This window comes from Eubalaena glacialis, chromosome 5, assembly GCF_028564815.1.
Source record: "Eubalaena glacialis isolate mEubGla1 chromosome 5, mEubGla1.1.hap2.+ XY, whole genome shotgun sequence".
NCBI classification, from domain to species: Eukaryota; Metazoa; Chordata; class Mammalia; order Artiodactyla; family Balaenidae; genus Eubalaena; species Eubalaena glacialis.
This window is the reverse complement of record NC_083720.1, coordinates 152,509,552-153,057,996: the sequence shown is the minus strand read 5'-3', so window position 1 is coordinate 153,057,996 and position 548,445 is coordinate 152,509,552. Positions and strand designations below refer to the sequence as shown.

The 548,445-nt window shown below is 41.0% G+C and overlaps 1 protein-coding gene and 1 long non-coding RNA gene across 9 annotated transcripts; one reads left to right on the top strand and one right to left on the bottom strand.

Annotated features, from left to right (window-relative positions):
- Positions 1-141,557: 141,557 nt before the first annotated feature.
- LOC133092798 (uncharacterized) lies at positions 141,558-165,712 on the bottom strand. 2 transcript variants are annotated; one of them, XR_009701151.1, is made up of 4 exons: positions 165,599-165,712; positions 163,604-163,746; positions 161,699-161,783; positions 141,558-141,746 (listed from the first exon to the last, which is right to left on the bottom strand). It is a non-coding gene; the product is annotated as an uncharacterized LOC133092798 (long non-coding RNA). The 2 variants fall into 2 exon arrangements; XR_009701152.1 differs by lacking the exon at positions 141,558-141,746 and adding an exon at positions 154,498-154,578.
- On the top strand, positions 165,103-413,670 carry RAPGEF2 (Rap guanine nucleotide exchange factor 2). 7 transcript variants are annotated; one of them, XM_061192645.1, is made up of 30 exons: positions 165,103-165,230; positions 244,702-244,772; positions 249,924-249,980; positions 263,717-263,800; positions 290,055-290,130; positions 291,994-292,161; positions 294,453-294,470; positions 353,186-353,317; positions 362,901-363,078; positions 368,950-369,086; positions 369,713-369,871; positions 376,232-376,384; positions 376,652-376,816; positions 379,150-379,257; positions 379,350-379,553; positions 379,654-379,762; positions 380,247-380,493; positions 385,209-385,366; positions 385,993-386,233; positions 388,092-388,475; positions 390,265-390,476; positions 390,573-390,696; positions 391,298-391,321; positions 392,374-392,597; positions 394,040-394,234; positions 397,586-397,738; positions 399,939-400,164; positions 401,168-401,727; positions 404,069-404,341; positions 405,602-407,608. In XM_061192645.1, the coding sequence occupies exons 1-30, from the start codon at positions 165,162-165,164 to the stop codon at positions 405,625-405,627; spliced, it is 4,935 nt and encodes a 1,644-aa protein (XP_061048628.1). In that variant the 5' UTR covers positions 165,103-165,161; the 3' UTR covers positions 405,628-407,608. The 7 variants fall into 7 exon arrangements, with proteins under 7 accessions (XP_061048628.1, XP_061048632.1, XP_061048629.1 ...); XM_061192649.1 differs by lacking the exons at positions 404,069-404,341; positions 405,602-407,608 and adding an exon at positions 413,599-413,670; XM_061192646.1 differs by lacking the exon at positions 294,453-294,470.
- Positions 413,671-548,445: the final 134,775 nt, after the last annotated feature.

Here is a 548,445-nt window from a genome sequence, read left to right as displayed (position 1 = left end):
AAAGGAAAAGCCTCTTTGGTAAGTGGATGGTTACAAGGCAGGGGGCTAACCCAGTACAGCAGAACTGTTAGTTCCTGCAGATCTTGAGGTCGGTTCGTTATAACCAGGCTCTGATTTCCTTCTCGTTTATGAATGGATGCCGGTCCTTTCCATGTAGCCTTTGCACCTGAGAATATGAAACGACTTCCCTTTCAGGAGTTAAAATGACTTCATATTTTCTACTTGATAAAATCCTGATCCCAAACCCCAGGTTACATACATCTGTGTCTTTACTCTTTGACAAATGCACGCGAGTTATTTGTTTAAAAGAGGAGAGCGGCAGGACCAATGGAGAAAAACAGGTGTGTGTTCTTTCTTTCTTAGGAATAGGTCAGGACTGCAGCCTTCCCCTCTGTTTTTAATAAATCATCTTTCTTTCTTTCTTTTGGCTGCTCCAGGCGGCCTGCAGCATCTTCGTTCCCCGACCAGGGACTGAACTCGGGCCCTCCGCAGTGAGAGCGCCGAGCCCTAACCCCTGGACCCCAGGGAATTCCGCCCCCCTTTTTTTTACGATGTGAAATGCAGAGAGGCGTGTTGAGGCTCTTAATCTTGGATTTGTATTGTGTGTCTTTCTCTCATAAAAGTGACGTTGTCCATTCCTTCTACGTTTTCCGTTTCCTCTTGCCTGATGTCCGGCACGAGACGGGTGTCCCGAGTCCTTGGCTCCGTGGCATCGCGGCGGTTGTCGTGGACCTCGCCCGTGGCCACCCTCTCCCCGCCCGTGCTGAGTGAGGTCCCAGCGTCCCCTCTGCACCGGCTTCGAGCACCCGCAGTCTCGGTTTCCTTCTCCTCGTTGACACGTTCTGGGCGCTTCCCCTCCCTCCTCCCCGCCCCCCCGACCCTCCAGGGCTTCACAGAGCATAACTAGAAGCAAAATCAGTGCACGTAGCGGCCCGGTGAGCGGTAGACCCGGCCCGGGGGACGCTGAGCTGTAAACGGCCGATGCTGAACTCCACGCAGTACAGATGCGGCCCAGCCCCTGGAAGCTGAGGAAACTGGCTCTGCCTCCGCATCTCCTGTCCCCCGCCTCCCCCGGGAGAAGGTGACGGAGGGACAGCGCTCAGGACCCTGGGCGGCCCCGACCCTCAGGGCTGCCGCCCGCACAGCAGACCAGGGCTGTTGCTGCTCGTTCACAAACCCTCGCCTGGAGAACGTCCACCTGTGCTCTCTCCTAAACTCACCCTCCTTCCAAAAGCGGAAAAGAAGAGAATCTCACGGAACTGTGTTGACACACACAGCGGACCCCACCTGGTGGCTTGGGTCTGTCTTAGCCCAAGAGGGGAAGGAAGGGACCCGCCCTCACCCAGGCCCACCTCAAGAAAAGAAACGAAAGTAAAAAAAAAAAAAAAAAAGTACAAATAGAGAAAACTACCTCAGTTGACAAGATTCCACCTTTAGGGTTTCTTCAACTTTGACGTCTTACCTGTTGAGTGCACCTTTTGTAGCATCTTGCTTTTCCACGCAAGCTGGGAGGCAGGACAGAGCGGGTGTGCGCCCGCGTGACCGTGATGGGCCTCTCTCTAGCATGTCGCGGTTTTATTTTTCATAGACTGACGGGTGATATGAATGTAAAGATCATTGTGTACGTTTAAACATGACAATGAAAACTTAAAATGTAGCTTCCATACTTGTGCATAATTCCAAAGTATTTTATTTTTATCAGTGTTACATAGCTTTTTGTACAGGCTTCAATCCATTTTTCTGAAGTGTGCTGTTTTTTTAATGAAAGTAACTCCAAACTTTTCACATCCCATGGAACTGCCGTTTACACATCGCAACTTTTTAAACTTTCCATATTTTTCAAAGTTAACTTTTTTCGAGGGAGGAAAATCCCTGCCTGCTAAACGATACTAAACTGTTGTTTAGGCCCTTTTAATTAGGTCCTGAGATTTTATTAAAATTCAGCCTGTAGCTTTTTAGGTTCCTCACTAGAGTTGGTTGTACATAAAAATAAAGAATATAGAGGGACCCCACGGTTCTTTTAAATATCTGGATTTTTCCACTAACAACACATACTTTTGAAAGTATTTTCTTCATGCATACTTTCACCAATAAACTGAAAAAGTCTTTAGCTTCTCGGTAAATGTGAACCATTTGTTTTCTCTTGTGCTTTGGGGGAGGGGACCTTTTAATATACTGTTTGCCTAAATCAAGCAGCCCCCTCTGAATGTTAATTTTTAAATGTCCATCTTTGGTGAACCGTATATCTTGAAAGCAAGATTGCAATGTGCTTAAATTTAAGTGGTGTTTAAAAAGGAGAAAATTCTGGGATTGATTTGTTACTACTGAAGTTCCATTAAGACAAATTGGTAGGACTTTATGTTTTTGATCAGTTAAATAGATATCAATGTCAATGTATGGAAATTTTTTTCTTCAAACTTGTTCACATATCATTTTGATCCATTTTTATGTGGCATTTGGTGCAATAAACCTTCTGAATTTATCTTGAACATTTTCCTGGTACTGCCTGTGATTTGTTTGTTACGTTTAATCAGACTTAGACGTCTCATTTCCAGTAATTCATGCTGAAACAAGCCCACTGTATATGTCAGTGACTCTTAGCAGGGCTGTTTGGGAAACGTAGGGCCTCTTTGGTGAGCATGGTGATGGGCGAGGGCTCCTGGCACAGGGCGGGCAGGGGCGGAGGGTGACAGGAGAACATCTTGTCACGTGCAGGGCACCCCGGAATGAGGAGTTACCCACCTCCCGTGTGACTCACAAATATCCTGCTGACATTCAGGTGGGTGAAAGCCTTAGTTTATAATGATCTAAGCTGAGAATTTAATTTTGCGTTACTTACAAGCACAACGCATTTCTCTCATGAGCTTACTATACGCTGAATTTTCCAGGAATGCCATTGTTGTATATAAACTGAGGCGAGGTTTTACTTTGTAAGGTTTAGGATTTCAGCAAGAACTGACATACATTTGGAAAACCCTATTGCCAGTAGCTGTGCTCCTCATGAAGTCTGTCATGAGCACAGTGTTCTGTATCATCTCTGCTTGTAGCTGTTGCCTTCGTGGAGATTCCATTCAGGAGTAAGTATCTGCTTCGTTCATTATATTTTCTAATCTACTAGTGCCCCCAATGTCTGTGTATTAAAGTATATATTACTGTAAGTTGTAAAATAGTACAACTAGGGCATTATAGTGGTTTGTTATAAGTTAATGTGTGTAAGGTTATTCTGTGGATGAATCTTATGAATTTTATTTTAGGAAAAATAAAGGGCATTACAAAATATTTGCTGTGAAATGTATCACTGATAGATACGGCCTCAGGAAGCATATGCTATGAAGTGTAACTTTTGTAGCTACCTAAGACCATATTGAATCCTGTTGTTTTCAGAGTACAGGAAGGAGTCATATTAGGTATTGCTAAATCCTTTTTGGATTAAAGGTAAATTTCAAGTGTTTTTCCTGTTCCCTTTAAAATCACGCCATTGAGAAAGCCCTGACACACACGTACACACCACGTTGCTTCTTGGTTCTGGCGGATGCCTGATGCATGTCAACTCATTTGATCCTCACACCTGGATGAGGTGAGTACTGTGACAGCTAATCTTATGTGTCACCTTGGTTAGGCCACGGTACCCAGATACCTGGTCTAACACCCGTGCAATGTTGCTGTGAAGGCTTTTGAGATGACAGCAGCACAGATGAGTCAGCTTTCAGTAAAGCAGGTTACCCTCCATACGGTGGGGCGTCTCCCCGGTCAGGGGAAGGACTTAAGAGAAAACAGACTGAGATCCCCTGAAGAACAGGGAATTCGGCCTCCCCACGGCCTTCACACTCTTGCCTGGGTCTCCAGCCTACTGGCCTATGTGCAGATTTGGGATCTGCCAGCCTCCACAATCATGTGAGCCAATTCCTTAATTCCTTAAGAGAAATCTATCCATCTCTCTGTCTCTATGCATCTGTCCATCCATCCACCACCCATCCATCCATGCATTTGTCCCTTCATCCATTCATGTCTATCTCTCCATCCATCCACCCACCCATCCATCCATCCACCCACCCATCCATTTGTCCCTTTATCCATTTCATCTATCTCTCCATCCATCCATCCATCCATCCATCCATCCATCCATCTGTCCCTTTACCCATCCATTTGTCCCTTTATCCATTCATCTATCTGTTTCTCCATCCATCCATCCATCCATCCATCCATCCATCCATCCATCCATCCATCCATCCTGTTGGTTCTGTTTCCCTGGAGAACCCTGACTGACATAGGTACTTAAGATATCGGTCCAATGACGTCCATGAGGACCCAACAAAGCAGTTGGGAGTCAGAATATTGTCACACCGGGTTATTGGAGGTTGACTTTGAAGCAAAGATCTTTAACATAGTGAAGAGTACAGACTTCAGAGTTTCCCCTTAGATAAGTCACATAGTCTCTGAACATGGGATGCAAAGGGGGTGCTGGAGAACAGGAAGAGCCTAAATTAGGACAACCTCTGGGACAGCAGAGGAGGAGGCACCAGCTCGTCCGTGGTGGGAGAGAGGAGATCAATCCCCACGGCTGTGCCTCGCCCTCTGTGTTCCTGGGGACCTCAGGCCAGCAGTCATCATCCCTTTCTCTCACCTTCAAGCACTCGGTCTACCGACCTTTCTCCTAGACCCCTGCCTCCACCCCTCACCTCACAAGGTCAGGTCCGTCAGCCTCCACTGGCTCCTCCCATGGTTACTGAGGTCTTTCCCCACGTCCAGTCAGTGCCCAGAGCTGCTGAACTTGCACTCTTTGGGTGCCAAGTGCATCACCTTTTCTCCTTGTACTTTACCTTCTTTCAGTCCCTCCTCATTCTCACCCGAGTTACCAAAATGCCCTCCAAACTCACCTCCCTTTTGTAGCAACACTTCTCACCAATCTTCCTCCAGGCTGATGTCTAACTAACCTTCCCAAAATGAAAGTTTAATCCTGTCACTTTTGTTTAAAAGTTGGCCCAGGAAAATCCAAGCTCCTCAGCACCTGGGCCCCCTCCTCTGGCCTCACCACCAGACACCCACCTCTGCAGGCTGCTGGTTATCCAGCCATGTTAGACCACACTCCCTTACCTAAAGGCGCTAGCTGATCACTGCCTGTGCCCTGTCAATCCTTCATCCTGGTTTCCCACTCCCTTTTGCTCCATCAAGACCCCCTGTTCTGGCTCAAAATGCAGCTTGGGGCGAATCCTCCAGCGCCTTGCTACTCAGCATCCCTGGATCAACCACAGCTGCCTCACCTGGGAGCTCGACAGACGTGCAGAATCTCAAGCCCTGTCCCAGACCGACTGAACCAGGATCTGCACCTTACTACGATCCCCAGATGACACATATGCGCATTAAAATCTTGAGAATCGCTACTCCCACACCCAGTGTGAGTGACCGGGTGAGGGAAAGAACGTATCAATTACTGAGATTATGTCCATGTTTCGGAAGCAAGGGGGGCAATGAAGATATTTGCAAGCAAAGAAATGAAACAGAAATGGATCACGATGTTGAAACTGTCTCACATACACATGAATTTCACAACACTTAAGTAGCTATTATTTACGTGGAGAAAAAAGGTCAACCAAAAGAAGGGAAAACAAATGTAAGAGAAGATAGAACTTGAGAGACATTTTGTGACTTAAAAGAAGAAATTTGGGGAAATGTAGAAAAATAGTTTAGAAATTTGCCCAATTGATTTCCAAAAATATTTCTAAGAGCATTTTGGGTAATGTATACAAGAATGATACATACTGTTAAATACCATAAACTGCACTTCTAGAAAGGTTTAGAAACTTTTAGAAATTAATCTCTAAACTCAGGTTTATAAGAATAAATCCAAACTCAACAACATGAATATAAAATATCCCCATTTTCAACTATCTATCTTGATGAGAAAGCACTGTGATATTTATGTGTTTAAAATTTTCCCCAAACCCCCCAATACCATCGGCAAAGTTTTGTTTTTCCAAGGCTGTTTCCAGTGCATGGTTCTGATTCTCGCAGCATGAGGATGGCAGATGGGCTGCATCTCAGGTGAGTACAGTAACAGGAGCCACGCGTAGGTGGCTGGTGTGAGGCTTATGCTGGAAGCTTGAATTTATCATTTGCTCCAAGTTTTCTTCCCCGAAGAGAATTTATGTGAAGTGGGGGGGAGGGCTTGAGTACTTAGTGAAGTGTCAGCCCAAGAACCCTGTGGGATGATCCAAAGGATGGACTTGGGGAACAAGTTTCCAAGGTATCTCTGGAATTAAGAAGAAAGCCTGAGCTGATAAAAAAGATTATTTTGAATGATACAGTATTTTGTTTATCTCTGAAAGGGAAGAGGTGTAACCAAGTGATCAGTTACCCTCACCAATGATGAGTTAAACTCACATCAAGTGCCTCTTTGATGTGATACCCTGAGGATGACACGGCATCACTCACCTTGGGATTCCTGCCCAAAACACGTCACCCGAGGAAATAGCAGGTAGACCTGAATTAAGAGGTATTCTACAGAACTGGTCTGAATTGTTCAAGAATGTCAGTGTCACGAAAGACCAAGACTGAGGAGCCATTCCTAATTGAAGGAGACTAGTGAGGTTTAGGACTAAACGTAATGCCTGGTCCTGGATAGGATCCTGGATCAGGGAAAACGGCAAAGGACATCGTTGGGTCAACTAATAAAATTTGCTTATAAACTATAGATTAGGTAATATTGTATCAGTGCTAAATTTCCTGAATCTTATCATTGTACCATGGTTACGTGTGAGAACGTCCTTGTTCTTAGGAAATGCACCCTGAATATTTAGGGGTGAAGCAAAACCACGTCTACAACTTACCTTCAAACGGTTCAGTAAAAACCAATGTGTGTGTGTATGTGTGTGTGTGTAGAAAGAACGCATTAGAACAAATAAAATGAACTGATGATTCTGAGTGAGGAGTCTATCAGTTCACTTAGTACTGTCCTTGCTGTAAATTTGAAATCATTTCAAAATCAGCCTTTTAACAGATTTTTTTAATGCACAAAGACATCTCAATTGAATTTAGTGAATGATAGGTAGTAGGAGGAATTTGGGACGGTTTAATTCATGATCTCTCTAATCCTACACAAAATTAGTTCAATGGTAGAAAATAACTAATCCAAGACTCCTTCACACACACTGCAATAAATCGCACATGGACCCAGCTCAAAATTCAGACCACATAGGAATGTCAGCAGCTGAACGCTACCTTCTTCAATACAGAGCATCCCTGGGGCAGGACCTACCAAGGAGGACTTCCACGGCTCCTCGCAGAGTGTCTCAGATGGATATATAATTAACTGTCAAACAGACATCTCCTGATGAACAGATCTCTGGTGACAGAGGGTAAGCAATATTCTAGGGCAGTGGCAAGATTCTCCAGCGGAGCAAGGGGCCTCTCTCCACGTAGGGAGCAGGAGTCTCTGAGTGTATTCCCTTTTCTGTCACGGAAGCTTGTTGTCACACTCGATATTGAAACGCTGGATGACTGCAGAGTGGATTCGCTGTGGTATTGTGCAGAGGGACCTCAGGAAATAGTTGCTCATTTGAATACATGCTTACATACTCTTTACTTGATTCTCATGATAACTCTACAAAATATTCAGGACAGACACTAACATCCCCATTTTACTAATGAAAAAACCCACATCGGGAAATTATGCAACTTGTTCAAGATTCCATAGATAGTAATGGGGAAAAAAACCTTGAATTTGAACTGGTATATTCTTACTCTGCTAGGCAGTATGTGGGGTGTTTTTTTTTTTTTAATAAATGTATTTACTTATTTATTTATTTATATTTTTGGCTGTGCTGGGTCTTTGTTGCTGCGCGTGGGCTTTCTCTAGTTGCGGCGAGCGGGGGCTGCTCTTTGTTGCAGTGCGCAGGCTTCGCATTGCAGTGGCTTCTCTTGTTGCAGAGCACGGGCTCTAGGTGCGTGGGCTTCAGTAGTTGTGGCTCGCGGGCTCTAGAGCGCAGGCTCAGTAGTTGTGGCTCGCGGGCTCTAGAGCGCAGGCTCAGTAGTTGTGGCACGTGGGCTCAGTAGTTGTGGCTCACGGGCTCTAGAGTGCAGGCTCAGTAGTTGTGGCGCACGGGCTCAGTAGTTGTGGCTCGCGGGCTCTAGAGTGCAGGCTCAGTAGTTGTGGCACACGGGCTTCAGTAGTTGTGGCACGCAGGCTCAGTAGTTGTGGCTCGCGGGCTCTAGAGCGCAGGCTCAGTAGTTGTGGCACGCGGGCTCAGTAGTTGTGGCTTGCGGGCTCTAGAGTGCAGGCTCAGTAGTTGTGGCACGCGGGCTCAGTAGTTGTGGCTCGCGGGCTCTAGAGTGCAGGCTCAGTAGTTGTGGCACACGGGCTTCAGTAGTTGTGGCACGCAGGCTCAGTAGTTGTGGCTCGTGGGCTCTAGAGCGCAGGCTCAATAGTTGTGGCACACGGGCTTAGTTGCTTCGCGGCATGTGGGATCTTCCCGGACCAGGGCTCGAACCCGTGTCCCCTGCATTGGCAGGCGGATTCTTAACCACTGCACCACCAGGGAAGCCCAGTCTGTGGGATTTTAAGAAGGGTTATAGATTTACCTCCATCTCACAGGCTGAGAGTTTTCTCAGGTTTTGGAAACTGAGCAGATAGCTGTGCTCTCCAGGTTAAACCACGTGATAAAGAAGTGGTTCTAAGGACTGAGCCCCACACCTCCTGTTTTCTGTAGCTATAAAATGGGAATAATACCCACCCAGTCACTATATGGACATCACTGTGGAAATCCAATATGAATTACAAAACGTTCTGATAGGTTGAAAGGAGCTATTAAACTGATTGTTCATAGTATTGCTATTAAATAGCATTCTCTAATTCACGCGTTAAAACAGGTTGACTTTTTCTATGATGATTCCGAAAAGCAAATGATTGTACCTCCTGCTCTTTTGGTAGCTTTGGCAGCTTAGGTGGTCTGGAAACTCTTGGCAATGCTGCCTGCCTCTGCCGAAGGAGGATGGCCCGTTTGGAGTTTCTTTGATTGGTGTCCTCATAATCACCCATATGCCAGGCAATAAAACCACGACTGAAGCGTCCTTCTGCATCCATAATAGAAGGATTTGGTTGCCTGAAATAGGAACAAATTGGTTGGTTCTCAAATTGGAAAATTGTTAGAAATAAGGCCACCAGTTTTCAGACAGTTGAGATTTGTCTGCGTCTGTTGTGATTGTGATGATTTCTAGCCATGGAGCTTGGGAAAGCTAAGGCCCTGAGCCCTCAGCCAGTGTCCTGAGAAGCTTCCGGACTCTGCCCCTCCAGCTCCCTGGACATCCAGCTGCTGGAGATGCAGGGAACTACCTGCCCAGGTGGACACTTATCCAGGAAGCTTGTTGATGACATCACCCTGGTACCACGACTGCTCCTGGCATCCTTCAGAGCCGAGTAGGCAAGATGCTGGGAATTTGGGGGCAGGCCGGGGCCTTGAGTTCTCCTGCAGGACACGCCTGTCAGGTTTGAGACTTCGGGGGATTCAGGGAAAAGCCAGCTTGGCGATGACACACTCTGACTTTGGACAGTGCGTGGGAGGAAAGATCCAGGCTTCACTCTCTTTCCCCAGTAAAATCACGGTCTCCGTTACAACGCCCCTTAATTAGAGTATTATCTGAGGACTGCTTCCCCATTGTAAAGGGACAGGTCTGGGGGAAAGGACAAGAAGGACCGTAGGATAAGGGTGTGCCATCTCTTCTGGATGCTGCTGTCACCCGAGAGAGCTCGTGGGGCTCCTTACCTTCTTACCTTCATGTAAGAAGCAGACCTTCATTCTGTTTTATGGCCAAGTAATATTCCATTTTGTTTATCTGTTCACCAGTGGATGGATATTTGGGTTGTTTCCACCTTTTTTTGTACCTAGGACTAGAATTGTGGGGTTGTATGGTAATTCTGTGCTTAGCTTTTTGAGAAACCACTAAACTGTTTTCCATAACGGCGTCACCATTTTACACTAACACCAGCAATGGATGAGGGTTCTAATTTCTCCACAACCTCATCAACACTTGTTATTGCCTGTCTTTCTTTTTTTAATTAATTAATTAATTTATTTATTTTTGGCTGTGTTGGGTCTTCGTTTCTGTGCAAGGGCTTTCTCCAGTTGTGGCAAGCGGGGGCCACTCTTCATCGTGTTGTGCGGGCCTCTCACTATCGCGGCCTCTCTTGTTGTGGAGCACAGGCTCCAGACGCGCAGGCTCAGTAGTTGTGGCTCACGGGCCTAGTTGCTCCGTGGCATGTGGGATCTTCCCAGACCAGGGCTCAAACCTGTGTCCCCTGCACTGGCAGGCAGATTCTCAACCACTGTGCCACCAGGGAAGCCCTTGCCTGTCTTTTTAATTTTACCATCCAAGTGTGAAGTAGTATCTCATGTGGTTTTTATTTGCATTTCTCTAATAACTAATTATGTTAAACATCTTTTCATGGGTTTATTGACTACTTGTACATCTTCTTTGGAAAGCTGTCTATTCATATCTTGTGCCCATATTTAATTGGGCCATTTGTCTTTTATTGTTAGAGTTGTTAGTGTTCTTTATGTATTCTGCAAACAAGTTCCTTATAAAATATATGATTTGAAAATATTTTCTCCCGTTTAGTCAGCTGTCTCTTCACTTTCTTGATGGTATCCTTTGAAACATAAAAATACTTTAATTTCAATTAAGTCTCATTTGTCTATTTTTGACACTTGTTCTTTTGGTGTCACATCTAACAAACCATGGCCTATTCCAAAGTCATGAAGACTTACTCCTGTGTTTTCTTCTAAGAGTTTTATAGTTTTAGCTCTTACACTTAGGTCTATGATCATATTGAGTTAATTTTTATATATGGTGTGAAGAAGGGGTCCAACTTCAATCTTTTGCATGTGGATATCCCAACACCAATTTTTGAAAAAACTATTTTTCCATATTGAATTGTCTCGGCACCCTTGTTAAAATCAGATTACCATAAATGTAAGGGTTTATTTCTGGACTTTCAGTTGATCTATATGTCTGTCTTTATACCTGTACCACACTGTCTTGATTACCCTAGCTTTGTAGTAAGTTTTGAAATTGAAAAGTGTGAGTCCTCCAACTTTATTCTTTTTCAAGATTGTTTTGGCTATTCTCAGTCCCTTGCATTTCCATATAGATTGTAGAATCAGCTTGTCAATTGTACCAAGACAGCTGATATCTTGATAGGGAGGGATTGCATGAATCTGTAGATCTATTTAGAAGGTATTGCCGTCTTAGCAGTATTAAGTCTTCCAATCCATGAACACAGTGTCTCTCCATTTATTTGGGTCTTCTTTTCTTTCTTTCAATGATGTTTTGTAGTTTTCAGTTTATAAGTCTTACACTTCTTTTATTAAATTTATTCCTAAGTATTTTATTCTTTTTGATGCTATTATGAGTGCAATTGTTTCTTAATTTCAGATTATTCATTGCTAGTATAGAGAAATACAATTGAGTTTTGTATATTTATCTTTTAGCTTGCAGTTTTACTGAACTCACTTGTTAGTTCTAATAGATTTTATGTAGATTCCTTAGAATTGTCCATATACAAGATGATGTCATCTATGCAGTTTTACTTCTTCTTTTCTAATCTGGATGTCTTTTATTCCTTTTCCTTACCTGAGTGCCCTAGCTAGAATCTCTACTACAATGTTGAATAGACATAGTGTGAGCAGATGTCTTTGTCTTGTTCCTCATCATGAAGCAAAAATCAACTAGTCTTTCACTATTAAAAACAATGTTAGCTGTGGGGGGTTTTTGTAGATGCCATTTATCGGGCTAAAACTATTTTCTTCTATTCTTAATTTGTTGAGTGTTTTTATCATGAAATAGCATTGGATTTTTAGTCAAATGCCTTTCTGCATCTATTGAGATGATCATGTAGTTTTTATCCTTCATTCTATAAATACAGTGCATTACATTGATTGATTTTCATATGTTGAACCAACCTTGCATTCCTGAGATAAATTCCACTTAGTCGTAGTGTATAATCCTTTTTATATGTTGCTAGATATAATTTGCTAGTCTTTTGTTGAGGATTTTTGCATCTGAATTCATAACAGATACTGGTCTGTAGTCTGGATCATTCATTTGCTAATTTCTACCTTTTGATTGGAGTGGCTAGTCCATTTACATTTAATGTAATTATTGATAAGATAGGATTTATATCTGTTATTCTGTTATTTGCTTTCTATATGTCTAATGGTTTTTTTGTTCCTGTTTCTCCACTACTGTCTTCTTTCGAGGTGAATAGATATTTTCTAGTATACCTTTTTAATTCCCTTGTTATGCCTTTTATTGTATGTTTCTGAGGGGTTTTTTAGTGGTTGGCATGGGGATTACAATTAATATCTTAATATAAAATAATCTAATTTGGATTAATACCAACCTAATTTCAATCATATACAAGAACTTTGTTTCAATATAACTCCATTCTCTTCCTCCTTGTTTGTATTCTTATTGTCATAAAAATTACATATTTCTAAATTATAAGCCCATCAGCACAGTTTTATAATTATATAATTATATAATTTTATGCAGTTGTCTTTTAAATCATATAGGAAAAAAAGAGTTAAAAACCAAAATACATTAATGCTGACTTTTAAATTTACCTATGCAGTTACCTTTACCACTGGCTTGTTAATTATTTTGTGTATTTGAGTTACTGTTTATTGTCCTTTCATTTCAACCTGAAGGACTCCCTTTAGCATTTAGTGTAGGGCAGGTCTGCTAGAGACAAAACTCTCTCAGTTTTTATCTGTAATGTCTTAATTTCTCCTTCATTTTTGAAGGATATTTTTGCTGGATATAGAATTTTTTGGCTAACTTGTTTTTCTTTCAGCACATTGAATATATCATTCCACTGCTTTCTGGCTTTCATTATTTCTGCGGAGAATTTAGCTGTTAATCTTGAAGATCCCTTGTATACAGTGACTCATTTTTCTTCTGCTACTTTCAAGATTCTCTCTTTGTCTTTGCCATTTGACAGTTTGACTATGATGTGTCTAAGTGTGGGTCTCTGAGTTTATCTTACTTGGAGTTCGTTGAGCTTCTTGAATGTGTCAGTTATTGTTTTTCATCCAATTCGGGATGCTTCTGGCCATTATTTCTTCAAATATTCCTTCTGCCCCTTCCTCTCTTCCTCTTTTCCTTCTGGGATTCCCATTATGCTATGTTGGTACACAGTCTCAGAGCTCTGTTCCTTGTGCATTTTTTAAAAGTTCTTTTTTCTTTCCATTTCTCAGAATGTATAATCTCAGTTGATCTACATTTAAGTACACTGATTCTTTTCTGATAGCTCAAACCTGCTATTAAGCTCCCATTGTGAATTTTTTATTTCAGTTATTGTACTTTTCAACTCCAGAATTTCTATTTTTTTATATGTATGATTTCTATCTCTTTATTGATATTCTGTTTGTCAAGACCTTGTTCTCATACTTTCCTTTAACTTTTTAGACATGGTTTCTGTGAGGGGAGGGTCCAAGTTCAGTCCATCCCTTCCCTTCTGTTCCCAAGAAACTCTCTGTGCTCAGTACAGGACATGCTGGCAAGCTCACAAGTCGCACTGCATGAAAGAGCTCAGAGCGCAGTCAGTACATACCTGTTCCCTTTATCTTGAGCATGTGTAAACTTTCTCAGAACCGCTTAGCTATGCATGTGTAAATGGCCCACAGGTACATCCCCAACTTTGTGTATTTCAGACTCTAAGGGGTACGAGTTGGGGTCCTTCTACTATGGCACAAAGTGAGGTGAATGCAGCCACGCTGCCCACTGCAGCTGCCAAATGGACCTACGAGCCATGGGGGTCTGCCACACTGCAAGGACATGGATCTTGTGTACTCTCTCCTCTTGAGGTAGGTAAACAATGTACCATTTGAGCCTGGATGCCTGTTGTCTGCTCTCAGTGACCTTGAGTCATGCACTGGTCTCTTCCCTGGCTGGCACTTACCTGCCTGTTAACTTTGGCCACACTCATGTTCTATTCTATCCTCTGGCACAGCCTAACCACCTACGGAAGCAGTTTCCCTTAGTATTTTGAGCATATTTGAAATAGCTGACTTAAAGTCTCTGTCAGCTAAATATATCTGTGCTTCCTTGGAGACAGTTTCTATTGACCGCTTTCTTTCCCTGTGTGTCAGCCATACTTTCCTGTTCCTTTGTTTGTCTCATAATTTTTCTGTTGATAAATTGACATTTGAAATAATATACTGTGCCAATTCTGGAAATGAGATTTTCTCCCTCTCCCCAGGGCTTGTTGTTCCTGCTTGTTTTGTTTATTTTTTTCTTTTTGTTGTTGTTTTTTGTTGCTTTTTGTTTGTTTGTTTTTGGTGGTGGTGGTGATGTTGCTGTTGTTTACTTTCCTGGACTAATTGTTTAGTCTGTCATGTGTGCCCCATGAATTTTCTGCTTGGTTAGCTTAGTGGTCAGCTAATGATTGGACAGAAATTTCCTTAAATGCCTCAAATCCATGTGTTTTCTGGTCTTTGTTTGTGTCTAGGCATACCTTCAATGCCCCAGCAGACAGTTTACAACTCTGCCTTAGCCTTTGTTTCCTGCTTTCATGGAGCTTCAAGGTCAGCCAAAGGTCAGAGATTAGGACCTTCTGGGGCCTTGCCTGGGCATGTGCACAGCACTGCACGTGTGCACAGCTTTCTAGATTTCTAGGCATCTGTTAGAGCTTTTTGAAATCCTCTAGAGACATGTCATTTCCCAGTTTTTTCCTTAAAGATTTTTGGTCAGCTTCTTGTTTGCCCCAACTTGTATTGCCCTCCTCCCATCAGGCAACTGTGATATTAAATGATCATTGTTTTTGACGGGTGCTTGTGAGATAGAGATGTTCACACAGAGTCAGGTCAAATAAAGCCCTGAGAATGGAGCTTTTCCAGGGATTTTCAAGACAGATCGAATAATGAAACAAAACAAAAAGATCATCTACTGAATGAGAGAAAATATCTGCACATGAAATGACCAATCAGGGATTAAAATCCATCATATATAAACAGCTCATACAACTCAACATCAAAAAACAAACAACCTGATTAAAAAATGGGCAGAAGACCTGAATAGACATTTTTCTAAAGAGGAAATGCAGATGGTCAAAGGGTATATGAAAAGATGGTCAACATCCCTAATCATCAGGGAAACGCAAATCAAAACCACAATGAAATATCACCTCACACCTGTCAGAATGGCCATGATTAAAAAGAACACGCTAATAAAGATGTTAAAAAAAGAACACAAATAACAAATGTTGGCAAGGATGTGGAGCAAAGGGAACACTGGTACACTGTTGGTGGGAATGTAAATTGGTGCAGCCACTGTGCAAAACAGTATGGAGGTTCCTCAAAAAACTAAAAATGGAGCTACCATATGACTCAGCAATTCCACTGCTGGGCATATATCTGGAGAAAACTATGATTCAAAAAGATACAGGCACCCCAATGTTCATAGCAGCATTGTTTACAATAGTCAAGGTATGGAAGCAACCTAAGTGTCCATTGATAGATGAATGGATTAAGATGTGGTGTATATATACAGTGGAATATTCCTCAGCCATAAAAAAAGAAATTTTGCCATTTGTGACAACATGGATGGACTTGGAGGGCATTATGCTCAGTGAAATAAGTCAGACAAAGACAAATACTATCTGATATCACTTATATGTGGAATCTAAAAAAATACAAGAAATTAGTGAATCTAACAAAAAAGAAGGAGACTCACAGATATAGAGAACAAACTAGTGGTTACCAGTGGGGAGAAAGGGAAGAGGCAATACAGGGGTGGGGGGGAGTGGGAGGTACAAACTATTAGGTGTAAGGTGGGCTCAAGGGTGTACGTACAACACGGAGAATATGGTCAATATTTTGTAATAACTGTAAATGGAAATTAACTTTTTAAATGGTATAAAAAATTTAAAAATTAAAGTTAAAAAAATAAAGAGCTTGAGTTGGGATTTGAACCTAGCCAGTTACACACACACAGACACAAAATCAAATATAACATTTCTCTGAGTAGGAAGCTTTTCAAGGCGCTTCAAACTCGTGTTTCCCCTTCAGTGACTGGTCGGCTGCTAGTTTTCACAGCTACCATGGTTGTGAGGCTATTGGTTTTTTCAAGGCTACCTTGAAGCTGGAAAGAGAGGATGGGAATAGAGCAATTTTCATTTAAATTTAAAATGTCACAAAGATCGTGTTTCTAAGATTTAGCCATTTTTCTTAAATACGTGCTCCATGGATTACTGAAAGCATTTGTTCATTCATTTCCAATGTTTTGAAAAAGGTGATTTTGACAATTTTTGCCACTGTTCTTATTTCTTTTATGGAGGAAATATATTTTTGGAGGTCCTTACTGCACCATTCCTGAAGTGGTTTCCAAACTGAATTATTTTAAAATGAAACAAAGACTCACTATTTAAGGAAAAATCGTCTGTGCCTTCCGTTTCCACTGCATTTGCCCCTGCTCCAAATGCTGCTGGGTGTTGCTGTTACTTCATCATGATGGTTCTGACCCCAGCCGACAGCAGAATAATCTTTTATTCTTTTGGCTCCTTTATCACTGGTATTCCCCAGGATTCCATCCTTGATTCTCATCTCCCAATATACAACCACCCATCTCCAAATCAGGAAATAGCCTTTATATCTGATGATCCAACCAACATCAATATACTGATGTGTACATTTTTTACTTTCAGCTCTAAAAATCAAAGTACAAATTCCCAGCTTCTCACTGAACATAGTACCAGGAATCTCATTACTAATAATGATAACTGTTTCTAGCATTCATTGAGATACATGAGGTTCCAGACACTATGCTAGTTGCTTGATAGGTATTACCTCTCTCTAATCTTTATTATAGTCCAACGTGATAGATGTCATTTCCTGCTTTTTACCTCTGAAGTTAGACTGACTAAGTAATTTATCCAAGATCAAACAGTTAAAAAGCAGTAGAGCTGGGATTTGCACTCAGAGTTGTCTGATTCTAAACATATATAATTACCTCATCTGTAAAATGGGGATCATATTATAATACCTAGTCTTTATAAGGACTAAATGAGTCAATACCTAGAAAGCACTTAGTATCTGGCCCATAGTAACAATTCAATAAAATGTTGGCCATTTGTATTTTTATTATAGGATGCTGCCTCTCAACTCATCTTCCCATCTCCCTGTTTTCTCTCTTCCCCCAAATAGACCCTCTTCTTCCTGCATTCCCTTTTTCGTTCAATGCCATAGCTGTTTCCCCAGCCACCCCGAGAGAGGCACATCAGAATTGCCTTGGACTTTCACATCTCCTCCATCCATCCACATTTTGTTGGTTGCCAAGCCTCGTGGAACCTTTCACTAAACTACCTCACCATCCCCGTCTCTCACTCGGGCTCCCATCGGTGTGATTATTCGAATTTTACTTAACTTGCCTTTCTTCTTCGGGCTCTCCTTTCTCTGCTCCGCCCACTCAGCGAACAGTTTTCAACAGCTATTACGTGCCATGTATTCTTTCTATCACAGAGATTTAATTATATCGCTTCCTTACTTAAAAATTTAAAACAACGCTTCGTCGCCTACAGAGCTAAGCACAAAACCTTCGTCGGGAATTCGAAACACTGCGCCATCCGGCCCCTGTACTGCACCCCAGTCTCACCTGTCACACCCCAAACCAGCGCCCTGTGCTCCAGCCACGCGACGGTCTTCCCTCTGCACACCAGAAAGGCTCACTCCTCCAGGCCTTTTTTTTTTTTTTTATGGTATGATTGCTTTTATGTAAAGAATAAAAGATCCATGCATATAATAATAGGTTGGTATACTCATATTTTTTCACAAGTAGGATACATACAAAACTTAAAGGAAAGAAATAGACAGGGGTGGGGTGAAGAGAGATTCAGCTGTTCATTTTACTCCTTTGTGTATTGTCTGAATTTTCCTACCGAACACATCTATTAGTTCCATTTATATTTTTTTAACAGCTTTATTGGAGTATAATTGCTTTACAATGGTGTGTTAGTTTCTGCTGTATAACAAAGTGAATCAGCTATACATATACATATAACCCCACATCCCCTCCCACTTGCGTCTCCCTCCCACCCTCCCTATCCCACCCCTCTAGGTGGTCACAAAGCACCGAGCTGATCTCCCTGTGCTATGCGGCTGCTTCCCACTAGCTATCTATTTTACATTTGGTAGTGTATATATGTCCATGCCACTCTCTCACTTCGTCCCAGCTTACCCTTCCCACTCCCCCTGTCCTCAGGTCCATTCTCTATGTCTGCGTCTCTATTCCTGTCCTGCCCCTAGGTTCTTCAGAACCTTTTTTTTTTTTTTTTTTTTTTAGATTCCATATATATGTGTTAGCATACGGTATTTGTTTCTTTCTTTCTGACTTACTTCACTCTGTATGACAGACTCTTCGTTATGGATGGGATTCCTTCCCTGGTTCCACCTCCAGGCTCACCTTTTGATTTCCCACCCAGCCTTAAAAATGCAGCTCAGGCTACCCCTCCTACAGAACATTCCTGATTGGCTATCTGACATTCAACACTGTTCACACATTGTTCACTCCTACTTCACTTGGCGTCTTCCTGAAAGGGAAGGAACCCTGTCGTACTTTTTTGGGTCTTCAGTGGCTAGCAGAGTTCCTGACATAGAACACGTTTCCAGTCGAGTTTGCTTGCTTCTCTCAAGGTACCCAAAGATGGTCTGTTGTTACCTCAAGGCAGAGAGCCTGTGACTGCATGGGATGGAGGGTTTGCAGAGAGGTGGGATTGAGTTCAAGTTCACACTCTCTTTTGCTAGTTGAATTTTTTAAAGTGTGAGCATGTAATTTTTTTTTTTTTAATAATAAAAGATGTCTAAATGTTCCTTAAAAACTGTTCGTTGTTTGGAAAATGATCAAAATTTTCCTAGCAGGCTGGACAACACAGAAATAGGGTCAGAAGATAAAACAGACTCCAGCACCGAGTTAGGAAATGACTGCCTGGGACTTGCTTATATAACTGTATAAAACCGATGGGACAAACTGAACATTGATGTTGACACTTGTGCCAGAAAACATACTCTGGGTGGCTGACGATCAGCCCTTCGAGGGCAGTGCTCTGCTTGGTCTTCTTGGTTCCCGCCTTTTTGTGTGAGCTGGGCCTGCAGGAGACTCCAGGGCAGCCACCTGGATTCATGACCCAACCATTCAATGAACTCTCAGTCTGTTGGTGAAATAACCAGCTTGAATTAATATGTTTACTTAAATTGATCAGAGCAGCTGATTCTTCTGAAGATTGACCTCCCGACAACAGTCTTGTCCAGGAGCAAAGCTTTTTCTACAGTTTGGACATCTGGGTTCCCTCTGGTTGAGTGAAAATTGTTCTAATAAGTGGTAAAATTACTGTCTTTTGGATTCCAAAGTTAAGGAAACAAATCACTAACTGTTTAAGCCCCAGTGAGTCAGTCTGGTTGCCTTACACATACCTGGCGACAGTTATTCACTAGAATAGATTTAGTGAGATTTATCTAGTGAGATAAACTCACTAGAGTTTCAATAGAGAAAGATGTGGAAACTTCCCCTCTGGGCTCCGCATTTTCCTTGCAGCATCGTAAAGTGATGCAACCCTGTGCATTTCTAGCCTGTGAAGAGGCCTGGGGCTGTATCTGTATAGCGCCTTAAAAGCACCACTACTTATTTCTCCAGCAAGCCAATTCCCCTAAATGTTTGCTTTCTTGCAGGGTCATTGATTTCTGCTCTTTCCATTTCCGGAAGTACTCAAAAGCCATTGATGGCACAATGGAAACTTTTGAGAAACACAATCTGAAACCATTTGGCAGGATCCTTGCTTTCCTGGAGAACAGGCCTTCTATAGAACATGTGCAGGAAAAAAAGACCCCAGTTTTTTAAAGATCTCTGCATTTACGGTATAGTCTACACCTAAAGTCAGAATCTGCCAAGGATACAGTTAGGGCTTTAATGATGTTTAAAATTGTGTTTTTCTCTTCTGAACTGGCCTTCTGCATTGATGGAGTGGGTGTTACTGCTGACACTGGCAGCCACATATGTCCAGTGATTTCAGAGACAGGCAACAACCAGAGCCCAGGGTTCCTCCCGAGCACACAGTCGGGAGAGGTCGTATAAAGCATCATCCCCTGAGCCTTCTCAGGAGAACTTATCTTGGAGGGGAGGTACCACAGAGGCGGACCTAGGGAGATCGGGGCGGCTGCAGGTCGGTGGTAGCTATGTCATCATTTAGTTAAGTCAGACCTTATTTCTTGCCCATTGACCTTCTTTCTCTCCCTGCCCTAGAGAATCATACGTGATGCCCTATAGAATCATACATGAGGACGCTGCGTCTTGCTTTCAAAAGACACCGTCTTAATCCTCGGGTAACACTTACTTGATCCTGGATCAGCAGCTGTCATGGAGATGATTAAAAAGCGTGAAATTATCTTGATGTTTCATGTTTGGACAAAGTGAGTGCACGACTACATTTAGCAATTTTTCAAATATAAATTTTAATGCAACTGGAATTTATCCTAGGTTGTTTGTTGCCCAGGAGATTCTTGTTGAGTGGAAAGAGAAAGAGACTTATTTAAAAAGCTAATTCTTACATGTAGCTGTCCAGTTTTCCCAGCACCACTTATTGAAGAGACTGTCTTTTCTCCATTGTATATCTTTGCCTCCTTTGTCATAGATTAGTTGACCATAGGTGCGTGGGTTTATCTCTGGGCTTTCTATCCTGTTCCACTGATCTATGTTTCTGTTTTTGTGCCAGTATCATATTGTCTTGATTACTGTAGCTTTGTAGTATGGTCTGAAGTCAGGGAGTCTGATTCCTCCAGCTCCGTTTTTTTCCCTCAAGACTGCTTTGGCTATTTGGGGTCTTTTGTGTCTCCATACAAATTTCAAGATGATTTGTTCTAGTTCCGTAAAAAATGCCATTGGTAATTTAATAGGGATTGCATTGAATCTGTAGATTGCTTTGGGTAGTATAGTCATTTTCACAATATTGATTCTTCCAATCCAAGAACATGGTATATCTCTCCACCTGTTGGTATCATCTTTAATTTCTTTCATCAGTGTCTTATAGTTTTCTGCATACAGGTCTTTTGTCTCCCTAGGTAGGTTTATTCCTAGATATTTTATTCTTTTTGTTGCAATGGTAAATGGGAGTGTTTCCATAATTTCTCTGTCAGATTTTTCATCATTGGTGTATCAGAATGCAAGAGATTTCTGTGCATTCATTTTGTATCCTGCAACTTTACCAAATTCATTGATTAGCTCTAGTAGTTTTCTGGTGGCATTTTTAGGATTCTCTATGTATAGTATCATGTCATCTGCAAACAGTGACAGTTTTACTTCTTCTTTTCCAATTTGTATTCCTTTTATTTCTTTTTCTTCTCTGATTGCCGTGGCTAGGACTTCCAAAACTATGTTGAATAAAAGTGGTGAGAGTGGACATCCTTGTCTCATTCCTGATCTTAGAGGAAATGCTTCCAGTTTTTCACCATTGAGAATGATGTTTGCTGTGGGTTTGTCGTATATGGCCTTTATTATGTTGAGGAAAGTTCCCTCTATGCCCACTTTCTGGAGAGTTTTTATCATAAATGGGTGTTGAATTTTGTCAGAAGCTTCTTCTGCATCTATTGAGATGATCATATGGTTTTTATTCTTCAATTTGTTAATATGGTGTATCACATTGATTGATTTGCGTATATTGAAGAATCCTTGCATCCCTGGGATAAATCCCACTTGATCGTGGTGTATGATCCTCTTAATGTGTTGTTGGATTCTGTTTGCCAGTATTTTGTTGAGGATTTTTGCATCTATATTCATCAGTGATATTGGTCTGTAATTTTCTTTTTTTGTAGTATCTTTGTCTGGTTTTGGTATCAGGGTGATGGTGGCCTCATAGAATGAGTTTGGGAGTGTTCCTTCCTCTGCAATTTTTTGGAAGAGTTTGAGAAGGATGGGTGTTAGCTCTTCTCTAAATGTTTGATAGAATTCACCTGTGAAGCCATCTGGTCCTGGACTTTTGTTTGTTGGAAGATTTTTAATCACAGAATGAAGAATGAAATTAGAACACTCCCTAACACCATACACAAAAATAAACTCAAAGTGGATTCGAGACCTAAATGTAAGACCAGACACTATAAAACTCTTAGTGGAAAACATAGGAAGAACACTCTTTGACATCAATCACAGCAAGATCTTTTTTGATCCACCTCCTAGAGTAATGGAAATAAAAACAAAAATAAACAAATGGGACCTCATGAAACTTCAAAGCTTTCGCATAGCAAAGGAAACCATAAACAAGACGAAAAGACAACCCTCAGAATGGGAGAAAATATTTGCAAACGAATCAACGGACAAAGGATTAATCTCCAAAATATATAAACAGCTCATTCAGCTCAATATTAAAGAAACAAACAACCCAATCCAAAAATGGGCAGAAGACCTAAATAGACATTTCTCCAAAGAAGACATACAGATGGCCAAGAAGCACATGAAAAGATGCTCAACATCACTAATTATTAGAGAAATGCAAATCAAAACTACAATGAGGTATCACCTCACACCAGTTAGAATGGGCATCATCAGAAAATCTACAAACAACAAATGCTGGAGAGGGTGTGGAGAAAAGGGAACCCTCTTGCACTGTTGGTGGGAATGTAAATTGATACAGCCACTATGGAGAACAGTATGGAGGTTCCCTAAAAAACTAAAAACTAAAAATAGCAATCCCACTACTGGGCGTATACCCAGAGAAAACCATAATTCAAAAAGACACATGCACCCCAATGTTCATTGCAGCACTATTTACAATAGCCAGGTCGTGGAAGCAACCTAAATGCCCATCGACAGACGAATGGATAAAGAAGTTGTGGTACATATATACAATGGAATATTACTCAGCCATAAAAAGGAATGAAATTGAGTCATTTGCTGAGACGTGGATAGATGTAGAGACTGTAATACAGAGTGAAGTAAGTCAGAAAGAGAAAAACAAATATCGTATATTAACGCATGTATGTGGAACCTAGAAAAATGGTACAGATGAGCCGGTTTGCAGGGCAGAAGTTGAGACACAGATGTAGAGAACAGACATATGGACACCAAGGGGAGAAAACTGCGGTGGGGTGGGGATGGTGGTGTGCTGAATTGGGCGATTGGGATTGACATGTATACACTGATGTGTATAAAATTGATGACTAACAAGAACCTGCAGTATAAAAACAAACAAACAAACAAAACAACTAATACTAAACTTTCATTGGGTTATTTGTATGGAAATATGTTAATATAAATGTTTCAGACATTACATGAAATTTCTAAAAATCTTATATGTTCTGGTATAATGTTATAAGTCATAATTCTACTTATTACTTTAAAATGTATATCTCAGCAATAAAAAATAAATAAATAAATAAATAAATAAAAAGCTAGTTCTTAGTAATTCATACCCAAAGCTGCTTATAAAGACTTGTCTACAAGATGTGCCAACTTCCTTCTTTAATGTGCAGTCTTCAAGATGCTGGGAAAATCAAGGATCTACCTCTGAGTGATAACTTAACCAGTTTACAATAAAGGTCCAAGGTTAAATGTAACTGAGTGATTAGGACAATGTGTGGTGATGTACAGCCTCAAAGATGCAGAAGCCGCCTGCATGACTGGTCAAGTCTTCAGACAACAAGAGTCTGAACCCGAGTTTTTTGAACAGAGATTAGTATGTGTTCATCAGTGTCCCAGGTCCCTGGAGACCAGGTAGAAGGCTAACAGTCTATGTAAGATAGACACATGGCACGGGACTAAAACACCAGTGCATGAATACACAATTGCTTATTTACCTCTGTACCTGTCAACAGCTACTAAGAAGTTATTTGATTGCAATAAACTTCCAACGTTAATCATTCATGATGAAATGCAGAAGAACATTTTTATGCCTGTTTGAATCTTTTTCTCTTGTTTAGTAGTTCTCTCCTTACCCAAATAACAAAAATGCCTACTATCAGTTTTACATCATTAACAATTTGAAAACAAACTTATTAAATGGGTCTGCATATCTACGGGCACAAACTATTTTGCAAAGTAGATAGAATTATTTATATTTATAAACAAAACCGTGTGATTCACATTAGCATGAAACATACCACCTCAAGGATGAAAATGAAATTGCTTCCCAAAGAAATGTTGGGGAAAACACAAGAGATGCATCCCCAAATTGCCAGTGTAACTATTTCACACATAAGAGCATTGCTTGAATGCTATTTTTAAAAGACAGAAAGAGATAACTAAATGTAAGAATATTTATTTTTCCTTTAAGTAGAAAAAAACCCCACTCTCTTGGGCTCTCTTCAAGAAGGAGAGCATCTAAGGCTTGTGCAGTTCTGTAAAATTACACACACCATATGCTTCAGACCTCGAATTGTAATTATTTTGATTTGATTTATTGCTTTTATTCCATAGGGAAACACAACCACTTTATTTGAAAGACTTGTTAAATATTCTACCACTCGGCTGGAGTAAAGAATTTATTGGAACAAGAGAGGTCTTGCATGACCCTCAGTGGACAAACACTTCTTCATTGCTTTGCCAGATTGTCTTCCCCGAGCTCCAGAACGTGCAGCTCACGGCTGGTTGCCCTTACGGATGCCAGCTGGGCTTCCAGTCACCCGGGTCATGCCATCGAAATCAAACATGTTGTCTTCCTGTGCCTAATAACACACTCCACAAGGTTCTTGTTGCCAAGAGTTGGTCCACAACGTGGACATACTCAGAGGAGTTTACTGATTTTCGTTCAGTATTTTCTATGATTTATATGAAGTGACTATCACTTGTGCTCACTCAGAGGCAGCTGTCCAAAAGCTTTCAGCAATGCAGCATGTTAGACTGTCTGGGGTCACCTGTGAGGAGTGCTGAATGGAATTCCTGATGTTGCTGGAGATATGGGCGATTTTTTGTAGGACATCCAGGAAGTCCTGCCAGTTTCAGCAGCACAGGGCATCTCTCCATGCTGGTGCTTCCTGGGTGACACTTGCTTTTTTTGCATCCAGATCAGAAAACCACAAGGAGAAGAAAGGGCAGCAACATGTATTTCAGCTGCGTGGCAGCAATCCTGGGGAAGGATGGTAGGGAGACTATAACAGTATTGAGTCATTTTAGTTTTGGACATGCTTATCTATCCAGATGGTGAAGGCTGACCTTCATTAACTAAGGATAAAGTTGATACAATTTCGTCTTAGTTCCTTTGGAATCTAAGGATATAGAAAATTAGACAAAATGGTTCAAAGAGCCTCAAGGACCCATCACCATCTTCAAACGCTATCAATTTATAGCCAGTCTTATTGAATCTCTATCTTACTTACTAATCCTCCCTCCGCCAAGACATCAGCTCTCAAAGATGTAAAAACTCTTTTTGCTAACATCATCACAATGCCATTATTTCTCCTAAAATTTTAATACTTTCACCAAATATTCAGCATTCAAGATTCTGGCTAGCTCATCAATGTTATGACTTTTTTTATCAGCCTGTTTGTTAGAAACAGAATCCATGTGAGCTTCACACCTGTAATTGCTTAAGGCTTTCAAGCTTCCTTTAATTCATAGGTTCTCTTCATCTCTATTCTCCTCTACCTCCCCCTCCTCCTCTTCCTCCTCGTCCTTCTCCTTCTCACTATTTGTTGAAGAAACACAATTTCTATAAAAATGTTGTTTCCATTTGTCCTATGAAATTTCCCACATCTGACATCTCCAAGTCGTCATTTAACATTTTCTGCTGTCATCTTATTTCCTATACAGTGTTGGTTGGATTTAGAGGCTTGATCTAAGTCAGGCTGGGTTTTGGGGGCAAGACCACCGTGTTAGTTTGCTAGGGTTGCCATCACACAGTGCTGCAGACAGGTGGCTGAAGAGCAGAAAGGTACCGTCCACCACTACAGAGGCTGGAAGTCCGAGATCTAGGGGTCGGCAGGGCTGGTTTCTCCCGAGGTGGTTTCTCCCGAGGCCGCTCTCCTTGGTGTGTAGATGGCCGTCTTCTCCCTGTGTCTTCACATGGTCTTTTCTCTGTGTGTGTCTGTGTTCAAACCTCCTCTTCTTATAAAGACACCAGTCATATTGGATTAGGGCCAACCTAATGACCTCATTTTAATTTAATCACCTCTTTGAAGACACTTTCTCCAAATGCAGTCACATTCTGAGGTACTGGGGGGTTAGGACTTCACCACAGGAATTTTGGGAGTGAACAAGTCAGTCCATAATAACTTTCCAGGTAGTTGTGTGCCCTTCCATCAAGACGTATACAATATCGGATCGTTTGTCTTTTTGTGGGTTTGGCAGCCACTCATGATCAATGTCTAGATTCATTCATTTGAGTTTGCAAAGTGGTGATATCCTAATTCTGTTGTTACTTCTTTATGTATTAGCTAGATTCCTTTTTTTCTTTTTTTTAAGTTGATTCATTTTCTCTTTGGTTTGCAGTGATACAGTTTGTATTAGAAAGGTGGAATTAATATTTGATTCTTTTCATTTATTTACTCATTTTCAAAATAATAGGTTGCTTCATTGGAATCCTCCAATGTGATCAGTTTGTTGAGGCTTTTTAACTGACACTGTGAAGTCATGGATGTTCACGTCTGTGTATATGAAGGTGTGATGTATATTAATCCACTGCAGTTATTACCTTTCCCTCAAGTTGTCCTATATTTGGCCAGTGGGAGTCTCTGCAAGCTTGGCTTCCAAGTCCCTCAGACAGGACTGCAGTAGTCTTGGAGACCTTCCTTATCTGGTATGCATGATGTGCCAGGCTCATGTTTTCCATTTCCTCTCCAGATCCAAGAAGCTCCAGTTCCTTTTAGTGGAAAAGGTGTTTGAAGAGCAGAATCTGAGCACTAGGGGACCTCACAGCTACTGAATTGATTTCTACATCTAGGCCTTTATAGTGAGTAGAACTATGAACCAGATGTATGTAAACATCCATCATCATACATATATGTACATATATAATTCCAATCAAATTCAGGGTTTGCTTTATCTTAACATTTGTCTTTCCTCTTTCCCACTCCAAGAATCCTGGTCTCAACCACAGCAGGAATGATTAAATAAGAACCCCACGTTGCTGCCCATTTGCTTTCACACACGACACACGCACAACAAAGTCAGACTCACACAGCTAACACGCCCACCAAGCTTTTTGCAGCTCTTTTTGTCCTTAGATTTGTACTCAAATTACTGTGCTTTAAAATCCCTGGGAATACTTCCTCTCTGTGGGTTAAACCATCAATTGGGTACATATTTAGGGGGTTTTTTTCATTTTATATTTAAATAAATTTATTTTATAACTAAGAACTAAGATATAATGTACATGTCTTATATGTCTTACCTAAGGTAAGACACGCACATGGTTTCAAAGTCAAACCAAGTGTGGCGCCAGCAGTGCTTTCCTGTTTTTCTCGTCGCCCTATGTGTCTAAGCCAGAGAAAGGGTTGGGTTTGTGTGGTGGCGGATTTGGAGGAGGAGGTGATGCCTGAATCGTGTCTTACTGAACAGCTGCAAAGAGTGACTCTGATTCTGGGAGAATCTGTCTCGAAGGCCTTAAGGAAGAAAACATTTGTTCTGTTCTGCCACCCACCATGTAATTCTTCTTTGAATTTTAATGAGTTAGCCTTTAGGCTGCTAGACAGAAAACAGCCGCTGTGTTCTGTTTAGACTCTGCCATCTTTCTACTTTGCTGTAGAGGCTAGAAATGAGAAGTTTTTGTCAAATATATGGTTATGTGCTCCAAAGTAGTTCGTCTGGATCTGTGAAGTTCCACCTCGTGATAACATCTTGGAATCTAAATATAGCAGTATTATCTAAAATAGATAAGCAACAAGGATGTATTGTACAGCACAGGGAAATTCAGCCATTATCTTGTAATAACTTTAAATGGAGTATAATCAATAATATTTTGAATTACTTTGCTATACACCTGAAACTAATGTAATATTGTATATCAACTATACTTCAATAAAACAATAAAGCATAGTGTAAAAAAAGAAAGATAAGTATATTTTTTAAAATAAAACAAATACAGGAGTTTTAATGGAAACAAAATTAATTAATTAATATAACTGTTCTAGAAGCCAACTGCCACCCATCCTTCAAGCTCAGGGGACCTTATGGAGCCTTCCTGATGTCTCCTCAAAGTTTAGATTCCCCGACATCTGTTTCCATGACACCCGCTAGAATACTCCTATTGTAATAGGCATTGCACTTAGTTGTTAACACTTTAAGTATCTAAAACACCAAGCATGGTGCCAGGCACAAACAGGTCATCCACAAATATTGGTTTATTTAATATTTCTATCACTGCATCCAAATATACTGTAGTATAATTATTCATTTAGGTGTCTCTTTCCCCCAACTATTCAATAAACTTTTTGAGGGCAGGAACTGTGTCTTCATTCCTTGGTGCCACACTTGTCCATAGTTTGGATGGAATAAAGAACAGAAGTGATACTATTGAACATAGAATTAGGATAATAGAGGATAAACCCAGTATCCTCTTGAGGATCATATTATAAGGATGAGGCCACCTTTGAAAGTGATGAATAGCATCCTCATAAACTCTCAACTGCTGCTGAATGCTACAGTCTGACCTCTGTACCCTCAGACCATAAAACATAATGTGAACGCTTCACTATATTCTATACATATTTTATCTATCTATTTATTTTTCTCTTTTGGCTGCATCGGGTCTTAGTTGCAGCACGTGGGATCATCATTGAGGCATGCGGGATCTGTCGTTGCAGCACGCGGGCTTCTCTCTAGGTGTGGCGTGCAGGTTTTCTCTTCTCTAGTTGTGGCACACGGGCTCCAGAGCATGTGGGCTCTGTAGTTTGCGGCACGTGGGCTCTCTCATTGAGGTGCGTGAGCTCAGTAGCTGTGGCAGGCGGGCTTAGTTGCTGTGTGGCATGTGGGATCTTAGTTCCCCGACCAGGGATCGAACCCGCATCCCCTGCATTGGAAGGCAGATTCTTTACCACTGGACCACCAGAGAAGTCCCATATTCTATCCATATTTTATTATTTCACTTTTAAAGCAGTTAATTGTTTAGTCCACCTGGAATTTATTTTATTGTATGTTATGAGAAATAGATGTAATTTTACTTTTTTCTAACAAGTTAGCCAGTTGCCCCAAATCCAATTTTTCTGATCCAGGCAAATAACTCTTCTACGGAACGACCAGATAACCTTGCTGATATGAACATGTGGTTTCCAGCCCCAAGAGGGTCTTCTGTACTCAGAACAGCGATCTTCTCACATATCCTTGTGCACGTCCTTCTAACCCCTCCAGCAGCTACCCTACACCTTCCTTGTTTCCTCAAGACCTACTCACATCTCACTCCCATAACTTTCATTTGTCCTCCTAGGACAAAGCCTTGTACAATACTTCATGGACCACTGAATGGTACACTTAAAAATGATTAAAATAGTCATTTTAATGTTACGTATATTTTACCATCATAGAGAAAAACCCACACAGGAAGACTTCCTGGAGAACACCAAGGCTGTCAGGCCTAAGCTCCTTCACCCACCACCACCAACGCAGACCACACACTTAGGTACAAGCACATCCCCAACTGTGTAGACAAGGAAGTCCATCTCCTTCCTCCTAGCCTCTGGGAGTGAGGGAGTCTTCCTCCTCCTCCAGGGCCTCCCTCGGGCCCACGGCTACATCAGCACTTACCTGAGGCCAGGGCCCCACAGCCCTCAGCCCTTCTCTGCATAATGTTTCTCACATCCTAAAAAAGCCTACCCTTGGCCCCTCATGCCACTAGTTACTATTCACATTTTCTTCATTTCTTAATCAAAAATTTTCAGAACTGAAACCGTGTACAAGCCCCTGTGTCCCCATCCTTTGAAGTAAAAGGCTTTTGCTTTAGTCTCCCAGGTCTCCCCTGAGTCTCTAAAGGCTGCTCCAGAGTTAATGATTAGGAATGTGAAGATGTAGAAACAAAGAATAGCTGTTGGGCCGGGGAACTAGCAAAAATTTAGACTGTAAATCCACCACATGGCAGAATCACCGAACTCCCAGTTCCTTGAAAGATACAGATAAAAGCCCGACACACAGTGCTCAGTTGTTTCTACAGGAAGCAGACCCACCAGATGAAAAGTGCTGACCGCAAGCACGTAGACCCTAAGCCGTTTGAAACCAGAAGGTTGATGATACTTGAAACTTCACCTTGATGCCGACCAATCCGAGAATTGTGCATGAACTGACCACACACCCTGCAGGCCCCTCCCTCACACTGCCTTTAAAAACCCTCCCTGGGGCTTCCCTGGTGGCGCAGTGGTTGAGAATCTGCCTGCCAATGCAGGGCACACGGGTTCGAGCCCTGGTCTGGGAAGATCCCACATGCCGCGGAGCAACTAGGCCCGTGAGCCACAACTACTGAGCCTGCGCATCTGGAGCCTGTGCTCCGCAACAAGAGAGGCCACGACAGTGAGAGGTCCGTGCACCGCGATGAAGAGTGGCCCCCGCTCGCCACAACTAGAGAAAGCCCTCGCACAGAAACAAAGACCCAACACAGCCATAAGTAAATAAATAAATAATAATTAAAAAAAAAAAAACCCTCCCTGAAAGCCACTGGGGAGTTGGGGTCTTTTGAGCATGAGCTGCCCATTCTCCTTGCTTGGTGCCCTGCAATAAATGCTGCACTTTCCTTCACCACAACCCGGTGTCAGTAGATTGGCTCTACTGCATGTGGGCGAGTGGACCCAAGTTTGGTTCTGTGACAAAACGACGGCTTGTACTTGTGACTCCACTCCCCCCACGAACCAATCACACCCCACCTGCCACATCTGAGCTTCCATCCCTCGTTTCCTTCTCCATCTCACAAATCGTTCTCATTGTCCTATTCTCACCTGGGTCTCTGATGACTCCCGTCTACTCTCTTCATGGATGTTTTTCGGGTCACATCTCCTTTCACTCAGCATGGTGCTCCTGGTTCTCCGCTGCTTCTGCCCGTCTTCTTTCACAGCCCTTCTCCTTCCTTCCAACAATCAGAGTCCCAACGCCCTACAATTCTGCTCTTATTTCTCTGGTCTTCTCCCTTCTCATCCACACCTGTATTTTTGAATACAACCCAACTATGATGACAAACTCCCAGCACACATTTCACATGTTTGTCTCTCTGCTTGTTACTGTCCCATGGGGACTTCAGATCCACCTGAACTCATCACCGCATCACTGTTAAAGGGACATCTCGCTCATGTGTGGTCTCAGTCGGTCCACTATCCATCCAGTTATGCATGCAAACTGGAAATTGGGAATTGCCACTGCTTCCATCCTTAGGTTCATCTCCCACACCCAGTACCTAAGTCCTGCCAAATTTACACTCCTTGATAATTCTGAAACCTGTTTCCCCTGTCCATCATGCCTCCCATTCCCCGAGATCACCACCGTTCTCCTCTAATAGATACCTGCCTGTCCCCCTGTCTCCACTGATTTCCCCGCTCATGCCCACCCTCTACCCAAAATGTAAACCCGACTTCATCACTTTGGGTACTGTGTAGAAGGGTGGGTGAGTAAACTGTAAGTCCCTTCTTGGGGCGCCCATATTCTGGAGGTCAGAACTCAAGAGTGAACTCTTCCTGGTCTGGCTCCTGACGACTACTCTGGTCTCACCTGTCCTTGGACCATCCACTACACTTTTGGATCCAGCAGCACTGCAACATTTACTGCATCAATCACAGCTATTTATCACTTCTGGACTTTGGTACTGATGCCTGCTCTTATTAAAACACTCCTTCCCTCCTCATCCTTTGTTACCTAACCTCACCTTTTCAGACCCCTCTACAGAGAGCCTCCCTGCCTCTTCTCCTCACCCCTGTGCTTGGTTATATGCATAATACCCGGCGTGGCTCTATCATTCCTCTGTCCATGTGTCAGAATTATTGATGTGTCTGTTTTCCCCACTACACTAGGGGCTGCTTGATGGAAAAGGACAGCACTCCAAAAGGATTTATTGATTTACTGACTCAATAAACGAGTGGCCCAATTAAAGGCTATAAACCAAAGTGGTCAGAAAAGGGTATTTCCTCTTCTTGGAATATCAATGGGACTATTTAATTTGGAATAAAATGAATTTCAAGAAAAATGCCAATGCTGAAGAAAAACTTTCCTTCTGAATATTAATAATTTCAAAACACACATGCTACAGGGACTCCTGGATTTTTTTTTTTCATAGTCTTCAAATATCCCATCTGAGCAGTGCACCTCTCTGCCCCATCTCTGTGCTCCATGAACGTTTGGGGAAATGCCCCAATCATGAAACTAATGGTAACATTGATGAGAAATGATGTGCCAGATGATAAATCCACCACCACTAAAAGCTAAAGTCTTTCCAAACTCAAATTGTTTGAAGTGGTTTGACCCTTACCAGGAAAACAGAAGGGAAAAAAGTTTTTAAATGATCATTTTTTTAAAGCAGAAAGCAAATAATATATCTCCAAAGAGTCCAGTGCCCTTAGACAAAATTTTATGGAAAAGGATAGAATTAGAAGTAATCTATTTTGAGGTGATAGTGTTAAAGAAGGAATGGAAAGCCTTAAGAAAGTGGCGAATCCTACGATCATTTTGAGACTTTCTTAAAATGGGGAAAGAAGCTACCCTCCTGTGTGTCAGATCCATGCTGGATGCCTTACACACTCACACTTCATCCTCAAGACAGCCCCATGAGACAGGTGTTACTATTTCCCCTTTTACCGCGAACTGAGGTCCGAGAGCATCTACGTTTCACAAGATGGAGGAATTCTGCCCAACTCTGTCAGCTGCAGAAAACCTGGCATTATGAGCAGGCTTAAAAGAACAAATGAAAGAAATAGTGAAAAGCAGAGAGAATGGTAAATAGTGCACATCAAATGGACTGTGTGATTATTGTTCTCTTGCTTCATCTGGTCATGCAGACAGATGGAAGCCACATGATGTCATTGATCTTTTGTAAACCACTTCCATAGATGTTGGTAATGAGGTAAGAGGTACAGGGGCCTCGGGTTAACCTGCTGCAGCCAGTTTCATGCTGACCCTTTGAGATAAACTATCAACAGGAACGACGCGCCCTGACTGGGTGGAAGACAAAGCAGCCCAGCACAGCCTCCTCATTCTTGTCGTCGAGAGGACTTCCCAGCCTGACACATGCGCAGAGGGGGTCCCAAGTCATCCTCTAGTAATCTGGGCTGCGTTGTAATATCATTATAATACCATTAGCATTGCGGTTTTGACCCCCTCCCCACATGGGTTTCTCTTGGACGCTCACGGGAAAGATTCGAAACGGTGCCTGGTGGAAGCCCAAATAAGGAATTGCAGATGATGTGATCACACGGGAAGGAAAGGGGAGTCACCCTCATCTAAACTCCATATTAACAACCTAAGCTGCCCCTATAGGGTGCACCTCACTCTGTAAGTTTGCCCCTGTGCTCTCCCACACGTACTGTGCTTCTAATAAATGCTGGGCCTGCTTTGCAGTCTTGGTGTCTTCGTTGAACTCTTTCTTCAGAGAAGACAAGGACCGAGTTTCACCAAAAACAGTAATATAAGCATGTTCGAAATTATCACGGTTGGGGCATGTTTATGGCTTTGAAAAACTGAATCTAAAATAGCGAAATAAAACATTCCAAACACCTGTAACACACCTTGTCCTTGTTTTTCTGCAGTCTTTTCAGCACATAAACTGCCTTTGCCTGGGCCTAACATCTGTATTGGATTGCAGGCTGTGCTTGGATTTCAAGACCATAACCTATTCCTTTAGGACCAGCAGCTGTTCTTTCGGAGACCCTGTCTCCTGAAACAGGCCCTAAGAGCTACCGTTCTGACATCTGAAATGCTGAGAAAGGGAAGATCATAGGCCAGTGAATTGTGAGTGCCTCTTTCTTACACACTTCAGCCTTCAGTAGTTTTTGGAAGTTCCATGGAGGGTACTTTGCCACGAAGGGCCCCGTTCTGACATGAACTGAATTTTCCCCACCTGGACATCAAGTGATCAACCAGGAGGTTTTCTTCTTAAAAATAACAGCACTGACTCTTTTTCCCCTGGCTTTCCTTTCAATACAGCTGTATCGTATCCTTTTGCTATAAATTCTCCATCCTGGGATGAGGAGTATCTACTCAATCAACAAGAAACATTTACGCGCAGCCTGTGTTTCTCCATATGGTACCTCCTACAATGAAATGATCAGTCAGACATTAGGCTGTTTCTGTCCTGTCTCTCCTGATGGAATATGAGGAAGGCAGGAATTATCTGTCTTGTTCACTCCTGAATCCCCGGGTCTAGCATGGTGCCTGGCATGGAGTTGGCAGTTGGATATTTACTGAAAGAATAAATGGGCCTCCGCTATCTGTGTGGCACCACAACAGTGACCAGCACGGGAGCTCTGCGCTGACCCTACTGCACCTGAGCTTCCGGAGAGCCCTCCCCTGACACTACAATGATGGAGAGGTGGCTGGGGAAGGAGGCTGGGGGTGGGTGGGTCCAGGGAAGGAAGTACAAAGGCAGTTTTTAGGTAACTAGCCAAAAGGAGGAACAGGTGCTGATGATCTCAAAAAATACAATGGAATACTACTCAGCCATTAAAAAGAGTGATATAATGCCATTTGCAGCAATTATGCCAATTGCAGAGATTATCATACTAAGTGAAGTAAGTCAGACAGAGAAAGACAAATACCATATGATATCACTTATATGTGGAATCTAAAATATGACACAAACGAACTTATCTACGAAACAGAAACAGACTCACAGACATAGAGAATGGACTTCTGTTTGCCAAGAGGGAGGTAGGTAGGGGAGGGATGGCCTGGGAGTTTGGGGTTAGCAGTTGTAAACTCTTGTATAGAGAATGGATAAACAACAAGTTCCTACTCTACAGCACAGGGAACTATATTCAATACCCTGTGATACAACATAATAGAAAAGAATATGAAAAAGAATGTATATATGTGTATAACTGAATCACTTTGCTGTACAGCAGAAACTACCACAACATTCTAAATCAACTATACTTCAATAAAATAAATTTCTGAAAAAATTGTAACATTTTGCTCCTTAAGGTTCACTGGAATCCCTCCAATGTGCCAGTCACCAACAGCCTTAAAAATAGAAAGTTGTCAAGATTTATGGATGTTTTGAGGAAAACAACTCCAAGAAAAAAGCAAGCATTTATGTACCAATATATTTTTAAATAGTGGCTGTCATTAAGTCTGTGCTAGTTCAACAACTGGCTTTGGCAGTATTTCATTATGAAATAAAACAGGCAATTTTCTACACAACCCTTAACTAATGCCAAATACAGGCACACCTTCTACCTTTCTGAATAAACAGAAAGCCCAGTTTATCCAGGTCAGTGCTTATTTCTTTAGTACTGAAAGTCCTAGTTTTAGAAATATTTTCAACTTAGGACCCTAACTACTAAAACTCTAGTTGACTGAGTTTCTGTTTCTCCCACTTTATAATTAATTTTCAATTTTATCAAGATAAAATGCTTGTACATTGCACATAATGTAGTGCTAATTTTTTTCCATTTTAATGCAATCATTTAGGTACATGTACATAATACATATAAATAGTACTAAAGTGAATATTGTGAAGAGTACTCTATATAAGTACACCTGTAACTTATATAATATTGTACAGCAACTATACTTCAACAAAATACATAAATAATAAATAAATAGTACTAAAAAGCTTATAATTAAAATACTCCCTGTCTCTCCCTGCTCCCTGTCCCAACATTCTCTTCTCCAAAAGTACCCACTTTTAGCTCATTTGCTTCTTCTGGAACTTCACCCAATATCTGTACACAGTAAATGCCCCCTGGAGAGATCCCACTTGCCCTTTTCCTCCTCTGGGCCCCTGTACAGCCGCATTCCTGGTTCTCTCCATTACCATTTTGGGAATCCCCTTTGCCTGTCACCTTTGTTAGGTCTCTTGTTTCTTGGATCATATTCCTTTCTCTTTCCTGGATTTCCCCCTATTGTGTTGCTAGATAATATTCTCCAGTTGCTTCTTAGGAAAAAATGCAATTTTTGAGTACATACATACACGAAAATGTCTCTTTTCAACCTTCCCACTTGATAGTTGGGCTGGGTATAGAATTCCGGGTTGAAAGTCACTTTCTGGCAGACAGGGAGGTCATTGACAAGTGTCTTCCAGAGCCCAGTATTGCTGTCAAGAAGTGTGATGCCTTATTGATTCTGGATCCTTTATATATGTCCTAGTTTTCCTCTGGAGGGCTTGATAGTAGTCTTCATCCCAGCAGTGAAATTTCACAGTGACATGCCTTGACACAGTTGTTTTGTTGTTGTTATCATTTTGCTTTGGTGGAGACTTCCAATCTGGAAATTCATGTTATTCCCTTCTGAGAAATTTTCTTATTGATTTTCTTTCTTCTGTTTTCTCTGATCTCTTTTGAGGTCTCTTATTAGTCAGATATTAGACTAATTTAATTTTAATTGATTTCTTACTTTACTATTTTTCACTTTCTTCTTTTCTGTCTCTTGGACTTTTTGTTCTACTTTTGTGAGATTAACTCAACTATATAGCATGAAATTTCTCTCCTATACTGAATCTCTATACTGATTTTTTTGCTAACAATATAATAGAAATTGTAATAAATGTATTTTGTTACATTATTTCAATGTACTTCATTTATTTAACTAATTGATAATGTTTATTAACAGAGTGGCCTGATTTGCTCAAGATACCTTCAGGTTAGTCTCTTGTCCAAGTGATCAGTTCCATTAGCTTCCTGTTTCACTCTCAAAAGTGTCCTATTTTGGGTGATAAAATATATGGTCACACTATTTACTGAGCACTTAGTATGTACCAAGTGCTGTTCTAAGTGCTGTATGTGTAACAACACATCTGTACAAAAACCAGCGGAGTAGATTCTAATCATTTTACAGATTGGGAACCTGAGGCATAAATAGTTTAAGTAACTCATCCAAGGTGTCACAGCTACCAAGTGGTAAAGCGGGGACTTGAGTGCAGGAAGTCTGCTTCAGAGCCTTGCACTTTTTTCTCTTTATCAACTATATTTGTTGTTTGTTTAATATTTGTATTTATTTATTTATTATTGAGGTATAGTTGATTTATAATATCATGTTAGTTTCAGGTGTACAGCACAGTTTTATACATATATGTATGTATACATATATATTTATATTCTTTTCCAGATTCTTTTCCCTTATAGGTTATTACAAAATATTGAGTATAGTTCCCTGTGCTGTAGAGTCGGTTCTTGTTGGTTTTCTATTTTATATATAGTAGTGTGTATCTGTTAATCCTAACCTACTAATATATCCCTCCCCCACTTCCCCCTTTGGTAACCATAAGTTTGTTTTCTATGTCTGTGAGTCTATTTCTGTTTTGTATATAAGTTTGTTTGTATCATTTTTTTTTATATTCCACATATAAGTGATATCATATGATATTTGTCTTTGTCTGGCTTACTTCACTTAGTATAATAATCTCTAGGTCCACCCATGTTGCTGCAAATGGCATTATTTCATTCTTTTTTTATGGCTGAGTTATATTCTATTGTATATATGTACCACATCTCTTAACCACTATAGATCCCACTTCATCACTGCTTACAATACCTTATTTGGGGGATATTAGGTTATTTCTGAATTTGCATTACTGCAAACACTGTTGGACTCCTTTCTAGCTAAACCTTTCTGCACCTCCTTCATTATTTTCCTGGAGGATAAATTCCTAGTGAAACCAGCTGTCTTGATTCTCAATTCACACTCTTTAGACCATGCCGTGCTGTGCACCTCCTGAGGATGGGAACTGGCTAACAAACCCCTTGATTATGAAAAGGCAGAAAACAAGAAAGCAGACTAGGAGAGCCAACACTCTGAAAAGAGCTGTGATCCTCAAGTAAATGAAAAGTCAGGGGAGGTTGTAGTTCATTCTGATTTTTAAAACTCGTGGTGCTCTTCTCTGCATGGCGGACACCTAGTCTGATCACTCTCACCTGAGAATCTGCAGCCTCCTTGACACCCACACCCTGACCCCCACCGTCTACTGACAATGGCTGTCCATGGGAACCTGAACCAGTCCTTAAGACATTAGTCCTAAGACAAATCTATACATCGGCAAATGAGTGGCAAAGAGGCAACTTTGTAGTGACATTAGGGCAGAGTCATATCAGCAGCTCCTTTCTGGAAGGAGGTTTGCCTGTGAATGATTGTTGATTTTATAATCTCAGCAAGACTTTCATTTGCATGGATAACAAGTTTACCCAGGTAGGCAGCCATAGATTTTCCTAAAGTGCTCCTTCTAAATCCAGCTTAAATTTCATCTCTCTCAGGAAGTCCTCATGACTTGAAGTTCTCCAGCTTTTCCGGCCTGAGCTCTACCAATTTGTGCCATTCGGAGTACAAGAAGAGCTGGGATTTGTCTTTTACACCGATTCAGCAAATATGTATTGAGTACCCATGTATGCCAAGCTCTGTGTTAAATGTAAGGAAGAGAAAAAGAAAGCAAGATATTTCCATGCCCCACAATTTTCAATAATGTGTAGCTTCTACAGATTTCACTTACTCCTTAAAACAAAAAGCCCTGCCCATTCACTATTTGCAGTGCCTTCTCTTATAATTTGACTCTTTTAATTTGACTGTAAACTGTTCTCCCATTTCCTATCTGTGCTTTTTATTCTTCTTATTGAAATTAAACATACTGTTTGTATATATTGGAAAACACCCAACTGCAAACAGAAGAGACCACATAAAAATGAGTTAATCATCAGGTCACATGTCTAGAGAAACTTCTGTATTTAAAGCAAGAGAATGTTTCCTTTAATTCAGAAGAAAAAAAATAGAGTCAACCCACACCCAGTTACTGCAACCATTCTCCATCAATGGATATTGTATTGAAATCTGTTTACATCTATCTGTCTTGAGAGTCTGTCAGCTACTTGAGAGCAAGGACCCTGTTTATTAATTAAGGTCTTCATCTCAAGTTTGTTGAAGTATATCTTTACTGGTCTTTAAGATGCAATAAACAGGATAACACACCATTGATTTAATAACAGCTTTACATGGGAAGAGAAAAAGAGGCCCTACATCTATAAACAATTATTATAAAACACATCCTGATTTCAAGAAAGTTAAATTTTAAAAGTATGCCCCAGAATGGAGGAAATCCTGTCATTGTCCTCAACTGGACTTCTAGTCTCGAAAACAAGGTGGACTCTTGCCTCTATTAAGTCAGTGGACAAAAATTCTTCAGTGTTGGTTGTATTGACTCAACTCATCCTCCTCTTCCTCCAGTGCTTCTTCTGAGACCGCTGATAACTTCCAAATATTTGTCTGTTATTGTTTTCTGGGATTTCCATTTCCTCGTATGGAACCCTCCTCTTTGAATTCTTCGCTGGCTTTTACAGCCTCCTACTGTCCTCAGGGTCCTGCCTCTGAGGCTCTGTGGTCCTTCACTCACCTTGTCCTCTGTGTGGGCGCCCCAGCCCCCCAGACTCTTCCCCTTCCTCTCTCAGTCCTCATGAGTGGTGCTCAGCCCTGGCTGATCATCAGAATCGCTTGGAGAGCCCTTGGAAAAGGTCCAAGCCCAGATCCCAACCCAGATCCACAGCATCAGTCAACTTGGACTGATATATCAGCTCTGTGCCCTTGTTCATGTACCTTAGCCTCCGAAGCTCAATTCCTTCACCTGTAAAATTAAGATAATGCTGAAATCTGCTGCATCCCATCGCTGAGTACATTCTCGCTCCCCATCGTCACAGCAAACATCATCTCCTCTTCTCTTTATTTAAAGCCTGCATGTCTTTGAAAGCTCAGCTCAAATCCTTCCCTTCTCACAGACTCCATCATCACAATTTATTTTGGATTGTTTACAAAGCACACTGAAAACTCAAGAGGGACCTGTTGAAAATGAAACTGTCTCCTGGCTGAGCTTCCTACAACTGTCTTGTCACTTTTCAATTGTTTTCTCCACACAGCACTCCAACATTCCAGAGGGATCTTTAAAAAAAATTGGATTACGTTGCTTTCTATTTTAAACCTTCCAATGAATTCTCTTTGTTCTTAGGTTAAAATTCAAATCTTCTAACCTGGCCACAAGGTTCTACAAAATCTGCCCTTCATCTTGCTTCCCTCCCATTGCCACCCTGGTCCTAACTAGATACATTCTTTCCATCCTCTGAGCCCTGTTCAGGCCATTCCCTGGGCCAGGAATGATCTTATACTCACCTTTCCAAGCCAACTTAATAATTGCTTCTTGGGTGAACACTCCTCTGACCTTCAGTCCAGGTCGATGTCCCTGGTAAAACCTTCTCTTTCCATCCCATAAACACCCTTTGTAATGAAATGTTTTATCATGAACTGCACAGAATAGGGCAGGATATTAACTTTTCCTTAATATACCACTATATCATTTGATTTGTTGCCATAGCATGCATTATATTTGTCATTTAAAAAATTATTTAAAAGCATGAAAGACAGTATGACATAGTTGTTCAATGTTTCTCCCCTTCCCTAGAATACAAATTCCAAGAAGGGCATATACCGGGCTTGTCTTGTTCAGCACTGTGGCTGCAGGATCTAGCAGTGCTTTGAACACAGGAGGTGCAAGATTTATAGAGTGAATGCAGTTGACTGAGAGGACAGAACATGAAAACGGTTGGGGAGGCTAAGCACGAAACTTGCCCAGGATGGAGATGGCCCTCGGTCCAGCTGAGAGAACGCAAGCAGGTGGGCACACCTGGGCCTGTCAGAGTCAGCATTCTCTTCAAGAGCCTCTCCCCAGCCTGAAGGTGGGGCCCAAAGGCTTTTAAGCAGCAGTTGTGCTTAGTCTCGAGAGGGCAGCGTTCAGGTTACTGGCACCTGACTAGTTAGAAACAGGACCCGAGCCAGAGGCTGCGGGCAAATCTAATTTTTAACTTTATATTTAAATTTTTTATATTTAAAAATTTTTAACTTTTCTAGTTATACTTTTCTAATTGTATTTAATTTTTTAAACTTTTCTACTTATAATTTTCTAATTACATTTAAATTTTTATAACTTTTCTAGTTATAATTTTCTAATTATAATTATCTTCATTAGGAATTTAGTACTCACCATATGCATCTTGGTTTCATAATTTTGATATATATATTTACCTACAATTTCCCAACTGAATCCACAATTCCCTAGGTACAAGGTCTTTCTCATAAACATTTTGCATCCTCATGACTTGGTACAATCCATGTCATATTCCCTACAAGTGAATGTAGCCAACATTCCTTCATCCAAGGAAAATGCTCAAAGTGTCAATATTTCTCAGATTCTTTCCCACAAGTTTTTTATGTTTAAATAAGTCGAGCAGATGTTCACACTTGTATCACCAATGCTTGTTGAAGTTACTGTGATTTTCAATGGCCTTTCATTATTTTTGTTGTTTTTGCTTAGAAATATTTGATAGGGTATTTGTAAATAGGTGCTTGCAATGTTATTTGAACAAATGAAATGGAATATTTAAATGAGAACATGTGCTTTGCATGCAATAATTGTAACTATTTCTCCATGGCTTTAAACATAGGACATGCTTTGTAAGTTGTAGGAATTGTGCAATGATATCTTTTGTTGTCCTGGATCGTATCGTAGTAACTAGTAGACATTTGACACGGGGTTTATGGTCTTGTCTCTTTTTGGTGCAGCTTATGTTGTAGTGATATAGCAGAAACAGACTAAAATCCACTAATTTTGTACATGCTAATAACGGGAATCTTCAATGTTTAAAAAGGAGGTGAAGTCGGCTCCAGAAACCCTGACCTCCAAAAGTCTAAGGAGAACGAAGACATTATTGAATCTGCAGTCTTTAAGAGCAATGCTGATTGATCCCTTTCCCTCTTAGAAATCTGAATTATATGTTCCATCTAGATGACATGCCTAGGTTTTGCTTTTCCCGTAATTGAACATACCTTGCACTAGACATGTTTAATTTAGGTTACCAGCTGCCTTGAGAGTGTCAATTCAAGCCATGGTGTGACTTCAGTAGGACTACGTTTATTAACCAACATGACCCGTTATGATGGTTTCTAGGCCAACAGCATGAAATGAGGGTTTTTAAATTTTTATTTTTATTTTTTTATTTACTTTTAAAATTATTTTTATTTATTTATTTTTGGCTGCATTGGGTCTTTGTTGCTGCACGTGGGCTTTCTTTAGTTGTGGCGAGCGGGGGCTACTCTTCGTTGTGGCGCGTGGGCTTCTCATTGCGGTGGCTTCTCTTGTTGCGGAGCATGGGCTCTAGGTGCTCAGATTTCAGTAGTTGTGGTGCGTGGGCTCAGTAGTTATGGTACACAGGCTTAGTTGCTCCGTGGCATGTGGGATCTTCCCAGACCAGGGCTCGAACCCGTGTCCCCTGCATTGGCAGGCGGATTCTTAACCACTGTGCCACCAGGGAAGTCCCATAAGGGTTTTCTTTAACCAAAACAATTATATTCTTGTTCTTCCACAAAAAGAATTATTTATATAGTTAAAGCTACTGGACCGGACCCGTCCAGTGGCTGTTCTTAACAGGCTGGTTCCTTTTTCTCCACTGTGCTCTCACCATGCTTGCCCCACCTCTTTCCTCCCCTTAATGAAAACCTAGTAGATAGTGAACATTTTGTTTATGAGGAATAAAAATTCATAATTATACAAAGAAACCTATAGGACAAAAAAGTTTTAAAATATTAACCCTGTTCCTAATTTAGAAAGGAAACACATTAATTAATTGATGTAAAACGTATTAGTATGTGCTTACCATGGGTTCTGGTATCTGTGGCTTAGTTTCTCAACAGCAGCTTGACTGAACTCTTCATACTGTAAAAGGAAGAACATGAATCAAGTCCCCTGATTCCAAGGTCACTGGGCACAAACATGTCTGAGAGTCTGGGTTCCTGGTCAAAAAGGAGGTCAGGTTGAGCAATTAAACAGGAAATGCTAAATTCAGTTGAAAGAAGGTGGTCTTTTGATTTTTGAACTGAGAGGAAAAGGCATAAGAGGTAAAATAACTCTGAGCCTCTGTGCTTTCCCTTCCCTCTCTGTCAAAGGACAGGTGTTGGGTCCCAAGAAGAGTGTCATCCACAATCTCTAAGCTCCTAATGATTCTGTGTCTACACCAGCAGGCATGCAAAACCACAATTTACCATTTAGATTCAAAGAGCTCAGCTCTTTTCACTTCACCTTGCCCTCACAGAATTAGGAAATGTGGTGGCTATAGCACAGGAAAGAGCTGGGTGATAGACAGCCTGTGGTGCAGTCTAGCTCTGAACGTTCCTTTCAGAAAGCATCACAGAACATCGATAAAATATTTGGTTGCTTAGAACTAGTTCTCACATGAAAACATAATCCCCGTGCCCTTTCATGTGCATAGAAATTCTCTCTCATAACTGAATAGATGACTATAGGCTGGCCTCTTTTCCCCAGGAACTGTCAATGGAGGGCATATTTTATGCATAAACATGGGAAATGGGGGTGTCAAATTTATACTGAAAAGGGTTTGGGGCCTTAATCATTTCTCGATTTTCCATACTAGGGTTGCGAAACAGTGATAAGGATTATCAAAAGTACTTCACTTCAGTTTTGGAATGCATTTTTACATTGATGCAGGATGCTATATTCGTAACATATCAAAAAGTAGCAAAATCAAATGAGGCAACTGACAAGGGATAAATTTCCAAAATATACAAATAGCTCATATAGCTCAATATCAAAAAAACAAACAACCCAATAGAAAAATGGGCAGAAGACCTAAATAAACATTTATCCAAAGAAGACATACAGATGGCCAACAGGCACATGAAAAGATGTTCAAAATCGCTAATTATTAGAGAAATACAAATCAAAACTACAATGAGGTATCACCTCACACCAGTCAGAATGGCCATCATTAAAAAGTCTACAAATAACGAATGCTGGAAAGGGTGTGGAGAAAAGGGAACCCTCCTGCATTGTTGGTGGGAATGTAAATTGATACAGCCACTATGGGGAACAGTATGGAGGTTCCTTAAAAAACTGAAAATAGAGTTACTATGTGACCCAGCAATCCCACTCCTAGGCATATATCTGGAGAAAAACATAATTCGAAAAGATAAATGCACCCCAGTGTTCATAGCAGCACTATTCACAATAGCCAAGACATGGAAACCCCCTAAGTGACCACTGACAGATGATAAAGAATATGTGGTGTATATATACAAAGGAATAGTACTCAACCATAATGAAATAATGCCATTTGCAGCAACAAGGATGGACCTAGAGATTATCATACTAAGTGAAGTAAGCCAGACAGAGGAAGACAAATATCATATGATAACACTTACATGTGGAATCTGAAAAAAAAAAAAGATATAAATGAACTTATATACAAAACAGAAATAGACTCACAGACATAGATAACAATCTTACGGTTACCAGAGGGGAAAGAGCGGGGAGGGATAAATTAGGAGCTTGGGATTAACAAATAAATACTAGTTCATATAAAATAGATAAGTAATAAGGATTTACTGCATAGCACAGGGAACTATATTCAATATCTTGAAATAAGCTATAATGGAAAAGAATCCGAAAAAGAATATCTATCTATCTTCTATCTATCTAACTGTATCACTTTGCTGTACACCAGAAAATAAGACAACATTGTAAATCAACTATACTTCAAAAAAAAAAAGAAAAAAATGTAGCAAAATCATATCCTAATGTTAATATCAGAGGAATCATCTTGTACTCTTTTTTATCTTCCCTGTTTTCTTCCTTTCTTCTCAAGCTTTGGTTTAGAATGACTTTCCTGATCAAGTGCTTCAGAGTTATTTGTGTTGGGAAAGCAGATCTATTTACTTAGGTCATCTTCTCAGTGATGAAGACCTGAAAATTGGTCACTTCTAGAACTTTAATGTCCATGTATAAAATAAACAAACAAAGGAAGGGACAAAATAAACAAGATTTAAATGCCAGGTTGACCCACTATTCCACAGAAAATTTGAAAAGTGATAATCTGTATGTAATGGTAAAATCCTTGTTTCCCAATTGATTTCTGACATGTGATTCCCTAAATATTGAGCTTATCAATGGACTTATAAATAATTTTATTATCAGCTTTTCGACAAATTTCCCAGGACTTGGACAATCTTCTTTGATCTTTGTTCCCATTTTTAATAACCAAAATTTCATTGTCTTAATTTGGAAAGACTGTTCTTAGAAACATACAACAGATTCATTTGCCCCCCCACCCCTCTATCTCTCCTACAGTTATCAGCATATAATATCATAAAAATTTATCTAAAATAAGTTGACCCTTTTCTATCTTAATTAATGAAATTCATCATGATTTATTTGGACAGTCATGCTCACTTTGCTATTAAATGTAATGAAATTCAGAATCAAAAAATCTTTTTTTTTTTTACTGGTCAGTTATTCATAAGAGTAAAGCAAAGACTGATTCAAAAACTAATTCAACATCTTCACAGAAACAGATAACAACTGATGAGTATATTCTCTATCTTAAGGAAATCAGTGAGAATCTTTACAGTTATTTTGCATGTTTTCAACTAGCGAAAATAATCATAAATTGAAATTGGATATTCCCTATTAAGCAACCTTTAAATAAGTCTAGGTATTAATTTAAAAGGATATGTCTGGTAATTACATTCAGGTACTGTGAATTAGACACAATTTCTGAAATGAGCTGTTAAATTTGAGTTAAATTAATCACAGACATTGGGGCCCATTCTAGTTAACAATGAAAATCATTGCTTAAAAATTTCATTTTTAATCCCAAACCACCTCTAGTCTAGAACTGCCATCACTGAGGAATCCTCTTGCTTTCTTGCTATACTTAGCTCAGGATGTTTTTCCTAATATATCCAATTTTGACTTTCCTTACTAGAAAGGACCGTTTTCCATCTCTGTAACTATGAGGTCTTTCTCGCCAGCACAGTGAGTACAATGGCAATGCGTTTCAAGAATGTGTGGACACTCGAGTTTCTCTTCGCCATCCTCCTCCTTCGTAACGTAGAGCTCTTAGTACCAAACGTTGGAGTGGAAAATCCCCTAAGGCTACCTTTTCTTATGCTAATGTAATTTTTCTTCACTTGCTTCCATTTGCAAAATATTACTGTTAACCGCTTAGGTGTCTTTCTTCCCACAGCCAGTGAGAAGCATTCTCATTGCTGGCGTTGGGTCACCAAATTGCATAATGCTGCCTATTCTAGACAGGAACTATTGAAGGGAGAAAGGGGGGTTTCAAGCCTTTGTGTACATGGAGCATTTGAAGCATTCATTTTATATTCAGAGCAGGAGTAGAAACAAAACAATTCTCTCTGAAAAATGTCAGTGTTCAAGGCATGGATTCTGTGATGCATTTTTCTCACTAAAAAACAAAAATTGAACAATGCAGAGGCTCATACTTCATTTTATGCCACATTATATGTGAGCTTGAGTTGAGTACCAACATGAATTATATCCTGGTCTCCCTTTTTTTTTTTTTTTTTACTGCACTGTTTATTTAATTTGAATTAGTACATCAACTTTCAGCAAACAGACTAAATATTAAGTTTCATGAGTTCCTTGACTCTGGCCCCAGTATGTGTTTTCTGTGGAGTATCCAAATAATGAGAAACATATTCCATTATGTTTCTAATGTGCTTATCATAATATAATTTAAAAATCCAGGACTTCTGTGGCGGCGCAGTGGTTAAGAATCCGCCTGCCAATGTAGGGGACATGGGTTCAATCCCTGGTCCAGGAAGATCCCACATTCCGAGGAGCAACCAAGCCAATGCGCCACAACTGCTGAGCCTGCGCTCTAGAGCTTGCGAGCCACAACTACTGAGCCCGCATGCTGCAACTACTGAAGTCCATGTGCCTAGAGCCTGTGCCCCGCAACAAGAGAAGCCACCAATGAGAAGCCTACGCACCGCAGTGAAGAGTCCCCCCGCTCACTGCAGCTAGAGAGAAAGCCCGTGTGCAGCAATGAAGACCCAACGCAGCCAAAAAATACAAAAACAATAAAGTGAGCTAAGAAAAAATCCATGTAGGCAAGAAAATATAGTATATAGAGACATTAATAATACTAGATCCCATTTCTTGAGACTGTACTAGAGTCTGTACTAGATACTATGCTAAGTGCTTTACACACATCTCACCTAATCCATTTAACAACACTCTAAGTTATTGTTATTATCCTTGTGGAAGACAGAATTCTAAAGATCCCCAAGATTCTCACTCCTTGGTATATACACCTTCTCCCAGATATTCAACCAAATACTAGGTACTGCTGTGAAGGGATTTTGCAGATGTAATTAAGATCCCAAATCAGTTGACTGTAAGAAAGGGAGATTATCCTCAGTGGCCCAAACTTCATCGGGTGAGCTCTTGAAAGGATCTGAGCTCTTCCAGGCAAAGGGGATTTGAAGCGTGAGAGGGATTTGGACATGAGGGAGAGCGTCTGTTGCTGGCTTTAAAGATGGAGGGCACCATGGCTATGGTATGTGGGCAGCTTCTCGAGGCTAAGACTGGTCCCTGGCTGACAGCCAGCAGAGAAATGGGACCTCAGTCCTACAACCACAAGGAACTAAAAGCTGCCACAACCCCATGAACTCGGAAGAGCCTCCAAGCCTCAGGTGAGATCACAGCCACAGCCAACATCTTGCATCCAGCCTAGAGAGTGCTGAGCAGAGAACCCAGCCAGGCCTTAATAGAGATCTCCAGATTGTTATGCATTCTATGCATTTTTGTCAAAGCAGCAGAGGTACCCTGGAAGTGTTGTATATGAATAGTAGGGAAAAGTATAATCCTAAATTTATAATGATATTAGAATTTCTTCCGAAGATCTTAAAAAGCCAAGATTTAGAAAACATATGTCCAGGTATTTTAGCCACCTGTGCTTGGGATATTAGATCACGCACAAGTTTCCAAATTCTTGATGGTAAATTTAAAGGACCCTGGCTGTGGAGCCAACGTCAGGTTTACTAGAATCCATTCTAATTTATACAACTTTTTCTTAGCTTTCTATCTCCCTATCATCATCAAATACTATTCGTTGAAAACCTATGGCATATGCTTAATACTAACTTTAAGAAGTGTAATTTTTTTAAAAAGGTGATGTTTACATTGAGATGCATACTCAAGATGCATGTCAAAACTTACAAAAGCTAGTAACCACCATGCTGTGTTTTTAGCCTTCCTTAATTAAGAATAAAATCACCTGCTGGTCTTACTGGAACCTAGAACAGGAAATTAGGAAGAGCAGCTATTCTGGCTATAAATATCCACTAGGTGAAGGTTTGTGCTTAAAATCAAAGTTCTGAGTTATCTCGGTGGGAGCCACCGAGGAATCTCTGCGGTTAGACAGAAACAAAGTGCCACCTTGGTGGGACTCTTACAGACACAGACGTCAGGGGGATGGGATCGAGGGCTACCAAGGACAAGGAGCCAGAGAGAGAACAGGACGCAGATGGAGACGTTGCCCTGGGTTACATCGCACTCAGGAATGGACCAGCTCCCTATCGAGGAGGCATGAATTCATGGCACAGATGCTCACGTGTTATTTGTGATTAGGGGCTTGTTTCTAGGCATGGAGTGTCTGTGTATCTATCAGCTCAAATGTCACTTCCAGCCAAGTCTCATTGATCGAAAGGGGCTGCCTGGAGCTCTGCGTTGATAAGGTATCCAAGTCTGGGGCTCGACTCAGAAGCTGACCTTGGGGGGCGGGGGATGGAAGCAGGCCCTGGGTGCGGGGTTGGGGGAGGTTAGCAGTCTTGGTGACAAATCCTAGGCCTTAGCTGGGGGGTAAATCATATGTGGTTCTTGACCTGTATGTACAGTCATTCTCAGTGCATCTTTTTGTTCTCATGATAAAGTTCTAAGTCCAAGGAATCCTTTAAGACTTGTTTAAGATCGTTACCTGAGATAAGTACATCTTCGAAAACAATTACTGTCAAAATGCTGTGGCCAAGAGAATGCATGGATGACAAGTCCTCACAGCCTATGCCAAACAAGACCAGCTTCTGTGTGAGCCACGGTGTTGGGCGGCGGGGTGGAGATCTCTGTATGGCTCACACTCAGTCCCACCAGGGTTAAGAGGACCATGTTATCATGCAGAGCTGGGATTTAGAGCCGTCTGTGAAATTCCATCAAAAGAAACCAAATAAATCCCTTCCTGGAAGGCTAAGTCGAGGCTGACGTGAATCTTGCATTCACAGCTACACACACTCAAGATGGGCAACAGATCAAGGGCTGTGCACAAAAGCCAGGCGTCACCGGAGAGAAGCAACAAGGCAACAGATGTTCTGGACTCTGTTCAAACTGGCTGCCTTGCTTTGCGTTTGTCCTCTTCTCGCTGGTGGCCACTTTTGATATCGAATCAAGTTTCTGATCTTCATCTTTATTGCCTGAGTGGAGTAAGACCCAGTTGAGGAACCTGAGCCCTCATTCTGTGTCAATGGCCCTGAGTGACATTAAGTACAAAACCACAGTCCCAGTCATTGAAATCGGGGTGTCAACCGCGTGCCGGGCACCATGCAGAGCGCGTTCCTCATGCCCTTGTATTTAGAAGTCACGACATAACAAGAATCGTACTAAGACACAGTCTTTTTTTTTCAGAAAACAAAATTGTGATTTTTATTGTAATTGCATGGGAATTATTTTTATCAATCTGATAGATTTGACATCTTTATGATATTGAATCTTCCAAGTCATAAACATGATATATCTTTCCATTTATTTAGATCTTGTTTCAATAGTTTTATCATTTTTCTCCGTGTGTTGAACATCTTTTTTTTTTATTGAAGTATAGTTGATTTACAATGTTGTGCCAGAATATCCTTTTTTAAGATCTATTCCTACATACTTTGTATCTGTTGATGACACTGTAAGTAGTATCCTGTTTTATTGCATTTTCTGTCTGTTTCTCATATATAAAAATAAAATTGATTTTCGTACCTGGATTTTGTATCCTGTTGACTACCAAATTCTCTTATACTTTGAGGTATTCTATGTGGACAAGCATATTATTAGCAAATAATGATAGCTTTGCTTCTTCCATTTCAATCCTTACACATTTTATACTTTTTTTCCCCCTTATTGCCATGGTTAAGACCTCCAGTACAAAGTTGAATGAAAAAATCATGATTTGGGGAATCTGTGTCTTGTTCCTGATCGTAAAGAGAAATGCTTTCAATGTTTTATCGTTAAGTATTGCTATTGTTATAGGTTGTTTTTTGTGTTTTTTTTTTTTTTTGTAGATTGTCAGATTAGGTAAGTTCTCTTTTATTCCTAACCTAACCTAAAAGGGTTTTCCCTTTTTGGGTTTTGTATGTGAGTAGGAAAACCTTATGCTGGGAAGTTAAGAAACATATAAGACATAGAGCCTTGATGTGTTCCAGGCACAGTGCCCAGCACTTTACAAATGTTTCTTTTCGACAGCCCGACAAAGCAAATGCTCAGAGTCATGATGAAGAGGCACAGAGGTCAAGGAACTGGCCAAGGCCACTCACAGCTAGCAGGTGGCAGGAGTGGGATAGGAATTCAGGTGGTCTTAGGAAGTGGGCACTCTAACACTGCCACAGGGCAGAGGAGGCATGGAGACCCAGGGAGGTGAACTCAAGCCCAGGGTCGCAGAGTTGGACCTGACTCAGAGGCAGGAGTGGAACCCACGTTCCTAACCTCAAAGACTGAGCTCCCAGCTGCTCTCCTGTACTTACCGAGGGTTGGCCAGAAAAAGGCTTTTTCCTTTGTAAACCTTTACTATATGAGGCTGTACTATATTGCCTTAAGAAATCCAGTTACTGCGTCGTTGATACATATTTTCAGGCAAGGTCTCGCCTGGGAAAAAAGTCTGAATTCTCAGATTTTGCTTCTAAAATCACCCGTGCTCTCTCCTGTTTCAGAGGAGAACATTTGGGGTCATGCCCGCATCCACATCGCCAAGCGGAGATAGACAAGTTTTCTGAGAGCCCTCCGACTACGTGCCCTGGACGGTCTGATTTAAAGGCATGATCCACACAGTGGGTTTTAAAGCTCTGGGGCTGGTTTCGAGGTTGGTGGATGAAGTCCAGCACAGGCTGCTGCTTTAACACCACCCACTCACCAAGCCTTGCAAGGACGGGGGAGCGTGTGTGAATGTCACAGCATAGATGGGAATCTGGATGCATTCCAAAGCCAAGTGCAAATGCTCTCGGATTGCCCTCGGCTTCATTCCCTTCACACCTCTCCTTGCCGGTACTAAGGGACGAAGGGAGTGATAGCAGCAAGTACATTTATTCACACACTCATTTTTCTGCAAAAACTCCAATGCCATTGCTTCTCAAGGACAGGTCGAGAATATGACGTTTCCTACGGAAGCAAACTCAGAAAGCATTCAAACCAGAAAACAATGTGCAAGGAGGAGCATAAATTTAAGAAAAATACCTTAACGTGAAAGCCAGTCTGAAGCCTTGTTTTGTTGATAAAATCATACGCTGGTATTCCCCAACCAATTTCACCAACATACTCAGGTTTATATTTGGCCGGCAAGCTTCTCTTTGAGGCAGGCCTCCGTAAATATCTGAGATCTCCAGTTTTTTCTAATGCAGGACGCTTTTCTCCTATATAGGAAGTATGCTGAGCAACTTCAGGGAGATGATCCTTTACATAATCTGGGCCTTAAAACAGAAAGAAAAAAATACTTTAAAAAAATCTCCACACTTTATTCTAAGATGCTTTATTCTAAATGGTGGAAATAATAATAGCTAATGCTTGTATGTCATTGACTATATTCTAGGTGCTCTCATAAGCCTTTTAGATATGTTAATTCAATTACTCCTTGTAATAACCAAATGAAGTTGGGAGCATTATTTCCTCCAGTTTATAGGTGGGGAAAATGAGGCCCAGAAGGATTGGTTACTTGGCCAGAGTCACAGCTAATGAGCCGACAGGCTGTCTCACGGTTTTCTTTATAACCAACTTAATACAGACACGTTCTTTTTCTAAAATTTATTTTATTGAAGTATAGTTGATTTACAATGTTGTGTTAATTTCTGCAGTACAGCAAAATGATTCAGTTATACATACACATGTATATATATACGCATTCTTTTTCAGATTCTTTTCCATGATGGTTTATCACAGGATATTGAATATAGTTCCCTGTGCTCTACAGTCGGACTTGGTTGTTTATCCATTCTCTATATAATAGTGTGCATCTGCTAATCCCAAACTCCCAATCCATCCCCCCAACCCCTCCCCCTTGGCAACCACAAGTCTGTTCTCTATGTGAGTCTGTTTCTGTTTCGTAGATAAGTTCATTTGTGTCATACTTTAGATTCCACATATAAGTGATATCATGTGGTATTTGTCTTTCTCTGTCTGACTTACTTCACTTCATATGATAATCTCTAAGTTCATCCATGTTGCTGCAAATGGCATTATTTTGTTCTTTTTTATAGCTGAGTACTATTCCATTGTCTATATGTATCACATCTTCTTTATGCATTCATCTGTCAATGGACATTTAGGTTGTTTCCATGTCTTGGCTGTTGAATAGCAGACACAGTCTTTACACTAAAACTCCTCACTAATACCACATTTGCAGGATGTTGGTCTTTAGACATTGAGATGTTTTATCTAGAGAGATAAAATCCTGAAATGAGGATTAGAAAATTCCCCAAATGTATTAGAAGCCATGGGAAGATGGAGAAAATTATCAGATGAGGAGGACAGCTCATAACGGATGATGCCCAAAGGCAGGGGCATTTAATAAACATTGGTATTTTAAATGTAAGACAACGAACAAAGGAATCAATGAATTGTGGAAGTGGGTGAAGCAAAAATAAGAGGAGGTCTGGGAAAAGATGGCTTACATACACTTGGTGTTGAAAGTTGATGATGTGAACATGTAAAGAGGAGCCAGAATGGTCCTGATTAGAACAGACAATGATCTGCTGGCCCAGGAAGAGTTTCAGAAGTCCCGGAACCAAAGTGGCTGCAGGATTGTCTGGGCAGATTGGGGAACACAAAGAAGAAACGTCACTCCTCTTACCCAAGGTGAACCCCAGACCTTGGAAGCGGAGGCTGTGCTGTGGTCACGGTGTCACCTGGCCCTTCCTGACCCCGTGGCCCCTCTCGTTTTGTCTTGGGTCATGGAGCTCAGGGTTTGCAGGGAGCACAGGTGGGCGGGGTTTGACCACGTGCTCCGAAGCAGTGGTCGGTGTGGTTACAAGTCTGTGCCTGGAAACATCATCCAAGCTTTCCAAGGGAGTTGAAAATGTGAGAAATCGCTCCCCAGACACAGGCTTTGGGCAGATGTTTCCTCAGCTTCCCAATCACTGCGGCTCCCATGACGCCTGCGTGTTCACTGTGCCTCATTTCCCGTGATGGACCCATCGTGGCCCCAGGTTCTCACTCAGGTAAAGTATAGGATGGCCCAAGCATGAAAAACTGTTTTCTCTCCCAATTTGACGGGTGTTGAGGGCTCACCTACAAAACTCCTGCCATAAGGGATATTTTGCAATCTCCTGCAAACAGGATGAAAGTACAGCTGTATTAGTCTTGCTGGAATTTCAGGGCATTTTGAGGCTGGTGTTTTCCCAAATGTTCCCCTAATGCTGCTCCCATGAGTGACCATGACAAAGCCTGGGCGTGAAGTGGGGTTCTCTATTGTCAAATACACTTGAGAACACTATCCGTTTGCCGTTGAGAGGGTCCCAGCATATGAAAGCGTGTTAAATGTTCTGAGAAATCCGGGCTTCCCTGGTGGCGCAGTGGTTAAGAATCCGCCTGCCAATGCAGGGGACACGGGTTCGAGCCCTGGTCCAAGAAGATCCTACACGCCGCGGAGCAACTAAGCCCGTGCGCCACAACTACTGAGCCTGTGCTGTAGAGCCCGCGAGCCACAACTACTGAGCCCATGTGTCACAAGTACTAAAGCCTGCGCACCTCGAGCCCGTGCTCCAAAACAAAGAGAAGCCACAGCAATGAGAAGCCCACACACCGCAACGAAGAGTAGCCTCCAGTTGCCACAACTAGAGAAAGCCCGCGCACAGCAGTGAAGACCTAACACAGCCAAAAATAAATAAATAAATTTATTTTAAAAAAAAAGTTCCGAGAAATCCTGCGGTAAATTAACTTGTTTGCAATTATGTAACCCAGCGTTTCCCAAACTTATCTAAACATGGATACTTTTCCTCATTGGGTCACCTGTATGCATCCTGCAGACACCAGCAGATTTGGGAAAATATTGATCCTCCATGTAATTTTCGGTTGTTGCTAAAATTTTGTCATCACCTCACAATATTGCAAAAGTGAGAGCAGATGTATATCTATAGTTTTTCCTTGTCACTCTGCAGACCACAACACATTTTTTAAAAGAGCAATTACTTGACAGCTGAGTCTAAACACTTCGTTTTACACAGAATCGTAGAAAGTGAACGTGCTTTACAAGCCAAGTGTGGGGAGAGGAGCTCCCCAGAGAATTGAGCTTCTCTGTGGCATTTCAGTTGAGTCACTGGACTTTCCTGAAACCCCATGTACTCATATGTGCTTTAGAAATAGCGTGATGCAGCATGAATGGCACAGGAAGTTCTGGGACATCCCTCCCTGGCTGCATAGCTGACGCAGGCACCCTCCTGCCTATACAGCAGAGGCAGCTGGGCGTCACCGTCCGCGGTGGGCCAGGTTCACAGCCGTCCCCTGGAGCTGGCCCGATGCTCACCTAACCAAAAAATCCACTCTCACCACCCAGCCAGCAACGCAGACATGGGGTTTCCCTGATGGGCAGTTCCACGGGTGTTTGGCTTTAAATGACCCATATTTTCCTCCCCTAACCCTCATTCTCCAGAGCCAAGACTCTCTGCTGGATCCGATTCCCTGCTTCAAGGTCAAACTTCCAACTCCTGTCCAATCCACGGTTGCTTTATTTTTCCTTTAACAGCTATCATCTCTGTTCGACAACTGTTGCTACGTCCCTTAGGGTGTTCCTAGTTGCTTTTCATCCTATGGCAAGTTTTCTTGGATCGTTCATTGTTTTCCCCAAAACCCCGGCCCTCATTTGCCTGCCATGAAGTTGACAGCTCCTGGGTTAATAAAACTCTCATGTGCCCATCTGCTTTGGAGTTCTTGTCGACACCTGAAGACCAGCTCCAGGCGGACAACTCGCAGCTGTAATCCTGAAACAGAGCTGCCCAGCATTGGTCTACTGCCAGGAGAGCCACGTCATGATGGGGGAAGGAGAGGTACTTCCATTTACACCTGTGCCAGGCTTCATGGGTCCTCATTTCTGCATCTTCCTGCCCTGGAGAAACTGTGATCTCAAGGTCAGTGGGTAGATCCTGTCTCCCCTGTATGTGCCCAACATGACTTGTTCATCAGTGTCTGAAATTCTCAAGTTACAGTCGAAGATGTGTTTTTGAAGCTAAACCACCACAGGGTCAAATCCTGGCTTTGTCTTGTGCTTTGTGACCCAGGGAACATCATTCGGCCTCTGAGTTTAGGCTCCTCATCTCTAAAATGGAAAAAGATACACGCACCCCAGTGTTCATTACAGCACTATTGACAATAGCCAGGACATGGAAGCAACCTAAATGTCCATCAACAGAGGAATGGATAAAGAAGATGTATTATATACATACAATGGAATGTTACTCAGCCATAAGAAAAACAAAATAATGACATTTGCTGCAACATGGATGGACCTAGAGATTATCATACTAAGTGAAGTAAGTCAGACAGAGAAAGACAAATAGCATATGATATCGATTATATGTGGAATCTTAAAAAATGGTACAAATGAACTTATTTACAAAACAGAAATAGACTCACAGACATAGAAAACAAACTTATGGTTACCAAATGGGAAAGGGGGGAGGGATAAATTAAGAGTATAGGATTAACAGATACACACCACTATATATAAAATAGATAACCAAAAATGACCTACTGTAGAACACAGGGAACTACATTCAATATCTTGTAATAACCTATAATGGAAAAGAATCTGACAAAGAATATATATATATGTGTGTGTATATGTATAACTGAATCACTTTGCTGTACACCTGAAAGTAACACAACATTGTAAATTACCTATACTTCAATTTTTTTAAATGGTTAAAAAAAAAAAAAAAGAATAGTGATGCCTGTCTGGTAGCCTTGCTGGAAGGAGAGGAAATAATTTTATTGAAAGAAGTGCTTATCTGAGGATATGGCACATAAGATACAGCAGTATTATTATTCGTGTCTCTTCCTCTTTCTTGTCTGTTCGCTTCTTGTTTTAATTTGATGCTTTGTCTTACCTGTTACATTTTTAAAAATATATTTTAGGAGCTTTCACTGATAAATGATTTCTTTCTTTTTTAAATTTATTTATTTATTTATTTATGGCTGTGTTGGGTCTTCGTTTCTGTGCGAGGGCTTTCTCTAGTTGTGGCAAGCGGGGCCACTCTTCATCGCGGTGCGCGGGCCTCTCACTATCGTGGCCTCTCTTGTTGCGGAGCACAGGCTCCAGACGCGCAGGCTCAGTAGTTGTGGCTCACGGGCCCAGTTGCTCCGCGGCATGTGGAATCTTCCCAGACCAGGGCTCGAACCCGTGTCCCCTGCATTAGCAGGCAGATTCTCAACCACTGCGCCACCAGGGAAGCCCCCGATTTATTTCTTATTCTGAATAAACTTCGAAGCCTTTCCTGAGAGCTCTTCTAGATCAGGGGTTGGCAAACTTTTCCTGTAAAAGACCAGAGAGGAAATATTTGTGGCTTTGCATGCAGGGCATACAGCCTCTGTCTCAACTACTCAGCTCTGCCCTTTAGGGCAAAAGCAGTCATGGACACTATGTAAACAAATGGGCGTGACTGGGTTCCAATAAAAGTTTATTTATAGACATTGAAATTTTAATTTCATGTAATTTTCACATTACAAACTATTATCCTTCTTTTGCTTTCCCCCCCAACCATTTGAAAAAGTAAAAACCATTCTTTGCTCACAGGGGGCAGGACAAATTTGATCCAGGAGCCATAGTTTGCCAACCTCTGATGATGGTGGACAGAAAGGCAACAGATGCCACGGAGGCTGGGAAGAGCCCAGACCGGCGAATCCTGGCGGCTTTCCAACAAGCATCACCTGCTGCCAACACTCGGAAAGGCCCGGCCATGGCATGTGTCAATAGAGAAAGAAAGTTCCATCCTGAGGCAGATGTCTCTTTCTGACTTCTCTCCTCTGCATTTGCAGTGTTTCAATTAATTAACGAACTCATTCCTTTATTCTCTCACTGATTGATTCATTCCTTCAACAAATATTTATTGAACTGTACGCCAGGCACCGTTCCAAGTGCTGGGCATAGAGCAGCGAACAAAGCCAAGACCCTGCCTTCAAGGAGCTTCTCTTGTGTTTGAGAGGCAGGTGATACTTGTAAACAGTCCTTCAGCATCTTTCATCTGGCTTATCGCAGTAACCTCCTAACTACTCTTGGCTCTAGCTTCTCTCCTATCCAATCCATCCTCCACACAGCTTCCAGGAGGAATCTAAAACGGAGGTAAAATAACATATCTCTTCTCCTAAAAAACATGAAATGGTTTTCTATAATGGTGCCTATAATTTTTTTCATCCAGATTTCCTAGGATTTCTGACTCGTGTCTTCATAAACTGAGCCAAGCCTACTGATGGAGTCTTACCCTCCTTCACCTTTTCTCATTATCAAAACTCATCTTTCAAGGCTTACTGTGAGTGCTGCCTCTTCTGGAAAACATCCCTAATCCCACCAAGTCAAAATTAGACACTCAGCATGCTGCGTTCACAGGAGTTTCTTTATTTCATCTTTAAAAATATCATACTTACTGGATCTACTCCATTTGTAACCTCCTAGAGGGTAAAGGGTATATTTTATTTATCTCTGTGAACACTTAAAAAAAATTTTTTTAATTGAAAAAATTTGACATATAACATTGTGTACATTTAAGGTATACAACATGTTGATTTGATACATTTATATATTCTAATATGATCGCCATTGTAGTGATAATTAGCACAGCTATCATTTCTTTTTAGTCGTTGGACTAATTAAAACTAGTCTCTTACCAAGTTTGATGATAATAATACCATATTGTTGTCCATACTCTGTGGTGCATTAGATCTCTAGGCTTATCTGCTACTCTTTGCAAGTCTGTACCTTTAAACAACATTTGTCCTATCCCACCAATTCCCAGCCCCTGGTAACCACCGTTCTACACTTTAAGTGTGTGGCTTGTTTAGATTCTACATATAACTGATATCATACAGTATTTGTCTTTCTCTGTCTGACATTTCACTAAGCATAATGTCCTCAAGGTACATCCGTGTGGTCACAAATGGCAGATGTCCTCTTTCTCATGGTTGAATTATACATATATATATGATATATATATAATATATACACATATATTCTCTGTAAAGTCTTAATTGCCAGCACAGTGCTTGGAACATAGTAGGTCCTCAAGAAGCATGTGTTGAATGCTGAAGAGAACTGTTTGTTGAATAAGTGAATTAAAGAATTCCACCATAAGATGGGAAGTATATAAAGTCATGCTGAGGGAGAAACAAGCAGTTCTTTAAATATCTATAAGCAATCCAATTTCCAGAACTGCCTTAGGCCCTCCTAGTCTGGACTTCATGATTCGACAGTTCAGGGTAAGGTCAGAGAAAGAACTGCTTTTCACAACATTTATTCTGAATAGTTGGAGGCACAGAGAAGGATGAGCGCTCACAGCAATATCACTTTGTCCCATAATATGGCCTCAAGAGGCCAATTCTCCACTTCAGTGACCAAAATGAAACACACCAAGGAAATAAATCGAAAGGCATTGAGTGGAACACGGAAATGAGTGTTTTAACACGTATATTTGAAAATATGTTGACAATACAGGTATAAATTGACCATTACAGATGTGCCATGCAGAACAGCAGGGTTTGTCGGGGGAAGCAAGCCAAGGCAAAGGTCAGAGGGAGGGATGTGAAATATGAAACAAACTCTAAGGGACACATCTCACATATGCACGTGGGGAAAGGAGAGGAGATGATAATTGTTATAACTGCTGATGTGCACAGGACTCTCCTTTTCTAACAACCGGCACACAGTGGGCTCATGGCCAGGAACAGTTTTAAACTCCGTATTTCAATGCAATTCGTGCAATTATTCAATAGGTCTAACCATCGGATGACCTGGAAGACTCAGTTTGTCGATATGCGTTTGGAAGATGGCGGAGCAGGAAGGCCCTGATCTCATTCCCCTCCCCCCACCACCGGCACGCCAAAATCACCACTATTTACAGAGCAACTATGGATGCAAAAGACCAGAAGACTAGCTGAAAAGATCTTCTACGACTAAAGATATAAAGAAGGAATCTCAATCAGACGGATAGAAAGGAAGGAGACACAGCATCCCCAGGTGGGTGACCCACAGATGAGAGGATGATCCCAAATGGACAGGCGCACCATACAGTCTAGAGAGACCTCGTTCTCCTCCTTCAGCAGCATTGTCTGCTCTCAGGACAGACATTATTATTCCCTGAAGCGGTAAAGTACAGCTTGGTCCGTGTTTCACGTGTGAGGTCAGGGTCCCCAGCTATTTTAGGAGCATGGCTTGTCTCTCTGCTTGTCAAGCAGCCCCGGGTTAGTTCTCTTAGAGACTCAAACTGTCTCCTATTTGCTTCAAACTTCCAAAGCGTCCTGGGCGGTGCAATGCGCTAAGCAAATGCTTGGTAATATTTGTTGAAGGATCGACTACTTTAACATTAAGTTGCTGATGTAATCCAAAAGTATAAAATTCCGTACTTTTCCATGTGAGCACAGAAAAAAGGCAGGACCTAAAGTTTTGTAAACATCTCTGGACTCTTACTTGAAAAATAAAGCTGACAGACTCATCTTGACAAAACTGCAACCAAGTGATTCTCTACATGTTTATCTCACCTGAAGACAAAATCTAAGTAGATAATAATAAATAGGTTTCAGACTTCCCTGGTGGTGCAGTGGTTAAGAATCCACCTGCCAGGGCAGAAGTTGAGACACAGATGTAGAGAACGAACGTATGGACACCAAGGGGGGAAAACCGCGGTGGGGTGGGGATGGTGGTGTGCTGAATTGGGCGATTGGGATAGACGTGTATACACTGATGTGTATAAAACTGATGACTAATAAGAACCTGCTGTATAAAAGAAACAAACAAACAAAAAAAAACAACTAATACTAAACTTTCTTTGGGTTATTTGTATGGAAATATGTTAATATAAATGTTTCAGACATTACATGAAATTTCTAAAAAAAAAAAAAAGAATCTGCCTGCCAATGCAGGGGACATAGGTTCAAGCCCTGGTCCGGGAAGATCCCACATGCCGCAGAGCAACTAAGCCCATGTGCCACAACTACTGAGCCTGCGCTCTAGAGCCTGCGAGCCACAACTACCGAGCCCGCATGCCACAACTACTGAAGCCCACATGCCTAGAGCCGGTGCTCCGCAGCAAAAGAAGCCACCGCAATGAGAAGCCCGTGCACCGCAACAAAGAGTAGCCCCTGCTGGCCACAACTAGAGAAAGCCCGTGCGTGGCAACAAGGACCCAATGCAGCCAAAAATAAATAAATAAATAAATTTACAAAAAAATGGTTTCATTGTTTTGGTTTGGTTTTGACTTGGAATTTTCCCGTATAAATGTGTGTAAAATAGTCAATTTATTATAAGGAACTCTTTACCATTCATGGAGACAGTCCTCAGACGTTCCCATGAGAAAAGATATTAAGATGTACGTATGTAAAACTAATAAAAACCCACCAGAACACTGCAAGTAACAGGAAGTCATCACAAATGAATTAAATAATAAGAGAAATCAATGTGTCATATTGTAAGATCTGAGGTCTGAGGAATCTGGGCTTGCTTAATGCCCAGCGATGTCCTCAGAAGAACAGACTCTTCCCAGGTCTGTGCTCTGCACCTTCAGGGTACCAGGCTGCCTTCAGATGTTCTGCATCCTCAGGGTACCAGGTCACCTTCAGGCAAGCTCCCCTTGAGGCTCCAAGGAGGCTGTCACAGCTCCAGGTATCATATGCAGGTACCATATGGTACCTGCATAATATTATGCAGGTACCATAATGCCCCAGAGGGGTGTGTGTGTTTCACCAGCGGAGAAGCCCTTCCTCGAAAACAGCAGGTGAATTCCTCTCTCATTTTATTGGTCAGAACTGAGTCATTTATCTCCTCCTAAAACCAAGCACTGGAAGAGGACTGGGGTTTCAGGGCCTGGCATGCATGAATCAGGGTTTAACCCTGAGTCATATGAGGCCAAATTATGCAACCAAACAAAACGGTGGCTCCCTGGAAAGAAGGAGGACGTGAGGCCCCTGACTTGTCTGCTACAGAGCACATAGGGAAACTCCTCACAGAAGAAAAGGAAAGCACACACCCAATGCGACTTTTTTTCCTACTGCTTTACAATCTACTTTTAATACCACATACAATGATTTGAAGTCACTACCATCTGGTTCTCGATCACATGCTGAATTATAATTCATTTGGTGTTTATGCTCTCACGCATGAGGATATGACTTTACACGGGAACAGAGAAATGGAGGCCAGCCAGGGGCCCCGTCAGAACTCACCTTCACGAAATGCGGGGGAGAGAGGGCCGTGTTCCTCTCAAACCCTCCGAGCTAGAGCAGAGGTGGGCAAACTGTGCTATGAAGGGCCAGCGAGTAAATGTTTCAGACTCTGGGGCCTTAGCATGCCTGTCACCACAACTCAGCTCTGTCTTTGCAGCACAAAAACGAGCCATAGGGACTTCCCTGGCGGTCCAGTGGTTAGGACTCTGCACTTCCACTGCAGGGGACACGGGTTCGATCCCTGGTCGGGGAACTAAGACCCCGCAGGCCACAGGGCATAGTTGACTATCCTCTGATCTGGAGTGTGTCTCGTATTTGCCTTTTATTTGACGCTTTCTCCATGCGTGTTTTAGACAGAAAGCTTCTCCATTTGTTAGAGTCAAATAGTTGAGGACATCACTGCAAAAATAAGTATTTCATTGAAATGCACTATTTTGCATCAAAGAGGCTACCTTTTATTTGTACAAAAGGTCCCAGAGAAACTGTTGCTTTATTCTACTCTGCTGGTGTTAATTTGGCCCATCTCATTTCTGACTCTGTGATCATTGATTCTCTTATTATTAGAGTTGTGTAAGTGACCAGTGAGGAGATGCAAATATAGTTAACACGCCAGTGCAGATAAAAAACAGAAAGGTGGGTGGGATGATAAATGATACAGATACACTGGAAATAATAACACGAGGTAAGAATGGCACTGGTTTACCGCTAAACAGATATGCGTTGCTCTGTTTGTGCACTGAGTAATGATGGTAATTACCACCTAATCCAGAGAGAAGAGCTTAACTAACTCTGGGCTGGGTGGAAACAGCTGCTATGGATTATAAAATGTACCATCGACTTAATACTAGGTTTGCTTCAAAAAGAGAAAAGAAAAGAAACTTACTACTTTAAATGTAGGCATTGATAGCAAGGCACATCACAATTACAGACAAGTTAAAATGTAATTTATGAAACTAACACTTCTTAGCCTTCATGAAATATGGCCATTCCTTCTCTATCCCCTGGATAAACAGGACATCAGGAAAGGATTGTTTATTTCTAGATGGCAGTAAGTGACTTCAGTTTAGACCAGGGCAATTTAGACTAGTAAGTGGTGTTTCTCCACCTTGTAAATTATATAATAAATGAGTAAAAATGGTTTTAAAATGGTTGAAAGTAGGTTGTAAGAAAAACATGGGAACTCGCTATTGGGATTATTGAGAAATGTTTAATTGTAAAAAAGCAGGTAAGCAGTAATCAACAGATAGTTACTCTTTACACTTTTGTATCTTTTAAAAACATTTGTATTGAAGTATAGTTGATTTACATGTGTTGATTTCTGCTGTACAGCAAAGTGACTCAGTTATACATATAAATACATTCTTTTTTATATTCTTTTCCATTATGGTTTTTCCCAGGATATTGAATATAATTCCCTGTGCTATACAGTAGGGCCTTGTTAATTACCCATTCTATACATTTTTGTACCTTTTTTATTATACCTTTACCCTTTTCTACTCAGCCAGCCAGGGAACTGGCTGTGATCCCAGATACTAGTTAAGGGGATTGAAATGAAACAAGTCCTCATTTATTCCAAGAACAGATTCACTACATTGTGGCACTTTGCTTTTAAAATGGGTCTGTGAACAGGTGAAATATTAGACTCACAAAGCTACGTGAGAGCAGAGATTATACATTAAAAACTAAGTTAAATTTCCTTATCAGTCCATATCTGCATGTCCTTACTTTGGGGATCTACTCTCCCCTCCCTGTGAGCAAACATTTTCTTCTCGAATCAACTTGGTGCAGCAGGAAGAGCCCTTGGACAGGAGGAGAATGACATTGGGACTTTGGTCTTGGCATGGCTGCCACGCTGAGAGGACCTGGGAAAATCCTCACATCTTCCTTGGTTAATACAATTTCTTCTTCTTCTTTTAACAACTTTATTGAAGTGTAACTGACATGCAATAAACTGCATGTATTTAAAGTGTGCAATTTAGGTCTTACAAACATGTACACACATGAGCAGGGTGCCACATAAATACAGAGCACCCAGTTAAGTTTGAATTTCAGATAAACACTAAGTATTTTTTTTAGTATAAGTATGTTCCAAACATTGCATGGTACATACTTACACTAAAAATATTCTTTATCTGAAATTCAAATTTAGTTGGCGCCTTATATTTTCACTTGCTAAATCTGGCAACCCTATCCATGAAACATCACCACAATCAAGATAAAAAGCATATCCATCACCCACAAATTTTCTCATCCGCCTTTGGAAATTCTACCTTTTCCCACTCCCTGCCCTTTCCTACACCCAGGCAGCCACTTATCTGCGTTCAGTTCCTATAAATTAACTTGGATTTTCTACAATTTTATATAAATGGCATCATATAGCATGCACTCTCTTTTTTAAAATTTTTTTAATTGAAATATAGTTGATTTACAACATTGTGCCAATCTCTGCTGTACAGCAAAGGGACTCAGTTATACACATATATACATTCTTTTTTTATATTCTTTTCCATTATGGTTTATCACAGGATACTGAATATAGTTCTCTGTGCTATATGGTAGGTCCTTGTTGTTTATCCATTCTATATGTAATAGTTTGCATCTGCTAATCCCAAACTCCCAGTCATACCCTCCCCTGCCCTTGGTAACCACAAGTCTGTTCTCTATGTCTGAGTCTGTTTCTGTTTTGTACAATAGATAAGTTCATTTGTGCCATATTTTAGATTTCACATATAAGTGATATCATATGGTATTTGTCTGACTTATTTCACTTAGTATGATTACCTCTAGTTGCAACCATGTTGCTGCAAATGGCATTATTTCATTCTTTTTTATGGCTGAGTAATATTCCATTGTATATATGTACCACATCTTCTTTATCCATTCCTCTGTTGATGGACACTTAGGTTGTTTCCATGTCTTGGCTATTGTGAACAGTGCAGCTATGAACATAGGGGTGCATGTATCTTTTTGAATTATAGTTTTGTCTGAGTATATTCCCAGGAGTGGGATTGCTGGGTCATATGGTAATTCTATTTTTAGTTTTTTAAGGAATCTCCATACTGTTTTCCATAGTGGCTGCACCAACTTACATTCCCACCAACAGTGCAGGAGGGTTCTCTTTTCTCCACACCCTCTCCAGCATTTGTTATTTGTAGACTTTTTAGTGATGGCCATTCTGACCGGTGTGAGGTGGTACCTCATTGTAGTTTTGATTTGCATTTCTCTAATAATTAGTGATGTTAAGCATCTTTTCATGTGCCTACTGGCCATCTGTATGTCTTCTTTGGAGAAATGTCTATTTAGTCTTCTGCCCATTTTTCTATTGGGTTCTTTTTTTGTTGTTGTTGAATTGTATGAACTGTTTGTATATTTTGGAGATTAATCCTTTGTCAGTTGCTTGGTTTGCAAACATTTTCTCCCATTCTATAGGTGGTCTTTTCGTTTTGTTTATGGTTTCCTTTGCTGTGCAAAAGTTGTAAGTTTGATTAGGTCCCATTTGTTTATTTTCATTTTTATTTCTATTGCCTTGGGAGACGGACCTAAGAGAACATTGGTACGATTTATGTCAGAGAATGTTTTGCCTAACGGCATGCACTCTCTTTTGTCTGGCTACTGATGCTAAGCATAATTATTTTGAGACCATCCATATTATTATAACATGTACCAATAGTTTATTCTTTTTTACTGCTGAATAGTATCTTCTTGTATGGATATGCAGTAGTTAGTTTATTCATTTTCCTGGTGATGGACTTTTGGGTTGTTTTCAGTTTGGGGCGGTTACAAATAAAGCTGCTATAAACATCTGTGTACAGATCTTTGTGCGGACATATGCTTTCATTTCTCTTAGGTAAATACCTAGGAGTGGAACAGCTGGATCACACAGTAGGTGTATTAACCTAAGAAACTGCCAGACTGCTCCCCAAAGTGGTCATATCGTTTTACATTCCCGCCAGCAGTGTTCTACCGAGAGCTTTCTCCACATCCGTGCCAAAACTTGATAGAGCTGGTCTTAATTTTTGCCCTTCTCATAAGCGGGTGGTGGTTATCTCATTGCAATTTTAATCTGCACTTCTCTTATGACTAATGATGTTGAGCATCTTGTGCTGATTTGCCATCTGTGTATCTTCTCTGATGAAGGGTCCAACTCTTTTGCCCATTTTTTAATTGGGTTGTTTTCTTATGGAGAGTTTTGAGAGTTATTTACATATTCTGGATACAAGTCTTTTATCAATATGTACTTTGCAAATATTTTCTTCTAGTCTGTCATTGTATTTTCATCCTCCTAACAGTGTCATATGGTATCGCTTATATGTGGAATCTAAAGAAAAAATGATACAAATGAACTTATTTACAAAACAGAAACAGACTCACAGACACAGAAAACAAACTTATGGTCCCCAAAGGGGAAAGGTGGGCAGGAGGGATAAATTGGGAGTTTGGGATTAACGGATACACACTACTATATATAAAATAGATAAACAACAAGGACCTACTGTATAGCACAGGGAACTCTGCTCAATATTCTGTAATAACCTAAATGGGAAAAGAATTTGAAAAAGAATAGATACATGTATATGTATAACTGAACCACTTTGCTGTACACCTGAAACTAACACAACATTGTAAATCAACCATAGTCCAATATAAAATAAAAATTTTTTTTTAATATTTGAAATGGGGGACTTCCCTGGTGGTCCAGTGGTCAAGAATCTGCCTTCCAATGCAGGGGACGCAGGTTCCATCCTTGGTCAGGGAATTAAGATCCCACATGCTGCGGGGCAACTAAGCCCGCCCGCCACAACTACTGAGCTCGTGCGCCTCAACGAGAGAACCTGCGTGCCTCAAACTACAGAGCCCACGTGCTCTGGACCCCACGCGCCACAACTAGAGAGAAGCCCGGCGCCTCAACAAAGACCCAGTGTGCCACAACTAAGACCCGACGCAGCCAATAAAGTTAATTAAATAAATATTTTTAAAAAGAATGTAAAAACTTATTTTAAAAAAACAAAAAAACTTAAAAAAAATATTTGAAATGAAAAAATAAATAAAAGACGATCCTTTCTCCACTGAATTCCCTTTGCACCTGTGTTTTAGTGGTACGTACACACACACACACACACACACACACACACACACACACACACACAGCGTTAGTTAACTGGGTCCCTATGTAAAATATATTTCTTACTCTGGGCTGCAGTCAGAAAACTTTGAATGCCACTGATGTAATGGTCACCCGAATTACTTTTTTCTCTCTGCTTTGGTCTCTTAATCATACTTCTCACTTGTACACATTCAGTCCTTCCTACTTCTTCCATTTTCACTGTTCCTCTGAAACTTCATTTTCTGTGGAAGCGTATTTGTCATCACCTCAGGACAGCATTGCTTTCACTGCCTCTTCAATTGTTCCCTCGTCTCTGTCATTCAGGAAAGTGATGAAATGCTTTATTTCTCCCCACCAAGTTTATATCACGCTCTGTGTAATTCACACTCTGCCCTTTCATTCAATATGTCTTATGGTTTGCAGTTGGTTTACAGCAAACCATTTCCTTTTTCATTTGTTTTGCTTTATTGGGAGGCATCATGGTGTGGGGAAAAGAGAACGGGCCATACTTCATCTGAATTCTATTTCAGACTAGGTTTGTCACTTTCTTCAAAAGACTGCTTCTCAGGCTCAGTTTCTTTATCTGAAAAATGAAACTACATCTAATGACTTCGTGCAGTTTTTGTAAGAATTCGGAGCTATTGTACGTAGGCTATGTAAGCCGTGTCTATACATGAACCTGGCACATAGCAGATGTCTGGCGGTGGCTATTATCATATTATCTACCTTCTACCCATTTCTGCTATTTCCATCACCTTCTGCCCTGCCCTATCTTCCTCTCTGCTAATGTTAATAAATAAGATTAGGCCTGAGATAACTAAATGCGATGCCCTGAACTATTATAGTGAGAAATGTTTAATGATATTACACAGGAAGTATCATGGTGCCAAACAGATGGACATCAGATTTAATCTTACTCTAAAAAAGAAAAAGACTCTTCTTCCACAAAAGAGACCTTATAAGCTTCCTCCCATTGTCAAGGTGGACAGAAAAATACTCCTCTCTAAAGAGAACATGGGGGGAGGAAAAAATTAGGAGTTTGGGATCAACATATACACACTACTATATATAAAATAGATAATCAACAAGGACCTACTGTATAGCACAGGGGACTATACTCAATACTCTGTAATAACCTATATGGGAAAAGAATCTGAAAAAGAATATACCTATCTATCTGTATAGATAGATAGATAGATAGATAGATAGATCTGAATCACTTTGCTGTACACCTGAAACTAATGCAACATTGTAAATCAACTATACTCCAATATAAAATAAAAATTAAATTAAAAAAATAAAGAGAATACAACTACTAGAAATGCTAACTATTCAGCTAAGAAAGCTGAAGCTATAGCTTAAATGACCATTCCCCAGAACCTAAAATCTCAAGAGCACTCTGTGATTGCTGATGGGGGCAAGAATATTCTAACTTATTCCAGATAAGAAAATGTGGACATGGAAAAGAGATTCAGACTGGACACTGTTTAAGAGCTATCATCTTTTCAGTCCTTTGTGAAGAGGAACAGGAAACTGGGAACCTACTCTATATGTGTTACGTTTTCTGCATTAACTATAAAAATAATCAAGGAGCCACACTATGAATTTCTAGGTTCCTAGCCTCGGCAGACCCTACCTGATTATCAAGAATTGAATTTCTGGCAGCCAGTATGGTGGTTCTATTTTTGCACTCTATCACCACTTTAATAAATTTATTCATTTTCATTTATACACAGTAAGCGTCTAGCTGTTCTTCACCATAATTAATTTATTATTATTCATCCTAATTACAAATGGTGACCTGGTATAGAAGCTACAGGTCAAAAGTGTTTAATCAATACCTCCTTGCAGAAACTTAGTTAAAAACCCATCAGCTGGGTATTTGGATATTTGGATGTTCTAAGAACATATTCATCTGAGTTTCAGCAAGTCTGGCACGGCACTTTTCAGTAGTAACCACTAGCCCAAGTGGCTTTGGGAGCTTGTTAACGGTCCAGTCCAAAGTGAGACTGGCTGCGCGTTACAGACACATCTCAGATTTCAAAGACTTAGTACCAAAGAAAGAATGTAAAACATTCCATTCATAACTTCTGACATTGATTTCATATTGAAATGATAACCATGTGGATTGACTGGATTAAATAAAATTTGTTATTAAATTGATTTCACCTGTTTTAACTTTTAAAACGTGGCTGCTAGGGGAAACTCTACTCAGTATCTTGTAATAACCTATAAGGGAAAAGAATCTGAAAAAGAATAGATATATATGTGTGTGTATAACTGAATCACATTGCTGTACACCTGAAACTAACACAACATTGTGAATCAACTACACTCCAATTAAAAAAAACAAAAACAAAATTGTGGCTACTGGGACATTTTGAATTACATACGTGGTTTGCATTTGATTCCTATTGAACAGTGCTGGTGTGGAGTTTGGAAACCTGTGAAATTCTATGGTATGTAAGCTGGTGGATCATTATAAGCGTGGCTCGTGACGATTGGGGAAATCGTTGCAATGTTTGTTAGGGAGGGCGAGGTCTTCAGGGCACGTAACTGGCTGAAGAGTCAGACTGACGTGGTCCAGAAGGGTCTATTCAGACGACCAAAAGGAAACTGCAGTGAGCAACCGTGTTTCTGCAGGGGAAGAGCTAGTGGCTTGGCTGTGCGGCTATGTGACCACGCCCTGTCCCTGCAACTACTGTTAGACTTGTTGCTCATCCCTCAAACCTGTCGCCCAGGTTTCTGTGGCTGACTGCTCACAGCTGGATCCTTTTAAAGTGGGATTACACTCCCGACAGGATATGTTGTACATGCTCACGGCCTGAGAGCATCTACGTTTTCACTCCATGTAATACTCATGTTAGGTCACATGATGCCTCTGAACGAAGCAGTGAGCACGACAGACGGATTGTAGCCAATCTAGGTGGTGACAAACAGAAATCCCCAGGATCTGCAGTCGTTGGGATCAAACAGATACAAAAGGATCTTAAAGACACAAGGTTCTGAAGTCAGACTGATATGGTAACATCAGTCTATTATCATAGGCTGATAATAACCTAAGAATGATGTAGAAATAAAAAATGTGTCAGGCATAGCAGGTCAACCTCCTGGAAGCATAGAGATACAGGAGTCAGAGTGGCAAACTTTGATGCTGCCCACGCACCACAGAAGAGGGCTGAGGGGTCTCCTCTTGGGAGGTACAGCTCTAAAGAGGAGACGTAGGATGGTCAGGCTATTATGGTTTAATGCCATTTAGCCCATGTTTACATTGTTTTCCCTGGAATGCCAGTGTTCCAGGAGTGTGTTGTGGAAGCGTTGATGCTAGCAGTGTTTTCTTCTAAAATGTATTAAAAATATATTTAAGAATATAGTGATTGTATAATAATAATATAGTTGTCGTCAGTAAACTGTATTTGATAGACTCACAGACATAGAGAACAGACTGGTGGTTGCCAAGGGGGAGGGGGGGTAGGGAGGGATGGAGTGGGAGTTTGGGGTTAGCAGATGCAAACTACTACATATAGGATGGATGAACACCAAGGTCCTACTGTTTAGCACAGGGAACTATATTCAATATCCTGTGATAAACCATCATGGAAAAGAATATGAAAAAGAGTATATATACATATACATATATATTATACATATATAACTGAATCACTTTGCCATACAGCAGAAATTAACACAACATTGTAAATCAACTATACCTCAATAAAATAAACTTTTAAAAATTTCATTAAGTCACACACACACACAAAAGAAATGCTGTATTTGAGATTTCCAGGACTTTCCATGTGAGATCACCTGACACACGACTGCCTGATGCACCACACACACTGATACATAAGTATCATGGGCCTGTTGCTGTGACTCAGGTTTTCATCTGTACAGCGGGTTTAACAATATCTACGTGACAGATTTTTATAAGAATTAAATGAGATCATCGTAAACTTAGAGCAGTTTATGAGTCTGAGTCAGTAAGTGTTAGATGGTGATGATAATGGTGAATCGATATGTACACTTATTTAAGAATCACTAGTCTATGTTCATTTTCACTTATAATTTTAATACACATTTATGAAATGGATCAAATGTTGACTTTTTCTTACAGCAAGTAATTAATATATGAAACCATATTTCATTGTTTTAATCCAAGAGTACACTTTATTTCATGAACTCCATTCTTGGTAAATCCTTGCAACACATTATAATTGAAACAATATTGCTTAAAAAAAATATTGCTCTGGTTACGTAGCCAGGGCTCAGGGAACCTTCATTAAATCTATGAATGAAGTGAATTGAGCAGTGTTGCGTTAGACATTTGATCATCCTATAATTTCTGTCTGCTCTGAGTCTACAAGGATGGTTTACTGGTAAATGTTGAACTACTGGCTCTCAGAATTTATACCAATTCCCGCGGTGTAAATATTGCCACTATGGCCAATTTCAAGCTACCAATCTGATGTCACTGAATGCAGAGTTGGAAAGAACAGCAGCATCACCTGTGGACTTATTAAAAATGCAAAATCTAAGACCCCGCCTCACATGGTCTGAAACAGAAACTCCGAAGGTGGTGCCAAGCTCTCCATGTCCTAGCAACCCCTCCAAGCCCGTCTGACGCCTGCTGGGGTCTGAGAACCACTGCCTTACACCAGGCTGTTGTTTCTGAAGGGGCAGAAGAGCTCAGTAACTTCTAACATATATTAGCTAGTGTGCTGACACTAACGATGTTGGTGATTTGATTCTTTTTTTTTTAAATTTTAATTTTATTGGAGTGTAGCTGATTTACAATGTTGTGTTAGTTTCAGGTGTACAGCAAAGTGATTCAGTTATACGTATGCATATATTCATTCTTTTTTTAAGATTCTTTTCTCATATAGGCTATCACAGAATATTGAGTAGAGTTCCTTGTGCTATATAGTAGGCCCTTGTTGATTAATTATCTTATATATAGTAGTGTGTGTATGTTCATCCCAAGCTCCTGATTTATCCCTCCCCTCCAAGTTTCCCCTTTGGTAACCATAGGTTTGTTTTTGACATCTGTAGGTCTGTTTCTGTTTTGTAAATAAGTTCATTTGTATCGTTTTTTAAGATTAGATTCCACATACGAGTGATATCATATGATATTTGTCTTTCTCTGTCTGACTTACTTAACTTAGTATGATCATCTCTAGGTCCATTCACTTTGTTATAAAGCAGAAACTAACAACAACAACAACAAAAAGATGTGGTACATATATACAATGGAATATTACTCAGCCATAAAAAAGAATGAAATGGTGCCACTGCAGCAACATGGTGTTTTGATTCTTAGGGCCATCTAAGAGCCTTTGAGCTTGTAACATATATTCCTGGAATCAAGAAAGGACCCCAAGCTACTGCTCCCATGGGAAGATGGGAAAGGTAACCCATCTTCCAATATTTCCATGTTTCAGCTGCTGTTCAGAAGCTCTGAGAATGAATCGTTAAGTGCTACTGGTTGTGATTTCTGGTGGCTTCTGCCGTGGAGACCAGGGCAAAATTCCCGTGTAAAATTAAGAGATGTCCTGTTGCATTAGTGCATATATCAATTCACCTGGGTTGCCCATAGGCTTTGGCAGTCTCATTACTACAGCCCTGAAGCCAGCTATTGCACCCACAGTATTGGCCGAGAGGCACACATTTCCAGAGAGTTCTGGGGCTTGGGACTGGTCAGCAGGTATAACCTTGTACCCTTAGGTAGGGCTCCCTCCCACTGCTGGTGTTCATCCAACTGCCAGAATAGTCCCTGCAACAGACGCACATTCTATTTTTGGACAGGTCTAATTATTCTTTCTTCTGTTGAGCTGAAATCTGCCTTTCTGTAACAGTCCCACATTGGTCTGAAATCTGAATCTCAGTTACTAATCCCTCTCTCAGGGGACCATCTGTCAGACACGGGAAAAGGCTCATACCAGGTTCGTTTGCAAATCGGGCTCCCCAGTTGCTTCCGGTGTTGTTCGCGTGACATGATGCTCAGATGCCTCCCCACCCATTCATTAACGCCTCCCTTAAAACACGGTCCACATCACTGAAAATGATGCTGCGTGTGACCCCCTTGTCTGTGGAATAGAGGCCTCCGTGATTACACCAGCTTTGTCGGCAACAAGGCTCACCTCTGGGCTCACCCTGAGTTTACAGTCAGCTACGAACTCCGCACCAACCAATCACACCACGATTTACCGAGTCTTTACCTGTGTTACTGAATTTTTAACCCGAAGTGCAAGGTTCATATTTCTTCCTGTCAAATTACAGTCTTGTTCATTTCAGCCCTAATTCTAAAATATTATCGTTTACAACCCAAACTGTCATCTAATTTTCACTCTCTCTCTCTTTCCCCAGGTTGGTGCCTTCTGCAAACCTAACAGTGTGCTTTTCCTCTATTCAAATCACTCAGAAAACTGTTGAACAGAATAAGCTAACCCCTACCCCCCTCCCTCAATCAATTATTAAACATCAAAGCTTGAAACCAGAATAAAGTGTCCAAGTGAAGTGCCAGTTAAATATTGACTCTCACTCGCCGGTTTTACCTCAGTGCGTTTCAGCTGAAGTAGCCTGAGAAATAAAAATGCTGCAGTCACTGTAAATAATTCCTAGGGATCATTCAGAATCCCTAGCAGCTATTAAATATTTGAAATACATATCCACATTCTTCAATGTGTGCAGAAAAAGACAGTTTAGGAACAGTATAGAATAATTAAAAGCTTGAATCATGATCCCAGATTCGCTGAAGGATTTACTGGGTATTGATACTATACTGGAAAACATGACTACAAAATTTTGGTTTTTTCAATTTTCTTCGAGTTAATTACTTTTGTGTTCGTGAAAATTACTCCTCAAGTGGCCCCTTAGATCTATGAAAATTGAAAATTATAAAGAAAGATTTTATAAAGACATTCTACTTAGCATAGAGTTTACGGGTTATATGAAGAAACATATTCCTAAATTCTATTTATGAGCTACATAATCATGTGAAATGTGAAGCTGAAAGCAAATAATATCAGGATCACAAATACCATCATTCACTTCGGGGGATGGTTTCTGAAATGATATCTGATCTTTTTTTGGCCACGCCATGCGGGATCTTAGTTCCCCCACCAGGGATTGAACCCACGCCCCCTCCAGTGGAAGTGCGGAGTCCTAACCACTGGACTGCCAGGGAAGTCCCAGATGGTATCTGATCTGATACCTTTAGACCACCCGGAGAGGAAAGATTAGAAAATAGGTTTCTGTTGACACGGGTGAAGCCACTGCTGGGGAAGGGGTGTGTGTGTGTGTGTGATTTTTTCATTTTTAACATGAACGACCCTGGTGAATCTAGCACCGCAGAATTTTACAATAATTTTTGATGAAGCAGTGCTGACGTAACATGGCACCAAATGTTCCTGTTTATTTTGAACCCTCCCTCGAAAGTAATATTGTGTACTGTTGCATTACTTCTTCTAGGAAAGCAAATTAACTGACACATTTGAATAGGTAGTGAGTAGTCTCAGGTCTATGATTATTACTGAGTGGTCACAGGCTCTTCCCAGTAACCAAAATATCATACTTAAATGTTTTAAAAATGAGAGATATAGAGAAATTGGAACACTGTGTACTGCTAGTGGGAATGTAAAATGGTGAAGCTGCTGTAGGTAACAGTATGATGATTCTTCAAAAAATTCAACATAGGGCTTCCCTGGTGGCGCAGTGGTTAAGAATCCGCCTGCCAATGCAGAGGACACGGGTTCGAGCCCTGGTCTGGGAAGATCCCACATGCCGCGGAGCAACTAGGCCCGTGAGCCACAGCTACTGAGCCTGCGCGTCTGGAGCCTGTGCTCCGCAACAAGAGAGGCCGCGATAGTGAGAGGCCCGCGCACCGCGATGAAGAGTGGCCCCCGCTCGCCGCAACTAGAGAAAGCCCTCGCACAGAAACGAAGACCCAACACAGCCAAAAATAAATAAATTAATTAATTAATTAAAAAAAAAATTCAACATAGCGATTCCATTTCTGGGTGTATACCAGAAGTGAAAGGAGGGACCATAACAGGTGTTTGTACACCCGTGTTCATAACAGCGTTATTCACAACAGCCAAAAGGTAACATAGCTTAAGTGTCCATCAGCTGCTGGACAGATGGACAAAATGTGGTGTGTATATATATATATGTGTGTGTGTGTGTGTGTGTTAGTCTGCCAGGACTACCATAACAAAATACCACAGGCTAGGTGGCTTAACCAACAGAAATGTGTTTTCTCACAGTTCTGGAGGCTGGAAGTCCAAGGTCAAGGTACCTTCAGGGTGGGTTTCTGGTGAGACATCCCTCCTTGGTTTGCAAGGCCCCTTTCTCTGTGTGTCCTCACGTGGTCTTTCTTCTGCACACACACAGAGAGCTCTGGTGTCCCTCTTCTTAAAAGGACACCACTTCTATGGGATTAGGGTCCCACCCTACAACTTCATTTAACCTTAGTTACCTTCATAAAGGACCTGTCTCCAAAGAAGGCTCATTGGGGATTGGGGCTTCAACAAATGAATTTGGTGGCGGAACAGTTCAGTCTATAATGACACACGAAAGATTATTATTCAGCCTTTTAAAAAGGGGAAATCCTGACGGAAGCTACTATATGGAGGAACCTTGAGGACATTATGCAAAGCGAAATAAGCCAGTCAGAAAAAGACAGATACTATCTCATTCCAGTTACATGCGATTACTAAAGTGGTCAAATTCATTGAAATAGAAAGTAGAATGGCGGTTGCCAGGGGCTGGGGAGGGGGAAACAGAGCGAGTGTTTCGTGGGTACAGAGTTTCAATTTTGCAAGATGAAAACAGTCTGAAAATGGATGAGGGTGACCATTGCACAGCAGTGTAAATGTACTTACTGCCGCAGAACTGTACATTTAAAATATTTACCTTTTTTTTTTAATTTTAAGGGTACCATTTTATGTTATGGTCATTTTATCACAATTTTTTAAAAATAAAAAAATGAGAAAAGTACTCAAACATTCATGCTTTAGTGTGTGACCCCAAATGGCACTCACTCTTGGTGGGTCTCTTTGTCCTGAAACACATTGAAACACACACACTTACTATGTTGCCATGATGTGCCTTCAGTCTATCAGCTAGTGGTCTAATTATTTGTTTACGCTTTTTTTCCACATTGTCTTTTCAAATGTAGAGGACGGGCATTTCATCTCTATGTCGACCTCTCCATAAAATCTCTATATTTTTAGTATGAATTGTGACTTAGTTTTTCTCAAGTGTTGGCATCACAATGATGGTAATAAAATGATATATTTACTGAATTATGGGAAAATCATTTTGGGGACTTCCAAGCCCTACAAGAATATAAATAATTTAACAATATTCTTTGATGTTAGTTGACTGTAAACTAGAAGAACTGGAAAGTCCCAGGCTTGTTTTGCACTTGGTCTCTTTCCCTTCCTCAACCAATATACAAATGCAGAGAATGCCTGGTTCCTGACATACAGTAAATATTTGTGGACTAAATGAATAGTGTGTGATATGCAGGTTACAGAAAGAATTCCCTTACTGAAGGAAGGGAGAAATCCAATGTCTCTTGCAAACCAGTGAGGTGTGGACTCCAGAGCAACACATTTTGAAATAGTATCACACTCTTGCTGGAATAATGCAATTTTTATTGTAAAGTACAGCTGATAATTTTCCATTTAGAAAGAATTTTTTTTTTCAAGTGTAGCAAAGCCTTTAGAAATGAAATTTAGTTCAGTATCACATAGTCCTTTTCATAAAGCCAAAGCCAAGAACACTGGTGCCACTTCTGGGTATGTGTCTTAGACTCTTTGCAGATACTGTAATACAAAATTTCCAAGTTTTGCTAGACTAAGGGAAGAGAAATAATCTATTAGAAAGAAAAGAATTGGAACAAAGAAACTTAGCTTTTTATAATGCTTTGCATTGTAATTTACATATAAATATGAATAATGTATATTAGAATGCTGACAAAAGATAAAAACCTACAATTTTGTGTGATTAGACTGATTAATGTTTAAAAATTATATTGAGTGCTTACTACGTGTGCAATGTTATGTTGTCTGATGAGGAGAAGGCAAAAGGCTAAGGCTCAGCCCAGCCCTCAGAGAGCTTATAATCTAAGAAAGGAGTGGTACCCACTGAACAACCAGAGCGAAGCTGGGTGAGGCTGCCTTGCAGTGAAAGAGAAATTCAGAGACGGGCAGGAGCAGTGAGAAGTAGTCATGATAGGGATAAAGCAGGATAATTAGTTAGTTTAGAAATCCCACTAAGGGATTAAAGACAGAAAGGGAATTTTAAGGGAGTTTGGGAGACTGTTGTAAGCTAATGACCACTCAAGGAAAGAATCCAGTAACCTAGCAACTCTACCTTGAAGGAAGACCAGGTGCATTCAAGTGCCAGGCACACCCAAGCCACAAACCCTGATAGTTAAAACACAAGACAATAGACATGGGGTCTGAATCTTGTTACATGAAGTCAGGAAGTTAACGGTCCTTGAAGAGTAGCATTTCTGCATGTAGCCAAGACAGGAAAACAGGTGAAAGGGGAAAGAAACTAGGTGAAAGTGGACATTACACTGAAACCTGAGGTGAATCACCATATTTTAGTCTATGTCACCATCCTTCTGCTAACATACATATGATTTAAATAGTGCCATAACAGTCCCAGTTAAACCATATAGGGCCAACGGAGGAACTAATGATGTAAGCCTTGACGTCTACCCAAGAATGAGGAAGAAGGTGGTCTTCTCCCCTCCCCACTTTTTCTTTGATTATGAAAATGTAGCCCCCTTTGTTCTCAGGGCTGCGATCTCTTGCCTGTCCGCTTGTATCTCTCACAAGCATCCTATGCTAATAAACTCGGTCTTTACCTATCACTTTGCCTCACGCTGAATTCTTTCTGCATCGAGACAAAAGAATCTGAGCTTCAGTAAGTCCTGACACCAGGTGAGCGGTTTCAGTGAAAAGATAGTGGGTTCGAGTCCCCTCCTAAGTCAGGGATCGTGGGTTCAAGCCCCAATCTGAGTTTTGGTTGGGTTCAAGTCCCATCCAAGAAGGAGTGCGGTTTCAGGGGAAATGTGGGTCTTGAGCAGGACTTGGACAGGCTGATAAAGTTGACATAAAAGTTTGAAAAGTTAGAATTTGTAACTTTTTAAAATATATGTATACAATCAAATACATGATGAATGTGGGGATGGGAATTCGTTCAATGTTCCTGCTGCCTGTTTAAGAGAAATGGGATGGAACGCAGATTCCAGCATCACTGACAATCACCTCCATTAACCAGACCACTACAACATGAACAGGTTCATATAGAACCACCTCGGAGTTTTCCACCCTCGGCAAACGCTGGCTATTCCTTCCAGCAGACGAAGAAATTACATCGATACCATGGACCAGTTAGCTGAACTCTCTTTAGCCCATGTGTTACTGCAGTGTTCAAATTACAAAATAACATTACTTTTGCACCATCAGGTGTTACTTTTTCATGTTAATTATTATTGGGGGAAATGCAATAATTTTAAAATGACAGCTCTTTTTGCTAGTTTCCAATTTTCTAGTTAACAGAAGAGGGGAGGGGATTCATTCTCTTATTCTTTCTTTTTTCTTTTCCTTTTTGTTTAGGGAGGCTTTCTAGATTGTCATCTTTTCTGGTTTATTTTCCTACCTTTTCTTTAGGAACCCCTTGTGGTTGCAGCCTAGCTACTTCATGCTTGTTTGTCAGTTTAAAAAGCTAAAGTAGGGAGTCCTGCTGGGCTCCCAATTTCTCATTTTTTTAAAAAAATTTATTTATTTTTTAAATTTTTGGCTGCACTGGGTCTCTGTTGCTGCACCCGGGCTTTTCTCTAGTTGAGGCGAGCGGGGGCTACTCTTTTGCTGCAGTGCACTGGCTTCTCATTGCGGTGGCCTCCCTTGTGGCGGAGCGCCGGCTCTAGAGCGCAGGCTCAGTAGTTGTGGCGCACGGGCTTAGTTGTTCCGTGGCATGTGGGATCTTCCCAGACCAGGGCTCGAACCCGTGTCCCCTGCATCGGCAGGCGGATTCTTAACCACTGTGCCACCAGGGAAGCCCCCACTTTCTCATTTTTATAACAGCCCGTTCCCCACAAGGAGACACTGGGTGAGAAGCAGCTGGTCACTGGCCACTGGTAAGACGAGGGGCTTAAACGCGTTTGCTGCCTTTGAAGTTGTGTGATTTCTTCCCGTTATGGCCACCGTGCATCTGCAGTACCTTAACTTCTCCATTTCCACTAAAAAGCCAATCTCTCTCTCCAAAGGAGCATGGACAGAAGTAACCACCACCCTGGAAAGGTCTGGGGGTGGAGGTGATGGGTGACCAGCGTGTACGTTGACGGGAGCAGGTGGAAACTCTTTGTCTGAAATCTGATGTTGGTCTCAGCAGTGCTTGATTAGGGACCAAATCATATAAATCACGGAGGAAGGAGAGTTAGAGACATTTTGGATGAGAGAGGTAGGAGATGCCGCGGAGGACTCCTGTGCTTTCTACAAACACACGTCTACTCCAGGCAAAGAAGGGAGCACAGAGAGGAGACAGCGACGTGTTCCCTCTGCCTCGTCCTTTAATGCTGAGATCATTATTGACCCCGGTTAGGGATTAAAAAGACATTCAGAATGACTCTCTAGATAGGAGAACGATTGGTCAAACGTGTAAGTTAGTGCCTGGGAAGAATGTGATAAAGGAAAATGCCAGACTGTAAACTTCTCAAGGATCTGTCAGTTCATCGGTTCATTCACGCCTTCCTTCTAGAAGCTTTTGTGACAGCATACTCTGCATTAGGCTGCCCTTGGTGCTAAGACAATGTCCTCTGTGCTTATCCTCTGAAGCCGGAACCAGAAAGAAGGTGAGTTCCAGAAGTCCTAGTCCCCCAGCTCCACAAGAAAAAAATTCTGTGTGTGACCCACCCACAGTGGAGGGTCAGGAAAGTGATTCAGACGCTGGGAGACAAGCAGTAGATCAGAGGCTGTGGTCAAGCCAGTGTGGCTTTGGAAACGGTAACGAGGGAGTCTTGGGGCCAGAAGACACACCGGGAGGCCAGGCAGAGCGGGCCGCCGGGCACACACAGGAATGAGTCATGCAGATCCAGGATGCCGGCCGCCGTGTCCAGGGGCGCTTCGGGGATGCTCCCGACCGCTCAGAGTGGGCTTTCCTGTTGCAGGATAAACTGGAACCTGACAGAGCTGGCTGGACCCCAGTGGGTCTCTCACCTGGCCCAGGTCTCTCACCTGGCCCAGGTCTACCTCACCTGGTCTACGTTATATCATCACACAAAAATGGCTGGAAAAACTCCCACCCACATTTGGAGATAATGTTTAAAGACAGTCAGACTTAAAATAAAGGCTGTTGTTGTGTATGAATATCCGAGTCTTCCAGAGCCATCCTCCAAGGCCACTAAGACAAGAGTGTAACAGGAGGCATGTGACTCTCAGTTGAAGAAAGCCATATGGAGATGCTCAGACCCCAAATCACAAAGGCAGAGTCTTTCAATCTCCCGCATCGATTGTGGATGAGCTGCATCCTCAGAGCCCTCTGGGTGGGAGCAGCAGGAACTATTTATTTAACAATGATCAGGGCTTCCCTGGTGGCGCCGTGGTTAGGAACCCGCCTGCCAATGCCGGGGACGCGGGTTCGAGCCCTGGTCCGGGAAGATCCCGCATGCCGCGGAGCAGCTGAGCCCCTGCGCCACAACTACTGAGCCTGCGCGTCTGAAGCCCGCATGCCACAACTACTGAGCCTGCGCTCTAGAGCCCGCGAGCCACAACTACTGAGCCCACGTGCAGCAACGAGGACCCAACGCAGCCAAAATATATATATAAATAAATAAATAAATAAATTTATAAAAAATATTCTTAAAAAAATGATTAATGGGGTTCTTGACCAATATATAGACTAGTGTAAATAACTTCCTACTTTATAGTCCTTACACCAGAAACCCATACAATCAGACGGTATTTCCACAGCACTTCTCCTCCAACAGAGTTGGGGATTTACCGCAAACTATCATTTCAATCTTTTCTTCTGAGTAATTATATGCCAAGGTCAATGATAAGCTATCATTTTGGGGGGAGGGGGCATTTCAAGGAAATCTAAGACATCGTAATTGAGAAAAGAAAAGAAGAAAGAAATCACTGTGATCTGGAACTGGTAACTTTTGTTTAATCCCTGCAGATAAGAGGGGTTGACATTTCTCGGGTGATTTCTGCTGAGAATGTGTGTGTGGGAGTCGGTGTGCACCCAGCCCCCACATGTTCCAGAGGAGGTGATGGGGGGGGAGTGTGGTCCAGCAGTGGAGCCCACGTCCTAAGTGGCTGCACAAGCCCCAGAAAAGGAAATGAACGAAATCTACCACGTCAGTTCCTAGGATTGCAGAATCAAACGCGTGTGCTTTTTAACATCTTTATTTAGCCCACGTGACTAGCACGCCTACTTCATTCTGCTTCCATATTGTGAAAAGAAGGTGGCTACTCAGCTTGTGAATTGAAGTTTGAAAGAGTCTGGATATCTCTAAAAGGAAGAGACATGGGAGGTATTATTTCCTTGCTATGAACAAAGAATTCATCTAACCCAATTGCCATCAGCATTTATTCACTAATCTTGACCTCGGATAGCTTTGTTTGCATAAGTTTTGACTACTCAGATTCCTAATTATCCTGTCAACAGTGCCATAATCCACTGGGCTGAAAGACATATTTTGTTTTATATGATCATTTACAGAATGATATAACACACACTAATTTGAATTATACAAATGTTCCCAACCTTCTTTAAAAAAATTATGAGCCTTTAAATTACATTTAAAAACTTTTAGATTACATTGTAAAAACATATATCTGAGAGTAGATATATGTATATGTGACTGAATCACTCTGCTGCTGTACACCTGAGACTAACACAACATTGTAAATCAACTAACTATACTCCAATATAATAAAACAAAAAACAAAAAAAAAAACAATGTTCGTGAGCTGAGTCTTCTGTTCTGACTAGAGTCCAGTTAGACCTTCCAGCCTTGGAGGACCTGTGACCTTCCTGGGGTAGGACAGGAACAGTGCCTGCTGCCCAAGGGTCTACGTGTTTCCCCCAAAGTGTCACGTGGACCACCTGCGTCATAGTCTCTCCACGTGCTTCTTTAAGTGCAAGTTCCAAGGCCCCAGAAAAACGAACTCAGAATTTGGGGCATTCTGCATCCTTAAACGTCTCCATAAGCGGTTCTTCTGCACATTACATTTTGAGAATCGGTGCCCTAGATTTGGGACTGGTTAGTTCAGAGTCCTCAGCAGGGAGGTCTCAGTATTGCTGGCAGAAAGTGGATTTGCTTCCTATTTCCAGGCACACTGTTTCTCCCCGTTCCTCAGTAGCCCCCTCCCTCCCCCAGTTACGGGCTGGTGAGTTTTGATCGTTGTTTAGTAAACCTGGGAGGTGCTGCACTCATTCCAGCCACTCGGGGTTCCCCACCTCCATCCCCAGTGCAGTCCCCTTGATTGACAAGAATAAGGCTTGGAAATAAACCAGAGCTCGCCTTTCCTCCACCAGAAGCTTTCCTCAGGCTGCTCGAGGTCCTTGTCTGGGAAGGTCAGTCCTGCTCAGCCCCTGCTTGGACGTGGGGTGCTGGGGCTCCTTGCCAGGTCTGTCGAGTTCAACCCCAGATACAGAACTTCCTCTTCTCAAATGACTGGCTCGCCTGCAATTCTGTAGCTTCCAGAAATTATTTCCTTTATTTTAGAAAGTGCTGCCCCAAAGAAATGATTTGACCACATAAGCGTTTTGAGGTCTCTTTCAGCGCTATTATTCTTAAAAGCCTGGATAATCTTCAATCTGTCTCCGACTCCTCCCTGGAGTGTACTTTTCTCAAAGATGGTATCTGTGGTCAGAAGGGCCGTTTAGTAGGTTTCACCGTTTCTGAGATAATTGCTGGCAGCTGGGGTCAGCTAGACAGCAGGCACTTTACCCTTTCTCACTGGCTGTGAGTGAAATCAACTAGGATCACACAGGGCAGGTGCGTGGGAAGGTGCTTTTGCCTCTCCTCCTGCAGCAGACAGGAAAGGGGAGGGGGACGGACACAAGGGAGACAGACAAAGGGTAAGACTTCCCACCCAGGGCCCCGAAGCGGACCTTTCTATCCTTCCTGACGACAGGATGCTGGGTTGTTTTCCGAACCAAGATCCCGTGAATTCATGCGGTTTAAGGTAGTATTCCAAAATCTGCCATTCTATATTACACAACATTGTAAATCAACTATGCTTCAGTAAAATTAATTAACTCATTCATTTTTTTAAAACCTGCCATTCTATCACAACATCGTTTTAATGGAACTTGTTTTCCTTAGTATTATTTAGATCAGGTTTATAGGAAAATCCAAAAGGCCAATAGTTGGCAGCTTAAAAAATATATTTTGTGTTCTGGGCCCATAGCCAGCAGTTTACTAGTTTATATTGCTAGTGATCTACGTCACATGATAATAGTTCATGCGGATATGGAGCATACCACGTGCCAGACACTGGTCTAAGTACTCTATCCGCGCTGACTCACTTAAAACTCCCAGCAACCCTATGACCTAGATACGAATACTGCCATTTTACAGACCGTGTAACTGGTGCACAGAGTCCAAGGTCCTAGCCCAACACCTAGTCCAAAGTCACAACAGAAAGAGCCAGAAGAGCTCAGACCCTCACCACTCAAGGTATGGTTCCCAGACCAGCAGCACAGGCATCACCTGAGAGCGTGGGAGAAGTGCAGACTCTCAGGCCCACCCAGACCTTTGGACTCGGAATCTGCATTTTAACAAAACTCCCCACACGATTCGCATGCACATTGAAATTTAGAAACCACGGGCTTAGATAGTCTTAGATTATTTCTCTCTGTGCCCATTAAAAACCCACCTATGGCTTAAGACTTTAGGAAATAATGTGTCCTTGGCTGGTTTGTTATTAAAAAAAATAGGATTCTAAGATGATTGTTGTGTCCTCCCCTAGCTCCTCCCCCCTTCAGATAATCAGCTTCTCAAGAAAATAAATAATTTTTTTAAAAACTTCAAAAAAGTTACTGAATTCTTATTATATGCAGGCACTTTCATTTCATTAAATCATCATAGAATATGCTATGAAATAGGTACTACTAGCCTCAAGTTACAGATAAGAGGACCGCAGTCAGAAGGGTTAAGAGGAGAAGACAATGCATGGACTGGGAGAAAGTTTTTGCAAACTATGCGACCAACAATACACAAAACAGCTCAGACCAGTCAATATCAAAAAAAAAAAAAAAAAGAAAAAAATGGGCAGAAGACCTAAATAGACATTTCTCCAAAGAAGAAATACAGATTGCCAACGAGCACATGAAAAGATGCTCAACATCACTAATTATTAGAGAAATGCAAATCAAAACTGCAATAAGGTATCACCTCACACCTGTCAGGACAGCCATCATTAGAAAGTCTACAGGGACTTCCCTGGGGGCGCAGTGCTTAAGAATCGCCTGCCAATGCAGAGGACACGGGTTTGAGCCCTGGTCCGGGAAGATCCCACAGGCTGCGGAACAACTAAGCCCGTGTGCCACAACTACTGAGCCCACGTGCTGCAGCTACTGAAGCCCTCGCACCTAGAGCCCGTGCTCTGCAACAAGAGAAGCCACTGCAATAAGTCCTAGCTCCGCAACAAAGAGTAGCCCCTGCTCGCTGCAAGTAGAGAAAGCCCACGCACAGCAACGAAAACCCAACACAGCCAAAAAAAAAAAAAAAAAGTCTACAAACATTAAATGCTGGAGAAGGTGTGGAGAAAAGGGAACCCTCCTACACTGTTGGTGGGAATGTAAATTGGTGCAGCCACTATGGAGAACAGTATGGAGGTTCCTTAAAAAACTAAAAGTAGAGTTACCATATGATCCATCAATCCTACTCTTGGGCATATATCTGGAAAAGATGAAACATCTAATTCAAAAAGATACATGCACCCCAATGTTCACTGCAGCACTATTTAGAATAGCCAAGATATGAAAGCCACCTAAATGTCCATTGACAGATGAATGGATAAATAAGATGTGGTACATATATACGGTGGAATATTACTCAGCCATAAAAAAGAACGAAATAATGCCATTTGCAGCAACATGGATGGACCTAGAGATTATCATACTAAGTGAAGTAAGTCAGACATAGAAAGACAAATATCATATGATAACACTTACATGTGGAGCCTAAAAATATGGTACAAATAAGCTTATTTACAAAACAGAAACAAGCTCACAGGCATAGAAAACAAACTTATGGTTACCAAAGGGAAAGTAGGGGAAGGAAAAATTTAGGAGTTTGGGATTAACAGATACACACTACTATATATAAAATAGATAACCAACAAGGACCTACTGTATAGCACAGGGAACTCTACTCAATATCTTGTAATGACCTATATGGCAAAAGAATCTGAAAAGGAATATATATGTATGTATAACTGAATGACTTTGCTGTACAATTGAAACTAACACACCATTGTAAATCAACTACACTCCAATAAAAACAAAGAAAGAAAAAAGGTCAGGAGAAGCAGCTGAGATGACAGCTAACCTGACAGCCCTGCTTCTTTATTTATTTATTTATTTATTTATTTATTTATTTATTTATTTATCTTTGGCTGCGTTGGGTCTTCGTTTCTGTGCGAGGGCTTTCTCTAGTTGCGGCAAGCGGGGGCCACTCTTCATCGCGGTGCGCGGGCCTCTCACTGTCGCGGCCTCTCTTGTTGCGGAGCACAGGCTCCCGACGCGCAGGCTCGGTAATTGTGGCTCATGGGCCCAGTTGCTCCGCGGCATGTGGGATCCTCCCAGACCAGGGCTCGAACCCGTGTCCCCTGCATTGGCAGGCAGACTCTCAACCACTGCGCCACCAGGGAAGCCCCAGCCCTGCTTCTTGAAGCGGCTCCTCATGTTGCTTTCCTCACAGGTGGCACATTAGCACACAGAACTGTCCACTAATCTTCGACAAAATAATTTTTTCAAGCCCTGTCTCAGAAACAAAAAACATTTTTTGCTTAATCCTGAGCATTTCTTCCTGATTTAAGGAAGCGATACTAATGTAACCTACAAAGTGTCAACTTTGGAAAATCAAATCAAAGCCCAGAAAGGCTAATCAATTCTTCTCCTTTCCCTCTTAGTTCATGCAATAAAAGGTGTATATTGTCTAAAAAAATAAAAAAAAAAAAACCAAAAACCAAAAAAATAGAGTATGAGACAAAGCTTGTCCTTAGATGTCCTCTTCTAACAGCTTGGTTTAGATGCTTTTCAAAGTGATGCTAGCAACTAATGTTTTTTTCCTGCGAGTCACATTGGTGATGATTCACAAGATCAGTAATTTAAGGTAGGATTGATTTGAAACTGCTTTCACTTGTAGATAAATTTTGATTCAGGCAAATCACACACTATGACTACAGAATAAAACGCAGATTAGCCAAATGTGTCAGGCCCATTAAAATGTGTAAGCTTTTGTCATGAATTAGTTTTTTAAAATGGGACATATTTGCTTCCTGAATTATAGTGATGAGACTTAAGCTGAATTCGCAGGAGGACTATTTAGTTCTTTCTTCAAATAGGAAACCACTGGCATTTCTGTGTGAAGTCATTTTCTATTTTTAAAATAATTGAATTTGAGACATGACTATGAGTGTGGCAGTTTCACAAGGCAAAAACCACGATGAATAAATGGGTCTGAAACCCAGGCTGTTCATAATCACATACATGTTTATGTACTTCTCCCATCACTAAAGCTTCATTCATCATACTGGTTTTTGGCCATTTCCTAGACAGTATTTCCAATTCTAAGATATTTCTAACAGAAGTCCCATGTTGTGATCACTCCTTCATAAGGTGGAATTCTGCAATATTCCTGGTTTACACATTCAGATTTTCTAGTAGATCTAAGATGGCTGAAAGAATACATTAATGTATTTATTTAGTCAGTAATCTGGATATAACACACATAAATACACCATATAAACAAGAAGCAGGCAGAGGCTTCCATCCTTCTGATCAAGGCTGTGTGACCTTGACATTAAAGCTGTGTGACCTTGAGCAGGTCACTTACCCCTCTGAACCTCAGTATATTCTCATCTGAAAAATGATAGGTTAAATTAGATTATCTGTTATGGTGCCATTTTTTTAAACACCTTTATTGGAGTATAATTGCTTTACAATGGTGTGTTAGTTTCTGCTGTACAACAAAGTGAACCAGCTATACATATACATATATGCCCATATCCCCTCCCTCTTGCGTCTCCCTCCCACCCTCCCTATCCCACCCCTCTAGGAATGTGCCTTTTTAATTTAACATCCCATAGTAATTATTCCATCAATCTCTCAATTTGGACCAAGTGGGAATTCATTTAAAAATCTGAATGAAAAAAATGTATTTTTTAAATGTAATTTTGTAACTTTAAAGCAGCATGGGGGTGCTTTCCTGGTGGCGCAGTGGTTGAGAATCTGCCTGCCAATGCAGAGGACACGGGTTCGAGCCCTGGTCTGGGAAGATCCCACATGCCGCGGAGCAACTAGGCCCGTGAGCCACAACTACTGAGCCTGCGCGTCTGGAGCCTGTGCTCCGCAACAAGAGAGGCCGCGATAGTGAGAGGCCCGTGCACCGCGATGAAGAGTGGCCCCACTTGCCGCAACTAGAGAAAGCCCTCGCACAGAAACGAAGACCCAACACAGCCATAAATAAATAAATAAATAAATAAATAAATAAATAAATAAATAAATAAAAGCAGCATGGGACCTGGAATTGGGTAAGCAGTATCATTTGTTTGCAAACAGATGTTGTAAAAATACATAACCATGCTCTAAAATACTTTAAAATCTCTTCAGAATTTTGTTTATGATCTTAGTTTGCATAGTAAGACCTTTGTAATGCCAAAATAACATTATCTATAAAATCTCTTCACTATGTAATAAAACTTAGCAAAGTGACAATAAAACTTACATGAAAGAATAAGCCAGCAAATAAAATGTTTTAAAAATAACATACAATAATTTACCTTATCAGATTAAACTCATAGTTACCAAAAACATATGGACTATAAAAATAAAAACAGTGTTTGACTTTGGTGGGATTGGCTGGGAAGTGACATAAAGGAACATTTTAGGATGATGAAAATATTCACGATCTTGATCTAAAAAGTAAATGCATCAGTGTGTTCACTTTGTAAAATATTATCCAGCTGAATACTAGGCGAATATACTTACTAGAGTATATGTTACATATCAACTTTTTAAAAAGTTTTCAAAGTTGGACCCACTGACATTTGAATATCTATCCCTTTATTAGTTGCAAAATAAATAAAATCTAAGATCCATCCATCATGCAGGAGACAATCTGTGCTCTAATTATGACAGTCAAAAGAAATGAGTAGGAGACAAAACAAAACAAAACAAAACAAAGCACAGGGCATAGTGTGTGGAGTGTCCAATGAGGTAATGGTCCTCCATCCCCACTTCTTCTACTTGACTCCTCAAGGCCTTTGGAATTGGGTTTGTGTTTCCTTTCAATGTCACACTACACTCTGGGGACACCCGTGATGGATATTTAGATTAAATAAGATAACAGGATGACCTATAATGTTCTACATGCTTCTAGAAGACAGAAAACATCTTATTCCTGTTCATTTTTGTATCCTCCAAATCTCGTGGGCAACTTTTTAGTATTCAATAGGGATTCAATTTCTATTTGTTACACTGGATTTCAAATCTCTATGATAAAAATTTAGAATCAAATTTTTTTCTAAAATATGTTTTAAAGGGAAAAATATTAAAATTGGGTAGAAAAATAAAACTTGATGAGTGGTCAAATTAATTCGGTAGTCACAGTACACTAAGTAAATACACACTGTGAATGATCTCAGGGAATAATGGAATCTCACTAGAAATGAAAGAACTTGAAATTAAAACAATTATAGCTACCAATGGTAAGTATGAGGAGTGTTACACTTATGGCAAAAAAGGGAAAATTTGATTTTAAAATTAAATTAGACATTAAGGGCTTCCCTGGTGGCACAGTGGTTGAGAATCTGCCTGCCAATGCAGCGGACACGGGTTCGAGCCCTGGTCTGGGAAGATCCCACATGCTGCGGAGCAACTAGGCCCGTGAGCCACAACTACTGAGCCTGCGCGTCTGGAGCCTGTGCCCCGCAACAAGAGAGGCGGCGATAGTGAGAGGCCCACGCACCGCGATGAAGAGTGGCCCCCGCTCGCCGCAGCTGGACAAAGCCCTCGCACAGAAACGAAGACCCAACGCAGCCAAAAATAAATAAATAAATTTATTAAAAAATAAATAAAAAATTAGACATTAATAAAAACACTATAAAACTCTTAAAAGTGCTCTGAAATCATCCTCAAAGTTGCTGCAAAATTTCTCAGCTATTTTCTCATCCTCTTATAATCTGGTTAGTTTTTCCTTACGTATCAGCATTTGAGATAATTGTTTAAACGATTTCTCATGATATTTTATTGTTTTTACATTAGTTATTAATAGTGACAAAATATTTTCTATGTTTTTATTGCAACTATGCAATATTTAACGCAAAGTATGCAGCAAATCAACTTTTCATTTGCCTAACCAGGGTACATACCCACTTTTGCCAACACTTTTATAAGAACATGGACTTTCCATTGAGATCAGTTCCAAACTTGGAGGGAAAAGAGCTAAGTTCCAATAACTTAGAAAGGTCCTAAGTGATGGGCCTTAGAGAAATTGACGTTGTAACGTCTGACCTGCGTAAAAGTTAATGTGTGATGTGTTGACCGCAGCAGCATTCAAGAAACAAGCTTCCCTAAAGAGTTGAACCTACTAAAATCAAGACTCAACAGCCAAATTCAATTTTCAGAAAATACAGAGGATAGAGGAACACGTTAAATGACATGACAATAGCCAAATCCAGAATGTTGGGTATTTCTACTGGATGACTGACACAATTTCTGCAACAAGAAAAAAAAGAAGTCTATACCAGCTTACAAGACACCAAAAGAGACAACACAACCAAATGCAATGAATGTGTGGACCTAGCTCTAATCTGTATTTTCACGATCAATCATAAAAATGCATTTTAGAGGCAATGAGGGAAATATTACCATGGACTAGTTATTACATGATGTCAGAGGATAGTTGTTAATTTTGTTAAGTGTGATAATATCAATGTGGCTATATAAGAATATATATTTTTTTAAGAGATGCACAGTGAAACATATAGGAGTGAGATAATATCAATAGAATATCTGGAATTCACTTTAAAATATTTCAGCAAATGAAAAAGAAAAAAGCTATGTGATCAAATGTGGAAACATTTTGATAAATTGTTGAATATAAGTAACAGGTAAGTGGGATATATTTTAAAATAGTCATAACAAACTTTTTAAAAGTTGAATCAAAAAAAGATTGATATATACCTCTCCATTATCAAAAATAAATAAAAATGGGGAACTTCCTTGGTGGTCCAGTGGTTAAGAATCCGCCTTCCAATGCAGGGGACACGGGTTCGATCCCTGGTCGGGAAACTAAGATCCCACATGCTGCAGGGCAACTAAGGCCGCGGGCCACAACTACTGATCCCACACGCTCTGGAGCCCGCATGCCACAATTAGAGAGAAGCCCGCACGCTGCAACTAAGACCCAATGCAGCCAAATAAATAAATAAATATTTTAAAAATAAATAAATAAACAAAAGTGATTTTTAAAACTATTTGCAGGCTTTAAATACAAATACATTGTTCATAGTATTTTATACAATCCTCTGAAGTTCGTGGCCTCAATAAGAGTCTGTACCTTTCACCACCTAATTCCACTCTTTGTAAATATACCACAAGAAAATAACAGAAAGGGAAAAATAATTTACCCAAAAGTTTTCATGTAGCTTTACTGTAACAGAGAAAATTTGGAGATTAAATATAAAATACAGGAGAATATGGAGTTAATTATTTTGTATCAATATAATGAAAAACCTTAAACCTATCAAAGGTGACAAGACTTTGAGCTACGTAAATACATGAAACTAAGTACACACTGACATAGATTAGAAGAAATTTCAAGTATCAATTAAGACTCTTTCACAGTTGGAAGTGACAGAAAAGCCAACCCAAACTAGCTTAAAGCAAAAAGGAAATCAATTGGCTGGCGGAAATGAAAAGTTTAAAAGACAAAGGCGACTTCCTTGGTGGCGCAGTGGATAAGACTCCACACTCCCAATGCAGGGGGCCCAGGTTCGATCCCTGGTCAGGGAACTAGATCCCACATGCATGCTGCAACTAAGAGTTCGCATGCTATGACTCAGGAGCCTGCAAGCTGCAACTAAGGAGCCCACCTGCTCACATAAGACCCAGAGCAACCAAATAAATAAATAAATAGTAAAAAAAATAAAATAAAAGACACAAAAATCACCTTGATGGATCATAGATATAATGAAAACACAAAACAGTAAAAACTTTTAGAAGAAAACAAGGAGAAAAATCTAGAGTACCCTGGAATTGGTGATGAATTTTTTAGATACAACATGAAAAGCACAATCCATGAAAAAAAAATTGATTACTTGTGCTTTATTAAGACTAAAAACTTGTGCTCTATCAAAGACTATGTTAAGAAAATGAAACGACAAGCCACAAACCAGGAGAAAATATTTGCAAAACACTTATCTGATAAAGGACTTGTATCTAAAATAAACAGAGGCGAGGAGGAGAAGATGGCGGAAGAGTAAGACGTGGAGATCACCTTCCTCCCCACAAATACATCAGAAATACATCAACACGTGGAACAACTCCTACAGAACACCCACTGAACACTGGCAGAAGACCTCAGACATCCCAAAAGGCAAGAAACTTCCCACGTACCTGGGTAGGGCAGAAGAAAACAGAAACAACGGAGACAAAAGAATAGGGACGGGACCCGCACCAGTGGGAGGGAGCTGTGAAGGAGGAAAGGTGTCCACACACTAGGAGCCCCTTCGCGGGCGGAGACAGCCGGTGGCAGGGGGGGGAAGCTTCGGAGCCACGGAGGAGAGCGCAGCCACAGGGGTGCGGAGGGCAAAGCGGAGAGATTCCCACACGGAGGAGCGGTGCCGAGCAGCACTCACCGGCCCGAGAGGCTTGTCTGCTCCCCCGCCGGGGCGGGCGGGGCTGGGAGCTGAGGCTCGGGCTTCGGTCGGATCGCAGGGAGAGGACTGGGGTTTGCGGCGTGAACAGAGCCTGAAGGGGCTAGTGTGCCACGGCTAGCCTGGAGGGAGTCCGGGAAAAAGTCTGGACCTGCCGAAGAGGCAAGAGACTTTTTCTTACCTCTCTGTTTCCTGGTGCGCGAGGAGAGGGGATTCAGAGCGCCGCCTAAACGAGCTCCAGAGACGGGCGCGAGCCGCGGCTATCAGCGCGGACCCCAGAGACGGGCATGAGACGCTAAGGCTGCTGCTGCTGCCGCCACCAAGAAGCCTGTGTGCGAGCACAGGTCACTCTCCACACCGCCCCTCCCGGGAGCCTGTGCAGCCCGCCACGGCCAGGCTCCCGTGATCCGGGGACAACTTCCCCGGGAGAGCGCACGGCGCGCCTCGGGCTGGTGCAACATCACGCCGGCTTCTGCCACCGTAGGCTCGCCCCGCCTCCTCCGTACCGCTCCCTCCCCCCGGCCTGACTGAGCAGAGCCCCCGAAGCAGCTGCTCCTTTAACCCCGTCCTGTCTGGGCGGGGAACAGACGCCCTCAGGCGAGCTACACGCAGAGGCGGGGCCACATCCAAAGCTGAACCCCGGGAGCTGTGCGAACAAAGAAGAGAAAGGGAAATCTCTCCCAGCAGCCTCAGGAGCAGCGGATTAAATCTCCACAGTCAACCTGATGTGCCTGCATCTGTGGAATACCTGAATAGACAACGAATCATCCCAAATTCAGGAGGTGGACTTTGGGAGCAGGATATATTTTTTTTTCCCCTTTTCCTCTTTTTGTGAGTGTGTATGTGTATGCTTCTGAGTAAGATTTTGTCTGTATAGCTTTGCTTTTACCATTTGTCCTAGGGTTCGGTCCGTCTGGTTGTTTTTTGGTTTTTTTTTTTTTATTAAAAAATTTTTTTCTTAATAAATTTTTTCTTAATAATTTTTTTCTTATTTTTTATTTTAAAAAATTTAAAAATTTATTTTTAAAATTAAAAAAAATTTTTGTCTTAATAACTTTTCTCTTATTTTTTATTTTAATAGCTTTATTTTATCTTACTTTATTTTATTTTATTTTATTTTATCCTCTTTCTTTCTTTCTTTCTATTTTTTCTCCCTTTTATTCTGAGCCGTGTGGATGAAAGGCTCTTGGTGCTCCAGCCAGGCATCAGGGCTGTGCCTCTGAGGTGCGAGAGCCAACTTCAGGACACTGGCCCACAAGAGACCTCCCAGCTCCATGTAATACCAAATGGCAAAAATCTCTCAGAGATCTCCATCTCAACACCAAGACCCAGCTTCACTCAACGACCAGCAAGCTACAGTGCTGGACACCCTATGCCAAACAACTAGCAAGACAGGAACACAGCCCCATCCATTAGCAGAGAGGCTGCCTAAAATCATAATAAGGCCACAGACACCCCCAAACACACCACCAGACGTGGACGTGCCCACCAGAAAGACAAGATCCAGCCTCATCCACCAGAGCACAGGCACGAGTCCCCTCCACCAGGAAGCCTACACAACCCACTGAACCAACCTTAGCCACTGGGGACAGATACCAAAAACTACAGGAACTACGAACCTGCAGCCCGTGAAAAGGAGACCACAAACACGGTAAGATAAGCAAAATGAGAAGACAGAAAAACACACAGCAGATGAAGGAGCAGGGTCAAAACACACCAGACCTAACAAATGAAGAGGAAATAGGCAGTCTACCTGAAAAAGAATTCAGAATAATGATAGTAAAGATGATCCAAAATCTTGGAAATAGAATAGACAAAATGCAAGAAACATTTAACAAGGACGTAGAAGAACTAAAGAGGAACCAAGCAATGATGAAAAACACAATAAATGAAATTAAAAATACTCTAGAAGGGATCAATAGCAGAATAACTGAGGCAGAAGAACGGGTAAGGGACCTAGAAGATAAAATAATGGAAATAACTACTGCAGAGCAGAATAAAGAAAAAAGAATGAGAAGAACTGAGGACAGTCTCAGAGACCTCTGGGACAACATTAAACTCACCAACATTCGAATTATAGGGGTCCCAGAAGAAGAAGAGAAAAAGAAAGGGACTGAGAAAATATTTGAAGAGATTATAGTTGAAAACTTCCCTAATATGGGAAAGGAAATAGTTAATCAAGTCCTGGAAGCACAGAGAGTCCCATACAGGATAAATCCAAGGAGAAACACGCCAAGACACATATTAATCAAACTATCAAAAATTAAATATAAAGAAAACATATTAAAAGCAGCAAGGGAAAGACAACAACTAACACACAAGGGAATCCCCATAAGGTTAACAGCTGATCTTTCAGCAGAAACTCTGCAAGCCAGAAGGGAGTGGCAGGATATACTTAAAGTGATGAAGGAGAAAAACCTACAACCAAGATTACTCTACCCAGCAAGGATCTCATTCAGATTTGATGGAGAAATTAAAACCTTTACAGACAAGCAAAAGCTGAGAGAGTTCAGCACCACCAAACCAGCTTTACAACAAATGCTAAAGGAACTTCTCTAGGCAAGAAACACAAGAAAAGGAAAACACCTACAATAACAAACACAAAACATTTAAGAAAATGGGAATAGGAACATACATATCGATAATTACCTTAAATGTAAATGGATTAAATGCTCCCACCAAAAGACACAGACTGGCTGAATGGATACAAAAACAAGACCTGTATATATGCTGCTACAAGAGACCCACTTCAGACCTAGGGACACATACAGACTGAAAGTGAGGGGATGGAAAAAGATATTCCATGCAAATGGAAATCAAAAGAAAGCTGGAGTAGCAATTCTCATATCAGACAAAATAGACTTCAAAATAAAGACTATTACAAGAGACAAAGAAGGACAGTATATAATGATCAAGGGATCAATCCAAGAAAAAGGTATAAAAATTGTAAATATTTATGCACCCAACATAGGAGCACCTCAATACATAAGGCAAATACTAACAGCCATAAAAGGGGAAATCGACAGTAACACAATCATAGTAGGGGCCTTTAACACCCCACTTTCACCAATGGACAGATCATCCAAAATGAAAATAAATAAGGAAACACAAGCTTTAAATGATACATTAAACAAGATGGACTTAATTGATATTTATAGGACATTCCACGCAAAAACAACAGAATACACATTTTTCTCAAGTGCTCATGGAACATTCTCCAGGATAGATCATATCTTGGGTCACACATCAAGCCTTGGTAAATTTAAGAAAATTGGGATCGTATCAAGTATCTTTTCCGACCACAACGCTATGAGACTAGATATCAATTACAGGAAAAGATCTGTAAAAAATACAAACACATGGAGGCTAAACAATACACTACTTAATAATGAAGTGGTCACTGAAGAAATCAAAGGGGAAATCAAAAAATACCTAGAAACAAATGACAATGGAGACACGACGACCCAAAACCTATGGGATGCAGCAAAAAGCAGTTCTAAGAGGGAAGTTTATAGCAATACAAGCCTACCTCAAGAAACAGGAAACATGTCGAATAAACAACCTAACCTTGCACCTAAAGCAATTAGAGAAAGAAGAACAAAACAACCCCAAAGTTAGCAGAAGGAAAGAAATCATAAAGATCAGATCAGAAATAAATGAAAAAGAAATGAAGGAAACAATAGCAAAGATCAATAAAACTAAAAACTGGTTCTTTGAGAAGATAAACAAAATTGATAAACCATTAGCCAGACTCATCAAGAAAAAAAGGAAGACTCAAATCAATAGAATTAGAAATGAAAAAGGAGAAGTAACAACTGACACTGCAGAAATACAAACGATCATGAGAGATTACTACAAGCAACTCTATGCCAATAAAATGGACAGCCTGGAAGAAATGGACCAATTCTTAGAAATGCACAACGTGCCGAGACTGAACCAGGAAGAAATAGAAAATATGAACAGACCAATCACAAGCACTGAAATTGAAACTGTGATTAAAAATCTTCCAACAAACAAAAGCCCAGGACCAGATGGCTTCACAGGCGAATTCTATCAAACATTTAGAGAAGAGCTAACACCTATCCTTCTCAAACTCTTCCAAAATATTGCAGAGGGAGGAACACTCCCCAACTCATTCTACGAGGCCACCATCACCCTGATACCAAAACCAGACAAAGATGTCACAAAGAAAGAAAACTACAGGCCAATATCACTGATGAACATAGATGCAAAAATCCTCAACAAAATACTAGCAAACAGAATCCAACAGCACATTAAAAGGATCATACACCATGATCAAGTGGGGTTTATCCCAGGAATGCAAGGATTCTTCAATATATGCAAATCAATCAACGTGATACACCATATTAACAAATTGAAGGAGAAAAACCATATGATCATCTCAATAGATGCAGAGAAAGCTTTTGACAAAATTCAACACCCATTTATGATAAAAGCCCTGCAGAAAGTAGGCATAGAGGGAACTTTCCTCAACATAATAAAGGCCATATATGACAAACCCACAGCCAACATTGTCCTCAATGGTGAAAAACTGAAACCATTTCCACTAAGATCAGGAACAAGACAAGGTTGCCCACTCTCACCACTATTATTCAACATAGTTTTGGAAGTGTTAGCCACAGCAATCAGAGAAGAAAAAGAAATAAAAGGAATCCAAATCAGAAAAGAAGAAGTAAAGCTGTCACTGTTTGCAGATGACATGATACTATACATAGAGAATCCTAAAGATGCTACCAGAAAACTATTAGAGCTAATCAATAAATTTGGTAAAGTAGCAGGATACAAAATTAATGCATAGAAATCTCTTGCATTCCTATACACTAATGATGAAAAATCTGAAAGTGAAATTAAGAAAACACTCCCATTTACCATTGCAACAAAAAGAATATCTAGGAATAAACCTACCTAAGGAGACAAAAGACCTGTATGCAGAAAACTAAAAGACACTGATGAAAGAAATTAAAGATGATACAAATAGATGGAGAGATATACCATGTTCTTGGATTGGAAGAATCAACATTGTGAAAATGACTCTACTACTCAAAGCAATCTACAGATTCAATGCAATCCGTATCAAACTACCACTGGCATGCTTCACAGAACTAGAACAAAAAATTTCACAATTTGTATGGAAACACAAAAGACCCCAAATAGCCAAAGCAATCTTCAGAACGAAAATTGGAGCCAGAGGAATCAGGCTCCCTGACTTCAGACTATACTACAAAGTTACAGTAATCAAGACAGTTTGGTACTGGCACAAAAACAGAAACATAGATCAATGGAACAGGATAGAAAGCCCAGAGGTAAACCCATGCACATATGGTCACCTTATCTTTGATAAAGGAGGCAAGCATACACAGTGGAGAAAAGACAGCCTCTTCAATAAGTGGTGCTGGGAAAATTGGACAGCTACATGTAAAAGTATGAAATTAGAACACTCCCTAACACCATACACAAAAATAAACTCAAAATGGATTAAAGACCTAAATGTAAGGCCAGACACTATCAAACTCTTAGAGGAAAACATAGGCAGAACACTCTATGACATAAATCACACCAAGAACCTTTTTGACCCAGCTCCTAGAGAAATGGAAATAAAAACAAATATAAACAAATGGGACCTAATGAAACTTAAAAGCTCTTGCACAGCAAAGGAAACCATAAACAAGACCAAAAATCAACCGTCAGAATGGGAGAAAATATTTGCAAATGAAGCAACTGACAAAGGATTAATCTCCAAAATTTACAAGCAGCTCATGCAGCTCAATAACAAAAAAACGAACAACCCAATCCAAAAATGGGCAGAAGACCTAAATAGACATTTCTCCAAAGAAGATATACAGATTGCCAACAAACACATGAAAGAATGCTCAACGTCATTAATCATTAGAGAAATGCAAATCAAAACTACAATGAGATATCATCTCACACCAGTCAGAATGGCCATCATCAAAAAATCTAGAAACAATAAATGCTGGAGAGGGTGTGGAGAAAAGGGAACACTCTTGCACTGTTGGTGGGAATGTAAATTGATACAGCCACTATGGAGAACGGTATGGAGTTTCCTTAAAAAACTAAAAATAGAACTACCATACGACCCAGCAATCCCACTACTGGGCATATACCCTGAGAAAACCATAATTCAAAAGGAGTCATGTACCAAAATGTTCATCGCAGCTCTATTTACAATAGCCAGGACATGGAAGCAACCTAAGTGCCCATCATTGGATGAATGGATAAAGAAGATGTGGCACATATATACAATGGAATATTACTCAGCCATAAAAAGAAACAAAATGGAGTTATTTGTAGTGAGGTGGATGGAGTTAGAGTCTGTCATACAGAGTGAAGTAAGTGAGAAAGAGAAAAACAAATACAGTATGCTAACACGTATATATGGAATCTAAGGAAAAAAAAAAAAGGTCATGAAGAACCTAGTGGCAAGACGGGAATAAAGACACAGGCCTACTAGAGAATGGACTTGAGGATATGGGGAGGGGGAAGGGTAAGATGTGACAAAGAGAGAGAGTGGCATGGACATATATACACTACCAAACATAAAATAGATAGCTAGTGGGAAGCAACTGCATAGCACAGGGAGATCAGCTCTGTGCTTTGTGACCACCTAGAGGGGTGGGATAGGGAGGGCGAGTGGGAGGGAGATGCAAGAGGGAAGAGATATGGGAACATATGTATATGTATAACTGATTCACTTTGTTATAAAGCAGAAACTAACACACCATTGTAAAGCAGTTATACTCCAATAAAGATGTTAATAAATAAATAAATAAATAAATAAAAATGTAATTTGAAAACTGAAAAAATAAATAAATAAAATATATACAGAACTGTTAAAACGCAACAATAAGAAAAAAATTATAAAATAGGCAAACACTACGAACAGACATCTCATCAAAGAAGATATACAGATGGCACATAAGTATATGATCATTCGTCATTAGGGAATTAAAACAACAGTGAGATGTAATTACATCCAGTTAGACTGGCTACAGGTAAAAAATAAAAAACACCAAATGCTGACAAGGGTGCAAAGCAACAGGGATTCTCGCTCACTGCTTGCTGGTGGGAACGCAAAATGGTACAGCTGCGTTGGAAGACAATTTGGCAGTTCCTTACAAAGCTAAACATAGTCTTACCATATGATCCAGCAATCACATTGCTAAGTAAGTGTTTACCAAATTGAGTTGAAAACATATCCATGCAAAAGCCTTATAGAAGTTTTGTTTTCAGAATTGCCAAAAACTGCAAGACACTAAGATGATTAGGTAAACAATTACGGTACAACCATACAATGGAAGGCTGTTCAGTGATAAAATAAATGAGCACTCCAAGCCATGAAACGACATGGAGGAACCCTCAGTGCCTACTGACAAGTGAAAGAAGCCAGTCTGCAAAGGCAACACACTGTGTGGTTCCAGCTCCAGGACATTCAGGAAAAGGCACAACTATGGAGACAGTAAGAGATCACTGGTACCAGGGCCTCAGGGAGAGAAAAGTGGGGAGTGTGTAGGTGAAGCACGGGGACATTTAGAGGGGTGAACCTGTTCTGTATGATACTGGCATGTGGGTACACGGCCTTACCAAGTTGTCGAAGCCTGGAGACGTCACAGCACAAAGAGCAAGCCTTGATGTATACAATTTAAAAAAATCATTTAGGGAACTTATCTAGGAAACAGAAACAGACTCACAGACGTAGAGAACAGACTGGTGGCGGCCAAGGGGGTGGAGGGATAGGGGAGGGAAAGACTGGCAGTGTGGAATTAGCAGGTGCAAACTATTACATACACGATGGGTAAACGACAAGGACCTCCCGTACAGCACAGGGAGCTATATTCACTATCCTGTGATGAACCATCATGGAAAAGAATATAAAAAAGAATATATATGCATATGTGTAACTGAATCATTTTGCTGTAAAGCAAAAATCAACACAACATTGTAGATCAACTATACTTCAATAAAATAAATTTTTAAAAAATCATTTAGGAGTTTAGGGAATTCCAGGACAATTCAGACAGTGACAGGAGAATCTAACTGCATTACAGACGTATGAACCAGCGTCACTGGAGGGGCTGGGGAAAGGTCCTGACCCAAGTAACTTTGGAAATGAGCAGAGCCTGTAAGCCCAAGGGCAAAAGAACGTCAAGGAAGCACCGTACTCTAGTTGATAAGGTTTTTTCCCCTGGAGAACTGGTGAACAATTCTGATACGTGTATATACATATACTGAAAATTAAACAATTAAGTAAACAGATGCAAAGAGTGGGAGCCAGGCTTCTCATGACTGGAGGGGGAATTTACAGATAAGCAAGCGGTGTGCTTAAAAATAGGCTTGTGATTTTAAAATATAAAGGAAATAAGATAAAATGTGGTTTATTTCTTACAGACATCACAATTAGTCATATTCTATTTAACTACATTGTTTTAACTGAAGTATAGTTGATTTACAATGTCGTGTTAGTTTCAGGTATACAGCAAAGTGATTCAGTTATGCACATACATAATTGCACACACACACACCACCCAAATCACTTAAAGCAAGCTGAAGGAACAAAACGCCAGCCAACGATTTTACTAAGCTTACTGCACGTCTTGCTCAAATTTTTATCAACCAAATATGTCAAGTTTATAAAAATACAAGAAACTTAAATCAGTAATAATGAAAATTTGATCACAAGTATACTTTTTATCAACATCGAAGCAGCCCCCATTACACAAAACATAAACTTTATGATATAAAAATATTCCTTTGTGGAAGTTAGCTCAGATGTCGTGAGAACGGGGACGTCACAGAGCTGTTCATGGCAGCTTGGTGTCGACGCCCAGACTGAGTGCATAAGAGTAGCAGAATCGTGTAAAATAAACCTGTGTTGTTCTTTCGTTCTCATGTCCATTGTCATGTGAGCATCATATAGGTGAGGGGTAAAGAAAGCTTAGCTCTCCTTGTGAAAGATACTCAAAACCCCCTTACCTGTAAAAACCATCCGCTTCCCCACCGTGGTCGATACTGGCTCTCGAAAGGATACACATGCCATGGTTGTAGCTGTGCTACTGGATTTTCTTTCTCAGCTTCCTCACACCAGTTTATCTGCACCAGAAAGAGCCAAAGACTCTGCTGTCTCTCCTCTCCCTGTCTGTGACCCGAACTAGGTGGTTGCTAGGGACTCTTTATGACAGGAAGGCAGGGTGTTCCTTCTAACAGTTCAGTGTTCCAGCCTCCAGGAACAGACAAGACACAGCTGCAGCATCCCCAGGAACGGCATCCAGTCTTTTCCTTACCTGTCAACGTCAAGTCCAGAACAGACCTGTTCAGGTACTAGATCTAGAGCAGCTTTACGTCCCCGAAGACCTGGCAGCATCACTCAACACTGTCTTCCAACATATCCCAAGGAATGTTCTGCAGAGGGCTGTTACTGCACAAACCAAACAAACAAAAATCACAAACCACGGTTAGAGGCTTTTGAGAAGCCCTGGCTAGATAACATACAATTAGAAATTATATTTTAAATGAATAAGATAATTGTTTATGTGTTTTTCCCAGCCCCGTATTTCAATACTTCCTTAAACACAATCTGTGCCTTGGTCGTATCAATCTATCTGTGGTTCTCATCATGTGTGATGTTATTTCTTGCCTCTGAGCCGTTACCCATTCATTTGCTCTTGCGATAATGTTCTTAGGTGAATATTTCTGTCCTCTGAGAGTCAGAGCCCATGCCTCCTCTCCCAGGAGGATGCCTGCAGACACAGCTGACCACTGGCTCCTTCATGCCCCTTTAACTTCTATGGCATCTTGTTTATACCTATCTATTAAACTCCTACCACTCTGTTTCAATTGTCTATTTTGTCCGCCTCCCTACTAGAATCTAACTCCCAGTTCAGGGGAAAAGCATCTTTATTCATATTTCAATTTCCAGAGACTGTCATGCAATAGATACTTAAGAAATGTTTGTGAGATGAATAAATGAACAAACAGCTAATTCCAGCCTGCCCAGAAATATAACATTGACCACCTGATAATCCATGGAATATAAATTCTAATGGCAATTTTGAATTCAACCTTAAATACATGGAGTTCTTTACTGAAAATGTAATGCCTTTTGTTTGTTGAGAGAAATGACAGTAAAAACACTCTACATTAACTGTGGAGAGGGTGGCTAGCCTGGTGGCAAAGGGATATAACCCCCAAGTCCCCCTTCAAGGAAAGGCTTGTACCCCAGCTGCAGGAAATACCATCAGTAGACAGCCTGCAGCTGTCAGCTCCTTCCCGGGCTGCTTTAGCTGCAGCGGGCTGTGTCCCTGTCGTGGTGTCTGTCTCCGAGGCAAGCCCTCTCGGGGCAGCATGGTCAGAAGACTCAGTAAGGTGAGGGGATAAAGTCCAGATGTTTCCACCTGCCATGGGACCATTTTTCACCCGGTGAGCCGAGGCTTTGTTGAGCCCTCACCACAGTTCAGCGTCTTCCTCTGCCCAGTCCTGCTTCAGCCTCTTTCTGTTCACAGGTATAGATCCCAAATAACCATCTTGCCCCCCACCAACTTCTGGAGGGCATGACTTGTGGCGACCAGACAGCACTGATGTGTAACAGGGAAGAACAAACCTGCTTCCGTATCAGATCTATCCCTGTAGCTCTAAGCCTTGTGCTTTGTTGCCTGTGCTGAGTCCTGAGGGCTCTGCACCTTGTGAAACAATGTTGCCTCTAGCCTGAAATAGACAGGACAGCCTATTCTCAAGGCTCTGACCTTTAAGGGTAAAACACTTTTCCATTCATACAGAGATAAAATGTTGCAGAACAGAGAATAACATTTGTGAACAAAGGATTCCAACACCAAGAAGTTTCCAACAACCGCCATGCCCACTCCCATTTTAGTATAAAAGCAGCCTGACTGCTAACTTGGGGCAGGTGGCTCTTGGGGACACTAGTACCCCATCTTCTCCCGTTTCCTGAACAAAATCTCTATTCCTTGCCCCAACACCTTGTGTCTCGATTTCTTGGCCTGTTGTGTGGCAAGCAGTACGAGCTTGGACTGGGTAACTGATGTACAGGCACAAACGTGTTATACGGGAAGGCTTCTTGTTTTAACCCCTCAACCCTCTAACCAGAAGCTGATTCTATTTCCCCAGCGTGGGCAAGTCTACTGGTCTTCTTTGATCTGCCCTGCATGGCACTCTTCTTTACCTCTGCAGTGTCAGAAGCTTTCCTACCCTTTCTGAGGTTAACCAGTTCTTGTTACTAGGGTCGAGGGCTCTCCAGCCCCAGCCTTAGGCTTCTCTCTGAAAATTCCCTATTTGTGTCCTCAGATCTACCACTTTCCAAGTCAGCCAAGTTTGAAACCTCCTAGTGGAAGTCAGGAGCCCGCCCATTTGGTTTCTCACTGCAATTTTTGTGATGCTGAGAGAGAAAGAAGGAGGAACCTGAGTGACAAAAAGAAATTCTTTAGTAAAATAAGCAGGAAATAAAGGTGATCTCGCTTTTGGCTGAGGACCTCCCCTTAACCCATCCTGAGGAACGCAGGCTTCCACTTTGCCTCAGAGACTGTTACAAACTTTTCAATCTGTTGTGGGCTTAGGGTCAGTGATTCTGATGGCAAAAGGCTAGAGGGAAGGGAAAATAAAGGAGAAAAAATCAGAGTTAGTTCTTTGTGAGATCTTTCCACCGACTCAGTACATATTTAGGTCCATTTGTTTAGTTTTGTTTCATTTTTTAAAGATTAAAAAATTCTTGTGTAATTAAGTAAAATATTTACATGGTTTCAAAGTAAAATTCTTAAAATAAGGGATATTTAGAGAAGTCTAGCTTTTATCTTTGTCATCTACATCTTGTTACTTCTTTTTCCTTATAGGAAAACTTGTAAAAACTAAAAGAAAAATATATTTATAATCACATCCTCCCCTTTCTCAGAAAAAGAGTAGCAAACTAAACACGTGTTTTTCCACCTTCCCTTTATTCAACGAGACCTCTATTAATGGTTATATGGGCTGTTTCCAATCTTTTGCTCTTATAAAATGTGCTATAAAATATAGGTTTCTGCAAACATGTTCTCATTTATTTTGCAGCACCTCTTTGGGATAGATTCCTAGAAGTGTCATTCCTGGACCAGAGGGTAAGGCATATATAAGTTAGCTTGATATTGCCAAATTCCCCCAACCATAGGGCTGTACCATTTTGTTTTCCAACCAGCAATGTCAGAGAATGCCTATTTCCACATGACCCTACCCACAGAGTATGTTGTCAAACTTCTGGATTTATGACAGGTAAGAATTGGTCAAATAGTAATTGACATTCCTCTTCTATCAGCAAGACTGAACATCTTTTCGTATGTTTAGGAGCTATTTGCATGATTTTCTAAGACCCTTCTGGTCATCCCTCTTGTGTAATTTACTATCAGGCACTGAGCTTTTTCTACTTTTACAAGAATGAGCTAACATTCCAAAGAAGGACAACAGACACACCAACAGAGAATCACAGTAAAGTGTCAGAAGGGCAGTGATGGTTACGGGAATACATTTAACACCTAGTTTGTTCCTGGAGACATGGGGACAGAGGGGAGGGTCACCTGGCGTTCCTGGGACAGAGGCGAGGCTCTCGTCTGAACTGTGTCTCAAAGAATGACGAGGAGCCAGGCAAGGGATGGGAGGCTGGGGGATGGCGTGGGCGGAAAGGGCATTTTGGACAAAGAGGGCAGCTTGAGCAAACGGCCCAGAGGGGAGACACAGCCCACAGAACTGTACATGGCAGAAAGACAAGTTCAGCATTGCTGAAGGTCATGGCTAAGAGGGGAGAGGGGAGAGGAGGCCCGAGGGGCTCTGCCAGGCATGCCAGGAGCAGGGACTCTATTCTGTAGGCATCGGGGACCCCTGAAGGTTCAAACAGGCAGAGACTGGTTAGTCTTGGGTTTAAGTGGAAGATGCTTGGCTGGGTGGAGACCGAATTGAGGAGAAGAGCCTGGGGACGGGGGCCCAGCAGGCTGGGCCATAAGTGGTCCAGGCAAGTACAGGTGAGGCTAAGGTAGAGGTGATGGGAGCGGAGAAGAGATGCGTTCGGGAAACGTGCTGAATCTAGGTGGTAAGGAATCAGGAGGACCCCGGTTATCCAGCCTGGGTGACCGTGAGTAATAGGGTCACAAAATAAAACACTGAAAACAAGAGAAAGAGAAAAAACCAAAGCCAGTAGGTAAAGCGATGGTGTTAACTTGATGTGGACCCGACAGGCTAACCAAGCAGTTAAAATGAAGCCCACATTGTCATCAAAAGTTGCCACAAACACACCATTGTAAAGCAATTATACTCCAATAAAGATGTCAAAAAAAAAAAAAAAAGTTGCGACAGCTTCTGAACTCATTAGAGGGGATTAAAGACCATCTCCTGTGGCCACCAGATGCTCTTCTATTAGAGAAAATCCCTATTGTTTACGAATCAGCCGCAGCCTCCTCTGACTAAGCTCAGGGTTTACTGCTCGGCACAAATGAAATGTTGGCTATTGTCTTGCTTTGCTAATGTAACAGTTACTTGAGAGTTGAAAACTGCTTCACGGTACAGCTGTGGAGGCCAGTGCCCGGTGCTGAGGCCCTGCAAAAGCGCCTGTTCCAGTGTTTGGGAACGTATCCAGCTATACAGTTAATGACCGAAAGTGATATAAACTAGAAACTCCCATGATGCAGCAATGGAACCCATCTCCAGGTGAATATAGGTCAGTACTTGCTAAAATTAATGCTCAAATACCCTATTACTAAGCACACTTTGCAAACTGGGGAACTTTGCCACCCCTATACCGGTAAATCTTTCTTTATACTTTTAAGCGCCAAATAATTTTAGGTCCTTTCCCTACATTCCTGTTTTTAGGCAACGATCTGGAAAACTCACGGAATAGAGATACAGACCTGGCTTCAAATCCCAACAGTCTTCTGTGTAACACTGGCAAGTTGATTTTCTGTAAAATGAGAATAATTGTGCCTCCCTCCCTATAGGGCAAAGGGGATAACGTATATAAAATGCTTGTCACAATACCTGACACACTATGTAGTATGTATGCAGTAAATATTCGCTGTAATATTAGTCTCATCACCTCCCCCTTACCTTGGCCTCTCCCCATTCTTCCCTTAGAAAATACATGTGACTAATATACATTTAAAGTGTGACCATCATGGACCGCAAGATTATCACATTAAGTGAAATAAGTCAGACAGAAAGACAAATATCATATGATATCACTTATATGCAGAATCTTAAAAGATGATACAAATGAACTTATTTACAAAACAGAAAAAGACTCACAGACATAGAAAACAAACAAAAGGGGATAGTAGGGGTGGGGGGAAGGGAGGAGGGATAAATTAGGAGTTTGGAATTAACAGATACAAACTACTATATATAAAATAGGTAAACAATAAGGACCTATTGTATAGCACAGGGAACTCTACTCAATATCATGTAATAACCTATAATGGAAAAGAATCTGAAAAAGAATATTATATATATAAATGCATAACTCAATCAGTTTGCTGTACACTTGAAACTAACACAACATTGTAAATGTATGTATATGTATAGCTGATTCACTTTGTTATACAGCAGAAAGTAACACACCATTGTAAAGCAATTATACTCCAATAAAGATGTTAAAAAAAAAACTATACTTCAATAAAATAAATAAATAAATAATGAAAATAAGTAAATAAAGCAATAAAGTGTGACCATCATAACCTTTCTTTTTATATTTGGGTTTTCAAGGCCAGCTCACGAAAGTGTCTGTATTCTTCGTCTTATTCATGTAGCTAGAATTCGGGTAAGTTGGCACCAGCGATGCTATTCCCTGCCCGTCCAATCAACCTGACCTCCCACGGTTGTAGTTAATATAATTAGGGATTATAGTATACATGCTTTTTCTATAAAAACACCGTTTAGAAAATTAAAACCACAAAACATTAGAATTGCCATCCCCTAATTGCTATACTCTACATGGAGAAAAAATAAATAATTAAAGCAAGTGCTTTAGCAACCATAGGGTGATATCTTACAAATGTGTGAATTGTTATTGTGATAAGGGACCTTAGCTACTCCTGAGACAGAGCCCCTCGGCTTCCGCTCGAGCAATCTGATCATGGGAGAGGTCAGCTGAGGAGATAACCCAAGGCGCAGGGGAGCCGGAAGGAGAGCCAGGACAAATCCACCCTCCTGGGCCTCAGTTCAGGGTGCTCTTCTCCCTGCTCTCTCTTGTACAAGCATCTGTCGTCCCTTTTTCTCATGCGTGGTACTGTGGATGTCAAAAGCCCTTGGCGTTCTGCTCTAATGCTTTATGTGGTCTTCATTCTGCCACTAGTTGAACTTTCTGGCGAAGACTTTTTCACTGAGCAATGAACAAATATCACTGGACACTTACTACGTGCCAGATACTGTGCAAAACACTTTCTCCAAAGTTTTTTCACTGTCTGCACAACAATGCTATGACACAAAATTAGTATCCCTGGTTTATTGTTGAGGTCGGTGTGTTCCAGAGAGTTTAGTGTCAAAGTCTGGTCTCATTGTTCATAACAGAGACTGTGGAGTTCCAAATCTGGTTAATTATTTCTGAGTTGTATAAATGAAATCTAATTTTGATCTTCAATAGACATATTTGTCTCCCGTGATAAACCATAATGGAAAAGAATATGAAAAAGAATGTATATATAGGTACCACTGAATCACTTTGCTGTACAGCAGAAATTAACACAACATTGTAAATCACCTATACTTCAATAAAATAAATTTTTTTAAAAAGCACAATATAAGGATTTCAAATAATAAATAAATAAACATATCAAAATTATGAATATGGTTACTTTGAATATAAGTGAAATTCTCCCATCTGGATGCTATTGCAGCTTCTCAGCCTGTAATAGTAGCATTACCTCCTAAATGTTCCTGGCAAATACCCTTCCCATCTTTGCCTTTAAGAAAATCAATCCCCTTCCAAATTTCTCTTCTTCCCCTTCCAACAGCACAAATCTCCAGAGGTCCTCAAATGCCCACACTTCCTTCTCTGTGCTCCTAGAGGCTTCACGTTTTACCTTGGCTGTTATGCAGATCATCTTTGTGTAAGCAGGCGTGCCTCTCCCTAGTATTTGCCAATCATTTGCCATGACATTTGCCATAAAAAAGAATGAAATAATGCCATTTGCAGCAACCTGCATGGACCTAGATATTATCATACTGAGTGAAGTAAGCCAGACAAAGACAAATATCCTATGATATCACTTATATGTGGAATCTAAAAAAAAAAAAAGATTCAATTGAACTTATTTACAAAACAGAAACAGACTCAGAGACAAAGAAAACAAACTCATGGTTACCAAAGGGGAACCATGGGGGAAGTGACAAATTAGGAGATTGGGATTAACAGATACATGCTACTATATACAAAACAGATAAACAACAAAGACCTACAGTATAGCACAGAGAACGATATTTAATATCCTGTAATAAACCATAATGGAAAAGAATATAAAAAAGAACATATATATGTATAACTGAATCACTTTGCTGTACACTTGAAACATTGTATAAATCAACTATACTTCAATGAAAAAGTTTTTTAATAAGAAAAATAGCTGTTATCTCTCACTTGAAATGGATTATACACTGGTTTATAGTACGAGTGTTTGGTATAGTCTTAAGAAAAAACCCTACTTCTCTGAAAAATTTCATTTTTTAGCAAATCCCATTTAGATGTCAATGGGAAAATAACTTTTCTTCTTATATATTTTATTAGGATTTTTAGCTCAATCTTTTTATTAAACTTTAATGTAACATTTAAAAATGTTGTTTAAAATGTCTAGAAACAATTTGAGCGGAGAAGGATGACAACATCTAGGAAAGGACACGTGGTGGGTTTGGGAACTCCTTGTGGTAGAAGCTGAACCCACCCCCAAACCCACTCCCACACAACCTAGATGGGAGAAGCTGAAACAAAACCAAGCTAAAATGCCCTGTGTCAAGGAAAATTAAAGTTGTGGTGAGGAATGGGTCTGGGGGCTCTTGGGCTAGAGGAAAAAATAGCAAGCTGGAAGAGAAGGCTTTTTAGTCTGGGAGGCCAGTGAGGGCGGGGCGCACGGGCCCAGAAGGGCAGTGGTGATGCTTCCATACGCTTGGTTGTCCGAGAAACTGGTGAAGTCTGATTTCAGCAAATGACTCGTTTTAATTTTAAGTTGTTTATTATCTTGTGCTTTGCTGTAGTTCCATTCGGCAGCCTGTGTTGGTGGCCTTTGGGGGAAGTTGAAGAAAGCAGGACAGAGCCCTTTGTAGAGCAAAACTCAGCAGGAAATGCACCTCAGGCTGCAGAGGAGGGGTAATTCCAGAGAGAAGAGACAAATGGGAAAGTAAACCTTCAGGTGTCCTCTGAAATCTTGAGAGAAGGATGTCCACAACCTGAGGGAAAGCGGTTTTATTGGGGCATTTTATTTAAATAAAGGCATTTTATTTTATTTAATTTTTTTATTGTATTAATTTAATTTGTACTTTATAATTTTATAATTTTAATAAATTAATTTTATTTTAATACAAACTTATAACTTATGATAAATAACATTAATTTAATTTATTTAAATAAAGGCCTTTTATTTTATGTATTTAAAGACATTTTATTGGGGGTACTGAAGTAACCGCTGAGCCCAAAAGGCTGACAAGCCTGAGGATTTGGGGTGCAGACACCCCATAGTAACAGTAGCAATAACCCAAATCAAATGGCAGGCCAAAAATAACTAAAATATTTTAAAATAATTTGTTTTATTACTATAAAAAGTTTAAGTAATCAGGGAATTGATTATTTAATCATCAGGTGTTTTAATCTCAACTTTATAAAATGTACCAAAGCGAGAGTATTTTTAAGTTGATGAAATCACAGATACATTATTTATTTTGCATGATTCACAGTTTCTTAATATAAGCTGAAATCAATTATACTTCAATTTAAAAATAAAGTAAAATAAAATTTTTTAAAAATGCATAAGCTGGGGACTTCCCTGGTGGTTCAGGGGTTAAGACTCTGCGCTTCCACTGCAGGGGGCGTGGGTTCGATCCCTGGTCACAGAACTAAGATCCTGCATGCCGTGTGGCATGGCCAAAAAACTTAATAAATAAGTAAATAATTTAAAAATTAAAAAAAAAATACATAAGCTGAAAACTGTGCTTATAGCAGCCTGCACTAGAGTTTCTCGTACTTTATAATTTTGGGGCCATTTCAGGCGAGGAAGGGGAAGCCCTGAGGGTGAGGCCTGAAGGGGTCTGTGAAGCAGAGATGGTTTAAACTGTCCCACGGAAGAAGTAAAGAAATGTGTGAGGGGAGCCCAAAAAGGGACAGGGCGGGAAGTGGGGGGAGAGATGTGGGCTAGAGAAGGTGGAAGCTGGATAGGGACAAACAGGCTATTAGCTCTGATGCTGTGTAACGAACGACCCCAAAACTTAATGGCTTAAAGCAACAACTATTTAGCATCTTGCTGTTTCTGTGGTCAGGAACCTGGGAGCTGCCTGGCTGGGTGCCTCTGGTTCAAGGTCTCCCAGGAGGTTGCCATGAAGGTGTCAGCTGAGGCTGAGGTCTCAGGTGAAGACTTGGTGTTAAGAGTACGGTTGAGGGCAGGATTTGGTTCCTCAAGGGCTCCTGGGCCGTGTTTGTTGCCTCTTCACGTGGCAGCTAGCTCTTTCCAGATGGACCACAAGAGAGAGGGAGCACGCAAGGCAGGGACCACAGCCACTGTGCCACCTACTCTTATAGGTGACATCCCATCCCTCTGCCACATTCTATCTGCTAGAAACGGGTCACTAAGCCCAGCCACCCTGAAGGGTAGGGCACTCCACAAGGGCACGAATACCACGAAGCAGGGATCGCTGGGGCCATCGAGAAGCTGTCTGTGACAGGTAGCCAGCGAGAACCCCACAGTGGTGATGTGGCTAGGGGTATTTTCAGAGCAAGGATGCTCACTATCAAACTTTCAGCTGCTTACAGAGCTGCTTCAGCCTCTTAGACATCAAAATCGACTCTTGCACCATCCATCAAGGGCTGGGAGACTGACTCACCACTGAAGAGGTGGGGTGAGGTGGGTGTGGGAGGGCAGGGGTTGGTGGGTAGAGAGTTGAAAGTTATCCAGACTTGGATATTTGCTTGTCTCACTCTTTCATTCCTGTATTTTCTGGGGCCTTTTGGAGCCTTCCACTTTTAGTGACCGGGATCCTATCAGTCCTGTTAGACCACTAGTATTCTGGAACCTGCCATTTAGAAACGCTAGCAATATCACTCATGTTTTTCTAAAGCAAGCATCAATTCTTGTACATTTTAAAGTAATTAAAAAATTTTTAATTTTATTGGAGTATAGTTGATTTACAATGTTGTGTTAGTTTCAGGTGTACAGCTAAAGTAATTTTTTAAGAGCTATAAAAAGTAGGTTGTTACTATTGACCAACTAAGTAATCAACTCCTAAATAACTCTAAATATACACTAAAAGTTATTTAATTCTAACAAGAAAGGAAACCCCCCCAATACATAGATACATACATGCATGTATTTATGTCTAAAACCATTTGCTCATCTATTTAAGCAATATTTTTCTTCCTTAACTGTGTATTTTAAAAATCCCTTCTGATCTTCTCCAATTTTGTTAAAAGCAAAATTTGCACTAGACTTTAAAATTGAAAAGCATTCTTCTGATTCCTGCCTTGTTCCAGGACTTGACTGATTGCATTTTTATCTGCCAATGCTTATCATCCATTCCTAGAAAACGGCAGCCTCCATCAGCGATCTATCTCGGTCTCTTTAACTGTCATGTGACAGAGTCACATTACAACAGACTCTTGGTAACCTGAAAAATACCAAGATGCTCCTAGATAACTAAAAATCCTGGTGAGTGAAAGTCCCTGCATCCACCAGACAAGCCCTGCAGGAAAAACCAGGATGGAGCCCACGTGGACAGGACAGGTGTTTAAAGCACAGTGTGCCCGCCCCGCTACGGAATGTTCTGTAATTTTTGTCCTCCTTTTTTTGCGGTTTTGCATGATCCGAAATAACTTAAAACATACAGGAGAGGGTTTCACACATGAGAACCATGATATGACAGCACGTCATAGAGAAACGAACAAAGAGGAAAAGTAAAAGTGCTCCAACTCCCAACACGTGGGCAAGATGCTGCTTACCTGTTGGTGTGCTCACCTTGCGGCACAGACGCTTGTTCTTCTTAAACTGATGTTTGCGGTCCAGAGAGGAACCGCTTTGCCTTCCCTACCACTCGCCCCCGCCCCCGACCCCGAACTGGCTCAGGTCACCCTCGGACATCCTCCCCCATCTGCCAGAGCGTGGTGTTGGAGCACAGACCCGGCCTCTGTCTCAGACGGGAGAGATGCCCGTCCCATCTAAGCCTGAAGGGGCGGGAGGGACGCTCCCTGGTGAGCGCGGCGGGCAGGGGCGCGGGCGCCAGCAGATGCCCAAGTGCAAGTTCAGGGCGGCGCGTCCTTGCGCTGTCCTCCGGAGCGGGCTTCCTACTCAGGGCATCCAAAACGCCCCGTTCCCTGGAGAGGGTCCTAAAGGAGCTCCATCCGCAGTGTTGGGCTTTGTCTTCTCGTCTTTAACCACGCTCAGAGCCGGCTTCCCATCCGCAGGCATTTCTGAGCCACGTTCAGGCGGACAAGGGGAGGGGGCGCCCCCAGCCTCCCCCCGCATTCAACCTGCAGAAGGACCCTCACTGAGAATGCCTTAGGTTTGCTTATGAGGATACTGTCAAAGAAGTTTGTTTTCAATGATAACTAATAGTTTTAAGAACTGAGACAGTCACACCCGAAACTAACACAACATTGTAAATCAACTATACTTCAATTAAAAAAAGGACTGAGGGGCTTCCCTGGTGGCGCAGTGGTTGAGAATCCACCTGCCAATGCAGGGGACACGGGTTCGGTCCCTGGTCCGGGAAGATCCCACATGCTGCGGAGCAACTAAGCCCGTGCGCCACAACTACTATGCCTGCGCTCTAGAGTCCGTGAGCCACAACTACTAAGCCCACGTGCCACAACTACTGAAGCCCACGCGCCTAGAGCCCGTGCTCCACAACGAGAGAAGCCACCTCAATGAGAAGCCCGCTCACTGCAACAAAGAGTAGCCCCCACTCGCCGCAACTAGAGAAAGCCTGCGTGCAGCAACGAAGACCCAACACAACCAAAAATAAATTAAAAAAAAAAAAGGACTGAGATAATTTACCAGATGATAAAGAGTTCAAGAAATTATTTAACATCAGAATATAAAATATAAACTTTTAGGTTGAAATACGAGATTCGAATTCCTTAAAATATAGATGTCAAATGTTTACTGCTCATTATACTTATAAAAAATTATCCATCACTGATTTTCACAGAAAGAAAATACAAGAGTTTTCTAATGTAGCTTTTTTTTTAAATGATAGGGATTTCCGAAAAAATCACTGTCAAGAAAGATAAAGTAACATCAGTTTGTCATATCTCAATGGAGTCTACATTCAACACAGATTAGCTTTAAAAAAACAAAAAACAAAAACCAAGAAGGCACAGCTGGACCTGTTAAGCTTTTTGTTTCTGTGTTTTCTTTCACTACACACAAAAGTCTCAGGCATTTTTGATTTCCTGAAAGCACCACAATAAATAGTTTTGAAAATCGTTGAGACGATGCAAGAAAGAAGCTTGAAAATGTATAGATAATAACGAGATTCAGAGAGATTGATTAAAGAATGGAATGCAGACCATGTGATTTTAAACAGTCACTAAATTTGATCCCAACTTAGGATTTTCAGTCAACTTTCCTTGAATGTATTTATTCTTTAGAATGTTTTGAATTTTTATGATTCTTTTGGAATATTGGTCACCTGTTCTCAATTTTTTATATTAGGTCAGGATCTACTTAAAAATGAGTTAAAAGCCACATGAATTTTGTGTCTGTCTGGAAAATAGGGTCTGACTTCCACAGATGCCCTAGAGATCGCAAATATATACTGCATTACAGCCCTGTTATTTTAGCTGTCACAGAAGAGACAAAAGTAGATTTAACGTTGGAGAAATCTTGGTAGGAAATGTGCATTGGGGTATAGGCTACTTTTGACTCCTAGGATTAAAGCTTCTTGGTGAAAGAAGACAGTCTTTTGATAACACATCAATTAACGTAGACGTTATTTTAAAAATTGTGCCTTGCTGAAAGATGTCCCTTGTTATCAGCACATTAGCTTTTTTTGACCCAGCTGGGAAGGCAGTGAAAATAAAGTTAACAGTGGCGTTAATCAAGCCTCTCTATTTTTTTTTAAACCTCTCTTAATTTTGACAGCATCTGGATTTCATTCTTCTTACTGGGTAGCGCTACCATTGTTCTGTTTTATGTTTTGACTGTCTGTGCTTACTGGTAACCCCGGCAGGCTTGAGAAGTGGCAGACAGGTGTGACTACCTAACTTAAGTGTTGGCCTGGTGAGTGGGAGAGAGAAGTGATCGCATTTTTAATAGATAAAATATGTTTGCAATTCATGGTAGTGTGAGTACAATAATCAGAACAAAGATGGGTGGTGAAAAGAGACATGTGAGTTAGGAGCAAGGAGCACTGTGTATAAGTCATTGAAACCTCCAGCCTAGACTCAGCCTTAAGATCAGATAAGTATAAATTTACTGTTTAAAATCTTAAAGAGGTTTCCAAGAAAATGCTCTTCTTTGAATTTTCTTGCAGAAACATAAAAACAACTGGCTGTATAACAGGGTAACAGATTTAGTAAATGTAGCTTGAAATATGTTCAGATGAATGCAAAGTGCTATGTTTTCTGGAAGAGGCTTTTTTTTTTTTGCTTGAAACTGTTAGATTTGAGATGGGCTTTTGGGGGGGAGATTTGTCCTTGCACATCTAATGCCACTAGACTATAAGCTGCTCAAATAAAAAAAGATTACCTCTACCATTTCCCTGCTTCCCCCCCAGGGTACACAATAGGAGCTAAGAAATATTGTTGCCTGAATGACTAAAGTGTCACATTCAAAAGCACTTTCATTACCAAATGCAGAGCAGAGACCATTTACACCGTGGCTATTTCCAAAATCTATTGCTGCTAATTAATGAAATCTTATCTTCCATGAGATGTAACATCTATTTAGAATGACGGAAAGAGAATATCTTTCTTTTATTGTCATTTTTATTCCACCGTTTGTTTGTTTCCATAACAGCAAGAACATTGGCCTCGGATTCATTACTCAGGGTTCTCTCCCAGCCAAGCAAAGCCGCAGGCAGTGTCGGCAGAGGTGTGTTAAGCCCTAGCCCCCAGCTGTGTGCCAGAAGACAGCAGACCACCGAGCGCTCCTCGCCGCGTCTTTGTGGCCTGTTCCTCGCTATTTCACTGCTGTTTAATATTTCCTGAGTGCGGCAGCTCCGTCCTTTCATTTCCTGTCTTCAGGGGCAGCGCTTGGCCTGCAGCTTCCTCACCCTTCCCGCTCCTCCTGCCCTGCGCCACACCCTCTAACGACCTGCCACGCAGCTCACCCCCCAGTCAGGATGTTAAAGCCTCCCTGGCCACCACCTGACTTCCCAGCGTCCCCCCAAAGACTGGAAATGACTCAGGTGGAGGGAGACAGGCAAAAGAGAGGAGGAAGCCGGGGCAAACCTCCTGACTAGGTGAGTACACTGGAGAGAAAGGCGTGCGCAGGGGGCGCAGACTCGGGCATCACCTTTACCCCCTTTACCATGAGGAACTCCAGGAGGGGCCAGGGACACAGACTGAAGGCAGAAGCCTCCCAGGGGAGGCCGGGGTGCTCCGTTTGTACAGTGTTTTGGTCTCTCTTCCTTTTCAAATGCACCGACATTAAAATATCAGACTTGGTGGACAAATATAAATGTTCAGCTTCTCTTGAAAAATCGGAAGACTTGGGCCCACATTCCTTCAAGGTACTAATCAGCTAGCGCCGAGCAGAGCTTCCCACGTGCCATGACTTAGCATCAATCCCCAACCTTTTTGGCACCAGGGACCGGATTCATGGAAGACAATTTTTCCACGGGGGGCTGGGGGGCGAGGAGGGATGGTCGAGGCAGTAACGCAAGCCATGGGGAGCGACGCGGAGCAGCAGGTGAAGCCTTGCTTGCTTGCCCCCCGCTCACCTCCTGCTGTGCAGCCCGGTTCCTAACAGGACACGGTCTAGTACCGGTCCTCAGACCCAGGGGTTGGGGACCCCTGACTTAGGGAGACCCTGAACACATGCGTGCACATACACACACGCACGCACACAAATACAGACACATACACACATGTACACATGTACACATATGCATACATATGTAAACACGTGCGTACATACACATACGTATGCACACACATACACAGACACACATGTACACACATACACATGCACATACATATGCACACACATGCAAACACATACAGGCACATATGCAGACATAAACATACACACACATGCACACAAATACACATACACAATACACATATGCATACATGCATGCACACATAAACACACACATACATACACAGATATATGCACACACACAGACATACACATACACACATGTACACACATACGCACACACATGCACATACATATGCACACACATGCAAACACATACAGGTACATATGCAGGCATAAACATGCACACAAATACATACACAGACATACATACACATATGCATACCTGCATGCACACATAAACACACACATACACACACATACATATGCACACACAGACATACACATACACACATGTACACACATACGCACACACATGCACATACATACGCACACACATGCAAACACATACAGGTACATATGCAGGCATAAACATGCACACAAATACATACACAGACATACACACATACACATATGCATACCTGCATGCACACATAAACACACACATACACACACATACATATGCACACACAGACATACACATGTACACACATGTACACATATGCACGCACATGCACATACATACGCACACACATGCAAACATACAGGCACACGCGCAGACATAAACATACACACACGTACACATATGCATACACACATACGCACATAAACATACACATAAACATACGCACACATGCGCACACATATACATACACACACGTCTTTTGCAAATAATAAAGGATCTATCTATACCCAGTGCCACAGACTGTAACTACCCATTTGTATGGGTAAAGCAGACTGAAAATGGTGAGAAGTTTGGGGCTTAGGACTGGGCTCCTCCACTTTCTAAACCTGCAACCTTGCAGATGTAAGCCTCCACCTTCCTTTGGTGTGGGTTGGGTGATGTTGCCGTCCGTCCCCACAGGGTTGCCAAGAGGATCATTTGTTTTTTAACAATTGGAGTGAAGGTTCCGAGTACACGCGGAACGGCAGAACTGCCTGGCTGCCCAAAGGTCATTCTGTGGCGTTAAGTGTTATCTGCTGTATGTTCCCTCTTTTAAAAATACAAACAGACATGGATGGATCATTAATATATTGATTTCCGAGTTCGTAATAACACGTAGAAGAACATAAGGGTGGCCAGGACCCGGGACCCAGCACTTCGCATCCTTGGGTTCACCTGGCCCACACCTCCTCCTTCAGGTCCCCTCCAGGGATCTAGCATGGTTCCCGAAAGCTCCAGGTGTGTTTTGTTTCTGAGTTCCTCTCCACTCCCCATCGCTTAGAGCCATTCCTGGGAGACCTGGACAGGCTCTCCCTGCCCCGGGATCGTTCTCAACAGACTAAAGCCGTGCACGGTACAGGAGCAAGCCAGCAGAGATTTCCCTCCCTCCCTCCTTTCCTCCCTCCCCCCCCTTCCTTCCTTCCCTCCTTCCTTTTTTCTTTCTTTAATTTGAAACAGATTCATAGTGTAGCCATTCTTATTCCAGCTTATCACCATGTCCGCTCAACTCTCTCTCTAAAATTTGTATAATAATGATCCTCCCTCTCACTCCCATCCCTCCCCCGTCTCACAGGGATGCGGAAATGCAGCCCTAACTGCTAACGATTCCGAGGCCCCAGGGACACTGTTTCCAGGCTCCACAAGCCCGTCCGGCTGGCACTGTCCCCTCGCTCAGGACCACAAGCAGCCCGTTCCTCTTCTGCTGACACCCCTCTCTCCCCACACACAGACGCCTGCTTCCCTAACCTGCCTGCATGCTCTGAGAACAGAAAGCAGCGTGTCTGACATCCTTTCCTGAAAGGCAGGCAGTTACAGAGGGACCCTACACACATCGGGGGAAACCACCTGAGACCTGGGTTCTGAAAACCTGGTATGTGGAGCACAGAGGCTGCCCACTTCTCAGCGCTGCGCCCGCCCGCCTCTGTCCTTGTCCAGCTGAGTTGCTGAATCCCCAGACCCTCCTGCCTTCTCGCTGGAGGCCCTGACATTTTTCCTGGTCTGGTTCCCTGGCCCCTCCCACCCTGCCCTCATCACTCCTCCAGAAAACGCCTCACATCATAATAATCTCTACAGCAACTGCTCTGCCAGCAATAGAGTCAGCATTTTTAATCATTCGAGAGGATACTGAACACCCTGGGCTGAGGCATCGCGATTTAACTTCTTCCCCGGGTCCAAGGCTTCCACAAGAAAATCTGCAGGACTGAAAAGGCCTATCGAAGCCTCTCCCACCCCATAGAGTTTTTGAGTTTGCCGGATGGCCACATTTAAAGCCATCAGAAGCGTGGGGCTCTGGGGTCAAAGCGTCTGAACGCTTTCCTACTTCAGGAGCAATCCCCTTCGACCTCCTTAAGGAAGGGCGCATCACCAGGAGTTTGTGAAGGATTCAGGTGGGAGAAAAGCATTAAAGCCCCAAGGCACATGTGCTGGCAGGAGGAATGACAAGACATGGGGTGTCTGTGATGCTTGGTGGCACTACCTGACTCCTTCCCTTCTTCCTTTTGAGGACTTCCAAATGCCACGGGAAACTGAACCATACGAAGAAAGCTCAGCATCCAGAAGCTTTCGTACTTGTAGTTTCTGTTGCCACATGGAATAAAAAAAAAAATTCTTGAAGGGTAAGGTTTATATAGTAAGCATCAGTATCAATTATGTTCTGACCAGATTCTGAAGTTCAGGTGGATACCCAGGAAGGAGGGGTCTCTCCCTTCCTGAGCACCGTGCATTTTTCAAGCCAAGGATAAAGAAAGCTTCCTCTGCAGAGGCTAGCTTCCAGCTCCCAATGTGAATTTATGCCACTGACAGTGACCAATATACTGCTCACACCTGTGTCAGACAGGGAGGGCCCGCTCATGTCAGCTTAGATCTCTCCAGCTCACAAAGATAACCCATGTTCCAGCACCTCCCCCTCCCCCTTCCTCATTTCCTTTTTCCCTCCCAGAGGTATGTTTTATTTCATTGTAAAGCACTTAGAGACTGCAGCAATATGCACCATATAAATAATAAATGGAATGCGACGGAACTGGAACAGTTGAGTTTCCACGGTGATCTGATGTCTGGCTTTTCTAGGGAATCCAATCAACAAGATTGAAGACTGGCTGCAGGATTGTGGGGAATATAGTGATGAAATCTGAAGTAGAACATCGCCAGCACGCCAGAAGCTCCTTCTGTCCCCTTCCGTTCACTGCCCTGCTTCCAAGGGTAACCAGTACCCTGACTTGTAGCAGCAAAGATAAATTTTGGACCAGTACCTCCCATCAGGAAACTTCCACAAGTCTCTTAGATAGCCTCATCCCCCAGAGGGCAGACAGCAGAAGCAAGAAGAACTACAATCCTGCAGCCTGTGGAACAAAAACCACATTCACAGAAAGATAGACAAGATGAAAGGCAGAGGGCTATGTACCAGATGAAGGAACAAGATAAAACCCCAGAAAAACAACTAAATGAAATGAAGATAGGCAATCTTCCAGAAAAAGAATTCAGAATAATGACAGTGAAGATGATCCAGGACCTCGGAAAAAGAATGGAGGCAAAGATCAAGAAGATGCAAGAAATGTTTAACAAAGATCTAGAAGAATTAAAGAACAAACAGAGATGAACAATACAGTAACTGAAATGAAAAATACACTGGAAGGAATCAGTAGCAGAATAACTGAGGCAGAAAAACGGATAAGTGACCTAGAAGACAGAATGGTGGAATGCACTGCTGCAGAACAGATAAAGAAAAAAGAATGAAAAGAAATGAAGACAGCCTAAGAGACCTCTGGGACAGCATTAAATGCAACAACATTCGCATTGTAGGGGTCCCAGAAGGAGAAGAGAGAGAGAAAGGACCCGAGAAAATATTTGAAGAGATTAGAGTCAAAAACTTCCCTAACATGGGAAAGGAAATAGCCACCCAAGTCCAGGAAGTGCAGCAAGTCCCATACAGGATAAACCCAAGGAGAAACACGCCGAGACACATAGGAATCAAATTGGCAAAAATTAAAGACAAAGAAAAATTATTGAAAGCAGCAAGGGAAAAACGACAAATAACATACAAGGGAAATCCCATAAGGTGAACAGCTGATTTCTCAGAAGAAATTCTACAAGCCACAAGGGAGTGGCATGATATACTTAAAGTGATGAAAGGGAAGAACCTACAACCAAGATTACTCTACCCAGCAAGGATCTCATTCAGATTCGATGGAGAAATCAAAAGCTTTACAGGGCTTCCCTGGGGGCGCAGTGGTTGAGAATCTGCCTGCCAATGCAGGGGACACGGGTTCGAACCCTGGTCTGGGAAGATCCCACATGCCGCGGAGCAACTGGGCCCGTGAGCCACAACTACTGAGCCTGCACATCTGGAGCCTGTGCTCTGCAAAAAGAGAGGCCGTGATAGTGAGAGGCCCATGCACCGCGATGAAGAGTGGCCCCCGCTTGCCGCAACTTGAGAAAGCCCTCGCACAGAAACAAAGACCGAACACAGCCAAAAATAAATAAATAAATTAAAAAAAAAAAAAAAGCTTTAGAGACAAGCAAAAGCTAAGAGAATTTAGCACCGCCAAACCAGCTCTACAACAAATGCTAAAGGAACTTCTCTAAGTGGGAAACACAAGAGAAGAAAAGGACCTACAAAAACAAAAACAATTAAGAAAATGGTAATAGGAACATACATATCGATAATTACCTTAAACGTGAATGGATTAAATGCTCCAACCAAAAGACACAGGCTTGCTGAATGGATACAAAAACAAGACCCATATATATGCTGTCTACAAGAGACCCACTTCAGACCTAGGGACACATACAGACTGAAAGTGAGGGGATGGAAAACGATATTCCATGTAAATGGAAATCAAAAGAAAGCTGGAGTAGCAATACTCATATCAGATAAAATAGACTTTAAGATAAAGAATGTTACAAGAGACAAGGCAGGACACTACGTAATGATCAAGGGATCAATCCAAGAAGAAGATAGAACAATTATAAATATATATGCACCCAACATACAAGCACCTCAATACATAAGGCAACTGCTAACAGCTCTAAAAGAGGAAATTGACAGTAACACAATAATAGTGGGGGACTTTAACACCTCACTTACACCCATGGACAGATCATCCAAACAGAAAATTAATAAGGAAACACAAGCTTTAAATGACACAATAGACCAGATAGATTTAATTGATATTTATAGGACATTCCAACCAAAAACAGCATGTTACACTTTCTTCTCAAGTGCACATGGAACATTCTCCAGGATAGATCACATCTTGGGTCACAAATCAAGCCTCAGTAAATTTGAGAAAATTGAAATCATATCAAGCATCTTTTCTGACCACAACGCTATGAGATTAGAAATCAATTACAGGGGGAAAAAACGTAAAAATCACAAACACATGGAGGCTAAATAATATGTTACTAAATAATCAAGAGATCACTGAAGAAATCAAAGAGGAAATCAAAAAATACCTAGAGACAAACGACAATGAAAACATGACAATCCAAAAACCTATGGGATGCAGCAAAAGCAGTTCTAAGAAGGAAGTTTATAGCTATACAAGCCTACCTCAAGAAACAAGAAAAATCTCAAATAAACAATCTAACCTTACACCTAAAGGAACTAGAGAAAGAAGAACAAACAAAACCCAAAGTTAGCAGAAGGAAAGAAATCATAAAGATCAGAGCAGAAATAAATGAAATAGAAACAAAGAAAACAATAGCAAAGATCAATAAAACTAAAAGCTGGTTCTTCGAGAAGGTAAACAAAATTGATAAACCATTAGCCAGACTCATCAAGAAAAAGAGGGAGAGGACTCAAATCAATAAAATTAGAAATGAAAAAGGAGAAGTTACAACAGACACTGCAGAAATACAAAGGATCATGAGAGATTACTACAAGCAACTCTATGCCAATAAAATGGACAACCTGGAAGAAATGGACAAATTCTTAGAAATGCACAACCTTCCGAGACTGAACCAGGAAGAAATAGAAAATATGAACAGACAAATCACAAGTAATGAAATTGAAACTGTGATTAAAAATCTTCCAACAAACAAAAGTCCAGGACCAGATGGCTTCACAGGTGAATACTATCAAACATTTAGGGAAGAGCTAACACCCATCCTTCTCAAACGCTTCAAAAAATTGCAGAGGAAGGAAAACTCCCAAACTCATTCTACGAGGCCACCATCACCCTGATACCAAAACCAAACAAAGATACTGCAAAAAAGAAAATTACAGACCAATATCACTGATGAACATAGAGGCAAAAATCCTCAACAAAATACTAGCAAACAGAATCCAACAACACATTAAAAGGATCATACACTATGATGAAGTGGGGTTTATCCCAGGGATGCAAGGATTCTTCAATATATGCAAATCAATCAATGTGATACACCATATTAACAAACTGAAGAATAAAAACCGTATGATCATCTCAACAGATGCAGAAAAAGCTTTTGACAAAATTCAACACCCATTTATGATAAAAACTCTCCAGAAAGTGGGCATAGAGGGAACTTATTTCAACATAATAAAGGCCATATATGACAAACCCACAGCAAACATCATTCTCAATGGTGAAAAACTGAAAGCATTTCCTCTAAGGTCAGGAACAAGACAAGGATGTCCACTCTCACCACTATTATTCAACATAGTTTTGGAAGTCCTAGCCACGGCAATCAAAGAAGAAAAAGAAATAAAAGGAATACAAATTGCAAAAGAAGAAGTAAAACTGTCACTGTTTGCAGATGACATGATACTATACATAGAGAATCCTAAAGATGCTACCAGAAAACTACTAGAGCTAATCAAAGAATTTGGTAAAGTTGCAGGATACAAAATGAATGCACAGAAATCTCTTGCATTCCTATACACTAATGATGAAAAATCTGAAAGAGAAATGAAGGAAACACTCCCATTTACCACTGCAACAAAAAGAATAAAATACCTAGGAATAAACCTACCTAGGGAGACAAAAGACCTGTATGCAGAAAACTAAAAGACACTGATGAAAGAAATTAAAGATGATACAAACAGATGGAGAGATATACCATGTTCTTGGATTGGAAAAATCAACATTGTGAAAATGACTATACTACCCAAAGCAATCTACAGATTCAATGCAATCCCTATCATATTACCAATGGCATTTTTTACAGAACTAGAACAAAAAATCTTAAAATTTGTATGGAGACACAAAAGACCCCAAATAGCCAAAGAAGTCTTGAGAGAAAAAAACGGAGCTAGAGGAATCAGACTCCCTGACTTCAGACTATACTACAAAGCTACAGTAATCAAGACAATATGGTACTGGCACAAAAATAGAAATATAGATCAATGGAACAGGATAGAAAGCCCAGAGATAAACCTACACACCTATGGTCAACTAATCTATGACAAAGGAGGCAAGGATATACAATGGAGAAAAGACAGTCTCTTCAATAAGTGGTACTGGGAAAACTGGACAGCTACATGTAAAAGAATGAAATTAGAACACTCCCTAACACCATACACAAAAGTAAACTCAAAATGGATTCGATACCTAAATGTAAGAAAGACCAGACACTATCAAACTCTTAGAGGAAAACAAAGGAAGAACAATCTTTGACATAAATCACAGCAAGATCTTTTTTGATCCACCTCCTAGAGTAATGGAAATAAAAACAAAAATAAACAAATGGGACCTAATGAAACTTCAAAGCTTTTGCATAGCAAAGGAAACCATAAACATGATGAAAAGACAACCCTCAGAATGGGAGAAAATATTTGCAAATGAATCATCAAAGGATTAATCTCCAAAATATATAAACAGCTCATGCAGCTCAATATTAAAATAACAAACAACCCAATCCAAAAATGGGCAGAAGACTAAATAGACATTTCTCCAAAGAAGACATACAGATGGCCAAGAAGCACATGAAAAGCTGCTCAACATCACTAATTATTAGAGAAATGCAAATCAAAACTACAATGAGGTATCACCTCACACCAGTTAGAATGGGCATCATCAGAAAATCTACAAACGACAAATGCTGGAGAGGGTGTGGAGAAAAGGGAACCCTCTTGCACTGTTGGTGGGAATGTAGATTGATACAGCCACTATGGAGAACAGTATGGAGGTTCGTTAAAGAACTAAAAATAGAATTACCATATGACCCAGCAATCCCACTCCTGGGCATATACCCAGAGAAAAGCATAATTCAAAAAGACACATGCCCCCCAGTGTTCATTGCGGTGCTATTTACAATAGCCACGTCATGGAAGCAACCTAAATGCCCATCGACAGACGAATGGATAAAGAAAATGTGGTACATATATACAATGGAATATTACTCAGCCATAAAAAGGAATGTAATTGGGTCATTTGTAGAGCCGTGGATGGATCTAGAGACTGTCATACAGAGTGAAGTAAGTCAGAAAGAGAAAAACAAATATCGTATATTAACACATATATGTGGAACCTAGAAAATGGTACAGATGAACCGGTTTGCAGAGCAGAAATTGAGACACAGATGTAGAGAACAAACGTGTGGACACCAAGGGGGGAAAGCGGGGTGGGGATGGTGGTGGTGGGATGAATTGGGCGATTGGGATTGACATGGATACACTGATGCATATAAAATGGATGACTAATAAGAAATTAAATAAATAAATAAATAAAAAAGAAGTGGAACCGTCTTGGACACCCTGACTTTGGCTCCCATCCCAAAGCAGACAGGTTTAGGCGTGCAAAAGCTGCTTCTTTGACAAGGCTAGTATTTTTTTCCCCTCCCTTTCTTGAATCCGTCATTTCATTTGCTTATTGGGATGAATGTCCCTGCATATGAAATATACAGAATAAAGGCAGAGACGGGAGGGCAGGGGAAAAAGGCATGGAGTACAGGATAGAAGTAAATAAAGCCAACAGTAAACAGGCATCTATTTACCAGGCATTGTGCAAGGTGATGAAGGGATACACAAGTATTGAGGTTTGAGACACAGGCTCCATTTCCAAGGGGCATGTGTAGCCCTGTATACAGTCATCACACAGCAACTTGATAAACGCTAGGAGGTAGATGCTGTTACAGGAGAGAAGTCCATTTCAGTTGGGGAGACAAGCCTGGAAAGACTTCCTACCTGGGTCTTAAGTAGGATTGTAGAGATCTGAGGAACAAGCATTGGATGGAGAAACTATGAGGAAAAGCAGATGTATAGAAACAGAAAGGGAACAGGTGAGCTCGGGGATCCACGGTGGGTGGGGTAAAGGAGGCTGAGCCCAGACTGGAGAGGAAAGAAAGAAAGGAATTCACGTCTGTCCAGGAGGCCCTTCATTCCAGGTCCTTCAAATGAATTCTCATCTAATCTTCTACAGAGCCTTGTAAAATAGATACTATTATTCTCACTGTGCAGGTGAGTAAATTGCAAAGTTAAGTATTAGCACAGGGGTGGGACCTGAATCTGGGTCCTCTGAGTCTGTGGCCTGTGCTCCTTTGGGGATTCCATGGTCCCTGTGTCCTTTCTGTTGCCTCGGAACCAGGTCTCAGGATTTGGAATTTATCTATGGACAGTTGGAGCCACTGAAGGTTTTTTCAACAAGGGAGAAATACAAAAATCAGAAAAGAGAGAACAACCTTTAGGATGTTCAGTTCTTACGTTTATCAAAGGGCCTCCAGAGAAAAGGTTTCAGACGGGGCCGTTAGCAGGCAAGGAGTAGCGTTCTCATTGCTTAACTGCCCTTTACCACATCTGATAACTGATAATCTCATAGAAGATTTTACATCATTCTCTAATAATCTGAAATTAATCTGAGTTTTAAAATAATCTGATGTGTACAGCAGCTGAGGTGACATTTTCCTCCCTCTTATTTGGTTTCCAAAAGATTAATCACATCAGAGACACCTATTCCAAACTTAGTGCAAATGAAAATCACTGAAACATTCAGTGCTGGAGCACTTGTGCTTGGCTGAGGGTAGAGAAACTAGGAGAATCATCTAGAAAAGCAATTTGAAATTACAGACCTAGTCCTGAAAATGTTCATTTTTGGAAACTCAGATTAAGATGCTACTTCAGGGACTTCCCTGGTGGTCCAGTGGTAAAGAATCTGCCTTCCAATGCAGGGGACGTGGGTTCGATCCCTGGTCAGGGAACGAAGATCCCACATGCCGAGGGGCAACTCAACCCGTGCGCTGCAACTAGAGAGAAGCCCACGCACCTCAACTAGAGAAGCCCACAACAAAGGGCCCACACACCACAAGGAAGACCCAGCACAGCCAAAATAATAATAAAACATAAATAAATAAATAATAAATTTTAAAAAGATGCTACTTCAATTGAAGCAAACTGTGTGTTAATATTAAAATGAAAGATACCAGTGCCATGTCAGAATATGGAAATATTTATGATGTAATGTTATATGGAAAAAAGCTGAGTATATCATTATAATTTTTAAGATATCTGTATATCAATTAGTAACTATAGGAGAATAATATGGAAAGGGTCATTGTATTGCCTTGGGCTTTTTTTCTTTATACCTCTTGTTTCGTTGCTTTGCACATCTTCTAATGGTATTATTTTCTAAATGTCATGGTTGTAGGCACAAGCAACTAGCGTGAAAGGGGACAGAAAACCAGACTAGTTGCTAAGAGTGTTGTTGTCAAACCACAATCAGCGCTTCTTACGCTAAGAACAAGCAAAAGAAATACAGTTTCTGTTTGTTTTGTTTTGCCTTTGATCCTTGTTTATATTGTTAAACCAGAAATATCTGGTATTGAACGAAGGGAAGGTATAGAACTTCTTTTTATTTATTTTTATTTTTTATTTTTTAGAACTTCTTTTTAAAAATGTATGCCTCATATTTATAAGCAGGAAAACATGTACTTTACATTTTTTTTCAACGGTGTATGTCTTCTTCTTTCTGAATAGGTTTAAGGGCAGCTCTGCCTAAAGTTAGAGAAAAGGGTAAGAACTTTAAACTCTATTTCAGGCATGTGATTCTATGACTATCATTGCAGAACCAGAGCTATTACAGGATAATGAAAACAAACAGCTATAAAGAAAATAGTGAAAACATGGCTAAGAGTGGCTTATTTCTGGTTAAAAGCATAATTATAACATAGAGGATAGTATACTCTTTCATTTTAACTGGCACATTTATGAAAAAACAATGGTATAGGAATGACTGAATAACTTGAACAGTATTTTACAAAGCACGCTCCTACCCATTATCTTTATAGTTTTATGTAAAGTAAAATACTGACCCACAAATGGCTAATAATACCTTTAACTGGCCTTCCCAATTTGATTTTAGGATAGTGATTATAATGAATATACAGTAGTTTTAAAAAATCTAAGTGTAAATGTCATTGTGATGGATACTCTATAGCTTAATACATCTTTTTAAAATTTATTTTATTGGAGTCTAGTTGATTTACAATGTTGTGTTAATTTCTGCCGCACAGCAAAGTGATTCAATTATGTGTGTGTGTGTGTGTGTGTGTGTGTGTGTGTATACATTCTTTTTCATATTCTTTCCATTATGGTTTATCACAGGATACTGAACATAGTTCCCTGTGCTCTACAGTAGGACCTTGTTGTTTATCCATTCTATATGTAATAGTCTGCATCTGCTAATCCCAGACTCCACTCCATCCCTCCCCCACCCTCCTCCCCCTTGGCAACCACAAGTCTGTTCTCTATGTCTGTGAGTCTGTTTCTGTTTTGTAGATAAGTTCATTTGTGTCATATTTTAGATTCCACATGTAAGTGATATCATATGGTATTTGTCTTTCTCTGTCTGACTTACTTCACTTACTATGATCATCTCTAGGTCTATCCATGTTGCTGCAAATGTATAGCCTAACACATCTTGAACATAGACCTAATCTGAGAGAGTTTACGTTCTGAAAGGGGGTAACATGAATGTAGACATAGATCGTCGGACAGCTCAGAACAAGGAGAACAAAGAGAAAAGACAATAGCAGGGGTAAGAGAGCTGCCAGTAGATACACATATGAGTCTGCACAATACACAATACAGGGTGACACTTCCTTGGGCACTGGAATCCTCTAAGAGTCTGAGGGCCAAGTCTATTCTTTGCCACAGACCCCAGACAGCAAGCTTTCCTGAGGCTCCATATCCTAAAGAATGACTGTGAATCTAGGCGTGATAAAATATGGGGTCAAATCAAACTGTGAAGGTTGATAAGAGTTGATTTTAAAAGGCAGATGAGTTTTGTGACGGCGTCCGTGGGGAGATAACGTCCGAGCTGGGAGGGGCGGCCATCACAGGGTTCACTGAGGAGACAGAGCTGACGGCCTGCAGAAGACGGGGTGGCGACTGGAGGGGCAGCGTCCCTCCCCACGGGAGGTGCGCAGGTGCCTGACTGTAGGGGCCGACCTCAGCCTTTGGCATGAGAGGCAGCACAGGGGCCCAGCGTGAGCATCCTCTGCAGTCGTTTCGAGGCCCATGCAGAACTAAGGCGGCGTTCAGGGGCCCCCCAGGCGTGCAGGGCACGGCACAGTGAACCCTGCCAGGCCTGACTGTTGCACAGGGCGCCAGGCCCCAGGCGGGCCAAGCTAATTTCCAGGAGGAATCGAGTATGTTCTGAAGTTGCCGTCAGAGGGATTAACACAGATTTCCAACGTGGCCAGCCTGGTCAGATAGGGAAATGGACTTGGGTTGGACCTTTAGGGAGAAGTCCAGTGTCAGGGTGGGACAAAGAGGGACAGAGCCAGAACCAAAAGCCCAGGGTTTAGAGCCAGGCCCCAAACAGGGAAGAGATTATGCCCCAGACATTGGGGGAAAACAATGAACAACAATGGCTGCTTGAACAAGGAATAGTGGCTAAGAAAACATAGATCAGGAAGACAAGCATTTTCTGAATAGCTGTGTCTGGACGGGGCTGTTAACAGTTCCAAACCTGAGGGACTTTGGGGCGGCCAGAGAAGTGCAGGTTACCCTGCGGTTAAATCCCGCGCAAAGCAAACCAACTAACATAAGCCTTAGCTGTGAGATGCCTTGACTGGATGTAAATCCCGCTCCCAAAGTTCCTCTCGTGGAGTAGTATTAAGTACATGTAACGTATCTGAGTACGCTGACAACACAGGACAAGCTGTGGGGAAGGGCATACCGCCGGAAAACAGCAGACGGAAGGCAGGGCCCGGGAGTTTGGCCTCTGCTGGCCGATCCCACCACCGCCCAAGCCCCAGGCCCGAGCGGCTCTGCCCCTTCCCCTCCAGACCCTCAGGCCCGACTTGCCTCACCCTGACACCCGGGGACACGGCTGGCCCGAGGCTGGATCCCGAGATGCTCGTTCGTGGTGGGCAGGGAGAGATGTGGGTCCTCCATGAATCCTTTGAACAGGATGACAGGCTTGTAAGAGAACTGAACGCTTAAAAGACTGAGCCCAAACACCACGAGCCCCACGGAAACGGAGGCCTTCCCTCTGGGAAATGCTGGCTGTCTTATGACTGACGGGGGGAGCATGGCTGCACGGAGAGCAGGGGACCCAACGTCAGCAGACATGCGGTGGCACAGAGGCTGGCATGACCAGAGAGCCCAGCAACAGTGGGGACGCACAGAACACATCAGCAGGGGCACCGGGGCGGCACCCACACAGGTGTATGTGCAGAGAGCAGGACCACAGCTGCCTGCCAAGGAGAGACGGGGCCACCCAGCGGTCCTGCCAGAGCAGAGAAACAGGCGCGGTGACTGCAATGCGAGGAACGGCAAACAGGATGCTATTTTATTACCTCTGAAGTAGTTATCCCTTGATTGTCCCCTGCCAGGCTGCTCTGGCCTAGAAAGCATGGGTTACATGGATTTGAAACTAAGATAATTGGCTTTAGTGGCAAAAGCAATTTAAATTGTTATATTTTTTCTTATAATATGTCACTGTTTTTTTAAAAATTGAAGTATAGTTGATTCACAATATTGTGTTAGTTTCAGGTGTACAGCAAAGTGATTCAGTTATACATACATATATATTTTTCTGATTCTTTTCCATTATAGGCTAAGATATTGAATATAGTTCCCTGTGCTACACAGTAGGTCCTTGTTAGTTATCTATTTTATACATTGTAGCATGTATATGTTAATCCCAAACGTCTGTGAGTCTATTTCTATTTTGTAAATAAGTTCATTTTTTTTTTTTTTTAGATACCACATATAAGTGATATCATATGATATTTGTCTCTGTCTGGCTTACTTCACTTAGTATGATAGTCTCCAGCTCCATCCATGTTGCCGCAAATGGCATTATTTCATTCTTTTTTATGGCTGAGTAATATTCCATCGTGTGTATACATATCTATATACCATATCTTCTTTATCCATTCATCTGCCGATTGCTTCCATGTCCTGGCTATTGTAAATAGTGCTGCTATGAACATTGGGGTGCACGTATCTTTTCCAGTTAGAATTTTCCTCTCTTCTGGATGTATGCCCAGGAGTGGGATTGCTGGATCATATGGTAGCTCTATTTTTAATTTTTTAAGGAAACCCCATATTGTTTTCCATAGCACATTAGCCACTATTTTAAAACACCTATTCCATGCTAGTCATTATGATACACAGGGTATTTATACACGCATAAAAGATTTAACTATCCCCCTTTTTAGGCAAGGAAATCGACATTCAGATGAACTGAGACTCAGACTCGGGTCTGGTGCCTTTTTCCCGAACCCCTTTCCCCCACTACCCTCTCCTTTAACTTCTCCCCGGTGAACTCCGGTACCTCAGGTCACTGTCTTGACTAGTCTTGAAAACTGATTCACCATCTGTAATTGATCCATTTATGTTCAGTTCATTCAGACCGACTGCATTTTAAATAGTCTGTTCCCCCAAAAGTTGATAAAAATGTAGGAAGAATTACCATTTGGTTTAAGTTTACCTATTTATGACTCAACCCCACAAAGATAATTGCAGCATAAGATGTGAGGGTAGCTTTGCAAAGCCAAGTTTCAATGCTTTTGTTTTAAAGATCAACGAAAGGGAAGGTACTGAGAAAAAATAAGAAGTTTACAGCCTGAAAGCTGGGCTGACTCAGTAGTTATTCAGCTTCATTGTACTCTAAAAATAAATAAACTTGTCTTTAGGAGGGTGGCATTTTCCTTGCCTTTTTTCATTGAAGTTTATTCCTTAAGCTTTAGCTATTATGTGTTTACTTAGGTGCTTACAGGGATAATGTCAAAAGACAGCCTTAAGAGTGTTAACTTGGATATTTGTCATTTATGACTGTTTATTATTAATAAGAGTTGGTGAATAAATAAGGAATACCAAGATGAATAATGAATATTTTCGAATCAACAAAATTGGTTTGAGAAATGGTTAGAAGAGAGTGATTGATGCTTAATGCGTCAGGGGTTCGCATCCTTCAAATTTTGCCAAGGCAAAAAGACCATGTGGAAACAGAAAAATGTATTAGAACATTTTAAAACATTTCAAGTAAATTGTCTCTAAAACTTCAAAAACAGAAACTCCTATGGAAACAAAAGTAGCTTCACTGCTATTCTATCTCAATGCTTATTTAGGGTTTAAAAGAAATTCCTCCATTACGTCTTCTATTTTAATCAGAAAAATGACAAAAGTAAGCTAGAAAATAATTACTAAGGAAAATTCTACTTCTGGTGTCAGCGATCTTCTTGAAATTCTTCACTGTTTCTTGCTTGAAACACAGATGAATAGTTTCCCTCTTATCTTACTCAAAAATGGTTACTGGCAGGATTGTTTTAAAAACAACGTTAACCTTTTCTCTAACATTTATAATGTTTAGGGATTCCTCCCCCAAATTCTGTTATTTTAATCATATTGAAAAAATTAAACTACCCCCAAATTTATGAAAACTACATTAAATGTTTAGACATGTATATTGCTTTAAAGCTCTTTTCATTAAAATGTCTTAGTCTAATTCCATTGAGATAACTCTCTTTCATCTGTGAAGTTGTATAGATTTTTCAAATCAAGTTCTATACATGGAAGGGATACACATCTGTACCGAGGGTATAAAAGGAAGCATTGATTACCTCTCAAATTACATTAATGTAACACAACATGGTGTTTCCTATTTGGTTCTGTATCTTTGCATTAATAATGCATGCAGTTATTTGCAATAAGAACTTTACCTTCTCGGGAAGGTGTATTTGGTCAGGGGCCCTTTGAGAGTGTTTCAGTTTATACCTGCTCACGTAAACGGAGGCCACCCCTGCACTTACCTGCTCTCCAGTACAGAGCGCTGAGCCATTTGACAAAGGTGTCTTGCTGCTTCCTCACTAAGCAGATTTTCTTTTAGAACTCTGTCTTAATCTTTTCAGGTCATTATAACAAAACACCATAGACCGCATGGCGTATCAACAACAGACACTTAGTACTCACCGTTCTGGAGGCCGGGAAGTCCAAGATCAGTTGGCAGATTGAGTTTCTGAGGAGGGCCTGCTTCCTGGTTCATAGATGGTCATCTTCTCTTATAAGGGTGCTAATCCCATTCTTGAGGGCTCCACCCTCAAGACCTAATCACGTCCCAAAGGCTCCTCCTCCTAACACTCTCGAATTGGGGGTTGGGTTTCAACATATGAATTGGGGTGAGGGTGCACAAGCATTCAGTCTGTAGCAAACAGAGCTGATTTTGAGTGTCTGACATTGAGTACAGACCCAGCTGCAGCACCTGTTTTAAAGAGGGGGGTGGCGTGGGTGGAATTTACTCTCTACCTCTGAGTAGATGTCTTGGATGTTTCTGGATAAGTTCATCATAACCTACATTTCCTACCATGAGGAAGAATATCTTTTCATAGTAAATAAAATTGATATTCTTAATGAATTTATTCATGTAGTCCATTTCTTGAAAGGCATTTTTCTCTACAGAACAAAAGCGTCATAATGATTGAGGGTATTTGTATTTTATAGACAAAGTATTCATGCACTATATTGCTTTCCTGTTTCTCCTGGCATGGTTGGGAGTGAAATTATACCATGTTAATTATGTGTTTAGAAATGACAAAATATATAACCAAAGGGGATTTGTATCCTTGTATTCATTATAATTGAATAGGTCCTAACTGAAAACAAGTCTAAGGTTTAAAAAATAAAACTATTGATTGATTAAATTACTGCAAGATAGAGAAAACTCATTCGGGAAAATGATTTGTGTTGTCTTCTGTGAGTTGCATCAGACCACGAAAAATCGTATCAGAAAAGATTGCCTGAAAACAAAGATGATCTAAAGAATTTATTGGAGAAATGAGTCACTGCTTTCTTTAGTGAGAGAAAAATGCTACATCTGGATAAATAAGATGCAAACAAAGCGTGCACACTGGCTCTACACCCCTCGTATGATCAGAATAGCACTGAACTGCATTGTGCACATGACAAAGGGTCTCCTCTTCTCCCTCCCCCCCATGCTGCTCCTTCTAGGCTGGACCACACTTCCCAACCACCACAGTCTGAACCAACACCCTGCCTTCCTTTCTCAAGCCCTAACATCTCCTCTGTCCTCACCCTGTATTTTCTGGCTAATTTTCCCCTTCCCATTGTCTACCTAATGAGTAGACTCAGACAGATTACTTATACCAATCTGAGACCCTTCTAAGACAGTTGCATAGGCATGATTAAAAAGTGAGGCCAGGGACTTCCCTGGTGGCACAGTGGTTAAGAATCCGCCTGCCAATGCAGGGGACACGGGTTTGAGCCCTGGTCCGGGAAGATCCCACATGCCGCGGAGCAACGAAGCCCGTGTGCCACAACTACTGAGCCTGTGCTCTAGGGCTTGCGAACCACAACTACTGAGCCCACGAGCCACAACTACTGAAGCCTGTGTGCCTAGAGCCCGTGCTCCACAACAAGAGAAACCACCGCAATGAGAAGCCCGCACGCTGCAACAAAGAGTAGCCCCCGCTTGCCGAAACTAGAGAAAGCCCAGGCGCAGCAACGAAGATCCAACACAGCCAAAAATAAATAATTAATTTTAAAAAAATGAGGCCAGATTGCTAAACAATTGGAAACTACTAAATAGCTTTCCAAGGGAAAGAATTGATAACTATAAGCTTTTATTACCACATATTTGAGATAACGCCTTCCCTCAGAGCCCTGAGAATTATGAAGCTCACCCCAAATAAGTGACTATAAATCTTTGATAGCATTTTTATGTATTTTGCCCCTCTTCTCAGAGTAAGGTAGTTGCCATGGAAATGACAGTGGCTAAATCCAGCTAGAAATACTTGCTGTTATATACGCCACATGGTTCTTTCTTTCCTTTGAAGCCGGAGAGGGGTATTCTGAAGAGTGACTAATATTCTAAAGACTTTGTAATGCACTCACATTAATTGCAAGGGTCATATATTGATATTTTGCTATATGTTAGACTTTATTATCCTGATTTTACAGTTAAAGAAAGTGAGGTTATGGGAAGTTAAATAACTTTTCTAAGGGTTACATGGGTAGGATTCAAATTGGGGCAAGTCTGATATCAGGGTCCACTCTGCCATGTGGCCTCCAATCATTGTGGCAAAGTACATATCTCATTGTTCACTTCTTTCTCAATTTTCCTAAATGGCTTTCACCTTTATGATTCCCTATAAATAGTCTTATTCAATATTCTAAATTTTTTAGTAAAGTTTTAAATTTTTCAGTCCTCCAAGATTCCAGTTACATTTTACACAACTTTTATTTCTCAGAAATATGACCTGTTATATAGCTTGAGAAATATCTTGCTATAAAACACCCATAACTGCTGAAAAAAAAAACCCTAATACAGAGCTGATCTATAAGTAATATCTGCAGGAGTCAAAGCTGAGCAGTTAGGATAGGAGTTGTGAGTGGAGCAGTGCTGTGGAGGGGAGTTGGTGTGGCAGAAAAATGTGCTGTCCCGGATCTAGGAATTTGGATTTAAATGTCCTCAGGATATGAGGCCTTAGGCTCTAGACTCATGCAAGATAGAGAGTTAGAATCAATAAATCTGCATGAGTTCAGGACCTTAAAAAGCTATGTTCTTAGTGCAAGTATGGACTGTAAAAACAAAAACAAAGGCAACCTCCCAGCTAGCACACGGAGTGAACAAAGAAACTCGTCAGCTTGGACTCCGAATGGAAAAAATTAGTCCCTCCCCTGAGCCTCTGTAACCTTCTACCTGCTCTCACTCTGGTTTAGGATTTGAATTTATACCAGAGGTTGACAAACATTCTCTGTACAGGGCCAGATAGTAAATTATCAACTTGTGGGCCCTACAGTCTCTGCTGCAGCTCTTCAACTCTGCCCTTGGAGAAGAAAAGCTGCTGTTGACAATATGTCAACAAATGGGCATGTGTGCATTTCAATAAAACTTTATTTACAAAAAGAGATGGTAGTTTGTTGAATGCTAATATACTGTCTGCCTGGGTCGAGTATCTGTAAGTTGAAAAATTGATGTAAAAATTGGTCCTGTCCAGTGATAGGCTCCACTGGACAGGGCCACCTAAGGCTCCTGGAAGAAACAAACATAAAGCTGTTCGGAAGGGACAGCTTGTTCGCTCGGGATGTGAGGGATTCCCCTGCTGAAGGTGAACACAGGTTCCTGAATACAGTGCACACAAGGAAACAGCTCACCGAGTTTCAGAGTCAGCAGACGCAACAAGTAGAAGGATGCAGTTTCCTAAGACCATCAGCGAACACAGAACTATTAAATAGGACAAAAAATAGACAGAATGTGATTAAGAGCATAAAAGAAAGGCTCTAAAATAGGAGAAAATAATAAGCATCTATGAAAATGCAACATATTGATGGGAAAGAAATAATTAAATACAGCCTCTATAAATATGAAAAACAAAAGGAATTGAAATGAAATACCAATGGGAAAGTTAAAAGACCAGAACTGAGACTTGGTACACTCTAAGTTAGGTCTGAGGAAATGACCCACATTCTAACGTGCAGAGATGAAGAGACAGAAAGTGGGATGAAGAGGAAAATAATAAGGCCTAACTCACAACCACCCTTAGAAAACATTTGCATCTCTTAAAAGAGAGAATCAAGAGAATGGGAGACATGTAGTGTTTAAAGAGATAATATCTGAAAAACGTTTAGAATTGCTAAAGACATAATCCTCAGATTCACAATTCACACTGAGTCCCAAGCAGTATAAGTAAAAATATATTTTAGTGAAGTTTCAGAATAAAAACAAAGAGAATAGTTTAAAAGAAATCGGAGAAAAAGACAAATTACCCACAAAGAAATGATGGATAGAATGACACAGGACTTCTTAACAGTAACAATGGAAGACAAAGACAGTGGAATAACTTCAAAGTACTAAGAGACCATCTGTCAGAATTCTATATTCCGGAGACAACCATTTTAGGGTGAGAAAAAAATTACTGTTTTAGACGAGCCTTTCATACCACTGATCATCTTACCCTACTTAGAGCTCTTGCTCCCACTTTCCTTCCATCTCCCTGATTATCCATTTCCTCTCAGTTATGATGACTCAGTCCTTTCCCATGAACATTCCAAGGAAACTTGTCCTCAGCTCTCTGCTCTTCCTGGTCATTTACTCTCAAGGCTTCAAATCTCTGTGACTTCCAGATTCATGTTTCTTTTGCTCCATATCTCACTGAAAACTCAGTCCAGGGTCCTAAGGCAACAGGAAATGTCCAGCTGCTTATGTGACTGTAAGTGTTTAAAGTAACATTCGCCAGAAAAAGACAAATACTGCATGATCTCACTTATATGTGGAATCTAAAAAACGCAACAAGAAAACAACTGACTCACAGAAAAAGAGATGAGATGTGTGGTTACCAGAGGTGGAGGGGAGAGGGAGGGGGAATTAGATGAAGGTGTCAAAAGGGACAAACTTCCCGTTATGAGATACATAAGTCCTGGGGATGTAACGTACAGCATGATCGCTATAATTAACACTGCTGTGTGTTACATATGAAAGTTTTTAGGAGCAGATGCGAAGAGTTCCCATCACAGGGAAAAAACTTTTTTTTTCTTTTTTCTTTTGTATCTATATGAGATGATGGATGTTAAGTAAAGTTATTGTGGGAATCACTTTACAATCTATGTAAATCAAGTCGTTATGCTGTATACCTTAAACTTATACAGTGCTGTATATCAATTACATCTCAACAAAAGTGGGAAAAAAAAGTAATTAGAAAGGAAGGTAACATCTCTCCATGCTGCTACCACTGACCAAATTAGGCATCTCTTCCAGTGTCCTGTATCTTTCAACACCATCACCAGTTTACAGATACCTAACATTAAAACTTGGGAATCATTGCCCAAGAGGAAACCTCAATTCTCATATCCAATCTGTCCCTGCAGCCTATTACATTTATTCAAAATATTAATTTATTCTTATGATAACATCACTTAATTCAGGTATTTTTGTCTCCCTGTTCCTGAAGGAGTCACAGCCCCCTCACTGACCTCTCTAATCCCAGTCTCCGCCTCTTCTGACCCAGTCTCCGCCTCTTCTGACCCAGTCTCCACCTCTTCTGATCTAGTCTCCACCTCTTCTGACCCAGTCTCCGCCTCTTCTGACCCAGTCTCCGCCTCTTCTGACCCAGTCTCTGCCTCTTCTGACCCAGTCTCCGCCTCTTCTGACCCAGTCTCCGCCTCTTCTGATCTAGTCTCCACCTTCTCTGACCCAGTCTCCACCTCTTCTGACCCAGTCTCCGCCTCTTCTGATCCAGTCTGAAGGTGACTGCCAGGTTATGAACACTCTCTTCTTGGTAATCGCCTCCTTTGCCTTTTCACCTTTCATAAGCCAAAGTCCAGCTTTATCACATTGGCACTGAAATGCCCCTGTATACTGGACCTCTAGTTTGAACTCACTTTATCAATCTCATAACTCCCCCTGGCGACTTCCCACATCTTATTCTGGACCATTCTGGTTTTCCTTCTTTACCTATATTTTTGTTTCACGTCTTGTGTCTCATTTCCTGAGAACCTTGTTTGGCATTATACCAAGACTGAGATGTTTGGAACTGTATGAGCCCCTGTAAGTAACATATTTATATTGTAAGAGGGGCTTTATAAGGATTCAGTGTGTGTGTGTGTGTGTGTGTGTGTGTATGTGTGTGTTCCACATCTTTTCCTACATAGAAAGCCTGAGTAGGAATGATGGCTCTAACAGGGAGGACTTCAGAAAAATGGGCAGACGAAGGGAAGGGGATTTCTGGGAGAGAGGGAGGGAGCCTTGCGGTCCAGCAAAGCACCTCACTAGGGGCTGAGATGGCTGTCCTGGGTTTCATGTCTGTTTCCCAACTTGTTTAAAGTTCCTTGATGACTAAACACAAAAGCAACAACGTCCTCCATCCCTTTTGCATCTTCTTCCCCCTTCTCTATATCCAGTCCTGGTTGGATAAATGCTGGGTGAATTAGGAAACGGGCAGCACTTCTGAGAATTCGTACCACAACTCAGTACTCTTCCCCTCGAACTGCAGTGGGAGCCACTTCTGCAGGGCTACTGATGCAACACCTCTGAGCAGACCTTTCTCTTCCTTGGTTCCCTCCCACACTGGTCCCTCCTAGAGTGCATTTCCTTCTAGTAAAAATTAAATCCTGGCTCTGGCCCCTTTCTCTTTCTCTTCAGATGCTTTTGAAATTAAGCAACAACAGAGGTCTTTAGGAAATGTGGATTTGTGTTTTTAACTTAACTTCTACCAAACCTTGATATACCATGCTGCATTTCATATCAGCATTTTTCATCCTCTTTAGGAGCTCGTTTGTATCAATGTGAACATGACATGTATATTACTTTCTTCAGTTGTTTTTTATTCCCTACGAGGCAGACACCCAAAATGCTTAATACAAAGTGGAACATTCTTGAGTAACGATTTCAATTTTGTCTCCATCTTGTTATTTTCTGATGTTACCAAGAGTGGTTTCCACCCGTCTCTCGTCTCTCTCAATCTACTGGAAGCCTTGGGAACCACGATAGCAGAGACTGGGTGTTTAAGGCCACAGGGAACAAAGCATGTCATATTTTAAGCTCCATTACTCCAAAGAGAGGCAGTGGCTGCAGCCTCTTGCAAAACTCCAGCAAAGAGGTGGTACTTTTTTTCGTTAACAACAATTAATCATGACAGAAGGACTCAGATGGGGGAAAAGGACAGATGGTTCTTGTTACAACCTGCCTCAAACCTGAATTACCATGCCCGACCATAAACAGAACACTTGTACCAAAACTGTGAGAGAGGAAGAAAATCAGAGATAAAAATCTACAGTGTGTTACGCTATCGAATGGTTCAAAAGCACAATGTAATGATGACTACACTTATAATACAGTGAATACAGAGGAGTCAGGAAAACTTTGGGCATAATGAACATCAACAGTCATCAAGTATTTAATTGATCCTAAAATAATATAGACACTGGCAAATGATAAAATGTAAATATGTCTTAAGTTATTTTTTTGAGATGCACTCTAATAGTCCCATCATATTGTCTGGTAGAATCTTGACAATTCCACCCTAAACTTATGTTTAAAAAAGCTTTAATAGTTCACTAAGCTTTGATCTATATGGAGTAAACTTTTCTGAATGGGGATTAAGTTTTAATGCCTGGACATTATTAATATCAACCAAATGATAGATGTGTGAGCATTTTGCTAACTTTGTAGACATTTCTTAGCTTCTTCATACGTAAATCTGGTTAGATTGTCCTCAGTATGGCTGTATGTAATGTAGTACAGTGTATAGGGAAGGATGCTCTATCATTTAAACGTGTCCATACCCATGTCATCAGGGTTTCCAGTATCCTGAAAGATAAGGGCGATCCTTCTGTGTGTCAGAGAGTCCATGTTTATGTGGCCATGGCTCCTTTTTATGGATGTTTCAGAAGGGAGAGTTGCCAAGTGAGGACTCATCTCTGAAGCACCCTGAATGATGAGCCACAACCATTCACCGTGGACCGAGGCCAGGCCTCCGTGGTCAGCACTGATCATGAGCACGCCTGGCAGGAAAGAACCACCAAAACAGACTTCATTTGTTGCCCTGTGGATCGGTTCCAGGGAACATTTTTGTCTCTGGATGAACAAAGCATGGCCTGATAGGCTGAGAATGTAATAATTGGTATAATTAGCCAATAATTTTGCAGGGAAAAAGCTATTAGTGACTACTAGCTAACTCATTTGCATGCTAATGTTTTGAGGGGAAAAAAAGAAAAGCTTTTGAGGCTTCCTTTTTTTTTTTAGCGTATGTCCGAGTTATTTCTGACTTCGGTTGTTGTTGGAATACTGTAAAGGAGGTTGTGGTGTTAGGCTGTGTCATCAGAGAATCTTGTGAGGTGGCTGGTAGGACCTTTCTGTGGTTTCTGGCACCTCAGTTCAAGTGGTCCAGGGTGACCTTCCCCTTGAGGCTCTGCGGAGGACAGAGGGCCGGGCGGAGGGGTAGCCTGGGACTTATAGATGCTATTATGTTCCCACCCCTCACGATCAACAAGCAACGCAGCTATTTCCATAAACTCAACCAAACATAGGGCAGCAATGACACGCTTATTGTAAAAGAAAATGAAGCAAGTCCCTGGTGTGGGCCTTTCCCAAGCCCTGAAAACAAACTTTGAACATCCCTAAAATGTCAGTCACTACCCCTTCCTGTTAACATTGGCTGCCTGAGAATTCTTTCTTCTTTTGTCATCACGAGGGAAACAATTCTTTTTTTTTTTTAAATGTGGTCACACCACGTGGCATGCAGGAGCTTAGTTCCCCGACCAGGGATCAAACCTGGGCCCCTGACGTGAAAGCACCAAGTCCTAACCACTGGTCCGACAGGCAATTCCCAAGACTTCTTCTTCTTTGTTGGCCCAGTAGGAGAGGAGACGGGAGGAAACTACTTTGGGGGTGTTATGGGGTTGGCAGCTTGGGAGATATTCCAGCATCCTGGTAGCAGGTTGGAATGTCGCTATTTAGCCCTCAGGAACAGCAGGGAAGTAATGTTCTTTGGTGCAGCTACGTGGGGGTTAGTGGTTCCGCAAGGTCTGCTAGAGACCTAACCACCATTTTTAACGTTGGTTCCCTAGGCATATTTTCTTGTAAATTCCAAGTGAATTCACAAGTATCCATTTCAAGAGTAAAAACAGCAGATGGTAGACTGAGGACAACTTGGATTTGGATGTCTCCCTCGCCCATCCTCTCCTTGGGGAATATTTTCCCAATGTTCCCCAACCCTCCTTTGTAGTTATTTCTTGTCTTTTCTGTTATGGTGTTTTAATGATGCTCATTGTTAATCTTATAAACTCCGTGTCCCAAGTTCTCCAGAGAACCACTTCATCAATAATGATATAAATGCTCTAAAACGACACTTAGAATTTTAGCGAAAAGAGGTCCTTTGATAATTGCAAAGAAAAGCGGTGAGTTGTGTTGGCTTACTGCTTTTATTTTCCTACTATAGCAAAATAAACTGTTATTAATAGCTACACACCATTTCCAATCTTTTCAAGAGCTTTGTTAGTTAGCCTCACAATGGTGCTGCCAGGGAAATACTATTAACACAGAGCAAAAGGGGCGGCGGGTGGGATGCTCTTATGATGGAGCAAATGCCCCTTTTGTCTCTTGTGCTGCCTCTGTACTTTTCTTGAAGCCACACCATGTCACACCTGCAGAGGGAAGGTACTATGTTTAGGAAAAATAAATTTTCTTCTATTATTCTACTTAACATTCGTTCAGGCTCTCTCAACCAAAAAATTAAATAAGTGAAGTTCCACGATGAGCATTAAAACCAAAACATCACTATTAGTCATTGATACCTAACCACACTTGCTAATTTAAAAATGAGAAGAAAGGAAAGCTCTCTCCTCTTTGCACACCCCATTGCCATACCCTGTCTCCCAATCCAATCATTTTCCCCTCTGGGAAATAATCTGGACTAAGAACTTGTCCAAAACACGTCCTAGGGCATATTGAATTTCAATAGAGGCTTTTCTGATGATGAAAAGTTCCATCGATTTTGACACATATATGGATGGATCGGGACTTTTCTAGTGCATTTCTTGCCAGCATCACTGAATTCTTCAAAACAACTGGATTCAAATATTAGAAACATATCAGTTTGCCAAGTTTTGCCATTGTTTTAATCAGTACTTAAAAAAAAAATTGCATGTAATAGGAACTCCAACTAGTTCAAGCAAAATGAAAATACAATATGTTAGTTCACGTAACGAGGAAGGCAATTGTAGAGAGCGCTGCAGGCACCAGGGGCTCAGGGTTTGGAAGTGTACACAGCGACCCCAGGAGCCTCTGTGGAGAGTCATCTGTCTCTCATCCTTAGTTGTCTTTGCAGAGCCCCATCCTACAGCAGGCTCTACCTGAGGCTAGCGAAGATGGCCACAGAGAGCCCCGAGGTTACAGTCATCAGTTCTTGGTTCAAGAAGAGGGAAACCATGACCCTTAATGCGGGAAGTTCTGGTTGAAGAATCCCTATGGTCTGGCTTAGGGGCAGGGTATTCATACAGCTGGCACCATGGTCCTGGGGTGGTGGGTGCAGTGAGATAGTGTGGAAAAGGCATATATTTTATGATGCCAACAGAAAGAGGAAGTTGACCTGAAGAAGGAGGATATTCAAGCTGGGAGGCAGGTGAGAAGATTAACTGCACAGTCCATTCCATCATTTCTATTAAGGATTTGCATCAATCGGAGAGTCAGGCAAGTAACACGAGACACTCATATCGGGTAATTTGAAGAGACCTTAATAAGGCACTATTTACAGAGGTGTGAGGAGGATGCAGGGAAACACAGCAGTGCAGTTCCTAGGGATGGTAAGAGCAAAGGCCTCACCACTCCTCAGTCTGGTCGAGGCGTGTGGCCCTGCTGCCTCGCAAAGTGATCACACCGGCGAGGGGTACGGGGGACAGATACTTCACACTCCTGCTGTCCCCTCCCTCCCACCTCCTGCTGGTACACCCTACTGGCTGAACCTATTGAGAAGCCAGTGGCCAACCGGTCCACTGACGTTTTCCTTACAGGTCAGCCTACTGTGCAGAGACCAGAGTGGAAAAGGTGATGATCTGGAGGGACCGACAGAAAGTTTTCAACAGCCTTACATACACACACACACACACACACACACACACACACTTTGGTAAAAATTTTATTTTATATGGGAGTAGAGTTGATTTACAATATTGTGTTAGTTTCAGGTGTACAGCATGGTGATTCACTTATACATATACATGTATCCACTCTTTTTTAGATTCTTTTCCCACATAGGTTATTACAGAATATTGAGTAGAGTTCCCTGTGCTCTACAGCAGGTCCTTGTTGATTACATACACACACAGTTAATATAATAGAAACAACCATGCGACTGAATATCCAGTAAATATTATTCTACATTACATACTATGTATATTGCCTAGAAGAAATTCAAAGGGACAGTGCGGCATAATGAAAGCTTTCAGAGGCAGGATAACTTGGATGTGAATCCCATGCTCTAATCTCAGTCACTCCCCTGTGCACATGCTTACCATGAGTAGGCCAAAGCAATTATATTTGCAGACTGGATGAATCACAGACCAATATTCTGCAACTTCCACTATATGTAAAACACGAACATTCGAATGAGTAGATCCAATTAAAATAGTGACATCATGACTATCAACAGAATATAATTTAACTCATTTTTTTTTTAAAGTTCTGAAAGCTCTTTAGTATTTTGTAGTGAGTGCTTTGGGTTTGTAGTTATGAACATTCATGAGCACTGGATAATGTTAAAGATTCTGCTTAACTGTTGATAGCAAGAAAAAAACTCTGGTGAGTGGGACTAATTTTTTTTTCCTGCAGTCAAGGAGTTTCTGTCACTAACTAGGGCTTTAAGCCAACAGTTGGCTTCTAGTTTCTTTAATGGCGGCAGACGACGATGATGGTGATGCTAACATTTGTGGGATACTATGTACTATGTGCTTCACACATATTAAGTCTAAAACTATGACTTAGGTACTATTGCCCCCATTTTACAGGTGAACAACCTGCAGCTCAGAGAGGATTATTAAAACAAGGTCACACTTCTAATAAGTGTTTAAGCCCATTTTCAAATTCCGGTCTGTCTGCTTCCTAACTTTGTCCTGATGGTTATAGACTCCCAATAGATTGCTCTTCTGACCTACTGTTTTAATTCTGGATGAATATGCTTATGTTATTATTATACAGCTTACAGCAAGCTGTAATTGATTTCACAGTTATTTTGGATTATTTTTGTAATTGTTCTTATTTCTATTAGTTGAAATACGCATGTAATGTGTCATCGCTAGAATATTAATGGAACAACCATTATATTAAGAAAAAAGTTCCCTTTAAAATAAACATTATTGGACTTCCCTGGTGACACAGTGGTTAAGAATCCGCCTGCCAATTCAGGGGACACGGGTTTGAGCCCTGGTCCAGGAAGATCCCACATGTCACGGAGCAACTAAGCTCAGCACCACAACTACTGAGCCTGTGCTCTAGAGCCCGCGAGCCACAGCTACTGAAGCCCGTGCGCCTACAGCCCGTGCTCCGCAACAAGAGAAGCCATAGCAATGAGAAGTCCGTGCGCCGCACAAAGAGTAGCCCCAGCTCGCCGCAACTAGAGAAAGCCCGCGCGCAGCAACAAAGACCCAATGCAGCCAAATAAATAAATTAAATAAATAAATACATAAATAAATTTAAAAAATAAAAATAAAATAAACATTATTTTCATCCACAAATTGAATACACTTCACTATTTAAAACAAAAAAATTGGGGTGAAATCCAGATGTCCATTTTTTTAAAAGATAATATATAAACAATAATAAATAAACAGTTTTCCTTTAATGAGTTTTTCTCTTAGGAGAGTGTTTCTAGGGGGATTCTTCTTTGATTTTTAACCCGAACTTTGTAATAGTTTTTATAAATTATTCTCATTACTTAATAAGTTTAAATTCTATTTTAAGTGGCTATATTAGGAATGTATAATTGAACTTTTCTTTTACAGTTTTAAAATTTATCAAAAAAATAATTTCCTTCATTAAAACTGACCTCATTAAACTCAAAAGACCCAAGTTCACTGCATGACTCATTTAGGACTTTATATTCAACCATGATGTGAAGAGATCTTTAATTACCTAGACAAAACCTCTTAAGTAACAGAGTGGTGGTTATTAACATCTGGGAGAAAGAAAAAAAAAAAAAACCAGAGGCTCCAATTTAATGGAACAAAGCATCATCCTCTCAAATGCACTACTGAAACCGAGATATGCAAATGATCTATTGTGGTGGCAAGCAGGTGGCACTTTCATTTTCTTGTTCATTTTACAGAGGGGATGTGATCTGGAGTCTCAAGTCCACAGGTAAATGACAAAGCACAAAAGTATGTGAACGAAAGCAGTAAGCCTGGTGAGATGGATCTTTCCAAGTTAAATCTAACCTTTGTTTTTAATTTTTGCTTCAAAAAATTAGAGAAAAAAAAAACTAGAATGAACAGCATATGAATCATTTCTGTTAAATGAAGTCTTCAGTGTCTTATGTGTTTTATTTCATGATTCCTGTGCAGGAATCGTGAGGACCAGAGGATGCCCCGAAATCCCAGAATGGTGTCTGGCCTGGAGTGGGTCCCCAGTACATATTCTTTAGACAAATGAACTCCTGAGCAATCAGCCAGTGTCCGGAATAGAACACGATGATCCTGGACCTACATGAACTTTGTGATTTTCAGGGTGATGGGGCGGGGCGTTCACACTGGCCCTCCAATAGCCCCGCCCCAAATGCAAATAGTGTCCCAGTGGAGAAACTTTGGGGGATTCAGGGCTCTTCCCCTACTAAATGCAAATACCTGCAGTGAAGGTACTTAAGCTGGTCAGCACTTTATCTTAGGCTGAATGAATTTTCGAGAACCTTTCCAAGCCTGGCAATTTTTAGCAGAGGATGAATGGGGATGAGGTGAAGAAAGCGTAAGGGATCCATGGGTAGGACACCACGGGAGAGGCTGGCGGTAAAAAGACAAACCCCTCACTTTCCCTGCGGGGACAGAGCCGGTCACAACACAACTCAAACAGGACCTCGTTACTAGATCAATATTTCCAATTGATAAACCAATTTGTCATCTAAAAGCCAAATGGACGCATTAAAACACTGATTTTTCGTCAAGAAGACTTGGGATTTTTGTGGTTGCCCTTTGGCTGGTAAATTGGTTGGTTTTACCACCCAGGAGTCTACCGTGCATTTAAAGCACAATTTTGGGAATACTGAATTTCATTTTAGGCTCTGCTTTAATTTGATGTTCTATACAAGGAAGTGCCTGAAAATTGCCCCTGTTTCTATTTCTATGTCTCTATCTATCCCTTTTTAAAAATTGGGAGATCATTGTAAATTTAGGTTTGGAGCCTACTTTTTTATTCTCGCTAAATACAATGTCAGCATATACTCATGTTAATAAACAACCTTGAAAATTTGATTTTAATAGCTGCATAGTATTCTATTGTATTGTTTTGGCATAATTTATTTAATAAGCCCTTTATTGCTGAATACTTAGATTGTTATCACTTTTTTTTCTTTTTGGCCGCGCTGCACCGCTTGTGGCATCTTAGTTCCCAGACCAGGCATTGAACCTGGCCACTCCACCTCCCCTTCCCCCCCAGTGAGAGCCCGAGTGCTAACCACTGGACCACCAGGGAAGTCCCTGTTATCACTTTTTTATTACTATCGTAAACAGTGCTGCAAATAACTCTTGATTATTTCTTTTTTTTTGAATTTTTGAATTTTATTTATTTTTTTGTACAGCAGGTTCTTATTAGTCATCCATTTTATACACATCAGTGTATACATGTCAATCCCAATCGCCCAATTCATCATGATTATTTCCTAATAATCAATTTGGAAATGAAATGATGAGTCAAGAAGAGCCTGAGATTCTAAGTGTATAGCATGCTAGAATCTTGATTTTCCCATCTCCTCCCGTCCTGTCCCCATTGAGACACGACACAGACAAGTAATACACCTGGCTTACACGAGCACACTTGAAAAATTGTTCTTCTACTCTAATTGAGGAGAAAAAACCCTAAAGAAAAAAATCGAGCAGAAAGGAGAATGTAAATCTGACAATTTACCTTTCCTCTGTGTGTGTGTGTGTGTGTGTGTGTGTGTGTGTGTGTTGTTTTGCTTAGTTTTGTATTTGGACCTTACGGGGGGAGGGTTGACCAAATACGAGTTCGGAAAAGATGAAGGGTCTCAAGACTGGGAGTGGGAAGTTAAGAACGGTATTTGAAAAAAAAAAAAATATATATATATAAAGTATCAGGGAGGGTGTGCATAGGTTTTATGCAAATACTACACCCTTTTATATAAGGAACTTGAGCATCCTCGGATTCTAGTATCTGCAGCAAGACAGGGCAAATTTGGAAGGACGAAGAACTATATATGCTGTTGGCTGAAAATTTTTACAATTATTTTTAAGCTATATGTGCTTTCTCCTCTTTGAATTATCTGTGCAATTACTTTTCAATTTATTTTATTTAATAATACATTTATATAATTCATGTATATTAATAAATAAAACAATTAACAGGTTAAAAAAAGAATGGTATTTGGTGAAGTGCTGAAATATTATCTTCAAATAAAATACATACAATTTTAGTAAAAAAAATTTCAACTACATTTTCATAAATGAAATTAATCTGCTCGTAAGGAAAACTAGGTTTCAGGAACAATTCTGGCTGTGAATTGGCAGGTAAATAACTGATGCAATTTCACAGTTCAAGGTGCTTACTAGCTATGAAATGAAACTTGTGAATCTCCGTGACCCCACCCGCTTCCTGACAGCATCATCAGAGCTGAATTTCTTGGCTCCTGGTATTTTAAGTTATATTCATATTTCTATTTAAATGTAGTTTTTTGATGCTTTTTAATCATCTGGGAGATGGATTCAAAATGGTACAATTTTCTCCTTTAAATTGTGTGCTTAACTCCTGTCAATGTTAATACATATTGTGTGTGCACATCAAAGTAAAACTATGAATAGGCCATGCCTTGGGAGATGAAATGCTACAGATTTCACAGATACTGTCAGAAATTGCCTTCTTTCTTTCATATTTCGTTAATTCAGCGGAGACCCTCATGTATGCTAAGTATAAATGATGGTGTCATTTTTTTGAGGTAAAAATGCGATGTTCTCAGAGAAATCATCTTTTCTGAAGATTCATTAGACTTTGTTTAAAAGCATAGCTTTGAGAAGCAGTCATACTTTGAAAACATGTCAGTTTCCCATACTCATCATCCTCTTCAATTCTGGAAAAACGAATACTAGGACAAGTTGATTTTAATTAATATTCTCATCAATCTCTCCAGAGTGCATTGTAATTTCCATTACTTTTAAAGTGCTTCTGGAACCACAGGGGATAACATTCCCCAGTTTAACTACACAGTTACATACAAGTAAGTGCAATAAATGTTACTATGGTATTTTAATTTTTTTTTATTTTTAATTTTTTTGGCCACGCCATGGGGGATCTTACTTCCCTGACCAGGGATTGAACCTGCACCCCCTGCAGTGGAAATGCAGAATCTTAACCACTGGACCACAAGGGAAATCTGGTATTTTGATTTAAGGAACTCGTTGAAGTTACTCAAAGCTGCTTGGTCAAAAAACTAAGGATTAGGTCCTGTCAATATGCTGTGTTTTATGAACTAGTTAGCTATCTACAAATTTAAGAAAACAAGTGAGGATGAATTATCTTTTTGTGTGGAATGAAGAGGTATGCTTAGAGGAGAGGTTCGATTACAAAAGTTTGTGCACTTTTTTTTTTTTAAGAAGGTTATCTCCCTTTTAAATTTATTTTTAATTAATTAGTTTATTTTTGGCTGCGTTGAGTCTTCGTTGCTGTGTGCAGGCTTTCTCTAGTTGCGGCGAGCGGGGGCTACTCTTCGTTGCGGTGCATGGGCTTCTCATTGTGGTAGCTTCTCCCATCGCGGAGCATGGGATCTAGGTGCACAGTAGTTGCGGCATGCGAGCTCAGTAGTTGTGGCTTGCGGGCTCTAGAGCGCAGGCTCAGTAGTTGTGGTGCACAGGCTTAGTTGCTCCGCGGCATGTGGGATCTTCCCGGACCAGGGCTTGAACCCATGTCCCCTGCACTGGCAGGCAGATTCTTAACCACTGCGCCACCAGGGAAGCCCTGTGTGCTATTTCTATAGGGGGTGGAGCAATCTTATAGTTTGGATATATGCAGGGCAAAGCTATCAAATGGATTTTGTGTTACAAAACTTCCTCATAGAAACAAGAACAATGCTTGACACCTGAGGTTAAACAGGGTTGAACTCACCCTGCATCTACCTGAAGACAACCCACCACTCATCCTGTCATATAAGAAATTATATTTAGTTTTTTTAAAAGCATATATTTGAACTTAGACACTTTTTTGGCTGATGTCACCTTCTCATTGCGGTCACCACACATCATTGTTCCTGGTTAGGTCAGGTGCCCCCAGATCATGCTGGGCTGTAGTTTCACAGACCCCGGTCACAGACCCTTAGAAATCCTAAACACCAGGAATGGATAAACAAGATGTGGTATATATACACAATGGAATATTACTCAGCCATAAAAAAGAATGAAATAATGCCATTTGCAGCAACATGGATGGACCTAGAGATTATCATAGTAAATGAAGTAAGCCAGACAGAGAAAGACAAATATCATATGATATCACTTACATGCAGAATCTAAAAAGATGATACAAATGAACTTATTTACAAAACAGAAATAGACTCACAGACATAGAAAACAAACTTATGATTACCAAAGGGGAAAGGTCAGGGGGAGGGATAAATTAGGAGTTTGGGATTAACAGATACACACTACTATATATAAAATAGATAATCTTGTATAGCACAGGGGACTATATTCAATATCTTGTAATAACCTATAAGGGAAAAATCTGAAAAAGAATGGATATATGCACATGTATAACTGAATCACTTTGCTGTACACTTGAAACTACCACAACATTGTAAATCAACTATACCCCAATTTAAAAATTAAATTAAAAAAAAAAGAAATCCTAAACACTGAAAAAAAACCACAGTGCCTCATCCCCATATGCAATTCTAAACAACAATAACAATAAAAAAACCCTAATTTATAGGATAGAGTCCACAAATTCTGATTTTCCTTCTGACACTTCTTCCTTTTTTCTTTCTTCTCTCCTGTCTCTCTCCATCCCTTCCTTTTTTTCCCCCTTTCTTTCTCTTGAATTCTTGCAAAATATATTTTTTAAAATGTCCCTGCTATGCTGATGCCCTAAATATGTACATGTTTAGTCTGTCTATTCCATTACTCAACACTCCCTACTAATGGACACACCTCTAAATGTCCTCAGTTTGCTGGAGCCCCTACAAACCATCTCTAGTATAAACACCAGTAACATGTCTAAATGTCTCTGCTCACTCACATCATGAAGATGAGTCCACTGCCGCTCCTTTAGTCTTCCTTCAAAAGGAAAAGAAACCAAATGAAATGCATAACCCTGGCTGGAATCATTGGCAAGAATAAAAAGGTATTTTAGGGGCAATCGAAAGACTTTGAATATAGACCAAATTTTAGATATAATCAAATTAAATTTCTTAGGAATTATACTGGTATTGTGATTGCATAGGAAATGTTCTCATCAATAGGAAGTGTATGCTGAAATATTTAGGGGTTTACTGTCATGATATTTGTAACTTGCAAATTGTTCAGCAAAAAAAAAAAATGTGTGTGTTATGTGTATATATATATATATATATAGAGAGAGAGAGAGAGAGAGAGGGAGAGAGAGAGAGACAGAGGAGGAGAAAGACAAAGACAGAGATAGAGAGAGATAGAAAATTCAAAATGTGACAAAAATGTGGTAAAATATGTACTGTTTTTTCAACTTTTCCATACGGGAGAAACCACATAATCACTAAAACTAGAATGCCAAGAATCTAAAGAAACACAGTTGATATTATATGGAGCTAGTATTTGGGGTTTTTCCATAGTCTGTAAGATAGTTGGAGGACTATAGCTTTGATTCATTAGATTCATCAAAGAAATCTAAGCTTTAAAGATCATTTCAGTCATTTTAAGTCATTTAGAGAAACGGATTTAGGCACACACACACATAAAGACCTGAGTTCAGTCAGCCCTAGAAGTCACTGGCCAAATGCCCATTGCTTTCTGAGGAAGTCCAGCCCTTTAAAAGCCAGCTAACTGGTTTCTTTTGATGAATTTCTTCTACAACATCAGCTTTCTAGGAGCTCAGAAACTGCTAGGAATCAATAAAGCAATATTTCTTATTCTCTCCCAATCAATAAAATATAGTTTCTTCCTTTACTCATTCAATTATTAAAAATTTAGTGACGGCCTGCTCTGAGCCAGGGCCAGTGTTGTGCTCAGAACACACACAAAATACATGGACTCTGTCCTCAAGGAGTTCAGGGTCACCTGGAGAGGCAGTTGTACAACACATGATTATAGAATAATGTAAGAAGTATTGTAAGTATGGTACATACAAGCTGCTTTGGGAGCACAGAGTGAGAAGCCCTACACTACCTGGTGTGTGTGGGGAGGAGCGGTGAGGAATCAGGGGATAATGATACAATAATAAACAATGATGGTAACAGCAACAAGAACAATAATAGTGGTCCTAGACCAGGAAAGTCCTAACTATAACAGCTATACTTAAGCAGGGGTAAAGGAGGGTGGGCTTGGCAGAAGTCAAACAAATTACCAGTAGGAAAGGTGCCTGGACATATCAATACAAATCTCGGGGAAAATATTTTAACAGGTCTGCCCGGCTGAAACATTTTGCGGTGGCCATAAAGTCCCTTCCCAGGTGCTTCGCCCCTGTTATCTAGCTAATACTGTCTCCATTTAAATAGGCCCTGAGGCTCATGGGAGGCATGTGAATTGCCTCTGGGCAAGCAGCTGGTATGTAGCAAGACAGAATCTAGGTTAGGACGCATGCATCTTGGACACTTGTTCCATCTTGCTATGTAACATCACCTGCCCGCAGACCTGTGCTTAGGAAGGCCTTGAAAAGGGGTAAGAATTTTGCGGGTGAACCTTGAAGGGAAGAGACTTCTGGGCGAGAGGTGAATACACAAGGCATTGAGGAATTAAGAGAGTTTGGCAAATCCTTGTAGACCCTATTGTTAGGAATGATTGGAATAGAAGTTATGTGGGTGGAAAGTGCTGGAGGAGAAAACTTACAGGGCTCTGGAATAAGAAACAAGGGGCTTATATCTTATGGAGTAAGTGTTAGAAAGCCACTGAAGGAAGGGCTTTCAGCTTTGGGATTATATGATCGATTTGCCTTTTTCAAAGATCCTTCTGTGCAAAGGCCCAGGTAGTTTCTAACAGGAGGGGAGCCAGCCAGGGGGAAGAGCCAGGCGCTGGCCGGGTACCCACCGAAAGATGGAGCCTGCACTTTGGAGGCAGCTGCAGGGTAAAGAGGTCCTACCCTTGCCTGCCTTCTCTATACAACTTATGGTCCTTCTTTCAACATGACTAATCGTAATGTCTTTTCATCATTCTCAGAAAAAGCATCATGGCAACATGTTCTTTTAAAAAATGTTGAGTAGGTATCACTTTTGCAAATGGTGCTAGGAAAGCAATAGTTTCCTCTGCTAATTGCGTGGGAATACTCTGAAATTCCCATGCTGCTCCTTCAGAGGCATTGTGTGTGTGTGCGTGTGTGTGTGTGTGTGTGTGTGTGCGCGCGCGCACGCGGGGGGAGGGATCGGAGACAGGAGATAAAGTTCGGGGGAAAGAGTGCCCAGACTAGGTCAATGGCAGTAGAGGGGTAGGGGGGACTGCATTGCGATTCAACATAATTTAATGAGTGATTCAACAATTTTTTTTTTTTTTTTTTGGCCGCACCATGCGGCTTGTGGGATCTTAGTTCCCCGACCAGGGATACAACCCACTGCTTAGCGGTGAAAGCATGGAGTCCTAACCACTGGACTGCCAGGGAATTCCCTGATTCAACATAATTTTAAGGATTGAACTCAGGGACTGAAGGTGAGAAAGTGAGTCAAAGATGATGCCTGGTTTTGCCTGAGCAACTAGGTGTATGGTTATGTCATTCTCCAAGATGTGGATACATCTGGAGAGAGATTTCGGAGGAAAGATATTGAGTTCGAATTTGAACGTGTCGATTTTGCATATGGACGCTCAATTTGTTGAAAAGGCCCCTTTCTCCATGGAATTACCTTTGCCCCTTTGTCGAAAATCAGTTGATTATATTTTTGCAGGTCTATTCCTGGTTTTTCTATTGTGTTCCATTGGTCTATGTGTCTATCCTTTGCCTTGATGAATGTTGTTTTAGAGTAAGTCTTAAAATTGGGTAATGTGAGTCCTTCAACTTTGGTCTCTTTTTTTTCAGAAGTGTTTTGCTTTTCCATATGAATTTTGGAATCAGATTGTCAATACCTACAAAAAAGCTTGCTGAGAGTTTGACTGGCATTGCACGGATTCAATAAAATAAGTGGGGAAACACTGACATCTTAATACTGAGTCTTCTGATTTATGAATATGGTATTCCTCCCTATTTTACTTAGACATTTTCGATTTCTTGTATCAGAGTTTTTGCAGCTTTCTGCATACAGCTCTGGTATGTAGCCCTAAGTACTTCATTTGTTTTTATTGGCCATGCCTATTTTGAGGTATCTGTGTACATCTTTATGCAGATGTCCTGTGGGCAAGCCTGGAGGTCTGGGGCATTGTCTGGGTTGGAATTCAGGTTTGGTATCATCACATTTGTCATGAATGTCACATTTCCCAGGGACAGAAGAAAATAGGGCTGAGGATTAAAAGCCATCTTAATTACCATCAAATGGTTAATTCTGGTTCTTGTTCTAAGTTTAAGAAGTAAATCAAGGAAGATCTGAGAACCCCACAATGAGGGCTGAACACGTGTGCTTCGGCACCAGAGAGCGTGTGTTTAGCTCCTGGCTCTGGGACCTCAAGTCTCAGCTCCCACTAATTGTAAAGCATGTATGGTAACAGTGCCCACCTCATAGGGTCATTGGAAAATTGATTACGACGGTGCATCTGGAGGACACAGAACAGTGCTTGGCATGGCGAGCACTCAATACCTGTCAGCCACTGTTATTAGTTACATAAGTGAATTGCCAGGAGCCCATCTGGGGAAATGCCTTGGAAAAAACTTAATGGTCTTTGAGAGTCCTGGCATTGTTAGGTAATGACTATTGATCTTCACAAGAAAAGATGGGATTCACTGCTTGTGTTAATTTTTCTTGCACAATATACGCCCAGGACTCAGTGCCCCCCTCCCGACGGTGAACTGCATATGAGAAAGAATATATAGCATCTGAAATTTCCTGCTGAAAGCTCTTTGTTTAGAAACCAGGGCTGCTAGTGCCTTTTGATTTGTGTTTCCAACATTTCCCAAATTAGGTATGAGAGTTGTGACTGGATATTGCCATGGACTCACAATTTCTTTCTGAAAGAAAACAAGGAAAGTGGTCAGAACTCATATCCTGCTTCCTATCCCTCCCTACCACCAGTGGTTGCCTAGCCTTGTTCACAGAGGTTACTGACCTGGTTTAGTCTGTCTCTAGCTTTGCATGAGTTGGCCCAACCTTGGACCCAGAGTCCTTCAAAAGAATCCCACTTCTGGGCAAGGACAGAAATCGTGTAGTGACAACTGGATGGTCTGGACATTGTTTGGCACTTTGTTTGACCAGGGGTAGGGGTGGGGAGAAAGAATTGAAACCCTTTCAGAAAGTCTTTATTTTCTCCAATTCCCATTTCATTGTGTTTAAAAGAAAGGTCAAAGGAATATCTTGGCCAGCAAAAGGAAGGCACTCTAATATTGACAGGTCCCAGGAAAGAGACCCGCAGCTAAATTTGCATCTGACATAGTAGCATAGGCTGCAGATGCTTTCATCACACAAAGAGCTGAACAGGTGCTCTGCTGAGATCTCTTGTAGTATTATGGTCGGGAGAAAAGCAATCGGCCTAGGACCCAGGGCCAGTGCTGCTGCTACTATTTGCTCTAAAAATTCTGCAGTGCTTTCGTGTTCACAAATTGCCATAGATCTTGATGGAAGTTGTCTTAAACTGCAGAAAGCATGTCTTGAATGTGTGTGTGTGTGTGTGTTTAAAATCACCATAAAGATAAATGGGTGGAAGAAATGCTTCAAGTTAAGTTTGCACAGATTCTACTCGGTTACCAGCTTGTAACCCTGCCACTAACCTTGGGCGGAGACCATGGAGAGCTTCTGGAGCATCGTTCTTTGGCCCATGATGGGCCAGGTAAGGCACAGATTGATTTGATCTGAAAATCTGTTAAAAATATGCGAATGGCAACTGTCACACACATACCACTTGGGAATGTAAATTGGTGGAGCCACTATGGAAAACAGTATGGAGGTTCCTTAAAAAACTAATAATAGGGGCTTCCCTGGTGGTGCAGTGGTTAAGAATCCGTCTGCCAATGCAGGGGACATGGGTTCGAGCCCTGGTACGGGAAGATCCCACATGCTGCAGAGCGACTAAGCCCGTGTGCCACAACTACAGAGCCTGTGCTCTAGAGCCCACGAGCCACAACTACTGAGTCCGCATGCCGCAACTACTGAAGCCCACGCGCCTAGAGCCCGTGCTTCGCCACAAGAGAAGACACCGCAATGAGAAGCCCACGCGCTGCAACGAAGAGTATTCCCCACTCGCTGCAACTAGAGAAAGCCCGCACACAGCAACGAAGACCCAACACAGCCAAAAATAAATAAATAAAATAAATAAATTTATATATTAAAAAAACTAATAATAGAGTTACCATATGATACTGCAATCCTACTCCTGGGTATATATCAGGAGAAAACTATAATTCAAAAAGAAACATGCACCCCAATGCTTATAGCAGCACTATTCACAATAGCCAAGACATGGAAGCAACCTAAATGTCCATCAACAGATGAATGCATAAAGAAGATGTGGTACATATATACAATGGGGTATTACTCAGCCACAAAAAGAATGAAATAATGCCATTTGCAGCAAGATGGATGGACCTAGAGATTATCATACTAAGTGAAGTAAGTCAGACAAAGACAAATACCATATGGTATCACTTATATGTGGAACCTAAAATAAGGCACAAATGAACTTATCTATGAAACAGACCCACAGACGTAGAGAACAGACTTGTGGTTGCCAAGGGGGAGGGGCTGGGGGACTTGGAGTTTGGGATTAGCAGATGCAAACTATTATATATAGAATGGATAAACAACAAGGTCCTACTGTATAGCACAGGGAACTAACTATATTCAATATCCTGTGATAAACCATAGTGGAAAAGAATATGAAAAAGAATATGTATATGTATAACTGAATCACTTTGCTGTACAGCAGAAATTAACACATTGTAAATCAACTACACTTCAATAAAATACATTAAAAAAAAAACATACCACTGTGAATTTTAGTCTGTAATTAAATTGGATCTCTGCTTCATTTGATTTGTTTATACATATTGTTTAGATTTAGTCGTTGGAGTGCTAGGTGCAGATTTACACATGTTCATATTTGGAATCAATAATTCTGACACAAAAAATGGGACAATAAAAAAATGGGACAATAACACACGGATTAGTAGATGGCAATCATCCCTTGCTTTTTGAAATGGACATAAACCTGGCAATAGATTCAATATTTGTAAGAGTCAATTCTGGTTTTTCATTTATTTGATAAAAGCAGAGATGCCATCAGACTTGGGTTTGATGCACCTGACAAGCAGCTCCTATTCTGCCCTGTGGAACATGGAAGGCTTTCTTTCTGGAGACAGCAGCCCTGCCTAGCTCTGCCAGCACTCTTAGCCTTGTGAAAATACTGATCATCCCCAGCTAGGAACCACTGCCCCAGATAAAACATTATTTACCTTTGAGGTTCTGGGCTACTTGCTATAAGTAATTAAAGTTTATTTACTAAAATAGACTAAATAAAAGAACTATCTCTAAGTTCAAAATTCTGTATGTAAAGTCAATTAGGCCACTATATTTTTAACCTAAAATCTTTCTTTCCTAGAAATTTGAAGGGCCATATAAATATTCTTTGACTAAAGCTATTCCTTTAAGGGGAAGGGAGAGATGAGAAAGAGTATTTACTTTTTAAAGTAAAAAAAAATTTTTTTGGCTGCACCGCACAGCTTGTACGTGGGGTCTCAGTTCCCCGACCGGGGATTGAACCCAGGCCCTCGGCAGTGAGAGCGCAAAGTCCTAACCACTGGGCCACCAGGGAATTCCTGAATATTTACTTTTATAAATCCTGTTTTGAGTCATTGTCATAGTAATCTAGCAAGGAAGATATTTTTAAACTATATTTTACAAAGGTAGAAACTAACGTTCAGAGAGGTTAAGCTCTTTCCTTAAGGTCACAGAGCTCATGTCTGTCAGAAAAGGCTTTCAAATTCAAGGTTGTGTGATAGTAGATTCTAAGGTTTTCCCACTATATCATATATTCCACTCTGCCCTTATAAAGCTGCATTTTATTGACTCCACCGGGAAAAAGATGACATTTTTTCCCCCTGCAGCAACGTGATAAAGTTCTGTTAGTCCCATCACTTCTATGCTATCTTCTGTGTCAACAGCCCTGTCTCTGAGGCACCCAACCAGGTTTGGGTGGAGTACTGTGAGTTTACTCCGGTCTTTACCCTGATTTAATTACCTTTGGATTCTTACAGACAGCTATGATGCCACAGGCTCATTCCTCGTAGGTGAGGTAAGCATGAGACGGAACCAAACTCAGTTTTAAATGTCTTACCAGCACTTATCACTGGTCATACTTATGTGATAAGTAAAATGTTCCTATAAGAAGAACACTGAGGATGGCCAGGACCATCGTGATGTGCCTCTCCAGGGCTTGGAAGGTTCTCTTCTGAGCTATATCTCACCTATTATCTTTACTGCTTCTTGTATCAGACCCCAGCCAATGGTCAGAGTTTTTTTGTTTATAGTTTTGTCTTGTTTTTTGCCATTTACTGGTGCTTTCCTCTTTCAGGTCTCTAACTTGATATATCTTCATATTGAAGGTTTCCTCCTTCAACCCCCATAAAGGCAATGTGCTCCTGGCTCCCCCCCTCCCCACCCCGGACTTCCCTCCTTTAAATTTTTGTGTTGCAAAATAATGCACCTTCTGATAGCTAAAACTAACATACAATGCAACAAAATAGCCTCCTTTTCCAAACGGGCCCTTAGTGCATGTTTCCCACGCCCTTGTTTGCCCTTCACTTCCTTTGCCTAATTTAGATTTGCAAGCTCAACGCACAGGCTCTCTGTCTTTGTTTATGTACATATGGTGTCTGGCACTAGTCTTGGGTTTAACAAATATTAAATAATCATGACTTCAGAATGATTGTTAGTATTGGTGTTTAAAAAAATCACAGCTGGTCAAGAATACTGCTTTTTTTTTTCCCCCCTCACAGACCTTATCTGATTTTGTAGCTCTTACAGCAGACAGCTGTATTATAGCACACTTGCTTTCCCCTTGAATACCACTTGGAGACCAGAGCTGGTGATAATTGTAGCTGCTTTTCTTCATTGGAACACATTTACAAATTCTGCACTGCATACCAGTGTGCTTGTGGATGTAATTTCAGTTGTATGTAACCACTTTAACATAACTGGAGAAACCCAGATACAATTTTATACAATGTTCCATTGTGCATGTTTGAAATGGAAGGTTTTTTTTCTCTCTGCATAATTAATTTAAGCATTCATGATATCCAGTATGGGCTTTTAAAATCTATGCATTAAACACTCATTGACCGTGTGGTGGCAATTACATTGTTAGGTTTTGAACTGAAGTCCTTAATTTTACCTATTTTCAGGCTTAAAAAAAACAAACAAAACAAAACAAAAACCCCTGAATCTGCATACTTTACCTAAACCCTTTTAGAGGTCTCCTTAAAATTGGCAGACTGATTTTGCACTACAGTTCCACAGGGCGATTCATAAAAATAAATGCCAAACACTAGGCAACAATAGAAGGAATTGACAGTGGATCAAAAGATTAACAACGCATTTCCTTTAAGAAATGTCAGCATCAGCTTTCTCACAATCAGGAAATAAAGAAGGCTGTGCTTTCCCACAGGTCCAATAGTCCAAACGCAAACACATCAGCAGAAGAAAGTGGTTATGTCAGGGTGCGGGATGCAATCGTGTAACCGGATAAAACAGTTTTATTTGTTAGCTTGAATATATATTTCTGATTTATATTTTTATTTAATTTTGTGGCCAAGGCAGAACCAAGGTCATAATATTGATAAATTAGGAAAAAATGGTTTCTTCTTTTAGAATCAAGTCCAAAATATCTACACATCGAGCTGACATCTACATTAGCATCGTTCTTACTCATGTGACAGCATCCTCAGCTCTGAATTTATTAGGATTCCTATAAAATCAAACCTAAGAGTCTGAGTCTAATTGTGTATTGGATACACTTCATCTAACTTGTTTCCTGAGCTCTCTGCTACGTACACACTGTCTCTCCCTGGGCTCTGTAACTGTATTCTCCACCAGGGACTCTGGAACGGCTATTTGCAGGTAGATACAATATTTCCTACTGGAGTGTGCTCTGTTGAAAGCGATACAGTGTCTAAACTATAGCTTTCCACTCTCCTGAGGTTCAAGTAACTGCAAAACAATGTGAATAAAAATGGTCTGGGAGGAGTGGGATTCATGGGAGGAACACTTTTACTAGAATTCAACCCCTCTCAGCTCTAAACCTTGCTTTCAGACAGTTGTAACAGCTGGACAAGATGGTAACGAGAGGGATCTCTTGTCTTAGTGCAGCTTCCTGGATCCTAGTGCCCTGGCCATTCTCCTAGATGAGGTGAGTAAATTAGGCAAATGCCTGGCACACAGAGTCAGCTCCCATGAGGCCAGGAAACGGAGCACGCTTGTCTTATCCACCATTGGTACTCCAAACATAGAGATCAGTACCTAGTACACAGCATGCAATAAATATCAATATTTATTGACTGAACAGTGAACATTCAAGGTGTTTTTTTGAACAAAATGACTGTAGATAGACAGATGTAGCTGTATCAATATTACTCTTATGTTGTAGCTGGACCCATAGGAATATTAAAAAAAATATCTACTCCCTTTAAAAGATGACTGTAAACACCTAACCTATATAATATATTTAGAGATGTATTAATATTAGGTTTTACTGTTGGAATCATCAAGGCTTTTTGAAGTTACAAGTCGAATGGTATTAAGGCCAGAACTTGAAATGCATTTCTAGACTTAAAACCCAGTGTTCTGTCTCTCTATCCCCTAATGACTTTCTAGATAATATGATGGCTGTAGAAACAGAACAAAGAAACTCTCATCTTTATACGTGCCTTTATGAAGCAGCATAATAAATGGCTTACTTTATGGTTATTGGAGCAGTTTGGTTTAGGCTAATTGGCAAACTGGCAGGTCTGTGTCGAATTCTGTCACCCATGGTATACACAGCATACTGTTCGTGCTCAAATTTTTTTTTTTTAACATCTTTATTGGAGTATAATTGCTTTACAGTGGTGTGTTAGTTTCTGCTTTATAACAAAGTGAATCAGTTACACATATACATATGTTCCCATATCTCTTCCCTCTTCAAATGTTAATAAAAAAATAAAAAATTAAAAAAAAAATCTACTCACTTTAAAAGATGACTGTAAACACCTAACCTATACAATATATTTTATTATATAAAATATATTATATAAAATATATAAAACAAAGCAATGCATGCCAAGTATCAGGTGTCCTAGATGCCGAATGGCATTATTAACGTACTTACATAAGTAGATTATAAATAGTGGGAAAATTAACTTAATTATTAATTGAAATTAAATGATAGCTTAGAGGTTGACAGCGAGTTAGTCATTTTGTTGGTGGATAAGACATACTATTAGGCCTCACCTGAGGTCACTGGGGCAATTCAGTATCACAGCAGAGCACTCAGAAGAAAAAGAGCTGGGTTTGCATCTGTAATTCACAGCTTTCTGGCTGTGCGGCCTGGGTGAGCTGAGTTCCTGCCCACTGCCTAGGCTTTGAGGGGCCCTGCTCCGGCGTCACCCTCCCCATGGGACAAGGAATTCCATGCTTTCTGAACACCTTGGGCCCTGGAACTGACTGCCCTGCCACTTCCAGGCCTGACTGTCCAAGGCTGGACTAACGCTGGAGGAATCACCAGGGGGTAGCTTTTGTGAGGGGTACGGTGTGCAGGCTAGGGTGTCCTCGCCTAAGTGAGGTGTATAAGCCTTTTTGTAATACGTGATGGAGCAGAGATGGGAAGAAAATGGGGTGTGAGTTTCAGGCCAGAAGCCAGTAGTCACTGCCACACTGTGTTCCAGTTAATTTATAGCTTTAGGAATTTACGATGGGGTCTACATTAGCTGGCCCTGGGCCCTTCCAAACTTCCAGGCAGGCCTGGAACTAGGGCAAGTCACATAACCTATTTTAGTCTTAGTTGCCTCATCTGTAAACAGGATGATAATAACTGTTCCGCTAACCTCGAAGGGTTGGGATGGTGAGGATGATCTTAAAAATAACTACCGTTTGTTGAGCACGTACCGTGGTTCAAGCACTTTACAAGTCACTGTCACTTTGCATGGATTCTACTGGGTCCTCGAAAATCTTCAGGGTACGCCATTTTTATCTGCTTTTAAAAGAAGAGAAAACAGGCTCAGAGAGGTTAAGTTTCTCTCCTGGCCTCCCCTTCCCCATCAGAGATCATGTGTGTATCAGTTTCATACACATACAAGGTAACACTATAGTTATTCATTCATTTACATCACGTTGGGGGATGCAGCAGTGAACAAAAGGAACAAAAAAATCACTGACGTCAGAAGCTTACATTATGGTGGAGGGAAACAATAAATAAATCAAGTAAGTAAAATCCATCGTATGTCAGATGGTGGTAAGCAAAGCAAGGAAGAGGGCTAGGGCATGTGGAGATACAGAGAAAGTGACATTTGAATAAAGATATGAAGGAGGGGAGGGAACACCATTCTAGGTTTGGTTTGGTTTTGTTTTCTGGTGGCCTAGGGGAGTGGGTCACTAATTCAGGTGGCAGCGGAACAGCAGAGGGAAAGGCCATGAGACTGTGGCTTGCTTACTGTGTTCCAGAAGCAGCACGGAGGCCAGTGTGGCTGGGAAATGAGCAGGGGGTAGAATAGTAGGAGATGAGGTCAGAGAGATCAAGGGGGCAGGGGTGGGAAGGGAAGGAGAACCAGGTCTACAGGTCACTTAGGCCATGATAAATAAGGACCTCGGTTTTCACCTTAAAAGTGATGGGGAGCTAATGGACTTTTTGTCGTTGTTGTTGTTAGCAGAGGAACGACATGGGCTGGGGTCTCACCCTGACTCCCTCGGTGCTGGAGGCAAGGGCAGAAAGAGGGAGGCCAGGTAAGTGGTTACTGCAAAGCTCAGGCAAAAGATGATGCTGGCGTGGACCAAGGTCACGGCCGTTGAGGTGGTGGGTAGAAGTTAGATTCCAGATATGGTACTCTGAAGGTTGAGCTGACAGGTTTACTGAAACCCGGGGGTGGGGGGGGCGGTAAGAGAAAGCAAAGAGTCAAGAAAGAAGCCAAGGCTCTTCACCTGGGCAAGGGGTGACAGAGGTAGATGCCATTAGCAGGAATGTGGGAGTCTGTGGGTGGGGCATGTCTGGGGCAGGAGATCTGGAGCCTGGTTTGCGCAGGTGAATTCTGAGATGTCTACTGGGCACCAGATGGAGAAGTCAGGTATGTTTTTTCACTTCATTGGATCTGACTTTTCTTCTCCTCTCTCTTCACAGAGCTGTAATGGCACTTATTCAAGGTGGTGGTAGTCTAGGTCATAAAGAATTGGATGCTGGATTTCAACTAAGGGGTTCGAGAGACACTGGGGAAGCAGTTGGAGCACAGGGTAACATCAAGGGTCTAGAGAGATAATTTGTAACTCAGATTGTTTCAGGAGGTTCAGCCAGGACGGTCTCTTCTCTTGGAAGCCACACAATCTGTTTAATGCCACACAGGTGACTTTAGGACCCTGAAACGTTCGTTCATAACCTATTCCAAGTGTTTACAATAAACTAGATGTCGAAAAAGTTATGTTTGAAAATTTGAAAAGTGTTCAACGTGGTAGGTCCTGAAAGTAGCAATCCTCCTCTGAGTGTGGCCTCCATAGAGACAGCAAAGCACGAACTTGACGCGGGTGGGGAAGGGGAGCCAGATGAAAATCAAGCTCTAGGACCAGGACTCCAGAGCTGTTCCCGCTGCTTGGCTGGCCTTGCACACCTCGACCTGGCTCGGGGGGTGGGCGTGTGAGGGGGGAGGACCCAGCAGGATTGGTGACATATTAAAGGGCTCTGTCCTGGTGCCTCTGCACCAAGTGAGTCCGGGTCGGACCCGGGGTCTGGACGTTTACCCGGCTCGTGCCAAGCCACATGTGCCAGTGTTTCTGCTTATGTCACAGAACTTGCTGTCCGGGTCTCACCTTTAAATCTGGAGTGTTCGCCCGTCTGGGGGTGGTGTTTGGTCTAGGGTGGAACTGGCACGTTTCCATCTTCCTCCTTTCGTGGTCATTTAAGTGTCTGAAGGTGCCCGGTGAGCACGGGAGGCAGGAGAGGAACGCTGTCCCTGCAGCAAGTTAAGGATAAGCCAAATAAATCCCTAGAGGACTGATCGCCTCTGGAGCGACTCGGAGCCAACCCCTGGGTTCAAAACGACTGCCCAGGGCGGCCCAAGCTGCGGGCCGGGCTTCTGTTCCGGGTCGACGTGCCGCCCCGGCGGCCGAGGCCTGGCGCCAGGGCCAGTCTGGAGGGGCGACGCGACGCGGCAGGTCCCCCGGGACGCGCGTGGGGTGTGGGCAGGCGGCGCGGCGTGAGCCGCCAGAGGGGAGGCTGCGCCCTCGGCCCGGCCGCCGGGGCGCGCCGCCTCCCCGGGGCCAGGTGGTGCGGGGCCCCCTCCGGCCCGGCCCGGGCGCGGCGGTCCCCGGCGGCCCGGCGCGCGGCTCACCTGGGCCGCCGAAGGTGCCGCTCCGAAGCGAGGGCGCGGCCGGCTGGCGGGCGGGCGGCGCGGGGGCGGGACCAGGCGCCGGACGCCCCGCCCCCGCCGACGCGGCGCGCGCCCAGTGGCCGCCGGCCCGTCACTCGCTCTTCACCATGGTTGCAGCACAAAGCGCCCGGCCCCGGAGGCCGCTTCCTCCCTGAGCGCGGCGGGGCGGCGCGGGGGCGCAGGAGGAGGAAGAGGCGGGGAAGAGGAGGGGAGTCGCCGCTTCCCTAACACTCCCCGGGGGGCTGTGCGCGACGCCCGCCGCCAGGAGTCCGGACCTGGTGCCCGCGGCCCCTTCCCTCCGCGCCCGCAGCCCGGGAACAAAGTTGCCGAGAGCCAGCGGGCCGAGCGCGCAGCCGGGGGCGCTCTGGCCGCTCCGCGCGCGCAGATGGGGGGCGGCGGCGGAGCGCACGGCGGCGGCGGGGCGGCCCGAGGGGATGCAGCAGCCGTCGGGGGGCTCGGCCGAGCGCAGTAGACGGAGCCCCGGCGCGGCGGCGGGGACAGCGGCCGAGGCGACCCGGCTTCGCAGCGCCCGGACCTGAGCCGGTCCTCGGACGGCGGCCGCGGCGCCCCCGAGTGCTTCCCGGAGCCCCCGAGAGGAGGGGGCGGCCCTGCGCGCGGAGGATCGCGAGGCCCGTGCGCCCCAGCCAACCCCTCCCTGCCGCTCGAACTCCCTAAAAATAACTCAGGCCGGCGGGGGCCGGGAGGAGCCGCCGCCGTCCCCGAGAGGAGCCGGGGAGGCGTGTCGAGCCCGGGCCCGTGGGGAGCCTTCCCGGCCGCGCGGCGCGGGGGAGGCGGAGGAAGCGGGAGCTCCCGGCAGCCGGGCGCCGCGGGGACCCTCGGGCCTCGCGCGCCCCCCGCCCCGCCGCCGCCGCGGTTTGGCTGGTTGGCCCGAGGCGGGCGGAGCGCGCAGGGCGGAGGCGGCGGCGGCGGCGGCGGCGCTGGGCCGGGAGGCGGCGGCCGAGGGCGCGGAGCGGCCCCGGCCCGGGCTGCGGGGGGAGATGGCGTCCTACGTGGATAACAGCTTCCGCCAGGCGGTGATGAAGAACCCGGCCGAGAGGACCCCCCAGGTGAGCCCCGCGTCGGCTGCGCGCTCCCTGCCCACGCCGTTCGCCCCGCGCGCCCGCGCCTCGCGCCAGGTCCCCAGCTTCCAGGGGCTTCGCGTCTCCGCGTCTCCCCTGGCCGTCCTGGCGTTATTTCCCCCTCCCCTGGATCTTCTCCTCCTTTTCGCTGCCCTCCCCGTACCGACCTGCCCCTGCGATTGCCCCGCGGGGCAGGGAGGTCTCTCCCGAGCGTCCCCTTTTCCCAGCCGCGCGCCGGGCCCGGAAGCCTCTCGGGGCGGGGGCCGGGGGACAGTCACCTCCCCTCGGCCGGCCCCTCCTGCCCCCCCCCCCCGGCCGTAGGCGCCCTTCCTCCCCGTGCTTGTGGCCCCTCGTACCTTCAGAGTTCTTCGGCGTTTGCAGAGGTGTAGGAGGAAACTTGCAGGGCTCTGCGAAACGCGAACCCGTGGTGGCCTTCTAAAGTAAAACGTTGAGATGTTTGTATGTTTACTATTTTCTTTTCTTTTTCTTTTTTTTGGAAAAGTGATGCCGCTTTGCAAGGAAGAGGTTGGGGGGGGGGAGTTGAATAGCTAGGTTAGTACTTTTAGTTTCAACTGCAGACAGAACTGCAGAGCAGGCATATTCAGATAGAGCCCCGGGAAGGGCACCCCGCGGTTTCTTTTGGTGTTGCACAACCTTGTCAAAATTAGATAAGTTTGTTAACCTTTATACGTTCGTTTACCTTCAGGCTTATTTTTCTCTGGCTTTAAGTGGAGGAATTGCTGATGGTGGTGGATCTGGTCGTCTCAAGTTGGACTAGAGAGGGGGAAATTTTATAAAAATGTGGTGGTTTGATTTTTTTTTGCTTTTAGCTGCTGACTGGATAATGACGCATGCTCCTAAGCGTTGGGATGGTGACTACAGGGGATCCTGCTGCCAACCGTCTTAAGACAAATAAGCCCTCCTGATCCTTGGGCCCATCAGACATTTAGGATCTAATGCTTGAAAGAGTTGCTTCGCTTGTTAGGTGTTGGATGCCATCTGTGCAGAGCCAAAGGCTCTCCTCCTCTGCTGTTGATTGTCATTATTTAATGCGGGGAAAAGAGAATAAAATAGACTCTTCCATTGGCTGCCTTTGGACAAGGCCCAGGAATGGCACCTGGTACGGTTTTTGATTTCTCATTTTTTTCTGATGGAGCCTTCACATCTAGGGTTCGTAGGTAGATTGCACTCGTTTACCAGACTGTGGAAGATGGGTGGTAGTTTTGCAAGGCAAATTCATTTCACAGTGTCTCCAGAAAGTTCCTATTCCACAGGATTACTGTATTGAAAACAAGGGAGGTCGTGCTTTCTGCTCTGGCTGCACTGCTTCTCAGGTGCCTGCTGCATCTCCTGTTGGTTGTAAGTTGTCAGTCACTCAGTCTCCTGCAGCTGAAAATGCACGTTCCCGGTCACAGTGTGATGGAAAAGCCCATTTCGGTGAAATGTTTCAATGCCTTTCAGTTTGAAGTGCCAAGTGAAATCACACATGCCGAGAATATTAGAATCTAGCAAGGCAGGTCAGAAAATGATGTCAGAGGCCTTTAGTGGAAATTAGAGAGCGGGGAGGTGGAATCTCCGGTTGGTTGATTAGAATAGCAATGACTCGAAAGCTACTAAAAGGTGGGTGGAGGGGGGTGTGTCCCCCAACAAAACTGGAAGAGACAGAACCTCCACTGTGACCGCGTGCGGACTGTGCCAGAGAAATGAGCTGTTAAACTTCCCTGTTTATGCACGGGTTGTGGAGAACAGAGTGAAAACCGACCAGCACAGAACTTGGCCCGAGTCAGAAGTGGGCCAGTTGCTACTGACACCAGAACGTGAACGCTTCGCTGACCGTCTGAAAGCAGCACGTTTCCCCCACCAAACCTTCATAGAACAAGTCACCTTAGAGAAGCCTACCAAACATTTTGAACATTCCTAAGTGTCCACCCTATTAACACTGATGCTCCCTTGGTTATTAGTAATGCGGACCTACATGTTTATTTGTTATTTTAAAGAGAAAGTAGATGGAAATGTGAATGTTTTCCACCTTCACCTGGCTTGTCAAAAATAATTACTTTTCTGAAAGTTTGAAATTTACTCAGAAGTAAAAAAAAAAAATGTTTTGGTAGCAGGTACCTTTTCTGTTGAGTGCTTTGTGAATGCAAGGGCTGGAAGTTTTTCTGCCCTGTCTTTTCTCTTGAGTGCTCGAGGGTTAGAAGTTTGTAATATAAAAGCAGAGCTATTAAATAAACTTGATATGGACAGACGGATATGAATTAGGAAAGTTTTGCTGTCATGCTCCCTTCTGTTTCTAAGGATAGATTTGGTGAAGGAGTTTGTACGATTCTTATGGCAGGCAAAAGAAAGGTGCCTTAAAAGAAAAGAGGAAAATATATAAATATTTTTTGTTAAATTCATTTTCTTCCTTTTTTCTTTTTTTTTAACCCTACCAACCCAGTTTGTCTCCCAAACCCTGTGAAGACGTGGTTTTGTACGAGGTCACTCAGTTGCCTAGAAGTAATCATGCTGTCACTTGTGTGACCTAAGAAGTTAGCTCAAAGAGTATCTGGGGGTGGGGAGAGCCTCAGTGCAAACACAGGAACTTTGAAGAGTGTTATGAAATTAGGAAGCTTTTCATGCCCACCTGGAAAATGGAAACCCATTTTCCTGTTTATTTAGGCACGTCACTAGAGGGGGAATGGCAAGGAGAAACAAAATTGTCACTCGAATTTTTAGCTAAATCTCACATATTCATATTTAAGGGGCTGTCACTATTTCACCTGATACTCTGAGAGGACAAGAAAAACCATCTTTAATCCAGTGTGTGTCCCATATTGTGTGTCTGGAAAGTGGCTAAGTTCTAGTCATCGGGGCACTGTATTCTCAGTAACAAACCTCCTTGAAAATAAGGGGCACTAAATGTTCTATTAATGTTTTTCAGTGCACCTCTGTTGAGAAACAGGACTCTTAAGCAACTGCTTTATCAAACTGTTTGGGTTTATGTCTTTAATCACTTACATGGGAAGCTTGGTCACCTAAGCAATTAAGTGAAGTGAAAGATGTAGATAAATTACAAACAGCTTTCCCCCCAAGTCTTTAAACAATAAAATGATTTTTCTAAACCATATTATTAACTTACTGGATTCAGACCCTTTCAGATTGCTTAGGTAGAGTGTTTAAATGCCTGTTTTTAGTTTTTCAGGTGAAACATCTATTGCAGAATATTCTTCTACTTTAAAGATCTAATATGATGTATTTTTAGCTAGTTGTAAAAGTTACTTTTTAAAATGGTTTGTGTAAAACAGCTCCTGCCTCATCCCTTCCTAGTTAATAATATTACTTTGTTCTTCACTACTGAAATTTTTTTTTTTGGCTATTACACCTTTTGATTTAGTTGCTAATTCATGAATTTGTCATTGGAGAGCTCTTAACAGTACGAGACTTAATTCTTTGCAAAAGTCACTCAGTAGAATATGTCTTGAGTCATAATGAGAAGGCTGAAAAAATGCCTTTAGCCCAGAGAACTTTAAATTATGAGAATCTGCACAAAAGAGTATCTCTGGTGAATATTTAACTTTCAAATCTAGTGGAAGAATTGTGTCTATGACAGATAAATTTTCCATCTCTTTTTTATCATTGTTTATGAGCAGTCTTATATTTTCATCTGACAACTTACACTTTGATTATATTTTGGCTCACTTTGGGGCTCTAGTAATAAATAATTTGTTCCTTAAGTAGTTTTTGTTCGTAAAACACAACTTAATGGTCTGGGTGCACTTTTGAAAAGCATGTCTCACAAAGTAATGACTGGCCACAAGCATTTAGCTTTCATAACAATGATATTTGAATTTGGAGGTTAAAAAAATACACATTTATTACAGAAAAACCAATTTCAAACTGTATTAGCATGTGGCTCTGAACAAGTGAGGACTTGAATTTATGGTAAAAATTATTAACATTCTTTTGCAATATTGGTGGAAACTTAGTCACCTTCAAATAACCTTTTAAACATTTAGTAATTAACAGTTCCATAATTAGCTTTGCATATCTTGGCTGAGGTTCAAAATGAACCTCTCCAACTGCAGTGCTGTGTGGAGGCTGGTGCTTTAACACAGTCCTTCCCAGATCCCCCCCCCACCCCCCGCCCCGGGCTTTCACAGACACTCAAAAACAAAAAAACCAAAATTAAAAAAAAAAATTAAGAGGACTTCCTGGTTGCCAACTTGTTGCAGTTTTCTTCCTCTCGAAAAAGGATGTAAAATAAAAACAAAACCAGCTATAACCTCCTAGCAGTATCATTTTAGCTTATTTATGAAGACTCACCATGCTTCTTTTTTTTTAAAATTGAAGTATAGTTGATTTACAATGTTGTGTTAACTTCTGCTGTACAGCAAAGCGATTCAGTTAAACATATATATAAATTCTTTTTTAAAAATTCTTTTCCATTATGATTTATTATAGGATGTTGAATACAGTTCCCTGTGCTATAGAGTAGGACCTTGTTGTTTATCCATTCTCTGTGGTTTGCATCTGCTAACCCCAAATGCCCAATCCATCCCTCCCCTACCCCCCTCCACCTCGAAACAACAAGTCTGTTCTTTTTTTAAAAAATTTACTGTTGCCCTGAAAAAACTTTATCCAGGTGGATTTTGGGGGGAGTTAAATGAACACAATAAGGTCTGCCTGGGGTGATGTTTGAAATTCAAGTCTTATAAAGTCATATTACGTAAAGTAATAGTGGCATATGCTTCCAACCTAAATGAGCTATTTGAAATAAAGATACAGTAACCTTTTCAAAACACAGAAAGACTATGCCTTCTTGACTCATTTGAAAACTTCTTTTTTAGCTTTGTTACGTATTTTGTAAGTTTTATATGTAGTGGAAAGGAATTGTAATTACCTCAAAGAACTTTAATCTAGACTAGCGTAGAGTTATGGAAATGTGGACGCTGGTGATAGTTCCTTGATATCTGTATTATATGGGCTGTTCCCTCTCCTCACCCCATTTTTGGTAACAGTTTCCTCATCTGTAAAATGTGGATAATAGCTTCTCGAAGTTGTTTTGTGGATGAAGTGGAAGAACGTACATTTACTGTTGAGTGCAATGCCTAATAATAGTTCTTGTTGGTATCACATTTTAATGAAATAGTTATTATTTACCAGGCCTTGGGGATTCATTGAGACGTCTGTCCCTCAAGCAGCTCACCAGTCTATCATGTCATAAGTAGGAAGTGATTCATCAGTGCTGTGACAGCTGTCCTAGGCCAGCACTGCTGAGGTTGGGGACTTCCTAGATGGGTGTGTATTGAGTCTGGGGACTTCCTAGGTGGGTGTGTATTAAGTCTTAGGGGAGTAGAAATTCACCCACCAGTAGACCAGGAGGCTGTGAAGGATTTTCCAGGCGAACCCGAGGTCGTAGAAGCTGCGCAGGTGGTTGTAAGGAAATAAGTGTGGACCTTTGTTCAGTGCGCCTGGAGCCAAGGGATTGAGTGGTGGATGGAAAGTGACGCTACATGTCCTGTGGAAGCTTGTGATGTGTGGAGAGTGGGAGGAGACTGGAGTTCTGTTAAAGCAGAGGTCTGACCTCCAGGGTGGAGATGGTCAAGAGCCCGAGCTACACAGCGGAGTTGTCCCCTCTGCTGGGCAGGCCGGCTGCACGTGTGCACATTCATGTCAGCTGCTCATCGTGTCGCACACGTTTACGCCAGTGCAGCCTGATCACGGCAGGTGGCGGTGATGGCCATTTCTTAGTTCATAGGAGAAAAGTCCAAGTTGTTGAACATAATTTTCTGTGTAAATTTATTTATTTATTTATATTCGGCTGTGTCGGGTCTTTGTTGCTGCGCATGCGCTTTCTGTAGTTGCGGCGAGCGGGGGCTGCTCTTCCTTGCGGTGCGCGGGCTTTTCTTGTTTCGGAGCACGGGCTTCAGTAGTTGTGGCTCGCGGGCTCTAGAGCGCAGGCTCAGTAGTTGTGGCACACGGGCTTAGTTGCTCCGTGGCATGTGGAATCTTCCCAGATCAGGGCTCGAACCCGTGTCCCCTGCATTGGCAGAGCAGATTGTTAACCACTGCACCACCAGGGAAGTCCCCATAATTTTCTTGATTTTCAGGATGTTTTCAACTTACACTATTTTTCCTTAAACTTTGATGTCTTTTCCATGTGCATTCTGGAATCTAATATGAAATAACTAATTTCTCATATCATTATGCTAAGTATATTAGTATTTCTTAATCTGTGATGATAGTGGGATTTCCAGGCATTCCATCCTTTGCAAGAGTTGAGGAACATCTGAATTTAAGCTCACAGTTGACTTGTGGTGGCACGAGGTAACGATTGTAGCGAGTCTGTGAGGGCAGTTCCTTATTCCCCTACATCATTTTTTGTTTACATAAATTAATGTTGAAATGAGGAAGGAGAAGCAATTTGTAGTACATATAATTGGTCTTTTGTAGCTTTGTCAGAGCTGGAATATACGTAGTAAAAATTTGTTCAGTGGTTATAATGTCAGCCTTTGTGGGGGGAAAGTAAGCTGATTGGCACGTTATTACTATTATTATTATTTTGCTTTACCTGCAAAGTTTATTGCATAGAGCACACATTTATATGAAAGTGTAACAGTGTTTCAACATGTGAGACTTGTACAGAAAAATATCAGAAACACATCTGTTAGGATGACTGTCTCTGCCTTTTATATAAAAGAGCTAGTGTATAAAAAGTTTTTAAATCTAAGGCACCAAGCTCTATTCTACAACAGAGATACAGTACTCTAAATACTGCAAAGAACTAGGGAATCAGAAAGAATAACTACTTCCTTTTACTAATCAAAGACTGGTGGCTACAAAGGAACAGGCCTGCTTCAAACTATTTGTGATTCACCAGAAATCTCATTAGCATTAGGACAACTAATTTGAATTCAAGTTTTAGTCAATGGTTTAAGCAGGATTCAGTGGATTTCAGGAAACATATATCCTGTGTACACGTGTGTGCGTGTACGCGTGTGGCACGTTATTTTGACTGTTAGAATTTTTATCTTTTCAGGAAAAAACCGCCTCTGGTCTCACTTGCTAACTAACTAGGACTTACTGCACTGTTAGGAAGTATGTGTTTCCTGCTGTATTCAGGTGTTTTCTTCTTCAGTCAGTTGGGGTGGTCGGTGGTGGCCGGGTCAGTTTTTGTAGAGCAGAAGGTTTAGTCCTTGCGTTTTAGATTCTCTTGGTACCACCATTTTTGTGCTTTCACCTCCATTAGGCAGTAAAAAGTGTTTTGGAGGGGTTGGTGTGACTTGAAAAAGGACCTTGTCTTGTTGTTGGAACTAAAACCCTCTTCCCGCAGTTCTCATTGCTTGCCTCCTACACATTGAAAATGATCTAGAACTTCTCAAATATTTAATATGAGCTAAATGAATTGAAATCAGATTTTACATGTTGACCCTGTGAACTGCTGGTAGTTCAGTTGACAAACCAACAGTTACTGGCCCTTGGCAATTTTGTGTTCTTCTCTAGCTGGTGGTATTTGTCCCTCCCAACATAAAAGCTAATCGGAAAAGAAGAGACCCTGAAGAAGAGTTAGCTGTTGGCGGGTTATTCTAGGGAGGCCTGGTAGTAACTTTCCTAGAAGCCAGCTAGCAATCGGTGGATCTGAAGGGTTGGGGCACGATGGTGATTATCTTATCTCTCCTGAGTATTCACGCTAGAGTTGAAACGCATTATCTTTTTAGAAAAACTTTTTTTAGTCTGAGATAATTGTAGATTCACACGCAATTGTAAGAAATAATGCAGAGATCCTGTGAACCTTTTACCCAGTTTTTTCCATTACAAATATCTTGCAAAACTGTAGCATAATATCACAATGAGGATGTTGACATTGATAAAGTCTAGATGCAGAAGAATTCCATCACCACAAGAATTCCTCTTGTTGCCTTTTTATAGACACAATTACTTCCCAACTCTACCTCTGGGGAAGACTAATCTCTTCTCCATTGCTACAGTTTTGTTATTTCAAGAATGTTATGTAAATGGAATCGTACACTATTTGATCTTTTGGATTGGCTTTATTCACTCGGCATAATTATGGCTTCTTACGTTTTGGCTAAAATGAATGTAGCTACTATTGTCTCTGAGCGGTTTGGGCTGTGTTCTTGAAATACCAAAATTATTTGGGGATGGGGGCGGCACAAGGTTAGGTGGATTTAAACAGTGACAATGATGAGAAAATTCGATAATAATATATGTAAAATAAAGACCGAAGAGCATTAGGTCTTCGATGAGCAAGAGTTGTGAGAGTATAGCACATTGGGGATATTTCAGTATATATAGTTTTCTTCCATAAATTTTGTTGTTGTTGTTCATGATGTAAGTGGTAAAGGTAGTCTTACCGTCGATCGTCCCTCATTCAAAGAAATTACCTGATCTTCCCCAACTGAAGTGGCGTTTTACAATTCAGAAGGAAGTCCAGTGAATGTATATACAAAGGAGTCCCAGTGGGACAATTTGAACAACAAAATAAAGAGAGATTATAGCCTCTAGGGGAAAAAATATCCATGAGCTCATGCCAATATAAGTAAATTATCCAATAAATAAATAGGGGAGAAGAGACAGCTCTTTGTTATGGTAGAATTCCAATAAAAAATGTAGAAGGTATGATGGAAATGGAAAACCACCAGTAGGCAAACCTCACAGTGATAATTGTTGCACACAAGAATCAGGAGGTGCCAGAATTAGTGGGTGAGAGTATGATGAGAAATGTATATATCGAGTATGATGAGAAACGTATGTATCAGATATCAGGATATTTGCATAGTCTCAGAGTGTCTCCCCCACCAGATTAAGTAATTAATTACAAAGGGGGGAATCAGTACTTTTAAAGTGAAGAAAACTAGCAGACACCAAATTAACTAGATGATCAAAGTTATGTCACAAGACATATCAACATCATGATGCACTGAGAAGGGCGCATCTCAGGTGGTATTCTCACTAAAAAACCCTTCAACTGAAGTGTCAGAAAACACTAGACAAACTTAATTTTAGGACATTCTACAAAATGGCTAGTACTCAGAAGTGCTCACCTTATGAAAGGATGAAGTGCTGAAAGAGTCACAGATTGGAGGAGACTAAGGAAGCATGATAACCAAATGAGCTGTGAGATTCTGGATTAGGTCCTGGACCAGAAAATAAACGTTGGGACAGCTGGTGAATTTGAATAGTTTTACTGCGGTTATTTTGGATGATGAATTGTGGCAGGCTGGATGAAGAGTCTGTGGGATCTCTGAACTACTTTTTTTTTTTTTTTTTAATAACTTCTTTTAGTCTAAAGTTATTTCAAAATTAAAAGTAAAAAAAAAAAAAACCCAGCTTTGGGAATTTTACTGTGACTCTGACAAGGGGCCACCAAATTAAGATATTTTTGAAAATAATCTTTTTCCTGATTTAATCTTAATGAAGAGCTCATTACCTTTCAGCTAAATATTTTGCATGCATTGGGCCATTAGTGACATGGCTGAAGCAGTATATTAGAGGAAACTTACATACACACACACAAACTTATAAATAAATGGACAAGAAGAGCTAAAATAATAACGTTTAACTCACCTTTATTCCTACCTGAATCTTGTAGATATTCACATAAAAATGCAGTGTATTTTACCAGGTGTGAAGGTTTCATGATCCTGAATGTAAGTAATTGTGAAAAAAAAGAAATTGTGGTAGTAGTTTAAGGAAGTCAGTCTATAGGTGAAATCAAGTTTGTAGGGTCTCCTTTTCCTTTCCTGTGAACTTAACAAGTCTTTCAGTTGTTACTTTTGGTAGGAGTGACGGGGTGGAAGGGAGGGAAGGAGATGGCAGGGTGTGTTGAAGGAGGCTGGTCGGAGGCATTATTACAGCTGCAGATGGGGAGACCTAAGCTGTGTGTGCAGCATTTCATTAAAAGCAGTTCAAGGGACTTCCCTGGCGGTCCAGTGGTTAAGACTCTGCTCCCAATGCAGGGGGCCCAGGTTCAGTCCCTGGTTAGGGAACTTGTTCCCACATGCATGCCGCAGCTGAGAGTTTGCATGCCACACTAAGGAGCCTGCCTGCCGCAGCTAAGACCCGGCGCAACCAAATAAATAAATAAAAAATAAATAAATATTAAAAAAAACAGTTCAAGATAGAAACATCTCTACAAACCTTTTTTCCATATATATATATATATATATATATATATATAAAAATGGAAAAATGAAATGCAAAGGCATTTATATATATATATATATATATATATATATATATATATATATATATATATATATATATAAATGCCTTTGCATTTCAATTATAAAGCCCACTCCCTGCCCCACTCCTCCCATAGCCACCTACCGTTCTTTTTTTGTGTGTGGTAAATTCTGAAGAATGCATGCTGTTTCTGTATAGTGTGTACTTTTTTCCCCTGTAACTGAAATTGGTACTGGAAGATTGGATTAAAAAATATGGGCCCTAACATTTGAGATAACAACAAATAAAATGTAAGCTGGGAGGTATTTACTATTTTCAATTATAAAGATAAAAACCATTTGTTTTCTATATTTTAATGTATTTTTTTTTCTGTTTGATGTTTTCAGTAATAAATTACATTTGTGGGCACAAGTGGAAAAGAAAAGAGCTGGCCAGGCTTTGAAGTAACTAAAATCTTATAAAATAAAAAAAGTGAAAATGTGTAGGTGTCAATTAACACTTTAACATCTGTCCAGTTGTTCTGTATATAAGTAACTATTTGAAGTCTTCAAGACAATACATTTCTGATTTCTTCCGTAAGCTACATTATGCAGTCTTGCAAACTCCATTTTCTTTTAAGTACACTCAAATGTTTTAGAAAATTCTTGGTCAAATTGTTGGAAATATTTGGTTCAGTTATATTATTTAGTTATGGTATTAAGAAACTGCTTGATCAAATTTATGCGTTTGCAAACAACTAGAGATGAGTTTTGAAAACTCATGAGTTAAAGAAATTGAAATACAGTAGCATGAAATGCCAAGAATTGAGCTGAAGAAGAATTTGACTGCATTTCAGTTTTTTCTAGTCTTCGTTCGTGTCGGCTCCCCTTACGTTTGTAAGAGCTGGAATAAACCAAGGGGCGAGCTAGCTTTAGGGGCAGATGTTATCACGCGCTGCCCTGCGCCTTCAATTTGGGAAAACACAAGACTTCTTTTAGAGGCAGGCAGTGTATGCAGAGACCCACAGTTCTTTTTTTTTTTTTTTTTTTAATTTAATTTATTTTGGTTGCGTTGGATCTTCGTTGCTGCACACGGGCTTTCTCTAGTTGCGGCGAGCGGGGGCTACTCTTCGTTGCGGTGCGCGGGCTTCTCACTGCGGTGGCTTCTCTTGTTGCGGAGCATGGGCTCTAGGCGCACAGGCTTCAGTAGTTGTGGCGCACGGGCTCAGTAGTTGTGGCTCGTGGGCTCAGTAGTTGTGGCACGCGGGCTCAGTAGTTGTGGTTTGTGGGCTCTAGAGCGCAGGCTCAGTAGTTGTGGCTCACGGGCTTAGCTGCTCTGCGGCATGTGAGATCTTCCCGGACCAGGGCTCGAACCCGTGTCCCCTGCATTGGCAGGTGGATTCTTAACCACTGCACCACCAGGGAAGTCCCGACCCACAAGTTCTTTATCCCCAAATATGAATCTACAAACCTAACGTCATCTGAGACGTAAGTTGGAATGGGTGAGAATTCCTATCTTGATTCCGTTTTCTCTGGCGTGGTTTAAATCTCCATCAGTTAGAGGAAGCTCTGTGTCTTTGGGGCGGGGAGAGGCAGCATGGTAAAATCATTTCACTTTAAAAATCCTTGTTCCCACTTGATATATTGTGGGATGGCTGTTTTCCTCTGTAGTTACACATTTGTATCTTTAAGTCTGGGTTTACTTAGTGTATTTCTTTTATCTAACCTGGTGGTTATGACCCTGGACTTTGGTGTCCAGACCACAGACTGCTTTGTGCTCCTGGGCAGGTTACTTAACTTCAGTGGGTCTCAGGCTTTTGGATTTCAGGGAGTTTTAAAAATCATAAAACTCTGGGGTCCTGATATTGATTTGTCACATATTTATTTTGCCAAGTCAGCATGTTAAAATGAATGTAATGTAATGTAGATGTACAATGAGTGTAAACTCTCCACTATTCTCATTTCATAAAAGAAAGGACATTTTAATATCATAAAAATAGGTCACAATCTCAGAATAAATAAATTTAGCTCTGTTTCACCATATTGTTGTGTTTTTGTCAAGGATTCTTAAAATTTTACCGTGGGTGACTATGCTAGTATTACCAACCTCACATGGTTGTAAAGGTTAAATATGTTCTTGTACATTTAAGTTCTTTAACAGTCTCTGGCTGGAGTGTTTAATATTTGTTATTAAATTATTATTTTTCAGTAGTTGGTATTCATTTATCCCTTAGGTAATATTTCATCATTCGTATATCTTATGATGAATTCACCAAAGTGGTTTATAATATAAGTATTTGATGGACTTGATTGTGTTGGGGTTGCATTAGTCTGCAGGTTGTCAAAAACTGCACACATGGAGGCTTAACGGTGGGCTTATTTTTCTCACATAATAAGAAATCTGAAGTTAGGCAGTGCAGGCTTGATACCGAGGTTCAAGGATGTCATTAAGGAAACTAGCTCATTCTCCTTAGCAAGTGATTTTGGTTTTCACAGTCCCAAGATGATGGCTGCAGGAGAGAAGGGAGGTGGCGGAGAGTGCTTTTCTTGGTAAAAGTATGTTTTTTTGAAGGAAAGCCCTCTCCAGGTACTTGTCCTTGGCCAGAGCTCGGTCCCCTGGCTACTCCTAGTTGCAAAAGAGGCTGGAAATTTGAGGATTTTGCTTGTAAGCCTCGATATTGCAGAAAGGCAGGGAAGAAGGAGATTAAGATGAATAAGTGCTGTGAGCCCATAGTATTTGTCCAACTTACTTTGCATAGCGAACAGATGATTGTAATAAGTTTATGTGGTGCTTCTCAGGAGACCTCTTTGAAAGTCTTACTTTCAGAGGTCTTGCAGTAATGTATAGAGCTACATTACTGTAGCCACAGCTTTGGAGTCATATAGATATATTCAACTTCTTAGTTCACTTATTAGATGTATGACTATTAATTTTCTGAAGCACAGTCTCATTTGAAAATAGAGGTAAAAATAGCACTGCATGAACATTATATATAAATATAACAGTGTAACTTTTAAATATAAATATTTCTAAATGGTAACTATTGATTTAAAATAAAACATAGGTTTATATTTCATAAATTCTTTTTGCTTCAGTTTTACTCTATTTTAAAATTTTATTTCATTTCTTATGTGCTCCATTGTTGTGTTCTGATATTTCTGTGTGTAGTAATACTTTGTCATTTTTCTGGGACTTTTAAGTTTTCAATTTGTCATTCCTCCCACAGGCTGAATCATCATCATTTTATAAGTAAATATACTTTTGTATATAAAATATTTGTGAATGATAGCTGTTTAGAGTTTTCTGTAATTAGTTGAATTCCTATTTGTATCATAAACTTATGTCTTTGAGAAAAGTGGTTTCATATTGAATGTTATACAAGGCCAGCTTTGATATTAAAACTTTAAGTATGCCCTGTGTCCTGCCTTAGAGCATTCGTTATGTTTAATTATGGGCTTTTTATGATAGCATTCAAGATTTACGTAGATAAACTGCTCTTATGTGTAGTGGGGTCAGTTAAACAATTTACTGTCAGAAACTAATGGCTAGAAATGTTATTGGAAAGAGTCGGGGTATTTGTCATTTTAAAACATTCTGTGTTTTTTTGTAGGTTGTTTTTTTTGGGGGGGGGGCGCTGGGGGCTAAAATATGCCTGAATTTGGAGTCTTAAGTTAGGACCTCGATTTCATTTAAAATGGATTAATTTGCGAGGTGTCTGTCTGCCTCACTGGAGAGCTTACTGGGCTGGGACTTGCTATTCATCTTTAAAGCTCATGACTTGGCACACAGCATAGCACAGAACTGGAGCTAATAAATGTTGGTTAATGACTAGATTTTTTTTTTTTCCTGAGAATTTGAGATACAGCAGAAAAAGTAATTATACACTTCCACATTAATAGCGAATTGGATACAAGCTGAAAGGAGCAGTAATTTTTGGTTCAGTTTCTGTCACACTGAAGTCCTCCTTTATAGAAACGTGTAACTTTGTGGAACAAAGTTATTTTTCTTGAGTATCAGGCAGTTACCTCCCCATAAGTTTAATCACTTTGGTGCTGGTATTTTGAACTGTCATTTACACGATATTTCACTGTCATTTAACAGAGTGTTAAATTCTTCCTCTGAGCTCCTGTGACACCTTTGTTCTACTACGCAGTACCTTTTAAAAAAAAATTTTTTTTTTTAAATTTATCTACCTATTTATGGCTGTGTCAGGTCTTAGTTGTGATGCACAGGCTCTTCTAGTTGCAGCACACGGGCTTCTCTCTAGTTGCCAGGGCTCGAACCCGCATCCCCTGCATTGGAAGGTGGATTCTTAACCGCTGGACCACCAGGGAAGTCCCTGCAGTACCTTTTTTTTTTTCTTATTACTTTGAGATTTTTGACTATGGTGAGGGACAGCAGTTTAAATTAATGACAGACTTAAATTATAAAATTAAATTGAATTCTAGTATTTAGAACTAATTTTCTGATTAACTGTTACTAAGTAGAGATCTTAGCCTTGACGCATTTTAATAGACATGACTATATAGATTGTAGAATGATTTACATGCAAATGTAGTAACTTCTTGAGGGGTGGTTTCTGAAACAGGTTAAGTATGCTCCACTGAAATCTTACTTATTGATTATATATAAAACTTTAGAAAAAAGTAAGCTGTAATAAAACTCATTCTGGGTAAAATTTTTACAGATTTGTAGCAAAAGACATCTTAATTAAATACATGTATAGAGTAAGATCTAACTTCATTGTTTTCTACTTTTCACCAGTACTTTAATTTTGTCATGTAACGTTCTTCTTTATGGAAGGGAATAGTGTGATTTGTGGAGCATCTGAAAGGCCTGTAATTCTTAGACTGCTTCCCTCACCTGATGATGCCTGAAGGGAGAGACCTTGAGGAAAACAGATTGGTCAGTATTGGTTCTTGGTGCCGAGTGGAACCTTAGAATCAGGTGACCGGTGGTTTTGTCGTTGTCTCACAGACCTGGAGGCTTCTCAGGGGCCTTTGGGGAGTCCTGGAAATCTAGCCTAGCCTCCACCGTTAATTTTTATTAGAAAAAGGAGATTTACTACTAAAAAAAATGTTGAAAATTCCTGATCTAGTTTGAGACCCCTGAGTAGAGGAAATAAATACCAAGAGTAGTTGGTGAATTTCCCCATGGAACAAGGACAGAGCCAGCAAACTGTTGAAAATTTAATCCCCTAGATCAGAGGTGAGCAAACTGTAGCCCCTGGGCCAAATCCAGCCCATAGCCAGGTTTTATATATAAAGTTTTATTGGGACACAGCCAAGCTCATTCATTACGAGTTGTCTCTGGCTGCTTTCATGCTACAGAGGCTGAGTATGGCCTGCAGAGCCTAAAACATTTGCTGTCTGGGTCTTACAGCAAGTTTGTCCTTTGCCTTAGACTCATTTCTGAGAGCTTCCAACTGATTTCAGGGCTCAAGGAATTTAATCCGTCTTTTATAATTGCAAGTCTGTAATCATTTTACTGAGGAGGTATCTTTACACAGAAAGGAATGAAATGGAGGGGGCTCACCTCAGCCTAGTTTCACTGTTATTTAAATGCTGCAAAAACAAAGCTATTTTGTCAATTTCAATTATTTTTTCTTTCTAGGTGTAGCCAAAGGAGGACTCGGACTCATAGTCATTCTAATAAAGTATCTCCTGGTGCTCTTTACAAATACACTCTGAAAAGAGAATTCCACAATCGCATTAACATAACTATTCATAAAAAGTCTTAAAGGCACTGCGTATAATATGTATTCTTTATTATTGTTCATCTGTTAATATTCATCCAGTATGGTTTTTCTGAGTCACACAACTTTGCTCCCAGGAAGGACGTATTTTTATATAGGTTGTTGTCATCAGTTTTCCAGCCTGACTTTATTGAAACTGTGTCTGTGATCTTTTTCTAGGTTTTCAAGAAATCTGGAGTTAGATGAGAAGTTTTAAGAAAAATCCTCTTCCTGAATTAGGCTTTTGTTATGAAAACAAAACAAAACTGAATTATTTAAGCCCAGCAGATATATACCAGGCCCCAGTCCCTGCCCCATGCTGGTGCTCTGCTTGATTAATCAGCTTTGCCCTGTGCTCAAAGATACTCTCATTTTCATTGAGTTTGCAATCAAGAATGAGTTTACTGCTACTTTACTTTTAAAAAAGGATTGTAGGCATATTATCTAAACCTTTAAACTGGATTCAGAGATAAAACTCCTTACTTTTTATGGTGTTGTTTACCTTTCTCTATCTTGCCTCCAAACAAAAACTTTCATGAGTTGATAATCTTTCCTCTTTGCAATGTGCTGCAGAGTTGTTCTGAGTAGCTGTTACTTCTTGACAATCACAAAAATAGCTTAATTAGTTAACAGATGATAACTTGTACATCTATGGTAATTAATTATATCCATGTGAGTAAAGAAAAGAGACTATTCCAGTGAGACTTTTGGGGTTAGAAGTGAAATTACTTAGTTGAAGGGATGTGCTTTCATCATAGTTTGAGAAACACTGACTACTCCAAAATTGCAACAGTCTTGCCAGTGTTCAGCGAAACTTTGTAGAAAATGCTAATGAAAATGTTATTACAGTGTATCAGTATACACAGTGTCGGAACTCCTCACTCCCAAATAGAAATGTTCCTAGTGTTTACTCTCCTTCCTTATCCTTAGAAGATCATCGATTTTCATACTGTCAGATGTCACCTCAGTTGTCTATGAAAACAGTTAGTTAATGTGGTCTTCTGGAAAGGACTGAAAACTAATTTAAAACTTAAGGCATATTGTACAGTATTTTGAATATTTCTATTTGTGATTTTTTTTTAAGGAAGAGAGTAGATGTTAAACATATTGAATCAATTTTTAGGAAAACAATACTTCAAATTGGTTGCAAGAAAATACAAAATAGCATGGGGGAAAGAGAAAAGAAACTAGCATCTCCTACATATCTTTGAAAGTCTGGTAGAAAGCAAGCCATACTTCTCATCAAGCTGGGTGAAATTTTTTAGAAGTAAGAAGAAAGAGCTCACCCATAACTTAAAATCTGGCCTTTTGTATATATCTTACAGTTTTCTTTATATTTTCAATGGGTTAAATGACTTTTTAAAAAAATATTTATTTATTTGGTTGGTTGGGCCGGGTCTTAGTTGAGGCAGGCAGGCTCCTTAGTTGTGGCTCCTGGGCTCCTTAGTTGTGGCTCTCAAGCTCCTTAGTTGCAGCACGTGGGCTCCTTAGTTGTGGCATGTGAACTCTTAGTTGCAGCATGTGTGTGGGATCTAGTTCCCTGACCAGGGATTGAACCTGGGCCCCCTGCATTGAGAGCTCGGAGTCTTATCCACTGCGCCACCAGGGGAGTCCCGGTTAAATGACTTTTATTGTAAAATGTCATTTACTCTCTCTTGTCCAAGGATTTAAAAAAAAAGTGGCTACTCTCTCTGTCATCTCTTTCAGAAGATTATAAGAATTTCTCAGAATTTTCTTAATTTATTAGACAAACACGCCCCTCTGCTGATTGTGAAAATGAGCACATTAAAACATGTTTATAGGAACCCATGCTTATCCTTCCCCTCTGCTTTTGCGCTAGGTCCTAATTTACATTTCCCTTCATTTTTACTTTTCTCAGTTGATTATAAGATCAAGAGTACAGGAAAAGAAGTGCTGCTGTGGACTATTTATTTAGGGGTTGTATGTCAGAGGAAAAAAACCTAAGGCCTCATTTCTCATCGTCAAGTAGAACCCATTCATGTGGATGGTAATTTCCAAGAGTGATACTTGTAACCACAAAGAACAATAATCTTGCATTATCTTCTGGGTGAACTGCTCCTATGTTTGAATTAATTTTGTAAAAAGCTAACCATGGAGTTTGGGAAAGAAAACATTCGTTTATTTTTCTTCGTAGTTCTTCTTTTCATTCTCACTGCCCTCATTCTCAGGCCCTTGTCCGTGTCCCACAAGCAAAGCTTTGGATTCCTCCCTTTTTACCCAGGCTAGTCACACTTTATTCCACACTGTTCTCCTTCTTTCAGAACTATCCTGGGTATTTTAAAAGGACTAACTTAAATGTATCCTCCTCCATAAAAGATTTTTTCTGGTCACTTGAGCTAGAGATTGAATTTTTCTTTATGGGATTTTTACTGTTTTTAACTTGCACCTATCTGTAAGGCATTTATCCATTGGTAATTATTTCATAATTGTTAGGAATATACATCTTATCTCCTATTTTATTTATTTTTTTATTAAGGTAAAATTGGATATAACATTGTATAAATTTCAGGTGTGCAACATTATAATTTGATATTTGTTTACACACAAAACGATCACCACTGTAAGTCTAGTTACCATCCATCACCATATAGTTGACCCCCTTCACCCATTCCCCCCCCACCCCCCAACCTCCCTTCCACTCTGGTAACCACCAGTCTGTTCTCTGTATCTGTGAGTTTGTCTTTGTTTTGTTTTATTTGTTCATTTTTTCTTTTTAAGATTTCACATATAAGTGAAATCATACGGTGTTTGTCTTTCTTCATCTGACTTATTTCAGTTAGTATGATACCCTCATGGTCCATCTGTGTTGTCACAAATAGCAAGATTTCATTCTTTTTTATGGCTGAGTAATATTCTATAGTGTATATAGCGTGTATAGTGTATACACACACACACACACGCACACACACAACATCTTCTTTATCCATTCATCCATTGGTGGACACTTCGGTTGTTTCTGCATCTTGGCTATTGTAAATAGTGCTGCAGTGAACACAGGGGTTCATGTATCTTTTCAAATTAGTGTTTTCATATTCTTCAGATAAATACCCAGGAGTGGCATAGCTGGATCATACGGTAGTTCCAGTCTGAATTTTTCCATGAATCTCCATATTCTCCACAGTGGCTGTACCAATCTACATTCCCATCAACAGTGCACGAGGGTTCCCTTTTCTCCACATCCTCGCTAACACTTATTTGCTGTCTTTTTGATGATAGCCATTCTGACCCGTGTGAGGTGGTATCTCATTGTGGTTTTGATTTGCATTTCCCTGATGATTAGTGTTGTTGATTATCTTTTCACGTGCCTGTTGGCCATCTGTATGTCTTCTTTGGAAAAATGTCTGTTCAATCCTCTGCTGATTTTTCAATCAAGTTATGGGGTTTTTTTTGTTTTTTTGTTTTTTTTGATGTTGTATGAGTTCTTTGTATATTTTGGATATTAACCCCTTGTCAGATATATGATTTGTAAACATCTTTTACCGTTCAGTAGGTTTCCTTTTCATTTTGTTGATGATCTCCTTCACTGCAGAGGTTTTAGTTTGATGTAGTCCCATTTTTAAATTTTTGCTTTTGTTTCCCTTGCCTTTGGAGTCAGATCCAAAAACATCACTAAGACCAGTGTCAGGGAGGTTGCCACCTATGTTTCCTTCTCGGAATTTATGGTTTTTAGGTCTTACATTCAAGTCTTTAGTCTATTTTTTTTAACTTATTTATTTATTTATTTATTTATTTATTTATTTATGGCTGTGTTGGGTCTTCGTTTCTGTGCGAGGGCTTTCTCTAGTTGCGGCAAGCGGGGGTCCTCTTCATCGCGGTGCGTCGGCCTCTCATTATCGCGGCCTCTCTTGTTGCGGAGCACAGGCTCCAGACGCGCAGGCTCAGTAATTGTGGCTCACGGGCCTAGTTGCTCCGCGGCATGTGGGATCCTCCCAGACCAGGGCTCGAACCTGTGTCCCCTGCATTGGCAGGCAGATTCTCAACCACTGCGCCACCAGGGAAGCCCCTAGTCTATTTTTAGTTAATTTTTGTGTGTGGTGAAAGATAATGGTCTTGTTTCATTCTTTTGCATGTGGTTGTCCAGCTTTCCCAGCACCATTTATTGAAGAGACTGTCTTTTCTTCATTGCATGTTCTTGGCTCCTTTGGTGTAAGTTAATTGTCCATGTATGTGTGGTTTTATTTTTGTGATCTTATTCTGTTCCATTGATCTGTGTGTCTGTTTTTATACCAATGCCATATTGTTTTGATGACTGTAGCATTGTAATATAGTTTGAAATCAGGGAATGTGATACTTCCAGCTTTGTTCTTCTTTCTCAAGATTGCTTTGGCTAGTTGGGCTCTTTTGTGGTTCCATATAAATTTTAGAATTATTTGTACTAGTTCTGTGAAAAATGTCATTGGAATTTTGATAGGGATTGCATTGAATCTGTGGATTGCTTTGGATAGTATGGTCATTTTAACAACATTAATTCTTCCAATCCATGAGTGTGGAATATCTTTCCATTTTATTTGTGTCTTCAATTTCTTTCATCAGTGTTTTTAGTTTTCAGTGTACCTTGTCCCCTATTTTAAACTGCAGAATTCCTTGAAGGTGAAACTATCTTATTGGCATTTGTGTTTCCATGGTATTTTATAATACCTTAACATTCCACAAATAGTTAAATATATGAAGTGTGTGTCAGACGTTCTTATTATAATTCAATAAGCAGTACTGATGGGGCACAACCCAATTTGGTACAATTTTAAAATTTAGGCCCTAGGAAGTTATTTTTTACTATTTGAGCATAACGTAATTTAGGATTGTGATTATTTTAAGACAGAGCCACAGTTGATTCTTACAATTGTTTGGTTAGGTAATAGTGAGTCAAATTTTACGTAGTCATGATGACTTGGGTCATTCACAGAAGCAAGTCAAAAGTAAAAACCTGAATTCTAGGCATGACGTTATTAATTCGTAAGCCTCGGACTTCAATTTGTCGCCTTGGATTTTATTGGAGTATGTATGCATTTGCTGTTACTGGATTCTGAACTTTTTGTAACCTGGTAACCTTTCTTAAGTCAGATCCGACAGTATTTTAACTTGTATATTTAATCTCTTGTAAGATCCAAGAGGGGAAAAAACAAACAAACAAAAAAAACCAAAAAAACCTTGGGACTAGTAATGCCTTAACTTCTTTTGCATTGATGTTGCTCTAGTGATGTCACTCATTTTGGGGTCCATAATTCTAATGAGGAAGAGTAGCTGGGAGAGAGGGCTGGTGTGATACCCTTTATTCTATGAGTGATCTTGGCAACTTTCATTGGGCCTCATTTTTCTGGTCTGTAAAACAGAGCACGCTATTTTGCCTTACCTCTTTTCCAGGGTGTCTGTTAAGGGTTAAATGAGCATAACATATGAGGAAAGTGCCTCTCAAATGGAGAAGTCTACACTAGTGTGTAAGACATTACAGTCATTGATGCAACAAAAGTATTAGTGCCAGTAGAAATTGTGAGTCATCTTTAAAGATAATAGACTAAGATCCTTTTACTATTTGGCTAGTAGTGTTTATAGAAGTATGCCTCTTTTTGGTGTGAGTGAGGCAGTAAAACCATGTTTTCAAATTATTTCTTTATTTGGTTGTCCAGGTTAATACTTATCTGGATCATTTTAGAAGCATAGGCTTCATGTTGAGTTTTCTAAAGAGCTTTTCATTGTTAAACCGTTTTCAGACTTCAAAGAACCATTGTGTAAGAACTCATCTACACCAATGTACCTCAAGTAGTTCTGATTATTTTATGTTGAGTAAAAAAGCTGAACTGAAAATTTTTCACTTTCAAAAGTACTCAAAAGTGGCAAAATCTTTCCATATGTGGAACATGTATATATATTCTCTTCTAAGAGTGTTTATCAGAATACATATTTTTGGAATAAAAGCTTTATAATTATGTGCTATGAATGGATACGATTTTCTTTTCTTTTCTTTTCTGATTATTGAAATCTGTCATCATTATGTATTTAAATTTGAATGCTCTGTGAACTTAGATATATAGCCAGAAACTTGCATAAGAGTGTTAACAAGTATAAGAATGTGGGCTAGAAATAGCATGACTGTTTTTGAAGAATTCGAAGAGGAATTGGAATTACTTTCATAATATAAATGTTCCCCATTGAAAGGTGCAACAGTAAATGGATCTTTACACTTACAGTTATCCTTAATTAAGAGTTACTTTTGTAATGCAGCCCCTTTGAGAGTCCCATATTAGTGACTTCAAGTTGTCGTCAGTGTAGTAATACATAATACTTTGAGGTGTGTTGTTTGCTCTTCATTTATATTTAGGGAGAATGTAACTCAGAAAGAACAACTGAGGGAAGATATGTAACAGCAATTGACATTTATTAAGTCTTTATTATGTGCCAGAAAGTCAGCTAGGTTTTCTCTCATTTTTTTAGTTAGTTTTTACATCAACCCAATTAAGCAGGAGATTCTGTCCTCAACTTAGCAGTGAAGAAGCAGCTGAGATACAGAGAGGTTAAGTCATTTGCTTAAGGACACATAACTGTCTGATCTCAAAGTCCATACTTTTCCACTCTACCAGACTCCTGCAGTAAGATTGGGTGTCAGTGTCTGTACTGTCGTCAGTAAGGACTGTTACGAAGTGAAGTTCCGATTTGCTTAAGGTCTTTCTCTTTATTCAAAATGCTTGAATTGGTTAGTTGTACTTCAGATTTGAGCTTCAGGTCTAAAATCTAGTTTTATTAAAATTTTGGGACTTCCCTGGTGGTCCAGTGGTTAAGACTCCACACTTCCACTGCAGGGGGCACGTGTTCGATCCCTGGTTGGGGTTACTGAGAACCCGCAAGCTGTGCGGTGCAGCCAAAAAAAAAAAAAAAGATAATTATAATTTTTAAAATAATTGGAATTAGTAGGGTGGGGCTGGAAGGTCTACTTTTAACTCAGATCCAGGTACTTGGCAAATAGATAAGTCTCAGTAAATGTTAGCTATTGTTATGTTAACTCTTTCTTTTAAATAGCTTGTCTTAATCGCCAGGTTCATCTGAAAATAATACAGAATTTCATATGATGGTTTTAATAGCATCTAATATTTATTGACAGTTTTGTCATTGGACACTCTGTTAAGGATGTAAATGTATTATCTTTTTTCTTCCTTTTCAGTACTCCATCCAGTTTATATAACATGTGACGTAATAACATGATAAATGTATTATCTTGATATCTTCTTCTGATTAGTTGCTGTTGGTTTTTGGTTCTTAGTTTTTTTGGTCTGTTTTTTTGTTTTGTTTTTAATAATCAACTACATTATTTAGGATTTTTACCAGTTGATGAGGAATGCTTTGGTATGGGCTAGCTTGATGCCTTTCAAGTTGTTCTGTACTGGGGTGGGGAAGGGAGGAGAAACCAGTTTTTCTCAGCGGTAGCACAGCCAGGCGTCTACTGGTTTGTCAGAAACACAGACTTGACATACCTCTTATTTCCATTGCTCATGAAGTTTCCACACGGAATTACGTTAATACATAGCCTTTCTATCTGGGAGAGTAGCTGGGAGCCTTGGTTTTCAGTGCTGGCTGGCAAAGGTAGGGGAAAGGTTTGGGCGCTTGCTACCAGGGACAGGATTTGAATGGGTTACAGTCTTCAGAACTAGCAAGTTGGAGGTTAAAACATTCCTGGTATGTCTGCTTCTCTAACTTGCCGTGAGGATGTCTTAGCTCATAAGTGAATTTTGTTGTCTGGCTACACTATTTCAGAAAGGGGCTAATCAAACTGGAATTTGATCAGAATTGAGAAACATTCAGAAATTATCCAGATATGCTAAGAACTAATTCATAAGCCTGTGTCTTGCACAGAGATACTATTTACCCTCTCTGACATCTAACACCATTTTATGATTGTACTTCATGGTCTCGACTATATAATGAAAGACAGATTGATAGATTTTGGAATGTGAGATCTTAAGGAGTCTTAAGTGCTTCTGAAATGCTAAAATCCAGATGCGCTGGTGGTGCTGGGAGTGTATCTGTGTTAAAGTATGTCTTGGAGTCATTCAGTTGCAGAGACGGGTCACTTTGTGTCTGCATCAGTGAGCCCCGCTTGTTCCCCTTTGTCCTTACAAGATGTAGGAAATAGCCTTACTTTAAGGATAGAAGGGCACAGAACTCTAGGGCAGAAAGGTAGGAGGTTTTCAAAGGTATAACAAATTCTTGGTTTTTTTTTTTTTTTTTAATCTGAGTTTTCTCATTTACAGCTCCTTTAAAAAAAAATCATATCTTTTCCTTCCAAAACATCCTTTACTGTTTCTTAGACTCCTTATTTTCTTCTATTTTTGAGAGGTACTGGGGTCAGAAAGAAAGGTTAAGTGCACAGTCTCCTAGTGGATTGTTCATTTTCTTCTGGTGATTGAAAGTTAACTTACATTGTAAGTAGACGTGGTAACATGTTCTGTCTCTGGGATGTTTTCAGCATTCCAGAAGTGTTCATAATTTGTACTTAAATTATATATTTAAAAATTAGTGTTTTAAATATTATTTACTTAGTTTTTTGCTTAGTTCACACATCAAATATTATAAAAAGGTATACAGAGGAGAGTCTTAACTCCCTCCTCTGTTCCACATCTGTGTAATTCCTAATCCCTAATGATAGTGAGTGATTTTAGTTGTTTGTTTATTCTTCTAAAGGTTTCTTTTTAGAGATCCATATACAGACCCATACAGAATACATTCCTCCAACCCCCAAATTATACCTACACACCGTCCCTTGCCTATTTACTTAACGTATAATATAATTTGGGGATCTTTCTAGAACAGTACATGAAGAGCTCCCTTGTGGGGTGAGTCTGTGTGTCTGTGTGTGTGTTTAACCGGTACAGAGTATTCCCAATGCTACGACAAATATCCCTGACATATGTGACGTGGTAAATTTCTGCTGAGCCAAAGGGTTACTGCGTTTCTAATTTTGATCATTATTGTAGTAGCAGTTTACACTCCTGCAGTTTACATTCCTGGACATTTCGTATGAATGGAATAATATGTAATTTTTTGTGCCTGGCTTCTTTATTTGGTAGGTTTTTCTTTTTTTTTTTTTTTTAATTTATTTTAGTTATTTGGTTTTGGCTGCGTTGGGTCTTGCTCCCCACGGGCTTCCTCTAGTTGCGGCAAGGAGGGGCTACTCTTTGTTGCGGTGCGTGGGCTTCTCATTGTGGTGGCTTCTCTTGTTGTGGAGCACGGGCTCTAGGCACACGGGCTTCAGTAGTTGTGGCATGTGGGCCCAGTAGTTGTAGCTCGCGGGCTCTAGAGCGCAGGCTCAGTAGTCGTGGTGCACGGGCTTAGTTGCTCCGCGTTTGTACTTGGCTTCTTTAATTTAGCGTGATGTTTTCAAGGTGAATCCATGTTGTATGTATCCAGCATTCCATTCCTTTTTTTGCCCAAATCACATTGCATCTTACTACATTTTGTTAATCCATTCATCAGGTGATGGACATTTGGGTTGTTTCTACCTTGAGTACTGCTGCTATAAACATTCATGTACAAGCTTGCATTTCCTTAGTGACTAATGATGAGAATCTTTTCATTTACTTATTTGCCATCCACATCTCTTTGGTAAGTCTTTGCAAATATTTTGCCCACCCCATTTTAAGTTTTTATTTTGAAATAATTTTAGATTTACATATAAGTTACCCAAATAGTAGAGAGCTCCTGTATACCTGTCACTCAGGTTCTACTGTTTACGCCTTTTAGAACCACGGTATATTTGTCAAAACTAAGAAATTAATACTGGAAAAGCACTGTTACTAAACTATGGACTTTATTTTGCACTTTACCAGTTTTTCCACTAATGTCTTTTTTCTGTTCAGGATCCGATCTAGGATACCATATTGCATTTATCATTTTGAAAAATTAGGTGTTTTTCCTAGAGTTGAGAGTTCTGTATTCTGGATACAAGTTCTTTATCAGATTGAATGCCACTCTGTACCTTTGCAAAGTTCTCCAAAATGATTTTTATTTGTAGCAGAATCATTACTCGTTTTAATGTTTTGGCTAAATGCAAATCTGTATATTTTTAAATGCTGATTTAATTTATATAACGTTAGAGGGCTGTAGTTTCCCCATTTATATAACAAATGGATATGTTCTAAAAAGTGTGAGAAGATTGTATATTTTGGGCTGTAGTTTCCCCATTTATATAACAAATGGATATGTTCTAAAAAGTGTGAGAAGATTGTATTTTCCCCGGATTCCACTATAGTTTTGCAGATATGTTCTCAGAAAAATATTTTCTTACTGCTGAGATGCTCCCTGTGTGTTGTGATTTTTCTGACAAACTTGGGGAAAGGCCCTTTGCAACACCAGGATGTGGCAACACAGAAAGCCTGGAAAGGTCAGGAGGGCTGGCCCAGGAACCTTTCTCATTGAGGCAGGTTTTTTTAAATTTTAGTTTTTTCCTTTTGCAGTGAACCCACTGCAGAAATACTTTTACCTTAACAGATATCAGTAAACACCCACTACTCCTATGAGTCCACATAGGAGTAACTCAGCGCATGTCTGTCAGGGCTCTGCTGTGTACCACTCGCTGTCCCAGCCATCAAGGATGCTGCTGGGAACAGCAAAGCCTTTCTGCTTGGTACACGGAGCTCGCGCGCCAGTGAGGGGAGGCTCGCAAGGCAGAGACTATACAGTAGGTCCGGTGTTGCTAAGTGTCTTAGAGAAAAATTAGGGTGAGTGCGGCCACGTGTGGAAGGCTTCACTGATAACGAAGCGGTGTTTGAAGAGGGGGCCCTGAGTGACAGGACGGAGTCGGCCCTGTGGGGAAGAGAGGGGAAACATCAGAGGCTTTCTAGGGGGCATCTCGCGGGCGAGGGTGGAGACCTCGGGGCTGGAGCCGTGAGGTAGTGACACGCGGGAGGTGTTGACATCAGGCTGGCGAGGAGGCCGGCTTGTGCAGGAACTCTGGGCTTGTTCTGAGCACGTTGGGGGCTGTGGGAGGGCGTTGGGTAGAGGCGTGGTGGGGTCGGTCTGGGCGCAGGGCGGGGGAGGCCAGCGGAGGGGAGGGAGTGGGCACAGGGAGGCCAGTCTGGGGCTGGCGCCCTGGGCCGCAGGTGGTAGGAGGGAGACGTGGTCTTGCGGCCAGGGTGTACGACGGAAGTAGAGCAGACGAGGGGCGCTAGATTGGGATGGAGAGAGCGGGGACTCACACCTGACCTCAGAGCTCCTGGAAGGATGGGGATGATGGTTACTGGAGGAGAGGACTTGGGGAAGATCAGGTTGATTGAGAAGATAGATGGTGATCAGAGCTCGGTTTTAGCACGAGTGGAGTTTGGGATGCGTGTTTGTGATCCAGAGAGTTGTCGTCAGGGAAGTAGTTTGGCGTTCACAGGGCTGGAGATGTAAGGCTCTGATGTTGTGTGACTCACACCTGACATCTCTTTACCATTAGAAGTCTCCGTCCTTTCTCAGTGACGTGGGTGCCTAGCACATGTCGGGTGGTGTGTTTCATAAATACCTGGCGAATAGACTGGAGGTGCAGATCTCAACACTGCTTTCTCTAGTGATAGGCTTGACGGTGATCGTAGTTTCTGCGGTCTGAAGTGTACATTATTTTCTTTCAAATGAACTTTAGTATAATAGTGTAACTTTACCAAGTCATGAGGAAGTTTGATAACCCTTCCTATGCAGTGGTTTCTGGGACTGAGTAGCATTAAAGGGGAGAGCGGGCAGCTGAGCCAGGTGTGTCCATGCTGCCTCTCACGACCTCGGTTCCTGCCCGGCATCCAAAGGGCTGAGCTCAGCTCCAGCTTCTGGTCCCTGATGGCCACTGGTTTCTAATCTTAGACAGTGGAAGAAGCTAACTGTATATGCATCATAGGTCATTTGCAATCGGAAAAAGTGAGGGTTTTGGTAGTAACTGTATTTTGGCTCTGTTCCGTTCGAATATATTATTTTTTTCATGTGCTTTTGAAACTTACTGTGGCTTGACTTTGCTGGATTTAAGAAACTTACCGTATTAGTCAGCTCAGGCTGCCACACCAAGATAACATAGACTGAGTGGCTTAAACAGCAAGAATTTGTTTTCTCATAGTTCTGGAGGCTGAAGGTTTAAGATCAAGGGCCTGGCTGATTGGGTTTCTGGTGAGGGCTGTCTTCTTGCTGTGTCCTCCCATGGACTTTCCTCAGTGTGGATGCAGGCTGGGAGTGGGCATGGGGGCGGGGAAGAGAGAGAGAAAGAGAAAGAGAAAGCTCTGGTGTCTCTCTCTCACCGATAAGGACACTTGTCCCATTGGACCAAGGCTCCACCCTCATGACCTCATCTCACTCTAATTACCCCCTGAAGACCGCATCTTCAGATACCATCACAGTGGGGTTAGAGCTTCATCATATGGATTTGGGGGGAACACAGTTCAGTTCATGATATTTACCATGGTTGCCTCTCTAAATACTGGGGTTACACTGCATTTCCCTTGTGTGTGGAAAAAACAAAAAACACACCTTTTAAAGGTGTTTGTACCTGAGGCATCATTCTAGAAAAGGAGAATGAATTTGTGAAAAACAAATGCAAAGATCTAAGTTTACTGGGAAGGGTAGTTTAAATTTCTGAAGTGCTTACATTCTAGAGTATTTAAATACAGGCAACTCGTTACCTCTAAGCACAGAGAGTAACAGTAATACTTTGAAAAATGCTTTTTTATCCTGATGGAATTGATTTAGTGAATTAAGTAATTGTTCATTTGTAATTTGCATTCAACCTAATGTACTAGGGTTCTTAAATTCTTAAGTAGGGTAAATGTGCCCATGTACAGAATCAACTGCAATACTATTTTGCTTAGCATTTTCATGGTATAATCGACTTTAGCACAGACTGAGTTACTAGTTAGTGGAACCTTAGTGAATATGGTTTAATTTTACCACATAATGTGGCCTGATACATCAACCACAAACTTTTTCTAGGGTGGTATTGGAATGGGAGGGATCTCCATGGAAATTTTACCTGTTTGGTACCTGCTTGGTACCTGTTTCATCCCACCTTGGCACTGCTGGAAGGACCTGTGATCTGGGATAGATGGAAATATATACACACATACATATACAGAATGGGTCTGTATACACAGAACACCTAAAACATTGATATAGAGTACTCCCTTTTTTTAAATAAAAAGTTGGGAAGTACAAAGTTCATATTTTCATGTCTCCATGTTATCCAGCTTAAGTTACAAAGACTGTAATACAAATAGTTTGGTTATAGTTTTTACTGCTACATTTTTTTAAAAAAATATTTATTTATTTAGGCTGGGCCGGGTCTTAGTTGCGGCACGCGGACTCTTAGCTGTGGCATGCCTGCAGGATCTAGTTCCCCGACCAGGGATGGAACCCGGGCCCCCTGCATTGGGAGCGAGGAGTCTTACCCACTGGACCACGGGGAAGTCCCTTTACTGCTGCATGGAATAAGATTTTGTCTCTTCTCAGCTTTAGAAGTATAGGCAGGTATGGGGGAGAAGTAAGAGTAAGTTCCTACCTTAGGATGTAGCCAAATTTTGTTGTTAAAATTCCACTCTGTTCAAATCTGGAATTGAATAAAGAGTCTAGGATGCCAGTGAGAGTAAAGTGACTCACTCCCTTTGTGGTGGGTTAGTTAACTTAATATGTGGGAAGTGGAAAGATGCACATGAAGGAATAGAATTTCCGTTTTGGGGGAAAATTTCCTCTCAGCTTTATATGTTTTTTAAATGATGAAGATAAGATTTTGAATTTATATTTTGACTTGGTTGATTGAAAGGGTGAGGAAAAGCAGTGTAATAATCTCAAGCTGTATCTTCATCCCTTTGTTACTGTTCTCTGAGACCAGGGTACCAGTCATCTAGTCCTACATTAGTTAGTCCATATATTTTACATTGCAAGGACACCCAACATAACTCCCACCCGAAGGGGATTTCCAGACAAGCATGCGATGAATTAGGTGTGGCAGAGGAACGCTGTCAGTTTCCAGGGCGTTGAGTCTCAAGCGGTTTGGTGCACCTGGCTGAGCAGCATTTTTGGTGCATGTATCATAAGTCATAACCGTAAAGTTCTGCGAGGTGCACACTTGTGCATTCCAGGCACCCTGTCACATGCCAGGTGTAGAGCACGCCTCTCTATGTGTGTGGCACTGTGCCGCTAGGCGTGTCGGGATACACAGATGCACAGGACATTGTGCGGGGCGCTCACGGCCCAAGGAGGGCAGTTGCCCATAGGAGGAGAATTCGTGCAACAGGCTGGAGGTCTGGTGATGAAGTGGCGTGGAAAAGAGAGAAGGAACTTTAACGTGCAGGTGTCCCATCACAGACTCCAGAGTTACTTCTATCGAAAGGATTCTACTGAAAGTGGCCTCTTGTATACATTTACTACAATCTTGTTTCAGAGTTAATCCTGTAGTATTTAGGGCTTTGAGAAGAGCATCTTACCCAGTGTAAAGTGTACATACATTTAGAGCAGAGAATGACAAAAGAAGATACTAAGGCATTTTGAGCAATGTTTCCTGTACTGTCATATATGCCCAAAATATACAGAGCACTTGTAATTTTTTCCTTACAGGCTATTCAGGTAATTTAAAATTCCGAATTATAATATTGGAGGGATATTAAGCTCAAAATTATTCTCAAGTAATCTTTTGTTAAATGAGATTTGTTGAAAGATTTTCCTTTGTTCAGTATTAGCACGTGGGTAGTGAACAAAGCAGGCAGATTTTTGTCAGGCATAAACAGCTTTGCATCCTGTTGATTACATAGAAAATACCTAAGTGAATGTCTGTGCTAAAAATAGATTCCTTCAGGTTTTGGGTTTTGTCACACCACGGGTGGGGGGCAGTCATTAAACAGGAAGAATGAAATCCAGTAAACAGGAATTGCATGCGGAGAGGCAGGTTTTTTGAAAGGGAAATGGAGGCCCATGGTCTGCAGATTTCAACGGGGTATTTCACCATTATGAGGATCTTTTTGAGACCGCTGGATCTGACAGAGTGTCAGGTGGTCTTTTCTTCCTCACCACTATGATGATAAATCTTTGCTAGGATTGCATGTTGCAGATCAAAGGTTTGAAAGTTAATTCAGTTAGATTTTCCCTGATGAAATCCATTGGAGTGTTCAGCCATGTTTTCAACACTTATGCTGCAAGGAGATATTTTTTCATTTTAGGTAGAGATAGTTCTGGTATAATTTAGAATGATTAGTATACTTTCATAGAGTCAAGTACACCACATGTTTTTATATTTATATATATGTATATTCAAGAAAGTTGGGAAAATGCCAGCTATCATATTTAAAAGGGCTCCCCCCTCCTGGAAATCCAGCAGGTAAACAGCATGCAAACCTGAATTTACCTTTCTCTTTTAAGACACTTGTTTTTGGAAGCTATATATTAATTCCAGTAATATTGCTATTTCTTAAAATATTTGGGGGATGTTTCTTTTGTAATTGCTAAATGTTACATTGTACAGTGACAACTTTAAGTGTGAACAGTATCAGAGGATTCAGGATTGGCTGTGGGCTGGGACAGTGGAGAACTGGATGACCAGGGAGTGCTGTGGAGGACTCGTCTCTTTGTGGGGCGGGCGTGTGTGTGTGTGTGTGTGTGTGTGTGTGTGTGTGTGTCGATGTGAGGATGGGCTCTGTGTTGATTCTGTAGCAGGTAAGGAGAAAACGAAATCAAGACCAGCGTGGTACGTAGCAGATGGGGGCTAGGAGGAGAAAATATAACCTCGATAATGCCAATGTAACATCTAATGGAAGATCTTGTAAGCAGTGATGCAGGATAAGTTTTGTACCTCAGATATTTTTCCCTGGAAGTATTTTTGTTTAATTAAAAAAAGATGCAAACACCCTAGACCCTAATTTAAAACAATATAAGTAAAATTGTCTCCCTCCTGGATACCACCATCCCAGAGTCTCTAATAAGTTTTTATGTACTTGGAAAAAAAGCTTTATGATCCCACAGCATATTTTGATTTAAAAGATTTAATTTAAGCAAGTGGAGTCGTCTGTACACACAGTTCTTGCCTTTTCTTTTAAATAGTGTTTCCTGCTCAGGGGATGCACAGATGCCCCTGTGCATCCTCAGTTATGTCCTAGTTCCCCCAGGTTGGACATTCACGGTGTTTCCAGTTTCCATGTCCCCTTACAAATAGTGCTGTGACGAACATCACTATGTCTGTGTGTATATGTGTTTGTGGATACTTTTTTGAGTAGATACATTAGATTCCTGGTAGTGGTTTACTGAGTCCAAGTATATGTTAACATTTTGATAGATATTGCCAAATGGCTCATTGAAAAAGCTGCACCAATTTATATTTCCACTACAGTGTATAAAAATCCATGCCAGCAATGGAGTTCCATTAAACATTTCCAATTTTGCCAATCTGAGAAGTGAAAAATTGTATCGCAGTGTTTAGACAACATTTCTTTAATTCTGTGAAGTTGAACTTTTTTGTGTGTGTTTACTGGCTAGTGCTGAAAGTAATTTTAATCATTTTTACCTGTATGTCAATAAGAAATGCTTACTACTAAGGGAGACAGTCTCAATAAACTATGGGATCCTGAAAGCCTAGCCAGCACCTCGTAGGAGAAATGCTAACATAATAGTATAACATAGCATAAAAATGTAACGTAAGAGAAGTGCTTTTGTCAGTGTTCTTTGGGGCATATGTGCAGAATGGAAGACAGAAAGAATTTCCTGTAAACTTCTGAATATATGTGATCAAACATTTTTCCACATTGTGTACATCTAAGATTATAGGAATAGCAATTGCATTCTTATTTTAAAGCAAAAAACATTATCTAGAACAATTGAAATATATGACTTAATTTGGATATTTATTTTTCTCTTTGAAAAGCAAAAAGAGATGCCTTAACGCCATTCAGAACATTAAAAATCATGGTAATATCTTGTATTCTTTCCTTTTTGTTATAATCAGAAGTTTAATGGATTTACAGTTTTTACAAAATGAGGAACATTTTTCTCATACGTAATGAATGATTTCTAACAAAACCAATATGCAATTTATTTGCAGTATTTGAAGATAAGTTGTAGCATGGAAAAATCCTCCTGGTACATTGGCAAGTGGATGGACCCAGATGATCAGATATTTCATTTTTGTGCCTGCATTTCATGAGTCGGTTTCACACAACAGCTGTTGTGGAGGAAGGGTTGATTTATCAGAATACTTCATGGTTTATACCAAAAAAAAGAAAAGAAAAGAAAAGAAAAAGAATATGAAATTCATGTGGCCATAAAAGGGTAAACCAAGCGAGCTTATTGCTAATAAATAAAAGAGATCACTTAAAATGTAGATTCTTAAAAAGAGCCCCCGTTTTTGGTTTTCAGTGTCTCAGTATTTTAAATTACAGAAAACAATGGTTAATTCTAAAAAGTCTTGTAGCTTAGAAGTAGTAATAACTAATAGCAAACATTTATTGAATTCTTCCTGTGTAAAACATGTCACCTACATTATGTAAAGGACACATTATGGGAAGAGGCTTTGGAAGTGCAGTGACTTGTCAGGGCTGTGTAGACTGTAGGTGATGGGGCTGGTGTTGGAATCCAGGGTCTCTGGATTCTAGAACTTACACTCTCAAGCACCGTGTTAGACTGTATCCAAGTTAGTCATCATGAGGAGTATATGTAATTTGTGAATTTAAAATAAATACCTGTTTATTTTAAAATGTTAAACAATTTTCCTTGAGTGCTTTTCAAGGATTAAGAGGACATTTGTTCTTTCTGCAATAAATACCCATTTCTTCTCATTTTGTTGGTGAAAAGTGTTGTTATTTGTGCTCCTCTTGGTTCAGATCTTAATTTTCCCTTGTTGGGGCCCCAAAGATTATGTGAGGACTCCCACACTAAATGGAAACCCATAAAAGTGAGAGAGACTTAAAAAATATATGTTTGGAATGTCTTTTTTCCATCTTACAGTGTACTCATGGAGTATATACTTTCTGGCACAAAATACTCCACTGGGCCTATAACTAGTTGATTAATAAAAGGGGGATTTGTAAGAACCATATGATATAGTGGTTTATCTTGACTCAGGTCTCAGATCTAATTTTATAAATTTTTTACAGCTGCAGGGATATACATGTAATGCATAGAGCTCCATCAAATCTTACATGATTGCTTTAAAGTTGGTATTTGATGGGGGGTGAGTTACATGGAGCTGGTGTTTCTGGCTTTTTGGTTTTTTTTTGGATGGGCAGGGTGTTTTTGGGGGAAAGTATTTTCTCTGACTCTGAACAAATGCCTCCTTTTTTGACAGACCGTGTTGCCATGGAGACCTTTAGACACTATAAATGCAGCCTCCAGTTCTAGCTGAGAATATGGCCTTGGGTTGTGTGCGGGGGCTGTGGGAGCAGAGGGCGGTCCAGATGTGTAGAGTCTATTCAAGGAAAATGTTTTACAGTAGTCAGAAGCCCGTGGGCCTCTTTTGCAGCCTTCTTTCCTTTGAATTCTTTTTTCCTGTATGTGTGTGTGTGTGTGTGTGTCTGACATGTATAGAAACAGTGGAAGAGTGTAGGGAAACACCCTATTTTCCTTCTCTGGTCTCATATTCCTTTCTCTCAGAAGAGGACCCAACACTGCTGAGAATTTGGGAGGTGTCCTTGAGCCCACGTTTTTCTTCTTTTACTCCATTTGTATCTCTACAAGCTGTGGTTTGGTGTTTTTTCCACATATCCTTTTGCGACTTGCCTTTTTCTCAGCCGTATTTTTTGCGTCTCTTCATGTTGATGTATATCTGGTTCATTTGTTTCAGTTGGTGTCTAGAGTTTCATTGTGGCATAGTTAATCTAGTTCCTTAGCAATGGATGTTTAGCGTGTTCTTCTGTTTTATTTCTCTGTAACTCTTCACTTGCCACGTTGTTGAGTAGAGGAACTCAATAAATACTTGCTTGATTTAATTTCGATTTGGCTGAAGCCAGGTCTCATGCTGTCATTAATCTGTTCTCTGGTTCTCTCTAAGAGACTCAGTTCATCTTATTATTAAATTAAAATTTAAAAAAAATTGTTTTAGTTACTCTCCAGTCATTTCTTTTTTCAGCTATTCAACCTAGTGAAACTGACCTGTGATACATATTACCCAGCTACTTGTAGCTTGGCCAGATTCCAGGATGTTCTTGATGATCTTTTCAGAAGATTATCAGTAACAGCATGGCTATTGCAAGAAACTTCTTGTAACATCTTGGTGGGTCTAGGATTTATAGAGAAAGCAAAACTGTAACCTTTTAAATACTTTTGTTCAAGTTTCACTGGTGGTTTTACTTAGTAAACATCTTGTTTTCTTATTTATTTATTTATTTATTTCTTATTAGTTATCCATTTTATACATATTGGTATATACATGTCAATCCCAATCTCCCAGTTCATCCCACCACCACCACCCCCCACCACTTTCCCCCCTTGCTGTCCATACGTTTGTTCTCTACATCTGTGTCTCTATTTCTGCCCTGCAAACTGGTTCATCTGTACCATTTTCTAGGTTCCACATATATGCGTTAATATACGATATTTGTTTTTCTCTTTCTGACTTACTTCACTCTGTATGACAGTCTCTAGATCCATCCACGTCTCAGCAAATGACCCAATTTCGTTCCTTTTTATGGCTGAGTAATATTCCATTGTATATATGTACCACATCTTCTTTATCCATTCGTCTGTCGATGGGCATTTAGGTTGCTTCCATGACCTGGCTATTGTGTATAGAGCTGCAATGAGCATTGGGGGGCATGTGTCTTTTTGAATTATGGTTTTCTCTGGGTATATGCCCAGTAGTGGGATTACTGGATCATATGGTAATTCTATTTTTAGTTCTTTAAGGAACTTCCATACTGTTCTCCATAGTGGCTGTATCAATTTACATTCCCACCAACAGTGCAAGAGGGTTCCCTTTTCTCTACACCCTCTCCAGCATTTGTTGTTTGTAGATTTTCTGATGATGCCCATTCTAACTGGTGTGAGGTGATACCTCATTGTAGTTTTGATTTGCATTTCTCTAATAATTAGTGATAATAACTTGTTTTCTTATTTTTTATTTCCTTATTATTGTAATACTGTTCAGAAAGTACTGCTGAGGATTCAGTGTTTGCCTAATACAGTTGTCAAAATACAGTCTATATACAGATCAGTGCTGTCTGATAGATAAGCCACACATGTAGTTTTAAATTTTCTAGTAGCCACATTAAAAAATTCAAAACAGAATAGGTGCCATAAATTTGATTTAATCAGTATATCCAAAAATATTGTCATCTCAGCATGTAAGCAATGTAAAAATCGAGATTTTTACTTCTTGTTTTCATGGCAACTCTTAGAAATCCAGTGTGCGTTTTACACTGACAATGTATTTCCACTGGGACTGGCTACATCGCAAGCATTCTGTAGCCACATGTGGCCAGTGGCTACCATATTGCATAACGCAAGTATAGAAAATACAAGTTTAAGAAGTATTAGTCAGCAAAGAGGATACACAGACGGCAAATAAGCCTATGGAAAGATGCTCCACATCAGATGTCATCAGGATAATGTAAATTAAAACAGCAGTGAGATACCACTGTACACCTGTTAGAGTGGCCAAAATGCAGAGCACTGACAACATCCGGTGCTGACAAGGATGTGGAGCAACGGGAACTCTCATTTATTGCTGGTGGGAAAGCAAAATGGCACAAACTGTTTGGAAGGCAGTTTGGTGTTTTCTCACAAAACTAATATACTCCTACCATGTGATCCAGCAGTTGTACTCCTTGGTATTTGTCTAATGGAGTTGAAAACTTAGGTCCACACAAAAACCTGCGCATGGATGTTTATAGCAGCTTTTCCAAAAACTGCAAAAACTGTTCCAAAGTAAAGTGTTTTTTGTTTTTGTTTTTAAAGACTCACCATTTACAACATTAATCTGAATTTTTTTCTTTTTTCTTTTCCACATTATTGGTCTGTTAACCAGACTCTTTATATCTGAAACTAAAGATTAGTGCGTAAGCATCATTGGGGAAAATTATTTGCAAGATTAAGGATACTGTCCTTAAAGAACTCAATGAGAAAGGCAGACCTGTCAATAGTGAATGAAAGAAAAGGAAAAATACCAAAAGAAGAAATAAGGATGGCCTAAAATATATGAAAAAATGATTTTCGCTAGAAATTAAAGATGCAATTTGCATGAAATAGCATTTTTTTTTGTTCATGAAATTGGGAAAAAGTTGGAAAAAGAAGGATAATACCCAGTTTTCTTGGGGGTTTTAAGGAATAGATACGTTATATAGGGATGGTTGGCTTGTCAATTTTATAATGTTTTTGGAGGGTCCTTGGTTAATATGCACTAAAAGCCTTAAACATATACAGGCCTTTGACTCAGGAATTTTTTCTTTCTGGAAATTTATCGTAAGATAACAATTAAGGATATTTGAACAAGCAGCCATTTAGGGGTTAATTTATATACCAGCTACTGCTTTAAATTTACATAATTTTCAGAGCACCCTTAAGAGGCTCAGAAAGGTCAGCTAATTTGCTCATGGTCACATGTTATCAAGTGGCAGATGAATATTGCAGAATTGCTTAAAGTCAAGAAGACAGCAGGTACTTAAATAACTGAAATGAGTGGCTTGATGGAGGGAATAGAGAGTTTGGAGTGAAAGATTGTCTTGTGGTCTTTTATCTCCTGAGATATTTATAGTAGATGTCAGTGATGAAAGCTGATTACAAAACAGAAGGTGTATTGTACTCGAATTTTTGCTTAAAAATACACTCACACACTCATGTGTACATGGGAGTAGAAATCACCTCGGCAGACTTGTGTTCAAGTTTTTGCTTTGCTCCTCACTGGGTGTGTCACTTTAGTCAAGACATCTAACCTCTTCCTGCCTCAGTTTTGTTTACAGACATTCCGTTACCAATTTACAGGTAGTTGGATGATTGAATTTCATGAAAAGCAGAGAGTTCTTTGCAGTGCCTGGCATATGTACCTGATAAATGCCCCTCAAAAGTCTTTAAAAAATCTTACTACTGGATGAAGGGATTGCAGATAATTTAAACTTTCTTATTTTTTCCTATCCTTATATACATTTTTCTACAAGAGACGTGTTTTGTGAATTAAAAAAAAAAGGTTAGAAATGCTTAATTTACAAAATTTTAAAGACAGTAAAGATAGATGTTAGATGAGATGTATATCAGAAAATGTTACATTGCTTACCGAATTGGAAAATTTAGAGAATCACTCATTTAGTGTTGAAAAACAGCCACTAAACCACATTTACATTCAATAGTATTTATAAAAATAGTAGATTTTATTGAATCCTAGAGCTTATTCTTTAATTTTAGAGTAGGTGGTTAGGTGAGGTTCAATAAAGAAAGAATAGATGTTAAAAACTGTAAATGCTAGTTTCTTATATTTACATTCAGGGAAGTTTTTAGTTTTAATAGAGAAAGTCAAACTATCAGATGATTTACTAATTTTGGGGGTTACTTATAATGAATGCTGCTTCCAATTATTTTTCCTGATTTTATTTCCATTTTGCCTCTAAATACTTTGAAGCAACTAATAAATATATGGGGGTCCATGTTTAATAACTACCTATTGAATGCCTACTCTTTCCAGTTAAAATGGAATTTCACTGTAGTTTTTCATGGTTCTCTTGTCAACTATTCCTGGGTTTGATTGTACTTGGGCATTGGGTACAGGAATGAACCTGGCTTCCATGTTCGATTTTCTCGGTAGTGGAATGAGCATCTTTCCATTTACTGGTTGTATTCTGTCGGACTGTCAAGAACAAGTCCAGAAGAAACAAAAGTAAACCTAATTCGAAGAACATACTGTTTTATTTTATGTAATTTTCCCCTATAGTCTATTTTATCAAATGTTGACATTTTAAGACGTTTGTTACTATGTTTCTTAAAAAGAGAGTGTTGTGATCAAATTATTTTTTGGATCCGAATTAAACTTGGATTAAACAAACTTATTTCCTGCAGCATTTTTGGAGCCCTTGATTTTCAAGTCTGCATCCTGCCTCTCTACCGTGGGAGAGGGTAGAGTACGTGTTCCCTAAACTTACTTGACTAGGAACCCCTTTGCAAAGCATTGTGGAACACATTCTGGGAAATACTGTTTTCAATACAAATATGGAGAGCAGAGGAGGGAAAAAAGAGCTGGAATACCTACCCATTGAATAAGAAGTAAAATTGGCTCTTAAAACTGTATTGTGGACATTTAAAAAATAGCAAATTTAGTTAAAATTTCAGCTGTAGTTTTTCTTCTTCCCCCTACCATCTGTCCCTCTTTTCTCTCATTTTTTTAAAAAATAAGAGACTGTTTTATGTAAATTATGAAAAAGAACTAGAGAATTATATTTTTTCCCCTAAACAGGTCATCGCTATGTGTATTGGTAATATGAGTGCTCAAAAATTGTTTTAAGGATAAGTGTTAGACTGTCTAGTTTTGTGGAAATACTTAATAGAACAGAATTGTTTAGGATCTGGTAGGTTTGCCCCTTTTTGTTTTAGAGCCATAATAGTCAGAAGTTCACAGGAGAATTGTTATCGCAAAGAGGTGTCACTTAGAACATAACTTTAAAACTTTATAAAATGAATGCTATTCTAAAAGCAGTTGGGGAGGCGTTATTTGGATCTAGAAAATTGCCCCTGTAATCCTAGTCCTTTTACTTAGAATCTTTTATTTGTTTTTGCCCCGGATTTTGCAAATCCTAGGAGCAGGTTCATCAGGTAGCACTAATTCTTTGTTGTCGTTTGGTTTTACTGTTACTAGTTATATTGTTACTGTTACTGGTAGTATTAATGTATCTGGTGTTCACGGGAGCTAGACTCTGTAGAGAACACTGACTTGGCCAGTACTGAACTGCTGCTTCCGGGGTAGATACACGGCTAGCTTCTTGCAAGCCTCTGGTCACCTTTTCGTCAACTGATCAGTGTTTGACCTTTTTTGTGTGTTTCTGTTTAAAGACTCCTCACTCGATATAAATTTGTTGCTTCATGAACAGTGAACTCCAGGCACCCGTACCTGAGCGAAACTCAGCTAACACATGTGTTTTCTCCCTGAGACATGTCACAGCTCTCTTGCACTTGGGATCACCAGATGGCACTTCAGCATCCTGCTTGGGGGCCTGTAAACTGTGAAGTCACCAATAGGAAGGGCACAAACATTGGAAAACCATGACAGAAGACATACCTCGTCAAGGACTCCTGTGTACAGCACAGGACCTGCCGCAAGAAGGCGGAGAGCATTGCCTTCTTCCCTCCCTGCACAGAGGATGACTCGCGTTTCTCACTGCCCTGCACACGTCCCTGAATGACCGTGAAGGGGCCTCGAGGATTGAATTCGGGGTTACAGATAAAGTTTAGCAGTTAGGCGACTCTACACGCGTGGACTCCCCAGTAATGAAGGTCAAGGGTGTGCGGGTTGCTTTGGAGTCTGGTGCTGGCCCCGGAGCTCAGGGCCAGGTCTGCTGGGCTGCTGTCCAGCTGACTGCCCGTCCCGTCCTTTCCTCCTTTGGTGCTGTGGTCCTTGGCCCAGTCTCGCTGTCAAGTATGTGCTGGCTGCTGCCAGTCTGGTAGGCAAGAAAAACAGGGTGTGATCATCAAGTAATGAAATCTGTGGAGCTACGGCTCGGCTTTGCTCCTGATTTCGCCAACAGTTGGAGGATAAATCAGAGATCTATCCCGTGCTCTCCCGTTCCCTGTGCTTGGGTGTGAGTGTCTTTATGATGGAGCCATCAATACTGCTTCCAAAGGTCGACCACACCGTGACAGCTGTAGAGCACTCTCAGTTCTACCATGCGGCTGTTTGGCTTCTTTTTCTCCCTGTGGCCCTACAGTTGCTCACAGCTGCAGTCGGAGATACCGGCTTACCTACAGCATCTCGTTCAGTTTGGTGCTGGCCATCTGATTTGATATGAAGTTGAAAAGATGATTTGAATGCGGTCTGAACAGAGCACGTGTTAACTGATTGTTGAGAAGTTTTTTTTTCTTTTGGTTGAGATTTTCAAACTGATTTAATGTGGAAACTTGTTTTTTTAAGAAAATTAAAGGACGTTTTATGTACCTGTTGTCCATAAAGTTCAGTGCTAGACGGTGGAGGATGAATTTGAATAAATAAGAACTGCTCTTTCCTGTTTTTTGGGGAGCTCACAATCCCATGCAGGATGAAAAGTATTGAAAAAACAAAGAAAACAACCCCCGAAGTGTTGTGGGCTTTGGGAAACAAATTATTTTGGCTAGAGAGTAAGGTGCTTGGGGAAGGTGTGAGGTAGGTGAAGATCAGTTATTACTCTGTGCTATTACTGTGTGTGTGTGGGGGTGGTGTCTGTTTAAAGTAGGGTGTTATCAGAGGTTTTCAGGTTTTGTGTTTCAGAGATATAACAGTTGTGTGAAATTGACAGGGTGGGAAAAGACTGACTTAGGAAACAAATTTCTGCCCCTAAAGGCACGGAAGAGGCGGTGTTGAGGGTGAGGAATCACCAGGTCTTGATCCCTGATGTGGTTAAGATGAAAGGAGAGGGTCCGTGGTTTAACCTTTTAGGTCTCTGAAACGATGACTGTTTCTTTCTAGTTTGTAAATCGTTCCCAAACTAGAATCCAGAATCAAAGAACTAGAATCCAGAATCAAAGATTCAGAGGCCAGGTGTCCATGGCCTGAATCTACGAAGTCCTTTTGCGTTGTTGTATCTCTTTAGCTGTGACATGAAGTAGTTTTTGGATCGATCTGTCCACATGGATTCAGTTGTTCCAGAAGTAACCTTTTCATTCTGGAATAACTTTGGTTTACAGAAGAGTTGCAGAGATGGTGCAGCAGGCCCTCGTGTATGCCTCACTGGGTTTCTTCTTTTGTCACCTCTTGGTTACCGTGATTCATTGGTGAAGACGAAGCACCGGCACTGGGGCATTACTGTTAACTCGCCACTTTATTTGCGTTCTGCTGGTTTCCCACGAACGCCCCTCCTGTTCCAGGACCAGCCAGGACGTCAGACTGCACTCAGTCCCCACTCAGGGTTCAGCCCCTTCTGACCTGGGTTTTCTCGCTCTTTCCTGGTTCCTCATGACTTTGATCCTTTTGAGGATTAATGGTCAGTTGTTTGGTAGAATGTCCCTCAGTTGGGTTTGTCTGATGTTTTCCTCGTGCCTGGACTGTGGATGTTGAGTTTCTGGGAGGAAGACCACGGAGGAAAAGCGCTGTTTCTTCACGTGATAGCAAGAGTAAGTCCTGTCCACGTGACCTGTCACAGTTGGTGCTGACCTTGATAACCTGGCTGGGGTGATGCGTCTCAGATTTCTCTGCTGTTAACTGTCCCCCCCCCCACTTTCCCCCCCATGGAGGAAGCATCTATGTAAATAATTTGGAATTCTTCTCTACGGAAGATTACCTCTTCTCCCTCGTTTGTATTTCTTTCTTTTCTTTTTTACAGTTTTCTATCTTGCTTTTTTGACATTAGTTTATGAATATTTTTCCATATCTTTATGCAATTTTTATTTTCCTCTTATATTTAATCGATTATTTATGTCAGTATGGATTCAGGGATATTTACTTTATACTTTGGGTTATAATTTAATAGTATATTATTTTCGTGCTCGGCTTTGAAGTGCTTGTGCTCATTTTCCACGTCTTCATCTTTTTTTTTCTTGCACGCTTTCTTACTTTCTGCTACTTCTGAACGCTCCAGGCTCATCCTGTGTTTTCCCCACTGTCTTAGAATCAGCCATTTCTTTGAGGACCCTTGGTTCCTTTTATCGGAGAAACTAAGATCTGGATGCTGGGTGTGCTCTTTGCTTCTGGGGTGTTTCCTCTAGGTCCTCTCACTGGACAGAGCTGGGATATAAATACCTATGTGTGCATACTGATGCACATAGGTGTAGCTTTGTGTTGTATCAAAAGATTTAATATTCTTGTGTGTGAAGCTTAAAATTTTGAAATTAAAGGTATGCTCCTCAGGCAAATTGGTGTCTCTCTAGGCGCAGACGTGAGTGTCTGTAAATCGTGTAAGTAGATTAGGCAAGGTGTATGCCCCAAAGTCTCCTCTTTCCTACAAACATATAAAGTTATTATGTTTATTAGTGTTAACTCTTCTGGTATGAAAATTTAGGCCCACCTTTTTGCTGCCTTAAAGAATAGTTATTTTTTTTCATGCATGAAGAGATGTTTGAATATCTGTCATTTGGGGTTTAATAAGTTACAAGCTGGGGTAATTTTCTTTTGCTCTTTAGTTTATTATGAAAAGGGAGTTCACATGCATGGATTTCCACATTGGCCTTTGCATTCACAATATTAATAATTTTTCAGAAGAAGAGATATTTAAACTGAACAGTTAATCATCACTTCTGGACCGTAAGATACCCTGTTAATGTTTTTCTAAATAAAAATAGAGAACTTTAATTTCTAGCATAAGGCAGTTTTCTAACAATGTGATAGTATCTGATGTAAGTTTTCAAAAAACTAGTTTTGCAAGTTATTTACTGTGTTATTAGAATTACTTTGATTATCTTATTGTCATAGGTGAGGGAAGCCACAAACAAGCTCAGTGTGAACTGCGATGAAGGACCTTGCAGGTTTTTTTCCTTTAAATAAAATTACTATTAGTGTAAGTATTATTATTTATATGATGTTTTTATAATAAAAATAGGGAAATGGTCCCAAGATGATTTCTGTCTTTCTGTTTCTCGTCTTAATTACCAGGTGGTCCTAAACCCAAGCAGTAAACGCCATCTGTGGGACCTGTGGATTTAATAGAAATATTTTCAGCCCTGTGACAGGGAATAGCAAAGGTAGAACGCAGCAGCGGAGTTATTTAGCTTCTGTTCCTCAAGGTGACCATTTAAGTAAAATTGCCCAGGCTTTCTAACATAGTTTATACATTGCTTAAATTTTATGTGTGACAAAGGAGCTAAGAAGTTGTATTATTCTATTTAATTTTTCAGGTAAGAAAATTTAGGTCAATGTAACGTAAGTGTTCTGTCCATGTTCCCCAGAATAGTTAACGGATAGGATCAGGACCACAAACCATCTAGATAGCCTGGCTTTTATTCTAGTTCTTCACACACACACACACACACACACCCCCCCCCACACCCACAATTATAGTGCAGTCATCTGGTTTATTTTATTTTATTTTATTTTATTTATTTATTTAATAAATTATTTTATTTCATTTTAAAATAATTCAGTTACTGAACATAATGTGTCTCCTTTTGCAAAGGCAGGTATTAATGCTTATGATTAGTAAGCATTACGATAGAATACATTTTATATTTTTTCTGACCTAGTCTAGCTCAAGAAAAGATCAACCAGAATAAAACATGTAAACCATACATCATAGTTTTAATTTTCTTGTTGCTGTTTTTATTCCTTTTTGGGGGATATGGGGGACAAATTACAGGGTAACATGAATTAACAGTGAAAGCCCATAAAGAAGATGAGAAAAGTTAAGCCCAACACTAGGGCTTTTGTGTAACTTTTAAGTTTGTAAGGAGGTACAGAATTTCATCTTTAAGACTTTAATTTTCAACATCAACTATGGTAGGAGATTATTGAGAGAAAGATTCTTTGGTCTGTCTTTTTAAGGTCTTATGACAGTATTTATTGATTAGGGAAACTTAGGGAAATTAAGAAATTACCATCGGACTCATGTATCTATAATCAATTTTTGTAAGTGTTATATATTTTAAATGTGTTCTTGTCTCAAATTGTCTTCTATTTTCACTTTCTAATTTTAGGTTTTGCTATCTAGGTGGTTAGTGAATATTTGAATGCTTGTTATATGCCATTCACTTTGATTGTTTACACTTTTATGTTGGTGAATTACTATGGCTTGTCAGTAATCTTTTATCTGTCTTTAACAGATGATTTAATTACGGCAACTAGCCTTTACTGGCATTAGAATTATCAGAGTTGACTTAGATGTAGAATTTTGGAGCTAGATTGACCCTAGCTATCATCTGGTTCTTTTGACTGTACATTGGAAACATCTGGGGGAGATTTTAAAAACTACTCGAAGTCCCACCCCAGAGATTCTGATTTAGTTGATTTGGAGTGTGGCCTCGGCACCAGATTTTTTTTTTTTTTTTTTATCATCGTGGCTAATGTTTATTACAGCAAAGGACACAGTGGAGGGAGAGCAGGAGAGGTATCCATAGGCAAGGGCTAGAGAGGTGGGGTTCAGGCTTCCAAGTCACCCCTCCTTGCATGAGTCCCACGAACGTGCATTTCTCTCCAGCTGCAAACTACAGAGACATGTGTCAGATGTCTCCACCCAGGGAAGCCCGCTGGAATTTGGAGTCAAGAGTTCTAAAGAGGGTCGATCAAGCAGCTACAAACCAGGCACCAGGTGCCCATCACAGATCTTCCTGCTGACATGAAAGAATAGTGACAACCCGGTCCATCCTGACCCACTGCCTTAGGTTGGCACCGGATTTTTCTAAGTTTCCCCAGGTGATTCTAATGTGTAGTCAAGTTGGAGAACTATTACAGTTCCTCATTCTGTGAACAAGATACAGTAAGACCCAGACTTACCAGGTGATTTCTGCTTTGAGGATCCAAAATCATGAATGAAATTGGTGCATTTAGCATGAGTTTTTTTTTTTAATATATTTATTTTTTATTTATTTTTGGCTGCGTTGTGTCTTCGTTGCTGCACACGGCCTTTCTCTAGTTGCGGTGAGCGGGGACTACTCTTCGTTGCGGTGCGCAGGCTTCTCACTGCGGTGGCTTCTCTTGTTGCGGAGCACGGGCTCTAGGCGCACAGGCTTCAGTAGTTGTGGCTCGTAGGCTCTAGAGCGCAGGCTCAGTAGTTGTGGTGCACGGGATTACTTGCTCCGGGGCATGTGGGATCTTCCCAGACCAGGGATCGAACCCGTGTCCCCTGCATTGGCAGGTGGATTCCCAACCACTGTGCCACCAGGGAGGTCTCGGCATGAGTCTTAAAGTAGATGTCCATGTTGGTGGCTTTAATAATTTAGAAGTGTAGCAAAAATAGGGGGTCTCATTTCTTCTTTCAGCTGAACTCTTCACAGTTTTCTACGGTGAGGGCTTCCAATATCAGCACAGGAGTGGCTAGATTTTCTCTGGCATGTGTAGCATTTTGTTCTCTGCCCTTGCATTTTTTTTTCCTTTAAACTTACTGAAATCGGATCTTTGCTGTTTTTTGAGAAAATGTCCATTCCATGGAAATTATTTATATAATTCTTGTAGGCTGTTCAAGGAGGGGTACTGTGCAAATTTGTAATGGATGTTTTAAATGAAACTGTGAATTAGTTAACCTTAGATTGGAAAGAAACACATAAATCTCAGTGCTTGGCGTGGTATACAGTAGATGCTCAATTTGTATGTGTGTGTTTTAATTTTTAAACATGTTTCTACCTCTGAGTCCATAATACTGTAGCCAGTAAGGATATTTGCCTTGATTGGCTGGCTAGGTAAGGAATCCGTGTTCAGTAAGTTGATTAATGTCTTTAAGCTTTAGTTTGCTTATCAAATGAGTTGGATAGATTCTAGTATTTTATGATTCTGTAACCATGAACACATGGTGCTATAATTGTAAGTAAGTGGCAGTTTGTCTCCTGGAAGCCCAGAGGAGAGTTTGTCTTAGCAGCTGGTTAGCGGGTTGCCCTCTCGAGTTAGCACGAGAAATGCCAGTGGGCTTCAGTACCCTGGTGCAAAGGCAGCAGTGGGGTCTGGAAAGGACAGCAGTAGAGGCGCATTCTCTCCCTACCTGACCCCTGAGTACTCCTCACAGGTGAAGAAGGCACCTTATAGTATTGCCCAGCCGGTACCGTCCTGTCTGCGTTTCCGTCTTTTGAAATCCTTTCACTCATAGAGTTGTCTTCGTGCTTTGGAGAATGCAGTGTCCTCGTGTCCTTGAACTCAGGTTACCATCCCGTTCTTATGTAATCGCTCATTCCACTCGCGTTACCTTCGTTTCTTGTTTTTTCTTTGTTTCTAATTCATATTGTCTCAGATAGTGGTGACAGCATGTGGCATTTAAGGAAGATCCAGTGATTGATGTTTGGCTATGTTAATGTACTTGATAATTTGTACAATACGCTTTCTGGAGATGGGTAGGAGGCTGAGTTAGTGATTGACTAAGGAGAGTTTAGAATTTAGAGACGCTTGGTTTAACCATTTTTGAAAGACACGTTTGGAATCGGAGACCCAGAGGGAATTGAAGACTTGCTCAGGATCTCAGATTTGATTCTGGACCTCAGTCAGCTTCCTTTCCAAGTCACCACACTGCTTCACAAGAATTCTACGTTAGACCAAGGAGGTGGAGACAGGTGTTCAGTTTTGATAGTAATATATGAGGATAATCCACATGCCGTAGTTACAATTCTGCTTGCCTAGAGAGCCAACCACTTGTCTAATCTATTACAAGTATATGGTACACACTGCTTTTCAGTAGCCTACATATTTATTTAAAGCAATAATTTTTAGAGGTGAAATAGCATTATTAAAAAAATTGATATTTGGAATTCCAGAAATCCTATAACTTCCATAACATAAACTGCAGAAATTAACACGGGAAAACTGTGGCTACAGTGATTCTCCAATCGGAAATAGGGGACAATCTTAAACTATATAGTAGGGGAGTCAGCGAGATTTTTAAGTTTTCCAAAAGTGTAGATGAGTGGGGAAAAGTTGAGAAACTTGGCACTTAAAGCCAACATGGAATTCCAGCTGAGCAGTTTTAATTTTCCATTTTGACTGACAATTAACCTCTTGCACCTTTTTTATTTCCTCTTCCTTGTTTTGACAAGACCTAAGAGGACTAGAAAATTAAATGTTAAGGCATTTCTTCTTCCCTTTGGCCTTGAACAAGGGTAGGAGTGTTCAATAATATAATTCTATCTTGAGAAGAAGTATATTTAATGGAAAAAAGATAATGGGCTTCTTTGTGAGATGTTTCCAGGTAGCGGAACACGGGTGATGTTATCTGTTTCTCTAGTAGGCCTCTTACTGGGCATTATTTTATTGTTCCCCACCTGAATTGACTCTCTTTAGAACAGCAGAAACTCCTGGAATTAGTTAGAGCAGTATTGCAGAAGATGTGACAATTCTCAAGTATGTCTTTTGATTCCTTCTCAAGGAATAAAAGAACACTCTTCTGTGTCTTGGCAGACCTGACATTCAATTAGTAAAGGCATCCTTATACTTCAAGGTTGATTCATTTTTAAAAGTAAGAGCAATATGATTGATCTTGAAAAACAATAAATATTTTCCTTGTCATGTATCTTGTTACAAAGTGCAGATGAGCTAAATAGTTACTTGGAAAATGGTCACTTTCTAACTTCCTCACTCTGAAACCTTTGAGAAAGGTCTACTTAATTAAAATATTCGCATTTTTTTCAGGCAATCGAAAATCTATATTATCAAGTTGAACTCTTTTTTGTTTATAATTTCCCCTTTGCAGGTCTACTCAACTCTTCCCAAGATTCTGTAGCCTACAGTGAAGCCATCATCCAAATTCATTTTTTGGATTCAATAACATCAAACTCACCTGTTGAGAATGGCTGGCATCTAAAGCACTGGAAACATGCAAAAGTAGGCAGAGTAATCGTGCTTGCTCTTCGGTTATTACTACTGTCTTTATGTAACATTAGTGGAGTGTCGTCCAGCCCAAATGGTGATTATGTTAATTAAAAATATAAATTATAATTATTAATAATAAAGGGTAGGTAAACACAGGCAGAAAGCATCCTAAGCTTGAAATTTAGGCTTACATAGACTTAAAAAGAGACGCCGGGGCATCCTTGCTCAACCAGCTGGGGAGGGTAAATGGCTTAAGGAGACAATTCCATTTAATGGAATGTGTGTAAACCTAATCGGAAGCATGAGATCTGTTTCTACCACCCAGGATCCTGAATTAGTGGAGGCTGGGAGAAAGGACTAAAATCTATTCTGAGTGTTGTATGCTGGAGAGATTTAATTTATCATAGTGGTTAAGGACGCTAGATTACAAGCTGTATGATCTTGAGCAAGTTACTTAACCTGTCTGAACTTCCTTATTTGTAAAATAGGGGATAATGAAAGAACCTACCTCCTAAGACTGCTCTGAAGATTGAAAATGATCCTTTTCAAACAGGTGGCTTTTATGATTTTTGACACTGTCGAATGCGATATTGAGTTTGGATGATGGCTGCATTTTATCTTGCGAAGAGCTGGGTAGAGCTGAGGAGAAATTATAAACAAATAATTCAAGTTAATGATACACATTTTTGATTGATTAAAACTAGTTGGAATAGCTTAGAATAGTGTCTAGTACAAGGTAGGTGCTCAAATATGTTAGTCATTTTTTATTAATGGTACACCTATTTCTTACTTAATTGTAACGGTAAAACTCTGAAATCATTATTACCCCTTTTTATAAATGAGACTCAGAGAAGTTTGGTAATTTGCTTCTTTGTAGGAAAGCTGAGATTGAAATCCCGGCTTTCAAATTCTCAAGTCAGGCTACTGTTACCATGCTCTAGAATGCTGCGTATCTGTTCTCCTGAAGGACTAACAAATACTCACATACATTTATTCCAAAAATTTAGGTAGGAGCTCGCTATAACCCTTAAGATGTTTTACGCTAACTTTTTCTGTTTAACTGGTTTATGGCATCTTTGGTTATTTATGTTGCTATATTATAGCTATTAAACTAACTTACCATAAACAAAAACCATGATTTTTATACCCTGTCTGGAAAATGAAAATTCTGCCCTCACAATGCCATCCAACATCGTAAGATTATCAAGGACAGTGATAATTAGGGTGCTTTTGACAAGGAACCCAGTTGCACATAATAGGAAGCCAGTGATCCTTCAAGTGTCCCCTTCCTTCTGTTTTTCCCAAACTCATCTGATTACAGGAATTCCTTGACGGGGTGGCTAGGAGAGACAGATTCTGCTTGTGAAAAGTATAGATCCCTAGTTCTCCAGAGCTGGAGAGGGGCTCAGGCATGGGTATGTATTATTTAAGAAGCTCACTGTGATTGATGGTCAGTTAATTTAGGAACCGTTTTTCCCATTTGGCATGTAGCTTGGTTCATTGGCTGTTCACCTTATTTGGCCGGTTAAGATTCTTGCGTTGTCCATTCAAGGTGAGGGAAAGACATCTTCATGAGGAACTTCATGATCTGTAAACGTCGGCGAGCTCTGCAGACTCCACGAACCACGAGGTTAGGACTGCAGCTTCCCCGTTGTTGTCAGGCCCTCTGATGGTTGTAGCTGAGCGAGCCTGAATGAAACCAGGATGCAGTGGCAAGAAGAATGCTGGCCTGGAGGGTGTACCAGTGCAGGGGTGGTGACTGAGCGCCTGGGAGAGAGAGGGCGTTCGTGTTTCCTTCTGTGGTTGCTGATGCTCCTTTTTTTTAAAAATAATTAATTAATTAATTAATTTATGGCTGTGTTGGGTCTTCGTTTCTGTGCGAGGGCTTTCTCTAGTTGTGGCAAGCGGGGACCACTCTTCATCGCGGTGCGCGGACCTCTGACCATCACGGCCTCTCTTGTTGCGGAGCACAGGCTCCAGACGCGCAGGCTCAGTAGTTGTGGCTCACGGGCCCAGTTGCTCCGTGGCATGTGGGATCTTCCCAGACCAGGGCTCGAACCCGTGTCCCCTGCATTGGCAGGCAGATTCTCAACCACTGCGCCACCAGGGAAGCCCGCTGATGCTCCTTTTATTGCTGAATTATGTGTTTATTGTATTCTTTACTTTCCAGTTTGGGAATCGCAAGCCGATGACCCTTTAAAGTGGTTTCTAGGGTTTCAGAGTCATGCCTTTGACTTAACTTGACTGTACCTGTTAGCCAAGACGAATGAATGGTGTTTTGGAAGAACAGGTTTTACAAGACTACCGGTTTTGTTGCACTTGGTGTCTGTAATCTACTTGTGAAAAGGAATTTTTCACCAAGTCCGTTTTTTAGGATGGAGGGGAAACTTAAGAAATAATTTTAATTTCTGTATTGCAGTGGCTTTCCCTGTCCATTCAAATGTCAACTTTTCCATCTGGAATTTTAAAAAGACCCTCCCACATATGTCTACTGCTAGAGCTGCATTCTCTAAGAAAGGAATCCTTTCTTACGACAATCCCTTAAGCAGTTGAAGCCCTTTCACCCCCTTTTTCCTTTCCTCCTTGTGTCAGTGGCAGTGGTGAGAAGGGTGGAGTAGGGAACCTGCGGTTTGGAGGAGTTGGGGTGTGGAACGAGGCAGGGGCAGTGACAGCAGAGCATAATGAAATTCTGTAGTAAAAATAGCAAAGAGTACGTGTAGTCGGTCCATTTAAAAAGTTGATTCTCCCGAGTGATTGTTTGCCCAGTTTGTTTATCCAGCGTTTCAGAGTTACACTGAAAGTGCATAATGTTTTCTTCTTAAAAGAGATCCATGTAAAACAGAAAGTCTTTATAATTTTTATTCTTAGGAGTGTCTGTGTTGCATTTTTGCCAAAAGTGGGTAAAGTTCCTGTTTATCCCCTGCTCCCTTCACTCCCCACCCAACAGAACTTTCTAGGAGCTGCAATTCAGTGCTCTCTTCTCTCTCATTGTTCTCCTTATCTGGGAAAACATTATTACTTAGGGGTAAATACAGACACAGATACAGAGTATATTTGGACAAGGAGCAAAGGGAAGCATGTAACTGTCCTTTGGTTCTCTTTCTTGTGCCCTGAGGTTGCAAGTCGTGAAGACTATCTAGTGGGGATTGCCCTGGTGGTCCAGTGGTTAAGACTCCGCGCCTCCAAGGCAGGGAGCCCGGATTCGATCCCTGGTCAGGGAACTAGATCCTGCGTGCCACAACTAAGACCTGGTGCAGCCAAATAAATAAATAATACAAAAAAAAAAAAAAAAAGAAGACTATCTAGTGAATCTCCACTCTTCCATGAGGGCAGTACCTAAACCATCTTTACCTTTTACCTTTTACCTTTACCTTTTATGTCAATAAAATGACATCTTTACCTTGTCATTTGCTTTTTAAGAAAGCACTTAAAAGGTTGTCAGTGGTATCCAACAATTTCCTACCTAAATCTCTCTACTTTTAAGCACAGGACACCTGTCGTTTACACAGTTCCTTATTGGACACTTTGTGCAAATGTTCTCTTCTTTGTGGAGAGGGAATGGTAAGTAAGTACTGATGGCAACCCTTGGTGGTTGCAAAAAAAAAAAAAAAGCAGAGATTACTGGTCATTCAGGTGAGCATCCAAAGTATCTTGAAAAGCACACAAACTTAGTCTTTTCAGTTTGCTCATTTTGTACAATTTTAATCTTATTGAGAAGGATGAAATTTTTCTTAAAAATTTAGTTTTTTATTTTTGGCTGCATTGGGTCTTTGTTGCGGCGAGTGGGGGCTACTCTTCGTTGCGGTGCGCGGGCTTCTCATTGCGGTGGCTTCTCTTGTTGCGGAGCACGGGCTCTAGGCGTGCGGGCTTCAGTAGTTGTGGTGCACAGGCTCAGTAGTTGTGGCTCGCAGGCTCTAGAGCTCAGGCTCAGTAGTTGTGGCTCGCGGGCTTAGTTGCTCCGCGGCATGTGGGATCTTCCCGGACCAGGGCTCGAACCCGTGTCCCCTGCATTGGCAGGTGGATTCTTAACCACTGTGCCACCAGGGAAGTCTGAGAAGGATGAAATTTTATTAGCAGTATTTGCTAAATTGGACCTGGGATCTTGAAGGAACCAGAAATTGTCATTGGCCATCTTGCTGGAAGGTTTCAGTCTTATTTGGCATTGTGGAGTCTGGCTAATCCTTTTTTCCCTTAAATTTGAAACAGTGGCAAAAGCTATAAGATAGCCAATGTGTAAGTGCTTTATATAACTTATTTCATCTTCACAGTAGCACTGTAAAGTAGGTATTATCTTCAGTTTACAGAAACTTCAGCTCAGAGTTGTTGAGTAACTCTGCCAGCGTCTCTGGGACTGCAGCTGGGTTCTGATGCCAATGTACTTCCTCTTAATCGTTACCCTCTGCCACCTCTGTCATTTGCAGTGTCTCCTTCAGCCTTTTTCCTTCTGGGTCACGTAGCTGTTTCCATTCTGCACCGTCCTCCTTCTGTTTGACAAACAAGAATTCGTAAAGTCACATTCCACTGTATGGCAGAAGTGGCATGGCGTCATTTTGATTCTCTTGGGGAAAACGTGTTGCCTGAATCTGTGCGGGGAAAATTCTTTTCTTTTGATTTCAGGACTCGTAATGGGGTCCACCTGATGGAGATTTCCAAGAGAACACACAGTGTTGTTCATGTTGTCCCAGGGTCTGTTAAAAATGATATTCCGGAATCAAGTTTGACCACTGCAAGATTCTTCATATATGTGACATGCCAAATTAAATTCGAGGCATTACATGTTCCAGTCTTAGAATTTTTAATGATCTGCTATTTAAAAAGGATCTGTACATTGGCTGGGCCGTGGTGGAACAACCCATGTATTTATCAACCCTTCACTGCTTTCTGTGGTTTACTTTGCTCTGTTGTTAGGTACTTTCTCGTGGCTTAAACAGTTTTGCTCCTCTTTAAGAAAATTAGCAGAATATAAAAATTCTGCAACGTGAACTCTTCATTAGCAGCGTGGGGGTAATTGTAGTTGACGGCGTGAGCAATGCTGTTCTCAACCTGTATAGCAGCACCCTCGTCCCGGATGGAAGCAGCTGCATCCTTTTTCTTTTTCCTGTTTTTTTTTCCTTTTTCTTAATTTAGGAGGAATGAACCCCATTGTTTTCAGATCCCCAGGTGAATGCTCCTGTGGAAATTGTGAGACAAGGATAACACAGGTAGTATTGATCTCCCTCTGGTCAAACTTTTATCCATCTGCAAGGAAGGAGAATCCCCCCTCCTTTTTTTTTTTTTTTACTTTTTATTTTATATTGGAGTAGAGTTGATTAACAATGTTGTGTTAGTTTCAGGTGTACAGCAAAGTGATTCAGTTACACATATGCATGTGTCTATTCTTTTTCAAATTCTTTTCCCAATTAGGTTGTTGTAGAATATTGAGCAGAGTTCTCTGTGCTGTACAGTAGGTCCTCGTTGGTTATCTGTTGTACATGTAACAGTGTGTACATGTCAATTCCAAACTCCCTAACTATCCCTTCCCCCCATCCTTCCCGTATCCATAAGTTCATTCTCTAAGTCTGTGAATCTGTTTCAGTTTTGTAAATAAGTTCATTTGTATCATTTTTTTTTTAGATTCCACATATAAGTGATATCATACAATATTTTTCTTTCTCTGTTTGACGTACTTCACCCAGTAGGACAATCTCTGGGTCCATCCATGTTGCTGCAAATGGCATTATTTCATTCTTTTTAACAGCTGAGTAATATTCCATTGTATGTAGGGTGTTTGGACATTATCTTCTTTTTTTTTTTTAAGGAGAATTCCTTTTAACTCTAATACCTAAGTATGAAATGTGGCTTTGGATTTGTAATAATTGTACACTTACATTATTTTTTAGTTTAAAAGGATTTTTCCAGGAAGAAACTGTCAACATTATTTTAGTATTGTAGTTGGGCACACTTTGAAGAGTCTTTTTGTGTGTGTGTGTCAGGTAAACTGTAGATGACACGTCTGTGTATCCTCATTTTAAAATGTTATTTATTTTATGACATGTACCTTTTACTGACTGATTCTTCCTTGTTATTTCGCATCAATTTCTGATAGTCATGGCTCTGTGAAATGTTCGCAATAGCTAATATTTAGGCAGATTTAATCCTCTTTCAAACCGAGTGAAGAACATACCTGTTATCCTTATTTTACAGATGAGGAAAGTTGAGGAATTTACCCAAGGTCACACGGGTAGTAATGGTAGAACCAAGCCTCAAACCCATGTCATTAAAGCCCCATTCATGACACAGGGATATCCCTGTAGTGCTGGGCCTATCGCTGGAAGGTGTTCATTGCATTTATTCTAACAGCGCACACGTGAAGAAAGTCTGCTTCAATTGACTGCAGTGCAGCCCACAGAGCTTAGACTAGAGGCAGGTGCGTATCCTTAATATGGGTGTAATTTATCTGTTTCTATAGGTAGCAAGCTGTATGGGTGAACATCTGCTATTTTGTGCTTTAAAGCAGTGACTCCAAAAGGAAGTGGACTTGGTTAAGTGAAGTTGGAATGCAAGCTCTACCTACATAATCCTGTAAATCATCTTTTTCTCTTTTACAATGGAACTTTTTGAGTACAAGGCAGGAGTTCATATTCAAGTTGGTTTTACTTATGCATATTGAGGTTTAAAAGGTAAAAATAGTGCAACAGTTTCTTCTATAGTTTGCCCTATGCTATATTTTTAGTCTTCTGCTAATTTCTTGTGATCACATATTTGGGACTAGTTGGAAATTAAAGTTCTTTAAAGCTATAGGTTTTGAATGCATAAACAGTTTTTTTTTCCAAAGATAATATATAAATTATGTGGGGAGAAAGGAAATGAAAGAGGAAAAAAGGATAGCCGTTTGTGTGAGGACATTCTTTTATGTATACGGCTTAAACAAATCTTGGGGGTAAACTTAAATGGATTGTTGTGTAGCACTTTAAACATTTTGAGATAGATTTTTTTTTCAATTGTTTTCAGGGATTGACTAAATATGAATTAAAGATTCTGTTAGAAAAATTGAATTTTGTAATGAATTTCTTCTGCGATATTGCGTTCAGAAAGCAAGTGGTTAGAAGAGATCTTAGCTGTATTTGAAGGTAGTTTTCTTTTAACATAGTTAAATTATGTTTTCAGATCATACAGAATTTGTAGTTCCCTGGTAGTTTTTCTTTCTGTGGAAGTGTTCTTTGATTGAAAGAAATAATTTAGGTGTGATGGCAGTTGTGGTAGTTCGTTAATCATAGCCCTGCATAATAGCTTATCTCGTACATATTAAATTTGATCCCTGGTGTGTGGTTAGGTTTGATGAATAAATCAGGATGGTGATCTGTTTCAGGAATCTAATCGTTGCTTAATAGAGGCAGTTAAGACTTGTTTTTTGAGAGCTATGGTAATTCAGATTATCTCCCAGGTATGTGCTAAACTTTCCTCATCTTTTTAGAGCAAGTGTTATAAAATTCTGGAGAGAAAAACCCTCAGAACTCAGCATGCAAACAACTGTAAGCCTTTCATTCTGCTCATTTTTATGCTGTCTCAACAAATTTTTAAGTGTTTATGAAAAATCTGGGTCTCTTTATGTATATTGCAAAAATTCCTCTATGATAACTATCATAATTGTTATTAGAAAATAATTTTCAACCTCCAGGGAGGCATACTCCTAAGTCTTTGCCCTTAAAATTCTGGCTGGTTGTATACAGGAATGAACCTGGACCAGCGCCTGCGTAAATTCCACCCACATCTGTACACTGTGCTCCCAGCCATGGACACAGCACCTAAGGGTTTTGCTGGCACCCTCTCATTTAATCCTCACAGAACTCCTGTGGGTTGAGTACGTATTAGTTTTCTCACCATGTTTTCAAATGGAACTCTTTCTCAGGTTAAGTAACTTGTCCACAGTTAAAATCACGTGCAGGGCAGAGCTGTGGATTGCACTCACTCTGGCACCAGGGCCGTCTCTCACCCACTGTGCCAGCCTGCAAGGCACATTCAAGTGCACATTCCTGCAGACGCTTCTGGTAGCCTTGTAATATTTTTGTCTCATCACGTGACTCAGGGAGAGAAGAAATCGTTGACATGTCAGCGTGTAGGCAGCGGGCTGGAACGCTAATCTTTTTTGTTCCCTGCTGCCCTCTTACTCCCCGAGACCCCCACAAACAGGAAGCATTTCTGATGATTTGTGTGCCACTCGCTGAGCTGTGTAAAGTAGTTAAGTTCTTTTTAATTTAAAACATTTTGTACCATATTATTTCAGAAAAGATGGTTAATTACTAGAAGATGTGAGTGCTTGAAGTAAGTGGTTCAGTAATTTTTTATTTACAGCAAAACTGTTTCTTCTACTCAAATAATTTTGTGTGTTATCACTGTACCTATTTTACAGATTTATAAAACTGTAGTGGAATTTCTCTCTCCCTCCCCCAAAACCCCAGTAACACCCTGTTGGTCCCTCATTTAATGAGAGTTAATCATGGAGATGTTATTTTATTGTGAAGTGTAAACATTGAATATTGAATAAGCGCTTTATCTTGATGGTTCTTTTTGCTTGTGGATGCTTACTTTATTTTGGGGGGGTAAAATTGGGTGTTTATATTGATAGAATAATGCAAATAAAGAAAGACTGTAGAAGTTCAATAAAAATGTGAAAGAACATTCAAAATATAGATCTTTTTTTTTTTCTAGAATTCACTTTATCTTAAAAAAAATTTTTTTAAACAAAGGGTGGTGATTAACACACACATTGTATGTTAATTGAAATGGTGGTGATTGACATGCACATTGTGAAAAGATTCCCCCAATAAGGTAATTATCATGTCCATCATCTCACATCTGTATCTTTTTTGTTGTTTTTGAGAATATGTAAGTTCTACTCTTAACACATTTCAGTTACGCCATACAGTCGGCCCTCTGTATCTGTGGGTTCTGCAGATAAGGGTAGAAAATATTCAGAAGAAGGATTGCAGAAAGTTCTAAACAGCAACACTTGAGTTTGCCTAGTGGTGGCAACTATTTACATAGCATTTATATCGTATTAGGTATTAAAGTAATCTAGAGGTGGCTTAGTCTTAGGTTATATGCAGATACAGTTGACCCTTGAAGGATGAGGGGTTTAGGGGTGCCCACCCTCCATCGGTGCCCCCCGCACCTGTGGCTCCGCAAACTCGGGCTCCACCAGCCTCAGAGCCTGTGGTCCTGTAGTACGGATTTAGTGAACCAAATCCAAGTGTAAGTGCACCGGTGCAGCTAAAGCGCATGTTGTTCAAGGGTCAGCTGGGCTGCACCGTTTCATATAAGGGACTTGAGCATCTCTGGATTTGGTACCTGTGGGGGTCCTGGAGCCACTGCCACGCCCTGCCGACCCCCCACTGAGCATGACTGTGCAGTGTTGTCAACCATAGTTACCGCGTTATGACCGTGTTATGGTTGTCAGCCATTATCCACCGTGTTGGATCCTCAGACCTTATCCATCTTACAACTGCAAGTTTGGACCTTTACCATCCTCTCCCTGTTTCTCCCACCCCGTAGCCCCTGGCGGCCACTTTTCCACTTTCTGTTTCTACGTGTCAGTGATACTGTGCCATGCAGTATTTGCCTTTCTCTGTCTGGCTCATTTCAGTTAGCACGATGCCCTCCAGGTTCATCCATCTCGTTGCACATGACAGGATTTCCTTCTTTTTAAAGGCTGAATAATATTCCATTACACATAGATAAATAAAATCTCACATATATATGTATGTGTATGTGCATATGTGAGAGAGAGATATATATATATATATATAATGTGATTATATATACACACCTTTATATCTATTTCACATTTTCTTGATCTGTTCGTTCATCCACAGACACTTAGATTGTTTCCATACCTTGGCTATTGTGAATAATGCTGCATTAAGTCCATATCTTTTACATTATATGTTGCAGAAAACAGTTTGGTCTTACATGCAAAAATGAAATATCTGATTAAAAAATGACGTTCATTCTTCTTAAAATCCATGTGTTGAATCAATCCAGTGGGACTGTCAAAGGCAATCCAAGGAAATTTGGTATTAAAATTAATTTATTTAAATTATTTAGTGGGCATGAAAATGAGAATTACCTTCTTCAGTGCACTGGAAGAAACATTCTGTTCAGTGACTCAACACATTTTAATTGAGGGCGTATTATATGCTAAATGCTGTATAGTTTAAAAAGATGTAGAGATGGATGTGCTGAACGGTCAAAGAGGATCTGGAAAGAGTGGACATAGAACCGTGGAGGCCGTTGCAGGCGTCCGGGTGAGTGTGAAGCAGCAGTAGGACACGTAAGATGACCAAAGCTTGAATCTTAGGCCCTGGAGGGTGCCACTTGCTTTGAGTATAATTAATATTACTTTGCTTTGTGTCAAGATATATAGTAGTTTAAAAGTGACAAACTTTTTTTTAAAAGTGATCTGTTGTGATTGGACTTGTATTTCTAAATACAAAATGCTACAAGCATGCACTTAATTTTAGCTTTCTGGAAGGTTATATCATAGTTTGAAACGACACTAGGACTAATGGTAACCTTTCGTTAAAGTACGTACGTACTCCTTTAGTTTTAAGTTTGCTGGTTAGGTAACCATACCATGTGTCACTCCCAGTAATTTTCTTTCTTTCTGTTTTTTTCTTTCTTAAAGGGGAAAGAAAGGGAGAGGGAGGGGGGAGAGAATATGAATGAATCTGGGAATATGATAATGAATTTGAATGAGAGGCATGAGTATGGGAATATCTGTTTGGGATTTGAAAATTCTGCTGTAGCAGATACGTAATCATCTCACTTATTGTGGAGTTTGACTTTGTGTGTGTATGTATGAGGTGGGGTTAGCAGTTTGCAAACTGTCTTTGATTTCTTTTCCTTTGGTAATTGTTAGATATAAAGTATCTGCATGTGGGATTGTTACAGAAATTAGAGATGATAGATGTAGACCGTACAGTACAATGCCTGGCATATCATAGGTAGTTGTTATTGTTCATAAGTAATAAGTTACCCTTCATATAACATGGTGGTACAGTCAAATGATTTAAATAATGCCTTGAAACAATAGGTTTGAAACCAGTATTCTTGGTAATTTATATTACTAAGCTGTGGAGACATGGCATCTCTACAAAAATAATAGAGCCCAATATCCAAACAGTAAGTTGAATGCTAGATCATAAAAATACAGATGTCCATTGTGTTTTGTGACCTAGTCTGGTTTGCTATTTTTGTATTAGTCTTAAGATATTGCAAACATACAGAATGGTACAAAAAACAAGTGTACCCTGCTGAAAATCTTTACTATTATGTACTCCTGCTGAAAATCTTTAATACTAGAATATATTCTGCAAACTTTAAAAAAAATCTAACACAAAGAGCCTTCTATGTTCCTTGAAGGAATTTGTTTCCCTTTGGGGGGAGGGGAGAAGGTCTGTGGGATAAGTTTATTTAATATGACATCAGTTGAATAAAGCCAGCTGTGAGTAATTATATCTGATATTTGATTTCCAGCTATTTTGTTGAACTATTATTGGCTCTCAAGGTATTTGGATATTAATTAAATGATGACTTATTGTGAAGGAGTCTTGTTTAAAATAACGTTGCCTCAAATAGAACATTTAAAATGGGCCACCTGGTGCAAAGTTTTAATTCTTTCCGGCGTAGCTGTTATTTTAAAGTCAGTATATTTTTAACTCAGAGGAAAACGTACAGCTCAGATCTGTTTCAGCAGTGATTTTCTCTATATTATATATGTATACATGAATAGAATTAAATGTATCCGCTCTCTGTCTAAAGATTTTCAAACTCAGGTTATCATCAGTGAAGAATTCATGTCAGGTTGAGTATAGAAGCAGGTATTTTGCTTTTGTTTTTTAGCATGTTGGCCATTGTACCGTCAAACTGCGTAAGCAGTGGATATTGTGGGAGATTTGAAAGAAAAAAAAAAATCACAGGGTATAAGAGAAAGCAGTCACAGACAAAAGAATTGAAGAAAGCGAGGTAAGAAATTGGGAGTAGGAGCTGGACAGTTGTGGGTTAGTCCTCCAGGGATGTTGGGAAAAGAGCAGAGGCCTAAACTGGAGGCCTTAGCAGCTCTGGCAGGAGGCACGTGGAGGTGGGTGTGTGCACAGGTCCAGGGTGCCCCCGGAGGAGAGACGTGTGCGTTGTGCAGGTAGCCGTGACCAGATGCGCCTTTGCCTCTCCTTCTGCGTCGGGACCTCGGTGCGTCACGCTGTGAAGTGATCTGAGCCTCAGGACCAGCCTCACCACAGCCGCCGCTGGCCACGGGGCCTTCTGCTGGTCGGGTTCCAGAATCCAGCACTTCTAGGCATTTCCTAGGGTCGGTGGCGTGTAGAAGGAGGTGAGAGATAGGGTCCCTCCCTGGGAGCATACGGGCTTACCCAGTATTGCTCCTATTGCCCTGTTCCTGCAGGTATTTCATGTGTATGTTGAAAAATACCAATGGTACAAACGAACGTATATGGTCAGTTGCTTACGACTGAGAAGAGGCGAGGGGAGCGTGCAGCAGAGTGGCCTGAAAAGGCCTCCCGGAGGGTGTGAGTGGAGGTGCCCATCAGGATGGGTGGGCAGGAGGCTGGGAGACAGAGCAGCCTCCAGTGGATGCTAGGGCAGAGGAAGTGGGAGGAGGCTGGGGTGGGACCTCGGGTGCACCGAACCTGCTTGTGTGACAAGATGCAAATCGGCGATCCAGGAAAGTGTTCCCCTGGTGGAGGTGACAGCCTGTAAAGCTGTCCAAGGCCCCTTATTTTGTTTGTGTTATGCATGATAAAAGGGAAGAAAGCCCTGAAACTGCCCATGCCATTGGAAATAGAATGGAACAAAGAGTGACAGGAAGCCTCACGGGACTGAAAAAACTAATTAAATGTGTGAAAAAAGAGCAAAGAGCTGCTACAAGGAGCAACCACAAGTTGGGAGGTAGCTTCTCGGGTTTTCACTGGAAGAGCTGGGCCCCTTGAACCTGTGGCCGGAGAGGAGAGATCAGAAGATGCAGCTAGTCTTTGGGGGTGAATATGATGTGGTTTCAGCTCCCATTTGAAGTGATGCTGCAGCAGCTTCAAAAGGTAACTGATGGGGGGGTGGCTGGTGGTTTGTAAGAACAGTAAGGGTCGAGGCGTTACTTGTAAAGGTGGGCTGAGAGCAGACACGGTTTCTAAGTGAAAGGAGCCTTATACAGAAGAGTGAGGTTCGAGGAGCAGCCCAGGACTGGCGCTGGGGAGGCCCGTGCAGCCTGCAGAGCCCCTTGAGGGGCCCGGGAGACCCGGGGGAGGGGTGGGCAGTGCTGCCCCGCCCCTGATGTCTCGTGCTCTCCGCCCTTTGCCGTCTTTCCCTCTGACTGCTCATCATTACCTAACACTTTCGATACTTTGCTTAGTCAGTCTCTTGGCTCCCACTGGACCCGCATGTCCACAGGTCAGGGGGTTTCGTCTGGTTTGTACACTGGTGAATCCCTAGCATCTAGAACAGTGCTAGGCACGGGGGGCACAGGCAATGCTAATTTGCTTGAAAGAGGTCCTTGGTGATCTCTGAGAAAGGGATTTCAGCAAACTGAAGGGCAAAGATCAGATTCTAAAAGGTTGTGTAATAACTGGATAGTTGAGAAAAGGGGTAAGAGGGATGAACCTCTCACTCCAGAACCTTGGCAGGGAAACAGAGCTGCTGCTCTGCGGACTTCGGAAGGTCAGGGGAGGGAGGGTCAGTGGGAAACCTCTAGAGCGTTGGAGGGGATGGGGAGAGCCCAGTGTTGGGAGCTGAAATATCTGGGGGTGTGATTGTTGCCTGTGTGATTCCGTACGTACGCTTGATCGGCTCACTCATTGCAGAAAAGACACAAAGGGTGGTGAAGGAGAAAAAGTATTCACTCCGTGTTTTTTTTTTTTTTTTCCCTGTTCTTTTAAAATGTGTAAACATTTCATTTTCGCTCAGGGTGCTAATAGTAACGGCAGGATGGACATGAGTGTTTGGGGGTGTGAGGAGGTGCTGCCGTGCTGCCGCACTGTTTTCTGCATTTCAGAGTTTTGCACTGAGTGTTCCACTCACAAGGTAATTGGCCCCCTTGGGCAAGACCTGTATGCGTGGTTGGTGGAATCCCCACCGGCATTATGAAGTAAGGGGTTTCAAAGGTTACCTGTGGGTCACTTCAGCGACATCTAATGATTACCTTCCCAAATAAAACAATGCCTTGTGTCCAGAAGAATAAGAAATGTAACAGGTAGTCTTTACCTGCCATATAGTTCAGGGTTAAGGAGGGGTAAATGATACACAGAAACAAGCAGTCTAATGTAGTAGATTTCCTTCCATAATTATCTAATGTTTGATTTTGAGTGACTGACGTTTTCCACTCAAAATGAGGATTAGCTGTAACGAAGTGAGATTTTTAAAAAGGCAGGGATTAATATATCTAAATAATATCCCAACATTTGTCACATTTCCAAGTGACGCAGTTCTTATGAAAACCCAGCTCTGTGGCTCAGAACATTTTTAGACCCTATCATGGTGGTGTTGTTAGAGTTGCTTAGTGAACCCCACAGGGAAGTTACCTCTTTACTTCATGTAATTGTATTTTATTTTTGATCCCGCTGGAGCTTACATGACCAACTCATTCCCTAGGCTTCGTTCTGGGTGAATGTTGGATGTTCGAAAAAGCCAAAGCTCCCAGAAATAACTGTTAGTGATAATATGCAAAAAGAATGTGTTTTCAGATATTCTGGTTTTAAAAAATTTTATTGAAGTATAGTTGATTTACAGTGTGTTAACTTCTGCTGTCCGGCAAAGTGATTCAGTTATACATATATATATACACATTCTTTTTCAAATTGTTTTCCATGATGGTTTATCACACGATATTGAATATAGTTCCCTGTGCTATACAGTAGGACCTTGTTGTTTATCCATCCTGTATATAATAGTTTGCATCTGCTAATCCCAAACTCCCAATCCAGCCCTCCCCTTGGCAACCACAAGTCTGTTCTCTGTGTCTGTGAGTCTGTTTCTGTTTTGTAGATAGGTTCAGTTGTGTCATATTTTAGATTCCACATGTAAGTGATATCACATGGTATTTGTCTCTAAGTTACTTCACTTAGTATGATAATCTCTAGGTTCATCCATGTTGCTGCAAATGGCATTATTTTGCTCTTTTTTGTGGCTGAGTAATATTCCATTGTGTATATATATATGGCACATCTTCTTTATCCATTCATCTGTCGGTGGACATGTAGGTTGTTTCCATGTCTTGGCTGTTGTGAATACTGTTGCTGTGCACATTGGGGTGCATGTATCTTTTTGAACTATAGTTTTGTCAGGGTATATGCCCAGTAGTGGGATTGCTGGATCATATGGTAGCTCTATTTTTAGTTTTCTGAGGACCCTCCATACTGTTCCCCATAGTGGCTGTATCAATTTACATTTCCACCAACAGTGCAAGAGGGTTCCCTTTTCTCCACACCCTCTCCAGCATTTATTGTTTCTAGATTTTTTGATGATGGCCATTCTGACCGGTGTGAGGTGATACCTCATTGTAGTTCTGATTTGCATTTCTCTCATGATTAGTGATGTCGAGCATCTCTTCATGTGCCTGTTGGCCACGCAGATGTTCTTCAAGCACATGTAGCCTCTGCGGACGGTCAGCTGCTGGGAGTGACTGAGGATGGTGGTGCACAGCCTGTGACCAGAGCGGGAGTGGCTATGCCCCCGCCTCCCCTTCTCCTCTGCCTGGCTGTGTCCCACTTCGTCCTGTCGTTGGCGCTTGGCTCTGACAGTAGACTGGGTGCAGGGCAGTGGGGGGCTCAGACCCCCCGAGTTCAGCCTAGCCGGTGGTTCTGTCAAGTGGGGTTTCATTCCCAGAGGCATGCAAATTTATTTGACTTTTTGTCAGAGGGCATTGCTGTATAATTTATTATTGAGCTGTAATAAATTTAAATAACTCAGTAAAGATATACTTTGGGAATGACACTACTTTTTCTAGTGGTCAGAGGACTTGAAGCTAAATACAGGATCTAATCACATTTTCCTGTGCATGGTAGGTACTCAATGGCAAGTTGTGAAGGGTGAGGTTATAGATATTTATGATTTCTGGTGTCATTAGTTCACTGTGTTTGTGTGAGGGTCCCGGGCCCCCAGGAGAATGTGTGTGATGTGATTTAGATAAACCTTCTGATGAACAGCTGGCAGTGGTGATGGAGCGGTGGAGAGCATTTGTTGAGTTTGGGAGTTAGAAAACTTGTTTTCTGATGCCTGTGACTTACAACTGAATTTCTCTCTCTCATTGTAGTCATCTGTGAGGGAGTTTATGGGTCCTGACAGACGGAGTGTCTTTCTTCTTTTTCCTTCTTGTTTCTAACTCTTTGTTGATTATCTTTAAAAAATTTTTTTTGGAGTATAGTTGATTTACCATGTTGTATTACCTTCAGGTATACAGCAAAGTGAATCAGTTATACAGATACATGTATCTATTCTTTTTCTTTTTTTAAAAAAATTAATTAATTAATTGATTTATTTATGGCTGTGTTGGGTCTTCGTTTCTGTGCGAGGGCTTTTCTCCAGTTGTGGCAAGCGGGGGCCACTCTTCATCGCAGTGCACGGGCCTCTCACTATCGCGGCCTCTCTTGTTGCGGAGCACAGGCTCCAGATGCGCAGGCTCAGTAATTGTGGCTCACGGGCCCAGCTGCTCCACGGCATGTGGGATCTTCCCAGACCAGGGCTCGAACCCGTGTCCCCTGCATTGGCAGACAGACTCTCAACCACTGCGCCACCAGGGAAGCCCCCTATTCTTTTTCATATTCTTTTCCGTTATGGTTTATCACAGAACATTGATATACCACGGTATGTAGATACTGGTTTATCACAGTAGAGTTCCCTGTGCTATACACTAGGTCCTGATTAGTTATCTGTTTTCCATAGAGTAGTGTGTCTTTGAGGACCAGCGTTTGGTTGAACCGTCTCTAGGACGGCGCCCGGCGCGGGGCTGTGTGCGCAGCGAGTCTTCCGTGCCTGGGCTTTCCCTGTGAGCCAGGGGAAGGGTAACGTCTAAACAGACAGATTTTGGGATCTTCTCTCCCCACATTCTGTGTTGAAATTTGGGACTCGATAGCAGTTGTCATTGGTATTAGGAAAAATATGAGCTGTGTTTAGGAGTCTTTATTTTCGAGTCCAGCTGTTCGCTGCTACGTGCAGCGTTGCGTTTTACTTTAAAACCAGAAATCACCCAAGAAGACACAAAGGAAAAACTACAGTGCTATTCCGAGTATGTCGCCCGGACGTCTCTGCAGCGTGGCCGGAGAATTCCTGATGCCTCCTTCGCCCTGTGGCACCCGACCGCCTTAGATTTCCATCGCTGTTGTTAGAAGCGGAGTGATAAAAATGGTAGCTGGTGCTCAGAAGGTGCCTGCTCTTGGCCAAGGCTCTGTCCTCGGCACTTCGCGAATCTTCCTTTAGATACCATCATCCTCTCCGGTTTGCAGGTGAGCAAACAGGCACAGAGAGGCTGAGTGGCTGCCGGGAGCGCAGAGCCAGGACCGGGGAGCAGAGGGTCCGGGGAGAGGTGCCTGCAGGGTGCGCCCCCATCGCCTGCCCTGCCCAGAGCATCTTGCCACATTTTCTGCAAATTTTCCATTCTATTCCAAGGCCCGGCATTCCACCAGAAGATTATCATGTTTAGAGATTTCTTTAATAAAAATTATTGAAAAATCTCTTTTTGGAGGGAGGGTCAAAATGCCTAGTGTACTTTTCTCCGGAAAGTTTTGAGACTGAGAGCTGGAAGTAAGAGGTGAATAATTTGGGGAATTTGCGGTCACCCCTCATCCCCGCGTTAGCAGCAGGCTCACCTAAGTGGGTGCCCCAGGTTCTTAGGTTTCATCGAGTGAAACCCTTGACCCTCCTGACCACCACTCAGAAATTGAGGTGCCAACATAATGTGGGCAATTACAACAGATTTCTTCTACTAATGATATTAGAACAACGAATTACTGTCACCGAGTATCAATATGGTTTCAAAGGATGACATTATAAAAGCAAAAAGTAGCCTGTGAAAGTGGCGATGGTCCCCAAAGGTGAGCTCTTTAAGTTGAGCTCCTCTGGCTCGTCAAGAACCTCCTACAGCACCCTTGTTTTTTCACTTTGCCACATGCTAGTAAAGGCCTTCGTATGGACCTACGTTTGGAGCCCCTTCACGAGGCTTCTTTGAAATTTGTCCTTTACCAGGAAAAGGAAATTTCACAGCTTCCTTTTCCTTATTCCTATGTGGATCCTCTAGTCCTGGGATGAAGTAGCTGATCAGCAAATCCGCCTCCTCTTTATCGCACTGTCCCTGAAGTGCCAGGCATTCTGAGTTCTGGATGTAGTTTAGGAAACGTGGGGCTGGGGGCCGACTTCCCACCTTCCTTCTCATTCCCCGTCCGGCTTTGATGGCTCCTGCACCGTAACCGACTTCACCGAGGGCTCTTTGTCTCCTCCTGATTTCTGGAGGGTCTTGGTAATGATGCTCGAGGTCTCCAGGAGTGTGTGTGTGTGTGTGTGTGTGTGTGAGAGAGAGAGAGAGAGAGAGAGAGAGAGAGAGAGAGCATTGCTGTTTTGATGGCCAAAGGGCTCTTGATTTATGATATTTATTTATGAATGTGATGGAGTCCAGTGTGTAGATCAAATATACACATCCACAAATTTAAGCTGTCAGGCGTGCGTGGTACATCCTGTATAGTCGGGGGCAGTAGGACAGCTATAAAGTAATGATGTTAGATGTCAGCTTCCAAGGAGAGTTTGAAACATGATTGAAAGGTAGGATGCTTCAGAAACGACGACCTGCTGTACTTTCTAGTGGAGCACTTGATTAGAATTATTTATATATGGACAGATCTGAAAGAGATCACTTTCGGACAGTATCTAAAACGTCTTCAGCGTTTAGTTCATTTCTGAGGAACATAGTTGGAAGGCTTTAATTGCTTATGTAGAATATTCTCATGTGCTTCTCCTGTCCACTTGAGAAATAAAAAAAGTTTGAGAATCAGTAATACTCTTGGTGGTTGACTCCTCGGTAAAACATTCAAGATGGGAAAAACATATGTCAGATTATTTTTGTCTTTTGTCCTAGAAAAATAGCAGCAATGACGTTTTCTATATTTAAAACTTGCTTTCATACGGGAGTGCTTCCTCTCTGCCAAGAGGCTGTGGAGAGCCCGTGTCCTCAGTGACCCGCCCTGCTTTGCTTTTGTTACGCCAGGGCTGTGCGAACCCGCTCCTGTAGGGATGCTCAGGCTGGCACAGTGAACGGTTCCCAATGCACACCTTTCAAGGAGCCTCTGCAGTTAGGTGGTCTTTGGAACTGGGGGCGTCCTGAAGGTAGTTCTGCAGTCCTGGGCCCTTGTTGCCCAGGTTTTCGGGGGGCTCTGCCCCCTTCCACCCACCCGCACCAGCTCGGTTCCTGCAGGGCTTAACCCGAGCCAGACCATCCCTGGGGAACCAGTGCCGCACTGGGGCCAAGGTTGTAACTGTGTCCTTAGAGGAGAACTGGGTAGAGGGGGCATGTTTGGCTGCTTTTTTTTTTTTTTTTTTTAATTGAAAGGGAAGATGGTCCAGGAATCATTTTATCCTAGTCGGGGTGTGTGTGTGTGTGTGTGTGTGTGTGTGTGTGTGTGTGTGTGTGTGTGTGTGTGTGTGTGTGTGTGTATACAGCTGATTGACCTTTATGGCTGTACTTAATCAAATGTTTAAATGTGAACTTAAAATGTGCTCGTTCACTGCCTGCTCACTTATCCACGGAGAGCAAAAACCAGGCTGGCATTCAGTTCACGGCAAATCATTCTCTAGTGCGTGAATCTGTGTCTGTGCAATTAAAATTTGACTACGCATTTTGCAGTCTGAGGGATTAAAATAAAGTAGATACTTCACCATGAAGATCTGTTGAGATGTTTGTTCCCGCTGCCAGAGAGATGTGAATTCGGGGGAGGTGTCAGCTTGGTCGTGTGCATTGTTCTGAAGTGGAAATACACATACTGACCCTTGAACACAGGAATCGTGGACTGATTTAGACACTTGATATTTTTCTTATTTGTCCGCAAGATGAGTTTTTAGTTACAATGAAATTGTTGATTTTTTTCTAATGAGAAAATTTTAACCTTCACAGACCAAACTTGCTGTTTTCCCCTCGGACGTGGCGGTGAACGCAGGGGCGTAACGTGTGTCTCAGTTGCTAAACACGACGCTGCCCATTTAGGGGCATAAGGACTGCCGCAGGACGGCTGTTGTTGCTGAATCATTAACTCTCACATTTTCTTCAGTAAGAGGTAGACTTTGAGGACGGGGATTACGTGCGTTATGCCCTCTGCTCCCGAGAATTCAGGAGGTGCTCCTCTGCCTCCTTCAACTCATCTCCCCTGCACTGAGTCTCCTGGGCTCCCTGCCGCCAGCTAGAGACAGAGGAGGCGTGGCCGGGCGTGCTCTGCTCAACCCCCGAGGTCGTTTTGTAATTTTCACGGCTAACTCAAGAGGTACTTACCTTATAATTATCCCTGTCTCAAGTTTAGGAACTGTTCAAAAACTCTCTTATATATAAGACCATCTGGGGACATTTTGGACAAACAGAATAGCCTGAACCTGTATGTTTTACTTCTGGAATTCCTCATGCACGTGTCTTGTAAAGATGCAGCGCTCAAGAGCCTGGGGCTGAAGGAATGTATCCAGGCTGAGTCTAGATGACCAGTCATATAATCACAAGGTTTTCCTGCGGTTTTCTGTTTTTTTTTTTTTTTAGCATTTTTATTTTCCTGCGTTTTGATATGTGCATTTGAATGAAATCAAAGCTCTGGGGGATTGTCTTCCTTTCGGGTATAAATTAGTAAGCTCAGAAACAGCCTTCATATGATTTAGGGTTGAAATTGCTGTTTAAGAACAAACTTAAGAGTTTAACTGAATCACTTTGCTGTACAGCAGAAACTAACACAACATTGTAAATCAACTATACGCCAATAAAAACTTACTTAAGAAAAAAACTTTATTTTTAGGACAGTTTTAGATTTATAGGAAAACTGAGAGGATAGTACAGAGAGTTCTCGTATGTCCTCCACACAGTTTTTCCTATTATTAATATTTTACAAGGATGGTACACTTGTCACAATTAATAAACTGATACTGACACGCCAAAAAAAAAAAAAAGAGTTTTACAGAAAATCATGCACTCCACCATGGATTTTTCCTTACATTTCCCTGAAGTATGTGATGATGTAACTTCCTGGGGTATGAGGCAAGAGGGCCCAAGACACCTCAGCAGTGTAGTGATTGGACATTTTTTAAACGCTCTGGTTCTTTACCAGGGTGTGTGGGGTTGAGGGCGGTGCCTGGGTTAAGATAAGATTTCTCCCTGCTCGGGATGGTAGAAATGAAGTGACTTTAATGGGAGTGTTAACGGGCCTGTTTCCTGCCCCCCGTCCCCTTTCATTAGGAGCAGAGGAGAAAGGACGGTCGTGGTCTCTGAGCCACCGACAGGGATGCTGTAAAGATCCAGTCTCCTACTTACATGTGCATGCATAGTGGGCGCGCCTTGTGAGACCCAGGCCTAGAGGGACCGCCGGTCCGCTCTGCCGCCTGGTGGCCATGTGCACACTTGCCCCAGTCTGTCTGGGTACCGGGACTCAGAACACCTCTCCCTGCCTTCCCTTCGTCCCGTTACTCCCAGAGCTAGTGTTTGCCCTAGGGTCTTACACACCACCAGCCCTTCTCTTTCCTGGCAACGCAGCCGGTTGCTAGATGCAGAGATGAGAAAGAGGTGTAAAAGAAAGCAGTGACTTTGGGGTGTCTGTTCTCTGACTGAGGAGATAACAGGTGCCCCCCGGAAGGCAAAACGGCTGCACAGAGCACACGTGGGGTGCCCGTGCGGGTGTGCAGCCCGGGAGGCTATGACGGCTCAGGAGGGGGGCCCCTGGGGGCAGGGGGTTTGAGGGGCTTTGTGTTGGGCTGCACCCCGCGCTGCCGGCCGCGTGCGTGGAAGGGGTGCGAGGGTCGGTGGCGGGAGGCCGTCCTGGGAAGGCAGCCTGGGGAGCCCTGGAGGCAGGCGGCGACAGGCTTCAGAAGTGCGAGCAAGTCTTGCGCTCTGCGGGCGGCTGGCACCCTCCTCCGGTCCCACCGGATGTCAAAGCTGGATTGATACAGCAGGCCGTCCAGGGGCCCTTTACATGTTTCATGAATAATTCACTTGACTTTTTTTTTTTTTTTTGGATAGAGATACATATGAAAAGGATGCAGTGATTTATACAAAATCTGACGTATATAAATTTCAGGGATATTTAAAATTTTGTAATTCTTGGCGTTACTGTGTGCCTGTCTGCAGATCTCATAGGTAAGGAAATCAGCTACCCCACTTTTCAAGGGTCTGTATGTGCCGTGCGTCGTTATGAAACTATATGTCATTTTGGTGACACAACCCAGCCAAGTAGGTGGAGTCATGCCGGTGTGCAGACAGAGTCTCGGTAGCACGCGCAGGGTCTCGCCTCTTGGCAGCAGTGGGGAGGAGGGCCTGGGCTCTGCTCCATTGGACACCAGCGCTCATGTTCTTTCCACTCTCTTTCCGAGGATGGCTTTTACATGTTTCAGCGTAAAGAAATGTGGCCTCTGCCAGGTAAAACTTTTCAGCTTACCCCCGTGTCGGTAGACACAGCAAAGTGTGCAGACTTCTCCCCCTTCTGGCCCTCCGCCATGCGCTGTGGCCTTGAGCGTGAGCCTTGGATAGTCTAGCTTTTAACCTCCTTGTTAATACCGTTCAGAACGTAACTCTAATTCCTGGCTAGTGGTCTCTGGCCAGGAGGGCTGCATTACCTTCTTGTCTTGGTGAGGGAGAGCCGCTATCTCAGTAGCATGCTTCCTGGTCCCGGCAGGGCAGGCAGGGCGCCCAGGCCACTCACCGCGTGGGCCTCCATAGGCTGCAGGCTCTGGCGCGGTCTTGGCCTTAGCTTCTTTGATGTGACTGAGATACAGTCTTTTTAAAGGAATCAACCGTACTTCTTTTTTGTTTTAAAAAATTGGTAACTGGAAGGTTGTACCTTTGACCACCTTACTTCTGATTATAGTTCAAATATGTAGCTTCATAATGTGAAACAAAACTCACTTTAAAGGAAAAGGATATATTCTTTCTCATAGTACAGTGCAAAATATGCGTCTGTGGAGGGGAGGGGGGAAGGTGGCGGATGGGTCTCCTCTTTCAGCGCTTCAAAGATCATGTTAAAATAGGCGTAAGTTGTTAGCCAATCCCCATGCTGCTAAGCAAGGGAAATTCAAACCTGGTTTTCGGTGAATTAGAAGTCTGCTCTGAAGCCTATTATATCCTGAGTGAGCCTCTAAGGAGGTACTAGAGAACGTGCCCAAGATGGGGGAGCCCTCCCTGACGTCTTCCCCCTGAGCCTGGGTTGTGTTTACACACTCTGAGCAAGAGGAGCCTTTAGGTTGTGGACAGTCGTTCTCCCAAATGACTTAGAGGATGCTTACATTGTTTACATTCGGGGTTTAAAAAAAAAAAGTCTTTTTCATGGAAAACTGCATTCCAGTCGGCTGGTCAGTGTTCTTGTCTGCTGGGCTGCAGTGGTTTTATGACTTTTCTCTGCCTTCAAATAACATCTATTTTTAAAAAAGGATGTCCTTTCTAGAAAAGGCCTATTGTTCTGAAAAATGCTGCTTCCTGGTTAAAGCAATGTGTTCCTGTTTGTATCCAGGACTAGAGAATTTGGGGGGGAAATAGCTTATATTTTTTGAGGGCCCTTTAAAATAGTAATAGTCAAGTGGGTTTTATTTGTCCTGGGAGGTGCGGTGGGGGGGTTTGCAAGTTGTTTGCAGATCGTGGTTTCTGGACAGAAATGACACAATTTGATGCTTCAGGTGATGTAGTGCTGCAGCATTTTTTTTTTTTTTCCTGTAGTCAAGTTTGTTGAAACACAACTTCACTCTGAATGTCTCGTTTGTGTAGAGAGAAAAAAAAAAAAAGAACCCAAGAGTGTAAGTCCCCGAAGGCCACACATTTCCCTGTTCCTCTTACGAGGAGGCTTGCTCTGAGATGCTGCCCACGGGGCAGGTATCGGGTTGGTTTGAGCAGCAAGGCTCCTCAGCACCCACCCTTGTGCCTTTTTGTTTCCTTGCTGGGTGAGGGCCGTTCCTTACCAACTCCTGGGTTATTTTAACAAAGGCCAACCATGACGGGGAGATGAGGGTTGAAACCTCCACGTGGAAAGTGGAGGAAGCGTGAGGGGCGAGCTCGGAGGGGTCAGGCAGCTCCTGGCAGAGCCTCTGTCTCCGGGTCTCCTTCCTCGCGCCCCCGGTGTTCTTCATTTCTGAAATCTCCTACCACCTAGAGATTTGTTTGGACTGTGGAAATGCAGATGCCGACCGACGGGTCCCCGGGGAGGATGCAGCAAAGCCCCATTGATCACTCACGTTTGTGTTCACATCATCTCCCTTCAGCTTCTAGACCAGGGCAGGGTGCCCAGAGTGTGACGGTGGGCATGATGCGAGGTCGCTAGACACCTGGGGAGAGGGTAGAAGAAAATTGATAAGAAGATTCAAAAGGCCATATTTGCCTATTTCAAAATACCGCGCAGTCCACGTTGCCCCTAGGAAAGGAGAAGAAAACTTGTGTTCCTTTTTGCCTTTCAGTGTCGCTCACGTCACCTGCAGTCCCTCATCACTGGTAAACCTGCTATTTGGCCACCAGGCTCTGTGTTGCAGGGAAGCGTGGCTACAGGGCCGGCCTTCCTTTAGTTTGCAATCTCCCCGGCTCATCTCTGCTCAGTTGTCTTTCATCCCTTGGAGTCCGAGAGCAGAGATTTCCCGATGCCTTTTTCCTAAGCTTTCCTACTTACCCAAACCTGTGCTGGTCCCAAGTGAAACATTACATGGACTTGTTTGTTGCCTGCCGTCTAGATGTCAGTTTCTTACTGTTCCTTCTGTTAGTTACAAAGGAGAGACCTCAGGTTGAGGTGGAATTTATTTGTTAAGTCGTCTGATTCCAGCTAGATGAACCGGCCTTCCGTGTGAAGGCTTCGTGTTAGAATAATGACGTCTGCTCTTCGAGTTTCCAAGCTCCTCGTGGCATAGACCAGGTAAAAGTTTCTTTTGAGATGACTTCTTCTAAGAGTAACAGAGAAACTCTGGACGTAATCGTTGACTTCATTGAAGAAGCTCGTGGTCTGGCTACACATCTAAAATACGCGACACAGTTGCACCAGATTCTTTGGTTCTGTATTGCTTGACTGAGACATGTTTAAACTTACTCTGCCCCCAAACATCAGGATTATGTGAGGTGCAGGTGTTTTATTCATGCAGCTACACACAGACAGAAGGACAAACTGCATTTTAAATTTGGTCCTGCAGTAATGGTGTAACGCACGCGCTCAGTGCATATTACAGGCCCCGAAACAGCTTCCTGACCTGTCACTTCTGTCGGCGACTTATTGGTAAGAGCACGCAGTGGTCCTGCACGTTTTTATTAACTAGTGAACAGTCGTATTGAATCTGCAGGTTTTAGTTATGCATGTTGTCTTAAGATGAAGAAATAATGGTAATAGTTACTGTTCATAGATAGATTCTGTGTAATCATGCAGGTTATACATTCATACTCAAAATTGCTAAGTTTGTGGATGCAATGCTGACACTCGTAATGGGCGTGACATCATAACTTATCCAGGAAGGTGCCCCCTGTCCAACTAGGAAACCCCATAATGTTAAAGAGCGACAGATGAATAAAGTGCCACAGCATCAAGGAACGTGCTTTTTTACTTGGCTTCTGCTTTGCTGGTTTGAAGGAGAAGACACTCCGTTATTTCCAGGCCTGTCGTCTTTGAAGGGTTAGGGCTATTCTTTTCCTCCACTCTGATTCGAATCTTCCAAATTCTTGTTCCTTCAGGTTTCTTTCAGACTTCTCCCTTCTCCAGCTTTTGAAAAACCCTATTTCTTTCTACTCCTTTCCTAAATAGACATTTTTGGTCAGTGTAAATATTATATTTGCCTGATGAAGGTTAATAAACATAAATAGTCTTGTCTGTTTGCTTAGATAGAAGTACTGTGGGCCTTGGGCAGCTTATAAGGGGCTGATCGGTATTTCAGTGAAAAAAGGGTAAGACTTTCGTGTTAGATTCAGATTATAAGCTCTTCAGAAATGGGAGGGTGGCCTTCTGTACTATGTAACGACTGCAAGTAGCACATATTTGTAATACCTAAAATAGAATGTGAACCTTAGCATTATTCAGAAGGACTTTCTATTACAAGTATTAAAGAAAACTCATCAATTAGGACATTTTTATTGGCTTTCCCTACCTGCAAATAGAATATTAAGATTGGGGTATGACTGCTTCTAAAGAAGGCATTTATTAGCTTTAGGAATGCACACTCTGTTAACTGGATGTTGGGGAAGGTTTTGTTTTAGCTTTCTTATTTGTATTGCACTTTTAGGTCTAGACTTAGATTTCAATCTATAAATAGCTTTTAAAAGACTTACGGGAGATAACAAAGCTACAGATGAATAAAATTAAAGCCCATCAGTTTATTTGAAAATTGACCATTAGAGGGTGACACTTTAAATTTCTAGTATTAATACATTTTAAATTGGGACAATTGAGAATTATAAATGAGGTGTTTTTTTCCTCTTAACACATCATAATATTGTTTTAAGGTGTGCAATAATATATTTTAGGCTGAAAACCTTCTTGGAATCCTCTTAGAAAGGTTTTGAATTCCTTACCTAGTTATTCTGTGGTCACTGTCGCTTCCCTGTGCCCTTGATACATGAAATCTAAGTGCACAGGTAGTTTGGATTGTTCTCAAAGGTATCCCTAAGGCTGCAGAAATTTTTTCTTAATCTAAAGAGAAGATTAAATTTAACCAAAGTAGTGCAACAAGATTTGTACACTGAGAAGTAGAGAACATAGTTGAAAGAAATTAAGGAACACCTAATTCAATGGAAAAACATCCCATGTCATAGATTGGGAGACTTAATACTGTGATGATGGCTATACTACCTGAATTGATCGTCAGATTCAGTGCAATCCTTATTAAAACCCCAGCTGGCTTTTCTGCAGAGATGTACAAGCTGATTGTAAAATTCAAATGTGAACACAAGGCACCCAGAAAAGTAGAATAAGGTTGGAACACTCACAGTTTCTGATTTCACACTTGCTCCAAAGCTGCATAAATGAGACAGTGGTGGTGGTGGAATGAGGATGGACATACAGACCAATGGAATAGATCTGAGTCCAGAAATGAACACTGACATTTACGGTCAATTGATTTTCAGCAAGGGCACCAGTACAATTCACTGGGGAAACAATAGTATTTTTTACAAAGGGTGATGGGACAACTGGATATCTGCATGCAAAAGAATGGACTTTGGACCCTTACGTTATTGAATGTGAAAGTAATTAAAAATGGATTGTAGACTTAAACGTAAGAGCTAAAGCTGTGGAAGAAGAAGCTCTTAGAAGCAAATATATTAATGAATTGTTGTGACCTTGGATTAGATCATGGTTTCTTAAATGTGACTCTAAAAGCATACGCAACAAAAGAAAAAATAGGTAAACTGGACTTCATCAAAATTAAAAACTTTGTGCTTCAAACGGCACCATCCAAGAAAGTGAAATGACTGGCCATGGAAAGGGAGAAAATATTTACTGATAGTGTACCTGATAAGGGTCTTCTATCCAGAATACATAAAGAATTCTTAAAATGCAATAATAAAGACACATAACCCAATTAAAAAGTGAACAGCAACTGACAAAGGATTAATCTCTAAAATATACAAGCAGCTCATGCAGCTCAATATCAAAAAAACAAACAACCCAATCCAAAAATGGGCAGAAGACCTAAACATACGTTTCTCCAAGGAAGATATACAGATGGCCAACAGACACATGAAAAAATGCTCAACATCACTAATCATTAGAGAAATGCAAATCAAAACTACAGTGAGGTATCACCTCACACCGGTCAGAATGGCCATCATTCAAAAGTCTACAAACAATAACTGCTGGAGAGAGTGTGGAGAAAAGGGAACCCTCTTGCACTATTGGTGGGAATGTAAATTGATACAGCCACTATGGAGAACAGTATGGAGGTTCCTTAAAAAACTAAAAATAGGACTACCATATGGCCCAGCAATCCCACTACTGGACGTATACCCTGAGAAAACCATAATTCAAAAAGGGACATGTACCACAGTGTTCATTGCAGCACTATTTACAATAGCCAGGTCATGGAAGCAACCTAAGTGTCCGTCGATGGATGAATGGATAAAGAAGATGTGGTACATATATACAATGGAATATTACTCAGCCATAAAAAGAAACGAAATTGAGTTATTTGTAGTGAGGTGGATGGATCTAGAGTCTGTCATACAGAGTGCGGTAAGTCAGAAAGAGAAAAACAAATACCCTATGCTAACACATATATATGGAATCTAAAAAAAAAAAAAAAGGTTCTGAAGAACCTAGGGGCAGGACAGGAATAAAGATGTAGACGTAGAGAATGGACTTGAGGACACGGGGAGGGGGAAGGGTAAGCTGGGACGAAGTGAGAGAGTGGCATGGACATATATACACTACCAAATGTAAAATAGATAGCTAGTGGGAAGCAGCCGCATAGCACAGGGAGATCAGCTCGGTGCTTTGTGACCACCTAGAGGGGTGGGATAGGGAGGGTGGGAGGGAGACGCAAGAGGGAAGGGATATGGGGATATATGTATACATGTAGCTGATTCACTTTGTTATACAGCAGAAACTAACACACCATTGTAAAGCAATTATACTCCAATAAAGATGTTAAAAAAAGAAAGAATAAATAACCCCTGGGGGGAAAAAAAGTGAACAAAGAATTGAATAGGTATTTACCCAAAGATGTACGAATGGCCAATAAGCACATGAAAAATGGTCAGCACCCTTGGTCATTAGTGAAATGCAAATCAACACCTTCAAACACACCTGGGAAGGCTAAAATAAAAAGGACAGACGTTAGTGTTGACAGGGACGTATGTGGAGAAATTAGAGTCCTTAGACCTTGCCAATAGGATTATAAATGATGTAGCCACTTAGGTAAACAATTTGGCAGTTCCTTGAAAAGCTAAACACAGAGTTACCATATGAATGAGCCGTTCTACTCGCAGGTATATATATATATACCCATGAGAACTGAAGACGGGTGTGCAAACAAAAACGTATGCATGAGAATTCACGACAGCATTATTCATACCGGCCATAAAGTAGGAAGAACCCAAATGTCCGTCAGTTGATGAGTGGATAAACAAACTGTGGCATCTCTCTATAATGGAGTACTATTTGGTGATACAAAGGAAAGTATTGTTACCTGCTGCAGCCTAGGTGAACCCTGAAGCTATTAGGCCAAGAGAAGGAAGGCAGTCACAAAAGGTCGTGTATTTCCGTTGTGAGATTCCATTTACACGAAATGTCCAGAATAGGCAAATCCATAGACACAGAGCAGATTAACAGTTGCCAGGAGCTGGGGGAAGGGAGGATGGGAAGTGAATGCTAAAGGGTGTGGGTTTGTCTTTTGGGTGGTAAAAATGTTCAGGAATTATGGTGGTGATTGACAAACACAAACCACGGAATTATTCACAAGTGATAAATCTTGAGTTCTAGCGAGTCCGGCAGCCCTGGGCCCACTCACAGTGGCTCATCTCTAGGAGGAGGGGGCAGCCCGGGTGGAGCCAAGGGCCGGGGAGGGTCGTGCCCACCACCTGGATTGGGTCATGTGCACAGTGCTGCTGTGGCCCCCTGCAAGAAAACAAAGAAAAGAAAATGATGTGTGAATTATAGCTCAGGAGAGCTATTATTTTAAAAGAAAGAGGGTAATTTTACAAATTTCTTAAAATACATTTGTTTTACATTTTGGCTAAGATTTGGGGGAGGAGTAAATGTAGATTTGTATTCTTGAGATCAGAAACTGCTAGATATTCACTGGAGTCTTTTTTTTTTTAAGTTTATTTAAATTTTTGGCTGTGTTGGGTCTTCGTTGCTGCGCGTGGACTTTCTCTAGTTGCGGCGAGCGGGGGCTACTCTTCGTTGCGGTGCGCGGGCTTCTCACTGCGGTGGCTTCTCTTATTGCGGAGCACAGGCTCTAGGTGCACGGGCTTCAGTAGTTGTGGCACGCAGGCTCAGTAGTTGTGGCTCTTGGGCTCTAGAGCACAGGCTCAGTAGTTGTGGCACACGGGCTTAGCTGCTCCGCGGCATGTGGGATCTTCCCAGACCAGGGCTTGAACCCGTGTCCCCTGCATTGGCAGCCGGATTCTTAACCACTGCGCCACCAGGGATGTCCCCTCATTGGAGTCTTAAAATACTAACTTCTGTACACCCAAAACTTATATAATATTGTACATCAACTATACCTCAATTAAAAAAAAATACTAATTACTTGCTGGCTTGTCATATAAATGAATATAAACAGGATTTTGAATTTTTACCTGTTCTAAATGTTCATGAATAACTATGAATCTTTTTTCTATGTATTGTAATATGGTCTGGAAAAGCAAGGCATGTCTGTTTTTCTAAAAGAGAATATTTCAATTTAAATATTTCTGCATATAAGAAATGTCATTTGGTAAGAATAGAAAACAATTGAATTCATGCTCATTTTTAAGTGTAGGCATGAAATAACATGCATTAATGTTATATTGACTAAGAAGATCATTTAATGATGGAATTGGTAAATATACTTTAAAATTAAAACTTTACATTTGATATTTTGATGTAAAAGCTGGGAAATAGGTGATAACAACTTATGAGGAATTTATTTTTGTAAATTTGAGCCAATTTAGTTTATATTTTAATGGCCTTTCTATGTATCCCAGAGGCAGTTGTGATGCATGACATTTGTGCAGTCCAGCATTTCTCTTAATAATGTGATTTTTGATGTCTAAAAAACTTGTATTTAAAAAAAAAGCTATTTTAAATTTGGTCTGTAAATATAATGACTTATTTTAGAAGCCTCTTTTCCCGACACGTTTAATAATTTCTGTCCTTTTTTTCAAACAGGATCTGGAAATAGTGTATTCCTATTTACATGGTATGGAAGCCTTATCCAACCTGAGGGAGCATCAACTTAGGTAAGTCATTTTAATATGAATAATAATAGGATGCTTGGGTTTTATGTGATTATTTATTATTGTTTAGAAGTAGGATTAAAGATAACTTACTTGTGAAAACTCGGCCTCATCTGGCCTTGTAAGTTTTACGTCCATATGATAATTTCTGACATTTCTGCCATAGTGGTCACCTCTCTGCCTCCTGTCCCTCTACCTGCCCTCCCCACCTGAAGCAATAAACACCACTTGGTGAACACACCAAAGGAGCATTATTTGCCATCCTGGCAAATAAAAATCTCCTTCCTAGTACTCCGCTACATAAGAAACCAGAATGTGTTTAGCTATTCCAAAAATGATTCAGTTCACTGTTTTAGTATGTTTTAGGTCTTTATATATAGCATATTTATTGCATTAAGTTGACTGCCCTTTTCGGGGAAATTCAGTTTATACCACAGTTGTTGTTTATATAGTCCATTCATATAAAAATCTTACCACTTCTCTTGTACAGTGATACAGCAACCTTATTTATGGTTATCTGGGCTTACATTAAAAGATCAGAAACATCTTGTATAATCCAGTGATTAACTGGTATAGAAAATAAAGGACCTTAGGAAGATGGATTACATATAAACACCAACTAGGACGTTATGGGAAAGTTTTGTTGTCTCCAGCTCCAGCTACTTTTGATACCAGCAGTTTTTAATTATGAAAGGAATACTTTTTCTGTGTATTTCCCCTTTACTCTTTAAAAACTAGTTAATTTGTGAGCATGTCAATTTCATATTTAGTTGTTAATTGAAAAAAGTGTCAAGAGGATTGAATACTTCTCAAATTAAATTTGTAATGAAAATGATTTAAAGTTTTATTAGAAAGGGCAAAACCATTGGGAATTTGTAAGATGGCTCAAATTAAAGCAAGGATAATTTCTAAAGTATGTAACTTTCGTTTTATGTTTTTTGATGACAGCTATCCTAGGAAAAAATTATAGCGCCAATTGTCTGTTTAATTGAATGCAGTTAACCTGCAAATGCAAATGAATTAATTAATATGAAAATATAAATGTCACATTGCCATATGCATATAAGACTACACATGGATAATATTTCGATAATATTCAGATATATCGATTATATAATGTGTGTCTATAGTATATGTAGTTATAAAATTACTTAGGTAATAGTAATTTGGTGCAATAGAGAAAGGAAATTTTTAATACATCTTATGAAAATTTTCAAGATTACAAAAGTAGAAGTAATACAATAAAGCCCCATACACCCACTAACCATTTTCTGCTGTTTCAAAAGTAAATTTTGGTTAGAAATAACTGATAACTTCAACAGTAGAGTTTAGCATACTTACACCTTAAAAAGTCTATTTTGGAGACTATTCAGCTTTGTTGGCATGAACTTACAAGGAGTCACCTTTAAGATGTGTATCTTGTTCTGCTTGTGTCAAAAAGTTGTTTGTTTCTCGTATTTATGCAAGACATCAGCTGCAACTAACTTAAGTCCTTTTTTAGAACAAGATCAGGATAGCAAAATGAATAATAGCAAGAAAAGAGGTACAGATAAACTCAATGACTTGGATAAACTGCTTTGTAACAACTACCCTTTCTGGGAAAAGTAGGTCTTATTTAGATAAGTTATTTCCTTTGAATTTTATAAATAAAATTTTACCCCTGGGATTAATAGAGAAGAGTTAAGACTTCCACATAATACAGTTTTCCAATTTTAGCAAAAAAACAAAAAAAGCTCTTAATCAAGGTTTTCCAGGTCTGTTTGTTCAGTGCTGGGCAGTGGGACACTGGTCTCCTAGGACGGAGGGGAGGCTTTCCTCTGTGGGAGCCTCACTTTGTGCGCCGTGGGGCTGTCCGTCTGCAAGCCGTGCGTTGATCCGCAGCGGCTGGTGACGTGCAGTTAATTGGCTGTGTTGCTGTAAGATCACACACTCTGTGCAACGCAGAGGTTTTCAGGTCCTCACTGACGTGCTGTACGTCGTTTCCACACAGCATTATTTTTCTAAGGTTTACTGCCTTCACCCAGGTGGATCAGAGGCAGCATATGTGCCAGAGGGGAGGAGGAAGCTCCGTGGGAGTGGCGGCCAAGGATGTGTAACGAGCGGAGTAACTGGGGCCATGCAGTGCTGGAAGCAAGAGCCTGCTGAACTATGTGTGTGTATACATACATATATATACACATGACATATATATAGTGTGTATATATATATATATATGGTTATGTGTGTGTGTATACATATACATACATACTACATATATATAGTGTAACATATATATATATGGTTATATGTGTGTGTGTACATATATACACTACATATATATAGTATAACATATATATGGTTATGTGTGTGTGTACCTATATATACACACTACATATATATAGTATAGCATATATACATGGTTGTGTGTGTGTATACATATACATACATACTACATATATATAGTATAACATATATATGGTTATGTGTGTGTACATATATACACACTACATATATATAGTATAACATATATATATATGGTTATATGTGTGTGTACATATATACACTACATATATATAGTATAACATATATATGGTCATATAGTATAACATATGATTATGTGTGTGTACATATATACATACTACATATATATAGTATAACATATATATGGTTATATAGTATAACACATATGGTTATGTGTATACATATACATACACACTATATATATATGGTATATGTATACATATACATACACACTACATATATATAGTATAACATATATACATGGTTATATAGTATAACATATATATGGTTATGTGTGTGTGTATACATATATACATACTACATATATATAGTATAACATATATATGGTTGTGAGTGTGAGTCATATATATACACACTACATACATACAGTATAACATATATATGGTTATATGTATGTGTGTGTGTATACATGTGTGTATATATATACACACATACTATATATGGAATAACATATATATGGTTATATGTATGTGAGAGTGTGTGTGTGTATATATATATATACATACTGCATATATAGTATAACATATATGGTTATGTGTATGTGAGTTTGTATACATGTATATTCTTTAGCATTATGGATGAGCGTAATTATTATTATACAGGCGGTTTTAGACATTAAGGAACAACTAAAATCTGGCTAGTATATTCTTTAGGAATTCAGGCAAGATCAGTATGCTTCTGATAAAACATTCCTTAACAATGTTTAAAGAAAAAAAAAGCATTTTGGTACTGTTTCCATTTATTTAGAACACTGTCCTGTAGATGATTTTATCTTGATTTTCTCATGGCGCTAGGTTAGTGGTGTCACGGTGAGAGGTTAGGTGTGGGGCATGGCTTTGGAGCCGTCAGCTTACGGATTACGTTAAAAATCACAGACTGGATGAGGTTACATGGTGCAGAGGAGAAGAGGGCTGACAGCCCCTGGAAGTGATGCATTTCGAGTCAGGTAGAGGAGTGGGAGTGGCAGAGGGTCCAAAGGAGACTGAAAAAATGATGAGTAAGAGGAAAACCAGGAGACTTAGAGCAGAAAATGCTGTAAGGAAAAGGGAGTCATCACGTGTTGCTGAGAAGTGGCATTAATACAAGGTCAGAAAAGATTTAGATAACACAGAGGAAGCTGACAACTTTCAGAGTTGTTTTTGTTTTTTGGCCGCACAGCTTGTGGGATCTCAGTTCCCCAACCAGGGATTGAACCCGGGCCCTGTCAGTGGAAGCGCGGAGTCCTACCCACTAGGCCTCCAGCAGCTCCCCCCAGCCCCCCTTTTTTCTGAGTTTCAGGGACCCAGTGATGGAGGAGAGGGAGGAGGGCGAGAGAAAGGAGACAGTGTATTCACGTAGACAACTCTAAAAGGAGAATTTCTGTTGCGGGAAAAGCGGAATGTGGATAGTAGCTGGAGGGGGATATGGGGTCAAGCACGTCTCCTTTCCCCATAAGGTGTGTTTGTGTATTGAGGAAGCGATTTAGGAGAGAGGGAGAAACGGATGATGGGAGGGGTGAGCCCGCAGGAGTACAGGGTCCACCGTAGAAGGACCGAGATCCAGTGAAAAGGGTGTAACAGGAAACAGGGCAGAGCCGGTTACATAATTTAAAGACCTGGTATTTTTAGACCCATTACTTGTGTCCCTCATCCTTTCCTAGGAAGAATTGGTATGATGCAGTCTATTAAAACTATGTTTAACGATGTGTATTCAAGGTTCGATGCTACCTTCTGGAGTTACGTGAAAGTTTTGGGTAAGGGATTGAGAGGCTGAGGGGGCCTCTGAAGCAGGGTGCTGGTCGTGGGACGATCAAGGCAAAAGAGAACCCGGGAGGGTCGTTTTCAAGTGAAAAATCAAGAGCGTGCCAACAGCGGAAAGATGGATGTGTGTTGATCCCCATGTTTCACAGACGGGGCTGGTAGCCCCACTGACCAAAATGGCACTGCTGTTGAAACAGTCACTTTTACAGCCAGCCTTTTCTGTTTCCCAGTTCCTTCTTAAGAAGAAGTAGTCCTTTTCTCTTTTGCATTTCTGTAACTTTTGGGCAATTTTACATGGTAATTTTGAGGTAATTTTGAATATTTAAACATTTATTCATGTTTTCCATAATTTTCATAGTTTATTTTCCTCAGGGATGAATCATTTGAAGTACATAAATCTTTAAGTTGTAAAGCGTTCATTTAGTCCTTAGTCATAAAAATACGCACCTTAATAAAAGCCTACTTTTGTCTGAAATTCCATACTGTTAAGTAACATTAACGTTAAACTGTGAATTATGTTCTCACTTTTTAAGTTAATAAGTTTTCCTTTCTGATTTTCAGGTTCTTTCTCATTTTCTGTTTACCTTGGAGAACATTAATTGGTCCGCATGTCATTTACAAAGTATAAAACACATACAATTTTGTTCCCTATGAAATAAACCTGGTGAAGCTGACATCTAACAAAATGTTTCTTTTCTAGCATCTCTTTACTAGATTTCATTTTATTTTGTTAACCTAGGCACCACAAATATTTATCTTGAGGCCAATAAATGATTGTGACAATTCATAAAAGTAATGTTAATTTTCTACATAATGTCTCATTTACGTTTTTAAACTATTAGTATGTTTTTTCATGACAAACGGTGAACTCGTGTCTTTATTTTTTGTTTTACAGGTTAATGTGTGAAACTGTGAGATATGAAAGACATGAAGCCAATGAAGTTTTATACTAGTAGGTGTTTCCTCTGTCTTTGCACAATGTGTAATGCAGCAGCTAGATGATGTCCTTAAAGTATCAAAGAAGTACTAGGGGCACCTTGCCAAGTCAGCACTGCCTTAATTTTGCATTAACTTTTATTGCATAATTTAGAAATGTGAAGCATTTCAACTATTTCAGTCCTTTGCTGATAAGTTCACATCAGCATCTATATGTTTCTCACTTGTGGTTAGAGATAGTATTTCACATTACAGAGTATTTTGACTTTTATGAAATGAGAAGTAGTGTAGAGTCTTTCCAAAGGAAAGTTTCTTCTTTAAATCATATTGATGTTCCTTTTAAGATCTGTAACGTACTCCTTGAAAAAATGGCAACTAATTTTTTAAGCAATGTGGTAAACATTCAGTAGATAAATATTGGTGTGTTAGGGATACGTAAGCTCTGATTTACTAGACATATTGTTTTGTTAATGTTTGCTGTGAATGACGGTTGTTCTGTTGACTTTCCTTCCTGTTTTTCAAGGCACTTACTAAGTAATTACTACTTTCCATGCATATTATAGGGAATCTTTATTGAAATAAATAAAATACAGCTTCTGCCCTTAGGGAGGCTATAATCTTTTGAAGGAGGTAGAAATAGAAAAAAGGAAAGCAGCAACAATAAAAACTAACCCACCAGAGTAGCTGAGACTATAGGTTTGTACAGAAGGGGGCGCAGAGGAGGGTCTCGGAGAAGGGGCCCTTTGCCCTGGGTCTCCTAGCGTGTCTGGTGGTCTCGCGGGACTTTCTTGGCAGGAGGCACTGTGTGTACAGGGACAGAGGGGGAGGGGCCTGGCGTCCCGTGTTGAACAGTGCGGCCAGTTTAGTGCGCATGGCCTGGGGTGTGTGGAGTCAGGAGAAGGGGCAGGCCACAGTCACGCTTGCGTGTGAATGTGTTGTTGAAAAAGTCCTCCTCGATTCTTTAGGCGACTGGAAATGAGTGCTTTTCCTCCTCAATTACATTTTATTCTGGAAAATTACAGATGTTCACAGTATTAGCGACAGTAGTAAAATGGGCCCCCGTGGACTCACCATGCCACGTTGTCGACTGATAAGCAATGATGTTTCATCTCTTACTCCACCTCCAGTGGATTATTTTGAAGTAAATCCAGACATATCAGTTCAGCCATCATTGTTTTGATATGTGTTTTTATCTTTAAAAGATAGACTTAAAAAAAAAACTTAACCACAATAATATCATCAAACCTTAAAAAATAATTCTTTCATATCATGAAAATAATCAAATTTCTTTGTCTCAAATTTGTTTTGGTACAGGTTGTTTGTTGGTTGTTTATCTTTCTTAAGTCTCTTTTAGTCTGTAGGTAGGCGGCCAGTTTTCAAGCAGCAAAATGATGTGACCAGATGCCTCCCAGCCCCACACATCCCCTCAGAGATAATATCCGTGTCTGCCTGAAAACACAAAGGGTGGATTAGATTGAGTGGACGGGCAGGGAAATCTGTTAGAGAATTGCAGTCATGTGAGGTGACAGTGCTTGAACTTGGGCAGACAGAGGAAAGGGGCCGTCACGGATGGATTTCAGAAGATATGGGTGGATCTGATGCAGGATGGTTCTTGGCTGTCAATATCCATCCAGGGCTTCAGAGAACATACATGCAATGGAGAAGAGTAGTAAATAACCCAGACATAATTGGTAATGAGAAAACTCACACCAGGGGCAAATGCCCTTAACATATTTATCCTCGAAGGAATCATTATGTAACTAACTTAAGACTATTTGTTCTCTTTCGGGAGCAATTAAAAGCTATCCGTTTAATGGGTGTACACCTGTCAGGGTTGGCAATCTCTGATGAGTATTATTGACGTGTGTTGTAGCAGTGCAGTGGCAGTCAGCGTCAGCTTTCTGTTACTTTGTCCCTTCCCTCTGAGACATGGTTTGGGCCGTGTCGATGATGAGGCAATAGCAAACGTGTAACAAGCCCTTCGTCCGTCGCACACACTCGAATCCGAGCTCTGTGTGCATTGATTTAATCCCTCCTTGCAGCCGTCTTGCGGGTAGATCTTCCATCACCCCCGTTTTACGTGTGAGGGTGCTGAGGCTTGTGTCACACTGCTCAGCTCGGGATCTGGACTTGCGCCCAGACCTGGTGACTCTGCGGCCCTAGCTGCCCCCCACACAGCAGCATTTCCCAGCCTTCTTCACGCCTCTGTAGAAAATGATGCTGTGTGCATGCAGGCGCGAGGACTGCATCTCTCCCTGGGCTGGCCTCCCCAAGGGGTGATGGCAGCCCCTGAAACCCGCCAGCACTTCTGCCCACATTGTGCCGGCTTCCTGACAATTATTATTTATTATTCATTTAAATGGAAGGTAGTTTGCAGTGTTTTAAATAGATCTGCTGTTTCTTTTTAAAGTCAGTTTAGGCAGTGAATATGAGCCCTGCTGATCATGCGAAGCCATGACTTGGATAATCCGAAATTGAATGCATTTAGGAGTTTGCAGCAAGAGTTGACTGTAGTAATTGTTTGTTTTGGACTAATTAGAATGAGGTGGCAGCGTTAGTAAGCAATGAAGAATCTATGGGTATTTGGTAGATTATGATTTCCCACGACCAAAAATTCAGAGACTAAGTGTAGATACCCTCAGTCAGATTCCTAGTATTTGGCCAAGCTTGTGTTGAAGGGTAGTGGGAAGATTTTCCTCTGTGATCCTTGAACAGACTTTGTCTCTGCTCTGAGCAGTTGGTGTAAGCGCGGTTTTGAAAATTAAAGAACACTTGTATTGGGGGTGTATATAAATCTGCGATAACTTAATAATACCACCCCTCTTTTTTGGGACCTGTTGTCATTACCTCTTGGGAATGACTTGTCTGTGCTTGAGCCTGGAGAACAACAGTGCAGTTGGAATATCAAAGACTTTCAGAATTTTGTTTTATGACCAAGAGATGAGTATTCATTTTCCTTATTATGTTTGCGTGCTGGTGACGTCCCAGTCTATGACTCTCATAATTTCACCAGGTAAATATAGGACTCTTTTGATCCACCTCTGTGCCTCCGTTTTCTTACCTGTAAAGTTGGGACAGTGATGGCAGGGTTTGGTGTCTCCAGCTGGCGTGAGGCTGAGATGCAGGGCTCCGTGTGAAGGAAGGAGAGCAGGGCGCACGTGGTCGGTGCTCGGAAATGTCAGCCGCGGGCGGCGTTCTCACTCCGGTCACTGTTTTGGTAATTTACATTTTGTCCTCCCAATGTTTTAGCTGCTTTAAACTTTCTTTAGGAAGGAATTATGACAGCAGTGTTCTAATTCCCCTGGTGTTACTGTTTTAACAGTTGTAAGTATGTTTAACAGTTTTAAGTATGGCAAACAGTATGCCCTTTTAAATTATATTGTGATGCAGGAGAGAGTTGTGGTTCTGATAAAGTGGAATTTTTAAAGTGTAGACTTGCCCATTTAATTAGGTACGATTAGTTGAGCTGTACACATTGGACAGGAACATCAGGTAATTTCTGCCTTTCTTTCATTTGTTATCTGTTAGATGCTCGGTATTTTGCTAGCTTGGAAATACTAAGTGAGATAATATCATTTCACCTGAGGGACTTATTTTAGAGAATTTAAGAAAGGAGATAAACAAGTGTGTCCGTTCTCTTTACTTTAATGGCCAGCCATCCTCACCATTTCAGTTTAAGACATAGTTACATGTAAAGTGCTAAAAACCTTTGGATCAGAAATGCAACCATTAAAATATATATTTTTTTAAGCGTGCACACATAGCCGCTATAAACACGGGTATCGCTGAACCGCGGACCTGATTCCCACGCACGGGTCGGACTGAATGCTTTGGTTTCCAGAAGAGTTTTCAGAGCACTTTACTTTGTTAAGGGGTTTGTCTCCCCTTATTGCAGGAGCGGAAATTGTTCCTTTCTCAGAAGAAGCTGCATTGAGGCTAGTGGAGTCTTTTCAGGCGTTTTCATTGAAATCTGTAACCTCCGAACCTCAGGCCCAGCTGCCCCTCTGCCTGCGCCTGCCGGTCTCTTCAGGCCGCGGCTGGGTTTCCCGTTTCCACGGCAGCTCCCCCACGTGCCGCCTCGCCCTGTCCGCTCCGTGTCCCCCCTGGGTCCTGCCCTGTTTCCCACCCAGGGTGAGTTGCCATGTCTCCGTCCTTAGGAAGTTCTCCTGGGCTCTGGCCCATATCCAGTTATTGTACTGCTTTCTCCTTTCGGATGTGGCCAAGCTTTTATTTATTTTTACATCGTAGTCTTTTTAATTTTTTAAATTTTTAAAATTTTTATTATTTTTAATTTATTTCTTTAATTTATTTATTTTTGGCTGAGTTGGGTCTTTGTTGCTGCGCGCGGGCTTTTTCCAGTTGCAGCAAGTGAGGGCTACTCTTCGTTGCGGTGCGTGGGCTTCTCATTGCGGTGGCTTCTCTTGTTGCGGAGCACGGGCTCTAGGCGCCTGGGCTCAGTAGTTGTGGCACGCAGGCTCAGTCGTTGTGGCTCGCGGGCTCAGTAGTTGTGGCGCGTGGGCTTAGTTGCTCCGGGATCTTCCCAGACCAGGGCTCGAACCCGTGTCCCCTGCATTGGCAGGCAGATTCTTAACCACTGCGCCACAAGGGAAGCCCTATATCGTAGTCTTTTAAAAAAATTTTTACAAAAGCACTACCTACTACCTAGGTTGCTTTGCTTTTTTTGTTTATTTTCCCTCAGGAGACAAAGTACTTCAAATCTGCCTTCCTTTCTTCCCCAGCAATATGTAACCACTATTTGGAGTGTCCACGTTTCCATAAGTTTACTGTGCTTGTGTGTGTGTATAAGGAAAAGGTGAAACCTGAGGTTTTCGTTGACTTGAAGGCATGACACCTCTAAAGATTTAGCCTTTGCACAGACTTGTAGGATAAAGATGCTCAGCCCTGAGCTTGGCGTGTTGTGATGTACACGTGTGCTCTATGTAAGTATGACAATTCAAATAGGCACGCATGGATACACGCATACCCACAAATAGACTTGATTGTTTTATGTACATGTGGCGATACTTTAAGCTTTCTTGCCAATAATGATATTTTTATATTTACTGTTAGTCTTTGAATGAAAATGTTTTATTTTTGTGGTGAGTCAAAGAGTAGTAAAATAAAAACATTAACAAATGTATTTAGTCTGTAAACTCCATCAGGGCAGGGACTGTGTTTAGTTCAGATTTACGTGTGCCATGCCCAGCACAGACATTTGCATCTTGTCTGTTCTCTGTTGTTATTTTTTGCACTTATTTCAAGGGATATATTCCTTTGCTAGATCAGCAGGAAAAGACCTTCTTTATGGCCTAACTTCTGGGTAAAACAGCCGACTGCAGGTTAGGTGTTCGGTTCTTTGTATCAATTCTCTGTGAAACTACTTAGTGAATAAAAACCTCTGAACTCCTCTTAACTATAGGTGTTCACAGTAACATGTAGCTCTCTCCCTGTGTTTTCTGGTCATTGCGGGTCATGGTGCTTGTGAGCTGGCCGTGCCTTTCCCATCACCCGGGACCTTGGCAGTTGGTGGGCGGATTTGGCGTGAGTTTGGTCGGTCTCTGGATGTCTGAGTTCTGTTCAGCAGTTCGGGTGCCAGTTTTCTGTAGAAGAGGGACAGGTTTGCTGTGCAAATGAAACTGCAGTGTGTAACTGAAAGAGGCAGATTTGTGAATTAATTTCATGACCCATTGGTAGTTTTCAGAAGAGTTAATTTTGGCTGCTCTCTTAAATTTGAGAAATTGTCGAGCCCTTGGGTGTAGCCCTCTGCCCTCAGTCTAGCTGAATCATTGACTGATGGATTGCCATAAGTATGTAATCTGCAGTGACTTTTTTTCTTTCATTCAAAAATAAGTTTATTGAGTAACTTCATGACTCCCAAGACATCACTCCCTCATTTCATTTTTAAAATGGATTTTATAAATTTAAGAATGACTGCACAGTGAGTCTGTAGGATCTTTGGCTTTACTAATTCTTTAGTATTGTTCTTTATATTGTTCCCTCTGCTTGTTAAGTGAATCATCACAGGTAAAAAAATTATGTCCACTTATCCCCCATATGTTCAAAATATTAATTTTTTTCAAAACAATATTTTCAAAATACTTTAATATATTCAAAATAAAATATTTTCAAAATAAAGCTGAAATAGCCTCAGTATTTCCATCAGTTTTCAGAGTTTTTATTGATGTTACTGATTTATCCTGTTTGTTGGTCTAAGCCCCTATAATTTATTGAGAGGAGGCTAAGAATTTTCTGAAAAAATGTTAAAATGATGCTTTTTTCCTTCAGAGTTTTCAGTGATAAAAGTGAAGTAACTTCCTTACAATTTAGAACTTTCAGGAAATGGAACAAAAAGTTACCCTCTACTTTTAAAATGTGTTGTTTTCGTAAGTGTGGGAATTTGTGATTAAATATTATGAAGCGTATAATTTTATAGTACAGTATTGCTATTCCGTACGTCAGAAATGTACATTTTAACTCTCCGTAGAACTCTATCATACGTTCTACACTTTATGCCTGAGTACATCCCGCTGGTGTGTGCACTTCACCTTTCTTTTGACCGTGACCTGGTGTTGTCAGGGCCCACACTGGCCATGTTGCATTAACTTTTCTTGTGAGCTTACTTTGTGCCGTTGGCCGTACAAAAATACATAAGACATGTTCTGTCTTTGAGCTTAAAGCTTAGAGCCCCATCAGAGGGGCAAGAAAAAAAAAGATTAAACTTTTTGATAAATCCAATAGCAGAAGTGATGTAATGTATTTGTGAAAAAGAGTACAGTTATTGTGTATCTGAAAAGCCATCTGCATCTTGGAAGGTGGCCATTGTTAGAACTTCTGTTTTAAGCCCTGGAACACTTTGTTCATAGGAAATCCGGCTCGGATCCATTGCAGTAGCCGTGAGGGTGGGAAGAGGGCTGGACAGGCTTCTGTCCCAAGGGGCTCGCCACGGCCTACTGAATCAACTGCTGGATTCCCAGGAAAGGGGTAGAGGGTAATTTATTGTCAACAGGTAAAATGATTCCTGCTTTGGTTATCGGCATAACTGTACATTTGAGAGAACAAGTCTGTGCCGGTCAGAGGGGTCTAGTAACAGGGTAGGGGGCCAAGAGCGAGGCCGCGAACTTCAGCAGAGGCTTCGGGGCGGAGCCCGCAGAATGGGATGGGGGGATGTGCAGAGGGAGAAATTTAGGAGGACTTTGTGCTTTCTGGCTTTATCCTTCCGTTGGATGACGTTGCTGGGACAGCAGATACAGGGAAAGAGACGGGTGCTTTCCTAGCCGTGGCCCCGGGTGGCTGTCCCTCTGGGCTCCTTGCGAGAGGTCTCCACTTAACCTCGTGGAACTTTGGATGGTCCTCGTTTTATTGCCCATCTGGTTTCTTAGCTCAAGATGTGGAGCCAGTAGGCCCGGGTGGTAAGAATCCCGTTCCCATCTCTCCCAGGTGCCGCCGGCTTTGTTGTTTGGACGTGGCGTGGCATCTGGGTCGTACCTATCATAGAATGCAGCCTCCCTTTCTAAACCGCCCCGAGCCCTGATGCGTGGCGGCCCACGCGGCTGCGTGCGCCCACCTCTCCCTGAGCGGGCGTCCTCTCCACCGTTTCTGGACGTTTCCGCGCGTATTGCCGCCTCGTGCGTCTCCGGGCCCTGCTGCCGCCGTAGGTGTCGCCCGCGTGCAGCGCCGCAGGGTGCCCTCCGCCCCAGGCCCTTGTGCCCGTGCCGGCGCTGTGCTGCCCCTTCCCGTACCCGCGACGCCCTCCTTGGGCACTGACTTCTGGTCCCGGGCTGTTTGTTGTTTTGCGTGGGCACCATTCCTTCAGCTTCTGTTGGTTGACTCACCCGCGCCCCTGCAAACACACACGCAGAGACGGGGGTCAGGTGTCGGTCTGTGGCCGGCAGGAGGTGGGTGTGAGCCCCGCGTCCGCTCGGACACGGGTGCCCTTGCCCAGCGCCCCCCTCCCCCTCCCCTCCCCTCCCCCCCCTCCCCTCCCCCCCGTCCCCGCCCCTCCCCCGGCCCTTCCCCCCCCCCCCCCCCCGCAGCCTTTTGGCCGACTGGGCTCCACTTGAGTTTTCACGTTGTATTAACAACTGAATAAAGTAGCTTTTTCCCAAGTTGCTTTCTTGCCCTCTCATAGCCGCCTCTGCTGACCTGACGTGTGTTCTTGGGGTGTGTTAGCTTATTATCCTTTCAGCCGCCTTGTCAGCTTGGCCTTGGCCCCTCGCATTCATTGTCCCCCGGCTCCGGCTCCGTGAACGGGACGCGCGGCGCGCCCGCAGCCCTTCCGCGGGGAGACGCTGCCCCCTAGTGCGCCGCCGGGGTACTGCTGAGGGCGTTCTTGCAGCCTCGCTGCGTTTCTCCGGCCCCTGGTGCGCCGAAACTCGCGTCTTGGACTTTCAGTCGTTTTAGCACCAAATCTGAGTTGGTGTCTATTCAGCTGTTAACGCACTGGTGAATAAAATGTCTGAGTGCCAGTCGAGCCGTATCCAGTGTGTCTGCTGGGGGTAGTGAGTAGCTAGAGCGGTTTAAGAGCTGATGGGAGAAGGCTTCCGAGGTAGATGATGATGGCGCCGTGCTTCGAGTGAGCAAGTCCAGAGCGTCTGGGAACCCAGGGGGGAGGGACCCACTTTATTTGGAAGATACGAGAACGTTTTTCAGAGGGAAGTGGTCGTTAACCTGGAATTCAGAGGGCGAGGGATGAGTTTCCTAGGCAGAAGGTTCCCTTTAGGAGTGGGAACAGCAGGTTTGTTCGAAGGCCTCGAGGCACAGGTGGAGGAAAAGGTGGAGGACGGCTGAGCAGGGCGCAGTCTGAAGCCCAGGGTCTGCTGGGGTTCGGAGCAGAGAGTACAGGTGTAGGCTGACCCTTTCAGGGTGGGCTGTGAGGGAGGGAAAGAGGAAGAGAAGCAGTGTTTTCTGTCCCTGCTCTGCAAGGTGTGTCATTAAATCAGAGTGACGTTGTGAAGAGGGACTAATTTGCTAGAGGTACCTCTTTAACCTTTAGGCTTCTCTCCTCTCCCTGTTACTGGTGATATAAGACTAAAGTTACTTGGAAATGGTCAGTTAGAGTTACTCCAAGATTCAGCTTTTACCATGTCAACAACCCTTGATGGAACTCCTTAGCTCATAGTTTTAAAACATAAAACAACTATTTGAGAAAAATTAAAATGACATTAGCGAATGAAACTAGTTGTATCGACAGTTGACAGAGTTATAGTTTTGTTTTGTTTTTTTTTCCCTGCCATTTGTTCCAGTTGGGGCTTGATTTCTAGGCAGTTTTTCTCATGGTTTTTCAACTTGACAAGCCCCCATGCATAAGAATCACCTGGGATGTTTGTTTAGACGGCATCGTGATGGGTCTCCCACCCTTGATCAGGTACTGGGGTGTTGGTGGGATGGGTAGAGCCTGGGAACATTACGAATAATAATAATTATTATTATACTAATCAGTCTTCTGTTAGCCAGCTTCATTGCCAGTGTGTCTGCAAGCAAGATCTCGGATTCATTTTGCTTCCCCTCTAAGTGTAGACAAGTTTGATGCTGTTATTACTAGCTAATTTCTTTTTTCATCTTTTCTTTTAAAGAACAGACAGTCATCGCTTGGCACCTATAGAGCCCCACAGGTGACAGGTGCCCTGTGAGAAGGGGCGTATTTGCAGACCTTGAAGGGAAGGGTCGTGCCTGGTGCTGAAACACTGCCTGCCTGACGCATAATTATACATGAGAGGGGGACAGGGTAGCACAGTGGTTTCAAATGAGGTCAGGAGACTTTTCTGGCTGATTAAGACTGAGTAAAACAGATTTCATGGTGGCATCTCACAACGAGGAATTTTCAGAACAGAAACCAAACCTGAGTCCTGTGGGGTGTGGGTGTGAAAGGTGAGGGGGTGTGTTTCTCTAGCTTACAGCTGTTTCCAGAGCATCTTTAAAATGAGACTCATTGTTTTTGTATTCTTAGTTCTAATTAGTTTGCTTTTGTAAGACATGAATCTTTAAAAGAGACAACTCACTAATAAAGACATCATGACTGTCTTATTTGGCATGGCAGGTAGTAAATGCTCACCAGATCCAGTCAGCGTTCAAATGGTCATTCTCTGCAGATGCCTCCACCAGCAAACACAGCTCTTGCGAGTTAGGATTTGAATTTTTTGGAAAAGGGAGAGAAACAGGCAAATGAAATTATAATAAGTGACAGAGATTGGGGACCAGTTTCTTCTCTTCACTTCCTTAAATCTTTGCCAAGGCTTTCCTGATACGAAGAGTCAGCCCTAAGTGTAGGGTAATTGGTGGGTATTCAGCGGGCCAGAATGTTTGCTGTCACAAGTGTTTTATCCATTTTGGACATGGGTTGCCTTTTGCTTCACGCGTGTTTTATGATCAGCTCCAGGAAAGCTGAGTTTACAAACATTGTGTTAATTTTGTCCATAGTAATTTTACTTTCAGAAAGGACAGATGTGGAATAACTAAAAAGCCAGGGAATGTTTGTTACGTTCTCTGCGTCACAGTTCATCTGGACCGTGGTGACATTTATTGTGCTTCTTACCATGGTAACAACTACGGGATGGTCATTATTTGTGTTTACTGAGCCTGTGTAGCGCTCTGCTCACATGCCTAGTTAGTGGTGATCAACCTTGATTTCCTACTAGATTTCATTTCCCTCGACCAATCTTTTGGTGATAAAGGGAATATGGTAAGTGCAAGAGCAGATTAAAAGTTTACAAGATAATTCCTTTTTTCTTCTTTTTATTTCAGTGTTTTATTACTTGTTAAAAAAAAATTAAACTATTTTTGCATCTGACAGAACACATTTTTACTGGACAGAAATCAGAATTAATAATAATGCTGTCACCTTATATGTTAAGGAAGACAAGTGCGTTTTTTCCCCTAAGCTAGGTGAATGCTTGTTTTAAATTTATTTATTTATTTTTGGCTGCCTTGGGTCTTTGTTTCTGTGCGTGGGCTTCCTCTAGTTACGGCGAGCGGGGGCTACCCTTCGTTGCGGTGCACGGGCTTCTCATTGCGGTGGCTTCTCTTGTTGCGGAGCACGGGCTCTAGGCGCGTGGGCTTCAGTAGTTGTGGCGCACGGGCTTAGTTGCTCCGTGGCATGTGGGATCTTCCCGGACTAGGGCTCGAACCCGTGTCCCCTGCATTGGCAGGTGGATTCTTAACCACTGCGCCACCAGGGAAGTCCTAGGTGAATGACTGTTGATTGCAAAAGCTCATGACTAAACACTAGAGAGAAAGGGGTATAAATTATTTTTTGAAGTACTTTGCATTTTCATTTGGGAAATCATTTTACTTTGATGGTTTCATTGGAACTAAAGTCTATTTGACAATATTTTCCTTCATGTTGTCTTGAGGCTTTGCTATTGAGGACTAAGCAGTTTTGAAATTGGTAAAGAATGGGCTTGGGAGGAAACAGTGACTTGCTGCTGATTTGCTCTGGAAGCAGATAGCAATGAAAGTGATTAGGTGATATTGATTAGTGTGTTAAATAACTTAATTATTCAGAATTTTAAATAGAACTTGGTGGTCTTTGGAAACGTCTGCAATCCATGTGCCAAAAGGAAAAAAAGAGTAAAAAGGTTTGGCAGAGGTTGCGGAAGACTGCCTTGCAACCCACATGTGGTTTGCTGGGCTGCAGCTTCTAGGCTGTCCTCGTAGAAGAGATGGGGTAGGCTGTGTGCCTCTTTCTAGTGGTTAGAATGTGGACAGGTGTGGGTTGGGGGCTGCCCCTTAGAGTCTGAGATGGAGGCCACGGGCCGGGGTAAGCGAGCCACACAGGGAGAGAGCCTGGCTTCCCGACACCAGGCTGTCACTACACGTGTGAGAGAAATGGGCTCCTCCATTGTTCGGCCACTGCTGTGTCAGGCTTTTTGCTTTGTTTTCATAGTAGCTGAGCCTGTATCCTGACTAATAAATTTGATAAACTTGCCTCTATAAAATAAAACAACTTAAAGCATGGCGAAATCACAATAAAGTTCAAACAGAAGCAGCAAACTGGGGAAAAGGTTGTCACAGCTCATGGCTTCAAAATGCTAATTTGTATAAAGTGCTTCTAGATAAGAAAAAGTCTCATGATTTATAGAAAATTGGCTAAAAGTTATGAACTGATTTCACAGAAAAAGAAATAGGCAGGCCTCATGAACATAAGAAAAAAGATGCTTTTACAATAAAGAAGAAAAATAAAAGTACACTGAGAGGGCTTCCCTGGTGGCGCAGTGGTTAAGAATCCGCCTGCCAATGCAGGGGACACGGGTTCAAGCCCTGGTCCAGGAAGATCCCACATGCCACGGAGCAACTAAGCCCATGTGCCACAACTGCTGAGCCCGCGAGCCACAACTACTGAAGCCCGCACACCTAGAGCCCGTGCTCCGCAACAAGAGAAGCCACCGCAATGAGAAGCCCGCACACCGCAACTAGCGAAAGCCCAGGCGCAGCAAAGAAGACCCAACGCAGCCAAAAAAAGTACACTGAAGTACAGTTTTCATCGAGCAGATTGGCAAAAACCCCAAAGTGTGATAGACAGCCTCAGGGAAGGAGTACCCCTCAGCCCTCGCTTCAGCTGCACCCCTGGCCTCCCTGCCCAGCTGCCTGGCCTGTGGCCTCCGCACGCATCGCCCTTCCCTTGGCCGAGAAACCTCATCCCTCGGGAGCCACTGTCTACTCACTTCCTTTGTTCACATCTGCTCTTCTCAGCGAGACTTGTCCACCATATGTTTAAAATTATAACACCCCACCCCTATTTTCCTTACCCTACGGTAGCTTATTCCCCAGAGCATGGATTTATAATTTACTAATCTGTTATATTTATTGTTTATTGTGTGTACTGTCCCAGCAGAATACAAGTTCCATGAGGGTAGGGATCTTTGTTGTTGTTTCCTGAAGTATCCTAAGCACCTAGAACAGCCTTCGTCCTGAAATTGTTAAACATTGGTTAAATAAATAGACTCTCCTTGCAAGGCCGTGGGAAGGTGGTGAGCACATAAGGTACTAACTAACCACCGCGACAATATTTATCAGAGTCACGGTGTCTGTGCCTTTTGACTCAGCAGCTGCAGGTCTAGTTTTCTAGTCAAGGTTACTCCTGTAGATACAAGATTACTCATCACAGTTTTCATTTTCTTTTAAAATAACTGCATACATGAGAAACCACTGAAATGACCAGCAGTAGGGGCTTGCTTAAGTCAAATAAGGCACATCCAACAAGACAGCTGTCTCCTGATAGAAAGATCTCTGCGTTAGCACAGAGGAAAGAGCTCTGTAGTGTGTGCCATCTTCTCTGTAAAAAGAAGAGGGTGGAGGGGTAAGAATGTATGTCCATCTTTGTGTGTGCATGAGGAAGTTCTGAAAGATGCCCGCGAGTGTGGTGGAGAAATGTCGGGGCTTGGGAGACGGGGGAAAGGGTGGGAAAACTCAGGTCCGCTGTTTACCTCTTTGTTTTTTTGTTTCATGAAGCAAGGGAAAGTATTTTCAGCTCAAAAAAATTAAACAAAAATACAAAACTTGGAATGGTAGGTGCTATAGGTCTAAGGAATGGTTAAAACATTTAAGTATACTGATAAATATCTTTAGCTTATTTAGGTGTGAAAAATAATTTTTAATTCCAATAGTTGAAGAATGGTATTTTAGGTGTGTGTTTTATGACATTTCATTGTTCTTCAGGATTCTACGAGTAACATAGATACTGTGTGCTTTGTATGTTGTTATTTTAATTTTTTTTGTTGGAGATAATCATCTGATTTTATTATCTTCTCTTTTCAGTCCTGATGATATTGGGACCTGCTGGTACATCCTCCTCTCTGGTTCCGTGTTCATCAAGGAATCCATGTTTCTGCCACGAAGCAGGTATTGGATAGACGTTCTGGAGTAGAGTTTCCGTGGAGCTTGAAATCCTTTTGCAGAATGAGTTCTTTTCCTGAATTCCTCTCTCGTCGGATTTCCTGTTCTACTGACACAAAGCAAAGCAGTACCTCGGGGTGTTGGTATATAAATCTTAAGAAAGGGCTCTTCTATGTTGTAAAACCTGATTCAACCTCTTTAACAAAGGGCAAGGACAAAGGACGTGCTGGTGACGTGTTACGTGGATGTACCCGGCTAGTTGAGGGCTCGTGTGTTCAGAGGGAATGAAAACTGCCTCCGTAACAGGGGGTCGCATACACATCTAAAGAGAAGCCGAGAGGGTTCCGGGGGCCCACGTGGGACGAGAAACAAACCAGGGACTAGGTCACCCCTGGGGACGTTCTCCCTGGGACTTTGGCTCCTGGGTGCTGACTGTTGGTTTATGGCCTGTGTCCCTAAAGTGTGCACCATTTGGCGGCCGTGCCCATGTCTTTTCTTCGGATCTTCGGGCCGCAGTCTGGGGGGCCGGGCCGGGGCAGCGGTTACCTAGTTGCAAGCAGCTGTGGCCAGAGAGGTTCAGGGCTCCCCTGCCACCAACGCGCTGCCCCTGTGCGGGTTCCTGAGGGTCCCTGGAACCACTGAGTTTCGGGAGTGATTTTTCTCCCCTCATTGTGTGTGTTTCACAATTAAGTATGTTTATTTTGACTAAAGATTTAAAGATTTTAACTGATTAAGTATCTTTATTTAAAATTACTGAATAAATAAATTGACTAAATTTATTAAAGCATAGCAATCTACACTCCTCCACTCCCCACCTCCTATAACCTAACTCTCTCATAAAAATATTAAGATACGTTCTTGATAAATCATTCAGAATGGGTCAGGGACATGTGAAGAATGTGTTTTAGAAATGTTTGTAAAAAGAGTAAGCGAGACGGGAAGAGGTGATTTGTATCGGCCTGGTGAGGTGCAGGAGGTGCCGGGATGGGCCCAGGGTGGCAGGAAGGAGGCCCGAGGTGCCATCTCCGATGGGAGAAGCCTCCGGTGTGGTTCCCCGGCCTCCCCACCCTCCTGCTCCTCCCAGATCAGCTCGGCAGGCATTGTTCTACTTGGAAAATGGCCCCGTGAGGGAGGGAAGAGCCATTGCCTGTTTGTTGCTCTTGCAGTAGCACTAGTTACAGGATGGTAGTAGCCCTGGTCGTAGTCATAAACAGAAGTCGTAGTTGTAGTGGTACTAAAATGATGAGAGAACAGTAGCTAAGGCTTCGGTAGGTAGTGCTTTCTGTCTGCCAGGCATCATTTGAAAAGCTTTATTTATATATAAATCATTTAATTTCATGACTGTCGTTTGAAGTAGGTATGGTCGTTACCTGCATTTTTTTTTTAAACTTTTAATTTTGAACTAATTTTAGACCTACAGAAAAATTGCAAAAAAATAGTAGAGTTCCCATATACCCCCCTCATCCAGCTTCTCCTAAAATTATAACGTCTTGTGTGACCATAATACAATGAATAAAACCAGGAAATTCACTTTGGTGCAGTACTATTAACTAATCTACAGATCTTTGAACTTCACCGACTTTCCACTAGGCGTTCTTTTCTGTTCCAAGATCCTAAATAGGATCCCGCCTTGCATTTATTTTTTATTGCTCCTTAGTCTTCTCCAGTCACTGGCAGTTCTTCAGTTTTTCCTTATCTTTCAGGACTTTGATATTTTCGAAGAGTCAGGTGTTTTGTATGATGTTCCTCAATTTGCTTTTGTCTGATGTACTCACATGATCAGAATTAGGTTTTGCATTTTTAGCAAGATGTTACCTGCATTTTATGACCGAGGAAACTCTGGCAGTTCAGGCTGGTGGGTGGTTGTCCATCCTCGAAATCTGCCCGGGAGGCTTGGTGTGACCCTGTGAATGAGTCCCGTCATTCAGGGATTCTGTTTCCCAGAGGAGTTAAATAGAACACTCTTCCTTCAAACACAGGACCTACTATTTGCTCTCTTTCTGGGGGCTCTGACTCTATTTCCAAACTTGGAGGTGGGTAGAGGCAAGTAATATTTAAGCATAGGCATGTTTTAAAAATTACATATAATTTTAATGTAAAAACTAATGATAATTACTATATAAATGCTCAAAGGTAAAGGTAAGGAAAAATATCCTCTGAAGTCTGTCATCCAAGATAATCATCCTTTAATATTCTAGTCTTTTCCCATCTAGCCTTACATGTATGTGTTCTACATACTTAAGGGCATACTTTATAAACAGTTTAATGTCTTGCTAATTTCAGTGAAAGAGTTTGTATTCGCTTGACTCATTAATGTCAAAAACTCTTTGTAAAGGCTTACTCGTTATGCATTAGGATGTCTGTTGAATGTTCAGTTATTTGAACTTTCCACAGTTTGGTTAATAATTGTACAGAGTAAGGTTTTGATACTTTTTATTATAAATAATGGTATAAGGAATGTGATTTGAAGTTTATGCATCTTAGAGAGAACCCAGGTTAGCGACGCCGTGATACAAGGTCTGCTGTACAAATGAAATCTACAGACTGAGTCCCCAGAACGGCACAGGAGCCTGTGGCCATCTTTCCTGACTACCAGCCATCATCAGCTTCAAGTGACAGCTTGTCCTAACTTGTGGAACGGGAACCCAGTGTTCAGAAGACCGCTGTTCTACAAGAAAGAGGACTTGCAGTTCAGGCCTGTTTGATGAATACATTGGCTTCCACGTCTAATTATTTTCAAAGATGACATGCGTTACTCTTTCTCTGGCTGTCTGTCAAATGCCGGCGAGTCAGGGCTGTAATGAGGTGAAGAAGGGATGGTGTTTCTGACTGAATGACAAGCCAGCGCTATTTATAGGTTATTTCTTCACGTTGCGCCTGGTGACCTTTGCTGCATCCGAGTTATTTGTTTCCTTTGGAGATGTTGCCTTAGGGACAGTCCTGAGATTGTTTTCGTAAGAAGGGCCCTCTGCTGGTCCTACCTTAAAGGTTAACATTAGTGAGTCATAGGTATTTTCCTCTCCAGGAAACACTGAGATTTGATTAAAGCATCATGTGGACAAGGTGTTAGTAGCAGTCTGGTTTTATGCAACAACTAGTTCACAGATGACTCTCTCCATTTACCATGTTTTTCTCATGTTAGCCTGGAAATTGGTTATCCGTATATATAGTAAGTAACCTGACCATTCTCTTGAAAGTTTCAACTCATTTTGATGGGTAATTCACCCCGAACAGTTAGTTTTGGATCAAAGCACTTTGGACAACATTTTCACATTTTTGACTAATTCTCATGAAATTGCCTTGACATGTGATATCATCCAGTAGGAAGGGTGGTGTACACTGCAGAAAATCTGCCCTTTGGCTTCCAGATTTCATGAGCTTTATTGAATTCCTCAGTTGACATTTAGGCCAGCATTTTATGTTTTTGTTTTTATTTGTAGACAGATAAAGGTTGTTCTGTATTTTGGTTATTCAAGCATGACTATTATTCCTTGATGAGATTTTTAACATTTGTGGAGCTTATGAATCCCTTTGTGACTGTCAGTGACAACCTATTCACTCTGCCCCGCTCCACGCCATGTCAGTGATAAGGTGTTGTTTTATGAGTTTTGTTGTAAACCTATTAGAAGTTTACCGAGCTGTGAAACATGGATATTTGCACAGGTGGCGGTCATGTCACTTATAATGTTGCGTGTAATGCCGTTGATACAATTCAGTGTCTTTGTATGAGTAGAAGGAGGGTGAGCTAAGGCAAGGCAGCAGTACAGCAGAGGTTATTCTCATCCGCATTTAGGAAAAGGCCAGAGTGGACACTTGCCGTAGATGGACATAGAAATGGTGTAAACGGTACGTGTTTTTCCAAGCCTGTAAGCAAAGCAGTTAGCAGCTGTGGTCCAGGCTGTGCCCTGATGTCTGTGTCCATAGTCGTGGTATGTAGATTGGTGTATTAAGACAGTGACAGGCAGAGGGTAGGGAAGTGTCTTGAAGAAGGCGTTTCCCCCCCAAAGTTTGTCAAAGGCATCATTTGCAGCAGCATTGGGGCAGGGAATCGATAGAGGAAAATTATCTTAGCTGAAGGTGCAGGTTTAGAAATCGTTTTTAAAAGAACATTTGGTTTTCTGTACACAGTGGGCAGGAAAATATTAATAATGTTTATTGCCCTAATGTGCTCTAAATCAGTGTATTTGAGGAACTCTGTAATAGAAATTATTATATTCTTAAATCTTCTCACTTTCAAAAGTACCCCCACTCTACAGTGCTGAAGCCTATTTATAGCAAAGTCACAGAATAGTAACTTGGATTAATGTTATTTTTTGGCTGCTGACTTCTTTGAAAGGCTGATAATTCTATGCAATAATTTAGGTAGTAACGATAGGCCCAGACTGTGTTTCTAAACTTTCAACTTGCTGTTTGGGTTGTTTATTAGAGAAGGAAATAGCTTCCCTAAGTGGTTTTTTTTTTGGCTGTACCACACAGCTTGCGGGATCTTAGCTCCCTGACCAGAGATTGAACCCAGGCCCTCGGCAGTGAAAGCGCAGGGTCTTAACCACTGGACCGCCAGGGAATTAATTCCCTTACCTAGGTTGCATATTAACTCATAGAATTGGAATCTTTTTCTACCAATATAGCAATCATTTTTATACTTACTTGCAAAAAAACCGGTACACTAGATGTATCAGATGTGAAGTATTATTGTTAGACAGACTCTTCTTGAATTTATGTTAGTCACAATCTTGGGGAAAAAAAACACTCCTACGAAAACATTGAATCTGATTTTCTCAGTAGAATCAATTTTATCATAGAGGCCTCCAAGGAAGGCCTTTTAATAGAAATGATTGTGCACCCCATATTTAATCATAAATAGATAATATTTTTATTGCTCTGACAGTCAAAAACTGTCTCTATTTTTCACATTCAGAGCAATCAGTACACAGTCTCTTCCCCTTCACATCAGTGCAGTACCAGGGTAGGGCCTGTAAGGCTGAAGGAAAAGATAAGCCCAGACTAGCCGTAAGCCTCGGAACTTGGAAGATGCCAAGAGAAGGTACATAATTAAAGCCAGGAGCCAGAGGGAATCGGGACAAAGGCCTCTACAGAGGGGCGAAGCTTCCAATGCGTGGGCCTTAGGGTCTAGGTACCAGGTTTTGTCAGGCGGCAGACCTAGTAGGCAAAGCAGTCTGTACGCTACACGTGGCGTGAGAGATCAGTTCTGTAACTGGCCAAGTGCTGTCCGTGGGAATGGCTGAACATGGAAATGCCATCAAAATGTAGGGTTGTTTCACGGGCCCTTTTCGTGTTTATGGGTTATTCTATCTCATTCTGAAGTAGGTTTGGTAGAGTTCCAATTTTGAGGCATATTTCCGCGTTATTTCCAACTTCGGTTGAAACTTGCGGGAAGCCCTGCTCTTTGGTCTCTGAGTTCTGGTGTCTGCGTGGAAGCAAGGTGGTCTCCTCCCTGCGGGCAGCTAATTTAATACCTGGCTGGGGACACGAGGCCATCGTATGTGCAACATGAAAAAATCGCCCAGGGGTCATTAAACGGTTCAGTGTGAATCGGTGTAGCAAAGGCCACAGCGAAGGCAAAATCCCCTCAAGGACAGGGGTATTGTAATGTATGTGGATGGTCGTCGAGGGTGGCTCTTGAGGAAGTGAATTTTGAATTGGGTTGATGGTTGAGACTGTGGGGCAGTGGTTGGAAAGGAAATCTGCACACAGGAAGGTGACAGCACAGAAGTAGGAGTCAAGGACGCCAGTGCAGAGATGGGCAGGAGCTCAAGTAGGGCCACGAGAGGAGGACCGTTTGTCTGGAATAGACGTGCACTTCCGGGCGTGGAGTAGTTGCCAGGCATCAGTGATGGTGCCGTTCACGAGAGTCCAGTTTACAAACCTGCATCGCGTGGCTGGAAGGCCCAGGGCCGCTGGTCCCTCAGGTCTCCGATAACGCTGGCACAGGTCGGAGAAGGGCGTGCAGCATCGATTTGCACCGCGGTAGCTGTGTCCACCTACGGTTAGTGCTTCTTTGCTGCTGATACCAAATACACCCACAATTTAAAAATTAAAATTATGCCATGGTACTCTCGATAATCACATTTTAAATTAGAGCTGGCAGCTATGATGAGGATAAGTGGGGAAACAAGACATTTAACGAATCAGTTCTGAGAGGCTGATATACTATTCTCATTTTGACTCACATGACAAACAATGAGCTACTTGAGATGAAGAATCGCAGGCCTCCTTTCTGCTTGCCAGTGCTACGTGGTAGGTTAATTGATTGCTCTGAGAACTTGCCAGTTGTTTTCAGTAGTGAAAGAAGGTGAAACAATGGGAGAATGATTCTGTGTCTCTGTGGTAGGGACTGAAGGCACAATTAAATATTCCTTATTCCACGTAAAGGGCTGTATAGGATTAGAATATCATATTCTTGGAAAGGGCACAAGTTTGTTTCGTCATGTGATGCCTTATTGGAGATGGACGATGGCATTTTAAAAACAACTCGCAGGTGAATTATGTCATGGAAGGGCGCCCTTATTGGGCATGTATCCGAAAGGTGTGAAGAGAAGCGGGGATCAGAGTTCTGGAAATTGTCCCTTACAGGTGAGGTTTACCTCCAAGTGTTGGCACAATCCCAACAATGGCGGCACAGATTAAGCTCAGCGGGAAAGCGTGGTTATGGAAGACGGGATGGGGAAAATAGAAAGACAAAAGAAAAACTGAATCATCTGAAAACTGCCTCATTGAGTTTTAATGAGGAGATAAAAAAGATAAAAGATACCTTCTCACATGGGGAGATATCAGAAACTTATAACAGGATTAAATGAGGCGATAATAAGCTTTTCTAGTTTTCTTTATATTTCTTTTCTGTTAGAAGTTTCTCGTATTTCTTGAAAGCATCCTTCCTCCCTCCTTCCCTCCCTTACTTCCAAGAGAAACCATAAGACTTTGTTCGGTGGTTATTTGGAGTGACCTAAAGCGAGTGGATTAACAGCAGAGTGAGGGCTAAGAAGAACTACTTATCTCAGCCGTTGTTTTGTGTAGCCCATTATCACATTGTTTTGGAGAAGCGGGTGATTGGACCTGTCATTGACCAGTTAATGAAATAGTTGGTTAGGCATGGAGTCATAGAAATGCACTTCTGTTTTAACTTTTAACTTAAAAATGTTCAATTTGATCTGCACATGGAAACATATGTATAGCTGAATGTATAATTGGATTAAAATATACACCTGCGTGCATAAAGGGGTGTGTGTGTGTGTGTGTGTGTGTGTGTGTGAGAGAGAGAGAGTGTGAGAGCTGGTCCTCTTGGACTTGACTGTTTTCCCTCAATCTTCTACAGTTATTTTCTCCACATCCAGCCCAGCAGCAGTTAAGCTGACATACCTGTATCAGATCACCAAAGCATTCTACTTCATAGGTTAAGTAACTATTAAGTTAAACAGAGAGTTATCAAGAGTAAATGGTGGCTGTATTGTTCTTCTAAATATGAATCTGTTATGCCTAATCCCTAGGAGGGATAGTGTCCTAACACCTTCATATCGTAGGGGAGTGTTTACCACAAGGGTGATCAATAGTGATGAACAAAATGACTGGAACTGATTTCCAGAATCAGACCTCACCCTCGGCTACTCGTTTTGTCTCTTTGAGGGCGCTTGATGCTTGCTTACTACGAACGCGCCCTTCTGTCCTGGCCTCTGTCCTGAGCGGCTCCCCTGCTGGTGTTGATGTGCGTCTCCTTCTGTGTTACCCGGCCGCCCTGCAAGTGTAGTCGAGCCTCCACGTGCCTGCCTGGACGGTGGTGCTGACACACGGAGGTGCTGCTGTGTGACCCCCAGAGCCAGGGGGTGGTGGTGTTGTGGGCAGAAGGGCGGGGGCGGTCTGCTTGTCTGCTGCTTCACGGTCGGTAGGGTGAGACTGGAGACGTGACCTTGGGCTTAACACCCTGCAGGTCACAGGTGGCCTGAGTGAGCCCGTCTCAGTCAAGTGGAGCTCGTTGTGGAGATGAGCACTGGAGAAAGAGAAGTTTCATCATTTCCAGAAATTTCACTGTAAAGAGGAGCGGGGAAGCGGGGTGGAGGCTGGAGGTCCAGGGGGACCTGTCTCTTCAGTAGAGGCCAGAGCGTGTTTGTGGGTGGATGGGAGGGACCCAGCACACAGGGCTTCGTACAGGAAGGAGTGGGGCTGCTGCGGAAGTGGGTGAAGCCCACGACAGGGCAGGTGTTGGCTTTGGAAACAGTGTGAGCGCTGCCCCCTTTTATGTGCTCTCGATCAGAGCCACAGATCCATGGGTGGGTGTGGGAGCCCCGTGGTGGGCGCCGAGGGGTTTTGACAGAGAGGGAGGAGGTGACACAGAGGGAGTGTTGAGTGCCCACTTACTACCAGTGGTCACTGGCATGTGGTCATCTATGCCCCGCCCACTCCCTGGCAGGTGTTTGGGGGCAGGCGTGGAGCAGGAGGTGTGGGCACTGCTGGCTTTGTGCTTTGCCAGGGACGCAGTAACGGGGCCAGGGGAGCAGGGCTTACGGGCACGCCCAGGCCCTGGGACTGAGGATACGTGTCTGGAATGCTGCTTCTGTCTCTGATGGCTTCATCGACAGCTTGTCACCTGCTCTAGAAATTTCTTTGAGTCTCGGTTCTGGCCTCTCTTTTCTCTCCTGACAATTGCTTTTTGTTTTTTTTGTTTTCTTTTAGCAAGTAACCCTTCAGAGTTAGGAACGACCGTACCTGTCAAGTCACCTGCCTCGGTCACCACCGCCAGGGCCTTTGTTAAGTTGTCACCTGCTCTGTCAGAGCACCTCCCCACCTGCCCTCAGGACTGCTTCCGTATGAAGCCGTATCATCGTTTAAAAGCTCAGACTTTGCTTGTTGATCCCTTGCTTAAGGAGCTTAAGTGACATTCAGCCACCAAACAGATAAAACCCAGCCTCTACAGCGAGGTGTGCAGGGCAGCTCAGGACGTCTTCAGGCCCACCTTGCCGGGCCGCTCCCTCTGCTGGGACGGCCACCTCACCCCTCCTCACCTGTGAAAAGCACATGCTTTCTCAACTGTGAGAGTCTTTAAAGGCCTGGGCTGTATTGTCCATCTTTGCTTCCCCGGTGCCTAGCACAGAGCAGGCATTCAGTAAGTATTCGTTGAATCGTACTGGTTCAGGATTATATTTTTAACGTGCCCTTTAAAAAATCACTTTAAAAAGGAGCTTAGCAATACTATGCTAAGCTAATTAATCCCTTTTAGAAATCACTTGTAATAAGCTATGGTTTATTGGAAGTCAGATTAGTATAGAGGAGAAGAGTTGGGAGGGAACGGGGCTGCAGTGTGTCGGAAGAACGGGTCCAGGGAGCCCGGGGTGGAGGCACCGCGTCATCTGTGCAGGGCATGGGAGAGGGGAAAGGGCAGACGGCATCTTACCGGGTATCGTTCGTTTGCCGTCTGTGTTAATTACAGTGAAATTATTAATATTGGTTGCATAAAACAATTGCATAAGCATAGCAGGAGCTACTTTTTCTCTCCCGTAAGAGAACCCTGAAGGTCCACGGCCAGGACAGCCCTAGGTCCCCATCCTTCTTCTCGGCTCATAGCTTCCACTCAGCGTCCACTCAGGGCACAAACTGGCTGCCAAACTCCAGCCATCACGTCTGCAGTGGGAGCTAGAAGCAGGGGAAAGGCAGACGAGCAAAAAAGTTAACTTCCATCCTTGAAACAACGTTTCTCTTCACATTCACATTGTCCAGGTGTGGTCATATGGCCGCTTCCGGCCGCCCAGGAGCCTGAGGCATGTAGTCTTTTATTCTGATATGAATTATGCCCCTGAAAATAATAACATAAAAATATCCTTCTAAGGAGAAAGAGGAGAATGGATATTGGAACAGGCAGCCAGCAGCCTCTTTAGTTTCCCTCACGCTCTCTTATTTTGTCAATTACCTTTCTTTACTAGACCTGTCTGTTCCTCAGCCCTTTGCCTTGCTCCTTCAGCTGTTACATCATCTATAACTTCCACTTGTTCTACCTGAGGTTGACTCAAGTCCAAGTATTCCCAGGACACACACACACACACACACATAAGGTAAACATATATATTAAAGATTTTAAGGAAGCGCTGGGAAGGAGCTCCAAATAAGGCAAATACATCTTGAAACAAATGTGAGCTTGGTTTGACTAGAGTTGATGCTATCGAAGGGAGAGTTTAGTTGCACTTGATGTAAATACATGCTGTGTTAAATTTGCAATAAGGTAGATGTATAAATTAAAGGAATAGGGTAAAATATGTTAAAAGATACAGTGGGATATACTAAAACATTCCCCCTTTGGGTATCAGCTATACTTCCTGCCCCAGTACACAGCATCTTCACCTTGGAAAGCTAACATGATGTTAGCATCATTTAGACCATTCTCCGATGTGATACCTGATCCTCAGAGCAGCACTGTTCTCTAGAGAGGGAGCTCGGTGGCTGGGTCCAGTTGGGAATTTGGTTGCTATAACTACAGCTTCGCAGGTGAGCGGTACACGTAAGTCAGGCTTCCATGGTCCTTGGACTGCTGGCGTTGGTGGTGCCCTAACAAAGTAAGTAGCCTTCAAAGGAAGATCTCTGATGTGTTTGTGTGTAGAGATGATGTGGTATCACAGGTCACCTAATGCTTGAAGTCTTCAGTCAGGAAGTTAGTCATCTATGGTCCTCGTATAACTGAGTGTGTGATTTCATCCTAGAAGTCCGTATTTGCAGTGATGTTTGGATTTCTCTTGCAAAAGTAAATATTACATTTCATAAAGGTTTTCAAGTCTGACATGCATGCGTCAATGAAATACAGTATTGTTTTTCTCTGTAAAATGTTGGAATTGTTTGTCTGCTGCTAAGCATAAAGGAACTCCCAACCATGTGTGTGCACACTTATTTTGGGGAAGGGTTGGTTTGGAGGGGTGTGTGAGTTACTGTTTCACCTGTATGAGTTCAAAGTGTCTTAAAATACATAGCAACTAAATTGGGTTTTGTTTAAAGAAATATACTTTCAGTATTGGGGACACTGACAGAAAATGACGAGAGTAAGGCTGTCGCTAAGAGAGAGATTCATAGAAGAAGCAAATTATACTTGGTAAAACTGGAATGTCTATTAAAATAAAATTTCCAATTAACCGTAGTTCAGGGACCCTCTTTTATTTTACATTGACTATAAAATTACATATATAATATATAGGTACATGTTATATATAATAGACAACACCAGTCATATATTTGAATGTTAAAGAAAATGAATTTATTCTGTACTATGAACCCCACTTTATTTTTTAGATGTACTAAAAATTCTTTAAAAGTACTTCAAGAATTAAGAAATAGTTTAAGTAAAGTGAAATAATAGCTTAGACATGTATATCACTGCCTTTTTTATGTTAGAATTTAATTAAATATAATGTGGGTTTAAGAGCCGCCAGCTTAATATTTATTACTGATTAGAATATTGAACTGTAAGTTCAAAATATTAAAAAAATTTATTTCCTTAGATATTTCTTATTTTTGCCACACATTTATGGCTTTATAGGTGTTGGATATTTTTGCAGTTAAATATAAAATATAATTTCTGGTATTGAATGTTCATGTGTTATATAGATCTACATAAACATCAAATAACTGGATTTTTTTAGTTCTGCTTTTAGAAGTCTTTTTTGAGTCAGACATTTAAGGATAATTTTTACATTATCTTTTACTGATGACTCACTTTACATTTTATAGCTGTAAACTGCTTAGTGTGTCGGTTTCATTAAGATAACTTTGTTATTTCTTAAACATTTTCAGATAATTTTTTTAATTAGGGCAATGGCCAAAATCTGTCCAACACTTTCCTGTATTTTATTTTTATTATTATTTTTTGGTTCATTAGGGTGCAGTTAGAAAACCACCATTAAGTGTTCATACTTAATTCAGTTTTACAAATAGGAAAACTATCTTCTTTCATCAGTCTAAATCATATCCAGAATGTATATAAGTATGTGTGTATGTATATCAGAGGTTTTCTGCTGCCATGGTAGTTTATAGTCTATAATAAAAATAATTAATTCTTATTCAGAATTTTGAGACCATTTCAGTTTACCACTTTGTCACTTCATCTTGGATTTTAACTAATACATAATTTTGGAAACAGAATGAATAGGGTCTTCAAGGTTTTATAATCATTATCCTATTTAAGTGAACTTTAAAAAGAATTGAGGTAATATTGACATATATTAAGTAAACTTTTGTATGTTAATTTTGTATATAGTTAATTTATATAGTTATATGTAGTTTATAGTATATATAGTTATATTTTATATATAAATATATATATATAGTTAATTTTGTGTATGGAAGCATCATTGTGGCTAAAGCAGAGATTTTTTTTGATTATTTATGTCAGAGTACAGAGTAATTATTGTCCTTCAAATAAATGGAGAAGAGCTGCCTGATAGCCTCTCAAGCCTGAGAAGTATGTTTTAACTTTTCTAAGAATGTGCTTTTGGAACAAAAAGTAGAAAAAACCTTGTTTCGAGTCCTTGCATTTGGCAATAAAGATGGTTAGGAGATAACATGAAAGGTTTGACCGAACTGGGCCTGTTACTGGATTCACCTGGCTTAGAATGGGTACAGCACTGAGGTCCAGGCTCTGGAGGTTTTCAGTCACTACAATCTGGGCTGGACTTTATACTCCTGTTTTCAAAGCTTACAAGCAGTTGGTCAGTCAGATCTGAACTGAGCAGCTGGGCTAATGACCGTGGAACCAAGGTGCAAGCCCTGGAGTTTTAAGATGAGTGAATGAGGGGACCCTGGAAGATGCCTTAAAGCTGGGACTAGAGATAGGAACCCCATCTCTGTGGCCTTGGTTGGCCAAGGTCAAGGGCCTGACCAGTGTTTTCATGGAAATAGAATTCGATGTGAGAGTAGTTTAGGAGGACTGATGATGGAATTTAGTGACTGAAATTATAGATAAGGGAGAGGATGAACTAAAAGATGCTTAGAACTTGCGTGTCTGGCAGTGTGATGCATTTGACAGCTACAGCCTAATCCAGAGGGGTTGAGGTGGGTGGATATTAGAGGTGAAATGAGTATTTTTGATTTTAGGGCAGGTAATGGTTCGTGCTTTGACAGACAGGGGAGCTGCAGGGAGTATGAAGACATGATCTGGACATTGAGTCACCTGGAAAGCTTTGGGGGAAGGAGAGGGCAGGGGAGAGGAGGGTGGAGGGGCAGGTAAATAGGGGGAATACAGAGGCAAAAAAGAGATGCTTATCATGTCAGAAGCCTATAGGGACAGACTTCGACAACTAAACTTTTTCTTTACTGCCCATTCCAGTCCTATTTTGAAGCAAGTCATGCAATATATTGCCAATTCTTATGTAAAGGGGATGCCAGATATTATAAATCCTATTGAATTTTGTAAGTGAGGTAGTATTAATTTTTACGAAACATAGTTTGAAAATGATGGTTTGGGTTGCTTCCAGTTTGTGGCTTCTGTTTGTGTGGACATATGTTTTCATGACTTCTTGAATACATACCTAGGAGTGGAATTGCTGGGTTATGTGGTAAATGTATGTTTAGCTTTATAAGGAGCTGTCACACTGTTTTGCATAGTGGCTGTAACATTTTCCCTTCCCACTAGCAGTTTTTGAGAGTTCTGGTTGCTCCACATCTTCTCCAACACTTGGTATTGTCCATCTTTGTAATTTTAGCCACTCTAGTGTATATGTGACGGTCATCTCACTGTGGTTTTATTACGTGTTTCTCTGAAGACTAGTGTTGTTGAGAATTTTTTTATGTGTTTATTGGCCATTCACATATCTTCTTGGAAGCGTTAGTTTACCCATTTCAAACAGTTTTTTTAAAAAATTGGATTTTGCCCATTAAAAAAATATTGAATTGACTGTCTTATTTTTGAGTGTGTTCTTTATGTATTCTGGGTACAATTCCTTCTTTAGATATATTTAGCAAAAATTTTCTTCCAATCTGTGGCTTGCCTTTTTCTTAACTGTGTCTTTTAAAAGCAAAAACATTCTACCTTAATGAAGTCCATTTATGTCAGTGTTTTCTTTTATAGTTTGTACTTTTGGGGTCCTGTTTAAGAAATCTTTTCTTCACTTGATGTCAGAAAGGTTTTCTCATGTTTTTCTTCTAGAAATTTAATAGTTTTAGCTCTTCCATTTAGGTCTGAGATCCATTTTGATTTAATTTGTGTGTGTGGTGTAAGTAAGGGTTGAGGTTTGGCTTGTGCTTCTCGATACAGATATTCATCTGTTCCAGAACTATTTATTGAAAAGAACATTTTTTTATGCATTAAGTTGCCTTGGCACATTTATTAAAAATCAATAGACCAAATTTGTTTCAGGTCTGTTTCTGGACTCTTTCTTTTCTTCTGTTGATCTATTGATACATGTCACTTCTTATACCAGTACCACATTATCTTTATTTGTGTAGCTTTTTAGTAAAAATCCTGCAGTATAAATCCCTCACTTTTGTTCTTTATCAAAATTATTTAGCTCTTCTATGTCTTTGCTTTTCCATATAAATTCTGAAATCAGCTTGTCAGTGTTAGGGTTTGACTGGAATTGTATTGAATCTGTAGATCAGTTTGGGAAGGTTTACTATCTTAATATTGAGCCTTCCAAACCATGAATGTGGTATAGCTCATAATTTATTTAGATTTTCTATTATTTTCCTTTGTAGAGTTACATCCCCTTTTGTAGTTTTTAGTGTACAGGTCATACACAGCCTTCATTAAATATATTCCTAAATATTTTTTGATGATACATACTAGGTTTTTAACTACCTCAGTCTATAAGAACAGATCTGAAACAGGTTAAACAATATTGCCAGGGTTACTGTTGGTAGAATTAGAAGGAACAGTTATTTACAAAACAAGGGAAAACAAGATAAGTATGGTTTGTGAAAAATGTCCACATTCCATGCAGATGAATTCAATAAATTGACATTTTATTACTTGATATCTTTGTAAGAAATCACACATATGTGTGAATTTATGCTTTTCCTTTCTTGGAAATGTGTTCTTTTAACTTCCAAGAATTTTATGAATGCAGTATTATTCAAGTGACCTGAATTATTGTTTAGGTCCTATTTTATAAAGACGTGTGCCATTTCAACTTCTTCTATGACATATACCAGATTTGGGGGAGGCTGGTGGCTGGGTTTGGGTGCCATTCGTATAAGCCTTTAAAGAATATCAGATGTTTCTGTTGCCATTATTTGAATGTTTGATTCTTGAGATCAATTCAGGTTTTTACTGGTTAGGACGAATCTGAACTATTCATTTGAATTCATCTACCATTTTTCTCACTAACAAGTTACATAGGTCTGTTCAGTTATTTCTTCATGTAATTGTTTATTTTACCTCTAACGAATTTTATAAAAGTCAAGTCATTTTCTTTTATTGTATTATTATTTTTTATATAAATTTGTTTATTTATTTATTTTTGGCTGTGTTGGGTCTTTGTTGCTGCACACGGGCTTTCTCTAGTTGTGGCGAGCGGGGGCTGCTCTTCATTGCGGTGCACGGGCTTCTCACTGCGGTGGCTTCTCTTGTTGTGGAGCACGGGCTCTAGGCGCACGGGCTCAGTAGTTGTGGCACGCAGGCTCAGTAGTTGTGGCACGTGGGCTCAGTAGTTGTGGCACGCGGACTCAGTAGTTGTGGCTTGTGGGCTGTAGAGCGCAGGTTCAGTAGTTGTGGCGCACGGGCTTAGTTGCTCCGCGGCATGTGGGATCTTCCCGGACCAGGGCTCGAACCCGAGTCCCCTGCATTGGCAGGCGGATTCTTAACCACTGCGCCACCAGGGAAGTCCCAAAATCAGGTTATTTTAAAATAAGACCTCAGAGCTGAGCTTCCTCGGCTCTTCAGCTCATCCACAGTGTGCTTTGCACAGTGAAATGGGGAAGATTCAACAAAGGCATTTTGGATAAGGCATGTGTCCAGAAGCTGATGGGAAAGCTGTTATGGACCATAACTTTTATACAGCCTGATCAGCTGCCATCTGTGTACAGAACACCGTGATCAGCAGAGACCTGTTTGTGCCACTGAGCAGACTGATAGCAGCACATCAGTTTAGCTCAGCTGTTCCCCAGCAGTTGGTCACGAGGACGTGGACACCACCAAAGTGTAGTCAGCATCACACTACTGTCCTTTGCTGCTTAGGTTGTGGCAAGAGACAAAAACTGCCTGCTCCCTTCACCCCCGTACAGCTGAGGTAAGAGCCACCTTTCTTCTCTAGAAGGGAAAAATAATGGCAAAAGCAGCCTCTTTCAACTTTTCCCATGTTGTTTTGATATAAATTTATGCTCATCTTCTCCGTGATAATCATTCCAGCCAGGTGCACAATTCAGCATCCCTCTGGTGGCGGAGAGCAGTGTGTGTAGTAGAGCTCGGGTACATTTAAATAACAAAATTGCATTGCCGAGCCCACCTCAGCGTTTGACCTTGAAGGCTCAGAGGAGAGCAGACATGGCAGATTCCCCTACGTGCCCTTGACTTAGGAGAGTGGATAATGAATAGAAATTGATAAAGAGTGTCTGTCAGGCTGCCGCTGAGGTCATGAGGCTGGTATGCGGAAACAGTGCCCTGCACGACATGACACGCATAACTCAGAACTGCAGCCCGGAGGGTGGGTGGGTCACCGAAGCAGGAAATTGGCCGTCAGGAAGCATGCGGGCTCCGAGCGCAGGCTGCAGCCGCGTGGACTCAGCCGGAGAAAACACGGGGGCCATGGGGCGGGCTCGAGGCTGCAGACACCCAACTCCTCTACAGCGAAGCAGCACTGTTGCCGCTGCTTCAAAGATATCGAAGCCAGTGCAGGTTAGATTTGTTTTAAGGGATTGAAATGTTAACAGCATAAGTATCAGATGGCTAGCACTTCTGTAGTTACTTAGATCACAGGCTACTGAGGAATGAACAGAGGGGGGAAAACATAGCTCTGAGGCTTCGCTTGTCATTTTTTTTTCCTGTGCTCTGTTTTTATAAGCGAGGGTTAAAATGTGGAGATTCGCTGTGTAGAGGAGCAAACCTCTCTTCGTCTGTGCAGGGTGATGACTGTTAGAATACTTCTAAATGAGCCTTGAAAGAAACTGTCTCTTTAGTTCTCCCAGATAGTTCTGAAATAGCCTGTTCACACACACAGCTTCTATGTGTACTTGGTGTGTGTATGTTTTTGTTTTAAATAGCTGTTACTTTTTTTTTTGCTTGTTAAACTCATGAGTGAGGACTAAATATTTTTAAAAGAGTAAATGCATTTTTATGATGTCTTTAAAGCCACTGTCCTCTTCTGTTAAATGTATTCCTGTAGAGTCTACTGATTTTTGAGAATGGAATTGATTGCATCAGCAGTTACTTGTTAGATTTTTTTTTTTTTTTCTTAATGTGTATTGCTATTCTGCTATCTGAAGACAGTGTCATGTGAGTATTTTTGGTAAGTCCTAAATAAATAAATTGGTTTTGGTTTAGGAGCATCAGGCCAGGCATTTTTTAGGTTTTAGTAACTGCTTATCATTTCCTAGAAACGAAGATATGAAAAATTGATATCTTGGAGAATCACATTTTCAATCATTTTGTAAATGAGGATTGCCTACCAGTGTAGTCACGGTTTGATTGCTGTGTATTCCCTCTCTGGATGTAGCCTGACGTGAAAAAGTTTACATTCCAATACTGAGGAGTTGCATTCCACTGGGCAGTTCTGACGTACCACAGGAATGCGGAGGCCCATACAAAGGGCAAGCTTAGGGCCACTGACGGAAGAGGCTTCCGTGCTCAGCGACTGCCTTTCGTGGAAACTCACACTCACAGCAAGTGCTCATGACTGAACTTGGATGGGGAAAATGTGGTCACAGGAACGCAGGACAGAATGGCCTTCCCTCCGAAGGAGCCTGCAAAACCCTGTCCGGTGACTCACAGCCTGTGGGTATTTATGAAAACTAGGTAAGGTTTTATATTTGCAGGCATTGGTGCTTTCTTGTTGTGAGCCTTGAACTTGAAAGAAAGTTTATCAGGCTGGTAACGTTTTTCTCTATTTTACATTATGTAGAAGACTAATTACTTTCAGTAAATTTTTTGTCTGCATATTTTGGGTACTATCAAGTCATTCCATTTTGCACCTGTAAAAATGTTAAACTTAGTTTATTTCACTTTTAGGAACAATTTGTAATTCTTAATTTTTAATTTGTTCCGTTAAAATAACTCAATGGGAGTGAAAATCTGGATTGTTAAACTGTCTTTGGAGCAGCCATTCCTCAATTAGTTTTACTGAGGGGATATGAGCCTTTAGGAATACTTTGCTTGTTATGCTGCAGGTGGTCTTTTCATTAATCATTTGCTGTGAGTTTAGCCTTTTTTTTTTTTTTTTAAATAGCGCAGAGAACCAATAGGTTGATGCAAAGTGAGTCTGCATCACTTTTAGTTGTCACCTTTGGTGGTTTAGTGTAAGGTTATCAGGGCATTCTGAAACTACATTGAGGTTAATAGTTGAAAGCCAAGCTATACACCGTACTTCTACAGAACAATTTAGAAGGATTTAAAGACTATAGTCATTACATGTTCACACCTTGTAGAATCAGCAGCCTATCAGCATTCTTAAAGCACACATACCATACTTCTCCATTTCTCCCTATCTCTTTCTAACTCTCTGGCCTTTTGTGAAAGGCTGGCATCAAGTACAGAAAGGGCTAACAGGTTTTTAAGTATTCAGACCTAGTCTCATTGATAACTGTTACCTACATCCTTTTTTGAAAGACAGTTATTATATACGTATTTTAATATTTGTATCTTATATGTAAATGCCCGTGTACATAGAAAGACTGAAATTACCAGAAGACAGGGATAATTTTTTTTAAAGTTTAAATTCAAAGTTAAAAAAAAAGCTGCATCACTTTAAAAACTGAGTTTAAATTTTAAACATATCTTTGTTTATCTTGGTACGTCGTATTATGAGTGCCATTTCAAAGGAGCAGATGTGCTAGTAGTTGAATTTCTGGCAGCAGCTGCCTGAATAGGCTTGGTTTTTATAGATTTGACATTCACATCGTTGAGTCTCCCAGGGTAACCCTCAAGCTCTTGATGGTCATTTGTAATTTTGCTGAATTCGAGTTGCCTTCTGAATTACAACAGCTGACTTGTCTTTTTCACTCAGCTAGCCAGTGAGTGAGCAAGCTTCTGAGAATCCACCTTTCCACAAAGCTCTGTTCCCCACTTGTCATTAGGTTTATGCTTTACTGGTATAAGAGATGCACTATAGCAATATTCCTGAAGAGGTCTGGGAATTATTCCTTGTACATGGCAAGCTTACCAAAGACCAGAGTTCTTATATTATTGAGTGTGGAAAAGGGCTATAGCAGAAAGTGAGAGGAAGGGTCAGGTCAGTGTGGGATCCCAGAACCCTGGGTGATGGAGTCTGATGGTAATTTTGGGCATCTCTTTTAACCTACCCTTAGGTAGGTTGGCTTAGTTTCTCCACTAATGCAATGAAAATTGAACTGGAGGGACAGTTCTCATGGGAAGAGGAGGATGGCGGGTCATGCATATTATAAGCACTTGGGGGCCTTTTCCTAAATAGAAATACTTGAGGGCCTTTGATGTAGCACATTGGACTCTGACATACTTTCAGGTGTGAAGCTGGAGGAAAAAATGCCAAGAGACCCTGTACTATACGATTTTCAAGTTTTTCTCAGCTCTGACATTCAAGAAACGCATTTTGTTTTTGAGATGCATTGTAGGCAGCAAATATGACATTCTTTCTTACTAAACTCATGGCGCTCACTGTTCTCCTGTTATCACAACTTTCTGTGTAATCATCTTCCACGGAATACAAACTATTTAAGAATAGGGGCTATATTTAGTGAGGTTCTTGTAAGCTCTGTATTGATTACAGAGTTCATATTGATTCTGTAGTACGTGTCCAGTGAGTATTTGGAAGAGGAATAGGAAGCAAAATTGTATGTGTGTGTGCATCTCTCTCTCTCTTTCTCCCTCTCTCTCCATATATATGTGGACACGGGGCGGGGAGACCCCCTAATTTATCACCGGGGATAAAATAAAAAATGGGATAATGCTGGGTGAGAGGAAAATGTAGGTATAATTGACTCTTCAAAACTGATTTCAGGTTACCAGGGGGGAAGGGTGGGTGGGAGGGATAGACTGGGAGTTTGGGATTGACACATTCACGCTGCTATATATGAAATAGATAACCGACAAGGACCTACTGTATAGCACAGGGAACTCTGGTCAATATTCTGTAATAACCTAAATGGGAAAATAATTTGAAAAAGAATAGATACATGTATATGTATGACTGAATCATTTGGCTGTACACCTGAAACTAACACATTGTAACTCAACTATACTCCAATGTAAAATAAAAATTTAAAAAAACTGATTTCAGATAGTTCATTAACATTTGTTTACCATCTCTTTGTATCTTCCTAGTTCTTTCACCCATGACCTCTATCACTTCATTGCTAAATTAGTGTAGAAAAAGATTGGTTCCAAGTTAATCAGTGGTATAGCTCAGTCATCAAACTTAACTCTTCCTTTGCCCCTAAGGTTGATTCTTGTTTGGTCAAAGTGGAGTTACTGCTTTTTCTTATTCAAGTCCTGAATTTTGCCAAAATACTCAAAACCACTAAAACAAACAAACACACAAATCTTCTTGATAAGTTGCTCTTATATACTTAAAAAAAAATTGTGGATATGCGCATGTGTGTGTATAACGTAAAATATGCCATTTTAACCATTTAAAGTGTAGGATTCAATGGCATTAATTGCAATCACACTGTTGTGCAACCATCATCACTACCTATTTCCACAACTTATGTTTCATAGCTCCAAACAGAAACTTTGTAACTTTGCATTTCCCTAACCCCTGGAAACCTCAGGTCTACTTTCTGTCTTTATGAATTTACCTATTCTAGATATCTCATATAAGTGGAATCTTACAATATTTGTCATTTTGTGACTGGCTGTTGCACTTAGCATAATGCTTTCAAGGCTTACCCATGTTATAACATATATGAGAACTTCAGTCCTTTTTATTGCTGGATAATATTCCATTGTATATATCAGATTTTGTTTACCCACTCATCAGTTTTCACTTGTGTTGTTTTCACCTTTTGACTATTGCAAATAATGCTGCAGTGAAATATCTGTTTGGGTCCATGTTTTTGATACTTTTGGGTATTTTTCTAGGAGTAGAATTGCTGGGTCTTATATTAATTCTGTGTTTAACTTTTTGAGGACGTGCCAAACTCTTTTCCACAGTGACGGCACCGTTTTACATTCCCAACAGCAAAATTCAAGGGTTCCAGCTTCTCTAGATCCTCTTCAACATTTTTTGCACTCTTTGCATTTTTTTTTTATTTTTTAATTATAGCCATCCTAGTATCTCATTCACATCTAGTATCAGGTGTGATATGGTATCTGGTTGTGTTTTTTGTTGTCTTTTTGTTTGTTTTGTTTTTTGTCTTTATTTTGAGAAAGCACAGCAAGGATTTATTAAGCACTCTTGGGGGGAGAGTGGGCAACTTGGGTGAGTAGCTTTGTTGTGGTTTTGATTTACTTTTCCCTAATAACTAAGGATGTTGATACATATATCTTCTTTGGAGAAAGGTCTATTCAAGTCCTTTGCCTATTTTTTAATTGGGTTGTCTTTTTGTTGTTGAGCTATAGGAGTTCTTCATGGATTCTGGATATTAAACCCTTCTCAGATATATGATTTGCAAATATTTTCTCCTGTTCTGTAGATTATCTTTTCAGTTTCTTGATGATGTCCTTCAATGCACCAAAGTTTTCAGTTTTGATGAAGTTCAGTTTATCTATTTTTCCTTTTGCTGCTGGTGCTTTTGGTGTCATCTCTGAGTCCATTGTCAAATCCAAGGTAATGGTGATTTATCCCTTTTTTCTCCCCCCTAAGAGTTGTATGGTTTTTGGCTCTTTTATTTAATCAGTGATCCGTTCTCAGTTAATTTTTGTATGTCATGAGAGGTAAGGGTCCAACTTCATTCTTTTTCATGTGGAAATACAGTTGTCTCAGCACATTTGTTAAAGAGATTGTTCTTCCCCCATTGAATGAACTTGACACCTTTGTCAAAATTAGCCATAGATATGGGTTTATTTCTGGGTTCTCAGTTTTATTTCGTTGGTCCATATGTGTCTATCCTTATGCCAGTACCACACTGGTTTGATTACTGCAGCTTTGTAGTAAGTTTTGAAATTAAAAGTGTGAGTTCACTAACTTTGTTGTTTTTCAAGATTGTTTTGGCTAATTAGGGCCCCTTGCAATTTCATATGAATGTGAAGATTGGTTTTTCCATTTCTGCAAAAAATATTTTTGGGGGGATTTTGATGGGAATTGCATTGAATTTGTAGACCACTTTGTGTAGTCTCTTATAAGACTTAATAATAAAAAGAATGCATTTGATAGGACTAACTGTTCATTTCTGACAGTGGCACCAAGGAACATTTGGAGGAGGATTTAGGCAAATGGCTTTGGAACAATCTTTATCTATTTCTGACTTTTCTTAAAACCCTCAAGGATTGTAGGTGTACTTTTTAAGTTAACCAAGTTCTTATTTAATCTGTATCATTTCTACATTTCCTTAAGTCATGATTTTAGAAATTTAAATGATACCAACTTTCAGCTCTATTAATAAGACTGAATGAAGTGTTCTTTTAATTTGTGCCTCTGGTTTTACAGAAAGCCCTTTGGATACCCTTAATTTTTTTGTTAGAAACTTTTTAGCTCTGTGTTTTTCCCCTTAGAAACTTTTCTAGGGCAGTGCTCTATTGTAGATTTACGTGGTTTTCTATAAGGGTATGTTTAGTAATTTTCATTTCTCCTAGTGTGTCCATCCTTTTGAGGTGTATCTCTGTTTATTATTTGTTATTTATTATGTTAGCAGTTTACTGTGCTAATGCCTTGAAAGACTTGAAAGACTTCTAGTTTTCATTTGACTTTTAATTGAAACATGAGAACTCTTTACTGTTTAATCTTATCTTACATACTTTGTGCATTTGATCACTTTTCACATAGAATATTTCCTTGTGCAGGTTGGGTCCTTACTGCTTTTTTATATGCACATAAAACTTTATAAAAATGGCTTGTACTTTATTCTTACTGGCTTTGTTTTGTGCTTTACTATCTAAAGTCTCTATGTCATTTGTAAACCTGAGGATTTCTCTCCATTTCTTCCTACTAAATCATCTAAAATATTTTAAAAATTTGATCTTAATATCATCTGTGGGAGATCTTACCTGCTGTATGTCTCTATCCGGTTACCTTTTTTATCTCTAAAGTTTTCCAGGACTGTATTTTTAAAATTTTTTTATGTATTTATTTATTTTTATTTTTATTGGAGTATAGTTGCTGTACAGTGTTGTGTTAGTTTCTACTGTACAGCAAAGTGAATCAGCTATACGTATACATATAGCCCCTCTTTTTTGGATTTCCTTCCCATTTAGGTCACCACAGAGCATTGAGTCCAGGACTGTATTTTTAAAACAGTATATTTATATAGAACTTGGTCAGAGATTTTTTAAAACTTAGTAAATAATGGTGTTTACTTACTTTTGTTTCTATATTTATTGTTTCAAAGAATCAGAGAGTAGAAGCAGAAGTATTTTGTGGGGTGAATGGGTTTCTAGGTGACGTTTTTCATTCCTCCCTGACCATTCCTACCTTACAGCTTCTGGTTTGTAAGCAAGAGTAACTCCTCTCTGCCATAGAGCCAAGGGACCTTGTCATTAGGCCCCAAGCGAGTGCATTCATGACTTGCGCTTTAGCTCTTTTGAGGCCACTCTTTCCTTCTGGGCTCTTGGCTGTGTTCGAAACAATGGATTTTTGGATAAATGAAATAATTTATTCTCCCTTGCTGGAGTGGGTTCTCTGTGCATTTGCCTTTTCCCCCTCAATGTATTCAAAGAATTAACCTGACAAGAGTCTATTATTTCTCCTATGGTTCACATCTTTGTGATGGTCAGTAGAACCTGAGTCTTTTGGGGCTTCAAAGAGAGTTTTGTTAGATTTTAGTGCAGCTCACTTTGCAAAAGGCATAGAGATATTTTTTGTAGCACATCTTAGGGGATGCACACTTTTCATCCCTAAAGTAATAGTGTTAGTGCAACTAAATACGTGAATATCTTCTCAGCCATAAAGTTCTGTTGAACTAATGGCTGATTGGTAAGGGGTTTTACAGCCTTAATTCTGGAGTAGGGAGTGGTTGGTACTAGAATTAGGCATAAAATAAATAAATACCACATAGTTTATTCGTGTGGATGTCACTACTTTTGTTGCTAAAATTTGTGAGCAACTCAATTCTAGCAGTTTTTATTTTTTATTAAGTTGTCATCTAAACATTGTATGCCTTATAGATGTTTGATTTTTTTTTTTTTACTACATGAAATTTTAAAAAAGGAAAACCACTCGATCATTATGATTATGAAGCTTGTCTGGTTGTGTAATTTAATAAAATACGAAAAAACTTAGAGTCACGTGATTTTCTTTAGATTTTAATGCTATTTTATTTAGTGATAAAACTTAAACATACAATATATGTTTTTACCTAGTCCTATAACAGGGTTCAGTGGGCAATGATGGCATGAAACCTGCTACATATTTTACTAACACACTGCGATTATTTCTTAGTTTGTAGTGCATCATTAAATTATAAGCTTCATTGTAAAAAATTAAATTGCAAGTAGGTAGTTTCAAAAACCAGAAGCAAATTTTTGTGTGTGTTGAGAATTTTCTGCAATTTTAGTGGTCTTTAATTGTAAACTAAGAGGAGATATGTAAAAATTTAGGTCATTTTAATTGCATGTGAAATAACATGACAAAGAAGATAAGATTATTATATTTTTCTTGGCAGATTTTTTTCCACTTAAAAAAAGCACTTCAATATGTATGGTTGTGAGAATATGTATGTATGAATATTTTTTGAAGGATTTTTCAGATATGCTAAGTATGGTTCTTTTTGATTTTCATAGAAACAGTTTTGGAGCAGGAAATGACTTCAGTGATGGCCTGGGCTCACCCGATAACCTTAAAAATGAGTACAGTTTAGACTATGAGGATGGTCAAGTTGGTTTGCTAGAGGTCACAAGCTGATAGAGTGAGAACGTTGACTTTCTTGTTCTCTTCATCTTACATGACTTTTTTTTTTTCCTAATCCAAGTTGGGTTCTAATATGTGAAACATTGTGTACTACCATGACATAAAGAGAGTTATAAAAGGAATGAGAATGTCCATAGGAGCTGCTCAAATGTCTAATTGATTTGGGGAAAAAAATCTCGATAAAATAGCTCTTTGGAAGCGTTTTTTCCTCATATTTTTCTCAAAAGTAGGTTATTAAAAACGGTTACTGGGACTTTCCTGGCAGCCCAGTGGTTAAGACTCTGTACCTCCACGTTTCCACTGCAGAGGCCGCGGGTTCGATCCCTGGTTGGGAAAGTAAGATCCCCCATGCTGCACGGTGCGGCCAGAAAAAAAATGGTTACTAAGATGTTGACTGGAGGGAAGGGAGGCCTTTTGGAGTAGTGAATGAGCAGGGGTAGGTGGTACGTTAGCAGAACAAGTCATGACTACTTAGAACTCTTCGTGGCTCTAGTTGGCATAAAGCTATTCCAGAGAGAATAAATCTGCTCTAGTGTTAGGTGGGTATTTCCACAGATGGGGCAGAGGTGCCGTGTCTGAAGTCGGCAGTGCAGTTTTCACGCGGAAAGGGGCTTTGGGAATGCATGTCCACTTAAGTCACTGTGTAGCTGAAAGCCCTGAGTTGAATACCTTTTCCTTAAACTGATTTTGAATAAGTTGATTTGAAAATTTAGAAAAATAACTACATTTTTAAGTGAAAGAAATGTTCAACCTAAGCAAGTTAAGTTATAGAAGAGAATTATATGCATTTTGTATCTTGGATATTTTTATAGTTTGCCATTGATCCAATTCCCACCCCTGTTAGAATATTCTAAATCTTCACCTAACTGGGAGTGGTTTCAAACAGCCTAACACAAAACACATTCATAATGAGTCTTCATTACTTACATTATGAATTCAAAAGCACTATGTTGGAATTTTCCAGAAAAATATATCTGAGATTTAAAAATTTGAATGGTTCCTTGTCATTCTGTGTAAATAATGGTTTGAGATAGTTCTCTTTCTTCAGTGTATATTTTTTGTAGTTGTTTTCTTCCTTGTTTTTATTCATCTGAAGGGTTAGCTTAAATTCACAATTTGTATTTCTTAAATCTTTTTTTTCTTTCTAGTTTTGGCAAGCGTTCTGCAGGAAGCTTTAGGCGTGGCTGTGAATGCATTGTGTTAGAGCCTTCTGAAATGATTGTGGTAAGAATACTTCTGTGAAGACTTTCTTCCCTTAAAAAAAGTTATGAAATAAAAGTATTTTCACAAACTACTTATAACAGTGTATTATATATTTTATAACTCTAGGTATAGTTATTTCATAACTTTTTGAGTTTTAGTTCATAATCATTATAATTATATACGGGATTCAAATAATGAAAAAGAAAGTTTAAAAGGGTCACGTACCTAAATGTTTGGCGTTTGAACTTTATAAATCAGTCTATGAAAATGCCATTGAATTTAAACTTGGGGAGAATCTTGGAATTGCAGGATTTTAGCTCTCCAAATATTGGTTGGAATGAGTGAGGTACTTTAAATGAGACACAGTGATATGTATTCAGGCAACAATTGACATAAGGAAGTCACTTCACTTCCTTTATCTAATTGAAAGAAATTTGGAGGACTTTTATGCTGGTTAAATACTCTGTTGAGATTTTTATCTCTTTTTAATTGAATAGTGTGATTTAAAAAATATATTGAGGTAAGACATATGCAAAAAACATAACGTTAGAAGAGATATTAGCAACATAATTATTTTTACTGATGCTTTAAGGAAAGCTTGTCATATTCTTCCTTACTGTATAAAAATGATTTTAAGATGGGACACTATGTACCCCTTAAAAAAATCAGCAACAAAAATAAGATTGGAGGGAGTGCCCAGTAGAGGCATTCAGTTGGCTGATGTGCATAATATTTCTCATCCAGCATCTATCTGGGCAGGGAAACTTTTTGAATAAATAATGGCCTAAAATAGATGATGGTGGAGGCTTTTTATTCATATTTAATAAAATATTTGGTAGATGCCTATAAGTCTATTTTCAGAGGAGATGTAGGTTTTTTCCCTATGATGGAGGAGAGGAATTTGTCAGAAATGGGAACTTCCTCATCAAAGCTAGTGAAAACTTTTGGTAAAAATTCCCCAAATTTACTGTTAAGTGAGAAAGTGGCATGGTGGTGAGTAAAGATTTAGGAGTGGAAAAATGTAGGCAGATACGTCGGGCTTTCCAGCCACGGGTCTTGAAAAGCATTTTAGATGTTTCCTCGAGATTTTGGTCTCTGTTACTGCTATTTTGTGTTGATCTGAAGGATTTTTGACCTTCAGAATTCCTTGAGGACTTTGTCCTTGTCCATACGATGCAAACTAGTAGGTTTGTCAGTGTGAGAACCATCTTAGAATCTAAATATGCTTTTGTGAGCGATCCCATTTTCATTATGTAAGTGCGGTGAGGATTAACCGAACGTAACTTTTCTTCTGTTAGTCCATTCATCACTTTCTAAATGTTTAAAATGAGGAAATTATTTTTTGAGAACAGTGCTATTTATAATAAAAAAAAACTGAATCTGTAGAATGAAAGTAGGAAGAGAAGCCCTTAAGTAATCTACCAAAGTAATTCTGCCAGTAGTCGTGTCTGAGTCATTTGGGATTTGGGTTTTTTGGTTTCTTTTTAACAGATTTACTTCATGGGAGTTTTTGTGCTTTAGTTAAGACAATGGGGCAGTTGCTTTCATAATGCATGGTGATGTATCCTGTGAGATCTTTCATTAATAAATCAGGACAAAGACTACTGAAAATATCCTTCCCTTTGAGACTGCAGGAAATTCAAGAGTTACCCATATTGTCCTAAGTGGAACTGAAAATGCCTCTTTTCTTTTATAAAGAAAAGTTACTCAGAACCACTTAGTTCCAGAGAAGTTCAAAAGCATTTGAAGTCTGTTGAGATAGTTTGTCTACAAATGTCTTTGCACAATGAATGAATGTGGACTACCCGTAAGTTTTATTCTGCATCTAATCTTATATGGAACATGGTGTTGGAAGAAATGAAATCTTGGGGGATTTTATTTCAGGTAGACTATATGGATGAAAATGAAGAATATTTTCAGCGTCAAGCTTCTCATCGACAGTCTCGAAGGAGATTTAGAAAAATCAACCAGAAAGGGGAAAGACAAACGATTATTGATACTGTGGATCCTTATCCTGTGGGCAAACCACCTTTGCCTAGAGGCTATCATACGGTAAGTTATACAAGTATAATAATTATATTTATCTTTATAGCTTTTTGTTGGGAGTTTTGTGAAAAGACATACATTTTCTATTTTTGATGAATAATTCCTTTCTGTGGTATACTTATTCAAAGTGCAGATTTTTCTGGAAACACATAATATGAATAGTTAAAGGAGCATTGAAATAAGATATCAAAAGGCACTGTTTAGCCTTTTTATTTCTTAACATGGTCTCTTTGGATCAGCTTTGTGATCAGCATGTACAGTTGTAACTGGGATATTTTTAGGTTCTTATCTTGATCTAAAATTTTGCCCTTTCCCTCACCGTCGCCAGTGACGGGTATCATACCTGTTTTTTATTCAAGAGTTAGATATATAAAAATTACCTATTATTTTCCTACCATTGTGAGAATATTGTCTGAGAATTTTTGGTTTTTAATATGATGAAGTGAGAGCATAATTTGAAATGATGCTTCTGTAAATCCCAGTGTAAAGATGGTCTGAAGCATTTCTAATAGGTTCAGAGGTCCTCTTTAATGCTTTCACCACTTGATTGTCATTTATTTCGTACATACTAGCTAAAGAAACTACTTTTTATGTTTGAGGAAACTGAGGCACAGATAATGAGTGATTTGTACAAGACCCCCGCGTAGTCAGTTTGGGAGCCTTATTTTTCTCACTCATTTCTCTCTGCTCAGCTATGCTGTGTCCATGTCCCCTGGTGGCCCACCCAGAATAGTGACAAATGTATTTGAGGATTTCTGTTTTCAAGAAGAAAGTAACTTGAATTCTTACATATGTCATAATAAGGTCAAATATGGTTTATCTATACTTATAATACCATTAAATGAGCACTCATTTGTGAAATTAATTTTAAAATAAAAATACATAAAAGACAACTATTTTACATTTCTTATTTGTTTGTCTTCCTTATCCTCTTCTTTCTTTTTGCAAATAAGTATAAATGCAAACTGCATGGGAAAATGTATATAGACTTAAAACTATGTACTTAATTTTCTGGTAACTTGAAGTGATGCATTTTATACCCGCACTTCATGTGTTCTATTTCTGAGAGCCCTTTGTATTTGAATATTTAAGCAGTTTTGACCACCAGCTCTCTGCCTACTCCTCTCACTGCCCATGCACGATTTTAATTTAACATGAATTTCATAGTTGAATCATTTCATTGAGCTCATTTGGAAAGGGTTGCTTTTTGCTCATCATAAAGTCAGCTTTGTTTGCCTGCTGGAGAGCCTTGGTATTTTTTTGAAAAAACCTATGAAAGGTTTTTTGTTACCATTGTCTGTAAAAGAAGGTAGTATTTTTAGTGTCGATGTAGCATCATGGAAGAAGGAAATATGGATTAAAAATAGTTGTACACATTAATAGTACAATCTACTAATATTGTTAATACTCTTTCTGCTTTGGAATTATTTTTCCAAATCAGATTCTATACCAAGATATTTAGCAGCAGTGTGGGTTACTAAAAATTTAGTGTTAAAGCTGATTGGTTTGATTTTATAGTTATATTTGTCCCATTTAAGTTGGGGGGTGTCATTTTATAATTATTTCTCTCTGCTATCCCCATGTTTTCCCCCTTTATGGACTACTTCACCCACCACCCCTACATGACTCCCCCTTTTTAATCTGATTTTTTTTTAAATGTGTAGTTTTAAAAAATTATTCAAGATTTTTTTTTTTTTAGTGGTTTTAAAAAATGTCTTACCTGGTCAACAGGTACTTTTATGAGGGAAAATTCAGTACTAGGGTGAAAAATTTAACTTGCTTACTGATGGATTAGGTACCAGTTTGCTAATATGTGACATGGTGGTATTAATTTTTCTAAATGAGCTCAGATGGGCAACAAGAGTCATAATTCTAAATATTGAATCCCGTCTTTTCATGCAAATTGTGTTTTAACTTTATTTATATAATTATTATTTTGCCTAAGTACATGATTTTAACATATGAAAACAACAAAATTAGCCCTAAGTCACATTTACTTATTCTGAGCAGAAATACTCCTTTTGAAAGAACCCTAGTAAGGTGGGAGCCAGGGTGAAAAGTTTGTCGACAAGGTGCATGGTCCTACTTCACAGGTGACCTAAATGGTTGCAGGTGCATTTCAAGTTCACGTGCATGGCTAAGGAACATAAAGGACATCATACATGGAGCCAGTGCTGTATGGTCATTCTTAACCTAATTTAACATGATCTTCATTTTGGCAGATGTACTGTAGCATGTCTGATAATGTCATCTTTTCCTTTCCTCCTCTATGGCACTCATTTCATTTTGGCTCAAAGGAATGCACTAAATCTCAGGTATTGTAATTTGTGTGTGGTCTCCTAGTACTAACCTCAGTTCATTTGTGAATTTGCATTGTAACTAATGAGTTTATAATATTGATGTGTTTTGCTTGGTCTTGTTCTTTTGTATTTTGCCCTGATTTAGTAAAAATCCCTTACAACTTTGAAACTATCAGTGGTTTGGGTGATGTCACAGGCTGCTTTATTTGTGCAGACCTAGGGGTAAATTGCTCGCTTTCTTTGAAGAACGAATAAAAGTGCAGACTACATATTTTGAAGAACGAGTGGAGTACAGTTCTTAACGAACCTGCTTTGCGCATAAAGAAATGAAGAGAGAAAGACAGGCAGATAGACATCCTGGATGTTTAACTGCTTTTTGTGTGAAAGTTTTATGGGAAATCCATTAGACATTTACATTTTAAAGGCTATAGGTGAAAGCTTTAAATTTCAGGAATCCCAGTGTGAGAGCATTTTGGGAGACCACTGGTAAAATTTTAGTCAGAATAAAGGCTTTGTCAAAAAGGAAATAAGAATTTAAAATTCGCTTGCATTTTCTTATTTGCGCTTGATTTTTAACCAGATTTCATGCTTTTATTTCATTCTGTATTTTAATTGAGGCCTATAATAATATCTTTGCTCATTTGTTTCATGCCAATATATGACTAATTTACGGTTTCAGCATTACTCGTTTGAAATTTTGGGTCAAATTTGGGGTTATCAGGGAATTTGGAGTCAGGGAAGAAAAACTCATTTTATCTCTGGAAACTAATTGGTTAAATAACTAGTGAAATGTTATGGTTGTGTTTTCTTATTGCCCAGGAAGAAGATGATGAATAATTTAATTCACATTAGAGGAAGGCTACTGTCAATGTAATATCTTTGGCTATTACAGTAACCTCGCCTGAAAACATGAAATATTTGTATAACTTTTCAGATTAAAATAAGGCCATTACTTTACGTTCTATACAACGTAATGCATATTAAAATGTCACAGGTGACATAATTGCTGTATTTTATTTTAGAAGCACTGCTGATTTTTCAGTGATGTGGTAAATCTAAAAAATGTTGATAGTTTTTAAATTTGATAAGATTCTGATAAAATTGTATAAAAAATTTTTTATATTGCGCCAGTGTTTTGAGCTTTTATCTAGTACATGTATACTTAAAACATATATAACTTAAATATTTTAAAAGGTATACCAGTATGTAATTAGTCCTCCTCTTTTTCAGTATGAGAAATTACCGGTTAGTCTAATTCCCATTTAGAAGTAGGAATTGAATTTAAAATGTGCACTGGGTTATGATGTATACCTTTATGTACACTTTTAAAAATTAGACGTGTTGCAACAGTTTAAGATAGATGATGATAATTTTCTTCAGAAACACGAATACTCACATAGTCCATGTAGAGTGTTTTCAGGTCACTTTTTCAAGGCAAGTGTGTGAGGTTTGCAGAGAGTAAGCATTTTAAAATGCAGTGAGAAGGCAAGATTGGAGATGGCTTTCATTAGCATTTTCTTACATTTTGATGAGTTGGGTTGAGGCTGTGTTTAAGACTGCCAGAAAACAGGATGCGGCACGAATTTTCAGTCTTTGAGTGGGAAGAGGCAGGTGGCAGAGTCAGGTCGTGGATAAGGTTCCCGGCAGAGGCTGGGAAGTTTGGGGTCATTTCTAGACTGACTTGGGACTTTGGACGGGTTTACCTTGTCGACAGGCTCAGAATAGGGTGAGGGGGGAAACCTGTTTATTTTACCTCTAATTACAGGCCCCCTCTGCATTGATGGGTAATTTATTCTCGAAGTTTGGGTGGGTAGGGAAATGTGAGTTCCATAATAAGAATGGAGAGGAGAGGGAGAGGACTTAAAAGGAAAGAAGGGCCTTCTTACTTTCACCTGGATGCAGGGATGGAGAAGCTGGCACATACCTGTTCTGTCATCTTTTATTCCTTTTTTTTTTTTTTTTTTAATGGGAAAAAGAAAAAAACAGCTCTGCTCTCTTCCTCGTTTAGAAAGTGTGAAAATTGTACAGAGATATTAGACGGAAGACTAAGGAAAAGTTGTCCCGTCGAAACTGTGGAGGTGATGTGTACAGACTGACATTTCCTACCTTTGCAGCCTTCCAGGGCTGGTTGCATAATTAAAATGCTCTCCACACTTTGAGGTTCCGATTGACTTTCCATCTCCACTCCTACTTACCCCCCAAAGTGTGGCTTTACTTTATACAAATTTGAATTAGGAGGATTCAAACACAATATAACATAAAACTTATTTATAAAGTTTCAATCAATGCGAACTTTTGGAAATAAGGAGAACCCATCGGTCATAGAAAAAGGTATTTCCCACACATTCTGTTAGTAATCCTTTTCTACAATGGGAATATACACTTCAGGGCACCGTTTAATAATTATGTATTGAATTTTTCAGTAGGTCAGGCTTAGTTTAAAGTTCTTGGTGCAGGTGTACAAAAGAAATAAAAATACTGCATAAAATTAAGTTAATATAATCTAAGTTGAATACAATGTAATATTACAAAAACATCATGGAATTAATTTTTTTATTATAGCCAGCGATAATACAATATCTTTAACGTAGCACCAATGTAATAAGATTGATTCTTATATGAGGCATATGAAAATGAGTCCTGTTTTTAATAAGGTTATTCTTCATAATAATATAAGACAGGTACTATTTCTTCTAATGGTTATATAATCATTCCTAGGTTATATATATCTTATATATCTCTGAATATAATCTGTCACTTTTTAAGTGATGGATTTGATTTAAGTTGGTTTCATCTTCAGTTAAGGACTTCTTGGTAGGTTAATTTAAAAAAAGAATTTAAATATTGAGACATGAAAAAATTACAGTGTTTGTGTGATTATGCACATTTATTTGACATTAGACTTTTTGATATGAGCTGTTGTTCTTGCATTAGAAATAGGCAATATTTTCCCTCATGTTACGGCTTTGCTTTGTCACTTATTCTTTACTTTTTTACTGAGGTCTTCCTACTTTAATCCAATATATGCTACTTAACAGTAAGAGCATGTGTTGTGTATCAGTGACTTGTGTGTCTACTAAATTTCCTAGAATATTAAGGTCTTAAGATTTTAACTTATGACAGTTCATATCCCACTTGACTAATTTATTCAATGATGATATTTAAAATCTGTTTATATGCATATACAGAAATTATTCAAGTATGGGGAAATTTCTTAATTATTTGAATATTTTTATTCTTCATCTTTCATCAGGCGTTTGTTTGCTTAATTAAATCTAAAGCCTTTGTCTTCAGTATGGTCATCAGTCCCTCTCTGTGAATTATAATAGGATGGAGTTTCAGAAAATTTGTGTATTCTGTTTCTTGTATCATAGAGAGGAAAGCTCAATATTTTCATTTATATGTTTTTACTATTTTAATGAATATTATTGAGCACCCACCTTGTTTCCGGGCTGTGCCAGACTCCGTGGCTGTAAAGGTCTACAGGACAGACAGAATCTGCCCTCATTGACTTTATGGCCTCACACAAAATACAGATAAATCGATGGGCAGTTAAGATGGAGGGAAATCCAGGTACTGTGGAGGCTCAAAAACCAGGCATCTTGAGGAATCAGGCATGGCTTCCTGAATGGCCTTACTATCTTTGCTCAAAGGAAAATCTTCTTTAATCCAAGAAAGCCCAATAGAAATGTGAAAAAGAAATGAATTGGGAAGTAAAGAATGGAAAGAGGGGATGTGGATAGACTGTTAATAGGAGTGATAGATACAAACGTGCCCTCCCCACATTTTGGTAGATACTGTTGTATGCATGCCCCGATGTTTTCATATTTGCATCAGAGAGTCTTTTAAAGAGAAGTGTCAAAAGTATCCTTTGCTTTTCGTGCTTATTCTCAGCAGGTTTACTAGCCCCTCCTCACCTAGACCATGTTGCATTTTAAAATGCTGCAGAAAGCTTCCTGCGGAAAGGTCTTTGAACAATAGGTGGACATAACAGCGTTGCATTCCTGGCAAAATGCAGCCCGTTAAAGCTGCTGCGGTGGTCTCTGTCTCCTTGCTTTGGGGGGACCGTTTCTCTTTCTTGCAGTTATAATCAGGTATTTATGTTGATTTAATTTATACAGATTGAGAAATTACACCATAGAGTCTGTTTAGAAATTGAAATGTAAATCAGGAAATAGTGTAAAACATGAAATGATTAATCTCGTGCTATTAACAGCATGCATTGCAAATTCATGCAAGGCAGTTGAGAATAGTCTGCAGTGTGCTGTTTACACAAGTTTCAGCTTCTGTTAGAGGATGTCTATTTTTATATATGACATCATCGCTGCTGCAGAACTCCCGTGGCCACTGGGATTTACTGTTCTTTCATTCCATTCTGAAAGAAAGCTTGTATTGATGTCATAATTGGACCCATCTTTTGGTTGCACTTGGAAATTGAAAGTAATCAGGGTGTTGTGTAGCATGTCATGCAATATTTCAAGCAATTTATTTGTCAGAAAGATCACTGCCACTTTGTCCTGCCTCTGATTGTGAACACTGGTGTCTCTCTCTGTGCCTGTTCATGTTTTAAATATACTTGGCTAAAATTTAACTTTTAGTCTTAACAGCAACAATCCTTTCATCTTCAGCCATTTCATTTCTTATGTGATTTTTCCTTTTTTTTTTTTTTGTCATGAGATTTTGTAGTGCTACACGCTGATTTGAAAAATGTCTCTTTTCTTTGGAAAAATCTACTTTGATATTCAGACCTATTTCCTACCAGTGCTGAACTGACCTTTTTACAATTAAGTGATCCATTCTAAGTTGTCTGTTTTCACTATTTGAAACACTGGGTGACTAGAAATGTTCTCTTTTGATTTTGAATCCTGTGTTAAAACATTATTAACTTTGAAATACCTTTCTGTTAACTAGAAGATATTGTTGACCAACCTCTGGAAAAAACTCTAGCATGTGATTCGACGTATGGGTGTTAGGTTGGCATCACTCATGAAAGGAAAATTTTAATGATTCATATTAAAATAATTTTTAAATGTCTACTAGATTTTGTACATATTTTTGTGTATAAATTTTCCTCATCCTCTCAAAAAATTAGTCATTATCCATATCTCAGTAGGAAAGTTTTTTTTCCCCTTCTTTAACAGAAACTAATTAAGAACAAACTACAGATTAAAAAAATAAGTTTTATTGAGTTACAACTCACATGCCATACAGTTCATCTATTTAAAGTGCATAATTCAACTCTTTTTCTTTTCTTTTATAAAAAACATATAACACTGAGACTTCCCTGGTGGCGCAGTGGTTAAGAATCCGCCTGCCAATGCAGAGGACACGGGTTCGAGCCCTGGTCCGGGAAGATCCCACATGCCGCGGAGCAGCTAAGCCCGTGTGCCACAACTACTGAGCCTGTGCTCTAGAGCCCACGAGCCACAACTACTGAGCCCGCGTGCCACAACTACTGAAGCCCGCGCGCCTAGAGCCCGTGCTCCGCAACAAGAGAAGCCGCTGCAATGAGAAGCCCGTGCACCGCAGCGAAGAGTAGCCCCCGCTCGCCGCAACTAGAGAAAGCCGTCGCGGAGCAACGAAGACCCAATGCAGCCAAAAATAATAATAATAATAAATAAATAAATTTATTTTTAAAAAACCCATGTAACACGAAATGTACCATCTTAACCATTTTTAAGTATACAGTTCAGTAGTGTTAAGAATATCAGTAGTAATGACTGACTTGAACATACCCAGTTCACAGGTGTACCTCACAGCCTTTGTGATAGTTTAAATTACACATAGGCTGAAAAATAACTTTAAGATATTTAGGAAAAAAAAATAATTATAGAATCTATTGAAAAAAATAAAAGGCTTACTGAACAATTGTATTAGAGCAATTTCTTATGAACTTAGTATGGGGTCAGTAGCCTTTTATTTTTTCCTATGTCTTCCTTTCTCGCTTGGAAGTGGAATATTGGTGGTGGTTGGATATGATGCAGAGTTTAGAACTGCTAGCCTAGAGGAGAAATGATGTGACCACAGAGTGGGCCGGATCTGAGAAATGAATCGCTAATTGGAATAAATGGAGGAATTCCGAAGGGAAAGGTTTGAAGATGAAAAAGAAAGTATTCAGGCTGTCTTGACTTTTACTGAGATGTCTGTGAGGATAGCAGTGATAATTGGTCACCTGTGGTTTTGGTACAATCTGGAAGGCATTTAGGAGTGTTAGAAAATAAGGTTAAAATCTCAAAGTAAGTTGTAGCGTTTCCCTCTCACTAATTATTCGTGTACATCTACTTTCTGTCCAGTTCTTTATACAAAATTTTAAACCGAGCCTTCAAAAACCTGTTTGAATCATCAGGAATTTCGGAATACTCAGGAACGTTTTCAAGAAAAAGATCATTTTGCCATTTGTTACTTTATGAAATATGCACATCCCAACCAAGTGTGATGAAGAGAATATTTCGGCCTTGGCAATAGTCTTGATGCCCTTGATAGTAATGGGCATTCTTAACAAGCACTGCAGTCTTTTTATTCCTCCTCGGCACGAAAGTTTGCCTAACTTTTGGTACTAACTTTAGTTAGATGGGGAGGGTGTGAGCAGCTAGCCTTCCTGCAAGTGGATGTGTTGTTAGAAGGTTCAGCTGAGGTAGGATCTTACAGGGTTTTATCTTAAAGGAATCTAAGGACAGCCGACAACTGGGTTTTTAAAAAGAGCCAAGAGGCTGATTATTTTCTGGTTCATCTCAGAGCAGCAGCTGTCAAACTTGTCCATCTCAGGACTTCTTTACACTCTTAAAACTTTTTGAGAGGGACTTCCCTGGTGGCTCAGTGGTTAAGAATCTGCCTGCCAATGCTGGGGACACCGATTTGATCCCTGGTCCGGGAGGATCCCACATGCTGCGGAGCAACTAAGCCCGTGCGCCACAACTACTGAGCCTGTGCTCCAGAGGCCATGCTCCATAACAAGAGAAGCCACCGCAATGAGAAGCCCGCGCACCGCAACGAAGAGTAGCCCCCGCTCGCCGCAACTAGAGAAAGCCCGCGCGCTGCAACGAAGACCCAACGCAGCCAGAAGTAAATAAATAAATACACTTATTAAGGAAAAAAAACTTTTTGAGGGCTCCAACAGCCTTTGTTTATATGAACTATCTACATCATTACTTGGCATATTAAAAATTGAAACTGAGAAACTTAAAAATATGTATTCATTGGTTAATTAGACATAATAAACCCATTATACATTAACATAAGGGTTTTTTTAGTGAGAGATAACTATATTTTCAAAACAAAAAATGAGAAGAAGGGTGGTGGTGTTTTATAGTTCTACAAATATGTTTAATGTTTGGCCTAGTAGAAGACAGCTGGATTCTCGTATCTGCTTCTGTATTCAGTCTTTTGTGATGTGCTTTTCTGGCTGAAATATATAAAGTATGGCCTCACACAGATAGGTGGTTGGAAAAGGGAGGAAAGTTTTAACAGCTTCTTCAAATCTTCCTGATACACTACACCAAAATTTGACAAACGGTAGTTCCTTAAAGTTGCCGTTGCAATGAGGAACATAACACTCTGTCAGTTAGCTTTTAAAATTTTTCCTTTATTAAAACCCATTCATCTTACTTACACCCTGAATGGGTCTTTCTATTCATGTGTGATTTTATAACATCATGCATTGGTCATTGAATTTAGGTCTTGCAAATTTTGGCATGTTACACAATAAAAAAAAAAAATCACATTTGTTAGTATCACTACCAGTCTTATGTAAAAAGGCGTTAATTATTGGGAAGCTGTCAAGCTTATGGGATTGGACATGTTTTCCTAATGTCTAATTTTTACTTGAAAGCTAAAATTTTATCCTTGGGAAAGTGCTATCAGCTGTTTTCCTTGAAGTGACAAGCTTAGTTTGTCCATTTTCAAGAAAATATCGGCCAAGTACCCTAGTCTTAGTAACCACAATTTGTCCATTGTTTGTTCTTTCCCACAGAAATAGCTTTCCATGAAAAAACCACGTGCGGGACCCTTCTGAGAGCAGGGCCTGTAGACGGCTGAGCTTGCACGCCTATGAGGCTGCCCCGACCTTGTTTCCTGTGTGATTCTGCCCCTTACTTCCTTTCCCTTTTTGCTGCTTAATCTCCTCATAGATACAAGGAGAAAATGGAAAGCCCTCAAGCTAACTTGGGATGGAATCAGAAGAATTTAAAAATGCTTTATATTAAATAATGGTTTTAAATATATTAATTAATTGGTTTGGATGGTCACCAGCAGTCCTTTTTGTAGTTACTGTAGTAATCTTTCAAGGTACATATTTTTACTTAATTTATTTAGCATTTCTCATTTAGAGAGTGTTTCTCTTTAGGAATTTTATCTTTGGAGCCCCTTTTTCGCCCGGAAAGTTCTCTGCCTCCTCTTCCCTATTCAGATAATTATGAGCCATTATGTGGAATTATAAAATATTTAAATTTTTTACACAAACATTTGTGTGGTATGAAAGTATGACCTAATCATAACTGTAAGTCTGTTAGACAACCTTTAAAACTGAGTTTTTGGTCTTACGCTAATACCGATAAGACTAGTTTTTTGGTGTCCTCACCCACTCCCATATCCTCAAAAAAAGATCCTCACCAGCAGTAATTTCAACAGCCTCCTGTGGGTGATTAATCCTTTAGATTCAGGATAATCTAATGTATTACAGATTGTTTCAGTTTGATAGTGCGAAATAAATAAACAGTACCTAGCAATGTATTTAAAACTTCGCTAACCTTCTTACTGTTTTTCTCGAATTATATCTTTGTTATCCTCTAGTTTGAGTATCTTTTTTTCTTTTCTTTACTGGCTCCCTTTTTCCTTTTTGGTCTAAATAAATATGCTGCCTTCACTCTTTCCACTTGTCCTGCTTATGTTAAGACGCCAGTGGTTGGTTTCCTTTGTCATCACCACGTGTGGTTTACTTCTCATGATGGTGCCCTGAGATTCGGTGTGCTTCAGTAATCAGCCACTGCAGCAGAATATCTGAAAGGGTAGCGCTGCCTTGGGGAAGGGACTGGAAGTTTTCCTGCTCCCAACTTTGAGATGGTAAGTTTGCCCTGATAAGAGCTGAAATGTCCACTTGTATATTCTATGAGGTCAGTGGTCACTAGATTCCTGCATCCCTTCTCGCTTAGAGGAATTCCCCCTTTAGGTGATTGTCTCACTTTCTTCCCTACTGCATTTTTATCTTTATTGTAAATACCATGCTTTCTAGTAGTGTGTATGATATTTTTTTAAATTTATTTTTTATTGAAGTATAGTTGAATTACAATGTTGTATTAATTACTGCTGTACAGCAAAGTGATTCAGTTATAAGTATGTATATATATTCTCTTTCATATTCTTTTCCATCATGGTTTATCACAGGATACTGAATATAGTTCCCTGTGCTATGCAATAGGACTTTGGCGTTACCTATTCTATATATATTAGTTTGCATCTGCTAACTCCAAACTCCTAATCCATCCCTCTCCCACCCTCCTCCCCCTTGGCAACCACCAGTCTGTTCTCTGTGTCCCTGATTCTGTTTCTGTTTCGTAGATAGGTTCATTTGTGGCATATTTTAGATTCCACATATAAGAGATATCATATGGTATTTGTCTTTCTCTTTCTGACTTAATTCACTTAGTATGATAATCTCTAGTTGCATCCATGTTGCTGCAAATGGCATTATTTCGTTCTTTTTTATGGCTGAGTGTATAATACTAATATCTTATTAGTTTTGGTTTTTGTTTTTAAAAAGTCCACTGAATTGAATGGTATGTTGTAAAATTTTGGCCCAACAGATTTTTTTTTTTTTTTTTTTTTTGGCTTCACCTCCTTGAAAAAGCATTACCTATAAAATACAAGCCATCAAGAAAAATAGGTTTTGTTATACATTTGCTCCAAGGCAGCCTTTTAGTAACCATTTCATACGATGCACAGTACATTTTGCTTATGTCCACCACACTGTTGAACTAACCAGGATGATTTCTGAAGGTCATACCTGATTTCTTGTTTCCTGTCCTGTCCCACTTTGTCTTGGGGGTTAAGTGTAGAATGAATGAGTGGATGCTACTTACTCTGTTTAGTGTTTCGTTATAGATTTATGGTTATGTGTTAATACAGTGAACTGCTACTTTATGGCACAATCAGGAGATATAATCTTCCATGAATGTGATTCATCTGGCCAGTTGTGAGCAGTTCTAACAATTATAGTTGTCTGATACATACAGTTAAATATTCTAGTCTTGTCCTTTAAAAATACCAGCGTGGTAGTAATTGAAAATTTCAAAGCACAACTAAAATATGAATAGGGTAAAATACTCTTGTTTGCCTTTTTAGAGCTTTTAAGGAGAGGGAGAAATTAGATGTGTAGTTTGGGCTTTGTTTGTTTATTCATTTATTTATGAGAAGGAAGATTGAATATTGTCATCTTAAACTCATGTGGTCATGGTGGGAGGCTGGCTTCTTTTTCAAGGGAACATTTAAAAAATTTCTGTGGCATCTAAAATATTTTCTATATTGAGACAGTCTCTTCTATATTTAATTATTTTCCAGGCAAATTTACTTGGAAGCATTTCCTGTCTGGAGTATATTTAATTACATCAGATGGGCAGGCACAATTCTATTCCTGGTCGTGAAGTCCACTGATGAATGCTGCTGCTTATAAATACTGCTATTTTCATTCAGAGTGAAGATTATTGAACCATTATGAAAATTTATACATACTGATATTTATTTGAAAACCTCAGATTTAAAAAATGAAAATGTGTTTGTTAAAATTAAATTCCTGAACAGTCAGGAGAGTCTTTGGAAGCAGATAGTATTTCGTATGCCTTTGTATACCTTTTGCACAGTGTATATGCTGTTACGGTAGGTCCTCAGCAGTGTCCTGGTTCCATGCTGGTGTCGATCAAACTCCCAGAATTAGCATTAGTTAACATTTCTAGGAGAGGCATCATAGATCCACCTGCATTAACACATCTATACAACATTAATTAATGGGTTGCCCAAACCTTGAGTGCAGCTGAATTTTTAGAATATCTTGGAAGGAATAAAATCAACCCTTATTGAATGCTTATGACATATACCAGTCGGCAGGGTGCTTTTTCATGTATTTCGTCAATCAGACTTTTCTGCAGCGTTGAATGTTTGGTGATGGCATCTCCACCGTTAGGATATAAGCATCCTAAGGTCAAAGGTGTCAAGTAATGTGTTCGATGTTCACAGTCACAGAGTCAAATAAAGACATAGGTCTTTTCTGTCCCTGATACAGAACATTCTTTATTTTTTAAAATGAATTTAACATATATTGCTTTTATGTTACTTAAACTTTAAATTTGATCTAAAAGAAATATATGTCATATAATTCAACCACTTTAAATGCCTACAATTTAAGTACCTTTAAAGGAAACAGGCTAGAGCACAGAATGTCCACTCTGGTAGGCTTTGGTTGATTCATCAGTCTTTTTTGTTGCAGTTGGGTGTTTTCCCCTCTCGAACCATGCATCTCTCATCAATAAAGCACAGCACTTCCCCCCTCTATTTAAATAACCTTTCTAGCTTCATTCCAATACAGAAATGGGTTTTCACTGGCAATTAGTACCATTTCATAACAGAGCATGACTATGTAATTAATTAGTGTATTTTAAAAATTAGGTCCACTAATAGTATAAGTAACAAGTCAAATCTTGCTAAAAGATCTTTTGTAAGTATGACTTTTTAACGAACTAAAACAACTTACAGTTGTCTAAAGGTAGTCATCATTTTTAGAGATAAAAACACACTGCCACAAAATTACTGACTTCTGTACCAGAAAATATATGAAGTGTTCTGGTAGTATTTAAGAATATTGAAAATGTATATCAAATGATTTCAGGGGGTTTAAAAACCTTCTATAAAACTGATGATGTAGTTATGTATGACTTTTAATAATTCAAATTGTTGCTACCATTAAGAAAAACACCTTTTACTTACCTTTTTCTAAGTCTGACAGCATTTAATTTGCAGAGTAAGGGATGTTAAAAAGAAAACCTCTAAACTATTGTCCAATTATCACTATAATTTAAAAAGTAAGGGCATTTTAATATTCCCTCTCTGGCTGCCAAAGTAGGAAGACAAAGATCTCAGAATAAAGGATAGTTACCACCAGGAAATCTTATCCCAAGATAGACCATCTGAATGGAAATATTACCCCTCTACCCCCATCTTGCTACTAGCTAATGTTTGGGACCAGCCATATAGATAAGATAACTTTAAGAACATAAAAGGATTTTAGGAATCTGCCAGTCAAACCACTTAATACAATTTATTTTTTTCTATGTAATCACTGACATTCATCCTCTGCTTTAAGATTTTTAGTTACACTTAGCACTGATATTTGTGAGATAGTCCATACGTAATGTGTGTCAAAATTGTACCCTACTGCCTGGTACAAAGAAAGGGTTTTGTAAATCATAGCAGTTATTGTTGCTTGTAGGAAAGGCCTAATTATTAAGAAACTTCCCTTATGTTTAGTGAAATCTGCCTCTCTATATCTTAGTTTGTGGTTCTAGATATCTCTTAAAGCAGCGCAAATGAATATTCATGTTCCATTTTCATGTAACTGTGCTTCAGATATTTAATGAGACCCTGCTCTGTTCAGCCTCTTCTCTAGGTTAAACATTCCTAACTTCTTATAACTTTTCTGAACACCTTATCATCTTGATTTTCTGCTGTTTGAACATTACAGTTACTCATTACCTGTCCTAAGTCGTGATGTCTAGAACGGGTTGCTGTAAACCACATGCAGGCTATAGCGGAGCTTCCTGTCTCCCTCCCTCTGGGCCTTATGTGTCTGATAACGTAGCCTGAGATTTTATTAGGGTTTTCAGTCATCGTGGAGCTTTCGGCCAGCTCCCTTTTACAGATAGCCCTTCCCACCTCCCACCCCGCTACGAATTGTTCCTCCAGCCTCATCTTCCCTCTCCTGTACTTGTAAGAGTGACACTTTGATGGTACACATGGTACACTGTTAAATTTAGATTTGCTGGTTTTCGTCTACTCTTTTCACCTGTCAAGTTATTTAAAACACCTTAGTTTGTCAGTAAGCAAATTGGACATCTTTTATGGTTGCACAACTATCCTATGTCTGTTTCCTCATCTTAAAGCTGGGGTAGTACTACTTCACAGGTTACTTTTGAAAATGTGTAAGTGGAATTACTTATGCATTTATTCTTTGAGCAATTACTGTGTGTTAAGTACTAGAGATAAAACATTTTATCATTGACAATATCAGATAAATAAAATGTTGTATGGTCCCTGCCTTCAGCTAATTTACATTCCAGTTTGTGGTCAGTATTTCTCTTTTTGTTAAATAAAAATAAGAGTGATAATTAACTACTGTGTTCGTGCAAACATATTAATCATAAGGGAATAGGTTACGTGCCAAATTAGTAATAAAGATAGTAATTGCTATTTATATTTGGATTGGTGCTCTATGAAATACTGAAGTCAGGAGCCCACTTTCAGGCCTCGTCCTTAGACAAAGCAGTGAAATGATTTGCAACCAGTGTACAAGGACTTCACCTCTGAGCTTGAGCATTTTGAGGTGAAGTCTGGTCTTAAAACAGTTCTCGGGAATGAGGTAAGCTTTGTGAAATCAGCTGTTAAAGTCTGTGCGTTTTGAAAAGCCCCGTTCTGTATGTTGGAATTTCTTACTCGCTTACAGCCTTCTTTATTTTTATTTGTTTTTCTGCATGTCTCCATTTCATGCCATCTTTTTTTTTGGGGGGGGGGGGTGCGTGACCAAGGATTGAACCCGGGCCATGACAGCGAAAGCGCCAAGTCCTAACCGCTGGGCCGCCAGGGAACTCCCCGTTTCATGCCATCTTTTAATCGTTCTCTTGAACGTGGCCCATGTAAATAGTGAGCATATTTATTATAGACAGGTTACATTAGTTCTCCAGTTATGAGTCAGGTGCTACATAAGCAGTTTGTTGTCAGACAGTTTTTTTTATTAAAGACATAGCCTCAAGATTTCTTTGAATATTTCTTTAGAGTATATCTGGGTGATCTTTTTTGGACTCAACAATTCGATCTTTCTAAGTGCTAATTCAAGTAATGGTTCCTAGTATTTCTAAAGCCTTCATTTAAATTAAACTCAGATGTGTATTCAACAGTTATTATATATCAGGCATAGTGTTGGTGTCTCTCATTTTATTTCATAATTAAATTATTTTAAATAAAGAACCTGAAGTACCTTTTTATTGGTCAAAATAGAAAAAATAAAAATTCTAGCCCCGATTTCCTCTGTGAGGAGGGTGTGTGGGGAGACCTGTCTGAAGTTCAACCAAGGATGAAACAGATTATGTGAAATGTAGGAATGAATTACAGTGTGAAGAATTTGTCAGATAGCTTTTTTTTAGAAAGAAATCGTAATACTAAATGAGATGTTTTGGGTTTAGGAAAAGAGAAGTAAAACTTCTGACCGTACCTGGCACAGTTTTACATTGGCTTGGTGCTCAGTGGATTTGGTGTGGTCGTGTAGAAAACAGCACTTTAAAATGTCATTTATTTGATGAACAATAAAACATTAGGGTTCAAATTTGTAAAATTTTACGTTTCCAGATATTGAAGAATAAATTCTTCCTGCCTCTCCAACAGATTTTCTCCAACCTCTATAGTTTTTCCTCTGGGGAAGGGAGAAGAGGGAAAAAAAATCAACATACGTATAGTGGATAAAGTAAATTATATTAGAAACCTGGAGTTCTATTTTGTGTTCTTCCAAACTAACTCTATAATCGCATACACTTTATTTTTCTGGGAAAGACGAATACATTATTTTATTGCTTCCTTGGGTTTTGACCAAGCTTAATTAAATGTTTGTAAAGCACTTGGAGATCTATGGATAAACACTATAGATATTATACATAAATAAACACATATTAATCCTAAATGTGGTTAATAATTACTGAGAACAGGCCATTCTTCTCAATTTCATAGTAATTAAAAAGGGCATACTTTAGGTGGAAAAAAGTATAAATGAATACGATGGTTTTAAATTTAGCATGGAAAGGCTTAAGTAATTTCTTGAATTGTGTTATGTAATCTCTATCTTTTGGGTCATTGTTGCTGATAATTTAGAAGTCATTAGAAGTTCTTAACACAGGCAGAAAGCTGTTACGTGGTCCTTTTTCTAGCTGGATCTATTTAATGCTATTTGCTAAATCTAGATGGTTAAGGAATAGGGTAAATAGAACCAAATTCAGCCTAAGGGTGATTTTTTTCTTATTTGTGTAAAATCTGTAATATGGGATTCTCTTAAATCTTCAGTTCGTATTTTATGTTTGGCATATTATAACCTGGTATAATTGTATTTCATTGTACAAGGTAGTAGGGATAGTAAAATTTCAGTACTGCAATCATGAGTTTTGAAATGTGTAGGTTGTAGGCGTGGAGCCAGGTTGGGAGAGAAATCTCACCAGTCTCAGCCCAGAAAAGCATCAGTGCCTGAGGATGTGTGACTCTGACTTCATCTCTCAGGGTCCCCGATGAGGTTAGTTTCCTCCTCCAGAGAAGTGACAGGTTTTTCTGCAAAGACAAGCAACGCGAAATCTTCCCCTAAAAGGTTGGCCGCCATCAGCATGGAGGTGATTTGACTTCACCTTGGAGACAGGTTTCTGTCACGTGGGCCTGTGGGGCATGGGCTGGATGGGTGAAAGTTGTGCAGCTTGATCAAGCTAAATGTTCTTGAGTTGCCATTGGCTTTATTTGCGTGTGTAGTAAAATACACATAACATTTAAATTTATCATTTTAACCATTTTTAAGTGTCCAGTTCAGTGGCATTAAGTACATTCACCTCATTATGCAACCATCACCACCATCCATTTCCAGAACATTTTCATCTTCCCAGAAGAAACTCCATACCCATTAAACATGACTCCTCATTTCTCCCAGCCCCTGGCCGCCACCATTCTCCTTTCTGTCTGTGAAGTTGATTATTCTAGGTACTTCATACAAGTGTAGTCATACAGTGTTTGTCTTTCTGTGACTGAATCATTTCACTTTAGCACAGTGTCTTCAAGGCGTACCCTTGTTGTAGCTCGTTGGAGAATCTTGTTCCTTTTTAAGACCGAATATCCCATTGTACTGATACGTATATACCACATTTTGTTTATGCATTCATTCATAGATGGACGCTTGGGTTGCTTCTAGCTTTTACCTTTTGTTTTTTTCAAGGTTTTATTTTTTAGAGCAGTTTTAGGTTTACAGCAGAATTGAGAAAAAGGTACAGAGATTTCCCATATATCTCTGCCCCCATGGATGCATAGCCTCACTCACCAGGATAGTACATTTTTTTTTAACCAAGGATGATCCTACATTGACGCATCATATTCGTGCGAAGTCCATAGTTTACCTTAGGGTTCGCTCTTGGTATAGTACAAATGGGTTTGGACAAATGTATAATGACGTGTATCCATCATTATAACATCATACAGAGTATTTTCTCTGTGCTCTGCCTGTTCATTCCCAGTGCACCTCCCCTCCCTCCACAACCACTGATCTTTTACTGTCTCTATAGTTTTGTCTTTTCCAGAATGTCGTGTAGTTGGAATCATACAGTAGGTAGCCTTTGGAGATTGGCTTCATTCACTTAGTAATATGCACTTAAGGTTTCTCTATGTCTTTTCATGGCTTGATAGCTGGTTGCTTTTTTAGCGCTGGATAATATTTCACTGTCTTGACATACCACAGTTTATTTATACATTCACCTACTCAAGGACCTCTTGGTGTGGTTTCCAAGTTTTGGCAGTTATGAATAAAATAGCTATAAATATTCATGTGCAGGTTTTTGTGTGGACATAAGTTTTCAGTTGCTTTGGGTATATATCAAGGACTGGGATTGCTGGATCATCAGGTAGAAGTATGTTTAGCTTTGTAAGAAACCACCACACTGCCTTCCAAAGTGGCTGCACCATTTTGCATTCCCATCACCAATGAGTGAGAGTTCCTGTTGCTCCACATCCTCACCAGCATTTGGTGATGTCAGTGTCTGGGGGTTTGACCATCCTAATAGGTGAACAGTGGCACCTCGTTATTGTTTTGATTTGCATTGCCCTGATGACGTATGGTGTGGAGCATCTTTTCATGTCCTTATTTGCCGTGTGTGTATCTTCTTTAGTGAGGTTTCTTTTAAGGTCTTTGGCCCATTTTTAAGTCAAGTTTCGTCTTACTGTTGAGTTTTAAGAGTTCTTTGTATATGTTGGATAAGAGTCCTTTATCAGATGTCTTTTGCAAATATTTTTTCCCAGTCTGTGGCTTGTCTTCTAGTTCCCTTAATATTGTCTTTTACAGAGCAGAAGTTTTTAACTTTAGTGAATCCAGCTTATCCATTATTTCTTTCATGCATCATGTTTGGTGTTGTATCTAAAAAGGCATCACCATACTCAAGGTCGTCTACGTTTCCTCTTATTATCTTGTAGGTGTTCTATAGTTTTGCGTTTTACATTTAGGTCTGTGATCCATTTTGAGTTAATTTTTGTGGATGGCGTAAGGCCTGTTTCTAGATGATGATGATTATTTTTGCATGTGGATGTTCATTTGTTCCAGCACCATTTGTTGAAGAGACTCTCTTTGCTCTATTATATTGCCTTTTCCCTTTGTCAAAGAACAGCACTGTTTACTTTTAAATAATTCATTTGTCTGTTATAGAAAAATGTTTGGGATTTTTTTTGTTAGAGACTGGTTTACAAGATCGAATATGGTCTTGCTAATGTCCATTCCCAGTCACTGGGGATTTCGTTCATTCAAAAAGTGTTGATTGTATACAACACATAGCGTGCTATGCACTGCAAGTCCAGTGGCACGCAGGCAAGCATGGTGCCAGCCATGAAGGAGAGGGGTGTGTAGCAGGGGAAAAGCAAACACTAACTGCACGTAATTTCGTGATTAAGCATGAACTCACGGCATGACAGGAAAGTGATACACAGCGTGATGGTAGTTTTGAGGGCATTTCACCAGTGTGTTTTGAGGGGTGGAGTAGGACTCAGTCAGGAAAGGGAGGGTGAGGGAGAGTTCAAGGCAGAGGAAATAACAAGTGAAAAGGTCCTCTTGCCCCTTCAAGGAAGCAAGAGCAGCTGAGGTGACCTGAGGGTCTGAGTGTGGGGTGAGTCTTGAAGACATGCAGGTCGTGCAGATACCACAAGAGTTTTAGTCTGTGCGCTGAGGGCAGTGGGAAGCCATGCGTGTGTCTGGGTTTGAAAAGGGGGCTCAATGGATTCAGATGAAATGACCAGATTTTAGTTTTTAAAAGATCTCAGAGGCAGTCTGTTAAATGGGTTGAGTGGACGAGGTTAGAACTGAATCCAGACAGTTCAATAAGGAGACTTTTTGCAGTTTTCGCGGCAAAAAGTAGTGATCGGAGTGGGATGGTAGCAGCGGAGATGGAGAGAAATCTGAATTGTAGAGAAGGTAGAGACGTCATTAGTGGGATACTGTGACGGATCGGATGTGGAGAAGGGTGTTAAGGGTGACTTGTCGATGTCTCAGGCATTATAACAGGACCGTGGTGGTCCTTCATTTGAGAGGGCGGTGCGGTGAGGGAGTGATAGAGCCAAAGTAGGTGATTCCTCAGAGGTTTTGTGGGGAAAAGTCAGACAGTAGCCACAGGAGAATGTAGGATCTCGGCAAGGTTTCTGGTTTTGGTTTTGTTTCTGAGATGGGAGAGACCTAACATATTTAAAAGTGGAGAACCTCTAGTTGTGGGCGAGAGGTTGAGTGGATAATATAAGAAGTCTATGGAAGGGGCATGCTGGGGGGAGAAGGATCCCAAACAGAGATGTGGAGGGTCTGGCTGCCTTCAGATGTGAGGGGAGAGGAAAGAGAATAAGTGGTGTGGGAGCCGGCTTAGGGGGCAGCAGGCACGGGCAGCTCCAAAGTCAGTTACTCAAGTGGCTAGATTTTCCATATCTATTTTCGATTGTGGATAGCATTTATAGATAGATGCGACCATGAGAAACGGACCAGGGCTTCCAAGCTAAAATGTCAACAGTAATGCTGTCTTTTCAAATAACCTACTAACCCGGGTGGAATTCAGTGTCTGTGGTAGAATTACACAACCTTATTAAATTTCAACTTTCTACCTCTAAAAGAAGTTTGATTTGGTTTTTAAAAAAAAGCCTGAGTGGGTTTATTTTGATATTATTTGCAAGGTGCTATGTGTGTGTGTGCCCGCGTGTGTGTATGGGTGTTTGTGAAAAATCACATCTTCTAAACTTATACAAAGCTTGCGTTTTGTGAATTTTTGGTGGGTACTTGTTTCCTATAGCACGGTGATATTCGAGGGTGGGGAGGAGGTCACAGCCGTGCTTGTTTCTTCCCCTTGGTGAAAAATCATATTTTAGTTCAAAGCTGTTCAAGTGAGTCCTTGCTCTGCTTTCCCACCCTGTCTTCAGAGATATTATTTGGAGTCAGCAATCAATGGATTCCATCCCTCTGAGACTTGCTTAACCTACAGCCGCTGATAAAATACAGGCAAGAGCTCGTTACTTTATCTGAATCGTCCATTGCTACCTTAATGAGTGAAATGGTTAAGTAGAGGAGGGGGCGAGCCTTAAGGAATGTGTGTACCGTTTGAGCTGAATATTTCAGTGTATATAGGGAGAGGGAGGGCGAGAGAGAAATCCACTTACATCACTAGATCTGCATTGAGTGTGAGCCTTGCAGGTTAAGAGACTCCAGTGTCTTGCTTTCTGCAGGAAGCAGCAATGCCGCCTGTTTCCTAAGAGGAATTTTTTATTTAGAAAAGGAAGCTTTCTCTCTACCCAGGAAATGGCTTTCCTTGTGCGTTGCTATGCCAACTGCCTGCAGCCATGGTCCTCCAAAGTAAGCACAATAATGTAATTATATTGGTGTATTGCATTCAGACTCATGCTTCTCAAGACTGTGTGTGCATGTGCCGTGTTTCTGTTAGTGACTCTTTTGCTGGCAGTCGTGCTTGTGTTGAGTGTAAGGGACAGGCATCATTAGATCAAATGTCCATCAGTGTCATGCCGCTGAGATTAATTGTGCGAACTTGGTTAGTGGGGTGGGACAGAGATCACCGGTCACCGCTCCGTCAGCATCATTGGCAGCCAGGGAAGAGGTCCCGATTCACACGCTCTGCCCTGGTTCTTTCTTTCTTTCTCTTTCTCCTTTCTTCCTTGGTCGAAGGGGTCCGTATGTGTGATTGCAAATGAGACAAGAGTATTAACAATGCTTGGCTGAGTGCTGAAGACTGGTTCCTCCACCACCCTGACTAAGATCATTCTGTAGGAAGCCTTTTGGAGGGGAGTCTGTGTGCAGTCAGCCATTTTAGCTTTTTTTTTTTTTTCCCCCTTTTCTTTTGCCTCTCGTTCTTCAGTTTAGAAATGATCTTGTTCTCTGGGAGGACTGAGAGCTGGATAAGGTTTCCTCAGTCTCGTCGTAGCCGGAGATGGCTAGAGTTTCAGTGTTATAAAAATGGAGACCGGCAGGGTCGTGCGGATCCCTTTTCTGGTCCACAAGTATGAGGGTTTTCAGCTCACCGGTAGTGAGACTTGAAGCTGCAGCTGGCTCTCCTCCTCCTCTTTTTTTCTTTCTTTCTTTTTCATTTTTCTTTTAATTCAGTGCTGTCATTGGGGTGACTTGGCATCCATGAGAGACTGGTGCATGATGTGTAAATTCAGTCCAGCATATGTTTCTTCATTATGAAACCACTAGCAATCCCAGCTAACCATGGAGTTATGGGCCAGCAGGAGAAACATTCAGTAAGTACCTCAAATGCTGCTGTGCTTCCACCTCGCGTCATAGAGAACGGCTTTAAAATGGGGATGCTCGCTGTGTCTCTTCAGGGGAGGCATGTTTTTTAGAGGGTCTGAGAGTCTGCTTGGAGGAGGGAGGGTAAGTTACAGCTGGCTTGTTCTTCCAATTTTGCTGTGATTTAACAATTTTTTTCAACAAGACCAGCAGTCCATTTAAAGCAAGATCACAAACATTGTGAAACACTGGATGGCTGATTTTTATAATCAGAAATTAAAACTTGGCAGTTCAGCTTTAACTTAGCACTTGAATAGTTTCTTAAAAATATTTGTATCGTTGAATTTAATGAGAGATCATGAAAAGGTTATTGGGAACGGGCGTCTGTAGTACGGAATTCACATGTAGGCTTGAAGGAGGGAGGAGAGCTTTGGTTATTGATCTGGTAATAAAACCATCAGTGGGACTCATCTGACTTCTTAACATGAATTAACAGGTGATGAGAACACAGAGTTTTTTTTTCTTTTAATGCCACAAGTATTGCTTCTTTATAATTGATCCCATGAGTCAGCTCTGCATTTGTCACGCTGAAATCCCACAGGCAGCTACTGCTGTTTGTGAGAAACACTTTTCTATGGTTAATACCAAGTCCGAGCCTCCTGTTCCAGGAATGTGAGTTCTCACTTTGCTGCCTTTATATCACCATGTTGGAAGTTTTCTGCCATCACACTAATTCATATGTGTGTGTCATATATATATATTTAAATGTCCCAAATGAAAATGCATATATTTAGGCAGCTTATATAGTAATTAGTCTAAGTATTTTTAAAATGCCTATTGTTATATTCTGGCATCTAGCAAGTACGCTATTAGGGTATAGGAATTATCTTTTATGTATACTAAAAAGATTGAGATGTTAAACTCTGAAAATGGAGATAAATCGCTGAGGCTTTGAAAATTTATAGACAGAAGGCCATGAATTAGAATATTTAGATGCCTAGGTTTATGGATCTAATTTGGTTTTGTTCACCATCATGAACAAAATTGTTAACTAAATCCGAGAGGTTTTCTTAGATGAAGCTACCCATAAGGCATCGCCCTGCACGCCCAGAGAGTGGTGGGATGTTCCCGGGCAGTGGCTGTGTTGCAGGCGTGTTATGATGCAGGGCTTGGAGCCCAGCCCCCTCGTAATGAGATCCTTGTGGTACCTCGCTAATTAAATCTCTCCGGATCAGATCCAAAAAAAGACCAGCCTTATACTTAATTTCACTAAGAAAGGTTGTTATAGAGAAGTTCTACTCTGGTTAGATTTTAGTAACGGGGCCTCTGACGTGAAGCTCCTCTGCACTCGGGGTTTTTTTCCAGGGACCAGTAAGGTGTGTTACTTAAACTGCACTTGAGGAACCTTAGAAGCAAAGTTCAAATCACAGGCTCTTTGTTTACCTTTTTCACATGTCCTTTCTCAGAATGGGGGGAAGGGCTTACTGAAATGAGTAATAATATAATTTTAATGAACAAAGAAAATAGTTTACTGGTGGGGGAGGAAAAAGTAGGACTAGATTTATGAAAAGGAGCAATTGGGGCAGGTAATACCAAATAGCGTGTAGACGCCTATTCCATAAAGCGTATTTATTTCCTAACAAGTGCTTTACGTTTTAGTGAATTCCAGGGTAATGCTTTGACAAAAGTAACCCTAGCCATAAAATAGCTTTGAGTCAAGTGATATCTAGAAGGCGCGTCAGTGGTATCTCCCACCATATTTCTGTTACAAATTGAAGTCCTGGAGTTCGCCGCCCAGATCATCCTCTGGGGCAGGGTTGTCAGTTGGTGCCCTCAGGATCTTGCTACATGCTCTTTGTTGCTGAGACCTTTGGTTATGTAGACTTTGCTGGTTAATGAGTAGACCTTTAAGACTTTAATTTTATGCAGGAGGTGAAAAGGAGAACAGTGTCCCAGCTCTCACGTAGTAGGTGACTCAGTAAATAGCTGTTGAGCAGGCATGAGTGGGGCACCCCTCGTTTGACCTGTGAGGCTTTATGAGGATAATGTCAGAGCTCATTTTAAATGCGTGAGGTTTGGTAACGTCACAAATAACTTCCATTTTCGCCTCTTGGAAAAGTTTGTGGCTTTTTAAGTGGCTTTGCTTCTTTTTTTTTTCCCTAAAATTTTATTTATTTATTTTAACATCTTTATTGGAGTATAATTGCTTTACAGTGGTGTGTTAGTTTCTGCTTTATAACAAAGTGAATCAGTTATACATATACATATGTTCTCATATCTCTTCCCTCTTGCATCTCCCTCCTTCCCACCCTCCGTATCCCACCCCTCTAGGTGGTCACAAAGCACTGAGCTGATCTCCCTGTGCTATGTGGCTGCTTCCCACTAGCTGTCTATTTTACGTTTGGTAGTGTATGTATGTCCATGCCACTCTCTCACTTTTTCCCATCTTACCCTTCCCCCTCCCCGTATCCTCAAGTCCATTCTCTAGTAGGTCTGTGTCTTTATTCCTGTCTTACCACTAGGTTCTTCATGCCCTTTTTTTTTTTTTTTCCTTAGATTCCATATATATGTGTTAGCATACTGTATTTGTTTTTCTCCTTCTGACTTACTTCACTCTGTATGACAGACTCTAACTCCATCCACCTCACTACAAATAACTCAATTTCGTTTCTTTTTTATGGCTGAGTAATATTCCATTGCATATATGTGCCACATCTGCTTTATCCATTCATCCGATGATGGACACTTAGGTTGCTTCCATGTCCTGGCTCTTGTAAATAGAGCTGCAGTGAACATTGTGGACATGACTCTTTTTGAATTATGGTTTTCTCAGGGTATATGCCCAGGAGTGGGATTGCTGCTCAACATCACTAATCATTAGAGAAATGCAAATCAAAACTACAATGAGATATCATCTCACACCGGTCAGAATGGCCATCATCAAAAAATCTAGAAACAATAAATGCTGGAGAGGGTGTGGAGAAAAGGGAACCCTCTTGCACTGTTGGTGGGAATGCAAATTGATACAGCCACTATGGAGGTTCCTTAAAAAACTAAAAATTGGCTTTGCTTCTTTGACTGCAGAAGTGAGTGAGATACTAAAAGGAACAACATTGAATCGGGGGCTTTTCTTGAAGCTGTGGTTGAGCAGGGGCAAACTCGGTTTTTCTACTTCGTGAGAATCTTTCAGATCTTACGGGCTTCTGTTCTTTCCCTGTCAAGCGCCGTGCGTTCTCTCAGCTGCTGGCGCTTGATAGGTGCACAGCAAACACTGCTGACTTTCTCATCTGAATGAATTTGGGTTCGTGAAGCCCCATGTACCCTTTACACTAGTGCCTTGTATACGTTTTGTCCCCTCTCCTCCCTTTCCTGGTTCCACCTGGCCAGGTGTGAACACCTGTGCGTCGCCGAGACGGCCCCCAGCACTGGGCTCTGTTCTCACTGCCGCCTGGCGCTCAGTCCGTCTCCAGGGGAGCCTTGTGATTTGGGGGCTTTTGACCATAAAAGGAGATTATTAACATTAAAAAATGTATGCTAAAACTACATTTCAGAAAGACTGCTCTGGAACACTAGTGGCACAGACTGTTCATAGATGTCACACAGGAAAAGTTGCACAGGCTTATTAGGAAGTTGGGGGAAACCTGGGGGTGACAGGAAAGGGCCGTTGCTCCGTTTACCGGCTGTTCCGTGTCTACCCGCCCCCGCCTTTTTGCCCACCTCAGATGAGCTGGCGGGAGGAGGGTGCCTGCAGCGTGCTTCTGAAAGTTGTGCGATCCACGATGACTTAGAAACTTCGTAAATGTTTTACGTGAGTCACTTAAAATGAATCAACTTGGTATTATCAGACTGATCATCTAGTTGTCCTTTGCACATTTTATAGAAATTACTGATATATGTAGTGCGTTGTACTTACAATAAATGAGACTTCAGTCATGATGAAATGATGATTTTTAAAAAGTGGTTTATGTAAGAAAATGCCTACTTAAATGCAGGGAATAAACAGCAATAGCTGTCATTTATTGAGTGCTTATTGTATGACAGGCACTGTACTACATATTATCTGAATTATCACAACAACCCTTTAAAGAAAGATTTATTATCACCTTTTTAGAGATGATGAAAATGAGGCTTAGCGAGATTAAGAAATACCTTTTTCCCAGGCCTGTAAGTGGTGGAACCATCCCTGGAGCCCGGGTGTGTCTGACTTCACAGCCCTGTTTTAACCACCACCCTGTACTGCTTCTCCTTCTGTGGCCAAATTTAGTCTAAATCAGGTGTTTGGATTGTATACGTATCAGAGCTGATGTTAATTATTGGAATACACGACTTGAAAAAAATGCTTTTCTTTGGCTACTCTTGTTTTTCCTGGTATGTGTGACATTCCAAGTTCATATAAAAGGGCAACACGGGCTTCCCTGGTGGCGCAGTGGTTGAGAATCTGCCTGCCAGTGCAGGGGACACGGGTTCGAGCCCTGGTCTGGGAGGATGCCACATGCCGCGGAGCAACTAAGCCCGCGAGCCACAACTACTGAGCCTGCGCGTCTGGAGCCTGTGCTCCGCAACAAGAGAGGCCGCGACAGTGAGAGGCCCGCGCACCGCGATGAAGAGTGGCCCCCGCTCGCCGCAACTAGAGAAAGCCCTCGCACAGAAACGAAGACCCAACACAGCCAAAAATAAATAAATAAATAAAATTAAAAAGAAATCTATTTATAAAAAAAAAAAGGGCAACAATATCATGATCAAAATTATTTTACAAACTTAAAAAAAATAGTTTTATAGAACTATTTGATAGATACAGTCAATACGCTCCTGTCCTTTTTGATGTGCTTTTGAGGCTTGAGTTGGGATGATCAGGAATAGATGCCATTTAGCCCAGTTCCTTCTTCCTCCGGCTCTTCTGTGTCTGGCCCTGGCGTGTACCTTCTCATGTTTAATTGCTGCTTAACTCTTTAGGCATAAACGTGATGCCTCAGCGTCCTCTGCTCCCTTTGTGACTTCAGACGGCCTGACCGTGGCCACCTGTGCTCCGCGGGCAGCCCTGAGCCTGACTGTTCCACGTCCCCGTTTCTGCCTCGGGAGAGGCTGCATCTGCCATGGAGCCCGACTTCTACTCACGACCACCTCTCTGAAGTCCACACTGGCCGTGGCTCGTCTGTAGCCACAGGTCATCGTTTCATGCGTCTGAGTTCCTACTGGTCACCGAGGACCTCTGTAATCTACATTCTCTCGCCTAGGAGCATATTTTTTTCCCAGCTGTGCTTTTTTCGCTTAGGACAAGGTGCTCTGATTACAGATGCTGAGGGCTCCTTTTCTTTTCCGATTTCTCAGCCTGCAGTGTTCTGTGCTTGACTTTCATTTGCTCCTTGTTTCTGTTCATATTTATCTCTGCTTCCTCTGAATAATGATTTAGTGCCACTTAATATGTAATTCTTCATTTTATTAATTGTTGTAATTGCTTTGGCCTCTGCGGTGAGATGAGACATCGTATCTGGAGTGAATTCTCCCCCTTCCTCATGCCAGGTGTGAAGAATATGGTTGGAATTCAGAACTGTTTATCAGCTGTTAAGAGTACAGAATAGAGAAGGCTTTTCTAGGATGGAAGAATAGCACGTGAGGGTCCAAGGATATGAGGAATTAGAAGGTTATGAGAAAAACAATGAGATCATCGCTATTGGAATGGATTATGTCAGCGAGAGTAGGTCAATACAGGTGACAGAGAGGAAGGCGTTAGGACACTTGACAAATTAATGGCTATAATATGAAGATCCAGCGAAGGAGTGTCACCTCCTCCCCCCCCCCCACCCCCTCCTGTCTTTAACTAGAAAAGATTCAAGGAAACTCAATTTTGAAAAAATTGCTTTCATCCTACCATGACAATCTGACCTTGTCTGTAAACATTGGGTAGAGTGTCTTTTTAATATAATTTGATTGATGCATTTTCCTTAGCGGGGTAGAAAATAGCACCAAGATTAATCGTAGGTGTTAAGTTACACCTCTTTTGGGTTAAGACTCTACCTCTTCTTTATCTGATCTTTATTTTGTCTATTATGACAGATATATTTCCGGAGATGAAATAAACTATCTCTTGGGGAGGTTTTCCACCGTGCTAGCTAACAGAGGCCTGAGAGGAAGCAATATCCTATTGTTTTATTCAAGGACAAGGTCATCTTGCCTTGGATTTGGGCCAAGAAATCCTGGCAACAAATAATAGATCTTTTTACCCTGTTAGAAGTAAAGCAATATGTTTTAAGAACTTGCCAACGCATTGCATACACAACTTGTATGTATAAGATTGAAAAAAGCTCTATCTCATTGTAGGACATATTAAAGAAGAATCCTTACTTTTAGTCAAAAGAAGAAGCATACTTTCCATCCTTGCTTTTAAACATTGTTTGGTAATGATCGATTTAAATATAGCCTACATAAAAATAAAATCAATTAAGATTAGTTGGAAAAGAGAATGATCAATTAAAAAAAGAATACTCAAAACGCATCATATTAGAATATCAAGTATTTCTTCTTTAACTATTTAATCATAGTAAGACTAAAGTTACAGTTTTAATTCTCATTTAAAATATCATACTTTATATGTTTGAAATACTGATGTTAAATTTAAACCAAAATAAATACTCTGTAAATTTGGTCATGTAGATATAATTATCCCTGAAATTTCTTTAGTCCATTTCTTTGATTTTAGGCCTAACCATACTCTTAAATATTTTATTCAGGTAATCTGTTTAAGAATCCTTTCAAGAGTGATGGTTGAGTTTCCTTCTTTTTTCCTGTGCTTAATAATCATGTAAAAATTATTTTTATTTAATTTAAATCCTTAATGAAGTACCTTTTAGTGCTTACTTTATGTACCTAGTGGAAAAAAAGGCAACTTACTACTGTCAGGTCTGTAGCAATCTTCTCTAAACTTTTGAAAACTTTTCCTACTCAGATCAAATGACCATTTTATCTTTATCCATATATTTTATTTGGATTATGATTTAGTTATGAGCTTTAAAAATTTTTTTTAAAACAAAAGAAAATGACTGTCGTTATATACATAGAGGTATACTCGTGAGGGAGAGTGGGGTGCAAGTGTGTGTGTGTGTGTGTGTGTGTGTGTGTGTGTGTGTGTGTGATTTAAATGAAAGTTAGTAAATGTCCTCAAGGTCTCTGTTAATTTCCTTGTCCTAAGATCTTTGCTTTCTCTGACGTCCTTATTTCTCTTCATCGTTAAGAAATGGTCTTTGTTTTCGGAGGTCTGACGGACACATGCCTGTGATTGTTTCCATGTACGGTATTAAAATGCCAGGGCTATTAGTACTCTCTTAGGTGTTACACAGAACACGTTAAATAAAAGTGTCTATTTTGGGGAACATAGATAAGAAGCTTGTTCAAAAACATACAAGAGACCATAAATGCACATTTACACGCTAAAGCACGTAAAGAAATGATGCAAGAGAGCACTCGCTCCAAAGCATCACATAGAGTGTAGCACACACGCTGGCCTCTCGGGCCCTTGGTCCCTGCCCCTCCCTTTCCTGCTGGTCTAGAAACAGCCTGGCCACGCAGAACTGGTCACTTGTCAACCTCTGCCATTTCTTCTTGTTGACCAAACCTCCAGCATGGGCCTTTTATGTTAGTTATGCTGTGTTTCTCTCTCTCTCTCTCTCTGTCTCCCTCTCTCTCTCTCTCTCTCTCTCTATATATATATATACACATGGCGTGTGTGTATATGATACATAATGATCTTATTTACTTGTACGGTCTGTGATAATGTCATATCCGCATAATGTATCGGTCAACCCCCAATCAGTGTTTCTTCTGTAAAGTCATTATACACATATGCCCCACGTGCTTCAAATCTCCTCACTTCATATCAGTATACCAGATCCTCTTTATCACTTACACTACCTGCTCATTATAAAGGCTGTTCTCAGAGACATCATAGGCATGGACTCACTTTACAGTTTCTGGTCAATAAAGTGACAATCTGAAAAACACTTTTGAGTTAGTAAGGTACATATTCTTCTTTAGTGAACTCCGAAGAAGTACATTACTGGTTTATAATGTTGACTTGGTTTGATTATAAAATAAAACATACCCCCCTGATGTATGCATGTATTCATGCATGTGTGTGTGTTTGTGTAAACATGATTAATCCAGAATCTCATCTCTAATTTAGGTATGTAGAAAAAGCTAGAATTCTGTAATGTATTGGTAGAGGGTAATTTTCAGAGATATCTGAAAATATGTGTAATCTCCTCTGATAACCATTTTATTTTCTTACAGCTCTAATTTAAAGATCTTAAAAATACAGATTATGATGGGGGCACCTTATTATGGGTTATCTCCGATAGGTGAACATTTCACTAATTTTAAGTTCTAGTGCACAACTTCACACCTTTCATAATAAAAGACAGTGAAACACGGCTGTAAAAAAGGCGTAGAATTGTAACCTTTGATTGTCTCTATTCTGCTAGGAAAAAAAGAATGGGTTCAACCTGACATTTTTACTCTAAGTTTTAATAGTGAAAGCGCTCTCTTTTTTACTTTTCTCAGTAATTAAGAAAAATTTGGAGTTAAGTGGGAGTGTCGTGGCATGTAGTTTTTCTGAGTTTTCTGAAACCGAGAAGTTCATAGTACCTTTAATATTGGTGAAAAAGATTGCTTCAAGTTGTCAGTAAGGATCTGGAAGGCTTCTGTAGTCACCGGGCCTACAGTGTCTGGGTTGGTGGGGACGGAGCGAGGTTGGCAGAAGTTAATGGAGAGCACAATTTACATGTCAGGTTTCCAGTAACTGGGAATGTGAAGGATGAAATTAACTTTTTCTTTATGGCTAATTGATCTTAGACTTACTTGTTTTCTTAAAAGTATACTTTTCTTATTTTAAATGGCAATTTAAAAATATGAATATAATACTTTGATATTAACGTATAAGGTCTCCTATTTCTTATTGAAATTCGTTCCACTTGTGGAAACAATCAAATGTCAAAATCATACTACTTTAGGGATAATATTTACCTAAATATAAAACTTTTATTTACAAGAGTTACCCTTTGACTAGCTAAGCTAAATTTCAGTGCTTGTTTTGTGTTATGGCTATTTAGGTGTCCGTTTGGTCTGTGGTTTATCCGTTATTAGTTTTGTTCATTATTCATAATTTAAAAAAATACATAGCTATACATGTGTTTATTAAAGAAAAAATAGAAAACAGATGAAGACAAGGACAGAAAAAGAATCACAATTTTACTACCCAGATAAACCATTGGTAACATTTTGATACATAGCTTCTTATTGTAGAAATGTTGTTGTTGTTGTTGTTGTTTTAATTTATTTTATTTATTTATTTTTGGCTGTGTTGGGTCTTCGTTGTGGTGCATGGGCTTCTCATTGCGGCGGCCTCTCTCATCGCGGAGCACGGGCTCTAGGCACGTGGGCTTCAGCAGTTGTGGCTCGTGGGCTCAGTAGTTGTGGCGCACGGGCTTAGCTGCTCCGCGGCATGTGGGATCCTCCCAGACCAGGGCTCGAACCCGTGTCCCCTGCATTGGCAGGTGGACTTCCAACCCCTGGGCCACCAGGGAAGTCCCAGAAATGTTGTTTATATTATACCATAGCATAATATCTGGCACTGATATTTGTTCTAGATTTCTCCCAACCCCCAAATATATGTAGAAGGTATATTTAAGGACAACTTATTTAAGAGACACGTTGTAACTATTATGAAGCTTCTATCATGAACTGCTTTGTCTACTTTATAGTTTTAAAGTTTGCCATATAATATACATTAATATGTAACATGATATATGTATTATATATAATGTAGTATATATAATATATACATAAAATTGAGGGAAAAGTTACTTACTTAAAACCTTCTTTAGTTACTGTTAGAATTCCATTCCAATATGGGAAAGAAAGAATCCAGTGTGATTTTAATAAAGTTTGCTGTAGTCATACCATTGTGCTTTTCTTGAAGTGGATGCAAAATTTTAAGATACAAAAAGTCAATATTAAAGTGTCAAAAGAAAAAGAAGTGAACTTTCAAATAGTTTAGCTAAAGAAAATATTGATATAAACACCTGTGACAACATTCCTTTCCTCTTCCCATTCCACTGGATAGCATGTCTTTTACCACTGAAATCCTTTGTGTTCCTTTTAGTTGGGCATATTTCCAGACTTCTTTCCCCTTCATTATCCTGTTTTCATTTTGCCCCCCTGAAAAAAATTAACAAACTGATATAAGTAAGATTTAAAGAATGTCTTTGAAGAAGCAAGCATCACAGAAGTTGATAGTAGTGATATTAAATGAAAAGTTCATTTTGCTCTAGAAAAAGAGCTGTGGGTAACCTAAATGCCTCTCAGTTTTTTCTCAGAGCAAGAAACTACCTAAGGTTTGTCTTTGAATAGAAGAGGAGAATAGAGGTTGTAGTTCTCATTTAACAAAAGTGTCTTCAATATTAGTGGAATAAAATGTCAAAATAAACTGAGTACTTTTTAAATTAGTAGCTGGTAAGAAGTAAGTCTGTATTGATAAGAAAAGTATGTGGATTAAAAGAAATACATTAAAAATTAATTAAAAATTACAGAAAGTTATTAACATTACTCTTGTCCTTTTTTAATCTAAGTTTAATTTTGTCCATTTTGAAATTGTATGTTCTACCTATTGCCTTTTGAAAAGAGAAAATTAATAATGAAACAGTATATTTTGAATGTTTGCTTGGCTTGTGGGTTTTATCCAGACTTCTATAAAAGTGATTTAAAAATATGGTTTGAAAATTTTGCCTCTGGTTGGAAGTAACATATATTTAAATGCTGGGTGAGCAGTAGGGCCAAAAAAATACGTAGGAGCCCCCCGGCAGGAATGTCACTTGTGACTCAAGTAGATGAAGAAGGAAATAAGACTTGAGCTGTGCCACAAACAGGGGTGGGAGACAAGCGAGGTGTAAAGAGAAAAGAAAACGGGGCTTTTTGCAAGGCAAGAGGAATGAGCTGAAGCAGTGAATCGAAAATGTCTGTGTACAATTAAGGAACAGTAAGTGGGACTTCCCTGGTGGCGCAGTGGTTAAGAATCCGCCTGCCAATGCATGGCACACGGGTTCGAGCCCTGGTCCGGGAAGATCCCACATGCCGCGGAGCAACTAAGCCCGTGCGCCACAACTACTGAGCCTGTGCTCTAGAGCCCGCGAGCCACAACTACTGAGCCCGTGTGCCTAGAGCCTGAGCTCCCAACAAGAGAAGCCACCACAATGAGAAGCCCACGCACCGCACCGAAGAGTAGCCCTCGCTCGCCGCAACTAGAGAGAGCCCACGTGCAGCAACGAAGACCCAACGCAGCCATAAATAAATAAATAAATAAGTTTATTTTTTTTTTAAGAAAAGGAACAGTGAGTGGATTGGTGTGGCTGGCATGGCCGGCATGGAGGGGCAGCTGGGGGATGCAGGTTGATGAAGGAGGGGCCTTTGAATGTCAAGTCAGAGAGCTTTGGCCTCGTGCTGTCGATTTATGTAGTAATTAGAAAGCCATCAACAGTAAAACATAAGGAAATAAAAGTGTGATGTGGGATAACCGTGTTCCCGATTTTGGTTTCTGAAGTCTGGGCTTTGTGTTAGGGCTTCCTTTAGGGTGGCTGGTAGTCACACCATCTCTGTTAATCTGCACGTAGTTGGCTAACCTAAGGCACTGGGGGTTGGTTCACCTGACTTTCAAGGACCCAGGATTTTCTTTTCATTGACTGTAAGGCGGATCCCGGTTTCAAAGATGTTAAAATTAAAAAAGAAACTGTGCGTCTTAGAATCTGTGAAATGTACTATTAGCCACATTAGTATAATGGTGTGCCTAATGTAGCAATATCTGTATGTTACAAGAAGAGTAGTGGGCTTATAGTTGTGGAACTAGATGTGCCAGATGACTTGTTTGAGGGAAATGTGTTCTGTGTTTGGTCTTGGGTATTTGAGTGTGAGGACGTCTTGGCTCCTGTCTTAGACCTGCTCACAGACTAGTAGCAGAGAGAGACCCGCTGACACGTGCCCGGAGTCTTATGGATGGGGGGCAGGGAACGTGCCGGCAGCTGCAGCCCACCAGGTGCATGAGGTTGGACGTGGGGGGCAAGGGCGTTTCAGGCAGATGGATTTGGAGGTTTTCAGTAGAGCATCAGAGTCGTCCTGATGGAAGAGTAGAAGCCCAAGGTGAAGCGGGGTTGGAGATGCCCTGCTCTCATATCCAGTGCCAGACTCTCATCATTGATAGGATGCTGTTGTTCCTACCCCAAAGGAGCCTGAATCCTCAAACACACTGAAATGTTGGGGCTGGCCAGAAAGTTCGTTCGGGTTTTCCCAGCCATTATGGGGGAACCCGAACGAACTTTTTGGCCAACCCGATAACTACCCAGGGATCTGCAGGAGCTCCCAGGACTTATCAGGGGCTGGGTGGGGGGATCTCAGTGAGAAGACGATGCTGCTCCTAGTGACCCATCTGTAAACACAACCCAGTGCAGGAAATAGTTTGTACCCGTGGTCATGAAGGCTGTCATCTGACCAGCTGTAACCCTTGTGAAGAAAGTTACACGAAGGGAAGGGATTAATAAGAACTGTAGCCTCGTGATTAGAGCAAGGCTGCGGAGCCAGGAGCCCGGATCTACGTTCTGGCTTCACCACTCGCTGTGTGATGCTGGCTAAGTGTTTAGCTTTTCTATTACACGGAATCCTCCTTTGTCAAATGGAGATAAACGGTTGTGTGACGACTAGAGGTAAAATCTATGAAGTGCTTAGAGCGACGCATGGCCCATCACAAGCACAGTTCTCAGGTTTTTTAAAGGTGTTGTTTATCCAGAAGATAAGGAAAATTAAATCTGTCGCGCAGGTGGGTCAGAGACTGTGTGTTAGGTTTTCCCTTGGCTTAGATGACGTGTCCTTGAGTTGATTCGCTTTGTTTTCTCTACAGTTCCATACTCAGCAAGCAACCTTCTGTTGATTATTCAATATTAGAGTAAAAAAATATTAGCAATAATGTCATTAGCTAAAGTGGAAGGCTTTCTGTGTTCTTAGGCAATGTTCTACAATAGAAGTATGTCCCCTTTTTATACATGAAGAAATTACGGCATAGAGCGGTAAAGTAACTTTCCCAAAGTAATACAGCTAATACATGGTGGAGCCAATGGCAGTCTCTCCTTGTACATGCAGACACACACACCCACACACGTGTGCACATGCAGATCTATTTGTGGAAGCTACATGAAATACCTAAATTTGCTTCTCCTACATCGTTGCCAAGGATGGACCAATTCCTTGTTTTCTGTGTGTCCCGTGGATTATAATTCTCATCAGACAGTTTGAGAACAGGTTATTCCTCCCCCTACATTCCGAGTTGATTTTCTTTAGTGTAAGTTTCAAAGGGATTTCTTACGTGTGATGTAGTAACTGCCATTCTTACCATAAAATGTAGAGTGCTTTGATGTTGAAGGAAATAAACCCTTCAAGTTTGGCCAGAATGGCAAGAATACAATTTTGTATTGAAGAATAACTCTTTACATGAAAGTTTTCTCTTGTTAATGCAACTTTTTACAGGAAGGTCACCATGCTTATCTGAGATTTCCCATCTGTATGGTTCTCCGGAGGTCTTTTACAATTACTCTGTTTTTAGACTTGACTATAGAAAAGAATCCTGTTTCTGACTTACTGTTTGAATGATATGATTGCTCTCTTCATTTGTTTCCAGTTAGATAAGTAATTTATAAGGAGCTAATTTTAACATATAGCCAGATGAAAGAGTTTTCTCAGCCAGACAGACTTAGCAACACTGTCTTGGCCATTTAAAATACAGATGTGAATAATAATTAGGTCCATCTTTATTACAATCTTGACATCTCTTTAGCCTTTATCGCTGTAACACATATTCTTGGGACTGTGGAACATAACGGTAACTTGTAGGGGCTGTACTCTCACGTGGCCACCGTGAAGTGACCTGGTATCCAGTGACGATGGTTCTCCTTGCATTAAGAACAGTCTTGTCTTGTAAATAAGTTCATTTGTATCATTCTTTTTTTAGATTACGCATATAGGTGATATCATATGATATTTGTCTTTGTCTGACTTACTTATTTGGGATTAACTTATTTGGGATTGCTATATCTAAAATAGATAATCAACAAGGACCTACTGTATAGCACAGGGGACGCTACTCAATATTTTGTGCTGGCCTATATGGGAAAAGAATCTGAAAAAGAATAGATACGTGTATCTGTGTAACTGAATCACTTTGCTGTACACCTGAAGCTAGCACAACATTGTTAATCAACTATGCTCCAATATAAAATAAATATTAAAAAAAAAAAAAAAAGAACAGTTTGTCTTGGCTCTGCTACTGGCCCTGGATTCAGTATCCATCCTTTGTAAGGAGGAGGGTGGGCGGGGCCTCCTCATCCTAGGCAGGGTTAGAGAGCATCCTTCAAGGCATATGTATCAAGTACTGGCTGTGTTAGCCATGGATATATTCATTACTACGTATTATTTCTTCTCTCTATTTTGTTCCCTCCTTCAAGTGTTATCTAAAGATGCTGTGGAAAAAAGATATTGCTGTCAATTGCTTTATAGTAAAGTTAACGAGTGTCTTTGAAGCGTTAGCCTGAGCCTGAGAGCAAAAGGGATGCACACGAAAGTGTCACGTGCAGCAAAACTCACTTATCACCGCTGCCCAGTGCCTGACACCGTCAGGCGTGCTGATGAGGACATTTAAAGCAAAATCCCCTTCATTTCAACTGTGAGCCTTTCCCCATAGTACTAGGAAGGAAGGAACTACTTCAGCTAGGTTTTTTATTTTTACAATAAAATATGTACCGAGACCTTGCTTTGAGTCCTTGTCCTGATGTTGACTAGCTGCGCAGCTACTAGGCAAGTCGTTTTTTTTTAAATTTATTTATGTATGTATGTATGTACCTATTTATTTATTTTTGGCTGCATCAGGTCTTCGTTGCTGCGCGCGGGCTTTCTCTAGTTTGCAGCGAGCAGGGGCTACTCTTCGCTGCAGTGCATGGGCTTCTCACTGCCGTGGCTTCTCGTTGCGGAGCACGGGCTCTAGGCGTGTGGGCTCAGTAGTTGTGGCTCGCGGGCTCAGTAGTTGTGGCACGCGGGCTCAGTAGTTGTGCATGGGCTTCTCATTGCAGTGGCTTCTCTTGTTGTGGAGCACAGGCTCTAGGCACGTGGGCTCAGGGGTTGTGGCTCACGGGCTCAGTAGTTGTGGCTTGCGGGCTCAGTAGTTGTGGCATGTGGGCTCAGTAGTTGTGGCATGAGGGCTCAGTAGTTGTGGCATGCAGGCTCAGTAGTTGTGGTGCACAGGCTTAGTTGCTCCGCGGCATGAGGCAAGTCATCTGATGTCTTGAAGTTCCTGTTTTCTCAGTTCACAGCGGAGATCATGATTACGATACCAGTCTCCCCACAGCATGAGTTTGAAGATTATGAATGATTATGGTAATAGCTACATTATTTTACTAAGTGCTTTACATATATTATTTTCTTCAATCATCAAAATGATACTAGGAGCCAAGTGAGATTCTCCCAGTCTTACAGATGAAAAACTTGAGGTTTAAAGGAGGAAAATATAAAAAGAGTTATTGTTTTCAGAGTCTTTTTGCAAACTCTAAAGCCTATGTGAGGGTCAGTTATCGACATTAGATTATAGTACTCCAGGGTCAGTCCCTTGTGGGTTGGAGACCTACCTCTTCTGTGTAGCTGTGTGGCATTGAGCAGATGACTTGAATGTTCTGAACCATTTTTCCTAGTCTGTAAAGTGCTGTTCATGATGCTTACCTCATAGGTTGCTTCTGGGGGGTTCCATATATGGCACAGGATCTTGCACACAGTGGCATCCATGAACTAGAGTCCCACTTTTCCAGCCAGAAGATTTCCCTTTTTTGGTTTTTAAATAGAATGTTGACAGTGATTCAGACATGTATTTTCCCTTATCTAATTTTAAGTTCATAGAACATGATTCTCTGTTGGACATCTTTAGATCAATTATGATTTGCTTTAAGGTCCATCATTAACTACTTTTTACAAATTGGTACTGGTTTTCAGAATAGCTCATAAAAGATCATAGTTGCTAAGAAAAATTCCTGTTCAATTTTTCACAAGTACTTAAAAAATTTTCCCCACTTATTAAGTGATTTTGTGCAAGCAGAGCTGCTTAGTAAGACCTGTCTTTGTAGTCATTTCGCGCGCGCGTGTGTGTGTGTGTGTGTGTGTGTTTGCAAGGAGGTATTTTTAGATAGTTTAGCTGAACAGCAATCTGACGTCTTTAGAGGAGACATCAGTTCATTATGTGGATACAAATTCTATGCTTTGAGCTTTTATACACCAAGTCTTAATTTAAATCTGTTCTTCTTGCCGTTTCTAACGAAAGAGACTATATCATGGTATGTATTCTGTTTCTTCCTAAGGCTGGCCTTTCTAGTTAACCTCTGCTTAGAGAAACGATCAAGGTAGAAATGCCTGTATTTGCTCACAACTTAATATAGATTATAGAAGCGTGGAATTTTGGGTCATATTTAAATATGCCATTATACATCATGCTACACAGTGTTTTTCTATTGCGATGTGATTCAGGGGATTTAAAATAGTCATTATGGGCTCATAAATGCTGCTTTCTTATAAGAAGAACAATTTAAAGGCCAGGATGTGGGAGTTCTATACCTCTAACTGTACATATTGCTTTATCGGTTCAAAAAATGCCTTTTGCTTCGTGAAAGATAATTTAATGCTGAGTATGTAAGAGGAACATGGTTATTTGCTCTTGTTGATCTAAACAGTGTTATGTATTAAGTTACGATATCTTCTTTTATCTCTTCCGTTTTTTCATCTTTTTAAAAATTCTGGGAAAAGAAGCTCTTGCAGCTTAAGCAAATTAATGTTAGTTGTTTGTGATACTTATTCTCACAAAAGGATGCCTTTGGTTAATAATAAGCATAGAACTGATATGTTTGTTTTTCTCATTTTACTATAGCTAATTTTGGGAAGATATTCATATAGAAGTTCAAAAGATTTTTTAAATTAATTTTCAAAAATTTCCTTTATTCATTTTCCAAAATTTAAAATCTATTTCTACTTCATGTCAAAATGTCACAGCTTGAGTGAAAACTTTTGTTATTCATTCAGATGTATTATCTGTGTGTTGTGAAGCTTCCAGGATTTGAGGCGTGGTTTATAATTTTTAATTCAGTTATTTGATAATGTGTGAACCAACTGGGATCTCAGTGATGTTTTAATTATTGCAATGGAATTCTTCATATTTTACCTGATTTTGTAAACATGAAGTATTATCATAGAGAGATGAGTTACTTAGCCTAAAGAAAGTCGTGAGCTTGGAGAGTCAGGTTCATAATGGGTTGTATCTGAAGATGCAGAAAGCTTTCATTCGTCAAGAAAAAAGCAATAAGCAATATCTACATATATGGAAGGGTCAGACAGGACATTTTTGTAGTATGAAAAACAGAGGAAATCCTAAAGCCCTGACATTTTAAAAAAAAGCCCTTTCTTGTTCTTAAAAATTAGTGGTGTTATGTAACCATTTAAGAATTTAGCTGAAGCCTGATATTAAGTGACTCAGATTCCTAGCTTCTTAATGATGCTTCTTTACAGTGAAATCCAAGCAGTTGCCAGATTCTTGAGCCATGAGTTCATTCTCCCTCTCCCCAAAATTTGTATGCCATCAAAATTGAGACTCAGTGCCAGAGGAGGTGTGAGCGCCGCAATTCTTATATGCTAAGTGTGATACACTGCACGTCATACTGTTCCTCAGTGGAATCATTGATATTTCAATTTAAGAGAAGTGACCAACTTCAGGCTAAAGTTTCTTTACTGGGAAGTGGCATAAAATCTCCTGAACCTGGCTTTATTGGCCCCTTTTCTTACTCCCCACAGCATCTGCACCAGAATAGCCATTGTTCGTTCAGAACCGTTCTCCCCAAATCAACCGAGAAAGGGCCCTGCCCTTCTTCGGACACAGGAGTGTATTAACCGTGTCAGCTAAACATGCTGTCCTCACGCCACCAGTGTTTTCCGGTCTCACCCCTGACTTGGAGGAAGACACTTACATAAGCTGCTTCTTACACACATCACCCCAAGGAGCCTTCAGGAACTGTGAAATAGAACACGTCAAGACTTTTTCCTAAGGTACCTGCTGGTTCTCACCACCCTAAGGAGGATTCAGGTTGGAAATATTAAGGATGTAGTTAATTGTCACCCCATTCCCCATCCCTGCCACACACACACACACACACACACAGAGCCAGTCATTGGCACTGAGATTAGTGAAGCAGTGTCCTTGTGGGGATGTGTCGTACCTGACTTCTCAGGTGTTCATTCAAATCGACACCCCATTCCCCCTCCCCTGAGGTAAAGGTGATTAAATCTTATTGTTTTGTTCCATTTGTTTCAAAATGTCTTATAGATCTGAACCATCATTAACTGGAATGTATAGAATTCTTGGCCATTGTGTCACGTGTCACCTTTCCCTTCCTTCCAGCCTTGTCAGTTATTCACTTTGGAATTAAAGATGTCTTAATTCACTCTTTCTGCATTGACTAGAGATGATTTTTCACCTCCACGTTTCCATAATTGGAATATATTTGGTTTATTCTCCACGTTTCCATAATTGGAATATATTTGGTTTATTCTCCACGTTTCCATAATTGGAATATATTTCTCATTCCCCAGTTTCCCATCGTTGGTAGAATACATTAGAATAAGCCTTGTTCATTCATATGTTAAGATATGCAGATATCTACTTTGATAGGAAGGTATCTAGCTTATATGCATCAGAGAGTAACAGAGAAGACCATGGCCTTCAAGGCAAGAGGCCACACAAGAGAAATTAGGGTTTATCTGGTTTGCTTGATAGGTTTTGTTATTGGTGTCTTGGTTACTACTTCGTGTTTCTTGACTCTGATCTTCAAGTGAGTTCTCTGAATTGATCCATGAGAGGAAGTAGCTTTCTATCTCAGGAGTTTTGTTAATCCTGTTGATAAAACCGAAAGCATTAAGGAGCCGACTTCATTTACGAAGGCACATTAAGTGAGATGGCAAACATCTAGCCAAGTTCATATCGCAGCTGAACTTTTATTAGGTTTATACATTTGGAGGAGGCCACTAGGTATTTCTCAAGTTCTTTAAAAGAGTCTATGAGCAAAATCCTAGATGTTGAAGCTAACTTTACTTTAAAATATAATTGAATTCTTGTTTTACATTCCTGTGGGGCTATTTTGTCATGTTTTTGCTAGTATGTATCTAACACCTTTACCTTAATGGCTTAGCTCAAAAGGGACAGAAAACTTGAGACCTTCTACCTCTTATTACCCCGTCTGATTGCTGATTTCAAGAATCATTAGCTCACCACAGGATGGATCAAAATATCCTCTTCCTCATTAGCATAATCATCTTGATCATCATTTATTATTATTTTTGTATGTACTAATATTAACCTGGAAGCACTTAATGAGGAGGTGAAAACTTTTACAAAGTTTTCCCCCCCAAACCAGACATCCGCTGGTTGATTATAATCAAAATTCAAGACTGTATATTCCATTGCCCACGAGATACTGTGAGGTTGTCACCTCGGATTTTTTTTTTTTTTACTTTTTATTGGAGTCGAGTTGATTGACAATATTGTGTTAGTTTCAGGGGTACAGCAGAGTGAATCAGTTATACATATAATACATATATCCACTCTTTTTTTTTTTTTTAAAGATTCTTTTCCCATATAGGCCATTTCAGAGTATTGAGTAGAGTTGTCACCTCGGACTTGACACAGCCGAAATATGACTTCTGAGTGTTCTCCCAACCACCAACCCAAGAAATAAACCCAACCAGCCAAGCAGGCAGCAAACGCTCATGGTTCTCCAGGTTTCCTCCCCTCACCGTCCTTAGTGTTACCATTTACTGAGAGATGAAAACCGCAGACCTGCGAATTATCTTTGGTTCTTTGGGTGGCCCAGACTCCGTGCTCTTCCGCAGGTCTTGTTTATCCCTCCCTCCTGCTGGTGGCTCTTCCTCCATCGTTAGCATCCTGGTCCAAGCTATCAACATCTTCTCGCTTGGACGCTTCCCGCTGACTCCTGGCGTCCCGCTGACTCCTGGCGTCCCCCTGACTTCTAATCTTGCCCTTCTCTGTGCCATTCTTCACAGAGCAACCCACCTTATCTTAAAAAAGCAGAACCAGACCATGTCATTTCTTTAAAAATTCTCCAGTGCTTAGAATAAAATCTGCACTCCCTGCAAAGCTGTGCATGAACTGGCCTCATCTTGGTCTCCTCTCTTAGCCACTTCCCGCACCTCCTCAACCTTCCTTTTGTTCATAGAACGGACCAAGCCATGGAGTCTTTCCACAAGTTGTTCTTCTTTGCCCAAATTCAGTCTCCTGTGGCCTTCACCTGGCCGGCTCCTAGACACTCCGATCCCAGGTGCAGGAGGGTCTCCTGCGAGGCCAGTCTGGGGTAGCCACGCAGGCATTTCTGTTAGAGCACATTTTTAAAAGTATCTTCCAAGGATTTATTATTATGTTTATGTTGTTCTTGCTGCTGTTTATGTTTTTACTACTTATTTATTAAGTGTCTCTCCGTTGAAACGTAAGCCTCATGAAGGCAGGGACTTCATCTGTGAGATTCAGCACTTAATCTGGAGTGTCTAGGATATGTTTACCATGAAAAAGCCATTTAATACATATTTACTGAATGTGTGAGAGATGAATTACTAAAAAGTACAATAAGGCAGATATGGGCACACATCAGAATGAGTAGAGAATTGTTTCCCCTTGAGAAGATGTTTTCCCCCCTATGGCTACATAAACTTAGATGAAACTGAATAGGGTCTAAAGACTGAAGGCAATGTTTACATTAGCAATCCTAATGATAAATTAGGATTAACATTGCTAACTATCAACATTTTGTTATAATAAGTCATGTAGTTCTTTAACATTTACATAAAATATGGAAATAAATATTATTCACCTAAGCAGCTAAAACTTTCTGGGATAAGCTGTTTAGGAATTTTGGCTGATATGAAGTTTTAGGCATTTGGACATTCTATCTAGAAGGAATATTAATATGGATTATATGAAAGATCAAACTATCTTTGAAGGCCTTCAATATAATTCAGTGCCAAAACCAGGTCAAGGTACTTGCTTGTGTTTTTACATGGTGGGACCTTGACTGTCTAACATTATGAAAGTTACGTGCTTTTCTAAGAGCATTTGTATAATATACATAAATCATGGAATTGAGGTTAAAATTAATTTTGGTTTATGCAACATAATAGATCATTAGTAATGAACGCCAAGTTACTTTTCCCTTTTAGTATTTTTTTTTCAGAATACTTGTTTAAAAATAATAATGCTACAATTTACATTGTAGAAAATTTGGAAAATATTCAAATTAATTTTTTTATTATATGAAAGTAAGATCTGGATTCAAGTTTTAACAGTGCCATAACTAGTTCATTTTTCTTGACATCAATTCCCACAACTGAGAAATGAGGAGATTATGCTAAATAAATCCCTAAAAATCCTTCCAGGTCTGTAATTGTACTATACAAAAACTTGCATTTGCATAATGCTTTATATTACTAGAGTTCTTTCACGTTGGTCGTCTGTTCTTAGAGCTGCCTTGTGAGGCAGGCAGGATAGACCTTGTTATGTCTACTCCACACTGGTGAGAAAATTAAGCTACAAGGAATTAAAATGATTTCTTGGGTCACAAAAACTGCTTGGATATAGCCATGTATTGTTTCTACAATTTCATATTATAATTTATGACCTCCTAATGCTAATCGCTGGTTAGGAACTTGGTCAAAATAAGTATTCATTTTGTTAGTATATTTAATAAATTACCACTCTGTAATAAGTTGAATATTTTTATAATCTGACCCCTTGTACCTGGGAAATTTGGTCAGGTACCCACATAACTTAGAGGAGGCCAGAACTAATTACTAAAGTGTTGTAGCAATCAGTGACACATAGCTGATCGCCCTGATGGAACTTTACGTAGATGGGATTTTATCTTTTGAGAAAGTTAAGCAGTTGATTGCAGAGGCCCCTCTAAGCATCACCAGGTTAGGTTTTGAAAGCTGTTAAGTTTGTTTGCTGTGGTCCCAAAGGCACAGCCCACTCCATCCTGACTCTCTCCCCGTTTCTATTCTCCCTCCCCACCACCTGGACATAATGATTTACCTTTCTTTAGAAATTTATTTTATTGATGTACAGTTGATTTACAACGTTGTACCCATCTCTGTTGTACAGCACAGTGACTCAGTCATACACATATATACATTCTTATTCTTGTCCATTATGCTTCGTCACAGGATATTGAGGATAGTTCCCTGTGCTATAAGTAGGACCTTGTTGTTTATCCTATGTATATATATAATAGTTTGCATCTGCTAATCCCAAACTCCCATTCCTTCCCTCCCCCAGCCAGCCTCTCCCTTGGCAACCACAAGTCTGCTCTCTAAGTCTGTTTCTGTTTCGTAGATATGTTCGTTTGTGCCATATTTTAGATTCCACATATAAGTGATATCATATGGTATTTGTCTTTCTCCGTCTGACTTACTTCACTTACTATGACGGTCTCTAGGTCTATCCATGTTGCTGCAAATGGCATTATTCCGTTCTTTTTGATGGCTGAGTTATGTTCTGTTGTATATACGTACCACATCTTCTTTATCCGTTCACCGGCCAGAATGATTTAGAAAACGTTACTGGATCCTGTTAGTTTCCTGTTTAAAAGCCCAGTGGCTTCCCATTGCCCTTAACAAGCCTCCTTGGTAGTAGGATTGGTTCCTACTACTCTGAGCTTGTTTTTACCCCTCTGTCAGCCAGTAACCTTGAACTTGGTTCCGTTTCCTGAGCATCCCCAGGTTCTTCCTCCCTCGGGGCCTTTGCCCTCCGTATTCCTTCCATCTGTCAGGCTCTCCCCCAGATCCCGTTTGGTTGGATCCTTTGTGTTTATTCACCTCTCATCTCAGATACCACTTTCTCAGAGCAGCCTTCCCGGTGCCCCGTCTACAGTAGTCTCCCCAGTCCCAGCTATCACGGTCCATTGCATCACTCCCCCCCCCCTTTAGTATTCTCTATATAGTACTGATGATATCTACATTTATTTTATTTGTTTATCATTACTTATCCCTTCTTTCACCTTCCACCCTGAAGCCTCCTGCCTCCAGAAGGAAGAATTCCAGGGAGCAGGGCTTTGCCAGTGCCCGTCGTTGCCAGATAACGAGCTCCTGTAACTATGCCTGGCTCATTGCAGTCAGTCCGTGAATACTTCTTTAATAATTGAGTAGATGAATGAATCTTACAATTCTGAGTAGAGTTCAAACACTCTCCATGTGCCAGGCTCCTCTGTTGGAATCTGTACAGACAGGAACTCAAAAAAGTTTTGAGTCCAGAAGTTTTGTCCTGACTTGCAGGAAATCCAAACTAAATACATTGCTTAACTATGCTTACTGTTAGCCTAGGTTTAGTATAATCTCATCCTTCTTCTATTCCTTGTCATTTCGCTTTATTCTGGCAATCTTACCTGTAATTGCTGGCAGAAAGGAGTGACTGTTGAATTGGGACAGGAGAGGCCATCCTAATTCATTTTCTCTCGGCCTCAGTATCCTCAGCTCTAAACTCGGGTTAATCATTCAGTGATTTGTGTGTCTGTTCAGCACAGACTGTATTTCAGGCCCTTTGAGGCAAGGGAAAGGGTGAAGGAAAGGCAGCCGTGCTCCCTTTTAGACTTACTCCGGGAAGGCTGGGATGGTTAGAGCAGCAGCTGCTGTAAGGGGCCGCTGAGCTCTGGGTGACACAGGAACCTCTGACGACAACGTGTCACCTCCAGGAGGGGAGCTCAGGAATTAGGCAGCCCAGGGGCGCCCTGCTAGGAGGAAGTAATAGCAGAGGCAGAGGAGAGACAGAGACAGGGTGTGGCATGAGAATGAGGAACCGAGAGGGGTGTGCAGTGATCACAAGGAGAAGAGGTGCGTGCAGTGGTCGGAGGTGTGAACCTGTCCCTGCGGTAAAGAGGGTCCCTGACAGGCTCCTGGCCAGGGATTGGCGTGATCAGGTGCGAGTTTTTCTATCCTCTTCTAGAAGTTCACTGAGCTGCAACATGGAGAAGAAATAAAAGGGAAACAAGAGATTGTTGCAGGAAGCAAGACAGGACAATGGTGGTGCAGTGGCATTAGATGAAGTAGGAGAATGTATGTAAATCCCCATCAGAGGGTCTCGCGCACAGTGGGCACGTGGCTAATTTTCTAAGTTCTTGTTTCTGCGGAAGGTGAATCAAGGCTTTGTAGCTTCTAGGCTGCGGAAGTTGAACTGTTTATAGTAGAGGACATCTCCAGGTTGTTAACGCGTGTATGTGCACACACGCACGTACATGCACTGACGACACCACAGGTTACATGAAACCCGTTACAAGATACCCTAAGTGTACCTTGATTAATGTGATTCTGTTTCCCTGATTTAAACTTGGGATTAATAAATTAATATGCATACATATACGTGCTTAAAAGTTCAGAGAAAGCAGTTGAAGTTTAAGGAAAGTAAAAGCTTTTTAGAATACCAGATGTTGGTCTTTGTTTAGGAGGAATGTGCTTCCTAAGACAGTTGCTCCATTGATTATGTAAATAAATCCTTGGAGATGACGAGACGGTCACGAGAAATGCTGGCACATTGACAGAAGTGAGGGTATTAAAAAGGAGTCTCCTTAGGAGGTCACACACGCTCAACTGTGTCCTGGTCATTCAGACTCTTCACCAGGTGGTATGGTGTCTGAGGTTTACCGGTCTAAACAAACAAGCAAGCAAGCAAAAAAGGAAAGGCGGAGGAAAAGAAAAATCTATTAGCCTTTATGCAGTTTATGCGGGATATATTTTGGATGGCCCTGGGCAATGAGTAATGCACCACAAATGTTCAGTTAATTCTCCCCCAGTGCCCTCTAGACAAAGCTAAAGCAATGAAATTATCTGGTGTGCCCGGGTTGACACACAAAGCCCTTGAAAATAGATGTTAAATTAGATGTCTTATCACTGAAGTCCTTGGAAATAAATGCCAAAATGAATATGTTTATCACTGAAGTAAAAGGAAAAGCTGATACTCTAGACACATAAAATTAATGCCCACTATTTTGTGTGAGTAACTTAAGAGGGATAACGTATAATTATTTTTTGATTTAAAGATTATTGTCTAGCTAAGTTGTAATACTCATCACTGGAAAAGCGGCAGTTGTAGTTGTGTTTGAGTGAAATCTAGAAATGGAACCATTAGCGGTAGAATCTGAGGTGTCATTTGAAATCTAGGTAGTCTCGTGTGTGTGTGTGGGGGGGGTGTGTGTGTGTGTCTCACATAGATATAAGAGGAACAGGGTGGGATTTTTCAGTAAATAAAGTTGTGTAGCCAATGTACCCCGAAACCATGACTTAGAACAGACATGGCTTCACAGTTGAGTCACTGCCCATGGGACATCAAGTAAGATGAGCTCCGAGGTCCTTGTTTGTCAATGGCCTCTTGGTACAAGTTGTAATAAACATCTGTTATTTAAGTTGTGTGGAATTACTATTGAATATTTCTCCAAAAGGTAATATATATCTGCATTAACCATTTTAGGAAAATGTTTTAAGTTCGTGATGAATGTATTGTGGGTGCTAAGAACCCCCGATCTTTCCATCCCGCTCAGGATGAGATCCAGCATCAGTCCCACAGCTTTCCCACATGATTTCACCGTGGAGTCTCTCTCTGCTCTAATTCCCTCTGATCTTCTCAGGGCTGATGCTGACTTCCTAGCTGTTCCTAAAACACGCCACAGCCACCGTGCCTTTGGCTTGTGCCCTTGATGGCCTTGTACGCGGGACACCTGTTTCCCCATGTGTACCTGCAGGGTGCAGGCTTTCACTCCACTGAGGTCTTTGCTCAGAGGACACCTTAGCAGTGAGACCTCCTACCCTCTATATCCCGTGTCCTGCTTTATTAATTTTCAAATTACTTATCTCTGTGTGACATGTTCTTATGGTTGATGGTCTTCCCTCCCAACCCCCAACTTCCTACACCTGCACACAAATGCTAGGAATTAAAGGATTCTCTGGAATCAGGGATTTTGAGTACATCGAAATTTCTTCCTAGGGAAATAAAAGTTTCATGAATTCCTATTTTTCAAAAGAGTATAGCTTACGTTTCAATAGAAGTGGTTTTTTCCTGAGTAATCAGTCTATTCAATAAATTTTTGAGTACTGTACTCAAAAATCAATTGACAGAGTAGGTGGCTTCTAGACTTAATTTTCCCTTGAACCTATTAAGCGGTACTTTTGGAGGACAAATAATTATTTTGGAAGCCTTATATTCCCATTGTGTAATATTTTGCATCTTGAAATTTGACTAAGTGCTCTCCGACTCATAGGGCAGTGAACAAATCTGAATCTATTTTATACTGTCTTTGGTTCCTAAGGTACTATGATACTTAGTTGATTTCATTTTGAAGTTGCATAAAGAGCCCAATAATTTTTCATAAAATGTTTAGTAATTGGATTCCTTTGGCTTAGGGATATACTAGACTTCTCTCAATTTTACACAAAGACAAATATAAATATAACATATACTTTATAAATATATGAAATATAAGTATGTGTTAATATATAAGGTATGTATGTATATATACTTGTATGTATGTCTGTGTATAAGATATAGATCTATAAGGTGTATGTGTGCGTGTATATATATGTACCTAGTAAAATGGTATATATATCTAATAAAGAGGTATGATTAGAACTATCCCTTTAGGAAATAACTGAGAATATAAAAGCCAGTTTTCTCATCACATTGTCACATCTTCAGTCTTTCTTGGCCATCCCTTTTTTTATTTTTAAAGATTTATTTATTATTTATTTTATTTATTTTTGGCTGCATTGGATCTTAGCTGCAGCACACGGGATCTTTGTTGAGGCGTGTGGGATCTTTCGTTGTGGCGCGTGGGCTCTTCGTTGTGGTGTGCGGGCTTCTCTCTAGTTGTGGCATGCAGGTTTTCTCTCTCTAGTTGTGGTGCGCAGGCTCCAGGGCGCGTGGGCTCTGTAGATGTGGCGCGCGGATTCCAGAGTGCGTGGGCTCTGTAGTTTGCGGCACGCGGGCTCTAGTTGAGGCACTCGAGCTCAGTAGTTGTGGCACGCGGGCTTAGTTGCCCCGCGGCATGTGGGATCTTAGTTCCCTGACCAGGGATCGAACCCGTGTCCCCTGCATTCTAAGGCGGATTCTTTACCCCTGGACCACCAGGGAAGTCCCCCCAGTCACCCTTCTGTCACATCAGTCTCTTTTAATCTTTGCTGAATGCAGCACTTATCACTATTTGACAATTTTCTTCGTTAATCTTTTATTATTTATCTTGCCTGCTAGTTGTAAGATCCATGAGAGCAGGGAGTTTATCTTAGTTGCTGCTGTCTTAGAAAACTGGGAGCAGCGCCTGGCATACTGGCATAAAGTGGGTTTTTAATAAATGTGTTTGACTGACTAAAGGAGCACTAACGTTGATTTTATCCAAATTGCACACAGCACTATGAGGTCAGGGTGTCATCAGAGCCCTACCTACTTCTCCTTAAGGAATTGAGAATTTCACTGTGGAAGATTTTTTGCAGACAGGTCACAAAAAAAGTATCATCATATTTGTATTTGTATGAGTTAAGATAATGCTAGCCATTGTATCAAACCAAGCAAAATACAATGGTTCAAGTACAATAGAAGTTTATTCTCTTTTGCATAAGATCTGAAGCAAGTACTCTGGATCACTTAGTGGACAGTTTTCCTCTAAGCAGGGATCCAGGGATCCAGGCCCCTCCACTTTATGGCTCAGTTTTCTAACCTTCGGCGCAAAGACTCTTGATGCAAGGGGAAGGTCTCGGCAGGTCTGTAGAAGATGCATATAAGGAGGGTGTGGGCACAGCATCCATCACTTCTGTTTGTTCATACCCTGAAGGCGTGAAGTCAGTTGTATGGGCACCTGTGTGACTGTAAGGGAAGTTGGGAAATGCAATCCAGCTGTACTCCCTGGAAGAGGAGGACATTGGTGAAATAGCTCGCCAGTCTCAGCCATTTTTTGCCATTTTATTGTAGAGAGACCTAAGTGCACTTGCATTTGGATGTCACGTGGCTTTTATAACTTCTTTTTAAAGAGTTAAACGTTACTTGTGGGGTAATGTCTTTAATTCTGAGTGAGGCTTTCTTGCCAAACCAACTATTTATTTTTGTTCAAAAAGAAGGCAGCTTAGGATCATCCATGGATCCCATAGGAATCTTTTTTCCTTGGCTTTAAACGCTCGTTTCCCTGACTCCACGCTCCCTTGAGCATTTTTACAGCTGGGATAACTGCCCACAGTCCCTCTGGAGCTCATCAGAGTTGTTGTCTAATTGGTCCTAGAAACTGCCTTCTTGTATCACGAGCGGCTCCCCTCCATCTCCAGGGGTCTCCACTTCCAGAGCACCGATCCCACGTGGTCCTGGAAAACACGAGAACTCAAGTTTTAGTAACTGTAGAATATGATCAGTATTACTATATGGATAATCACCAATTTTGCTAAAAAATATATTTATTGGGTTGGTTTTTGTATTAGACAATGAAGCTATGGTGCTATTAAAGTTTCTTAGGATATTTCCTGTTTAAATAAGGGAGAAGATGGGTGTCACAGTTGGGTTAGAATATGGCCCCAAATAACAAGTTTCTAGAGTCCAGATGCAGAGTGAAATGGGTATAGATTTTGGAGCCACGTACCTGGGAGCTTTGGACAAGTCACTTGAGCTGTTTGAGCTTCTGTTTCTTCGTCCGTTAAGTGCAGTATCTGGGCTCTTTATAAGTATTAGAACAAACAGGCGTCAAATATTCACGTTGCTCATTAAGTAGCACATGTGCCCCAGATGATGGGGGAATTATTCCTAACATGGGGAGAATATGCACATAGGGTTAGGATTTCTGTAGGTGAAGTGCTACCAAGAAGGTGACTTTTCAGTTACCTGACTCAGTGCCAAAATTTGCCATGTATTTTATTGAAAATATCTTGGACTAAGTGATCTAGACATTTTTTTGAAATTCCTCAGAGAAAGGTGTGCTTTTCAGATCACTGGTTATTGATAGCTGCAAATAAACTGAAAAGGAAAAGGGATTATATGGGGGTGTGTGTGTGTGTTTGGAGTGAGAATGGAGTGGCTGTCACTTGAAAACCATCATAAAACTGTGTTTTTTAACAGACAACAGGACATTTCCTTTGGTGATATATACATGTTAATTAACTACCTCGGTATTTCTGTGGAAGATTATATAGTTTGTTTTATTTTAGGTCCCAGATAAACATTTTCATTTTGAAAAACTACAGCTGTCTTTCAGAGGACAAACTTTTAGTGGTTCTGATATTTATTATAGAACTATTCTCACTGTGCCAGGTGTCTTTCTTTAAGGTGATGAAATTAGTTGACTAGCTTATTTGTGTGTGTGCCTGCACCCACATACTTTTTCTCTGATTTCAGATGTTAGGGGTATTGTGTAATATATCAGGCAAGATTTCGTTCTGCAAGAGTTAACTACCAGAGAAGGAGTTGCTTTTGTCTCTTACATTATGAGGTTCTCTCTCAATTCATTTTACCTTTTTTTTTTTTTTAAACAAAAAAGTACTCTTCAGTAAGGAACATAAGGCAGTAATGACCTCAAACACTGCTAGCTTGGAATGTTGTAAGGGTCATATGGTGGAACATGGGATAAGGGAGTTAAAGAAGTTTTCTGTTTTACACAGATTTAATAATGATTCTTGGATATGTGATCTCAGAATTGCAAATACTGGTTATTACCATAACATTTTAAAGGTTAGCTTATAAATAGTAAATGATTTTGTAAAGAACCTACAAGACAAATGAAAAATCAGCCTCACTAATGTTGCACAGTATATCACAAAGAGATGCAAAAAGTGGTGTATCTCAAACAATTTAGAAGGAATGAAAACTCTATTGGATGACTCAAAAAGTGGCAGTGTGATGTCAAAATCGTTGATATTGGAGATGCAGATGTAAAGTTTTAATAAATTTGTTTTAGGAAAGAGTGAGAAATTGTTTTAAATGACTGTTTTTCTATATGATTTTGAAATTTGTACAAGAAACTACGTTAATAAATTGATATACGCAGACATTTCAGAGTTTCATCAGTATTCGTGAGAGTTTTCAAGTCAACCAATAAGTCAATAAATACAGTAAAGTTCAGTGCTTAAGCGTATTCAGTAGAGGGCCAGGCAGCCAGGAATCTCTCTCTGCCACCTTTTCACTGTGTGATCTTGGTGCAAATCGCTTAACTTTTCTGTGTCTTAGTTCCTCTTATCTAAAATAGTCATAATAATAACCTACTTCATGAGATTCTTGTAAGAACAGGACTGGTGCGCAGGTGATCTTACTGTTGCCTTGCACAGCCTTACATTTTGGAATAGATGGTACTTAGATCATACACTTTCTCCTCATACTAAAGGATTCCACTTTTCTGTTTTGAAGTGAAGTTCACGTGAGTTTCCTATTCAGTGCTTGCTATGAATGTCCGATAGAAAAGGCTTCTTAAAAGTATTTGCTTGAAAACATCAATCATGTGACTGACAGCCTTTCAGTCAATTTACTAGTTTTGCTTATTTATTTTCCTCAACAGGGGTCTGAGTTGTTTTGTTTGTGTTCCGTTTATCCTTATTTCATAAATGTAGGGATTAAATTTTAGATTGTAATTCATGCAACTGTAGCCAAGGAAGTTTATGATTCATTCATAGGTTACCAACCCTAAAAAACACGTGGGTAGCCTTTCTGCCCTGGGGAGAGGGCTGGGTCACCACCACATTTCAGGAGCTATTTCTAACATATAAAGGTTTATGTTTGGACAGAAAGGTGAAATTTTAATGTATATAAACTATATCTTAACATCCAATCCTCTCTGTTACACCTCGCTCCAAAACATTATTTTAAGGTAGGAAAGTAGCAAGGAATTTTTGGAATAAAGCGTGACCGCACTTGCAGCACTCCCTCCCCTCCCCGCAAGAGGTGTTTGTTCAAACGGCCCTCTAGGATGGCAAGAATCACGCAGCTTGTGTCCTGGCCAACTACATGCACGACTATTGTGGAGGCTTTTACAGTCAAACGTAACGAGGCTATTCACACAAAAGCACAAATTCCCCAAGGCGCTACCACTTTGCGAGAATTCTCAGCTATGAAAATTTGAATGTTTATAAAAGACGGTAATTGGACCGTAAGCCTACCATGACAATGAGGTTATTTATTTTGCAAACTTTGGTACTGTAGTCTAAGCAGTGAGCGCTTCCATATAAATATATGATTTATTTAAAATGTAAGAGGTAGGGACTTGCCTGCCTGTCCAGTGGTTGAGGCTTCCCCTTCCAATGCAGGGGGTGAGGGTTCCATCCCTGGTCGGGGAGCTAAGATGCCACATGCCTTGGGACCAAAAAACCCAAACCTGAAACGGAAGCAGTATTGTAACAAATTCAATAAAGACTTTAAGAATGGTCCACATCAAAAAATCTTTAAAAAATAAAATATAATATGTAGACTTTTTGGGGAAATATATATAAGTAAAGTACTGTAATGGTGGTGTTAGGTATGAGAGTGTCAAAAATAAGTTAGTTTTTTTTTTTTTTTCCCCATTGAATTTGGAAACTAGCTGACCTAAGACGGAAAAAATGGCAGAGGGAATGGAAAGGGAGAGAGACAGCTGCAGGTGGATTCTACAAGTTATTTCATTTGGGCACTGGACAACGTTATAGTCATTTTACAGAGGAAACTAAGGTGCACAGAAGTTAATCAACTTGTTCAGGGTTGCTTGACTGAGCAGGAAGTTGATCAGAAGATAACTTGATATGTAAAATGAGACATGTCTTTTGAGCCTGCCAGGAAGCTGGGAGAATATTAAGTTCTTACAAATTGCTAATCTTTTGGCAGGTTTCTCCAGTAAATATAAAGCAAATTTTTGTTGAACTGTTCCTTTAAAGCATAGTCATACCAACATTTTAAAATGTCTACATGTATTTTAATGAGAAATATTATTAAATCTATCAGTTTATTAAATTATTATCTCATGACCCTTTGGGGAAAGCTTTGTTTCTTGCCTTTATGTACATTTACAAACAAAAGAAATTGTATACTGTGCAGAAATCTTTCTCTTTGCTTTGTGGAATACTGATGGATGAAGTGTTATTTCAAGGATGAGTCCTGGGTCTTGAGCACGTCTTGATGGGATATGAGAGAAGTGAAAATGATTTCTGATGCATAATATCCAGAAGTCCAAATGCTTACTTTTTCTGGTGTTCCTAAAGAAATATTATGGGGTAGAGAAATAAAAGTTGACCCTAGTATAAAGTGATCTTTAAAGTGAGCTACCGAATAATATTCCTGCCTATGCAAGCTGTATGTAGAAATAGGTCAGAGCGTGTCGGAACTCGTCGTAGTAGAAAAGATCAGTTTTAGTAAAAGAAAAGCTGTGTGTGTGTGTGTGTACACAGAGAGAAAATATGACTTGCTTTTAAAGTACAGCCTTAGTCCTGCCGTGGGTGAAGGAACAGTGTTTGGAGCTGGGTGATGACTGGCCCCCAAGGCCCCTTCTGAGAGCGGCTCAGTCCCTGCTGGCATCCAGACTAGACTCCAGCTGCAGGAGTCCAGAGCTGGGAGACCCTGTGTCTTCCTCGAGTCTGCACGTGGTAGTTTATGGCCGACACCCTTCTGTCTGGTTCTGGGTGCCAGGCTCTCCTCTGAGTGCTTTATACCCAGTCATTCACTCAGTCCTCACAACACAGGTTTTCAGTAAATGATGAATGAATGGAAAATATAGGAAACTGTATTTCCACTGACACCTCAGGAAAAAATGGGAAATGTGTCCAGGAATATATCAGCTCCTCCCCTCAGAGCCTGAAAATATGAGCGTGGAAAGCGCTCAGAGAACTCCAGGGGTGATCTGGGGAAAACAGCACTCGTTTGGGTAAATTCTTAGTGTTGCATCCTAGCATGAAGCTGGTGTTCAGTCACTAAGTGTGATACTTAATTTACCTTAGGACTGTTGTTACTCAAGGTGAACTGCCAGGGACGATTGGATAGATTCTAACCATTACCCCAAACCTTGTGTGTTCTGTTGTAGCTATTTCTTGAAATAAAAGTGATTCTGGGGTTAGTTGGGAAATTTTTAGTGAGATAAATTTCAACTGATGGTGACAGTGTTTTTTTGTTTTGTTTAGTTTTGAACTGTTGGATTTCTCAGCAGTCCTAGGATGCTAATGCATCATGGAACATACAACTCTGCTATGTTCCCATTACATAACCAGTGATATACCAGCCCTTTCTTGTAGAGCTGGAAAACATAAACTTAAGAAGTTTTTTGGGGGAGAGAAGGAAGGGGGAGAAAGGAAATGCCCTAGTCTCTACTATGTTAGCACCACTTTGAGGAATTTTACCAGTTCAGCAAAGTATTTATTTAGCGGTGTCAGAGATTTCAAGGCATCCTTACTCACTGAATTTATGTTCAAAACAGAGTTCATTTATTAGCTGGTACTTTTATAAATGCCAATCATTAGATTAATTAATAAATCAAAGGCTATCAAATGCCTGTTCATATATGAACCTTAAGTCTTCTCTAGTACTTCTTACTTAAAGCTAATTGTTAGAGCACCCCTGTTTCTCCCAAAAAAGAAAACAAAACAAGCTATCATTTAATTGATACCCAGATTTTACAAAACTATGATTAATATTGTTTATGCTTACTTGACGCGTTTAAGAATCTGACTTAAATACGTATTACCATTGTTGTTTCTTATGTAATTAATAGTGTTTCTGGTGAAACTATGATTCAGTCATTTGCCTGACACTAGTTTATTACAATTGTGGTTCACAAGTGCCCTATTTGTAGGAATATAGATTGCTTGATCCAGGAAAAATGTGAGCGGTAATATATTCATACAATCAAATATGAAAATAAAAGCATTTCAATGACAAAAAGAAAAATATAAGAGATTTCCTTGAATTGTGTTTGTAATGAATTGCTGTTAAATATTGAATATATTGGCGTTAAGATCAAAATGTATAAAATATATTAATTTCCCCTTTAATTTATGAAATTATTATTTAATTTTATTCAGGTAACTACTGCGTATAGCCCCAGCTTCAAAAAATTTTCTCATTGTTGAGCAGAATTTCTGTTATAAGTGGTGGCTAGAGCCGCAAGATAATTCCCAGCTCCATTTAATCTGAAATTTGATTAAACAGCGTAGTGATAGTAATGTAAAAGGGCCCTGGACCAAGCGTAGAAAAGCTGGGACAAGTGAGTCTTTTGTCCTTGGCGTGTGGCCCCCTGCTTTGGTATGTTTCGCTCAGACGGTGAGTTACCGGCTCCCAGCGTTCGGCGTTACCCTTTTGCCCTGAGGTTGAACGCGGTGCCTGTGCCTGTGTTTGCACCCTGACTCCCAGCTCCCGGCTGGTTCGTTTCCCTCTGAAAGAGCCGCTTCCCTTAGGCCTGGGCTCAGGTCTCCAGTCTGTAGAGTGTGAGGCTGGGCCGCACCCCGTGCATTTCAGGCTCTCTTCTCTTGCGGCAGACAAGCTCCACACCCCTCCCATTCCACAACCGTGGCCGATGTGGCCTATTGATAGCGTTTAATCACGGGACTCTCATCCCCATCTATGGGGAAAAATGCGAAGCTTTCTCAAGCATGGCATCTATTCTTATACAAAGAGATATTTAGCTAATACTGAATTTTATATGCATTAACTTTAACATCATTTCATTGTCTGCAAAGAACACAAGTGGTGGTGGGGAGATAAAAAGCCATGTTTAGGGGGCTTCCCTGGTGGCGCAGTGGTTGAGAATCTGCCTGCCAATGCAGGGGACACGGGTTCGGGCCCTGGTCTGGGAGGATCCCACGTGCCGCGGAGCAGCTGGGCCCGTGAGCCACAACCACTGAGCCTGCGCGTTTGGAGCCTGTGCTCCGCAGCAAGAGAGGCCGTGATAGTGAGAGGGCCCGCGCACCGCGATGAAGAGTGGCCCCCGCTCGCCGCAACTAGAGAAAGCCCTCGCACAGAAACGAAGACCCAACACAGCCACAAATAAATAAATAAATAAATTTATCAAAAAAAAAAAAAAAAAAGCCATGTTTAAAAAACTATGTTTGAGGGAGTTCCCTGGCGGTCCAGTGGTTAGGACTCCGCGCTTCCACCGCAGGGGACCGGGGTTCGATCCCTGGTCGGGGAGCTAAGATCCTGCAAGCCATGCAGTGTGGCCAAAGACAAAGAAACAAACAAACAACGTTTGACTTATTTTTCTATTGTGCATGACCCCTACTACAATGACTTTTTGGGTAGTAGAATTTACACTTGGAATTGGGGGTGTCTTATTCACCTTGATATTTCCTGTCCCTAACAGAGTGTCTGACATAGCAGATACTTAATAAGTATTTATAAAGTAGAATTGAATTCTTAAGAATGGAAGTGTTTCTTCTTTTCTCTTTACACACAGACTTTCTGGTTCTTAGCCTGACAAAGCCACATAATTCCGCTCTTTGTGGGTCTAAGTGAGCGTAGATGAATGAATAGATTGTGCAGTGTCTGTTCACACTCAACAATCTGTTTAGAGCTTTAGAGCGCGAAGGCTCCTGTGCTTTCCCCACAGTGCATTTAGTCAGGAAGGACGACCGGTTGATGGACACTGTCCTGCGAGACTTGAGTAAATAACTGTCTGGTGAGTAAACATTCATCAGATGGATACATCTTTATTTGACATTTTCAAGTTAATTTTTAAAAATCACACTATGTGGCACATGTCGACCTGAGTCATCTCTAGAAAAGGTAATCAATAGAAATCAGTTTATTGTTCTGTAGTTACAGGTATCGACTGATGCCTTGTAAAGTCGCTGAGCTACGGAGTCTTGGTTCTTCAGTTGCTTTTTGTGGCGAGTGACTGCATTAAACGATACATAGCCAAGATGAGGAAGGGTGTTTATCCTGGCTTTGAACACATTGTTTTAATATCTGACGTGTATCACTCAGCTACAAGTAAAATACAGCTTGGCAAACTTTTGTCTTCAAACTGTTCCTGAAGAAATCCTGCAAATATTTCGCTCTTCTACATTGTGAATAAAATATATAAATTCTCAAATTTGGGGGTTTTCGCCTGTCTATTCCTTGCAGGGAAATTGTTATTTTCCCAGTTTTATCTATTTCAAAACATCTTCAATTATCAGTTAAAAAAAACATTCATAGTGAGATATACATCATTCTTGCAATGATTTCACACATTTGAATAAACATCTCACTTCTCTGAGCTTCTCCAACATATGTCTTTTTATCTGTTTATTTAGCATCTGTTTATATGCCCCCTAATAAATTTATGTTTAAATCTTTTGTGTCTCCCATCATGTTAAAAATATTATTTCTATGCAGATTATATTAAATGGTTTTTTTTCTGAAGGGGTATAATTTTACTTTTTAAATTTTTTTAATTTAATTTTTTAAATTTTTAATGCAATTTAAAGGTTGCTTTCCATTTACAGTTATTACAAAATATAGGCTATATTCCCCACATTGTACAATACATCCTTGAGGTACCTCTCTCTCCTCTACCCCCCACTGGTAACCACTAGTTTACTAGTTGTTCTCTATGTCTGTGTGTCTGCTTCTTTTTTGTTATATTCACTAGTTTGTTATACTTTTTTAGATTCCACATGTAGGTGATGTCATACTGCATTTGTCCTTCTCTGTCTGACTTATTTCACTTAGCACAATGCCTTCCAAGTCCATCCGTGTGTTAAGTACAATTAAGTGTCATAATCTGTTTATTGAGTCAGGTCTGAATGGTTGTGGGTGTCAGGAGCCTGCATCACCTCCCCTGTGGGACTTATTCTAAACTGTGAAGTGGCATCTTGGTTTTGGAAGGGGAGGAGGGATGAGGGTCACAGGAGAGAAGGGAATATTGCCAAGGCAAGCTCTTACTTAGGTTTGATTTTAACAGTTATTCTTTATTCTTTATTATTCAACAGCCAAATAGGATCAATACGCCAGCAGGAAAGAAAGATATTATCAGCGTGCAGGGTGTCAGTTAGCATACATTTTGAAATGTCAGGTTTATTATTGGCCAATAGTGTCTAAGTGTGATGCTATAGATACATAGTGCCCTTTTTGAATTCAAAAGAATTACTAATAACTTACGAGTGTAAGATTTTAAGGGCAGCGTTTTCTTAGCATCTCATTCACTGACTAGCACACAGTAAGAGGAAGAGGGCTCAGTAAATATTTGTTGACTGGGTGAATGTTTCCTTTTTCAGTGCATTTTCTCTGCTGTATGGGGAGGTGATAGGAGCACTTGAGGGAATCTGTTCAATAGACGCAATTTTTATTTGGAGTTTAAACGTGACCAAGTAGTACCTATGTGTCTGTGATAGGTAAATGCTGTCCATAACCTTCTCGACTCTGCGTTCTCCGAGAGCACACTTTCCTGTTTTCTCCGTAGTGCCTGTGTAGTTACTTGTATAACAGTACACTTTGTCTGTTCTAAGATGCTCATCTTTTTAACCTTTAAACATCATTTGGGCATACATGAACCTCAAATCTGTTTTCTTATTTGAGCTGTCTCTCGCCACAAAGTTGCATTTTGCTGGCTAACAAATAGTAGAGACTAATTTGCTCCTTGGTGTATAATTTGAAAGTTGTAGCTCATTGGAGTCAGTGCTCACCAGGTTAACCTTAACCGCCAAACCCACCTATTTAAGCATTGAATTTAGTATGATTTAAGGCTCATTGAATGCCCATAAACTTTACAAATTTATTTTGTGATTTTTGGTAAATAGGACAGTATTTAGTCATGGTGAATTTAAAAAATGAAGGACCTTTCCTGGCGTGGAGTAGAGTGTAACACAACTTGTAGATGCCTTCTTGGAGTTCTTGGTTCCAGTTGTAACTTAGTTTCTCCTGATCCTTCCCCAGCTTCCTGCAGACTTCACAAAGCTACACCTCACTGACAGTCTCCACCCACAGGTGACTCACGTCTCCTCCAGCCACTCAGGATGTAGCATCACCAGTGATTCTGGAAGCAGCAGTCTTTCTGATATCTACCAGGTAGGAAGGTGTTTTCCTTGTCATTTGCTTCATTTTCATATATTCTGAGGAGTTCTGTGATTGTTCATTGATAGAATCTTAAAGGTAAATATATGTGTGTATATTATATGTGCACACATGGACATAAAGTGTTAATGTTTATGCTTCACACAGACATGTAGTATGTTGTATGTTTGTTTTAGGAAGTCGAACTACAGTCTAAATGCATTTGCCTCTGCTGTTACCAGTTACCAGAATTTTAAATGGAGTGGTTACAATGGAAATGTTTCCCCGGACTGTAAATATTTTATTAATTTGGCTGTAGGTGTACTAGGTTGATGACCCTTTCTTGAATAAAATTGTAGGGGAAAACTTCAGAATTATGCTTCCATACTAAGCTTTTCTTAATAAAGTCTTGGGTGTGACAAAAGGAAGAGATTATTAAGATTCGATCACTGAATTATTTTTCTTGCATTATTTTTATTACCTATAGACTTACTTATATGTTTCAAGTAAATTCTTATGATAACGATGATAGAAAAGAAACTAGAATTATGGAATTTCAAAAATGTTTTAAAAGCAAAATAATTTTAATTGTTAAGAAATAGTTCATTGGCTTAGAAAATTCAAATTTAGGAAAAGTAACTAAAATGTGCAAAAAAAGGTCCTTTTTTTGTTACAGCTAATATGGGATTTCGGATGGTTTCAAACAAAAAGAATGTAATACTCACTTTACAAAGTATAATTCTTGGCTCCTTAGGAATTGTGATATGAGATGGCCATAAAAGAACCTTTCTCTAACAATATTACAGTGTTTCAGGATCATTGATATATTCAGGCAGTGCTCAGTTTCTATTTTTTAAAAAAATTACTAAAAGTAACTAAACAGAATACCATCAGGGCAAAACATGTCTATTTAAGTCCTAAATTTAGTAGATCTTAGAAAGTTAATTTTCTTTTCAGGAGGCATTGGGTACCCACTTTTCTATAATTCCGAGGTGTTGTGGAGAGCTCACTGGCTAATAAGTGATAGCCACAAATGCAATTATTTGCAGATTCTTAGCTGATTAAGAACTTTTTTTTATTATTTTGCAAAAAGAAGCATAATGATCTGGCTCTTTAAAGTAACTTTTCAAATTTCTACTTTGAGGCATTAAATGTTAACTTGTAATTAAATCTTTAGGAAGTAGTCCCATTTTCAAATGTTAGAGGAGGAAAAGGTGGTGGATCAGGGTAAAATTATACCCCCCCCCCTTGCATAATGCCTGTTTTTAGAAGTCGATTTTTTTGAAAATTTATTCAAGAGTATCCCTTATAATAGAACAATGAACAGTAGAAGTAAAAGTTGTGCTTTAGCTTATGTTAATTGAAACATCATGATAGAGCCTTTGTCTTCTACACTTTGAGATGATCACATGCTTTAAAGATCTGTAGTAGGAACACAGCTTGAGGTTGTAGCAGTTACCCCTGCTGTTCTTCGGGTGTAATTCCAGGCTGAACGGAGCCTCCGAGAAGGTAAATTTATAATAAGAATGAAGTGAGTCGTTTGTATACTTTATGGAGGCGTATTCTGAGGGGAACTTCAGCTTTATGTGGTATTACCTTGGGTAGGTTGGGGAAGGGTGTGAGGAGATTCTGGATGGTACTTTGGCTGCCCCCAGCCCCCATCAGGGTGTCTGAGGATCCAGACCATGGTGAGAACTCCACCTAGTTCTCTGGGGGTTGGAGTTTGCAGCCTGCAGGCCGGCTTTATCTTGGAGTGTAATTGGAAAAGAGGACCCCTGCGTATTTTGATTCATTTTAGTTGAGTTTCACAGCTGTTCATTTCAAACTTGATGACAGGCATGTGGCCTGGTAAGTTTGTATCCTTCCTAAGGAAAAATCCATAGATGTAACTAGGGATTTGGTTACTGACTGTATGACTCACATTGACTAGAGATCCCCTATTGTCTTTGAATCAGAAATTCTAAAGGTGAGAAGAAATCTGCCAGATGCGCCCGGTTTGGCGACCAGTCTTGTGTTCGAATACTCGCTTCCTGTCAGTCAGGTTGATTCTTGAGCGGCTCCAGTGATGGGCAGCTGTCTCCCATGGCGACCCCTTTCTTGTGCCTCCAGTTCTGACTTGGGCGGAAGCTGTCACGTTGGAGCGAGTATAAATGCTCAGGAGATGGATACAGAGAGGTTGGCATGGAATGCCATGTGCCGGAGAGAAAAAGTTAGAATAATTTTTCTGAGAGGGTCGGAGGAGGGGAATTCAGGAGCAACGTGGAATCACTGGCTTATTTAAGAAAAGAGACCTCTTCTCTTTTAACAGGGGCATATGATGGTGGATTGGGAGTGGGGAGTTTGGGCGTTGAGGGAGTGTCTGCCTGGTGTCTCTGAGTTCCTTCTTTCAGAGTGAGAGGGCTGGCAGGTGGAGAGTCTCAAGGAGAGACACATTCTGAAATCATAGTTTCGGAGAGCAGGGGAGCAAATTGACCAGAGCATTGGAGGCTCAGCTGCGTAGGTGCCCTCAAATACAGGGTGAGGTGCCCTCAAATACAGGGTGATTTCCCTCCGCCCTGGTGAGTAGTTTTCTCCGCAGCGAGCACAAAGAAAGCAAAGATTTGGCTTCCCCCGGGACGGACTCTTTATTCAAGGAGTGTAGTGGAAAGACGCCAGGCTCCTTGTAACGCAGGGCTTTGTTTTTGCAGGCCTTCTGTCCAGAACGTTCTCTCCTACCTTGATCCTTTTCGGCCTTCATTTTTAAGGACCGCTTTCCCAGAGAGTTCTTCCCTTCTTACCCTTTGAAACGCAGGTCCTACATGTTGGTCCCTTCCCTGGCTGGTTTTTTAGACTTTAATTGAAGTGATTGTCACTTTCTCAGTTATGTCTGTCCCCCAGCGTGACTGCTTCAAGAGGCAGGGACTTCTCTGTCTTGTCTTGGTCTTCTCTCTAGAGCCTGGAATAGGGCCAGGAAATCGTAGGCCTTCAGGAAAGACGTGTGGAAGGAATGGGATTGTAGCGTTAGACTAGGGGGCAGAAGCTGGCCTGTGAGAGCCAGACGCGAAGCTCAGAGAGCCTGGAAGACTGCGGATCATGCTTGTTTTGAGAAAGGGCTGCCTTGGAAGGCAGTGAAAGCACGCTGAAAAGTAGGAGGTTACTGGTGACAGAAAGCAGAATGCCTAAGTTGGTGACATGAGACAATGCAGTTTCCAGTCACGGGAAGGTCCTGGTTAAATGGTGTGATTATCAGAGCAGTGACTTCGGTGGACTGAAAATAACTGCAGGAAAATAGGCAGATTGATGGGACAGGGAGTTCAAGCAAAACGGAATTCACGTGTAAGGATGTAATATGTAATAGCGGAAACCTCAGATCAGTGAAGTGATGGATTACTCAATAAATGGTCTTTGGGGGAGGGGGGCCCACTTTAATGACCATACTTTATATCATAATTAACATTAAATTCCAGGTAAGCTAAAGAGTTAGCAAACTCTTTTTTTCTTCTTTTTTGAAAAGTATTTATTTATTTATTTACTTACTTACTTACTTAACTTACTTACTTACTTACGGCTGCTCCACAGGGCATGTGGGATCTTAGTTCCCCCAAGAGGGATCGAACCTGAGCCCACAGCAGTGAAAGTGCCGACTCCTAACCACTGGACCATCAGGGGACTCCCAAGAGTTAGCAAACTCTTAATGGTATAATGAATGATCAAAACTTTTAATAATTAAAAGAGCAATTGAGACAAAGGTTTAAAGTCAGACTTTTAACTCACTTATGCAAGTTAATAAGAAAAATACTTTACTCATAGCATAACAATATTCAAAGGACAAGAGTAGGTAATTTGCAGAAGAGAACATGCACATGTCTATACCTTAAATAAATATTTAAGACATAAGTAATTGAGTATATGAGGATTTAAACATGAAACTATTTTTCCTATCAGATTAGCACAGACTTTCTTACTTATAATAAATATTTATAGATAGACATCCTTACACCTGTTAGGATTGTAGCTTTTGGAAAGAAACCTAACAATTTACATTAAAAGCTTTCAAGAATTGTTCTTCTCTTTTAGGTAAATCCTATATTGAACTAAAAAAAAAAATTCCTAGTGTAAAATTAAGAACAGCATAAATTATGATACACAAACTGGACTTAATGCAAGCATTATACTTATTTCCAAATATATTTTCATACTTTCTGCATATATATGGCTTTGTCTGCAGTGCCTACTCACTTTGTTATCTCAGTTAAATTAGCTTCAGCATTAGCCTTCAACATAAATTTCTAGCCTAAATTTATATCAGGGTCTGACTCAGGTGCTATTTGGGTCACATACGTATGTTTGAAATTCTGCACAAAATTTGTTTCAAGATTACTTATTAAGCAACCCTCCTAAACATGGGGATATGTGTGGGTGTGGGATATTTAATAAGCAAAAAGTTTTTTCATAAATGATTTTTAAGTACTTAATGATAAACGTGTAGTGGTTACATTGTTTTTTTTTTTTAAATTAACACTTCACTAGGGCTTTATGGCATTTAATATTTCCTCAGTTTCTTCATTTACTTGATATCCTTAAAAATGCCAAATAAACTGGTTTTAACAACTGTATTCATAATAACAAATGATATTTAGTCCCTTTTTATTTAAATAAATCATAGAGCTTTCAGCATGATCTGAGAATATTAATAGTTTTTTTTGAGAATATTACTATTTAGCTGTAATGTGCACCTAAATCTATGTTATGTTATATATGTGGAAGGTAAATTAATTTAGGACAGAAGTTATTTGCCTAAATGACATTGTTCTATACCTTTTATTTATTTATTTTTTATTGAAGTACAGTTAATTTACAACATTGTGTTAGTTTCAAGTGTACAGCAAAGTGATTCAGTTATATATGTATATTCTTTTTCAGGTTCTTTTCCATTATAGGTTATTACAAAATACTGAGTATAGTTCCCTGTGCTATACAGTATGTCCTTGTTATCTATTTTATATATAATAATGTGTGTATGTTAATCCCAAATTACCCACATACCTTTTAAATATAAAGTGTGTGCATATCTTTATTTAGAATGAAAGGGTTTAAAGACTAGAATTATCTCAGTATATTGTACTTTGGAGGAAGCTAGAAAATAGCAAGTGTTTTATGTTTATATACAAATGTAAATTTTATGTTTTATGACTTAGCAAAGCAAAACGCATTTTATTAGTTTATTATATTTTAACTATTTTCTTTATGAAGACAGTCTGTGTGGAAAACTGGGTGAAGTATTATAGTGCAAAGTATTTAGTAGTTTGTGTTGGTTGGACCCGATTTTGAGTCCTGGCACAATTACTAGGTTTTGTTCTGTTTTAAACAGTTTATTTAGTTTCCCTTCGTGTTTTCTCATCTGGAAAATAGTGGTAATAATCCTAATTTGCTGAATTGATATGAAGATTATTATGTACTAAAAGCATCAAATGTAACGCTAGATACACAGTAGTCATTCAATATAGGATCACTGTTTTTATAATTATCATGTGAGCCATTTAGCCAGAACTTAATGGGTGCAGTTAGCCTGAGGGAAATTTTTATAGTGTGTAAGGGGTTGGGATATTTAACAGAGTGTTGGGGGGTTTTTTTGGCAAATTCTGCCAGTGTAAATTGCGTGCAAGGCTCATTGCTGGGGTAAAGGGGTGCCGGCACAGAGGTGGAAACGTGTCCCCTTGAGGAAGGGACTTTGATGTGGCCTGTAACTGGCTTTCTTTTCCCTTATTCGATCCATCCTATGAATGGCGAGGTGTAACTCCAGCTTACTGGTGACAAAACTGGGTCTACATACAGAGGATCAGCGACTTTGTTAAAGTCACATGATGAATGCTAGAGCCGAGATTTGAACCACTAACCTCTGCTTTGTCTGTTCATTCAGCGGATGTGAATCCAGTGAGTCCCAGGTTCCGGGCACTCAAGTTTAGCCCTCTCCCCACCCGCCACAGACCAGTCAGTGCTCACTAAACCTTTAACTCCACTCAGGCTCCAAGGGTCTCATTGTTCACGAAATTAGTAGATTCCCAAAAACTTGTTCATTGAGTTCTATTTAAGATGTATTATTAAAAGGAATTCTGTAGTATTTTAAAATAAAAATAGGTATTTTATTTTATTTTGAATTTTATTTTACTTTTTTAATACAGCAGGTTCTTATTAGTTATCTATTTTATACATATTCGTGTATATATGTCAATCCCAATCTCCCAGTTCATTCCCACTACCACCACCCCCCTGCTTTCCCCCCTTGGTGTCCATACGTTTGTTCTCTACATTTACGTCTCTAAAACATGGGTATTTATTTTAAATAAAAATAATCTTCTAAGTTACTGGTTTCATAAATGTTATTTTATGAATAGTTTCTTAAGCAATGGAATACACATAACAGTAATAGAAAACTACTAATGATTGTTTACACAGATGGGGTGGTGGGTTCAGTTTTGGAGAGATTAATCCAACTCACATTGGAAAATCTTTTTGTTCTATTTAAGACTTAAATATCATTCATTTAAATGATAGGAATGATTTCTTTGGGATGGTGTAAAATATATCTTTCATCTCTTACCATATGTTAGACGTTTAAAAGTTAAGAAAAACCTTAAGTCATATAGCTATATTACTTAAAAGTGTTTTGTTCTTATTTTTATCTTCAGTAGTGCCTCTTCACTCTATGCTAATATTAAAGAATGTGGATATAGAGGACTGATTGTATCTTTGAAAATATAAGGTGATGAATAATAATCTTTGATGTTAAGATGAGACTGAGGTGAAAATGTACTCATAGCAACCATTAGCAAATTGTCACATTTGTAGGCTTTAGAAATAAGGTGGTGATAACAACAATATTGGCCTGGTTTCTCTGCTCACAGCCTTGGCATACCATATCACATCCAGTGCTGTTTCAGTGTCATTCTGGAATCTAGAGACGATTTAAGTTAGAGATATGAGCAGATACACACTGCTGTGTATAAAATAGATAACAACAAGGTCCTACTGTAGAGCACAGGGAACTATACTCAACATCCTGTAATAAACCATCATGGAAAAGACTATGAAAAAGAATATGCATGTATATGTATAACTGAATCACTCTGCTGTCCACCAGAAAGTAACACAACATTGTAAATCAACTATACTTCAGTTTTTAAAAAAATCATAAATTAGAGGTGCGCTGCTGAGGGTGCCACAATTAATTAATTCTCTGGCCTTGGCTGCAAGGCCTTGTTGCCGTCCCACCCGGAGCATCTCTGCTCACTGTGGTCCTACCCAAGCAGCAGTATTCACTAAGGCCACTGCTGAAAGAGCTTTTGTAGAGGTTAGACTTTCCATTTTCACTCATTCTGTCTTCATTAGATATCCTGTCTTCAATTATTTTCCCCATAGGTTTTTTCTTATAATGTGTGATAATTCTTATAATGTATGGTATAATGAAGTGTATGTTCAGGAAATCGTATATAAGGAACTGAAATGTGATTAAAATTCTTTTTGTTAAACTTCAGAAAATATTAACACATACTTGTATTGCTTCAAAATGTAGAATTAAATATTCTATGATATAAACCAAGACTTCAGAAAGCTGAAACTTTGTTGATAAGAAAATAATATGGGACTTCCCTGGTGGTCCAGTGGGTAAGGCTCCATGCTCCCATTGCAGGGGGCCCAGGTTCAATCCGTGGTCAGGTAACTAGATCCTGCATGCATGCCGCAACTAGGAGTTTGCATGCCGCACCTAAGAAGTCCACATGCTGCAACGAAGATCCCGCATGCCGCCGCTAAGACCCGGAGCAGCCAAAACAAACAAACAAACAAATAAATACGTGTGTTCTTAAAAAAAAAAAGAAGAAAATAATACAATTTATTCTTTAAACATTGATTTAAACTAAATGATAGAAAAAGTATAGATCCTTCTATAAGCCGCACTCATGTGTTAAGTATCTCTTACAAAGAGGCAGATTAGGTTGTAGTTATGACTCTGGAGCTGGAATTCCTGGCTCTGTTCTTGATTCCACAGTTACCAGCAACATGATCTTGGAGAAATGATTTCTTTTTACCTATATGTTTGGAGAATAATAAAAGTCGGTGATGGCACTTACTTCATAGGATTGTTGAAGGGTTAAACAAGTTAATACATGTGAAGCACTTAGAGCAGAGTTCCTGGCACATTGTCAGTATTTGGTGTTGGCTTTCTATTATTAGGTTCAACATTTTATATTTTCATCTTTCATTTATTTATTTTAATCTGTATTTGCCTATTCTTAAAAATAAGATGTCTTTATTGTCTTTGAAAATCATGTGGACTGAATTATTTGAAGTTGGTAAACTTTGTGTCTTCTACAAAATTAATAGTCTTATAATAAAGCGTTTCTAAGCGTTTACTGTTTTATCTGGAAAACCACGTTTATGATGTTCAAAATGGATATAGTTGATATTTAATTGTACTCATTCTTACTATGCTTAAGCAGTGAGTGAATTCTGGGCACATACGTCAAATGAGGCCAGTATGATACATAGGTACATGATCGCTGAGATGATCATCACAAAAGCATATGGAATCACCTAAAGAGGATAACGCATCTATACTTGAGATAGCTCAACCAAAGAGACCATTTTGAAATTTGTGACTCTTGATTCAGACTAAATATTTGTTTTTAATCACAGAACCATAAGAGGCCTTGGAGTCTCTTTCCAGAATTAAAAACAAATTCTAAAAAATTTAAGAGATTGGGTCATTGCATTTATTTAACATTTTTTCAGCACTAGAGAGTAGCTACAGATTTGCAGCTATGAATAAAGACAGTAGCATACTTAGACTTCCTTCCTTTTTCTTCATTCCTGTTATACCTGGTTCCTTCAGACATTCCTGAGCTAATTTTACTTCTGCCTCATTCTTTCTTGATCTTGATTACTTGAAATTTGGTTTGTGCTGCAGTCAACAGTGTTGAGGAATGGGAAGAAAGACTGTGTCACCTACAGGCATGTAGGGTCTTTCACACCTTTGGAGATTTGTAGTTGGAGAGTGGACACTGGGGTAATCAAAGTAATTATTAATGTTTTGTTTGCATATTTATCAGGTTACCTTTGATTTGGGATTCACTTTTTCACAAAGACTGTCTAATAAGAGAGAAGTGGTTCAGTCTTCTTGGCATTAATAAATCTACACCTATTCTTTGGGGGAAAGAATTGTTCAGAATTAATTGTCATCCTTAAGCTCTTAGCTTAAGCCATTCTCTTTGAAAAATGGAGTGAAAACAGATACTATCATTTTCTTATTCTACGGTGTTTCAAATGCCGTATGACAGGTAATCAAAGTTATTGACAGTCATTAATCCTAACTAAAAATTCCAACAGTGATAAAAATCACTCATATTTTGTTGAAGTAATTCTTTTACTGTAGTGCCTAGTGCAGGACTGTTTGTTAATATTGAATACATGTAACTTAGTTATGGAAAGTTGATATGAGAAAAAATTTAATATTTCGAACTAGACTTGTTTTTATTTCTTTTGGGCCCAAAAGATTTACTTAAGAAAGTTTGTCTGTCTGTCTGTCTATCCATCTGTTTGTTTATTTGGGGTCTGTTTTAAGGCCACGGAAAGTGAGGCTGGTGAGATGGACCTGAGTGGGTTACCGGAGACGGCAGTGGACTCTGAGGACGACGACGACGAGGAGGACATCGAGCGAGCCTCGGACCCTCTCATGAGCAGGGACATCGTGCGGGACTGCCTGGAGAAGGACCCCATTGACAGGACGGACGACGACATCGGTAAGTCTGGGCCAGAAAACGAATCTCATAGCAATTTAAAGAACTTAGAGGTAAGACTGTGGAATACAATGGAGCCCAAGAATAGTAGGCTCTAAAAGGTCATTAATGTATCAATATCCCTTGGCATTTGTTGTTGAAAACATCTTTGAAACAATTAATTTTACTCAGGCCGTAGCTTCAGGAGACTACAACTAATAAAAGTTCCTAATGAAACCCTTCCCCGTGAGCCGTTTCTTAGCTTACTCTCGGACAAAAAAATAAATATAGTCCTCCAAACATTATTACTTCTATTAATCTTCTTGCGCGCGCTATTTCTAGTAAGCTCGAGTTATTCTTTGTGTGACCATCAGTCGGGTGGTAGTTGGTAAAACTGTCGTGTAAATGACTTTTCTTCTTCTCTGGTTCCGTAGGAAGATGAGGCTCAGGGGAAGAAGAGAGCAGAATGTCAAGTGAGCCCCGCGTGAACCTGGGGGTTGAGGCTTTAAGTGCGCCCTAAGGTTAAGAGTCGAAGTGGCTTTGTGTCCGCTTTTTCCTTCCTCTGGGTCGCCTTCACCCAGCTTTGCCCTCAGAGCAAGAGTTGATTGTGCAATGGTGCTGTAGCGTTCATGCATGCCTTCTGGGCCCTGCTTCTTCCTTAGATGCTGCGGGGAGTGAGAGCAGCTTCCTCTGAGAGCATCTCTGCCCCGTAGGTCTGGAATCTGTAACCACCGGTGCCTGACCCTGATTATCTGCTCTTCCACACCCCCAGCTCTTTTTGGGCCAATATGTATTTGAAAGAAATTCAAGGAACTGGATCTAGTGGGATTAGATACAGGACAGTATGGGCATCATCATATGTGAGTGGCTTGTTGCTTGTGTTTTGAGGGAGCCAACATTATGTATGAGGAGAACCTTGTACCGTTTAAGCTCTGCACATATGCTAGGGAATTAAAGATGGAAAACCAGAACCTTGGGTTAGGTATCTAAAATGTAACTAAAGCCATTGATAGGAATCGCTAGCTATTTAGAGATGACTGCTACGTGGAGTGAGCGGATGTGACTGAGCGCCTTGTGTGGACTGAGGGTTTCCTAGGTCCTGGCAGGCCAGTGGGAACAAAACAGGGAGCCCTGGTGCCGCTGGGGTCTGAGGAACAAAGTGGGGGAGATACTTCGGGGAGTGCACCGAACAGGGGGCTGTTTTAGGAAGGAAGGACTGTCAACACCCTTTTAGAAGTTCAGACCTGAAGGAGGTGGTGGGAAGCCAGCCGTGCCTGCACCCCCAGCACAGAAGTGCCTCTGCCGTCACCCTTCCGGGGGCAGTAACTTCTAGATTTCTGTTGGAGGAAAGGACGTAGCTGCTTCTCACATGCCCATCCCTGTTCCTCCTTAGGTTAGCCCACTCCCGCCTCCACCTGGTCCACTCCCCGGTCCTGAGGTACTCGGAGTCACAGGTCTTCCGAGGCTTCTGCGGCATGAAGTGAAGTGGTCCTGTTTCATCCCTGAAGACAGGGTTTAGCTTCCTCGAGACTGACACCACACGTTCATCTGATATCCATTGTCCAAAATTTATTCCACTCTTATTCTCTTTGTCCTTGCCCGCTTCTTTTTCTTCTTTTAAAAAATTTTTATTGGAGTATATTTGACTTACACAACGTTGTGTTAGTTTCAGGTGTACAGCAAAGTGAATCAGTTACACATATACATATGTTCATTCTTTTTCAGATTCTTTTCCCATATAGGCCATCACAGAGTACTGAGCAGAGTTCCCTGTGCTGTACAGCAGGGCCTTATTAGTTATCTATTTTATATACAGTAGTGTGTGTGTGTGTCAATCCCAATCTCCCAATTTATCCCTCCCTCCCACGTTTCCCCTTCGGTAACCATACGTTTGATTTCAAGATCCTACTTCTTTTTCAAAATCTCTTTATTGTAGTTTTAAAGAGAGAATGAAATTGGAAGTGTGTTCGGTTTGCCACCTTAAGAATCCTTGCTCATAGAGTTTTTAAAAAATTAGATTGAACATTGCTTATGAACAGATTGACATGGAGGTTATCCTTTTTTGAATATGCTCATGTTAGTATAGTTGTGGAAGAAAATTATGATTATTCAAATACATGTAGCATGTTATTCTTGGAAATTTAAGACTTTCACTTCATATCTGAGAAGTTTTCTCTCTCAGAATTTCTAGAAAGCAAGAGCTATGCTGGTTCCTACAAATGAACACCACACTATTTTCTTTTTTTTTAATGTGCTTGTTGATATAATCTCTGGATGAATTACTTGTAGTTGAATACCAATACACTTGTAAACAGTGATAACTCAGATGCTTGCTCCTATCAAATATATTTTTATTTAAAATAGTAAATCATTATCACTAAAGATAAGGCCTAGGGACTTCCTAGTGGCGCAGTGGTTAAGAATCTGCCTGCCAATGCAGGGGACATGGGTTCGAGCCTTGGTCTGGGAAGATCCCACATGCCACGGAGCAACTAAGCCCGTGCGCCACAACTACGGAAGGCCACGCGCCTAGAGCCCATGCTCCGCAACAAGAGAAGCCACCACAATGAGAAGCCCGCGCACCGCAATGAAGAGTAGTCCCCGCTCGCTGCAACTAGAGAAAGCCTGTGTGCAGCAACGAAGACCCAATGCAGCCAAAAATAAATAAATAAATAAATAAATTTTTAAAAATTGCTAATATTTAATCATATTTTTAAAACTGCAGGAATTAAAAAATTTCCCTTTGGGTTCCCACAGATTTTTGGGTATACCTTTGTTTCAGTACTTTGGAGAAAGGGACATTATTGATTTTTGCTCTTCGACGCATAACTCTATAGGTACTCAATTATTGAATGGTTCCAAATTTAATATTTTTGGTTTTGAGGCCTTGACACATTAAGGTAGAGAACTACTTTGATCCCTTTCAAAGAATTCCTTTTTTCCTCCCCACTTGGTATACCACACACACATACAAATCCACAGGTTTTTTGAAAAATATCTTAATATTAATTATTTCTTATATAAAATTAAACCAAAGCAATAAGATAAGAATTTTCTGAATTGACTAAAGCTTCTGGTGTCTGTAAGTTGATTATTTAGCTGTTCTTTGTGTTACACTGACTAGAAAAAAGTTTTTTTGAATGTCTAATATTTTTCGTAAACAGGAATATTTCTTTCCTAACAAAGTAAGATAGATCACATTAATGTATTATTCAGACAGATTCTTCCAAGCCGTGTAGAATAAAGCTGTCCTGTTTCTCCCTTCCACGCTGCTTCTCTCCATACGTCCTGGGAACTATCGCAATACTCATTCCACGCTCTGAATTCTTGGCTAACATAATCCCTGTAACTCTGTATGCTTCCTGGGGCATCATCAGGGTTTATGTTGAGCTCCTGTAGTCAAATGCTTCCATTTTATATTTATTATTTTTTTCAAGATTGGTGATATAAATTCTTTATTTTTTTAATTGCTGTAGTCCTCCAGTGTAATACATGATAGAATAGAAGCTATCACAAAACCAGTGATACCATTATTGAGTCTTTGAGAGTTTTAAAAATACTTGGATGTTGTCTGGTTAAGTGTTCATTTATTTTTAATTTTTCAACTGAGCCTGGAGAATTATATACATTTACTATTATTATATCTTCTCTGTCTCCTTTATTATTTATCCTTATATGTGATACACAGATATTTTCTATTCTGTTGTATCTTTTAATGTTAATCACTACTCATATATCACAAATTGATTTCATGACCCACTAATGGAGTAGTAAACTGCCAGAAAGCAAGACAAATGTCCATGCAAGCACTTCAAATCATTGCTGCAAGTATTAGTGAATACGTTTTATACTTCATATTCATATGCTTCATATTCTCCTATCATGTGTGGTGGTAATTTGACTTTTATTACTGTCTAAACATGTTAAATTTAGAACATTTCTGACAATTAATTTCTGGTCTCATATTTTTCTTAAGAGCATGCATCTCTGCTTGTCCAAGGAAATTTAGCTCTTACTAGGAGAGGAAAAAAATGAAATGTGTGTTCTAATACCTATAGCTAGTATTTTGATACCTTACAGTGAGGGGTGGGGTGTGATAGTTGAAGAAAATAGAGGCTGGTAACAGCAGAACTAACGGGGATGTGCCAGCCAGAGGACCACGATTTGTTCATTTGCCTTTATGTTTCACGTCAAAAAGCCAGTGCATTTGTAAAACAATGAGTCCCACCTCCCGCAGATAGTAGGTATGGGTCATCTCTTGCAGTGCTATTCAGAATTGCCTTATAGCTGCCCTCAGGTATAAACATATTTTATGACAGGACACAAACACATCTACTCATTCCAGAAATCAAAGTTTCACTCAACAGAACTTATTCTTTCTGTAACTGATGTACTTTGATACTCTCGCTCCTTCTTTTTTAAAAATGCTGGTTGCAACAGTAAATTGATGTCCTGACACATCAGTCTGGGTCAAGTTGAAGAACGCTGTCTTGTTGGACAGAATCCCTGGGTACCACGTATCACTGTTATTCTTTCTGATTACCAGAGCCACCCCCGTAATGAAAAGTCTTGTACAGGAGGGATGACATAGGGTCTAAGCAGAGCAGACGTTACCAAGCTGGACCAGAAAACACCACCTAGTCTGACCTTGTGGAAAAGTAATGTTTTCACAGAATATATCTTTATATTATACATTGTTTTTGCAATTAACAAACTATATCCAACGGCATAAACCTTGTCACTAAATCCTAATAGACAGAAGGAATGAGCATAGGGACGGTATCATTATGTGCGGACAAGAAAAATGAATTTTTACTTAGCCAAAAGTTTGAACGATACCATGAATATAATAATAATGACGATAACAGCAGTTCTCATGTATTGCGTATCTACTCTCTGCTAAGGACTTTATCATCTTCATTCCTTTTGATCCTCAGAACTGTCCAGTGAAGGTGGGTATTATCTTATTCTTTTCCAAATGAGAGAAACACGCCTTAAGGAAATGAATCAACTTCCCCAGAGTAATTCAGCTAGTAACTGTTCACATGCTGACACACGCCCTGTGGTCTTTATCGCCACCTGTGATGTCTAGCCTGAGCATGGAGACACACAGTCCTGAATCGTGTCACTGCCACTTCCTAATTATATGCCTTTGAGCTGCGCGGTTTCCTCCTTGTGAAATGAAAAAGAAACCATGCATCTCATACAGCCATGGTGAGGAGTGAGCAAAGAACTTAGTAAGGAGTTCTTACCAAGAAGAAGCTGTTTGTCCACAGCATTGCCAATAGGAAGGGTGAGCAAACTTTGTTTTTGTCAATCTGTGGGATCAGAAATAATATATCCATTTTCATTCGCCTTTAGCATATAATGTTGTAAACTTGTCAATGGATTACTTTTTATGGATTTGTCTGACCCACAGAAAATATTCCCTGGTTTCTAAATCCTGGAGTATCTGGTTTTCTGCTGTGTGTTTTGGGCATCCACTCGCCCCAGAGGCACCGGAATGGACCTACTGACTTTCTGGAGAATTCTCAGAGCTCTGTTTCATTTCAGCTTATCACTTCATCCCTTAATAAGCCTTAGTAAGATCACAGCTCATTTTCAATAGAAACTCCCCATTTGAAGTTTATTAATTTCTTCATTCCCGCTGGAATTTGAATTGCACTGTGTCCTGTTCCTCCTGAATCAACAAGGAAGTGTCACCATTTCCACAGTGACAGAATTCTTCGTATACCTGCAAGAAATTCAACGTGTGCTGAAGATAATTTAAAGTCTTTGTACTGTTCCACAGGCAGAATTGTAGGGCATTTAGAAAGAAAGAGCCGTAGAGCATTCTTTCTGAATGCTTGTTTTGGGAAATAGTTGTCATTTTTTCACACGCTTTCTGCTTTTCAGAACAACTCCTTGAATTCATGCACCAGCTGCCGGCTTTTGCCAACATGACGATGTCGGTGAGGCGGGAGCTCTGTGCTGTGATGGTGTTTGCGGTGGTGGAAAGAGCCGGGACCATCGTGTTAAACAACGGTGAAGAGGTTAGGAAATATTTCTGCCACTTAGAACGTCTCTATGTGAGCCTCGCTCGATGCAGCAAACGAACAAAAACCCCATTCTCCTTCTTTCCTCCTTACAAACCATGGGCAACAATAAGTTTGAATCATTCGGGAATTATGATGCACTCGTTGTGTCAGAGTCTTCCAAGTTCATTATTTTATTTTCTATTATTTGCAGTATTCCAGATGATACCGGTAGAAACATTTTTGACATTTTAACTTTTCAGATTTTGCAACTTAAACATTCATAATATTACGCCTCTTGTCAGAACAAAATGCTATTCTTAATCAAGGCTGTGGTGATCATTTTATCTTGTTTACATGTGTTTTGGGGAACAGAAGACATTTTTACCCCAGTGTCGTTTAAGAGAGGAATAGCCAGAGTCATTAGGAGAGCGGAGTGCCGTGCAGGCACCTGGAAACCCGCGGGTCCATGGCTGTGCTTTAGTTCTTGTTCTGTGAACTTGGTGAACGGTCAGCCGTACTTGGGTTATTTGTTCCCTCTTTAAAAAGTAAAAGATCTAAATCATTTTTAGGGACCGTTCCAGCACTTACAGCTTCACGATCATGATGTTATTTTCTGCTTTGTCTTCATTTTTTGGAACTAGCTGGACTCCTGGTCAGTGATTCTGAATGGTTCTGTGGAAGTGACTTACCCCGATGGAAAAGCAGAAATACTATGTATGGGAAATAGTTTCGGTGTCTCTCCTACTATGGACAAGGAATACATGAAAGGAGTGATGAGGACAAAGGTGGATGACTGCCAGGTATAAACTGTCATTATTCCATGCTTAATACAAAGAGCACTTACGTATGTGGTTGAGGTAAGATTTTTCAGCCTGTATAAACAGGTCATCTTTTAGATTTATAAAGAAGATTTTAAAGTAGAACTATGGCTTTTAGTGTTGTCACACTCCAGGAAATTAAAAACAAATCTCCCGTCAAGTTACTTGGACTCCACAGAGCTAGGCATTCTGTAAATGTGCTCTATTAAAAAACAAGTGTTCTATAAATATGGTATTTTTAAATTTCCATCAATAATAACTGATAATCTAGTCAACAAAAAATATGGAAGTAAAATGCCCAGCATGAAAAGAAATTATATGTAGGTTAGTAAAGATGCTGTGATACAGTTACACAGTATTTTTATTTAAATACATGCAAGATATGGAATTGATTTTAGAAGTCATGAAAATTAATCATGGTATGAATCAGTAGAAACACTTGATAGTAAAGAAATGATTGCTAATAAAAAGAACAATGTCAGTATTGATATTATGTTAATATTCATTATTGAAAAGCATTTAATAAAAGTCTAGAGAGAATGTTGAGACCAAATGTGAAATTTAATTAGATCGATCTAACCGGTAACCTCTATATTAGTGTAAAAAAAAATTTAAGATGCTTTTATCATTATTAAGTATTTATAATTTATGTCTTAAAAAATTGTCCTTGAAAGATAAAATATTTTAATATAAATAAACCAAAAGAGTTGACTTAGACTAATTAATGTTAAGTGATCCTTGTACTTATTAGTCTACAGTCTAAAATACATCTGAATATAGTTTATGCTAAAAGAACATCATTGAATTTTTATAATGTCTGATAAATATAAAATAGTGCTCATTTAAATTTTCATTTCAAGTGTTTTACTTACTAAAAAGAAAAATGACCATGGCTATAAATAAAATCATCTTACTTAGAGAATAATTTTGCTAAATAATTCCTCCAGTGAGCACTGTAGAGAGAGAGAAAAAAAAAGGCTATAAATTCAGTTTTTGAATATGTAACGCCAGAAGAGCTTTCTTAATATAGCCAGCTCTCAATTATTTGGCAAAATAGAGGAAAACAGAATGGTACATAAATCTCAAAGTCTATATTTGGCCTCAAAATGTGTATTTAAAAGGGGTCATATGTGATATTTCAGCTTTAGAATTATATTCCAAAAAAAATAAAGCCAAACTGAGTCAAAACGAACTGGAAAATTGTGAAAGGTTTCTCTGTCCTATTATTGCGTCTCAGTCTCTCCCTGGGCCCCTCTGCAAGTCAGGATCACTAGAGCATCTGGGTCCGTCTCTGTCCTTAAAGGGCGAGCAAGTCAGGATCACTAGAGCATCTGGGTCCGTCTCTGTCCTTAAAGGGCGAGCAAGTCAGGATCACTAGAGCATCTGGGTCCATCTCTGTCCTTAAAGGGCGAGTAAAAGCTGTTTTATTTCTGAGAATTCAGCTGCTACATTAGCACCTCATAATTGGCCAACCCCTTTTGTTAGAAATTTTGTAATCTTGGGACTGAAGTGATATAGGAGGCATAGAAATGTTTCAGAATAATTGATAAAAATATTATGACTTAATATTCCAAGAGTGCTGAAGTAATGTCAGATGTAGCAGGTAACATTAAATATTTATCCGGGAGTCCTGGGAAAGGAAGAGGAGGTAGATATAAGGAAGAGAGTTCATCTCTCTACTGGATGAGGAATCAGCGGGAAATCCAGAGTGAGAGTCATCAAGGCAGACGCCAAGAGAAAACTCTAATTGAAAACGAAAACTCTGATTGAGGTAGTATTAGGCTCCTATAGTTCCTGATACGAGACTCCCGGATGTACAAAGAGGGTCAAGGGCGCAGTGTCTGCCAGACAAAGTCTTTCTCACTCTGCAGGCCTCTCCACACGCTGTAAAAGGAACGTGAAAGCGGGTTCCAGAATCACCCTTGTGATTCCCACCCATCTCAGGCCCTGCGGAAGTTCCCTCCCTCCATATTAGAACAGGCGTGGAGAATGAATTTAGATATTTTAATGCAAACGCTTATTTGCATTAAATTATAGCATTTTAGCGTATTTCTGTTAAAACGTCATTTATTTGTCAGAACGTGCCCATGGCACATGCTCCTCTTGTTGGGAGAACTAAACAGTGAGAGTCACATTTTTGTCCGTAAAGTGGTCTCCACGAGGGTGTCATTGTACCGAGCACATTGTAGATAATCAAAGGTTACTGAATGAAGTGAACGAAAGTGGTGTTCCCTTTACCAAGAGGAAGCAACCTTGGCTAGGTTCGGCCCTCATTTCCTTACAGTTCAGTGGGTTCCCAAAATACATCTTGGGTTAGTGTGGTATAGAGTCGAGCCCAAGCTCAGCCTGAGGACGCAGCATGAGTGGATTCTGTTTGACATTTATTTCTGTCTGTTTGGGTCCCGTGATGTGCTCAATGCTCAGCGCCGTGCTTGGCCCTGCTCCCTCTGTGTGCCTCTCTTCCCATTCTCTTTTTCTTTTTCTTTCTCTCTCTCTTTTTTTTTTTTTGGGCACACCACTCGGCTTGTGGGATCTTAGTTCCCCAACCAGGGATTGAACCTGCGCCCCCTGCAGTGGAAGCGCGGAGTCTTAATCCCTGGACCGCCAGGGAAGTCCCCTCCTCTTCCCATTCTTGTCCCCTGTTGGGTTTGAAGGACAAAGGCAGGGCCAGGCATAGATGTCCTTTGGTACCAGGTGATTGGTCATGGTTTTCCATTCCCCATCCACGCCTTTTCCTTTTCTTTTTCCCTCTTCCTGTCCCTCTTTTCCTTTCCCGCTCTTCTACTTCTGTCTCCCCTTCCTCTCTCCACCACCTACATCTAGGGCCTGCCAGTGACACCCAGGCATGGCCTCGCCCTGCCCTGCACCCTTCAGCGGGGAGGGAACACTTGGATGCCTGTGTGAACAATTAGGTATGAACTCCCTTGCAGATGCAAAGTACCAGTTTAAACAGATCTAGCCTCTTAAGGTAAATCTGTTAGACTCATGTTTTCTTGAGACCGTGAGAGCTGGTGATGCTTTGAATTTTAGCAGTAGTTTTGGAGGAGAAAGCAATTGCATGGATATAGTGAAAGCTGACTGTTTTATATGTTGATAAAAGTTTAACTTTACTTCATTCTTTTATCATTTTTAATATTTTTACTAAATAAAAGTTGTGAGGTCATGTGCCCAAAAGGAAATTATCCTGTGACGTAATAAATGAAATGAAATGAAATCATTGCCCTTTTATAGATGAAATCTTGCTTGAATTTTTATTTCATATCAGAGTGCCAAGATCATACAGGACTTTCACCTGTGAACACCTGTCTGAAAGTATAAAACCTCACTAAAACAATTACGTGTATAACTCACAAATTTTCAACTGGCTTCATCATACCAATTAAAAATTATATTTTTCCTATAAATTTCATGTTATACCTAAAAACTTCTTAAAGCAAAAATAAATTTGCTAATAAAAAATAAATGTTTTCTTGTAAAATTTATTTCTTTTGAGATATCAGTTCTGTATGGCCATATTAGAAATTCAGTTTGGGAGTCCTTTTTTTTTTCTTCCTTTTTGGATGGTATTTCAGTTTGCTGCAGAAGAAATGCCAAAGATGTCTGTCTAGACACTAAGAATTTCAAATCAAACTTATTCTAATTTCTTTAAGTCCTTAGTCAAGAAGATTAATTTTAGTACATTTCTCTTCAGAAAGCATTTTCTTTTTATCTCTCTACTTACTTGTTTTAACTCAGGGATATATTTCTTTTTTAGGAGATAAATGATATAATTGTGTTCTCTAAAAGTGAGTATAAGAAAGAACACCTAAAATTATTTGGAGACCTGGGGAACAATTTTGCTACCCTGTAAAAAGAAAAAAATCAAAAATATTTTTGAGGCAAGAAACTAAGGACCACAGATTTTAAACATACACACACCTGTGGTCAGTGTTAAGGATGTGAGTCTGTAGGGGGTTTTTTGGCATTTAAAAAAATTTATTAAACTATCCATAATTGCTTACAACAAAAGCCTATGCTTTTTGAATGTTAACTTTTTGATTCTAAACTCTTAATAGAAATATTAGTGAGATGATATCAATCAACTTGATGGAAGAAACTTAATATCATAGTATGCTCTTTCTTGAGTGTGAACTGCTGCTGCTACTTCTGTAAAAAAGCTTTACTGATTATGCAGAAAGTATGGAAAATATAGAAAAGTATATTAAACAATGAAAGTCACTTGTAAATTGCATTGCTCAGAAATAATAATTATTAGCCTTTTGTTATGCCAAGATTTCGATATGCATGTATAATTTTTTTTAATTAGCAAGCATGTACTTACGAGACATCGGTTACATTAGCACGCTGAAGGCACAGCTGTTTCCTCATCTGTACAGTGGGGATAATAGTAGTACCTTCCTCATGGGCTGGTTGGGAGGATAAAGTGAGAAAGTTCCTGTAAAGCTACTGCAATATCATGATGATAATAATAATGTCATCATTGTCATTAAAATCATTATTACAATATTTGGTTTTAAATTTTTTTAAAAAAATTAATGTATTATCATGAATATTGAGCCAGAAGTCTAAAGGTCCTATGAAAATATGATTTTAGATGCCTGTAGCATCTTTTATCTTACGTACATTATAATTTAACCATTCCCTCTTTTCATCTTCTCACCTTAAAGGAGAAAAAGACATGTCCATCCTTTCTTCATTCCTAACAGATTTTTAAAATAAGAATAAATTATTCAAAATTCAGAGAAGACAATTTTTATTTACGAATCTACTGTTGCCTCCTCACTGGCCTCTGGCTGATGTGTGTAATAAGTGATTTCTAGAATTCATTCTTAACTTTCTTTAAAACTACTAAGAAATGTAATTAAATGGTTTGCCCTGAGCCCTGAAATTTTTATCTTTGGGGTCGTGGAGGAGTAATTGCTTGATGTGTATATTTTTGTTAACTTTTTCTTTAAAAGAGCAAGGATTAACCTTCATACCAGTTATGAGGAACAATGATTTGAGCTTAACAAATGTGTGGCTTATTTTGTGGACCTTTTTTGAACAGACTTTCTAAAATGATTTCTTTTATCAATATAATTAGCAAATTTGTTATATCTACTGCTTGGGTATCTTTGAATTTTGATATCTTTTATTAAGATCATCTTTATTTTTAAGTTGCTGCTCTCAAAATCTTTTCAAATTTTTAAAACCCACTAAATGATAATTATGTTTTAATATCTATTTTTTAAATAATAAATAAAATTTATTGAGCACGTACTGTGTATCTAGCACAGTTCAGGAGTTTTACCTGGATTATCTCACTCAGCCTCCACAAGGATCCTGTGAGGCTGGTGCTCTTAGGATCATCTCCCCTTTTCACATGGTAAAATGAGGCCCACCGAGTGGTTGTCCCAGGATCCCACAGTGAGAGGTAGTAAAGCTGGGGTTTGAATCAGTTCACCTGACCCTAGAAGCCACAGCGAGGAAGGGTTGGGGCAGGTAAGAGAATTTCTTCTGAAAAGGCAATTTTATGGTGATTTTATTAGCACTCTAGAACTTCCTAAGCACCGGAGAGTCCCAGGTTTGTACCTGCCCACTGATAGTATAGCAAAAAATCACAATCTAAAAAAAGTCGTGGTCACTTAGCTCAGTCCCCTGGATTCAGGTTGCACATTACAATTCTTAAACTAGAAAGACCACCCAGCAGCTACCCTGATGGAGTGGATTACAATCCATTATTACATCATTCTATTCTGAATTCTTTTCATATTCTTCCTTTCTGTTAGGGCCATAATTCTAACAGATACTTAAACGACCACGTATAGACTCTTGAAAGCTTTTTTGCTGCTCTGCCCACAGTTGTGTGTGCTCTTTTTTTTTTTTTTTTTTTTAATTTTTATTGGAGTATAGTTGATTTACAATGTTGTGTTAGTTTCCGGTGTCCAGCAAAGTGATTCAGTTATACATGTACATGTAGCCAATCTTTTTTTTTTTTCTTTTTAATATCTATCCTGAGAGTCCCTTCTCCTCCCCCGCTGTTTTCTAGGTGTCACAGGTTGGGGAGTGGGAGTGGTGAGAAAGAACTATTCTAATTTTATCTTCTGATATTTTTCATTGTTAGGATTTTTAATATAAACTACATATAAATATTCTAAAAATGAAACTTTTCTTGACCAAGGAGGAAATACATTAAAAAGTAGAGAAGTCCGATTAAGGTTCATTACTGCCCTCATTTAGAAAGTATGGGAGAGACATGGGAAAATGTCAGTGTTAAATAATTAAAACACTGAATCATTAACACTGCTACTCGGTCTCTCGCAAGCACTTTATCATTAGCATGTGACTTACATTTTATTCCAGTTTGTCTGCATAGCCCAGCAAGATTACTGCCGTATCCTCAACCAAGTAGAAAAGAACATGCAAAAAGTTGAAGAGGAAGGAGAGATCGTCATGGTGAAGGAACACCGAGAGCTCGATCGAACGGGAACAAGGAAGGGACACATCGTCATCAAGGTGAGACAAACACGCCTCTGCCCCGTGGCAGGAGGGTTTAGGTAGTACCCGTTAGGACGGTGTAAGATGCCCCCACTCCATTTTTAGGCATAACTTCTCTTAAATGTTATCAATTGTAAAAAATCTTCATCTTTCCTGAAGAACAGCAGTCTTCTTCATTATTGTGTATGTTACTGCCCAGTTCATCTTAGGCTGAAGGTTTGAAATCAAGGTACCATATAGATGCCTTTCATGCGGGATGCTGATGACGCCTTTGATTTGTTGCAGGGCACCTCAGAGAGATTAACGATGCATTTGGTGGAAGAGCATTCGGTGGTGGATCCGACGTTCATAGAGGACTTCCTGTTGACCTATAGGACTTTCCTCTGCAGCCCGATGGAAGTGGGCAAAAAGTTGTTGGAGTGGTTTAATGACCCGAGCCTCAGGGATAAGGTTGGAAGTTGCGTTTTAGTTTCCTTTCAACTATGAAACATTCAGATACAAAGTTAAAGAGACTTTAATGTATATTTGTCATGCCACTTATGTTCAAAGTATTTTGATGGAATAAGAGAATGTACTTCTTAAGCCAAAAAAAAAAAAAGGTGATACACATACTAGTTCTTGTTATAGATTTCTAAGTTCAGCCCTAGAATTTTTTTTTGTTTTAAAGCCTTGCCTCTTGGGCTCGCAATTTATTTATTTGTTTGTTTTTTTATTGGGCCGCACCATGTGGCATGTGGGATCTCAGTTCCCCGACCAGGGATCAGACCCATGCCCCCTGCATTGGAAGTGTGGAGTCTTAACCACTGGACCGCCAGGGAAGTCCCTAGAAATTTTTTTCTTTTTAACGCAAAGGCCAGTACATAGGCCAGCAAATGTTTCAGCAGGTGTTCTGTGAGAATCGTTCCCTATGTGGATGTATTTTTGATGTATTTGTGGGAGGAGGTGAGTTCCATGTCCTTCTCCTCCACCATCTTGATTCCCTTCCCCCCAGCAAATGTTTAAACTTTAGTTCTGTTGCAAATTCTGTTAAAACACAGCCCCCAATCACCTGGGTTCCATGGGAATCTGCATCCTCTGGTTCAGTGGATGGCCAGTGTACACCACATAAGAGTTACAGTTTTTCAGTTGGTACCCGAGCAGCATCCCCTCAGAACCATCGCGGGCAGGTAGGCCCCAGTCATGTAATTCTGAACAAACCCTCTTCAGCAGCTCTTGAGTCAAGCTCTTTCTCAAGGCCAGAGTGGGTGATAAAGTACCTAGTCTTGTGAGGTTTGAGAGCTACTCATGGCCTGTACTCATTTCTCCTTCCACGTGACGGCCTGGTTTCCATGAGGCCGACTTGGGCGAGGCAGGGCGTACAAATCCAGAACTGGGGGCTAGCAGCAAAAGGCCTCCAGCTCCAGCGCTGGCCCTGCCACTGACTCGCCCATGGCCCTAGAGCAGTCGTTTGGACAGTAATGCTCTTCATTTCATAATCTGAGGGTCACAGGCATAGAAGACCTCAGCCGAGGTCCTTAGCCTTAGTATTGCCTCTGCCATTTACATTCTGTGTCATCTCATCCTCCTGCTACTCATCTCTTTACTTGTAAAACAGTAATCAGCATCCTTTTGGGGTTGCTGTGAAGATGAATAACTGTGTAGTGCCTGGCTCTCAGCAGTCTCTTGGTGCATCTTAAAGGTATTGTGGTGGTAGTTGGTAGTATTCAGTTTATGATTTATGAATCTCGTTTTTCTAACCTGGAATATGGCTAGTAGACTTTTAAGTGGGCTTCTCAGCTACAAAATTTTAATTTTATGAAAAGGTCAGGTGTTAAGGATATAGTTTCAGGGGAGATGATCATCTGGGTTTCCTAAACTTGAAAAATGGGCATTAGTGGAAATAAATGACAAAAAATTAATATAAATATCAAGAGTTGACTCCTGAGTGATTAGTCAGGTTATATACTATAATTTGTCACAGCGTACTGACTATAAACAGTATTTTAACTGCAGTTTGAAGATTAACTGTGTACTGTCTACTCTGTTTCTTTACTGCTAGAATAGCATGCTTAATTTTCCCACTTTAAGAGGTTAGTTAATGCTTGAAAACAATGCTATGGAAAATTTCTTTGATCTTGTTATTCAAGATTTAGAACATTAAGCTCATATAAAATAAAACAGGTACTTTTATATTTAAAGTTGCAGTTATACTCACTTCATATAGTAAAATTTTACTGAGAATTAGATGTTGTTATAAATATTAAGGATGCCCTTAGAACATAACAGATAAAGTTGTCGTCCTCATGGAACTTATAGTCTAATGAAGGTCACATGGTTCTTGCTGGTACAAAGCTAATATTCCATAGTTGTGAGTGTGTGTATTGTTCTGTATAAAGCTCAGTGTAGGGCTCAGTGAAAACATGTGTGCAGGGTAAGAGAAGGCTACTCATTTTTCCTGCAGAATTGTAGATGTTAAAAGTTTCTGTCTTTTGTATTAGTTTATTTTGATTTTATTATAGTTTTTGTTGTGACCTATTTCAAATATATTTTGAGATGAAGCAAGATAAAAGTTAGTTACCATCCTTCACAGATTCAAAACCCTTCTCGGCCAAACAGCGTAAAGTCCACATTCAAAGTATTAATATATATTTTCAGAAGGTCATCCTCTTATGAATGAAATCTGAGAGTTTTGTTGTTACTTTTCTTGTTCATTGTTATTAGGTAAATTGTTTTTTGAAATGACTTTAATCGTAAATTTTTAGCACTAGAAAGAAGAAAACCTATTAAAATAATTGATTTTGCAGGTTACACGGGTAGTATTATTGTGGGTGAATAATCACTTCAATGACTTTGAAGGGGATCCTGCGATGACTCGATTTCTAGAAGAATTTGAAAATAATCTGGAAAGAGAGGTAATATTTGTGATTTTTAAAAAATAAACCATCAGCTTTAAGTTCATTTTATTCAGCCCATCTTTGAAACCACTCTTTTTGAACTCTTGTAGAAAATGGGTGGACATCTAAGGCTGTTAAATATTGCTTGTGCTGCTAAAGCAAAAAGAAGATTGATGACACTCACAAAACCATCCCGAGAAGCTCCCTTGCCTTTCATCTTACTTGGAGGCTCAGAGAAAGGATTTGGAATCTTTGTTGACAGTGTAGATTCAGGTAGCAAAGCAACCGAGGCAGGCTTGAAACGAGGGGACCAGGTATGGTATTTCTAAATGCAAACATAAGGGTAAATACTGGTGTCTTTTTCTCCTTCAGTCAATTGGGAAACTGAAATTAATTTTATAACTTTATTTTTAGATATTAGAAGTAAATGGTCAAAACTTTGAAAATATTCAGCTGTCAAAAGCCATGGAAATTCTTAGAAATAACACACACTTATCTATCACTGTGAAAACCAATTTATTTGGTAAGTGTTTTACATTTTTGCATACTTTCATTTTTTTCCTTTTTTTTGGTCTTTTTTTTTTAGCATTTAGGTCTTAATCATGAAAAAAGTCATGTTTATAATTCAAACATCATAAGAATTGAAAATTTATAGTAAAATGCATAGATACAGAATTAATTATGTAAGTGTATAATTAGATCTGAATCAAAATCTACTTACTTGAGGACCATAACATTATTTTTATTGATGTTTTTATTGATAAATATTTTAAATACCTATACATTTAAAGAGTGTACTATTTTAACTTAATCTGAGTAGAAGTGACAGAAAACATACAAAAACAGATTCTTAGTGTCATTTGTTCATTGGAGTAGTGTTTTTCTACAAGATTACCGTTTTGATAGCTGAAGTCTGTACTTATTATCTATTTCCAAGTTCTACAATCGCCTTTGAATTGTTCACATTTCTTATAATGGGCGTTTTGCGGTGTTTGTTTCCTTTTTAGTATTTAAAGAACTTCTAACAAGATTGTCAGAAGAGAAGAGAAATGGTGCTCCTCACCTCCCTAAAATTGGAGATATCAAAAAGGCCAGTCGCTACTCCATTCCAGATCTCGCTGTAGACGTAGAACAGGTGATAGGACTTGAAAAAGTAAATAAGAAAAGTAAAGCCAACACTGTTGGGGGAAGGAACAAGCTAAAAAAGATACTGGACAAGACTCGGATTAGTATCTTGCCACAAAAACCATATAAGTAAGTGTCTGTATAAGTTTTCTGTGCATTATGTTATTGTGTTAAAATGACATGCAAAGGTAGTGATGTAACGAGTGTTTGCACATGAGTGTAAAAAATGTTTTCAGGCTTTTATGGCTGAGCTCTCTTAGAAGCAATATTGAACAATTAAGCTTGTTTTAATCCCATTTTTGCCACTTACTTGCCCACTCCGATCTTCATTGAAATATTTTGTTTCTCATTTGGACTTTTAAAAGGCAAGAATGTGTGTTTGCTCCTGTCTCTCCCATGGTGTGACGTCACTTCTGCTCCTGTTTCTTTGTTTCTGGGTGTCTTCTCCACCATCAGCATCTGCTGTTTGCCAACCAAGTCATTGCTGCTCCCAGTTGCTTCCGTTCACGCTTGCCATTCTCTTGTTTCCTCTCTCTCCTGTTTTCAGTTATTTAACTGTTGCCAAGACATCACCAACCAAGCACAGAACTCCTTTCCTTCCTCCCAGTGGGCTCTGCAGTCAGAATGTCAGGTGTATTCTTGAATCTCTTCTTAGCTGTTTACTTACGCCAGGAGCTCAAACCAGACAAAGTTGCAGGTGTCGCACTTTTTTAGCTTTGCTTGTCTGCTTGCTTTTGTCTTCATTTTAGTTCCTTCTGGGTCTGTGGGTGCTCTGTAAAACCCAGTTACCATCAGCCAAAATTCTTTAAAGTATTAAATTACACGGGTGCCCCAAATTCATTTATTATTGATTCCTCAAACTACAGAGGTGTAAGAGATAACTTGAAAACATAAAGGTTATTTTCTTTCTTTGATAATCTAATGGGTCCTACAGAGGAGCAGTACATATAAGCATTCAGGAGTGTATCGGGCATTTCTTTTTTTTAATTCCACTTCAGATAAAATTTTCATCCAAAGATTAGAGAGATATGGTCTAGGATATGCTGTTAATGGGTCGAGTGTCAAACTTGTGTTTTCCCCATTAAACTATAATGATTGGTGGTTTCATATCAGCTAGAAAAGACTGCTACAGCAGAGTCCTGAGGATAAGCAGTGAGTAAAATGGCTATATTTATAGACTCGAGAGTATGTTTATACCAAGTAAGTGTCTAAGAGACAGTGGATTAGGCCTGCTGGCATTATAGAAAATAGGAATCGATTTTTTAAGTGACCCTTCTTGATGAAAAACTCATTTTTAAGTAGATAAGAAAAGTTACTTCAGTTACTTCAACGTAGAATTATTAGCAGGACAATAACAAAAAAAATCTTAGAGTCAGTTGACCATGAGTTAAATACGAACCTTTAAAACAATCTAACACAAGTCAGCATGACCCTGCCGAGTATTAATAGAAATGTGACATGTAAGAGCTGGGACGTAATCCATCCCCAGTACAGGGTGTTGGCGAAGGACACAGGATGAGAATACTGTGTATAATGTTATTCTGTGTATTTAGAAAGATATTCAAAAGCTAGAAAAGGGAAAAGAAAAAAGGATACTAATTACACATGATGATTTTTAAAGCACTGAGGAAACATCTTAAATAATTTGCATTGAAGAACATATATGACTCATTTAAATCTTTTTATGAAATATTTATGAAATATTAAATATTATGAAAATTATTTGAAATAATCCATATATGTAATATAATTGAAATGAAATGAAAAGAATAGTTATATTTAAAAGAAGGCTCAGTAAACTTTAGGATCTATTATATTGGTATGATAGACTTTATTTAATACTAGTTACTACTAAAACTTTTCTCTCCTAGAAATAAGCATATGTTTAGAAAGATTTTTTTTTTTTGACAAAGCTACCAAAGTAGTCAAGCAGATAAATCTTCTAGTACTTTATATTTTTTAATTTTTAAATTTGTTTTTTATTTTTTGGCTGCGCTGGTCTTCATTGCGGCATGTGGGCTCTTCATTGCGGGCTTCTCTTTAGTTGTGGCATGCGGGCTCTCTAGTTGTGGCAGGCGGGCTCAGTAGTTGCGGTGCGCGGGCTCAGTAGTTGTGGCACGCAGGCTCAGTAGTTGCGGTGCGCAGGCTCTAGAGCACGCGGGCTCAGTAGTTGTGGCGTGCAGGTTTAGTTGCCCCGCGGCACATGGGATCTTAGTTCCCCGACCAGGTATTGAACCCACATCCCCTGCATTGGAAGGTGGATTCTTAACCACTGGGCCATCAGGGAAGTCCCAGATGAATCTTCCAGATATACTGTTTGTTTTTTTTCCTCTCTCAAACATCATCAGTATCACAGAAGCTAAGATGTTGTATGGTGGCGGCCTGACAAGGATAGGCCCGGTAGAGTGATGTGAGTATGGGGTGGGTGGGCAGGAGGATGGTAAAGCTCAGGTCTGTTTGTCAGGTAAGTGGAGAAAGACTGCAGAACCCTGAGGAAAGAGAGAATAAAACAACAGGCTACATATGAAGTTAACCAAGGTCAAAGAATCTCAGTAGCAATGAGAGAGTTCTAGAGGTCCAGCAACAAGAGAATGTGCTCAGAGGTGGACCTTTCTGAACTAAGCCTTTAATACAAAGTAGTTTCAATCCAAGAGTAACCCTGCATCTGTGGACGGCAGAGATACAGCTGATAGTAGAGCGTTAGATCATCACGCTCGGTATTGAAACGTTGCAGAGAAACAGCTCTGAAGAAGGCTGCTCGTTGGGGGATGCCTGGAGTGTACCGGTATTGATAGCATCTGTGCCAGCAAAGGCCCAGTTGGCTCTGTCTTTGGTCTGAGTCCATAGCAGTTGTCTCATGTACGTATGACATCTAGTATTTTTGGCAGTAAAGCCTGGTTTATATGGTTGAAAAATAAAATTCCACTAATAATGTGAAGGTTTTAATGTTGCATAGAACATGAATCCTTTTTGTCTGTATATACATGCCTCTATGCACTTAAATGGAAATTTAATTTTGTTGTGGACTTACCTTTGAATCTTTTTTTAACTTTTATCGCAATAGAGTTGATTTACAATGTTGCGTTAGTTTCAGGTGTACAGCAAAGTGACTCAGTTTTATATATACATACTTTTTAGATTCTTTTCCCATATAGGTTATTACGAGATACTGAGTATAGTTCCCCAGGCTAAGCAGCCTTGTTGGTTATCTATTTTATATATAGTAGTGTGTATATGTTAATCCCAAACTCCTAATGTGTATCCCTCCCCACCTTCCCCTTTGGTAACCGTAAGTTTGTTTTCTATGTCTGTGAGTTTATTTCTGTTTTGTAAATAAGTTCATTTGTACCATTTTTTAATATTCCACATGTAAGCGATATCATAGATATTTGTTGTTCTCTGTCTGACTTACTTCACTTAGTAGGGTAATCTCTAGGTCCATCCATGTTGATGCAAATGGCATTATTTCATTCCTTTTTATAGCTGAGTAGTATTCCACTGTATATATGTACCACATCTTCTTTATCCATTCATCTGTTGATGGACACTTAGGTTGCTTCCACATCTGACTATTGTAAATAGTGCTGCTATGAACATTGAGGTGTGTGTATCTTTTCAAAGTAGTGTTTCCTCCAGATATATGCCCAGGAGTGGGATCGCTGGATCATATTTACCTATGAAGTTTGAAGAATTTACACTAAAATCATCTTTGGTCTTGTACTTGCTTATTTGCCTCTGTAATTTCCATTTCCCTCCCAAATAAAGAGGAAGAATGTTGCTAGATTTTTTTTTTTCTTTGCACAGCCATTAAAAATGGCAGTTATTTTGATCAAGCTGTCATGTCTGAAAGCCTAATTGACGCTAAGTGTCTTATTTTATGGCACCTTGGTTTGTATCCCAACCTTAGTATGATCTTCTTTCTCCTTGTTTCAAGGTATTTATAGAAATTGGTCAGAGCTATAACCATTTGCTTGTGTTCTACTTATTTTGTGCTTGTTTGTGCTTGTTGTTTTATTCCGATGTTTTAGAAACAGTTGGCCCTTCGAATCTAGAAATAATGTTATGTATTATTAAATCATGTTTCAAGAGTTGTCCCCAGGCTTTTATACATGGAAATGAGTTTGTAGCTATCCATAGTAAGTAGTATTTGTCTGGGAGCTTAAACGTAGAACTAGAAATGTTGAGTAAAGAGTTCAAAGTGAAAGTGAGTCACTGGATTTCCGTCGCCTCTTTTTTGATGCCAAGAAATGTCACCACGCACCACTGCTTTCTTATGCTCTGTATAATTAGGAAATAATGTCTGTGTCAAGCTTTCTTTACATTTGACTCCATCGTGATCTCATTTATTTCTCTGAAACACTGGAGAATGAAGTTGGGACAGTTTGGATTTTTTTTTTTCTCTATTCATTTTTTACTCAATTTCTTCATTTCTTTAAGATTATAAAACAACTTAACCGTTCTGAGGCAGAAGTCATCCTTGGAGTGACTAAATGCCTTTTTTAAAAATGTGCTTTTTCTTAAATCTATTTCCATGACTAACTAGGGCTTATCTTTTCTTGAATATATGTCTGTACTCAGAAACTACTAATATTCATTATGATTTGTCTTAAGCTAAAAAGGCAAAGGTTTTAGAGAAACATGCTATGCACTTAAGAACATGAGTTGGATACACTTAAGCAGGAGTTGCTTTTGCAATTTCCAACCGAATTTATTAATGATAGTTGTACGTTAACGGCGGGTTTTCTGAAATATGGTTTATTTATTGTCTGTGCGCACTATCTGTTGATGAGTCATAACTTTTTAACTTGCCGATCGTCTGTTTTCTACCTTTCCTGTTGGTTCAGCGACATCGGGATTGGTCAGTCTCAGGATGACAGCATAGTCGGATTAAGGCAGACCAAGCATATCCCGACCGCGCTGCCCGTCAGTGGAACCTTATCATCCAGTAACCCTGACTTACTGCAGTCCCATCATCGCATTTTAGACTTCAGTGCTACTCCTGGTAAGCATGGCCCACACTGCTTTTGTTTTCTCGTCTTTTTTTCCCCTGACATAATGGTAATGCTGTGTGTGTCTCTCTTGGCATGGCATGGACTCTACCAGATGCTAAAAGTCAGGATAAAGTGTAAATTTCAAACAGCTGGAACTGGTTCATTTTTATTCTTCAGACCAATTTGATATGCCCATGTGCAAATGAATCTCTCTGAACTTGCATTCTCTTTCCTACAATGAAGTTAACACGTACCATGCAGGTGTCACCAGGTCATGTTAAATAAAGAGTAAGAGACATATTTTCAGTCAGCTTCCTGGGCTCTTCAATGTAATAAAGATGGACTTTAGTTTTAAATTTTTCATTTTCTGCTGCCAACCTGACAACCATCATGCTGCTGTTATGACCTGATCTGTTTGCCTTTGTCTGTGGGTAATGTGGTTATCTTTAGGGCCAAATGTGTTCATGCAGCATGCCTGTATATTGACTTAGTGAATCTTTGCAGGAGGGTTGAAGTAAGGGAGAGATGACAGTTTAGCATTATCTTCTCTAAGGAGACGTTTTCAGGTTGCATTCCGTAATGGTGTTGCCAGGTACTGAAATCCTTTCTACTGACGGATGGCTCTTCTTTCCCCCAGACTTGCCAGATCAAGTGCTAAGGGTTTTCAAGGCTGACCAGCAAAGCCGATACATCATGATCAGTAAGGACACCACGGCGAAGGAAGTGGTCATTCAGGCCATCCGGGAGTTTGCTGTGACCACCACCCCGGATCAGTACTCACTCTGTGAGGTCTCTGTCACACCAGAGGGAGTGATCAAACAAAGAAGACTTCCGGATCAGCTTTCCAAACTTGCCGACAGAATACAGCTGAGTGGAAGGTAGACGTCGTCTATCCTGTTGGATTTCTTTACCCCATCCTTAAACCCACATCAGAGTCTGGTGAATGCTTTCTGAGGGTTTTTAAAATAAGTTGCAGATTAAAAGCAAGATTTTCCCCATTCACCAAGCATTGCCGTATCAAAGGAAATGCACACAGTAGAGACCCCTCGCAAGGATCTCTTAGGAGCTCGTGCAAAACAAGGGCTCTGTGACCTGACCATTGTTCCTGTCGGCCAGCGCTCACGCTCCCGTAAGGACACGCAGAAGGGCATCTCCCTTCTCCTGGGAGACGCACCTTCACAAACATCTTCCACTAGTATCCTCTGTCACCCGCTCCTGCCTACCGGACTTTTCCAGGAGCTTCGTTTGTTTACGCGGAGATGTCTGTGACAGTGTGGCTGGCTAAAGCTGCCTGTTATTGTTCATGACACTATGAAAAACCCTTCTTAACTCTGGAACCAAACCTCATTTGCCTGAGGGTGTGGTCTTCTGCTGCTTGGTTTTCAGAGCGCTTATATCACACAGTACTCGTAGGAGAATATTGTATGGGATCTTGTCAGCCTCTTGCTTGGTGTTTCCATTGATAAAATGTAATTGATAGCCTCAAATCACAAATAAGGGAAAGTTGAAAAAGTAGTTCGGTTTTGGCTCTCTTATAATGACTAGATTCTGCACTTACTGAAAATTGTTTTCATAAATCACGTTTTTTCTTTTTTTCTCGCCGTATGGAGTGTTTCATTGTATTCTTGACTTCTTCGTGTTATGCATCTAAACCCGGTTTAATTCATTCAGAGCTTCTGCTTTCTTGCTGTCAACTATAACGTCCTTTGTCTTCTTCACTTTCAGTTTATTCCCAGCCCTGACACTAGCGGGCAGGGTTGTTTTAGGAGGCCCATTGTCTCGTTATCATTTGAATGTACATTGACCTATCTGTAATCATGGTGGAGTTCTCCAAATCTCACTGAGGTGCAAAGTCATGATTCACAGTCAGTACTCAAGAAAATTACAAATGGATTCACATCGTGGGCTTCATGAGTAATCAAAACTGAGAACGTGAAATCTGTGAGTGTCAAGGCCCCGAGGTCTGTGTCTTCGGCGATATATCCAGAAGGCCAGTTCAGCAGGACCACCCTGCTCATCCTGTTTCTTCCTTTATGGAATCTGCCTTAAGGAGAGCATCTTTGTATAAAATCGGGAAAGAAAAAAAATCACAGGGCAAACATCTGGATTCTGTTTTCGCCAAGTCACTTAACGGAGAGAAAGGAGCGCTAACCCCGAGTTTTCTCTCTACAGCGGGCGTACATCTTTGCGAGCCTCCGTTTCCTCATCTGACAAATAGGAATAATACCTGCCCCACTTAACTTGGAGGGTTTTCATGAAAATCAGATATTTGAAAGTTAAAATCTATTTTAGGATTGTTCTCCTCATAGGATCAAATAGAGGGAAATAGCTTATAGGTTTCTTTGGTATTTGAATAAATAGGTAAACTTGGATTGATCAATCTTTCCTGCTTCCTTCCGTAGAGCTTTTTTCATTATTTAAACTGATAATTTTTAACATTTAGCTATTTTCTGTCCTTTTTAGCAAAAAAAAAAAAAAAGGTAATCTAGAAGGCAGGGAAGGACAAGACAAAATGGATTGCACCTGGTACAGATGCAATTCCATGTGATGCGTTAGTTTCTGTCGGTGGCTTCTGGGCCGGGTTCTGTGATCTGGTGACCGAGGAGCCGCTGCCTTCTCTGTCTGTCCTTCCATCATTCAGTGGAGTGCTCTCACCACCGTTCAGTAGACAGCATTGTTCTTTCAAGGAGTATCGTGAGACTGCTGCTTAGGCTCTGAATTCTGTGTCTCTCACAGGTATTACCTGAAAAACAACATGGAGACAGAGACCCTTTGTTCGGATGAAGACGCTCAGGAGTTGCTGAGAGAGAGTCAGATCTCCCTGCTGCAGCTCAGCACCGTAGAGGTGGCCACGCAGCTCTCCATGCGGAACTTTGAGCTCTTCCGCAACATCGAACCCACTGAGTATATAGATGATTTATTTAAGCTCAAATCGAAAACCAGCTGTGCCAACCTGAAGAAATTCGAGGAAGTCATTAACCAGGAGACGTTTTGGGTAGCCTCTGAGATTCTGCGGGAGACGAACCAGCTGAAGAGGATGAAGATCATTAAGCATTTCATCAAGATAGCTCTGCACTGCAGGGAGTGCAAGAATTTTAACTCCATGTTTGCAATCATCAGGTAAGAGCATATTTGCCGTAAGGTTCGATTCAGTTCGCAGATTTAAAAAATGTATCAATCCCTGAAAACCATAGACTCTGTGTGAGTGTAGTAGTTTTTAATTGCATCATATGGAACAATTCTTTTTCTCTGAGTCCTAATCTTAATCCTTAATTTAAAATCTCTTGTAATGGATGGACCTAGAGATGATCATACTAAGTGAAGTAAGCCAGACAAAGACGAATATCATATGATATCGCTTATATGTGGAATCTTAAAATATATATATATATATAAATGAACCTATTTACAAAACAGAAACAGACTCACAGACGTACAAAACAAATGTATAGTTAGCAAAGGGGGAAGAGGTGGGGGAGGGATAAATCAGGGAGTTTGGGATTAACATATACACACTACTATATAGAAAATAGGTAACCAACAAGGACCTGCTGTATGGCACAGGAAACTCTCCTCAGTATTTTGTAATAGCCTATAAGGGAAAAGAATCTGAAAACGAATAGATGTACTCTTTTTATATATAGATAGAATAGATATATAGAGATATGTGTGTGTGTGTGTATATGTATATATGATGACTCACTCTGCTGTGTACACCTGAAACTAACACAACATTGTAAATCAGCTATACTTCAAAAAAAATTCTCTTTTATGCTGATTTAAAGCCCAGAAAATCTATATTCACCACTTCTTTAGCTCTGTGACTTTGGGCAAATTATTTGAACTTCTCTGAAAGTCAGTTTATTTCTCTATAAAATAACAGTGACCCAAAGAGTTATCAAGTAGACTAAATGACATAATGTATGTGGAGTTCCAGCCGGCACAAAGCAGGGGGATGCCTAGTAAATGTTACTTTTCTTCCCTTTTAAGTGCTTAGAGTGAGGGTGGAAGAAAGTGCAGACTGAAACAATGAGCAATATTGATGTTGATGGTGATGATTCAGTTAGTCATTTTTTCTGTCTAGGAGTTTGATCATTCTCTTATTGGTTTTTTTTTTGTTTTTTGTTTTTTTACTTTTTATTGGCGTATAGTTGCTTTACAATGTTGTGATAGTTTCCGCTGTACAGCGAAGTGAATCATTGATACGTATACATATATCCCCTCTTTTTTGGATTTCCTTCCCATTTGTGTCACCACAGAGCATTGAGTAGAGTTCCCTGTGCTCTACAGTATGTTCCCATCAGTTGTCTATTGTATACGTAATATCAATAGCGTATGCATGTCAATCCCAATCTCCCAATTCCTCCCCTGCCCCCTGCTTTCCCCCTTGGTATCCATGCATTTGTTCTCTACGTCTGTGTCTCTATTTCTGCTTTGTAGATAAGACGGTCTATACCAGTTTTTTCAGATTCCACATATATGCGTTAATATACGATATCTGTTACTCTTCCTGTTCTTATGGCTTTTGTTTCATGTTGCTGCTCCAGGATATTTGTCCAGTCTGTTTTATCAGACGGCTGCTTGGCACCAAGCACTTTATGTATGGAGATGAAGCAACGAAACACAGCCCTGCCCTCAGGACACCTGACATTCCAGTTGTTCTGTTCACAGAACAGACCAGGAGGGTGTAAAGGGAAGAAGAGTGAAACCCCTCGGCCCTGTCCCTGGGTCCAGCTTCAATTCTCGTTACCCAGAAATATTAACGCTCTTATGAATCCTGTACCTTGCTCTGTATTCACAGCATTCACACAGAGCTGTTACACGTTAAGAAATAAACAACATGCTCTTTTACTTACTTCGTAAGGATGCGTCATTTAATTTTATACCGCTTTTCTTTTTTCCCCCTCAGCGGCCTAAACCTGGCACCAGTGGCAAGACTGCGAACCACCTGGGAAAAACTTCCCAATAAATACGAAAAGCTGTTTCAAGATCTCCAAGACCTGTTTGATCCTTCCAGAAACATGGCAAAATACCGCAATGTCCTCAACAGCCAAAACCTACAGCCTCCCATCATCCCCCTGTTCCCGGTGATCAAGAAGGATCTCACGTTCCTCCACGAGGGTGAGTATAAGTACAAGTTGGAAGATTTCTGTCTCCACTTGTGGAAGCATAGGGTAAATGCCACGTGATTCCCTTTTCCTTCTTTGCCAATTACAGGGAACGACTCCAAAGTCGACGGGCTGGTCAATTTTGAGAAGCTAAGAATGATTGCAAAAGAAATTCGTCACGTTGGCCGAATGGCCTCTGTGAACATGGACCCTGCCCTCATGTTCAGGACTCGGTGAGTGTGTCACCCTCAGCAGTGCTCGCGGGGTTAGAGAAGGTTGAGCTTAGAGCCTCCTAGTAGATGAGAAGATTTTGAATAGGCCCGCCTGTAGCATGGTGAAATGTACCAGGGTGTGTGGGGAATCTCCGTCGAGCTCTGATTTGGAATGACTGTCTGATTCCACATCCAGTGTGCACTGTGGGCTGTCAGTGAAAACAGTTGGTCCCTCAGACAGTTTTCATTGAACATGAGGCACAGCTATTTTTATTTTTCAGAACGCTGACTTGCAGAGCTACAAGGTGTAATTGATAGTATGAGCTAAAATATATAAACAATCCGAACAGTATTGTCTCACCGTCCACACAAGGGATTTAGCTGTCAGTGCAGCCAAAAATGATGAATCCAGTGAAGGAGAGAACAAAAGCCTTTAGAACCAAATATTTACATATGTTTGTCTTTTGAGCCAGAAAACTGTTGCTGGTCAAGTTGTGTGTGTGAGAAGGTTTGTGGGCTTCTAGTACTGCTTATCCAGAAGTCTAGTCCTTTCTTTCTGAGCTTGTGATCTCTCTGTCTCTCTCTACACCCATGCTTCAACCTCCACGGCTCTCACTTACAGGAAGAAGAAGTGGAGGAGTCTGGGGTAAGTGGCGGGGACACTGCACACCCACACTGTTCTCGTCCCGCTCGTGGCATTGTTTTCTTACCCGCTGTGTTTTCTGATGCTTTGCATTTTTGCATTTTTTCTTAACCCTCTTGCTCTAGCAGAATTTCAGTTGGCAAACTGACTTCAAGTTTAATCTACTGGGGCTTTTGCTTTTGAGGTCATGACCCAAGAGAGCTGTGAAATGATTGATGATTGTTCTGGGGAACAGTAGGCCAGGCCTAGTCCTGAGCTTTCAGAAAGACTTTATTTTAATATAATCTGTGTGTTTTGAAATGAGAAAAATCTAACCTGGGGTGAGGGGAGAAAGGATGTCAGAAGGAAAAATTGTGCAGTTTAAATACTATTGCACAGATTTTTGAGAAGTAAATATATGTAATACAAAAGGTGCCCCTCGGTGTTAAAACTAAATTTTTTACAGCTCAACTAACTACTGTTTTCATCCTATAAATCAATTCTTTCCAAAAATAATTCTTAACAACTCATGTGCTAGTTTCCATACATGTGTTTTCACATTTGCATGACCATTTTATTAACAGATTGACCATATTACTTGACAAACTCACTACATTTAACCCAAGCAATAAGGAAACAATCGTGAACATTGTAATTTCTTTAAATTTATGTAAGACATCCTCTTTAGGAGAAAAAAAATTAATGCCACTCTTAATGATTGCAACTGTGTGTTTATTCTTGCATGAGCTTTTACATATAATCATTATTACTTGCTGGCTTCTACGAGAGAGCTGCCTTGAATGCTCAATAGAGGCGAAAAGTAGAATTTTCTAGTTGGAACAGAACAAGTGCCAAACAGATATGTGTATGTAGAGTGTATGTAGGATTCTCTTTAAACGTGAAAAAAAATTTTTTTTTGATCTGTATGATTCTATATTCCTTTGTAAAGTTTACTTACCAGAATGAGGCATGTGGCCTTTTGAACGTAGACTATTTGTAGGAGTCTCGGCACGTTTCCAGTAGATAGAGTGATCCCATGCTGGAGCGAGCTGCAGCTCTACCTTTTCGTCTTCCAGGTCTCTCAGCCAGGGTAGTACAAACGCAACAGTGCTAGACGTTGCTCAGACAGGTGGTCACAAAAAGCGGGTGCGTCGTAGCTCCTTTCTCAATGCCAAAAAGCTTTACGAGGACGCCCAAATGGCTCGAAAAGTGAAGCAGTACCTGTCCAATTTGGAGCTGGAGATGGACGAGGAGAGCCTTCAGACGTTATCCCTGCATTGCGAGCCGGCCACCAACACGCGTGAGTCTCTCCTTAAGGCGGCCGCCGGGTCCGGCTGGAGTGCAGATTGGTTTCCTGTGCCGATAAAGCAGGGCTGGGCGCAGGGGGACCTAGCATCCTGAGACACGCTCGCCTTTCCCTTGAAGGCGGCTCTGGGGACCACGCGGCGCTGTCCCGGGCTGAGCCCCGTGCCCAACGGGGTTCGCATGGGGACCACGACACCGTAGGCTTCTTCGGGGTGACTGGCTTTGGTTTCATCCCGACGCAGCCAGAGCGCCGTCAGGGGACACAGGGGCAGGTGCAGCTCCCATTTGCATCCCTTGTTTTCTCACAAAGATACTTGCCAAGGGATGGGCAGCCTGGGAGGGGCACAGAGCTAGGTGTGCTGGCTGCCTCTGACCCCCTCAGCCCGGCCGGCACTTGGCAATGAGTTCAGCTACTGTGTAAGGCAGGAATTCTCCACAGGGAACCACAGCTCAGCCTAATGTGTAGCTCCCCGGCCTTTGAAAGTCCGGCCAGGCCAGAAATGGGGGCTACTTTCTCTTTCTCGGCATCCATATTTGTAAGACAGAGGCGTTTTCCATTTAGGACACTTTGGGGTCTTTTATGGGCAAGTTTGAAGATACCGTCTACAGAGCTTAAATGTTAGATAATTTGAGAAAGATTCAGGTTATCAGACTTACCCAGGACACTCTTAAAGCGCTGTGTGTCATGGCGAAGAGTTTGTCCTCAAGGGGCTGATCGGTCTGAGTTCAGATCCTGTTTGTTCCTCGTACTAACAGCGTCACCTTAGGCCGGTTACGTGAGCTCCGTCACGTGTAAGATGGAGGAAGGAAGTCACTGAGTTGTCTTGAATATTAACACACTTAAAATACAGCATCTAATTGCCCTGTTAAATTGGCTTGCTTTCCATCTGCCGTGGAATTATACACTCAGTACGATACTCAAGGAGTATTGGCTGCTATTAGCAACATAGATAATTCTACCCCATTGGAGAGAGAATTTGATAGTGAAAAGACGGCAGCTAGTATCATCTACTAACTTAAAACTAAGCTCATCTATGTCAAGACATTTTGGGTGCCATTTTAGAAAAATAATTCCTAATGGTCTTCCCGTTGTCGCTTGTATAATAGATTTGTGTTTTTCGTAGACATACGTACAGCGTACTGAGCTATCCACATTTTTCGTTTCTTTTTAAATGTGGTACTTGAAACAGTATCGTCTCTCGAGACGGCTTGTTTCATAAAGTGAATCTTGGTTCCGTCGTGCCTTCTTTCTGTGACGGAGGTTCTCCCCCCGCCCGCCCCTGTTTCTCTCCTTTATCTATGGGCCACAGGGGAAAAAAAGATACATATTTCAGTGTTCTAACTGTGGGAGATGCTCATGCGGTTCTGAAAGTATCCCGTGTGTGGCCACTAACCTCTTAAACTTCTCGTTCTGTTTTCACGCCGAACAATTACCAGTGCCTAAGAATCCCGGTGACAGAAAGCCTGTCAAGGCCGACACCTCCCCGGTGGCCCCGAGGGCAGGGCTGCAGCCGAAGCCGCCGCCGCAGGCTCCGCAGCCGTCACAGAGGCCCAGCCCGGGGCTGCAGCTTCCCGCCGTGCCCCTCTATCCTTCGCGGAAGAAGGTGCCCCTGCGGGATCTCCCGCCTTTCGGTAGGTGACTAAGTTCGCGCACACTTTTTTTTTCCCCTCCTAATTTACTGTTATGTGAATCACTACAGTCAGTTCATCTTTGACAAAGGAGGCGGGAACATGCGGCGGGGAAGCGACAGTCTCTTAGGCGGGTGGTGCTGGGAAAGCTGGACGGCCTCGTGCAAATCAGTGACGTCGGGACACACGCCCTCGCGGCTGGCGCAAAAGCATAAACTCACAATGGCTCACAGACTTCAACGGAAGGCAGGACACCATGCAACTCCTGGAAGAGAACACAGGCAAAACATTCTCCGACGTAAATCGTAGCAGTGTTTTCTTAGGTCAGTTTCCCAAGGCAATGGAAATAAAAGCAAAAAATAAACAGATGGGACCTAATGAAGCTTACAAGCTTTTGCTCAGCAAAGGAAACCGTAAACAAAACGAAAAGACAGCCCGTGGGCCCTTCCCTGGTGGCGCAGCGGTTAAGACTCCGCGCTCCCAATGCAGGGCGCCCGGGTTCGATCCCTGGTCCGGGAACTACATCCCACATTGCATGCTGCAACTGAGAGTTCGCATGCCGCAACTAAGGAGCCCCCGAGCTGCAACCAGGGAACCCGCCTGCCACAACTAAGACCAACACAACCAAATAAATAAATATTTTTAAAAAAAGAAGAGGCAACCAGCGGTCTGGGAGAACATATTTGCAAACAATGTGACCGACAAGGACTTAATTTCCAAAATATACAGATGGCTCGTATAACTCGACAACAAAAAAACAAACAACCCACAACCCTCTTTTGGCGCTATTCATTCACTGCCTGCTTCTCAGACTAGGAAACGATACTTATCGCGGGCAACTTCATCTGGTATACCTGAGTGTCCCTGTGCTTGTTCCCTCTTTATAAGACATGAATGTTCACAAAGTTAAACTTTACTTTTACCAGTGGGAAGGACTGTTTTCATAGAGCATCTCATTTAATCATGCTCGTTTGTCATAGCGGTGGGAGCAGAGGCATGCCATGGGGAAATTATGCTATTACTCATTTAATTTGTAACAAGTACAGAGGCTGTTTTGTTCATATACCTTGTTTAAACTAGCTTTGCCTTATGATCAATGAGTTGCTGGAATTTAGGCAGAATATTTTTAAGTGAAATGATTTGTCTGGAGGCGAACTCTTATTTGTTGAATCATTGATTCTGTAACTTGGGAGGAAAATACAGTCAGTTCGTGAATGTTAAAGGAGCCAAAGCAGGGACTTCCCTGGTGGTCCAGTGGTAAAGAATCCGCCTTCCAATGCAGGGGATGGGGGTTCAATCCCTGGTCGGGGAATTAAGATCCCATGTGCCGTGGGGCAACTAAGCCCATGAGCCACAACTACTGAGCCCGTGTGCCACAACTACTGAAGCCCGCGCGCCTAGAGCCCGTGCTCCGCAACAAGAGAAGCCACCGCAATGAGAAGCCCGCGCACCGCAGTGACGAGTAGCCCCTGCTCGCTGCAACTAGAGAAAGCCCGCGTGCAGCAATGAAGACCCAATGCAGCCAAAAATAAAAAGAAAGAAAGAAATATTTACATTGTTCCCCCTATCACAAATGAACTGAATTAGTGTTCCTTTGTCCACTGTTTTTTTTTTGTTTGTTTTTGTTTTTGTATTATTTATTTTTTGGCCGCACTGTGCGGCATGTGGGATCTTAGTTCCCCGACCAGGGATTGAACCCGTGCCCCCTGCAGTGGAAGCGTGGAGTCTTAACCACTGGACCGCCAGGGAAGTCTCTCCACTGTGTTGTTAATATTCTTATATTCCCAAGTCCCCTGCAAGCTGACCTCTATTGCCTCTTTTCTGTCGCGCTTCTGATATGGACACAGCCTGTTAACCCCCATGTAGGTGCACCTGATGGAAAGCCATTCCCGCCCCCCTTCCCCAGAGAGACTCTCTCTCCAATATTTTTAGGCCTATTTGAATTTATGACCTTTAGAAATGCGGATGGGATAGTCATGTGTCTTCTTAGGATAGTTTCACATTTAAAGTCACAGAATATAAAATAGTAACTTAGAGATGCTGATCCCACCCCCATTCATGAAATAAATTTTGTCTGAATACTTCCTGCATTTTTACTTCAGTGTCTTCGTCATCCCTAGAACTACTTTTGAAGTGGAACAGATTTTTCTAAGGCATAGATAGCATCTTCACATCCATCTTCACTGTTTGAAGGCAGCACTTTTTGAATCTGTGTATGATGCCAGCTTGGAAATCTTTTCCAAATCAGAGCTATTCATTCGTGTAGCTTTAGTGTAGCTGGTATTTTCATGTGCCCTGTATATATCAGTATCTGCACATGTAATTAAAAGATTGCTTGAAAAACGATTTTTAAAAGATTGTATTAAAGTAGTATCGAACACTTACAGGTGTTGAGGTGAAATGAAGAATTAAATCTTTGTTAAATTTCATTGCCTCCTTTTTAATGGATTCTGTTAAGTCTGAGAACATAAAAACTAACATTCACTGAGGTAGTGTCAACCTATAATGCCTTCCCTCAGGTCTCTTTGTTGTTCAGATGAGGTAATTGAGAGTGCCTCATAATAAGGCTTAGTAAACATCTCTTAATGTGACTCCCTCATTCCTAAAAGTAAAATTTTAGGGGAAAAATCACCTGATATTGGCACGTGGAATCCTTTTTCTTCTGCCCTACATCATCCGACTTGATCCTGCACTTGGCGCTGCGCTGGATGGCTCCCCCCTCCGCTCCCCTTTACCGCACTCCCGGGAACCTTCCGCGGTGGCTTCCGGGACCCTTCTGGGACCCGGCACTCTCTGGGTCCCCTCCTACCTTCTCTGTCATCCGCTTACTGATCAAATATGAGCCTGATTTCTTAGCGCTCCTTCAGTCTCTTCTCACTACTTCCTTTTTGGCTCTTGGCTCTTGACTTTCCTTCCATCACTCCCACGTCCCATGAGCTAACTTTTCCAACACCACCAGAATACCTGTTTCCAACCCAAACTTGAGTTCTGATAAATATTCTGAGCTGCACCGCTCTCATCCTAACTCAAAGTATTTCCAGATCGTCTCTTTGTTTCTTCATCGCTGTCTGATGTATTGTTGAAGAGCGTGTTGGTCAAGGTTTGGAACCCAGAGTGGCATAGCAGCAGCAGCCTTTCTAGTCCTCGGCAGGTGTCAGCAGACACACGGCGGGCACCTCGTGCCCCCTGTGAGCTCATTGTTTACACGGGCAGAGTACAGAGACCACCGAGCCTGGAAACAACCTGCAACGACATGTGACATGCAATCTTAACACAAAAAAAGTGTTTTTGTTTTTCACGGTAGTCTTTTCAGTCTTGGAAATGCATATTGAAATCATTTTCTTTCTCTTACAGGTATAAACTCTCCACAAGCTTTAAAGAAGATTCTTGCTTTGTCTGAAGAAGGGAGCCTGGAGCGTCACAAGAGGCCAGCAGAAGACACGATATCGAACGCGTCTTCCCAGCTCTCCTCCCCACCGACCTCCCCGCAGAGCTCGCCAAGGAAAGGTGACTGGATGACTCCTCTTCTCCTTCATGGGGACCTGTGCTTTCAGCTGTGATAAATTCTAGTTAGAGATTACATCACTTCTGACATTAGAGTCGTTTTAAATGACCTTGGGAATTCACTGGTGGTCCAGTGGTTAGGACTCCACGCTTTCACTGCCAAGGGCGTGGGTTCGATCCCTGGTCGGGGAACTGAGATCCTGCAAGCCGTACTGTGTGGCCACCCCCCCCCAAAAAAATAAAAGACCTGATGTGTAACACCCAATGGATTTTTTTCCCCCTCAGTTTATAAATTCGGAAGAACTTTTTAATATTATAGTTATAAATAAATATCGTTAAGCTTATATAACTATATAAGCCCTTTCAAAAATTCATTTTTTTACTGATTGTAAGTGTGGAAATAATTCTTTTTATACTAACAGTTGTTCTAACTAAATATGATTACATAGCATTCATCACAGAGTAGAGGCCTATAAAAACATAAGAAAAACTAATATCTTCCTGATTTATCTTTCATTGTGTTAACATGAGTCTTGATTATCTTTTTTGTTGCCATCTTGTTTTATTTTTAAGGAGATTAAATTTTAGGCACTCAAACTCTCCTTGTGATATTAATGCTTTCTTATCTTAAAATACTAGATAATTTTCTGCTGCATAACCTCAGGGTTACTTTCTCCCCTACCCTATAATTGAATGGGCGTTAAGTAAGCCGGTAATAAACGGCCAGGACAGTTTTCACTAGACAAGGCCAAAGAGATTAATCCACTGTTAGATTTCACCGGCACAACAAATACCTTTCCTGCTTTACTTTTTAGCTGTCTCAGACATGTGTGCGTTCTATGTGGGTATCAGTCTCTAGTCCTTGTTCAGTGGGTGCGTCTGAATTCTTCTCTCGTCCGTCGTTGGGTGGCAGTGGCGGTCAGCTGAGATCGTTTGGCTGCGGGCAATTGGACTAAACCAGCTCCCCATCTTCTCGTGGAAGTGAGAACAGTAACAAGAATTAACAGTGCACCACGGACCTTACGGGATAGGTGGGCCAGCGGGAAAGAGAGGGGTCATCTCATCAGTTGAGGAAAATGGGGCGATTCCTCCCCATGCCACGTGCTCCACCTGAGGGATTCTTTTTCTAGAGATTTTTTTTTGGGGTAGACTGTTCAGGGAGGGTTTGAAATCTTGTCTGTCAGAACTTGCACTGTGGTTTAAAAGAAGACATTTCATGGATGAACACGTGAAATCTTATCGAGACCTGTGCAACCTTTTAAAAAAATAAATCAGGAATTCATAATTTACTGAAAGGATGGGGAAGTACTGTTTAGAGAGTAAATTAGCAACATTTAGGTGCTCTAGATGGCATTTTTTTGTTAGGTTTTCATTGTGTACATATAATCATATAAAATCAGTATTTTAAGTAACATGAGATTCTTAATAATGTAAAAAATAAATGAATACTGAGAAAGGAGATTTGGATATTTTTGTTAAAAATGTCAAGACAAGCCTCTCTTCCTTTGTGACTTTCAGAATTATTTTTAGCAACAAAGAGTTAAGGGTCCTTCAGGCCAAAAAATGGACATCTGTTTAGACATAGTGATGGTCCAGGGAGAAAAATGGAGATTTTGTACATTATGTTCTTCAAAACAATTGGCTTTCATGTGATTTATCCAATATATTATTAATGTTGAAAAATTAAATGGCAAAAATCCAAAGATATCTTCTTCAGGTCTTATTTCTTATTCATACATGTCCATTTAAAATTATAATGCAGATCTTTCCAGTGGAGTTATTCTATGCTGTAAAGTTCTAAAAGTGAAAACTCCATTGAAAACAAAATTACTACTGACTTTGCAGTTTGAGAAAAAAACATACTTTCAAATATCATCCTAGTCATTCTTCAGTTTCGTTTACATAGACTAACATAGTATAATTTATAGTTAACAGAGCAGGGTCGAGTCGTGCCGTGATCCAGTCTGCAGCAATTCCTGGGTCATACAATGGTGAATTCTTTTTTCCTCTCTAAAGTGTCATTAAACACACTAAACTGCATTTGAGTAAAACTTTACTGTAGCTCAGTCCCCAAGTAGAGTGTTTTCTCCCCAGTTCCGTGGTGGCATCTGTGGCCTGCATTCTGGTTTTGCTTCTACTGGGGAGGCGTCAGCTGGACGCCGTGCGCCCTCGGTGTCTAAGGAGTGATGTGTTTCCCACGCAGGCTACACTTTGGCTCCGAGCGGCACCGTGGATAACTTCTCAGATTCCGGCCACAGCGAAATCTCCTCACGGTCCAGTATCGTCAGCAACTCCTCTTTCGACTCGCTGCCCGTCTCGCTGCCCGACGAACGGCGCCAGAGGCCATCGGTCGGCATTGTGGAGACCAGCCTGGCCGCAGGCCGGCTGGAGAGGCGGCCGGCGGGGGAGCCCGACCAGTGCAGCCTGGGGTAGGGGCTCGTCCGCGGGCTCGCTCCCCTCTCCCGCGTGTGCGGGGCAGGTTACAGGACGCCCAGGGATGCTCTCCCTTCCCGGTTCTGATGTTCACCATTTCCCGATTACGAAGCACTGTGCAGACTGCTTTCCCAGTGCGGTCTGTCCTTCACTGGGACACATTTGCTCTGCGCTGAGGGCAGGGGGTGACCCAGTCCAATGAGCTGCTTTCCCGAAATAGTCAGATTGTAGTGAGCACTGTAAGGAAAGTGCTCCTTTCTTGTAAGCAGCTGATTGCTCTTCTCCCCCGTGTTGGTACTGTGGTGACGTCACAGGGGAGGAAACGGGACAGGGCCGAGTGGCCACTGTCTCTCAGTCTGGTGGAGCCTAATCCTCTTCGCGGAAGGAAAGGAAGCCGCCTTTCCAGGAAAAAGTGGTTGGGTTTTAGCACAGTTATTAGTTACCAATCTTGCCCTTTCCCCTCCCCTCCCCTCCCCTCCCCTCCCCTCCCCTCCCCTCCCCTCCCCTCCCCTCCCCTCCCCTCCCCTCCCCTCCCCTCCCCTTTCCCTCCCCTCCCCTCTCCTCCCCTCCCCTCTCCTCCCCTCCCCTCCCCTTTCCCTCCCCTCTCCTCTCCTCCCCCCTCCCCTCCTCTCCTCTCCTCTCTTCTCCCCTCCCCTCCCCTCCCCTCCTCCCCTCCCCTCCCCTCCCCTCCTCCCCTCCCCTCCCCTCCTCCCCTCCCCTCCCCTCCCCTCCTCCCCTCCCCTCCCCTCCTCCCCTCCCCTCCCCTCCCCTCCTCCCCTCCCCTCCCCTCCCCTCCCCTCCCCTCCCCTCCCCTCCCCTCCCCTCCCCTCCCCTTTCCCTCCCCTCTCCTCTCCTCCCCCCTCCCCTCCTCTCCTCTCCTCTCCTCTCCCCTCCCCTCCCCTCCCCTCCCCTCCCCTTTCCCTCCCCTCTCCTCTCCTCCCCCCTCCCCTCCTCTTCTCTTTATTATTTTTTTCTCTTTGTTTCCCATTGGCCACCTAGGTCCTGCGCACCGCTGTCCGAGAGCCGGGGCCTGTATGCTGCAGCTACAGTGATCTCTTCTCCCAGCACAGAGGAGCTTTCCCAAGACCAGGGGGACCGAGCCTCACTTGACGCTGCTGACAGTGGCCGAGGGAGCTGGACGTCGTGCTCCAGCGGCTCCCATGATAACATCCAGACCATCCAGCACCAGAGGAGCTGGGAGACGCTCCCCTTCGGGCACACTCACTTTGATTATTCAGGGGACGCCGCAGGGTTATGGGCGTCGAGCAGCCACGTGGACCAAATCATGTTTTCCGACCATAGCACAAAGTATAACAGGCAGAGTCAAAGCCGAGAGAGTCTCGATCAAGCCCAGTCCCGGGCAAGCTGGGCCTCCTCCACGGGGTACTGGGGAGAAGACTCGGAGGGGGACACGGGCACAATCAAGCGAAGGGGGGGGAAGGACGTTTCCCTCGAAGCTGAAAGCAGCAGCATGATGTCTGCGACCGCCGAAGAAGCCAAGCCCGTCGCCATGGCTGCCCACGTGGCCGTGCCGCCCAGCGCCACCAAGGGGCTTATTGGTAAGCTGACTGCGGGCTCTGGCATGTCTGGGTCGTGGCTGCACCCTGACTTATTTCAAAAGTAAGAGCATGTGTTTGCGGTTCTTCTCCTCATTCTGCCCCACCCATTGCCATGTAGGCCTTCCAAGTTAGCAGTGCACTCAGGATTTTGAAATGAATGGTGGTTAAGGGCCCAGGTTCTGTGGTCAGGTGCTTATAAATACCCTGCAACAGTCAACCTTCCATGCACCGTAGCTGTCGGGGTCAGTAGCTTGTCCTCATGGGTGTTACCTGCTCCAACGTTGATCTTCTCAGCTGAAAATTATCAGGAAGGATGGCCATTCTCTCTAGAGGAAGAATATTTTTTTGTTTAATTGGAACTGTTTTAAATGTTTTACTTTTGTATTTTGTTCCCTTGAATTGTATGTAGAACATTACCCTTTGCATATTTAAAAATCTTCTGTCGACGTTTGTTATGCAGGTAAATGTTTCTGTGCTAGACAAATTCCCCCTGCACAGGATAGAACAAGGAGGAGGGTGCAAGAGGTAAGGTAGTGAGTAAGAGCCTGCGAGTCAGGCAGGCTGCGGGTTTGAATCCCTGCTTTGCCACTTTCCCAGCTTTGTGACACTGGGCAAGGCACTAAACGGTGTCTGTTTCCTCGTCTGTAAAATGAATTTAATAATTTCTACCAATGCAGTTGCTATGAGGTTTAAACGAAGTCTCTGCAAAACACTGGTGCCTAGTTAGCAATTCATAAGTACATGAAAGACACTATCACTTCGCTGCTGCTGTTTCTGTTGTGAAGTCTCTTATGTTCCTTTAATGCTATCGGGATATATTCTCTATGGCATGTTCAACGTCTGTATAATTAAAGTGTAGGGATACATCATAGGATACAGAGTGAGAAATTCTGGAATATAATCTTCACAGACATCACTTTTATTAGTAGGGAAATTGTAGTTATTTTATCACGTAGTCATGGGTGGATGTCGAATTTAATATCTTTCCAAGATGAATAAGGAGAAAACAGTTAACACCTATTCTTAGGTTGCAATTTTTAAAGCACTTTTTTTTTTAATTGAAATATAGTTGATTTACAATATTGTGTTAGTTTCAGGTATACAACAAAGTGATTCAATTATATATATATTTTTCATATTATTTTCCATTATAGGTTATTACAAGATATTGAATATAGTTCCCTGTGCTTTACAGTAAATCCTTGTTTACCTATTTTTATGTAAAGTAGTGTGTATCTGTTAATCCCAAACTCCTAATTTATCCCTCCCCTCTTTTCTTCCCTTTGTAACCATAAATCTGTGAGTCTGTTTCTGTTGTTGTGTATAAATTCATTTGTATTATATTTTAGATTCCACATATAAGTGATATCATAAGATATTTGTCTTTGTCTGGCTTACTTCACTTAGTATGATAATCTCTAGGTCCATCCATGTTGCTGCAAATGGCAATGTTTCATTCTTTTTTATGGCTGAGTAATATTTCATTGTATATGTGTACCACATCTTCTGTATCCATTCATCTGTTGATGGGCACATGGGTTGCTTCCACATCTTGGCAATTGCAAATAGAAAAGCACTTTCTTTAACAAACTAATACACAGAATTTTTATTGCAAAGGAAAGAAGAATGATTTAAGTTCCTAACAGTTGAGTCTAGAAAGTTGAAGATAAGAAAACTTTGCTTTTACTTGCCTTTACAGATTCATGTTTTAAGTCATGAAATTAATATAAAAGGACTTCAAGAAAAATACATACCTCACATACACATGGTTTTAAGTTTTGAAATTTGCATCATTTTTTTGTACTATTCTTTCAAATTTATTGATTCCCTATTTTCCGAAGTGAGGCCCAAGACTTGAAAGTAACCTGGGATTGATTCTCTGCCTGGTGAGGGTAGATGGCCCAGCAAAGAGGGACAGGCCGCCTGGCCCCCGGGGCAGGGAGAGGGGAGGGAACCGCTGACAGGCACCACTCCCGTGTTGCAGGCGTGGGACTTGGGTGCCGCTCTGTTCCCTTTGCTCCGTGTTTCCAGTAAACCCCAGGGTTGGGCGTTAGCCTGGTTACTGCGTGACAGGTAGAGTCGCTCTGCGGCGACCCGGTGAGAGTTACAGGTGCTTAGATTGCTTAGTCTTGCCTGTGCCGCCGGAGATGACCCGGTGCGTGGCGGGCTTGGTGCGCGTCCCCCCCCCCGCCGGCACCCCGCCCGGCGCGCAGCCCCACGTGCCTTTCACCGCGGGCGCAGCGCTGTTCGTCTCGGTCCTCCCCCTTCCCGAGGAGCGCACGTGGCCTGGGCCGCGCTCCCCGCGATGCTCACCGCGGCGCCTTGTCTCTCCCTCCCGCAGCGAGGAAGGAGGGCCGCTACCGGGAGCCGCCGCCCACCCCGCCGGGATACGTGGGCATCCCCATCACCGACTTCCCCGACGCCCACCCGCACCCCGCCCGGAAGCCGCCGGACTACACCGTGGCGCTGCAGCGCTCCAGGATGCTGGCCCGGCCGGCCGAGACCCCCGCCCCGGCCGGCGCCAGGCCCGCCCCGCGGCCGCAGTGGCACCGGCCCGGCGACGACCCGCGCCCCGGCCCCTGCGCGCCCCCGGGCCTCGCCGCCGAGGAGGACGGTACATGCGCTTCCCCCAGAGGCCCTGCTTCCCGCCCGGGGTTCCGCGCCCGCCCCCGGCCTCGGTGCCAGCCGTTGGGCTGCGTTTTGCTTTTTCCGAAGTGGCTGGAGAAGTAACTAAAGATTGCGGAGGGGTCCCCTGTAGTACCGTGTGAGCCTGGGTGCATTTCCCTCCTAATCCTCGGTTTTCTGGGGAAATGCTGTGAGTCCCAGATGAAAGTCTGGTGGAAAAGCCCACTTCTCTAGAGCTTTCTTGCCTTCTCTGTACGAGTCGAGCTGGCCGTGCTGGGGTGAGGTTGAAGGGGGAGACCATGCCCCCCCCCCGCCCCCGCTCCTGCTTTTAAGGTTTGAGGTTAACATGTTTTATTCTGGAAATAATCATTATAGGAAAAAGCAAAACACAATTCATGAAAACTACTTACAGTCCTGCCTCTTGCAGATAACTTCCATTAGCATTTTGTCATATATCCTTCTAGACTTTTCTATATGTATAGGCGTGTATATTATTTAAGAAGTCATATGTATTTTATAACTTTTTTCAATGAATTTATCATTCATGAGTTTCCAGTCAGTAAATATACAATGTATTTTTATAGTGGGTATGTATATTTAAAGATGTGCATCCCATATACTTTATTTTAAACTTTTCTTTTTTTTATAAATTTATTTTATTTATTTATTTTTGGCTGTGTTGGGTCTTCATTGCTGCGTGCAGGCTTTCTCTAGTTGCGGCGAGCGGGGGCTACTCTTCGTTGCGGTGCGCGGGCTTCTCACTGTGGTGGCTTCTCTTGTTGCAGAGCACGGGCTCTAGGCGCGTGGGCTTCAGTAGTTGTGGCTCGCGGGCTCAGTAGTTGTGGCTCGTGGGCTCGAGAGCACAGGCTCAGTAGTTGTGGCACATGGGCTCAGTAGTTGTGGCTCGTGGGCTCTAGAGCTCAGGCTCAGTAGTTGTGGTGCATGGGCTTAGTTGCTCTTTGGCATGTGGGATCTTCCCGGACCAGGGCTCAAACCCATGTCCCCTGCATTGGCTGGTGGATTCTTAACCGCTGCGCCACCAGGGAAGCCCCTTAAACTTTTTTATTATTATTAATCATTAGGTAGAAAAAAAGTTGAGGATCTTAGGTGACCTATACTAAGAGAACACAGCTGTGGTATTTTTATTTAGCATGTCGGTGAACATGTTCTCTCTAAGCACAAGAAAACGACTTGCTTGCTTATTGATTTTTCTTTTGTTTCTTCCTTTCTTTCGTGGTTGTGTCGGCAGAAGATGAACAAGTGTCTGCGGTTTGAGGCACGGGCTTCTCTGCGCCCGTGTCGGCCACCCACAGGAGAGCACAGAAGACGTCCCCTAGCGTCAGAGCCTTGGGACTCACACTCTGAGGATGGTGGACCAGTTTGCCTCCTTCCCTGCCTTAAAAGCAGCGTGGGGCTCCTTCCCCCCTTCTTCCTCTCCCCTTTGCATGTGAAATACTGTGAAGAAACCGCCCTGGCACTTTTCCGCCTTGTTGCTTGAATGCACAGCGCAGCGTCTCCAAGCTCCTGTGGCTGCCTGCCACGTCACACAGCATCATTCCAGACTCCAAGGTCATCACCACCCATGAGTCACTCTGGCTGCACTTCTCCACGCCTGGAAGGAGTTTTTAAAAAATCTTCCTTTTAGATTTCGATCCAGTCCTAGCACTTGGTTTCATTGGAATCGTGAGAACAGCCAGCCGTGGAACTACTTGGGGTCTTTAACCCACCAAGGAAGACAAAGGAAAACAATGAAATCCTTGAGTGCAGTGCTTGTCCGCTTGTTTACAGTGCCCTCCTCCGTTTTCTGGGTTTTTTTTCTTTTCTTTTAAATGAGTTTAAAGATTGTGTTCAGAGAGTAAATATTATATCCATTTAATGATTTTACAGTATTATGTTGAACCTCTAAGTAGGGTTGCCAGCCGGGGTTTCTCAAAAACCAAATATGCCGGACAGGGTGTGGTCACACCAGGGAGAGGGAAGGCTGGCCCACGGCCCGCTTCCTGTGCCCTGGCCGCGCCCGGGAAGTGCCCTATCCTGGAAGCGTGAGGTGTTAGCCAATTACCTAGATCCCAAGGCTCCCGGCCCCTCCTTCCCCAGGGGCTGGGGCTCTTCTTTACAACTGTTTGCACATGGCCGGGGAGGGAACTGGGACTCTTGCGTCCTGTGTCTGAGCCTGTGGAGCGCAGGGCAGTGTCACCCGAGGGCGTGTTCTGCTCCATCGAGACAGACGGCAAACCCCATGTTTTCTTTTAAATTATGTTTCTTTGATTTCTGTTTATTTAGTTTTAGGGATTCTCTTGCTTGTTTTCAAAGAGAAACGTTTATAACTGGATAGCATTGCAGTGAAAGCAGCCCGGGGTGTTGGCGCTAATGCTAGCTGTTCATACTGCTCTTTCAAGACAGCCTCCCCGTATCGATCAGTCGCCATGAGGGAATAAACAAGCCTTTAACGTGAAGATGATCAAAAGATCCAAAACCCAGTGCGATCCGCCAGCCTTTGTTTGCAAGGCGGGTCGGTCGCCGAAGACTGACCCTAAGTGGCTTTACGGACGCCGAGACGGAGAAGGCCTGAGTGTAGCAACCACGTGTTCACAGCTGCTATTAACCCCAGAAGGACTGAGATGACCCCTCCGGTCTATTTTTGTGTTGTTTTTGCACAGACTCCGGAAAAGTGAAGGCTGCCAATCCGAGTAGCACTCAGATGTGAGGAACTGCTGGTCTTGGATTTTTTTTCCATTAAATTCAGCTGATCATATTGATCAGTAGATAAACGTAAATAGCTTCCAATTTTAAAAGTCAAATTGCAGTGTTTTTTCACTGTATCAAAGCAATGTCAGTGCTTTATTTAATAATTCTCTCCTGTATCATGGCATTTGTCTACTTGCTTATATAGTACATTATCAATGATGCATTTGTAATTTTACATGTAAGATGCATTATTTGCCAGTTTTCTTCTCTAGGCTGTGGACCTCATGTGCATCTAGAAAGACAGAACTCTTGCTCTACACAAGTTGCACAAATGTTATCTAAGCATTAAGTCACCGTAGAACATAGTAGGAGTGTAACCTCAGTTCGCTCTGTGATGTCAAGTGCAGAATGTACAATTAACTGGTGATTTCCTCATCCTTTTGATACTACTTGTACCTGTATGTCTTTTAGAAAGACATTGGCGGAGTCTGTATCCCTTTTGTATTTTTAATACAATAATTGTACATATTGGTTATATTTTTGTTGAAAATGGTAGAAATGTACTATGTTTATGCCTCTACGTCCAGTTTGTACAAGCTGGAAAATAAATAAATATAACATAATGCCTTGCCTATATTCTTAACGACTCGTGCATGCTTTTTCTTACTGAAGCGTAAGAAAGCCCTTGGATCTCACTGCAGGAGCGAGTCCACAGGGCACTGAGGGTAGACCGACGATGTCGCCTAAAACTGCCCAAATAGCCTATCCTTTTAGGTAGCTTTCTGTTGATTCAGAGAAAAGAAATTGATATCATTCATGTTAACAGAAATTAATATCATTCATGTGTCCAGAATTCATAGTGTTTGAGATTCAGTGAAAAATTATGTTACCACTATGTATCTATTGAATACATAGCATTTGTCTCTGCCCAATTTCTTTCCAATAAAAATCTCTATGGGACATAATATTTTTGATTCCCAATATACATTCAAGATCCTGGCCACTAAGTTAAGAGTACAATCTAGCAAGTGATTTGGAATTCTACATCAAATATCATTGTTCTGTCTACGAGTCCTAATGCGTGGTAGGTCTGAATAATATTTTGGTCTATGAGAAGGGCACTTATATTTAAAAAGGTGAGAATCAGTTAAGCAGCAACCCTTTCGAGCACATTTTGAAATCAAGGATTATTTCTTATCCTCAAGCAGGCGTTAATAAAAGTCCCGTCCATCACCCACTCGGAAACCACAGAAGGCGGAGTGGCAAGGATGTGGAAACACGAGCACGAAATGTGAGGAAATGTGAAGGCGTCTGGAAAGATGGCAGGAGTTCAGTCCTGATGCTAAAGGGAAAATGGCCAAACTTAAAACTCTTCCTGAGGCATTTGTGCTATCTTGGTGAGTAAATTTTGAAAATCTGGCCACCAAAACAGTTTGGAGAATGAAAACCATTCCTGTAGCTTCAGCTGTACCTGTTCAGAATGCAGGTGCCCCGTGTGGACACATGTGTTCCCACGTGTCTGCCTCTATCATCTGTTCACTGTGAAACCCTTCGCTCAGGGAAGCCCTATCACAACAGCAACCCGTGCTCTCCTTAAATTTCTGTCATTGAAAATGCTTTTCTCTAATGTGTGTTTTTTTTTGTTTTTGTTTTTTATTTTTGGCTGTGTTGGATCTTCGTTGCCGCGCATGGGCTTTCTCTGGTTGCGGCGAGTGGGGGCTACTCTTCGTTGCGGTGCGTGGGCTTCTCATTGCGGTGGCTTCTCGTTGCAGAGCACGGGCTCTAGGTGCGCGGGCTTCAGTAGTTGTGGCTCGCGGGCTCTAGAGCGCAGGCTCAGTAGTTGTGGCGCACGGGCTAATAGTTGTTCCGCGGCATGTGGGATCTTCCCGGACCAGGGCTCGAACCTGTGTCCCCTGCATTGGCAGGTGGATTCTTAACCACTGTGCCACCAGGGAAGCCCTCTCTAATGTGTTTTGAAAAATATTAAAGATCTGATGTTTTGAGGAATTACCTCTTCATCACTTTTTGTATTCTGCTAAAAATAAAGGAGAATGACAAATCAGCCATGATGCCCGTTCTTATGCGGTTATGTTTTAGGTTACCTTTAAGTAGCAAAGACTCCACTTCAGGTTTGTAAGAAGTATGTGTTCATCAGATGTGATCAGTGGTAATGACAGAGTTTACTCTGTGTCATGTTAATAACAGACGTTTGCCACGTTGTAGGAATATTACGGAAAGCCCTCCTCCCTAATCAAAAAGACTATAAACGGACCTGGTTCTGTTTTCATACATGCAGGTTAAAGCCCTCCAAATATTTTCCTCAGCTTTAACTCCTTCCCTCTTCTGGGAGGTGTAGAGTTTATGCTCATCTGTACTTTAATATATTTGATCACCAAGCCACTGATAATCTCTCAAAACGTTCTCGAAGGATGCAAGCTGCTGAAAAAGTGTGTATCAACACACCTGGTAGGTCTGTGTGCTGATGTATTTCTCAAGGAATGTGTTTCTCACTTCTGTTTGTGCCGAAGAAAAAGAGGAAGCTCTCTGAGTCCTTGATCCCCTGTTATCGTTCTCCTTGAGAAATAGCTTACTCCAAGAATAAAGGAAGTGTAGCACTGAGGGGGTCAAGCTGTTGATTGGAGAAGCGAATGATCTTGCAAATATTCACAAAGATTGTCAGCCAGTGGAGGCTGAAAGGGGCAGTAATGGAATGGAAATGAGTAGGACAGACTGCAGCCGAGGGGCCAGGACCCTTCAGAAAGATCTTACAGTGAATGAGGGTTTACCCAGTTGACAGGGAGACAGAAACACTGACTGGAACAAAACAATAATTTGTGAACTGCACTTTTTTCAACATGCACATCTCAGCCAAGGACAAGGCAAGCGCAATAAAACTCCTGCCTATGTTTTGAAATGATACTTGCCCAGTTAATTTTTACAGAGCCATGGCCACGTAACAGGGACATTTATAGAAGCGATCAAAACGTTGTATGCAAGGTTAAAGAATCTTAGAAAAGGCTTTATTTTATGGGGACTCAATACAATCCTAACCATTTTCATTATGGGAAAAATTAAGCATAGAATATAGTATCTGAAGTAAATTTACAAACGACTAATTTTTATAGAAGAGAGAAACTAGTGAAATAAATTCACTGTAGGGTATTCAACACTTCAAAAGTCAAGGCTTCCTTTTTTTTTTTTTTTTTTCCCTGTAGCTAGTTTAATAAAATTTAGGAAATTTTCATAATATTAACTCTGACCTAACACCGAGTGGTTGACATGCGGTGTGGCCTGATAGGAACCAATGAAGTAAAAGTATATCCCAGGATTTGAGGTTTTCCTTAATTTATATAGATTGGAACCTTTTTTTCAAACAAGACTATAAAACTGATTTAGGATCAAGTCAGTGTCACATGTAGCATGAAGATGAAAATATGTACAAACCTACCAGGTGTAGTTTAATGAGCTAATTTCACTTGTGTGCACTTCCTGTGATCCAGGCACTTTTCTTGATGCCAGATATTTACAGATATCACTAAAGTGAACCAAAGTGACTTCCAATTATAGCCGCCTTTTGGCTGAATGTCTCCCATTTCTCAGACCTGAGAGGGGAAACTTACTGAGTGATCCCAGGATCATAAATGAGTACCTTATCAAGCAGCCTTGATCACAGCTAGATCAAAGATATGAGATGCCTGGCCCACGAGCTGCCAATCCAGGCTTGCTAGCCATCTAGAAGAAGGTCCTAGAAGGAGCATTGTGACCGTTAGGGAAAGTAAACCAAACTGAACTCATCACATTCTCTTTGGGGAGTTTCTGTGCGAAGGTGAAAAAGAGCAAAGGCTCACCCAGTCAGGATGCAGAAGCTGTGAGACAAGAGAAGTGATGAGAACACAAAAAGCATGAGTAAGAAGAGGGCCACGAGGTCAGGAAAGTGAGGGATCAACGGCAAGGGCATTCAAAGCCGAGAACAGCAGACACCTGTTTCTTGGGGAGCAACCAAATGCTAGGGCATCGTTGCCCCAGCATGAATGTCCAGCCTCAGAACCACTCCTCACAGCTGGGCTCTGAGCTGTTCTTCCTGAAAGCCGAATGGAGAGCCATTCCTCTCTCCGTAACCACTGTCCTCAGCACCTAGAACGGTGCCTGGGATAGTGTTAAGGTTTTAGTAAATGAGCATCTTATCGGGGCCTCTGGAGGGCCCAAATTGTAGATAGATTGGACAATCAAAATCAGCCAACATGCATTTATGTTTTGTTATTAAAGAACTTATATTTTAGACAATGTTTTGGTTCACAGCAAATTTGAGTGGAAAGTACAGAATCCCATATACCCCTCGCCTCCCTCACTCTTGGCATCGCCCACTAGAGTGGTACATTTATTACAATGGATAACCCAACCTTGACCTGTCCTTATCACCCACATTCTACAGTTTACGTTAGGTTCACTCTTGGTGGTGTACATTCTACAACATGCATTTATTGAAGGGTGTCTATAACTGTGCCCAGTACTGGTGAATATTCAGAAGTAAAATAACTTTAAAATATTTCTGTTTTCTTTATTGAGGTATAACGGACAAATAAGTGACTCTTGACAAGGATTTACGATTTACGATTAACCAAGAGGAGCAAAGAATAAAAGACTGTTGAGGAGCTACACTTCTGTGTGGCTCAAGACGTTCAGGTGAATGAAAGACGGACAGAGGCTGAGTTACCCAGAGCAGAGTCTTTGGCTCCCCCTGAGGTGTCCGCGATGCCTGGACGTCGAGGAGACACGCCTAACTAGACAGGGCTTCGGGATTTGGAGACTCTGAGAAATTGGTTGGAATGAGCAAGGGAGTGTGCTGTTACGTGGGACAAAAATGTTTTACAGAGATTATAGTTGTTGTTTTAGGGGCTCAATAAATGTTCATAAAAAGAAAAAAGGAAGGGGAAGAGCAGAAGAAAGGATCTGTGCTGAGATAACGGTCTGGAGGGAAGATCTGATTCAGCAGGCGTGCAGGTCGCAAAGCTGGGTGAGGAGAAGGGGGTCACCCGGGCCGGGAGGCGTGGGGTCGGGACAGGAGGGAAGAACAAAGACGGTTCAAGGGAAAAACGAATCAGTAGAACCTGATGTCCAACGGGACACGAGAAATTAAAGGTAAAATCAAGCCCCTCCCCCAGCATCGGAAAAAAATGACTTTTAAGAGATTTACAATTCCTAGTAGGAGTGCTTATGGTGGGAGAAGCCACATTGACAAAGATGGAGACATTGCAGAAAATGATGCTGATTTTTATCCGTTCATCTGTCGATGGACACTTAGGTTGCTTCCATGTCTTGGCTATTGTAAATAGTGCTGCAGTGAACATTGGGTGCATGTATCCATTTGAACCATGGAATATTACTCAGCCATAAAAAAGAATGAAATGATGCCATTTGCAACCACATGGATGGACCTGGAGATGATCATACCAAGTGAAGTAAGTCAGAAAGAGAAAGACAAATACCATGTGCTATTGCTTATACGTGGAATCTAAAAAAAATGATACAAATGAACTTATCTACAAAACAGAAACAGACTCACAAATGTGGAAACTCACTTATGGTTACAAAAGGGGAAATGGGGGGCGGGGGTGAGGGGTGGAGGGAAAAATTAGGAGTTTGTGATGAACATACACACACGACTATAGTCCAAATAGATAGCCAATAAGGACCTACTGTACAGCACAGGGAACTCTGCTCAATATTTTGTACTAACCTGTAAGGGAAAAGAATATGAAAAAAACATATGTATGTATAACTGAATCACTTCACTCTGCATGACTGTATGACAGACTCTAGGTCCATCCACCTCACTACAAATAACTCAATTTTGTTTCTTTGTTTGTATATATGTGCCACATCTTCTTTATCCATTCATCTGTCAATGGACACTTAGGTTGCTTCCATGTCCTGGCTATTGTAAATAGAGCTGCAGTGAACATTGTGGTACATGACTCTTTCTGAATTATGGTTTTCTCAGGGTATATAACCAGTAGTGGGATTGCAAACCAGCACTTTAAATGTGTTTTTGGAATCAAGTGGGTTAGAAATGAATAATATTTATTAACCATTGTGGTGCTTTTTTCTCTTTTGAATATTCTATTAGTTTATTTCTACCATAAAATAGTTCCTTCTCCCCCTTCCCCTTCCCCCCTTCTCTCTGCATCCTTCATCCCCTTCACCACCCCCCTACCCTGACTTAGGAAAACAGTTCCTTTTTTCAGGATTCTTTGGTGCTGAGCCATGCCTTGCTGAAGGGTGGTTCCCATCAGAGAAATGTGTAAATACATGAATCCCTCAGGCTCAGTGTGAATCCTCGTTGCCGAGTCTTTAGGGTCTTTGAAACCAGCGTTTCCAAATCAGGTGAAGCATGTGGCTGTCCTTTCTTGCTCAGACCTCCCCTCATCACCCCGCAGAGAAGCCTGGAGAGAGTTCCTTCCATCCCAGCAACAAAATAAGATTTTGTCCTTCCCCCTTTAAAACGATTACAGGCCATGGGCATCGCCATTTCACTAAGTTAAGTCATTGCTTTCTCAGATCAGACTGGTGTTTGTCTTCTGAGAAGCTCCTGGCCGTGCAGGAAGAGCAGTGAATGTGTCTGATGCGGCGTGAGTGTGAGAGAGAAGACGAGGTGTGTGTCTCTGCGTGTGAGCGCAGGCGAGGAAGGATGGGTGTAAGTATAGCGGCGGGGTAATGGGGGAAGAAGGTAAGTTAAAAGGGAAAAAGGGAAACAGTGGACGCTTACAGTGGGCACAGTTTTACAGCTTCACAAAATGTTTTGTTGTGTTGTGTTGTGTTTTAATGTAGCCTAGCTATCTAAGCTGGGAAGTCAGGGCACCAGGAGGCATTTGGAAAACATTCTAACGCTCCGTAAGACATTGCAAACCATTTTTTCCTGGCTTCCTTCTAAATGAAAACAAACCTTTATCTTGGAAAATTAAATACGTTGTTTGTGGGCATTCTGCAAAGAGAGTATTTCTCTTTGAGGACTCTTTCAGATACAAGAAGGTGAATGACTCAAATTTTTCACTTGTGCCTACTCTTCCTGTGGTGTCTGTGTGTATATAAAGCTGTGCATCAACGAACTTCCAGAAGCTCTCCTCCGAGGGAGTAGATTGGCTTTTATGCCATCAATATATATATATATATTATATATATATATATATTTTTTTTTTTTTTTAATGTGACAAGAAGTCTGTGTATCTTGGGCTTTTTCCCTGGTGAAGACAAAGCTTGTTCTCAGCTGCCAGCGGGCTGCTCTGTGGGCCCTTCCCTTCCACCCCAGCTCGGCCTTCCATGGCCCATGGACCCAATAAATTCCCCCCGAGGTCCAGTGAATGCGCCTGGTGCTGGGCGGGCTGGCAAGGTCAGAAGGACTTCCTTCTCTTCTCAGCAAGGTTTCCAAATCACCTCTTCGGGATGTGTGAGCCCTGGGTGAAGAATTCAGAGACAAATGTGGAAGCAGACTCCAATTCCTTATTTTATTCTTTTTTTTAAAAATTTTTATAAATTTATTTATTTATTTACTTTTGCTACATTGGGTCTTTGTTGCTGCGCGCGGGCTTTCTCTAGTTGCAGCCAGCTGGGGTACTTTTTGTTATGGAGCACGGGCTTCTCATTGCGGTGGCTTCTCTTTGTTGCGGAGCACGGGCTCTAGGCACGAGGGCTTCAGTAGTTGTGGCGCACGGGCTTAGTTGCTCCGCGGCATGTGGGATCCTCCCGGACCAGGGCTCGAACCCGTGTCCCCTGCATGGGCAGGCAGATTCTTAACCACTGCGCCACCAGGGAAGTCCCCCTTATTTTATTCTTAAAAAGCGTTAGTGATGAAGACAGGCCCAAGTGTCCACAGGAACAAGAGCACACCTGGCATGGTCACCTGCCACACGGAGCTACCCATGTCCCTTGGCCAGGATGACACTCGAGCAGGGAGTCCAACGGGTGCCTGAAGCAGACACAGGCCCACGTTCCCTGGTGTGCGGGTTGGACTCCCGGTGGCTTGGGGGCTGGCAGGGGAAGAGGGCTGGAGTTAGAGAGCAAGGGTCCCCTGGGTTTATCCTGGATTGCTCTCTTGCCTTTATGCTCCCAGAATTGGTGTACTAGGGCTGCTGTAACAAAATACCACAGAAAGGTATTTTCTCATAGTTCTGGAGGCTGAAGTCCAAGGTCAAGTTGCTGGCAGGTGTGGCTCTCCAGAGGCCTCTTCCTCCACTGCAGACGGCCGCCTTCTCACTGTGAGTGCATCCCTGGTGTCTTTTCTCTTCCTCTAAGGACCTCAGTCCTCTTATTTAGGGCCTCACTCTTGTGCCCTCATTTAACCCCAGTGACGCCTTTAAAGGCCCCATCTCCAAATATAGTCACATTGGGGATTGGGGGTCCAACATACAGATTTGGGGGGACACCATTCATAGCAGGGGCCACTGAGCCACCAGAGCGAGATCTCAGGTTCCTGATGGCAGGAGCCCCCATGCGGCTCTAAGGAATGTTCATGAGACACTCTTCACCAGCGATGGCCCTCCAGGCGCCATTTCCCTCTGCTTGTGATGGGTGAGATCCTTAAAAACTGACCTGTGGTCCCTCAGGTCTCTCATAATGACCCCAGTACTTGTCTCTCCCCAGCAAACACTCTGCTGAGTCCAGGGTCTCCTTTGTAGCTGGTTTTTAGTATCACAGAGCCTGTCCTAAGTAGCAAACTTTTCGTGTACTTTTTGAAGAATTTTTTTTTTTTTTACTGACGTATAGTTGATTTACAATGTTGTATTAGTTTCAGGTGTACAGCAAAGTGATTCAGCTACATATATATATATATATATATATTCTTTTTCAGACTCTTTTCCATTATAGCTTATTACAAGATACTGAGTATAGTTCTCTGTGCTCTACAGTAGGTCCTTGTTGTTTATCTATTTATATACAGTAGTGTGTATATGTTAATCCCAGATTCCTAATTTCACCCCATTTTCCCCTTCGGTAACCATAAGTTTGTTTTCTATGTCTGTGAGTCTGTTTCTATTTTGTAAATAAGTTCATGTGTATCATATTTTAGATTCCACATATAAGTGATATCATATGATATTTGTCTTTCTCTGACTTACTTCACTTAGTATGATAATCTCTAGGTCCATCCATGTTGCTGCAAATGGCATTATTTCATTTCTTTTTATGGCTGAGTAATATTCCATTGTATATACGTACCACATCTTCTTTATCCATTCATCTGTCGATGGGCATTTATGTTGCTTCCATGTCTTGGCTATTATGAATAGTGCTGCTATGAACATTGGGGTGCATATACCTTTTCAAAATAGAGTTTTCACTGGATATATGCCCAGGAGTAGGATGACTGGATCATATGGCAACTCTATTTTCAGTTTTTTAAGGAGCCTCCATACTGTTCTTCAGAGTGGCTGTACCAATTTACACTCCCGCCGATAGTGCAGGAGGGTTCCCTTTTCTCCACACCCTCTTCAGCATTTGTTATTTGTAGACATTTTCGTAAAAGGTGGAGAGAGGTTTGCAAGCGCACAAACACACTGTAGCAGTGTGAATGAGCAAGTGATGGCTAAGGAGGCTGGATTATCATCACCTCATGGCCCCAGACCAGAGGCGTGATTGGAACCCACAGCCTGTGCTGTGGCACCCAAGGCCAATGCAGAGCAGAGCCCTTGTGAAGGTCCAGGGGGGACAAGAAAAGTGGCTGCTTCAGCCAGTTCCCTGATGCTTGGACTGGGCATGAGGCCAGCTGGCACTGTCTGCCTGGCGTGGGATGTGGTAGGGGCACTGTCAGGGCAGGGGTGGGGTCGTGAGCCCAGGCCAAGGGCTCCGGCTATAGGAATAGGAAAATGTCTCAGAAGTCCTCAAAAACTCAAGTGAATATTTTTGAATGATCAGAGTCTAATGATTATCACAATTTGAAAGCCATTGTTCTCAAGGCACTTTCACGTTCTTCACGGTCAGAAGTTTCATAAGCTTTGTTATTATGGAAATAATAATACTAATGCATCATTTGCTCTTTTCTCTGCATTGACATTGCACTGGTGGTACAAAAGCAAGGGTGGTACCTTAGCAAGGATTAAAGCAGCGGCACCAAAGCGAACCAGCAGTCACTGTGTTTTTCACCATCGTGTACTTGCAGTAAAACAAACAAAACCACACCAGTCTTTGATGAGGCAGTAAAGTGTTTAAAATTGCACAAAATCCTGCCTCTTGAGTACTTGTCTTTTCAACATTCTGGGTGAAGAAATGGAAATATAAACAAAGCACTTCTGCACACCAACGTATTGATACAATGATTGAAAAAGCACTTTTCTGTTTGTGTGTCAATCATACCTCAGTAAAGCCGTTTTTTAAAAAAGAAAATGCACTCTGGATTGTTGGAGCATAAGATTTGGATAGTTGATGTTATTGACTGAATGTTGTGTCCCCAAGATTCATATGTTGAAATGAATACTCCGCCATGTGATGATATTAAGAGGAGGAACCTGTGAGAGGTAATCAGGATTAGGTGAGGTCATGAGGGTGGAGCCCTCGTGAATGGGTTTAGTGCCCTTATAAGAGTCAGGAGAGAGCTGGCTGCCTCTCTCTGCTTTCCACCTATGAGGACACAACGAGAATTCAGCAGTCTGCATCCGGGTAGAGCGCTCTCTCCAGAATTCATCCAGGCTATTGCCCTGATCTCAGACTTCCAGCCTCCAGAACTGTGGGGAATAAATTTCTGTTGTGTATGAGCACCCAATCTATGGTAATTTGTTATAGCAGCCCAAACTGAGACATATAATGAAATGTGTCAACAAAAAAAGGTTGAAAACCACTTCCTTAAAATTTAGGTTGGGGTCCTATTACCCAGACCATTTTGATCCTTCCTTACTAAAAACAAGTAGACATAAGTCACACATGAAAATTATGAGTTTCTACTTGAAAATGACGAACAGCTAAGCTGTTAGGGTGAATCTGAAGGAGTGTGGACATCCAGGGTCACTTGAGGACAAGGTAAAACTCATTTATCTGTGGAAAGTATAGATATGAGACTCTTAAGAAAAGTTAGTTCCATTTTTCTTGTTGTTTCATTATAGGAGGAAGATCTAGAACCTTAACAATCCACATTCCATCTTGGTTTGACTATATTATAAATAGAATAGTTTCTGGCGTCACATAGATCTTGGTTTAAAACCCAAATCTTCCTGCTTCCAATTATGTGTCTTTGAGAAATTTACATCTCTGAGTCTCCAAAACAGCCCTCCGTGATCTCTGTTTCCTGGTTTTTATACCCTTGTGTCCCCTTCTATGATGGATGTTGGTCCGTCTGACCCATAGAATATGGTAGAAGTGAAGGCACGTAACTTCCAAGGTTAGGTTATAAAAGACGGCAACGTCTGTCTTGAGTTCTTGCTTTTCTTTTGGAGCACACACAGCTCTTGGGGAGAGCCAGCTGCCAGGCCCTGGGGCCACGCAGGCAGCCCCGGCAGAGGCCGAGGTGGTGAAGGACTGGCCAACGGGCACTCCAGTGAGCTTGGAAGAACGTTTCAGCTCCACGGAAGCCTTGAGGTGCCTGGTGCCCTGGTGGACAACTTGCCTGCAGCAGCGTGAGAGCCTGAGAGGCAACCAGACAGCTAAGCTGCTCCCAGATTCCTGACCACAGAAACTATTCGTTGTTTTACGTTACTATGTTTTAGGAGTAATTTATTGGGCAGCAGTAAGTATTAATTTTCAACAGTTTGCTAAAATGTTACTTTCATTCTTTGAAATGTGTCCTGAACCTTCCAGAAATGTTTTTCCCTAGAAATCTGGTAAATGTTGACTTAGTTGTCTGAATCTAAACTAGAAATGTCAGAACCATGAAAGCAAACAATCCTTTGCTTGAAATAGGCAGAAGTTTGTGGTCTGGTGCAAAATTATAGAGGTTTTCCTGGAAGGTAGGAGCCAGGCTCACAATCTTAGCTATATTTCACCATCTTTATGATACTGTTTCTCTGGTCATTTTGGTTGTTTGAAGTTAGTTCTCTAGAAGGTTCATTAGGAAAGATTCATGGGGAAAGTTCTTGCTTTAGTTTGACTGAATCTAAAATCCCTAGCTCCCTTCTTTTCTTGAGCATCTTAAAGAGTATGCCATTATCTTCTTGCATGAAGTAGTACTAACTCAAAATCTGATGATAAACTGAGTTTCTTTTCCTTTTAAGTACAGTTATCCCTTGGTATCCACGGGGGATTGATTCCAGGATCCCCCTTGGATACCAGAATCCACAGATGCTCAAATTCCTAATATAAAATGGTATGGTATTTGCATCTAACTTAAGCACATCCTCCTATATACTTTAAATTCTCTAGATTACTTATAAAACCTAATACAGTGTAAATGCTATGTAAACAGTTGCCAGTGTGTGACAAATTCAAGTTTTGCTTTTTGGAACTTTCTGGAATTTTTTTCCGAACATTTTTGATCAGAAGTTGGTTGCATCTGCGGATGTGAAACCCTTGGGTATGGAGGGCTGATTATACTGTGGTCTTTTTGCATTGATGCCTAAAATACATTTTTTCCCCCCTGAAAAGTTATAGTTTTGTTAGAAAAAATCTTGTACTGTGAGTTGTTGGCTACTATTTCATACAAGCAGGGGGCACATTCAGTAGTTTCACATCCTCCCTAAAGAAAGTTCTATTGAATTTTAGATTTCAGCATTTGTTCTTTTGAATTATTTGGTTTTCCTCTTCAGAGGCCCCCTGTAATACACATTAGATCTTCTTTTGCTGTTTTCTGTAGCTACCACTTTCTGTCAAATCCTTTTTGTCTCTTTCTTCATTTCCTTTTGATATTTAAAAATAACCTCCTTTGCTATCTTCTACTTCCCTTAAAGCATTTTGTGTTGTATTTGTTGTGTTTCATTTGGTTTATCTTTGTTTCTCAAATGATTTTTTTCTAAATAATTTCTGGGTTCTTTCACTTTTCATTTAACACTTTCTTTTTTTCTACGCTTATTTATGCAATTTAAAAATTCTGATTTTTGATGTTTTTATCAAAGCTTATAATAGTTTTCCTTATATTATTTTAAGATATTTTGAAATAGTTGAAGTTCTTATTCATTGCGTGAGCTTGAATTTCTGGCACTATTTCACAGTATGTAAGGATTTAATATACTCCCAGTTCTCTTTTTCTAATAATAACAACTTGGTTTGAGATTTAATAAATCCTTTTCTGCAGCTCATTTTTAAGTGACAGGAGTATTTCTGTCTTTTTACGAGGGATGAATGAGCCAGGATAGCTTTTCTAACTTCATGACTCTAGATCTCTCTGTTTTGTTGTTTTCAGAAAGTGAACTTCCTGGGATTTTCCTCTGTGGATCCTCTCCCCTGATCTTATCTGTGATCTCAGGTGGCCTCAGCCTGCAGCGGCTTGAATCAGGATTTTGGTTCCCGACCAGATATTGAAGTCAGGCTACGGCAGTAAGAACGCTGAATCCTAACAACTAGACCACGAAGGCCAGTGGCTAGTAACAAGGCCCTGGCCTGTCGGCTTTATAGAAATGAATTTCCACAAAGAGACCGAAAGTAGTGAAACAAGTAAAGTGTTTATTAGGAGGAAAAGAGTACCTGTGAATAGGCTCACAAGGCTGGACTCAAGAGAGAAAGTTGCGCCCTCGTGGTAGTTTGAATCACGTTTATGGGGCAGTTCTTCTGGGTTTCCTTTGGCCAATCATCTTGCTTCGTCTGGCTCTGAGTCTGTATTTGGTTTATCTCAGGGTCTTCCCCTGGGTGAGCACATCTCTTAGTCAAGACGGATTCTAGCGAAGAGGCCTGTGGGTAGGTTGACATCACTTACTATGGGGTGGCGCACCCTCCCTTTTGACCCCTGAGGAGACTTTCTGCACGTGTGTAGTTGGGAAGGTCTCCTTGACCTTGAGAATGAGGAACATGCGGTCTCTTTATGTTTTCTATGGGCAGGACTCGGTTCCTCTCTGCCCCTGCCATGACTGTTACCTTTAAGTGTCCGCAGGAGGCACACTCCAGCTACATGCCCTGCTCCTGTTGTTATTTTTATCTGGAGGTGTGAACAGGAGGCTGGCTGTAAGTGTCTAAGCTGGAGCGCATCTATGTCCTCCCTCATCTGGACCCTCCCCTTTCCTCCTCCCCTGCTGTCCCTGTGCTACTCACTGAGGGCTCTGCTCTCAGCATCTTTGCCTCGGTGCAGGGCTTTGCCATGGAGAGCTGGTCAGTTGGTCACCGTCAGGGATTCATAGGCAGCAGCTCCCGGATGGACCCACAGTCCTCAGCCTTCCGGCAGCCCTGCTGGAACCTTCTGCACCACGAGGCCTGCAAAGTGCCCTCCATTTCTGCCGCTGTTCTCCCAATAGTCTACCATGCTTTTCAGGGAGTCATCGATAGTAATTTAGTAGATCTCTGTCTTTGGTTTTGCTTCTTGGTTGCTCTGATTGTTTTTAATGGGAAATTCAGAGAGATTAAAACACTGAACTGCCATTACTGCCTAATTCCCAGAATGGTATTCTCTTGCTTTTTTTTTTTTTAAATTAATTAATTTTTGGCTGCATTGGGTCTTCGTTGCTGCGCACAGGCTTTCTCTAGTTGCGGTGAGCGGGGGCTACTCTCCATGGTGGTGCGCAGGCTTCTCGTTGCGGTGGCTTCTCTTTGTTGCAGAGCACAGGATCTAGGAGTGTGGGTCAGTAGTTGTAGCACGTGGGCTCAGTAGTTGTGGCTCATGGGCTCTAGAGCACAGGCTCAGTAGTTGTGGTGCACGGGCTTAGTTGCTCCATGGCATGTGGGATCTTCCCGGACAAGGGCTTGAACCCGTGTCCCCTTCATTGGCAGGCGGATTCTTAACCACTGCACCACCAGGGAAGTTCTCTCTTGTTTTTTTTTTGGCAACAAAATTTCCTCAGAAAATTTTAAGAAACTTGTGCATCTATTTAATCTGTTTTTTAATTAGTTTAAAATAAATATTCATTATGTAAATTTTAAAACATACACAGAGGTAGAGAGGATAGTATACTGCCACTCTTCCACAGGATCATTTTCAGCAATTATTAACAGATAAGTAATCTTATTTCATTTTTAGCCCCATATACTCCTGCTCCCTTGATGGATTATTTTGAAGAAAATTCAGGACATCATGTCATTTCAACACAAAATGCTTTCATTTTTCAATTATTTTTGAATGCTGAATTTTGTCCTATAGATAACATCAGGCTGAGGTGATTTACAACTTCACATAAGCACAAGTGCATAGCAGAGCCCTGGTTTCACACATTTTAGGAAAACTGTGACATCAAAATTATTCTTAGAGGTTTATGAGAAGACAATACTAAACAACAGCAACAACACCTAAAACCATCCATCCAGTTTTTACATCAGTAAATCTGAGAGTCATCCTCAGTTGCCTTTTTTCTCCTAAACAGAACCAGCATCCAGAGTTCTCTCTACCCAACATCCCCAGTATCTCTGTTCCCACCATTACTGCCTTAGCTCAGGGCTCCACATTTCCTTCCTGGACTCTGGTGATGGGCTTCCAATGCATCTCAGGACGCCCAGTCTCACCACTGTCAGCTGCTCCTCCAAGAACCATTAGCAAGATCTTTCTGAACCGTAAATCGATTCATTAGCCTCTTCTGCTTAGAAGCACTTCGTGGCCCCCTGTCTTTAAAGCATAAAGAAAACACTGCTTTTGAAGTAAACTAGGCTGCTCAGGACCTGGATCGTGTTTCTTTCTTCAGTCTCTCCTCTTACTCTGTACAAACACTACCTGTGTTTCCTTCAGTGCTTTAAATTAGACTTCTGTGCTTTTTTTTTTTTTTTAACTTTTGGGTTTATTTATTTATTTATTTATTTATTTATGGCTGTGTTGGGTCTTCGTTTCTGCGCGAGGGCTTTCTCTAGTTGCGGCAATTGGGGGCCATTGTTCATCGCGGTGCGCGGGCCTCTCACTATCGTGGCCGCTCTTGTTGCGGAGCACAGGCTCCAGACGCGCAGGCTCAGTAATTGTGGCTCACGGGCCTAGTTGCTCCGCGGCATGTGGGATCTTCCCAGACCAGGGCTCGAACCCGTGTCCCCTGCATCGGCAGGCAGATTCTCAACCACTGTGCCACCAGGGAAGCCCTTCTGTGCTTTTTTATATGTTGTTCTATTTTTTCCCAAAGTCCTCCCCAACACTGCCAGCCAACTCTGACAAGCTTCAGCAATGTCCCTTCCAGCTTTGAAAAAAAATAGCTTACAGAGTACCATGACTACAGTTTGTTCACAGAGAAAACGTGAATATTATTTTGGACTTTCCGTATCCTGCTTGCATTTCTTATCTCATTCCTTCCTCCAGACCCTCCGTGAAGTAGGTGAGACCGGTGTTGGCTTCTGTGGGTAAGTAACAGGTAGCAGTCAGCAGGAAGTAGGGGGAGAAGACACTGGAAAACTCTAGCAGGTGCATTCTGGAGCTTCCTGAGCACAAAGCACATCTGCTTTTGTTTCACGTGTATCATTTTCAGTAAACGCCGGGGATGTCTTTCATTATGCAGCTTTTTGACTTTGTTTTTTCCCTAAGCTGTCAAGACCGACCACTAATTCTAAATAATAGGCAACTGAAAAGTTTTCTATTGGAAGAAGGTCAGTTTTTCCCTCACCTTCTTCACTCACAAAAGCACCCAGGTCAAAAGTTTAGGGAAGCTTGGTTTAAAATGGCATCCATGTTTTGTTATTGTAATTTTTGATTTCTAAATACGGAAGAGATTTAATAGTAAAATCCCGCTGGTCCAGGTAGAGGTCATGGGAATGCCTCTATCTGAAGGTGAAGAATTGGTTGTAAATTTTTAGAAGGGCCAAAGGCTGATAAAGAACAGGGCTAGAGAAGCAGTTTATGACCTTTACCTACACTTGAACTGGAATGATAATCTGCATTTCCAAAGGCATGAAGAGTTTCCATTTGAATTTCTGTGGTGACACTTGGAAAGACTGATCACTCTATTCTGAAAGAAGATGAAAGAATGTGGGTGAGAGGTTAGGAGCAGACAATACTGCCAGTGGGACCTGACAATCAATGGGAAAAGCTCCAAAAATTCCATTTTTCTAGATGCAATATTTAACTCATTTTTTGGTTTGCATCTGGTAAACAAACATTTAGAAATTCAAGTGTTGTAACATCTGCTGTCCCACTCCAGCTGACAAGATTTGCTAAAATGGGAAAGGTTTTTGTGTGTGTGTATGAACTGCCCTTCTTCAAGTTGTGGGAATAATTTAGGTTTTCAAGGAATGTTTTTTGATGAAAGATACATAAATAATAGAACTAATTTCAAAATTCTGAAACCTTATTTTAAGTTTTACTTTGTAGTTTCAGATAGTAATGTCTTTACAGGCAGTGATGTGTTTCCTTCAAAGATTTTAATGAACATAACATGTCAAAAATAAACTGATTAATGTGGATGAATAATAATAATAATACCACAGTTTACTCAGGTCTATAACCTCTTCCACTGAATAATGTAATCTTGAGAAAATAATTAGATAAAGCTGATTTTTTTCAAGATGAAATTTAAGAAAATTTGGATATTTAAGAACTGAAAATAAATCAAAACACCAATTTAGTCCTTCAGAATTATGTTTGAGAATGCTAAAAATTGGCCTTCCTTCAATTAAAATAAATTTTTTTATACGTATGTTAGAAGAGACCTCTAGTGTTTATAGTAGCTTACTGCAGTTTCATTTTTTTTAAAAGTCTACCTCTGGGAAGATGGAATAAATGTGTTTTCCTTACTCCTTCCACCAAATAGAACTAAAAACCCTGACATTATATATAAAACCAACAGATGATTGGTTCTTCTCAGGACCAGATTGGTTTGAGACCTCAGGACCAGAGGTGATGTGCTCCTGGTGTTTTCTTTTTGCCTCACCTATCCCAGACTTGGAGCTAAAGAAGCCAGCAACCCAGAATTGCCAGTGAATCCAGACCAAACAAAACAAGCCTGCTCTGTAGCCAAAGAACCAAGAAATGGGCAACTAGCAAGACAGAAAACTGTTAGACAGTAACTGCACTGCTCCAGTGAAACACTGCAGAAAAAATTGGAGCCCCGCCTTACCCATGCCAGCAAAGGCTGAGGTGGGAAGCCTAGTTTCCAGTGTTCTCAGGCTGTAATGGCAGCGGCACCAACCTCCCCTTAAAACCCCCACTGGCCTAGTGGCAGAGAAAACTGAGCAGGAGCTGGGACTTTCCTCCCTCCCAGGCAGTGTCAACAGTAATGAGATGCCCTGTCCCTCCTTGCTGGGGTGCTTTCAGAGGAGGCTGGCTGGAGAGTTGGGACTTTTATCTCCACCCAGGAGTAATGAGGCCATGAGGTCAGTGGAGGCCATGAGGGGAGCAGTAACAAGGCCCCTTGACCCCTCTCACAGGGAGGTAGCAGTGGAGGCTGAGTGTAGGAAAGGGACTCCAGCAGTAATGAGGGGCCCCTCCCCTCAGGTGTCAATGAAGATCAAGTGGGAACCTGAAATTCCACCCCATCTCCAGAAGGAGGCAGTGCAACCTCCACTTCTGTTTGCCCTTCTACAAGAAATTACCTAGACCAGAAATTTAAATAAAGTCCAAATCCCATTATATAATGTCTAGGTTTTAATAGAAAATCACTCATACCGAGAACCAGGAAGATCTCAAACTGAATGAAAAAAAGTCGATGAATAGATGCCAACATTAAGATGATAAAAATGTTTGAATTATCTGATAGACGTTTTAGAGGATTCATCATAAAAATGCTTCAATAAGCATTACAAATGTGCTTGAAACAAACAAATGTAGCATGTATCACCAAGGAAATAGAAGACATAAAAAGAGAAACGAAACCTTTAGAACTAAAAAATACAGTAACCAAAATAAAAAACTCAGTGAATGCTCTCAACAGCAGAATAGAGGGGAGAGAGGAAAGAATCAGTGAACTTGAAGACAGGGCAAGAGAAATTACCCAATCTGAAAAAGAGAAAAATAGATTGAAAAAGGGTAAAGAGAACTTCGGGGACCTCTGGGACTATAACAAAATATTTAACATTCTTGTCATCTGAGTCCTTAGAAGAAGCAGGCAAAGAGGAGAGAACTGAAAAAGCACTTAAAGAAATAATAGCTGAAAAGTGAAAGGGAAATGGCATCCTAACTATGTAAGAAAAACCATCTGAATAACAGATTTATCATGGGAAACCACGGAAGCCATAAGGAAGTGACTCAACATTTTTGAAGTGATGAAAGAAAAGAACTGTCAACACAAAATCTATACTCAGCTAGATACCCATCACAGATGAAGAGGAAAGAAGGCATTCTCAGACGAAGAAAAAATAATAAGATTTCTCACCAATAGACCTACCCTAAAAGAACAGCTAAAAGAAGTTCTCAAAACAGAAAAGAAATGATGAAAGAAGGAAATTTGCAACATCTGAAAGGAATAAAGAACAATGGAAAGAGTAAATATGATGTAAATATAAAACTTTTTTTTTTTCTTATTTTGGGTTTCCTAAGTTATGTTTGAGAGTTGAAGCAAAAGTCATAATATTGCTAGATGTGGTTCTGAATGAATACAGAAAAATATTTAAGCCATTTGTAAATGGGGGAGAGTAAAATGACATAAAGATAAGGTTTCTATACTTCTCTCAAATTGGTAAAATAATGATACCAGGAGATGGTTACAAGTTATGACTATATAATGTAATACCTAGCAATCACTAAAAAACTGTATAAAAAGATACATTCAAAAACACTGGATGAACCAAAATGGAATACTAAAATATGTTCAGGTAACACACAAGCAGGAAGGAAAAAGAAAACCAAGAAATGAAAAACAGATCAAACAGAAAACAAATGGCAGATTTAAAGTCTACCATACCAATAATTACTTTAAATGCAAATTGCTTAAATACACCAATTAAAAAATAAAGATTGACAGAGTGCATTAAAAACCTGATCCACCTATCTGCTGTTCACAAAAAACTCACTTCAAACATAACAATATAGACAGGTTGAAAGAAAAAGATGGGAAAATTTACATCATGCTATGCAAACATTAATCAAAAGAAAGCAAGATTAACTATATTAATATTAGATAAGTAGGCTTCAGAGCAAATAAAATTGCCAGAGACAGAGAAAGATATTATATAATGATAAAAGAATCAATCCACCAAGAAGACACAGCAATCCTGAACAGGTGTCTACCACACAACAGACCTTCAAAATACATGAAGAAAAAACTGATAGAACTGAAAGGAAAAATAGACAAATCCACAATTACAGTTGGAGACTTCAACACCCCTCTTGCAACAATTGATAGAACAATTAGGCTGAAATTCAGCAAGGATGTAAAAGAACTGAACACCCTCAACCAACAGGACCTAATCAACATTTATAGAGCAGTCCACCCAACAGCAATGAATACAAATTATTTTCAAGTACCCATGGAACATATACCAAAATAGACCATATCTTTAGTCATAAAGCAAACTTTACCGTATTATCAGACAAAATAAAAAATCACATGATCATATCAATTAATGCAGAAAAAGCATTTGACAAAATTCAACACCCTTTCATGATAAAAACTCTCAGAAAAATAGAAATAGACAGGAACACCCTCACCTTGGTAAAAAAGCAGGAAATGCATGTGTTTTCAAAACTGGATCAAACCTTAGATAAGAAAACGATGATTTCAAAACGTGGACTGACCTACCCACAATTGGTGATAGAATGGAACCTATACAAGACTCTTACGTTAACCATTTCTCAATGAAATTAAGAACACTAATTCATCATATTATCTGTTACTTTCTATTGGAGATAAGAGATAAGTGTGAGGCTGTTATCTGGGATGGAAGGCTTGGAGCAGAGGGAAAAAGCGAAGTCCAAATTTGGAGCAGAAAACAAGCAAAGAGACTACAGACGCTTCCAAGAGCGATAAAAGCATTAAAGTCCAAAAACATGGCCACTTTCAGAACCAGCAAGTTGGAGTTAACCAAATGCCTCTGAAGCTGTGGTAACATTGCATGAGGCTCTAAACCTGGTAATGTCAAGCAGTCTAAGGAGGCAACCTGGGCCAACAGGACCATGACCAGATGACCATGGAGTCTGAGTCTTGACCCAACACAGCTCTGGGGTCAAGACTGGAATTCCAGACTGGAATGTAAGCACCAAATCCCATGTTCCCAGAGCCTGGAACTGCAACAGCTTCAGATTTGGGAAAAGTAGACCACTGGCCAACTATGTGTCTGTCAGATGGTAAATTCAATCCAAAATTTACCCTGGGTATTTATGGACACAACATCTATGCACATTAGCCTTTCTCTTAGGAGAGGCAATCTTTTGCTGGCAGGAGGCTCTTAGCGTTACAATGATTTTCTAGTCTAAGTAAATACTTTTTTGTGAACCCAGAAATGCACAGCATTATGTGTATTAGAGCCTATGGAAATCTTTCTACACTGTGAATATACTAAAAACAGACAATATCCTAATGTCCAAAAGCACTGTGTCTATGTAGCCTCCACGAGAGTGGACATGAATGGTAATAACCGAGGTTCACTGAGCATTTCCTATGTGCTAAGCACTTGGGTAAGCAGGTCACATTTAGGGACAAGTTGATCTGTCACAAGCCTGTAAGACAGATAATATTATTCTCACCACTTATCAGATGAAGACGCTGAGGCACAGAAAAGAAGGCATCTTGCTGAAGTTGCAGATAGACTGCTTAGAACTAGCATGTGAACCCAGCCAGCCTAGCTCCAGACTCTGTGCTCTGACTCATTGCTCTGTGAATGATTAAACAGTAAATGTTTGAATTGCTACGTCCAAAAAGGTTGCACAAATGGCTTTCCTTGAAATTGCCTTGGCACACATGATTTTTGGTCAATGGGGAAGACTCTACTTCAGAGTCAGTTTGGAAGTTATTTTTTTCTTCACAAAAAGCAGATGGCTGTAAAACCCCTTCTAATCCTGTCTTATTTGATGTCTCACAGGCTCGAACAAGAAACAACAGCAGAAAGTGCTGCAACACCAGGGTTGAAAGTTGTAGAAACATGACGGACAAGCCTCAGTGCTGTGTAATATTCCTTGTTCCCTTCTCCCATTTACCTCTCTCTGGCTTCAGAAAATTTTGTTTTTCTCTGCAAAGAATCTACTATTCCTTGCCCTTTGGGGATTGTTTTAACTCGGCTGCTGAGTTTCCTAGTCTTTAGTCTCTTTCAGTACTATTCAATATATGAAAGAAAAGATTGGATTCCCTTTAAAAATTATCTTGCTTCCTGGTTGAGTGTCTATGAATGCAACTCTGAGCAGAAACCTGCTACAACAAGGGCCCCCTTGTTTTACTAGGGTTTCCCATAGTGTGACAGAGAAGGACCACTCCCAGTGGCAGACAGGTCATTGCAGGGATTTTACACAATGTTTTGAAGGGAAAATATTAACATATATACACTACTATATATAAAATAGATAACCAACAAGAACCTACTGCATAGCACAGGGAACTCTACTCAATATTCTGTAACAACCTATATGGGAAAAGAATCTGAAAAAGAATGGATATGTGTATATGTATAACTGAATCACTTTGCTGTACACTTGAAAGTAACACAACATTGTAAATCAACTATACTCCAATATAAAATAAAAATTTTAAAAATTATTTAGATAGAGAATAAATACCTCATATTTAAAATTCCAAGTTGATGCAACTGTAAGCTAAAAAATGCAGACTTCTTTTAAAATTAGAAAGAAACAGAAGAACCCCAAAACAAGAAAGAGAAAATATTCAATCAGAAAAGAGTAAAATACTTTTAACTGTGTCACAGGTTGACCAGCTCCTGAGAAGAGCTGGAATATCAAAATCTCAGAGTTTATTATTTCTTGTTCATCCTATGTGCTTGAGTTAATTACAATTATATATAATTCTCATTTTGTAATACAGGTTTAGTTATTTTTGTTAACTTTTCAGTTGTTTATATGATACGCTCATTACAAAACTCCTTTTGTTACTCTCATAGTTATTCCCACTGGGCAAGTTAGATCCCCACTAAAAACTGCAATAAAATTCTGTCACTCAAAACAGGAAAATGAGGAAAGCAGCACTCCTCCAGGCTGGCTCCATAATTCAGCAGACACTTGATGGTAACTGATTATATACTACACGTTACGATCATTTAACAAAGAAATGGTTAGAAACCAAGACTATAATTTTATAATAGAAATAACAAATATCAACATGAAAAATGTGTCGACTGTGATTTTGCACATTCCTTTATCCATGTAATAACTTTTTCCTATTATTTCTCTAGGTCATCTTTTCTGAATAAGAGAAAAATTTAAATCAAACTAAGAAGATATATCTACTCTTGGATGAAAAGAGAATACCTTATCTAGAAATAGATTTTTGACTTCAAGAGTCTAAGGATTAGTTTGTGAAGATCAACTGTAAAGGCCTTTAAAGGCTATGAGATAGAAAGCTTTATTGGTCCCTTTTTACTTCATTTAGTAAGGAGAGTTTTGAAAATCAAGAGACTTTGGTTCAATTACTCTTACCATTCTGTCTTATTGGAAATGAGAGTATTGTGCTCTAAACATCATGTTTTCATTGTTGTTATTTAATCTTTTGGACAACTGAATTACTTATTTTCTTTTAAATATCCCCAGGGTTTACAGATCTGACTATGGGCTCAGATTTTTGTGATGTGGTTTTGCAATCCTAGAGTATTTGGTCATTTTAGTAAAAAAATAGTCCTTTCATGATTCAGCCCTAGGCATGGGAAAAGATCATTTCTCTCCTCACTCCGGTGTTATCTGAGACTCCACAAACAACGGATTGACACTGTAGCTCAAAGACAGAGGTAAGGATCTGGATTTAGGAAGCAATGGTTAGGGTTATATTATTTGCAAATATTTTGTCCCATTCCATAGGTTGTCTTTTCATTTTCTAGATGGTTCTCTTTATGTGCAAAAGCTTTTAAGTTTAAATAAGTCCCATTTGCTTATTTTTACCTTTTTTTCTTTTGCATTATGAGACAGATCCAAAAAAAAAAACATTGCTGCAATTTATGTCAAAGAGTATTCTGCCTATGTTCTCTTCTAGGAGTTTTCTGGTTTCAGGTCTTACATTTAAGTCTTTAATCCATTTTGAGTTTATTTTTGTATATTGTGTGAGGGAATGTTCTAATTTCATTGTTTTACATGTGGCTGTCCACTTATTGAAGAGACTGTCTTTTCTCCATTGCATATTTTTGCTTCCTTTGTCATAGATTAATTGACCATAGGTGCATGAGTTTTTTTTCTGGGCTCTCTATTCTGTTCCACTGATCTAGGTATTTGTGATTGTGTCAGTACCATGTTGTTTTGATTACTCTAGCTTTGCAGTATAGTCGGAAGACTGGGCACTTTATACCTCCAGCTTTGTTCTTTTTTTTCCAAGATTGCTTTGGTGATTTGGGGTCTTTTTTGGTTCATATGAATTTTAGGATTATATGTTCAAGTTCTGTGAAAAATGTCATGGGTATTATCATAGGGATCACATTAAATCTGTTGATTGCTTTGGGTAGTATGGTCATTTTGACAATATTAATTCTTCCAGTCCAAGAGCATGGGATATCATTACATTTCTTTGTATCATCTTTGATTTCCTTCAACAATATTTTATAGTTTTCATAATATAGGTCTGTCACCTCCTCGGTTATATTTATTCCTAGATATTTTATTCTTTTTGATGTGATTTTAAATGGGATTGTTTTTTATTTTCTCTTTCTGATAGTTCATTATTAGTGTATAGAAATGCAACAGATTTCTGTATATTGCTCTTGGATCCTACAACTTTGCTGAGTTCATTTATTAGTTCTAATAATTTTGGGGTGGAGAGTTTAGGGTTTTCTACATAAAATACCATTTCATCTGCCTAAGGGATTAATAACCAAAATATATAAACATCTCACACAGCTCAATATCAAAAAAAAAAACAAAACAAAACAGCCCAATCAAAAACGTGCAGAAGACCTAAATAGACATTTTTCCAAAGAAAACATAGAGATGGCTAACAGGCACATGAAAAGATGCTCAACATCACTAATTACTAGAGAAACTCAAATTAAAACACCAGTGAGGTATCACCTCACACCTGTCAGAATGGCTATTATCAAAACATCTACAAATAACAATTTTTGGAGAGGATGTAGAGAAAAGGGGACAATTGTACTCTGTTGGTGGAAATGTAAATTTGTGCAGCCACTATGGAGCACAATATGGAGGTTCCTAAGAAAACTAAAAATAGAACTACCATATGATCCATCATTTCCACTCCTTGGTATTTATCTGGAAAAAAATGAAAACGCTAATTTGAAAAGATACATGCACCCCTGTGTTCATAGCAGCACTATTTACAATACCCAAGATATGGAAGCAACCCATAGATATGGAATACCCAAGATATGGAAGCATGACAAGGAATGAATTATTGTTATGAGGTCTTGGGGTCCTCAGAGTGACTGAGGAAAATCAGAGTAAAGGACAGAATTTCAGATTAGCTATTAAAACAGTGCAGGCTGCCCGCCAAATAGCGAAAACTAGGTTTCATCAATTGACCCATGCTGTAATGTGTGAAACAAGACATTGTTTAAAAAAAATAGTGCAGGCTGGCCCACCTTGTTCAAAAGGAATGAAAGCCATATGTCTGAGGCTGAATAATAGCCTCCCAATGTTATCTGCTTTTTAATTCTCAGGACCTGTGTATGTTCCTTTATATGGCAAAAGGGACTTTACTGAGTGATTAAGGTAAGGGTCTGGAAATGGGGAAATATACTGGATTATCTGGGTGAGCTCTAAATGTAATCACAAGGGCACTTATCAGAGGGATGTAAGAAGTCAAAGGAGGATTAAGGTGATGAGAAGACAGACACAGAGTTTGGAGTGCTGTGACTCTGAAGCAGGGGATGGCAAGGCAGCCTCTGGAAAAGGCAAGGAACAAATTCTCCCCTGGACCCTTCAGAAGGAACCAACCTTTCATTGTAAGATCAATTTCAGACTTTTGATCTCCAGAATCACAATCGAATAAACTCGTGCTGTTTAAGCCACTACATTTGTAGTAATTTGTTATAGCAGGACTAGGAAACTAATACCCATGTTGAATTAAATGGATCTTTTTGAGACGGACCAAATATTGAAAAATATTTTGCCACTTGAACTACTAGCAGCTATTTGGGGAAAACGATCTCCAAGTATACCTGGACCTTATTCGCTGAGCTAATTAAAACATTTCTAATTAGGGGTAAAGATGGGGGTTTCCCAGTGGTTGGAAGACTTAAAAGGATCCTCAGGTTCAGATTATATCATGGTGTTCATGATTTTATCATCTAATTACCCAAGAGAAGCATGTTAGGAGGCCTTCTAAGGATGGTGGGATGATTCTCCAGCTGACTTGAAATGTGGAGAGACGAGAAGTTAAAATTCCTCTCAGGAGACAGTGTGTCAGTCAGGAAACTATTTCCTGTCCGTTGAAATATCTTTTTATAGCTGGGAAAATCCACTTGTGAGCCATGGAGAAAGGTTTCTTTTATTTATTGACTTTGGCTTTTGGAAGTTCATGTTCTTGGACGTGAGCAGTTGTTGGACTCTGGGGAGAACAAGCTTGAGGACAGTTGCAGGACAGATGTAGGTCTGCAGCACGCTGGCGTTGCCCATCGCTGCCCGTGAGCGGGAGAGCGATAAGGGCCTAACCTTCCCGGAAAGAGGCAAAGTGTGTTTCACCTCAGCTGTAACTTAGATGCCATGTCCTACCTTGGTGAAGTACCATTTTGTTTAAAAGAACACATCGTGAGCATAGACAGCTGGAGACCCAGAAGAGACACACCCTGGACACGCAGGGCGGCCAGCACCTTCATGCCGGCTCTTCTCTGCTGTAAGCGCTTCTGGAGAGACAAGGCCTGGCTGAGTTGATCCTTAGATTGGCCTCAGCACAATAACTCTTGGGCAAATCTAGGGACCAGAGTCTCTCCTTAAACCCTCCTACACTGTGGGTGGCAATGTAAATTGATGCAGCCACTATGGAGAACAGTATGGAGGTTCCTTAAAAAACTAAAAATAGAACTACCATATGACCCAGCAATTCCACTCCTGGGCTTATATCCGGAAAACACGAAAACCCTAATTTGAAAAGATACATGCACCCCAATGTTCATAGCAGCACTATTTACAATAGCCAGGACATGAAAGCAACCTAAATGTCCATCGACAGATGATTGGATCAAGAAGATGTGGTACATATATACAATGGAATATTACTCAGCCATAAAAAAGAATGAAATAATGCCATCTACAGCAACATGGATGGACCTAGAGATTATCATACTAAGTGAAGTAAGTCAGACAAAGACAAATATCATATGATATCACATGTATGTGGAATCTAAAAAAAGGATACAAATAAACCTATTTAGAAAATAGAAATAGACTCACAGACATAGAAAACAAACTTATGGTGACCAAAGGGGAGGGGGAGGAGAGGGATAGACAAGGAGTTTGGGATTAACAGATACACACGACTATATATAAAATAGATAAACCACAAGGACCTACTGTATAGCACAGGGAACTCTACTCAAGACTCTGTAATGACCTATATGGGAAAAGAATCTAAAAAAGAGTAGATATATGTATATGTTTAACTGATTCACTTTGCTGAAACTAACACAACCTTGTAAATAAACTATAGTCCATTAAAAATTAAAGAAAAAAAAAGAATAGACAGTGATGCCTCCAAGCCAAAGGGAGTCTGCGGACGGAGCTATCTCACGTCCATGGGCTTGTACTCCCTTGAATGGAAGGTGGAGACACTGGGTGACTCAGCCCTGGTTTGGGTGCGGGGTTGTGGGGGGGCGGGGCGTCCTGCCGGCTCCGGTGCTGAGTAGGGGGTGTGGAGGCGGGAATGATGCTCAGGACAGACACTAACAGCCTGTCTCTGCCTGAGACGGGGTTGTCTGACTTCCCGGCATAATGTGATTCTGTTTGCAGTCAAACTAACTTGAATTAACTTAGCAAGTGTCAACTGTTTCCCTCTGAACTGTATCAAATGCTCTTCTAAAATTAGACTAACACGTGAAACCCTTTCACAGGCTTGGTTTTTTTTTTCCTTTAACAAAATCTAGATCCTGTTTCAGACAAAGATGCCACTGGATGAGGCAGCAGTTTTTCATCACAGGGAAATTTCCCCCGAGGATTTTGATGCCTTTCCCAACGCGCGGGGACCTGGGGGGGGGGGGGGGGGAATGTGTGCCCTGGGGGTGTTTCCTGTGAGCGCGGCTGTGCCCCCAACTCACCCTCTCGCCCTCTCCCCTCCAGAAGGGGCTGCGGACCCTGGTATCGCCTGTGTCTTTGAGAACAGCTGCTGCGTACGACCACACTTGTAACTGCTGAGAAATGGCTCGGAATGACGTGAGGACTTTGGAGACGTCACCGTTGCTGTTTGGAGCCTTGGGTGTGGGCTGGCGAGGCAGGCAAGTCACAGCTTAGAAGGTGGCTTCGTGGGAAAGGGCTGCAGGGCCTGGGGAGACGCCCCGCTCCTTTGAAGCAACGTGGATGGGGGGAGGCCGACGCTGGGGAGGGATTGAGCTCAGGGGCCGTAAGTCATCTGTGCGCATCACTCCGCCGGGTGAGCGAGGGAGACCCCGACGGGAGCCGGCCGCCTGACGGGCGAGCAGGAGGAGGGTCCTCAGGTCCCAGTGGGCCCCGGGCAGGCAGAGCGCGTGGGGACCGCTCAGCACTTAGGCGACCGTCACTGTGATCCGGGCCATGGGGCAGGGGCCGCCAGACCACAGAGCCGGCCTTTCTAGGATCCCTGGGAGCAAGGGGTCCAGTGAGCAGGGGGGGCCTTCGTGTCCCTCCCCCACCCCCTTTCCCACCCCACCCTCTCTTCTTTCTGTCCGCGCCTTCTCCCCACGCGCCCTGTTGCCTGCTCTGCTGGTTTTGCTATGCTGCCCATATCCTTGAGTTAAGGGGACATCGATTTCACTATTCTGTGTATTTTTCTCTAGTAAAATCCTGTTCTGTTCAAAGTAACAAATCCTGCCAGCCCCCCGCGCTCTCCCCCAGCCCCATTTCCTCTGTTTCCGCTCTTCACAGCGTGGGGAGGGTGGGAGTGTGGAGGGCTCTGACCCCCTCCTGGCCTGAGCCATAAGGATCCAGGGGTTCTGATAACATCCCCCAACCCTTGTCTTCACCGCAGGTCACCTAAGAGACCGCCCCCCAATGGAGGGGCAGTGAGAACTGATGCCCACAGGAGACCCCAGGACAGATCCCTCCGGACTTCTGCCCTGCTTGCTTCGGTCACCTCCAAGGTCAGAAGCCCAAGTCCTCAAGGTCATCCTTTTTACTCTGACTCTTATTCCCATAAAGTTCAGGACATTCTCATCTGACTCAGCACCCCCCTTCCTGCCCCCCTGAAACAGGAGGCAAGGGGGCAGGGCACGACCTTTAAAAGAATGATATAGCCATAGGACGTAACAAAAACTGGTTAGAACCAACTAGGTCCAAGATGGCGGAAGATTTAACTTCCAGTGGACCTTGAGCCTCATTATACGCTCACTGCGATACATCAGCTAAATGACATACGCACCAGCGCCATGACAGCTCTGAGGCTGACCATAAAAGGTCAGAAAGTGGGCGGAGGCCCCGTTCCTGGAAATCTCGGCCCTTTCCCCAAAATAGTTGGAATAATCCTCCCACTCATTAGCCTATGAAATTACCCAGCCCATAAAAACTAGCCACGCCATATTTCAAGGCCTCTCCCCTTCTGAGATGGCCCACACTCTGTCTGTGGAGTGTTTCTCTCTAAATAAATCCACTTATTACCTATCACTTTGTCTCTCACTGAATTCTTCCTGTGACGCGACGTCAAGAACCTCAAATTCACTGGGAACACCCCCAGCCTCCCCTCACTGGAGCTCTGGAACTCAGGGCCTGTCATCACGAAAGGTCCTGTCCTCAGTCCCATCTGTGAATATTTCTCTCACCTTCTGGTTCTAACTCTGAGTGTCCCATATAGCAGCTGTTACCCACACGTGGCCGCTGAGTACTTGAAGTGCGGCTCAGCTGAGAAGTGCTGTCAGTGTAAAATACAGACCAGATTTCGATGACTTCGTATGTAAAAAAGAATGACGATCTCTTGAAGGATATTTGGGTGGTTGGAAGACTTTGTGTTGACAGTTCTTCTAGCGCTTCAAAAACTTTGGCTCACTTCCTTCTGGCTCCTGTGGTGTCTCGTGATAGTATTTTGACAATATTGGGTTAAATAAAATAGATGATTAAGTTTACCCATTTCTTCTTACCTTTAAAAAAATGAGGCTAGTAGGAAATGTAAATTACATACTAGGCTCACCTTGTCTGGCTTGTGGAAGGTGCTGCTCTGACGGAGACCCGGCTGCCCCTGGGTCTTCAGAGCCCCCTCTGGGGTGCCCTCTGCCCAGTCTTGGCCCAGAGATGCAGCAGGTTGTTGCTGGCTCCCCATTGCTCTTTCCTAACCACTGTGCAGCCTGTGTCCTAGAACACTCCAGATCTGTGAAGCCCACCTGATTGGATTAGAGGTACATCTACCCCTGCACATGCAATTCTACCATTCTCCTGGTTACCCCTTCCCCACCGTTGAAGACCTCAGCGTCTGGTTCACTGTCATCCTCTCTATTATGACTCTGGTCATCCTTCTGGTCATCGGTACCCTCCTAGGGCGTCCAGCCACACCCTGACTTCCATTCCTTGACCTCTCACTTACAATGATTCACCCTCCATCCCACCTCAGCCACCTACTTGAATGGCCAGATCTTTGTCATTGCCCATAGTTTTCAATCTCCAAGATCTTAATTTCAAGCATCCCCTCCTTTGAATGCTATCTCTTATATTCACAGCTCCTTTCCTTCAGCTCCCCATTTCAGTAATTCTTTGACTCCACTGGGACTTCCCATTAGGTGACTCTGTCACCTGTCCACTTACCCAGCTGAGAGTCTAGGACTCAGCGTTGTAACTACTCCCTTGCACTGACTTGTAAGTCTCTTACATCTCTCCATCATCCTTGTGCTTTCTGGCAAACCTCTGAACCTGGTGAAGTCCAGCTCTCTCCCTATGTCTACAGCCAAGACAAGCCAACCAGTTTCTCTCTAAATTGTGGCATCAAACCTCAGGTGGTGGCCAGCGCTGCCTGTTGGTCTTGCAACACAGCCCATCATTCCCCTCTCTCCCTGTCCTCAGACGCCATCACTGAAATGATTTTCCAGCTGAGACCTTGCTTTCCACTGCAACTGAGAAAATATATAGAAGCAAACAGAAAAATCCTCCTCTTCGTCCCATCACCAAATCAATCCACCTTCTATGCACCTGTTCACATTCTCTGCTTTCCTTTACACATGTTGGGGAATTACCCCTGCTATTTATTTATTTGTTTGTTTGTTTTTTTGTTTGTTTTTGTCTGCGTTGGGTCTTTGTTGCTGCGCATGGACTTTCTCTAGTTGTGGCGAGCGGGGGCTACTCTACATTGTGATGTGCAGGCTTCTCATTGTGGTGGCTTTAGTTGTGGGGCACAGGCTCTAGGTGCGCGGGCTTCAGTAGTTGTGGCACGTGGGCTCTAGAGCACAGGCTCAGTAGTTGTGGCACGTGGGCTCTAGAGCGCAGGCTCAGTAGTTGTGGCACGTGGGCTCTAGAGCGCAGGCTCAGTAGTTGTGGCGCATGGGCTTAGTTGCTCTGCAGCATGTGGGATCTTCCCGGACCAGGGCTCGAACCCGTGTCCCCTGCACTGGCAGGTGCATTCTTAACCACTGCGCCACCAGGGAATTCCCCTTTGCTTTTTTTTTAATTAAAAAATTTTTTTAAATTGGAGTATAGTTGATTTACAATGTTGTGTTAGTCTCAGGTGTACAGCACAGTGATTCAGTTATACATGCATACATACATATATATATTCTTTTTTAGATTCTCTTCCATTATAGATTATTACAAGATATTGAGTAGAGTTCCCTGTGCTATTTAGTAGGTCCTTGTTGTTTATCTATTTTATACATAGTAGTGTGTATATGTTAATCCCAATCTCCTAACTTATCCCTACCCCACCCCCCTTGGTAACCATAAGTTTGTTTTCTATGTCTCTGAATGGCATTATTTCTTTTTTTTAATGGCTGCGTAGTATTCCATTGTATATATGTACCACACCTTCTTTATGCCCCTGCTTTTCTCTAAAGCCAATTTCTTTATCATATCCCATCCTCTCACCTACATAAGGACTAAATTCCTGCAATTCTCCTTTTTTATTTTTTCCTCCTCACTATTGGATCTTTCTCATCAGCATATAAATGTGACATACTATCTCTCATCTTAAAATAAACAGCAACACACTTTTTTTTTTCTGGATAAAGATTTCTATTTTTTTTTTTTTTTATAGAGAGAAATCATTTTTTTTTAAATTATTAGCACCTTTAATTATTATTTATTTATTTATTTATTTATTTGGCTGTGTTGGGTCTTCGTTTCTATGCAAGGGCTTCCTCTAGTTGCGGCAAGCGGGGGCCACTCTTCATCGCGGTGCGCGGGCCTCTCACTATCGCGGCCTCTCTTGTTGCGGAGCACAGGCTCCAGACGCGCAGGCTCAGTAGCTGTGGCTCACGGGCCTAGTCACTCCGCGGCATGTGGGATCTTCCCGGACCAGGGCTCGAACCTGTGTCCCCTGCATTAGCAGGCAGATTCTCAACCACTGCGCCACCAGGGAAGCCCTCTATTTTTTTTTTTAATTTTAATTTTTAAATTTTTAAATACAATTGTAAAGATTACACTCCATTTAGTTACTGTAAAATACTGGCTATACTCCCTGTGACGTACAATACACCCTTGAGCCTATCTTACACCCAACTGTTTGTGCCTCTAATCCCCTATTCCTATATTGCACACACACACACACACACACCACTGGTAACCACTAGTTTGTTCTCTGTATATGTGAGTCTGCTTCTGCACAGAAAGCCTTTCTTGACTTCACATTGCCTTCTAATTACTGCTTGCATCTTCTGTGCCCCTGAAAGCAGATCTCCTGGGAAGAGGTGCCCACACTCTCTGCGTCTCCTCTGCTGCAAAGTCTCTCCTGAACCAGTCCCAGCAGACATTCAAGCCACGGGGCAGAGCTGTTGTCGACGTTGGCATCAATGTCACGTGGCCTCTTCCGTGTTCGTGGCTCAGGCATCCTGCCTGAATGTTTAGCGGCCTTTGGTCTGGTGATCCGTTCCCTCTTGGGCTGCATTTCCTGCTTTTCTTTCTCCTCCCTTGTTGTTCCCCCTCAGCCTCCTTTGCTGACTCTTGCTGCCCTTCCTCTCCTCTGAATGTCAGAGCGCCACAGGCTCTGTCCTTGCACTCTTCTTTCTTTCCCATACTTATTCTCTCCTAGACAACTGCATATACAGTTCTGGGGTTTAAAAGACCTCTACATTCACTGAGAACGCCCAAGGGTACCTTCCCAGCCCGGAATCTTTCTGAATCTCTAAACTCCTAAATCCAGCTGCCCATTCCGTATCTCTACTTGATTTCTAGTGGGAATCTTGACTATTACAAATCTAACACCAAACTCTTCGTTCAGTATACCACCAGCTCTCCCGGTCCTCAGGCCCCCGGATTTGGACAGACACTTTAGCACCAGTCCGCCTGGGGCTCCAGCTTGGCAACTGAAGACCTGGGGACTTGTCAGTCCCATAATCACATGAGCCTTTTCCTTCTATCCCTCTCTCTCTATGTATATGTAGACACGTGGATGTATGCATATTATCTCCTGCTGGTTCTGTTTCTCTGGAGAGCCGTGACTAGCACGCTTATAACGAAATGAAATTCCACCCCGTGGGCTGAGAGGCTCTCATGACCAGGCCTCTGCATCCTTCCGCACTCAGCTGCCACCTCACTGGCTCTCTTGTTTCTCCCCAGTTCAGGGCCCTTGGGCGTGCTCATCCCTCGGAGCTGTCCAGTGCTCTGGGTTTTATTTTCTTGTGGTCTTTATTGGACAGCCCTTCCACGGAAGCAGCCCCTAACCACCCTATAGCCACAACACGACCCTGCAGCACTCTGTGTCCTCCCTCTGCTTTTTTTCTTCTTCTTAGCACTTATCCCTCCCTTACATGATGTTTTTTGTTTAATTTTAATTAATTAATTAATTAATTTATTTATTTATTTATTTTTGGCTGTGTTGGGTCTTCGTTTCTGTGCGAGGGCTTTCTCTAGTTGTGGCAAGCGGGGGCCACTCTTCATCGCGGTGCGCGGGCCTCTCACCACCGCGGCCTCTCTTGTTGCGGAGCACAGGCTCCAGACGCGCAGGCTCAGTAGTTGTGGCTCACGGGCCCAGTTGCTCCGCGGCATGTGGGATCCTCCCAGACCAGGGCTCGAACCCGTGTCCCCTGCACTGGCAGGCGGACTCTCAACCACTGCGCCACCAGGGAAGCCCTACATGATGTTTTTAAACAAGATTTGTTTCTTTATTTATTTCCCACTAGCATGTAATTCCCACTGAGGAAAAACTTAGTCTCCTTGCTTTCCTTGACCAGAATGACCCCTTTCTGAGGAGCTTTGAGCAATTTCTCCACAACTTATTTCTTAGCTACAGATGTTGCCCATGAAAGTTCCAGAAGGAACAAATCACTTCTCCTTATTTCAAATTACTTTTACAGTGAATCTAATTCAAGCATTTTAAAGACAATAATTGCTTCCTAGCAACACATATTTAAAAAGCTAATTAAACGTTGTTAGATGTTATATAATTTCCTAGTGTTTACTACGCCCACCCCATCTCCCTTTTAATTAACTAAACTGACTACAGTCACTTTTTGAACAACTTCCTGAATATGCAATTTAATCGATTACCTGAAAGCAAATTCCTTATAATTACCAGGCCAACTGCCAAAGAGGCATGTAAAAAAGGTTACCATCCCTAGAGTATAACCGCTCAAAGAAGACTTCCTAGTGTTTTCCTCATGACAATTTCTTCATTTATTTTTACTTTGAACCTTGGATTATCCACTTCATATTGTGGAAAAACCAGAGGCTCCCCGTTAGTGTCTATGACCTAGCTGCCCTTCAAATGCCATGTGACCTTGGCCAGGTACTAAACATCTCTGACCGTCAATGTCCTTATCTCTGAAAATGAAATAATAATAGCTACATCACAAAGAGGTTAGGATGACTGCTTGACATCACGTGTAGGGAAAGTTGAGAAAGTTTGTTGTTAGTAACGTGTCTGGGACATGGTGGGCACTCAGGGTGTTTTCTTAATGATGAACGCCTGGAGTCATATTCGTTTTGTTCCCCTTGAGGACTTGCTGATTTAAGGCAGGATTAACCAAAGACAGATACTGGGATATTTTACTGAAGGCCTTTTATCCTCTGTTTTCACTGCTCTTCAATCCCACAGTACCATTTTATTTTATTTCATTTCATTTCATTTCATTTTTAATTGGGGTATAATTGATTTACAATGCTGTGTTAGTTCACTGTGCCATTTTTAATTACCCAGAGCTAAACCTGAAGTGAGGGCAAATACTGATTTTGCAGAAGACCTGTAAATTATCTAGGTAACAAAGAGAGAGCAAAATGAGATTTTTGTATATATTACGTATATAATATTATGTATTTATATAGATACACACATATACATTCACGCTTGTTTGCATATTACTCAATTTTTTGTCTGTTTTCTTTGATTTAAAATATAACTACATTAAATCAATCAATTATCTATCTATCTACCTACCTACCTGTCATCTTAAACTATGGATAGTTTCACAAAGACAATAATTTGAAAAGCAAAATAGGAAAAAGAACAAAAAGTTAAGTTGCCCAAAATGGACAGTTCCTAATGTTTTTGTGCTGGAATTTCAACTTCACTTCAGGGGTAAAGAAATGGACTTTATCACTGTACTCAGCTTGCTTTCCCTGTCAGGAGAGGTCCGGGGCTCCTCGCTGCTTTTCCTCCACCTTCATTGTTTGTTTCACGGCTCTTTCCCTTTGACTTGCTGCTGTTTTGTAAGCTTGCTGTTGTCGGTGACTCTAACACAGGGCATCAGCCATCATTTGTTAAACATCTGTTCAAGTTATTTTGACCAGTGTCAGTCCCTTCCCGCGAACTTCCTTAAACACGCACACTCACTTCCCCCAAACACCTCAAGTATATATTTGGTTTAAAGCAGCTAGGACCCCAAATCACCGTCACCCTCCGTTGCGATTCGCTCAGTAGCAGATGTAGAACTGCCTTCATATTTTACCTGCGAGGCACAGCCGTTCCCAGCATCCCTGAAACGAAAGCCAGAGCTGAAGGTGGACCAGCCCCAGACAGAGAGGCACAGACCACCTGAAGGCCTGCGGGGTCTGCACAGCCTCGACACCAGTAACACCCAGAGGCCAGACAGGGCCCGTCTGGCCATGCAAACCAGTGACCAGTTCATCGCTACGTGCAGACAGACACAGTGAAATACTGAGATCAGTTCTGTCCCCAATCTTGAAATGGACCTGAAAAATGATGGACTCCTTTGCAAGATGGTGGGGATTCTGAGCGGACCCGTAGTTAGGGTTTGAGCGGCTTCTTCCAAAAGAGCTTGAGCGCATTCGAGGATGAGATACACGCTACTCACGCCCACGCTTGGTGGGCGAGCTTGCCCTGGAAACCAGCCCGTGGCTTCGCCTCACTCACGCCCCCCTTGGCACCGTGTGTCAAGTGGGAAAATCCAGCCTGCCCCCGTGACTCTAGTCTGTAAGCGAGGCAGGGTCTGAAGCTGCCTTTCTTGGTGGCCTGGGGAACCCAGGGTGGAGAGATGATTTTTTTTTTTTTTTTTTTTTTGGCTACGCCATGCGGCGTGCGGGATCTTAGTTCCCTGACCAGGGATCGAACCCAGGCACCCTGCAGTGGAAGCGTAAAGTCCTAACCACTGGACCGCCAGCGAAGTCCCAAGAGAGATGTATCTTTAACTGCATGTCATCACTGAAGTTTTCTGGGAATATCCTAAAACACCACTGGGAAATTTGGGGGATTTTCTCTGCTTCAGAAGTCTCCGGATTATACAGACGTTCATCAAATTAGACTGTGCATGCCCCAAAATACATAAACTGAAAGAAGGCCTTCACTGCAGAATTATGAAGAACTCTTATCATACACTGCCACGCCGCCATTGTCGTGCTGTCCTCCTTGGGAGGCAAGCGTTACAGAGGAGGAGGCCATCTGGCCCCTGTGATCGTGGCAGATCCGAGTACTGAGCAAACAGGGAAGTTGTGTTTCTAAACCACAAAGGAAAGAACGTGGTCTTTCTTCCTCTTGATTAGAAAGATTTCTGCTTGCTTTGAAGTAAAAAGCGCAGAATACACAAGGGCTGATAGTTTAAGACATGATTTATTCATCAAATCCACAGATACTCACTGAATATCTGCCTTGTGCAGGGCGCTAGACTCAGGGGACAAGCAGAGGAGTTTCCGGCTCCCAGAAAGCTTACAAAATATTACTTCACATCCGAGTTATCAAGGTGATAGATGTCCTTGATTCCTTACTATTATTAGCCTTTCAAAGGTAATACAAATTTAGAGGTCATGACATGGACTGCTGGTTAGTTACATTGTTAAATCTTAATACCTAGTTGGCTATTGGATACAAATGTTTACTTGAAAACAACTGTTAACCAGTTCACTAATTTGTGGAATTTCTAATGGAGTAGAAGTCTATGGCTGTTGATGATTTTAAAAAAACATAACTTCAGTGAATCATTATTATGGGGTATATAGCTATTAATATAATTTATTAATTATCCTTAGTTAAACTGAAGCTTATAATGTTTAATTTTCTTGTAGAAAATTCACTTGTGGTTAGAAGTCTTTAAAAAAATGACACAGGTGACAAGGACCTACTGTATAGCACAGGGAACTATACTCAATATCTTGTAATAACCTATAATGGAAAAGAATCTGAAAAAAGTATATCTATATCTATCTATCTATCTATCTATCTATCTATCTATCTATCTATCTATCTAACTGAGTCACTTTGCCATACGTCTGAACCTAACACAACATTGTAAACCAACTACACTTCAATTAAAAAATTTTTAAAAATAAAAAATAAAAAATAATTTTAAAATGACATAGGGTACAAATTAGTAGGTAAAAATAACATGAATGCATTTGCCTCTTCTGTTCCATTTCTCCTACTTTTTAGTCTGCTGGCTCTCTGGATTTCTAATTCATTCATTCTTTTTTTATTATTATTAATTAATTTATTTTTGGCTGCATTGTGTCTTCGTTGTGGTGCGTGGGCTTCTCATTGTGGTGGCTTCTCTTGTTGCAGAACATGGGATCTAGGCGCGCGGGCTTCAGTAGTTGTGGCACGTGGGCTCAGTAGTTGTGGCTCGCGGGTTCTAGAGCGCAGGCTCAGTAGTTGTGGCGCACGGGCTTAGTTGCTCTGCGTCATGTGGGATCTTCTCGGACCAGGGCTCCAACCTGTGTCCCCTGCATTGGCAGGCAGATTCTTAACCACTGCACAACCAGGCAAGCCCCTCATTCATTCTTTACGACAAAATTTTGTAACTGTTGTGCCAATTACGTATTCACATTCCATCTTATGAGCTACGTGAGTCTTCTCTTGCTTACTCAGTCTCCAGAGCTGAACCTGTGCAGGTGGTTGGGAAGAAGTAGCTCAGCTGGTTCACAGAATTCGATGCTGAGGGGACTGTGGGTGTCTGATGTCTGCATGGCCAGAAAGATTTTCAAAAGGACATAATTAGTTATCACTAATTTGGCAGAAATTAAGAAAATGGGTTCAGAATTTAAAATAAGACTTTGTCATTTTTGCAGACCACCCCAGTGTTCACTGCAGCACTATTTACAACAGCCAGGTCATGGAAGCAACCTAAATGCCCATCAACAGACGAATGGATAAAGAAGATGTGGCACATATATACAATGGAATATTACTCAGCCATAAAAAGGAACGAAATTGGGTCATTTGTAGAGACGTGGATGGACCTAGAGACTGTCATACAGAGTGAAGTAAGTCAGAAGGAGAAAAACAAATATTGTATATTAATGCATATATGTGCAATCTAGAAAAATGGTACAGATGAACCAGTTTGCAAGGCAGAAATAGAGACACAGATGTAGAGAACAAACGTATGAACACTAAGGGGGGGAAGTGGGGGTGAGGTGGCGGTGGGATGAATTGGGAGATTGAGATGGACATATATACACTTATATGTATACAATAGGTAACTAATAAGAACCTGCTGTATAAAAAATAAATAAATAAAACAAAATTAAAACAAACAAAAAAAGAACTGCATTGCAGGGAAGAAAGAAAGAACAACTCAGTAGCCAGTAACTGGGCAAATATCACATCCCAGTTCCTTCACACATCAGAATGAGAGGCTTTCCTGAGGAGACAGAGCCAAAAAAATATTGCCAAGACCTATGTCATCAACATATATGAAGAACTCATACACTCAGTATCATAAACTCAAACAACCTGATTAAAAAATGGGCAGAGGACCAGAATAGGCATTTTCCCAGAGAAGACATGCAGATGGCCAAGAGGCACATGAAAAGATGCTCCACATTGCTAACCATCAGGAAAATGCAAATCAAAACCACAATGAGACATCACCTTACACCTGTCAGAATGGCCATCATCCAAAAGATAACAAATATATATATCGTCTGATATCACTCATATGTGGAATCTAAAAAATACAACAAACTGTGAATATAACAAAAAACAAAGAGACTCACAGTTATAGAGAACAAACTAGTGGTTACCAGTGGGGACAGGGAAAAGGAGAGGGGCAATATAGGGGTAGGTTATTAAGAGGTACAAACTATTATGTTTAAAATAAGCTACAAGGATACATTTTACAACACAGGTAATACAGCCAATATTTTATAATAACTATACATGGAGTATAACCTTTAAAAATTGTGAATCACTATATTGTACACTTGTAACTTATATAATACTGTACATCAACTATAATTCAATAAAAAATAATAATCACATATAGAAAAAAAAAAGACAACAGATAACAATTGTTGGTGAGAATGTGGAGAAAACAAAACCCTCCTACACTGTTGGAAGGAACGTTAACTGGTGCAGCCACTATCGAAAACAGTATAAAATTTAATTTTTCCTCAAACATTAAAAATAGAGCTACCATATGACCCTGCAATTCCACTCCTGGTCATATATCTGAAGAAAATGAAAACACCAATTTGAAAAGATACATGCACCTCAATGTTCATAGCAGCACTATTTACAATAGCCAAGATATAGAAGCAACCTAAGTGTCCATCAATAGATGAATGGATAAAGAAGATGTGGTATATATATGCAATGGAATATTACCCGGCCATAAAAAAGAATGAAATCATGCCATTTGCAGCAATATGGTTGGACCTAGAGATTGTCACACTGAGTGAAATAAGTCAAACAGAGGAAAACAAATAGTGTATATTTTCACTTATATGTGGAATCTAAAAAATAAGACAAATGAACAAATATAACAAAACAGAAACAGACTTACAGATACAGAGAAAAAACTAGTAGTTACTGTAGTAACTACTACAGTAGTGGGGAGAGGAGGGGAGGGAAGGGGCCAAATAGGGGAAGGGGATTAAGAGGTACAAGCTACTAGGTATAAAATAAATAAGATAAAAGGAACATAGCCAATATTTTATAATAACTTTATATGGAGTGCAATCTATAAAAATATCAAATCACTATGTTGTACACCTGAAACTAATATAATACTATAAATCAACTATACGTCAATTAAAAAATGAGAGACTTTCCTTTAGGTACAGATACAACCTAAGACCCTTTCTAAGAACTGCCTTGTCACCAACGGGAGAGAAATGGCCTCATATGCCCAGGTAGAATAGGAAAATCTTAGTGATACTCACACAGCAGGAGAAAGTGGATTATAAACCTGTTAAGCAGTTTCAAAAATGCTATTTGTGAGAGGTATTGATAGGGCTTATTTGAAAGAGATTACAGCTTTTATTTAAAAATAACAAAACTGTAATAATATATCACCGTGTTGAGATTTCAACTTTCTCTGACTATTGCATGTAGTGTCTTGTTATGAAGGGCTTCATTCCTTCATTACAAGACTTTTGGGAAAAAAAAAATCATCCAGTTGTGCTTGCTATTTGTTATAACCCAAATATCATTCCCCCGTGTGTCTCCCATCCTCCAAGCTTCTGTGAATGACCTTTTCCTGTAGTAGAAAGATCTTCACAGAAAGACAAATAACAGATGATATCGCTTATATGTGGAATCTGAAAAAAGGATACAAATGAACTTAGTTACAAAACAGAAGTAGAGTCACAGACTTAGAGAATGAACTTATGGTGCCCAGGGGGTAAGAGGGGGAGGGATACATTGGGAGATTGGGATTGACATATACACACAACTGTATATAAAATAGATAATCAACAAGGACCTACTGTATAACATAGGGAGCCCTACTCAATACTCTGTAATGGCTATATGGGAAAAGAATCTAAAAAAGAATGAATATATATATATGCATAACTGATTCACTTTGCTGTACACCTGAAACTAACACAACAACATTGTAAATCTACTCTACTCCAAAAAAAGATCTCGAGGCTTCCCTTAGAAACAAAGGCCACATCTGAGCTTGATAGAAGACAAACAGCCAAGAAGCATCCCCACTTCAGCTGGCGGAGCAGCATGGCGAGACTCAAGGACTCAGGGGCAGTAGCAGGAGTGCATCTCCATCACCGCACGTTGTATTCTAGGCCAGTGCAAAGAGACCCAGCACCACGGCATGGGAGAGAGACCTCAACCTCTGGACTCAGGCTTGTTAAGAACCATGGTTAGGGAAGCACCAGCCCGTCCCCTGTGTGGTCAGGGCACGCAGAATCTGGGGTCAGCCCCATCCTGAGAGTTCAGTGTTTACAACTGGGGAAGTACTAGACTATTCCCCAGTATGGTCAGGAGCCTGGCGTTCAGGACCTGTAATTACAGCTGTGTCACGTGACCAGATAGCACATTGGCTTCTGCAGTTGGAAAAAGCCCTGCTCCCTGCTGGCATGGTTGAGGGGCAGGGGTCCCAGCATGTCATTGATGAGAATTGATTGCCTTCCACACAGGCCATAGCTGGAGTCCATGGAAATTTGCAGGCAGCCAACTCCCTCTCTGAGAGGCCAGCTGCAAGGATCAGTTTGGACAACCCCTATCTTAGAAGGAGGAAAAGTTTGGTCTGCAACTTAGGGAAAAGCAATGGGCACTGAATGAGAATTTTCCATTTGTTCACTATCTCTTGCTACATTCACGTATGACAAAAAACCCTTGGAAGAGGACTAAGGTTTTGTCAACGGAATATGAGGGGAAGTGGTGTTTGACACTCGCTGGGATGGGGTGCAGGACACCGGACTTGTTCCTTCCCTGTCACATTGGGTTATGGAACCAGATTATGGCCCTGATGCAGTTTTTTGATCAAACAGGTGATGACAAAGCCCTGAGGTCCATGAGTAGCCATCTAGAGGAGGGGCCCTGCTTAACTGGAGCTATTACCTGACAGGGAAATAAAATTCACCGCTCTTCAACCCACTGTGGTTTTGGGCCTCTGTCAAAGCAACTTAGCCTTCATGCCAATTAATTATAAATTGTTTGACAACAGTGAGGCAGCAGATAGTGCAAGCTGGAAACACGCTATTTGTTTGTATCATGGCAAAATATTTTCTACAACTTTTACCTGGAAGACACACTGCCTATTCTAAGGGAAGTGGTTGGAAAGAACAGAATATGTTTTGGGTTCTCTTGGAAAGTTTTAGCAAGGACTTCAACAAAGAGCTCAGGAAGAATTAGCCAGTTTGAAATTAGAGATGGAAAGGAAAGAGTCCATATATTTGGAGCCTCTTAAGGTTAGAAGTGTTACCTACTTGGGAACTCCTCAAAGTTTTTCTCAAAGACCCATTCATATTTTTCTGCAGAACAAAGGGAGACTGGTCTGTGGCAAAGACTAGGTTGGGGTGTGGCTTTCCTACCCTCGCCTATGATTTCACGTGGCCTCAAGGTAGCCTTCATTAAGATGAAGAAGGGAAGGCAAGATTGAGTTCAGAGGATAAGACATAAAGCAGGTTCAAGAAATATGGCTGGAAAAGAATGTTGGGTGTGGTCACGTGGAAAAGACTATAAAAAATATACCCAGAAGCGTACGAAGATTTTGAAGGAATTGTGCTGCCAAAGAAATGATAAGCCTTGCTTGTGAAAGCTTGTTAGCATTCAAACCCCAAGCCAGTTCCTACCTAGGGCATACTTTCTAATACCCACTTTGGATTTGGCTCTGGTAGTACTGGATGGGAAAGAACCTCCAATAATGCAAAATTTAGTCCATAGGGACTTCCCTGCTGGCGCAGTGGTTAAGAATCCGCCTGCCAATGCAGGGGACACGGGTTCGATCCCTGGTCCGGGAAGATCCCACATGCCATGGAGCAACTAAGCCCGTGAACCACAACTACTGAGCCTGTGCTCTAGAGCCCGCGAGCCACAACTACTGAGCCCACGTGCCACAACTACTGAAACCCACATGCCTAGAGTCCGTGCTCTGCAACAAGAGAAGCCACTGCGATGAGAAGCCCACGCACCACAACGAAGAGTAGCCCCTACTCGCCGCAACTAGAGAAAGCCCGCACGCAGCCACGAAGACCCAACACAGCCAAAAACAACAAAACAAAACAAAACAAAACCAAATTGAGTCCATAGAAGACATGAGAGTTATTTCCAGAGAGCAAGTTGGGCTAACCAGATAACTTCTTTCACTGCCAGGGTAATGTTTTATAATTTTCTGCCTGAGATTTGATCATTCCTATGCACTGGTGACTTCTGCGGGTTTCCTATTCTTCCCTTTCTCAAGTGGGAGTTTTATTATGATTATCGTGTTTCTGCCCCATCATTACATGCTGGGTGTGGGGCTGGGTGGAGTGGGGAGATTGGGCAGATTAAAAAAATCTTTTCGTTTATAGGTACCTGAACTACCAAGGTCCCGTAAGAGCATGACCTATAGTTTCTGGATTGTGAGCTGATTCAGCCTGGATGGGACTCCGGGTTTCTCCTTTGAGGGAAGCGTGTGATCTCCTTGAGGGGAGTAAGATGCACATGTGTTCCTGGTGAAAGTAAGGTTCTTGTCTCATTGCAGAAAGAAAGCAACGAGGCAGGGAGAGCAAGAAAGTAAAGTGAGGATTTTTTTTAAGCAAGAATATGCGGTCAGAGGGAGAGTGGGCAGACAGGTGAGGGGGTGCCCTGGGTTTTTTCATCCGGCTCCACCTTCCCGAGGGGAGGAGGGATTTTGTCCTTATTTAGACTTGATCAGAGGTGTCATGGCGTCAGTGCATCAGGGGAACTTCTTATCTGCAAGGCTAATTTCATCGTAATGGGAACGTAATGAGCAACAGGTTACATTCGGGTGCTGGAGATTCCCGCCTTTTCCCACCTTTCTTTGTGTGTCTCCAGGACACTTATCATCCCAAAATGTGTGGTTTCCTGTCAGTCTGGAGGTTCCTGCTTTCCTTTGTCTGCCCAAGGACCTCCGCTGTTTACAAGATGAGTGGTTTCCTGCCATCTGGCGCCTGCCCCCACTTTCTCTGTTCACGTCTAGCTACCTGCCTCCTGTAACACATAGAAATGTGGATGTCCAGAGAGCTGGGCTCTGGCAGAGACTACCAGCCACCTGCCAACATCCATTATCCATTTCTCCATATTCATACAGGTATGATACACTCACGGCTGGCCTGTTAGATCACATTTCCCGGCCTTCCTTGAAGTTCACAATGACTGTTAACATGTAACTGTTCTAGCCAAAGGAATGTGAGCCATTTTTGGTCAGGGCCTCTCCTACGTTCCGCTTCTCCTTCCCATTTGCTGGAATCTAGTCTGAAGGTAGATTCATCTTTGATTGTGCAGAGGTTGCCAATGGTGTAAGGGATGATGGAGCAGTGAGACTGAAGAAAACCGAACTATTCTCCCCAAACTGGCTGCTCATAGAGCTATTACATGAGGACAAAATCAGCTTAGTCACTCTTTAAGCCAATGTACTCTTGGAATCTTTGTTACAGCAGCTTTGCCCTCACCCTAGCAAATACAATCTGTGAAATAAAATTCATATTTAATGGCAAGACAAGAAAAATGTAAACATAAAACAATCCTTCTCTGTCCTTTGGCCTCCTCTCTCCCCACACTGCATTGTGTATCTGCCTTATGCTTCGACCAGACCTCCCCCATCAGCAGGAATACCTGCTCAAACACAGAGAGCAACATTCTCCCAGCATCAACCAGACAACTCCTTAAAGATAAGATTCCTTCTTGATCTTATAAGGGGCCACATGACCCACCACGATGACGCTTAGATCTGGATCATGTAAACTGTCAATAAATACATCATTTGATGTGCAGTCCTCTGTGTCAAAAGACTTACATAACTGTGCCTTGACTTCTAACAGGTGGAACAGTTCTCAGAGCTTTCTGAGATGCTCTTCCTGGGTTGTAATCCTCAAATGTGGCTTGAATAAAATTCTCCATTTCTTTCTCAGATCGACTGATTAATTTTTCATTGACAAGACCTTTATTACATTTCCCCTGAAGGGTAGCAGAATATACCACCCCAAAGCACACCACTTTGACATTAGGATTCTTTTGCATTGAAGGCAATTCAGAAGCAGATATAAGAAAAACTCTCTTCCTTCCCCTTATTTGCCTAATAGTGGGACATAAATTTGTAAAGGTGCCCTCCCGCCCCACTAGGAAGGACAGAGGTTTTAATCACTGGAGACAATTCTAGACCCTCATCAGCTCAGAGATGACATCAGAGGAATCTATGTAACAAACTTGGCTAAAACAAGCCCTTATCTTTCATTAGTTTCCACATGTACTTACCTTCCACAACCTGCCATCCTAGACACTCAGAGTCCTTTTCTTTGTCTCATCGCTTCTCTAAACGTTTACTGTTCTTTTGTTAAGATGCTAGATAAGCCCAGATTCTATCCATCCCTTGCTGAGTGTTCCCACGTGTATGCACGATACACATGTTAATACACTTCTGTTTGTTTCTTTCTTGATAATCTGTTTTTTGTCCATCTAATTTATAGAGCCCCAGCTGGAGGACCTCTGAGGGTAGAGAGAAAAATATTTTTTTCCTTTTCTACACCCCCATGTGCTCATACAAGGAACTTGTGTTTATTAGCATTTTGCTGAAGAAGATACGCGAAGGATGGCAAGAGTTTAACATTATAGTGAAGGATCAGCATAGCTTAGAGCTTTAAACAGAACGTTAGATTTGTATTTTTTCTAATGCCCCTTGCTTAGGACTCTCATGGGGACTTCTCATTGGCACGCTTTACTTGGTCCCCGGCCTCCTAATTTCCAGGTCCAATACCTCAGCACTCATATTCAATGCTTCATCATAGTGTCTGACCCTCCTAACTACACTTTCCTTCCTGAATTGTTCACCTCTCCGCTCGTGCTATTTTGCCCTCATGACAAAACTACATGGCAATCTCCTTGCTGGCCTTTCGCCCCAACCCTTTAATGAAAGTATTTCTCAAGGGTGAGTTCTTGACTCTCTTTTCATTCTGCACTGTCCCTAGGGAATCGTGGTCATTTCCCTTCCTCAGAGGTTAGTTCCGTGGGGATTATCCCCAAACCTACTTCTCCGGCTCTGACTTCTCTCTTGGGCCCCATCTCGCATTTTGGACTGCCTAGTATCTCTGCCATATAGGTGTTTTACCAGATCAAACACACGTATTTATACATTTGACAGATATGTTTTAGACATCTATTAAATACTGTGCTGGGCATTAGGAGTACAGTGAAAAGCAAAATGGATAAGATTCCTGCCTATTGAAGCTTGTAGTCTATTGAGTAAGGAAGAAATGGATGGTGTGGATTTAGAGAATGTTCTGGGCAGAAGGTATAAATAAACCTGAATACAGGCCCTGTGGTAGAAGGGACGGAAATGTCGAGGAGCTTAAACATCAGGGTGGTTCTAGCAGAAGGGAGAAAGTAAAGCAAGTTTCCAGAAGCATAGAACAGGCCATACAGGGCTTGCAAACCAGGTCAAGAGTTTGCTTTTTATATTGAGAGGTACTAAAACCTGTTTGAGATGTTTTATACAGGCTTGATCATATTTTCATTGAAAAGATCCCTCTGGCTCTGGGGAATGGATCAGGTGTTTGAAGAGGAGCAGTGGTAGATTAAAAAATAAAGGCTACAAGGGGTATTTAGTAGGTAAGATAGATTTGGTGAGAAATTGAATATGGCGGGGGGAAGGGAGAAAGGAAGATATTATGGATAATTGCTAGGTTTCTGGGCTTGGATAATTGAACAGATGGTGGTGCATTCACATAGACAGGAGATGTTGGAAGAGGACCAGGTTTGAAAGGGAATATAGGTGTTAAATAGGCAGTTGATATAAGGGTTTATATCTTACAGTAGAGATGTGGGCTGGAGATGTGAATTTGTGATTTTTATATAGTAATTAGACTGAGGATGTGGATGAGATTTCCCAGGAAAAGAGTATATAGTGAGAGGGAGAGCAGCCAAGAGAGGAACTCCAAAATTTAATGGCTCCATTGAGGAGACTGAGCCAGGAAATACAGCTGAGAAGGGGTGGTCAGGGCAGTTGGAGGAAAATCAGGAGTGGAAAACAATGTTTTAAGAAACAGGGTAGGGCTTCCCTGGTGGCGCAGTGGTTAAGAACCCGCCTGACAATGCAGGGGACATGGGTTCGAGCCCTGATCTGGGAAGATCCCACATGCCGCAGAGCAACTAAGCCCGTGTGCCACAGCTACTGAGCCTGCGCTCTAGAGCCTGCGAGCCACAACTACTGAGCCCACGTGCCACAACTACTGAAGCCCGCACGCCTAGAGCCCGTGCTCTGCAATAAGAGAAGCCACCGTAATGAGAAGCCCACGCACCACAACGAAGAGTAGCCCCCGCTCGCCGGAACTGGAGAAAGCCCGCGTGCAGCAACGGAGACCCAACACAGCCAAAAATAAACAAATAAATAAATTTTAAAAAAAGAAACAGGGTTTTATGGACTGAATGTTTGTGTCCCCCCCCAAATTCATATATTAAAATCCTAACCCCCAACGTGATGGGCCTAGGAGGTGGAGCCTTTGGGAGGTGATGAGGTCATGAAGGGGGAGCCCTCGTGAATAAGATTACTGTCCTTAAAAGAGAGACCCCAGAGAGCTCTCTTGGCCCTTAGATAGCCATCTCCAAACCAGGAAATGGGCCTTCACCAGATGCCGGTTCTGTAGGTGTCTCCGTCTTGGGCTTCCAGCCTCCATAACTGTGAGAAACAGATGTCTGTGGTTTAATCCACCCCATCTACGGTACTTTGTTGTAACAGCTTGAACGGACTAAGAGGGAATGCTCAACACTGTTGCAGGCAGCTCAAGGTATCATGTGGGAGGTCCAGAATATCCACTGGATTTAGCGGAGTAGAGGTCTCTTGTGACATTAGTGAGAATCCTTCCAAAGAATAAGTTAGGGAGATTGGGATTGACATGTGCACACTGCTATATTTTAAAATAGATAACCAACAAGGACCTACTCTGCCCAATATTCTGTAACAACCTAATTGGGAAAAGAATTTGAAAAAGAATAGACACATGTATATGTGTAACTGAATCACTCTGCTGTACACCTGAAACTAACACAACATTGTTAACTATAATCCCAAATAAAATAAAAAGTTAAAAAAAAAGGAATAATGGGGTGAGAGCCAGATTAGAGATGTCGGGAAAGTGAGTGAGAAGATAGAAGGGAGATGGTTCTGGGAAGGAAGAGACAGGGCAGAGGCTGGAATGTAGGGTGTGGGAAGGTGTGCGGATTAGTTTTAATGAGAGCTAGTTGGACGTGTTTAACTAGGAATGGGAAGGATTCAATTGGGAGGGAAAGATTGAATTCAAGATAAAGGAAGTCTGAATCCCCATCCTCCACTCTTCCCCCGTAGGCCACTGATTACCTTAGAGAAGAGCTTTCCAGCTCGAATAGAAGGATAGCTAAAGCTGTGGGTAACGTGGTATGTTTGGTAGAAGTAGACAGAGGGTTCTAGTTTGATGTTTTTATTTTTATGGAAAATAGGAAATAAGGTTATTTCCTGAGGGTGAGAAAAGTAGTTCTGTGACTCTGTGTGTGTGTGTGTGTGACTGTGTGTATGTGTGTGTGACTGTGTGTGTGTGACTGTGTGACTGTGTGTGTGACCGTGTGTGTGTGACCGTGTGTGTGTGTGACCGTGTGTGTGTGTGACCGTGTGTGTGACTGTGTGTGTGTGACCGTGTGTGTGCGTGTGACTGTGTGTGTGTGACTGTGTGTGTGACTGTGTGTGTGTGTGTGACCGTGTGTGTGTGACCGTGTGTGTGCGTGTGACTGTGTGTGTGTGACTGTGTGTGTGACTGTGTGTGTGTGTGTGACCGTGTGTGTGTGTGACCGTGTGTGTGTGTGACTGTGTGTGACCGTGTGTGTGTGCGTGTAGGGTGGTGTTAGTAGGAGGATTCAGAGGACTAGAGAAGTATAGGGAGGTTTCCAGTTTTCTATCACTGCATAACAAACCACCTCAAAATGCAGTGGTTTAATCATTTAACTGTGCTCACGGACTCCATGAGTCAGGAATCTGTACAGAGCACATGGGAATAGTTCGCCTCTACCCCATGATGTCTGGGGCCTCAATCAGAAAGATGTGAAGGTTCGGGGTAACCTGATGGCTGGGGCTGTTATCATATGGAAGACTCTTCATTTACATGTCTGGCAGTTGATCCTGCCTCTTTGCCGAGACCTCAGCTAGGTCTGTAAACTGGACATAGACGTGTGCCCATCCGCGGGTCTGGTCTTCCTCACAGTACAGTGGCTGGGTTCTAAGAGTCAGTGCCTGAAGAGACTGCAGGAGGAAGCTGCCAGTTTCTAAGGCCTGGCCTCTCCACCTGGATGGGAGCCTTAGTTCCTGCTGAAGAACTCAAAGATATTGTTATGTGTGTGCCTTGAGGATCCGGAACCAGGACCCTGCCCCCAGGCTGCACTACTGTTTCCTGACTGCCCCTCCCTCGTCTCTGCATCCCCTCCCTTCCCTGATTAGCAGCTCTTTGAACCTGCCCTTTGGAACTCAGGGAAGGTCGTGGAGGCTGAACGAAGCCTATTTCCTACAAACAAGAAATGGGGGACACAGAAAGGCTTCCGTGCCCAGGAGCCCCACAGGGTCCTGCTTGGTTTCACAAGGACTGACAAATGGACAGTATGGAATTGGACATTTTATCAGTTGCAATCCTGGCTAATCACTAAACAATTGGATACTGATCTCAATGCGGTGGTTAAAAATAGTTGATTCACTAGGGTAATAGCTGAGGATCCTGCTAAGTCTGTGTGTTACAGTGGGAAGCAGTTTTCTCCTCCATCCCTGTGTTACACAGCTCACAGTTGTAGCCACCGTCCTCCCCCTCCCCCTCCCCCCTGCTTAAGTCTTTGTCTGCAGCTCCTTTATAATGCCAGGCACTTGGGCTAAAAATAGCCGTTCCATTTTCTTGTGACTCCACCCAGGTTCATCTGCCTGCTTTCCTTGCGTCCCAGGAGGCCATATCCACAGCAAGGATTTTTTAGCAAGCCTTTGTATTTCTTTCCCTCCAGCTACAGACGACCCACCCCGCCCTTCCTCTGCAGGGCTGCGGGCAGCTTTCCTAAATAGCGCCTTAGAGTGGATGCCCAGCAGCGTTGGCGCCCTGACCCGGACTCTTGGAGGGAGTGGACACCAGAGGAAACATTCAAGAGGAAAAAGGTCCCTGCCTAGGGAAGCAGTCTCTTTGAATCTTTGTAAAAGGTTGAGAGACCTTGCTAGAGAGATCAGGGGTGATGCCACGTGAAAGGGAAGACCAAACAATGGGAGGTCACCAGACAAAGAAACAGGAAGAGGCTTGTAAGGAATTCGTCGTCCTGATTCTAAGATGTACATTTTTTTTTTCATATTTCAGTGCTGCACATGTTGAGACATAGCGTACGATGGCTGGGTACGCGTCACATCATCGTGGTGTTTCTTCTCTCCCCTGCCAGCCTTCTAGCCCCGCTCCACCCCAGAAACAAAGGCATTATTCAAGTGCAGGCGTGCCTCTTGCAATGGATGGTGAGCAGATTTGATGAAACAATATATTCACCGAGGTAAATTCAGCACGGTCCAGGGTTTACCTGCAGCCTTGTGAACTAAGAATCTTAATTTGCAAGCACACGAAAGGACTTTTTCTAAGAAAAAATCTACTATTTACTTGGCTTACAAAGATGGAAGTTTAAATTTAGACTGTCCATTGAACAGAGGTAACAGACACACTGGGAGGGGTGGAGGGATGTTCAGGTCAGACCAACAATCTCCCTCCTACAGTCGGCCCCGGACGCAGAAGCCTCTTTTTCATCAGAGGGCTGAGTGGGTCTCACAGGACAGAGAGCCTTGCCCACAGGCGTCTGATACTCCTCGGCCTCTGTGACTTTCCCCTCCAAACCTCCTTTGCAGGCACCTCCACTAGCCCTTTCTGACGATTCTGGTTTTTTCTCTCTGTTTTTTTCTTGGGAATCCAGGCAGGTAGTATTAAAAAACAAAAAACAAAAAATAACTTTTTAAAAGAAGAGTTTTAAAAATGTCTGGGTAGAATTATTCTACCCTTAGGTGTTAATCCTTTGAAAGCACACACCCTTTTTTTTTCCTTTTGCAAACACAGCCTCTTAAATAGGGGCATATGATCTGTATCCATATATGATCTATATCTATATATCTATGTCTATATCCATACAGGAAAATATTTTGCTTTAGCTACACTCAGAAAGAGAGCCTTGAGAGATTCTCTGTTTCTTTATGGCATCCATTATATTACATCATTGATTCTCAACCTGGGCTTCAGATGACCTGCCCACCATACCCCCCGACCCCTTTTTTTCAGGTGAAGAGTTATTTTTGTACATTATATGACACGGACCTTATAGTATTACTCTTTCATGCCTGGTTTCTTTCACTCAACATAATGTTTGTACGAACATCAGTGTTGTTGCATGTAGTTGTAGGTCGTCAGATGTCGTGAGTGTGTAGGGTTTCATTATACGAATACACCAGTTTATTTATCCCCTCAACTGTTGATGGGCATTTGGGTAGTTTCCAGTTTTTGGCTATTTTGAATGCTGTTATGAACATTCTAGCACATGCCTTTTGGAGATCATATGTACACATTTCTGTTAGGTTTATACCTAGGAGTGAAGCAGAAACGGTGCACCTCAGATTGGGCCACAGGGCCAAGACTAGAACCCGGCCAAAACCCACAGTCTCCCAACTGAGATCACACACCTGGTTTCAGGACTTAATGAAGCTCAGGTTCTTGATGTCTCATCGCAGAAAGAATTCAGTGAGAGGCAAAGTGATAGGTAAGAAGTGGATTTATTTAGAGAGAAACACACTCCACAGACAGAGTGTGGACCATCTCAGAAGGTGAGAAAGGCACCAGGGTATGTGTGGGGTTGTCAGTTTTTATAGGAGTGGGTAATTTCATAGGCTAATGAGTGGGAGGAGTATTCCAGCTATTTAGGAAGGGCAGGGATTTCCAGGAACTGGGCCACCACCCACTTTTTGATGTCTTGGAACTGGCATGGCACCTGTGGGTGTGTCATTTAGCTTGCTTATGTGTTACAATGAGTGTATACTGAGGCTCAAGGTCTAGTGGAAGTTGACTCATCCGCCATCTTGGACCCATTTGGTTCTAATCAGTTTATGTCATGTCCTCGGGCTATGTCATTCTTTCAAAAGTTGTGCCCTGCCTCCTTCCCTCCTATTTCAAAACTGAGGAATTAAAAGGTTTGCCTATATTCAAGCTAAGTATATATAGAATATTTTCTTTAAATGAACATCAGGCCATGTGACTCACCTTTTGAAACCCTCACTGACTCGCTTTTTTAAAAAAATTTATTTGTTTATTTATTTATTTTTGGCTGTGTTGGGTCTTCGTTTCTGTGCGAGGGCTTTCTCTAGTTGCGGCGAGCGGGGGCCACTCTTCATCGCGGTGCGCGGGCCTCTCACTATCGCGGCCTCTCTTGTTGCGGAACACAGGCTCCAGATGCGCAGGCTCAGTAATTGTGGCTCACGGGCCCAGTTGCTCCGTGGCATGTGGGATCTTCCCGGACCAGGGCTCGAACCCATGTCCCCTGCATTGGCAGGCAGATTCTCAACCACTGTGCCACCAGGGAAGCCCACTGACTCACTTTTATAGTTTTTTTGAAAGTGAAAACATTATAACATGCTTTTCCAAACCAAATATTAAAGTTAATATTTAATTTTCAACATAGTCTTAAATTCTACATGCATAATCCTGAATATCTAAACCATGTGTTAAACAGCTGAATACATTCTACTGACTTCAGATCTTCAGACACCAACAATCTATTAATATAGCTATTACTCCAGCACACATTTGGATAGAGGTCTTAGATCATTTTTAAGCTCACTTGAAGAGCACCAATCATTAACAATCATTTTTGCATTTTATTCATAAACACTGATATAATTTATGTTAAATATTTTCTTTAAAAATGAATGTGTGTTAAAGTAGTTTCAGCATTAGAGTAAGCTTTATTCCAATCTCTTTGTTAAAAAACACATTATTTTCACAATATCAAAATCTACTTTTCAGTGATCTGTGCCATCATTGCTACAGATACTTTTTTGAGTTATCAGAATTATTTTTTAAAAAAGAGAAATGATCCAGTTCCGGTCCATACATCTTATACCCACTTCACATCTAACACACACGGCCCTACGGCTCATGCGATAGGCGGTGTCTGGCCAAAGGGCCCTGGAGGACCAGACTGTGTCTAATTCCTTCTCTCAGTCATGTTTTCTCCTGTTATTTGTCTGGATGCTTTTCCCTCTGTTTTGAATTTTCTTATTGTCCGATCCCCTGTCCTACACACCCACAGTCCACACAGCTCAGCTCCGAATGGGGAGCCTCTTCTCATCCTGCAAATGTCACCTTTTTGGGATCATGGTTATCTAAGTAAGCACCTCCATTTTATTTTTGCTACTTCTATCAAATTTCTTCATAGCACTTGCGACAAATTTGAAAGTCTATACTAATTTTTCTTTTTTGCTCATCTGTGTCCTCTTCTAGCCTTGGGGGACTTTAAAAAAAGTACCTATGTGTATGCCCCACTCCCAGATATCCTGATATAATTCATTTGGTGGGGATCCTGGCCTTTTTAGGAAAAAAAAAAAAAAAAACCTCCCAAGCTAATTAAAATGCCACATACACATCATTATAAATAAATACTGGAGGTGTGATATAAACAATTTTTATCGATGGATGTATACAATTCAAAATATTTGGAGACCACTGGAACAGCCCATACAGCACCTCATTTGGCATCTTAGGGAACCATGTTACAGAGAATCTCTGAATTAGGTTCACTGTTATACAGCTGGTTACTGCTATAGCCGGGACTACTCCAATTTCCAGTCTCCTTGTTTTCCACTGCAATGCAAGCTCTGGGTGTTTCATATTCTAATTGTTCGTGCATGTCTGTATCCCTCACTGAACTGTAGCAGCTGGGACTGTGTCCTCCTCATAATCTCACTCTCCATAGAACAGCTACATGTAGTTCTCTGCTCACAGTCGACTGTCAGTAAATGTGTTGAGAGCAAATAATATGACCATTCAGATCACTTACATGACGTCTATATAATATGCTTCACTGAGCTGGTTTTGACATTTTATACCTTGAGCACTGATATTTCATTATTTCAGAATCTTTTTCTTTGCACAATAAAGAGTTGAACCAATTTTAGAACCTTGAAGCCAAAGAGGTTTGAGGATGCTTGACATTACAGTACTGTGTCTGGAGTATTAAGTATCAGTAACAACAGGGATTATATTGGTCTATGGTTGGACTACTTTTAGCCGTAATATTGGGAAGTATCCGAATATAAAGAGTCTCCTAAATCAGACTGGTCACTTCAGTAACTACACGGTGCTATGAATTTAGGGGCACCCCTTGACTCACAGTATTTGACTCAAATTAAAAGGAAAAAAAAATCGTTGTACAGTTAAGTATTTTCTGATGATTTGTATTTTGTAAAAAAGAAAAAACAATAGTCAAACATTCAAGCTATTGTCTTAAATTAATGAGGTAGTTCTGGCTCTAAGGATTTTTGGGTTGGGCGCTTTGCAAATAGAGTGAAAATATAATTGGCAATAAAATCCAAGAAATTTTGTGGTTGGAAATATACGGTAAGCTACCTTCTCTTAGCTGGTATGGAGGTTGGGTTTCTAGGAAATAGAGTACCTGGTAATTTTTTATTTGGCAAGATTAAATTCCATTAGAAAACAGAGGGTTAGGGGAAAACAACTAAAATAGCATTAAAAGAATTTAATGTCAAGCATATAACAATAAAAACTTTAAAAAATTCATAATAAATAAAAAGCACAAAAGGAGCCTGTTTCATCAGGATAAGAGTCTGCTCCAGAATAATCCTCTTTAATTGAGGAAACATTGCTCTTGGCTTGATGATCTGCTGAAACCATAGGTTTTGCTTTATATGAAATGTGCTTCATTGACAATTTTCCAAGCTGGCCTTTGCTGGCTTGAACGGTAACGTCTTGCGCTCTTGCATTCTTGTTCTTGCAAGTCTTGGCAAAATGCCAGGCTCCGCACAAGTTTTTGTGGTGCCCAAGGGCATGCTTTCCAGGCTTGATCTTCTGGCCATTTATGGAGAGAGTTAAGTAGAGACAAATCTCCCAGCACTTGGCTCAGCCTCGCCCTCCTGAGAAGCAGGGATGGGGGGCGGGGGTCAGTGTGGGCCGACTAGGAACTTTAAATCTGTGAATAACAATAAAAACCCGACTGTGGCAAAACCACTGCTGGAAAGGCTTGTGATACTTGCATGTCACCCTTTCTACCCTTAAAGTCCTTGGGAGCAGTGTTTTCCCATCTTTACATCCCTAGCTCTTGTTAGAATGTCAAGTGACTGTCGGTGCTTACTATGCAGTTGTTGAATGAATTATGCACTTGACATTGTGAGGGTTATCGTATGAGAATAGCCCCTTAGTTGTCTCTTGCGCCCTAACAAATCACCTTTTCTCTGTAATTTTTGCAGCCTTCTCGGGGGTCAAATCGGAAAGCAAATTAATGTTTGTTGCTCATTGTCAGTGGGAATTTACTCAGTGGAAGCAGTTTATCCACCGAATGAAATGTAGGGCACTTCCCATACCTTCTCCCCTCACACTCAGGGAATAAAATGTTGGTTGGTCAGTAATTAATTAATTAATATTTTTAAAATTAATTAATTAATTAATTAATTTTTGGCTGTGTTGGGTCTTCGTTGCCGCGTGCGGGCTTTCTCTGGTTGCGGCGCGCGGGCTTCTCATTGTGGTGGCTTCTCTTGTTGCGTAGCACAGGCTCTAGGCGCGTGGGCTTCAGTAGTTGTGGCACGTAGGCTCAGTAGTTGTGGCTCGCGGGCTCTAGAGCGCAGGCTCAGTAGTTGTGGCGCACGGGCTTAGTTGCTCTGCGGCATGTGGGATCTTCCCGGACCAGGCCTCGAACCCGTGTCCCCTGCATTGGCAGGCGGGTTCTTAACCATTGCACCACCAGGGAAGCCCTGGTCAGTAATTAAAATGCCCCGTTGCATTAATAGTAAAACTTCAATTCTACTTACACTAAATGAGTTCTTCCTGCTTAAGGAAAGGGGGTGTGGTCAGGAGACGGGGAGAGAGGAAGGGTCTGGATTCTGATCAGATGCTGGTTTCCTCTGGGTTTGGCCCAAGTTCAAAGCTTGTTCTTTTCCTCGTGGTCCCTCCTGGACTCCACCTCTTGGGATTTCTCACCAGCAGCTCCCTTGACCCAGGCTAATGCCTCTTTGCTCCTGCCAGGCACTTTATGGTAAATAAATTCATGTTCTCTGCCCCAGTGTCTTCCTGTAGGGCATGCAAAGCAGCCACTCCTCATTCGATGAATCTCTACTCTGCATTTTCCAAGGCAGATACTGAATCACCAAGGATCCTACGTGACATCAATCTTCTTTTGAATCCCTCTTGGCTTGTGATGCAAGGAGAGGTTTACTTGGGATTGTCCTGGTTATAGCATGGACACTCCTGATTCCCTGGAGCCCCTCCCTGGGATGCAAAAGTCTTGGTTTTCCACAGTGGGTATGGCAGGTTGGGAGAAAAGCGCAAAACCCACCCCCAAATAGGGACTGAAAACAACATAATTTCAGTGCTGAACAGATATGGCACAGATTATCCATCTCCCATAATTGCTGTCACAGTCATGATTTGTGGGACATGAAGTGGCAACAGAGACTCTCTCCTTGACCAAACTAATCGGGCTCCTCTGAGCCCTCTTCTTGACCAGGCCTCAACTTTGGCCCATGAGAATTGCAGGCTCTCAGCACCAGTGACTTCATCCATTCCCCACACTAAGGGATGTGAACAAACACGAGTCTAGTTTCTAACAGCTCAAGGTCACGTCCCTAAGATGATGACTCCAGCTGCCTTAAGAATATGCCTGTGAAAGCCCAGCACTGTCAAAAGGATTTACTGTCTGTTCCAGCCAATACCTCCCTATAGACCCTTGACCTCCCTTTTCTTAGAAGCATTTCCTTTAAAAACAACAACAACAAAAACCTTGCAATTATAAATCCTTTCTCTATCCTTTTGCAATTTATCTTTTACAACCCAGAGATGTCTTTCTCAAGAACCCGGGGTCATCCTTTTGAAATGTAAGCATCGGGAGCCTCTGTGGAGGGCGGGAGCCTAAATTTGGTAAGCACACAGGTGGCTAATCACATCGACTTCCCCCTTTTGAACCCTCAAAGCTTTTCCTTTAGCTCATCCCAGCATTTCAGAAGCCTCCTGCCTTTTGTTTTGGCAGAGTTGAGCTGAGTTTAGACTGAGTTCTCTCCCCCATTGTAGAATTACTGAATAAAATCTGCCCTACACTACTTTAACTGGTGTCCAGCTTTGTTTCCTTCTGACAGCGTGCAACGTAACTGTGTGTAATCGTGAGTGTTAACTGTCCATCTTTGATTTCGGATTGACTATGCTTTGTACTGAGATAGAGCTAGCTTAATTTTTTAAATGGTGAGTATTGTGGCTGTGTTTTCTAGGGATTCAGTTCACGAAAACGAGAATGATGACAATGGCCAGTGCCAGCATACCCAGACATCACTGAAAAAGAATAACTGTGTCATGTTGATGACAGGTAGAAGAATATGAAAAACCAAAGGAAGGAGGTAAAAAACCAAAACAGAGCATACTGCACAATATTCGGAAAAGAATTTAGGACTGGGCGTGGTGGAGAAGGGGATGTGAAAGCTGTCGACGAAAATTCAATTAATGATCAAGTTAAGAAGAAGAAAAGGGAATTTTATATGAGCCAAACTGAGAATTATAACCCGGGAGACAGACTCTCAGAAGCTCTGAGAACTTGTTCCGCCTGTTAGAAGTCAAAGGCATAGTCATATACATTTTTGAGACAAAGGATGGTACATCAAAATGACGTACTGATATTTTACATTAAGTTCGCCAAGGATACATGGTCCAGGTAAGCAGCTACAAAGTGAACGGCAAGGGCCATGACCCCCTACACAGCTGGGAAAGAAGGCTATTCTTTTAAGAAGTTACATTGCTAGCATCAAAGAAAGGGAAAAAATATTGATCTTTAAGGTCAGCAGGCACTCCCATCTTTGAGGCGCTGTGGGTAATGTGTAATGCACAGGCACGCTGCACATGGGGAGGGAGGGGCCCCAAACAAACACACAGAGAGAATTTTATGTTTAATTTTTTCTTGTCCTGCCTTAAAATATAAATTTTATTTCATCAAACCCCATATGGAGCTCGATTCTCACAAGTCTGGGATACGCTGTGCAAGTACATCTAAATCAATGAAAAATTTTATTAATTCCCCCAAAGGCACCAACGCTCATTAGAAAATATTTGCCGTTGAATTAGCTTGGGCATTCTACAGGAATGAACATTATGGCTATTGTTCCGTTGATTGTTCTATGAAGCCCAGTGAAATCACATTTCCAGAGTGGAGGTTGCAACTTAAAATGTCTAATGGTTGAACAAAAAGGGAAATTTTTTTTTTTTTAAATTTTTATTTATTTATTTATGGCTGTGTTGGGTCTTCGTTTCTGTGCGAGGGCTTTCTCTAGTTGCGGCGAGCGGGGGCCACTCTTCATCGCGGTGCGCGGGCCTCTCGCTATCACGGCCTCTCTTGTTGTGGAGCACAGGCTCCAGACGCGCAGGCTCAGTAGTTGTGGCTCACGGGCCCAGCTGCTCCGCGGCATGTGGGATCTTCCCAGACCAGGGCTCGAACCCGTGTCCCCTGCATTAGCAGGCAGATTCTCAACCACTGCGCCACCAGGGAAGCCCAAAAAGGGAAATTTTGATCACAGATATTTTGACCCCTTACAGGGTAGAGCTGATTCTGTCAGATTGCACCAACAATCACGCTTTCCTCAGTGTATCAAGTGATGTGTTGAACCATGGCAACAGAAAATGTTCCTGCTAGCACTTAGGTACTTTTATTCAAAAAATGGAGTTTCAAATCTTCTTAAACTCTTTAAAGATTTTTTAAAAATTATTTTTCTTGGAGTATAGTTGCTTTACAATGTTGGGTTAGTTTCTGCTGTACAGCAAAGTGAATCAGCTATACATATACATATATCCCTTTTTTTTGGATTTCCTTCCCATTTAGGTCACCACAGTGCACTAAGTAGAGTTCCCTGTTCCCAGTATGTTCTCATTAGTCGTCTATTTTATACATAGTATCAATAGTGTATATGTGTCAATCCCAATCTCCCAATTCACCCCACCCTCCCCCTTTCCCCTTTGGTATCCATACATCTGTTCTCCACGTCTGTGTCTCTATTTCTGCTTTGCAAATAAGATCACCTTAATGAAACCACAGAAAATATTGAATAAAAGATTATTGATATCTTGCCTAAAAACAGACTAGACTTTGTTCATTCATCTGCATATTCCACAGCGCAAATGTAAATGTTGGCAAATTCTGTTCAATCCATAAACTTCTTACCTGCTAAATGTCCAGCACACCTTGTATATAACACTGATAAGATGGGTGTACTTTGCTTTCCTGTGACAATGGGGCCTTTGTAATGAAAGGTTTTGGTCACTCTTCAGTTTCTCAAAATGCACAGAAGCGATTCATGAGATTTTGTGCAGAGACAGAAGGAACTAGCCCCTCAGGCCTGTGTCCACAAGCTGGTGTCAGAGTTGTTGGCCACACAGAAAATGTAAAAATATCGGTCTGCTGTAAAATCAGCACATTTTCCACTTCAGTTTTTTAGAGTTTGGGTCAAGAAGAGTGTCTTCCTCTAATGTGGAAATACACTGAGGGTAAAAAAGGAGAAAGGATTACAAACAGAAATGTATGTGCTGTTTTTCCAAAACTGCTTGATGATCTTTGGAAGCACACCAGAGGCTTTAATACGGATGAGCTTGACTGCACCTGGGTGCTCAGTGCTGCGTGGGATGCAACCAAAACTCATATAGAAAAAAAAAAACCCCAAAAGGCTGATTTCTTTGGAAAAAATATTGCTTCAAAACTCAAAATGAGGCCTCCAGAAGGAAACAGCCAAGTTAAGCAGAAACTTCTTGATTTATTCACTAAAACTGTGACTTACTTGGAATCCAACTTTGCTCTCTGAAGTTCAAGTGACCTCTGTGCTTCAAAGCCATTTTTCCTGAGAAACAGAAGTTTAACTCATGGTGACATCTGATGTGCATATGTGTTTACAGTGAAGGGCATTTTAGACCTGGAAGAGCCTGTATGACAAATTAGTAGATGCAAAGGACCCAGCTGACAAACTCCTGGGCTACCTACACGACCCTGTAGATACAAAGTGGGTGGACAGTTTTGGAGATTTGGAAGCGCATTCCTACAGCCAAAACCCTGCTACTGCTAGTAGACAAAATCCCAAGCTTTCTCTACTCAAATGTGTTTGTCAAGAGGCTATGTAACTCAATGTCCTCACATTAGACTCATACGAGGAATCAGTGGAAGGTGGGCTTGGTAAGAGCAGAGAAGCAAGTCAAAGTGAATTGTGCATTTGACCCTATTTTCTTTCTTTCTTTCTTTTTTTTTTTTTACATCTTTATTGGAGTATAATTTGACCCTATTTTCATCACTACCTAAAAGAGAAAGAAGAATGTCCCAAAGGCCATGGGCAGCTCAGAAAAGTATTATTGGAAAAGGAAACAGAAAGAGTAAAAATCCTGTGATATCGTGGGACAGAAAGAAACATGTCATTGCTGTTTTTAATTAAATATAGGAAACTGCCCTATTGTACTTATTATCTCCTTTTTAAAAGTTGTACATGTGGGGATTCCCTGGCAGTCCCATGGTTAGGACTCTGTGTTGTCACTGCTGAGGGCCCAGGTTCAATCCCTGGTTGGGGACCTAAAATTCCACGAGCCTTGCAGCCAATAAAAAGAAAAAAGAAAAAAAGATGGTAAAAAAAGTCATACATGCATGTGTCTTAAAACCACACAGTAATTTACCTACAAAATTTAAATACCTAAAAAAAGAGAATTGCTGTAGCAGAGAACAGAAAGAAACACAAAATCATTGTCATGTTTTTCTCATGGATATTATTTCTTTCATTAGCCCTACTCTTAATTTCTACTAATCGCCACTATTAACTAATCCTATTGTTGTTTTCTTTCAATAATTTATAATTTAACATTTACGTAAATGTAGAAAAGTAAATACTATAGAATCAAATTAATTTTAAAGACACCTATTTTCATATTTTATGTTAAAGTAATAACATGTATATAATTACTTATTATGTGCTATATTATTATGTGGGGTTCTAGGTCTTGTATGGCTGTGCCATGATTGCTGTCTTAAACAGCTGATCATCCTAAGTACTAGCAACCTCTCTCCATTGGAATAGAATTATAGTTCGCCAACAGGTCTCTTTCTAAAAATATCTCCCTGTCTCACACACACACACACACACACACACACACACACACACACACACACACACACAGAGCAAGCCTCCCTGGCCTGTCATAGCATACCCTTGATTTGGGTGAACTCTGAAACATTAGGTGAGCACTTCCATGGAAAAACCTGCATTAAGGTCTTGACCTTCACCTTCGTGCCTCAGGCTCTGTTTTCTGCATTTAACTAACATCTTTTGATTTATTTTCTAAATTTCTAATAAGCTTTCTCTCACTCTCTACTGCCCTATGGATGGTCCTCTCCCTGAACACCGATTCAGGAAAGCTTTGTGAATTCCCTGTCTTTGTATGATCAGGAACAGACAAACTTGGACCTCACCTTAGGGCACAGACTCTACCAGGGTGGTGGTTCGTGCTGTTCACGAGGGAAATGCCTCCGATGTTGGACCAGTCAGATCCAGGATGTGGTCATCTGCTTCAGCAGATCCAAGAGAACTTTAATTATTCACGGTGACTGGTGTTTGAAAAGCTGCCCATGTCCTTGTGCATTTTAATGCATAATTTGCTTAGAGTTTTTCAATATTTAATGTGTAGAAGAAAAACGCATTAGATTCATTAACAGAGGCTTTGTATGGTTAACTGCTCGTGAACTGCGTTGTTTTGGGGGCTCTGGCCTCTCTAGGTGTGTGGTTTTCTTCTCCAGGGGACCAGTCAACAGAAGCATATTGCTTTCCAAGTTTGTTTATATATTCATAGGTAATACCTTCACATGATTCCAAAATCTAAAGTGTATAAAAAAGCCTATAGTAAAAGTTCTTCATTCCTCTCCTGCAGCAATGACTCCCTTTCCCCATCCGCTTCCTTGGAGACAACCAATGATATCAGTTTCTTGCAAGCCTTCCACAGATATTTTATGTACAGTAAGTCCCCTACATACGAACCTTCAAGTTGAGAACTTTCAAAGATGAGAACGTGTGTTCACATGTCCAATCATGTGAGTTAGTTCACGTGTCTGGTGTACATTGTCACGTGTGTGCATCTTCTACAAGTGGTTGTGCTTTTGTGTACTTTATTGTACAGTACTGTATAGAGTAGTATGGTATCTTTATTTCAAGCCCAAGATGTTTGAAGCAAGCAGTGGTGATGTAGCTGGTACTACTGTACTTTTCAAGGTGCTGTATGGTAAGATTAAAAGTGTTTATTTTCTGTGTTTGTTTTTTATGTATTATTTGTGTGAAAAGTATTATAAACCTATACAGTACAGTACTACATAGCTGATTGTGTTAGTTGGGTACCTAGGCTCACTGTGATGGACTTACGAACAAATTGGACTTATAAACGCGCTCTCAGAACAACTCTTTTGTTTGTAGGAGACTTACTGTAATATGTAAACAAATATATTCTCCCCTCTCCTTTTCTTCCTCCACAAAAATGGTAGCTCATTATTCTACACCCTGTATTAAACATGGCTTTTTTTCTCTTTTGAAATACATCTTGAATATTTTCAATATCTAAACTTAAATAATTTTTCCTTCTTTCTAATGGCTTCAGGGTATCCATTTTGTGGATGTACCCAAAATTATCTAACCAGGTGCTTGTTAAGAAATACATAGGTGATTCTAATCTCTTGTTGCTACAAACAAGTGCTGCAGCAAAGAAGCTTGTATCTTGACCTTTTCCCATGTTTGTGGATGAATTCCATAATAAATTACAAGCAAACTTGATGGATGAGAGGGATGTGTTTTTAAGTCTTGCTAGAGGGGCTTCGCTGGTGGCGCAGTGGTTGGGAATCCACCTGCCAATGCAGGGGACACGGGTTTGAGCCCTGGTCTGGGCAGATCCCACATGCCACGGACAACTAAGCCCGTGCGCCACAGATGCTGAGCCTGCGCTCTAGAGCCCGTGAGCCACAACTACTGAGCCCACGTGCCACAACTACTGAAGCCCGCACTCCTAGAGCCTGTGCTCTGCAACAAGAGAAGCCACCTCGATGAGAAACATGCGCACCACAACGAAGAGTAGCCCCTGCTCGCCACAACTAGAGAAAACCCGCACGCAGCAACGAAGACCCAACGCAGCCAAAAATAAATAAATAAAATAAATTTATTAAAAAAAAATCTTGCTAGATATTTTAAAATCACTGTCCACAGAAATTATACTAATTTAACTGTCTCTGGTATTTTATGAGAATGCCTATTTCCCATCTTCTTGCTCACATAGCGTATTTTCGATTTTTTCCTCTTTGCCGAGCTGACAGGTGCATAAGTACTGTCTTGATAGAGCTCTAATGTGCACTTCTTGTGAGTGAGGAGGAGCACGTTATTCACTCCTACTGCTCTATAACAAATTCCCACCAGTTTAGTGGTTTTCATGCCACACACACCCACGACCTCACTCCCCGTGGGTGAGGAGTCTGGGCACAGGTTGGCTGAGTCCTCTGCCCGGGGTCTCACCAGCCTGAACTGAGGTGGAGTCTGGGCTGTGTTCTCATCTGGAAGCTCATCTGGGAAGGGCTGACCTCCAGACTCACTTAGACTGAGGAATTCAGTTCCTTGCGCTTGTAGGACTGAGGTCACCATTCTCTTGCTGCCTTTGAGCTGGGAGACCCTCTCAGGTCACAGAACCCGTGCCATTCTGTGCCACGTGGCCCACCACACGGCAGCCTACTGACTTAAAGTCGGCAGGAGAGTGGCTCACCTCGGTCTGCATGGATAGAGTCCTAGGGAACATATTGCTACCAAGGGAGGGACCCTCCATCATCTTTGCTTTGTAATGTAACTTATGTAAGGGAATGGCTATCCTATCAAATTCACAGTTCTCACGCACACTCCAGGGTATGGGATTACTAAGGCTGTGTATATCACAGGGCAGGAGTCTAGGGTCATTTTAGAATTCTGGCTATCACAAGCTTTTCTTTCTTTATTCATTTATATTTATTTTTGGCTGCGTTGGGTCTTCGTTGCTGCACGCAGGCTTTCTCTAGTTGTGGTGAGCGGGGGCTGCTCTTCGTTGTGGTGTGAGGGCTTCTCACTGCGGTGGCTTCTCTTGCTACAGAGCACAGGCTCTAGGTGCGTGGGCTTCAGTAGTTGTGGCACGCGGGCTCAGTAGCTGTGGCTCGCGGGCTTAGTTGCTCCGCAGCATGTGGGATCTTCCCGGACCAGGGCTCGAACCTGTGTCCCCTGCATTGGCAGGCAGATTCTTAACCACTGCACCACCAGGAAAGTCCCTTTTTATCCTTTTTAAAAGGCCATTTGTAGGGACTTCCCTGGTGACACAGTGGTTAAGAATCTGCCTGCCAATGCAGGGGACACAGGTTCGAGCCCTGGTCCGGGAAGATCCCACATGCCGCGGAACAACTAAACCCATGCGCCACAACTACTGAGGAGAAAGGTGGCTGGAGCCTATATTGCCACTGCTATGGTCTGAATGTTTGTCCCCTCCCCCCCCCCAAATTCATATGTTGGCATTTAATGCCCACGGTGATGGTATTATGAGGAGGGGCCTTTGGGAGGCGATGAGGTCATGAGAGTGAAGCTCTCGTGAATGGGATTAGTGCTCTCATTAAAAGAGACCTGACAGTCCTCTTGCCCCCTTTGGCCACGTGAGGACACAGTGAGAAGTCAGAAGCCTGTGACCCGGAAGAGGGCTCTCTCCAGAGTCAGACCGTGCTGGCACTCTGACAGCAGCTTCCATGATGGCACAGCTGCCGGAATTGCGAGGAACAGGTGTGTGTTGCCTATAAGCCAGCCAGTCTATGGTATTTGTTACAGCAACCCAAACAGACTAAGACAGCCACTCTGTACTAGATACTGAGAAAGACACTTTATATTCGTTCCTAACGTTTAGGGTTAGTTCTAGAAGGTTCACAATGGGACCAATGATGATGCTGATGATACTACTACTATGACAACTATGGCTAAAGGTTATGATACTATCCAAAGACAGCAACAATCATGATGATACTAAAAATAGTAGCTAATATTTATTGAGGACCTTCTATGTGCCAGATACTATGCTAAGCACTTTTTATATATTATCTCATTAAATCTCCTCAACAGTCTGAGGTAAGGACTATTATTTGTCAGGACTGTTGCCTTTTCCAGTTTTTTCATTTAAGCCACGGAGCCAAATTTAAGTAATTTAAGTTGACAGCAAAGAGAAATATGAGGATAGGAATTCAGAATGGTTTAGAAAGCAGTGGAGATTAAATGTGGAAATATTTTGACAAGTGGCTTGTATTATAAACTGCTATACAAATGAAATGTATGTATTATTTACCCTGATTTTGTTCTACACTGAAGGTAGTCAAGAGACTAGCGGGCAGGAACAAGTCTGCCCTATCCCCCTGGGAGATGCTGGCAGCAAATGCCTCAGCCATCTGGCTTGGTCATGCCAGGCTGACACCTACCCCAGGAACCTGTGCAGATAAGAGGGTGAGAGGGAAAGCAGAACCTCCAAATACAGAATCCCCAAGTCCCCAAGGGAGACCAAAATGTTATCCTTCTGTTTTTTCCTAGAAGCAATAACCTCCCCCCCAACCCAGAGAAATGAGAGTTACCTCAATCTGAACAAAACTTCCCAGTTCAGTCTCATGCGTTGGCCAAGTTTAGCTTCTGACACTCCAACCTCACTATCTTTCATGGGTCCTGCTTGATGCTGCCTGTTCTGGAAATGGAAATGCCTGTGTCCCACGGGCTGCACAGAGGCGGATGAAGTCATGGTTAAGAAAGCACGGTGCTCATGAGATGTGGATTTGTACAACTACTACTAGAGTCAAGGGCCGGCTTGGGAATTTGCACAAATATTTCACTTCAGCAGACGATGAGATTTTATAACGAAATCATTCAACTGGGGAAGGCTCCCCTCTGACTATCCTTCTTTCCTTTTCAAAATATCCCTGGAGTTCTCCAGTGCTTACCGAGTCAAGCTACAAATCCACGAGCCCATTGAAACCAAACTCTAACAATACTTGTCAGTCACTGCCATCTCCTAGAGATGCCTGTGCAACCGGGAAATGGTGGTGGAATTCACATCCTGGGGGTGGACCTTTGACCAAGGGGAGGTCAGAATCCCCCTTCCACTTCCGCAAGATAACGCTACTGACCTCAGATGCATTTTGCCCCACAGATGCAGCAAGGAGCTGCACACAGCAGTGGCCAGGTCAACAACACCATCGCACTGGCTCCCCTCCCTTCCCTGTTTCCTCCTCCTGCCTCTCATTTCTGCTCCCTGATACAGCAGTAATAGTGCACAAGGACTTTCCTGCCTCAGGCTCTGCTTTCTGGAGAACCCACTTAAGACATCCTCATTTCCACCTATCAAAACCCTCACCACGGGCTTCCCTGGTGGCGCAGTCGTTGAGAATCTGCCTGCCAATGCAGGGCACACAGGTTCGAGCCCTGGTCTGGGAAGATCCCACATGCCGCAGAGCGGCTGGGCCCGTGAGCCACAATTACTGAGCCTGTGCGTCTGGAGCCTGTGCTCCGCAACAAGAGAGGCCGCGATGGTGAGAGGCCCGCGCACCGCGATGAGGAGTGGCCCCCGCTTGCCACAACTGGAAAAAGCCCTCGCACAGAAACGAAGACCCAAACACAGCCATAAATAAATAAATAAACAAATACTTAAAAAAAAAAAAAGATAAGGATTCTTATTAAAAAAAAAAAACAAAAAACCCTCACCACTAATTCAGCCATCTTATTTTGAGACCATAGTTTGTTTGAGGCCACGTAAGATTATTGAGAAAGAAAAGGGTTCAGAGTCCACACTGGTTTTGAATCCTGGTCCCACCACTTACTGGCTGTGTAACCTTGAGAAGGTTGCTTTGGTGGATACTGTGGACCAGCTTGTTCAAACGTTATTCTCACTCCTTCTAGTGGGAGTGAAATGTGTATTCTCTAAACAGCGATGCAGCTAACATTCTGAATGTGAATTAGATGTGTGAGATTTGAAAGGCAGAATTGAACTGGAGACCATCTTCTTCCTCCTTCTTGGCTTCTACTGGTGAGCAAGGCTGTGACAGTGTTCCTATGATGGCACTCCCTTATTCTGGGTGTTGAGAGGAAGCCACGATGACAGAACGGTCTGAATGTTTGCACTGCATACCCCTTGTCAGAACGAAATGAATAGGGAGCTATTTTCAGTCTGCGAAAGACTATCGGTTAAATAACCAATGACTCTGAAGGTAGAACTTTCAGAACAGCTTTCAAGGAACAACATCGGAATTGGCCCTAAGACTGGAGTAACTTCAAAAGTCAATATGAATAGCAACTCTTCTCAGCAACTTTTCTCTTTTCTCCTCCCCTTCCTGGAGGACTTCCTTAGAGACTAATCTCAATTCTGCCGTCTGTCACGATGTGACTGTGGGTAAGGCACTTGGACTGTCTCAGCCTCTGTCTCCATCTATAACATGTCAGTGATGATCCCAACCCTGTGCGAGAGTGTCTTCTGTAGACTGTCTGCCAGAAAGCCTTGGGCTGTGAGCGCGTCTGTCCATCTCTGAGTTTGTGTGTAGATGGATCTGCGTGGGTCTATATGTGTGTATCTGAATGTATCTTTCATGTCTGTAAATACATTCACTTGTGTGTCTGTGTGAGTTTGTACGGACACGTGACTGTGTTCATGACCAAGTTGGTGTGCACGTTGCTGGTGGGTATATGCGTATCTATCTATGTTGCGGGTGTGTGTGTTTTGTACGTGATGGTGGGTGTGGTGTTTGTCCATGTATATGCATTGGTATGCCTTTGTCTGCGTTTCTCTACCTGAGTGATTTCAGGTGAGTACACTTAAATTTGTCTTCCGGTCGACCAGCTGTCCGGGCGGGCTTGGACTCTGGGCTCTGGCCTGCGGGTCAACCAGCTGTCCTCCTATATACACATAGAGCGCCCTCTAGTGCTCGCCAGGAGAAAGCGCCTTGCCCACTACAACACGGCAGGACTGGTTTGTGGCTTGGTATCACATCCACATGACCACGTTTCCAGGACTGTCCTTGAGAGGCACAGGAGGATCGTGCCTTCTGGAGTGTTACCCATGTAACAGAGAACACTGCGCAGGCTCCAACCCACAGGAAGTTCTTAACGGTGTGAGGTGAAATATGTACCCACTGGTGGTGGGAACAGGATCACCAGGGAGCGGGCTGGACGGGGAGGTGGAAGCTCATTACACCACATTTCTGTTTGGTGAGTCAGTAGGCTGCTGGCACATAATCAAATGGCGGTGGAAGGAACCCTCCTTCTGACCTCTACATGTGAGGGTCTCTGCCCCTGAGAAGCTGACCCCAGAATAGACTATCTTCCTCTATGCTCTGTATAGAGAATCTTGGGGCTGCCAGCACCCACAGCACCTAGGGGCTGTTTGTGGAACGTGTACTCCGTGCCAGGCACTGCACTAAACTCTTTATGCCCTATCTCATTTGATTCTCTAAACAACTCTATGAGGTAGGTACTATTATTATACCCATTTTAAAGATGAGAAAACTGAGGCCTAGTAAAGCTAAATAACCTGCCCAAGGGCACACAGTTGAGAGGCAGTGAAGTCAGCTTTTGAATTCACGCTGTCCAAATTCAAAACATTATTCATAATAATTACAGGGCATTTCATGGTCATCTGCATCCATTTTTGCAGAAGACATGCAAGTCAGAGGTAGGGCGCTTGTTAACAATTTGACATAAGATAAATGGAATGAAAATATTGATGCTTTAAGAAAATGTTAAATTTTCAGCAAAGGTGCAAAGTCCATTCAGTGGGGAAAGTACAGTCACATCAACAAATGATGCTGAGACAATTGCAAAATGATTTCCGACCTGGGAGTCCCTGTCCTAGCAAACCATTCATCAAGTGTGAGGCTTGAGTACAAACATTTTCAGACATGCAAACATTTTACTTCTTGTGGATGCTTTCTCAGGAAACCACTGGAGGATGTGTTCCCATCAAAACTGTGGGAAAAAATAAGAAAAAGGACAACACAACACCCAGGAAATGGGGTTTTACTACAGGAGAGCAATAAATGAAAAATTCTGGCTGACTGCTGGAGAAGAAGTCTGGAAACACGAATCCATATTAGAGTAAAAGACTGACGATTTTAGGAAGGAGGTCTTCAAGGCAAAAAAAAAAAAAATGCAAATGATATTTTGATTTAGACCATGGAATAAATAGGTCTGAGAGAAAATAGTTCTAGGAAATGGAGTAAATGAAAAAAAGTGAGGAAATAATTGACACCAGGAAAAACAAAATATTGTACACAAAGTAAGCACAAAAGGATTCCACTACACACAACCGCTGACAGAGACAGGGTCGGGTAGAAAGCACCAGCTCTCAGATATAACCAGAGGCAGCTCAGGTAAGACAACCCCACACTTGTGCTATAGCACCACCTATTGGAAAACAGAAGAAAGGCCTCTAATTTCTAATCTTAAATCCTTAGAACCAAGCAGAAAGATGCTCCCAAATTCAAATGGCAGACGAATACTACTCATCAAGCACCGTGAAGAACCGCAGTAAAACTGTACCACAAAAATAAAATGGCAATCCTCCAGAAACCAAGCTTAAAGGCACGGGATAGTGCACTCCAACAGAGTTCAAAATAGCTGCTGTGATGAAAGCTCAGAAAGACAGTTCAGTGAGCTCAGGAATAAAATTAATGAACAGAAGGAAGACTTTACCAAAGAGATTGAAACTCTAAAAAAGAACCCAACTGAAATTCTGTAGTGAAAAACTCAGTAAATGATATGAAGAATGCATTAGAAAGCATTGGAAATAGAGCAGGCCATATGGAAGAGAAACCTTGAAATAATACAAGTGGAAGAGGAAAGAGAAATAAGATATAAAATATAAGGAAATTCTACAAGAGCTATTCGACTCTTTTAGGAAGGGCAACATTAAGGTAACGGGTATCCCAGAAAAAGAAGACAGGGAGAAGGGAGCAGTCTATACAAAATTTAAAAATAAATAAATAAATAAAATAAAATAATAGCTGAGAACTTCCCAAGCTTGGGGAAGGAACCAGATATGCAAGTCTATGAAGCTAAGACAACACCTCATTACATTAATGCAAAAAGATCTTCTCCAAGACATGTTATATTAAAATTGTCAAAAGTCAATGAGAAAGAGTTTTAAAGGCAGCCAAGGAAAAATGATGGTAACCTTGTAGGTTACAAGGTTACAAGGAACAAACCTCATTAGGCTATCAGCAGATTTCTCAGCAGAAATCCTACAGTCCAGGAGGGAGTAGAATCACCTTCTCAAAATACTGAAAGATAAAAACTGGCAGCCATGAATACTCTACCCAGAAAAGTTATCATTCAGATATGAAGGAGAAATAAAGACTTTCCCAAACAAACAAAAGCTGAGGAAGTTCATCTCCACTAGACAAGCCTTACAAGAAATGTTGAAAAGAGCTCTTCTACCTGAAACAAAAATGCAGACGTACAAAAACTTTGACTAAGGTGATAAATAGACAGAATCAAAAAATTTTCAAATCTCATCAGAATAGGTTTCTAAACATTTTATTATAAAAGTTAAAGGGGGAAAAAAGCCAAAAAAAATAACTATCACTACTTCAATCTGGTAACACACCACATGAAAAGGGGTAATTTGAGACAACATAACACAAAAGAGGAAGAGGAAAGGGGTAAACTTAAATAGATAAATGAGGATAAGATGCTATCAGCAGAAAAGGACTATTTTTTTTTAAACATCTTTATTGAAGTATAATTGCTTTACAATGGTGTGTTACTTTCTGCTTTATAACAAAGTGAATCAGTTATACATATACATATGTTCCCATATCTCTTCCCTCTTGCATCTCCCTCCCTCCCACCCTTCCTATCCCACCCCTCTAGGTGGTCACAAAGCACCGAGGTGATCTCCCTGTGCTATGCGGCTGCTTCCCACTAGCTATCTATTTTACATTTGGTAGTGTATATATGTCCGTGACACTCTCGCACCCTGTCACATCTCACCCCTCCCCCCCCCATATCCTCAAGTCCATTCTCTAGTAGGTCTGTGTCTTTATTCCCGTCTTGCCACTAGGTTCTTCATGACCTTTTTTTTTTTCCCCTTAGATTCCATATATATGTGTTAGCATACTGTATTTCTTTTTCTCTTTCTGACTTACTTCACTCTGTATGACAGACTCTAACTCCATCCACCTCATTACAAATACCTCCATTTCATTTCTTTTTATGGCTGAGTAATATTCCATTGTATATATGTGCCACATCTTCTTTATCCATTCATCCGATGATGGACACCTAGGTTGCTTCCATGTCCTGGCTATTGTAAACAGAGCTGCAATGAATATTTTGGTACATGACTCTTTCTGAATTATGGTTTTCTCAGGGTATATGCCCAGTAGTGGGATTGCTGGGTCGTATGGTAGTTCTATTTGTAGTTTTTTAAGGAACCTCCATACTGTTCTCCATAGTGGCTGTATCAATTTACATTCCCACCAACAGTGCAAGAGTGTTCCCTTTTCTCCACACCCTCTCCAGCATTTATTGTTTCTAGATTTTTTGATGATGGCCATTCTGACCGGTGTGAGATGATACCTCATTGTAGTTTTGATTTGCATTTCTCTAATGATTAATGATGTTGAGCATTCTTTCATGTGTCTGTTGGCAATCTGTATATCTTCTTTGGAGAAATGTCTATTTAGGTCTTCTGCCCATTTTTGGATTGGGTTGTTTGTTTTTTTGTTATTGAGCTGCATGAGCTGCTTGTAAATCTTGGAGATTAATCCTTTGTCAGTTGCTTCATTTGCAAATATTTTCTCCCATTCTGAGGGTTGTCTTTTGGTCTTGTTTATGGTTTCCTTTGCTGTGCAAAAGCTTTTAAGTTTCATTAGGTCCCATTTGTTTATTTGTGTTATTATTTCCATTTCTCTAGGAGCTGGGTCACAAAGGATCTTGCTGTGATTTATATCATGGAGAGTTCTGCCTATGTTTGCCTCTAAGAGTTTTATAGTGTCTGGCCTTACATTTAGGTCTTTAATCCATTTTGAGTTTATTTTTGTGTATGGTGTTAGGGAGTGTTCTAATTTCATTCTTTTACATGTAGCTGTCCAGTTTTCCCAGCACCACTTATTGAAGAGGCTGTCTTTTCTCCACTGTATATGCTTGCCTCCTTTATCAAAGATAAGGTGACCATATGTGCGTGGGCTTATCTCTGGGCTTTCTATCCTGTTCCATTGATCTATATTTCTGTTTTTGTGCCAGTACCAAACTGTCTTGATTACTGTAGCTTTGTAATATAGTCTGAAGTCAGGGAGCCTGATTCCTCCAGCTCCATTTTTCGTTCTGAAGATTGCTTTGGCTATTCGGGGTCTTTTGTGTTTCCATACAAATTGTGAAATTTTTTGTTCTAGTTCTGTGAAAAATGCCAGTGGTAGTTTGATAGGGATTGCATTGAATTTGTAGATTGCTTTGGGTAGCAGAGTCATTTTCACAATGTTGATTCTTCCAATCCAAGAACATGGTATATCTCTCCATCTATTTGTATCATCTTTAATTTCTTTCATCAGTGTCCTCTAATTTTCTGCATACAGGTCTTTTGTCTCCTTAGGTAGGTTTATTCCTAGATATTTTATTCTTTTTGTTGCAATGGTAAACGGGAGTGTTTTCTTAATTTCACTTTCAGATTTTTCATCATTAGTATATAGGAATGCAAGAGATTTCTGTGCATTAATTTTGTATCCTGCAACTTTACCAAATTCATTGATTAGCTCCAGTAGTTTTCTAGTAGCATCTTTAGGATTCTCTATGTATAGTATCATGTCATCTGCAAACAATGACAGCTTTACTTCTTCTTTTCCAATTTGGATTCCTTTTATTTCTTTTTCTTCTCTGATTGCTGTGGCTAACACTTCCAAAACTATGTTGAATAATAGTGGTGAGAGTGGGCAACCTTGTCTTGTTCCTGATCTTAGTGGAAATGGTTTCAGTTTTTCACCATTGAGGACAATGTTGGCTGTGGGTTTGTCATATATGGCCTTTATTATGTTGAGGAAAGTTCCCTCTATGCCTACTTTCTGCAGGGCTTTTATCATAAATGGGTGTTGAATTTTGTCGAAAGCTTTCTCTGCATCTATTGAGATGATCATATGGTTTTTCTCCTTCAATTTGTTAATATGATGTATCACGTTGATTGATTTGCGTATATTGAAGAATCCTTGCATTCCTGGAATAAACCCCACTTGATCATGGTGTATAATCCTTTTAATGTGCTGTTGGATTCTGTTTGCTAGTATTTTTTTGAGGATTTTTGCATCTATGTTCATCAGTGATATTGGCCTGTAGTTTTCTTTCTTTGTGACATCTTTGTCTGGTTTTGGTATCAGGGTGATGGTGGCCTCGTAGAATGAGTTGGGGAGTGTTCCTCCCTCTGCAATATTTTGGAAGAGTTTGAGAAGGATAGGTGTTAGCTCTTCTCTAAATGTTTGATAGAATTCGCCTGTGAAGCCATCTGGTCCTGGGCTTTTGTGTGTTGGAAGATTTTTAATCACAGTTTCAATTTCAGTGCTTGTGATTGGTCTGTTCATATTTTCTATTTCTTCCTGGTTCAGTCTCGGTAGGTTGTGCATTTCTAAGAATCTGTCCATTTCTTCCAGGTTGTCCATTTTATTGGCATAGAGTTGCTTGTAGTAATCTCTCATGATTGTTTGTATTTCTGCAGTGTCAGTGGTTACTTCTCCTTTTTCATTTCTAATTCTATTGATTTGAGTTTCCTTTTTTTCTTGATGAGTCTGGCTAATGGTTTATCAATTTTGTTTATCTTCTCAAAGAACCAGTTTTTAGTTTTATTGATCTTTGCTATTGTTTCCTTCATTTCTTTTTCATTTATTTCTGATCTGATCTTTATGATTTCTTTCCTTCTGCTAACTTTGGGGTTGTTTTGTTCTTCTTTCTCTAATTGCTTTAGGTGCAAGGTTAGGTTGTCTATTCGACATGTTTCCTGTTTCTTGAGGTAGGCTTGTATTGCTATAAACTTCCCTCTTAGAACTGCTTTTTGCTGCATCCCATAGGTTTTGGGTCGTCGTGTCTCCATTGTCATTTGTTTCTAGGTATTTTTTGATTTCCCCTTTGATTTCTTCAGTGACCACTTCATTATTAAGTAGTGTATTGTTTAGCCTCCACGTGTTTGTATTTTTTACAGATCTTTTCCTGTAATTGATATCTAGTCTCATAGCGTTGTGGTCGGAAAAGATACTTGATACGATCCCAATTTTCTTAAATTTACCAAGGCTTGATGTGTGACCCAAGATATGATCTATCCTGGAGAATGTTCCATGAGCACTTGAGAAAAATGTGTATTCTGTTGTTTTTGGGTGGAATGTCCTATAAATATCAGTTAAGTCCATCTTGTTTAATGTATCATTTAAAGCTTGTGTTTCCTTATTTATTTTCATTTTGGATGATCTGTCCATTGGTGAAAGTGGGGTGTTAAAGTCCCCTACTATGATTGTGTTACTGTCGATTTCCCCTTTTATGGCTGTTAGTATTTGCCTTATGTATTGAGGTGCTCCTATGTTGGGTGCATAAATATTTACAATTGTTATACCTTCCTCTTGGATCGATCCCTTGATCATTATATAGTGTCCTTCTTTGTCTCTTGTAATAGTCTTTATTTTAAAGTCTATTTTGTCTGATATGAGAATTGCTACTCCAGCTTTCTTTTGATTTCCATTTGCATGGAATATCTTTTTCCATCCCCTCACTTTCAGTCTGTATGTGTCTCTAGGTCTGAAGTGGGTCTCTTGTAGACAGCATATGTATGGGTCTTGTTTTTGTATCCATTCAGCCAGTCTGTGTCTTTTGGTGGGAGCATTTAATCCATTTACATTTAAGGTAATTATCGATATGTATGTTCCTATTCCCATTTTCTTAAATGTTTTGGGTTTGTTATTGTAGGTGTTTTCCTTTTCTTGTGTTTCTTGCCTAGAGAAGTTCCTTTAGCATTTGTTGTAAAGCTGGTTTGGTGGTGCTGAACTCTCTCAGCTTTTGCTTGTCTGTAAAGGTTTTAATATCTCCATCAAATCTGAATGAGATCCTTGCTGGGTAGAGTAAGTTTGGTTGTAGGTTTTTCTCCTTCATCACTTTAAGTATATCCTGCCACTCCCTTCTGGCTTGCAGAGTTTCTGCTGAAAGATCAGCTGTTAACCTTATGGGGATGCCCTTGTGTGTTATTTGTTGTTTTTCCCTTGCTGCTTTTAATATGTTTTCTTTATATTTAATTTTTGATAGTTTGATTAATATGTGTCTTGGTGTGTTTCTCCTTGGATTTATCCTGTATGGGACTCTCTGTGCTTCCAGGACTTGATTAACTATTTCCTTTCCCATATTAGGGAAGTTTTCAACTATAATCTCTTCAAATATTTTCTCAGTCCCTTTCTTTTTCTCTTCTTCTTCTGGGACCCCTATAATTCGAATGTTGGTGTGTTTAATGTTGTCCCAGAGGTCTCTGAGACTGTCCTCAGTTCTTTTCATTCTTTTTTCTTTATCCTGCTCTACAGTAGTTATTTCCACCATTTTATCTTCCAGGTCACTTATCCGTTCTTCTGCCTCAGTTATTCTGCTATTGATCCCATCTAGAGTATTTTTAATTTCATTTATTGTGCTTTTCATCGTTGCTTGGTTCCTCTTTAGTTCTTCTACGTCCTTGTTAAATGTTTCTTGCATTTTGTCTATTCTATTTCCAAGATTTTGGATCATCCTTACTATCATTATTCTGAATTCTTTTTCAGGTAGACTACCTATTTCCTCTTCATTTGTTAGGTCTGGTGTGTTTTGACCCTGCTCCTTCATCTGCTGTGTGTTTTTCTGTCTTCTCATTTTGCTTATCTTACTGTGTTTGGGGTCTCCTTTTCACAGGCTGCAGGTTCGTAGTTCCCGTTGTTTTTGGTATCTGTCCCCAGTGGCTAAGGTTGGTTCAGTGGGTTGTGTAGGTTTCCTGGTGGAGAGAACTAGTGCCTGTGTTCTGGTCGATGAGGCTGGATCTTGTCTTTCTGGTGGGCACGTCCACGTCTGGTGGTGTGTTTTGGGGTGTCTGTGGTCTTATTATGATTTTAGGCAGCCTCTCTATTAATGGATGGGGCTGTGTTCCTGTCTTGCTAGTTGTTTGGCATAGGGTGTCCAGCAATGTAGCTTGCTGGTCGTTGAGTGAAGCTGGGTCTTGATGTTGAGATGGAGATCTCTGAGAGATTTTTGCCATTTGGTATTACGTGGAGCTGGGAGGTCTCTTGTGGACCAGTGTCCTGAAGTTGGCTCTCCCACCTCAGAGGCACAGCCCTGATGCCTGGCTGGAGCACCAAGAGCCTTTCATCCACACGGCTCAGAATAAAAGGGAGAAAAAATGGAAAGAAAGAAAGAAAGAGGATAAAATAAAATAAAATAAAGCTATTATAATAAAAAATAAGAAAAAAATTATTAAGAATAAATTTATTAAGAAAAAATTTTTTAATTTTTAAAAATAGATTTATCAATTTTTTATAATAAGAAATAAGAAAAAAATTATTAAGAAAAAAATTTATTAAGAAAAAAATTTTAATTTTTTAAAATAAAAAATATGATAAAACTTATTAAAAAATTTTTAAAAAATTTTTTAAAAGCAGAAAATAAGGAAAAAATTATTAAGAAAACATTTATTAGGGAAAAAAATTTTTTTAAGTAAAAAAAAAACAAAAAACAAAAAAAAAAACGGACGGACCTAACCCTAGGACTAACAGTGAGAGCAAAGCTATACAGACAAAATCTCACCCAGAAGCATACACATATACACTCACAAAAAGAGAAAAAGGGAAAAATAGATATATATCGTTGCTCCCAAAGTCCACCTCCTCAATTTGGGATGATTCGTTGTCTATTCAGGTATTCCACAGATGCAGGTACATCAAGTTGACTGTGGAGATTTAATCCGCTGCTCCTGAGGCTGCTGGGAGAGATTTCCCTTTCTCTTCTTTGTTCGCACAGCTCCCGGGGTTCAGCTTTGGATTTGGACCCGCCTCTGCGTGTAGGTCGCCTGAGGGCGTCTGTTCTTCGCCCAGACAGAACGGGGTTAAAGGAGCAGCTGCTTCGGGGGCTCTGCTCACTCAGGCGGGGGGAGGGAGCGGTACGGAGGAGGCGGGGCGAGCCTGCGGCGTCAGAGGCGTCGTGACGTTGCACCAGCCCGAGGCGCGCCGTGCGTTCTCCTGGGGAAGTTGTCCCCGGATCACGGGACCCTGGCGGTGGCGGGCTGCACCGGCTCCCGGGAGGGGCGGTGTGGAGAGTGACCTGGGCTCGCACACAGGCTTCTTGGTGGCGGCAGCAGCAGCCTTGGCGTCTCATGCCCGTCTCTGGGGTCCGCGCTGATAGCCGCGGCTCGCGCCCGTCTCTGGAGCTCGTTTAAGCGGCGCTCTGAATCCCCTCTCCTCGCGCACCAGGAAACAAAGAGGTAAGAAAAAGTCTCCTGCCTCTTCGGCAGCTGCAGACCTTTTCCCGGACTCCCTCCCGGCTAGCCGTGGCGCACTAGCCCCTTCAGGCTGTGTTCACGCCGCCAACCCCAGTCCTCTCCCTGCGATCCGACCGAAGCCCGAGCCTCAGCTCCCAGCCCCGCCCGCCCCGGCGGGTGAGCAGACAAGCCTCTCGGGCTGGTGAGTGCTGGTCCGCACCGCTCCTCTGTGCGGGAATCTCTCCGCTTTGCCCTCCGCACCCCTGTGGCTGCGCTCTCCTCCGTGGCTACGAAGCTTCCCCCCTCCGCCACCCGCAGTCTCCGCCCACGAAGGGGCTCCTAGTGTGTGGACACCTTTCCTCCTTCACAGCTCCCTCCCACTGGTGCAGGTCCCATCCCTATTCTTTTGTCTCTGTTGTTTCTTTTTTCTTTTGACCTACCCAAGTACGTGGGGATTTTCTTGCCTTTTGGGAGGTATGACGTCTTCTGCCAGCGTTCAGTGGGTGTTCTGTAGGAGCAGTTCCACGTGTAGATGTATTTCTACTGTATCTGTGGGAAGGAAGGTGATCTCCGCGTCTTACTCTTCTGCCATCTTGCCCCTCCCTCAGAAAAGGACTATTTTATCTTTGAGATGTTTTACAAAAATCTTATGGTAACCACAAAATATAAATCTTGAGCAGAGACATGAAATATAAAAAAAGAAGAAACTGAGAAAATCATCATGGAAACCACCAGGCCAACCAGACCAAAACAGAAGGAAAAAGAAACAGTGGAGGTATTGAGCAACCAGAAACAAATGATAAAATGGCAATAACTCCTCATTTCCCAATAGTCACTCTAAATGTAAATGGATTGAATTCACCAATCAAAAGGCACAGAGTGGCTGGATGGATTAAAAATGAAGACCCAATTGTATTTTGCCTCCAGAAGACTCACCTCAGCTCTAAAGACAAACATAGGGTAAAAGTGAAGGGATGGCAGATGGTACTCCAAGCAAATGGCAGTGTAAAGAAAGAATATTTAGCCATTCTCATATCAGACAAAATAGGCTTCAAGGCAAAAATGGACAGTATATAGTGATAAAGGAGACAGTTTATCAAGAAGTCATAGCAGTTATTAATATATATGTGCTTAACATAAGAGCACCAAAATATGTAAAACAATTATTAATAGACCTAAAAGGAGAAATGGACAGCAACATAATACTAGTAGGGGACTTTAACATCCTACTTACATCAATGGATAAATCATCCAGAAAGAAGTTCAACAAGGAAATAGTGGCTTTAAATGAAACATTAGAACAGATGGGTTTGATAGATTTGTACAGAACATTCCATCCAAAATCAGAATATACATTCTTTTCAAGTGCATGTGGAACTTTCTCAAGAATAGACCATATGTTGTAACACAAAAAAGTCAAAAAGTTTAAGACGATTGAAATCGTATCAAGCATCTTTTCTAATCACAATGGTATGAAACTAGAAATCAACTACAAGAAGAAAGGTGGGAAAATTGCAAATATGTGGAGTCTGAACAATATGCTAGTGAACAACTATTGGGTCAAAAAAGAAATCAAAGGAGAAATAAAAAAATACCTGAAGACAAATGAAAATAAAAATATGACATACCCAAATCTATGGGATGTGGCAAAAGTGGTACTGAGAGGAAAGTTTATAGCAATACAGGATTACCTCAAGAAACAAGAAAAATCTCAAGTAAATGATCTAAACTTACATCTAAAGAACAAAAAAAGTAGAGTAAATGAAACCCAATGTCAGTAGAAGAAAGGAAATAGTAAAGATCAGAGTGGAAGTAAATGAAATAGAGACTAAAATAATAGGAAAGAGCAATGAAACTGAGCCAGTTCTTTAAAAAGATACACAAAATTGACAAAACTTTAACTAGAAACACTAAGAAAAAAAAGAAGGCTCTGATAAATAAAATCAGAAATACAATGGATTATAAGAGAACATTATGAACAGCTATACACCAACAAACTGGGCAACCTGGAAGAAATGGACAAATTCTTAGAATCATACAACCTTCCAAGACTGGATCATGAATAAACAGAAAATCTGAATAGATTGATTTTCTAGTACAGAGATTGAAAAAGTAATGAAAAAGCTCCCGAAAAACAAAACTCCAGGACCAGATGGCTTCACAGGTGAATTCTAATAAACATTCAAAGAAGATTTAATAACCATAATTCTCTATAATGGAATACTACTCAGGCATAAAAAAAGAACAAAATTTTGACATTTGCAGCAAGGTGGATGGACTTGGAGGGCATTATGTTAAGTGAAACAAGTCAAAGACAAAGACAAATGCTGTATGATATCACTTATATGTGGAATCTAAAAGATACAACAAACTAGTGAATATAACAAAAAAGAAGCAGACTCACAGATACAGAGAACAAACTAGTGGTTACCAGTGGGAGGTACAAGCTATTGGGTGTGAGATAGGCTACAAGGATGTATTATACAACATGGGGAATATAGCCAGTATTTTGTAATAACTATAAATGGAGTGTAACCTTTAAAAGTTGTATACAAAATAAAAAAATAAAGTGTAGATATTTTGATGCCAAAAAATCCATTCTTCTCAAACTATTACAAAAATTAAAAAGGAGAGAATACTTCTTAACTCATTTTTTAAAACATCTTTATTTATTTATTTATATTTTTTAACATCTTTATTGGAGTATAATTGCTTTACAATGGTGTGTTAGTTTCTGCTTTATAACAAAGTGAATCAACTATACATATACATATGTCCCCATATCTCTCCCCTCTTGCATCTCCCTCCCTCCCACCCTCCATATCCCACCCCTCTAGGTGGTCACAAAGCACCGAGGTGATCTCCCTGTGCTATGTGGCTGCTTCCCACTAGCTATCTATTTTACGTTTGGTAGTGTATATATGTCCATGCCACTCTCTCACTTTGTCCCAGCTTACCCTTCCCCCTCCCCGTATCCTCAAGTCCATTCTCTAGTAGGTCTGTGTCTTTATTTCCGTCTTACCCCTAGGTCCTTCATGACCATTTTTTTTTTTTTTTTTTTTTTAGATTCCATATATATGTCTTAGCATACTGTATTTGTTTTTCTCTTTCTGACTTACTTCACTCTGTATGACAGATTCTAGGTCCATCCACCTCAATACAACTTAACTCATTTTAAGAGGCCAACATCACCCTGATAACAAAACCAGACAAAGACAACATATAAAAAGAAAATTACAGGCCAGTATCACTGATAAAGATAGATGCAAAGGTCCTCAACAAAATATTAGCAAACCAAATACAACAGTACTTTAAAAGGATTATACACCATGATTAAGTGGAATTTATTCTAGGAATGCAAGGATGGTTTAACATTTTCGAGTCAATCAGTGTGATACACTACATTAACAAAACAGGATAAAAGCCATGTGATGATCTCAGTAGATGCAGAAAAAGCATTTGACAAAATTCAATACCCACTTATGATAAAAAACCTCTCAATAAAATAGGTATAAAAGGAATTTACCTCAACATAATAAAGGCCATATATGACAAACCAATACATGGTTCAACATTATACTCAATGGTGAAAAATTAAAAGCTACCCCTCTAAAATCAGGAATAAGACAAGAATGCCCACTTTGGATACTCTTATTCAACACAGTATTGGAAGACCTAGCCAAAGCAGTTAGGCAAGAGAAAGAAGCAAAAGACATCCAAATTGGAAAAGAAGAAGTAAAACTTGCTATTCTTGGATGACATGATCTTATATATAGAAAACTGTAAAGATTCCACCAAAAAAAAAAAAAACTATTAGAAATAGTAAACAAATATAGTAAACTTGCAGGATACAAAATCAACATACAAAAATCTCCTGTGCTTCTATACGTTAACAATGAGCTAGATGAAAGAAAATTAATAAAACAATCCCATTTACAATCACAGCAAAGAGATAAAATACCTAGGAATAAATTCAGCTGAAGAAGTTAAACTGAAAACTGTGACATTGTTGAAAGAAATTGAAGAAGACACAAACAAATGGAAAGATACTCCATGGTCATGGATTAGAAGAATTAACATTGTTAAAATATCCACGTTACCTAAAGCAATTTACAGATTTGGTGCAATTCCTATCAAAATCCCAAGGACATTTTTCATAGAAATAGAACAAAAGATTCTAAAATTTAAATGGAACCACAAAAGACCTCAAATAGCTTAAGTAATCCTGAGAAGAAAGAACGAAGCTGGAAGCATCACACGTCCTGATTTTGAACTATAGTACAAAGCCATAGTAATCAAAACAGCATGGTATTGGCAGAAAAACAGACACACAGATCAATGGAACAGAAATGAGAGCCCAGAAATAAACCCATGTATATACGGACAATTAATTATGACAAAGGAGCAGAGAACATATTATACAATGGAGAAAGAATAGTTTCTTCAATAAATGGTGTTGGGAAAACTGAACAGCCACATGCAAAAAATGAAACTAGACCACTATCTCACACCACCACAAAAATCAACTCAAAATGGATTAAAGATTTGAATGTAAGACCTGAAACCATTAAACTCTTAGAAAAACAAAAGCAGGCAATACTCTCTTTGACATCAGTCTTAGCAATATCTTTCTAGATATGCCTCCTTAGGTAAGGGAAAGAAAAGCAAAAATAAACAAATGAGATTACATCAAACTAAAGAGCTTCTGCACAGCAGAGGAAACCATCAATAAAACGAAAAGACAACCTACCAAATGGGAGAAGGTACTTGCAAATGATATATCCAATAAGGGATTAATATCCAAAATATATAAAGGACACATACAACTCAACATCAAAAAAGTACCCAATTAAAAAATGGTCAGGGGAGCTGAACACACATTTCTCCAAAGAAGACATACAGATGGCCAACAGACAAGTGAAAAGATGTTGAATATCACTAATTATTAGAGAAATGCAAATCAAAACTACAATGAGATATAACCTCATGTCTGTTAAAATGGCTATTATAAAAAAAGGAAAGAAATAACAGGCACTGGCAAGGATGTGGAGAGAAGGGAACCCTTATGCACTGTTGGTGGGAATGTAAACTGGTATAGTCACTATGAAAACAGTATGGCGCTTTCGTAAAAAAGACTAGAACTACCATATGATCCAGCTACCTCACTTCTGGGTATTTACCCAAAGAATACAAAAACACTAATTCAAAAAGTTATGTGCACCTCTATGTTCATGCAGCACTATTCACAACAGCCAAGATATGGAAGCAACCTAAGTGCCCATCAATGAATGAATGGATAAAGAAGATGGTATATATATATATATATATATATATATATATATATATACACACACACACACACACACACACACAATGGAATATTACTCTGCCGTAAAAAAGGTGAAATCTTGCCATTTGTAACAATGTGGATGGATGCTAAGTGAAATAACTCAGACAGAGAAAGACAAATATCCTATGATTTCACACATATGTGGAATATAAAAAACAAACAAGAACACACAAAAACAAATAAATGAAAAATAACCAAACAAAACAAAAACAAACACATAGATACAGAGAACAGAGTAGTGGTTACCAGAGGGGAAGGAGGGGAGCAGAGTGAAATGGGTAAAGGGGATCCAGTGTATAGTGATGGGTGGAAACTGAATCTTTGGTGATGAGCATGCTGTAGGGTATACAGAAGTAGAAACATAATGTTGTACAGATGGAACTTATATGATGTTATAAACCAATGGTACCTCAGTAAAAAAGTAAATTAGAAAAAAAGGAAAAGAATTACCCAGGTAAAGAGAAGTGTGAAGGGAATTCCAGGCAGATATATCATCATAAGCAAAGACATGCAAGCACTGAACAACATGAGGGGATCATGGGAAACTGCGAGGCTTTCTCTATTACTAGAGTAAAAAGTGCAGAGCAGGGCATAGTCGTGGTAGAAGCTGATGAGACAGGGGGAGGACACCTAGCAGAGGGCTCGTGTATGGTGTTAAGAAGCACAGACTTTCCTTAGTAGACAACAGAGGCACTGAAAGACTTGGGGAATGTCATGGACATTTGTGTTTTAGGTAGACTGCTCTGGGAGTAATGAGAGGAAAGAATGGACAAAGGGAAAAGCTGGAGGGATGGAGACTGGCTAGGAAGCCCTGCACAGTTTAGGTGAGACACTGAGGGCCTGAATTACCAGAAGAGAAACAGATCTGAGAAATATTTAACACATAAAGCTGACATAACTCGGTGACCAGTTACGGGGAGAATGAAAGGGGAAGAATGTAGGTTGGCTCTGATGTTTCTTTCTTGGGTTGCTGAGGGTTGCAAGTTGATATGGGTCATACAAGAAGAAAGGTGGGCTGATTGGTAGTATAGGAAGATAATGGGCTAAGTTTTGAAGATGTTACAGTACTAGTTAGTTGGGTTTTGAAGATGTTAGTTTACTAGTGGGAAATCTATGCCAGGATGTTTAGCAAGCAATTGGGTTAATAAGCATGATCCTCAGAGGGGTAGTCAGAGCTGAAGTAACAAACAACATAAGTGCATAACTCAGCTAAGAAAACTAGAGAGAGAAGAACATGGATAGAACTCTGGGTTGGGAAATAATGTGCAGTTCAGAAACAGCAATATACTTTTTGGAGTAAGATAGCTTATAAGCAAGTACAACTATGCACAAGATGTAAACCAAGGTCTTACCAAAAAATTAGAAATCCCGAATACATAGATACATACAAGTGTATATATATATAGTTGACATAGTATATCCATTTGATAGAATATCAGAAACATTAAAAAAATGATATTTACGAAGAGTTTACAATAATGTAGAAATGTTTAGGTAAAATGTCAAATATCTCCCTATAGTTTTAAATGAAACTATATACTATTTAAACATTGTACAAATTTACAGAGCAAAGTCTATAAAGAAATACATCTACAGGTTCCCAGTCATTGTTTGAATTTGAGGGTTAGAGTTATGAGATTCTTCCATTTACTTTTCTGTATCTTCCAAATTCCGTATCTAACATTTTTATAATAGGAAAACGATAAAAGAAAAATATTTCCTTCTACCTCTAGTGATGACAGATGTAGCTAAAGTTCCTATGAGTACAGCACCTGACGAATAGATGCCTCCTGATGAATGCACAAACCTGAGTGTTTGAAGGGATTTCCTGCCCTACCATAGGAGCCTGAGGCCCAGTCCTGTCTCCTGCAGGGCCTCCTGCCAATCTCTGGAGTTTGCAGGGCATGAGGCAGGAGGGGGCGTCATCTCTGATGCTGATGCTGCACCCTGATAGGCCTTTCCCTGGGGTTACCACAAACCATTCTTCCTGGCCTCACTTCTGGGCACCAAGATCTGTACAGCTGTTGTCAGCTCCTTTGAATGAAATTTAGAGTAGGACTATGGGGGCCATCCAATTTGTAGACATTGGTCCTGTAGAGAGAATTTGAGATGCCAGTCATGCAATTTAGTAGATTGTCTGGCATCTTGAGGTCTCGCTGTGTTACTGACCCATCTCGGTACTTCCAAGACCCTGGGGCTTTTTCAGGGGACATTGGATGAGACCATTCAGTAGGGCCAATGATGACTGTAATGAGAACCCTGATGAGCCCTTAACTCTAGCACTGTCCTCATGCCAATCATACTAGAGAAGCACGAATATATCTCCTGCAATAGGTGAGATATGGGATTTCGGTCAGATGACTTGCCCAATGCCAGTCAGCCAGTACATGATGCATCTTCAATGAACAGTGGTCAGTATTTTCACCTTTGTTATTATTACACCATGTGAGTCCCCGGACAGAAGAGTCACATCCTCAGCCTGCCGGCACCTTCAGAACCCGCAGGGACCACTGACGCTTCTGGGTGCTGGGAGGTTCCAAGGCCAATTCTGGGCCAGAGCAGCCGCCAGGAGCACAAGACTTGCCAGCCGACAAGGAACAGCTACAAGATTCCTCCGACGTTCAGAAAGCTCCACTGTGAGCTGAGATCTCTGACTTGGGAGCAACGGAGACAGAATTGAGGGTCGGGAGTGAAGCGGGGGGAGGATGCCCTCAGGTCCATCCCGGGAGGTGGTCCTGCTCCAGAGCACACCAGGTGGGCCCTGTGTCCCAAGTGCCCCTTCCTTTGCTCATCCATCCCCCAAAGGTTTATAAATCACCTACTAGTTGCTAAGCCGAGATGCCAGGGACAGAGCAGTGAACGCAGTAGACCAGATGGCTTTCTTCAAAAAGGATATGGTAAACCCAGAGTCACAACAGTGTGGAAAGAGTAATGGGGGAAGTAAGGACGGCTCTCTCCTTTTGGCAGGGTTCAAGAAGATCTCCTGGAGGTACAGCTAGTCCTTTAAAGCCAGAAGTAGAAAAGGAGGGGTGAGATGCAAGTGTTTTGGAATATTTGTTACTGGAAACTTCCCACGTGATGGTTTCTAGTTTGTGTTTGGAGAGGAGGGTCTAACACATCTGCTGAGGCCGTGGGGGGCAGAAGTTTGAGCAAAGCAGAGAAGGCTCAGAATAATTTTGAGGAGGATGCGAGAAAGGTGTCCTGACATTAGGTATGGGTGGAGGGCTTGATGTGATCTCACTTCAGGAAGCCCCTCTCCCACTGCATCACATGTCAGTAGAGCTTGTTGGAGCACAAAGCACAACTCTAGGAAGTAAATGTTGCCTCCTGGACATCATAGTACTAAGAGGTCTGGGTGTGGACACAAAGCATGGGAAAAGTTTTCTAGAGAAATAGCTCACTTCCCCCTAGCATTGTGCAGCTAATGAGCTTGCTGATTTGGGGGCACTCCCACATTCCTGTATGGGCAGAAGAGCAAGTAAAATGTTCACTATTGTTGGCTGAAGGGGAAACAAAGTTAGACCTTGAGTTCTAGAAGCAAAATGAGAGTGGGGGGTTCCCTCCTAGGATGGACCCTCAGCTCATTTTTGTTTTTGGACAGCTCATTTAGTAGCCCCTTGGATGGATACACGCCGATTGCCTCATTCCCTCTTTTTCTGGAAATAAGCACAGATTTGGGAGGCAAGTATGACATGCTATGTGACCCCAAGCAAGTCGCTCAGTCCTTTGAAGCCACCATCTCTCCCTGTTCACAAAGGCTTTGGGATGTAGGTACTTGGAAAAGATCACTGGATTAGGGGTCACATCCCCTGAATTCTAGTCCTGGCTTTTGGGTGACTCAAGTATCTCTGAAAATTCAAGTTTTGAAAATCAAATAGAATGATGGAAAAATGTTATTAAATGTAAGAACAGAAATTAATCTTCCCAGACTATAGCCTTTCCTTCTTCTGGAGGCCTAGCTATCTCTGTAGGAGCTAAAGTGGTTTGCTAGGGCCTCCGAAAAGTCCCGCTTTTCCAGGTTATTTTCTATGACGCTGGATGAGAGGGGATGAAAATTCTATCTGCTCTTCTCCCCATCTGAGGGAAATAGGGAGGCCTCTGCAGGCCCATGACCAGCCTTTGACAGGGAGCCTTCTCAGAACTCTGGTAGGGGCCAAATTTTATGTGATCACCTTGTCTCCTGCCTGCAAGAGGGTTCCCCCCCCGAAGAAGTTGGCAGCTTCACTATGGTGTCAGCCCCTGAAACGTGCATGGCTGTGGAGAAAAAGGCAGATGAGCTCAGAAGCCATAATTAGACTTCTCTCAGCTTTACACAATTTTATGGGTTCAAGGATCCTGAGGGGTTGGCCCTAACTCTTCTGCACTCAAAGTTGAATGAGTTTCTAGCACATGGTGAGGCTCTGGATCAGGGAAGAGGCACTCTGGAGAGGGGCTCAGGTGATATTTCTGAACCAACAAGGATACCAAATTACTGGTGTCCCAAGGCACACTGTATTTCCCACGAAGACACAATGAATTCTTGGGAGAAAGTCATGAACGCGGCATCCAATCCTGACAGACGTGCTCCTTCTTCTTGCCCCACGTGTACCATTATTTTTTTTTCAGTTGCTTCTGGTCCAGTTTCCTTTGAGTGTCTTGATAAGTAACTCCCCAAATAATTTTCTGGGTGGTGTCCCACCCCTCAGCAAGTGATGTTATGGCTTTCTCAGAAGAATTTTCCTGAGAGCCCCACCTCAGTCGTTTTGGAATTCATCCCTTTTTTCTTTCTCACAAATCTGAAAATCCTGTCTATTTGTGATGCTACATCCAGAACTACCTGGACATCACGACGGAGGGAAGGGAGGCTACCAACTTCCACATGCCTGGCTGCAGACCCTCCCCAGAGACAAACCTCTGATGGGCAGAGAGTATGAAGCTTTTGTTGGAATTCACAGCGTGAGCAGGTGGGGAGGAACAAATCCTTGGCAGACACCTGCTGTCAGTGGAAAGCTGAAATGCACAGGCTTGACCAGTCAATGCCTGGAATTGTTGGGACAGAAGAGGTCAATCAACAGGGGTTATCTGAACACAACCTCTGAGGGAACAGTGTTCAGTAAGGCTGGAATTAAGTCACACTGAGTCAGAGTTAAAGTGGAGTGTGGTGGAGGTGGAAGAGAGATCTTGATGGGGGGTGACTGGGAAATGCATCAGTGAGACCCACAGAGTGTGTCAAGTTTGTTGAGAAATGGATGTGTTTTTTTAAAATTAATTTTTATTGGAGTATAGTTGCTTTACAATGTTGTGTTAGTTTCTACTGTACAGCAAAATGAATCAACTATACATATACATATATTCCCTCATTTTTGGATTTCCTTCCCATTTGTGTCACCACAGTGCATTAAGTAGAGTTCCCTGTGCTATACAGTATGTTCTCATTAGTTATCTATTTTATTCATAGTATCAATGGTGTATATGTGTCAGTCCCAATCTCCCAATTCCTCCCCCCCACCTTTCCCCTTGGTATCCATACATTTGTTCTCTACGCCTGTGTCTCTATTTCTGCTTTGCAAATAAGGTCATCTATACCATTTTTCTAGATTCCACGTATATGCATTAATATATGATATTTGTTTTTCTCTTTCTGACTTACTTCACTCTGTATAACACTCTCTAGGTCCATCCACATCTCTACAGATGACCCATTTTCATTCCTTTTTGGCTGAGTAATATTCCATTGTATATAGTAATGGATGTCTTGAGACTGGGTGACATCAGGGCAGCAGGTAGGGTCTAGAGACAAAGTAAGGTCTGGCTGGACAAAATGATGCAGTGTCTGTGTGTGGTCTGGGGAAGATGGGAAAAGGCAAGTGGTGGGCGTGAAAGATGGCTTATTAGGGATGTGGGATACGGTGGTAAAAAGGGCTCTGGTGACAGAGAAGCCCAGCGTTGACGGTGAAAGTGGGGGAAAGCAATGGTGAGGGGGCACAGTTGAGGAAACCAGTGGTGGGGGGAGAGAAGGGTAAGTTAAAGTTTAGAAGGGCCAAGGGGCAAGGAGGGATCTGAGGACATAAGTGGTAACAGCCGTCAGAAGGACTGGAAATGGTCTTTTCTTTTTTTTTTAATAATAAAGACCAAGGATTTTATTAATTTTGTTTGTTTGTTTTTTATAAATCTATTTATTTATTTATTTTTGGCTGCGTTGGGTCTTTGTTGCTGCTCACGAGCTTTCTCTAGTTGCGGCGAGCGGGGGCTACTCTTCGTTGCGGTGCGCGGGCTTCTCATTGCGGTGGCTTCTCTTGTTGCGGAGCACGGGCTCTAGGCGCGCGGGCTTCAGTAGTTGTGGCTCGCTGGCTTAGTAGTTGTGGCTTGTGGGCTCAGTAGTTGTGGCTCACGGGCCTAGTTGCTCCGCGGCATGTGGGATCTTCCCAGACCAGGGCTCGAACCCGTGTCCCTTGCATTGGCAGGCGGATTTTTAACCACTGCGCCACCAGGGAAGTCCCCGTGCATTGGTATTAAAAGTATAAAAAAGACACGGAAGAGAAATACCCAGCTTGGTCTTTATCCCTGGGGTGGAAGGAGACTGATGTGAGCTCTGAAAAAGAGGCAGGAGAGTTAATAAATATAATAATCAAATCAAATAAAAACAAAACAACGGGAAAAGAATACCCAGGGGCTTTGTGCCAAACTGTTGGTTATGTCTCTTCCCACCTGCTCTTTGAATAACGAAGGGGTTTTCCGGGGCTCAGCCCCTTCTTTAATGGCTCACACCCTCCCTCTGGTGGTAGTTTCCTGCAACCGCAGATTATTTCCTCGTGATGCACGGAAATGCTGACTCTAAGCCCTAATGTGTTGAATTAACTTCGCCATGTAAACTCCAAGACCTGCTGTTCTCAAAGTAAAATGATAAATACATCCCCCAAATATACCAGAAGTTCCACTTTCCTGAGGAACTGAACAATTAAAGTGGCTTTGCTTGGTTACAAGTGAGGGTGTGGAGAGGGGGAGGGTGCAGTACAGTCTAGTTTGATTTTGGACAATGAGAATTTAAGAGGAGAGGGATTAGGAGAAGTATGTGAAAGCGAATGTAAAACACTGTGTACTTGTGTGCTTATCTGCATTAAAGTTAGCCTGACAATCAATGTAGTTTGCTTGTTAACTTTTTTCTAATCATACTTGAGCCTATCATTTTTCTTCCCTGATAATAGACAACAAATGTCCATCACTATTTGCGCATTGTTCTTTCACATGCTGATATTTCTTATTAAATTTTTCCTGTTTCTTACATCTCTGAACTAAACAGTTCTTACTAGGTATACTGGGCATAGAATCGATTTCCAATGCCTTTATTTCATTCATTCACCACAGGTGCCTTAACTCTTTTCCAGGTATGTTAACATTTTTTATGAAGCAAAGGCTATATACTCAACCATTTATTACACGAAGATATTTTAAATTTCTCTTTCTTTTCCAAACAAATCACCACAATATAATACTCATCGCATTTTAAAACTTAAACTCTACTTTTCTGAATACAATTTGGGGTGTTAATATTATATGTCTGTCTTAAGGACAGTTTATTCCACAAGAAACTGATCTGCCCCAGATGTCTGGTTTCTGGTCTACCTTGCTGCTTGCCGGTAATCTTGCTGCCAGTCTAAGTAGATCTTTTATCGGTTCTGAATCTGTTGTGAGGAAAACACTGGGCTGATAACAGAACTTTTTTCCCTTGAATTGTGGTGGCTGGTCTCCCTTTCTGAAAATAAGTGATATTGTATATACATCTTGGGAATATGCACAATGGCAAACTTTTACATTTGAAATGTGATGTGAAAAGTCATTTGTAAAAAAAAAAAAAAATCAGGTCTGAGTAAACAGTAAAAAAATTGAAAAGGAAATGCACAGTGTGTCAACAGGAAAGAGGGTTGTAGAAATAGGATTGAATGTCAGGGAAAGGGTATGGAAAAGGAAGACTTCCGATACCTACATTGTATCATATTTAAATAGTGTACAAATACTTTGGTTCATTTTTACTTTTGGCTTTTTAAAAATTGGAATACAGTTGATTTACAATGTTGTGTTAGTTTCAGGTGTACCGCAAAGTGATTCAGTTATACGTATACATATATACACTCTTTTTTTTTTTGGAGATTCTTTTACTTTTGGTGTTTTTTACTTTTTAATTATTTTCAAAATGACGTTTAAGAAAAGGAATGAATGAAAACAATATTCCAAGATCCAGGGAACTTCCATGTTAACACTGGGGGAAGGAGGGAAGGAGTTTTGTGGGGGCCATCGGATCTAGAAGGCGTCAGGGGTGCAGTCCCACTTGTTGGTGGGTCGGCGATGGCATCCCCTCTACCGACCCTCCCGCGGGGGTTGCGGGTGATTGCAGGGGCTTAGGGCAGCTGAACTGCGCAGCACCTCCCCACGCAGCCGAGGTTGGAAGCAACCTTCTGCACGGCACACTCGCCATCAGTCCTCACCGGATTCCGACAACGAGAGAGGGGAGACGCGCTGCCCTCCTCTCCCAGCCCTTCTCCCTAACTTTGATCGAGCAGACTCCTTCTCGTCCTTCAGGTCTCAGCCTAAACCTCTCTCTCTCATGGAAGATGTGCCAGTGTCTACCTCCCAACCTCAATCAGATCCGCTGACCGCTCATCATCGTGGTGTCTTCTCATGGTGCTGCTGGCAGCTTGTATAGGTATGTCTATTTGCCTCTCCCATATTGTAAGCTCCACAATGGAAAAGCCCCTATCCGTCTGATTTAGCACCGGATTCCTCACCCAGCACTACGTCTGTCCCAAAGCCACGCTCAATCATATGTTGAATAAATGAAGAGTAGCCGTATCTCTGAGATTGTTGAATGGTTCATGAGTGTAGGTACAATTCCCTGCCTTTAAGTGCCGCTTTTGAAATTCTCATCTGAATCCCTTTTGCAATCACATCATTATCCTTTCTACAAGAGAAGCATCTTGCCTATCCTCAGCACTGATAGACGCTTCATGGTCAGTGTATCTCAAAGGCTTCCCTAAGAATATAAAATATGACACGGAAGGCACCGCGCCGAGAGTGTTACCAACACAGCAATTCCTACAATAGGTATTTGCTGACAGGCTCATATTGTCAAACCATCCCTTTCACCTCATTGTTTCCCTGCTCAAGAACATACAATGGCTTGCCCTTGGGCAATCATATTAAATCATAAGATGCAAAGTGGGAGGCCAGGTAAACGTCCCAGCTGCCTCACTTCTCTCTTTTGATAAATGAAGGGGTTCTGGATCCAGGGAGGTCCAATGGTTCATCTGGATAGTGGAGGGGCTGCTCTTAGCCTGTCTCCTCTGTTTGCCTTCTCAGGCTGCCCCTATTCCTGTCCTTCTCATCTGCCTGATCTTATTTGCCATCACACCTCCTACGCACTGGGCAGTCTGGTTCCTTGACTGAAATATTTACTTCTTCACCCAGGTGACTGAGCCCGGGTTAGGTCTTTGTTATTTCTGCAGCGACCTCCTGTTTGGGCTCCCTCGCCAGTCTTTTCTTGTTCCCATATAAACTTTTCTAGAAGCAGAGCTCTGGCACGTCCCTTCCCTGCTGGAAAATGTGGACATTGCCTAACGCCCAGACTCCTTAGCCTCACGATCTATCTCACAACTTTTCTCTTATGGTTTTCTCGTATTCCCTTTCCAGCACTCTTTGCTCTTAGCCTAGCCAAGCAAAAATGATTCTGTGTTTGTCATGCATGTCCTGTGACACATTATTCTAAAATATGATTCCCTTTCTTATGAATTCACTATGTCAGGAATTCTTAGCCCCACCCTCTCTAGCCTTTTATGTGTCCTTTGCATGTCCAAATCCTACCATTTTTTAAAGTCAAGTTATTAATCTTTTTGCTTTTTAGTTGTACGAGTTCATAAGTTTTGGAGATTAACTCCTTACCAGATATATGGTTTGCACATATGTTCTCTCATTCTGTATGTTGCCTTTTTATTTTGTTGATTTTTTTTTTTTTTTTGCTATGTAGAAGCTTTTTCATTTGACATCATCCTACTTGTTGATTTTTGCTTTTGTTGCTTGTGCTTTTGGTGTCATATCCAAGAAATCATTGCCCAGACCAATGTCAAGAAGATTCTCCCTATGTTTTCTTCTAGTAGTTTTACATTTTCAGGTCCTACATTTGGATCTTTAATTCATTTTGAGTTGATATTTGTGTCTGGTGTAAGATAAGTGTCTACGTTCATTCCTCTGCACGTAGATATCCACTTTTCCAAGCACCATCTGTGGAAGAGACTATTGTTTTTCCATTGTGCATCCTTGGCACCCTTGTTAATTATCAATTGACCATATATGTACGGGTTCATTTCTGGGCTCTCTATCTTGTTCCATTGGCCTATATGTCTGTTTTTAATGCCATACCATGCTGTTTGGATTATTGTAGCTTTGTAATGTATTTTGAAACAAAAGAGTGTGATGCCTCCAGCTTTGTTCTTTTTGCTTAAAATTGCTTTGGCTATTCAGAGGCTTTTATGGTGTGATTTTTAGGATTGCTTTTTCTATTTCTGTAAAGAATGTCATTGGAATTTTAATACAGATGGCATTGAATTTGTAGATTGCTTTGGATGATATGGAAATTTTAACAATATTTAGTCTTTCAATCCATGAACACATGATATCTTTCCATTTATTTATGTCTTCTTTAATTTCTTTCATCCATGTTTTATAGTTTTCAGTGTACAAATCTTTTACCTCCATGGTTAAGTTTGTTCCTAAGTAAGTATTCTATTCTTTTTTGATGTTATTGTAAATGGAATTGTTTTCTTAATTTCTTTTTTGAATAATGTGTTGTTAGTGAAAAGAAATGCAGCTGATTTTTTTCTGTTGATCTTGTATCCCAAAACTTAGCTGAATTCACTTATTAGTTTTAATAGGTTTTTTGTGTGTGGCTTTTTTAAGGTTATCTACATATAAGATCATGTCCTCTGTAGAGATAATTTTACTTCTTCCTTTCTTATTTAGATGCCTTTTATTCCCGTTTCTTGCTTAATTGCACTGGCCAGTACTATATTGAATAGAAGTGGTGAGAATAGGCATTCTTGTCTTGTTCTGAACTTAGAGGAAAAGTACTATAGACTGAATGTTTGTGTCCCCAAATTCATATGTTGAAGCCCTAATCCCCAGTGTGATGCTACTTGGAAGTAAGGACTTTGGGAGAAATTTGCCCATGAGTGGAATCCTCATGTATGGGATTTGGTCTTTATAAGAAGAGTCATAAAAGAGTTAACCTCTCTCTCCACCATGTGAGGATACATGAAGGGAGCTGCCTGCAAACCAGGAAGAAGGCTCTTACCAGGGACTGAATCAGCTGGCATTTTGATGTTAGACTTCCCAGTCTCTAAAGTGTGAGAAATAAATTTCTGTTGTTTAGGTAATATGGTATTTGGTATAGCATAAAGCATTTTGTTGCTAAGACAAAAAGCTTTCAGTTTTTCACCACTGAGTGTGATGTTAGCTGTGTGCATTCATATACATATATGGCCTTTTAATTATTTTTAATTTTTTTTGGAAACCAAATTGTTTATTTTCAGCTGTTTAGCTCTGAATGATTTATTGAGAGAAAGACCCCTAGAATGACATCATTGATAAACTTCCAGAAATTTGGGAAACTCTAGAGTACAAGATGATATAAATGTACTATATAAATAAATCTGCATTTACTTATAGAATAGCATAAATTGGAATTGTTAAAATACGTATATTACATATTTCAAAATTCAAATTATCCAGACAATTTTTTTAAAAGACCAGAATTTTCCTCCAAAGTTTATTTTTCTTTTCTTTTTTTAAATTGGGGTATAGTTGTTTTACAATGTTGTGTTATTTTTTACTGTACAGTGAAGTGAAGTAGAGTTCCCTGTGTATATGGCCTTTTTATGTTGACATAAATTCCTTCTGTACTTAGTTTGAGAATTTTTATATGAAAGGGTGTTGAATTTTGTCAAATGCTTTTCCTGCATTGTTTGAGATGATTATGTGATTTTTAGCCTTCATTTTGTTAATATGGTGAATCACATTAGTTGATTTATGTATGTTGAACCATCCTTACATCCCAGAGATGAATCCCAGTTGGTCGTGGTATAATCCTTTTAATGTGTTTCTGGGTTTGGTTTGCTAGTATTTTGTTGAGGATTTTTGCATCTACATTCATCAGGGATATTGGCTTGTAGTTTTTTTTTTTTTTCCTCTGGCATCTTTATCTGGCTTTGGTATCAGGATACTGGCCTCATATAATGAGTTTGGCAGTGTTCCCTCCTCTTCTCTGTTTTGGCAGAGTTTGAGAAGGATTAAAGTTAGTTATTCTTCAAATGGTTGTTGGAATTCACCAGTGAAGCCATCTGTTCCTTGGCTTTCCTTTGTTGGAAGGTTTTTGATTACTGAGTCAATCTTGTTACTTGTTATTTGTCTGATCAGGTGTTCTGTTCCTTCCTGCCTCAGTCTTGGTAAGTTGTATGTTTCTAATAATTTATGCATTTCTTCTAGATTATGCTCTTTGTTGGCATATAATTGTCATCTCTTATGGTCCTTTGTATTTCTGTGGTATCAACTGTAATATGTTCTAGGCTTTGTGCCAAATGTTCCTATACAATTATAATTTACCTAAAGATCTTCTCTCATTGGTATTATAATATGTGACTATTTTCCTTAAGGGGGGAGGTAACATCACACAGCATAACACTGGGCATCAGAAATTCTCAGATCAAGTGAGTGCTTGCTCACTACAAGCCAGCGGCCACCTGGGACCACCTGGGGCAATCCCATGTAGCCTTCAAATTAAATAATTTCTAACGTCTCATACTCAAATGCTTGAGCCACTAATTTACAAGCCAGTTGGGTGACACATTACAAGGCAGCATAATAAGTAGTTAAGAGCCAAAGGCTTAGAGTCCCTCTGCCTGGATTGGAATCCTGGCTCCACCAACCACGGCTTCTAACATTTAGTCAGCTACTGTTGTAAAATGGGTTTTCCGGAAGCAGACGCTGAGAAGTTTGTTGTTCAGAGCATTTAGGGATCAACACATGTGAAAGGAAGGGGAAGCAGGCAAGATTGGCAGAGGGAGAAATCAGACTGTGATGCAGGCTTGACCAAGGCTCGGCCAAGCCCATGGGGAGCTCTGGAGGGAGCACACATGCTTGTCAGAGTTGCCCCATGGTGGGGTCAGGCCTTTAAACCTTTTTGTGACTCATTACTTGGTATGGGTTTCACTGGAAAGGATGTCTCCTTGGGCAGGATGGGTCTCTGCAGTTGGAGGAACAAGAAGGGTCTTGGTGGTTCATCACAGCGACCTGACCCTTTCAGAACTCATTGGCCAAGTGGCAATAATAATAGAATTGACCTCCCAGGGGGTTGTAATAATTAGATGGATTATTGTACAAAACGTGTTTAGAACAGGGGTGGGGGACACAGAGTAAGCTCTTGATATACACTACTGAGGATGATGATACCGATGACAATGCTTAGAACTTTTGAGCCGACAGGACAGTTGGACTTCACCTAATTCAGTAGTTTCCAATGTTCTGCATGTATCAGAATCACTTGGAGGGCTTGTTCAAACACAGCTTTAGCCTCCAGAGTTTCTGACTCAGTAGATCTTGGCTGGAGCTTGCGAATTTGCATTTCTGATAAGTTCCCAAGTGATGCTGATATTGCTGGGTTTGTCATCCCACCTTGAGGACCACTGGTCTAAACATTTCCTCTTCAATGGAAATCACAGGTTATGATTGGCCAGTGCCCTGTAGTTAGGTTGTAGCAGAGGCAGAATCAATATTCCCAGTCCGCTGGTCTTCCCACTGTTCGTGGCATCTGCAGTTATCATGTCAGCATTGAAATGGCTTCTTCTTCAGAGCTGATACCATCTGCAGAGGATAAAAATATTCTGTTTGTATTAAGATTTTTTGAATGTGGCTAATAGCATGTGTAACATCGGAATCAGCACATTGGTTCTATGAATTCCTGCAGGTAATTACTTTTATGGAATAATTTCTGGTTGTACATTTCTCTTTTCCAGCACTCCTGGGGATATCTGAAATAAAAGACAAGTAATTTTACCATAAAGTTTAATTAAGAAGTTTAATTAAGAGAAAATACTCTGTAGCATATATCAAACTTTAATGTGCTCTATGGATGGGAGTCATGAGGGGTCCTGGCTCACCTGAGACTGTGGGGCACATCACGTCACCTGCAGTTATTGGAGTGCTGTTCTTTTCCGCACCGTCGTCTGGGACATTGGAGCCTTCTTGCTTCCGTACTTATCCTCCCGACTTTCTCCATCCTCCCGGCAGGTGTGACGTCCGTCTCCCCTCCCACCCCCATCACATGCCCAACACTCACGCTGAATAATCTTCCCGGGGACCAGTTGCTCTCCCCTTCTTTCTCTCTTCCTCCACTTGCATGTGGCATGTGCTGAGTCTTAGGAAAAACCAGAACTACACTTGCTAAATTGCTATCTCCTCTCTCTGTTGACAAAAGACAAGCCTCTTATTTGTTCAGGCTGCAATCTGGGCTGTCTTCTGAGATATCATGTGGGCTTTGCCATCCTGTACCTCCTGGTCATGATTCTGCCAGCAGGAGGGGATCTGGGCCATTTTCTGGGGACATCATCCTGTTTTTGCTTTTACACCTTTCTGAGTGTTGAAGGTCTCTTTTCATGTCTTCCTGGAGAGCCCCCTTCAGTTCTTTCAGTGTCTCTCCCCCACTGGCCTCCCTCCGAGGACCTCATGCTACGGCATATTTCTCCCCTGCAGCTCGCTTACATAAAGTGGATCTTTCTAGTGAGCGTGAAAAAAGGCATGAGCTTACATTTTACTATTGTTCAGCTTCTTATTTGAAATCAGAGCAGATGGTGATTGAGGGGTCAGAGGGCGTAATTTTAAACTGTGCTGAATGGCCCAGGCTGGGTGAAGGGGACTGGGGATGGAGAGAAGAATCTTGGGGTCCCCACCTCCCTGATCGATCATCAGCTGCTTTGACTTCACCTGACTCTTCTTTTTTCTTGCCTTACGATGTATACAAAGAAGAACTGACGAAAGAACTGGCTAAATAATTTGCAGGGTCCCATGCAAAATGAAAATGCAGAGCCCTTATTCAAAAATCATTAAGGATTTAAGATGGTAACAGCAGAGTGTGACAGCGCGGGCTCTTCTGATGGTGCCTTAAGTGACTGCACGGGTTGTATCCCCTTGAAGCCAGCCTTGGGTGACAGTCAGAGCCTGTGACCATGCCTAACACTAGCTCCTGGGCCAAAGTCTTCAGGTAAACTTTCCTTTTCTAATTTGTGCATGACACCCAGTCAGACCTTTCTGCTGTTCCACCTCGCTTGCCTTGAGCTTGGTCAACTAGAAGGATTTGGGGCTGCTTCGGCCATTGTCCTTAAATTGCAGCCTAAAGGGCCTTCAGGGCTGAATATTCACCTATAACATCATAACTGTTGTCCAAACTTAACACCGTCAGCTGGAAACAGTTCCTCAGGAAGCAACAGTGAAAAAGAGACAATAGTCTTAAGACAAAGATCTGCTCAGACTCTTATCTTCCTAAAGCATGGAAGGGGATTTTTAAAATTAATTTTTATTGGAGTTTAGCTGCTTTACAATGTTGTGTTAGTTTCCGCTGTACAGCAAAGTGAATCAGCTCTACATATACATATATCCCCTCTTTTTTGGATTTCCTTCCCATTTAGGTCACCACAGAGCATTGAGTAGAGGTCCCTGTGCTCTACAGTAGGTTCTCATTAGTTCTCTATTTTATGCATAGCAGTGTACGTCTGTCAAAGGGGATTTTGCACACTGTGTGCTCTGTGAGTCAACAAAGACTGAACAGAATTCTTGTCTCAAAATTTTACAGCAATGAGTGCATAGGCTTTTTGTCCTTTCTCTAGCAAAGCACCGCAGAAATGCCCAAAGTCAAGGGAGGAAGGAGAGCCCATGAAGGTGATATGAATGGTGATGGTAACATCCTCTTGCTCTCACAGTGTCCAGGAGAGAGGCTGGACCCTTGTCCTTCTCAGACAGGTCCCTGAAGTTTAGCAGAGACAAAAACAAATACAAAACCTGCTGGTACATGGGCTGACTCTGTGATTAAGTGCTGCTGGTGCACAGCTCTAGGAGTTTCAGGAGGTGCAGGTGGGAAGCAATCTCTTACGGGGTTTTATAAAATGATAAAATTAATTCCAAAGGGCACCTGAGATCATATATCTTGATTCTGTTGTCCTGCCCACCAGTCATGTTTGTTGTAACTTGTTTTTTTTCTGAAGTAAGAAGCAGTCCACATAAGATATGGATGTTTATTTTCCCTTAATTTTAAAATAATGTCTAAAACAGTTTTACAGAATGAAAACAAGATGTTTAGAGCTGAGTCCATTGTTTTGTGAGCTACAGACAATCAGAACTTTGATTTCATTGTTTGTATAATGGCATAAATTGGAAGGAAGGAATGAAAGGATGGAGGAATATTTAGTTTGGTCAGAAGAAAGGCCAGGGTCCCATCTGAATATTCTCCTGATTCCACTGAATTATTCCAGTATTCCAGGATGAGGAATGTGGAGAGGAAGACCCAAGACCTCCTGGAGGAGATCAGTGGAAAGGCTCAGGATGGAAGGTTCTCTGTAGTCAAAGGCAGCTCTCAGAAACTGAGCCTCTTCAGAGCAAAAAGTGCCTCCACTCTTGTTGTTTTTACCTCTAATATGGCTTCTTTCCTCAGTGGGGCCTCAGTGCCATTGGGTGAATGAAAGGAAATTATCTTTAGAGTATTTTAATTGAATTACAATACACTGTGGTGAGGGCTGGAACACTCCATAACCAGCTACGTTCGCCAGCCTTGGCAGTTTATTTGCAGTTTCAATTCACAGGTCAGGTTTTAATCTCTGCAGGTTAGCTACGGTCTCTACCATCTCAGCAAAGTCCACAACCATACGTAACCTGTAAAAACAGCCAAGACAGCAGAGCAAGTAGCCAGGAAGAAGGGGGATGTAAAATGCTGGAGTTTTTCTTAAAAATGGTGTGTGACATTATCATGACACATATTTTAGTCTTAAAAATGTGCAGTGGATCCTACTATATCATAATAATTATTTTATTCTGATACTTCTGGGGTTTATTCTATGTTTTTCAAAATTAATTTTTATTGGAAATGGATTAAAGACCTAAATGTAAGACTGGATACTATAAAACTCAGGAAAACACAAGCAGAACAGTCTCTGACATAAACTGCAGCAAGATCTTTTTTTGATCCACCTCCTAGAGTAATGAAAATAAAAACAAAAAATAAACAAATGGGACCTAATTAAACTTAAAGGCTTTTGCACAGCAAAGGAAACCATAAACAAAACGAAAAGACAACCATAGAATGGGAGAAAATATTTACAAATGAAGTGATCGACAAGGGATTAATCTCCAGAATATACAAACAGCTCATGCAGCTCAATATCAAGAAACAGACAACCCAATCAAAAAATAGGCAGAAGATCTAAATAGCCATTTCTCCAAAGAAGACATACAGATGGCCAAGAGACACATGAAAAGATTCTCAACATCACTAATTATTAGAGAAATGCAGATCAAAACTACAATGATTTATCACCTCACACTGGTCCGAATGGCTATCATCAAAAAATCTACAAACAATAAATGCTGGAGAAGATGTAGAGAAAAAGGGAACCCTCCTACACTGTTGGTGGGAATGTAAATTGGTACAGCCACTATGGAGATCAGTATGGAGGTTCCTTAAAAAACTAAAGATAGAAATACCATAAGACACAGCAATCCCACTCCTGGGCGTATACCCAGAGAAAACCATAATTCTGAAAGATACATGCACACAATGTTCATTGAAGCACTATTTACAATAGCCAGGACATGGAAACAACCTAAATGTCCATTGACAGAGGAATGGATAAAGAAGATGTGATACATATATACAATGGAATATTACTCAGCCATAAAAAAGAATGAAATAATGCCATTTGCAGCAACATGGATGGACCTAGAGATTGTCATACTGAGTGAAGTAAGTCAGATACAGAAAGACAAATATCATATGACATCGCTTATATGTGGAATCTCTATACTGTATGTTTTTGAATCTAGATCTAACTGAAATTTTGCTTTAAAGAATGAAATAGGGATCCAGCATTATTTTATAGTAATTGTTTTGTTGTGTTTGCACCATTATGCTTTGTTTGGTTTACAGGATTTAATTGTTTTGACCTTCAAATGATCTGTTATTAATGTCTGGGTCCCCTGGATCTCCTGGTTCAGCTGTTTTGATTGCACTAATTGTCAATTAATCAAGGTAGCTACCTCTTAGTTCTCTGAACCCACTTCTCTATAGGATTTTGTTTCCTCCTTAATCTTATCCTCTTTCTTTTAGTCTCAGAAGATAAGATGCCATTTCTAATGTTGAAGGTCAGTCTGTCTTTTGACACTGTCCTCTCTCTCCTTCTCCAGGAACTTGCTACACTAAGCGTTCTTTCTTTTGTCTATATCTTCAACTTTATCCCCTCTAATGGTGCTTTGCTTTCAAGACTATAAACTTGGTAATGGAGGTGTGTTTTACTACTTTATCCATCAGAAGCCTGGACTTTGTTCTTTACACTTCAACTCGAGTTCAGGAGCAGGGTGGCTTTCTCTTCCTAACAACCAAAGCCTCTTCAGGGCACCTTGGGAAACTTTGTTTAGGGGTTGAGATTTAAAGAGAATCTGGAGCAGTTGAAGAGGGGAGTGACCATACAATGTGGACTGGAATTGCTCTGGCCTTGCAAATCAAAAGGTTTTCACAACTCTTTTCTCTTAAATGCATTTCACGATTTTATCCTGAATTTATTGGAATTCTAGACAGGGAAAGCGAATCAGCAAAACTAATCTATGTTGGGAAAACCCCAGAATGTTGGTTTCCTCCTGGGAGGAAGAATTGATACAGAAGGGGAATGATGGAATTTTCTGGGATAATTATAATATTAGATATCTTGATAGGAGGTTAGGTTACACAGGTACATACAAGTATATTCACCCAGACATTTTTATATCTACCCAGATAGTTGTCATCTCTCATGCTCTAATGCCCTTTCTGAAGATCAAAGTTTTAGTCTATATTATTTCTCTCAACCTGAATAAAAATTTAAAGCTTTTCTTGTAGAGGAGTTCTACTGGCAATGAATTTTCTTAGTATTTTTAAGAAAAAGATGAAAATGTCCTTATTTCTTCTTCATACTTAAAGGAGAGTATTTTCACTAGATATAGAATTTTTAGTTGAGAGTGTTTTTCTTTCATCAATTAAAAGACAATGAGCCACAGCTTCTGTTTGCCACAGTTTTTGATGATAAATTTTGAATTGTAATATGTCATTTTCTAAATGTAATATGTAATTTTCCTGTGGCTGCTTTGAAGACTTTCCTTTAACTCCAGTGTCAGCAGTTCGCTTATGATGTGCCTGGGCATTTTTTTGGTTTGTTTGTTTTGTTTTTTTGTTTATGTTTTGCTTGGGTTTTACTGAGCTTTCTGAATATGAAAATTTATGTCTTTCATCAAATTTGAGAAGTTTTGGGGCATTGTCTTTTCTTCTTTTCCTTTTTTTAGAAATAGATCTTTATTTCTACATAATTGCTTGTATCTTTTATGGGTTGGTAGTTGCATGTATGCATATACATATTTTACCAAAGTATCTTTTTTTGGTATTTAAATTTATTTATTGATATTTTAAATTTTTCGATGGAGGAAATACACTGAATATACATGCAGAATTTTAAAATACTTATGTAAACATGTATATGTTGCAAATATAAATTGCATTATAACTATATAGTTTGTTTACTTATTTTTCTTTATTTTTTTGGCTGCATAGGGTCTTAGTTGTGGCATGCAAGATCTTCGTTGAGGCATGTGGGATCTTTCACTGCGACGAGGGCTCTTCGTTGTGGTGTGCGGGCTTCCCTCTAGTTGTGGTGTGCAGGCTCCAGAGTGCGTGGGCTCTGTAGTCTGTGGCATGCAGGCTCTAGTTGAAGCATGAGGGCTTCAGTAGTTGTGGCGTGTGGGCTTAGTTGCCCCGCAGCATGTGGGATCTTAGTTCCCTGACCAGGGATTGAGCCCACCTCCCCTGAATTGGAAGGCGAATTCTTTACCACTGGACAACCAGGGAAGTCCCTATATAGTTTTATAACCTGCTTTTTTTCACTTCATAATGGATCTTGGTCTTTCCATGTCAGTGTATGTGTTTCTGCCTCATACTTTCATGGCTGCCTAATATTTCATCAATAATTTATTTAAATAATTCCCAACATATGGACAGTTAGGTTGTTTTCCACTTTGCTGCTAGTGTTGGAGGGTCTCCTGAAGAGGCGGGGGGTGGCTGTGGCTCACGGCAGGGACCCAAAATATCTTATAATATGTAATTATGTTACATATTTTACAATACTTTTCTTATATAGTCAACCAATTAAATACAAAAACAACTGATTAGACCAACAGTTCTCAAATTGAGGCAATTTTGCCCCCCACCCCAGGGGAACTTGGCAATATTTGGAGACCTTTTTTTATTGTCAGGGGCATTGTCTTTTCAAATAAGTTGTATGCCTCATGCTCCCTCACCGCTTCTTCTTGAGTTTTATTCATGGCTGTTAGACATTGAAGATTGTCCTCAGGTCCTTGAAGGTCTGTTCATTTTCTTTTCCTAATCTTTTTTTCTCTGTGTTCTACATACATACATTGCTCTATCTTCAAGTTTCTGACTCTTTTCTCCTTAATTTCCATTGTTGTTAAGCCAATATAGTAAACTTATAATTTTAGGAAATGTATTTTTCAGTTTTAGAATTTACATTTGTGTTCTTATTGCTTATAGTTCGTGGTTGAGATTTCCTATCTTTTCATTCATTGCAAGCATATTTTCCTTTACTTCCTTGAGCAGAGTTATAAGAGCTATTTTAAAATTCTTGTCTGTCAGTTGCAATATCTAGGTCATCTTACCAATGGTCTTAGTTGCTTGTCTTTTCTCTTAAAAATGGGTCATATATTCCTGTTTGTATGTTGAGTAATTTTGGATTTTATCCTAGGCTTTGTGAAAGTTATTTTGTGGAAACTGTCAATTCTGCTATATTCCTGCTATGAGAGTTTTATCAAACAATTTACTTTCTTGGGCTCAAACTTAAAGCTCTCTTTCTGGTGGAAGTTCAAATCATATTTCAATTCTTTTAACTTAGCTGCACTGTTTTAATTGTTTCACGCCTGTTTTCATGGGGCAGCCAGAAACTTTGGTAGAAATTATGTACATAGCATGGTATTCACACTCTCTGTTTCTCTTTTCATGAGATTTACCCCCTTATTTTCTAGTATCAGTGGTTGTTATGAACTGCATCTTCTTTTTCTTCTGGCCAGAAATATATGAGTTTTTATGTCAAAGTTTTAGTCACTTTACTTGGTGCCATCTTCATCCCGCTTGCAAATTGAAAGCCATAAAAAACATAAATATGACCAGTTCTTCTTCCAATTGTTTTATTCCCTCCAAAATTTGCCTGCTTTTTAAAAAACTCTCCAGTGCCTTCAGGTCATTATTTTATTTTATTTTACCCACACTTCATAGCTGATATCTGCAGAAAGATCAGGTCCAGTAGGGACTTACTTAGCTGTATTGGAAGTGGGTACTAGTTTTATTTTGAAAAAAGTATGGTAACCATAAAACTTTCAGAGTTTAGGGCATTTAACGTCAGTCCAGCTATAGGTACACTGCATTTAATAATTTTTCTTTGTATTTAATTTTTGTTAGTTTGATTAATATGTGTCTCAGCACATTTCTCCTTGAGTTTATCCTGTACGGGACTCTCTGAGCTTCTTGGACTTGGGTGACTATTTCCTTTCCCATGTTAGGGAAGTTTTCAACTGTAATCTCTTCAAATATTTTCTCAGACCCTTTCTCTTTCTCTTCTCCTTCTGGGACCCCTATGATTTGAATGTTGGTGCATTTAATGTTGTCCCAGAGGTCTCTGAGACTGTCCTCATTTCTTTTCATTCTTTTTTCTTTATTCTGCTCTGCAGCAGTTATTTCCACCATTCTATCTTCCAGCTCACTTATCTGTTCTTCTGCCTCAGTTATTCTGCTATTGATTCCTTCTAGTGTATTTTTCATTTCAGTTATTGCGTTCATCTCTGTTTGTTCTTTAGTGCTTCCAGGTCCTTGTTAAACATTTATTGTATCTTCTCAATCCATGCCTCTATTCTATTTCCGAGATCTTGGATCATCTTTACTATCATTACTTTGAATTCTTTTTCAGGTAGGCTGCCTATTTCCTCTTCATTTATTTGGTCTTGTGGGTTTTTACCTTGCTTGTTCGTCTGCAACATATTTCTCTGCTGTCTCATTTTGTCTAACTTACTGAGTTTGTGGTCTCCTTTCCACAGGCTGCAGAGTTGTAGTTCCTCTTGTTTCTGTTGACTGCTCCCTGGTGGGTGAGGTTGGTCCTGGGCCTTGTGTAGGCTTTTTGGTGGGAGGGACTGGTGCCTGTGCTCTGTTGGGTGGAGCTGAGTGGGTCTTTTCCCTCTGATGGGCAGGGCTGCATCAGGTGGTGTGTTTTGGGGTGTCTGTGAGCTTAGTATGACTTTAGGCAGCCTGTCTGCTGATAGGTGGGGCTGTGATCCTGTCTTGCTGGTTGTTTGGTGTGAGGTGTCCAACACTGGAGCCTGCAGGCAGTTGGGTGGAGTCGGGTCTTGGTGTTGAGATGGGGACCTCTGGGAGAGTGCATGCCAATTAATACTCCCTGGGCCTGGGAGTTCTCTGGTGGTCCAGTGTCCTGGACTCACTGCTCCCACCCCGAGTTCCCAGGCCTGACCCCTGGCCCAGGAAGCAAGAGTCTGCAAGCTGTGTAGCATGGCCAAAGAAAGAAAAAAAAAAAAAAAGAAAAAAAAAAAAAAGAGAAAAGAAAGAAATAGACAAATAAAACTCAAGACAAATAGCAAAAACGAAAACAAACAAACAGCAACAATAACAATGCACAAAAAAAGAAAACAGACAACACCCAAGACAAATGATAAAAACAAAGCCAAATTAACAGAAATAAAGAAACAGACAAACAAAAAACTAAACAAAACAAGACAAAAGAACCCAAAGAAAACAAAAAACAAGAGAACAACTAAACAAAGAACCCCAAAATGAAAACAATCAATAAAGACTAAACTAACAAAAACGAAAAATAAAAAACAAAGCAAAAACAGAAAGCAAGCTATGAAAAAGCAAAGGAAACATAAAACACACAAAAACAATCAAAAAACAAAAACAACAAAAACAACAAAAACCCACAAAAAAACAAAGAACAAGAAAAAGCCACAAAACAACAAAAAAGTAAAAATAGAAAATATATTACAAAATTTAAAAAGGAATAAATAAATAATTAAAAATAATAAAAGCAACAACAGCTGAACAAAATGAAACAAACAAAATAAAGAATAATGGTAATAAGAATCTTTTCGTGGGGCCTCCACTGCCAGTGTCCTTGCCCTCACAGTGAGCCACGGCCAGCCCCCGCCTCCCCAGGAGGCCCTCCGGTGTCTCTAGGTCGGTGTCTGGACCTGCTGTGGGCACGGTGGGGGCCGCTCAGACCGTGACGTGGCCCGACCCCCACGTGTACTTGCCCCGAGTCCACTGCTGCTAAGGCTACACGAGACTTGGTTGTGAGAGCACTCACTGTCCTGTCAGATATTCCACGGATGCAGCGTTTACCAAGCCGATCTCGGGGATTTAACCCACGGCGTGTGCAGCTGCAAGGAGAGATCTCCGTCCCTCTTCCTTAGTGGCACCGCCCCAGGGGCTCAGCTTCGGTTTTGACCCCACCTCTGCATGTGCGCCACTCCCAGGCGTCTGTTCCATGCCCAGGCGAGAGGGAACACAAGCTGCGGCTGACTAGGGCACACTTACGCGCTCAGGTCGGGGAGGGGTACGGCGGCCACAAGGGGGGTGTGTGCGAGCTGCTGCAGTGGCGGGGACTGCCGGGCAGCTGTGACAGACTGGGGCGCACTCGCTCCAGTGGGAGTCCCTCCCAGTGCCCACGGAGGCAGGGGCTGGCATGTGGGGAGGTGGCAGCCCTGCCCCTTGTGCAGCACTCAATGATGGCGCCTCATTTCCTAGGCAGGCCACACTTCCCCTAGGGGCATTCCTGGCCCCAGAGCCCCTCCCTCCCATCCCCTCTGTTGTATCCATGCAGCCAACAGCGGTCCTCTCCCCAGATCCGCTCTCCTAACCCCACGCTTTAGCACTCAGCCCCCGCCAGCATCGGTGGCTCCCTGTCTCAGGCAGGGGCACCCGGGGCTGATTCCCAAGGAGGCCTTGGCATGGGTGGTGCTCAGGACCTAGGAGCCTGTGCAGGCGGAAGAGGCCTTGGCTTGAGGCGTGGGTGAGGCTGACTCAGATGGGAGTCCCTCCCAGTGCCCACGGAGGCTGAAGAGGCCAGCAGGTGGGGAAGGGGGTTGTGATGGCGGCCCACCCCTGGTGAGCCACTCAACAACGATGCCTTGCCTCTGTGGTGTCCCAGGCTTCTTCCGCAAACTTTCCTGATGGTGGACCTCCTTACTCCTGTCCCTTCAGGCTGTCTCTTCACAGCCAGCAGCTGTCCCCTCCCTGGGTCCACACTCCAAACCCCACTTTCCAGCACTCAGTCCCCCTCTGCACCAGGAGACTCATGACTCAGGCTGGGGTGTGCAGGGCTGCAGCACAGACCATGTGCACAGTTCTTACTCTGTCCTGCCTTCCACAGACCATCTGCTGTGCTCCCCTCCAATCCCCCGAAGGTCCCTTTCTGTCCCAGCTGATTCCCCTGCTGTGAGGGGTCTCTCTGAGTGCGGGGACCTCCCCTCACCTTCAGCTCCGCACCAGGGCTGCTGGTCCCTTCCCAATTCCTCTTTTCTTTTTTCTTTCTTTCATCCTACCCAGTGGCGAGGGGATTTTTCTTGTCCTTTTAGGTGTCCGAAGTCTTCCGCTAATGTTCAGCAGGTGCTCTGTAAGAACTGTTCCATTTGTAGATGTGCTCCTGACATACTTGTAAGGAGAGACGAATTCCGCATCTTCCTATTCCACCATCTTGACTTCTCCCCCTCGGTACGCTGCAGATATATAACAAATGTTTGTTGAATAAGCAAATGAGCTAAACATCTGATCTGATTACTTTTTCACTGAAATACATTGTCTGATCTAATTAGACACACTGACTCTTTGACTTTTGTTATTCTGTTAACCCAACTGTGGACTCTGCAAGAGGAAGCAGTGTTTTCTGTTTATCTGCATGATGTTTGTTTGGTGGATTCTTGCTTTACTTAAATGAACATTTCTGAGGATACCTGCTGTTGTTTCCTAGCAGTGAAAATCAATCAACCAGAAGAGAAATATATGTTCAGTTTTGGAACAATAAGATAAACACTCTTAGTTTGTCATTGTTCTTAAGAGACAGATTTCAATTGAGGAAGCAAGTCACTTGGGTAAATAAGATTGCTTTAGCTTCTAGTAAAATAATGGAACAAGTGCTTTGTAGAAAAAATAACCTGCTAACTTAAGTGTTGTAAGGGACATGAAATATGAACAAATCAACAGTCTATAATTACGAGAAACTCATTTGATTGCTTTTCCAAAAATAATTCAATTACTGAAGTAGTAGTTGAAAGAAATAGAACAGATGTGTGATCTAGTACCTCATAAAATATTTTACTTAGCCACATATGAATGAATTAAAATTGATTTTCATGGATGTCAGTTCAGGAGCCAGTATGCTGTATAACTGAATCCCAAATTACTCAGAAGATTTATTTTTCAACAGCACTATGTAACTTGGAATGGGTAAAGTTTATGGAAAATTGGAGAGAGGAATTAGCAGCCAAGGTTTGAAAACCATATACTGCTTATAGGAATATTTAAAATCTAGGAGCTTAAATAGTGTTTTAAAAATATATGCTTAATATTTACTCAATAGAGCATATTACTAAATAGACAGGTTTAATCCTCCTTACTAAAGTCTAATCCCTCCACCCTCCTACTCTGAATATGAATGGACTTAGTGACTTTCTTCTCAACAAGAAAATGTAGCAGGAATTATGGTGAATGGCTTCCAAGGCCAAGTCATAAAAGACAGTGCTTCTGCCTTGCTTATGCTTGAGTCACTCACCCAAGGGGAAGCCAGCCACGGTTGCATTAGGACACTCGAGAGACCCTACCGAGAAGTCCTTTTGTGAGGAACTGAAGCCTCCTGCCAACAGTTTGCACAAACTTACCAGCTATATAAGTGAACCTCAGTCAAATCTAATTTCAGACAAACTCTTAGAGAACTTTAGGTGACTGCAGCTCCAGGTGAAACTTGAATAAAACCTCATGAGAAACCCTGAGCCAGAGCAACCCAGGTAAGTTACTCTTGAATTCCTGACCCACAGAAACTGCAAGACAATGAATGTTTACCGTTTTAAATGACTGAATTTTGAAGTAAGTTGTTATGCAGCAGTAAGAAGTCACAAAAGTCTAGTTTTCCACTCATTTCCATTTATACTTAGAAATGGCCTGAGAGCTTACCTTACATTATGTTATGTTTAACTAGATTTTTCCTACTTCTTTTGAGGTTTGGAGGCCAGTTTCCTCAAATGAGGGCAGAGATTCTCCCTGTATCTCTCTGACAGAGACTGTGTGTTGGGGGGGTGAGGTGATGGTGGTGGGAGAGAGAGAGAGAGAGAATATGTTAGAGACAAAGAGGGTTTAAATGGAAGAAAAATAATGCCCTTGAGTGGAATGTGGTGAAGGATGAAATGTGTACACGAGGCACAGAGTAGATTTGTTAGCAGTACGTTCAGGACATAAAATCCAGGGCTGCTCCTCTGAATGGCTACGTCCCTGATTAATTTCATATTGTGCTCATTTGGGTGCTCTGCTTGCAGGGAGCCGAGAGGTGCACTAGATTTAGGAAAACAAAGCTCATTTTAAGGACCTGCATGTACTGGGATGAAGATTAGGAAAGCCATGGGACGAAGGCCATTCCAACGGTCAGCGCCGCCTCCCTTGGCTCGCTTCGGTTTCTCTCTGACCCACAGGCCAGACATGGTTTCTCTAGTCCTCAACTTGAAGGGAGTCAGTCCAGCAGGCCTTGCTAATCACCACCCACTGCTGGGCAGAGGGCCTGTGGGCGGGGAGAGTGGGTCGTCCACTCTGCACCTATCCTGGTGCAAAGAACCTGGGCGCTTTCTTGAGTGAGTGTGGTGTCCACGCTGGGTGAAGGTGGCACCATGATTAAAACTATCACTATCATTTATCACTATTCACTATAAATGATCATCTGAGGGAAAAGAAAATAAAACCCTGAATCATATTTACAGACAACCCACAACACTTAACACAAAGATCCAAATGTGTAATACAGTGATAGCAAAGAAGGCATTTCATATACACGTCTGAAGAAGAAATTTACTCATGTTACTTCTCTCTGACTCCCCTACACGATTTTATAGATCCCTTTTAACTTGCTCTAGATTTTCCCCAGAACTCTACACCCTACACTGTATGTGCTGGGTGATTTTTCAACTTTTAAACGTGTCCTTTTCTCCTGAAAACAATGGAAGTATCTGCTGTTCTGTGGAGATAAAACACTGGAAGCCTTTTCTGACTTCGTGGTGGGCATGGACAGATGGATAATGCCACACCTGACATCTACTTCCTTTCATACCCTTCAGGGTCTTTGCCCTGTATTTCTCAAAACCCCTTCAAAATCACTCCAAACCACCTCAGACTCTTTGGGGCCAGTAAATGCTCCCACAGCATAAATAGTTGTTCCCGTCAAATTGCTGTGTTTTAGAGGAAGACAATATTATAGTCTTTTTCCTCATACCTTACAAGCAAAAATTCATTAAGGCAACAGGTAAGTCATAGAAACATCTTTCTCTGCTGTGCTTTTGTTGTTATGCTATTGCAAGTAAATGTCCCTGATGCTATAGTTGCTGGTATAATGAAAACCTGAGTGGAGGATGGTCTTTAAATCCCAGGTGCTAAGGGCTTCTTAGCCACTCCTCTCCAGGCAATGTGGACTCATTGAGTTTCCGAGTTTTCTTGTATTCTCACCAGCTGATACTAAGGTCATTCTTCTCGGGGTCTCAGTGACCACGGAGCATGGTTTGTGCAAAGCCACTGTGTGACAGGCTCCAGAAGGTCCGGACAAGGGCAGACCCTGGATGACAGAGGAGCACGATTTACATCTGTTGTGCGCCTTGCCTCAGGTGTCTGGCGTGATGCCTCAATCCCAAAGGCTCTTGAAAAGCAAAAGGCAGCCACAGGCAAACAGGGGATACAGAACAAATCTGTTCAATGTAAAGGTGTTTACTCTGCATCTCAGCCTTAGAAACGCTCCAATCCCACTAGGGGGGCAGAAGGGGGCTTATAGAAACATATTGTGAGTGGAGCAGACAGAGGGTAGTGATTTTCAAAAGTCTGCTGTAACCTTCTGGTTCAGTGTTTGTTTCCCTGAGGGCAAGGGAGTGAGATTTTATATTTCTCCCTAGGTAGGAGTTCACATCTGGATAAAGCATGCCTTGGCTCGATGGGTGAATAATTGAAGAGATTGTTTATGTTTCCAGGGTGAGGATAATTTTGGAAACCAAGATGTGTTGATTGATGCTGGAGAGCTTAGTGATACTGAGGTAGTTTATGCATCAGTTGGAACAGGCTGACATCTTGATGACATGTAACTGACTTTGACATTCGTGAAAGATAGTGATTAAGAGACCAGGCTTGGGACCCAGACTGCCTGGGTTTCCATCCCTGCTCTGCCACCTACCAGGTATGTGATTGTTACCCAGTCCAAGCTCGTACTTCTTGCTACACAGCAGGCCGATAAAACCAGAAATGAGGTGTTGGGACAAGGAATAGCAACTTTATTCAGAAAGCCAGTAGACCCAGTAGATGGTGGACTAACATCCCAAAGAATCGTCTTGCCTGAGTTAGAATTCAAGCTTCTTTTAAACTAAAAGGAGAGGGAGTAAAATCAAACATTTCCTGGTTCTGGCACGACTCCAGAGAAGATGTGTGAATTTCTTTTTTCCTGCCGCCCTTCACAGGTGGGCCTGGTCAGGATGTTTCCTGTGAGCTAAACCAAGGTATTTTAGCTTTACGCTCATGACCTGGGAGGCAGGGGTCCCAGAGATGGGCCATTATGTATAATTTAAGCTTCTAGGCAACATCCCTTTAGTGATGAACTTGTGATAGAACATAAAGGTTCTTCCCTATGACATGACCTTGAAAAAGTTATTTAACCTCTTTGCACCTCAGTTTCTTCATCGTTGAAATTGGATAGATAATAAGAGTATCTACTTTGGAAGGCTGCTATAAGGGTTATAAAAGCCAAGATTTGTGAAGAGCTCAGACTGCCTGCTGTCTATGGTAAGTTCTGCGTGAACGTCTACTCACACATACATATAAATTCACAAAGACCTGATACTTTTCTAGCTATGTCATTGGCCAACGTTTGTGACCACGGACAATCCCGTAACTTCTTTTTTTAAATTTTTTTAATTTTTATTTTATTTATTTTTGTCTGTGTTGGGTCTTCGTTTCTGTGCGAGGGCTTTCTCTAGTTGCGGCGAGCGGGGGCCACTCTTCATCGCGGTGCGCGGGCCTCTCACTATCGCGGCCTCTCTTGTTGTGGAGCACAGGCTCCAGACGCGCAGGCTCAGTAGTTGTGGCTCACGGGCCCAGCTGCTCCGCGGCATGTGGGATCTTCCCGGGCCAGGGCTCGAACCCGTGTCCCCTGCATTAGCAGGCAGATTCTCAACCACTGCGCCACCAGGGAAGCCCAATCCCGTAACTTCTTTAGCTACATTTTTGTCCTTATTTATACAGTAAAGGGGTTGGACTAAGCTCCATCCTAGCTGTGCAAGTCTGTGATTCTATCTTGGTGTTTGGAACCAGTAGTAGAGACATGAAGAGCACCATGGAAATAATTATTGGAGTTCACAATAAATCATCTACAGAAATGGGTGGAGATGATCCAACTGCCTTTCCACTTACCTGGTATTTGAAAGCATGGTCTGTAGGTGATCTCAGATTCAGGAGCTTATCTACATAGGCATCTGCCAGATAAAAGGAACAGACAAGTGGCACCAACCATAAGATACTTTTACACTAAAAATGAAAACTTGATGATACAGACTTTGTAAAGCCTGGCTATAGCTAAGATGAGGAAACAGCTATACCTTAGTCAGAAGAAGAAAAAAGCCAAAGACTTAAAACAGCAGTGACACTTAGGCACTGTCCAGGCTGAGTCAGGTGTGCCACCAATACAGACTGTCCAGCAAACTTCCACTGATGCCCTCAGGTGATGCCCTCAGGTGATACTTCAGATGATGTCCTCAGGTGATGCCCTCAGGTGATACTTCAGATGATGTCCTCAGGTGATGCCCTCAAGGAAAAAAACTGTAAAATGAAGGAACTGAGCAGGATTTGCTTTCTTTTTTATTAAGATAAATTCCACGATATTTGGAGAATTCTCATCTTGTGAAACTGAACAAAGTTTAAATTCTCAAGTTGGGTGGAAAAAGAGATACATCCAGAGACCACACCATTTCACTGCAAAAAAGAACGATGTACCTTATAATGTATACCTTAAATCAAATCAGAGTATCTTTAGGATTCTTAAAATATTTTTCAATTTTTATTCTCCCTTTATTCTTTGGTTGAAATCAGAGGTATGTTTTGAGTATGACCTTAGCTCTTGCTGGTGAATTTGAGCTCCTTGCAAAGAAAAGAACATTGCTGAAAGAGCCATAAATAAACAGGAAGTCAGTGTAGATTTGCAAATATTTCCTCCAAGCTCTAAGGGTCACTGCAGTTTTGGAAAATGGAACAAAAGGAATAGTTAAAAGACAGAGCATCAACAAAAAATGAAAACTTCAAGGGAAAATACATAGAGAAGCAGAAATATTTAGTTAAATTAACGTCGACTGAAAGGGTCAAGATGTTATAAGAACCACATAAAATAAAGAGATCTTTGAGAGAGAAAAAGGCATGCCAATAAATAAAAAGGAGAGTTGTGATAAGACTTTAAATGGATAAAGCTGTGAATTTACTGTTTTCTAAACAGGCTGATTTTCAAACACAGGCAAGGTCTTTACTATTAGAAAGTCCCGAAGACTTTTTAAAAAGCCTGGGGTATTGTATTCAGTTTGAGGCATTTCACTGCCAGGATGAAGGCAAACAGAGATGAGAATTCAGAGGAAAGAAAAAATACAACAAAAGTGGTTCCACGTCTATGTAGGATTGACTTTTCAAGAGAAAGTACTAATAAACAGAAGAAATAGTAGATTGGTTTGCAGTCTAAAGAGAGGGAGGTGATATGCTACATGTGCCTAAAATTTAACAGAGGAAAATCACAAGGTAACAGGCAGTGCGTCATTCAAATCCCATAAATGTATTTAGTTATCAGTGTGATTCTTCCATTCACGTTAGGGTTTGGACATCTATTTATGAGTATTTGTGTATATGGAACATTTGTACACATGTACACACACACATCCATATAGCCAATGAGTATCCAATCTTCTTTTCCTTTTTCCTGCATTTTCATCTTGAGTTGACCTCTGAGACTACTGAAAATGATGCTTCTCATATTTCCTCTAAAGAGATTTAAGGAATCTACATCATTGGCTGAGCTAAAGTTTGCCCATCTCAGCTCTGGCTAAAGTGAGCTGCTATTATTTTCCATAAGAGTATACAGTACAATCCTTTTAAAGGTGTAGCTTTGTTTACAGTGAATTATTGGAGGGGGATTGCTAGTCATTACAATATTAAGGTAATTAAGTATATGCTATTGCTTTTTCTCTCACTGTACAACAGATGAGAATCTCAGTAGAAGACACTGACCTCCACTGAAATAAATTATTGAACATATATGAACAGGTAAGAGGCTCAAAATATATAGATTTAATATTGTTGCAGCTAACCTATGGCTGTATTCTATTTTCTGTTTATTACCCATTCTCTTCCCTGCCCTATTTCAAGCCTTTTACATAGTAGGTGCACTAAACAAAAAATTATTCAATAGACAAATGCCAATGGATTTACAGATAGAAAGGTCCAGGGAGGCTAGGCTGTTGACTTCTGAAATGCTGGGATGTTTTTAGCCTTATTTATAATCCTTTCTGCTGTGTAAGCCGTAGATTACCTTGCTCTATGGTTGGGTAGCTATGGATGTTCCATCAATGGGAGCAACCGGGCGAGGCTTAAGCAAATGTTTTGTGCCGCCAGCTGGGCTTCAAAACGTGTCAGTCCCCGTGTCTGTTGCCGGCTAGTGTTTTTCAAGAAAATATAAAAATTGTCATCTCCTCTGTCAGCACGAGATCACTGAATCATTAAGATTCACCAGCACAGAGATGTTTTCCTTTGCTGTGAATTTCACCATTTTATGGGGAGCGGTTTTCAAAACCCTTAGTTTAATGCGATGAAAATGTCATTTATTGCACGACAGGTATTCATAGAACCTATCACAATTAAACAAAGGCGAACCGAATCTCGGAAAGTGGCAGTTCCAGCCTGATGACTGAATTTAACTCGAAACAAGATGAGCGAAGGCGGCAACATCTCCCAGTGACCAGCAGGGGTCACTCGACAACCAGAAAACGAATAGAAGGCGCGTGCGTTCCGGCGGCTGAACGGCCGGGGCCAAAGATGCTCACGTGCGAGATAGCAGGATGTCCTCCGGGGACACACAGAACCCACTCAAAACCCTAGCTCAAAACCGAAAAACAGAAATGCACTTCTCAGAAAGGACGTTTTCCTCTGGATAAAAGGGGCAAACCTTGGGCCCAACTCTGGGGCCCTGCATGGAGTCGGCGGAACTGGAGTCCACGAGGACGGAAGAGACACAAGGGGAGAAACTGCCGAGTCGGATGCCACTGATCCGACTTCAGAGGCGCAGAACAGAGAGCCCAGCCTCCAGGCAGGCTGCCTTTGCCATGTTCAAGTGCAGAACATTAAAAGCGATTCCTGACCCCTTGTGTTTCAAAGGTTTTTGTAAAATGCATTTTAAAAACATTAAAAAAAAAAGTTCAGATGGCCGGGTTTTTTTTGTTTTTTTAAAAATTAATTAATTAATTAATTAATTTATGGCTGTGTTGGGTCTTCGTTTGTGTGCGAGGGCTTTCTCCAGTTGTGGCAAGCGGGGGCCACTCTTCATCGCGGTGCGCGGGCCTCTCACTATCACGGCCTCTCTTGTTGCGGAGCACAGGCTCCAGACGCGCAGGCTCAGTAGTTGTGGCTCACGGGCTCAGTTGCTCCGCGGCATGTGGGATCTTCCCGGACCGGGGATCGAACCCGTGTTCCCTGCATTGGCAGGCGGACTCTCAACCACTGCGCCAGCAGGGAAGCCCCATGGCTGGGTTTTTTTTAACAATGATTCTTCTCTTCTTGCAGCTGCTCTTCAATGTCTGCCGTAAACAAAAGTGTGTCCTCAGTGATGCTTTGTCTTTCGATTCCTGAATCGTTCTCTGAGAGGACCTTGAAGAGGATGGATTAGTCGTAAAGGTAGCAGGGAACTTTCCCGAGAATGTGCTGTATTTGGCTCTGCCCTGAGTGCTCACTGACCCCGTGAATGTCTGATAACCCACAAAGGGGCCCTCCGATGTGGACACCGCTTTAAGGATGATGGTAAAACTGAGCTTCTCAGAGCCCAGGTTTGCTAGATGTATGCCCCCAACACCCATGCTGTTTGACTATAAATCTCAGGCCAGAGGACATAAAGGAACTTAAAATTCAACTGTTCCTATCACCTGTCTGATGCTCAGGTTCCTTCGATGGCACCTCTATCAGCCGGTGGCCTTGCTGTGGTTGCACATTACCGTGATGGGGACCCATGGGTCTTTTTACATCTCCAACTGTAAGAGATGCCTTACGGTTGGCTGGAGAAAACCTCTGTGCCTAGAGGGTCAATAAAGGAAGACTGATTTCTCTTTGCCTGACAGTACTTCCCACATCTGAAGGGCGTTATTCTGAATGTCCCATGTGTGAGTGTTCTCCAGAGAAACAGACCCATAGGAGATTTCCTATAAGAATTGGCTCACGTGATTACGGAGGCTGAGAAGGTCTATGATCTGCCATCTGCAAGCTTAGAACCAGGAAAGCTGGTGGTGTGGTTCAGTCTGAGCTGAAGGCCTGAGACCCTGGGAAACTGGTGGTGGTGTGAGTTCCGGTCCAAGTCCAAAAGCTCAAGAATCAGGGGCGGACGGTATAGGTCCTGGAGTCTGAAAGCCCATATCCGAGGGCAGGGAAGATGGATGGCTCGGAGAGAGTGGATCAGCCCTTCCTGCCCCTTTGTCTTCCATCCAGGCCCTCAGGAGATTAGATGTCATCCACCCACAACATCTAATGGTGAGGATGATACTCTTTCCTCAGCCTACTGATTCTAAAGCCAGGTCTGGCCTCTGTACCCCGACACTGATTGAATCTCGGAGACACAGTTTTGGGTGAAGTAGAAAAGAATAGCTTTATTGCTTTGCCAGGTAAAGGGGGACACAGTGGGCTAATGCCATCAAAACATTAAACATTAATGTTAACATTAAACATTAAAACATTGTTGACACACCCAGAAACAATGTTTTACCAACTACCTGGGTATCTCTTAGCCCAGTCAATTTGACACATAAAATTAACCATCACACCCTGAGTCTTCTCTGTTAAATGCATTGCGATCTCTCAGAGGTCTTTATTTTGATTTTTTAAGCGTGGTATCATTTTCAATCCTTCCTCCCTCTGAATGACCCTCATGGTCTGCGTTCTTCGTACATGTGGTCCCCAGAGTGGATTTGAGGTCAGCATACAGCAGGTCTGTCATCTCTGTTTTCAAGATACTATGTTTCTATTGATGCCTGTTTTCTAAGAAACCCTTGGATTGCTATTTTTTTTTCTCCTGCTTCTTGTGTATTTTCTCTTTACTTCCCAGAAATGATGCTTTATTTCTGGGTCCTTATAACCAGATAAAAAAAACACACAACAATATGATGAAAAATAACTTAGTGATGGCATGTAACAAAAGGCAAAAATGTTTTATTTTTCCAGCCGTGCCGCGTGACATGTGAGATCTTAGTTCCCCCACCAGGGATGGTACTCGTCCCTGCTGCAGTTGAAGCACAGAGTCTTAACCACTGGACCACCAGGGAAGTCCCAAGGCAAAAATGTTTTAGTAAACATTAGGCTCAGTGGTATTCAATGGTAGGATTCAACCTCTGAAACATTCCTTGACTTTTCTTATAGCATCTGTGCTAACGGTGCTTTACAAATTATGGTGTGCACACTAGGCTTGGTTGAAGTAGTAAAGTTTAGGAAATTAACACTAAATTCCTGGCCAGTTACCTCTATGCTTTTATAAAAACTCATATTTAAATAACTTTAGATGTATAGATTATAAAAATAACATGCTAAAGCCATTGCTTTCTTAGGAACAATTCACAAGTATGATTTAGAAAAACTATTCAGCTATCCCAAGAGAGTGTTTTGAACAAGTTGGAAAACAGAATTAAACAGCATGTCATGCAAAGTGGTGACTGAGTAAATGTTTCTTTTTTCTTTCTAAGGGACTCTTAGAGCATTATGAATATATGCAAACAATCTGAACTAAGGCCGCCTAAGATGTCAATTCAAAGTTATTAGAGTCATTTTTTAGGCATTAAAAAAAACACCTGGTGTTATCTTTTCGTTCGCAAATTTCATAAGTGGACAAAATCTATTTGCACATGGTTGCACCCAGATGACGTTAATTTTTAATGTGGTTAAACTCCATTTGAATGTATGCCAAGATAGAAGCCATGATTAGCTTATTTTGAAAATGACCACTTCATTCTTCCCCATTATTGGATAACCTCTGGTGAAGAGAGCTTTCATAAAGTCTTCCTGTCTGAACTCCTGAATGGTCATAAAACTGAAGCTCCGAGCCTGACCTTCAGACCTCATGCTGACCCATTGCGAATTAGACCTTCTTCAGGACTTGAATTGAAAGATATTGAGCCAATGCTTGGAGGAGTCATTATAGCGCTTAACTCACAGAGCAAAAGAAGATGAAGAATATGATATAAGAAAATTTTCCTGCTGGTAAAGAAAAGGACCTTCCTGACATGAGAAGATCAAAAGAGAAGGATAGAAGGGTAGAAGCAGGTGAGGCCTGAATTTCTCAAAAGGAATCCAGTGCCGTAGCTCTTTGGGTCTCAAACAAGACTGTCTATGTGATGGTCAAAACCTGATAAGTTGAGGGGCATCCAAACAAAATAGAGATCTGTGTCCACCTGAAATCCAGAGAAGAGAGAGCCTTACCAAGTGCCTCATACCACATGGGCAGCTTTAGAAGAAGAAGAAAAAAAAGATGTGTGTTCTGAAGGTCTCACAAAATTGCACAGTTTCTGAGATGGTGCAGAGGGGCCATTTGTGCTGTTGGCAGGTCTGGGGAGCGGGGGCAGGGGTGTGGGGTAGAGAGGGAACAGGTCTGAGGTCCTGAAACAGGTCTGAAGTCCTGAGGCCAATGGGACATTATCAGACACGGCCTAATCAGAGACCAGGAAAGAACTCGGAGTAGCTCAGAAGTTACAAATGCAGATACTAACAGGGGCTGGTGTGTGGCCAGGATGAGCCATTTGGCTTGCCCTGTCTTCCTCCTTTGCAGCCTCTCTGGGAAGGAGCGTGGGTGAGCCTCCTGGAGGGTGAGACAGTGTATAGAGCAGAGGCAGTCTCCAGCCGAGGCCCCTGAGACCAAACTGCCCGTCCACACAAGGCGTGAGAGTGAGGCCATCTTGGACCATCCAGCCTCAGCAGAGCCGTCAGCTGACCACAGAGATTAGCCCCGCTGGCCCAGACTAGAGGAACTGCCCAGCTAACCCAGAGGACGGTGAGAAATAGCAAATGACAACACATATATTTAAGTACTGAGAAGCTCCCTTCACTGTCTCATAGACCAGAGCAAGAGTCACCTGTGTTTCAAGTTGTGTTCATTCGCCTGTTAAGACAAGGGCTGAAGATAGATACACTGACCATGTGTCCACTTTATCTTTCTGGTCTTGACTGTGCCAATTTAATCAAAATGCTCTATCTAAAATATTGCCTTTTACTTAATGAAAGGCATTTTAGTGTGGTTTATGTACAGCATCAAATAAAGAATATTTAGTACTTCTCACGTTTTATAGATGATCTTTAAGATCAGATGCTTTTTTTTCTTTTTTTAACATCTTTATTGGAGTATAATTGCTTTACAATGGTGTGTTAGTTTCTGCTTTATAACAAAGTGAATCAGTTATGCCTATACATATGTTCCCATATCTCTTCCCTCTTGCATCTCCCTCCCTCCCACCCTCCCTATCCCACCCATCTAGGTGGTCACAAACCACCGAGCTGAAGATCAGATGCTTTTAAAATTCACTGTGACAAGGTATGTTAGCAAAATTTGCTAAAAAACAAAATAAAACAAAGAAAAAAAAAATAACATGAGAAGTAACAAATGCTTGGTAATTTAACAAAGACCCTTTATTATTATCCTCAAGTTTCATAACTGGAAAAAATCTATTTGCACATTGTTTTAATATAACATTACCCTGATGATATTAATTTAATTTAATTAATTTATTTATATGATTTTTTATTGAAGTACAGTTGATTTACAATGTGTTAGTTTCAGGTGTACAGCAAAGTGATTCAGTTATACATATATTTACATATGATGATATTAATTTTAACATAGCTAAACTCTATTTAAATTTGGGTCAAGATAAAAGCAACAATTTAGTCTTAGAAATGACCACTTTCAGCCTTCACCACATTGGACAAGTTCAAACCTTACAAAAATGAAGTTAATCATATATATTGATGAAGTATTTATTTGCTGAAATTTGAAGGACACTCAGAGCAACCTGATAGTTCAAACTTATGTTTACCTCTGGTCTGCTCTGGAGTCTAGAATTCCACAGTTTTAAGGATTACTTCCTGAAGGTGAAAACATCTCAGATTTTCCCCACAGTTAAAGAGCTAGAGAAAAGCCTCAGAGATTGTCCAATCTAGAGGGTGCCAGCCGGTCATTCCCAGGCCACTTTTGGCCGACAGATGTGTTTTGTTTGGCCTACACAGAGCTGGCTCACAAATTTAAAAAATTTGAACTAGTTACACTGCCAAATTTTTGGAAATTGGATAATTACATAGAAAATCTGCATATCCAAATTCTCTTGAAAAAATGTGGAGGTGTGTCAACACTGAGTCTGCAGGACAACTGTTTATTGAAGCTGAATACAGGTGGGAACCGGCGAGGTCCCTAAGGAAACCACCTCTCCCCACTTCCTGACACCCGGTTTGCATAACTCATCCACAGGGCACACTCAGCCGCCGTAGGTATGTGAATGTATGACCTCTGATCTACTTCAATGACTTAACTTTTCAGATAAGCAAACGTAGGTTCAGATAAAAGTGACTTCGTCGTCAGCCAGTGATGGACTTAAAAATATGGTCTCAGGTTAAAGTGCTATCAGGTGTGGGACTGATGTTAGCTCTCCTTCCCACCCAGCAGCTGGCTGAGGGGAGAGTTGCCTTTGAACAGATGTGAGCAGCACGGAAGAGTCGGGGATTGTCCAAGACAGCAAGGCTGGAGAGCAGCTCGGGGACCCCAGCGTCAGTGTCAGACCCTCCGTGGTTAGAGGGTGGGGGGCCCCAGAAGGCAAAGCAAGAGCTAGAAGACGTGGAGGGTGAGGGAGGCAAACACCTCTTGCTTCCTTAGGTTGCTTCCCACCTGCCATGTTGGACTTACTATCTTCACTGGGAAAACATTGTGCTACTGATGGTGTTGATAGACTTTAGAATTCATGAAAGTCTCTCAAAAACACAAGAGAGACTGTGAGATTCCAGCTAATCTCACTGATGGCCAAGTCTTTTTTTTTTTTTTAAATTTTATTGACATATAGTTGATTTACAATGTTGTGTTAATCTCTGCTGTACAGCAAAGTGATTCAGTTATACATATATATATTCTTTTTCATTATGGTTTATCGCAGGATATTGAATATAGTTCCCTGTGCTATACAGTAGGACTTGGTTGTTTATCCATTCTCTATATAATAGTTTGCATCTGCTAATCCCACACTCCCAATCCATCCCCCCCAATCCCTCCCCCTTGGCAACCACAAGTCTGTTCTCTATGTCTGTGAGTCTGTTTCTGTTTCGTAGGTAAGTTCATCTGTGTCATATTTTAGATTCCACATATAAGTGATATCACATGGTATTTGTCTTTCTCTTTCTGACTTACTTCGTTTAGTATGATCATCTCTAGGTCCAACTGATGACCAAGTCTTGATTAAAAAAATATGCTTCTTGAAAGTTCTTTAAAAAGATGTTTAAAGTTCTAAATACTTCCTAGAAATCTGTCTTCCCCAATATCCGGTCATTAGCCAAGTTCCATCTCACAAGCATCTCTTGAATGTCAGCTTTCTCCAGTTTTATTCCAGCTGTCGCTGCCTGAGTTGAGGGCATCCACATTTCACCAGCCTCTGGACTGATCTCCACGTTTGTGATGGGCTCTCGTCAAACCTGCTCTGCTCAGACCCACCCATGCATTGTAGAGCAGGAGATGAGTTATCGCCCAGGCCCACAGCTTACTTCAGAGCTACAGTGTGATCACAACTGTTTGATGCCTAATCGCCTGATGGTGATTATGTGATTTGTGGGCATTTTTTCAGGATGTTCAGGTGGCTCTTTCAGGAATTATACTTGGAATGCAGATGCTCAATCCAGCTAACGGATTTTGCTAATGGTTTTTGCAACTGTAAAAGTTAATTCTGCTGGAGTGTAAGGGACTTGTGGTTTTGGTAAACCCCTGCTTGGAACCCCCCAAGGCCTGGCAGGACACATAGCTGACAAGTGTTGCCACCAACCAGGGACATTTTCAATGAAGAGATGGGAGACTCGCTGAACATTCCACAGTCTAAGGTCCTCAGATGTCCTTTGCTGAAAATATGTCCTTTGAGCTCATTAGAGCAAAAAGCCACCTGTCTGTGTCAGAGTCCTTAGTCTCACCTGCTCTCAACTTGCTTCCACCCAGGTCCTTCTCTACGTAGCTAACATAATCATTTTTTAACACTTCAAACCTAATTACGGCATTCCTCCACTTGAAGAATGCAGACCTTTGATCTTAGGATAAATCCCATGTTCCTCAACCCTTTCTTACTGCTCATACCTCTTTCTACTTCCTCCTCCTTCACACGTTAAAATTCAGCTGTACACAGTCACTTTTAATTCCTGGAATGAGCCTTGATCTCTACAACCTCCCGAATTTTGCACATACTGTGTTTTCCCTGCCTGGAATACATATTTCCCAACTGCTATGGACTGAATGTTTGCATCCCCCCAAGTTAACATGCTGAAACCCTAAGCCCTGATGCGATGGTATTTGGAGGTGGAGGTTTGGGGAGGTCATTGGGGTTAAATTAGGTCATGAGCGTAGGGTCCTTGTGAAGGAATTCATGCACTCACAAAAAGAGGACAAGACATGAGATCTCCTCCCTCTGTGCACCCACCAAGGAAGGCCAAGGGAGGCTGTGAGCAGGAAGGGGGTCCCTCAGTGGACCAGGCTGGCTTGCTGACCTTGGACTTGCAGCCTCCAGAGCTGTGGGACATGTTTCTTATTTAAGTCATCTAGTCTATGGTCCTCTGTTATATCCTGAACAGACTCAGACACCAGCCTATCTGCTTCATTTCTCTCCGTCAGGTTTTATCTGATAGGTTGTTTCCCTGAGATGTTTTTATGACTTCCCGAGTCTGGGTTGGTTACTCTTCCTAAGAGTCTCCATAACATCTTGTATTCACTTTCGCATGGTTACTTCGCTATATCGTAAAATCTTACTTACTGTTCTGTATCTTCTACTTGACCATGAGCTCTGTCAGGGCAGGGGTTGTGTCTGGCTGGTTCACAGTTTCTCCTTAGCTTTTAGCAGGTGGTAACAAATATGGAAAAATTAATAAATATTGGCTGGATAAATGACTAAATTAGGCAGCAGGAAGAAGCAAAGATGTTTAAGAAATCAGTCAAGCAAAACAAAAGCAACTTTACTTCTGATAGTCTTTATCTTACATCTTTATTTTTAAATTGAATTCGATTTATTTTAATTGGAGTATAGTTGCTTTACACTGCTGTGTCAGTTTTGCTGTACAGCAAAGTGGATCAGCCATACATATACATAGAGCCCCTCTTGTTTGGATTTCCTTCCCATTTAGGTCACCACAGAGCACCGAGTAGAGCTCCCTGTGCAGAATTATCAGGTCCTCACTAGTTACCTACTTCATACCCAGCGGCGTATACATGTCAACCCCAATCTCCCAGTTCATCCCACCCCCACCCCCTTCCCCCTTGGTGTCCATACGTTTGCTACTTACATCTTTTTTTTTTTTTTTAAACATCTTTATTGGAGTATAATTGCTTTACAATGGTGTGTTAGTTTCTGCTTTATAACAAAGTGAATCAGCTATACATATACATATGTTCCCATATCTCTTCCCTCTTGCGCTACTTACATCTTTAAAGACAACTTTTACTTGGCCATGGTCAGGTGAAGTAATTGGCTGGTGAATTTGTTATGAATTTCCCATCTATATTTTCTACAACTTTTAAAATCCCACACTTTAAAAACTCAGTAATAGAAGGACTTCATAGACTGTGTCTTCCAACAATTATATTTCTATATACGTTAGGCACTTACCCTTTGCAAGCTTAGGGAGTCTTAGGGCCTGCAAGTGATTATGTTAACCTAAACTCTAATCATTTCCTTTGGCATAAAAAGTCCAGCAGTCAGGAAGAGGCCAAAGGCCCTAGCAACTGTTTCAGTACAATTTGGATGGATGCAGATGAAATTGCACTCACATTTTATGTGTTGGATGCCGTCCCAATTATGAGCTTAGTCACATCTGAGAGTTCAGAGGTCTCAGAGCAGGGGTGGGGGGGAGGATACACGGTTCCTAGTAATTATTCCGGGACAGAACGGGCTTTCCTCTGCTCTGACCACCATGGAGGTGAGCTCTGACCGTCTGATCCTAGGTGGATTAAAAAAACGTCTCCAATCTTCCCAAAACATTATCTTTACGAAGTTTTACGCTTGGGCAGCTGGTTGCTGGGAGGGGGAAAGGGAGAGGTGGGATCGCGGGAACGGCTGATTCAGATGCTGCAATTATTTCGGGACTGGAAACAGAATTGAAATGACCCAGATGGTTGGCCTAATGAAGCTGAACCAAAATCTATGCCAAGAGGAGCCAGAGTCATGTTTCGTCTGTGTGTGTGTGTGTGTGTGTGTGTGTGTGAGAGAGAGAGAGAGAGAGAGAGAGAGGGACCAGCGTGCATGCATGGTTGATTTTTGGCTGAAAAGATCTTGCGGTTGTAGGAACGAAAGTGCAGCATGCCGAGATGGATGTGCTTATGCAGAGAAAAGAAATCACAACAAAACACAGAGCCTTTTCCCACCCTGGTCTGGCCTTGGGCAGGCCTGCTCCCTCTCAGTTGCACCCATATGGAAAATCCACTTTCCTTTGGCTTTTAAAATAGACCATATTTCCTGGGAGAGTATGGTGCCTTCTGGAGAAGGCGCTTGAAGTGATTAAGCAGAGCGGGGGACGTCCATGCTGACGACTTGTGCCAGGGCATTCGTCCAAAACTCCATCGCTGGCGGAAAACACATTGTCCTACATGCTGGAGCGATGGGCCCCAGTCACCTTGTCTGTGGACTCTGGCTTACTGACGCCAAGCCCCATACCACTGCCGAGCTTGAGTCCAGAGTGAGGACAGGCCTCCAGACCAAGCCCACATCTCCCGGGGTTTTAGAACCATAAAAGGATCTTTTATTTTAACTAAAGTAGTTAATGTATGTCAATCTTTAGAACACTGCCTGGTACCTAATATATACTAATTACATTTTGATGATGATGATGATGATTATTTTAAGCAGCTCTTTGCAGGAAGCTGCCCTCAGCAGGAAGCCCCTTTCCTTGTCACTTTAGCAAAGCTACATTGTAACTAACTTTTAAACCAGGTGCCCCCATGCTCTACTCATCTCCAGACCAAACACACTTTTCAAATCTTTTGATCACACAATGCCTTGCCTAACCTGTTGTTTCTTTCCATAGATCAAAGAAGTAAAAATGAAGAATAAGTAATTAACAGATGACCAGATCTCTTCCCCAGCTTCCCTTTCAGTTATCTTGTGAACAAACTGTGTGAACAAGATAACATCTAAAGAAAAATCACAAGGGGTTGACAAGTCTACACACAATGGGAGATGGTGACGACTCTGACCCCCTATCTCAATGATTAACTGAGAGTACTTCACTTTTTCCCTTTAAAAAGTTTAATGGCCAAGCAGAATCTTTAGAGTTAGTTTTCAGGGGACACTGAATCACCTTCCCCCCACACTGTGGGGCTTTTCTGATTAAAAGCAACTTTCCTTTCTACCAACACTTGCCTCTCAAGCGTTGATTTTCGAGCAGTGAGCAGCTGGGCCTGAGTTTGGCAACATTATTATTATTTATTGTTGATTTAACATCTTAGCTGTGGGCTACAAAGATGCTGAGTACTGCCATCAGTCCTCTGGTGGATGGCGGTGTGCCCATCCCGTCTGCTAAATCTCTCTCGAGTGACATGAACACAGGGCCTCAGGATAGGTCGTTTTTGCAGACACACTGCTTAAACCACAAAGCAGATCGTGTTAGGGGTCTGGCTCCAAGAAGGGAGTCAAATGGAAAGAGATGAGGCCATAAAAGCATCATTAATGCTGAGTCCTGGGCTCCTGAGTCTGTCATGCATATTCTGCAGTGCTTCAGTGCCTTTCTGTTTAAAAGTTGCTTCCTCGGAGTGCAAATCTTTACTTGCTTTTATCTTTCTAAACAAAACTTATATTCTCAAGTTGAGTCGCACATTCCCATAAGAAGAATCGTGCTGGATGTGCACAATAAAGATAGGGGATGTTTCTGCCCAATCTTCCTGTGTGCTTGGTTCAGACAGAATTGCTCTGCTCTTGGCGGTGATCTTGGAAGCTGCTGGCTACCGTGGGTTCCTAAATGGTTTTGGAGGCTGCTGGAAACCATCGGAGTACGCAGCAGAAGGGAAACAGCTGTGCTTGCTGCAGGGGAATTCAGGGTGCGAGCTCCTGGCTCTTCCTCATTTCAGTCACACTCACAGTGGCTCTGTGCTGATGGTGAAAAATGCCTCTTTCCAGTGGGATTCTGTTACATCCATCAATCTTCAACACACAAATGGTGAGCTGGTTTCAACCAAAATAGTTATTCCTTCACTTGACAACACGTATCTAACTTTTAAGATCTAGTTAACTGTTTTCATTGACCAAATGATGTGTAATTAGCTGTTTTAAAATTAGGATGGGGACAGACATTCTTTTGTATTCAAGAAGGGACTCTTTGGTCTGATGTCCAAAGCTGGAGTGTTGCTGCTTCTGGAAATGTCTTTGTCCTGGTTTCTGTGGTACCACACTCTCCTGGCTATTTCTCGTCAGTTCTTTTTTTTGCCGGCTTCTACTGGACCTCTAAATGTCAGACTGATTCAGTCAGTGCTTGGTCTTTGACCCTTTTCTCTTTTTGGACCTTCTCTAATTAAATATTGGGAAAGCATTAAGTATTGCTAACTCTTAAATTTATATCTTGACCCCTGACTTCTGCCTTGATTTTCATTTTCACATATCCAACTCTCTGCCTGAGTCTCCACTTGGATATTGAATTGGAACTTTCTTTTTTTTTTTTAGTATTTTTTAATTGAAGTATAGTTGATGTTCAATGTTTTGTTATTTTCTGCTGCACAGCGAACTGATTCAGCCATACATATATGTATATATATTCTTTTTCATATTCCTTTCCATGATGGTTTATTACAGGATATTGAATATAGTTCCCAGTGCTGTACAGTAGGACCTTGTTGTTTATCCATCCTGTATATAATAGTTTGCATCTGCTAATCCCAAACTCCCACTCCATCCCTCCCTCACCCCCTCCCCCTTGGCAACCACCAGTCTGCTCTCTATGTCCATGTGAATTGGAACTTTCAAATGAGCACGTCCAGAACTGAACTTTTGATTTCTCTTTCCCCAAAGCTGCTTCTCTCCCATCTTCCTTAAAGGCAACACCATCCATCAGGTTGTTCAGGCCAAACACCGAAGGAATATCTTGGGTTGCTCTCTTTTCCTTCTTTTCCTGTTGAACCCATCCACAAATCCTCCAAATTCGAATCCCAACACTTCCCACCATCTAAATTGCCAGTAGTATGGTTCAAACTATGCTTATCTCTCCTTTGGGTTGTCTTCAAATAGCCTCCTAAATCGTACACACCTCAACCAGTCTTATCTCTTACAGATTATCCTACACATGGCACAGTAGAAGTTATCATTCAGGTTTATTATTTATTTATGTTTATAGAAGAGACTTGAAGGAAAGATTGGCTTGTTTCAGATCACATAGGTGTAAGCATGGAGGAAGGACTTGAATCCAGTTCTCCATACTCCTAAAAAAAGTGAACCTTTGAATGATTTTTTTATCCCATCTCTTAATCATTTAGATTAGAAAGTTTACTTTTATGATTCTACTAATAATGGCTAACAATTATATAACACTTAGTATGTGCTGAGCAGGGTTTCGAGAACTTTACATAATTTAGACTCATTGATCTTACAATAGCCAAGTGGACCATATACTGTTATTATTGCTATTTAATATGCAGAAACCAAGGCCCAGAGCTGTTAAGTGACTTGCCCATGGTTACACAGCCAGGAGGCAGCTGAGGCAGAATTCAAACCCAAGCACCTGTCTCCAGGGTTGTACCCTTGCCCTGGGTTACACGGACCCTCAGTTGAAGCCATGAGTTTGATCCAACGTGATTCATTAGTCTGTTTGCAGGCATTTATTTTTCTTTATGGACATTGGTTATTTTATCTGTTAGATGAGTTGACTGTAATAACAACAATTATCCATTACTCTACCAATTATTTTTTAAGTACAGCTAAGAGGAGAATTGGAGGAACTTTTAGATTTTTTTCTACATACATATGATCTGTGGCTTACATGTTTGAGCTTTAGGGGATATTTACCTCAGGGGCAGGCTCAGAATGAACTCCCAAATTGCCGCAAATATTTTTCTATTTAGTAACATTTCCCCAAAAGGCTCTGCCTTGAAACTGCTACATGAAACAGCAGATCCTATTATGTCTCAGTTTAAAAATAGTTGGTCTCTCTCTCTTGCACCTGTGCTGTGTGCTTAGTAGATTTATTTAGTCAGGAAAAGTTCAGAAAGGACTGGCGATTTGAACTGAACCTCGATAAACTGAAAGAATTTTGAATATTGAAGGGAGAAAGTTTCACCCATGCCAGCCCCACACTGTGCAATGTACAGAAACTATACACCTGTTTGCCATTTAATCTAACTATGGTAATGCTAATATCTTTATGTCCCAAAGGCGACACACCTCTTGTTCACCTGGTCATCATCTGTAATGTCACATCACCCAGGAACAGAATTTTGCTTCCTTTCAATCCCTACCTGCCTCTGCACCCACTCCATCCTTGTGAAAAGTTCTTTGCTGATAAGGGACCAGTATCAACATTGATTAAGTTTTGCCATCTCCGTTGGATGTGGGCGAGTCCTTTGCTCATTTTAATCTGTCTCCAGGCCGTGTTTTATGCTCACTATGTTTTCATTTGTCCTAGATTGTGTTGGCCTGATGTTGATATAAAAATTGAGGACCCTCTCGGGCGTTTTGTTTGGAAATTATGATGGTCCTGGAGGAGAAACTTGGAGTTTCACAAACAGAACTTCTCCCCATGCCTGTTGCCTTGAAACTAGACTCATAGACTCAAGCAGGGAATACATTTCATAATAAAACCTTTAATCTGCTTCCATCTTTAACTCGGGGGCGATTTTTTTTTTTTTTTACCTCAGTCCTGAGCATTCTTCTCTCCCTGGGGTGCTCTATGTATGGTTCTAATGACCTCTGCAAACATCACCTCTTAGATTATGGTGAGTTCAAAGTTTTATCATAGGCTGGGAAGATGATGCTACTTTGGGGTAATATTTTATTTTGAAATAATTTCACATGTAGAGATAAGTTGTAAGAATAGAAGAAAAACCTCCTGGGTACTTATCACGCAGATCCCCCAGTTGCTAATGATCTTTATCAATACCACATTTGCTTTCCATGATGTTACTTGAGATGACAATTTTTTGATTCTCTGAATTCTAGCTAGTTCACTACCTGTGTAAAGCATAGAAGTCAAAGTGTGAAGGGTCTCTGGATGCTAATAAGAGGAGGATTAGGGGGGTCGAGCTTAGTATTATTGTGGGGTGGGGGATGCAAGGGGTGGATCGTTATTAGAGGAAACAATAACCGAGCAGGAGCTCTGTTCCGGGTGTGCATGGTCCTCCGACAGGCATTCCAGAAACAGGGCACCAGGGACACTGTTTCTTCTGAGCTGCTCAGAATGCCTTTCTTTCTAGGTAAGCTCGAGCGTCCATTTTCCGGTATAAATTGGTGACAAGTAACAGTACTTCTACTTAGGCGGCTAAGACTGATGCAGAAAATAAAGTCAAGTGCAAAAGTGATGGAGGTACGTAAGGCTTTGCCTGTTGCTGCCAACTGAAGACCGTCTGAGGAGGATTCTGGGGTCTCCCCATGGACCGGCAGGTCACAGAGTCCAGGGCTGTCAGGGAAGCGGCGGTTTGCCAGACCTCTTAGCAGTTTGCAGTATCCTGATGGGTGTAGCCTCTGGCTTCCCTGCCTGGCCTGGGAGGAAAATGAGTAGTGTGATTTGAATTGGCAAAAACCATGATTTTCACTTTAAAAGGGATCTTTTATTCTTGAACCAAAGCCAATTGAAAGGCCCTGAGCCTGGGCCTTTTTATTCAGACAAGAACAATGAGATCAATTTCCAAGAGAAAAATTTGGAAACGGGAGAGAGAGACGGCCGCTGAGGTAATAGGGTGTAAAGGACAAAGTTTGAAATTAAATATTATGTCTTAAGTAGTCCCGTAATTCAAGCTGCCCCCCCTCTCCCCCATCTCTGCTCCTCAATTCTTTTTTTTTTTTTTTAACATCTTTATTGGAGTATAATTGCTTTACAATGGTGTGTTAGTTTCTGCTTTATAACAAAGTGAATCAGCTATACATATACATGTGTTCCCATATCTCCTCCCTCTTGCATCTCCCTCCCTCCCACCCTCCCTATCCCACCCCTCTAGGTGGTCACAAAGCACAGAGCTGATCTCCCTGTGCTATGCGGTTTTCAATTCTTGCATTAAAGAAATAAAACAAAAAACGCCTCACTGCAAAAGGGAAGACAATCTTTTTTTCTAATAACAGAAAAGTCTCTCTGCGACGTGAATTTGAGCTATGGCGATTTGATTTCTATGGAGATAAAGAGGCAGAGAAGTTAGGGTTGTTTGGAAGGGAATGGAAATGTGGTGCTGCGGAGGAACGGGGGTAGGAGGCAAACTTCACGCCTGCCGGCTTACTAGAATGTGCCGTATTTTATCCTGTTTTCACTGAGCAGCAGAAGGTATGTAGGGAGATTTTTATTTAATTTGGGGGCAATTAGGAAAAGGAAACCCAGCCTGAGTGACTTAAGGCTGCTCATTACCTTCTGGTGGGCAGAAAGAGCGCGCATACTTTAAATGTTAAAATCAGATTGTTTGTAAATTTCACTTTGAAATTCAAGGGCATAGAAGTACCCGTGACTAGATTAACAGAGGAAACAGCCTTGTGCCCACAGCTGGTTTCCTCTCTGTAATAGATCAGACTCTGAACAGCAGTCTTTCTTAGTGACTTCCGGGAAATGACAGATTCTGGGGAGCCAAGAACGTTTAAAAAAATATAACAACTGTTAGAAATCCCCCCCCCATGGTGGTGGTGGGATGAATTGAGAGATTGGGATTGACATGTATACACTAATATGTATAAAATAGATAACTAATAAGAACCTGCTGTATATAAAAAAAAATAATAATAAAATTCAAAAAAAAAAAGAAAAAGAAATCACCCCCAAATCTTTTAACTAATGTTATTATGGGGGGTAGGTGTTCCTAGAAGATCTTGCTTGGCTATACTGTAATGACCGTTTTAATTCTGCACTTTTCCTGGGATGAATTACTGACACTCCTAGCTACTTAGCTGGAAGCCTCTGACATCAGTGATTTCAATATCATATGTAACAGGATGCCTTGGATTGCTCTGTACAATGAATGCATCTTGAGATGAGAATTCATGATCATTTCATTTTCTGGCAATAGTGGCTGAACACCTCCTTGATCAGAGGACACAGGCTGACATGAATTTTCGTTAAAAAAAAATATGATTGTCCTGTCCTGAGAATTCGTGTGGTTTTCTTTTTTTTTTTATTTTAAGTTTTATTTAAAAAAAATTTTTTTGGCCACTCCATGTGGCGTGTGGGATCTCAGTTCCCCAACCAGGGATCGAACCCATGTCTCCTGAGTGAGAAGCTCAGAGTCTTAACCACTGGACCGCCAGGGAAGTCCCTTGTGTGGTTTTCTTTGTGGTTTGTCTGAAGGCCTTATTTATCAAAGGTATTTTAGGTAAATGTAATAAAAATGAACACTACCTGGTTTAACCAGCAAACTTTGGAGTGTCTGCTGAAAAGAGCAGACCAGCCGCACCCCAGGACGGGAACCAGGGCCCTTTGGGACCTTTGAGCAGGGCCACATGGCCCCTCTCTCTGAGTGCTGGACTTCACCCCTATGTCTCTTTCCTGATCCCAAGCCCTCCAGCTTCCATCAGGGGTTCTCTTGAGGCTCTTCAGCTGTGGCTGGGGGCAGGGACGAGTCACAGAGGACACACATGGCCCCACCCACCGTCCCCATGTGTGTGGAGGTTCTTGCAGAGGATGGGAGCCTCATGAGAAGGGAACCCCCTTAAGAGTTGTCTGTCATACCCAACTACTCTTTGTGTGTAGGAGAAACAATTAGTTTATTTAAAATCCCAGCAGACTACAGCCGAATTCTTAAGGAAATGGCCAAATTTCTCTTTGGAATAGATGAGCCGTGTAGCTGTGAAAAAAAGATAAGCTTCAGGGAATGGCTCGGAAAGCATAGGAATGAGAGAACTAAACTGCCTTTACACCAGTTTAGTTTAGTTTACCATATATCTGGAGAAAACCATAATTCAAAAAGATACATACACCCCAATGTTTATCGCAGCACAATTTACAATTGCCAAGACATGGAAGCAACCTAAGTGCCCATTAACAGATGAACGGATAAAGAAGATGTGGTGTATATATACAATGGAATATTACTCAGTCATAAAAAAAGAATGAAATAATGCCATTTGCAGAAACATGGATGGACCTAGAGATTCAAACTAAGTGAAGTAAGTCAGACAGAGAAAGACAAATATCATGATATCACTTTTAGATGGAATCTGGAAAAAAATGATACAAATGAACTTATATACAAAACAGAAAGAGACCCACAGACATAGAAAACAAACTTATGGTTACCAAAAGGGAAAGGGTGGGGGAGGGATAAATTAGGAGGTTGAGATGAACATATACACACCACTATATATAAAATAGGTAACCAACACCTACTGTATAGCACAGGGACCTATGCTCAATATTTTGTAATAACCTATAAGCTAAAAGAATCTGAAAAAAAAAATGAATCACTTTTCTCCTCACCTGAAACTAACACAACATTGTAAATCAACTATAGTTCAATTTAAAAAATAAGAAAATGTAAAAGAAGTCAACTAGCAAGAGCTAGCTGTCCAGGGTGATGTAATCTTAAATCGGTGAGTGTCCCAAAGAAGGAGCAAGACAGAGAAGGACAAAGAAGAAATGAGGAAGGATCTCAGAGGAGGGAGACTCCTTCAATGAAAAATTTCAAATATTAGAATTTATGGACACGGATACCTGGCTTACTCTTCCCTTAGCACTGAAGAAGTTTCATTCAATCTTTTCTTCTCTCTGCTGAGATGCAAGGAAATGAGGCACATTATTTATAAACTTTCTTTGTTTTTCACAGCAATGTGCCTTTAGAAACTGGATCAGAAAGTAGAATGACCAGAAATGGATCATTTAGTATTATATGCTAAAAGACACAAACATTTTAAATTTACTTATGTCAAACCCACTCCCAAGGAAGAACCTAAGGCTGCTCTGTACAGGCTGTAGTCACAGCTTCTGTTCCTGGACAGTATTCATGCATGGATGAGGGGAAATGCTGACTCAGGGGAAAAAAAGTCAGCTGAAATGGAAGAGAATCTGTCAGCGTGATGAAAAATGAACTGTATGGGCTTTTAGACACACTGCATGACCAGATGGGTAAAATTAGAGATTGTTTGAAGAAGCTCCTATAAAGGAAGTGTGATTGAATGAAAGTATTTTGTGATATGCAAAATGCAAAAAGTGATGCATATGTGTGCATGTGTCTGGGGAGGGGTGTGAGGGGGAGGGAGAGTAGTAATACTGATGGCAACATGCAGAGAAAGTATAAGACTACATAACAGCTTTTCATTATCTAGGAGGGTAAGTGACACTCTCAAGAAACCTATGGTGAAAGAATTTCTATATTCATAGAAACTTTCACTGTTTTTTTTAAACTCTTTTTTTTTTTCATCTTGTAGAACTTCCATCAATATCGCATCAATTCTCCAATTTTCCAGGAAGGCAATAGCAGAGTATAGGCAATTACAGGGCTGGATTTGCACACAGGAGAGATAGAGATAGATTCAGATTCTGACCCAAGTTGAGATTTCAACAAAACTTTCTGCTGCTAAGTTCAGTGCTGAAAAAGTAGATCTTGCTGGCTTTCATCGCCCTTAGATTACACCTGCCCTTTTGTTGTAAACACGCGTGCCTTTCACATCATCCCAATACAATTTGCCATGGGTGACCCCATTTCAAAGCAATGTTTGTTTAGCAAAGGTAGTTTATCCTGGCAAAGTTTTCTAAATAATTCATAGGTGATTTCTATCAACTGAGAAAGAAATGTTGGTCTCCATATATGAAAAAATAAGTAGTAAATGTCCATCTTTAATCAGACAAAAAGTACCTTCATCGAAGGGTATAATACGTACCTAAAATGTAGAAATAATGAGTGCAATTTTCATAATGTCATTACCTGTCACATAAAGTGAAAAAAAATTACCAAAGCCTGCAGAACAACGGGAATTGTTCTACAGCTTGGAACTCTAAGCCTCCTGGTGGGATATTGGGCTCATTTGTATTTATACCATCAGTGAATATTTTAACAGTTTGTGAGTCTGTCCTTAAAATAATATGCTACCAAATTACTCTTGCTCACCTACAAATTTGAAATAAAAATTAAAAGTGGAATGAGAAAGAAGCAAAAAATACTGGGAATAAGGAGACCTTGCAAGTTTATCCTCTGCCACTAACAGCTTGTATGACTGCTTAGAATTAGTCTCATTTGAAAATTTTGTTGTGATTCTGTGACAACGATGAAACAGAATTAAGCCCCCAACACTTGTCTTAATGAAATGAAGGATTCTTTGACATCACTAAGTATAGAAACTAATAAGTAATTTAGAACTCTTTATTTACCATGACTTTAAAAAATGGATTTTAGAAAAAATGTCAGTTCTTAAACAAGTCAAATTATATGGAAATAATTGTGCACGTTATGGCTTTATCCTAATGTGAATATCTTTAGTCCTCTCAACCACTTGCAATTCTTGATAGCTTCATGCTTTTTTTGCTTTTGGGTCTTTGCTTATACTTTTTTCTCTCCCTGTGTCCTGCCTTCTCTGGGTAAATCATATACATTCTGAATCCCCTCCCCAAACTGGATTAAGTGATGCTGAATGAACCTCATAATTGTACAGACAGTATGTCTGTGTCAGGGTGGTAGTAATGAATAATTCCAAAGTTATTAGGAGGGAAGGGAGCGGGGCACAACCTTTAAAAGAATGACATAGCCATAGAACATGACAAAAGCTGGTTAGAACCAACTAGGTCCAAGATGGCGGAAGATTTAACTTCCAGTGGACCTTGAGCCTCATTATACGCTCATTGTAACACATTAGCTAAATGACACACCCACCAGCACCATGACAGTTCTGAGGTTAACAATAAAAGGTCAAAAAGTGGGCAGTAGCCCAATTCCTGGAAATCTCTGCCTTTTCCCACCAAATAATTAGAATAATCCTCTCACTCTTTAGCCTATGAAATTACTCAGCCCATTAACACTAACCACGCCATACTTCGAGGCTCTCTCGCCTTCTGAGATGGCCCACACTCTGTCTGTGGAGCGTGTTTGTCTCTAAATAAATCCACTTCTTACCTATCACTTTGTCTCTCACTGAATTCTTTTTGCAGTGAGACATCAATAACCTCAAATCCCCCGGAAACAAAGTCTCAATAGGCTTAATGTAATAAGTCTTTAATTCTCACCTGTACGACACAAATGCTGGTTCACAGGAGTTTTCTGCTCATTGTAACTACTCAGACACCCTCGCAATGGAAGCTTTACTTGGTATACATGTCCATGATCACCTGTCTCCCAAAGTCTCCAGTGGGAATGACACATCACTGCTGCTCATTTGTCATTGGCCAAAGCAAGCCCGTGTTTCCAACTTCAATATTTGTTCAACAGCATCACTGAACACCAGCTATAGCAGTGGTAAAGAGTAAGACTTTGGTATCCAACCACTTGGCTCAAATTCTATCTCTGATCCTTGCTGGCTGTGATTTTTGACAAGTTACTTAAACCTTTTTTTTTTTTGGTCTCAGTTTCTCACCTGTAAAATGGTGCTTATAATAGTATATTCTTATTGGGTTTTGAAAACTAAATGAGTTAATACATGTAAAACATGAATAGCACTGCTTAACATTACTTTAGATTGATATTAGCTATTATTTTACCTTATATGCAGCTTTTAGTGCATCACAATATAACTTTTGTTTACATGATTATCTCTGCTACAGGAATGGTCTCCTTGTTAGTGGGAATCTTTTTAGGTGTCTGTATTAACTCTTTCAAATCATTAGAATACTACCTCTGTGCAGCAAACTGCACTTGAAGATGTACGGAAATTAATTAACTTGTATACTCAACCAACAGCAGAATGTCTTATCCGCTGCAATAATTTGGTTTAGTTAGGAGACTTAAAGAAGCAAACAACTACTTTCTACCTGTTTATCATTTATTTCTGGCACATTGGAGAGACTTGTGAAAGAGGAAAAACACTCCTAACGTTCATGGTTTCATTAAAAATAAAATAGTTCCAAAGTCCTAAAAATGGAAACAGTTTTCTTCCTCCATATGTTTTCATTAAACTTTCATGACCATTATATGAATTACACAGAGTTTAAATGACATGTGGGTAACAAGAACATATCAAACTTCAATACAATTTCACTCACAATTTGATTCGGCAAGGCAAGAAAAATAGGTTACTTAAACGCTGTCCGCATTGCAGTACAGTGTAGTTGACAGCTGTGAATAAAAGTTGAATAACGCTGTGCTGAAAAGGCCAGCGTTTCCTGTTGATACTGGTTGGTGGGATGGGAAGGGCCTCTGGGTTGTCAGTGCTCCCTCCAGGGACACACACTGTGGTGGAAATTTTAGAGGTCAGACTTTCTGAGATGAGGAGCAGGACTTGTTTCCTCACAATAGTTCTGAACTCAGAAAGTCGTTCATGAACTCTTTTGAATCACTTTTCCACCAAAGGCTCAAGTAAAGAATGTGGGTTAATAAAACTGGGTAGTAGCAGGAGACATGGGAATCATTATCCTGTGTCTTTTAACTGAGTTTAATATTGCGTTTGGAGAGAAAGTAAAAATACAGGAAAACTACAAAAAAAAAATGTATATATATGATAAACATATCTGGTTCAAATCTTTTTTCTTCTTCTTTATAAACTCCATCATTGTGGATCAGCTTTCTTTAAATACCTTCCTCCTTTCTGAGATTCATGGTTTTTGAGGGTGGATCTATATTCTGAATAAAATGATTGGTGGTTGTCAAATAATTTCAGTGTTTGATGTAAAAATTAAATGTTTCTAATATCAAGATAAGGGCCAGTTAATAAGGAAATATATCTTTTGGCCAATAATTCTTTCTGATATGAGCTCTTCCACAGTACTTTGTGTCCAGGAGTTTAGAATGTTTTGTGAGATGCATCATTGTAGCATTCCTTTCATTTAATATTAATTCATTTTTATTCATTTAATATCCAGTAGATATGGATATTGACCCTGTAAAACTGTATGATAATAAACATTGGGATGAATTAAAAAGTCATCAATATTTTCCATTGAAAAAATACACCTGGAGGTTTTAAGATTGCTGGCATAAATATTTTTTAAAACCTTTATCCAGGTATTGGTATTGTACAGACTTGGATTAGAAAATAATTTCCACGTTGTGGGCCCGTGGCAAATCCTGGCTACTCTGCTTGCTGTTCTGAAACCTGGCTCACTACCGTGGCAGCAGGAAGATTCACCACTGAGTTGTCACCAGCTCTCCTGCAGGTCAGGGACACACCCTTCCTGACAATTCTCAGAGCCATAGAAATTGGCTGCAGGCTACAGGAATGCAATACAAGTTTAATCTGTAGCAATAAACATCTCCTATTTCACAGAACATAGAAGAGTGGTTGCCAGGGGCTGTGTGTGTGGGGGAAATGGGGAGATGTAGGTCAAAGTGCACAAACTTTCAGTTATAAGTGAAACCAAGGAGGACCCTGTGGGGCTCCTGGGCACAAAAACCTTTCTGGGTCCCCTGTTTCTTGTTTGTAGGAAATAAACTTAATTCAGCCTCCTTGATCTTCCCTGAGTTCCAAAGGGCAGATTCAACAGTTGCTAATTAGGGAAAGAAAGGGATGAAGAAACAAGGGGGTAGCAGTCAAGAAACAACAGTGCAGCCTTGGGGCAGGGCCCTGGTTCCTCCTCAAGGAATATGTGTAACAATATCTTTGAGTTCTTCTGCAGGAACTAAGCGACTTCAGGCTGAGCACAAGGTTCCTGAAACATGGCCCTGTTACCTCGCCACCAACCAGTCAGGAGAAAGTCGCACATCCTGCAGCCCTCAATCAAAATTTTGCCTATAAAAACTTTTCCCTAAAAACCATCAGAGAGTCTGGGGTTTCTGAGCACGAGTCACCCGCTCTCCTTGCCTGGCCCTGCAATAACCCTTCCTCTGCTCAAAACTCTGACTTTTCAGTTGGTTTGGCCTCCTCACTGTGCATTGGGCACACAGACTTGTGTTTTGTAACATAAGGAGAATTAAGTTCTGAGGGTCTTATGCACAGCATGGTGACATAGTTAATAATACAGTGCTGTATACATGAACGTGGCTGAGAGTAGGTCTTAAGTTTTCTTACCACACACACAACAAAGAGTTAACTATGTGAGGTGACGGATGTGTTAAGTACCTTGATCTTGGTAATCATTTCATGATGTCTATGTACATCAAGTCATCACCTTGTACACGTTAAATATATGTGACTGTATTTGTCAATTATTCCTCAATAAAGTTGGAAAAAAGAAAATCTGCTGTTTTAGTCTACTGTCTCCCCACCTCACTTTAACGTTGTTCCCTGTAAAAATGTTTTGACACATTAAATATTTTTCTTTGATGTTTGGTAGGAGGTTTGCAGAAGTGAATATTAAAATCCTATAATTCTTAGCATTTAAATAATGACAAAGTTGAAGTTCACTTTTTAAAAAAATTTATTTATTTTTTGCTGCATTGGGTCACTGTTGCTGCATGCGGGCTTTCACTAGTTGCAGCGAGTGGGGGCCACTCTTCGTTGAGGTACGTGGGCTTCTCATTGCGGTGGCTTCTCTTGTTGAGGGAGCATGGGCTCTAGGCGCATGGCCTTCAGTAGTTGTGGCGCGTGGGCTCATAGTTGTGGCTCGCGGGCTCTAGAGTGCAGGCTCAGTAGCTATGGCGCATGGGCTTAGTTGCTCCGCGGCATGTGGGATCTTCCCGGACCAGGGCTCGAACCCGTGTCCCCTGCATTGGCAGGTGGATTCTTAACCACTGCGCCACCAGGGAAGTCCAAAGTTCACTTTTATTTATTTACATCAGGTAACTAACTTGTTGCTCCAGTGGTTTCTTCTCAGAGACTAGATAGGAATATACTATCAATTGGGTTTGAATTACTTAAAAAAAAAAATTATTGGAGTAGAGTTGATTTACAACGTTGTGTTAGTTTCAGGTGCACAGCACAGTGATTCAGTTATATCTATCTATCTATCTATCTATCTATCTATCTATCTATTATCTATTCTTTTTCGGATTCGTTACCCATATAGGTTATTACAGAATATTGAGTAGAGCCCCCTGTGTTATACAGTAGGTCCTTGCTGGTTACCTATTTTATGAAGTGAGAATGGGGACGGAGGTCAGGAGTAAGAAAGCAGGATTTAAGTTTCTCTAAATACCAGTGGCCTTCTATCACAGTTGGAATATGGAAAGTCTAAAATGACACTGTAAAATTCTCCTTTGTTATCTAATAAAACATTCAACAATAGTTACAGCAAAGCTTAGATATACACATTAACTGAAACAAATTTGCCTAATCTATTTTGCTAGTTATGAGTTCATAGAATATGTGATATCTGATGCTTTGTATTTCTGAAGTGGAGGAGGGTTAT

Excerpts from the sequence above, each read along its gene's own strand:
- RAPGEF2 (XM_061192645.1), top strand. The coding sequence starts at position 165,162 with ATGGCGTCCTACGTGGATAACAGCTTCCGCCAGGCGGTGATGAAGAAC. Across the intron at positions 390,477-390,572 it reads TCTCACGTTCCTCCACGAGG|GGAACGACTCCAAAGTCGAC; the intron begins GTGAGTATAAGT and ends TGCCAATTACAG. Across the intron at positions 400,165-401,167 it reads CCCGACCAGTGCAGCCTGGG|GTCCTGCGCACCGCTGTCCG; the intron begins GTAGGGGCTCGT and ends TTGGCCACCTAG.